The sequence below is a fragment of the Pelodiscus sinensis genome, chromosome 12 (assembly GCF_052426305.1).
Source record: "Pelodiscus sinensis isolate ZL-2025 chromosome 12, ASM5242630v1, whole genome shotgun sequence".
In the NCBI taxonomy this organism is placed as follows: domain Eukaryota; kingdom Metazoa; phylum Chordata; order Testudines; family Trionychidae; genus Pelodiscus; species Pelodiscus sinensis.
Window position 1 is genome coordinate 7,361,931 of NC_143063.1, and position 571,073 is coordinate 7,933,003.

Below are 571,073 nucleotides of genomic sequence, written 5' to 3' on the forward strand. Positions count from 1 at the left end.
CACAACTGGTTTGCAGCTAGCAAGGGATGTGACGGGTAAGAAAGGTTCCTCCAGGCATGTTAGCATTAAGAGGGTTATCAGAGAGGGTGTGGGGCCCTTACTGAATGAGGGAGGTAAACTAGTGACAGATGATGTGGAGAAAGCTGAAGTACTCAATGCTTATTTTGCCTCTGTCTTCACAAACAAATTCAGCTCCCAGACTACTGCACTAGGCAATGCAGTATGGGAAGGAGGTGGGCATTTGATACGGTATCGCATGACCTGCTTATCAATAAACTAGGGAAATACAACCTAGATGGGGCAACTACCAATAAGATGAAATACAACGTAAGTGGGTGCAAAACTGGCTGGATAACTGTTCTCAGAAAGTAATTACTAATGGTTCACTTGTCATACTGGAAGGGCATAATAAGTGGGGTTCTTCAGGGGTCTGTTTTGGGACCAATTCTGCTCAATATCTTCATCATCAATTTAGATAATGGCATAGAGAGTACGCGTATTATGTTTGCACATTATACCAAGCTGGGAGGGGTTGCAAGTGCTTTGGATGACAGAATCAGAATTCAGAATGATCTGGATAAACTAGAGAACTGGTCTGAGGTAAACAGGATGAAGTTTGATAAGGGCAAATGCAAAGTGCTCCACTTTGAACGGAACACTCAGGTTCATACATACAGAATGGGAAGCGACTGTCTAGGAAGGAGCACTGCAGAAAGGGATCTAGGGGGTCATACTGGATCAGAAGCTAAACAGTGTGATGCTGTTGGGGAAGAAAAGCAAACATGCTTCTGGAATGCATTAACAGGAGTGTTGTGAGCAGGAGACCAGAAGTCATTCTTCTACTCTGCACGGCACTGATCAGGCCTCAATTGGAGTATTGTGTCTAATTCTGGGCACCACATTTCAAGAAATATGCAGAGAAATGGAAGAAGGTCCATAGAAGAGCAACAAAAATGACTAAGGCTGTGTCTAAACTACATCCTTTTTCTCAAAAAAGGGATGTAAATTAGACACTTTGAAATTGCAAATGAAGGCGGGATTTAAATTTCCCGGGGTTCATGTGGGAAGTGTGACGGCACGTTGGGGGTCCCCCGTCTCCTGCACCCCGAAATGGCACAAACAGACTGCACCAGCCTGTGGAATAGAGGAAGTTTATTGCCTCTCCAGGTTACAGCACAGCACAGATGTAATCTGGTCACAGAGCTGGGCTAGGCTGCCTCAGGCCCCCTTGAGATAGGGGAGACTGGGCCCCTAAACTCGAGCCCCTTTCCCTAGGCTGTCTCCTCCATGCTTCCAGCCCGCAACTAACTAACTCTCCTCCAGCCCTGCCCCCCAGCCAGGGCAGGGTTCCACCTCCCTTTTTTTCCTCTCCATGGAGGGTGTCTGGCCATTCTGGTTTGCATAGTGAGTCATCCTGTTTTGCTGCGCCCTGGTACCCACGGCAGCCAGTGGGGGTTACCCCAGAGCCAGCAGCATAGAAACCAGCCAAGTACCCCCACTACGTAACAGAAGACTGAAAGAATTGGTCTTGTTTACTTTAGAAAAGTATAGACTGAGAGGGGACATGATAGCGGTTTTCAAGTATCTAAAAGGCTGTTACCAGGAGGAGCAGGTAGAAAGACTGTTCTCCTGGGCCTCTGAGGATAGGACAAGAAGCAATGGACTTAAATTCTAGCAGGGGAGGTTTAGATTGGACATAAGGAAAAACTTCCTACCTGTCTGGGGGTATGTCTACACTACCCCGCTAGTTCGAACTAGCGGGGTAATGTATGCATACCGCACTTGCTAATGAAGCCCGGGATTTGAATTTCCCGGGCTTCATTAGCATAAGCGGGGAGCCGCCATTTTTAAATCCCCGCTGCTTCGAACCCCGTGTAGCGCGGCTACACGGGGCTCGAACTAGGTAGTTCGGACTAGGGTCCTATTCCGAACTACCGTTACTCCTCGTGAAACGAGGAGTACCGGTAGTTCGGAATAGGCACCCTAGTCCGAACTACCTAGTTCGAGCCCCGTGTAGCCGCGCTACACGGGGTTCGAAGCAGCGGGGATTTAAAAATGGCGGCTCCCCGCTTATGCTAATGAAGCCCGGGAAATTCAAATCCCGGGCTTCATTAGCAAGTGCGGTATGCATACATTACCCTCCTAGTTCGAACTAGGAGGGTAGTGTAGACATACCCTGGGTGGTTAAACACTAGAATAAATTGCTGAGGGAGGTTGTGGAGTCTCCATCACTGGAGATACTGAAGAGCAGGTTGGACAGACGCCTGCCAGGGATGATCTAGACAGTGCTGGGTCCTGCCGTGAGTGCAGGGCAGGGACTTGATCTCCTGAGTCACTTCCAGTCCTAGTGTTCAATGACTCTAATCATTGCCTGCAACAGAGTTAGTTATCACAGCAGCACTCTCGGGCAGACTCTTTTTAATACAAGCTGTATATATCTCATGGACTACAGGATTTTTAATTAAGAGCAGAATACGTGATATTACATGACTCCCCAGCCCTTCTGCACCTTTTAACAGTCATGTGTTAATGAAGGCAAAGAGCATCAACCAACACAGGAGCAAACCCTAAGAAGAAATGCTGCCCCACGGTCAAAGGAGAATGGCTGAATGAAAGAGTTGAAGCAGAATCTCAACAATCTCAAGGCCAGATCTGTGTACAGAGGGGGGACATATTCCAGTACAGTGCTGATGTGGGCTTGACCTGCTAAATTTGGACTCAGACTAGAATATGCAGCCACTTCTCCGCAGGCCACAAGTGGGACGGGGGAAGCCCTTGGACAACATGAAGAGGATTCATCAAGCAAAAGTCGTGAATCTGCTGCACATATTCTTAGGAGCAGGAATTCTCCTCCCCTGGGATGTGAGTTGTGAAGGATGCTCTTAGAAACACAAAAAAGAAACAGAAGAGGCTGGAACTGAAGGACAGAAAACATTTAAAGCCAGAAAAAATAAAAATTCTCACAGATAACTTTCTGCTTCCCGTACAAATGAACAGCTCCCGAACAGAAATGCGCAAAATATAAATGACCACATGGGAAAGCACCAGTATGTACAAGCTGGCATAGAAAAACTCTGCTTTTGTGGTTTTGGAGTCAATCATCAGTGTTGTCTGTGCAGAAATCAAGTCAGCTATTCGCCTGTCATCCTACAATACACTTATTACTGATGAGAGCACAGGTATTTCTGTCACCAACTTGCTTTTCATTGACTTCAAGTTGAGAGCTGCAGCATGTGCAGGGCAGAAGACTGTGTTTGGTGGAACGATTCAGTTATCTGCTTGGAATGCACAAGCTGTTACAGCTGCTCTCAAAGCCTTTGACACCATGAATAAGCGGGATCTGATGAAAACAGCGATGTTCACTTCAGATTGTGCTTCAGTCGTGCTGGGGGAAAAACAATGGTGTTGCCAGACAACTCAAGCAGAGCATCCCACATTTAATAGTACAACACTGCCTGGCCCATGGAGAAGACCTGGGTTTAGCTGATGTGTGGAACCAAGTGCCAGTGCTGAAGACAGTAGAGACCCTTTTGAAGACCGTTTATAGAATCTTTTGCAGTTCCTCAGTCCGAAAAGGACAATTTGAGGAAATAGCAAATGTCACAGAAAATGAGACTGTATCATTGAAACCTCTCACTGAAGTGAGGTGGCCACCTAGACATTTTGCTGGAAGTGCTTTGCTGTGTGATTCGGAGCCCCTTCTTAACTATTTGGAACAGGAAATCTCAAAAAATAATGATCCAATAGCAAAGTGCTGCCTGACTAAGTTCCATGACACTAATTGCCACGTCACTGCAGCTGTATTAAATGAGGTCTCACGTGAATTAGCAGAACTGACTAAATGCTCCCAGAAAGGTTCTTTGACAACGCGTGAGGCTGTGCAGTTAGCAAGGGCCCAGAGCCGTAGGATGAGAGGGCAGGAACTTGGAGAAACAGCGTGAAAAATCAAATCAAATCAACCACAACCGATGACCAGTTCAGCAGTGAACCTATTCTACATTTCATCTCCCTGCTGTGTGAGCCTCTGAGTAAGAGGTTTCCAGAGAATGAACTAAATGAATGGGCAGATTTTTTCTTTGCCTCACTTCCCCCACATGAAATCAGGGATGATTTTGGCACTGAAAACATTAGCAAGCTACTTGACAAATACAGAAACATTTCAGTACGCAGTCAAGTGAAGTCCTGTTCCGCTTGCGACCAGGAACAGCTAACAGGGAGTTTGGAGAGGGAGTTCTCCAGGTAAAAGAGGAGTAAAAGCGGGACCCTTGTGGTAAGTGGCTGTCTGGAGTGTGTGTTTGTGTGGGGGGGAGTTATTTGCTGTGTGCTGAGCTTCTGTTTGTTTGTTTGTTCGTTTGAAGGAGCTTCTAAAAGGTTTGAAACCTAGAAGCTTCTGTTAATTGGCTGAGCCTCAGTCAGGGGGAGGGGCTACCAGAGCTATATAAGCCTGTGACTCAGCGCCCAGGGAGCTTGTGAACAGGAACAGCTAACAGGGAGTTTAGAGGGGAGGTTAGAGGGCACTAGTGACTTCTGACCTTCTTTAAAACATAACTTGTATTATAATCTATATTCCAGAGGTTTAAAAAGAATCCCAGTTTATACTTAAACTTATTCATTAGAAAAATGGAGACAGAAGCCCAGCAGCAGAGTGGGGGCTATCCTGTTTATTGCATCGAGTGTAACATGTATAATTACCTGCCCTGTGGGCGGGTGGCGTATGTGTGCACCCGTTGCAAGGAGCTCCTGACCCTCAGAGACCGAGTTCGTGCTTTGGAGGCCAGGGTGCCTGAACTGGAGGAGCTAAGGGAGGCAGAGAGCTATGCTGATGAGACTTTCCGGGACACAGTAGTACTGTCCCACCTCCAGTCTGAGAGCCCCAGTGCTCTTAAGGAGGATGAAAGTCTCAAGGGAACAGAGCATTCAATGGGAGCAGAGGGAAACCATCCCGTAGCTGGGACCCTCCTCCCAGAGGGAGGCAAATGAAGCATACCCAAGTTGCTAATGAAGCGCGAGATTTAACTGTTACTCCTCGTGCAATGAGGAGTAACAGTTAAATCGAGGGAAGGGTTTTAAATCGGACTACTGTGTCTACACACGGTGGGTTAAATCGGGCGACTGGCATTTTAAAATGGCGACCGGCTGCAAATATGCTAATCAAGCACGGGATATTTAAATCCCACACTTCATTAGCAACTTCGGTATGCTTCATTTGCCTCCCTACTCCGAACTAGGGGGCAAATGTAGACATCCCCTGAGAGAAGTAGAAACAGCAGCAGCAGAAGAAAGAAAACAGCAGCAGCCACAGAAGAAGCAGAAGCACAAACAGAAGAAGGAGAAGCAGAAAAACAAATAGGAGCAGCCACATGTAAGGGGACTGTTACCCCTTACTAAACCTCTGTGGGAGTTTTTGGTTTGCCAGCTCGCAGTATCTGAAGGGGAAGAGTTCATGAGACTGACAGACCCCAGAGAGAATGGAAAGCAGCCAACACTCCAGCTCAGCCTGATTGACAGGTTGGACAGGCCAGTGAGGAAGGGGAGAGGCCAGGCCCCGTCCTCCCTGTGAGCTGGGATTGTTCTGGCTCTCCCTCTGTCTGAAAAAACAAGCTGTGTGCAGAAGAGGTCCTGCAAAGACAGAGAGCTGAGACACTGCTAAGAGGAGTGCAAGCTGTGCTGAGGGGCAGTTTTTGCAGCAGCAGAGCCAGGCATACAGAGCACAAGGAATGCAGACCCTGTGTTGAGCAGCAGACTGGCAGGGCTCAGAGAGCAAAAAGGAACAGAGAAGCAACACAAGGAGCTGGAACTGGCCAAGCAGCACAGCCTGCAGCTGGATGTGGTGAGCACCTGGGACCAGCAAAGTGTGGGGAGAGGCTCTGGACTGGGAGAGGGGTCTGGCCACTTCGAGCTTGAGACTGTGTGGTCACTACCAGAGCTAGCGTGTCCAGCCTGTAGCCCCCCCTGCAGCATATCCAGGGCCTCTAAGAAAGAGACTGTGGACTGTCCTTATACTCTGCAGGCTGCTGTTTTGATGTCCCTGTGCTACAGAGCAGGGCTGTGTGTTCTCAGTTAACCATTCTCATTTTTTTCTTATTCTTTTCTCTTTAATCCATTGTTGTTTAATAAATTGTATTTGCTTTGAACCTTATGAAGTGATCACTGGGCCAAGAAGGCCTGCAGTGTAAAGAGAGCACCTCGGAGTGGGGACACCCTAACTCCTGCCCCTAGTGACTACAAGGTCAGGGATTAAGCCCCAGGAAACCTGGGCCCAGCCTTGTTGGGGTTTCAAGGGCTCTGCTACTCAGGAGAGTGGAGGGGGAGCCCTCAGGATCAGGGAGCCGTGGGGTAAAGGAGGTGGGAGCGGGGACTCAGATCCTTTCGCTGGTTCATTTCACCGGGGTGTATAGAAGCCAGGAAAGTTCTCCACAATAGCGGGACCATTCCCCCGCTTACTCACAGAAGGAACCATAGAAGCAGATGAAGCAGCAGAAACAGCAGCACTGCAGAAGAAGCAACAGCAGCAGCAGAAGGAGCAGCAGAAGAAGGAACAGAAAAAGAAGTAGCAGCAGCAGAAAGAGTAGCAACAGGAAAGAAACACCAGATGGAGAAGAAGAAGTAGCACAATAGCAGCAACAGCAGAAGTATCCACAGAAAAAGAAGGAGCAGCAGCAGCCAGAAAAGCAGCAGCAGCTGCAGAAGCAGTAGAAGAAACAGAGAAGAAAAGAGGCAGCAGCAGCAGAAGAAGAAAAGAGCAGCAGGAACAGCAGAAGCAGAGGCAGGAATAGGAGAAGCTGAAGAAGCAGCAGCCGAAGAAAGAGGAAATAGCAGCAGCAGCAGGGCTGTGTCCTGATTTTAAGAGGAATAAGGGACCTTTCGGAAAAGGCTTTATTTTCCAAAAGATCCCTGTCTAGACTGGCGCTTTTTTCCGTCAAAGCCCCGAGCCGAAAAAAAGCAGCAGCCATGTTCATGAAAATGGAGCGGGGAAAATTCAGGTACCTAGCAAAGGTGTCAGCCAGCGGGCCAGGAGAACCAATCAAGACAGAGGGTTGAAATGTGAATTGGATTTAGGTTCCCTGCCTGCTCTCTTTGGCTACGTCCATACCGCAACCTTTTTAAGCAAAAGCTTGTGCAAATGAAGCGCAGAGTAGACTATCGCCACGCTTCATTTGCATAATTCATTAGCAACAGTTTTTGCACGAGAGGCTTTTACACAAAAAGGAGCTGTGTAGATGTGAAACCCCCCTCCCCTCTTGCGCAAGAGCCATTCTTCCCAAAAAAATGAGCATTGTGCCAGAGAGTTTTTTCAGTTTTAATTCGGTTTCCTCAGTTGCTCTGTAACATCAAGGAAACAAGTACTCTTTATCACGTTTCTCTCCTGTTTTGTACCAAAAATCACTTCTTGTAAGGTGAGGATTTGATTCCTGTGTCCTGGAAGGTCTGTCTGTGCATCTGTGAGAGGCAGCCGTGGTGGGCGGGGCTGTGAGACGCAGATGTAGTAAGCTGAGGGTCAGTAATATGGAGTCAGCAGGCCTAAGGCCTGCAACACGGAAACAGCAACAGGCCTGCAATCTAGTGAGCAAGACTTTGGTTCAGTAACACAGGAGCCAAGAAAGAAGCCCTATTGATAACTGTGGGATTGTGTAAGTTAGGTCGAGCATGGAAGGACACAGGGAGGCACTGGGTACAGACTGAGAGCCAAAGGGGAGTAATGGAACATCTGAATAAGAAATGTCTTGGTACGAAAACTCCCTAAAAACTAATGCACAGACCGACCTAGGTTCAGGACCGGGTCAAAATTGACAGCATGAAGGATAGTAAGTGAGCCCCCCTTCCATACAGTGAGGGGTGGTAACTAGGCAACAGAGGGTGGTAACCTGGTACGTAAAGAAATGATGTAAGTTGTTTGTACCTGTCTATAAAAGGACACCGCAGAGGGTGCTCTCCGGCCGACCTTGGGGGGGGGGGTGCACTAGGCGCCTGAACGGCAGGTGTCATTGCCTAAACTTACAGAGTGCACAGTAACTTAACTTTGACTAAGTGCTGTTAATATCTGTTATATGGCAATAGGCCTGCCCGGTGTTGGTACCGTGTCAACGCGGGCCATAGTGCCCAGTGGTGTCACATTGTACTGATCTCTGTTACCAACTGGTAGAGCTTCACATCTGACAATAAACCCGCTCAACTGATTTCAAACCTTGCCTGCATCTGTCGTTTCCGGGGCCTCTCAGAGATCTCTTGTGTTGACCCAAGCGCACGGGGTCTAACACTCTAGATAAAGGGAGTACCGATTGTTACGCACGCAGCCGAGAGTTTATCATCACCGACGGAGTAGAGGTCCTGTCAGGAGCGCGCCAGGACGACCCTGACCAGACGACGCTGACACTGACAGTCCAGACCACCGAAGGTATCGAGGTACAAAACACCGAGGTGGGACAGCAGACATGGCAGGCTGGGAGGGCTTGGGCCGGGGAAGCCCCAGGCCGTAAGGCCTGAAGGCAGGGTTGCAGAGGTAGCAGGTCTGCACCCTTTGCCAGGGAGGAGTGGCCAGGAGGGACTGCAGTCTGCCCAGAAACGGGCTAGAGAGAGGGACTGGCAGCGGCCAGCTGAGGTCTGGAGAGTGCAAGGGAACTGGGTGTTCCTGGGGGGAGCTGGGTGCTCTCCAGTCCCCACGGCCCAGGGCAGGAGGCTTCAGGAACGTCTGTGAAGTGCTGGGGGATCATGAGCTGGGAGATGTCACCCCCCCACACACACATGGTCAGCTGTCTGGCCCAGGACGCCTGGGTTCTGTGTGGCTCAGGCCGGGAGGGAGCTGGCCAGGGGCTGCAGGAGGGAGCTGCCTGTCCTATGGCCAGAGGCTGCGATGCCCACGCTCACGGCTGCTCACGGCTTGTGGCAGGATACAGCTGCTGAGAGGTTCCTGAGGAGACAGGCCGGGCGGGTCCCCAGGCAGAGAGCTGCCCCCCCCCTCCCTGGGGCAGAAGCGTCCCCACGTCGCGCAGGAGCTGCTGTGCCTGGCATTGCTGGGCCTCTGCCCTGCTGAGACAATAGCTTCTGCAGATACAGTCAGCAATGCCTATTAATCCATTTCTGCCTAACGCGGGATTTGTGTTTTAACACAACACAGCACAAGGCAGCAATAAGACAAACCCCACAAGACAAACAAACATCAAACACAATCTTTGTCGCGACAGAGGAATTCACAGCAACGCAGGGTCTACAGCAGAGATACATTTATTAGTCCAGGAGTTCAGATAATTCCCCCGCGCCGCATATCCTCCATCCCCGGCCGCGCCCCCGAGGCTGCCCCCAGCCAGAACAAGTACCACTGCCCCTGCCCTGTGCCCCCTGCCGCACCTAACAAAGGTCATTCCACACCTGAGAGGGAACGTGGCCCCGTAGCGCCGCCCCGAGAGTGGGTTTGACCGATGGGCCGGATCCTAACTGGCTCCCACCCTAACCCCTTTGCGGTGTCGTGCGTGGGAGTCAGCCCTGTCTAAGCGGAGCGCGCCGTGACTGCGGGTCTGTCCCCAGCGACTGGTGTCACGCAGCCAGGCTGGGAGTTGTCCCTCCGAAGGGGGGCAGAGTATCCCATTGGGAAGTGGGTCACAGGACCCATCTGAGGACTCCTCTCCCGCCCTCCACCAGTCACTGTGGACCCTGCCCGTAGGACCAGCGAGGGAGGGGACTGCACCACATGGGGGAAGTGCCGTGGTCTGGGGCCCTGCCTGCAAGAGGGTCCTGTGACCCCTCCAAAGAGTCTCTCCACCGTCCCCTCCCTACCAGTGAGGGTCACCCCCTCCCCCACGCCAGCTCGGAAGGGAAACGTGCACCAGTCAGAGGTGCAGCCGAAGGGCCAGACTCTGAGTTCTGGAAAGACGTTCTGGAAAGACGTCCAGGGAGCGAGACGGGCTCTTCCTCGCACTGTTGCGCTGGGGCGTCCTGGGCAATGGTGCCGGCCGGCTGCTCAGCTCCAGAGATGGAGGCTTCTGGCCTAGGCTGTCGGGCACTGGCTGCTCTGACTGGTGCACGTTTCCCTTCTAAGCTGGCCTGAGGTGGCGGGGAGGGGGTGACTCTCACTGGTAGGGAGGGGACGGTGGAGAGACTCCTTGGAGGGGTCACAGGACCCTCTTGCGGGCAGGGCCCCAGACCGCGGCACTTCCCCCATGTGGTGCAGTCCCCTCCCTCGCTGGTCCTACGGGCAGGGGCCACAGTGACTGGTGGAGGGCGGGAGAGGAGTCCTCAGAGGGGTCCCCTGACCCACTTCCAGATGGGTCCCTGCCCCGCACCCATCACCAATCGGTGAAATCCATTCCCGAGGCAGATCCACGGGGATAAAACCACAAGAGGGTCCAAGACCCCTCCAAGAATTCCCCACGTGGCCTTCTGAGATGGGGGAGGGGTGAAACCCGCCCCAGTTGGCAGAGGGCTCTGTGGGGTTTCTTGGAGGGTCAGAGGAGTCTCTTGTGGCCGGGGCACCTGACCACAGCACTTCTGTGCCTGGGCACGTCCCCTCTCTCCAGGGCCTCTACCCGACTGGCAGAGAGCAGTGGGAGGCATGGGCAGCGGGCGAACGGCTGACGAGGGAAGCCAAACCTCAGCCCCGCCTCTTCTTCCTCAGGCTCCGCCCCCCCAACCCCCCAGGCTACTGCCCCTCCCCTGCCCTGCCCTGCCCTCTCCTCCCCACACTGGTGGCTGCCCAGCCCCAGATTTCTACCCTCCCACACCAGCCCCCAGGCTGCTCCGTGACCTGGCATCCGCACAAGCCCCAGAGCAGCCGGGCAGCCTCAGCTTCCCACCCCAGTCCCAGAATGCTGGGCAGCCCCAGCCCCTCCCCCACCGCGGACCCCAGAACGCGCAACCCCAACCCCTCCCCCACGGCGGACCCCACAACGCGCAACCCCAACCCCTCGCCCACCGCGGACCCCAGAACGTGCAACCCCAACCCCTCCCCACCGCGGACCCCAGAACGCGCAACCCCAACCCCTCCCCCACCGCGGACCCCAGAACGCGCGCAGTCCCAGTGCCCCCCAGGAGAGTGGTCCCACGCTGGTCTTTGTGGGAAGGCAGACGGACGACGAGAGAGACCCACCCAGATGGGCAGAGGCCGGTGGGAAGGGCCCGGAGATGGGTGGGTCTGATGGTGACTCACAAGCCATGTCCTGGGGTGTCGGGCAGGACAAATGTTGGGGAACAAGCAAAAGTCCACGACAGCTGCAAGTCTCTGGGCCAGGAGCGGATCCTCGGTTCTTGTGGACGCGCCGCAGGGCCGGGGAGGGGCTTGGCGTCCTCTGGCCTGTGGGTTGAACGGCTCCTGGTCCCGGTCGCGGCTGGTTCCCCGTCACGTGCAGCTCTGCCCCTTCCGGATCCTTGTGGTGTCCCAGCTGCTTGGTCTTCCGGCCAGGCCGGGGAGCGGTGGGCTCAGCCAGTGTCTGTCAGAGGAGACAGGGCAGGAGCACAGATGAGAAGGACACAATTGTCAAGGGGGAGAACCAGGGCAGGTTACCCTTCCTCCCCCTTTGCCATTTACCTGAGAGCCGGCATCCCTGAGAGAGCCCAGCCCCTCCCCCGGCCGCTGCTCCCCTGGGGCTGGCGATGGCCGAAGGGAGTCCTGGAGAATCCCCCTCTCTCCGCGCGCTGCTGACGGAGGGGATCCCATGGAGAAGCTGTGGCTGGGGGGCTGGGCCATCGCGCATGGAACCCAAAGGCGGGGGGGGGTCGTTTGGGGCAGGGCCGTGGTAGGAACAATTTCCCACAGCTCCAGCCCCCACGCGAGTGGCCCCCGGTGACTCCAGGACGCTGCGTCGCTCCTGTCGCCCCTCACGGCCCCTCTCGCCCCACGGAACCTGCCTCCCTGCTCCAAAGAGCTGCTCCCGTCTGTGGTACCTACCGTGGCAGGAGGAAGAGTCCTTCTGTGTCGGTGCCGCTCCCAAGTCGTAAGAAGCGCCCAACACGCGGCTCGCAAGCTTCTGCAGCCATTGCCGATGTTCGTTCAGGATGAGCCACGTGTCCCTGTCCGATTTTAAAGGCTGTTGCTGAAAAGCTGAAACATAGAGGAAACAGGTTGGAAACCCCACAGAGCTGCTGTAACTGATGCCTGGGAAACCTCTGCTTCCCAACGGCCTTTGCCCCGGGAACACGACAACAACCGTGACTCTGACATTCAGGCGCCGATCCGCAGAAAGGGTTTAGGCTCCTCACTTCTACTGAACCCTTTGTGCATTTGTGCCGCCTTCAGTGCTCCAGAGGTGGCAGGGAAAGGAGTTCCCAGGGGGCCTGGCAGGATACCGTAGGAGCTAAGAATCAATCTCTGGGTGAAGGTCCTTGGGGAGGAGACAATGCAAACTTTTCTGACACAGGGTAAGAATCCCTCTCCTCCTACTAATGCCTCGTCATAGCGAGGGTCCTTTTCCGTTCTGGCCAGCTGTCCTGGAGAGCCTTTCTGTTCTTACCCCCATTTCACGGATGGGGAAGGTGAGGCACAGAGTTGCTCCTGGTGGCTCAAAGCTCCCGACTCCCATTCTTATGTCCTACCAGCAAGACCACTCTTCTCCCTTCAGCACTGTCCTCAGACCTAGAGGGACACTGTGACATCTGTGTTCAGGCCTCATACTGCCCACAGATGCCCAAACGCCCAGAGGTATTTCCTTACCTTCACACAGGCGGGTGACACCAGCTGCAGTCACTCTTTTCGACAACAGGTCACAGTAATGGTGGATGGTTTCTCCTATACAGACAAGGAATAGAATGGAGCTCACACTGTTTCAGTGTCATTCCTGCAAATTACTAAAGAGTCAGCCATTCCCGTAAGACAGCCCTTGGGAAATTCAAGACAGTCCTTCAGTAAGATGCAAAACACAATGGAGAAAGCATCCGACCCCAGGAATCACTGAAAGGCCGATTGGCGAAGGAGATTGAACTCAAAGGGGAGGTGCACACGGTTAAGCCTGTCATTAATCACCATTGAATTTTTTAATGGTTCCCATATTTCTTCAAACAAGAGTGCAAATCTGAGCAGTAAAACAGAGAACTTTGGAATTCAAAGGGACCTTGAGACGCCAGCAGGTCCGGCCCCCTGCCCGCGCAGCAGGACCAAGCACCATCCCTGACAGATTTGCCCCAGATTCCTAAACGGTCCCCTCAAAGACTGACTCATAACCCTGGGTTCAGTAAGACAATGCTCGAAGCACTGAGCTCTCCCTCCCCCGTAATGGTCATTGAGAGCTCGGAGCAGCATTTCACGCCGTCTCAGAGGGCACACCGGGTGCAATTCTTTTAGACAACTTGACTTCTAGTCATTTAGGAAAGAGCACGTGATACTCCTTACCTGGGCAAGCTGCAGACCGAGCAGCAGTACGCCAGGGACGGGAAGAACGAAATCACACACCCAAACACAATAGCACTGATATTTTATTCAGCTAACTCGTCTATGTTCCATCCATGTTTCACAGCTGCAGTTGCAGCAGGCGCCTGAGGTGCTGGCTGATGCTTGTCCTGAAACCCCTTTTTGTTCATGTGCAGATTTTATTAACTCTAACAGTCCTAGAACAGCTCCCGGGGGCTGCTTTGCTTACCGATGAAGAGGGCTGCAGAATGTCTGATGGACGCCTGGGAGCTTTCCAGATACTCTAAGGCCTGGAACAGGAACCTGGGGAAGTTCCTCTTGTAATTCTTCATCTAGGAGCAGAGCAGGAGACATGCTCAGACCAGACAAAGTGATCGACCTACAGCTGACAGGCCAGGGTCGCTGAAGCACAGAGGGAAGCCAGGGCAAGAGCCAGTAGGAGCCCAGATGTCCGGAGTCGGGCCCTTGGGGAAGAGCATTTCCAAGCTGGGCACAGGCAGAGGGGCAGGAGTCCACGGGCAGGAGGCAGGGGCAGCGCTAAGTTCGGGAGATGGGGGCAGTGGAAAGGGTGGGATTGGATAACAACTGAGGAAATGCTGAGCCCCTCTGGGGGGGCTGCCTCTGTTCCCTGGGCACTCGGGGTGGGAGTAGAAAGGTCTCTCTGAGCTCCCCGGTCACCGCTCCCCGGGCCCACAGAATTCACCTACCAGGCACTTCCCGACGCCGGGCAAGAGCCGCGAGGAGCCATCCCAGGCCAGGCTGCAGAAGAGACTCTTGAGATGGGCCCAGCCGAGGAACACGGCGCAGCGGAAGAGCGTCGCTTTGCAGCTCTGCAGCACGAGGGGAGAGCGAGAGGGGCCTCGCTGAGAGAGGGAGTGTCTGGGGCGCGTCCCCTCCTCCCTGCCCCTTGGGCTCCTGCTCTCCCTGCCTGGGGAGCCTCCTGCCCCTTGTTCTGCAGGGGACGCTGCTTGGGGGGGAGCTGAGCATTGGCTGGCGAGAGCCAGATGGGATCTCCACAGCTCGGCCCTTCTGCGCAGAGATGGCAGCGCCGGGGCTCCGGGATCCCAGAGAGTCAGAGCCAAGGGGCCCCCTCAGGCCTCCCTGCACGTCCCCAATGGCCCTGGCTGGGCAGGGGCTCTGGAGAGGGGTGGGGCCCTGGGGACTCTGGCGCTTTGCTCTCAAGGACATACCGAGGGGGCACTTACCAGGATCACTCTCTGCTCCTCGTCTGCCAGGTGGAGCAGCAGCAGGAGCAGGCAGCGGGTGAGTTCCTGCCGCACGCGGGGTCTGTCCGGGCCCTTCACCCCGCCCAGCATGGTGCCCAGCAGTGAGATGGCGGCTGAGCGGACATTGCCCCTCTCCTGGTAAGGACACGTGGGGCGGGGAAGCCCGTGAGAGCCAGGCCGTGTCCCAGGGTCTGGGGCCTGACGGCCGCAAATCGCACACGACTCCAGCACCCCGACCGGGACCCGCCCTGGCCCACGGAAGCTGCAACCACCATGCAGCCCCACAGACACTGTGCGCTGGCCAGGGCTGAGACCCAGAGGTCCATGGTGCAATGTGTGTGGAGAGCTTCCTGCACCCAGCCCCCCAGCCGCCTGGAGTCCAGAGAGGGGCCAATCTCTCCATGTTCTTCTCCCCCATCCGCCCGGCCTGGAGAGACCCAGCCCACCCCTGTGCAGTGCCAGGCAGGGGAGCCACTGAGCATGGGGGGGGGGTGAAGGGTGGAAAGGGGCAAGTTACGAGGAATCTCCATCCTCACCTCATTGCTGCTGCACTTCCCGGGTCCCTCCTCCCGTCCCTCTTCCCCATCCCTCCCCTCCCCTCCCATTGCCCCTTCCCTGCTTCCTTCCCCAGCAAGGCCTGAGGGGGCTGAGGGAAGGCCCAGGTCCCTGGCCACAGAGGCTGCTCTGGCCTCCCCTCCCGGGGCACTGGGACCTGAGGCTCCCGCCTGCCTCCTTGGGGCTCGGGGAGGGGCTGGGCACAGGAGGGGGGGAGGGGAGGCTGCAGCAGGGCTGGGAGCTTGGCGCCCCCATTTCCCAGAAGGGCTCTGCCAGGGAGGGGGCTGAGTAGGAGACTCCCCACCCTTGGCAGGGCCCCCCTTGGGTGCTGTGTGGCTGGCCTGGGGGGCGGGGAGGGGCTGGGCAGGGTCATACCAGGACATCAGGGGAGGGGGAATGTGCTTCTCCGGGGTCCCGGCCTTACGTGGTCAATGAGCGGGCGCAGCCTGACTGCCATGTCCTGGGAGATGGAGCCAAGCCCCTCCCCGGCGAGCAGGTAGCTGGCATCTGCCGCGTCCTTCAGGGCCTCCAGGACAGTCCATGCGTTCCTGGCGCAGAACATGGCGATGGTCCCTGGCAGCTGGGCCCGTAACAACTGCCCCTGCAGGAAGGCAGAAGGCAGCTCACGCCTGGCCTGGGACAGAGCCTGGGCAGGGGCTGGACCATCCCCCCCATCGGCCAGCCCCCAGCGGGGGAGAAAGTCGTTCTCCTGCCGCTCTGGCAGGTGCTTTGCACCCCTGGCCCTTGAGCAGAGTCGCCCTGTCGCCTGCCTGGAGCCGCTCCAGGCCCCGCCCCCCGAGCTCTGACCCCGCCCCCCGACTCGTCTGTCCTTGCCGAGGTTGGTCTCGTTGTCAGCCGACACTCTCCCCCCATTGCCCTGAGCGACGCCCTGAGTCTCCTTCCCCTCCCCCACTGCCTCCACTGACCATGATCTGCCCGCACCAGGGACCAGGGACACCTCACACCTGACTTGCTCAGTAACGGCATAGAACAGGGGTTGCAACAGTGATGTGTCTGTTATCTCCCAGGGCAGCAACGTCTCACCTGGGCAAGCCCTGCCCCTCACCTTCTCTGGCTGGAAGATGATACTGCCCAGGCCCTGCAGACAGAGCCTCCGTATCTCCGGATTGGGATCTTTGGTCCATTCCATCAGCTGTTCCTGGAGCTCCGATCTGGTGACTGTGGTGAGGATGGAAGGACTCCGGAGAAACTGGAAAGAGAAAATCAACATCAGCTGCAGGAGCAGAAATCTGCCTCTCGGTCTGTTCGTGCGCCAGCATCTTTGCCAGCTGGTCACTTCCTGCCACACAAAATCTCTGGGGGTAAGGAGCCAGCGGCTGGTGCTTGAGATGGTCCATTCCCAGAGGGGCGACTAATGCACAAGCCCCTAATGCAGCCCAGGGAAAGGGGAATCTTTGGGCATCGCAGCGTGTCCTGGAGCGAGCCGTGGCAGAAGAAAATGAAACCCCAGGCAAAGGCGAGGAGAGAGGCCCGGCCTCAGGGCGCTGGAGAAACATCTTCTCTTGTCACATGGTCCCACGGAGGCACATCCAGCCAGGAGCAATCTCACCCTGCCCCCCACCACTCTGCCCGGCCCCACTAGGATCCACGTGGGCAGAGGAGCCGGCTGGCTGTGGCGTTGCCGAGCTGCTGGCGATGGGCCCCGGTGCCTGCCTGCCTGCCTGGGACGGGACTGAGCTGCTCTGCACAAGCCCACATGTGCCTGGCGGCTGCGGAATCTCACCTCGGTGCAGAAAGTCAGGGCGATATTTCTCTGGGGCTGCTCCTCCTGACTCTGCATGATGGCGATGGCCTCTCTGAGCACCGCAGGGAGCTGTGGGTTCTGGTGCTCCACCATGGCCCTGGAACAGGACAGAGAAAATGCCCGGAGTTACCAAGGGGAGAGAGCGTCGCTCTCCCATGGCGGGGCTGAGAGGGCCGGCGGGGGCAGGGGAGGGTCTCCCACTGAGCTCCCATTGCCCAGACTCTACCTTGCGATCAAGCCCACCCCTTGGGAGAAGCGCTGGCGGGAGGCCATCATGTCCCAGCCCTGCTGCAACTGGATACTGGCAAATTCCTTCCAGTATCTGGGCATGGAGAAAAGGGTCTTCACGGCCTCCAGGGAGGTGCTAGAGGCAATAAAAAGTCCGGGTGTCAGAACTCGACCCCAGCCCCACGCAGCGCAAACCGCACAAGGCCTTGGACACCCGGCGTGGTCAGCAGCAGCCGGCCTCCCCCGGGATGGACCCAGCACCGTGTGAGGGCACGGCCCTGCCCAACGGGCCCTGGCCATGCCACAGACTCATCGAGTTTCTAGCCAGGTGGTTCCCTGGTTGTCCCCGTGGAATCAGCGTCACGGGCCCCTCCTCGTCCTGCCTGCCTGTGACACGGCCCCCCCGCTGGTCTTGTGCATTCTGTGTGTGCTCTGGCCACGCTGTCCTGGGGTGGGGTCTTGTGGGACAGAGGCCCAGCGGGCTCAACAGGCACGGAGAAAAGCCCTGAGCCCTCGGCCGGGAGCACATGGGGACGTGCCGACGTGGCCCCTGGCCTGTGGTCGGAGTCAGAGGAGCAAGTGTGGCTCACACGCACACGGGCGCCCAGCACCGCTCCCTCCACACAGACCTGCCCAGAACTGCCCCTGGGCTGTAGGGACGCGCACAGCAGAGGGCCAGGCAGGTCCCACAGGGGCTGAGCAGAACAAATCTGTTCTTCCCCTTCCTTTCCGCCGTTACCTCAAGGGGCTGAGGCGGCTGGATCCCTCCGGGCTGGATGTCTTCTGGGCCCTCCAAGTCCCTGGCAGGCACAGGTCCAGCACGTACTGCACCTGCCTGACGCAGACGAGGAGGAGCCGGGGAAACATTTCCAGGATGGCTTCTCGGTATCCCCAGAGGAAAAGGATCTCGTACAGCGTGTCCATTGCCTGGAGACAGGAGACAGAAATGTCACTGAGCTGTCCCCACCTGCCCATCCGCTCCCATGGCTTTGGCTGTCATCCTGCTTCCATTTTCCATTTCCTTGCGGCTTATGAGGAAGGAGGGTGAGATCCTCTGGGGGGAAGGGAGATGTGATGGCCCCTGAACCATTTCCTGTTCCTAGAATGGACGCAGATGGGAACCTCCTGGAAAGGGCGGAAGAGTCCGGGTGACGTTATTTCCCGTTCTCTGTCGTCATGGCTTAGCCCCGCCCGTCAGCTTGCCAGACGTGACCGGGGGGGCATCACTGCCCCTCTGCCGCCTGCGTAACTCCAGCGCCACAAGCAGCAGGGAGCCGGGGCGATGCCGGGAGGTCGAAGCGGTGTCGGTGCAGACCCCACGTTGCTGCCGGCGACTGGCTTTCCATCACATCCCGGGTTTCAGGTCCTCGTTTTCGCTCCCCCGTCGTACTGGGCTGCTTGTGCGTTCTGGGCTAATGCTCATGAGGAAGGTCCTTGCTGATCTCAAACCGGGATCCCTGGGTCCGGCTCGGGGGTTGACCATCTGTCTGGCTCGTGCCTGTCACTTGCTCCCAGGCCTTCTGAAGGTTGGATCGCTCCTTTGCTCTTCCACGAAATCCCCCCAAGATCCCAAACTACTTGACCTGGGTCAATGGGAACTTCTGTCGGGTCAGTTCCGATCCTCGTGACCCAGTTGTAGGGACCCCGGCCGTGCTGCTTGTGTCACTCTCTCGGATGCTCCGGCTTCGGGTCTGGCTTCCCTGGCTCCTCTGCCACCATGTAGTCCTCAGTAGGGAGACAGTTTGGCTACGTCTAGACTACATCCCTTTCTCGTAAAAGGGATGTAAATTAGACGTTTCGCAATTGCTAATGAAGTGGGGATTTAACTCTCCCCCGTTTCATTAGCATAAAAATGGCTGCCGCTTTGTTTGCCGCAAGGAGCTTTGTCGGAAAAAAGCGCCAGTCTAGACGCTGATCTTGTGGAAAATAAAGCCTTTTCCGAAAGATCCCTTATCCCTCTATGACAGAGGACTCCTTGGGTGCTTCCCAGAGTGCTGGTGTCACATTACCAAATTGGAGGGAAGCAGCCAGATCGCTGGTGCACCCCTAGGTGGGGGTGTTGGCCCCAGAAATTGGTGTGGGGGGAGCCATGTGGGGTGTTGAGTGGGAGATTATTGTTTGTTGATCTTACGTACGCTATTTATGTGAGTGTTTAATGTCTATGTGTGTAGGTAGGAATCTGTAATCTGTGTGGAAGCTGAATATTTCTGTGAATGTGGTTAAGCATGGCTATGGACAGGCTGAGTAGCAAAGCCCTGTAGAACAATGACTCTCAATAGGCTATGGACACACCCAAAGAATGGGATTTGTCACCTGAGGGCAGCCAGCAGGAGAAATAGAGATTGGCCTCTGACCAGGTGACATGCTGCATACAAGAAGAGGCCAGGAAGGGGGTATAAAGAGGCCATGTCGTCGATGCCATTTTGTTCTCAGCTCAGCACTTCATCCCAGAGGCAGCACTGCAGGGATTGAAGAGCCCGGAAGACCTGTGAACCCATCCTGATCGTAGGATGTGCAATAAGGACTTTTAACCAGCAGCTGCAACATCTCTGCTAGAGCCTGCATCGAGGACTGGGAGATTCGGTGCATGTAACGTACTGTACTTTAATAACCTTACTCTCATGCTTTTCTTTCTTGTGTTAATAAACCTTTAGATATAGATTCTAAAGGATTGGCCCAGCGTGATTTGTGGGTAAGATCCAGAGGGTAAATTGACCAGGGATCTGTGGCTGGTTTCTTGGAACCGGACAGAACTTGTTCGGGGTAGGTGGGATTGGGTGCTAGGACCCCCCCACCTGTGTATAGGCCCGGGGCCATCTGGGGCACGGATATTGCTGGGGTGTCGGAGGGGTTTTGCTCGGGAGGCTTCAGGCAGGCAGCTGAAGCGCTCTGTGAGACTGGTTTGTGGCCTCTTTGGAGAGGTCGCCAGTCAGGGGGACTGTAAAGAGCCCCGGATTTGAGCAATCCGCCCTGAGCGGACGCCCTAAGCTGTGCCCAGACACGGCCCGGTCCGTCACAGCTGGCAAAGCCACTGACACTTTCCTCTTGGCTCTATGGGGTTTCTCACCACCCCGTCCTCTGGGCCAGATCTCCTGGTCTCGCCCAGCCAGGGCACAGGAGCCCTCCCTCCCATCCACCCAAGAGCAATACTGACACTGAATCCCTGCGGGTCTGAGGAGAGTGCAGTTTCAGGCACAGCTTCTGGGAATCCAACCCCCAAATAAATTGTTCCCGGGAGCCCCCTTTAACAGTGAAAGGAGGATGGACACACTGATTGCTCCCCAGGTCACAATTGTTCACACAACGCTTGCTAGTAAATAAAAGTGAGTTTATTAAGTACACGCCGTGGGATTTAAGTGGTTGCAGGTGAGAAAGGGCAGAGCAAAGTGAATTGCAAATAACGAGAAGCACATCGGTCGTTCTCACACACTCGAGCTTCTTACAAACTCACCCTCCAACTGTTCTTATTTCAGAAAAACTTGGGTATTTTTCTTTATTTTTCGTTTCGGTTTGAATTGCTCTGTTTGAATCTCTGCTTCCCCTCTGAAAACTGTTCCTAGAGATTTTCTCTGTGTTTTCATTTGTTTTCCTTACTTGCTCTGTCACAGCGCAACCAAGTCTGTGTTATCCAGTGTAGCTTTTCTTTGGTAAAAAAAATCACTTTTTTTAGGTCAATATTTGCTTCTTGTGTCCTGGAAGGTCAGCAGCTCTGTCTGTGTCTCTGTCACTTAGTAAATCTTTGACCCTGGGGAGTTCTGGAAGCAGAGCCTGTAGAGACAACTTTTTCTTTCCGGCCTCCAAATTCTGCACTCAGAGTGGGGATCAGCCCCTGACACGGAGTGTCCCATCTCTGCACTAGAGCTGCAGAGGTGCAGCCTGGCTACCTGGCTGAGACAGTCCTACCCCACAGGCCTGCTGGGCAGGCGCCAGCTGGAGGTGGCTAGAAAGGCCGGTGGCGAGCTCAGTCAGGGCTGACGGACGGGGACGGAGGTGCTGCTGGGGCTCCTGACGAGCAGCGCAGGGGCACCCAGACGCCATCGCCAGTCAGCAGGGAACCGCAGCAGATGCCCCAGTTTGGAGGAAAGAGACGGCGCAGACAACAAGAGAGGAGCTGGCAGGAAGCAGCTCAGGCGGGGAGTTGAACCCCAGGTGCTCGACGAGTTTCTACTTGATACCCCCAGAGCTAGTGGTGCCCCCTCCAATGCTGACAGGGCGCTGGACTGGGACCCGGTGGAGAGGGCGCCCTGGGTCCCCTACCCCTCCGCACCAATCCCACTAGGAGTTATTGCCTCCGGCTGCTAGGCCGCACTGCCCTGTGTGAAGGGAGCTGCAGTGCTGACTTGGAGCATCGTGGAGCATGCGGGGTTGACCACGAAGTGAGGGGCCTCAGAGGCCGGATACCCCCTCCGGAGGGGAGCAGGGGGGCTCTCCCCGTGACACGGCTGTGTGCCCAGTGTGCAGTGGGGCCGTGGCCTGACACTAAGAGGGGTTGAAGCCCCCTTCCCCTCCACAGATGCAGCATCCTCCCTGTAGTGGTGAGTTCCCTGCGGGACAGCTCCAGTGTCACTTACAGCCAGAGACACGCTGCGGCTCCTCTCCTCCCGGTGGCTCTTCCGGAGCGCGTCCAGCAGCTGCTGCAGCACCTGCCGGGGGAGCTGTGGTTCTTCCCCCACGGCCTTCCACAGCTCCCTGGCACCTCTGCAAGGTCAGAAACCAAAATCAGAGCCTCCCTGCTTGGCCCCCTCCTGCCTCCCCAGGGAGAGGCTGGGAAGGGGGAGGGAAAGGGGCTCTCAAAAGAGACCCTGGGGGGCAGGGAAGCTGAGGCAGGAGAGTTCCTTCCACAAGCTCTGCATTTATTTCCTTCCCTTAGCAGCCGTCCCCTCGGGAGCTGGGCCTGGGCATCTTCTCTTAGGAGGCCGGGGCAGCCCTGTGCCCAGCAGGGAGCTGGATCCATCCCTGTCTCCGGCCAGGCCCTTCCTGCGCTCTGCCCTGGCAGAAGGGGGGAAGGGAAATCAGGGACTGAGGTGGTAACAGCCTCTCCCTACCTGTCCCATGGCAGCGCGTGGGCCACGCAGGCGGGAACCACGTCCCGGGGGTGGGCGCGAGCCAGCAGGGCGATGGTTTCCAGCGCGGCTCCTCTGGCTCTGGGATCCCCGACGTCGCGCAGCCAGCTGAAAATCTTTCCCACGACGTATCCAATCTGGAGGGAACCACACAGCTGAGGGGGGATTGATCGAGAGCGGCCTCCTGCCAGGCCGCCCCCCTGGTAGACGGCGCTGGGGGAAGGGCGGGAGCGTCACCGGCGTGGGGCCGAGGGAGAAAAGGCCCCGTTGAGAGGCCTGTCGGGAACGTGACCCCTGAGTCTTTTCCCCAAAAGACCTGCCTGGCGAAGGGCCCAGGGCTCTGCCTGGCTGAGAATTCCCAGCACAGCCAACTGCAGCAACGCGGCCGCACGCCCCACGAGGCAGGTTGGTTCTAGGGGCCCTGGACAAGGCCTTCTCCTGGGGTCATTTGCTGACCCTGCCGCTGCCCCCAGCGCAGCCTTGGGAAGTCAACAAGCCGCTCTGGGCTCCAGTTCCTGGGTGTCTCGCTGGTCGAATTCCTGCCTCCCCGGCGGGCGATGGGGCTTAATTGAGCAGGGGAGCGACTGATGCTCAGAGCCTCCTAGAAAGGGGCTGAGCCGACCTGCCCCGCACCCTGACCCTGTGCCCCAGGACCGGTTTCCTCAGAGCCAGTTCTCCCAGCCCCTGTCTCCACACGCCTTGCCCCTCGCCGGGTGTCTCTTACTCGCTCCATGCGGGCGCTCTGCTGGGACACGGTGGCTCTCGGCGCCTCCTCTGCCGCCTGAAAGCTCTCCAGGGTGGGGGCCGTCAGAGCCTTCAAGGCTTCCAGCAGCAGGGCTATGGGCTGGGCTGAGGCAGGCGGCTCCCCGAGGGTCTGCAATGAACAGGGACAGAGCCTGTTGGGACTGAGCATTTCCACTGGGCAGCTGCCCTGGGACACGCGCTCCCTGGGGGCTGGCAGGGCTTAGTGAGCACGGAGGAGCCACCTGAGACCTTTTGTGGAGCAGCCTCACCCGGTGCCGAGGGTTCTCCCATCTCTCAGCCCTTCCCTGGTCCCCTCTGCCTGAGGAGAGATGGGAGCCTCTCAGCGGGGCAGGGACCCCAAGGGCCACCCCACTTCCTCCATTCCCTGCATCCCCCTCCATAGAGCCCCTTGTCCTAGGCAGGTTTCTCCCCTAAGTGACCGGGGATTTGTGGCTGGTTCTTTGGGACCGGAAAGACCCGTTTGGGGTAGGTGGGATTGGGTTCTAGATCCCCTCACCTGTGTGTTAGGCCCAGGGCTGATTGGGGCACAGAGGGAACTGTGGTGTCTGAGGGGTTTTGCGCGGTCTGACTGGTTTGTGACCTGTTTGGGAAGGTCTCTGGTCTGGGGCTGTAAAGCGTCCTTGTGTTGAGCAATTCACCCTGAGCCAACACCCTTAGCAGTGCACAGACCTGGCTTGGTCCGTCACAGTGGTATAGTCGGCAGGATCCTCAGATCTTGGTCAATTAAGCTTTGGATCAGACCCTCAAGTGGTTCTAAATTTTTATTTATTTTTATTTTTGGGTGTAGAGAGTTTGATTGGTTAAAGAGCAGCTGCAATGAGTCAGCAACTACATGAGAGTCTTGACCGAAAGGCTCTAGATGATTTGTGATTGGAGACAATCACTGAATTCAGAGAAAAAGCTTTTAAGCCAGAACTGAGGTCTTTGCTAATACGAAATGACCAGCAGGGAAGGGAGCAGTGCCCACCCGGTGCCAGGGATGCTGTTGCAGATGAAATTAGAAAGCAGCAGGCACTGAAGGAATCGAGCTGGAACATGGGAAGGCCCTTGCCGACGTGCGTCGAAAGGCGAGGGAGGCAGATGCTGTGCCCAGACACGGCCCGGTCCATCACAGGCAGTACTGAGTCAGACCAAAGGTCCATCTAGCCCAGTGTCCTGTCTGCCAACAGTGGCCAGCACCAGGTGCCCCAGAGAGGGTGGACCAAAGATAATGATCAAGCGATTTGTCTCCTGCCATCCATCTCCAGCCTCTGACAAATAGAGGCCAGGGACACCAATTCTATCCCCTGGCTAATAGCCTTTTATGGACCTAACCTCCATGAAATTATCTAGCTTCTCTTTAAACTCTGTTATAGTCCTAGCCTTCACAGCCTCCTCTGGCAAGGAGTTCCACAGGTTGACTACGTGCTGTGTGAAGAACTTTCTTTTATTAGTTTTAAACCTGCTACCCATTAATTTCATTTGCTGTCCTCTAGTTCTTCTATTATGGGAACTAATAAATAACTTTTCTTTATCGGCCCTCTCCACAGCACTCATGATTTTATAGACCTCTATCATATCCTCCCTCAGGGTATGTCTACACTACCCCCCTAGTTCGAACTAGGGGGGTAATGTATGCATACCGAACTTGCTAATGAAGCTCGGCACGGGGTTCGAACAAGCCGGCTTTTAAAAATGGCGGAGCCGGCTTTATGCTAATGAAGCCCGGGAAATTCAAATCCTGGGCTTCATTAGCAAGTTTGGTATGCATACATTACCCCCTAGTTCGAACTAGGGGGGTAGTGTAGACATACCCTCAGTCTCTTCTTTTCCAAACTGAAAAGTCCCAGTCGCTTTAACCTCTCCTCATATGGGACCTGTTCCAAACCCCTAATCATTTTAGTTGCCATTTTTTGAACCCTTTCCAAGGCCAAAATATCTTTTTTGAGGTGAGGAGACCACATCTGTACACAGTATTCAAGATGTGGGCGTGCCATAGTTTTAAACAGGGCCAGTAAGATATTCTGTGTCTTATTTTCTATCCCTTTCTTAATAATTCCTAGCATCCTATTTGCCTTTTTGACCGCCGCTGCACACTGTGTGGAAGTTTTCAGAGAACTGTCCACGATAACTCCAAGATCTCTTTCCTGATTTGTCATAGCCAAACTAGCCCCCATCATACTGTACCTATAGTTGGGCGTATTTTTGTAACATCCACAAACTTTACCACCTCACTGCTTACCCCTTTCTCCAGATCATTTATGAATAAGTTGAAAGGGATTGGTCCCAGGATTGACCCTTGGGGGACACCACTAGTTACCCTTCTCCATTCTGAAAATTTACCATTTATTCCTACCCTTTGTTTCCTGTCTTTTAACCAGTTCTCAATCCAAGAAAGGAGCTTCCCTCTTATCCCATGGCCTTGTAATTTACACGAGCCTTTGGTGAGGGACCTTGTCAAAGACTTTCTGAAAATCTAAGTAAACTATATCTACTGGATCCCCCGTGTCTGCATGTTTGTTAACCCCTTCAAAGAACTCTAATAGATTAGTAAGACAGGATTTCCCTTTACAGAAAGCCACGTTGACTTTTGTCCAACAAATTATGTTCTTCTACATGCCTCACAATTTTATTCTTAACTATTGTTTCAACTAATTTGCTCTTGTTCTGAGCAATTCGCCCTCAGCCGACGCTCTCAGTGGTGACCAGACCCACCCCCCCCCCCCTTCAGCAGCAGCTCTTAGGCCAGAGGGTTTCCGTGAGCTGCTGCCCACTGGGGTCGCCCCCGCACCTCCCATTGGCCCCAGGGGTGCTCAGGTGGTGGCAGCCTGAGGAGACACCCCTCCCACCCAGGCGCCTCAGGGACGTGCTGCCGCCGCACACAGAGTGAGGGTGGGTGGGAAGGTCCTTTAGCCCCCTTGCCCCTGGTGACAGGAGGGGAACCTGGGCTCTTTTAGGAGTTACTATAGAGAACTTTCTGGGTGTCTGGCTGGTGAGTCTTGCCCACATGCTCAGGGTTTAGCTGGTCGCCATATTTGGGGTCGGGAAGGAATTTTCCTCCAGGATAGATTGGCAGAGGCCCTGGAGGTTTTTCGCCTTCCTCTGTAGCATGGGGCACAGATCACAGCTGGAGGATTCTCTGCATCTTGGGGCCTTCAAAATATTTGAAGGCTTCAATATCTGAGATATAGGTGAGAGGATTATTCTGGGAGGGGTGGGTGAGATTCTGTGGCCTGCACTGTGCAGGGGGTCAGACTAGATGATCATAATGGTCCCTTCTGACCTTAAAGTCTATGAGTCTATGAGTAAAACACCCGGAGGCAGTGGGGAAGGGACAGGAGAGAGCCCCAGCCTCAAACTTTAGTGGAGCCGGGTCCACGAGCCAGGAATGTTGTTGGATCCTAGGTATCACAGACCCCTAGAGCTCACGGCCGCTGCACCCAGGGGAGCTTTGGCTGAGAAACCCGCAGAGCCCTGCAGAGCCCATTCCAGCGCTTGTGGAGTGAGCAGAGGGGCCACTGGAGAACATGCCCCATGTTCCATCCCCCACCCGGGCCTGAGCAGATGGGTCCAGCGGCTCTAGCACCCACGATGTCTGCGCGGAAAGGACTGAGAGCAGGACCCACCCGGAAACCCCCTCTGCCTTCCCCACCCGGCAGCGTGTGGCGCCACCTCCCCACCAGGTACAAGGTAATTGGTTGTGTCTAGTAGGTTCGTCTGGAGGTGTCAACCTAATACCTTTAAGGGTGGCAGCCTGGTACATAAAGAAGTGACGTGAGGGCTACTAACTGTGAGGGCGTCGCATTTGACAATAAACCTGCTGGTCTGATTGCAAACCTTGCCTGCATCTGTCGTTTCTGGGGGCTCGTGGAGATCTCCTGTGTTGACCCAAGTGCACGGGGTCTACCGCTCTAGATTAGTGGTTTCCAAAGTTTTCAGCATCACGCCCTCTTTTTGATTTTTGAGAAACCCTCATGCGTCCCCCCAATAGCAGAAAAACTTATGGGGGCAGAGGTTGATGGGGGGCTGGGTCGCCTTGTACCCCCCCTGGAATTTCTTCACCCCCCCCTAGGAGGGCATGCCCCCGCAGTTTGGGAACTCACGTCTAGATGACGGGAGCACAGGCACCCACACACGCAGCCGAAAGTTTGTCATCACCAACAGAGAAGGAGACCTGTCAGGAGCGCCCCGGGACAACCCTGACCAGACGACACTGAACGCTGGCAGTACGAGCCCTGGCAGATACGACGCTGTAGAAGGGGCGGTGCGGGTGGTGGCCCAGAGGGCAGGAGTGTCTAAGGGGGTTGCTTGCAGGGCTTCTTGCTAGCCAGGGTGGGGAACAGAAGTGCCGTTTGGGGCTGGTTTGGATCCTTGCAGTGGAGAACCCCCCGTTCTGGGCTCTCAGTAGCCCTGTCTCTGAGCAAAGTGCCCTGACTGGCCCCTCGGTGCGGTGCCCCCAGAAATCCCCCGTGTTACAAGGCTTTATTCAGGGGAGCTGGTCTCAAGGGTGAGTGTTTCCTTTCGGTCCCTGGGCCGGAGGGGGGCAGGTCATTCTCCTCTGAGAGACACCGGCTCCGGGAGATAGTCACACGCCCCGCAGGGGACGCTTTCCACTGGCTCAGCCACGAGCCTCATTTGTAAGTGTTTCCTGTTACAGACTGGCTCGGCTATCCCTTTGAGACTTATCTACCCAATGTCCTCTTCCCCGTACCCCTCAATTTTATTCCTCCACTCCGTCCCTTATTTGTTCTTGGTTCTGAACTTCCCACACGCTGGTCATCTGAACAAGTGGGCTGTGCCCCGAAAGCCCATGATCCCATCTACGTGGTTTGTGAGTCTATAACGTGCTACTGGACTCTGTTGTTTTTTAAGTTTTTACCATAGTCGTGTGGGAGCTGCTCCTTTCTAATGGGATGGGCTGGGGGGCTGGTTCCTCCTCTTCGCTCTGGTCTGCCTGGTTCCTCGTCGTCTCGGAGAGCTCCGTCTGCATCCCTGGAGCAGAAGGAAACACTGGTTTGAATGTGGTATCCCTGGGCGACAGGGAAGGGAACTGGGCCCAGAGCCCTGACGTGACTTGCCCAGGGTCACACACAAGGTGCTTGCAGGGCCGAGCAGAGAGCGCCGCTCTCATGACTCTGAGCTGGGTGCTCTCCCCACTGGGCTTCCTCTAACCTAGGGGCAGCGTCTCTCCCATGGCGTGTTCTGCTCTCCCCGGTCTCGCCCCCTTCCTGGCAGTGACGGGAACAGGCCTCATTTCGCCTGTGAGCCCCCAGGAAGTGATGGCCCAGCCCAGCCCAGTTCCCAGCTGTGAGCTGCTGAGACTGTGGGATGGGGTGACCCTCTGGCTCCTTTGTAATGGTTTTGTTCATTATCTAAGCTCAGTTGCTGGTGTCCACACTCAATACCCAGCACCCCCAGGCTGAAGCCTCGATCCCCAGCACGGGCTGAAGTCCCAAGGCCTGGGAACCCCTCGGGGCTCAAAGCAGAGGTTGAGGGGCTGAAGCCAAACGGGAGCTGGGATTGGCAGGGCTGGATCCCGAATCCCCAGTGCTCACCGTGCAGCAGAAGCCGCCTGAGCCCCTGGGCAGACCTGGGGATGGTGCCCCCGAACGTCAGTGGAAGTGCAGGGCAGTCGCAGGGACAGACTCACCCTCCTCTCTCCCTGCCCCTGGCAGTTTGGAGCCGGGAAGCCAGAGCCGGGCAGGGCAGGGCGGCTTCTCCTCTGTCTGGTGCCCTGGTGCAGGCAGCCTGGCTGTTCCCTCCTCTCCAGCAGCTGCTGCTGGTGCAGGGGTTGGAGCTGCCCCTCAGCTCCCATGCAAGGTTCCCTGGAAGTCGCGTCCCTGCGCGGGCGCGAATCCCTTTTCTGCTCTCTGAGCCCCTCACGATCCAACCTGCAGCCCCTGACAAGTGCCGCATGGGGTGGCAAGAGAAGCACATGTCCCCCAAGCACCCTGGGCAGGGAGGCCAAGGGCCCGAGCTGGGGATGCCGCTGCCAGTGAGTGTGGGGGGCCATGGCCCTGCTGCCAGCCCCGGACCCTGCCCCACTAGTTCCCCAGGCCCCATCGGATGGAGAAAGCGGTGGGGCAAGGGCAGGGCAAGGTCACGGAGGAGGTGGGGCCTGGGGCAGAGGGCGGTTCTGTCCCTTTTACAGGCTGGGGGAAAGGTCACGTGGCTGGTGGCCCCTGTGTCACCCTCACTGGTCACCCTGATTACGCCTGTACCTGAGGGGACCCCCTTAGCCAGGCCCCCATGACCCCCTTTCTCCCGCTGGGCCTGGCAGTTTTTACAGCACACGGGGTGGGGGGAGGGGGAAGAACCCGCATCATTTTTATTAATTTCCTTCAACTCGCTTGAATTTGAGCGATTTTACCAGGTGTCCCGCACTCCCCACAGGGCAATTGGTTCTCAAAGGTTTTGACCCTGGACCCATCCCTCTCAACGCGCAACTTTCCCTGGATCACCAGCCACCCCCCCAGGGGAACAAAATGCCTTCGCTTCGCTCTAAAAACCTTAAATACTCAATTATTCATATTAAACGACTGGAGCTATAATATGGGGGGGAGGGTTGGAGGGTGTATAACCGGTAAGAAAGGAGACTTTATTAATGAAAATCAAAATAAGTAACCAAATCAGGAGCTTTAACTTTATCATGTTAGTTCACCAAACATCAATTTATATAACTAAAATATTAATTTATGTCCAAAACAAGTGGCTTCAATATTCTCTTTATTTATGGCAGGGGTGGGGAAACTTTTCTGGGTTGGGGGCCATTGATCCCCAGAAAAATCAGTCGGGGACCAGAAAAAAGTGAGAGGGAAAAACCCTCCAAACAACAAAAGCTATAAAACATCCCCCACTGCTGTGGCCACCACTGCATCACTTCACTCCTCTGCCGCTCCAGCCCCAAGGGGAGCAGGGGAGAGAAGAGAGGAGCAAGAGTCAAGGCTTCCCATGGGGCAGATTAACTCTTTTGACCGGGGATAGTAGATTTTGTGCTCCCTAGGCTTTGGGTGAGGCCAAAATGAGGGGTTCAGTGAGTGGGAGGTGGCTGCCAGGGCATGGGATGAGGACAGTGGTGCAGGCGGGCGTGGGAGGTAGAGTGCTGGAGCGGGCTGGGAGTTTGGGTGAGGTCTGACCAGGCGAGAGGGTGCAGGAGACAGCTGGGAGGGAGGGTGTGCAAGGGGGCCAGCCCCTCTCTGCCAGAGCATCAGGCACTCGCTGGATTCCAGCGTCTGAGGAGCCCATGGCTGCCCCATGAGAAGCCCTAACGCTCCAGGCTTGTAGAGTGACTGGTGGGAGTGTCCCTCATATGCTCCCCAGTCACCGGGCGGGTTGTAGACTCACCTGTGAGATCTTCCTGGCTGTTGTCTGGGCTCTCCTGCAGCTTGTCCTCCTCTCGCTCTTCCTGGTCCTCCACTGAGTTCTTCGTCTTCCTGGTCTTCTTCAGGGAGAAGTGTGTCCATCTTGTGGGCGAGGAAGCTGTTGTCTCCTCCTCAGCCTCTGCCAGGGAGCTGCCACACTGGCCACAGACACAGAGTTTTTTCAGGCCAGATAGGAGCTTCCAGGAGCCTCTGGTTTTCTTGGGCTCCTCTGGCAAGGCCTGCTCCTCCTGGCTGAGGCCGGAGCATGCCTCGGCTGCTGCAGGTTGGACCACCACCCTGAGCACCTGGCTGTGTCTGTGCTCCCTCGAGGTGAGTCTTCGCAAGAGGCAACGCAGCCTGGAAGAAAAAGAAGGAGCCAGTGGGGTTTTTCTGTCCTTCCGGAAAGGCAGGGAAATAGTCTGCCCAGGAGTCACACATAAGAGCCGTCTCCTGAACCCATCCACTCGTGTAAGAGCCAGAACTCGTCCATAGAACCCAGCCAAAGGTGAAGACACATGGGGCCGGCAGTGACACAGGGATTCTTGTGGGGAATTTCTAGGGCCTGTGTTGTGCAGGAGGTGAAACTCGGGAAGCAGGGCTGTGCCTTCCGGCCTTACAGCCTGGGACTCTAGGAGCTGATGACCCTAAAGTTGTCTTGAAGTGCTGGTGAGAAGGTTGCTGTTCATACGATAGGAGGGGCTTTGAGGCCCAGAGACACAGAAGCTGTATGTGGCTGATCCTAAAAGGAGAGAGGGACAGACACACAGTGGGTTGACCACCAAGCGGAGCCTCCCAGAACGCCCTGCGCTCGGATCGCCTGGCCAGTGGACCTGCTTGGGAGCCAACTTGGGAAGATCAAACAACATGAACTGCCTTCTGCTCGCCTTATCATCCTGCCGGGGACTGCCAGTGAGGTTGAGTGTGTGAGTGAGATTCCCCTCCCGCCCCAGTTTTAACTGAATAAACAAACCCTTTACACTGCTGTGCGGTGATCCCCTCTCCTTAGTGTTTCAAGCAGTTGCAATCCACAGCCTCTTGCAACACTACCCCATGCTACTCCTCCATGTGGGCACTAATGATCCTGCAAGGTGTGACCCTGAGTGACCAAGAGTGACTACAGGGCTCTGGGAGCCCGGGTGGAGGAGTTTGGAGAGCCGGTGGTGTTCTCTTCATTCCTTCCTGTCAAAGGTCAGGGCCCAGGCAGAGGCAGGTGCATCTGGAGGGGTGAAGATGGTGTTGCCAGGAGGACTTTGGCTTCCTTGACCACAGGATGCTGTTCCAAGAAGAAGGACTGCTAAGCAGGGACGGGTTCACCTTTGGAGGAAGGGGAAGAGAGTATTTGGGCACAGACTAGCTAGCCTAGTGAGAAGGGCTTTAAACTAGGTTTGATGGGGGCAGGTGACCAAAGCCCATAGGTAAGTGAAAAACATGGAGACCTGGGAGATGGGTCGGAAATGGGAGGGAGCATGGGCTGCAATAGCAGAGATAAAGGAGGCACAAGGGCAGAACGGGGGACAAAATCAAATCTGTATCTTAGATGCCTGTGTACAAATGCAAGGAACAGGGGAATAGGCAGGAAGAACTTGAAGTGCTAGTAAATAAACACAACTATGACACAGTCGGTATCGCAGAGTCTTGGTGGGATAACACACATGATTGGAATAGTGATAGAGATGTAGCCGTGTTAGTCTGGTGTAGCTGAAACAAAATACAGGACTATGCAGCACTTTAAAGACTAACAAGATGGTTTATTAGGTGACGAGCTTTCATGGGCCAGACCCACTTCCTCAGATCAAATAGTGGAAGAAAATAGTCACAACCATATATACCAAAGAATACAATTAAAAAATGAACACATATGAAAAGGACAAATCACATTTCAGAACAGAAGAGGGATGCGGGGGGGGGGGGGGGAAGGTAAATGTCTGTGAGCTAATGGTATTAGAGGTGATAATTGGGGAAGCTATCTTTGTAATGGGTAAGGTAGATGGAGTCTTTGTTCAGCCCCCCAAATCTGCACTTGAAAGGGAATCCTCCGTACTGTCATTCAAGCTAAAATTCGACACTGTCCGCGGGGGTGACCATTTTGCTAAGGTCTGCCACAGTAGCCAGTCCAATCAACAGGTGCATGTAGTTACAATACCAGATGTTACTGTGCTGAGTGTGGACAAAGTCACTATTGCACATATTCCAGAACAGATAAGGTGCACTGTAAATGTTTCCGTTGCACCTTCAGGCAAATCACATCCTATTCAGCTATGTTGGACACTGGTTCAGCAGTATTTATGCTACCTGATTCCATCTATTTGCATTACTTTAAAGATGTGCCTCTTACTGAACCCAAACTTCACTTGGTGTGCGATTTGAAAAATCAAATTCCAGTGCATGGCTGCCGGTCACAACAGTGACTTTTGGTGATTGCTGTGTAAATGCAGAGCTCTACATTGTCCACAAAGGCACTCCTATCCTTGGCAGAGATTTATTGGCTGCTTTAAACCTCAGGGTAGTTAATGGATCTTTCTCAGCAAAGCACTCTTGCAGTACACACACCAGTTTCAGCTGGGCCCCAAGACCAGGTTGGGGAGAAACTTGGCTGTGCTTATGGGTTTGTGCATAAAGTTAAAATGCGACAGAGTGTGATGCCTGTACGACAGAAGGTACGGTGCTTACCATTTTCAGTCAGGGAAGCCGTTTCAGAGGAACTTGAAAAGCTTGTTCAAAAAGACATTATTGAAGAGATTGACTCCTCGGAATGGATTTCACCGATAGTAGTGACACAGAAGAAGGATGGAGGCATTCGCCTTTGTGTGGACTTCAGGGAGCCAAAGAAAGCTATTGTGATTGACATTGAATACCTCACCTTGAAGAAGTATTTGCAGAACTCCATGGAGCAAAGATGTTTTCTACTTTTGATTTGCAGAGCGCGTACCACCAGGTTATGTTGCATGAAGATAGCAGAGACCTCAGAGCATTTATTAAACATGAGGGACTATTTCGTTTTAAACAGGTTCCATACGGTCTTGCATCTGCCCCAAGGGCCTTCCAAAAATGATGTAATTGATTCTGAAGAATCAACATGGAGTTCAGTGCTATCTGGATGATAGTATCGTGTTTGGCAATACTTCTGAGGAGCACGACAATAATCTGCAATCTCTACTAAACTGCATCAGCACAGCAGGCCTCAAGCTCAATATGTCTAAATGCAAATTTAGACAAACAGAACTCTCCTTTCTGGGGCATACAATTTCACCAGCTGGACTAAAACCTGATCCAGATCATATCCTAGCAATTTCAAATGCTCCTCCTCCAACTGATTTGCAAACCTTACGTTCCTTCTTGGGTGCAACCTCCTGGTATGTAAACTTCATTCCCAATTATGCTTCTGTCATTGAACCCTTACAAGAATTACTACGGAGAAGTTCAACCTTGGTGTGGACAGCTTGATTGTACATAGTCCAGTACTTGCACTATTCAGTCCTGCATTGCCCACAATTGTGACTACTGATGCTTCTGATTATGGACTTGGGGCTGTCCTCACACAACTTCATGAGGACAACACAGAGGACTGTTGCATTTGCTTCAAGGACACTGAGTGATGCTGAGAGAAAATATTCTACAGTTGAAAAAGAAGCACTTGCCTGTGTCTGGGCTAGTGAAAAATGGAGAACTTAGTTGTGGGGCCGCACGTTCAAGTTGTGCACAGACCACAGCCCTTTGACAACATTGCTAACCACAAAAGGACTGGGAAGAGCAGGGTCGGCAAGATTACTCTCTTTCAATGATGAACTGGAATATAAGCCTGGAAACCAAAATGTGGGAGCTTATTGCCTTTCTTGCCTGCCTTTGTCTTTACAGATGGTCCACCGGAGGATGAGGATGAAGCAGTTGCGCTTATTACAAGCACTCTTACTGCAGTTACAAGAGAGCAATTCCAAGCTGCTTGTTCAGCATGTCCAATTCAACAAAAGCTACAGGAATTTCTGACAAAGAAATGGCCCAGTAACCCTAAAAGCCTTGACCCAGTTTTGCTGCCTTATTTTAGAATTCGGGATGAACTTTCTTTGCTTGATGGCTGTGTGCTACGAGGTACACACTGGCTACTTGTGCCAGAAGAATTACAGCCAAAACTCATGCACCTGGCACACGATACTCATCAAGGTATTGTCAGAACGAAACACCGACTACGAGATCTGTATTGGTGGCCAGGGATGGACTCCCAAACTGAAGCAATCATAAAATCCTCTGTCACTTGCCAAATGCATGATAAGACAGCAGTGACATGTACCCCACAATTACAGCCTGTTCCTCTTCCTGATTCTGCATGGGGAAAAGTTGCGATTGACATTGTATGACCCTTTGAAACTTCTCTCATTGACTGTCATTATGCCATCACTTTAATAGACTATTTCAGCAAATGGCCTGAGGTAGCGTTTACATCGCAAGTTTCTTCTGCTACAGTAATTAAGTTCCTCTCTACAGTTTTTAGCAGGGAAGGTAACCCCAAAGAACTGGTTTCAGATAACGGTAGTCAATTCATTTCCATGGAATTTGAAACTTTTCTAGCAGAGAGAAACATTTTACATAGAAGATCGTCCCTATATTACCCTCAAGCCAATGAGGAAATCAAAAGGTTTAACAGAAGTTTGAAAGAGAGTTTGCAAACAGCTAAACTGGAAGGGCGCTCATGGGTAACCTTCACTACTGATTTCTTGCAAGCTTACAGGGCCACACGACGTGCCACAACGCAAAGATCACCTGCAGAGTTACTGCATGGAAAACAGATGAATACTAAATTGAACATTGCTGAATTATTAAAGGCAAGGCCTGATGCACCAAATGAGGATGCTATGAGAAAAACAGTTGAACAGAAGCAAGCAAAGTATAAGGCTTTCACAGACAAACGACGGGGTGCTAAGGAACCGAAGTTTGAGCGGAACCAGATAGAAAGATCACCTGGGTATGCTAACGAGGATCAATTTTCTCTCTGCCAGTGAGGATATGTCTACACTACAAAGTTAATTCGAACTAATGGCCGTTAGTTCGAATTAACTTTCATAGCATCTATACATACAAACTGCTTAATTCGAACTTGGTAAACCTCATTCTATGGGGAATAATGCCTAATTCGAAATAGCTCAGGGTATGTCTACACTACAAAGTTAGTTCAAACTAACTTTAATAGGTGCTACACTAGCGCTCCGCTAGTTCGAATTTGAATCGAACTAACGGAGCGCTTAGTTCGAACTAGGTAAACCTCATTTTACGAGGACTAACGCCTAGTTCGAACTAGCTAGTTCGAACTAAGGGCTGTGTAGCCCTTTAGTTCGAACTAGTGGGAGGCTAGCCCTCCCCAGGTTTCCCTGGTGGCCACTCTGGCCAACACCAGGGAAACTCTATGCCCCCCTCCCGGCCCCGGACCCCTTAAAGGGGCACGGGCTGGCTATGGTGCCCGTGCCAGGTGCAAGCCTGCCAGCACCCAGCTAGCAGACCCTGCACCTGGCACGGCACAGAGCCACCCACCTGATGTCCCCCAGCCCACCCCCTCTTCCTGGGACCAGGCTGGCGGCTCCTGGGAGCTTGCCCTGGACCGCAAGAGGCGGGCACCTTCCTGGGCTAGTGCGGACATCGTGGACCTCGTCCACGATCTCCGCACTAGGCACAGGAAAGTGGCCATCTAGGGCAGGAGAGCTGCCAGTCTGGCCATCCAGGAGCAGGTGTGCATGAAAATTAAGGGGGTCCACTGAGACCCCCGACACTGAGCCCTGAGCTTACAATGGCCGTCCTGGGCCAGACCAAAGGTCCATCTAGCCCAGTAGCCTGTCTGCCGACAGCGGCCAACCCTAGGGACCCTGGAGGGGATGGACCGAAGACAGTGAGCAAGCCATTTGTCTCGTGCCATCCCTCTCCAGCCTTCCACAAACTTTGGGCAGGGACACCACTCCTACCCCCTGGCTAATGCCACTCCATGGACCCACCTCCATGACTTGATCTCACGTCCCTTTCAACTCTGTTCTAGTTCTAGCCTTCACAGCCTCCTGCAGCAAGGAGTTCTGCAGGTTAACTATTTGCTTTGTGAAGAACAACTTTCTCTTACTAGTTTCAAGCCTGCTACCCATTCCTTTCCTTTGGTGTCCTCTAGTCCTTCTTTATGGGAACTCAGGAAGAACTTTTCTGTATGCACCCTCTCCACTCAACCCCTGCTTTTAGAGACCTCTATCCTGTCCCCCCTCCGTCTCCTCTTTTCTAAGCTGAACAGTCCCAGTCTCTGTAGCCTTTCTTCATCTGGGACCTGTTCCCAACCCCTGATCGTGTTAGTTGCCCTCCCTTCTCCCAGCCTTTCTCTTCCCCTCTCCCACCTCCTTTTCCCAGTCTCCCCCAGTTTTGTTCAATAAAGACAGAGTCAATGTTGGAAGAAACGTTATCTTTATTTTGTACATCAATAAGAAGGGGGCCTAGGGAAGGGTAAGTGGAAAGAGGTGAGGGAGGAATGGGGTACGAGCCCCCGATGGGGAGGACTGGGCTGGCTCTGCAGGCTTCTGGGGGTGGAAGCTCTCCTGCAGCCCCCCGATTACCCCCTCTCCCCAGATGGCAGCCTGCGGCAAGTGCAGCCGGTCTGATAGCCGAGTGGTGTGATGTGCCCAGTGTGGGTACTCCGGGCACTCCAAGCCAGAACTTCTTTGCAAGCAGGGTACCCTGAGAACTGTCTGTCCGGGGTGGGGGTCGGGACCCTTTAAGCGCAGCCCTCGGCTAGCCTGAGACAGCATCTCCATGCTCTAAGTCCTCCTCTCATGCCCTGCCGGCACTGCTTCCGGCCATCCTTAAGCCCTGTTCAGAGTCCACTCAATGTGGACTTGCTAGTTCGAATTAGCAAAACGCTAATTCGAACTAGTTTTTAGTTCTAGACGCGTTAGTTCGAATTAGCTTAGTTCGAATTAACTAATTCGAACTAAGTTAGTTCGAACTAGCGCTGTAGTGTAGACGTACCCTAACTCAAAATAAGTGCTGTGTAGACACTTATTTTGAATTACAGGGCCTCCAGCCCTTCCCAGTTCCCCCTGGTGGCCACTCTGGGCCAAACCAGGAAACTCCTCTCCTCTCCCCCGGCCCCGGGGCCCTTAAAGAGGTAGACTCTTGCCAGATGGCACTTACCAGAGCCAGGCCTGCCAGCAGTCTCCGCCCCTGACCCAGTGGCCCCAGGATGAGCCAGGCAGCCAGTGCCAGCCAGCTCTCCCAGGCCCAGTCCCCCAGCACCCAGGGGCCAGCCAGGGGCCGTAGACGGTGAGCGCCCTCCTGGACTAGTGCAGAGGTCATGGACCTCATTGTGGCTTGGGGCAGGCCCCCAACGTCCATGATCTCTGCACTAGGCAGAGGAACGCGGCCATCTATGGCCACATAGCGGCCACCCTGGCCCGAAAGGGACACAGGCGCACCCAGGAGCAGGTGCACCGGAAAGTCAAAGAGATGCAGCAGGCGTACGCGAGGGCCACCAGGGGCGGCGCCGCAGCAGGGGCTGCCACCTGCCCCTGTTTCCCCACCCTCGACCAACTCGTGGGGGGCGGGGCAGTCCATGCCAGCCCAGGAGGCAGCGAGCCGGGGCTGGAGGGCCCTGACCCGGGCACACCGGAGGGGCCACCACCAGCTGTTCTGGCACCGCAGTCGGCAGGGTCGTCCAGGGAGGCCATACCACGTAAGTGCTAGCACTGTCCCCTGCCCGGGGGGGGACGGCAGGCGGGAGGGAGACCAGGGACGGCGCATGTGGGCCATGCCTCCCACGGATCACACAGCCACCTGTGCACGTGCAAGCACGCGCCATGCCACCCTTGGGCAGGTGGCTCCAGCTGCATGACACCCAGGGGCCATGGCCCAATAGGCACATGCGTGTGTGAAGAGACCTGACACGCTCCCAACCCCGGGGTGGGACCCAGCAGGACGCTCTCCCTTCACACGCCCCCTCTGCACAGAAGCAGGGGACATCTCCCCCCCAGCCCGGCCACACTATACACGGCACAGGGGCCTGGGTGCCGTCTTGGGGCAGCTCCCAGTCCCGGGGAGAGCCAGACATCCTGACCATGGCCTCTGTGCAAGCACAGCGGCTCTGACGGTGCAGGGCACGGTCACATCATCCACTGTGTCCCCAGGGAGAACTGACCACTTCTTTTCTTTCTCTACAGCTGCACCAGCTGCTCATACCACTCCGCCCGGGACATGCTCCCGCATCTGCAGCCTGCTCTGGGACACCACCACACGGCAGGAGTACTGGGACCAGCACCTGGGGGCCCTGCGAGCCCTGCACCGCACCGTCCAGGCCTGGATGCTGAAGGACCTGAAGCTCCACCGGGAGCAGCTTGCAGAGGACCAAGCCAGAAATGCTAACCTGCAGGTCCTGCTGCAGAGCATGGTGCCCCGTGCCGGTCCTGCACCTGCTGCCCCCCAACTACTGTCCCTCCTCCCACTCCTGCCCCCTCCCACCTCTTCCTCCTCAACCTCTACACCCTCCTCCTCAATATCCACACCCCCCACCTCAACATCTGCACCCTCCTTCCCATCACCCCGGGGATGCCGAGGCCCCCTCCCTTGCCATGCTGGGAGGCGGTTGGCCCAGTGAGACCCCCACCCCTGATCCCTGAGCTTCCCCTCCCCCTTAATCCCCTTGCTTCCCCCTTCCAGTTCCCTCCTCCCAGTTTTCTCCCTCCCCTCTCCTACCCTCTCTCCTGTCCTCTCCCGCCTCCTTTCCCCCGTCTCCCCACAGTTTCATTGCCCCTCCCCAGTTGTGTTCAATAAAGAGAGTTGTTATTTTTGAAAATACGTGTCTTTTATTTGACATCAGGAAGGGCGGGATAGGGAAGGGTAAGTGGAAGGACGAGGGGGGGAATGTGCACAAGCCCCCGGTGGGGCAGAACAGGGAGACTGTTAGCGCTCCTCAGGGTGGAAGCTCCCCCGCAGAGCCCCCTGGATCCTGACAGCCCCTCGATGGTCCTCCCGGATGGCAGCCTGCAGACAGTGCAGCCAGGCTGCTGTCAACGTGTCCGCGAGACGCAGCAGAGTCCCCGGGGGCAGGTCTGGTTCCATGTTGCAGAGTGCCGTGGTGTCCCGAGTGAGGGCAGACAGAGCACGCGGAGACACAAATGCTTTGCTGTCCCTCAGTGAGGTAGACCAGCAAGCAGAGAAACCTGAGAACTGTCTGTCGAAGATGGGGGGGTCGGGTCCCTTTAAGCACAGCCCTCGGCTAACCTGAGGCAGCAGCCCCACACACTAAGTCCGACCCTGACGCCCTGCTGGCACAGGTTCCAGCCAGCCTTACCTTCGATTCAGGGTCCACTCAATGTGGACGTGCTATTTCGAATTAGAAAAATGCTAATTCAAGTTAGTTTTTTTGTCTAGATGCATTATTTAGAATTACCTTAATTCGCATTAACTAATTGAATTAAGTTAATTCGAAATAACGCTGTAGTGTAGACATATCCTGAGGGAGATGGAAACCCTGACGCTGTGTAGGAACACTGGAGGAAATGGAACGGCAGAAAAGAAAAGGTTCGTCATGATGACTAGCAGCAACTAACTTCCCATCATCAGCTAGAAGCTGTGATTAGTGGTCTTCTAAATAGAGCAAAGAAAAGAAGGAATTTTCTGTGTCAAAACCAAAAGTTTAATCCAGTAAAAGAAATAAAAGATTGTTAAGTAGCAGGTTTGAAGCACCAGAAGGACGGATTATCAGATGAAAATCCATGGAATTCCTGTCAAGCATTTCAAAATCTGGACCTCATTAGCATGGGGAAAAGAACCAGTGACCATTCAATGAGAAGTTTGACACGCTATCATTGAATCAGAAGTTGGTTACCAAAAAATTGTGACCTAGGGCAGGGGACTGGAGTGCAGGGCTTTGGGATGTGACCTGGGTAGGAGGGGATTGTGATCTGGGGCAGGAGATTGGGAGGGGGGATGGATGCAAAGGGGGACAGGGAGTTTGGGTATGTTGAGAGGAAGGGGCAGAGAGTTGGAGCAGGAAAGGTCTGTGGTGCCAGAAGCAGGCTGTGGCCAAGAGACTAACCTGCCTACCTGGCCACGTGTTCCATGAATAACTGAGCCAGGAGAGGGGGCTGGTTATTATTAGCTGCATGATATTCCAACAAGCAGTTTGCATTGGCTAGTTTCTGCCAGAAACTGGCAAATGGGAATGTGCTGAGGGCGGGGAGGCTCCTAAAACATCCTCCCTCCCCTCCGTGTTTCTGCCTGGTTCGCGTGGCTAACTGGGGAGCCTGGCTGGGGCTCACTGCTGCCTCCGTGGGCCAGATCCAGTGCACAGGCCGTATTTTGCCCAGGACTGTCTTAGCAGAAACACTGGTCACCATCTATTTTCTATGCTTCTTAGCGGGGCCTGCTCTTAAACCCCACAGCTTTGTGCTCAGAACGTTGGGACTCTGGCTACAGACAGGGGCCCAGTTGAGAATGAGTAACCCTCTGCTCCCATCAAAGCCAGGAAGAGAAATAAAAGCTTGTTAAGTAGCAGCTTTGAAGCACCGGAAGGACGGATTATCAGCTGAAAAGACATTTCATTCCTATCAAGTATTTCAAAATCTGGAACCTATTAGCATGGAGGAAAGAACCAGAGAACATTCAATGAAGAGCTTTACACACTACTTAGAACATCAAATCAGAACGTAGGTCACCAAAAAAATGATAAAGAAATCACAGCCAAGACTCATGACAAAATGAGGTAGCAGTTTATTTAAATCCGTTTCCTAGAATGGAACCTCACTGGTTATTTACAGAGATATTTTATAGTCTGGAGGGGGTAGAGAGGAATTTGTATGGAGTTTTGCATTTCTGAGAGAACTACCCACATGAGAGCCTGGCCCTGGCAGTAGAGCGGTATCATTTTCACTAGAATTCAAATGGCACTTTGTTCTTTCAAGTCTGCACATTCTGAGCTGGATGTTGTCCGAACACACGGATATTGGACAATCATTACTTGAGACCAAACATTTCTCTGCCCACCCTGAAGGCCGGGGATGCATTAGGGGCACCTCCAAGAGGAATAAGCGTCATGGAGACATAAACCCAAATTCTACTCAAGTTTTGTGATGTTCCCTTTAGGTAAGAAACATGGAAATTCGCCCCCACGAGTCAGCAGTGAGAGAAAATCATCCCCATCTGCCCAGGAGCGCGGGAAAGGCTGAAGCAGGAGGAGAGGGGAAGATGCCCTGAGTCAAATCAAAACGGAGTGTTGGGAAGCGCCTGTTGCAGCCCCAGCCCCCACCCGTCCCTAGGCCGAGGAGGCACCAATCTCTGCGGTGGGCTGGGAAAGGCTCCGGGAATTACCTTCTGTACAGACTCATCCTCTCTCCAGCGCCCGCGGGGACAGCGGCTGCCTGAGGCTCTTGACAGAGGCTCAGTTCTCGTCTCTCGGATCCTTGGGCGCCGGCCGTTGCTAGCCAGTTGGACTGGAGGCAGGACAAGAACGCTGCAGCCACAGTCTTTGTTGCTGTCACACATGACATCACAATACACTCAGGCCTCCATCCAGAGACCAGCCCCCCCGCCCAGGTAACTCTTCTCCCATCCCACAGCCAGGCCCGGGGCAGCGCGGACACCCACAGCTGGCTTGTACTGGAAAGCTACTGGGAAGGAAGGCAGGAGGCAGAACCTTCCCTTGGCCTAGCCCTGCCCCCTCCCCTCCATGCACGGTGGGTCCCACTGAGGGACAACAGAAATTCCCAGGGGTGGGGGCTGTGACTGTTGAGGAGCTGGCTGCGGTGGGCTCAGGGCGCTCTGCTTTTCGGGGAGCAGCCTCACGCAGACAAAAGCTGCCTTTCTTCTCTCGCTCTGCCTGAGCAGGGGAGGAAAAAGACACTCTCCTTCGAGCAGGAGTTGAACCAGACACCCAGGGGTAACTTGCTGAGCCGCTCCTACAGTCCACCACTCTGCAGCTGAGCTACTGTTATTGTGTTTACTGCTTTGCCCTTAATAATGGTGGAGAGAGTTAGGCCGAGGCAGCAAAATCTCATAGCCCTGGGGTGGGACCCAGAATGGTGGGTTCTGGGTCTTGCAGTATTGTGAGATATGTGCCCCTCCCCTCGAAAGGGGGCACCCAGTGTGTGGCATGGCTGAGTCATAAAGAAGACCCTGCAGCACTTGTAGAGTGGGGGCGGGGATCTCCTGACAGACAAGGCACCCTCAGAAGAGGGCATGTGAGCTCTGCAAACTAATTCCTGGGGCAACCAGCAGGTGGCGCTGCCCTGGGGAGTGAACCCCATTGCAGGGCCTAAGCCCTTTCTGACCAACCTCCACTAAGCAAGACCCAGCTGCTCTGTCAGTTCGTGGGGGGATCTGGTACTTGCTGGAGACGTGTGTCAGCGGCAATGCAGTACAAAGGTGACTGGGGCACTTTGCAGCTCCCACCACACCCTGGAATGAGGAGCAGCAATCAGGCAGTGCCAAGCACCCGGGGCTCAACTGGAGACAGGGGGCCAGATCCCAGCTGGGTGGCCATGGGGTGGGGCCAAACCCCACAAGCAGGAAGGCTGCTGGATCCGCCGCCCATGGGGTGGAGAGGGTTGGCTGGGAGGATGCTGATCCTGCGCAGTTTGCAGCCTGCGTGAATGTGGGGGGGCATTTAGCAGAGACCGACGCGCCCCGTCCAGCCCAACACATGGTGCTCGGCTGGGTGCCAGTGGCTCACCCACCCGCTGGCTCACCCCCAGCGCCAGCCAGCGCCGGGTTCCAAGCGCACCGCCCAGCGCACGCCCCCCCAGAGAGCGGCTGTCGCTCTCGGGCGCCGCCCGGCCCCCAGGCTCTGTCTGGCCAGAAGGTTCCATTCAGGCTCCGGGGCGGAGCCAGCGAAGCCCAACCTGAAACTTTCCCCTGCTGGGAGGGACGGAGCCGCCCGAGTCACCTCTGGAGCTTGGTTTGCACCTGTCAGGCCCTAGCCCAGGCAAAGCCCAGCTGCAGCTCCGCCAGCTAAAGCAGGAACAGGATGTTACTCTGGAAGGCAGCTGCCAACAGGCCACATGGAGCCGGGCCTGGCCAGCACAAGGATGCTGAGCCTGATCTAAGCTCCAGCACAGCGCTGGTCGGCACCCCACAGCTCAACAAGATGTGAGGCCAGCGTGGGGCCCCCAGTGCCAGGGCTGTGGCTGAGGTTACGTTCCTGTCTGCAGCACAGCTACCAACTGGATCAGAGGGCAAACTGCATGACAAGTGTGTCCTCATTTCCTTCTTCCTGCTGGCTCCCAAATGCTGCCCACCCCTCGGACGTGTCTTTGGCCCCCAGAGTGTGTGATGCCTGGCACAGGGCAGTGGGTGTCCAGCGGGCACTGAAGCTACTTCTAGACTGCAGGAATTTGTTGGAGAGGCAATGCAAGTGAAGCGCTCATTAGCATTTCTCCCGCTGTCATTTGCAGAGTCTCTTCTGATCCTTTTTGTGGAAGAAGTCTTTGCTGAAAAAAAGGCTGTGTAGACAGGGCCATTCAGCGCAAAACCCCTTTTATGCAAGATCTCCAATACTGTACCTCCTTTTTTGAGGCATATGGGATCTTGTGCAAAAGGGATTTTTTTGTTCAAAATGGCCCTGTCTACACTACGAATGACAGCACGAGTAAGGAGCACTTCATTTGCCTTGTCTCTCCAACAAATTCCTGCAGTCTAGGCATAGCCTGAGGGAGCCCAGGACAGCCACACCCTGCAACACAGCCACAGTTCAGCAACTCCAGCAACTCAGGGGACATTCCCTGTCAGATCTTGGGCACAACTGACAATCCCACTACAGCTCAGCTAACAGGCAAACATAGAAGCCGGTGTCCTCACAGAGCTGGGAGTCATGGGGTACGTCTTCACTTCATTCCTCTTTTGAGAAAGGAATGCAAATGTAGACACCCAAAATTGCAATGTAGTGGGGATTTAAATATCCCGCGCAACATTTGCATAATCGTGTCCGGCTGCTATTTTGAAATACAGGCAGTCCCCGGGTTACGTACAAGATAGGGACTGTAGGTTTGTTCTTAAGTTGAATCTGTATGTAAGTCGGAACTGGCATCCAGATTCAGCCGCTGAATCAGCCGCTGGACACCAGTTCTGACTTACATACAGATTCAACTTAAGAACCCCAGGCGTCCCCAAGTCAGCTGCTGCTGAAACTGATTCCAGGAAGCCTGGGGCAGTCAGCCACTGGTCAGTTTCAAGCAGAGTTAGCAGCGGCTAACTTGGGGACGCCTGGGGCAGAGCAGCTCGGGTGCTGCTGGGTTGGTCCAGTAGCGCGGCCGCTCCTCGGCGCTACTGGACCAACCCAGCAGCACCCCAGCTGCTCTTCCCTAGGCGTCCTGATTCAGCCACTGCTGAAACTGATCAGCAGCGGCTGAATCAGGATTCCTGGGGCAGAGTAGCTGGGGTGCTGCCGGGTTGGTCCAGTAGTGCCAAGGAGCGGTGCTGTGGGACCAACCGGCAGCGCCCCACCTGCTCTACCACAGGCCCCAGGCTTTGCTCCACATCTCCCTGGTCTGCTGAGGGGGGGCACTAGCTGCGTCCCCCCCAGCAGACCAGAGAGACGCTGAGCAAAGCAGCACAGGACCCAGGGCCGGACCCGCGGCGCTTCCAGCTGATCTGGAAGCGGCCGTGGGTCCGGCCCCAGGTCCTGCGCCGCTTTGGTCCCCGTCTCCCTGGTCTGCTGGATCCCGCAGCAGACCAGGGAGATGGGGATCAGCTTTTCTCGCCCTGGAGGAGGTGGGCGGCGGGACCAGGCGTCCCGCCGCTCCAGTCCTCCGGGGCGAGAAAATCCCCGTTCGTATCCGCGTAACTCGGGGACTGCCTGTACCTTATTTAGAAATTAAAAAAATGCTGTTTAGACGCATTGTGATGGGGCCAGGGATGAGGAGAGAGAGGAGCTTGGTAGCAGGGACCAGCTGGGTAGAGGAGAATCTGGGGGAGTCAGTGGGCTGAGGAGAGCTGGGGGGGGTGCTAACAGTGGGGGTGTCTGGTAGGGTTGGCAACTGTCTAATCACACAAACCCAAAAAGCCTGGCCCCACGCGGGCAAAGGGAGTGGTGTACAGGAGGGGTCTGACGTGCAGGAGGGATTTGGGGCGTGGGCAGACACACGGGAGCAAGCTTGGGTGTGGGGAGGCTCAAGGCTGGGTTTGGGGCACATGAAGGAGTGGGGGGGCAGCAAGGAGTGTGGAAGGGAGTTTGCCTGTGTGGGGAAGCTGAGTGCCAGGGACTGGAGTGCAGGAGGGGTTTGAGGGGTGGGAGGGAGTGTGGGTAAAAATATGGAAGACAGGAGAGATTCCAGAAGACTTTGAAAAGGCAAATCCAGGGCCCATCCATAAAAAGGGAAATAAGAACAATTCAGGAAACTACAGAGCAGTCAATTTAACTTCTATGCCAGGGAAGATAATGGAGAAAGTAATTGGGGGATTCATCTGCAAACATCTACCTTTTTGGATAGCATAACAATTCTTGTGGATAAGGGAGAGTGGTGGACATGGTATATCTAGCATTTTGTAAGGCATTTGATGTGGTCTTGCATGATCTTCTTATCAGTAAACTAGGCAAATATTACTTAGATGGGGCTTCTATAAGGTGGGTGCCTAACTGGCTGGATAACGTTCTCAGAGAATAGTTATTAATGGTTCACAATCACGCCCGAAGGACAGAACAAGTGGGATTCCACAGGGTCTGTTCTTGGGACTGGCTCTGTTCAATAGCTTCATCAACAATTTAGATGTCGGCATAGAACGTACCCTTATTAAGTTTGCAGATGATACTAAGCTGAGAGGGGTGTCAACTGCTTTGGAGGATAGGGTCATAATTCAAAATGGTCTGAGGTAAATAGGATGAAGTGTAATAAGAACAATTGTGAAATGCTACACTTAAGAAGGAACAATCCATTTCACACATAGGCTATGTCTACACTGAGCATTGTTGCGCAATAAGATATGCAAATGAGGCACAGGGATGAATATCACCGCGCCTCATTTGCATACCCAATGAGCCGCCATTTTGCAGAAAGGTCTTTTCCACAAGAAAGTGCTGTCTACACGGCTCCTTCTTGTGCAAAAAAAACCCCTCTTGCACAGAGATGTTTTTTCTGAAAATAAGCAGTGTAATGGCTCTGAGCAAGAGGGTTTTTTTGCACAGGAAGGAGCAGTGTAGACAGCTCCTTCTTGCACAAAAGCCTCTTGCGCAATAATTGGCCGCTCATTAGGCATGCAAATGAAGCTCAGCAATATTCCACGCTTAGCCTCATTTGCATATTTCTTGTGCAAAACCAGTGCAGTGTAGACATAGCCATACAGAACGGGAAGTGACTGTCTAGGAAGGAGTACTGCTGAAAGGGATCTAGGGGTCATAGTGAACCACAAGTTAAACATGAGTCAACTATGTGACACTGCTGCAAAAAAAGCAAACATGATTCTGGGATGCATTAATATGGGGTGGATAATAATTTTTTGCTGTGGGCCTGTGACAGGGCATTTGCCGTGCACTTGCCCTTTAAGGGCAAAACCCCAGCCTTGAGCAAGGGCTGCGAGCATTGCCCCAGCTGAGGCAGTTCTAGCTAACCAGGGCCCAGCTGGTGGCCATATAAAGGAGGACTCCAGGAGGCAGAGGGAGAACTGAGTGGTGGTGTGGAGAGAGAGTAGTAGGGGCCTGACTGCCAGGGTAGCAGGTGGTTTCCTGGAGGTAGGGCAGATCTGGGGAAGCGGTGGCCAAGCAAGGCCCCAGGCTGCAGAGCCTGAAGCAAGGCCTTAGGCTACTTGTGAGGTAGTGAGGCAGCCATGCTAGGCAGGGGCAGCAGGTCCACACTGCTTTGCCAGTGCTGAGTGGCCATTCCAGACTGTAGTTTGCCCCTCAGGGCTAGATGCAGACTGGCAGTGGGTCACTGAGGCAAGGTGGGTGCAGGGGACCTGGGTGAAGGCATTGGGGTGCCCCGGGAAGGGAGGACCCTGAAGTGCAAGCAGGATAAACACCAACCTCTGGAAGGGGGCTCAGACACTGGAGTGGGCCCTGCTGGAGGGCAGTGTCCTGGGGAGGATGCCAGGAACAAAGAGAAACATGGGGAGCCCCCAGCTAGAGGGAAGTGTCCGGAGAGCCAAGCAAGCTAATTCCCAAGACTGGAGGCATCATGGTGACGAGTCTGCCCTGAGTCAGGCCACTTCAGAACTGTTTGAAGCTCTCTTTCTATATCTTCTGGAGTAGCTTTTCCCAAAATAAGCTTGCAGTGCGGCTGTACCCTAAGAAAGAAGAGGATTTCTATCATGCAGAGCCGGCTGGCCCTTTAACACTAGACCGCAGTGTTAGTGAGTGGGGAGAGGCAGGGTTTACTTTCATTTAGGAACAAGCTTTCAGACGTTGGTGACTCTTATATGGCATCTTGTAGAGATGAGGCTGTTCACAATAGGGTGGTGGTCTATTGGGGGGACCAGTAATTTTTGCAGGGGGGCACTTTACAAATTTTGGGATGGGGTCATGGCTGGCTCCACCTCATGAAGGGCTGGGGCTTTGGGCAGAATGGGGAGGGCTGGAGACTTGTCTCTCCCCAGAGTTGTCTGGGGCCAGAGGCTTTGAATGAAAACACAGCAAAGGGCTCATGGCCTTACTGCTACTGCAGTGCCTGGCAGCTGCCCACGATTTCTGCAGCTATTTAAAGGCATCTCAGCTCCGACTCCTGCTGGTTTAGCACTATAGCCGTGAGCCACAAGCCTTTTAAAAAGGATCCTGCTGCCTGAGCCACTGCCTGGAAACTCGGGGGCAGAGGCAGCAGGATATAAACAGAAAGCAGCCAGATGCAGTCCACAGGCCGGATTGAAGTGTTAGGTGGGCTACATCTGGCCCCTGGACGTACCCTTCATGTTTGTAGGAACCAACGTTTCTGCCCTGCCCCAACACACTTCTTACCAAATTAATAATAATCCTAATAACTTACCCTTTCTAAACGTCTTCCAATCAGAGTATTTCTGAGCACGTTATGAACATTCTTGAATTAGGCAGCATAATCTGCTGAGAGGTGGGTCAGATTCTCGATCCCCTCTTTTACACGACAAACTGAAGCATACGGAGGTTAAGAGAAATTACCCAACTAATACAGCAGTTCAGTGGCAGAGCTGGAAATGGAACCCAGAAATCTTCTTCCCAGCACGTCTGTTCCACTATCCCACATGCTCATCTCAGAACTAGGAACAGAACCCACCTGTCCTAGTCTTTAGCCACCAAGACCATCTATTTCCTGATGGATATGGGGGAGAGAATGAGGTACTGCTCTCTGCTCTGTGCCAGCAGCACCTTCTTTCAGCTTCTTTTAGAATCCTGGTTCTTTTCAGTAGGTTTCTTTCTGCACTGGAACCCTGAGCTGCTACAAGTTACTGTTTAGATGGAAAGTTCCATCAGTCACGCTGAAGAGCTTTGTCGCCAGGAACAGGGGAATGAGGGAAAGGAGATGATGGTATGAGCCAAATGGAGCAGAGCTGAGGAGACAGACTGTAGGTGAAGGGTGGAGTCAGGACAGAGGAAGGGGAGAGGGAGCATTACAAGTGCACCATTAATGGCGTGGGATTTGCTAACTTCTGATCACGGTGCACTGTCCCAATTATAACTGGGCCAGAAATGCAGCTAATCTTCTATCCGGAATGAGCCTGTCCCAGCTCTTCTAATAAAGTGCATTTTGTTGGGCTATTGTGTTCGCTACCCTGAGATACTAGTTGTCTGGGTGAGGGTATTGATAGTTGAATGAGTTGAGCTGCCCTGTTCTTGGAGTGAATTAGATGGTTATTGGCTGTCACCACTGCTCTGGTGAAATGCGACTGGGTTTAGCACTCCAGAAACCTCAAATTCTCTCGCATCACAAAATAGATTTTTATTCTGATGTTATGAATGGTGTTAATAGATGAAAGTACATGTGTGTGTGAAGTTGGGTTTTTCAAATCTGTTTTGAAATCCAGTGACTTCATCCGATCATACTAGCACCTGCTTAGCACATTAAGAATAGCAATTAAAACCAAATCCCTGATCCTGTACGGAAGGGCAGTTTTTGAGACTTTGGCTGCAGAACTGTAGTGGCTGCATATTTCATTCCCTATTTATTCAAGTGCAATCTCCACACCCAAGAATGCCCACGTGAAGCACTGTGGGCCCCTCTTCTATAAGTTAAAAGGGGCAAAGAGTAGATGAAAATGGTTCATTTTTGCCCATCCAGTGACTTCATCCGATCATATCGGTATCTCATTTAGGAGTATATCTGTGTGTTTATTTCATAGCAAATGTTTCCTGTATCCTCTCCAAAGCATGTGCTTTGACTTCTTCCTCAGGATCTTCCAAATCCTCAGCCTGTTGGTACTAATCTAATCTGTGCCTTTGTATTCAAGCTTTGACAAACTTCACATAGTTGAAGTTCTCATGTTCAAACAGCTTCTTCTGCACAGTGAACTGAAGAAAAAGTCCGGCTGGCACATTCAATAGACTGTCCACTGCTGAGTCATTCCCTATTTCTAGCCCGAGTTTTTTGCTAACATAAGCCATTAAGGCAAGCTGGAGACACTGATCACTGAAGTCCTTGGCTCTGTGTTGTTGGGCAACTTTTTTCAAATAATGGCTCTTAAATATAGAGAAATATTGAAGCATCAGTTGTTCCAGTTGTTCCAGCCATTGCTGAGGATCATTTTCTTTGTCATGTTGATAACTCTCTTCCACCTTGGCCTGTTCAGGGGCTTTCATACTTTGTGTCCATCACCAGGATGCAATCACAGCCCTGTTCCTTTTCTAAGATTGCTCTAGCTTGAAGGAGCAACATGAAGGCTCCCTGCGTACCTCAGCCGCTACTCACTGCAAACTGCCGCTGGAATGTGGCGTTCAGGAAGGTGGATTTCCCAGTGCTCTGCACTCCCAGCATCATCACAACCAGCATTTTGGTCCTTCCCCTCAGCTTGGCCCAGAGTTCAGAATGTCGGTCACCCATTGCAGTGGGAGGTTGCAGACATGTCCGTTCATCAGGTGAACGGGAAGCTCTTTTAGCATGAGGTCAATTGCGATGCCTGAGAGGTGGATGAGTTGCCTTCCACTTTTTAGGGTATTGCAGCCTTTAACCATGGGGTGCACAGCCTCCTGGGACTTCCCCAACTTTCACATGGAATGCTCAACCTGTAAAGAAGTGGCAGAACTAATCTGAGAGACTTGCATTTCTCTTTGTATTCAGCCTGTAGGTTCAGAACAATTCCTTCTATCAGTGTGATCCAGCTGAAATTTGATCCATTTCAGAAAATAGTGTTTCTCTACTGCAAGTAGATGTTGTACAACCTTTGAGTCTAGTCAAATCATTAATAAGATCACATTTATTCTGTCTGTGTAATTGCAAAATCTTATCTTTCAGCTGAGATTTATATTTCTCAGCAGGGATATCTTCCCTGACCTCTCATTCGACACAGTTCTTTTCCCACATTAGCCAGGATTTTCCATAAATCCCTGAAGAGCTTTAGCATTTCTTTCTCTGAGGCAATTTTTTTAATGCAGTTGCTTGCAATCTGACATTCCATGCTGTCATCATCTATTTGGATGCCTTGTTCACTCACTGGAAATAAAACTTCCTGCATCAGAATCAACAGTGTTTCCTCTTGGGGTCCTCCTCTGTTTTATCCAAGAAATCATATTCCTCCTCTATGAAACTGGATTGGGAGACTGATTCATCCAAGAGAATTTCTAGGTCTTTTGGAAGAATTTCTATTAATTTCTTTTGCAGATGATAATCTCTGAGGGTTTTTCACCAGCTGATTTTTTTTTTCTAATTCATGAGTCCTAGGACAGAAAAGATGTGACTAAGGTAAGCAACAAGAAAAAGGGTATATGAAGCAGCCACACTTAATGCTAATGTTTTTAGTTGTGTAGCATAATTAGAAATTTAGTAATTTGCACAATAATCTGCAAATTAAACAATCTGAGATGGAGAATAAGTATATTTTATTTATTCTCATCTGAATCAAAACTGCTATTTTCATTGACGTTTTCCTCCTCTTGAAGTTTGAAAACAAATGTTAATTTTTGAAATGTGTTACTTTGAAATCATGGGGAAGTACAATTTACTTCTTTACTTTTCTCCCTCTTTTGTTGAGTGCTAATGTAGAAATAGTAAAATAGAATAAAGCAAAACTAACAGATTCATGGAAAATCTTAAAATGCTAAAAATCTTTTGCTGTTCTCCTTCCACCACAGTGCAACATGTTCATTTCAACCTGCTATTTTGAACAGAATATTTCTGTGCTAGCTGCTCTACCTAGTGTTTGGGGCTTGCATTACAGCATCAAAACTGTTTTAAATTTAAAAGCCAATGATCCACAGGATATCTATTTTGTAGAGAATCCCCAAGTTAAAGAGCTTTCAGTTTATTTTTGGATATTATACAGCACTGAGCATATACTCTGTTGGAAACAAGTAACTTTATTTTATATCATGAAATGATTCTGTATGCATTAGACTAACATTCTGTAATAAACTACAGAGGTTACAAAAAGAAACAGAAGATAGCGAGAGAGGCTCTTGCAGAACTGTGTTGCGATTATGGTTACTGCTAGAGGTACAAAGGGATGCAGAGGAAGTCAGAGGTTTGAAACACACAGGTGATGACTCTGAAATAGCTCTCCTGGTGTGACGGCGTGTTGGGGGTTCCCCGTCTCCTGCACCCCGAGATGGCACAAACAGACTGCACCAGCCAGTGGAATAGAGGAAGTTTATTGCCTCTCCAGGATACAGCATAGCACAGATGTAGTCTGGTCACAGAACTGGGCTAGGATGCCTCAGGCCCCCTTGAGTTGGGGGGAGACTGGGCCCCTAAACTCCAGCTCCTCTCCCTAGGCTGTCTCCTCCATGCTCTCCCACAGTAACAACTAAATTCCCTTGCAGCCCTGCCCCCCAGTCCAGGGCAGCATTCACCTTCCTTTGTTCCTCTCCATGGGGGGTGTCTGGCCACTGGTTCGACAAGTTTGGCCTTATCTCTGCCTAGCGAGATTTTCCCTGCTGGGTCTTGCTCCAGACAGCAGGGGTCACCACAGCCCAGCAAGTACCCCCACTACGTCACACCTGGCACCTGGCCTTTTCAGGTTCTGTCTGGGGATGGGTATACATTGGATGTAGATCTGTGTACAATTGAGAAGTCAGCTGGAGCCTTGAGCGTACTATATGCTGGAGTCTGGAAAGGGGAGATTAGTGGAGAGCCCTGTAATTGTCCATCTTCTTCAGCCTCTACATCTAGATGGGAATCTCAATGATGGGGTCTCAAGGAAGCCATAGAGGGGGCATCAGTATCCTGAGGGACAGGAGATTGTGGCCAGCATGGGACTCAGACCAGCCGTTGTTGAGGAAGCTGCAAAAGTGTAGACAAGAGGCAGACGGCAATAGAGGCTTGTTCCTATGCCTGGCTGAACCCGGGATGTTTCATACAACTTGTAAGCAAGTGAAAAACAGGGTTTGCATGGAGAGGTTTGCCCAGCTGTAATATTGATTCTGATGAGAGCCTAGTAAACATTTGACATAGGGTTACTGGAGCCAAACAAAGTGCGACTAACTTGTACAGGAAGCGAAATGGAATCAAAGTCATTTTTGAATCACTATGGGTCAATTCTTTTCCCTTAGGCACAAGTCTAGCAAATGCACTGTGGTAGCATGGTAAAACAAAAGGAAACATATATAGTACTTTAAAGACTAACAAGATAGTTGTTAGGTGGTGAGCTTTCGTGGGCCAGACCCACTTCTCCAAATCCTATTCTGAAAGAGAATTGGCGTGACCATATAGAACAACGGAATACAATGAAGAGGGTGAGCACATTATAAACTAACAAATCAGATTGTAGAACAAAAGGTGGGGCGGGGGAGAGGGAAGGAGGAAATAGCTTATTTTAAGTCAGTGTGGCTAATCAGCAGTTACTAGGACTATCAATAGGTGGGGAAGCTGTCTTTGTAATGTGTAGGTAACTAGCATCTTTCTTAAGGCCCATTTGTCAAATTTAAGCATGAATGAAAGTTCTGAAGTTTCTCTCTGTAATTTAGTGTTAAAGTCTTTCTGAAGTAAGATGCATGTTGTCAGGTCTCTAAGGGAATGCCCAGGTAGACTGAAATGTAGACTAATAGGATTTTCTCTTGGAAGATGTCAGATTTGTGGGCATTGATTCTTTGGCAAAGTGACTGAGCAGTCTGTCAATTTACATTGCAGAGGGACACTGCTGACACATGATGGCATAAGTCACATTGCTGGATGAACAGGAATATGAGTCCTTGATCGTATAACTGACATAGTTAGGTCCAGTGATGGTGTCCCCAGAGTAGATATGTGGACAAAGTTGGCAATGGGGTTTGTCACAAGGGAAAGTTCCAGAGTTAGTATTGATGTGCTGTGCCTTGTGGTTGTTAGTAAGTATCTTCCTGAGGTTAGGTGGTTGTCTATTAGAGAGTATAGGTCTGTCACCCAGGGCCTCTCGGAGTGTAGTATCCTGTTCCAGTGTAGGTTGTAGGTGGTTGATGTGTTGGAGTTTAACTAGCTTTTCTTGGGCCTATCTTGAAGTAGATGGTTTCTGCAAGTTTGTCTGGCCCTTTCAATTTGTTTCTATTCCACCGGTGGGTAATTGAGTTTTACGAATGCTTGGTGGAGATCTTAAAGTTTTTGGTCTGTCAGTGGGGTTGGAGCAGATGTGATTGTATCTAAGGGCTTGACTATAGACAATGGATGGAATGGTGTGTGCTGGATGGAAGGTGGAGGCGTGTAGGTAAGTGTAGCAGTCAGTGGGTTTTCTGGAGAGTGGTATTGATTTTGCTATCAGTTATTTGTACCCAGAGACCCCAGAGTAGCTGCATCCCCCTGTCCAATGTGGCAGGTCTCTGGTGCTCAGCATCCACCACCTCTATCCTTGCCCATGGAGCACCAATACATAGCAAGTGGGGACAAACGCCGCCGTTGGAATGGTTTTACCACATCTTCTCCCCATCCAGCACAATGGCACTACACCTGCTCAGAGTGGCGGACCTTCTCTGGCGCTCTCAGATCAGAGGACTTGGCTATATAAGAATTTATGCATGGATGGGGCTATATAATTGGTGCTGACGGAGCATGTGGATTTTTAGGTTCAAAGCCTGCTCATTGACACCCTTGTGAATCCAGGGTCATGTCTCCTGTATAACCAGGGATTTACTGTGGTGTGACTGATCAGAATCTGATCTTAAAAACACTGACGTGAGGAGTATCCGTGTGGCGGGGGAGGCGGATTTACACAGGGGTGACTGAAACCAGAATTCCAGCCTACTACTGAGATCTTGTCAGTTTCTAATCTCAGCTCCTTATAACTTTTCATAGACATTACGCTTTGATATTCTTGGTGGAGTGGATCCCTCCGCTTCCTTCTCATTTGCCCTTGCTGCCAATAGGTCACTGGCTGGTGCTGACTGCAGCATGTTTCTCAGGCTCCCCGGTCTGATTTTTTCAATTTGGGCTTGTGGGAATAATCGCTCTGGTTCTGGAAAGCAAAGGGTTACATTCCAGACTGACAGTTTATGAATCTTAAAGATCCTTAATATATCCTCAAACACCTACCCAATGCCTATAGTCCATGACCTCTTTAAGCTCCCGCGCTGGAAACTATCTTGTCCAATGGCCTGGAAGGAGGGAACACTAGCAGGATGAGAACAGGGCATGAGACGTGTGAGTCACAGTAGGTTTATTGAGACCAGAAAAGAAGAGATTCCCAAGCATGTCCCAGTCAGACACTCCACTGTTCAGCGTAGGTGTTTGCTAGCCCACAGTGTGCGTAGATGTGTTCTGTTGGGCTTCTGGGCTCTCCACTCCATTTCCTTTCTCTCTGCATGCAGCAGTGTCTGGGCTCTTGGCTCTGTTCCCTTTCCCTGAAGATGTGTTGTGCTCTGGCGTATCTAATACTGCAGCTTCTTTCCCTTTCTAATTTGTAAGCTCCTAGCTAGTAAAACTAGCTTGTAGGTGAGGAAGCTGTTGTCTCCTCATCAGCCTCTGCCATGGAGCTGCCACACTGGCTACAGACAGAGTCTTCTTCTGCCCGATAGGAGCTTTCAAGAGCCTCTGGTTTTCTTGGGCTCCTCTGGCAAGGCCTGCTCCTGCTGGCTGAGGCCGGAGCATGCTTCGGCTGCTGCAGGTTGGACCACCACCCTGAGCACCTGGCTGTGTCTGTGCTCCCTTGAGGTGAGTCTTCGCAAGAAGAAATGCAGCCTAGAATAAAAAGAAGGAGCCAGTGGGTTTTTCTGTCCTTCCGGAAAGGCCGGGGAATAGTCTGCCCAGGATTTACACACAAGAGCGGTCTCTTGAAACCATCCGCTCTTGTAAGAGCCAGAGCTTGTCCATAGAACCCAGGCAAAGGTGAAGACACATGGGGCCGGGAGTGACACAGGAACTGTTGTGAGGAATATCTCAGGCCTGTGTTGCGCAGGAGGTGAAACTCGGGGAGCAGGGCCGTCCCTTCTGGCCTTACAGCCTGGGAATGTGGGAGCCGATGACCCTAAAGTTGGCTTAAAGTGCTAATGAGAAGGTTGCTGTTCTTATGATAGGAGAGGCTTTGTCTGAGGTCTGTTTGTTTATAAAAAGGGGATTTTCTACAGAAATGCTGTTATAGAAGTGGCTGAAGTTCATCCTACATTTTCTCTTAAAGCTAAGTGTAGACTACAGGCTTCTTCCACAAGAAGCTTTTCATCTGCAAAAATTTCTTAAACAAGAGAGCATCCACACTGCAAAAGTGCATCAAAAAACGGATGCACTTTTGCGAAAGAGAGCGTCCAGACTGCCTGGATGCTTTCTTGAAGTGAGCAGTGATTACTATGGCTAGAATGGCCACCAGGGCACCTGTGCTTTTTCCTCTTCTCTTTTCTTGTGCAAAAAACCCCTTTTGCCTGTCCACATACACCTTTTTGTGAAAAAGTGTTTTTCAAAAAGGAATTATTCCTCGTAGACTGAGGAATACCTTCACCGGGAAAACCCCTCTGTTCTTTGGTTTTACTTGCGCAAAAAAGCACTTGAGATGTGGACGGCCGTTTTTGAGCAAAAACTCTGTAGTGTAGACCTAGCCTGCACTCGCCATCCTACCGGTGGCAAGGAAGCTGCTGGTGGTGCTGGGTTTGGTGGGGGAGTGGGTGCTGATCTGGGCAGCTCTCTGCTGTCCCCAGGGCTGGTGTTGGGGCCAGGATCACATGGTGGCTGCCAAGCTGCTCCTGAGTCAGGGCCACATGGGTTAACTGGGTTAACATTACTACTCTGTAAACTGTGTATGACAAAGAGCCAGAAGAAACTTGCCTATCTAACTGGAATTAGTTTGGATTCTAGCTGTGATGGACTGGGCTACAGTGGATGAAATCCAGGTAGTTCACCATCTTTTAGAAGCTACGGCAGCAGACAGCAATTATTCAGTGAAACCAGATGTATTGTAGCTTTTTCTTGAGGAGTTCTGACTCTCACTGGGCCTCAGAGACTGATCATTTTGGAATCAGTTTTGCTTTGTGAAATCTTCCTCAGTGGTTGGAGACTCCTTTCTGAGGGGGATGGAGGCACCCATCTGTCACCCTGACAAGTCATCTCGGGAGGTGCGGCCTGCCAGGGGCCCGTATCTGAGATATTACAGAGGCATTGTCAAGGAATATCCACCCCTCTGACTACTACCCCATGCTACTCATCCATGTGGGCACTAATGATACTGCAAGGTGTGACCTTGAGCAGACCAAGAGTGACTACAGGGCTCGGAGTATGGGTGAAGGAGTTTGGAGAGCCGGTGGTGTTCTGTTCAGTCCTTCCTGTTAAAGGTCGGGGCCCAGGCAGAGAGAGGTGCATCATGGAGGGGAATGCCTGGCTGCGAAGATGGTGTTGCCAGGAGGGCTTTGGCTTCCTTGACCACAGGATGCTGTTCCAAGAAGAAGGACTGCTAAGCAGGGATGGGGTTCACCTTTGGAGGAAGGGGAAGAGAGTATTTGGGCACAGACTGGTTAAACTAGTGAAAAGGGCCTTAAACTAGGTTTGACGGGGGCAGGTGACCAAAGCTCATAGGCAAGTGAAGAACATGGAGACCTGGAAGATGGGTCGGAAATGGGAGGGACCACGGGCTGCAATAGCAGAGGTAAAGGAGGGACAAAGCAGAACTGGGGACAAAATCAAATCTGTATCTTAGATGCCTGTGTACAAATGCAAGGAGGGCAGGGATTGGGCAGGAAGAACTTGAAGTGCTAATAAATAAACACAACTATGACACAGTCGGTATCACAGAGACTTGGTGGGATAATACACGTGATTGGAATATTGATAGAGAAGGGTACAGCTTGCTCTGGAATGATAGGATCAAGAATGCAGGGGAGCAGTCAGGAATTCAAAAGCACAACTGGTTTGCAGCTAGCAAGGGATGTGACTGGTAAGAAAGGTTCCTCCAGGCATGTTAGCATTAAGAGGGTTATCAGAGAGGGTGTGGGGCCCTTACTGAATGAGGGAGGTGAACTAGTGACAGATGATGTGGAGAAAGCTGAAGTACTCAATGCTTATTTTGCCTCTGTGTTCACAAACAAATTCAGCTCCCAGACTACTGCACTAGGCAATGCAGTATGGGAAGGAGGTGGGCATTTGATACGGTATCGCATGACCTGCTTATCAATAAACTAGGGAAATACAACCTAGATGGGGCAACTACCAAAAAGATGAAATACAACGTAAGTGGGTGCAAAACTGGCTGTATAACTGTTCTCAGAAAGTAATTACTAATGGTTCACTTGTCATACTGGAAGGGCATAACAAGTGGGGTTCTTCAGGGGTCTGTTTTGGGACCAATTCTGTTCAATGTCTTCATCATCAATTTAGAAAAGGGCATAGAGAGTACGCGTATTATGTTTGCACATTATACCAAGCTGGGAGGGGTTGCAAGTGCTTTGGATGACAGAATCAGAATTCAGAATGATCTGGATAAACTAGAGAACTGGTCTGAGGTAAACAGGATGAAGTTTGATAAGGACAAATGCAAAGTGCTCCACTTTGAAAGGAACACTCAGTTTCATACATACAGAATGGGAAGTGACTGTCTAGGAAGGAGCACTGCAGAAAGGGATCTAGGGGGTCATACTGGATCAGAAGCTAAACAGTGTGATGCTGTTGGGGAAGAAAAGCAAACATGCTTCTGGAATGCATTAACAGGAGTGTTGTGAGCAGGATACCAGACGTCATTCTTCTACTCTGCACGGCACTGATCAGGCCTCAATTGGAGTATTGTGTCTAATTCTGAGCACCACATTTCAAGAAAAATGCAGAGAAATTGAAGAAGGTCCATAGAAGAGCAACAAAAATGACTTAAGGCAGTGTCTAAACCATATCCTTTTTCTCAAAAAAGGTATGTAAATTAGACACTTTGAAATTGCAAATGAAGGCGGAATTTAAATTTCCCGTGGTTCATTTACATTCCTTTTTCGAGAAAAGGGATGTATTCTAGACACAGACCAAATGTCTAGAAAACATGATTCATGTGGGAAGACTGAAAGAATTGGTCTTGTTTACTTTCGAAAAGAGTAGACTGAGAGGGGACATGATAGCGGTTTTCAAGTATCTAAAAGGGTGTTACAAGGAGGAGAAAGTAGAAAGACTGTTCTCCTGGGCCTCTGAGGATAGGACAAGAAGCAATGGACTTGAATTCCAGCAGGGGAGGTTTAGATTGGACATAAGGAAAAACTTCCTACCTGTCAGGGTGGTTAAACACTGGAATAAATTGCTGAGGGAGGTTGTGGAGTCTCCATCACTGGAGATACTGAAGAGCAGGTTGGAAAGACGCCTGCCAGGGATGATCTAGACAGTGCTTGGTCCTGCCATGAGTGCAGGGGAGGGACTTGATCTCCAGAGTCACTTCCAGTCCTAGTGTTCAATGACTCTAATCATTGCCTGCAACAGAGTTAGTTATCACAGCAGCACTCTCGGGCAGACTCTTTTTAATACAAGCTATACATATCTCATGGACTACAGGATTTTTAATTAAGAGCAGAATATGTGATATTACACGACCCCCAGCCCTTCTGCACCTTTTAACAGTCATGTGTTAATGAAGGCTAAGAGCATCAACCAACACAGGAGCAAACCCTAAGAAGAAATGCTGCCCCACGGTCAAAGGAGAATGGCTGAATGAAAGAGTTGAAGCAGAATCTCAACAATCTCAAGGCCAGATCTGTGTACAGAGCGGGGACATATTCCAGTACAGTGCTGATGTGGGCTTGACGTGCTAAATTTGGACTCAGACTAGAATATGCAGCCACTTCTCCGCAGGCCACAAGTGGGAAGGGGGAAGCCCTTGGACAACATGAAGAGGATTCATCAAGCAAAAGTCGTGAATCTGCTGCACATATTCTTAGGAGCAGGAATTCTCCTCCCCTGGGATGTGAGTTGTGAAGGATGCTCTTAGAAACACAAAAAAGAAACAGAAGAGGCTGGAACTGAAGGACAGAAAACATTTAAAGCCAGAAAAAATAAAAATTCTCACAGATAACTTTCTGCTTCCCGTACAAATGAACAGCTCCAGAATAGAAATGCGCAAAATATAAATGAGCACATGGGAAAGCACCAGTATGTACAAGCTGGCATAGAAAAACTCTGCTTTTGCGGTTTTGGAGTCAATCATCAGTGTTGTCTGTGCAGAAATCAAGTCAGCTATTCGCCTGTCTTCCTACCATACACTTATTACTGATGAGAGCACAGGTATTTCTGTCACCAACTTGCTTTTCATTGACTTCAAGTTGAGAGCTGCAGCATGTGCAGGGCAGAAGACTGTGTTTGGTGGAACGCTTCAGTTATCTGCTTGGAATGCACAAGCTGTTACAGCTGCTCTCAAAGCCTTTGACACCCTGAATAAGCGGGATCTGATGAAAACAGTGATGTTCACTTCAGATGGTGCTTCAGTCGTGCTGGGGGAAAAACAATGGTGTTGCCAGACAACTCAAGCAGAGCATCCCACATTTAACAGCACAACACTGCCTGGCCCATGGAGAAGACCTGGGTTTAGCTGATGTGTGGAACCAAGTGCCAGTGCTGAAGACAGGAGAGACCCTTTTGAAGACCGTTTATAGAATCTTTTGCAGATCCTCAGTCCGAAAAGGACAATTGGAAGAAATAGCAAATGTCACAGAAAATGAGACTGTATCATTGAAACCTCCAACTGAAGTGAGGTGGCCACCTAGACATTTTGCTGGAAGTGCTTTGCTGTGTAATTAGGAGCCCCTTCTTAACTATTTGGAACAGGAAATCTCAAAAAATAATGACCCAATAGCAAAGTGCTGCCTGACTAAGTTCCATGACACTAATTGCCACGTCACTGCAGCTGTATTAAATGAGGTCTCACATGAATTAGCAGAATAGTGATAGAAATGTAGCCGTGTTAGTCTGGTGTAGCTGAAACAAAACACAGGACTATGTAGCACTTTAAAGACTAACAAGATGGTTTATTAGGTGATGAGCTTTCGTGGGCCAGACCCACTTCCTCAGATCAAATAGTGGAAGAAAATAGTCACAGCCATATATACCAAAGGATACAATTAAAAAAAATGAACACATATGAAAAGGACAAATCACATTTCAGAACAGAAAGGAGATGCGGGGAGGGTGGGGGGGAAGGAAGGTGAATGCCTGTGAGTTAATGATATTAGAGGTGGGGAAAGGTAGATGTCTGTGACTATAATCTATGCTATCATGTGCCGTAAGTGTCCATCTGCTATGTACATTGGACAAACGTCTCAGACACTTCGCCAAAGAATCAATGCCCACAAAACAGACATTAGACAGGATCTCAAAGAAAAAACAGTTGCTTGCCATTTCAACCAGAAAGGACACTGTAGGAATGACCTACTCACCTGCATCCTACTTCAGAAGACATTCAAATCTGCTCTTGAAAGACAGTCCTCTGAACTGGCATTCATGCTAAAATTCGACACTTTCCGCAGGGGGGGCTGAACAAAGACTCCAGCTATCTTACCCATTACAAAGATAGCTTCCCCAATTATCACCTCTAATACTATTAACTCACAGACATCTACCCTTCCCCACCTCTAATATCATTAACTCACAGGCATTCACCTTCCTTTCCCCCCTCCCCCTGCATCCCCCTTCTGTTGTGAAATGTGATTTGTCCTTTTCATATGTGTTCATTTTTTTAAATTGTATCCTTTGGTATATATGGCTGTGACTATTTTCTTCCACTATTTGATCTGAGGAAGTGGGTCTGGCCCATGAAAGCTCATCATCTAATAAACCATCTTGTTAGTCTTTAAAGTGCTACATAGGCCTGTATTTTATGAAGTAGCAGAACTGACTAAATGCTCCCAGAAAGGTTCTTTGACAACGCGTGAGGCTGTGCAGTTAGCAAGGGCCCAGAGCTGCAGGCTGAGAGGGCAGGATCTTGGAGAAACAGTGTGAAAAATCAAATCAAATCAACCACAACCGATGAGCAGTTCAGCAGTGAACCTATTCTACGTTTCATCTCCCTGCTGTGTGAGCCTCTGAGTAAGAGGTTTCCAGAGAATGAACTAAATGAATGGGCAGCTTTTTTCTTTGCCTCACTTCCCCCACATCAAATCAGGGATGATTTTGGCACTGAAAACATTAGCAAGCTAGTTGACAAACACAGAAACATTTCAGTACGCAGTCAAGTGAAGTCCTGTTCCGCTTGCGACCAGGAACAGCTAACAGGGAGTTTGGAGAGGGAGTTCTCCAGGTAAAAGAGGAGTAAAAGCGGGACCCTTGTGGTAAGTGGCTGTCTGGAGTGTGTGTTTGTGTGGGGGGGGAGTTATTTGCTGTGTGCTGAGCTTGTGTTTGTCTGTTTGTTTGTTTGTTTGTTTGAAGGAGCTTCTAAAAGGTTTGAAACCTAGAAGCTTCTGTTAATTGGCTGAGCCTCAGTCAGGGGGAGGGGCTACCGGAGCTATATAAGCCTGTGACTCAGCAACCAGGGAGCTTGTGAACAGGAACAGCTAACAGGGAGTTTAGAGGGGGAGGTTAGAGGGCACTAGTGACTTCTGACCTTCCTTAAAACGTAACTTGTATTATAATCTATATTCCAGAGGTTTAAAAAGAATCCCAGTTTATACTTAAACTTATTCATTAGAAAAATGGAGACAGAAGCTCAGCAGCAGAGTGGGGGCTATCCTGTTTATTGCGTCGAGTGTAACATGTATAATTACCTGCCCTGTGAGCGGGTGGCGTATGTGTGCACCCGTTGCAAGGAGCGCCTGACCCTCAGAGAGGCCAGGGTGCCTGAACTGGAGGAGCTAAGGGAGGCAGAGAGCTATGCTGATGAGACTTTCCGGGACACAGTAGTACTGTCCCACCTCCAGTCTGAGAGCCCCAGTGCTCTTAAGGAGGATGAAAGTCTCAAGGGAACAGAGCATTCAATGGGAGCAGAGGGAAACCATCCCGTAGTTGGGACCCTCCTCTCAGGGGATGTTGCGGTTTCCTCTCGCACTGAAACAGGCAGAGGAGGCAGAGGGAAGGCAAATGTGCCTGTCGATAGCAGGGCAGGTGCTGAGGAGGCTGCGTGGGCCGGAAGTGTCCCACACTTTGCTGTGGATGCCAATGGAGTGTTAAATGGGAGGGAGGGAGATGCTCTGTTACCACCTCAGCCCCCGAGTTCCCTTCCCCTCCTCCTGACAGGGCAGAGCGGGGTAAGGGCCCAGCCGGCTACAGTGATGGAGCCAGCTCCCTGCCGGGCACAAGGCTTCCCCGGCTTCCTGAGAGAAGATGCCCAGGCCCAGCCCCTGAGGAGCCAGCCCCTCCCCCTTCCCTTCCCAGGTGCAGAGGTGACAGCTCTCTGGAGACTTCCAGCAGGCTCCTAATTTCTGTGGGTCACCCCTCCCCCCACTTCCCGCCAGCTCCACTAGAGGGGCAGAATAAGGCTTTGGGGATCATCCCTGCGTCATGATCTCTGGCTGCTCCTTATTGAGTGGGGGTGTGTCTACACTTGTCCCCTAGTTCGGACGAGGGAGGCAAATGAAGCATACCCAAGTTGCTAATGAAGCGCGAGATTAAATCGGGCGACTGGCATTTTAAAATGGCGACCGGCTGCAAATATGCTAATCAAGCACGGGATATTTAAATCCCACACTTCATTTGCAACTTCGGTATGCTTCATTTGCCTCCCTATTCCGAACTAGGGGGCAAATGTAGACATACCCTGAGAGAAGTAGAAACAGCAGCAGCAGAAGAAAGAAAGAAAACAGCAGCAGCCACAGAAGAAGCAGAAGCACAAACAGAAGAAGGAGAAGCAGAAAAACAAATAGGAGCAGCCACAGAAGGAACCATAGAAGCAGATGAAGCAGCAGAAACAGCAGCACTGCAGAAGAAGCAACAGCAGCAGCAGAAGAAGGAACAGAAAAAGAAGTAGCAGCAGCAGAAAGAGTAGCAACAGGAAACAAACACCAGATGGAGAAGAAGAAGTAGCACAATAGCAGCAACAGCAGAAGTATCCACAGAAAAAGAAGGAGCAGCAGCAGCCAGAGAAGCAGCAGCAGCTGCAGAAGCAGTAGAAGAAACAAAGAAGAAAAGAGGCAGCAGCAGCAGAAGAAGAAAAGAGCAGCAGGAACAGCAGAAGCAGAGGCAGGAATAGGAGAAGCTGAAGAAGCAGCAGCCGAAGTGTCCTGATTTTAAAAGGAATAAGGGACCTTTCGGAAAAGGCTTTTTTCCCAAAAGATCCCTGTCTAGACTGGCGCTTTTTTCCGGCAAAGCCCCGAGCCGGAAAAAAGCGGCAGCCATGTTCATGCAAATGGAGCGGGAAAAATTTAAATCCCCGCTGCATTTGCAATTCCGACTTGTCTCATCTGCATTCCTTTCCGGAAAAGGGGTGCAGTGTAGACACAGCCCAGAAGAAGAAGAAAAGCAGCAGCAGAAGAGGCAAGAGCAGAGTAAGTAGCAGCCACAGAGGAAGAAGGAGCAAAAGCAGAAGAAGAATCAGCAAAAGAAACAACAGAAGAAAAAGTAGCCAAAGAAGCAGCAGCACAAACAGAAGAAGAAACATGAAAACAAGCAGGGGCAGGAGAAGGAGCAGCAACAGAAGAAGCGGCAGCAGCAGAAATAGTCGAGCAGTGCTCACCGAGCAGTGGATCGGGGTCTAATGACAGATCTCAGAGCCTCTGGCCGATGATCCTGGCTGGTTTGTCCAGGAAGCTCTCAAGGGCTAACGCTTCAGTTGCTCCTCTCTCCATTTTCATGCTGCTCCTGCCTTCTGCATTGAAGCTGCCCCCTTGGTATCCTCCTGCTTGCTGTGCAGGGTGTGGGAAGGAGAAGGGGGGGGCTCTGATGTCAGGGTGTTCCTCCCTCCCTCTACTCTTATGCCCTATCTCCACACAGAGAGCAGGGCATGGAGGGAGCTCGGCAATGCACAAATCTCTGTCACTCTCAGTGTGTGTGTGTCTGTCATTCTCACAAACATACACTGTCCAGTCTGACCTGGCTTTACCTCAGCAGTTCACACACAGGGTCTCCCTAGCAGGGGCAGACTCTGAGGGGTTTCCCTCGCAGGGATTTCCCGCCTGAGACGGGATAAAAGGCCGATAGCTGGACAGTTTGGGGATGTCTGTCCTGTGAGGAAAACCCCGCGCACCCTGCCTCTGGGACATCAGACTCCGGATCAAGACAACTGCAGCCTTACGGGAGACTCCACTGAAGACCATCGCCAGCCACCCTGAGAACTACTTACCATCGGCAGGGAAGAGGACTCGGAGGGCTCTTCTCAGGCCTCCTCTCAAAGCTCTCGGTGAGCTGCGAGATTTGAGCTCCTGAGCGACAGTCTGGGAACTTTCAAGAAGGCTGCTATAAACTTTGGTTATTACACGGACCATGCCAATTGGACTCAGCCGAAATTTTCCTTTTCCTTGTGATTTTTGGGAATTGATTACTGTACTGTTTGCATCTGACAAAGTGGGTCTTTGCCCACGAAAGCTTATGCTCCTACACTTCAGTTAGTCTATAAGGTGCCGCAGGACTCCTCGTCGCTTGTACTGTTTATTGATTGTCGTTAACCATTTTTTAATATCCGCTGAATCCCCTATTTTGTAAATTACCCTTCATAAATTGGTCATATGTTCGATTCACCTTAATTGGCCCTTTGATGAATAAAAATGCGCCACCAGATGATAGTATCATAGAATACAAGGACTGGGAGGGACCTCGAGAGGTCATTGAGTCCAGTCCCCTGCCCTCATGGCAGGACCAAATACTGTCTAAACCATCCCTGATAGACATTTATCTAACCTACTCTTAAATATTCCCAGAGATGGGGATTCCACAACCTCCCTGGGCAATTTATTCCAGTGTTTAACCACTCTGATAGCTAGGAACTTTTTCCTAATGTCCAACTAAAAGCTGCCTTGCTGCAGTTTAAGCCCATTGCTTCTTGTTCTATCCTCAGAGGCAAAGATGAACAAGTTTTCTCTCTCCTCCTTATGACACCCTTTTAGATACCTGAAAATGGCTATCCTGTCCCCCCCAATCTTCTCTTTTCTAAACTAGACAAACCCAATTCTTTCAGCCTTCCCTCATAGGTCATGTTCTCTAGACCTTTAATTATTCTTGTTGCTCTTCTCAAGACCCTCTCCAGTTTCTCCACATCTTTCTTGAAATGTGATGCCCAGAACAGGACACAATACTCCAACCCTTAGATAGCTATTTGGGCGGCTCTGACAGTGTAACCGACCACTCTCCCCTCACCTGGCTGCACCAGAGGAAAGGGGCCAATGCCAAACTGCTGAGCTCTACGACATGGAGGCGGGCCCATGGGAAGGTGTCATGAACAGGAGGAGTGCTGACCAGCACCCGCTGATTAAAGGGTTAATTCAGGTACCTAGCAAAGGTGTCAGCCAGGGGGCCAGGAGAACCAATTGAGACAGAGGGTTGAAATGTGAATTGGATTTAGGTTCCCTGCCTGCTCTCTTTGGCTACGTCCATACCGCAACCTTTTTCCGCAAAAGCTTGTGCAAATGAAGTGCAGAATAGACTATCGCCACGCTTCATTTGCATAATTAATAAGCAACAGTTTTTGCATGAGAGGCTATTACACAAAAAGGAGCTGTGTAGATGTGAAACCCCCCCCTTGCGCAAGAGCCATTCTTCCCGAAAAAATGAGCATTGTGCCAGAGGGTTTTTTCTGTTTTAATTCGGTTTCCTCAGTTGCTCTGTAACATCAAGGAAACAAGTACTCTTTATCACGTTTCTCTCCTGTTTTGTACCAAAAATCACTTCTTGTAAGGTGAGGATTTGATTCCTGTGTCCTGGAAGGTCTGTCTGTGGATCTGCGAGAGGCAGCCGTGGTGGGCGGGGCCGTGAGAGGCAGATGTAGTAAGCTGAGGGTCAGTGATATGGAGTCAGCAGGCCTAAGGCCTGCAACACGGAAACAGCAACAGGCCTGCAATCTAGTGAGCAAGACTTTGGTTTAGTAACACAGGAGCCAAGACAGAAGCCCTATTGATAACTGTGGGATTGTGTAAGTTAGGTCGAGCATGGAAGGACACAGGGAGGCACTGGGTACAGACTGAGAGCCAAAGGGGAGTAATGGAACATCTTAATAAGAAATGTCTTGGTACAAAAACTCCCTAAAAACTAATGCACAGACCGACGTAGGTTCAGGACCGGGTCAAAATTGACAGCATGAAGGATAGTAAGTGAGCCCCCCTTCCATACAGTGAGGGGTGGTAACTAGGCAACAGAGGGTGGTAACCTGGTACGTAAAGAAATGATGTAAGTTGTTTGTACCTGTCTATAAAAGGACACCGCAGAGGGTGCTCTCCGGCCGACCTTGGGGGGGGGGGGGGCGCACTAGGCGCCTGAACGGCAGGTGTCATTGCCTAAACTTACAGAATGCGCAGTAACTTAACTTTGACTAAGTGCTGTTAATATCTGTTATATGGCAATAGGCCTGCCCGGTGTTGGTACCGTGTCAACGCGGGCCATAGTGCCCAGTGGTGTCACATTGTACTGATCTGTGTTACCAACTGGTAGAGCTTCAACCTGCTCGATTGATTTCAAACCTTGCCTGCATCTGTCGTTTCCGGGGCCTCTCAGAGATCTCCGGTGTTGACCCAAGTGCACGGGGTCTAACACGCTAGATAAAGGGAGTACCGACTGTTACGCACGCAGCCGAGAGTTTATTATCACCGACGGAGTAGAGGTCCTGTCAGGAGCGCGCCAGGACGACCCTGACCAGACGACGCTGACACTGACAGTCCAGACCACCGAAGGTACCGAGGTACAAAGCACCGAGGTAGGACAGCAGACATGGCAGGCTGGGAGGGCTTGGGCCGGGGAAGCCCCAGGCCGTAAGGCCTGAAGGCAGGGTTGCAGAGGTAGCAGGTCCGCACCCTTTGCCAGGGAGGAGTGGCCAGGAGGGACTGCAGTCTGCCCAGAAACGGGCTAGAGAGAGGGACTGGCAGCGGCCAGCTGAGGTCTGGAGAGTGCAAGGGAACTGGGTGTTCCTTGGGGGAGCTGGGTGCTCTCCAGTTCCCACGGCCCAGGGCAGGAGGCTTCAGGAACGTCTGTGAAGTGCTGGGGGATCATGAGCTGGGAGATGTCACCCCCCCCACACACACATGGTCAGCTGTCTGGCCCAGGACACCTGGGTTCTTGTGTGGCTCAGGCCGGGAGGGAGTTGGCCAGGGGCTGCAGGAGGGAGCTGCCTGTCCTATGGCCAGAGGCTGCGTTGCCCACGCTCACGGCTGCTCACGGCTTGTTGCAGGATACAGCTGCTGAGAGGTTCCTGGGGAGACAGGCCGGGCGGGTCCCCAGGCAGAGAGCTGCCTCCCCCCCCTCCCTGGGGCAGAAGCGTCCCCACGTCGCACAGGAGCTGCTGTGCCTGGCATTGCTGGGCCTCTGCCCTGCTGAGACAATAGCTTCTGCAGATACAGTCAGCAATGCCTATTAATCCGTTTCTGCCTAACGCGGGATTTGTGTTTAACACAACACAGCACAAGGCAGCAATAAGACAAACCCCACAAGACAAACAAACATCAAACACAATCTTTGTCGCGACAGAGGAATTCACAGCAACGCAGGGTCTACAGCAGAGATACATTTATTAGTCCAGGAGTTCAGATAATTCCCCCGCGCCGCATATCCTCCATCCCCGGCCGCGCCCCGAGGCTCCCCCCAGCCAGAACAAGTACCGCTGCCCCTGCCCTGTGCCCCCTGCCGCACCTAACAAAGGTCATTCTGCACCTGAGAGGGAACGTGGCCCCGTAGCGCCGCCCCGAGAGTGGGTTTGACCGATGGGCCGGATCCTAACTGGCTCCCACCCTAACCCCTTTGCGGCGTCGTGCGTGGGAGTCAGCCCTGTCTAAGCGGAGCGCGCCGTGACTGCGGGTCTGTCCCCAGTGACTGGTGTAATGCAGCCAGGCTGGGAGTTGTCCCTCCGACGGGGGGCAGAGTGTCCCATTGGGAAGTGGGTCACGGGACCCCTCTGAGGACTCCTCTCCCGCCCTCCACCAGTCACTGTGGCCCCTGCCGGTAGGACCAGCGAGGGAGGGGACTGCACCACATAGGGGAAGTGCCACGGTCTCGGACCCTCCCCGCAAGAGGGTCCTGTGACTCCTCCAAGGAGTCTCTCCACCGTCCCCTCCCTACCAGTGAGGGTCACCCCCTCCCCCACGCCAGCTCGGAAGGGAAACGTGCACCAGTCAGAGGGGCAGCCCGAAGGGCCAGGCGCTGAGTTCTGGAAAGACGTCCAGGGAGCGAGACGGGGTCTTCCTCGCACTGTTGCGCTGGGGCGTCCAGGGCGATGGTGCCGGCCGGCTGCTCAGCTCCAGAGATGGAGGCTTCTGGCCTAGGCTGTCGGGCACTGGCTGCTCTGACTGGTGCACGTTTCCCTTCTGAGCTGGCCTGAGGTGGGGGGGAGGGTGTGACCCTCACTGGTAGGGAGCGGACGGTGGAGAGACTCCTTGGAGGGGTCACAGGACCCTCTTGCGGGCAGGGCCCCAGACCGCGGCACTTCCCCCATGTGGTGCAGTCCCCTCCCATGCTGGTCCTACCGGCAGGGGCCACAGTGACTGGTGGAGGGCGGGAGAGGAGTCCTCAGAGGGGTCCCCTGACCCACTTCCAGATGGGTCCCTGCCCCGCACCCGTCACCAATTGGTGAAATCCATTCCCGAGGCAGATCCACGGGGATAAAACCACAAGAGGGTCCAAGACCCCTCCAAGAATTCCCCACGTGGCCTTCTGAGATGGGGGAGGGGTGAAACCCGCCCCAGTTGGCAGAGGGCTCTGTGGGGTTTCTTGGAGGGTCAGAGGAGTCTCTTGTGGCCGGGGCACATGACCACAGCACTTCTGTGCCTGGGCATGTCCCCTCTCTCCAGGGCCTCTACCCGACTGGCAGAGAGCAGTGGGAGGCATGGGCAGCGGGCGAACGGCTGACGAGGGAAGGCAAACCTCAGCCCTGACCCTTCTTCCCAAGGCTCCGCCCCCCCAAACCTCCAGGCTACTGCCCCTCCCCTGCCCTGCCCTGGCCTGCCCTCTCCTCCCCACACTGGTGGCTGCCCAGCCCCAGATTTCTACCCTCCCACACCAGCCCTCAGGGTGCCCGGTGCCCTGGCATCCCCACAAGCCCCAGAGCAGCCGGCCAGCCTCAGCTTCCCACCCCAGTCCCAGAATACTGGGCAGCCCCAACCCCTCCCCCACCGTGCACCCCAGAACGCGCAACCCCAACCCCTCCCCACCGCGCACCCCAGAACGCGCAACCCCAACCCCTCCCCACCGCGCACCCTAGAACGCGCAACCCCAACCCCTCCCCACCGCGGACCCCAGAACGCGCAACCCCAACCCCTCCCCCACCGCGGACCCCAGAACGCGCGCAGTCCCAGTGCCCCCCAGGAGAGTGGTCCCACGCTGGTCTTTGTGGGAAGGCAGACGGACGACGAGAGAGACCCACCCAGATGGGCAGAGGCCGGTGGGAAGGGCCCGGAGATGGGTGGGTCTGATGGTGACTCACAAGCCATGTCCTGGGGTGTCGGGCAGGACAAATGTTGGGGAACAAGCAAAAGTCCACGACAGCTGCAAGTCTCTGGGCCAGGAGCGGATCCTCGGTTCTTGTGGACGCGCCGCAGGGCCGGGGAGGGGCTTGGCGTCCTCTGGCCTGTGGGTTGAACGGCTCCTGGTCCCGGTCGCGGCTGGTTCCCCGTCATGTGCAGCTCTGCCCCTTCCGGATCCTTGTGGTGTCCCAGCTGCTTGGTCTCCCGGCCAGGCCGGGGAGCGGTGGGCTCAGCCGGTGTCTGTCAGAGGAGACAGGGCAGGAGCACAGATGAGAAGGACACAATTGTCAAGGGGGAGAATCTGGACCAGGGCAGGTTCCCCTTCCTCCCCCTTTGCCATTTCCCTGAGAGCCGGCATCCCTGAGAGAGCCCAGCCCCTCCCCCGGCCGGTGCTCCCCTGGGGCTGGCGATGGCCGAAGGGAGTCCTGGAGAATCCCCCTCTCTCCGTGCGCTGCTGACGGAGGGGATCCCATGGAGAAGCTGTGGCTGGGGGGCTGGGCCATCGCGCATGGAACCCAAAATTGCGGGGGGGGTCGTCTGGGGCAGGGCCGTGGTAGGAACAATTTCCCTCAGCTCCAGCCCCCAGGCGAGTGGCCCCCGGTGACTCCAGGACGCCGCGTCGCTCCTGTCGCCCCTCACGGCCCCTCTCGCTCCACGGAACCTGCCTCCCTGCTCCAAAGAGCTGCTCCCGTCTGTGGTACCTACCGTGGCAGGAGGAAGAGTCCTTCTGTGTCGGTGCCGCTCCCAAGTCGTAAGAAGCACCCAACACGCGGCTCGCAAGCTTCTGCAGCCATTGCCGATGTTCGTTCAGGATGAGCCACGTGTGCCTGTCCGATTTTAAAGGCTGTTGCTGAAAAGCTGAAACAAAGAGGAAACAGGTTGGAAACCCCACAGAGCTGCTGTAACTGATGCCTGGGAAACCTCTGCTTCCCAATGGCCTTTGCCCCGGGAACACGACAACAACCGTGACTCTGACATTCAGGCGCCGATCCGCAGAAAGGGTTTAGGCTCCTCACTTCTACTGAACCCTTTGTGCATTTGTGCCGCCTTCAGTGCTCCAGAGGTGGCAGGGAAAGGAGTTCCCAGGGGGCCTGGCAGGATACCGTAGGAGCTAAGAATCAATCTCTGGGTGAAGGTCCTTGGGGAGGAGACAATGCAAACTTTCCTGACACAAGGTAAGAATCGTTCTCCTCCTACTAATGCCTCGTCATAGCGAGGGTCCTTTTCCGTTCTGGCCAGCTGTCCTTGAGAGCCTTTCTGTTCTTACCCCCATTTCACGGATGGGGAAGGTGAGGCACAGAGTTGCTCCTGGTGGCTCAAAGCTCCCGACTCCCATTCTTATGTCCTACCAGCAAGACCACTCTTCTCCCTTCAGCACTGTCCTCAGACCCAGAGGGACACTGTGACATCTGTGTTCAGGCCTCATACTGCCCACAGATGCCCAAACGCCCAGAGGTATTTCCTTACCTTCACACAGGCGGGTGACACCAGCTGCAGTCACTCTTTTTGACAACAGGTCACAGTAATGGTGGATGGTTTCTCCTACACAGACAAGGAATAGAATGGAGCTCACCCTGTTTCAGTGTCATCCCTGCAAATTACTAAAGAGTCAGCCATTCCCATAAGACAGCCCTTGGGAAATTCAAGACAGTCCTTCAGTGTGATGCAAAACACAATGGAGAAAGCATCCGACCCCAGGAATCACTGAAAGGCCGATTGGGGAAGGAGATTGAACTCCATGGGGAGGTGCACACGGTTAAGCCTGCGATTAATCGCCATTGAATTTTTTAATCGTTCCCATAATTCTTCAAACAAGAGTGCAAATCTGAGCAGTAAAACAGAGAACTTTGGAATTCAAAGGGACCTTGAGACGCCATCAGGTCCGGCCCCCTGCCCTGCAGTAGGACCAAGCACCATCTCTGACAGATTTGCCCCAGATTCCTAAACGGTCCCCTCAAAGACTGACTCATAACCCTGGGTTCAGTAAGACAATGCTCGAAGCACTGAGCTCTCCCTCCCCCGTAATGTTCACTGAGAGCTCGGAGCAGCATTTCACGCCGTCTCAGAGGGCACACCGGGTGCAATTCTTTTAGACAACTTGACTTCTAGTCATTTAGGAAAGAGCACGTGATACTCCTTACCTGGGTCAAGCTGCAGACCTAGCAGCAGCACGCCAGGGACGGGAAGAACAAAATCACACACCCAAACACGACAGCACTGATATTTTATTCAACTAACTCGTCTATGTTCCATCCATGTTTCACAGCTGCAGTTGCAGCAGGCGCCTGAGGTGCTGGCTGATGCTTGTCCTGAAACCCCTTTTTGTTCGTGTGCAGATTTTATTAACTCTAACAGCCCTGGAACAGCTCCCGGGGGCTGCTTTGCTTACCGATGAAGAGGGCTGCAGAATGTCTGATGGACGCCTGGGAGCTTTCCAGATACTCTAAGGCCTGGAACAGGAACCTGGGGAAGTTTCTCTTGTAATTCTTCATCTAGGAGCAGAGCAGGAGACATGCTCAGACCAGACAAAGTGATCGACCTACAGCTGACAGGCCAGGGTCGCTGAAGCACAGAGGGAAGCCAGGGCAAGAGCCAGTAGGAGCCCAGATGTCCGGAGTCGGGCCCTTGGGGAAGAGCATTTCCAAGCTGGCACAGGCAGAGGGGCAGGAGCCCACGGGCAGGAGGCAGGGGCAGTGCTAAGTTCGGGAGATGGGGGCAGTGGAAAGGGTGGGATTGGAAAACAACTGAGGAAATGCCGAGCCCCTCTGGGGGGGCTGCCTCTGCTCCCTGCGTGACGAGCGGGGGAGAATCCCCCGGGGCACTCGGGGTGGGGGTAGAAAGGTCTCCCTGAGCTCCCCGGTCACCGCTCCCCGGGCCCACAGAATTCACCTACCAGGCACTTCCCGACGCCGGGCAAGAGCCGCGAGGAGCCATCCCAGGCCAGGCTGCAGAAGAGATTCTTGAGATGGGCCCAGCCGAGGAACACGGCGCAGCGGAAGAGCGTCGCTTTGCAGCTCTGCAGCACGAGGGGAGAGCGAGAGGGGCCTCGCTGAGAGAGGGAGCATCTGGGGCGCATCCCCTCCTCCCTGCCCCTTAGGCTCCTACTCTCCCTGCCTGGGGAGCCTCCTGCCCCTTGTTCTGCAGGGGACGCTGCTCGGGCGGGAGCTGAGCATTGGCTGGCGAGAGCCAGACGGGATCTCCACAGCTCGGCCCTTCTGCGCAGACATGGGAGCGCCGGGGCTCCGGGATGCCAGAGAGTCAGAGCCAAGGGGCCCCCCTCAGGCCTCCCTGCACGTCCCCAAAGGCCCTGGCTGGACAGGGGCTCTGGAGAGGGGTGGGGCCCGGGGGACTCTGGCGCTTTGCTCTCTGGGACATACCGAGGGGGCACTTACCAGGATCACTCTCTGCTCCTCGTCTGCCAGGTGGAGCAGCAGCGGGAGCAGGCAGCGGGTGAGTTCCTGCCGCACGCGGGGTCTGTCCGGGCCCTTCACCCCGCCCAGCATGGTGCCCAGCAGTGAGATGGCGGCTGAGCGGACATTGCCCCTCTCCTGGTAAGGACACGCGGGGCGGGGAAGCCCGTGAGAGCCAGGCCGTGTCCCAGGGTCAGGGGCCTGACGGCCGCAAATCGCACACGGCTCCAGCACCCCGACCGGGACCCGCCCTGGCCCGCGGAAGCTGCAACCACCAGGCAGCCCCACAGACACTGTGCGCTGGCCAGGGCTGAGACCCAGAGGTCCATGGTGCAATGTGTGTGGAGAGCTTCCTGCACCCAGCCCCCCAGCCGCCTGGAGTCCAGAGAGGGGCCAATCTCTCCATGTTCTTCTCCCCCGTCCGCCCGGCCTGGAGAGACCCAGCCCACCCCTGTGCAGTGCCAGGCAGGGGAGCCACTGAGCATGGGGGGGGTGAAGGGTGGAAAGGGGCAAGTTACGAGGAATCTCCATCCTCACCTCATTCCTGCTGCACTTCCCGGGTCCCTCCGTCCCCGTCCCTCTTCCCCATCCCTCCCCTCCCCTCCCATCGCCCCTTCCCTGCTTCCTTCCCCAGCAAGGCCTGAGGGGGCTGAGGGAAGGCCCAGGTCCCTGGCGACAGAGGCTGCTCTGGCCTCCCCTCCCGGGGCACTGGGACCTGAGGCTCCCGCCTGCCTCCTTGGGGCTCGGGGAGGGGCTGGGCACAGGAGGGTGGGAGGGGAGGCTGCAGCAGGGCTGGGAGCTTGGCACCCCCATTTCCCAGAGGGGCTCTGCCAGGGAGGGGGCTGAGTAGGAGACTCCCCACCCTTGGCAGGGGCCCCCTTGGGTGATGTGTGGCTGGCCTGGGGGGCGGGGAGGGGCTGGGCAGGATCATACCAGGACATCAGGGGAGGGGGAATGTGCTTCTCCGGAGTCTCATAGACTCATAGACTCCAAGGTCAGAAGGGACTATTATGATCATCTAGTCTGACCCCCTGCACAGTGCAGGCCACAAAATCTCACCCACCCCTCCTAGAATAATCCTCTCACCTATATCTCAGATATTGAAGCCTTCAAATACTTTGAAGACCCCAAGATGCATAGATCCTCTAGCTGTGATCTGTACCCTATGCTACAGAGGAAGGCAAAAAACCTCCAGGGCCTCTGCCAATCTACCCTGGAGGAAAATTCCTTCCCGACCCCAAATATGGCGATCAGCTAAACCCTGAGCATGTGGGAAAGACTCATCAGTCAGACACCCAGAAAGTTCTCTATAGTAACTCCTATCATCCCTCCATTGACCTATTTCCCACTGATAATGAATGGTCAACTAGATACCAAGATCCTGTTATCTCATGAAACCATCCCCTTCATAAACCCATCTAGTTTAATCTTGAAGCCAGATAGATCTTTTGCCCCCACTACTTCCCTTGGAAGGCCATTCCAGAACTTCACTCCTCTAATGGTTAGAAACCTTCGTCTAATCTCAAGTCTAAACTTCCTACTAGCCAGTTTATATCCATTTGTTCTTGTGTCCACATTGGTATTAAACTTAAATAATTCCTCTCCCTCCCTGGTATTTATCCCTCTAATATATTTAAAGAGTGCAATCGTGTCCCCCCTCAGCCTTCTTTTGGTTAAAGTAAACAAGCCAAGCTCCTTGAGTCTCCTTTCATAAGACAGGTTTTCCATTCCTCGGATCATCCTAGTGGCCCTTCTTTGTACCTGTTCCAGTTTGAATTCGTCCTTCTTAAACATGGTGTGACGTAGTGAGGGTACCTGGCTGGTTTCTATGCTGCTGGCTCTGGGGGAACCCCCACTGGCTGCCGTGGGTACCACGACCCAGCAAAACAGGATGAGTCACTATGCAAACCAGTGGCCAGACACCCCCCATGGAGAGGAACAAAGGAAGGTGGAATGCTGCCTTGGCTGGGGGGCAGGGCTGGAAGTTAGGGAGTTGGTTGCTGGCTGTCGGAGGGCATGGAGGAGAGCCTAGGAGAAGGGGCTGGAGTTTAGGGGCCCAGTCTCCCCCATCTCAAGGGGGCCTGAGGCATCCTAGCCCAGTTCCTGTGACCAGATTACATCTGTGCTGCGCTGTGCTGGAGGAGCAATAAACCACCCTCAATTCCACTGGCTGGTGCAGTCTGTTTGTGCCATTTCGGGGTGCAGGAGACGGGGAACCCCCAACGCGCCGTCACACTGGTGTCAGGAGCGGGATGCACTGCACCCCGTGGATGGAGCTTCCAGCGGCAAGCGACAAGGCGCAGTAGAAGCAAGAGCCCTGGAGCCAGGCGTGCTGGAGACAGAGCGAAGCGGTTCCTGGGAATCGTGGGGCGCTGCAGCACTAGACTGGTGAGTCTGCACCGAGGGGCCCAGCGGGCAGATGGCCTACGCCCGACTCTTGAAGGCAGAGCTGGTGGGGCTGTGCAGAGAGAGGGGCTTGCCTGTGCAGAAAGCAACCAAGGCCCAGCTGATTGCCCAGCTGGAAGATAATGACCAGCCACAGGGCCAGGATCTTGTCCCCAGGGGAAGCAGCCAGACCCCCCCTGAGAGTGTGTCAGGCTCAGAGAGGGGGAGGAGCGCTGGAACCCAACGGAGAGATGAGACAGCGTCTCCCGGGAGGCCTGCAAGCCGTAGCCCATCTAGGGCAGGGGCCAGCCCAGCGGAGCTGCGGCGCCTGGAGATCCAGCTGCGGATCAGGGAATTGGAAGTAGAGGACCGAGAGAAGGACCGCCAGGACCGAGAGAGGGAGCGCCAAGATCGAGAGAGGCAGCGGCAGCATGAGCTGGCCATGGCAGAGCGGAGAACCGGCGGGGCACCGGCTGCTCCAAGTGCGGATGGGCCCCAGGGTCCCAGGACTGCCAGACGCTTGGAGAGGCTCGTGGTGGCCCAATTGAAGGACATGGGTGACATAGACGGGTTCCTCAGTGCCTTTGAGAGGGCCTGTGGACTGCAACGGGTCCCCCCAGCTGACTGGCTGCAGGAGCTCATCCCCGCACTGAACCAGGAGGCGGCCGGAGTGCTCAGTCAGCTGGAGGACCTACAGCCAGGGGATTACAACCGAGTCAAGGAGGCCCTGCTGCACAAGTTCGGGCTGACCCCCGAGATGTACAGGAAGAAGTTCCGGGGGGTACAGAAAGGGCCACGGGAGACCTATGTGGACCTGGCCTCCCGCCTGGCGCAATACTGCCGCAAGTGGGTGTCTGGAGCCGGAGCCCAGACCGCAGAGGAGCTGCTCAAGCTGGTCATGATGGAGCAGTTCTATGAAGCGTGCCCACCCAAACTGAGGCTGTGGCTCAAGGACCGGAGCCCAGAGAACCAGCCAGGGCCTGGACAGAGACAGCCCAAAGCCTAACTTGCCATCGCTGCGGGCAAAAAGGCCACAAGAGGGCTCAGTGCACCAGGTCCCAGGACCGGGGACTTTCCAGGGTTAACTGGCTGGGGCGGGAGGAAGGGCAGGCTGCCCCAGAGGCAGGGGCTGGCAGGCAAACCTCAGCTCAGAGAGAGGGGAAGGATGCTCAGTGCACCTCCCCTGGGAGGTCTGATTCTCAGGAGGCGGATTTCTCCGTGTACCGGGTGGGGGCAGGACGGCCCCTGCGGAGCGAGTGCCTCATACCCCTGGAGGTGGATGGTAGGAAGGTGACGGGCTTCTGGGACACGGGGGCGGAGGTGACTCTGGCCCGATCCGACATAGTGGCCCAGGAGCGGATACTACCCCACGCGCAGCTGACCCTGAAGGGCATAGACGGGTCCCCGTTTAAGGTGCCTGTAGCCAGGGTGCATCTGAAATGGGGGGCGAAGGAAGGCCTCAAGGAAGTGGGGGTGCACCCGCACTTGCCCACCGAGGTGCTGATGGGGAATGACCTAGAGGAGTGGCCCCATGAATCCCAGCGGGCTCTAGTCACTACCTGGAGCCAGAGCCAGCGGGGGGCTGACAACGTGGGTCCAGGGAAGGACTCCTGGCAGCATCCTCAGGGTCCCATCCCAGTGGACACGGGGTCCAGCCAGGCTGGGACTCCGGACCTAGGCAGAGGTGGGGGACAGGTCCCGATCCCTGCCTCAGCAGCTGAATTCCAGGCTGAGGTGCAGGCAGACCCCTCCTTGCAGAGGCTGAGGGACCAGGCTGGCCTCCATGCAGCTCAGCCCCGGGGGAGAGGTGGCCAGGAGAGATTCCTGCGGGAGCATGGGCTCCTGTTCCGTGAGTGGCTCCCCCCCAGGAAGGCGAGGGCATGGAGGGTAGAGCGGCAGCTGGTCGTCCCCCGAAAGTATCGCCTCAAGCTGCTGTATTTGGCCCACGATTCCCCCGTTGGGGGCCACCGGGGGATCCGGAGCACCCGGCTGAAGCTGCTCCAGTACTTCTATTGGCCGGGAATCTTTACAGCCGTGCAGCGGTACTGCCGGTCCTGTGACTCCTGCCAGAGGGGCGGGAAGGCCCAAGACAGGAGGAAAGCGGCTTGGGGGTCTCTACCCCAGATAGACCCTCTGGGCTTGCTGAGAGAGTTATGGGAGGGGAAGTCCTCCCTGGATGGAGCATCGGGGGTGGAAGCCGCCCTGGCTGTCCAGAGAAGGCTCACTGGGCTCATGGCCCCGGCCCGAGAGACCCTGGCCAGAGATCAAGGCCAGCGGAAGGGTGGGTGTGACCCCCGAGGACAGGCCTGTGCCAGTCGCCCTGGAGCGGGGCGGCGAGTGGACAGAGGGAAGCCAATTCATGTGGGGCCTCGCCACGGCCGGCCCGAGTCAAGGGGAGCACCCATGTCCCCAGGGCGGGTTCCCACGCAGAGGACCCGAACTTCCCTAGGTCACGAGCGGAGTGACCCTGCTCAGTTCGCTCTCGGAGGCGGGAGAACTGTGACGTAGTGAGGGTACCTGGCTGGTTTCTATGCTGCTGGCTCTGGGGGAACCCCCACTGGCTGCCGTGGGTACCACGACCCAGCAAAACAGGATGAGTCACTATGCAAACCAGTGGCCAGACACCCCCCATGGAGAGGAACAAAGGAAGGTGGAATGCTGCCTTGGCTGGGGGGCAGGGCTGGAAGTTAGGGAGTTGGTTGCTGGCTGTCGGAGGGCATGGAGGAGAGCCTAGGAGAAGGGGCTGGAGTTTAGGGGCCCAGTCTCCCCCATCTCAAGGGGGCCTGAGGCATCCTAGCCCAGTTCCTGTGACCAGATTACATCTGTGCTGCGCTGTGCTGGAGGAGCAATAAACCACCCTCAATTCCACTGGCTGGTGCAGTCTGTTTGTGCCATTTCGGGGTGCAGGAGACGGGGAACCCCCAACGTGCCGTCACACATGGGAGACCAGAACTGCACACAGTATTCCAAATGGGGTCTCACCAATGCCTTGTATAATGGCACTAACACCTCCTTGTCCCTACTGGAAATACCTCGCCTAATACACCCCAAGATCGTATTAGCCTTTTTCACGGCCATGTCACAATGGCGGCTCATAGTCATTCTATAATCAACCAGGACTCCGAGGTCCTTCTCCTCCTCCATTACTTCCAACTGATGTGTCCCCAGCTTATAACTAAAATGCTTGTTATTAATCCCTAAATGCATAACCTTACACTTCTCGCTATTAAATTTCATCCTATTGCTATCACTCCAATTTACAAGATCATCCAGATCTTCCTGTATGATATCCCGATCATTTTCTGAATTGGCAATAGCTCCCAACTTTGTGTCATCTGCAAATTTTATTAGGACACTTCCACTTTTGGTGCCAAGATCAGCAACAAAAAGATTAAATAAAATTGGCCCCAAAACTGGTCCCGGCCTTACGTCGTCAATGAGCGGGCGCAGGCTGACTGCCATGTCCTGGGAGATGGAGCCAAGCCCCTCCCCGGCGAGCAGGTAGATGGCGTCTGCCGCGTCCTTCAGGGCCTCCAGGACAGTCCATGCGTTCCTGGCGCAGAACATGGCGATGGTCCCTGGCAGCTGGGCCCGTAACAACTGCCCCTGCAGGAAGGCAGAAGGCAGCTCACGCCTGGCCTGGGACAGAGCCTGGGCAGGGGCTGGACCATCCCCCCATCGGCCAGCCCCCAGCGGGGGAGAAAGTCGTTCTCCTGCCGCTCTGGCAGGTGCTTTGCACCCTGGCCCTTGGGAAGAGTCACCCTGTCGCCTGCCTGGAGCCGCTCCAGGCCCCGCCCCCCGAGCTCTGACCCTGCCCCCCCGACTCGTCCGTCCTTGCCGAGCTTGGGCTTGTTGTCAGCCGACACTCTCCCCCCATTGCCCTGAGCGACGCCCTGAGTCTCCTTCCCGTCCCACACTGCCTGCCACCGACCATGCTCTGCCTGCACCAGAGAGCAGGGACACCTCACGCCTGGCTTGCTCAGTAACGGCATAGAACAGGGGTTGCAACAGTGATGTGTCTGTTATCTCCCAGTGCAGCAACGTCTCACCTGGGCAAGCCCTGCCCCTCACCTTCTCTGGCTGGAAGATGATACTGCCCAGGCCCTGCAGACAGAGCCTCCGTATCTCCGGATTGGGATCTTTGGTCCATTCCATCAGCTGTTCCTGGAGCTCCGATCTGGTGACTGTGGTGAGGATGGAAGGACTCCGGAGAAACTGGAAAGAGAAAATCAACATCAGCTGCAGGAGCAGAAATCTGCCTCTCGGTCTGTTTGTGCGCCAGCATCTTTGCCAGCTGGTCACTTCCTGCCACACAAAATCTCTGGGGGTAAGGAGCCAGCGGCTGGTGTTTGCGATGGTCCATTCCCAAAGGGGCGACTAATGCACAAGCCCCTAATGAAGCCCAGGGAAAGGGGAATCTCTGGGCATCGCAGCGTGTCCTGGAGCGAGCCGTGGCAGAAGAAAATGAGACCCCAGGCAAAGGCGAGGAGAGAGGCCCGGCCTCAGGGCGCTGGAGAAACATCTTCTCTTGTCACATGGTCCCACGGAGGCACATCCAGCCAGGAGCAATCTCACCCTGCCCCCCACCACTCTGCCCAGCCCCACTAGGATCCACGTGGGCAGAGGAGCCGGCTGGCTGTCGCGTTGCCGAGCTGCTAGCAATGGGCCCCGGTGCCTGCCTGCCTGCCTGGGACGGGACTGAGCTGCTCTGCACAAGCCCACATGTGCCTGGCGGCTCCGGAATCTCACCTCGGTGCAGAAAGTCAGGGCAATATTTCTCTGGGGCTGCTCCTCCTGACTCTGCATGACGGCGATGGCCTCTCTGAGCACCGCAGGGAGCTGTGGGGTCTGGTGCTCCACCATGGCCCTGGAACAGGACAGAGAAAATGCCCGGAGTTACCAAGGGGAGAGAGCGTCGCTCTCCCATGGCGGGGCTGAGAGGGCCGGCGGGGGCAGAGGAGGGTCTCCCACTGAGCTGCCATTGCCCAGACTCTACCTTGCGATCAAGCCCACCCCTTGGGAGAAGCGCTGGCGGGAGGCCATCATGTCCCAGCCCTGCTGCAACTGGATACTGGCAAATTCCTTCCAGTATCTGGGCATGGAGAAAAGGGTCTTCACGGCCTCCAGGGAGGTGCTAGAGGCAATAAAAAGTCCGGGTGTCAGAACTCGACCCCAGCCCCACGCAGCGCAAACCAAACAAGGCCTGGGACACCCGGCATGGTCAGCAGCAGCCGGCCTCCCCCGGGATGGACCCAGCACCGTGTGAGGGCACGGCCCTGCCCAACGGGCCCTGGCCATGCCACAGACTCATCGAGTTTCTAGCCAGGTGGTTCCCTGGTTGTTCCTGTGGAATCAGCGTCACGGGCCCCTCCTCGTCCTGCCTGACTGTGACACGGCCCCCCCGCCGGTCTTGTGCACTCTGTGTGTGCTCTGGCCACGCTGTCCTGGGGTGGGGTCTTGTGGGACAGAGGCCCAGCGGGCTCCACAGGCACGGAGAAAAGCCCTGACCCCTCGGCCGGGAGCACATGGGGACGTGCCGACGTGGCCCCTGGCCTGTGGTCGGAGTCAGTGGAGCAAGTGTGGCTCCTAGGCACACGGGCGCCCAGCACCGCTCCCTCCACACAGACCTGCCCAGAACTGCCCCTGGGCTGTAGGGACACGCACAGCAGAGGGCCAGGCAGGTCCCACAGGGGCTGAGCAGAACAAATCTGTCCTTCCCCTTCCTTTCCGCCGTTACCTCAAGGGGCTGAGGCGGCTGGATCCCTCCGGGCTGAATGTCTTCTGGGCCCTCCAAGTCCCTGGCAAGCACAGGTCCAGCACGTACTGCACCTGCCTGACGCAGACGAGGAGGAGCTGGGGAAACATTTCCAGGATGGCTTCTCGGTATCCCCAGAGGAAAAGGATCTCGTACAGCGTGTCCATTGCCTGGAGACAGGAGACAGAAATGTCACTGAGCTGTCCCCACCTGCCCATCCGCTCCCATGGCTTTGGCTGTCATCCTGGTTCCATTTTCCATTTCCTTGCGGCTTATGAGGAAGGAGGGTGAGATCCTCTGGGGGGAAGGGAGATGTGATGGCCCCTGAACCGTCTCCTGTTCTAGAATGGACGCAGATGGGAACCTCCTGGAAAGGTGGGAAGAGTCCGGGTGACGTTATTTCCCGTTCTCTGTCTTCATGGCCTAGCCCCGCCCTTCAGCTTGCCAGACGTGACCGGGGGGGCATCACTGCCCCTCTGCCGCCTGAGTAACTCCAGCGCCACAAGGAGCAGGGAGCCGGGGCGATGCCGGGAGGTCGAAGCGGTGTCGGTGCAGACCCCACGTTGCTCCCGCCGACTGGCTTTCCATCACATCCCGGGTTTCAGGACCTCGTTTTCGCTCCCCCGTCGTACTGGGCTGCTTGTGCGTTCTGGGCTAATGCTCATGGGGAAGGTCCTTGCTGATCTGAAACCGGGATCCCTGGGTCCGGCTCTGGGGTTGACCATCTGTCTGGCTCGTGCCTGTCACTTGCTTCCAGGCTTTCCGAAGGTTGGATCGCTCCTTTGCTCTTCCACGAAATCCCCCCAAGATCCCAAAGTACTTGACCTGGGTCAATGGGAACTTCTGTCGGGTCAGTTCCGATCCTCGTGACCCAGTTGTAGGGACCCCGGCCGTGCTGCTTGTGTCACTCTCTCGGATGCTCCGGCTTCGGGTCTGGCTTCCCTGGCTCCTCTGCCACCATGTAGTCCTCAGTAGGGAGACAGTTTGGCTACGTCTAGACTACATCCCTTTTTCGTAAAAGGGATGTAAATTAGACCTATCGCAATTGCTAATGAAGTGGGGATTTAACTCTCCCCCGTTTCATTAGCATAAAAATGGCTGCCGCTTTTTTTCCGCACGGAGCTTTGTCGGAAAAAAGCACCAGTCTATACGCTGATCTTGTGGAAAATAAAGCCTTTTCCGAAAGATCCCTTATCCCTCTATGACAGAGGACTCCTTGGGGTGCTTCCCAGAGTGCTGGCAAAGCCACTGACACTTTCCTCTTGGCTCTATGGGGTTTCTCACACCCCGTCCTCTGGGCCAGATCTCCTGGTCTCGCCCAGCCAAGGCACAGGAGCCCTCCCTCCCATCCACCCAAGAGCAATACAGACACTGAATCCCTGCGGGTCTGAGGAGAGTGCAGTTTCAGGCACAGCTTCTGGGAATCCAACCCCCAAATAAATTGTTCCCGCGAGCCCCCTTTAACAGTGAAAGGAGGATGGACACACTGATTGCTCCCCAGGTCACAATTGTTCACACAACGCTTGCTAGTAAATACAAGTGATTTTATTAAGTACACGCCGTGGGATTTAAGTGGTTGCAGGTGAGAAAGGGCAGAGCAAAGTGAATTGCAAATAAGGAGAAGCACATCGGTCGTTCTCACACACTCGAGCTTCTTACAAACTCACCCTCCAACTGTTCTTATTTCAGAAAAACTTGGGTATTTTTCTTTATTTTTCGTTTCGGTTTGAATTGCTCTGTGTGAATCTCTGCTTCCCCTCTGAAAACTGTTCCTAGAGATTTTCTCTGTGTTTTCATTTGTTTTCCTTACTTGCTCTGTCACAGCGCAACCAAGTCTGTGTTATCCAGTGTAGCTTTTCTTTGGTAAAAAAAATCACTTTTTTGAGGTCAATATTTGCTTCTTGTGTCCTGGAAGGTCAGCAGCTCTGTCTGTGTCTCTGTCAGTTAGTAAATCTTTGACCCTGGGGAGTTCTGGAAGCAGAGCCTGTAGAGACAACTTTTTCTTTCCGGCCTCCAAATTCTGCACTCAGAGTGGGGATCAGCCCCTGACACGGAGTGTCCCATCTCTGCACTAGAGCTGCAGAGGTGCAGCCTGGCTACCTGGCTGAGACAGTCCTACCCCACAGGCCTGCTGGGCAGGCGCCAGCTGGAGGTGGCTAGAAAGGCCGGTGGCGAGCTCAGTCAGGGCTGACGGACGGGGACGGAGGTGCTGCTGGGGCTCCTGAGGAGCAGCGCAGGGGCACCCAGACGCCATCGCCAGTCAGCAGGGAACCGCAGCAGATGCCCCAGTTTGGAGGAAAGAGACGGCGCAGACAACAAGAGAGGAGCTGGCAGAAAGCAGCTCAGGCGGGGAGTTGAACCCCAGGTGCTCGGCGAGTTTCTACTTGATTCCCCCAGAGCTAGTGGTGCCCCCTCCAATGCTGACAGGGCGCTGGCCTGGGACCCGGTGGAGAGGGCGCCCTGGGTCCCCTACCCCTCCGCACCAATCCCACTAGGAGTTATTGCCTCCGGCTGCTAGGCCGCACTGCCCTGTGTGAAGGGAGCTGCAGTGCTGACTTGGAGCATCGTGGTGCATGCGGGGTTGACCACAAAGTGAGGGGCCTCAGAGGCCGGACACCCCCTCCGGAGGGGAGCAGGGGGGCTCTCCCCGTGACACGGCTGTGTGCCCAGTGTGCAGTGGGGCCGTGGCCTGACACTAAGAGGGGTTGAAGCCCCCTTCTCCCCCACAGATGCAGCATCCTCCCTGTAGTGGTGAGTTCCCTGCGGGACAGCTCCAGTGTCACTTACAGCCAGAGACACGCTGCGGCTCCTCTCCTCCCGGTGGCTCTTCCGGAGCGCGTCCAGCAGCTGCTGCAGCACCTGCCGGGGGAGCTGTGGTTCTTCCCCCACGGCCTTCCACAGCTCCCTGGCACCTCTGCAAGGTCAGAAACCAAAATCAGAGCCTCCCTGATTGGCCCCCTCCTGCCTCCCCAGGGAGAGGCTGGGAAGGGGACGGGAAAGGGGCTCTCAAAAGAGACACTGGGGGGCAGGGAAGCTGAGGCAGGAGAGTTCCTTCCACAAGCTCTGCATTTATTCCCTTCCCGTAGCAGCCGTCCCCTCAGGAGCTGGGCCTGGGCATCTTCTCTTAGGAGGCCGGGGCAGCTCTGTGCCCAGCAGGGAGCTGGATCCATCCCTGTCTCCGGCCAGGCCCTTCCTGCGCTCTGCCCTGGCAGGAGGGGGGAAGGGAAATCAGGGACTGAGGTGGTAACAGCCTCTCCCTACCTGTCCCATGGCAGCGCGTGGGCCACACAGGCGGGAACCACGTCCCGGGGGTGGGCGCGAGCCAACAGGGCGATGGTCCCCAGCGCGGCTCCTCTGGCTCTGGGATCCCCGACGTCGCGCAGCCAGCTGAAAATCTTTCCCACGATGTATCCAATCTGGAGGGAGCCACACAGCTGAGGGGGGATTGATCGAGAGCGGCCTCCTGCCAGGCCGCCCCCCCCGGCAGACGGCGTTTGGGGAAGGGCAGGAGCGTCTCCGGCGTGGGGCCGAGGGAGAAAAGGCCCCGTTGAGAGGCCTGTCGGGAACGTGACCCCCGAGTCTTTTCCCCAAGAGACCTGCCTGGCGAAGGGCCCAGGGCTCTGCCTGGCTGAGAATTCCCAGCAGAGCCAAGTGCAGCAACGCGGCCGCACGCCCCACGAGGCAGGTTGGTTCTAGGGGTCCTGGACAAGGCCTTCCCCTGGGGTCATTTGCTGACCCTGCCGCTGTCCCCAGCGCAGCCTTGGGAAGTCAACAGGCCGCTCTGGGCTCCAGTTCCCGGGTGTCTCGCGTGTCAAATTCCTGCCTCCCCGTCGGGCGATGGGGCTTAATTGAGCAGGGGAGCGACTGATGCTCAGAGCCTCCTAGAAAGGGGCTGAGCCGACCTGCCCCTCACCCTGACCCTGTGCCCCAGGGCCGGTTTCCTCAGAGCCAGTTCTCCCAGCCCCTCTCTCCACACGCCCTGCCCCTCGCCGGGCGTCTCTTACTCGCTCCATGCGGGCGCTGTGCTGGGACACGGTGGCTCTCGGCGCCTCCTCTGCCGCCTGAAAGCTCTCCAGGGCGGGGGCCGTCAGAGCCTTCAAGGCTTCCAGCAGCAGGGCTATGGGCTGGGCTGAGGCAGGCGGCTCCCCGAGGGTCTGCAATGAACAGGGACAGAGCCTGTTGGGACTGAGCATTTCCACTGGGCAGCTGCCCTGGGACACTTGCTCCCTGGGGGCTGGCAGGGCCTAGTGAGCACAGAGGAGCCACCTGAGACCTTTTGTGGAGCAGCCTCACCCGGTGCCGAGGGTTCTCCCATCTCTCAGCCCTTCCCTGGTCCCCTCTGCCTGAGGAGAGATGGGAGCCTCTCAGCGGGGCAGGGACCCCAAGGGCCACCCCACTTCCTCCATTCCCTGCATCCCCCTCCATAGAGCCCCTTGTCCTAGGCAGGTTTCTCCCCTAAGTGACCGGGGATTTGTGGCTGGTTCTTTGGGACTGGAAAGACCCGTTCGGGGTAGGTGGGATTGGGTTCTAGATCCCCTCACCTGTGTGTTAGGCCCAGGGCTGATTGGGGCACAGAGGGAACTGTGGTGTCTCAGGGGTTTTGCGCGGTCTGACTGGTTTGTGACCTGTTTGGGAAGGTCTCTGGTCTGGGGCTGTAAAGCATCCTTGTGTTGAGCAATTCACCCTGAGCCAACACCCTTAGCAGTGCCCAGACCTGGCCTGGTCCGTCACAGTGGGATAGTCGGCAGGATCCTCAGATCTTGGTCAATTAAGCTTTGGATCTGACCCTCAAGCGGTTCTAAATTTGTATTTATTTTTATTTTTGGGTGTAGAGAGTTTGATTGGTTAAAGAGCAGCTGCAATGAGTCAGCAACTACATGAGAGTCTTGACCGAGAGGCTCTAGAAGATTTGTGATTGGAGAGAAGCTGGAACTGAGGTCTTTGCTAATACGAAATGACCAGCAGGGAAGGGAGCAGTGCCCACCCGGTGCCAGGGATGCTGTTGCAGATGAAATTAGAAAGCAGCAGGCATTGAAGGAATCGAGCTGGAACATGGGAAGGCCCTTGCCGACGTGCGTCGAAGGGCGAGGGAGGCGGATGCCGAAGTGGAGCGAAAGGTGAAGGAGGCAGATGCTGAGAGGGAGCGAAAGGTGAAGGAGGCCAGGGCTCGCTGACAGGACATCGCATTCCATCCTCACTAGGCCCTGCCTCGCCCAGCGCCTAGCAGAGCCTATGGGGCCAAGGGGGAGATGCAGAGGCAGATTCAGGAGGCTGTGGAGAGCATGCTGGCCATGGGCATCCCCTATTGTGTTGGTGCCTAAAAAGGACAGGACCACGAGGCTCTGCATGGACTAGAGGAAGCTGAATGCTGTCACGCAGCCTGACCCCTTCCCCACATTCAGAATAGAGGATCTGTTGGACATGCTGGGGGGAGGGGACTGTGTTTATAAGTACTCTAGTCCTGACTAGGGGATACTGGCAGAGTCCCCTAGATGCTGATGCATGGGACAAATCTGCGTTCATAGTGGAGTCGGGCCTGTGTGAGTTCAAGGTGCTGCACTTTGGCATGCGGAATTCCAGGGCCACCTTCCTGGGGCTGATCACGGAGGTCCTGCGGAGCCCATTCCAGCATTTATTTTGATGACCTGGCCATCTTTAGTAACTCCTGGCAGGATCACCTCAGTCACACAGGGGCGGTGCTGCAGCGGCTCGGGGAAGCCAACCTGATTGTCAAGGTGTCCAAATGCAGGATGGGGGCTGCCGAAGTAACTGTCTAGGGCACAGGGTGGGCAGTGAGTTGGTGCGCCCTGAACCCCTGAGGGTGGAGGCCATTAAGAACTGGCCTATCCCCCAAATGAAAACGCAGCTCCAGTCATTTGTGAGCCTGGCCAGCTACTACAGGAGGTTTGTGAGAGGGGTCAGAGACGTCATAGCTCCGATCACAGACCTCACAAAGCAGGAGAGGCCGGACCGGGTGGTGTGGTCGGAGGCCCGTAAACAGGTGTTCCAAAGCATAAAGAATGTCTTGGCCAAGGAACCTGTGCTGGCCAGCCCGGATTTCAACATCCGACATCGGGCTGGGGGCGGTGCTGATGCAGGATGGGGTAGGTGTCAAAAGGCACCTCGTGACCTTCCTCAGCAAAAAGCTGTGCCCCCCAGAGAAGCATTTTGCTACAATTGAGAAGGAATGTTATGCCATCGTGTGGGCTGTCAAGCAGCTCAAACCCTATCTGGACAACAGGAGGTTCACTGTGCTGAGCAGCCATGCCTCGCTGGCTTGCCTGCAGAAGGCCAACGGCACCAACTCCAGGTTGCTCCACTGGAGTCTGATCCTTCAGGAGTACGACACGGACATAGTCCACATAAACGGGAAGGAGAATACTGTGGCAGATGCCTTGTCTAAGGCGGGGGGACCCATGTGATACCCTCACTGATGTTACTGGCATCACTTCCTGCATCAGTTTTGTGTTGGGGGTGTCACGTTACTGGATTTTAAGGGGATCAGACAGGTCACTGTTGCACCCAAGGGCGGAGGGGAGGGGTTGTCCCATAGTCTGTACCAAGGAGGCCATGTGAGATGTCAAATGAAAGCTTGTGCTCTACTGATTGTGTATGTGTTATTCATCCTCTTGTGTGATATTTGTAAGTGGATTTATAAATATGTAACCTGTGTTGATGCCGGAAGATTCTCTGTCTGAGAAAGAACAGTGGGCCAGAAATGGTCAGTCAGTGACTATGCTAATTAGCAAGTCTCCAGGGATAAGGCTCTCAGAGAGGCAAATACACACCTGAGGAATGTGTCTGCAAACCAGCCAATATCATGACTGCTGACATGGGACACAGGGACAGGTCACTGGGCCATCTGACCTGCTCCAGCTTGGAAGAGACCAGGAATGGATATAAAGTGCTATGAGGCAGACTCCATCTTGCCTTCAATTGTGCTACTAATTCCAGATGCAGCCTTGCGAGGAACAGCGCGCCGGGAAAATCGTTGGCCCATCCTGACATAGGATGTACTCCAGAGACTTTTAAGATAGCAGTTTGTAACATCTCTGCTAAGAGCCTGCGTCGAGAACTTGGTGATTCAGTGCATGTCATGTATTCTCCTTCACAGCCTTACGCTCGTGCTTTAGATTCTAAAGGATTGGCCCAGTGCGATCTTGTGGGTAGATCCAAAGTGTAAATTGACTGGGGATTTGTGGCTGGTTCCCTGAGAGAGGAAGACCCATTCAGGGTAGGTGGGATTGGACATTTGTCCCACAAATTATGTTCTTCTACATGCCTCACAATTTTATTCTTAACTATTGTTTCGACTAATTTGCTCTTGTTCTGAGCAATTCGCCCTCAGCCGACGCGCTCAGTGGTGACCTGACCCGGCCCGGTCCTCCAGGCCGAGGGCTCCGGGCCAGTCCCCAGTGCCAGGCCCATTCTGCTTCTGCTGCTCACAGGCAGGTGTGATGTTGGTGCTGGAAGTTACCACCCGGGTGCTGTGCTTGTATTTCAAACGTGGGCTACTGGGAGAGCTCAGCTGGAGGCTTGGCCAACCCCCGTGACAGGGGGTTGACAATAAACCTGCTGGTCTGATTGCAAACCTTGCCTGCATCTGTCGTATCTGGGGGCTCTTGGAGATCTCCTGTGTTGACCCAAGTGCACGGGGTCTACCGCTCTAGATTAGTGGTTCCCAAACTTTTCAGCATCACGCCCTCTCTTTGATGTTTGAGAAACCCTCATGCGTCCCCCCAATACCAGAAAAACTTATGGGGGCAGAGGTTGATGGGGGGCTGGGTCGCCTTGTACCGCCCCTGGAATTTCTTCACCCCCCCTAGGAGGGCATGCCCCCGCAGTTTGGGAACTCACGTCTAGATGACGGGAGCACAGGCATCCACACACGCAGCTGAAAGTTTGTCATCACCGATGGAGAAGGGGACCTGTCAGGAGCGCCCCGGGACAACCCTGACCAGACGACACTGAACGCTGGCAGTACGAGCCCTGGCAGATACGACGCTGTAGAAGGGGCAGTGCGGGTGGTGGCCCAGAGGGCAGGAGTGTCTAAGGGGGTTGCTTGCAGGGCTTCTTGCTAGCCAGGGTGAGGAACAGAAGTGCCGTTTGGGGCTGGTTTGGATCCTTGCAGTGGAGAACCCCCCGTTCTGGGCTCTCAGTAGCCCTGTCTCTGAGCAAAGTGCCCTGACTGGCCCCTCGGTGCGGTGCCCCCAGAAATCCCCCGTGTTACAAGGCTTTATTCAGGGGAGCTGGTCACAAGGGTGAGTGTTTCCTTTCGGTCCCTGGGCCGGAGGGGGGCAGGTCATTCTCCTCTGAGACACCGGCTCCGGGAGATAGTCACACGCCCCGCAGGGGACGCTTTCCACTGGCTCAGCCACAAGCCTCATTTGTAAGTGTTTCCTGTTACAGACTGGCTCGGCTATCCCTTTGAGACTTATCTACCCAATGTCCTCTTCCCCCCAACCCCTCAATTTTTTTCCTCCGCTCCGTCCCTTATTTGTTCTTGGCTCTGGACTTCCCACACGCTGGTCATCTGAACAAGTGGGCTGTGCCCCTAAAGCCCATGATCCCATCTACATGGTTTGTGAGTCTATAACGTGCTACCGGACTCTGTTGTTTTTTAAGTTTTTACCATAGTCGTGTGGGAGCTGCTCCTTTCTAATGGGATGGGCTGGGGGGCTGGTTCCTCCTCTTCGCTCTGGTCTGCCTGGCTCCTCGTCGTCTCGGAGAGCTCCGTCTGCATCCCTGGAGCAGAAGGAAACACTGGTTTGAATGTGGTACCCCTGGGCGACAGGGAAGGGAACTGGGCCCAGAGCCCTGACGTGACTTGCCCAGGGTCACACACAAGGTGCTTGCAGGGCCGAGCAGAGAGCGCCGCTCTCATGACTCTGAGCTGGGTGCTCTCCCCACTGGGCTTCCTCTAACCTAGGGGCAGCATCTCTCCCATGGCGTGTTCTGCTCTCCCCGTTCTCGCTCCCTTCCTGGCAGGGACGGGAACAGGCCTCATTTCGCCTGTGAGCCCCCAGGAAGTGATGGCCCAGCCCAGCCCAGTTCCCAGCTGTGAGCTGCTGAGACTGTGGGATGGGGTGACCCTCTGGCTCCTTTGTAATGGTTTTGTTCATTATCTAAGCTCAGTTGCTGGTGTCCACACTCAATACCCATCACCCCCAGGCTGAAGCCTCGATCCCCAGCACGGGCTGAAGTCCCAAGGCCTGGGAACCCCTCGGGGCTCAAAGCAGAGGTTGAGGGGCTGAAGCCAAACGGGAGCTGGTATTGGCAGGGCTGGATCCCGAACCCCCAGTGCTCACCGTGCAGCAGAAGCCGCCTGAGCCCCTGGGCAGACCTGGGGATGGTGCCCCCGAACGTCAGTGGAAGTGCAGGGCAGTCGCAGGGACAGACCCACCCTTCTCTCTCCCTGCCCCTGGCAGTTTGGAGCCGGGAAGCCAGAGCCGGGCAGGGCAGGGCGGCTTCTCCTCTGTCTGGTGCCATGGTGCTGTTCCCTCCTCTCCAGCAGCTGCTGCTGGTGCAGGGGTTGGAGCTGCCCCTCAGCTCCCATGCAAGGTTCCCTGGAAGTCGCATCCCTGCGCGGGCGCGAATCCCTTTTCTGCTCTCTGAGCCCCTCACGATCCAACCTGCAGCCCCTGACAAGTGCCGCATGGGGTGGCAAGAGAAGCACATGTCCCCCAAGCATGGGCAGGGAGGCCAAGGGCCCGAGCTGGGGATGCCGCTGCCAGTGAGTGTGGGGGGCCATGTGTGACGTAGTGGGGGTACTTGCTGGGCTGTGGTGACCCCTGCTGTCTGGAGCAACACCCAGCAGGGAAAACCTCGCTAGGCAGAGGTAATGCCAAACTTGTTGAACCAGTGGCCAGACACCCCCCATGGAGAGGAACAAAGGAAGGTGGATGCTGCCCTGACTGGGGGCAGGGCTGGAAGTTGGTTAGTTGGTTGGTGGCTGTCTGTGAGGATGGATGAGACAGCCTAAGGAGAGGAGCTGGAGTTTAGGGGCCCAGTCTCCCCCCAACTCAAGGGGGCCTGAGGCATCCTAACCCAGCTCTGTGACCAGATTCCATCTGTGCTGTACTGTATCCTGGAGAGGTGTGACGGCGCGTTGGGGGTTCCCCGTCTCCTGCACCCCGAAATGGCACAAACAGACTGCACCAGCCAGTGGAATTGAGGGTGGTTTATTGCTCCTCCAGCACAGCGCAGCACAGATGTAATCTGGTTACAGGAACTGGGCTAGGATGCCTCAGGCCCCCTTGAGATGGGGGAGACTGGGCCCCTAAACTCCAGCTCCTCTCCCTAGGCTGTCTCCTCCATGCCCTCCGACAGCCAGCAACCAACTCACTAACTTCCAGCCCTGCCCCCCAGCCAAGGCGGCATTCCACCTTCCTTTGTTCCTCTCCATGGGGGGTGTCTGGCCACTGGTTTGCATAGTGACTCATCCTGTTTTGCTGGGTCGTGGTACCCACGGCAGCCAGTGGGGGTTCCCCCAGAGCCAGCAGCATAGAAACCAGCCAGGTACCCCCACTACGTCACAGTTCTCCCCCCTCCGAGAGCGAACTGAGCAGGGTCACTCCGCTCGTGACCTAGGGAAGTTCGGGTCCTCTGCGTGGGAACCCGCCCTGGGGACATGGGTGCTCCCCTTGACTCGGGCCGGCCGTGGCGAGGCCCCACATGAGCTGGCTTCCCTCTGTCCACTCGCCGCCCCGCTCCAGGGCGACTGGCACAGGCCTGTCCTCGGGGGTCACACCCACCCTTCCACTGGCCTTGATCTCTGGCCAGGGTCTCTCGGGCTGGGGCCATGAGCCCAGCGAGCCTTCTCTGGACAGCCAGGGCGGCTTCCACCCCCGATGCTCCATCCAGGGAGGACTTCCCCTCCCATAACTCTCTCAGCCAGCCCAGAGGGTCTATCTGGGGTAGAGACCCCCAAGTCGCTTTCCTCCTGTCTTGGGCCTTCCCGCCCCTCTGGCAGGAGTCACAGGACCGGCAGTACCGCTGCACGGCTGTAAAGATTCCCGGCCAATAGAAGTGCTGGAGCAGCTTCAGCCGGGTGCTCCGGATCCCCCGGTGGCCCCCAACGGGGACATCGTGGGCCAAATACAGCAGCTTGAGGCGATACTTTCGGGGGACGACCAGCTGCCGCTGGACCCCCCATGCCCTCGCCTTCCTGGGGGGGAGCCACTCACGGAACAGGAGCCCCCGCTCCCGCAGGAATCTCTCCTGGCCACCTCTCCCCCGGGGCTGAGCTGCACGGAGGCCAGCCTGGTCCCTCAGCCTCTGCAAGGAGGGGTCTGCCTGCACCTCAGCCTGGAATTCAGCTGCTGAGGCAGGGATCGGGACCTGTCCCCCACCTCTGCCTAGGTCCGGAGTCCCAGCCTGGCTGGACCCCGTGTCCACTGGGATGGGACCCTGAGGATGCTGCCAGGAGTCCTTCCCTGGACCCACGTTGTCAGCCCCCTGCTGGCTCTGGCTCCGGGTAGTGACTAGAGCCCGCTGGGATTCATGGGGCCACTCCTCTAGGTCGTTCCCCATCAGCACCTCGGTGGGCAAGTGCGGGTGCACCCCCACTTCCTTGAGGCCCTCCTTGGCCCCCCATTTCAGATGCACCCTGGCTACAGGCACCTTAAACGGGGACCCGTCTATGCCCTTCAGGGTCAGCTGGGTGTGGGGTAGTATCCGCTCCGGGGCCACTATGTCGGATCGGGCCAGAGTCACCTCCGCCCCCGTGTCCCAGAAGCCCGTCACCTTCCTACCATCCACCTCCAGGGGTATGAGGCACTCGCTCCGCAGGGGCCGTCCTGCCCCCACCCGGTACACGGAGAAATCCGCCTCCTGAGAATCAGACCTCCCAGGGGAGGTGCACTGAGCATCCTTCCCCTCTCTCTGAGCTGAGGTTTGCCTGCCAGCCCCTGCCTCTGGGGCAGCCTGCCCTTCCTCCCGCCCCAGCCAGTTAACCCTGGAAAGTCCCCGGTCCTGGGACCTGGTGCACTGAGCCCTCTTGTGGCCTTTTTGCCCACAGCGATGGCAAGTTAGGCTTTGGGCTGTCTCTGTCCAGGCCCTGGCTGGTTCTCTGGGGCGCAGACGACCTGTTCCTTGGTCTCGCCCCGTAGTTGACTCCCTCCGTCGCTCAGCCGAGATCCGGTCTCTGCGCGGTTCCCTCTCTCTCCGGGACTCCCGTTCACACCCGGACCGGCTCTCCGTGAACTCATCCGCCAGTCTCCCGGCCTCCTGGGGGTTCTCTGGTCTCCGGTCCTTGAGCCACAGCCTCAGTTTGGGTGGGCACACTTCATAGAACTGCTCCATCATGACCAGCTTGAGCAGCTCCTCTGCGGTCTGGGCTCCGACTCCAGACACCCACTTGCGGCAGTATTGCGCCAGGCGGGAGGCCAGATCCACATAGGTCTCCCGTGGCCCTTTCTGTACCCCCCGGAACTTCTTCCTGTACATCTCGGGGGTCAGCCCGAACTTGTGCAGCAGGGCCTCCTTGACTCGGTTGTAATCCCCTGGCTGTAGGTTCTCCAGCTGACTGAGCACTCCGGCCGCCTCCTGGTTCAGTGCGGGGATGAGCTCCTGCAGCCAGTCAGCTGGGGGAACCCGTTGCAGTCCACAGGCCCTCTCAAAGGCACTGAGGAACCCGTCTATGTCACCCATGTCCTTCAGTTGGGCCACCACGAGCCTCTCCAAGCGTCTGGCAGTCCTGGGACCCTGGGGCCCATCCGCACTTGGCGCAGCCGGTGCCCCGCCGGTTCTCCGCTCTGCCATGGCCAGCTCATGCTGCCGCTGCCTCTCTCGGTCCTGGCGCTCCCTCTCTCGGTCCTGGCGGTCCCTCTCTCGGTCCTGGCGGTCCCTCTCTCGGTCCTGGCGGTCCTTCTCTCGATCTTGGCGGTCCTTCTCTCGGTCCTGGCGGTCCTTCTCTCGATCTTGGCGCTCCTTCTCTCGGTCCTCTACTTCCAATTCCCTGATCCGCAGCTGGATCTCCAGCCGCCGCAGCTCCGCTGGGCTGGCCCCTGCCCTAGATGGGCTACGGCTTGCAGGCCTCCCGGGAGACGCTGTCTCATCTCTCCGTTGGGTTCCAGCGCTCCTCCCCCTCTCTGAGCCTGACACACTCTCAGGGGGGGTCTGGCTGCTTCCTCTGGGGACAAGATCCTGGCCCTGTGGCTGGTCATTATCTTCCAGCTGGGCAATCAGCTGGGCCTTGGTTGCTTTCTGCACAGGCAAGCCCCTCTCTCTGCACAGCCCCACCAGCTCTGCCTTCAAGAGTCGGGCGTAGGCCATCTGCCCGCTGGGCCCCTCGGTGCAGACTCACCAGTCTAGTGCTGCAGCGCCCCACGATTCCCAGGAACCGCTTCGCTCTGTCTCCAGCACGCCTGGCTCCAGGGCTCTTGCTTCTACTGCGCCTTGTCGCTCGCCGCTGGAAGCTCCATCCACGGGGTGCAGTGCATCCCACTTCTGACACCAGTGTGACGGCGCGTTGGGGGTTCCCCGTCTCCTGCACCCCGAAATGGCACAAACAGACTGCACCAGCCAGTGGAATTGAGGGTGGTTTATTGCTCCTCCAGCACAGCGCAGCACAGATGTAATCTGGTTACAGGAACTGGGCTAGGATGCCTCAGGCCCCCTTGAGATGGGGGAGACTGGGCCCCTAAACTCCAGCTCCTCTCCCTAGGCTGTCTCCTCCATGCCCTCCGACAGCCAGCAACCAACTCACTAACTTCCAGCCCTGCCCCCCAGCCAAGGCAGCATTCCACCTTCCTTTGTTCCTCTCCATGGGGGGTGTCTGGCCACTGGTTTGCATAGTGACTCATCCTGTTTTGCTGGGTCGTGGTACCCACGGCAGCCAGTGGGGGTTCCCCCAGAGCCAGCAGCATAGAAACCAGCCAGGTACCCCCACTACGTCACAAGAGGCAATAAACTTCCTCAATTCTACTGGCTGGTGCAGTCTGTTTGTGCCATTTCGGGGTGCAGGAGACGGGGGACCCCAACGCGCCGTCACAGATGGGAGCAGAGGGTTACTCATTCTCAACTGGGCCCCTGTCTGTAGCCAGAGTCCCAACGTTCTGAGCACAAAGCTGTGGGGTTTAAGAGCAGGCCCCGCTAAGAAGCATAGAAAATAGATGGTGACCAGTGTTTCTGCTAAGACAGTCCTGGGCAAAATACGGCCTGTGCACTGGATCTGGCCCACGGAGGCAGCAGGGAGCCCCAGCCAGGCTCCCCAGTTAGCCACGCGAACCAGGCAGAAACACGGAGGGGAGGGGGGATGTTTTAGGAGCCTCCCCGCCCTCAGCATATTCCCATTTGCCAGTTTCTGGCAGAAACTAGCCAATGCAAACTGCTTGTTGGAATATCATGCAGCTAATAATAACCCCCCGCCCCCTCTCCCTGCTGCCAGCCCCGGACCCTGCCCCACTAGTTCCCCAGGCCCCATCGGATGGAGAAAGCGGTGGGGCAAGGGCAGGGCAAGGTCACAGAGGAGGTGGGGCAAGGGCAGGGCAAGGTCACGGAGGAGGTGGGGTCTGGGGCAGAGGGCGTTTCTGTCCCTTTTACAGGCTGGGGGAAAGGTCACGTGGCTGGTGGCCCCCGTGTCACCCTCACTGGTCACCCTGATTACGCCTGTACCTGAGGGGACCCCCTTAGCCAGGCCCCCATGACCCCCTTTCTCCCGCTGGGCCTGGCAGTTTTTACAGCACACGGGGTGGGGGGAGGGGGAAGAACCCGCATCATTTTTATTAATTTCCTTGAACTCGCTTGAATTTGAGCGATTTTACCAGGTGTCCCGCACTCCCCACAGGGCAATTGGTTCTCAAAGGTTTTGACCCTGGACCCATCCCCCTCAACGCACAACTTTCCCTGGATCACCAGCCACCCCCCCAGGGGAACAAAATGCCTTCGCTTCGCTCTAAAAACCTTAAATACTCAATTATTCATATTAAATGACTGGAGCTATAATATGGGGGGGAGGGTTGGGGGGTGTATAACCGGTAAGAAAGGAGACTTTATTAATGAAAATCAAAATAAGTAACCAAATCAGGAGCTTTAACTTTATCATGTTAGTTCACCAAACATCAATTTATATAACTACAATATTTATTTATGTCCAAAACAAGTGGCTTCAATATTCTCTTTATTTATGGCAGGGGTGGGAAACTTCTCTGGGTTGGGGGCCATTGATCCCCAGAAAAATCAGTCGGGGACCAGAAAAAAGTGAGAGGGAAAAACCTCCAAACAACAAAAGCAATAAAACATCCCCCACTGCTGTGGCCACCACTGCAACACTTCACTCCTCTGCCGCTCCAGCCCCAAGGGGAGCAGGGGAGAGAAGAGAGGAGCAAGAATCAAGGCTTCCCATGGGGCAGATTAACTCTTTTGACCGGGGATAGTAGATTTTGTGCTCCCTAGGCTTTGGGGGAGGCCAAAATGAGGGGTTCAGTGAGTGGGAGGTGGCTGCCAGGGCATGGGATGAGGACAGTGGTGCAGGCGGGCGTGCGTGGGAGGTAGAGTGCTGGAGCGGGCTGCGAGTTTGGGTGAGGTCTGACCAGGCGAGAGGGTGCAGGAGACAGCTGGGAGGGAGGGTGTGCAAGGGGGCCAGCCCCTCTCTGCCAGAGCATCAGGCACTCGCTGGATTCCAGCGTCTGAGGAGCCCATGGCTGCCCCAGGAGAAGCCCTAACGCTCCAGGCTTGTAGAGTGACTTGTGGGAGTGTCTCTCACATGCTCCCCAGTCACCGGGCGGGTTGTAGACTCACCTGTGAGATCTTCCTGGCTGTTGTCTGGGCTCTCCTGCAGCTTCTCCTCCTCTCGCTCTTCCTGGTCCTCCACCGAGTTCTTCGTCTTCCTGGTCTTCTTCAGGGAGAAGTGTGTCCATCTTGTGGGCGAGGAAGCTGCTGTCTCCTCCTCGGCCTCTGCCAGGGAGCTGCCACACTGGCCACAGACACAGAGTTTTTTCAGGCCAGATAGGAGCTTCCAGGAGCCTCTGGTTTTCTTGGGCTCCTCTGGCAAGGCCTGCTCCTCCTGGCTGAGACCAGAGCATGCCTCGGCTGCTGCAGGTTGGACCACCACCCTGAGCACCTGGCTGTGTCTGTGCTCCCTTGAGGTGAGTCTTCGCAAGAGGCAACGCAGCCTGGAAGAAAAAGAAGGAGTCAGTGGGGTTTTTCTGTCCTTCCGGAAAGGCAGGGAAATATTCTGCCCAGGAGTCACACATAAGAGCGGTCTCCTGAACCCATCCGCTCCTGTAAGAGCCACAACTCGTCCATAGAACCCAGCCAAAGGTGAAGACACATGGGGCCGGGAGTGACACAGGGATTCTTGTGGGGAATTTCTAGGGCCTGTGTTGTGCAGGAGGTGAAACTCGGGGAGCAGGGCTGTGCCTTCCGGCCTTACAGCCTGGGACTCTAGGAGCTGATGACCCTAAAGTTGTCTTGAAGTGCTGGTGAGAAGGTTGCTGTTCATACAGTAGGAGGGGCTTTGAGGCCCAGAGACACAGAAGCTGCATGTGGCTGATCCTAAAAGGAGAGAGGGACAGACACACAGTGGGTTGACCATCAAGCGGAGCCTCCCAGAACGCCCTGCGCTCGGATCGCCTGGTCAGTGGATCTGCTTGGGAGCCAACTTGGGAAGATCAAACAACATGAACTGCCTTCTGCTCGCCTTATCATCCTGCCGGGGACTGCCAGTGTGGTTGAGTGTGTGAGTGAGATTCCCCTCCCTCCCCAGTTTTAACTGAATAAACAAACCCTTTACACTGCTGTGTGGTGATCCCCTCTCCTTAGTGTTTCAAGCAGTTGCAATCCACAACCTCTTGCAACACTACCCCATGCTACTCCTCCATGTGGGCACTAATGATCCTGCAAGGTGTGACCCTGAGTGACCAAGAGTGACTACAGGGCTCTGGGAGCCCGGGTGGAGGAGTTTGGAGAGCCGGTGGTGTTCTCTTCATTCCTTCCTGTCAAAGGTCGGGGCCCAGGCAGAGGCAGGTGCATCTGGAGGGGTGAAGATGGTGTTGCCAGGAGGACTTTGGCTTCCTTGACCACAGGATGCTGTTCCAAGAAGAAGGACTGCTAAGCAGGGACGGGTTCACCTTTGGAGGCAGGGGAAGAGAGTATTTGGGCACAGACTAGCTAGCCTAGTGAGAAGGGCTTTAAACTAGGTTTGACGAGGGCAGGTGACCAAAGCCCATAGGTAAGTGAAAAACATGGAGACCTGGGAGATGGGTCGGAAATGGGAGGGAGCATGGGCTGCAATAGCAGAGATAAAGGAGGCACAAGGGCAGAACGGGGGATGCGGGGGAGGGGGGGGGAAGGTAAATGTCTGTGAGCTAATGGTATTAGAGGTGATAATTGGGGAAGCTATCTTTGTAATGGGTAAGGTAGATGGAGTCTTTCTTCAGCCCCCCAAATCTGCACTTGAAAGGGAATCCTCCGAACTGTCATTCAAGCTAAAATTCGACACTCTCCGCGGGGGTGACCATTTTGCTAAGGTCTGCCACAGTAGCCAGTCCAATCAACAGGTGCATGTAGTTACAATACCAGATGTTACTGTGCTGAGTGTGGACAAAGTCACTATTGCACATATTCCAGAACAGATAAGGTGCACTGTAAATGTTTCCGTTGCACCTTCAGGCAAATCACATCCTATTCAGCTATGCTGGACACTGGTTCAGCAGTATTTATGCTACCTGATTCCATCTATTTGCATTACTTTAAAGATGTGCCTCTTACTGAATCCAAACTTCACTTGGTGTGCGATTTGAAAAATCAAATTCCAGTGCATGGCTGCCGGTCACAACAGTGACTTTTGGTGATTGCTGTGTAAATGCAGAGCTCTACATTGTCCACAAAGGCACTCCTATCCTTGGCAGAGATTTATTGGCTGCTTTAAACTTCAGGGTAGTTAATGGATCTTTCTAAGCAAAGCACTCTTGCAGTACACACACCAGTTTCAGCTGGGCCCCTAGACCAGGTTGGGGAGAAATTTGGCTGTGCTTATGGGTTTGTGCATAAAGTTAAAATGCGACAGAGTGTGATGCCTGTACGACAGAAGGTATGGTGCTTACCATTTCCAGTCAGGGAAGCCGTTTCAGAGGAACTTAAAAAGCTTGTTCAAAAAGACATTATTGAAGAGATTGACTCCTCGGAATGGATTTCACCTATAGTAGTGACACAGACATTCGCCTTTGTGTGGAGTTCAGGGAGCCAAATAAAGCTATTGTGATTGACATTGAATACCTCACCTTGAAGAAGTATTTGCAGAACTCCCTGGAGCAAAGATGTTTTCTACTTTTGATTTGCAGAGCGCGTACCACCAGGTTATCTTGCATGAAGATAGCAGAGACCTCAGAGCATTTATTAAACATGAGGGACTATTTCGTTTTAAACAGGTTCCATACGGTCTTGCATTTGCCCCAAGGGCCTTCCAAAAATGATGTAATTGATTCTGAAGAATCAACATGGAGTTCGGTGCTATCTGGATGATATTATCGTGTTTGGCAATACTTCTGAGGAGCATGACAATAATCTGCAATCTGAACTAAACTGCATCAGCACAGCAGGCCTCAAGCTCAATATGTCTAAATTTAAATTTAGACAAACAGAACTCTCCTTTCTGGGGCATACAATTTCACCGGCTGGACTAAAACCTGATCCAGATCATATCCTAGCAATTTCAAATGCTCCTCCTCCAAGTGATTTGCAAAGCTTACGTTCCTTCTTGGGTGCAACCTCCTGGTATGCAAAATTCATTCCCAATTATGCTTCTGTCATTGAACCCTTACAGGAATTACTACGGAGAAGTTCAACCTTGGTGTGGACAACTTGATTGTACATAGTCCAGTACTTGCACTATTCAGTCCTGCGTTGCCCACAATTGTGACTACTGATGCTTCTGATTATGGACTTGGGGCTGTCCTCACACAACTTCATGAGGACAACACAGAGGACTGTTGCATTTGCTTCAAGGACACTGAGTGATGCTGAGAGAAAATATTCTACAGTTGAAAAAGAAGCACTTGCCTGTGTCTGGGCTAGTGAAAAATGGAGAACTTACTTGTGGGGCCGCACGTTCAAGTTGTGCACAGACCACAGCCCTTTGACAACATTGCTAACCACAAAAGGACTGGGAAGAGCAGGGTCGGCAAGACTACTCTCTTTCAATGATGAACTGGAATATAAGCCTGGAAACCAAAATGTGGGAGCTTATTGCCTTTCTTGCCTGCCTTTGTCTTTACAGATGGTCCACCGGAGGATGAGGATGAAGCAGTTGCGCTTATTACAAGCACTCTTACTGCAGTTACAAGAGAGCAATTCCAAGCTGCTTGTTCAGCATGTCCAATTCAACAAAAGCTACAGGAATTTCTGACAAAGAAATGGCCCAGTAACCCTAAAAGCCTTGACCCAGTTTTGCTGCCTTATTTTAGAATTCCGGATGAACTTTCTTTGCTTGATGGCTGTGTGCTACGAGGTACACACTGGCTACTTGTGCCAGAAGAATTACAGCCAAAACTCATACACCTGGCACACGATACTCATCAAGGTATTGTCAGAACGAAACACCGACTACGAGATCTGTATTGGTGGCCAGGGATGGACTCCCAAACTGAAGCAATCCTAAAATCCTCTGTCACTTGCCAAATGCATGATAAGACAGCAGTGACGTGTACCCCACCATTACAGCCTGTTCCTCTTCCTGATTGTGCATGGGGAAAAGTTGCGATTGACATCGTATGACCCTTTGAAACTGCTCTAATTGACTGTCATTATGCCATCACTTTAATAGACTATTTCAGTAAATGGCCTGAGGTAGCGTTTACATCGCAAGTTTCTTCTGCTACAGTAATTAAGTTCCTCTCTACAGTTTTTAGCAGGGAAGGTAACCCCAAAGAACTGATTTCAGATAACGGTAGTCGATGGAATTTGAAACTTTTCTAGCAGAGAGAAACATTTTATATAGAAGATTGTCCCTGTATTGCCCTCAAGCCAATGAGGAAATCAAAAGGTTTAACAGAAGTTTGAAAGAGAGTTTGCAAACAGCTAAACTGGAAGGGCGCTCGTGGGTAACCTTCACTACTGATTTCTTGCAAGTTTACAGGGCCACACGACGTGCCACAACGCAAAGATCACCTGCAGAGTTACTGCATGGAAAACAGATGAATACTAAATTGAACATTGCTGAATTATTAAAGGCAAGGCCTGATGCACCAAATGAGGATGCTATGAGAAAAACAGTTGAAGAGAAGCAAGCAAAGTATAAGGCTTTCACAGACAAACGACGGGGTGCTAAGGAACCGAAGTTTGAGCGTGGTTCCTTTGTTAGAGTAAGAAAACCTGGAATTTTACGCAAAGGGGACCATAAATTCACATCTCCTCTTAAAATCATAGGCTATGTCTAGACTGCAGGCTTCTTTCGAAAGAGAAATGCTCTCTTTCGAAGACGGCCTATTCACATTGAAGAACGCCTTCTTTCGAAAGAGGAACTTTCGAAAGAAGGCGTTCTTCCTCGTAAATTGAGGTTTACCGCCATCGAAAGAAAAGCCGCGTTCTTTCGAAATAATTTCGAAAGAACGCGGCTTGAGTCTGGACGCAGGGGAAGTTTTTTCGGGAAAAGGCTACTTTTCCCGAAAAAACCCCTGAGTCTGGACACGGCCATAGAGAAGAAAGGACCTTACGCCTATCGACTTTCTGATGGGCGGGTATGGAATGCTTCTTCTCTTGCACCTAGAGGAGACGATGCCAAGACACAGCCCGCATTGTCTGACTTCACCATAGCACCAACACAAGAAGACACTGCACTGGACCCGGGGTTTGAGAGATGGTCTGTCAGACATAGACAGCCACCTGTCTGGACTAGAGACTGTTATGTCGTATTTACAGTGTTTTCAATGTAAACAGTATAGTGGCTTGTTCCATATTTGTTGCTGTTGTTAGAACAACAATGTTTCTTTTATAATTGGGAGAGCTTCTTAAGAGAGGAGGGAATGTGGTGTTTTAGATGCTGCTTGTAATTCTTAGAACTGGGAGCACTGGCTGTTGGGAATCTGGAAGCCCAGGAAACAGGAAGGAGGGGGGAGGAGATGGGCCAAGCCTGAGTGAGAGCTACAGAGGGGAGCAGCAGCAGCTTTGGAAAGAGGTTTCACCTTTGTTAAATAAAGGCCTGTGGAAGTGTGTTACTACCTTGCTTGCATGATACAACCAGCCTGCTCAGGAATAATAGGCTCGAGAATGCAGGGAGCAATCAGGAATTCAAAATCACAACTGGATTTGTGGCTAGCAAGGGATGTGAAGGGTAACAAGAAAGGTTTCTCCAGGCATGTTAGGAGGAAGAGAGTGATCCCTCTAAAAAGGGATGTAAATTAAACCCTTTGGAATTGCAAATGAAGGCGGGATTTAAATTTACACCCCTTTCAGAAAAGGGATGTAGTCTAGACACAGCCCAAATGTCTAGAAAATGTGATTCACGTGGGAAGTCTGAAAGAATTGGTCTTGTTTTGTTTAGAAAAGAGTAGACTGAGAGGGGACATGAGAGCAGTTTTCCAGTGCTGACTGTGAATGTGGCTTTAGTCTTGTGGAGAATATTGAAACTAAATTATGAACCAGATAGAAAGATCACCTGGGTATGCTAACAAGGATCAATTTTCTCTCTGCAGTGAGGATATGTCTACACTACAAAGTTAATTCGAACTAATGGCCATGAGTTCGAATTAACTTTCATAGCATCTATACATACAAACTGCTTAATTCGAACTTGGTAAACCTCGTTCTATGGGGAATAATGCCTAATTCGAAATAGCTAACTCAAAATAAGTGCTGTGTAGACACTTATTTTGAATTACAGGGCCTCCAGCCCTTCCCAGTTCCCCCTGGTGGTCACTCTGGGCCAAACCAGGAAAACTCCTCTCCTCTCCCCCGGCCCCGGGGCCCTTAAAGAGGTAGACTCTTGCCAGATGGCACTTACCAGAGCCAGGCCTGCCAGCAGTCTCTGCCCCTGACCCAGTGGCCCCAGGATGAGCCAGGCAGCCAGTGCCAGCCAGCTCTCCCAGGCCCAGTCCCCCAGCACCCAGGGGCCAGCCAGGGGCCGTAGACGGTGTGCGCCCTCCTGGACTAGTGCGGAGGTCATGGACCTCATTGAGGTTTGGGGCAGGCCCCCAACGTCCATGATCTCTGCACTAGACAGAGGAACGCGGCCATCTATGGCCACATAGCGGCCACCCTGGCCCGAAAGGGACACAGGCGCACCCAGGAGCAGGTGCGCCTGAAAGTCAAAGAGCTGCAGCAGGCGTACGCGAGGGCCACCGGGGGCAGCGCCGCAGCAGGGGCTGCCACCTGCCCCTATTTCCCCACCCTCGACCAACTCGTGGGGGGCGGGGCAGTCCACGCCAGCCCAGGAGGCAGCGAGCCGGGGCTGGAGGGCCCTGACCCGGGCACACCGGAGGGGCCACCACCAGCTGTTCCGGCACCGCAGTCGGCAGGGTCGTCCAGGGAGGCCATACCACGTAAGTGCTAGCACTGTCCCCTGCCCGGGGGGGACGGCAGGCGGGGGGAGACCAGGGACGGCGCATGTGGGCCATGCCTCCCACGGATCACACAGCCACCTGTGCACGTGCAAGCACGTGCCATGCCACCCTTGGGCAGGTGGCTCCAGCTGCATGACACCCAGGGGCCATGGCCCAATAGGCACATGCGTGTGTGAAGAGACCTGACGCACTCCCAACCCCGGGGTGGGACCCAGCAGGACGCTCTCCCTTCACACGCCCCCTCTGCACAGAAGCAGGGGACATCTCCCCCCACCCCGGCCACACTACACACGGCACAGGGGCCTGGGTGCCGTCTTGGGGCAGCTCCCAGTCCCGGGGAGAGCCAGACATCCTGACCATGGCCTCTGTGCAAGCACAGCGGCTCTGACGGTGCAGGGCACGGTCACATCATCCACTGTGTCCCCAGGGAGAACTGACCACTTCTTTTCTTTCTCTACAGCTGCACCAGCTGCTCATACCACTCCGCCCGGGACATGCTCCCGCACCTGCAGCCTGCTCTGGGTCACCACCACACGGCAGGAGTACTGGGACCAGCACCTGGGGCCCTGCGAGCCCTGCACCGCACCGTCCAGGCCTGGATGCTGAAGGACCTGAAGCTCCACCGGGAGCAGCTTGCAGAGGACCGAGCGAGGAACAGTCACCTGCAGGTCCTGCTGCAGAGCATGGTGCCCCGTGCCGGTCCTGCTCCTGCTGCCCCCCAACTACTGTCCCTTCTCCCACTCCTGCCCCCCTCCCACCTCTTCCTCCTCAACCTCTACACCCTCCTCCTCAATATCCACACCCCGCACCTCAACCTCTGCACCCTCCTCCCCATCACCCCGGGGATGCCGAGGCCCCCTCCCTCGCCATGCTGGGAGGCGGTTGGCCCAGTGAGACCCCCACCCCTGATCCCTGAGCTTCCCCTCCCCCTTCTTCCCCTTGCTTCCCCCTTCCAGCTCTCTCCTCCCAGTTTTCTCCCTCCCCTCTCCTACCCTCTCTCCTGCCCTCTCCCGCCTCCTTTCCCCCGTCTCCCCACAGTTTCATTCCCCCTCCCCAGTTGTGTTCAATAAAGAGAGTTGTTATTTTTGAAAATACGTGTCTTTTATTTGACATCAGGAAGGGCGGGATAGGGAAGGGTAAGTGGAAGGACGAGAGGGGGGAATGGGGCACAAGCCCCCGGTGGGGCAGACCGGGGAGACTGTTAGCGCTCCTCAGGGTGGAAGCTCTCCCGCAGGGCGCCCTGGATCCTGCCAGCCCCTCGATGGTCTTCCCGGATGGCAGCCTGCAGACAGTGCAGCCAGGCTGCTGTCAACGTGTCCGCGAGACGCAGCAGAGTCCCCGGGGGCAGGTCTGGTTCCATGTTGCAGAGTGCCGTGGTGTCCCGAGTGAGGGCAGGCAGAGCACTCGGAGACACAAATGCTTTGCTGTCCCTCAGCGAGGTAGACCAGCAAGCAGAGAAACCTGAGAACTGTCTGTCCAGGATGGGGGGTCGGGTCCCTTTAAGCACAGCCCTCGGCTAGCCTGAGGCAGCAGCCCCACACACTAAGTCTGACCCTGATGCCCTGCTGGCACTGGTTCCAGCCAGCCTTACCTTCGATTCAGGGTCCACTCAATGTGGACATGCTATTTCGAATTAGAAAAATGCTATTTCCAATTAGTTTTTGTGTCTAGATGCGTTATTTCAAATTACCTTAATTCGCATTAACTAATTGAATTAAGTTAATTCGAAATAACGCTGTAGTGTAGACATACCCTGAGGGAGATGGAAACACTGACGCTGTGTAGCAACACTGTAAGAATTGGAACGGCAGAAAAGAAAAGGTTCGTCATGATGACTAGCAGCAACTAACTTCCCATCATCAGCTAGAAGCTGTGACTAGTGGTCTTCTAAATAGAGCAAAGAAAAGAAGGAATTTTGTGTGTCAAAACCAAAAGTTTAATTTCTATTTCTTGTCACGTGTTATTACGAATGATAACAGAATTTGTTTGGTATGTCACGAAAAAGGTTAATTTTGAGTTATGTCTCAAAGGAAGAGAAACTTCTAAGATACCAAATGGCTACTGAAAATTTTGCAATATTTATTTTCTTTGGTTTTGATTTCATAGTCAACAAACATTTAAATTCAGGCACATTGTCAATTTTCCCATCCTGTAGTATTCTTTCTTCCATAATATTTTAAATATATCTAAGATATTTGTTAGTAACCTGTGGGTGCCACGCATCCGAACAAGTGCCCATGACCTCAATATTGACCTCAAACCCCACAGCCAGCGAGGGGCCAAGGTCAAAGTGAGTAATTCTTTGTTCCCATCAAACCCAGTAAAAGAAATAAACGATTGTTAAGTAGCAGGTTTGAAGCACCGGAAGGACGGATTATCAGATGAAAATCCATGTAATTCCTGTCAAGTTTGACATACTATCATTGAATCAGAAGTTAGGTTACCAAAAAATTGTGACCTAGGGCAGGGGACTGGAGTGCAGGGCTTTGGGATGTGACCTGGGTAGGAGGGGATTGTGATCTGGGGCAGGAGATTGGGAGGGGGGATGGATGCAAAGGGGGACAGGGAGTTTGGGTATGTTGAGAGGAAGGGGCAGAGAGTTGGGGCAGGAAAGGGCTGTGGTGCCAGAAGCAGGCTGTGGCCAAGAGACTAGCCTGCCTACCTGGCCATGTGCTTCATGAATAACTGAGCCAGGAAGGGGGGGGGTTATTATTAACTGCATGATATTCCAACTAGCAGTTTGCATTGGCTAGTTTCTGCCAGAAACTGGCAAATGGGAATATGCTGAGGGCGGGGAGGCTCCTAAAACATCCCCCCTCCCCTCTGTGTTTCTGCCTGGTTCGCGTGGCTAACTGGGGAGCCTGGCTGGGGCTCCCTGCTGCCTCCGTGGGCCAGATCCAGTGCACAGGCCGTATTTTGCCCAGGACTGTCTTAGCAGAAACACTGGTCACCATCTATTTTCTATGCTTCTTAGCGGGGCCTGCTCTTTAACCCCACAGCTCTTTGTGCTCAGAACGTTGGGACTCTGGCTACAGACAGGGGCCCAGTTGAGAATGAGTAACCCTCTGCTCCCATCAAAGCCAGTAAGAGAAATAAAAGCTTGTTAAGTAGCAGCTTTGAAGCACCGGAAGGACGGATTATCAGCTGAACAGACATTTCATTCCTGTCAAGTATTTCAAAATCTGGAACCTATTAGCATGGGGGAAAGAACCAGTGAACATTCAATGAAGAGCTTTACACACTACTTAGAACATCAAATCAGAACGTAGGTCACCAAAAAAATGATAAAGAAATCACAGCCAAGACTCATGACAAAATGAGGTAGCAGTTTATTTAAATCCGTTTCCTAGAATGGAACCTCACTGGTTATTTACAGAGATATTTTATAGTCTGGAGGGGGTAGAGAGGAATTTGTATGGAGTTTTGCATTTCTGAGAGAACTACCCACATGAGAGCCTGGCCCTGGCAGTAGAGCGGTATCATTTTCACTATAATTCAAATGGCACTTTGTTATTTCAAGTCTGCACATTCTGAGCTGGATGTTGTCCGAACACACGGATACTGGACAATCATTACTTGAGACCAAACATTTCTCTGCCCACCCTGAAGGCCAGGGATGCATTAGGGGCACCTCCAAGAGGAATAAGCGTCATGGAGACATAAACCCAAATTCTACTCAAGTTTTGTGATGTTCCCTTTAGGTAAGAAACATGGAAATTCGCCCCCACGAGTCAGCAGTGAGAGAAAATCATCCCCATCTGCCTCAGGAGCGCGGGAAAGGCTGAGGCAGGAGGAGAGGGGAAGATGCTCTGAGTCAAATCAAAACGGAGTGTTGGGAAGCGCCTGTTGCAGCCCCAGCCCCCACCCGTCCCTAGGCCGAGGAGGCACCAATCTCTGCGGTGGGCTGGGAAAGGCTCCGGGAATTACCTTCTGTACAGACTCATCCTCTCTCCAGCGCCCGCGGGGACAGCGGCTGCCTGAGGCTCTTGACAGAGGCTCAGTTCTCGTCTCTCGGATCCTTGGGCGCCGGCCATTGCCAGCCAGTTGGACTGGAGGCAGGACAAGAACGCTGCAGCCACAGTCTTTGTTGCTGTCACACATGACATCACAATACACTCAGGCCTCCCTCCAGAGACCAGCCCCCCCGCCCAGGTAACTCTTCTCCCATCCCACAGCCAGGCCCGGGGCAGCGCGGACACCCACAGCTGGCTTGGACTGGAAAGCTACTGGGAAGGAAGGCAGGAGGCAGAACCTTCCCTTGGCCTAGCCCTGCCCCCTCCCCTTCATGCACGGTGGGTCCCACTGAGGGACAACAGAAATTCCCAGGGGTGGGGGCTGTGACTGTTGAGGAGCTGGCTGCGGTGGGCTCAGGGCGCTCTGCTTTTCGGGGAGCAGCCTCACGCAGACAAAAGCTGCCTTTCTTCTCTCGCTCTGCCTGAGCAGGGGAGGAAAAAGACACTCTCCTTCGAGCAGGAGTTGAACCAGACACCCAGGGTAACTTGCTGAGCCGCACCTACAGTCCACCACTCTGCAGCTGAGCTACTGTTATTGTGTTTACTGCTTTGCCCTTAATAATGGTGGAGGGAGTTAGGACGAGGCAGCAAAATCTGATAGCCCTGGGGTGGGACCCAGAATGGTGGGTTCTGGGTCTTGCAGTATTGTGAGATACGTGCCCCTCCCCTCGAAAGGGGGCACCCAGTTTGTGGCATGGCTGAGTCATAAAGAAGACCCTGCAGCACTTGTAGAGTGGGGGCGGGGATCTCCTGACAGACAAGGCACCCTCAGAAGAGGGCATCTGAGCTCTGCAAACTAATTCCTGGGGCAACCAGCAGGTGGCTCTGCCCTGGGGAGTGAACCCCATTGCAGGGCCTAAGCCCTTTCTGACCAACCTCCACTAAGCAAGACCCAGCTGCTCTGTCAGTTCGTGGGGGGATCTGGTACTTGCTGGAGACGTGTGTCAGCGGCAATGCAGTACAAAGGTGACTGGGGCACTTTGCAGCTCCCACCACACCCTGGAATGAGGAGCAGCAATCAGGCAATGCCAAGCACCCGAGGCTCAACTGGAGACAGGGGGCCAGATCCCAGCTGGGTGGCCATGGGGTGGGGCCAAATCCCCACAAGCAGAAAGGCTGCTGGACCCACCGGCCATGGGGCGGAGAGGGGAGGTTGGGAGGATGCTGATCCTGCGCAGTTTACAGCCTGCGTGAATCTGGGGGGGCATTTAGCAGAGACCGACGCGCCCCGTCCAGCCCAACACACGGTGCTCGGCTGGGTGCCAGTGGCTCACCCACCCGCTGGCTCACCCCTAGCGCCAGCCAGCGCCGGGTTCCAAGCGCACCGCCCAGCGCACGCCCCCCCAGAGAGCGGCTGTCGCTCTCGGGCGCCGCCCGGCCCCCAGGCTCTGTCTGGCCAGAAGGTTCCATTCAGGCTCCGGGGCGGAGCCAGCGAAGCCCAACCTGAAACTTTCCCCTGCTGGGAGGGACGGAGCCGCCCGAGTCGCCTCTGGAGCTTGGTTTGCACCTGTCAGGCCCTAGCCCAGGCAAAGCCCTGCTGCAGCTCCGCCAGCTAAAGCAGGAACAGGATGTTACTCTGTAAGGCAGCTGCCAACCGGCCACATGGAGCCGGGCCTGGCCACCACAAGGATGCTGAGCCTGATCTAAGCTCCACCGCTCCACAGCCGGACAGAGCCACCGGGACCAGGACGGGTGCTGGGTGCAGTGTGATGCGAAGGGGCTCTCCAGCACAGCGCTGGTCGGCACCCCACAGCTCAACAAGACGTGAGGCCAGCGTGGGGCCCCCAGTGCCAGGGCTGTGGCTGAGGTTACGTTCCTGTCTGCAGCACAGCTACCAACTGGATCAGAGGGCAAACTGCATGACAAGTGTGTCCTCATTTCCCTCTTCCTGCTGGCTCCCAAATGCTGCCCACCCCTCGGACGTGTCTTTGGCCCCCAGAGTGTGTGATGCCTGGCACAGGGCGGTGGGTGTCCAGCGGGCACTGAAGCTACTTCTAGACTGCAGGAATTTGTTGGATAAGGGAGAAGTGCTGGACATGGTATATCTCGAATTTTGTAAAGCATTTTATGTGCTCTTGCATGATCTTCTTATCAATAAACTAGGCAAATATAACTTAGATGGGGCTTCTATAAGGTGGGTGCCTAACTAGCTGGATAACGTTCCCAGAGAATAGTTATTAATGGTTCACAATCACTCCCAAAGGGCAGAACAAGTGGGATTCCGCAGGGTCTGTTCTTGGGACTGGCTCTGTTCAATAGCTTCATCAACAATTTAGATATCGGCATAGAACGTACGCTTATTAAGTTTGCAGATGATACTAAGCTGGGAGGTGTCTCAACTGCTTTGGAGGATTGGGTCATAATTCAAAATGGTCTGAGGTAAATAGGAGGAAGTGTAATAAGGACAATTGTGAAGTGCTACACTTAAGAAGGAACAATCCATTTCACACATAGGCTATGTCTACACTGAGCATTGTGGCGCAATAAGATATGCAAATGAGGCGCAGGGATGAATATCACCGTGCCTCATTTGCATACCCAATGAGCCGCCATTTTTGCAGAAAGGGCTTTTGCACAAGAAAGTGCTGTGTACACGGCTCCTTCTTGTGCAAAAAAACCCCTCTTGCACCGAGACGTTCTTCCTGAAAATAAGCAGTGTAACGGCTCTGCTCAAGAGGGTTTTTTTGCACAAGAAGGAGCAGTGTAGACAGCTCCTTATTGCACAAAAGCCTCTTGCACAAAAAGTGGCCGCTCATTAGGCATGCAAATGAAGCTCAGCAATATTCCACGCTTAGCCTCATTTGCATATTTTTTGCGCAAAACCAGTGCAGTGTAGACATAGCCATACAGAACGGGAAGTGACTGTCTAGGAAGGAGTACTGCTGAAAGGGATCTAGGAAGGAGCACTGCTGAGAGGGATCTAGGGGTCATAGTGAACCACAAGTTAAACATGAGTCAACTATGTGACACTGCTGCAAAAAAAGCAAACATGATTCTGGGATGCATTAATACGGGGTGGATAATAATTCTTTGCTGTGGGCCTGTGACTGGGCATTTGCCCTGCACTTGCCCTTTAAGGGCAAAACCCCAGCCTTGAGCAAGGGCTGCGAGCAAAGCCCCAGCTGAGGCAGTTCTAGCTAACCAGGGCCCAGCTGGTGGCTATATAAAGGAGGACTCCAGGTGGCAGAGGGAGAATTGAGTGGGGGTGTGGAGAGAGAGTAGTAGGGGCCTGACTGCCAGGGAAGCAGGTGGCTTCCTGGAGGTAGGGCAGATCTGGGGAAGTGGTGGCCAAGCAAGGTCCCAGGCTGCAGAACCTGAAGCAAGGCCTTAGGCTACTTGTGAGGTAGTGAGGCAGCCATGCTAGGCAGGGGCAACAGGTCCACACTGCTTTGCCAGCGCTGAGTGGCCATTCCAGACTGTAGTTTGCCCCTCAGGGCTAGATGCAGACTGGCAGTGGGTCACTGAGGCAAGGGGGGTGCAGGGGACCTGGGTGAAGGGATTGGGGTGCCCTGGGAAGGGAGAACCCTGAAGTGCAAGCAGGATAAACACCAACCTCTGGAAGGGGGCTCAGACACTGGAGTGGGCCCTGCTGGAGGGCAGTGTCCTGGGGAGGATGCCAGGAACAAAGAGAAACATGGGGAGCCCCCAGCTAGAGGGAAGTGTCCGGAGAGCCAAGCAAGCTAATTCCCAAGACTGGAGGCATCATGGTGACGAGTCTGCCCTGTGTCAGGCCACTTCAGAACTGTTTGAAGCTCTCTTTCTAGATCTCCTGGAATAGCTTTTCCCAAAATAAGCTTGCAGTGCGGCTGTACCCTAAGAAAGAAGAGGATTTCTATCATGCAGAGCCGGCTGGCCCTTTAGCACTAGACCGCAGTGTTAGTGAGTGGGGAGAGGCAGGGTTTACTTTCATTTAGGAACAAGCTTTCAGACGTTGGTGACTCTTATATGGCATCTTGTAGAGATGAGGCTGTTCACCATAGGGTGGTGGTCTATTGGGGGGACCAGTAACTTTTGCAGGGGGGCACTTTACAAATTTTGGGATGGGGTCGTGGCTGGCTCCACCTCATGAAGGGCTGGGGCTTTGGGCAGAATGGGCAGGGCTGGAGACTTGTCTCTCCCCAGAGTTGTCTGGGGCCAGAGGCTTTGAATGAAAACACAGCAAAGGGCTCATGGCCTTACTGCTACTGCAGTGCCTGGCAGCTGCCCACGTTTTCTGCGGCTATTTAAAGGCATCGCAGCTCTGACTCCTGCTGGTTTAGCCCTATAGCCGTGAGCCACAAGCCTTTTAAAAAGGATCCTGCTGCCTGAGCCACTGCCTGGAAACTCGGGGGCAGAGGCAGCAGGATATAAACAGAAAGCAGCCAGATGCAGTCCAGAGGCCAGATTGAAGTGTTAGGTGGGCTACATCTGGCCCCTGGACGTAAACTTCGTGTTTGTAGGAACCAACGTTTCTGCCCTGCCCCAACACACTTCTTACCAAATTAATAATAATCCTAACAACTTACCCTTTCTAAACGTCTTCCAATCAGAGTATTTCTGAGCACGTTATGAACATTCTTGAATTAGGCAGCATAATCTGCTGAGAGGTGGGTCAGATTCTCGATCCCCTCTTTTACACGACAAACTGAAGCATACGGAGGTTAAGAGAAATTACCCAACTAACACAGCAATTCAGTGGCAGAGCTGGAATTGGAACCCAGAAATCTTCTTCCCAGCACGTCTGTTCCACTATCCCACATGCTCATCTCAGAACCAGGAACAGAACCCACCTGTCCTAGTCTTTAGCCACCAAGACCATCTATTTCCTGATGGATATGGGGGAGAGAATGAGGTTCTGCTCTCTGCTCTGTGCCAGCAGCACCTTCTTTCAGCTTCTTTTAGAATCCTGGTTCTTTTCAGTAGGTTTCTTTCTGCACTGGAACCCTGAGCTGCTACAAGTTACTGTCTAGATGGCAAGTTCCACCAGTCACTCTGAAGAGCTTTGTCGTCAGGAACAGGGGAATGAGGGAAAGGAGATGATGGCATGAGCCAAATGGAGCAGAGGTGAGGAGACAGACTGTAGGTGAAGGGTGGAGTCAGGACAGAGGAAGGGGAGAGGGAGCTTTACAAGTGCAGCATTAATGGCATGGGATTTGCTAACTTCTGATCATGGTGCACTGTCCCAATTATAACTGGGCCAGAAATGCAGCTAATCTTCTATCCGGAATGAGACTGTCCCAGCTCTTCTAATAAAGTGCATTTTGTTGGGCTATTGTGTTCGCTACCCTGAGATACTAGTTGTCTGGGTGAGGGTATTGATACTTGAATGAGTTGAGCTGCCCTGTTCTTGGAGTGACTTAGATGGTTATTGGCTGTCACCACTGCTCTGGTGAAATGCGACTGGGTTTAGCACTCCAGAAACCTCAAATTCTCTCGTATCACAAAATAGATTTTTATTCTGATGTTCTGAATGGTGTTAATAGATGAAATTACATGTGTGTGTGAAGTTGGGTTTTTCAAATCTGTTTTGAAATCCAGTGACTTCATCCGATCATACTAGCACCTGCTTAGCACATGAAAACTAGCAATTAAAACCAAATCCCTGATCCTGTACGGAAGGGCAGTTTTTGAGACTTTGGCTGCAGAACTGTAGTGGCTGCATATTTCATTCCCTATTTATTCAAGTGCAATCTCCACACCCAAGAATGCCCACGTGAAGCACTGTGGGCCCCTCTTCTATAGGTTAAAAGGGGCAAAGAGTAGATGAAAATGGTTCATTTTTGCCCATCCAGTGACTTCATCCGATCTTATCGGTATCTCATTTAGGAGTATATCTGTGTGTTTATTTCATAGCAAATGTTTCCTGTATCCTCTCCAAAGCATGTGCTTTGACTTCTTCCTCAGGATCTTCCAAATCCTCAGCCTGTTGGTACCAATCTAATCTGTGCCTTTGTATTCAAGCTTTGACAAACTTCACATAGTTGAAGTTCTCATGTTCAAACAGCTTCTTCTGCACAGTGAACTGAAGAAAAAGTCCAGCTGGCACATTCAATAGACTGTCCACTGCTGAGTCATTCGCTATTTCTAGCCCGAGTTTTTTGCTAACATAAGCCATTAAGGCAAGCTGGAGACACTGATCGCTGAAGTCCTTGGCTCTATGTTGTTGGGCATCTTTTTTCAAATAATGGCTCTTAAATATAGAGAAAGTTTCTCATTGAACATATGTAACAATTTCCTGCAAAATGTTCATCAGTCTACCTTGAAATAGACCGTCTTCAATGTAACTATTACATTTGGCCATCAGCGTTTCAGCAGTTTTTTCTGTTTTCTGTAACCGTTTTTGTTTTTTTTGTAAACCAATGTTTCACTGGTTGGTCAATCAAAAGTCTAAATGTTTGGTTCTCATGTTGACAGAGTTAATTCTAGAATTCCTCAGGCTTTCTGCTGCTCGTATCTTCTGACTGAACTCCCTTTGTTATCCAAGTCTTTTTGCAGATAGAACTCAATTTTTTCATGAATTCCATGGTTCTATAAAAAAGGGGCACCAATTCTGAAATTTTCTTTCCACATTTTTTCAAATTGCATATCCAATTCATGGTTTTCCAGTTTACTTTCTTTTCTCCAGCCTTCTTCGAAAAACATGTCCACTATCCTTCCAATTACTTCCATGTTGTCATCTTGAATATTGGCTATATTGCGGTGGCGACCCTCTTTAATGTGTGTGGCTTCCTTACATTTCTTAAATGAGTGAGCAACTTTCCAGTTTTTTCTTCAGGCTCTTTGCACTTCTGATACAACAATATTTGGAAAGTGGGGCAGCAAATCTGAATCTGGTAGAATAGTACAGGGAAAATTGTAAGAGCTCCAGAATTTTCTGTTCTCCACACAGTAGTCTCTGTTGCATTTCACATTGTTAGCTTCTATTCATCAGGAGAGAGAGATTCTTAATTGCAGTCCGGCAACACTTGTACCAACTGTGTTTTTTTCCAGATCATCCTCCATGATATCAGAAAAGTTTATTTTCTCATTTAGATTTTTCATCTTTGCTGCAGTTTTGATCACTTAATCCAGTAGCTCCTGGAGGCGTTTCCTGTGTCTCGTGTTTTGTTCACATGCAGAAACATCACTGACGTTCTGATGCGCAAATTAGCAGTGGGATTTATGCCCCGCTCTTTGCTTTCTGAGAAATCCATGGAGCACAGCTTTCAAAATCTTTCATTTCAGTGGCATTCTCCATGACCATGTTAACAATGGTTCTGTTGGTCAGTCCAGTCAGCAGGATAGCCAACTCGTTGTCATGTTGATAACTCTCTTCCACCTTGGCCTGTTCAGGGGCTTTCATATTTTGTGTCCATCACCAGGATGAAATCACAGCCCTGTTCCTTTTCTAAGATTGCTCTAGCTTGAAGGAGCAACATGAAGGCTCCCTGCGTACCTCAGCCGCTACTCACTGCAAACTGCCGCTGGAATGTGGCGTTCAGGAAGGTGGATTTCCCAGTGCTCTGCACTCCCAGCATCATCACAACCAGCATTTTGGTCCTTCCCCTCAGCTTGGCCCTGAGTTCAGAATGTCGGTCACCCATTGCAGTGGGAGGTTGCAAACATGTCCGTTCATGAGGTGAAAGGGAAGCTCTTTTAGCATGAGGTCAATTGCGATGCCTGAGAGGTGGGTGAGTTGCCTTCCACTTTTTTAGGGTATTGCAGCCTTTAACCATGGGGTGCACAGCCTCCTGGGACTTCCCCAACTTTCACATGGAATGCTCAACCTGTAAAGAAGTGGCAGAACTAATCTGAGACTTGCATTTCTCTTTGTATTCAGCCTGTAGGTTCAGAACAATTCCTTCTATCAGTGTGATCCAGCTGAAATTTGATCCATTTCAGGAAATAGTGTTTCTCTAATGGAAGTAGTTGTTGTACAACCTTTGAGTCTAGTCAAACCATTAATAAGATCACATTTATTCTGTCTGTGTAATTGCAAAATCTTATCTTTCAGCTGAGATTTATATTTCTCAGCAGGGATATCTTCCCTGACCTCTCATTCGACACAGTTCTTTTTCCACATTAGCCAGGATTTTCCATAAATCCCTGAAGAGCTTTAGCATTTCTTTCTCTGAGGCAATTTCTTTAATGCAGTTGCTTGCAATCTGACATTCCATGCTGTCATCATCTATTTGGATGCCTTGTTCACTCACTGGAATTAAAACATCCTGTATCAGAATCAACAGTGTTTCCTCTTGGGGTCCTCCTCTGTTTTATCCAAGAGATCATATTCCTCCTCTATGAAACTGGATTGGGAGACTGATTCATCCAAGATAATTTCTAGGTCTTTTGGAACAATTTCTATTTATTTCTTTTGCAGATGATAATCTCTGAGGGTTTTTCACCAGCTGATTTTTTTTTTCTAATTCATGAGTCCTAGGACAAAAAAGATTACACTAATGTAAGGAACAAGAAACAGGGTATATGAAGCAGCCACACTTAGCGCTAATGTTTTTAGTTGTGTAGCATAATTAGAAATTTAGTAATTTGCACAATAATCTGCAAATTAAACAATCTGAGATGGAGAATAAATATATTGTATTTATTCTCAGCTGATTGAAAAATGCCATTTTCATTGAAGTTTTCCTCCTCTTGAAGTTTGAAAACAAATGTTAATTTTTGAAATTTGTTACTTTGAAATCATGGGGAAGTACAATTTACTTCTTTACTTTTCTCCCTCTTTTGTTGAGTGCTAATTTAACAATAGTAAAGTAGAATAAAGCAAAACTAACAGATTCGTGGAAAAACTTAAAATGCTAAAAATCTTTTGCTGTTCTCTTTCCACCACAGTGCAACATGTTCATTTCAACTTGCTATTTTGAATAAAATATTTCTGTGCTAGCTGCTCTACCTAGTGTTTGGGGCTTGCATTACAGCATCAAAACTGTTTTAAATTTAAAAGCCAATGATCCACAGGATATCTATTTTGTAAAGAATCCCCAAGTTAAAGAGCTTTCAGTTTATTTTTGGATATTATACAGCACTGAGCATATACTCTGTTGGAAACAAGTAACTTTGTTTTATATCATGAAATGATTCTGTATGCATTAGACTAATATTCTGTAATAAACTACAGAGGTTACAAAAAGAAACAGAAGATAGCGAGAGAGGCTCTTGCAGAACTGTGTTGCGATTATGGTTACTGCTAGAGGTACAAAGGGATGCAGAGGAAGTCAGAGGTTTGAAACACACAGGTGATGACTCTGAAATAGCTCTCCTGGCACCTGGCCTTTTCAGGTTCTGTCTGGGGATGGGTATACATTGGATGTAGATCTGTGTACAATTGAGAAGTCAGCTGGAGCCTTGAGCGTACTATATGCTGGAGTCTGGAAAGGGGAGATTAGTGGAGAGCCCTGTAATTGTCCATCTCCTTCAGCCTCTACATCTAGATGGGAATCTCAATGATGGGGTCTCAAGGAGGCCATAGAGGGGGCATCAGTATCCTGAGGGACAGGAGATTGTGGCCAGCATGGGACTCAGACCAGCCGTTGTTGAGGAAGCTGCAAAAGTGTAGACAAGAGGCAGACGGCAATAGAGGCTTGTTCCTATGCCTGGCTGAACCCGGGATGTTTCATACAACTTGTAAGCAAGTGAAAAACAGGGTTTGCATGGAGAGGTTTGCCCAGCTGTAATGTTGATTCTGATGAGAGCCTAGTAAATATTTGACATAGGGTTACTGGAGCCAAACAAAGTGTGACTGACTTGTACAGGAAGCGAAATGGAATCAAAGTCACTTTTGAATCACTATGGGTCAATTCTTTTCCCTAAGGCACAGGTCTAGCAAATGCACTGTGGTAGCATGGTAAAACAAAAGGAAACATATATAGTACTTTAAAGACTAACAAGATAGTTGTTAGGTGGTGAGCTTTCGTGGGCCAGACCCACTTCTCCAAATCCTATTCTGAAAGAGAATTGGCGTGACCATATATAACAAAGGAATACAATGAAGAGGGTGAGCACATTATAAACTAACAAATCAGATTGTAGAACAAAAGGTGGGGCGGGGGAGAGAGAAGGAGGAAATAGCTTATTTTAAGTCAGTGAGTGGCTAATCAGCAGTTACTAGGACTATCAATAGTTGGGGAAGCTGTCTTTGTAATGTGTAGGTAACTAGCATCTTTCTTAAGGCCCATTTGTAACCTGTCAAATTTAAGCATGAATGAAAGTTCTGAAGTTTCTCTCTGTAATCTAGTGTTAAAGTCTTTCTGAAGTAAGATGCATGTTGTCAGGTCTCTAAGGGAATGCCCAGGTAGACTGAAATGTAGACTAATAGGATTTTCTCTTGGAAGATGTCAGATTTGTGGGCATTGATTCTTTGGCAAAGTGACTGAGCACTTTGTCAATATACATTGCAGAGGGACACTGCTGACACATGATGGCATAAGTCACATTGCTGGATGAACAGGAATATGAGTCCTTAATCGTATAACTGACATAGTTAGGTCCAGTGATGGTGTCACCAGAGTAGATATGTGGACAAAGCTGGCAATGGGGTTTGTCACAAGGGAAAGTTCCAGAGTTAGTATTGATGTGCTGTGCCTTGTGGTTGTTAGTAAGTATCTTCCTGAGGTTAGGTGGTTGTCTATTAGAGAGTATAGGTCTGTCACCCAGGGCCTCTCGGAGTGTAGTATCCTGTTCCAGTGTAGGTTGTAGGTGCTTGATGTGTTGGAGTTTAACTAGCTTTTCTTGGGCCTATCTTGAAGTAGATGGTTTCTGCAAGTGTGTCTGGCCCTTTAAATTTTTCTATTCCACCGTTGGGTAATTGAGTTTTACGAGTGCTTGGTAGAGATCTTAACGTTTTTGGTCTGTCAGTGGGGTTGGAGCAGATGTGATTGTATCTAAGGGCTTGACTATAGACAATGGATGGAAATGGTGTGTGCTGGATGGAAGGTGGAGGCGTGTAGGTAAGTGTAGCAGTCAGTGGGTTTTCTGGAGAGTGGTATTGATTTTGCTATCAGTTATTTGTACCTAGAGACCCCAGAGTAGCTGCATCCCCCTGTCCAATGTGGCAGGTCTCTGGTGCTCAGCATCCACCACCTCTATCCTTGCCCATGGAGCACCAATACATAGCAAGTGGGGACAAACGCCGCCGTTGGAATGATTTTACCACATCTTCTCCCCATCCAGCACAATGGCACTACACCTGCTCAGAGTGGCGGACCCTCTCTGGCGCTCTCAGATCAGAGGACTTGGCTATATAAGAACTTATGCATGGATGGGGCTATATAATTGGTGCTGACAGAGCATGTGGATTTTTAGGTTCAAAGCCTGCTCATTGACACCCTTGTGAATCCAGGGTCACGTCTCCTGTATAACCAAGGATTTACTGTGGTGTGACTGATCAGAATCTGATCTTAAAAACACTGACGTGAGGAGTATCCGTGTGGCGGGGGAGGCGGATTTACACAGGGGTGACTGAAACCAGAATTCCAGCCTACTACTGAGATCTCGTCAGTTTCTAATCTCAGCTCCTTATAACTTTTCATAGACATTACGCTTTGATATTCTTGGTGGAGTGGATCCCTCCGCTTCCTTCTCATTTGCCCTTGCTGCCAATAGGTCACTGGCTGGTGCTGACTGCAGCATGTTTCTCAAGCTCCCCAGATCTTGATAGATTAGATCCCCTAATATCATTAACTCACAGGCATTCACCTTCCTTCCCCCCCCCCCCCCCCCCCGCATCCCTCTTCTGTTCTGAAATGTGATTTGTCCTTTTGATATGTGTTCATTTTTTAAAATTGTATCCTTTGGTATATATGCTGTGACTATTTTCTTCCACTATTTGATCTGAGGAAGTGGGTCTGGCCCACGAAAGCTCATCATCTAATAAACCATCTTGTTAGTCTTTAAAGTGCTACATAGTCCTGTATTTTATGAATTAGCAGAACTGACTAAATGCTCCCAGAAAGGTTCTTTGACAACACGTGAGGCTGTGCAGTTAGCATGGGCCCAGAGCCGCAGGATGAGAGGGCAGGATCTTGGAGAAACAGTGTGAAAAATCAAATCAAATCAACCACAACCGATGACCAGTTCAGCTGTGAACCTATTCTACATTTCATCTCCCTGCTGTGTGAGCCTCTGAGTAAGAGGTTTCCAGAGAATGAACTAATGAACTGGCAACTTTTTTCTTTGCCTCACTTCCCCCACATGAAATCAGGGATGATTTTGGCACTGAAAACATTAGCAAGCTACTTGAAAAAACACAGAAACATTTCAGTACGCAGTCAAGTGAAGTCCTGTTCAGCTTGCGAATAGGAACAGCTAACAGGGAGTTTGGAGTGGGAGTTCTCCAGGAACAAGAGGTGTAAAAGGGGGACCCTTGTGGTAAGTGGCTGTCTGGAGTGTGTGTTTGTGTGGGGGGGGGGGGGGGGAGTTATTTGCTGTGTGCTGAGCTTGTGTTTGTCTGTTTGGTTTGTTTGTTTGTTTGTTTGAAGGAGCTTCTAAAAGGTTTGAAACCTAGAAGCCTCTGTTAATTGGCTGAGCCTCAGTCAGGGGGAGGGGCTACCGGAGCTATATAAGCCTGTGACTCAGCAACCAGGGAGCTTGTGAACAGGAACAGCTAACAGGGAGTTTAGAGGGCGAGGTTAGAGGGCACTAGTGACTTCTGACCTTCTTTAAAACATAACTTGTATTATAATCTATATTCCAGAGGTTTAAAAAGAATCCCAGTTTATACTTAAATTTATTCATTAGAAAAATGGAGACAGAAGCCCAGCAGCAGAGTGGGGGCGATCCTGTTTATTGCCTCGAGTGTAACACGTATAATTACCTGCCCTGTGGGCGGGTGGCGTATGTGTGCACCCGTTGCAAGGAGCTTCTGACCCTCAGAGACCGAGTTCGTGCTTTGGAGGCCAGGGTGCCTGAACTGGAGGAGCTAAGGGAGGCAGAGAGCTATGTTGATGAGACTTTCCGGGACACAGTAGTACTGTCCCACCTCCAGTCTGAGAGCCCCAGTGCTCTTAAGGAGGATGAAAGTCTCAAGGGAACAGAGCATTCAATGGGAGCAGAGGGAAACCATCCCGTAGTTGGGACCCTCCTCCCAGGGGATGTTGCGGTTTCCTCTCGCACTGAAACAGGCAGAGGAGGCAGAGGGAAGGCAAATGTGCCTGTCGATGGCAGGGCAGGTGCTGAGGAGGCTGCGTGGGCCAGAAGTGTCCCACACTTTGCTGTGGATGCCAATGGAGTGTTAAATGGGAGGGAGGGAGATGCTGTGTTACCACCTCAGCCCCCGAGTTCCCTTCCCCTCCTCCTGACAGGGCAGAGCGGGGTAAGGGCCCAGCCGGCTACAGTGATGGAGCCAGCTCCCTGCCGGGCACAAGGCTTCCCCTGCTTCCTGAGAGAAGACGCCCAGGCCCAGGCCCTGAGGAGCCATCCCCTCCCCCTTCCCTTCCCAGGTGCAGAGGTGACAGCTCTCTGGAGACTTCCAGCAGGCTCCTAATTTCTGTGGGTCACCCCTCCCCCCCCACTTCCCGCCTGCTCCACTAGAGGGGCAGAATAAGGCTTTGGGGATCATCCCTGCGTCATGATCTCTGGCTGCTCCTTATTGAATGGGGGTGTGTCTACACTTGTCCCCTAGTTCGGACAGGGGAGGCAAATGAAGCATACCCAAGTTGCTAATGAAGCGCGAGATTAAATCGGGCGACTGGCATTTTAAAATGGCGACCGGCTGCAAATATGCTAATCAAGCACGGGATATTTAAATCCCACACTTCATTTGCAACTTCGGTATGCTTCATTTGCCTCCCTACTCCGAACTAGGGGGCAAATGTAGACATACCCTGAGAGAAGTAGAAACAGCAGCAGCAGAAGAAAGAAAGAAAACAGCAGCAGCCACAGAAGAAGCAGAAGCACAAACAGAAGAAGGAGAAGCAGAAAAACAAATAGGAGCAGCCACAGAAGGAACCATAGAAGCAGATGAAGCAGCAGAAACAGCAGCACTGCAGAAGAAGCAACAGCAGCAGCAGAAGAAGGAACAGAAAAAGAAGTAGCAGCAGCAGAAAGAGTAGCAACAGGAAACAAACACCAGATGGAGAAGAAGAAGTAGCACAATAGCAGCAACAGCAGAAGTATCCACAGAAAAAGAAGGAGCAGCAGCAGCCAGAGAAGCAGCAGCAGCTGCAGAAGCAGTAGAAGAAACAGAGAAGAAAAGAGGCAGCAGCAGCAGCAGAAGATAAGAGCAGCAGGAACAGCAGAAGCAGAGGCAGGAATAGGAGAAGCTGAAGAAGCAGCAGCCGAAGAAAGAGGAAATAGCAGCAGCAGCAGGGCTGTGTCCTGATTTTAAGAGGAATAAGGGACCTTTCGGAAAAGGGTTTATTTTCCAAAAGATCCCTGTCTAGACTGGCGCTTTTTTCCGGCAAAGCCCCGAGCCGGAAAAAAGCAGCAGCCATGTTCATGCAAATGGAGCGGGGAAAATTTAAATCCCCGCTGCATTTGCAATTCCGACTTGTCTCATCTGCATCCCTTTCCGGAAAAGGGGCGCAGTGTAGAAATAGCCCAGAAGAAGAAGAAAAGCAGCAGCAGAAGAGGCAACAGCAGAGTAAGTAGCAGCCACAGAGGAAGAAGGAGCAAAAGCAGAAGAAGAATCAGCAAAAGAAACAACAGAAGAAAAAGTAGCCAAAGAAGCAGCAGCACAAACAGAAGAAGAAACATGAAAACAAGCAGGGGCAGGAGAAGGAGCAGCAACAGAAGAAGCGGCAGCAGCAGAAATAGTCGAGCAGTGCTCACCGAGCAGTGGATCGGGGTCTAATGACAGATCTCAGAGCCTCTGGCCGATGATCCTGGCTGGTTTGTCCAGGAAGCTCTCAAGGGCTAACGCTTCAGTTGCTCCTCTCCCCATTTTCATGCTGCTCCTGCCTTCTGCATTGAAGCTGCCCCCTTGGTATCCTCCTGCTTGCTGTGCAGGGTGTGGGAAGGAGAAGGGGGGGCTCTGATGTCAGGGTGTTCCTCCCTCCCTCTACTCTTATGCCCTATCTCCACACAGAGAGCAGGGGATGGAGGGAGCTCGGCAATGCACAAATCTCTGTCACTCTCAGTGTGTGTGTGTCTGTCATTCTCACAAACACACACTGTCCAGTCTGACCTGGCTTTACCTCAGCAGTTCACACACAGGGTCTCCCTAGCAGGGGCAGACTCTGAGGGGTTTCCCTCGCAGGGATTTCCCGCCTGAGACGGGATAAAAGGCCGATAGCTGGACAGTTTGGGGATGTCCGTCCCAGAGGCAGGGTGCGCGGGGTTCTCCTCACAGGACATCAGACACTGGATCAAGACAGCTGCAGCCTTACGGGAGACTCCACTGAAGACCATCGCCAGCCACCCTGAGAACTACTTACCATCGGCAGGGAAGAGGACTCGGAGGGCTCTTCTCAGGGCTCCTCTCAAAGCTCTCGGTGAGCTGCGAGATTTGAGCTCCTGAGCGACAGTCTGGGAACTTTCAAGAAGGCTGCTATAACATTTGGTTATTACATGGACCATGCCAATTGGACTCAGCCGAAATGTTCCTTTTCCTTGTGATTTTTGGGAATTGATTACTGTACTGTTTGCATCTGACGAAGTGGGTCTTTGCCCACAAAAGCTTATGCTCCTACACTTCAGTTAGTCTATAAGGTGCCACAGGACTCCTCGTCGCTTGTACTGTTTATTGATTGTCGTCAACCATTTTTTAATATCCGCTGAATCCCCTATTTTGTAAATTTACCCTTCATAAATTGGTCATATGTTCAATTCACCTTAATTGGCCCTTTGATGAATAAAAACACGCCACCAGATGATAGTATCATAGAATACAAGGACTGGGAGGGACCTCGAGAGGTCATTGAGTCCAGTCCCCTGCCCTCATGGCAGGACCAAATACTGTCTAAACCATCCCTGATAGACATTTATCTAACCTACTCTTAAATATTCCCAGAGATAGGGATTCCACAACCTCCCTGGGCAATTTATTCCAGTGTTTAACCACTCTGATAGCTAGGAACTTTTTCCTAATGTCCAACTAAAAGCTGCCTTGCTGCAGTTTAAGCCCATTGCTTCTTGTTCTATCCTCAGAGGCAAAGATGAACAAGTTTTCTCTCTCCTCCTTATGACACCCTTTTAGATACCTGAAAATGGCTATCCTGTCCCCCCCAATCTTCTCTTTTATAAACTAAAGAAACCCAATTCTTTCAGCCTTCCCTCATAGCTCATGTTCTCTAGACCTTTAATTATTCTTGTTGCTCTTCTGAAGACCCTCTCCAATTTCTCCACATCTTTCTTGAAATGTGATGCCCAGAACTGGACACAATACTCCAACCCTTAGATAGCTATTTGGGCGGCTCTGACAGTGTAACCGACCACTCTCCCCTCACCTGGCTGCACCAGAGGAAAGGGGCCAATGCCAAACTGCTGAGCTCTACGACATGGAGGCGGGCCCATGGGAAGGTGTCATGAACAGGAGGAGTGCTGACCAGCACCCGCTGATTAAAGGGTTAATTCAGGTACCTACCAAAGGTGTCAGCCAGCGGGCCAGGAGAACCAATTGAGACAGAGGGTTGAAATGTGAATTGGATTTAGGTTCCCTGCCTGCTCTCTTTGGCTACGTCCATACCGCAACCTTTCTCCGCAAAAGCTTGTGCAAATGAAGTGCAGAATAGACTATCGCCACGCTTCATTTGCATAATTAATTAGCAACAGTTGTTGCACGAGAGGCTTTTACACAAAAAGGAGCTGTGTAGATGTGAAAACCCCCCCTCTTGCGCAAGAGCCATTCTTCCCGAAAAAATGAGCATTGTGCCAGAGGGTTTTTTCTGTTTTAATTCGGTTTCCTCAGTTGCTCTGTAACATCAAGGAAACAAGTACTCTTTATCACGTTTCTCTCCTGTTTTGTACCAAAAATCACTTCTTGTAAGGTGAGGATTTGATTCCTGTGTCCTGGAAGGTCTGTCTGTGGATCTGCGAGAGGCAGCCGTGGTGGGCGGGGCTGAGAGAGGCAGATGTAGTAAGCTGAGGGTCAGTGATATGGAGTCAGCAGGCCTGCAACACGGAAACAGCAACAGGCCTGCAATGTAGTGAGCAAGACTTTGGTTTAGTAACACAGGAGCCAAGAAAGAAGCCCTATTGATACCTGTGGGATTGTGTAAGTTAGGTCGAGCATGGAAGGACACAGGGAGGCACTGGGTACAGACTGAGAGCCAAAGGGGAGTAATGAAACATCTGAATAAGAAATGTCTTGGTACGAAAACTCCCTAAAAACTAATGCACAGACCGACCTAGGTTCAGGACCGGGTCAAAATTGACAGCATGAAGGATAGTAAGTGAGCCCCCCTTCCATACAGTGAGGGGTGGTAACTAGGCAACAGAGGGTGGTAACCTGGTACGTAAGAAATGATGTAAGTTGTTTGTACCTGTCTATAAAAGGACACCGCAGAGGGTGCTCTCCGGCTGACCTTGGGGGGGGGAACACTAGGCGCCTGAACGGCAGGTGTCATTGCCTAAACTTACAGAGTGCACAGTAACTTAACTTTGACTAAGTGCTGTTAATATCTGATATATGGCAATAGGCCTGCCCGGTGTTGGTACCGTGTCAACGCGGGCCATAGTGCCCAGTGGTGTCACATTGTACTGATCTGTGTTACCAACTGGTAGAGCTTCAACCTGCTCGATTGATTTCAAACCTTGCCTGCATCTGTCGTTTCCGGGGCCTCTCAGAGATCTCTTGTGTTGACCCAAGTGCACGGGGTCTAACACGCTAGATAAAGGGAGTATCGACTGTTACGCACGCAGCCGAGAGTTTATTATCACCGACGGAGTAGAGGTCCTGTCAGGAGCGCGCCAGGACGACGCTGACACTGACAGTCCAGACCACCGAAGGTACCGAGGTACAAAACACCGAGGTACGACAGCAGACATGGCAGGCTGGGAGGGCTTGGGCCGGGGAAGCCCCAGGCCGTAAGGCCTGAAGGCAGGGTTGCAGAGGTAGCAGGTCCGCACCCTTTGCCAGGGAGGAGTGGCCAGGAGGGACTGCAGTCTGCCCAGAAACGGGCTAGAGAGAGGGACTGGCAGCGGCCAGCTGAGGTCTGGAGAGTGCAAGGGAACTGGGTGTTCCTGGGGGGAGCTGGGTGCTCTCCAGTCCCCACGGCCCAGGGTGGGAGGCTTCAGGAACGTCTGTGAAGTGCTGGGGGATCATGAGCTGGGAGATGTCACCCCCCCACACACACATGGTCAGCTGTCTGGCCCAGGACGCCTGGGTTCTGTGTGGCTCAGGCCGGGAGGGAGCTGTCCAGGGGCTGCAGGAGGGAGCTGCCTGTCCTATGGCCAGAGGCTGCGTTGTCCACGCTCTCGGCTGCTCACGGCTTGTTGCAGGATACAGCTGCTGAGAGGTTCCTGAGGAGACAGGCCGGGCGGGACCCCAGGCAGAGAGCTGCCCCCCCCCCCACTGGGGCAGAAGCGTCCCCACGTCGCGCAGGAGCTGCTGTGCCTGGCATTGCTGGGCCTCTGCCCTGCTGAGACAATAGCTTCTGCAGATACAGTCAGCAATGCCTATTAATCCGTTTCTGCCTAACGTGGGATTTGTGTTTAACACAATACAGCACAAGGCAGCAATAAGACAAACCCCACAAGAGAAACAAACATCACACACAATCTTTGTCGCGACAGAGGAATTCACAGCAACGCAGGGTCTACAGCAGAGATACATTTATTAGTCCAGGAGTTCAGATAATTCCCCCGCGCCGCATATCCTCCATCCCCGGCCGCGCCCCGAGGCTGCCCCCAGCCAGAACAAGTACCACTGCCCCTGCCCTGTGCCCCCTGCCGCACCTAACAAAGGTCATTCTGCACCTGAGAGGGAACGTGGCCCCGTAGCGCCGCCCCGAGAGTGGGTTTGACCGATGGGCCGGATCCTACCTGGCTCCCACCCTAACCCCTTTGCGGCGTCGTGCGTGGGAGTCAGCCCTGTCTCAGCGGAGTGCGCCGTGACTGCGGGTCTGTCCCCAGCGACTGGTGTAACGCAGCCAGGCTGGGAGTTGTCCCTCCGACGGGGGGCAGAGTGTCCCATTGGGAAGTGGGTCACAGGACCCCTCTGAGGACTCCTCTCCGGCCCGCCACCAGTCACTGTGGCCCCTGCCCGTAGGACCAGCGAGGGAGGGGACTGCACCACATGGGGGAAGTGCCACGGTCTGGGGCCCTGCCTGCAAGAGGGTCCTGTGACCCCTCCAAGGAGTCTCTCCATCGTCTCCTCCCTACCAGTGAGTGTCACCCCCTCCCCCACGCCAGCTCGGAAGGGAAACGTGCACCAGTCAGAGGGGCAGCCCGAAGGGCCAGGCGCTGAGTTCTGGAAAGACGTCCAGGGAGCGAGACGGGCTCTTCCTCGCACTGTTGCGCTGGGGCGTCCAGGGCGATGGTGCCGACCGGCTGCTCAGCTCCAGAGATGGAGGCTTCTGGCCTAGGCTGTCGGGCACTGGCTGCTCTGACTGGTGCACGTTTCCCTTCTGAGCTGGCCTGAGGCGGGGAGGAGGGGGTGACCCTCACTGGTAGGGAGGGGACGGTGGAGAGACTCCTTGGAGGGGTCACAGGACCCTCTTGCGGGCAGGGCCCCAGACCGCGGCACTTCCCCCATGTGGTGCAGTCCCCTCCCTCGCTGGTCCTACGGGCAGGGGCCACAGTGACTGGTGGAGGGCGGGAGAGGAGTCCTCAGAGGGGTCCCCTGACCCACTTCCAGATGGGTCCCTGTCCTGCACCCGTCACCAGTCGGTGAAATCCATTCCCGAGGCAGATCCACGGGGATAAAACCACAAGAGGGTCCAAGACCCCTCCAAGAATTCCCCACGTGGCCTTCTGAGATGGGGGAGGGGTGAAACCCGCCCCAGTTGGCAGAGGGCTCTGTGGGGTTTCTTGGAGGGTCAGAGGAGACTCTTGTGGCCGGGGCACCTGACCAGAGCACTTCTGTGCCTGGGCACGTCCCCTCTCTCCAGGGCCTCTACCCGACTGGCAGAGAGCAGTGGGAGGCATGGGCAGCGGGCGAACGGCTGACGAGGGAAGGCAAACCTCAGCCCCGCCCCTTCTTCCTAAGGCTCCGCCCCCCCAAGCCCACCAGGCTACTGCCCCTGCCCTGCCCTCTCCTCCCCACACTGGTGGCTGCCCAGCCCCAGATTTCTACCCTCCCACACCAGCCCCCAGGCTGCTCGGTGCCCTGGCATCCCCGCAAGCCCCAGAGCAGCCAGGCAGCCTCAGCTTCCCACCCCAGTCCCAGAATGCTGGGCAGCCCCAGCCCCTCCCCCACCGCGGACCCCAGAACGTGCAACCCCAACCCCTCCCCCACCACGGACCCCAGAACGCGAAACCCCAACCCCTCCCCCACCGCGGACCCCAGAACGCGCAACCCCAACCCCTCCCCCACCGCGGACCCCAGAACGCGCAACCCCAACCCCTCCCCCACCGCGGACCCCAGAACGCGCAACCCCAACCCCTCCCCCACCGCGGACCCCAGAACGCGCGCAGTCCCAGTGCCCCCCAGGAGAGTGGTCCCACGCTGGTCTTTGTGGGAAGGCAGACGGACGACGAGAGAGACCCACCCAGATGGGCAGAGGTCGGTGGGAAGGGCCCGGAGATGGGTGGGTCTGATGGTGACTCACAAGCCATGTTCTGGGGTGTCGGGCAGGACAAATGTTGGGGAACAAGCAAAAGTCCACGACAGCTGCAAGTCTCTGGGCCAGGAGCGGATCCTCGGTTCTTGTGGACGCGCCGCAGGGCCGGGGAGGGGCTTGGCGTCCTCTGGCCTGTGGGTTGAACGGCTCCTGGTCCCGGTCGTGGCTGGTTCCCCATTACGTGCAGTTCTGCTTCTTCCGGATCCTTGTGGTGTCCCAGCTGCTTGGTCTCCCGGCCAGGCCGTGGAGCGGTGGGCTCAGCCGCTGTCTGTCAGAGGAGACAGGGCAGGAGCACAGATGAGAAGGACACAATTGTCAAGGGGGAGAATCTGGACCAGGGCAGGTTCCCCTTCCTCCCCCTTTGCCATTTCCCTGAGAGCCGGCATCCCTGAGAGAGCCCAGCCCCTCCCCCGGCCGCTGCTCCCCTGGGGCTGGCGATGGCCGAAGGGAGTGCTGGAGAATCCCCCTCTCTCTGCGCGCTGCTGACCGAGGGGATCCCATGGAGAAGCTGTGGCTGGGGGGCTGGGCCATCGCGCATGGAGCCCAAAGGCGGGGGGGGTCGTTTGGGGCAGGGCCGTGGTAGGAACAATTTCCCTCAGCTCCAGCCCCCACGCGAGAGGCCCCCAGTGACTCCAGGACGCCGCGTCGCTCCTGCCACCCCTCACGGCCCCTCTCGCCCCACGGAACCTGCCTCCCTGTTCCAAAGAGCTGCTCCCGTCTGTGGTACCTACCGTGGCAGGAGGAAGAGTCCTTCTGTGTCGGTGCCGCTCCCAAGTCGTAAGAAGCACCCAACACGCGGCTCGCAAGCTTCTGCAGCCATTGCCGATGTTCCTTCAGGATGAGCCACGTGTCCCTGTCCGATTTTAAAGGCTGTTGCTGAAAAGCTGAAACAAAGAGGAAACAGGTTGGAAACCCCACAGAGCTGCTGTAACTGAGGCCTGGAAAACCTCTGCTTCCCAATGGCCTTTGCCCCGGGAACACGACAACAACCGTGACTCTGACATTCAGGCGCCGATCCGCAGAAAGGGTTTAGGCTCCTCACTTCTACTGAACCCTTTGTGCATTTGTGCCGCCTTCAGTGCTCCAGAGGTGGCAGGGAAAGGAGTTCCCAGGGGGCCTGGCAGGATACCGTAGGAGCTAAGAATCAATCTCTGGGTGAAGGTCCTTGGGGAGGAGACAATGCAAACTTTTCTGACACAGGGTAAGAATCCTTCTCCTCCTACTAATGCCTCGTCATAGTGAGGGTCCTTTTCCGTTCTGGCCAGCTGTCCTTGAGGGCCTTTCTGTTCTTACCCCCATTTCACGGATGGGGAAGGTGAGGCACAGAGTTGCTCATGGTGGCTCAAAGCTCCCGACTCCCATTCTTATGTCCTACCAGCAAGACCACTCTTCTCCCTTCAGCACTGTCCTCAGACCCAGAGGGACACTGTGACATCTGTGTTCAGGCCTCATACTGCCCACAGATGCCCAAACGCTCAGAGGTATTTCCTTACCTTCACACAGGCGGGTGACACCAGCTGCAGTCACTCTTTTTGACAACAGGTCACAGTAATGGTGGATGGTTTCTCCTACACAGACAAGGAATAGAATGGAGCTCACACTGTTTCAGTGTCATCCCTGCAAATTACTAAAGAGTCAGCCATTCCCATAAGACAGCCCTTGGGAAATTCAAGACAGTCCTTCAGTGTGATGCAAAACACAATGGAGAAAGCATCCGACCCCAGGAATCACTGAAAGGCCAATCGGGGAAGGAGATTGAACTCAAAGGGGAGGTGCACATGGTTAAGCCTGCGATTAATCGCCATTGAATTTTTTAATGGTTCCCATATTTCTTCAAACAAGAGTGCAAATCTGAGCAGTAAAACAGAGAACTTTGGAATTCAAAGGGACCTTGAGACGCCATCAGGTCCGGCCCCCTGCCCTGCAGCAGGACCAAGCACCATCCCTGACAGATTTGCCCCAGATTCCTAAACGGTCCCCTCAAAGACTGACTCATAACCCTGGGTTCAGTAAGACAATGCTCGAAGCACTGAGCTCTCCCTCCCCCGTAATGTTCATTGAGAGCTCGGAGCAGCATTTCACGCCGTCTCAGAGGGCACACCGGGTGCAATTCTTTTAGACAACTTGACTTCTAGTCATTTAGGAAAGAGCACGTGATACTCCTTACCTGGGCAAGCTGCAGACCGAGCAGCAGTACGCCAGGGACGGGAGGAACGAAATCACACACCCAAACACAATAGCACTGATATTTTATTCAACTAACTCCTCTATGTTCCATCCATGTTTCACAGCTGCAGTTGCAGCAGGCGCCTGAGGTGCTGGCTGATGCTTGTCCTGAAACCCCTTTTTGTTCATGTGCAGATTTTATTAACTCTAACAGCCCTGGAACAGCTCCCGGGGGCTGCTTTGCTTACCGATGAAGAGGGCTGCAGAATGTCTGATGGACGCCTGGGAGCTTTCCAGATACTCTAAGGCCTGGAACAGGAACCTGGGGAAGTTCCTCTTGTAATTCTTCATCTAGGAGCAGAGCAGGAGACATGCTCAGACCAGACCAAGTGATCAACCTACAGCTGACAGGCCAGGGTCGCTAAAGCGCAGAGGGAAGCCAGGGCAAGAGCCAGTAGGAGCCCAGATGTCCGGAGTCGGGCCCTTGGGGAAGAGCATTTCCAAGCTGGGCACAGGCAGAGGGGCAGGAGCCCACGGGCAGGTGGCAGGGGCAGCGCTAAGTTTGGGAGATGGGGGCAGTGGAAAGGGTGGGATTGGAAAACAACTGAGGAAATGCCGAGCCCCTCTGGGGGGGGCTGCCTCTGCTCCCTGCGTGACGAGCGGGGAGAATCCCCCTGGGCACTCGGGGTGGGGGTAGAAAGGTCTCTCTGAGCTCCCCGGTCACCGCTCCCCGGGCCCACAGAATTCACCTACCAGGCACTTCCCGACGCCGGGCAAGAGCCGCGAGGAGCCATCCCAGGCCAGGCTGCAGAAGAGACTCTTGAGATGGGCCCAGCCGAGGAACACAGCGCAGCGGAAGAGCGTCGCTTTGCAGCTCTGCAGCATGAGGGGAGAGCGAGAGGGGCCTCGCTGAGAGAGAGAGCGTCTGGGGCGCGTCCCCTCCTCCCTGCCCCTTGGGCTCCTGCTCTCCCTGCCTGGGGAGCCTCCTGCCCCTTGTTCTGCAGGGGACGCTGCTCGGGGGGGGGCTGAGCATTGGCTGGCGAGAGCCAGACGGGATCTCCACAGCTCGGCCCTTCTGCGCAGACATGGCAGCGCCGGGGCTCCGGGATCCCAGAGAGTCAGAGCCAAGGGGCCCCCTCAGGCCTCCCTGCACGTCCCCAATGGCCCTGGCTGGGCAGGGGCTCTGGAGAGGGGTGGGGCCCGGGGGACTCTGTTGCTTTGCTCTCCGGGACATACCGAGGGGGCACTTACCAGGATCACTCTCTGCTCCTCGTCTGCCAGGTGGAGCAGCAGCGGGAGCAGGCAGCGGGTGAGTTCCTGCCGCACGCGGGGTCTGTCCGGGCCCTTCACCCCGCCCAGCATGGTGCCCAGCAGTGAGATGGCGGCTGAGCGGACATTGCCCCTCTCCTGGTAAGGACACGCGGGGCGGGGAAGCCCGTGAGAGCCAGGCCGTGTCCCAGGGTCAGGGGCCTGACAGCCGCAAATCGCACACGGCTCCAGCACCCCGACCGGGACCCGCCCTGGCCCGCGGAAGCCGCAACCACCAGGCAGCCCCACAGACACTGTGCGCTGGCCAGGGCTGAGACCCAGAGGTCCATGGTGCAATGTGTGTGGAGAGCTTCCTGCACCCAGCCCCCCAGCCGCCTGGAGTCCAGAGAGGGGCCAATCTCTCCATGTTCTTCTCCCCCGTCCGCCCAGCCTGGAGAGACCCAGCCCACCCCTGTGCAGTGCCAGGCAGGGGAGCCACTGAGCATGGGGGGGGTGAAGGGTGGAAAGGGGCAAGTTACGAGGAATCTCCATCCTCACCTCATTCCTGCTGCACTTCCCGGGTCCCTCCGTCCCCGTCCCTCTTCCCCATCCCTCCCCTCCCCTCCCTTCCCCTCCCCTCCCATTGCCCCTTCCCTGCTTCCTGCCCCAGCAAGGCCTGAGGGGGCTGAGGGAAGGCCCAGGTCCCCGGCCACAGAGGCTGCTCTGGCCTCCCCTCCCGGGGCGCTGGGACCTGAGGCTCCCGCCTGCCTCCTTGGGGCTCGGGGAGGGGCTGGGCACAGGAGGGTGGGAGGGGAGGCTGCAGCAGGGCTGGGAGCTTGGCGCCCCCATTTCCCAGAAGGGCTCTGCCAGGGAGGGGGCTGAATAGGAGACTCCCCACCCTTGGCAGGGGCCCCCTTGGGTGCTGTGTGGCTGGCCTGGGGGGCAGGGAGGGGCTGGGCAGGGTCATAGCAGGACATCAGGGGAGGGGGAATGTGCTTCTCCGGGGTCCCGGCCTTACGTGGTCAATGAGCGGGCGCAGGCTGACTGCCATGTCCTGGGAGATGGAGCCAAGCCCCTCCCCGGCCAGCAGGTAGCTGGCGTCTGCCGCGTCCTTCAGGGCCTCCAGGACAGTCCATGCGTTCCTGGCGCAGAACATGGCGATGGTCCCTGGCAGCTGGGCCCGTAACAACTGCCCCTGCAGGAAGGCAGAAGGCAGCTCACGCCTGGCCTGGGACAGAGCCTGGGCAGGGGCTGGACCATCCCCCCATCGGCCAGCCCCCAGCGGGGGAGAAAGTCGTTCTCCTGCCGCTCTGGCAGGTGCTTTGCACCCCTGGCCCCGCCCCCCGAGCTCTGACCTCGCCCCCGACTCGTCTGTCCTTGCCGAGCTTGGGCTTGTTGTCAGCCGACACTCTACCCCCATTCCCCTGAGCGACACCCTGAGTCTCCTTCCCCTCCCCCACTGCCTCCACCGACCATGCTCTGCCCGCACCAGGGAGCAGGGACACCTCACGCCTGGCTTGCTCAGTAACGGCATAGAACAGGGGTTGCAACAGTGATGTGTCTGTTATCTCCCAGGGCAGCAACGTCTCACCTGGGCAAGCCTGCCCCTCACCTTCTCTGGCTGGAAGATGATACTTCCCAGGCCCTGCAGACAGAGCCTCCGTATCTCCGGATTGGGATCTTTGGTCCATTCCATCAGCTGTTCCTGGAGCTCCGATCTGGTGACTGTGGTGAGGATGGAAGGACTCCGGAGAAACTGGAAAGAGAAAATCAACATCAGCTGCAGGAGCAGAAATCTGCCTCTCGGTCTGTTCGTGCGCCAGCATCTTTGCCAGCTGGTCACTTCCTGCCACACAAAATCCCTGGGGGTAAGGAGCCAGCGGCTGGTGTTTGAGATGGTCCATTCCCAGAGGGGCGACTAATGCACAAGCCCCTAAGGAAGCCCAGGGAAAGGGGAATCTCTGGGCATCGCAGCGTGTCCTGGAGCGAGCCATGGCAGAAGAAAATGAAACCCCAGGCAAAGGCGAGGAGAGAGGCCCGGCCTCAGGGCACTGGAGAAACATCTTCTCTTGTCACATGGTCCCACGGAGGCACATCCAGCCAGGAGCAATCTCACCCTGCCCTCCACCACTCTGCCCGGCCCCAGTAGGATCCACGTGGGCAGAGGAGCCGGCTGGCTTTGGCGTTGCCGAGCTGCTGGCGATGGGCCCCGGTGCCTGCCTGCCTGCCTGGGACGGGACTGAGCTGCTCTGCACAAGCCCACATGTGCCTGGCGGCTCCGGAATCTCACCTCGGTGCAGAAAGTCAGGGCGATATTTCTCTGGGGCTGCTCCTCCTGACTCTGCATGACGGCGATGGCCTCTCTGAGCACTGCAGGGAGCTGTGGGGTCTGGTGCTCCACCATGGCCCTGGAACAGGACAGAGAAAATGCCCTGAGTTACCAAGGGGAGAGAGCGTCGCTCTCCCATGGCGGGGCTGAGAGGGCTGGCGGGGGCAGAGGAGGGTCTCCCACTGAGCTCCCATTGCCCAGACTCTACCTTGCGATCAAGCCCACCCCTTGGGAGAAGCGCTGGCGGGAGGCCATCATGTCCCAGCCCTGCTGCAACTGGATACTGGCAAATTCCTTCCAGTATCTGGGCATGGAGAAAAGGGTCTTCACGGCCTCCAGGGAGGTGCTAGAGGCAATAAAAAGTCTGGGTGTCAGAACTCGACCCCAGCCCCACGCAGCACAAACCGCAGAAGGCCTGGGACACCCGGCGTGGTCAGCAGCAGCCGGCCTCCCCCGGGATGGACCCAACACTGTGTGAGGGCACGGCCCTGCCCAACGGGCCCTGGCCATGCCACAGACTCATCGAGTTTCTAGCCAGGTGGTTCCCTGGTTGTCCCCGTGGAATCAGCGTCACGGGCCCCTCCTCGTCCTGCCTGCCTGTGACACGGCCCCCCCGCTGGTCTTGTGCACTTTGTGTGTGCTCTGGCCACGCTGTCCTGGGGTGGGGTCTTGTGGGACAGAGGCCCAGCGGGCTCAACAGGCACGGAGAAAAGCCCTGACCCCTCGGCCGGGAGCACATGGGGACGTGCCGACGTGGCCCCTGGCCTGTGGTCGGAGTCAGAGGAGCAAGTGTGGCTCACACGCACACGGGCGCCCAGCACCGCTCCCTCCACACAGACCTGCCCAGAACTGCCCCTGGGCTGTAGGGACGCGCACAGCAGAGGGCCAGGCAGGTCCCACAGGGGCTGAGCAGAACAAATCTGTCCTTCCCCTTCCTTTCCGCCGTTACCTCAAGGGGCTGAGGCGGCTGGATCCCTCCGGGCTGGATGTCTTCTGGGCCCTCCAAGTCCCTGGCAGGCACAGGTCCAGCACGTACTGCACCTGCCTGACGCAGACGAGGAGGAGCTGGGGAAACATTTCCAGGATGGCTTCTCGGTATCCCCAGACGAAAAGGATCTCATACAGCGTGTCCATCACCTGGAGACAGGAGACAGAAATGTCACTGAGCTGTCCCCACCTGCCCATCCGCTCCCAGGGCTTTGGCTGTCATCCTGCTTCCATTTTCCATGTCCTTGCGGCTTATGAGGAAAGAGGGTGAGATCCTCTGGGGGGAAGAGAGATGTGATGGCCCCTGAACCGTCTCCTGGTCCTAGAATGGACGCAGATGGGAACCTCCTGGAAAGGGCGGAAGAGTCCGGTGACGTTATTTCCCGTTCTCTGTCGTCATGGCCTAGCCCCGCCCGTCAGCTTGCCAGACGTGACCGGGGGGGCATCACTGCCCCTCTGCCGCCTGAGTAACTCCAGCGCCACAAGCAGCAGGGAGCCGGGGCGATGCCGGGAGGTCGAAGCGGTGTCGGTGCAGACCCCACGTTGCTCCCAGCGACTGGCTTTCCATCACATCCCGGGTTTCAGGTCCTCGTTTTCGCTCCCCCGTCGTACTGGGCTGCTTGTGCGTTCTGGGCTAATGCTCACGAAGAAGGTCCTTGCTGATCTGAAACCGGGATCCCTGGGTCCGGCTCTGGGGTTGACCATCTGTCTGGCTCGTGCCTGTCACTTGCTCCCAGGCCTTCCGAAGGTTGGATCGCTCCTTTGCTCTTCCACGAAATCCCCCCAAGATCCCAAACTACTTGACCTGGGTCAATGGGAACTTCTGTCGGGTCAGTTCCGATCCTCGTGACCCAGTTGTAGGAACCCCGGCCGTGCTGCTTGTGTCACTCTCTCGGATGCTCCGGCTTCGGGTCTGGCTTCCCTGGCTCCTTTGCCACCATGTAGTCCTCAGTAGGGAGACAGTTTGGCTACGTCTAGACTACATCCCTTTCTCGTAAAAGGGATGCAAATTAGACGTATCGCAATTGCTAATGAAGTGGGGATTTAACTCTCCCCCGTTTCATTAGCATAAAAATGGCTGCCGCTTTTTTTCCGCACGGAGCTTTGTCGGAAAAAAGCACCAGTCTAGATGCTGATCTTGTGGAAAATAAAGGCTTTTCCGAAAGATCCCTTATCCCTCTATGACAGAGGACTCCTTGGGGTGCTTCCCAGAGTGCTGGCAAAGCCACTGACACTTTTCTCCTGGCTCTATGGGGTTTCTCACCACCCCGTCCTCTGGGCCAGATCTCCTGGTCTCGCCCAGCCAGGGCACAGGAGCCCTCCCTCCCACCCACCCAAGAGCAATACAGACACTGAATCCCTGCGGGTCTGAGGAGAGTGCAGTTTCAGGCACAGCTTCTGGGAACCCAACCCCCAAATAAATTGTTCCCGTGAGCCCCCTTTAACAGTGAAAGGAGGATGGACACACTGATTGCTCCCCAGGTCACAATTGTTCACACAACGCTTGCTAGTAAATACAAGTGAGTTTATTAAGTACACGCCATGGGATCTAAGTGGTTGCAGGTGAGAAAGGGCAGAGCAAAGTGAATTGCAAATAACGAGAAGCACATCGGTCGTTCTCACACACTCGAGCTTCTTACAAACTCACCCTCCAACTGTTCTTATTTCAGAAAAACTTGGGTATTTTTCTTTATTTTTCGTTTCGGTTTGAATGGCTCTGTGTGAATCTCTGCTTCCCCTCTGAAAACTGTTCCTAGAGATTTTCTCTGTGTTTTCATTTGTTTTCCTTACTTGCTCTGTCACAGCGCGCAACCACGTCTGTGTTATCCAGTGTAGCTTTTCTTTGGTAAAAAAAATCACTTTTTTTAGGTCAATATTTGCTTCTTGTGTCCTGAAAGGTCAGCAGCTCTGTCTGTGTCTCTGTCAGTTAGTAAATCTTTGACCCTGGGGAGTTCTGGAAGCAGAGCCTGTAGAGACAACTTTTTCCTTCCGGCCTCCAAATTCTGCACTCAGATTGGGGATCAGCCCCTGACACGGAGTGTCCCATCTCTGCACTAGAGCTGCAGAGGTGCAGCCTGGCTACCTGGCTGAGACAGTCCTACCCCACAGGCCTGCTGGGCAGGCGCCAGCTGGAGGTGGCTAGAAAGGCCGGTGGCGAGCTCAGTCAGGGCTGACGGACGGGGACGGAGGTGCTGGTGGGGCTCCTGAGGAGCAGCGCAGGGGCACCCAGACGCCATCGCCAGTCAGCAGGGAACCGCAGCAGATGCCCCAGTTTGGAGGAAAGAGACGGCGCAGACAACAAGAGAGGAGCTGGCAGAAAGCAGCTCAGGCGGGGAGTTGAACCCCAGGTTCTCGGCGAGTTTCTACTTGATTCCCCCAGAACTAGTGGTGCCCCCTCCAATGCTGACAGGGCGCTGGACTGGGACCCGGTGGAGCGGGCGCCCTGGGTCCCCTACCCCTCCGCACCAATCCCACTAGGAGTTATTGCCTCCGGCTGCTAGGCCGCACTGCCCTGTGTGAAGGGAGCTGCAGTGCTGACTTGGAGCATCGTGGTGCATGCGGGGTTGACCACGAAGTGAGGGGCCTCAGAGGCCGGACACCCCCTCCGGAGGGGAGCAGGGGGGCTCTCCCCGTGACACGGCTGTGTGCCCAGTGTGCAGTGGGGCCGTGGCCTGACACTAAGAGGGGTTGAAGCCCCCTTCCCCCCCACAGATGCAGCATCCTCCCTGTAGTGGTGAGTTCCCTACGGGACAGCTCCAGTGTCACTTACAGCCAGAGACACGCTGCGGCTCCTCTCCTCCCGGTGGCTCTTCCGGAGCGCGTCCAGCAGCTGCTGCAGCACCTGCCGGGGGAGCTGTGGTTCTTCCCCCACGGCCTTCCACAGCTCCCTGGCACCTCTGCAAGGTCAGAAACCAAAATCAGAGCCTCCCTGCTTGGCCCCCTCCTGCCTCCCCAGGGAGAGGCTGGGAAGGGGGTGGGAAAGGGGCTCTCAAAAGAGACCCTGGGGGTCAGGGAAGCTGAGGCAGGAGAGTTCCTTCCACAAGCTCTGCATTTATTCCCTTCCCTTAGCAGCCGTCCCCTCGGGAGCTGGGCCTGGGCATCTTCTCTTAGGAGGCCGGGGCAGCCCTGTGCCCAGCAGGGAGCTGGATCCATCCCTGTCTCCGGCCAGGCCCTTCCTGCGCTCTGCCCTGGCAGGAGGGGGAGAAGGGAAATCAGGGACTGAGGTGGTAACAGACTCTCCCTACCTGTCCCATGGCAGCGCGTGGGCCACGCAGGCGGGAACCACGTCCCGGGGGTGGGCGCGAGCCAGCAGGGCGATGGTCCCCAGCGCGGCTCCTCTGGCTCTGGGATCCCCGACGTCGCGCAGCCAGCTGAAAATCTTTCCCACGACGTATCCAATCTGGAGGGAGCCACACAGCTGAAGGGGGATTGATCGAGAGCGGCCTCCTGCCAGGCCGCCCCCCCGGCAGACGGCGCTGGGGGAAGGGCGGGATCGTCACTGGCGTGGGGCCGAGGGAGAAAAGGCCCCGTTGAGAGGCCTGTCGGGAACGTGACCCCTGAGTCTTTTCCCCAAGAGACCTGCCTGGCGAAGGGCCCAGGGCTCTGCCTGGCTGAGAATTCCCAGCAGAGCGAACTGCAGCAACGCGGCCGCACGCCCCACGAGGCAGGTTGGTTCTAGGGGCCCTGGACAAGGCCTTCTCCCGGGGTCATTTGCTGGCCCTGCCGCTGCCCCCAGCGCAGCCTTGGGAAGTCAACAAGCCGCTCTGGGCTCCAGTTCCCGGGTGTCTCGCGGGTCGAATTCCTGCCTCCCTGGCGGGCGATGGGGCTTATTCGAGCAGGCGAGCGACTGATGCTCAGAGCCTCCTAGAAAGGGGCTGAGCCAACCTGCCCCGCACCCTGACCCTGTGCCCCAGGGCCGGTTTCCTCAGAGCCAGTTCTCCCAGCCCCTCTCTCCACACGCCCTGCCCCTCGCCGGGCGTCTCTTACTCGCTCCATGCGCGCGCTGTGCTGGGACATGGTAGCTCTCGGCGCCTCCTCTGCCGCCTGAAAACTCTCCAGGGCGGGGGACGTCAGAGCCTTCAAGGCTTCCAGCAGCAGGGCTGTGGGCTGGGCTGAGGCAGGCGGCTCCCCGAGGGTCTGCAATGAACAGGGACAGAGCCTGTTGGGACTGAGCATTTCCACTGGGCAGCTGCCCTGGGACACTCGCTCCCTGGGGGCTGGCAGGGCCTAGTGAGCACAGAGGAGCCACCTGAGACCTTTTGTGGAGCAGCCTCACCCAGTGCCGAGGGTTCTCCCATCTCTCAGCCCTTCCCTGGTCCCCTCTGCCTGAGGAGAGATGGGAGCCTCTCAGCCGGGGAAGTGACCCCAAGGGCCACCCCACTTCCTCCATTCCCTGCATCCCCCTCCATAGAGCCCCTTGTCCTAGGCAGGTTTCTCCCCTAAGTGACCAGGGATTTGTGGCTGGTTCTTTGGGACCGGAAAGACCCATTCGGGGTAGGTGGGATTGGGTTCTAGATCCCCTCACCTGTGTGTTAGGCCCAGGGCTGATTGGGGCACAGAGGGAACTGTGGTGTCTGAGGGGTTTTGCGCGGTCTGACTGGTTTGTGACCTGTTTGGGAAGGTGTCCGGTCTGGGGCTGTAAAGGACATAAGAACATATAAGAACATAAGAACGGCCGTACTGGGTCAGACCAAAGGTCCATCTAGCCCGGTATCCTGTCTGCCAACAGTGGCCAGCACCAGGTGCCCCAGAGAGAGGGTGGACTGAAGATAATGATCAAGCGATTTGTCTCATGCCATCCTTCTCCAGCCTCTGACAAATAGAGGCCAGGGACACTAATTCTATCCCCTGGCTAATAGCCTTTTATGGACCTAACCTCCATGAAATTATCTAGCTTCTCTTTAAACTCTGTTATAGTCCTAGCGTTCACAGCCTCCTCTGGCAAGGAGTTCCACAGGTTGACTACGTGCTGTGTGAAGAACTTTCTTTTATTAATTTTAAACCTGCTACCCATTAATTTCATTTGGTGTTCTCTAGTTCTTCTATTATGGGAACTAATAAATAACTTTCCTTTATCGGCCCTCTCCACACCACTCATCATTTTATATACCTCTATCATTTCCTCCCTCAGTCTCCTCTTTTCCAAACTGAAAAGTCCCAGTCGCTTTAACCTCTCCTCATATGGGACCTGTTCCAAACCCCTAATCATTTTAGTTGCCTTTTTCTGAACCCTTTCCAAGGTTAAAATATCTTTTTTTGAGATAAGGAGACCACATCTATACACAGTACTCAAGATGTGGGTGTACCGTAGTTTTATACAGGGACAGTAAGATATTCTGTGTCTTATTTTCTATCCCTTTCTTAATAATTCCTAGCATCCTATTTGCCTTTTTGACCGCCGCTGCACACTGTGTGGAAGTTTTCAGAGAACTGTCCACGATAACTCCAAGATCTCTTTCCTGATTTGTCATAGCCAAATTAGCCCCCATTATACTGTACCTATAGTTGGGGTTATTTTTGTATCATCCATCAACCTTACTACCTTGGAGAGGGTCCAGCGGAGGGCAACCAAAATGATTAGGGGTCTGGAGCATATGACCTACGAGGAGAGGCTGAGGGACTTGGGTCTGTTTAGTCTGCAGAAGCGAAGAGTGAGGGGGGACTTGATAGCAGCCTTCAACTTCCTGAAGGGGGGTTCCAAAGAGGATGGAGAGAGGCTGTTCTCAGTAGTGACAGCTGGCAGAACAAGGAGCAATGGTCTCAAGTTGTGGTGGGAGAGGTCCAGATTGGATATTAGGAAAAACTATTTTACTAGGAGGGTAGTGAAGCATTGGAATGGGTTACCTAGGGAAGTAGTGGAGTCTCCATCCCTAGAGGTGTTTAAGTCTCGGCTTGACAAAGCCCTGGCCGGGTTGATTTAGATGGGATTGGTCCTGCCTAGAGCGGGGGGCTGGACTTGACGACCTTCTGAGGTCTCTTCCAGTTCTATGATTCTATGATAAGGGGATGGTTGGATGAAATAACATGATCTTGGTAACTAATTGACCATTCATTATCAGTTGGAAATAGGTCAATGGAGGGATGATAGGAATTGCTATAGGGAACTTTCTGGGTGTCTGGCTGGTGAGTCTTGCCCACATGCTCAGGGTTTAGCTGATCGCCATATTTGGGGTCAGGAAGGAATTTTCCTCCAGGGTAGATTGGCAGAGGCCCTGGAGGTTTTTCGCCTTCCTCTGTAGCATGGGGTACAGATCACAGCTGAAGGACTCTCTGCATGTTGGGGCCTTCAAAGTATTTGAAGGCTTCAATATCTGAGACATAGGTGAGAGGATTATTCTGGGAGGGGTGGGCGAGATTCTGTGGCCTGCACTGTGCAGGGGGTCAGACTAGATGATCATAATGGTCCCTTCTGACCTTAAAGTCTATGAGTCTACCTCACTGCTTACCCCTTTCTCCAGATCATTTATGAATAAATTGAAAGGGATTGGTCCCAGGATTGACCCTTGGGGGACACCACTAGTTACCCTTCTCCATTCTGAAAAAATACCATTTATTCCTACCCTTTGTTTCCTGACTTTTAACCAGTTCTCAATCCAAGAAAGGACCTTCCCTCTTATCCCATGGCCTTGTAATTTATACAAGAGCCTTTGGTGAGGGACCTTGTCAAAGGCTTTCTGAAAATCTAAGTATACTATATCTACTGGATCCCCCTTGTCTGCATGTTTGTTAACCCCTTCAAAGAACTCTAATAGATTAGTAAGACAGGATTTCCCTTTACAGAAAGCCACGTTGACTTTTGTCCAACAAATTATGTTCTTCTACATGCCTCACAATTTTATTCTTAACTATTGTTTCGACTAATTTGCACTTGTTCTGAGCAATTTGCCCTCAGCCGACGCTCTCAGTGGTGACCAGACCCGGCCCGGTCCACCATTTTTGTCTTCATTCCTGTCTTCACTATGGCAAATCCACTATGAAGGATCTCGGCCACAAACTGAAGCCTAAAGTGGCCCAAGAGTCGTCGGCAGGGAGACTCGCTCCTTCAGTCTCAACTACTTCCTGTCCTGCCCGTGATTCCTGCCAGTTCGGTGGTAGCGCCACACGCTGCCGGGTGGGGAAGGCAGAGGGCGCTTCAGAAATACATCCAGCCTAGGAGAGGACGTATTCCTGAAACTTGCCCTAAAACAGCCGTTCATTTCATCTCCTACACGCCGGCACAAAGAGCTTTGCAGTCGGTGAATGTAATTTGAGTCCTTTAACAATATTAGGCTCAAACTTTTTTTTCTTTCTTTAATTAATAAACCTTCATATTTTCAATTCTATGGGATGGGCACTGTGAGGGTATGTCTAATCTACAATGTTAGTTCGAACTAACGGACGTTAGTTCGAACTAACATTCATAGCCGCTACACTAGCGCTCCGCTAGTTCCAATTTGAATCGAACTAGCGGAGCGCTTAGTTCGAACTAGGAAAACCTCATTTTACGAGGATTAAGCCTAGTTCGAACTTACTAGTTCGAATTAAGGGGTGTGTAGCCCCTTAATTCGAACTAGTGGGAGGCTAGCTCTCCCCAGGTTTCCCTGGTGGCCACTCTGGCCAACACCAGGGAAACTCTGTGCCCCCCTCCCGGCCCCGGACCCCTTGAAGGGGCACAGGCTGGCTACGGTGCCCGTGCCAGGTGCAAGCCTGCCAGCACCCAGCCAGCAGACCCTGCACCTGGCACGGCACAGAGCCACCCACCCGATGTCCCCCAGCCCACCCCCTCTTCCCGGGACCAGGCTGGCGGCTCCCGGGAGCTTGCCCTGGACCGCAAGAGGCGGGTACCTTCCTGGGCTAGTGCGGACATCGTGGACCTCGTCCACGATCTCCGCACTAGGCACAGGAAAGTGGCCGTCTAGGGCAGGAGAGCTGCCAGCCTGGCCACCCAGAAGCAGGTGTGCATGAAAATCAAGGGGGTCCACTGAGACCCCCGACCCTGAGCCCTGAGCTTACAATGGCCGTCCTGGGTCAGACCAAAGGTCCATCTAGCCCAGTAGCCTGTCTGCCGACAGCGGCCAACCCTAGGGATCCTGGAGGGGATGGACAGAAGACAGTGACCAAGCCATTTGTCTCGTGCCATCCCTCTCCAGCCTTCCACAAACTTTGGGCAGGGACACCACTCCTACCCCCTGCCAAAGACTACTCCATGGACCCAACCTCCATGACTTGATCTCACTTCCCTTTAAACTCTGTCCCAGTTCTAGCCTTCAGAACCTCCTGCAGCAAGGAGTTCCACAGGTTAACTATTTGCTTTGTCAACAACAACAACTCTCTCTTACTAGTTTCAAGCCTGCTACCCATTCCTTTCCTTTGGTGTCCTCTAGTCCTTCTATTATGGGAACTCAGGAAGAACTTTTCTGAATGCACCCTCTCCACCCAACCCCTGCTTTTAGAGACCTCTAGCCTGTCCCCGCTCCGTCTCCTCTTTTCTAAGCTGAACAGTCCCAGTCTCTGTAGCCTCTCTTCATCTGGGACCTGTTCCCAACCCCTGATCATGTTAGTTGCCCTCCCCTCTCCCAGCCTTTCTCTTCCCCTCTCCCACCTCCTTTTCCCAGTCTCCCCCAGTTTTGTTCAATAAAGACAGAGTCAATGTTGGAAGAAACGGTATCTTTATTTTGTACATCAATAAGAGGGGGGGCTAGGGCAGGGTAAGTGGAAGGAGGTGAGGAAGGAATGGGGTACGCGCCCCTGATAGGGAGGACTGGGCTGGCTCTGCGGGCTTCTGGGGGTGGAAGCTCTCCTGCAGCCCCCCAATTGCCCCCTCTCCCCAGATGGCAGCCTGCGGCAAGTGCAGCCGGGCTGATGGCCGAGTGGTGTGATGTGCCCAGTGTGGGTACTCCGGGCAATCCAAGCCAGGACTGCTTTGCAAGCGGGGCACCCATTAGAACAGTCTGTCCGGGGTGGGGGTCGGGACCCTTTAAGCGCAGCCCTCGGCTAGCCTGAGACAGCATCTCCATGCTCTAAGTCCTCCTCTGATGCCCTGCCGGCACTGCTTCCGGCCATCCTTAAGCCCTGTTCAGGGTCCACTCAATGTGGACTTGCTAGTTCGAATTAGCAAAACGCTAATTCGAACTAGTTTTTAGTTCTAGACGCGTTAGTTCGAATTAACGTTGTAGTGTAGACGTACCCCAAGCTCTTTTCGGTAAGCTCTGAGGTTTCAGTTGACCTGGGCGGGTGACTGGCTCTTAAGGATCAGAGGAACCTGTTTGGATTTGATGGGATTTGTTTTCATAACCTCTCACCTGTATGTAGTAACAAAAGGGCCTGACCGTGGAGGCCTAGTGTGAGGCCTAAGACCTGAGCAACCGTCAATGCTTTGCTAACATAAAGCAAAGCTAAGCAGTGAGCAAAAGGCAGGTCCTGCAGACAGAAGCTTGGGAAGGACAGGGCTGCCGACATTGCAGAGGTCCGAGGCACAGGCCATGCACGCAAACATTCCGGGAGGATGGTAACAGAACATTTCCCTGCAGAAACAGCTCGGTCCCAGCACACTCCCCATAGACAACGGACTTACCGACCCAGGTTCAGCACAGGGTCGGGATGACAGCACTATGGATAGGGATGTTTGGATCAAACCACCAGGTACAAGGTAATTGGTTGTGTCTAGTAGGTTCATCTGGAGGTGTCAACCTAATACCTTTAAGGGTGGCAGCCTGGTACATAAAGAAGTGACGTGAGGGCTACTAACTGTGAGGGCGTCGCATTTGACAATAAACCTGCTGGGCTGATTGCAAACCTTGCCTGCATCTGTCGTTTCTGGGGGCTCGTGGAGATCTCCTGTGTTGACCCAAGTGCACGGGGTCTACCGCTCTAGATTAGTGGTTCCCAAACTTTTCAGCATCACGCCCTCTTTTTGATTTTTGAGAAACCCTCATGCGTCCCCCCAATAGCAGAAAAACTTATGGGGGCAGAGGTTGATGGGGGGCTGGGTCGCCTCGTGCCCCCCCTGGAATTTCTTCACCCCCCCCAGGAGGGCAGGCCCCCGCAGTTTGGGAACTCATGTCTACGTGGCACCCACACACGCAGCCGAAAGTTTGTCATCACCAACGGAGAAGGGGACCTGTCAGGAGCGCCCCGGGACAACCCTGACCAGACGACACTGAACGCTGGCAGTACGAGCCCTGGCAGATACGACGCTGCAGAAGGGGCGCTGCGGATGGTGGCCCAGAGGGCAGGAGTGTCTAACGGGGTTGCTTGCAGGGCTTCTTGCTAGCCAGGGTGGGGAACAGAAGTGCCGTTTGGGGCTGGTTTGGATCCTTGCAGTGGAGAACCCCCCGTTCTGGGCTCTCAGTAGCCCTGTCTCTGAGCAAAGTGCCCTGACTGGCCCCTCGGTGCGGTGCCCCCAGAAATCCCCCGTGTTACAAGGCTTTATTCAGGGGAGCTGGTCACAAGGGTGAGTGTTTCCTTTCGGTCCCTGGGCCGGAGGGGGGCAGGTCATTCTCCTCTGAGACACCGGCTCCGGGAGATAGTCACACGCCCTGCAGGGGACGCTTTCCACTGGCTCAGCCACAAGCCTCATTTGTAAGTGTTTCCTGTTACAGACTGGCTCGGCTGTCCCTTTGAGACTTATCTACCCAGTGTCCTCTTCCCCCTACCCCTCAATTTTTTTCCTCCGCTCCGTCCCTTATTTGTTCTTGGCTCTGTGTGACGGCGCGTTGGGGGTTCCCCGTCTCCTGCACCCCGAAATGGCACAAACAGACTGCACCAGCCAGTGGAATTGAGGGTGGTTTATTGCTCCTCCAGCACAGCGCAGCACAGATGTAATCTGGTTACAGGAACTGGGGCTAAGAGGCCTCAGTGCCCCCCCTTTGAGATAGGGGAGTCCCAGCCCCCTCCCCAGCTCCTTATACCCTGCCTTCCAGCGAGGAACTCACTAACCCTCTTCCAGCCCTGCCCCCCAGCCAGGGCAGCATTCCACCTTCCTTTGTTCCTCTCCATGGGGGGTGTCTGGCCACTGGCTCAACAAGTTTGGCATTACCTCTGCCTAGTGAGGTTTTCCCTGCTGGGTCTTGCTCCAGACAGCAGGGGTCACCACAGCCCAGCAAGTACCCCCACTACGTCACACTCTGGACTTCCCACACGCTGGTCATCTGAACAAGTGGGCTGTGCCCCGAAAGCCCATGATCCCATCTACATGGTTTGTGAGTCTATAACGTGCTACCGGACTCTGTTGTTTTTTAAGTTTTTACCATAGTCGTGTGGGAGCTGCTCCTTTCTAATGGGATGGGCTGGGGGGCTGGTTCCTCCTCTTCGCTCTGCTCTGCCTGGCTCCTCGTCGTCTCGGAGAGCTCCGTCTGCATCCCTGGAGCAGAAGGAAACACTGGTTTGAATGTGGTACCCCTGGGCGACAGGGAAGGGAACTGGGCCCAGAGCCCTGACGTGACTTGCCCAGGGTCACACACAAGGTGCTTGCAGGGCCGAGCAGAGAGCGCCGCTCTCATGACTCTGAGCTGGGTGCTCTCCCCACTGGGCTTCCTCTGACCTAGGGGCAGCGTCTCTCCCATGGCGTGTTCTGCTCTCCCCGCTCTCGCCCCCTTCCTGGCAGTGACGGGAACAGGCCTCATTTCGCCTGTAATCCCCCAGGAAGTGATGGCCCAGCCCAGCCCAGTTCCCAGCTGTGAGCTGCTGAGCTGTGGGATGGGGTGACCCTCTGGCTCCTTTGTAATGGTTTTGTTCATTATCTAAGCTCAGTTGCTGGTGTCCACACTCAATACCCAGCACCCCCAGGCTGAAGCCTCGATCCCCAGCACGGGCTGAAGTCCCAAGGCCTGGGAACCCCTCGGGGCTCAAAGCAGAGGTTGAGGGGCTGAAGCCAAATGGGAGCTGGGATTGGCAGGGCTGGATCCCGAATCCCCAGTGCTCACCGTGCAGCAGAAGCCGCCTGAGCCCCTGGGCAGACCTGGGGATGGTGCCCCCGAACGTCAGTGGAAGTGCAGGGCAGTCGCAGGGACAGACCCGCCCTCCTCTCTCCCTGCCCCTGGCAGTTTGGAGCCGGGAAGCCAGAGCTGGGCAGGGCAGGGCGGCTTCTCCTCTGTCTGGTGCCCTGGTGCAGGCAGCCTGGCTGTTCCCTCCTCTCCAGCAGCTGCTGCTGGTGCAGGGGTTGGAGCTGCCCCTCAGCTCCCATGCAAGGTTCCCTGGAAGTCGCGTCCCTGCGCGGGCGCGAATCCCTTTTCTGCTCTCTGAGCCCCTCACGATCCAACCTGCAGCCCCTGACAAGTGCCGCATGGGGTGGCCAGAGAAGCACATGTCCCCCAAGCACCCTGGGCAGGGAGGCCAAGGGCCCGAGCTGGGGATGCCGCTGCCAGTGAGTGTGGGGGGCCATGGCCCTGCTGCCAGCCCCGGACCCTGCCCCACTAGTTCCCAGGCCCCATCGGATGGAGAAAGCGGTGGGGCAAGGGCAGGGCAAGGTCACGGAGGAGGTGGGGCCTGGGGCAGAGGGCGGTTCTGTCCCTTTTACAGGCTGGGGGAAAGGTCACGTGGCTGGTGGCCCCCGTGTCACCCTCACTGGTCACCCTGATTACGCCTGTACCTGAGGGGACCCCCTTAGCCAGGCCCCCACGACCCCCTTTCTCCCGCTGGGCCTGGCAGTTTTTACAGCACACGGGGTGGGGGGAGGGGGAAGGACCCGCATCATTTTTATTAATTTCCTTCAACTCGTTTGAATTTGAGCGATTTTACCAGGTGTCCCGCACTCCCCACAGGGCAATTGGTTCTCAAAGGTTTTGACCCTGGACCCATCCCCCTCAACGCACAACTTTCCCTGGATCACCAGCCACCCTCCCAGGGGAACAAAATGCCTTCGCTTCGCTCTAAAAACCTTAAATACTCAATTATTCATATTAAACGACTGGAGCTATAATATGGGGGGGGAGGGTTGGAGGGTGTATAACCGGTAAGAAAGGAGACTTTATTAATGAAAATCAAAATAAGTAACCCAATCAGGAGCTTTAACTTTATCATGTTAGTTCACCAAACATCAATTTATATAACTAAAATATTAATTTATGTCCAAAACAAGTGGCTTCAATATTCTCTTTATTTATGGCAGGGGTGGGGAAACTTCTCTGGGTTGGGGGCCATTGATCCCCAGAAAAATCAGTCGGGGACCAGAAAAAAGTGAGAGGGAAAAACCCTCCAAACAACAAAAGCAATAAAACATCCCCCACTGCTGTGGCCACCACTGCAACACTTCACTCCTCTGCCGCTCCAGCCCCAAGGGGAGCAGGGGAGAGAAGAGAGGAGCAAGAGTCAAGGCTTCCCATGGGGCAGATTAACTCTTTTGACCGGGGATAGTAGATTTTGTGCTCCCTAGGCTTTGGGTGAGGCCAAAATGAGGGGTTCAGTGAGTGGGAGGTGGCTGCCAGGGCATGGGATAAGGACAGTGGTGCAGGCGGGCGGGCGTGGGAGGTAGAGTGCTGGAGCGGGCTGGGAGATTGGGTGAGGTCTGACCAGGCGAGAGGGTGCAGGAGACAGCTGGGAGGGAGGGTGTGCAAGGGGGCCAGCCCCTCTCTGCCAGAGCATCAGGCACTCGCTGGATTCCAGCGTCTGAGGAGCCCATGGCTGCCCCATGAGAAGCCCTAACGCTCCAGGCTTGTAGAGTGACGGGTGGGAGTGTCCCTCACATGCTCCCCAGTCACCGGGCGGGTTGTAGACTCACCTGTGAGATCTTCCTGGCTGTTGTCTGGGCTCTCCTGCAGCTTCTCCTCCTCTCGCTCTTCCTGGTCCTCCACTGAGTTCTTCATCTTCCTGGTCTTCTTCAGGGAGAAGTGTGTCCATCTTGTGGGCGAGGAAGCTGTTGTCTCCTCCTCAGCCTCTGCCAGGGAGTTGCCACACTGGCCACAGACACAGAGTTTTTTCAGGCCAGATAAGAGCTTCCAGGAGCCACTGGTTTTCTTGGGCTCCTCTGGCAAGGCCTGCTCCTCCTGGCTGAGGCCGGAGCATGTCTCGGCTGCTGCAGGTTGGACCACCACCCTGAGCACCTGGCTGTGTCTGTGCTCCCTTGAGGTGAGTCTTCGCAAGAGGCAACGGAGCCTGGAAGAAAAAGAAGGAGCCAGTGGGGTTTTTCTGTCCTTCCGGAAAGGCAGGGAAATAGTCTGCCCAGGAGTCACACATAAGAACCATCTCCTGAACCCATCCGCTCCTGTAAGAGCCAGATCTCGTCCATAGGACCCAGCCAAAGGTGAAGACACATGGGGCCGGCAGTGACACAGGGATTCTTGTGGGGAATTTCTAGGGCCTGTGTTGTGCAGGAGGTGAAACTCGGGGAGCAGGGCTGTGCCTTCCGGCCTTACAGCCTGGGACTGTGGGAGCTGATGACCCTAAAGTTGTCTTGAAGTGCTGGTGAGAAGGTTGCTGTTCATACGATAGGAGGGGCTTTGAGGCCCAGAGACACAGAAGCTGCATGTAGCTGATCCTAAAAGGAGAGAGGGACAGACACACAGTGGGTTGACCACCAAGCGGAGCCTCCCAGAACGCCCTACGCTCGGATCGCCTGGCCAGTGGACCTGCTTGGGAGCCAACTTGGGAAGATCAAACAACATGAACTGCCTTCTGCTCGCCTTATCATCCTGCCGGGGACTGCCAGTGTGGTTGAGTGTGTGAGTGAGGTTCCCCTCCCGCCCCAGTTTTAACTGAATAAACAAACCCTTTACACTGCTGTGTGGTGATCCCCTTGTCACATTACCGAATTGGAGGGAAGCAGGGGTGTTGGCCCCAGAAATTGGTATAAAAGGGACAGGTTCACCTTTGGAGGAAGGGGAAGAGTATTTGGGCACAGACTAGCTAGCCTAGTGAGAAGAGCTTTAAACTAGGTTTGATGGTGATTGCTGTGTAAATGCAGAGCTCTACATTGTCCAAAAAGGCACTCCTATCCTTGGCAGAGATTTATTGGCTGCTTTAAACCTCAGGGTAGTTAATGGATCTTTCTCAGCAAAGCACTCTTGCAGTACACACACCAGTTTCAGCTGGGCCCCAAGACCAGGTTGGGGAGAAACTTGGCTGTGCTTATGGGTTTGTGCATAAAGTTAAAATGCGACAGTGTGTGATGCCTGTACGACAGAAGGTACGGTGCTTACCATTTTCAGTCAGGGAAGCCATTTCAGAGGAACTTAAAAAACTTGTTCAGAAAGACATTATTGAAGAGATTGACTCCTCGGAATGGATTTCACCTATAGTAGTGACACAGATATTCGCCTTTGTGTGGACTTCAGGGAGGGTATGTCTACACTACCCCCCTAGTTCGAACTAGGGGGGTAATGTATGCATACCGAACTTGCTAATGAAGCCCGCCATTTTTAAAAGCCGGCTAGTGCGAACCCCGTGTAGCCGCGCGGCACGGGCTAGATAGTTCGGACTAGCAAGCCATTCCGAACTATCTAGCCCATACCGCGTGTAGCCGCGCGGCACGGGGTTCGCACTAGCCAGCTTTTAAAAATGGCGGCGCCGGCTTTATGCTAATGAAGCCCGGGAAATTCAAATCCCAGGCTTCATTGGCAAATTCGGTATGCATACATTACCCCCCTAATTCGAACAAAGGGGGTAGTGTAGACATACCCCGAGCCAAATAAAGCTATTGTGATTGACATTGAATACCTCACATTGAAGAAGTATTTGCAGAACTCCCTGGAGCAAAGATGTTTTCTACTTTTGATTTGCAGAGCGCGTACCACCAGGTTATGTTGCATGAAGATAGCAGAGACCTCACAGCATTTATTAAACATGAGGGACTATTTCGTTTTAAACAGGTTCCATACGGTCTTGCATCTGCCCCAAGGGCCTTCCAAAAATGATGTAATTGATTCTGAAGAATCAACATGGAGTTCAGTGCTATCTGGATGATAGTATCGTGTTTGGCAATACTTCTGAGGATCATGACAATAATCTGCAATCTGTACTAAACTGCATCAGCACGGCAGGCCTCAAGCTCAATATGTCTAAATGCAAATTTAGACAAACAGAACTCTCCTTTCTGGGGCATACAATTTCACCGGCTGGACTAAAACCTGATCCAGATCATATCCTAGCAATTTCAAATGCTCCTCCACCAACTGATTTGCAAACCTTACGTTCCTTCTTGGGTGCAACCTCCTGGTATGCAAAATTCATTCCCAATTATGCTTCTGTCATTGAACCCTTACAAGAATTACTACGGAGAAGTTCAACCTTGGTGTGGACAACTTGATTGTACATAGTCCAGTACTTGCACTATTCAGTCCTGCATTGCCCACAATTGTGACTACTGATGCTTGTGATTATGGACTTGGGGCTGTCCTCACACAACTTCATGAGGACAACACAGAGGACTGTTGCATTTGCTTCAAGGACACTGAGTGATGCTGAGAGAAAATATTCTACAGTTGAAAAAGAAGCACTTGCCTGTGTCTGGGCTAGTGAAAAATGGAGAACTTACTTGTGGGGCCGCACGTTCAAGTTGTGCACAGACCACAGCCCTTTGACAACATTGCTAACCACAAAAGGACTGGGAAGAGCAGGGTCGGCAAGACTACTCTCTTTCAATTATGAACTGGAATATAAGCCTGGAAACCAAAATGTGGGAGTTTATTGCCTTTCTTGCCTGCCTTTGTCTTTAGCAGATGGTCCACCGGAGGATGAGGATGAAGCAGTTGCGCTTATTACAAGCACTCTTACTGCAGTTACAAGAGAGCAATTCCAAGCTGCTTGTTCAGCATGTCCAATTCAACAAAAGCTACAGGAATTTCTGACAAAGAAATGGCCCAGTAACCCTAAAAGCCTTGACCCAGTTTTGCTGCCTTATCTTAGAATTCGGGATGAACTTTCTTTGCTTGATGGCTGTGTGCTACGAGGTACACACTGGCTACTTGTGCCAGAAGAATTACAGCCAAAACTCATACACCTGGCACACGATACTCATCAAGGTATTGTCAGAACGAAACACCGACTACGAGATCTGTATTGGTGGCCAGGGATGGACTCCCAAACTGAAGCAATCCTAAAATCCTCTGTCACTTGCCAAATGCATGATAAGACAGCAGTGACACGTACCCCACCATTACAGCCTGTTCCTCTTCCTGATTCTGCATGGGAAAAAGTTGTGATTGACATCGTATGACCCTTTGAAACTTCTCTCATTGACTGTCATTATGCCATCACTTTAATAGACTATTTCAGTAAATGGCCTGAGGTAGCGTTTACATCGCAAGTTTCTTCTGCTACAGTAATTAAGTTCCTCTCTACAGTTTTTAGCAGGGAAGGTAACCCCAAAGAACTGGTTTCAGATAACGGTAGTCAATTTATTTCCATGGAATTTGAAACTTTTCTAGCAGAGAGAAACATTTTACATAGAAGATCGTCCCTGTATTACCCTCAAGCCAATGAGGAAATCAAAAGGTTTAACAGAAGTTTGAAAGAGAGTTTGCAAACAGCTAAACTGGAAGGGCGCTCATGGGTAACCTTCACTACTGATTTCTTGCAAGCTTACAGGGCCACACGACGTGCCACAACGCAAAGATCACCTGCAGAGTTACTGCATGGAAAACAGATGAATACTAAATTGAACATTGCTGAATTATTAAAGGCAAGGCCTGATGCACCAAATGAGGATGCTATGAGAAAAACAGTTGAACAGAAGCAAGCAAAGTATAAGGCTTTCACAGACAAACGATGGGGTGCTAAGGAACCGAAGTTTGAGCGGAACCAGATAGAAAGATCACCTGGGTATACTAACGAGGATCAATTTTCTCTCTGCCAGTGAGGATATGTCTACACTACAAAGTTAATTCGAACTAATGGCCGTTAGTTCGAATTAATTTTCATAGCATCTATACATACAAACTGCTTAATTTGAACTTGGTAAACCTCATTCTATGGGGAATAATGCCTAATTCGAAATAGCTCAGGGTATGTCTACACTACAAAGTTAGTTCGAACTAACGGACGTTAGTTCGAACTAACTTTAATAGGTGCTACACTAGCGCTCCGCTAGTTCGAATTTGAATCGAACTAGCGGAGCGCTTAGTTCGAACTAGGTAAACCTCATTTTACGAGGACTAACGCCTAGTTCGAACTAGCTAGTGTAGCCCTTTAGTTCGAACTAGTGGGAGGCTAGCCCTCCCCAGGTTTCCCTGGTGGCCACTCTGGCCAACACCAGGGAAACTCTATGCCCCCCTCCCGGCCTCGGACCCCTTAAAGGGGCACGGGCTGGCTACGGTGCCCGTGCCAGGTGCAAGCCTGCCAGCACCCAGCTAGCAGACCCTGCACCTGGCACGGCACAGAGCCACCCACCCGATGTCCCCCAGCCCACCCCCTCTTGCCGGGACCAGGCTGGCGGCTCCCGGGAGCTTGCCCTGGACCGCAAGAGGCGGGCACCTTCCTGGGCTAGTGCGGACATCGTGGACCTCGTCCACGATCTCCGCACTAGGCACAGGAAAGTGGCCGTCTAGGGCAGGAGAGCTGCCAGTCTGGCCACCCAGGAGCAGGTGTGCATGAAAATCAAGGGGGTCCACTGAGACCCCCGACACTGAGCCCTGAGCTTACAATGGCTGTCCTGGGTCAGACCAAAGGTCCATCTAGCCCAGTAGCCTGTTTGCCGACAGCGGCCAACCCTAGGAACCCTGGAGGGGATGGACCGAAGACAGTGACCAAGCCATTTGTCTCGTGCCATCCCTCTCCAGCCTTCCACAAACTTTGGGCAGGGACACCACTCCTACCCCCTGGCTAATACCACTCCATGGACCCACCTCCATGACTTGATCTCACTTCCCTTTCAACTCTGTTCTAGTTCTAGCCTTCACAGCCTCCTGCAGCAAGGAGTTCTGCAGGTTAACTATTTGCTTTGTGAAGAACAACTTTCTCTTACTAGTTTCAAGCCTGCTACCCATTCCTTTCCTTTGGTGTCCTCTAGTCCTTCTTTATGGGAACTCAGGAAGAACTTTTCTGAATGCACCCTCTCCACCCAACCCCTGCTTTTAGAGACCTCTATTCTGTCCCCGCTCCGTCTCCTCTTTTCTAAGCTGAACAGTCCCAGTCTCTGTAGCCTTTCTTCATTTGGGACCTGTTCCCAACCCCTGATCGTGTTAGTTGCCCTCCCTTCTCCCAGCCTTTCTCTTCCTCTCTCCCACCTCCTTTTCCCAGTCTCCCCCAGTTTTGTTCAATAAAGACAGAGTCAATGTTGGAAGAAACGTTATCTTTATTTTGTACATCAATAAGAAGGGGGGCTAGGGAAGGGTAAGTGGGAGGAGGTGAGGGAGGAATGGGGTACGAGCCCCCGATGGGGAGGACTGGGCTGGCTCTGCGGGCTTCTGGGGGTGGAAGCTCTCCTGCAGCCCCCCAATTACCCCCTCTCCCCAGATGGCAGCCTGCGGCAAGTACAGCCGGGCTGATGGCCGAGTGGTGTGATGTGCCCAGTGTGGGTACTCCGGGCAATCCAAGCCAGAACTTCTTTGCAAGCGGGGCACCCCTTAGAACTGTGAGTCTGGGGTGGGGGTCGGGACCCTTTAAGCGCAGCCCGCGGCTAGCCTGAGACAGCATCTCCATGCTCTAAGTCCTCCTCAGATGCCCTGCCGGCACTGCTTCCGGCCATCCTTAAGCCCTGTTCAGAGTCCACTCAATGTGGACTTGCTAGTTCGAATTAGCAAAACGCTAATTTGAACTAGTTTTTAGTTCTAGACGCGTTAGTTCGAATTAGCTTAGTTCGAATTAACTAATTCAAACTAAGTTAGTTCGAACTAGCGCTGTAGTGTAGACGTACCCTAACTCAAAATAAGTGCTGTGTAGACACTTATTTTGAATTACAGGGCCTCCAGCCCTTCCCTGTTCCCCCTGGTGGCCACTCTGGGCCAAACCAGGAAAACTCCTCTCCTCTCCCCTGGCCCCGGGGCCCTTAAAGATGTAGACTCTTGCCAGATGGCACTTACCGGAGCCAGGCCTGCCAGCAGTCTCTGCCCCTGACCCAGTGGCCCCAGGATGAGCCAGGCAGCCAGTGCCAGCCAGCTCTCCCAGGCCCAGTCCCCCAGCACCCACGGGCCAGCCAGGGGCCGTAGACGGTGAGCGCCCTCCTAGACTAGTGCAGAGGTCATGGACCTCATTGAGGTTTGGGGCAGGCCCCCAACGTCCATGATCTCTGCACTAGGCAGAGGAACGCGGCCATCTATGGCCACATAGCGGCCACCCTGGCCCGAAAGGGAAACAGGCGCACCCAGGAGCAGGTGCGCCTGAAAGTCAAAGAGCTGCAGCAGGGTACGCGAGGGCCACCAGGGGCGGCGCCGCAGCAGGGGCTGCCACCTGCCCCTATTTCCCCACCCTCAACCGACTCGTGGGGGGCGGGGCAGTCCACGCCAGCCCAGGAGGCAGCGAGCCGGGGCTGGAGGGCCCTGACCCGGGCACACCGGAGGGGCCACCACCAGCTGTTCCGGCACCGCAGTCGGCAGGGTCGTCCAGGGAGGCCATACCACGTAAGTGCTAGCACTGTCCCCTGCCCGGGGGGGACGGCAGGCGGGGGGGAGATCAGGGACGGCGCATGTGGGCCATGCCCCCCACGGATCACACAGCCACCTGTGCACGTGCAAGCACGCGCCATGCCACCCTTGGGCAGGTGGCTCCAGCTGCATGACACCCAGGGGCCATGGCCCAATAGGCACATGCGTGTGTGAAGAGACCTGACACGCTCCCAGCCCCGGGGTGGGACCCAGCAGGACGCTCTCCCTTCACACGCCCCCTCTGCACAGAAGCAGGGGACATCTCCCCCCACCCCGGCCACACTATACACGGCACAGGGGCCTGGGTGCCGTCTTGGGGCAGCTCCCAGTCCCGGGGAGAGCCAGACATCCTGACCATGGCCTCTGTGCAAGCACAGCGGCTCTGACGGTGCAGGGCACGGTCACATCATCCACTGTGTCCCCAGGGAGAACTGACCACTTCTTTTCTTTCTCTACAGCTGCACCAGCTGCTCATACCACTCCGCCCGGGACATGCTCCCGCACCTGCAGCCTGCTCTGGACCACCACCACACGGCAGGAGTACTGGGACCAGCACCTGGGGGCCCTGTGAGCCCTGCACCGCACCGTCCAGGCCTGGATGCTGAACGACCTGAAGCTCCACCAGGAGCAGCTTGCAGAGGACCCAGCCAGAAATGCTAACCTGCAGGTCCTGCTGCAGAGCATGGTGCCCCGTGCCGGTCCTGCACCTGCTGCCCCCCCAACTACTGCCCCCCTCCCACCTCTTCCTCCTCAACCTCTACACCCTCCTCCTCAATATCCACACCCCCCCACCTCAACCTCTGCACCCTCCTCCCCATCACCCCGGGGATGCCGAGGCCCCCTCCCTCGCCATGCTGGGAGGCGGTTGGCCCAGTGAGACCCCCACCCCTGATCCCTGAGCTTCCCCTCCCCCTTCTTCCCCTTGCTTCCCCCTTCCAGTTCCCTCCTTCCAGTTTTCTCCCTCCCCTCTCTCCTGTCCTCTCCTGCCTCCTTTTCCCCTGTCTCCCCACAGTTTCTTTCCCCCTCCTCAGTTTTGTTCAATAAAGAGAGTTGTTATTTTTGAAAATACGTGTCTTTTATTTGACATCAGGAAGGGGGGCTAGGGAAGGGTAAGTGGAAGGACGAGAGGGGGGAATGGGGCACAAGCCCCCGGTGGGGCAGACCGGGGAGACTGTTAGCACTCCTCAGCGTGGAAGCTCTCCCGCAGGGCCCCCTGGATCCTGACAGCCCCTCGATGGTCCTCCCGGATGGCAGCCTGCAGACAGTGCAGCCAGGCTGCTGTCAACGTGTCCGCGAGACGCAGCAGAGTCCCCGGGGGCAGGTCTGGTTCCATGTTGCAGAGTGCCGTGGTGTCCCGGGTGAGGGCAGGCAGAGCACTCGGAGACACAAATGCTTTGCTGTCCCTCAGCGAGGTAGACCAGCAAGCAGAGAAACCTGAGAACTGTCTGTCCAGGATGGGGGGTCGGGTCCCTTTAAGCACAGCCCTCGGCTAACCTGAGGCAGTAGCCCCACACACTAAGTCCGACCCTGATGCCCTGCTGGCACTGGTTCCAGCCAGCCTTACCTTCGATTCAGGGTCCACTCAATGTGGACGTGCTATTTCAAATTAGAAAAATTCCAATTCGAATTAGTTTTTGTGTCTAGATGCGTTATTTCGAATTACCTTAATTCTCATGAACCTATTGAATTAAGTTAATTCGAAATAACGCTGTAGTGTAGTCATACCCTGAGGGAAATGGAAACCCTGACGCTGTGTAGGAACACTGGAAGAATTGGAACGGCAGAAAAGAAAAGGTTCATCATGATGACTAGCAGCAACTAACTTCCCATCATCAGCTAGAAGCTGTCATTAGTGGTCTTCTAAATAGAGCAAAGAAAAGAAGGAATTTTCTGTGTCAAAACCAAAAGTTTAATTTTATGTTTCACAAGTCACAACAACAACAGACTCTCGATGCACTTTTTGCCCATAGAAAGATGCTCATGTTTTTTTTCACATGTGTAAAGCCAAGAGACATAATCTTTAATTTCAAGCATAAACTGTAACAACTATTTCTTTTCACGTGTTAATAGGAATGATAACAGAATTTGTTTGGTATGTCACGAAAAAGGTTAATTTTGAGGTATGTCTCAAAGGAAGAGAAACTTCTAAGATACCAAATGGTTACTGAACATTTTGCAATATTTATTTTCTTTGGTTTTAATTTCATATTCAACAAACATTTAAATTCAGGCACCTTGTCAATTTTCCCTTCCTGTAGTATTCTTTCTTCCGTAATATTTTAAATATCTCTAAGATATTTGTTAGTAACCTGTGGGTGCCACACATCTGAACTAGTGCCCATGACCTCAATATTGTCCTCAAACCCCACAGCCAGCGAGGGGCCAAGGTCAAAGTGAGTAATTCTTTGTTCCCATCAAACCAAGTAAAAGAAATAAAAGCTTGTTAAGTAGCAGGTTTGAAGCACCGGAAGGACGGATTATCAGATGAAAATCCATGTAATTCCTGTCAAGCATTTCAAAATCTGGACCTCATTAGCATGTGGAAAAGAACCAGTGACCATTCAATGAGAAGTTTTACACGCTATCATTGAATCAGAAGTTGGTTACCAAAAAATTGTGACCTAGGGCAGGAGACTGGAGTGCAGGGCTTTGGGATGTGACCTGGGTAGGAGGGGATTGTGATCTGGGGCAGGAGATTGGGAGGGGGGATGGATGCAAAGGGGGACAGGGAGTTTGGGTATGTTGAGAGGAAGGGGCAGAGAGTTGGGGCAGGAAAGGGCTGTGGTGCCAGAAGCAGGCTGTGGCCAAGAGACTAGCCTGACTACCTGGCCACTGTTCCATGAATAACTGAGCCAGGAGGGGGGGGGGGGTGGTTATTATTAGCTGCATGATATTCCAACAAGCAGTTTGCATTGGCTAGTTTCTGCCAGAAACTGGCAAATGGGAATATGCTGAGGGCGGGGAGGCTCCTAAAACATCCCCCCTCCCCTCCGTGTTTCTGCCTGGTTCGCGTGGCTAACTGGGGAGCCTGGCTGGGGCTCCCTGCTGCCTCCGTGGGCCAGATCCAGTGCACAGGCCGTATTTTGCCCAGGACTGTCTTAGCAGAAACACTGGTCACCATCTATTTTCTATGCCTCTTAGCGGGGCCTGCTCTTAAACCCCACAGCTTTGTGCTCAGAACGTTGGTACTCTGGCTACAGACAGGGGTCCAGTTGAGAATGAGTAACCCTCTGCTCCCATCAAAGCCAGCAAGAGAAATAAAAGCTTGTTAAGTAGCAGTTTTGAAGCACCGGAAGGACGGATTATCAGCTGAACAGACATTTCATTCCTGTCAAGTATTTCAAAATCTGGGACCTATTAGCATGGGGGAAAGAACCAGAGAACATTCAATGAAGAGCTTTACACGCTACTTAGAACATCAAATCAGAACGTAGGTCACCAAAAAAATGATAAAGAAATCACACCCAAGACTAATGACAAAATGAGGTAGCAGTTTATTTCAATCCGTTGCCTAGAATGGAACCTCACTGGTTATTTACAGAGATACTTTATAGTCTGGAGGGGGTAGAGAGGAATTTGTATGGAGTTTTGCATTTCTGAGAGAACTACCCACATGAGAGCCTGGCCCTGGCAGTAGAGCGGTATCATTTTCACTGTCATTCAAATGGCACTTTGTTATTTCAAGTCTGCACATTCTGAGCTGGATGTTGTCCGAACACACGGATATTGGACAATCATTACTTGAGACCAAACATTTCTCTGCCCACCCTGAAGGCCGGGGATGCATTAGGGGCACCTCCAAGAGGAATAAGCGTCATGGAGACATAAACCCAAATTCTACTCAAGTTTTGTGATGTTCCCGTTAGGTAAGAAACATGGAAATTCGCCCCCACGAGTCAGCAGTGAGAGAAAATCATCCCCATCTGCCTCAGGAGCGCGGGAAAGGCTGAAGCAGGAGGAGAGGGGAAGATGCTCTGAGTCAAATCAAAACGGAGTGTTGGGAAGCGCCTGTTGCAGCCCCAGCCCCCACCCGTCCCTAGGCCGAGGAGGCACCAATCTCTGCGGTGGGCTGGGAAAGGCTCCGGGAATTACCTTCTGTACAGACTCATCCTCTCTCCAGCGCCCGCGGGGACAGCGGCTGCCTGAGGCTCTTGACAGAGGCTCAGTTCTCGTCTCTCGGATCCTTGGGCGCCGGCCGTTGCCAGCCAGTTGGACTGGAGGCAGGACAAGAACGCTGCAGCCACAATCTTTGTTGCTGTCACACATGACATCACAATACACTCAGGCCTCCATCCAGAGACCAGCCCCCCCGCCCAGGTAACTCTTCTCCCATCCCACAGCCAGGCCCGGGGCAGCGCGGACACCCACAGCTGGCTTGTACTGGAAAGCTCCTGGGAAGGAAGGCAGGAGGCAGAACCTTCCCTTGGCCTAGCCCTGCCCCCTCCCCTCCATGCACGGTGGGTCCCACTGAGGGACAACAGAAATTCCCAGGGGTGGGGGCTGTGACTGTTGGGGAGCTGGCTGCGGTGGGCTCAGGGCGCTCTGCTTTTCGGGGAGCAGCCTCACGCAGACAAAAGCTGCCTTTCTTCTCTCGCTCTGCCTGAGCAGGGGAGGAAAAAGACACTCTCCTTCGAGCAGGAGTTGAACCAGACACCCAGGGGTAACTTGCTGAGCCGCTCCTACAGTCCACCACTCTGCAGCTGAGCTACTGTTATTGTGTTTACTGCTTTGCCCTTAATAATGGTGGAGGGAGTTAGGACGAGGCAGCAAAATCTGATAGCCCTGGGGTGGGACCCAGAATGGTGGGTTCTGGGTCTTGCAGTATTGTGAGATATGTGCCCCTCCCCTCGAAAGGGGGCACCCAGTGTGTGGCATGGCTGAGTCATAAAGAAGACCCTGCAGCACCTGTAGAGTGGGGGCGGGGATCTCCTGACAGACAAGGCACCCTCAGAAGAGGGCATCTGAGCTCTGCAAACTAATTCCTGGGGCAACCAGCAGGTGGCGCTGCCCTGGGGAGTGAACCCCATTGCAGGGCCTAAGCCCTTTCTGACCAACCTCCACTAAGCAAGACCCAGCTGCTCTGTCAGTTCGTGGGGGGATCTGGGACTTGCTGGAGACGTGTGTCAGCGGCAATGCAGTACAAAGGTGACTGGGGCACTTTGCAGCTCCCACCGCTCCCTGACCGTCCTTTCCCTTGCGGCAGACAGGGAAGGCTCCGAACAAGACGAGGCCGAGGAGCAGTAATTCTCCCTGCCGTGTGAAACCTGCTCTCCTGCCTCTTGGTGCTGGGCCCCAGGTCAGGGTACAGGGAGTCACCGTCCATCATCCTGTGCCAGGGAGGTTGAGAGGGCTCCGTGCCCATTTGCACAAGGCCACAGGCAGCGGCACAGACCAGTGCCCCATGGAAATGGGGCTGGAGTGGCTGCCTGCTCAGGCGGGACTGTGGAAGCCCCAGTCTCTTACCCCGGGGCAAATGGACCCAGCAGTGTTTAACCTCCCACACAGACCCCCAGCCAGGCACAGGGTGGGGGGGCTCCACTCACGGGCTGGAATAAGGAGCAGCAATCAGGCAGTGCCAAGCACCCGGGGCTCAACTGGAGACAGGGGGCCAGATCCCAGCTGGGTGGCCATGGGGTGGGCCAAATCCCCACAAGCAGGAAGGCTGCTGGACCCGCCGGCCATGGGGCGGAGAGGGGAGGTTGGGAGGATGCTGATCCTGCGCAGTTTGCAGCCTGCGTGAATGTGGGGGGGCATTTAGCAGAGACCGACGCGCTCCGTCCAGCCCAACACACGGTGCTCGGCTGGGTGCCAGTGGCTCACCCACCCGCTGGCTCACCCCCAGCACCAGCCAGCGCCGGGTTCCAAGCGCACCGCCCAGCGCACGCCCCCCCCCAGAGAGCGGCTGTCGCTCTCGGGCGCCGCCCGGCCCCCAGGCTCTGTCTGGCCAGAAGGTTCCATTCAGGCTCCGGGGAGGAGCCAGCGAAGCCCAACCTGAAACTTTCCCCTGCTGGGAGGGACGGAGCCGCCCGAGTCGCCTCTGGAGCTTGGTTTGCACCTGTCAGGCCCTAGCCCAGGCAAAGCCCAGCTGCAGCTCCGCCAGCTAAAGCAGGAACAGGATGTTACTTTGTAAGGCAGCTGCCAACAGGCCACATGGAGCCGGGCCTGGCCAGCACAAGGATGCTGAGCCTGATCTAAGCTCCACCGCTCCACAGCCGGACAGAGCCACCGGGACCAGGACGGGTGCTGGGTGCAGTGTGATGCGAAGGGGCTCTCCAGCATAGCGCTGGTCGGCACCCCACAGCTCAACAAGACGTGAGGTCAGCGTGGGGCCCCCAGTGCCAGGGCTGTGGCTGAGGTTACGTTCCTGTCTGCAGCACAGCTACCAACTGGATGAGAGGGCAAACTGCATGACAAGTGTGTCCTCATTTCCCTCTTCCTGCTGGCTCCCAAATGCTGCCCACCCCTCGGACGTGTCTTTGGCCCCCAGAGTGTGTGATGCCTGGCACAGGGCGGTGGGTGTCCAGCGGGCACTGAAGCTACTTCTAGACTGCAGGAATTTGTTGGAGAGGCAATGCAAACGAAGCATTCATTAGCATTTCTCCCGCTGTCATTTGCAGAGTCTCTTCTGATTCTTTTTGTGGAAGAAGTCTTTGCTGAAAAAAAGGCTGTGTAGACAGGGCCATTCAGCGCAAAACCCCTTTTATGCAAGATCCCCTATACTGTACCTCCTTTATTGAGGCATATGGGATCTTGTGCAAAAGGGATTTTTTTGTGCAAAATGGCCCTGTCTACACTGGGAATGACAGCAGGAGTAAGGAGCACTTCATTTGCATTGTCTCTCCAACAAATTCCTGCAGTCTAGGCATAGCCTGAGGGAGCCCAGGACAGCCAAACCCTGCAACACAGTCACAGTTCAGCAACTCCAGCAACTCAGGGCACATTCCCTGTCAGAGCTTGGGCACAACTGACAATCCCACTACAGCTCAGCTAACAGGCAAACATAGAAGCCGGTGTCCTCACAGAGCTGGGAGTCATGGGGTACGTCTTCACTTCATTCCTCTTTTGAGAAAGGAATGCAAATTCCATTTCACACATAGGCTATGTCTACACTGAGCATTGTTGCGCAATAAGATATGCAAATGAGGTGCAGGGATTGCATACCCAATGAGTCGCCATATTTGCAGAAAGTGCTTTTGCACAAGAAAGTGCTGTCTACTTGGCTCTTTCTTGTGCAAAAAAACCCCTCTTGCACAGAGACATTCTTCCTGAAAATACGCAGTGTAATGGCTCTGCGCAAGAGGGTTTTTTTGCACAGGAAGGAGCAGTGTAGACAGCTCCTTCTTGCACAAAAGCCTCTTGTGCAAAAAGTGGCCGCTCATTAGGCATGCAAATGAAGCTCAGCAATATTCCACGCTTAGCCTCATTTGCATATGTCTTGCGCAAAACCAGTGCAGTGTAGACATAGCCATACAGAACGGGAAGTGACTGTCTAGGAAGGAGTACTGCTGAAAGGGATCTAGGAAGGAGCACTGCTGAAAGGGATCTAGGGGTCATAGTGAACCACAAGTTAAACATGAGTCAACTATGTGACACTGCTGCCAAAAAAGCAAACATGATTCTGGGATGCATTAATACGGGGTGGATAATAAATTTTTGCTATGGGCCTGTGACGGGGCATTTGCCCTGCACTTGCCCTTTAAGGGCAAAACCCCAGCCTTGAGCAAGGGCTGCGAGCAAAGCCCCAGCTGAGGCAGTTCTAGCTAACCAGGGCCCAGCTGGTGGCCATATAAAGGAGGACTCCAGGAGGCAGAGGGAGAACTGAGTGGTGGTGTGGAGAGACAGGAGTAGGGGCCTGACTGCCAGGGAAGCAGGTGGCTTCCTGGAGGTAGGGCAGATCTGGGGAAGCGGTGGCCAAGCAAGGCCCCAGGCTGCAGAGCCTGAAGCAAGGCCTTAGGCTACTTGTGAGGTAGTGAGGCAGCCATGGTAGGCAGGGGCAGCAGGTCCACACTGCTTTGCCAGCGCTGAGTGGCCATTCCAGTCTGTAGTTTGCCCCTCAGGGCTAGATGCAGACTGGCAGTGGGTCACTGAGGCAAGGGGGGTGCAGGAGACCTGGGTGAAGGGATTGGGGTGTCCTGGGAAGGGAGGACCCTGAAGTGCAAGCAGGATAAACACCAACCTCTGGAAGGGGGCTCAGACACTGGAGTGGGCCCTGCTGGAGGGCAGTGTCCTGGGGAGGATGCCAGGAACAAAGAGAAACATGGGGAGACCCCAGCTAGAGGGAAGTGTCTGGAGAGCCAAGCAAGCTAATTCCCAAGACTGGAGGCATCATGGTGATGAGTCAGCCCTGTGTCAGGCCTCTTCAGAACTGTTTGAAGCTCTCTTTCTAGATCTTCTGGAATAGCTTCATGTTTGTAGGAACCAAAGTTTCTGCCCTGCCCCAACACACTTCTTAACAAATTAATAATAATCCTAACAATTTACCCTTTCTAAACGTCTTCCAATCAGAGTATTTCTGAGCACGTTATGAACATTCTTGAATTAGGCAGCATAATCTGCTGAGAGGTGGGTCAGATTCTCGATCCCCTCTTTTACACGACAAACTGAAGCATATGGAGGTTAAGAGAAATTACCCAACTAACACAGCAGTTCAGTGGCAGAGCTGGAAATGGAACCCAGAAATCTTAGTCCCAGCACGTCTGTTCCACTATTCCACATGCTCATCTCAGAACCCGGAGCAGAACCCACCTGTCCTAGTCTTTAGCCACCAAGACCATCTATTTCCTGATGGATATGGGGGAGAGAATGAGGTTCTGCTCTCTGCTCTGTGCCAGCAGCACCTTTTTTCAGCTTCTTTTAGAATCCTGGTTCTTTTCAGTAGGTTTCTTTCTGCACTGGAACCCTGAGCTGCTCTACAAGTTACTGTCTAGATGGCAAGTTCCACCAGTCACTCTGAAAAGCTTTGTCGTCAGGAACAGGGGAATGAGGGAAAGGAGATGATGGCATGAGCCAAGTGGAGCAGAGGTGAGGAGACAGACTGTAGGTGAAGGGTGGAGTCAGGACAGAGGAAGGGGAGAGGGAGCATTACAAGTGCACCATTAATGGCATGGGATTTGCTAACTTCTGATCATGGTGCACTGTCCCAATTATAACTGGGCCAGAAATGCAGCTAATCTTCTATCCGGAATGAGACTGTCCCAGCTCTTCTAATAAAGTGCATTTTGTTGGGCTATTGTGTTCGCTACCCTGAGATACTAGTTGTCTGGGTGAGGGTATTGATACTTGAATGAGTTGAGCTGCCCTGTTCTTGGAGTGAATTAGATGGGTATTGGCTGTCACCACTGCTCTGGTGAAATGCGACTGGGTTTAGCACTCCAGAAACCTCAAATTCTCTCGTATCACAAAATAGATTTTTATTCTGATGTTATGAATGGTGTTAATAGATGAAATTACATGTGTGTTTGAAGTTGGGTTTTTCAAATCTGTTTTGAAATCCAGTGACTTCATCCGATCATACTAGCACCTGCTTAGCACATTAAAAATAGCAATTAAAACCAAATCCCTGATCCTGTACGGAAGGGCAGTTTTTTAGACTTTAGCTGCAGAACTGTAGTGGCTGCATATTTCATTCCCTATTTATTCAAGTGCAATCTCCACACCCAAGAATGCCCACGTGAAGCACTGTGGGCCCCTCTTCTATAGGCTAAAAGGGGCAAAGAGTAGATGAAAATGGTTCATTTTTGCCCATCCAGTGACTTCATCCGATCATATCGGTATCTCATTTAGGAGTATATCTGTGTGTTTATTTCATAGCAAATGTTTCCTGTATCCTCTCCAAAGCATGTGCTTTGACTTCTTCCTCAGGATCTTCCAAATCCTCAGCCTGTTGGTACTAATCTAATCTGTGCCTTTGTATTCAAGCTTTGACAAACTTCACATAGTTGAAGTTCTCATGTTCAAACAGCTTCTTCTGCACAGTGAACTGAAGAAAAAGTCCAGCTGGCACATTCAATAGACTGTCCACTGCTGAGTCATTCGCTATTTCTAGCCCGAGTTTTTTGCTAACATAAGCCATTAAGGCAAGCTGGAGACACTGATCACTGAAGTCCTTGGCTCTATGTTGTTGGGCATCTTTTTTCAAATAATGGCTCTTACTTCAATATTTCTCTATATTTATCAGTTGTTCCAGCCATTGCTGAGGACCATTTTCTTTGGGGAAAATCATCATGCATCTTCGGAAATGTGTGAGCGGCTTCCCCCAAAATGTGAAGCTTCAGATCAACTTCAGAGCAAACTGGAGTCTGAAGTGTTTTCAATTCCTCCTATTGAAGTTTCTCATTGAACATATGTAACAATTTCCTGCAAAATGTTCATCAGTCTACCTTGAAATAGACCCTCTTCAATGTAACTATTACATGTGGCTATCAGCGTTTCCGCAGTTTTTTCTGTTTTCTGTAACCGTTTTTGGTTTTTTTGTAAACCAATGTTTCACTGGTTGGTCAATCAAAAGTCTAAATGTTTGGTTCTCATGTTGACAGAGTTAATTCTAGAATTCCTCAGGCTTTTTGCTGCTCGTCTCTTCTGACTGAACTCCCTTTGTTATCCAAGTCTTTTTGCAGATAGAACTCAATTTTTTCATGAATTTCATGGTTCTATAAAAAAGGGGCACCAATTCTCAAATTTTCTTTCCAAATTTTTTCAAATTGCATATCCAATTCATGGTTTTCCAGTTTACTTTCTTTTCTCCAGCCTTCTTTGAAAAATATGTCCACTGTCCTTCCAATTACTTTCATGTTGTCATCTTGAATATTGGCTATTTTGCGGTGGCGACCCTCTTTAATGTGAGCGGCTTCCTTACATTTCTTAAATGAGTGAGCAACTTTCCAGTTTTTTCTTCAGGCTCTTTGCACTTCTGATACAACAATATTTGGAAAGTGGGGCAGCAAATCTGAATCTGGTAGAATAGTACAGGGAAAATTGTAAGGCCTCCAGAATTTTCTGTTCTCCAAACAGTAGTCTCTGTTGCATTTCACATTGTTAGCTTCTATTCATCAGGAGAGAAAGATTCTTAATTGCAGTCTGGCAGCACTTGTACCAACTGTGTTTTTTCCTGATCATCCTCCATGATATCAGAAAAGTTTATTTTCTCATTTAGATTTTTCATCTCTGCTGCAGTTTTGATCACTTAATCCAGTAGCTCCTGTAGGCGTTTCCTGTGTTTCGTGTTTTGTTCACATGCAGAAACATCACTGACGTTCTGATGCGCAAATTAGCAGTGGGATTTATGCCCCGCTCTTTGCTTTCTGAGAAATCCATGGAGCACAGCTTTCAAAATCTTTCATTTCAGTGGCATTCTCCATGACCATGTTAACAATGGTTCTGTTGTTCAGTCCAGTCACCAGGATAGCCAACTCGTTGTCATGTTGATAACTCTCTTCCACCTTGGCCTGTTCAGGGGCTTTCATACTTTGTGTCCATCACCAGGATGAAATCACAGCCCTGTTCCTTTTCTAAGATTGCTCTAGCTTGAAGGAGCAACATGAAGGCTCCCTGCGTACCTCAGCCGCTACTCACTGCAAACTGCCGCTGGAATGTGGCGTTCAGGAAGGTGGATTTCCCAGTGCTCTGCACTTCCAGCATCATCACAACCAGCATTTTGGTCCTTCGCCTCAGCTTGGCCCAGAGTTCAGAATGTCGGTCACCCATTGCAGTGGGAGGTTGCAGACATGTCCATTCATCGGGTGAACGGGAAGCTCTTTTAGCATGAGGTCAATTGCGATGCCTGAGAGGTGGGTGAGTTGCCTTCCACTTTTTAGGGTATTGCAGCCTTTAACCATGGGGAGCACAGCCTCCTGGGACTTCCCCAACTTTCACATGGAATACTCAACCTGTAAAGAAGTGGCAGAACTAATCTGAGAGACTTGCATTTCTCTTTGTATTCAGCCTGTAGGTTCAGAACAATTCCTTCTATCAGTGTGATCCAGCTGAAATTTGATCCGTTTCAGGAAATAGTGTTTCTCTAATGCAAGTAGATGTTGTACAGCATTTGAGTCTAGTCAAACCATTACTAAGATCACATTTATTCTGTCTGTGTAATTGCAAAATCTTATCTTTCAGCTGAGATTTATATTTCTCAGCAGGGATATCTTCCCTGACCTCTCATTCGACACAGTTCTTTTTCCACATTAGCCAGGATTTTCCATAAATCCCTGAAGAGCTTTAGCATTTCTTTCTCTGAGGCAATTTCTTTAATGCAGTTGCTTGCAATCTGACATTCCATGCTGTCATCATCTATTTGGATGCCTTGTTCATGCACTGGAAGTAAAACTTCCTGTATCAGAATCAACAGTGTTTCCTCTTGGGGGAGGTCCTCTGTTTTATCCAAGAAATCGTATTCCTCTTCTGTGAAAATGGATTGGGAGACTGATTCATCCAAGATAATTTCTAGGTCTTTTGGAAGAATTTCTATTAATTTCTTTTGCAGATGATAATCTCTGAGGGTTTTTCACCAGCTGATTTTTTTTTTTCTAATTCATGAGTCCTAGGACAAAAAAAGATTACACTAATGTAAGGAACAAGAAACAGGGTATAAGAAGCAGCCACACTTAGCGCTAATGTTTTTAGTTGTGTAGCATAATTAGAAATTTAGTAATTTGCACTGTAATCTGCAAATTAAACAATCTGAGATAAAATATATTTATTCTCTATTTATTCTCAGCTGATTGAAAAATGCCATTTTCATTGTAGTTTTCCTCTTCTTGAAGTTTGAAAACAAAAGTTAATTTTTGAAATGTGTTACTTTGAAATCATGGGGAAGTACAATTTACTTCTTTACTTTTCTCCCTCTTTTGTTGAGTGCTAATGTAGAAATAGTAAAGTAGAATGAAGCAAAACTAACAGATTCATGGAAAATCTTAAAATGCTAAAAATCTTTTGCTGTTCTCCTTCCACCACAGTGCAACATGTTCATTTCAACCTGCTATTTTGAACAGAATATTTCTGTGCTAGCTGCTCTACCTAGTGTTTGGGGCTTGCATTACAGCATCAAAACTGTTTTAAATTTATAAGCCAATGATCCACAGGGATATCTATTTTGTAGAGAATCCCCTAGTTAAAGAGCTTTCAGTTTATTTTTTGGATATTATACAGCACTGAGCATATACTCTGTTGGAAACATGTAACTATGTTTTATATCATGAAGTGATCCTGTATGCATTAGACTAAAATTCTGTAATAAGCTACAGAGGTCACAAAAAGAAACAGAAGATAGCGAGAGAGGCTCTTGCAGAACTGTGTTGCGATTATGGTTACTGCTAGAGGTACAAAGGGATGCAGAGGAAGTCAGAGGTTTGAAACACATAGATGATGACTCTGAAATCGCTCTCCTGGCACCTGGCCTTTTCAGGTTCTGTCTGGGGATGGGTATAAATTGGATGTAGATCTGTGTACAATTGAGAAGTCAGCTGGAGCCTTGAGCGTACTATATGCTGGAGTCTGGAAAGGGGAGATTAGTGGAGAGCCCTGTAATTGTCCATCTCCTTCAGCCTCTACATCTAGATGGGAATCTCAATGATGGGGTCTCAAGGAGGCCATAGAGGTGGCATCAGTATCCTGAGGGACAGGAGATTGTGGCCAGCATGGGACTCAGACCAGCCGTTGTTGAGGAAGCTGCAAAAGTGTAGACAAGAGGCAGACAGCAATAGAGGCTTGTTCCTATGCCTGGCTGAACCCGGGATGTTTCATACAACTTGTAAGCAAGTGAAAAACAGGGTTTGCATGGAGAGGTTTGCCCAGCTGTAATGTTGATTCTAATGAGAGCCTAGTAAATATTTGACATAGGGTTACTGGAGCCAAACAAAGTGTGACTGACTTGTACAGGAAGCGAAATGGAATGAAAGTCACTTTTGAATCACTATGGGTCAATTCTTTTCCCTAAGGCACAGGTTTAGCAAATGCACTGTGGTTCTTAATATATCCTCAAACACCTACCCAATGCCTATAGTCCATGACCTCTTTAAGCTCCTGCGCTGGAAACTATCTTGTCCAATGGCCTGGAAGGAGGGAACACTAGCAGGATGAGAACAGGGCATGAGATGTGTTAGTCACAGTAGGTTTATTGAGACCAGAAAAGAAGAGATTCCCAAGCATGTCCCAGTCAGACACTCCACTGTTCAGCGTAGGTGTTTGCTAGCCCACAGTGTGCGTAGATGTGTTCTGTTGGGCTTCTGGGCTCTCCACTCCATTTCCTTTCTCTCTGCATGCAGCAGTGTCTGGGCTCTTGGCTCTGTTCCCTTTCCCTGAAGATGTGTTGTGCTCTGGCGTATCTAATACTGAGGCTTCCTTCCCTTTCTAATTTGTAAGCTCCTATCTAGTAAAACTAGCTTGTGGGCGAGGAAGCTGTTGTCTCCTCATCAGCCTCTGCCATGGAGCTGCCACACTGGCTACAGACAGAGTCTTCTTATGCCTGATAGGAGCTTTCAAGAGCCTCTGGTTTTCTTGGGCTCCTCTGGCAAGGCCTGCTCCTCCTGGCTGAGGCCGGAGCATGCCTCGGCTGCTGCAGGTTGGACCACCACCCTGAGCACCTGGCTGTGTCTGTGCTCCCTTGAGGTGAGTTTTCGCAAGAAGAAATGCAGCCTAGAATAAAAAGAAGGAGCCAGTGGGTTTTTCTGTCCTTCCGGAAAGGCCGGGGAATAGTCTGCCCAGGATTCACACACAAGAGCGGTCTCTTGAAACCATCCACTCCTGTAAGAGCCAGAGCTTGTTCATAGAACCCAGGCAAAGGTGAAGACACATGGGGCTGGGAGTGACACAGGAACTGTTGTGAGGAATATCTCAGGCCTGTGTTGCGCAGGAGGTGAAACTCGGGGAGCAGGGCCGTCCCTTCTGGCCTTACAGCCTGGGACTGTGGGAGCCGATGACCCTAAAGTTGGCTTAAAGTGCTAATGAGAAGGTTGCTGTTCTTATGACAGGAGAGGCTTTGTCTGAGGTCTGTTTGTTTGTTTATAAAAAGGGGATTTTCTACAGAAATGCTCTTATAGAAGTGGCTGAAGTTCATCCTACATTTTCTCTTAAAGCTAAGTGTAGACTACAGGATTCTTGCACAAGAAGCTTTTCATCTGCAAAAACTTCTTAAACAAGAGAGCATCCACACTGCAAAAGCGCATCAAAAAAGGGATGCACTTTTGTGAAAGAGAGCGTCCAGACTGCCTGGATGCTTTCTTGAAGTGAGCAGTGATTACTATGGCTAGAATGGCCACCAAGGCACCTGTGCTTTTTCCTCTTCCCTTTTCTTGTGCAAAAAAACCCCTTTTGCCTGTCCACATACACCTTTTTGTGAAAAACTGTTTTGCAAAAAGGAATTATTTCTCGTAGACTGAGGAATACCTTCCCCGGGAAAACCCCTCTGTTCTTTGGTTTTACTTGCGCAAAAAAGCTCTTGAGATGTGGATGGCCGTTTTTGAGCAAAAACTCTGTAGTGTCCATGACTCCTCATCAGCCTACCGGTGGCAAGGAAGCTGCTGGTGGTGCTGGGTTTGGTGGGGGAGTGGGTGCTGATCTGGGCAGCTCTCTGCTGTCCCCAATGCTGGTGTTGGGGCCAGGATCACATGGTGGCTGCCAAGCTGCTCCTGGGTCAGGGCCACATGGGTTAACTGGGTTAACATTACTACTCTGTAAACTGTGTATGAACTGTATTCCTTATTTTGAAAAGTCGACAAAGAGGCAGAAGAAACTTGCCTATCTAACTGGAATTAGTTTGGATTCTAGCTGTGATGGACTGGGCTACAGCGGATGAAATCCAGGTAGTTCACCATCTTTTAGAAGCTACGACAGCAAACAACAATTATTCAGTGAAACCAGATGTATTGTAGCTTTTTCTTGAGCAGTTCTGACTCTCACTGGGCCTCAGAGACTGATCATTTTGGAATCAGTTTTGCTTTGTGAAATCTTCCTCAGTGGTTGGAGACTCCTTTCTGAGGGGGACGAAGGCACCCATCTGTCACCCTGACAAGTCATCTCGGGAGGTGCTGCCTGCCAGGGGCCCGTATCTGAGACATTACAGAGGCATTGTCAAGGAATATCCACCCCTCTGACTACTACCCCATGCTACTCATCTATGTGGGCACTAATGATACTGTAAGGTGTGACCTTGAGCAGACCAAGAGTGACTACCGGGCTCTGGGAATATGGGTGAAGGAGTTTGGAGAGCTGGTGGTGTTCTGTTCAGTCCTTCCTGTCAAAGGTCGGGGCCCAGGCAGAGAGAGGTGCATCATGGAGGGGAATGCCTGGCTGCGAAGACGGTGTTGCCAGGAGGGCTTTGGCTTCCTTGACCACAGGATGCTGTTCCAAGAAGAAGGACTGCTAAGCAGGGACGGGTTCACCTTTGGAGGAAGGGGAAGAGAGTATTTGGGCACAGACTGGCTAAACTAGTGAGAAGGGCTTTAAACTAGGTTTGATGGTGGCAGGTGACCAAAGCTCATAGGCAAGTGAACAACATGGAGACCTGGAAGATGGGTCAGAAATGGGAGGGACCATGGGCTGCAATAGCAGAGGTAAAGGAGGGACAAAGCAGAACTGGGGACAAAATCAAATCCCACATTTAACAGCACAACACTGCCTGGCCCATGGAGAAGACCTGGGTTTAGCTGATGTGTGGAACCAAGTGCCAGTGCTGAAGACAGGAGAGACCCTTTTGAAGACCGTTTATAGAATCTTTTGCAGATCCTCAGTCCGAAGAGGACAATTTGAGGAAATAGCAAATGTCACAGAAAATGAGACTGTATCATTGAAACCTCCAACTGAAGTGACGTGGCCACCTAGACATTTTGCTGGAAGTGCTTTGCTGTGTAATTAGGAGCCCCTTCTTAACTATTTGGAACAGGAAATCTCAAAAAATAATGACCCAATAGCAAAGTGCTGCCTGACTAAGTTCCATGACACTAATTGCCACGTCACTGCAGCTGTATTAAATGAGGTCTCACATAAATTAGCAGAACTGACCAAATGCTCCCAGAAAGGGTCTTTGACAACGCGTGAGGCTGTGCAGTTAGCAAGGGCCCAGAGCTGCAGGCTGAGAGGACAGGATCTTGGAGAAACAGTGTGAAAAATCAAATCAAATCAACCACAACCGATGACCAGTTCAGCTGTGAACCTATTCTACGTTTCATCTCCCTGCTGTGTGAGCCTCTGAGTAAGAGGTTTCCAGAGAATGAACTAAATGAATGGGCAGCTTTTTTCTTTGCCTCACTTCCCCCACTTGAAATCAGGGATGATTTTGGCACTGAAAACATTAGCAAGCTACTTGACAAACACAGAAACATTTCAGTACGCAGTCAAGTGAAGTCCTGTTCCGCTTGAGACCAGGAACAGCTAACAGGGAGTTTGGAGAGGGAGTTCTCCAGGTAAAAGAGGAGTAAAAGTGGGACCCTTGTGGTAAGTGGCTGTCTGGAGTGTGTGTTTGTGTGTTGGGGGGGGGGGGGGAGTTATTTGCTGTGTGCTGAGCTTGTGTTTGTCTGTTTGGTTTGTTTGCTTGTTTGAAGGAACTTCTAAAAGGTTTGAAATACAGAAGCCTCTGTTAATTGGCTGAGCCTCAGTCAGGGGGAGGGGCTACCGGAGCTATATAAGCCTGTGACTCAGCGCTCAGGGAGCTTGTGAACAGGAACAGCTAACAGGGAGTTTAGAGGGGAGGTTAGAGGGCACTAGTGACTTCTGACCTTCTTTAAAACGTAACTTGTATAATAATCTATATTCCAGAGGTTTAAAAAGAATCCCAGTTTATACTTAAACTTATTCATTAGAAAAATGGAGACAGAAGCCCAGCAGCAGAGTGGGGGCTATCCTGTTTATTGCGTCGAGTGTAACATGTATAATTACCTGCCCTGTGGGCGGGTGGCGTATGTGTGCACCCGTTGCAAGGAGCTCCTGACCCTCAGAGACCGAGTTCGTGCTTTGGAGGCCAGGGTGTCTGAACTGGAGGAGCTAAGGGAGGCAGAGAGCTATGTTGATGAGACTTTCCGGGACACAGTAGTACTGTCCCACCTCCAGTCTGAGAGCCCCAGTGCTCTTAAGGAGGATGAAAGTCTCAAGGGAACAGAGCATTCAATGGGAGCAGAGGGAAACCATCCCGTAGTTGGTACCCTCCTCCCAGAGGATGTTGCGGTTTCCTCTCGCACTGGAACAGGCAGAGGAGGCAGAGGGAAGGCAAATGTGCCTGTCGATAGCAGGGCAGGTGCTGAGGAGGCTGCGTGGGCCGGAAGTGTCCCACACTTTGCTGTGGATGCCAATGGAGTGTTAAATGGGAGGGAGGGAGATGCTCTGTTACCACCTCAGCCCCCGAGTTCCCTTCCCCTCCTCCTGACAGGGCAGAGCGGGGTAAGGGCCCAGCCGGCTACAGTGATGGAGCCAGCTCCCTGCCGGGCACAAGGCTTCCCCTGCTTCCTGAGAGAAGATGCCCAGGCCCAGCCCCTGAGGAGCCAGCCCCTCCCCCTTCCCTTCCCAGGTGCAGAGGTGACAGCTCTCTGGAGACTTCCAGCAGGCTCCTAATTTCTGTGGGTCACCCCTCCCCCCCCACTTCCCGCCAGCTCCACTAGAGGGGCAGAATAAGGCTTTGGGGATCATCCCTGCGTCATGATCTCTGGCTGCTCCTTATTGAGTGGGGGTGTGTCTACATTTGTCCCCTAGTTCCGACGAGGGAGGCAAATGAAGCATACCCAAGTTGCTAATGAAGCGCGAGATTTAACTGTTACTCCTCATGCAATGAGGAGTAACAGTTAAATCGAGGGAAGGGTTTTAAATCGGACTACAGTGTCTACACACGGTGAGTTAAATCGGGCGACTGGCATTTTAAAATGGCGACCGGCTGCAAATATGCTAATCAAGCACGGGATATTTAAATCCCACACTTCATTAGCAACTTCGGTATGCTTCATTTGCCTCCCTACTCCGAACTAGGGGGCAAATGTAGACTTACCCTGGGTATGTCTACACTACAAAGTTAGTTCGAACTAACGGACGTTAGTTCGAACTAACTTTAATAGGTGCTACACTAGTGCTCCGCTAGTTCGAATTTGAATCGAACTAGCGGAGCGCTTAGTTCGAACTAGGTAAACCTCATTTTACGAGGACTAACGCCTAGTTCGAACTAGCTAGTTCGAACTAAGGGCTGTGTAGCCCTTTAGTTCGAACTAGTGGGAGGCTAGCCTTCCCCAGGTTTCCCTGGTGGCCACTCTGGCCAACACCAGGGAAACTCTATGCACCCCTCCCGGCCCCGGAACCCTTAAAGGGGCACGGGCTGGCTACAGTGCCCGTGCCAGGTGCAAGCCTGCCAGCACCCAGCTAGCAGGCCCTGCACCTGGCACGGCACAGAGCCACCCACCCGATGCCCCCCAGCCCACCCCCTCTTCCCGGGACCAGGCTGGCAGCTCCCGGGAGCTTGCCCTGGACCGCAAGAGGCGGGCACCTTCCTGGGCTAGTGCGGACATCGTGGACCTCGTCCACGATCTCCGCACTAGGCACAGGAAAGTGGCTGTCTAGGGCAGGAGAGCTGCCAGCCTGGCCACCCAGGAGCAGGTGTGCATGAAAATCAAGGGGGTCCACTGAGACCCCCGACACTGAGCCCTGAGCTTACAATGGCCGTACTGGGTCAGACCAAAGGTCCATCTAGCCCAGTAGCCTGTCTGCCAACAGCGGCCAACCCTAGGGACCCTGGAGGGGATGGACCGAAGACAATGACCAAGCCATTTGTCTCGTGCCATCCCTCTCCAGCCTTCCACAAACTTTGGGCAGGGACACCACTCCTATCCTCTGGCTAATAGGACTCCATGGACCCAACCTCCATGACTTGATCTCACTTCCCTTTCAACTCTGTTCTAGTTGTAGCCTTCACAGCCTCCTGCAGCAAGGAGTTCCACAGGTTAACTATTTGCTTTCTCAAGAACAACTGTCTCTTACTAGTTTGAAGCCTGCTACCCATTCCTTTCCTTTGGTGTCCTCTAGTCCTTCTTTATGGGAACTCAGGAAGAACTTTTATGAATGCACCCTCTCCACCCAACCCCTGCTTTTAGAGACCTCTATCCTGTCCCCCCTCCGTCTCCTCTTTTCTAAGCTGAACAGTCCCAGTCTCTGTAGCCTTTCTTCATCTGGGACCTGTTCCCAACCCCTGATCATGTTAGTTGCCCTCCCCTCTCCCAGCCTTTCTCTTCCCCTCTCCCACCTCCTTTTCCCAGTCTCCCCCAGTTTTTTTTTCAATTAAGGCAGAGTCAATGTTGGAAGAAATGTTATCTTTATTTTGTACATCAATAAGAAGGGGGGCTAAGGAAGGGTAAGTGGAAGGAGGTGAGGGAGGAATGGGGTACGAGCCCCCGATGGGGAGGACTGGGCTGGCTCTGCGGGCTTCTGGGGGTGGAAGCTCTCCTGCAGCCCCCCAATTACTCCCTCTCCCCAGATGGCAGCCTGTGGCAAGTGCAGCCGGGCTGATGGCCGAGTGGTGTGATGTGCCCAGTGTGGGCACTCAGGGCACTCCAAGCCAGAACTTCTTTGCAAGCGGGGCACCCCTTAGAACTGTGTGTCCGGGGTGGGGGTCGGGACCCTTTAAGCGCAGCCCTCGGCTAGCCTGAGACAGCATCTCCATGCTCTAAGTCCTCCTTTTATGCCCTGCCGGCACTGCTTCCGGCCATCCTTAAGCCCTGTTCAGAGTCCACTCAATGTGGACTTGCTAGTTCGAACTAGCAAAACGCTAGTTCGAACTAGTTTTTAGTTCTAGATGCGTTAGTTCGAACTAGCTTAGTTCGAACTAACTAATTCGAACTAAGTTAGTTCGAACTAGCGCTGTAGTGTAGACGTACCCCCTGAGAGTAGTAGAAACAGCAGCAGAAGAAAGAAAACAGCAGCAGCCACAGAAGAAGCAGAAGCACAAACAGAAGAAGGAGAAGCAGAAAAACAAATAGGAGCAGCCACAGAAGGAACCATAGAAGCCGATGAAGCAGCAGAAACAGCACCACTGCAGAAGAAGCAACAGCAGCAGCAGCAGGAGCAGCAGAAGAAGGAACAGAAAAAGAAGTAGCAGCAGCAGAAAGAGTAGCAACAGGAAAGAAACACCAGATGGAGAAGAAGAAGTAGCACAATAGCAGCAACAGCAGAAGTATCCACAGAAAAAGAAGGAGCAGCAGCAGCCAGAGAAGCAGCAGCAGCTGCAGAAGCAGTAGAAGAAACAGAGAAGAAAAGAGGCAGCAGCAGCAGAAGAAGAAAAGAGCAGCAGGAACAGCAGAAGCAGAGGCAGGAATAGGAGAAGCTGAAGAAGCAGCAGCAGAAGAAAGAGGAATTAGCAGCAGCAGCAGTGCTGTGTCCTGATTTTAAGAGGAATAAGGGACCTTTCGGAAAAGGCTTTTTTTCCCAAAAGATCCCTGTCTAGACTGGCCCTTTTTTCCGGCAGAGCCCCGAGCTGGAAAAAAGCGGCAGCCATGTTCATGCAAATGGAGCGGGGAAAATTTAAATCCCTGCTGCATTTGCAATTCCGACTTGTCTCATCTGCATCCCTTTCCGGAAAAGGGGTGCAGTGTAGACACAGCCCAGAAGAAGAAGAAAAGCAGCAGCAGAAGAGGCAACAGCAGAGTAAGTAGCAGCCACAGAGGAAGAAGGAGCAAAAGCAGAAGAAGAATCAGCAAAAGAAACAACAGAAGAAAAAGTAGCCAAAGAAGCAGCAGCACAAACAGAAGAAGAAACATGAAAACAAGCAGGGGCAGGAGAAGGAGCAGCAACAGAAGAAGCGGCAGCAGCAGAAATAGTCGAGCAGTGCTCACCGAGCAGTGGATCGGGGTCTAATGACAGATCTCAGAGCCTCTGGCCGATGATCCTGGCTGGTTTGTCCAGGAAGCTCTCAAGGGCTAACGCTTCAGTTGCTCCTCTCCCCATTTTCATGCTGCTCCTGCCTTCTGCATTGAAGCTGCCCCCTTGGTATCCTCCTGCTTGCTGTGCAGGGTGTGGGAAGGAGAAGGGGGGGGCTGTGATGTCAGGGTGTTCCTCCCTCCCTCTACTCTTATGCCCTATCTCCACACAGAGAGCAGGGGATGGAGGGAGCTCGGCAATGCACAAATCTCTGTCACTCTCAGTGTGTGTGTCTCTGTCATTCTCACAAACACACACTGTCCGGTCTGACCTGGCTTTACCTCAGAAGTTCACACACAGGGTCTCCCTAGCAGGGGCAGACTCTGAGGGGTTTCCCTCGCAGGGATTTCCCGCCTGAGACGGGATAAAAGGCTGATAGCTGGACAGTTTGGGGATGTCCGTCCCAGAGGCAGGGTGCGCGGGGTTTTCCTCACAGGACATCAGACTCCGGATCAAGACAACTGCAGCCTTACGGGAGACTCCACTGAAGACCATCGCCAGCCACCCTGAGAACTACTTACCATCGGCAGGGAAGAGGACTCGGAGGGCTCTTCTCAGGGCTCCTCTCAAAGCTCTCGGTGAGCTGCGAGATTTGAGCTCCTGAGCGACAGTCTGGGAACTTTCAAGAAGGCTGCTATAACATTTGGTTATTACATGGACCATGCCAATTGGACTCAGCCGAAATTTTCCTTTTCCTTGTGATTTTTGGGAATTGATTACTGTACTGTTTGCATCTGACGAAGTGGGTCTTTGCACACAAAAGCTTATGCTCCTACACTTCAGTTAGTCTATAAGGTGCCACAGGACTCCTCGTCGCTTGTACTGTTTATTGATTGTCGTTAACCATTTTTTAATATCCGCTGAATCCCCTATTTTGTAAATTACCCTTCATAAATTGGTCATATGTTCGATTCACCTTAATTGGCCCTTTGATGAATAAAAACACGCCACCAGATGATAGTATCATAGAATACAAGGACTGGGAGGGACCTCGAGAGGTCATTGAGTCCAGTCCCCTGCCCTCATGGCAGGACCAAATACTGTCTAAACCATCCCTGATAGACATTTATCTAACCTACTCTTAAATATTCCCAGAGATGGGGATTCCACAATCTCCCTGGGCAATTTATTCCAGTTTTTAACCACTCTGATAGCTAGGAACTTTTTCCTAATGTCCAACTAAAAGCTGCCTTGCTGCAGTTTAAGCCCATTGCTTCTTGTTCTAGCCTCAGAGGCAAAGATGAACAAGTTTTCTCTCTCCTCCTTATGACACCCTTTTAGATACCTGAAAACGGCTATCCTGTCCCCCCCACAATCTTCTCTTTTCTAAACTAAACAAACCCAATTCTTTCAGCCTTCCCTCATAGGTCATGTTCTCTAGACCTTTAACTATTCTTGTTGCTCTTCTCAAGACCCTCTCCAATTTCTCCACATCTTTCTTGAAATGTGATGCCCAGAACTGGACACAATACTCCAACCCTTAGATAGCTATTTGGGCGGCTCTGACAGTGTAACCGACCACTCTCCCCTCACCTGGCTGCACCAGAGGAAAGGGGCCAATGCCAAACTGCTGAGCTCTACGACATGGAGGCGGGCCCATGGGAAGGTGTCATGAACAGGAGGAGTGCTGACCAGCACCCGCTGATTAAAGGGTTAATTCAGGGACCTAGCAAATGTGTCAGCCAGGGGGCCAGGAGAACCAATCGAGACAGAGGGTTGAAATGTGAATTGGATTTAGGTTCCCTGCCTGCTCTCTTTGGCTACGTCCATACCGCAACCTTTTTCCGCAAAAGCTTGTGCAAATGAAGCACAGGGTACACTATCGCCACGCTTCAGTTGCATAATTAATTAGCAACAGTTTTTGCACAAGAGGCTTTTACACAAAAAGGAGCTGTGTAGATGTGAAAACCCCCCTCTTGCGCAGGAGCCATTCTTCGCAAAAAAATGAGCATTGTGCTAGAGGGTTTTTTCTGTTTTAATTCGGTTTCCTCAGTTGCTCTGTAACATCAAGGAAACAAGTACTCTTTATCACGTTTCTCTCCTGTTTTGTAACAAAAATCACTTCTTGTAAGGTGAGGATTTGATTCCTGTGTCCTGGAAGGTCTGTCTGTGGATCTGCGAGAGGCAGCCGTGGTGGGCGGGGCTGTGAGAGGCAGATGTAGTAAGCTGAGGGTCAGTAATATGGAGTCAGCAGGCCTAAGGCCTGCAACACGGAAACAGCAACAGGCCTGCAATCTAGTGAGCAAGACTTTGGTTCAGTAACACAGGAGCCAAGAAAGAAGCCCTATTGATACCTGTGGGATTGTGTAAGTTAGGTCGAGCATGGAAGGACACAGGCAGGCACTGGGTACAGACTGTGAGCCAAAGGGGAGTAATGGAACATCTGAATAAGAAATGTCTTGGTACAAAAACTCCCTAAAAACTAATGCACAGACCGACCTAGGTTCAGGACCGGGTCAAAATTGACAGCATGAAGGATAGTAAGTGAGCCCCCCTTCCATACAGTGAGGGGTGGTAACTAGGCAACAGAGGGTGGTAACCTGGTACGTAAAGAAATGATGTAAGTTGTTTGTACCTGTCTATAAAAGGACACCGCAGAGGGTGCTCTCCGGCCGACCTTGGGGGGGGGGGAAGCCCCAGGCCGTAAGGCCTGAAGGAAGGGTTGCAGAGGTAGCAGGTCCGCACCCTTTGCCAGGGAGGAGTGGCCAGGAGGGACTGCAGTCTGCCCAGAAACGGGCTAGAGAGAGGGACTGGCAGCGGCCAGCTGAGGTCTGGAGAGTGCAAGGGAACTGGGTGTTCCTGGGGGGAGCTGGGTGCTCTCCAGTCCCCACGGCCCAGGGCGGGAGGCTTCAGGAACATCTGTGAAGTGCTGGGGGATCATGAGCTGGGAGATGTCACCCCCCCACACACACATGGTCAGCTGTCTGGCCCAGGACACCTGGGTTCTTGTGTGGCTCAGGCCGGGAGGGAGTTGGCCAGGGGCTGCAGGAGGGAGCTGCCTGTCCTATGGCCAGAGGCTGAGTTGCCCACGCTCACGGCTGCTCACGGCTTGTGGCAGGATACAGCTGCTGAGAGGTTCCTGGGGAGACAGGCCGGGCGGGTCCCCAGGCAGAGAGCTGCCCCCCCCTCCCTGGGGCAGAAGCGTCCCCACGTCGCGCAGGAGCTGCTGTGCCTGGCATTGCTGGGCCTCTGCCCTGCTAAGACAATAGCTTCTGCAGATACAGTCAGCAATGCCTATTAATCCGTTTCTGCCTAACGCGGGATTTGTGTTTTAACACAACACAGCACAAGGCAGCAATAAGACAAACCCCACAAGACAAACAAACATCAAACACAATCTTTGTCGCGACAGAGGAATTCACAGCAACGCAGGGTCTACAGCAGAGATACATTTATTAGTCCAGGAGTTCAGATAATTCCCCCGCGCCGCATATCCTCCATCCCCGGCCGCGGCCCCGAGGCTGCCCCCAGCCAGAACAAGTACCGCTGCCCCGTGCCCCCTGCCGCACCTAACAAAGGTCATTCCGCACCTGAGAGGGAACGTGGCCCCGTAGCGCCGCCCCGAGAGTGGGTTTGACCGATGGGCCGGATCCTAACTGGCTCCCACCCTAACCCCTTTGCGGCGTCGTGCGTGGGAGTCAGCCCTGTCTAAGCGGAGCGCGCCGTGACTGCGGGTCTGTCCCCAGTGACTGGTGCAACGCAGCCAGGCTGGGAGTTGTCCCTCTGACGGGGGGCAGAGTGTCCCATTGGGAAGTGGGTCAGGGGACCCCTCTGAGGACTCCTCTCCCCCCCTCCACCAGTCACTGTGGCCCCTGCCCGTAGGACCAGCGAGGGAGGGGACTGCACCACATGGGGGAAGTGCCACGGTCTGGGGCCCTCCCCGCAAGAGGGTCCTGTGACCCCTCCAAGGAGTCTCTCCACCGTCCCCTCCCTACCAGTGAGGGTCACCCCCTCCCCCACACCAGCTCGGAAGGGAAACGTGCACCAGTCAGAGGGGCAGCCCGAAGGGCCAGGCGCTGAGTTCTGGAAAGACGTCCAGGGAGCGAGACGGGCTCTTCCTCGCACTGTTGCGCTGGGGCGTCCAGGGCGATGGTGCCGGCCGGCTGCTCAGCTCCAGAGATGGAGGCTTCTGGCCTAGGCTGTCGGGCACTGGCTGCTCTGACTGGTGCACGTTTCCCTTCCGAGCTGGCCTGAGGCGGGGAGGAGGGGGTGACCCTCACTGGTAGGGAGGGGACGGTGGAGAGACTCCTTGGAGGGGTCACAGGACCCTCTTGCGGGCAGGGCCCCAGACCGCGGCACTTCCCCCATGTGGTGCAGTCCCCTCCCTCGCTGGTCCTACGGGCAGGGGCCACAGTGACTGGTGGAGGGGGGGAGAGGAGTCCTCAGAGGGGTCCCCTGACCCACTTCCAGATGGGTCCCTGCCCCGCACCCGTCACCAATCGGTGAAATCCATTCCCGAGGCAGATCCACGGGGATAAAACCACAAGAGGGTCCAAGACCCCTCCAAGAATTCCCCACGTGGCCGCCTGAGATGGGGGAGGGGTGAAACCCGCCCCAGTTGGCAGAGGGCTCTGTGGGGTTTCTTGGAGGATCAGAGGAGTCTCTTGTGGCCGGGGCACCTGACCAGAGCACTTCTGTGCCTGGGCACGTCCCCTCTCTCCAGGGCCTCTACCCGACTGGCAGAGAGCAGTGGGAGGCATGGGCAGCGGGCGAACGGCTGACGAGGGAAGGCAAACCTCAGCCCCGCCCCTTCTTCCCAAGGCTCCACCCCCTCAACCCCCCAGGCTGCTGCCCCTGCCCTGCCCTGCCCTCTCCTCCCCACACTGGTGGCTGCCCAGCCCCAGATTTCTACCCTCCCACACCAGCCCTCAGGCTGCCCGGTGCCCTGGCATCCCCGCAAGCCCCAGAGCAGCCGGGCAGCCTCAGCTTCCCACCCCAGTCCCAGAATGCTGGGCAGCCCCAGCCCCTCCCCCACCGCGGACCCCAGAACGTGCAACCCCAACCCCTCCCCCACCACGGACCCCAGAACGCGCAACCCCAACCCCTCCCCCATCGCGGACCCCAGAAAGCGCAACCCCAACCCCTCCCCACCACGGACCCCAGAACGCGCAACCCCAACCCCTCCCCCATCGCGGACCCCAGAACACGCAACCCCAACCCCTCCCCACCGCGGACCCCAGAACGCGCAACCCCAACCCCTCCCCCACCGCGGACCCCAGAACGCGCGCAGTCCCAGTGCCCCCCAGGAGAGTGGTCCCACGCTGGTGTTTGTGGGAAGGCAGACGGACGACGAGAGAGACCCACCCAGATGGCGAGAGGGCGGTGGGAAGGGCCCGGAGATGGGTGGGTCTGATGGTGACTCACAAGCCATGTCCTGGGGTGTCGGGCAGGACAAATGTTGTGGAACAAGCAAAAGTCCACGACAGCTGCAAGTCTCTAGGCCAGGAGCGGATCCTCGGTTCTTGTGGACGCGCCGCAGGGCCGGGGAGGGGCTTGGCGTCCTCTGGCCTGTGGGTTGAACGGCTCCTGGTCCCGGTCGTGGCTGGTTCCCCGTCACGTGCAGCTCTGCCCCTTCCGGATCCTTGTGGTGTCCCAGCTGCTTGGTCTCCCGGCCAGGCCGGGGAGCGGTGGGCTCAGCCGGTGTCTGTCAGAGGAGACAGGGCAGGAGCACAGATGAGAAGGACACAATTGTCAAGGGGGAGAATCTGGACCAGGGCAGGTTCCCCTTCCTCCCCCTTTGCCATTTCCCTGAGAGCCGGCATCCCTGAGAGAGCCCTGCCCCTCCCCCGGCCGCTGCTCCCCTGGGGCTGGCGATGGCCAAAGGGAGTCCTGGAGAATCCCCCTCTCTCCGCGCGCTGCTGACGGAGGGGATCCTATGGAGGAGCTGTGGCTGGGGGGCTGGGCCATCGCGCATGGAGACCAAAGGTGGGGGGGGGGTTCGTTTGGGGCAGGGCCATGGTAGGAACAATTTCCCTCAGCTCCAGCCCCCAGGCGAGTGGCCCCCGGTGACTCCAGGACACCGCGTCGCTCCTGCCACCCCTCACGGCCCCTCTCGCCACACGGAACCTGCCTCCGTGCTCCAAAGAGCTGCTCCCGTCTGTGGTACCTACCGTGGCACGAGGAAGAGTCCTTCTGTGTCGGTGCCGCTCCCAAGTCGTAAGAAGCGCCCAACACGCGGTTCGCAAGCTTCTGCAGCCATTGCCGATGTTCGTTCAGGATGAGCCACGTGTCCCTGTCCGATTTTAAAGGCTGTTGCTGAAAAGCTGAAACAAACAGGAAACAGGTTGGAAACCCCACAGAGCTGCTGTAACTGATGCCTGGGAAACCTCTGCTTCCCAATGGCCTTTGCCCCGGGAACACGACAACAACCGTGACTCTGACATTCAGGCGCCGATCCGCAGAAAGGGTTTAGGCTCCTCACTTCTACTGAACCCTTTGTGCATTTGTGCCGCCTTCAGTGCTCCAGAGGTGGCAGGGAAAGGAGAATCCTTCTCCTCCTACTAATGCCTCGTCATAGTGAGGGTCCTTTTCCGTTCTGGCCAGCTGTCCTTGAGAGCCTTTCTGTTCTTACCCCCATTTCACGGATGGGGAAGGTGAGGCACAGAGTTGCTCCTGGTGGCTCAAAGCTCCCGACTCCCATTCTTATGTCCTACCAGCAAGACCACTCTTCTCCCTTCAGCACTGTCCTCAGACCCAGAGGGACACTGTGACATCTGTGTTCAGGCCTCATACTGCCCACAGATGCCCAAACGCCCAGAGGTATTTCCTTACCTTCACACAGGCGGGTGACACCAGCTGCAGTCACTCTTTTTGACAACACGTCACAGTAATGGTGGATGGTTTCTCCTACACAGACAAGGAATAGAATGGAGCTCACACTGTTTCAGTGTCATCCCTGCAAATTACTAAAGAGTCAGCCATTCCCGTAAGACAGCCCTTGGGAAATTCAAGACAGTCCTTCAGTGTGATGCAAAACACAATGGAGAAAGCATCCGACCCCAGGAATCACTGAAAGGCCGATTGGGAAAGGAGATTGAACCCAAAGGGGAGGTGCACACGGTTAAGCCTGCGATTAATCGCCATTGAATTTTTTAATCGTTCCCATATTTCTTCAAACAAGAGTGCAAATCTGAGCAGTAAAACAGAGAACTTTGGAATTCAAAGGGACCTTGAGACGCCATCAGGTCCGGCCCCCTGCCCTCGCAGCAGGACCAAGCACCATCCCTGACAGATTTGCCCCAGATTCCTAAACAGTCCCCTCAAAGACTGACTCATAACCCTGGGTTCAGTAAGACAATGCTCGAAGCACTGAGCTCTCCCTCCCCCGTAATGTTCATTGAGAGCTCGGAGCAGCATTTCACGCCGTCCCAGAGGGCACACCGGGTGCAATTCTTTTAGACAACTTGACTTCTAGTCATTTAGGAAAGAGCACGTGATACTCCTTACCTGGGCAAGCTGCAGACCGAGCAGCAGCACGCCAGGGACGGGAGGAAGGAAATCACACACCCAAACACAATAGCACTGATATTTTATTCAACTAACTCGTCTATGTTCCATCCCTGTTTCACAGCTGCAGTTGCAGCAGGCGCCTGAGGTGCTGGCTGATGATTGTCCTGAAACCCCTTTTTGTTCATGTGCAGATTTTATTAACTCTAACAGCCCTAGAACAGCTCCCGGGGGCTGCTTTGCTTACCGATGAAGAGGGCTGCAGAATGTCTGATGGACGCCTGGGAGCTTTCCAGATACTCTAAGGCCTGGAACAGGAACCTGGGGAAGTTCCTCTTGTAATTCTTCATCTAGGAGCAGAGCAGGAGACATGCTCAGAGCAGACAAACTGATCGACCTACAGTTGACAGGCCAGGGTCGCTGAAGCACAGAGGGAAGCCAGGGCAAGAGCCAGTAGGAGCCCAGATGTCCGGAGTCGGGCTCTTGGGGAAGAGCATTTCCAAGCTGGGCACAGGCAGAGGGGCAGGAGCCCACGGGCAGGAGGCAGGGGCAGCGCTAAGTTCGGGAGATGGGGGCAGTGGAAAGGGTGGGATTGGATAACAACTGAGGAAATGCTGAGCCCCTCTGGGGGGGCTGCCTCTGCTCCCTGCGTGACGAGCGGGGGAGAATCCCCCTGGGCACTCGGGGTGGGGGTAGAAAGGTCTCCCTGAGCTCCCCGGTCACCGCTCCCCGGGCCCACAGAATTCACCTACCAGGCACTTCCCGACGCCGGGCAAGAGCCGCGAGGAGCCATCCCAGGCCAGGCTGCAGAAGAGACTCTTGAGATGGGCCCAGCCGAGGAACACGGCGCAGCGGAAGAGCGTCGCTTTGCAGCTCTGCAGCACGAGGGGAGAGCGAGAGGACCTCGCTGAGAGAGGGAGCGTCTGGGGCGCGTCCCCTCCTCCCTGCCCCTTGGGCTCCTGCTCTCCCTGCCTGGGGAGCCTCCTGCCCCTTGTTCTGCAGGGGACGCTGCTGGGGGGGGGCTGAGCATTGGCTGGCAAGAGCCAGACGGGATCTCCACAGCTTGACCCTTCTGCGCAGAGACGGCAGCGCCGGGGCTCCGGGATCCCAGAGAGTCAGAGCCAAGGGGCCCCCTCAGGCCTCCCTGCACGTCCCCAATGGCCCTGGCTGGGCAGGGGCTCTGGAGAGGGGTGGGGCCCTGGGGACTCTGGCGCTTTGCTCTCCGGGACATACCGAGGGGGCACTTACCAGGATCACTCTCTGCTCCTCGTCTGCCAGGTGGAGCAGCAGCGGGAGCAGGCAGCGGGTGAGTTCCTGCCGCACGCGGGGTCTGTCCGGGCCCTTCACCCCGCCCAGCATGGTGCCCAGCAGTGAGATGGCGGCTGAGCGGACATTGCCCCTCTCCTGGTAAGGACACGTGGGGCGGGGAAGCCCGTGAGAGCCAGGCCGTGTCCCAGGCTCAGGGGCCTGACGGCCGCAAATCGCACACGGCTCCAGCACCCCGACCGGGACCCGCCCTGGCCCGCGGAAGCCGCAACCACCAGGCAGCCCCACAGACACTGTGCGCTGGCCAGGGCTGAGACCCAGAGGTCCATGGTGCAATGTGTGTGGAGAGCTTCCTGCACCCAGCCCCCCAGCCGCCTGGAGTCCAGAGAGGGGCCAATCTCTCCATGTTCTTCTCCCCCGTCCGCCCGGCCTGGAGAGACCCAGCCCACCCCTGTGCAGTGCCAGGCAGGGGAGCCACTGAGCATGGGGGGGGTGACGGGTGGAAAGGGGCAAGTTACGAGGAATCTCCATCCTCACCTCTTTCCTGCTGCACTTCCCGGGTCCCTCCGTCCCCGTCCCTCTTCCCCATCCCTCTCCTCCCCTCCCATCGCCCCTTCCCTGCTTCCTTCCCCAGCAAGGCCTGAGGGGGCTGAGGGAAGGCCCAGGTCCCTGGCGACAGAGGCTGCTCTGGCCTCCCCTCCCGGGGCGCTGGGACCTGAGGCTCCCGCCTGCCTCCTTGGGGCTCGGGGAGGGGCTGGGCACAGGAGGGTGGGAGGGGAGGCTGCAGCAGGGCTGGGAGCTTGGCGCCCCCATTTCCCAGAAGGGCTCTGCCAGGGAGGGGGCTGAGTAGGAGACTCCCCACCCTTGGCAGGGGCCCCCTTGGGTGCTGTGTTGCTGGCCTGGGGGGCGGGGAGGGGCTGGGCAGGGTCATACCAGGACATCAGGGGAGGGGGAATGTGCTTCTCCGGGGTCCCGGCCTTACGTGGTCAATGAGCGGGCACAGGCCGACTGCCATGTCCTGGGAGATGGAGCCAAGCCCCTCCCCGGCGAGCAGGTAGATGGCGTCTGCCGCGTCCTTCAGGGCCTCCAGGACAGTCCATGCGTTCCTGGCGCAGAACATGGCGATGGTCCCTGGCAGCTGGGCCCGTAACAGCTGCCCCTGCAGGAAGGCAGAAGGCAGCTCACGCCTGGCCTGGGACAGAGCCTGGGCAGGGGCTGGACCATCCCCCCATCGGCCAGCCCCCAGCGGGGGAGAAAGTCGTTCTCCTGCCGCTCTGGCAGGTGCTTTGCACCCCTGGCCCTTGGGCAGAGTCGCCCTGTCGCCTGCCTGGAGCCGCTCCAGGCCCCGCCCCCCGAGCTCTGACCCCGCCCCCCGACTCGTCTGCCCTTGCCGAGCTTGGGCTTGTTGTCAGCCGACACTCTCCCCCCATTGCCCTGGGCGACGCCCTGAGTCTCCTTCCCCTCCCCCACTGCCTCCCACCGACCATGCTCTGCTCGCACCAGGGAGCAGGGACACCTCACGCCTGGCTTGCTCAGTAACGGCATAGAACAGGGGTTGCAACAGTGATGTGTCTGTTATCTCCCAGTGCAGCAACGTCTCACCTGGGCAAGCCCTGCCCCTCACCTTCTCTGGCTGGAAGATGATACTGCCCAGGCCCTGCAGACAGAGCCTCCGTATCTCCGGATTGGGATCTTTGGTCCATTCCATCAGCTGTTCCTGGAGCTCCGATCTGGTGACTGTGGTGAGGATGGAAGGACTCCGGAGAAACTGGAAAGAGAAAATCAACATCAGCTGCAGGAGCAGAAATCTGCCTCTCGGTCTGTTCGTGCGCCAGCATCTTTGCCAGCTGGTCACTTCCTGCCACACAAAATCCCTGGGGGTAAGGAGCCAGCGGCTGGTGTTTGAGATGGTCCATTCCCAGAGGGGCGACTAATGCACAAGCCCCTAATGCAGCCCAGGGAAAGGGGAATCTCTGGGCATCGCAGCGTGTCCTGGAGCGAGCCGTGGCAGAAGAAAATGAAACCCCAGGCAAAGGAGAGGAGAGAGGCCCGGCCTCAGGGCGCTGGAGAAACATCTTCTCTTGTCACATGGTCCCACGGAGGCACATCCAGCCAGGAGCAATCTCACCCTGCCCCCCACCACTCTGCCCGGCCCCACTAGGATCCACGTGGGCAGAGGAGCCGGCTGGCTGTGGCGTTGCCGAGCTGCTGGCGATGGGCCCCGGTGCCTGCCTGCCTGCCTGCCTGGGACGGGACTGAGCTGCTCTGCACAAGCCCACATGTGCCTGGCGGCTCCGGAATCTCACCTCGGTGCAGAAAGTCAGGGCGATATTTTTCTGGGGCTGCTCCTCCTGACTCTGCATGACGGCGATGGCCTCTCTGAGCACCGCAGGGAGCTGTGGGGTCTGGTGCTCCACCATGGCCCTGGAACAGGACAGAGAAAATGCCCGGAGTTACCAAGGGGAGAGAGCGTCGCTCTCCCATGGCGGGGCTGAGAGGGCCGGCGGGGGCAGAGGAGGGTCTCCCACTGAGCTCCCATTGCCCAGACTCTACCTTGCGATCAAGCCCACCCCTTGGGAGAAGCGCTGGCGGGAGGCCATCATGTCCCAGCCCTGCTGCAACTGGATACTGGCAAATTCCTTCCAGTATCTGGGCATGGAGAAAAGGGTCTTCACGGCCTCCAGGGAGGTGCTAGAGGCAATAAAAAGTCCGGGTGTCAGAACTCGACCCCGGCCCCACGCAGCGCAAACCACACAAGGCCTGGGACACCCGGCGTGGTCAGCAGCAGCCGGCCTCCCCCGGGATGGACCCAGCACCGTGTGAGGGCACGGCCCTGCCCAACGGGCCCTGGCCATGCCACAGTCTCATCGAGTTTCTAGCCAGGTGGTTCCATGGTTGTCCCCGTGGAATCAGCGTCACGGGCCCCTCCTCGTCCTGCCTGCCTGTGACACGGCCCCCCCCCCCTCCCGCCGGTCTTGTGCACTCTGTGTGTGCTCTGGCCACGCTGTCCTGGGGTGGGGTCTTGTGGGACAGAGGCCCAGCGGGCTCAACAGGCACGGAGAAAAGCCCTGACCCCTCGGCCGGGAGCACATGGGGACGTGCCGACGTGGCCCCTGGCCTGTGGTCGGAGTCAGAGGAGCAAGTGTGGCTCACACGCACACGGGCGCCCAGCACCGCTCTCTCCACACAGACCTGCCCAGAACTGCCCCTGGGCTGTAGAGACACGCACAGCAGAGGGCCAGGCAGGTCCCACAGGGGCTGAGCAGAACAAATCTGTTCTTCCCCTTCCTTTCCGCCGTTACCTCAAGGGGCTGAGGCGGCTGGATCCCTCCGGGCTGGATGTCTTCTGGGCCCTCCAAGTCCCTGGCAGGCACAGGTCCAGCACGTACTGCACCTGCCTGACGCAGACGAGGAGGAGCTGGGGAAACATTTCGAGGATGGCTTCTCGGTATCCCCAGAGGAAAAGGATCTCGTACAGCGTGTCCATTGCCTGGAGACAGGAGACAGAAATGTCACTGAGCTGTCCCCACCTGCCCATCCGCTCCCATGGCTTTGGCTGTCATCCTGCTTCCATTTTCCATTTCCTTGCGGCTTATGAGGAAGGAGGGTGAGATCCTCTGGGGGGAAGGGAGATGTGATGGCCCCTGAACCGTCTCCTGTTCCTAGAATGGACGCAGATGGGAACCTCCTGGAAAGGGCGGAAGAGTCCGGGTGACGTTATTTCCCGTTCTCTGTCTTCATGGCCTAGCCCCGCCCTTCAGCTTGCCAGACGTGACCGGGGGGGCATCACTGCCCCTCTGCCGCCTGAGTAACTCCAGCGCCACAAGCAGCAGGGAGCCGGGGCGATGCCGGGAGGTCGAAGCGGTGTCGGTGCAGACCCCACGTTGCTCCCGGCGACTGGCTTTCCATCACATCCCGGGTTTCAGGTCCTCGTTTTTGCTCCCCCGTCGTACTGGTCTGCTTGTGCCTTCTGGGCTAATGCTCATGAGGAAGGTCCTTGCTGATCTCAAACCGGGATGCCTGGGTCCGGATCTGGGGTTGACCATCTGTCTGGCTCGTGCCTGTCACTTGCTCCCAGGCCTTCCGAAGGTTGGATCGCTCCTTTGCTCTTCCACGAAATCCCCCCAAGATCCCAAACTACTTGACCTGGGTCAATGGGAACTTCTGTCGGGTCAGTTCCGATCCTCGTGACCCGGTTGTAGGGACCCCGGACGTGCTGCTTGTGTCACTCTCTCGAATGCTCCGGCTTCGGGTCTGGCTTCCCTGGCTCCTCTGCCACCATGTAGTCCTCAGTTAGGGAGACAGTTTGGCTACGTCTAGACTACATCCCTTTTTCGTAAAAGGGATGCAAATTAGACGTATCGCAATTGCTAATGAAGTTGGGATTTAACTCTCCCCCGTTTCATTAGCATAAAAATGGCTGCCGCTTTTTTTCCGCACGGAGCTTTGTCGGAAAAAAGCGCCAGTCTAGACGCTGATCTTGTGGAAAATAAAGCCTTTTCCGAAAGATCCCTTATCCCTCTATGACAGAGGACTCCTTGGGGTGCTTCCCAGAGTGCTGGCAAAGCCACTGACACTTTCCTCTTGGCTCTATGGGGTTTCTTACCACCCCGTCCTCTGGGCCAGATCTCCTGGTCTCGCCCAGCCAGGGCACAGGAGCCCTCCCTCCCATCCACCCAAGAGCAATACAGACACTGAATCCCTGCGGGTCTGAGGAGAGTGCAGTTTCAGGCACAGCTTCTGGGAACCCAACCCCCAAATAAATTGTTCCCGTGAGCCCCCTTTAACAGTGAAAGGAGGATGGACACACTGATTGCTTCCCAGGTCACAATTGTTCACACAACGCTTGCTAGTAAATAAAAGTGAGTTTATTAAGTACACGCCGTGGGATTTAAGTGGTTGCAGGTGAGAAAGGGCAGAGCAAAGGGAATTGCAAATAACGAGAAGCACATCGGTCGTTCTCACACACTCGAGCTTCTTACAAACTCACCCTCCAACTGTTCTTATTTCAGAAAAACTAGGGTATTTTTCTTTATTTTTCCTTTCGGTTTGAATTGCTCTGTGGGAATCTCTGCTTCCCCTCTGAAAACTGTTCCTAGAGATTTTCTCTGTGTTTTCATTTGTTTTCCTTACTTGCTCTGTCACAGCGCGCAACCAAGTCTGTGTTATCCAGTGTAGCTTTTCTTTGGTAAAAAAAATCACTTTTTTCAGGTCAATATTTGCTTCTTGTGTCCTGGAAGGTCAGCAGCTCTGTCTGTGTCTCTGTCAGTTAGTAAATCTTTGACCCTGGGGAGTTCTGGAAGCAGAGCCTGTAGAGACAACTTTTTCTTTCCGGCCTCCAAATTCTGCACTCAGAGTGGGGATCAGCCCCTGACACGGAGTGTCCCATCTCTGCACTAGAGCTGCAGAGGTGCAGCCTGGCTACCTGGCTGAGACAGTCCTACCCCACAGGCCTGCTGGACAGGCGCCAGCTGGAGGTGGCTAGAAAGGCCGGTGGCGAGCTCAGTCAGGGCTGACGGACGGGGACGGAGGTGCTGGTGGGGCTCCTGAGGAGCAGCGCAGGGGCACCCAGACGCCATCGACAGTCAGCAGGGAACCGCAGCAGATGCCCCAGTTTGGAGGAAAGAGACGGCGCAGACAACAAGAGAGGAGCTGGCAGAAAGCAGCTCAGGCGGGGAGTTGAACCCCAGGTGCTCGGCGAGTTTCTACTTGATTCCCCCAGAGCTAGTGGTGCCTCCTCCAATGCTGACAGGGCGCTGGACTGGGACCCGGTGGAGAGGGCGCCCTGGGTCCCCTACCCCTCCGCACCAATCCCACTAGGAGTTATTGCCTCCGGCTGCTAGGCCGCACTGCCCTGTGTGAAGGGAGCTGCAGTGCTGATTGGAGCATCGTGGTGCATGCGGGGTTGACCACGAAGTGAGGGGCCTCAGAGGCCGGACACCCCCTCCGGAGGGGAGCAGGGGGGCTCTCCCCGTGACACGGCTGTGTGCCCCGTGTGCAGTGGGGCCGTGGCCTGACACTAAGAGGGGTTGAAGCCCCCTTCCCCCCCACAGATGCAGCATCCTCCCTGTAGTGGTGAGTTCCCTACGGGACAGCTCCAGTGTCACTTACAGCCAGAGACACGCTGCGGCTCCTCTCCTCCCGGTGGCTCTTCCGGAGCACGTCCAGCAGCTGCTGCAGCACCTGCCGGGGGAGCTGTGGTTCTTCCCCCACGGCCTTCCACAGCTCCCTGGCACCTCTGCAAGGTCAGAAACCAAAATCAGAGCCTCCCTGCTTGGCCCCCTCCTGCCTCCCCAGGGAGAGGCTGGGAAGGGGGCGGGAAAGGGGCTCTCAAAAGAGACCCTGGGGGGCAGGGAAGCTGAGGCAGGAGAGTTCCTTCCACAAGCTCTGCATTTATTCCCTTCCCGTAGCAGCCGTCCCCTCGGGAGCTGGGCCTGGGCATCTTCTCTTAGGAGACCGGGGCAGCCCTGTGCCCAGCAGGGAGCTGGATCCATCCCTGTCTCCGGCCAGGCCCTTCCTGTGCTCTGCCCTGGCAGGAGGGGGGAAGGGAGATCAGGGACTGAGGTGGTAACAGCGTCTCCCTACCTGTCCCATGGCAGCGCGTGGGCCACACAGGCGGGAACCACGTCCCGGGGGTGGGCGCGAGCCAGCAGGGCGATGGTCCCTAGCGCGGCTCCTCTGGCTCTGGGATCCCCGACGTCGCGCAGCCAGCTGAAAATCTTTCCCACGATGTATCCAATCTGGAGGGAGCCACACAGCTGAGGGGGGATTGATCGAGAGCGGCCTCCTGCCAGGCCGCCCCCCCGGCAGACAGCGCTGGGGGAAGGGCAGGAGCGTCACCGGCGTGGGGCCGAGGGAGAAAAGGCCCCGTTGAGAGGCCTGTCGGGAACGTGACCCCCGAGTCTTTTCCCCAAGAGACCTGCCTGGCGAAGGGCCCAGGGCTCTGCCTGGCTGAGAATTCCCAGCAGAGCCAACTGCAGCAACGCGGCCGCACGCCCCACGAGGCAGGTTGGTTCTAGGGGCCCTGGACAAGGCCTTCTCCTGGGGTCATTTGCTGACCCTGCCGCTGCCCCCAGCGCAGTCTTGGGAAGTCAACAAGCCGCTCTGGGCTCCAGTTCCCGGGTGTCTCGCGGGTCGAATTCCTGCCTCCCCGGCGGGCGATGGGGCTTAATTGAGCAGGGGAGCGACTGATGCTCAGAGCCTCCTAGAAAGGGGCTGAGCCGACCTGCCCCTCACCCTGACCCTGTGCCCCAGGGCCGGTTTCCTCAGAGCCAGTTCTCCCAGCCCCTGTCTCCACACGCCCTGCCCCTCGCCGGGCGTCTCTTACTCGCTCCATGCGGGCGCTGTGCTGGGACACGGTGGCTCTCGGCGCCTCCTCTGCCGCCTGAAAGCTCTCCAGGGCGGGGGCCGTCAGAGCCTTCAAGGCTTCCAGCAGCAGGGCTGTGGGCTGGGCTGAGGCAGGCGGCTCCCCGAGGGTCTGCAATGAACAGGGACAGAGCCTGTTGGGACTGAGCATTTCCACTGGGCAGCTGCCCTGGGACACTCGCTCCCTGGGGGCTGGCAGGGCCTAGTGAGCACGGAGGAGCCACCTGAGACCTTTTGTGGAGCAGCCTCACCCGGTGCCGAGGGTTCTCCCATCTCTCAGCCCTTCCCTGGTCCCCTCTGCCTGAGGAGAGATGGGAGCCTCTCAGCCGGGGCAGGGACCCCAAGGGCCACCCCACTTCCTCCATTCCCTGCATCCCCCTCCATAGAGCCCCTTGTCCTAGGCAGGTTTCTCCCCTAAGTGACCGGGGATTTGTGGCTGGTTCTTTGGGACCGGAAAGACCCGTTCAGGGTAGGTGGGATTGGGTTCTAGATCCCCTCACCTGTGTGTTAGGCCCAGGGCTGATCGGGGCACAGAGGGAACTGTGGTGTCTGAGGGGTTTTGCGCGGTCTGACTGGTTTGTGACCTGTTTGGGAAGGTCTCTGGTCTGGGGCTGTAAAGCGTCCTTGTGTTGAGCAATTCACCCTGAGCCAACACCCTTAGCAGTGCACAGACCTGGCCTGGTCCGTCACAGTGGTATAGTCGGCAGGATCCTCAGATCTTGGTCAATTAAGCTTTGGATCAGACCCTCAAGCGGTTCTAAATTTTTATTTATTTTTATTTTTGGGTGTAGAGAGTTTGATTGGTTAAAGAGCAGCTGCAATGAGTCAGCAACTACATGAGAGTCTTGACCGAAAGGCTCTAGATGATTTGTGATTGGAGACAATCACTGAATTCAGAGAAAAAGCTTTTAAGCCGGAACTGAGGTCTTTGCTAATACGAAATGACCAGCAGGGAAGGGAGCAGTGCCCACCCGGTGCCAGGGATGCTGTTGCAGATGAAATTAGAAAGCAGCAGGCACTGAAGGAATCGAGCTGGAACATGGGAAGGCCCTTGCCGACGTGCGTCGAAAGGCGAGGGAGGCGGAGGCTGTGCCCAGACACGGCCCGGTCCATCACAGGCCGTACTGGGTCAGACCAAAGGTCCATCTAGCCCAGTGTCCTGTCTGCCAACAGTGGCCAGCACCAGGTGCCCCAGAGAGGGTGGACCAAAGATAATGATCAAGCGATTTGTCTCCTGACATCCCTCTCCAGCCTCTGACAAATAGAGGCCAGGGACACCAATTCTATCCCCTGGCTAATAGCCTTTTATGGACCTAACCTCCATGAAATTATCTAGCTTCTCTTTAAACTCTGTTATAGTCCTAGCCTTCACAGCCTCCTCTGGCAAGGAGTTCCACAGGTTGACTACGTGCTGTGTGAAGAACTTTCTTTTATTAGTTTTAAACCTGCTACCCATTAATTTCATTTGCTGTCCTCTAGTTCTTCTATTATGGGAACTAATAAATAACTTTTCTTTATCGGCCCTCTCCACACCACTCATGATTTTATAGACCTCTATCATATCCTCCCTCAGGGTATGTCTACACTACCCCCCTAGTTCGAACTAGGGGAGTAATGTATGCATACCGAACTTGCTAATGAAGCCCGGGATTTGAATTTCCCGGGCTTCATTAGCATAAAGCCGGCTCCGCCATTTTTAAAAGCCGGCTTGTTCGAACCCCGTGCCGCGCGGCTACACGTGGCATGGGCTAGATAGTTCGAACTATGTAGCCATTCCGATCTATCTGTACGCCTCGTGGAATGAGGTGTACAGATAGATCGGAATGGCTACATAGTTCGAACTATCTAGCCCATGCCACGTGTAGCCGAGCGGCACGGGGTACGAACAAACCGGCTTTTAAAAATGGCGGAGCCGGCTTTATGCTAATGAAGCCCGGGAAATTCAAATCCCGGGCTTCATTAGCAAGTTCGGTATGCATACATTACCCCCCTAGTTCGAACTAGGGGGGTAGTGTAGACATACCCTCAGTCTCTTCTTTTCCAAACTGAAAAGTCCCAGTCACTTTAACCTCTCCTCATATGGGACCTGTTCCAAACCCCTAATCATTTTAGTTGCCATTTTTTGAACCCTTTCCAAGGCCAAAATATCTTTTTTGAGGTGAGGAGACCACATCTGTACACAGTATTCAAGATGTGGGCGTGCCATAGTTTTAAACAGGGCCAGTAAGATATACTGTGTCTTATTTTCTATCCCTTTCTTAATAATTCCTAGCATCCTATTTGCCTTTTTGACCGCCGCTGCACACTGTGTGGAAGTTTTCAGAGAACTGTCCACGATAACTCCAAGATCTCTTTCCTGATTTGTCATAGCCAAACTAGCCCCCATCATACTGTACCTATAGTTGGGCGTATTTTTGTAACATCCACAAACTTTACCAACTCACTGCTTACCCCTTTCTCCAGATCATTTATGAATAATTTGAAAGGGATTGGTCCCAGGATTGACCCTTGGGGGACACCATTAGTTACCCTTCTCCATTCTGAAAATTTACCATTTATTCCTACCCTTTGTTTCCTGTCTTTTAACCAGTTCTCAATCCAAGAAAGGAGCTTCCCTCTTATCCCATGGCCTTGTAATTTATACAAGAGCCTTTGGTGAGGGACCTTGTCAAAGGCTTTCTGAAAATCTAAGTAAACTATATCTACTGGATCCCCCTTGTCTGCATGTTTGTTAACCCCTTCAAAGAACTCTAATAGATTAGTAAGACAGGATTTCCCTTTACAGAAAGCCACGTTGACATTTGTCCAACAAATTATGTTCTTCTACATGCCTCACAATTTTATTCTTAACTATTGTTTCGACTAATTTGCTCTTGTTCTGAGCAATTCGCCCTCAGCCGACGCTCTCAGTGGTGACCAGACCCGGCCCGGTCCGTCACAGTGACCCGCCCCCCCCCCCTCCAGCAGCAGCTCTTAGGCCAGAGGGTTTCCGTGAGCTGCTGCCCACTGGGGTCGCCCCCGCACCTCCCATTGGCCCCAGGGGTGCTCAGGTGGTGGCAGCCTGAGGAGACACCCCTCCCACCCAGGCGCCTCAGGGACGTGCTGCCGCCGCACACAAAGTGAGGGTGGGTGGGAAGGTCCTTTAGCCCCCTTGCCCCTGGTGACAGGAGGGGAACCTGGGCTCTTTTAGGAGTTACTATAGAGAACTTTCTGGGTGTCTGGCTGGTGAGTCTTGCCTACATGCTCAGGGTTTAGCTGGTCGCCATATTTGGGGTCGGGAAGGAATTTTCCTCCAGGATAGATTGGCAGAGGCCCTGGAGGTTTTTTGCCTTCCTCTTTAGCATGGGGCACAGATCACAGCTGGAGGATTCTCTGCATCTTGGGGTCTTCACAGTATTTGAAGGCTTCAATATCTGAGATATAGGTGAGAGGATTATTCTGGGAGGGGTGGGTGAGATTCTGTGGCCTGTATGGTGCAGGGGGTCAGACTAGATGATCATAATGGTCCCTTCTGACCTTAAAGTTTATGAGTTTATGAGTAAAACACCCAGAGGCAGTGGGGAAGGGGCAGGAGAGAGCCCCAGCCTCAAACTTTAGTGGAGCCGGGTCCACGAGCCAGGAATGTTGTTGGATCCTAGGTATCACAGGCCCCTAGAGCTCACGGCCGCTGCACCCAGGGGAGCTTTGGCTGAGAAACCCGCAGAGCCCTGCAGAGCCCTTTCCAGCGCTTGTGAAGTGAGCAGAGGGGCCACTGGAGAACATGCCCCATGTTCCATCCCCCACCCGGGCCTGAGCAGATGGGTCCAGCGGCTCTAGCACCCACGATGTCTGCGCGGAAAGGACTGAGAGCAGGGCCCATCCGGAAACCCCCTCTGCCTTCCCCACCCGGCAGCGTGTGGCGCCACCTCCCCACTGGCAGGAACCATGCGCAGGGCAGGAAGTAGCTGAGACTGAAGGAGTGAGTCTCCCTGCCGACGAGAACCCCAGACCGAGGGCTCCGGGCCAGTCCCCAGTGCCAGGCCCATTCTGCTTCTGCTGCTAACAGGCAGGTGTGATGTTGGTGCTGGAAGTTACCACCCGGGTGCTGCGCTTGTATTTCAAATGTGGGCTACTGGGAGAGCTCAGCTGGAGGCTTGGCCAAGCCCTTTGAAAGGGTCTGTCATAATCAGGACAGGAACATCCGGTGACTAAGACATGAACTAATGTCTCCTGTTCCTAGCCCAGTATGGGATGGTCAGCCAATAACAACGCAGGTAGGAATTTTCTTTCAAGTTTCTTCCAAGTACCGACCAGTTTCTTCCAAGTATCAAGGGAGACAGGAAACGCTCAGCTGTCCAAAAAGCGACTTCTTACAATGTGTAAGCAGGGAAGAGTTTAGCTAGTCTGTCAGGATTTCTTGTTTTCCTTGTTTGGGGATATGGAAATAATGTCTGAGCTTCTTAGTGCTTTTTCCTCCCACTTTTCTAACTAAGTCTTCAGACCAGGGACTTTCCCTGAGTACCTGTGTCAAATGGTGGCTCTTTCCAGCTAGCCAAATTACTATGCTTGCAACTGTAGCTTTGTTTTCATAGTAAGAATTTGTTCTGTTTTCTAATTAACCGGTATTGGTTGATTTTTGTGTCCTGGATGGTCTGTCTCTGTGGACCTGCAGGCCTCTGACTGAGGGGTCAGCCACCAGAGACTGCAGCTTGATTTTCTCTTTTCTTTTTTCAAGGTTCTTTGAAGGAAAAGAGCTTGGGGTACCCCTGGTTGGTTTCAAGTGTCCGCCCCTGTTTGTGGGTTCATAGCACTCGATGTGAGCAGTGGATTCCCCAAAATCTGGGTATTAGGATTGGGGCGGGAAGTTTTTGTACCAGCGCTTGTAGAGGCAAGGTTTTGGAGTGCTATTGCAGGCCCCCAACTTCTGCATTCATCCTGCCGGAGTGGGGAACAGCCTTGACAGGGTTGCTAGTCAAGTGAGTAGCAGCACTTCACTGACCTCAGGTAGTGCCAATCACAGCTGATGAGCTTTGCTGTGAATGTTCAGCATGCAAGCCGTGGCTGCTGCCTAAAAAGAACTGAGTCAGGCCTGGAGCGGTGACTTGCTCATGGGACAGACTCCATCTTGGGACAGACTTTCACAGGAGAACAATGGGATTCCCACCCCATGGGCAGGGGGATAAAGGGGCTCTGAGGGTTCCTCCATTTTCATCTTCATTGCTGTCTTCACTCTGGCAAATCCACTATGAAGGATCTCGGCCACAAACTGAAGCCTGAAGTGGCCCCAGAGTGGTCGGCAGGGAGACTCGCTCCTTCAGTCTCAACTACTTCCTGTCCTGCCCGTTCGTGCCAGTTCGGTGGTAGCGCCACACGCTGCCGGGTGGGGAAGGCAGAGGGTGCTTCAGAAATACATCCAGCCTAGGAGAGGACGTATTCCTGAAACTTCCCCTAAGACAGCCGTTCATTTCATCTCCTACACGCTGGCACAAAGAGCTTTGCAGTCGGGGAATGTAATTTGAGTCCTTTAACAATATTAGGCTCAACCTTTTTTTTCTTTCTTTTATTAATAAACCTTCATATTTTCAATTCTGTGGGATGGGCACTGCAAGCTCTTTCCGGTAAGCTCTGAGGTTTCAATTGACCTGGGCGGGTGACTGGCTCTTAAGGATCAGAGGAACCTGTTTGGATTTGATGGGATTTGTTTTCATAACCTCTCACCTGTATGTAGTAACAAAAGGGCCTGACCGTGGAGGCCTAGTGTGAGGCCTAAGACCTGAGCAACCGTCAATGCTTTGCTAACATAAAGCAAAGCTAAGCAGTGAGCAAAAGGCAGGTCCTGCAGACAGAAGCTTGGGAAGGACAGGGCTGCCGATATTGCAGAGGTCCGAGGCACAGGCCATGCCCGCAAACATTCCGGGAGGATGGTAACAGAACATTTCCCTGCAGAAACAGCTCGGTCCCAGCACACTCCCCATAGACAAGGGACTTACCGACCCAGGTTCAGCACAGGGTCGGGATGACAGCACTATGGATAGGGATGTTTGGATCAAACCACCAGGTACAAGGTAATTGGTTGTGTCTAGTAGGTTCGTCTGGAGGTGTCAACCTAATACCTTTAAGGGTGGCAGCCTGGTACATAAAGAAGTGACGTGAGGGCTACTAACTGTGAGGGCGTCGCATTTGACAATAAACCTGCTGGGCTGATGGCAAACCTTGCCTGCATCTGTCCTTTCTGGGGGCTCGTGGAGATCTTCTGTGTTGACCCAAGTGCACGGGGTCTACCGCTCTAGATTAGTGGTTCCCAAACTTTTCAGCATCACGCCCTCTTTTTTATTTTTGAGAAACCCTCATGTGTCCCCCCAATAGCAGAAAAACTTATGGGGGCAGAAGTTGAGGGGGGCTGGGTCCCCTCGTGCCCCCACTGGAATTTCTTCACCCCCCCCAGGAGGGCATGCCCCCGCAGTTTGGGAACTCACGTGTAGATGACGGGAGCACAGGCACCCACACACGCAGCCGAAAGTTTGACATCACCAAGGGAGAAGGGGACCTGTCAGGAGCGCCCCAGGACAACCCTGACCAGACGACACTGAACGCTGGCAGTACGAGCCATGGCACATACGACGCTGCAGAAGGGGCGGTGCGGGTGGTGGCCCAGAGGGCAGGAGTGTCTAAGGGGGTTGCTTGCAGGGCTTCTTACTAGCCAGGGTGGGGAACAGAAGTGCCGTTTGGGGCTGGTTTGGATCCTTGCAGTGGAGAACCCCCCGTTCTGGGCTCTCAGTAGCCCTGTCTCTGAGCAAAGTGCCCTGACTGGCCCCTCGGTGCGGTGCCCCCATAATCCCCCGTGTTACAAGGCTTTATTCAGGGGAGCTGGTCTCAAGGGTGAGTGTTTCCTTTCGATCCCTGGGCCGGAGGGGGGCAGGTCATTCTCCTCTGAGACACCGGCTGGGGAGATAGTCACACGCCCCGCAGGGGACGCTTTCCACTGGCTCAGCCACAAGCCTCATTTGTAAGTGTTTCCTGTTACAGACTGGCTCGGCTATCCCTTTGAGACTTATCTACCCAGTGTCCTCTTCCCCCCTACCCCTCAATTTTTTTCCTCCGCTCCGTCCCTTATTTGTTCTTGGTTCTGGACTTCCCACTGGCTGGTCATCTGAACAAGTGGGCTGTGCCCCGAAAGCCCATGATCCCATCTACATGGTTTGTGAGTCTATAACGTGCTACCGGACTCTTTGTTGTTTTTTAAGTTTTTACCATAGTCATGTGGGAGCTGCTCCTTTCTAATGGGATGGGCTGGGGGGCTGGTTCCTCCTCTTCGCTCTGGTCTGCCTGGTTCCTTGTCGTCTCGGAGAGCTCCGTCTGCATCCCTGGAGCAGAAGGAAACACTGGTTTGAATGTGGTACCCCTGGGCGACAGGGAAGGGAACTGGGCCCAGAGCCCTGACGTGACTTGCCCAGGGTCACACACAAGGTGCTTGCAGGGCCGAGCAGAGAGCGCCGCTCTCATGACTCTGAGCTGGGTGCTCTCCCCACTGGGCTTCCTCTGACCTAGGGGCAGCGTCTCTCCCATGGCGTGTTCTGCTCTCCCCGGTCTCGCCCCCTTCCTGGCAGGGACGGGAACAGGCCTCATTTTGCCTGTGAGCCCCCAGGAAGTGATGGCCCAGCCCAGCCCAGTTCCCAGCTGTGAGCTGCTGAGACTGTGGGATGGAGTGACCCTCTGGCTCCTTTGTAATGGTTTTGTTCATTATCTAAGCTCAGTTGCTGGTGTCCACACTCAATACCCAGCACCCCCAGGCTGAAGCCTCGATCCCCAGCACGGGCTGAAGTCCCAAGGCCTGGGAACCCCTCGGGGCTCAAAGCAGAGGTTGAGGGGCTGAAGCCAAACGGGAGCTGGGATTGGCAGGGCTGGATCCCGAATCCCCAGTGCTCACCGTGCAGCAGAAGCCGCCTGAGCCCCTGGGCAGACCTGGGGATGGTGCCCCGAACGTCAGTGGAAGTGCAGGGCAGTCGCAGGGACAGACCCACCCTCCTCTCTCCCTGCCCCTGGCAGTTTGGAGCTGGGAAGCCAGAGCCAGGCAGGGCAGGGCGACTTCTCCTCTGTCTGGTGCCATGGTGCAGGCAGCCTGGCTGTTCCCTCCTCTCCAGCAGCTGCTGCTGGTGCAGGGGTTGGAGCTGCCCCTCAGCTCCCATGCAAGGTTCCCTGGAAGTCGCATCCCTGCGCGGGCGCGAATCCCTTTTCTGCTCTCTGAGCCCCTCACGATCCAACCTGCAGCCCCTGACAAGTGCCGCATGGGGTGGCAAGAGAAGCACATGTCCCCCAAGCACCCTGGGCAGGGAGGCCAAGGGCCCGAGCTGGGGATGCCGCTGCCAGTGAGTGTGGGGGGCCATGGCCCTGCTGCCAGCCCCGGACCCTGCCCCTCTAATTCCCAGGCCCCATCGGATGGAGAAAGCGGTGGGGCAAGGGCAGGGCAAGGGCACAGAGGAGGTGGGGCCTGGGGCAGAGGGCGGTTCTGTCCCTTTTACAGGCTGGGGGAAGGTCACGTGGCTGGTGGCCCCCGTGTCACCCTCACTGGTCAACCCTGATTACGCCTGTACCTGAGGGGACCCCCTTAGCCAGGCCCCCATAACCCCCTTTCTCCCGCTGGGCCTGGCAGTTTTTACAGCACATGGGGTGGAGGGAGGGGGGAGAACCCGCATCATTGTTATTAATTTCCTTCAACTCGTTTGAATTTGAGCGATTTTACCAGGTGTCCCGCACTCCCCACAGGGCAATTGGTTCTCAAAGGTTTTGACCCTGGACCCATCCCCCTCAACGCACAACTTTCCCTGGATCACCAGCCACCCCCCCAGGGGAACAAAATGCCTTCGCTTCGCTCTAAAAACCTTAAATACTCAATTATTCATATTAAACGACTGGAGCTATAATATGGGGGGGAGGGTTGGGAGGTGTATAACCGGTAAGAAAGGAGACTTTATTAATGAAAATCAAAATAATTAACCAAATCAGGAGCTTTAACTTTATCATGTTAGTTCACCAAACATCAATTTATATAACTAAAATATTAATTTATGTCCAAAACAAGTGGCTTCAATATTCTCTTTATTTATGACAGGGGTGGGGAAACTTTTCTGGGTTGGCGGCCATTGATCCCCAGAAAAATCAGTCGGGGACCAGAAAAAAGTGAGAGGGAAAAACCTCCAAACAACAAAAGCAATAAAACATCCCCCACTGCTGTGGCCACCACTGCATCACTTCACTCCTCTGCCGCTCCAGCCCCAAGGGGAGCAGGGGAGAGAAGAGAGGAGCAAGCGTCAAGGCTTCCCATGGGGCAGATTAACTCTTTTGACCGGGGATAGTAGATTTTGTGCTCCCTAGGCTTTGGGTGAGGCCAAAATGAGGGGTTCAGTGAGTGGCTGCCAGAGCATGGGATAAGGACAGTGGTGCAGGCGGGTGTGCGTGGGAGGTAGAGTGCTGGAGCGGGCTGGGAGTTTGGGTGAGGTCTGACCAGGCGAGAGGGTGCAGGAGACAGCTGGGAGGGAGGGTATGCAAGGGAGCCAGCCCCTCTCTGCCAGAGCATCAGGCACTCGCTGGATTCCAGCGTCTGAGGAGCCCATGGCTGCCCCATGAGAAGCCCTAACGCTCCAGGCTTGTAGAGTGACTGGTGGGAGTGTCCCTCACATGCTCCCCAGTCACCGGGCGGGTTGTAGACTCACCTGTGAGATCTTCCTGGCTGTTGTCTGGGCTCTTCTGCAGCTTCTCCTCCTCTCGCTCTTCCTGGTCCTCCACTGAGTTCTTCGTCTTCCTGGTCTTCTTCAGGGAGAAGTGTGTCCATCTTGTGGGCGAGGAAGCTGTTGTCTCCTCCTCAGCCTCTGCCAGGGAGCTGCCACACTGGCCACAGACACAGAGTTTTTTCAGGCCAGATAGGAGCTTCCAGGAGCCTCTGGTTTTCTTGGGCTCCTCTGGTAAGGCCTGCTCCTGCTGGCTGAGGCCGGAGCATGCCTCGGCTGCTGCAGGTTGGACCACCACCCTGAGCACCTGGCTGTGTCTGTGCTCCCTTGAGGTGAGTCTTCGCAAGAGGCAACGCAGCCTGGAAGAAAAAGAAGGAGCCAGTGGGGTTTTTTTTGTCCTTCCGGAAAGGCAGGGAAATAGTCTGCCCAGGAGTCACACATAAGAGCGGTCTCCTGAACCCATCCGCTCCTGTAAGAGCCAGAGCTCGTCCATAGAACCCAGCCAAAGGTGAAGACACATGGGGCCGGCAGTGACACAGGAATTCTTGTGGGGAATTTCTAGGGCCTGTGTTGTGCAGGAGGTGAAACTCGGGGAGCAGGGCTGTGCCTTCCGGCCTTACAGCCTGGGACTCTAGGAGCTGATGACCCTAAAGTTGTCTTGAAGTGCTGGTGAGAAGGTTGCTGTTCATACGATAGGAGGGGCTTTGTCTGAGGTCTGTCTATCTGTTTGCTTGTTCGTTTGTTTGTTTGTTTATAAAAAGGGGATTTTCTACAGAAATGCTGTTATAGAAGTGGCTGAAGTTCATCCTACATTTACTCTTAAGCTTTGTCTAGATGACAGGCTTCTTGAGTAAGAAGCTTTTTGTGGAAGAGATTGTCTGCAAAAACTTCTTGCACAAGAGAGCATTGCTTTTTCACTACTCTTTTGGAGTAGGTCTACACTAGCCACCCTAGTTCGAACCAGGTGGCTAATGTAGTCATTCGAACTTGCAAATGAAGCCCGGGATTTAAATATCCCAGGCTTGATTTACATGTTCCCAGGCGCCGCCATTTTTAAATGCTCAGTAGTTCAAACTACCTGCCCGCGGCTACACGCGGCACGGGCTAGGTAGTTTGAATTAAAGCTCCTAATTCGAACTACCATTACTCCACATTACTACTCGTAGTGTGGACACACCGAAAAAGAGTATTGAAAAAGCAATGCGCTTTTGGGAACGAGAGCGTCCAAACTGCCTGGATGTTCTCTTGTAAGTAAGCAGTGATTACTATGGATAGAATGGCTACCAGGGCACCCGTGCTTTTTCCTCTTCCCTTTTCTTGCACAAAATACCCCTCTAGCCTGTCCTCACACACCTTTTTGCAAAAAACTTTTTTGTGAAAAGGAATTATTCCTCGTAGACTGAGGAATACCTTCACCGGGAAAACCCCTCTGTTCTTTGGTTTTACTTGCGCAAAAAAGTGCTTGAGATGAGGACGGACGTTTTTGACCAAAAACTCTGCAGTGTAGATCTAGGCAGCACTCACCATCCTACCAGTGGCAGGGAAGCTGCTGCTGGTGGCGGGTTTGGTAGGGGGATACGGGCTGATCCAGGCAGCTCTCTGCTGTCCCCAGGGCTGGTAGTGGGGCCAGAATCGCATGGTGGCTGTCCAGCTGCTCCTGGGTCAGGGCCACATGGGTTAACTGGGTTAACATTACTACTCTGTAAACTGTGTATGAACTGTATTCCTCAGTGGTTGGAGATTCCTTTCTGAGGGGGACGGAGGCACCCATCTGTCACCCTGACAAGTCATCTCGGGAGGTGTGGCCTGCCAGGGGCCCCTATCTGAGACATTACAGAGGCATTGTCTAGGACAATCCGGCCCTCTGACTACTACTGTTGGAGGCAAAGGAGGAGCAAGGGGAGAGTTAAAATGGACGTTGTTCTCTTTCTCACCCGTTAATGATGTCATTCGGTTCCCTAAACTGTTAAAGTGTTATCTGTTAACCCCCTCTCCCTTCCCTGAGTGAGTGCACAAGAATGTCTAAGGTGGACACAGAGGCGGGAAAACTCTGAGGTAAACAGCAGGAGTAAACAACAGTGCACAGGGCCCGAGAGGCGCAGAGACACAGAAGCTGCATGTGGCTGATCCTAAAAGGAGAGAGGGACAGACACACAGTGGGTTGACCACCAAGCGGAGCCTCCCAGAACGCCCTGCACTCGGATCGCCTGGCCAGTGGACCTGCTTGGGAGCCAACTTGGGAAGATCAAACAACATGAACTGCCTTCTGCTCGCCTTATCATCCTTCCGGGGACTGCCAGTGAGGTTGAGTGTGTGAGTGAGATTCCCCTCCCTCCCCAGTTTTAACTGAATAAACAAACCCTTTACACTGCTGTGTGGTGAGCCCCTCTCCTTAGTGTTTCAAGCAGTTGCAATCCACAACCTCTTGCAACACTACCCCATGCTACTCCTCCATGTGGGCACTAATGATCCTGCAAGGTGTGACCCTGAGTGGACCAAGAGTGACTACAGGGCTCTGGGAGCCCGGGTGGAGGAGTTTGGAGAGCCGGTGGTGTTCTCTTCATTCCTTCCTGTCAAACGTCGGGGCCCAGGCAGAGGCAGGTGCATCTGGAGGGGTGAAGATGGTGTTGCCAGGAGGACTTTGGCTTCCTTGACCACAGGATGCTGTTCCAAGAAGAAGGACTGCTAAGCAGGGACGGGTTCACCTTTGGAGGAAGGGGAAGAGAGTATTTGGGCACAGACTAGCTAGCCTAGTGAGAAGGGCTTTAAACTAGGTTTGACGGGGGCAGGTGACCAAAGCCCATAGGTAAGTGAAAAACATGGAGACCTGGGAGATGGGTCGGAAATGGGAGGGAGCATGGGCTGCAATAGCAGAGAGAAAGGAGGCACAAGGGCAGAACTGGGGACAAAATCAAATCTGTATCTTAGATGCCTGTGTACAAATGCAAGGAACAGGGGAATAGGCAGGAAGAACTTGAAGTGCTAGTAAATAAACACAACTATGGCACAGTCGGTATCACAGAGACTTGGTGGGATAACACACATGATTGGAATAGTGATAGAGATGTAGCCGTGTTAGTCTGGTGTAGCTGAAACAAAATACAGGACTATGCAGCACTTTAAAGACTAACAAGATGGTTTATTAGGTGATGAGCTTTCGTGGGCCAGACCCACTTCCGCAGCTCAAGTAGTGGAAGAAAATAGTCACAACCATATATACCAAAGGATACAATTAAAACAATGAACACATATCAAAAGGACAAATCACATTTCAGAACAGAAGGGGAATGTAGCGGGAGGGGGAGGGGGAAGAAAGGTAAATGTCTGTGAGCTAATGATATTAGAGGTGATAATTGGGGAAGCTATCTTTGTAATGGGTAAGGTAGTTGGAGTCTTTGTTCAGCCCCCCAAATCTGCACTTGAAAGGGAATCCTCCGAACTGTCATTCATGCTAAAATTCGACACTCTCCGCGGGGGTGACCATTTTGCTAAGGTCTGCCACAGTAGCCAGTCCAATCAACAGGTGCATGTAGTAACAATACCAGATGTTACCGTGCTGAGTGTGGACAAAGTCACTATTGCACATATTCCAGAACAGATAAGGTACACTGTAAATGTTTGTGTCGCACCTTCAGGCAAATCACATCCTATTCAGCTATGTTGGACACTGGTTCAGCAGTATTTATGCTACCTGATTCCATCTATTTGCATTACTTTAAAGATGTGCCTCTTACTGAACCCAAACTTCACTTGGTGTGCTATTTGAAAAATCAAATTCCAGTGCATGGCTGCCAGTCAAAACAGTGACTTTTGGTGATTACTGTGTAAATGCAGAGCTCTACATTGTCCACAAAGGCACTCCTATCCTTGGCAGAGATTTATTGGCTGTTTTAAACCTCAGGGTAGTTAATGGATCTTTCTCAGCAAAGCACTCTTGCAGTACACACACCAGTTTCAGCTGGGCCCCAAGACCAGGTTGGGGAGAAACTTGGCTGTGCTTATGGGTTTGTGCATAAAGTTAAAATGCGACAGAGTGTGATGCCTGTACGACAGAAGGTACGGTGCTTACCATTTTCAGTCAGGGAAGCCGTTTCAGAGGAACTTAAAAAGCTTGTTCAAAAAGACGTTATTGAAGGGATTGACTCCTCGGAATGGATTTCACCTATAGTAGTGACACAGAAGAAGGATGGAGGCATTCGCCTTTGTGTGGACTTCAGGGAGCCAAATAAAGCTATTGTGATTGACATTGAATACCTCACCTTGAAGAAGTATTTGCAGAACTCCCTGGAGCAAAGATGTTTTCTACTTTTGATTTGCAGAGCGCGTACCACCAGGTTATGTTGCATGAAGATAGCAGAGACCACAGAGCATTTATTAAACATGAGGGACTATTTCGTTTTAAACAGGTTCCATACGGTCTTGCATCTGCCCCAAGGGCCTTCCAAAAAATGATGTAATTGATTCTGAAGAATCAACATGGAGTTCAGTGCTATCTGGATGATAGTATCGTGTTTGGCAATACTTCTGAGGAGCATGACAATAATCTGCAATCTATACTAAACTGCATCAGCACAGCAGGCCTCAAGCTCAATATGTCTAAATGCAAATTTAGACAAACAGAACTCTCCTTTCTGGAGCATACAATTTCACCGGCTGGACTAAAACCTGATCCAGATCATATCCTAGCAATTTCAAATGCTCCTCCTCCAACTGATTTGCAAACCTTACGTTCCTTCTTGGGTGCAACCTCCTGGTATGTAAAATTCATTCCCAATTATGCTTCTGTCATTGAACCGCTACAAGAATTACTACGGAGAAGTTCAACCTTGGTGTGGACAACTTGATTGTACATAGTCCAGTACTTGCACTATTCAGTCCTGCGTTGCCCACAATTGTGACTACTGATGCTTCTGATTATGGACTTGGGGCTGTCCTCACACAACTTCATGAGGACAACACAGAGGACTGTTGCATTTGCTTCAAGGACACTGAGTGATGCTGAGAGAAAATATTCTCAGTTGAAAAGGAAGCACTTGCCTGTGTCTGGGCTACTGAAAAATGGAGAACTTACTTGTGGGGCCACACGTTCAAGTTGTGCACAGACCACAGCCCTTTGACAACATTGCTAACCACAAAAGGACTGGGAAGAGCAGGGTCGGCAAGACTACTCTCTTTCAATTATGAACTGGAATATAAGCCTGGAAACCAAAATGTGGGAGCTTATTGCCTTTCTTGCCTGCCTTTGTCTTTACCACATGGTCCACCGGAGGATGAGGATGAAGCAGTTGCGCTTATTACAAGCACTCTTACTGCAGTTACAAGAGAGCAATTCCAAGCTGCTTGTTCAGCATGTCCAATTCAACAAAAGCTACAGGAATTTCTGACAAAGAAATGGCCCAGTAACCCTAAAAGCCTTGACCCAGTTTTGCTGCCTTATTTTAGAATTCGGGATGAAATTTCTTTGCTTGACGGCTGTGTGCTACGAGGTACACATTGGCTACTTGTGCCAGAAGAATTACAGCCAAAACTCATACACCTGGCACACGATCCTCATCAAGGTATTGTCAGAACAAAACACCGACTAGGAGATCTGTATTGGTGCCCAGGGATGGACTCCCAAACTGAAGCAATCATAAAATCCTCTGTCACTTGCCAAATGCATGATAAGACAGCAGTGACATGTACCCCACCATTACAGCCTGTTCCTCTTCCTGATTCTGCATGGGGAAAAGTTGCGATTGACATCGTATGACCCTTTGAAACTTCTCTCATTGACTGTCATATGCCATCACTTTAATAGACTATTTCAGTAAATGGCCTGAGGTAGCGTTTACTTTGCAAGTTTCTTCTGCTACAGTAATTAAGTTCCTCTCTACAGTTTTTAGCAGGGAAGGTAACCCCAAAGAACTGGTTTCAGATAACGGTAGTCAATTTATTTCCATGGAATTTGAAACTTTTCTAGCAGAGAGAAACATTTTACATAGAAGAACGTCCCTGTATTGCCCTCAAGCCAATGAGGAAAGTAAAAGGTTTAACAGAAGTTTGAAAGAGAGTTTGCAAACAGCTAAACTGGAAGGGCGCTCATGGGTAACCTTCACTACTGATTTCTTGCAAGCTTACAGGGCCACACGACGTGCCACAACGCAAAGATCACCTGCAGAGTTACTGCATGGAAAACAGATGAATACTAAATTGAACATTGCTGAATTATTAAAGGCAAGGCCTGATGCACCAAATGAGGATGCTATGAGAAAAACAGTTGAACAGAAGCAAGCAAAGTACAGGCAGTCCCCGGGTTACGTACAAGATAGGGACTGTAGGTTTGTTCTTAAGTTGAATCTGTATGTAAGTCGGAACTGGCGTCCAGATTCAGACACTGCTGAAACTGACCGCCAGTTCTGACTTACATACAGAATCAACTTAAGAACCCCAGGCGTCCCCAAGTCAGCTGCTGCTGAAACTGATCAGCAGCTGATTCCAGGAATCCCGGGGCAGAGCAACTCTGCCTGGGGCTTCCTGTAGTCAGCGCTGGTCAGTTTCAGCAGAAGCTGACTTGGGGACGCCTGGGGCAGAGCAGCTGGGGTGCTACTGGACCAACCCAGCAGCACCCCATCTGCTCTGTCCCAGACGTCCTGATTCAGCCGCTGCTGAAACTGACCGGCAGCGGCTGAATCAGGACCTGGGGCAGAGCAGCTGGGGTGCTGCCGGGTTGGTCCAGTAGTGCCCACGGGCGCTACAGGACCAATCGGCAGCGCCCCAGCTGCTCTGCCCCAGAGTCCAAAACAAAAGCCTGGTCTGCTGGCGGGGGGGAGCACACTAGCTGCGCCCCCCCCCCCAGCAGACCAGGGACACGGGGAGCAGAGCCGCAGCGGCAGCGGGGTGCCGCACCTCTGAGGCTTTGCTCTGGCAAAGCCTCAGAGGCGAGGGACCCCGCCACTGCTGCCGCTCCAGTCTGGGTGCCTGTGGTCTGCTGGGGACCGTCCCCAGCAGACCACAGGCACCCGGACTGAAGCCGCAGCCGCGGGGGGTCCCGCGCCTCTGAGGCTTTGCCGGAGCAAAGCCTCAGAGGCGCGGGGAACCGCCGCTGCTGCCGCTTCAGTCAAAGCGGCAGCAGCGGCGGTTCCCCGCGCCTCTGAGGCTTTGCTCTGGCAAAGCCTCAGAGGCGCGGGACCCCCCCGCGGCTGCGGCTTCAGTCTGGGTGCCTGTGGTCTGCTGGGGACCGTCCCCAGCAGACCACAGGCACCGGGTCTCAAGGGGCAGCAGCAGCGGTTCCCGCGCTTCTGAGGCTTTGCTCTGGCAAAGCCTCAGAAGCACGGGAACCCGCCCGGTGCCCCTGGTCTGCTGGAGACGGTCTCAGGCTGGAGGGCCCTGACCCGGGCACACCGGAGGGGCCACCACCAGCTGTTCCGGCACCGCAGTCGGCAGGGTCGTCCAGGGAGGCCATACCACGTAAGTGCTAGCACTGTCCCCTGCCCGGGGGGGGACGGCAGGCGGGGGGGAGACCAGGGACGGCGCATGTGGGCCATGCCTCCCACGGATCACACAGACACCTGTGCAGGTGCAAGCACGCGCCATGCCACCCTTGGGCAGGTGGCTCCAGCTGCATGACACCCAGGGGCCATGGCCCAATAGGCACATGCGTGTGTGAAGAGACCTGACACGCTCCCAACCCCGGGGTGGGACCCAGCAGGACGCTCTCCCTTCACACGCCCCCTCTGCACAGAAGCAGGGGACATCTCCCCCCCACCCCGGCCACACTATACACGGCACAGGGGCCTGGGTGTCGTCTTGGGGCAGCTCCCAGTCCCGGGGAGAGCCAGACATCCTGACCATGGCCTCTGTGCAAGCACAGCGGCTCTGACGGTGCAGGGCACGGTCACATCATCCACTGTGTCCCCAGGGAGAACTGACCACTTCTTTTCTTTCTCTACAGCTGCACCAGCTGCTCATACCACTCCGCCCGGGACATGCTCCCACACCTGCAGCCTGCTCTGAACCACCACCACACGGCAGGAGTACTGGGACCAGCACCTGGGGGCCCTGAGAGCCCTGCACCGCCCCGTCCAGGCCTGGATGCTGAAGGACCTGAAGCTCCACCGGGAGCAGCTTGCAGAGGACTGAGCCAGAAATGCTAACCTGCAGGTCCTGCTGCAGAGCATGGTGCCCCGTGCCGGTCCTGCTCCTGCTGCCCCCCAACTACTGTCCCTCCTCCCACTCCTGCCCCCCTCCCACCTCTTCCTCCTCAACCTCTACACCCTCCTCCTCAATATCCACACCCCCCACCTCAACCTCTGCACCCTCCTTCCCATCGCCCCAGGGATGCCGAGGCCCCCTCCCTCGCCATGCTGGGAGGCGGTTGGCCCAGTGAGACCCCCACCCCTGATCCCTGAGCTTCCCCTCCCCCTTCTTCCCCTTGCTTCCCCCTTCCAGTTCCCTCCTCCCAGTTTTCTCCCTCCCCTCTCCTACCCTCTCTCCTGTCCTCTTTGCTGTCCCTCAGCGAGGTAGACCAGCAAGCAGAGAAACCTGAGAACTGTCTGTCCAAGATGGGGGGTCGGGTCCCTTTAAGCACAGCCCTCAGCTAACCTGAGGCAGTTGTCCCATGACCTCAAGTGCCCATGACCTCAATATTAACCTTAAACCCCACAGCCAGCGAGGGGCCAAGGTCAAAGTGAGTAACTCTTTGTTCCCATCAAACCCAGTAAGAGAAATAAAAGCTTGTTAAGTAGCAGGTTTGAAGCACCGGAAGGACGGATTATCAGATGAAAATCCATGTAATTCCTGTCAAGCATTTCAAAATCTGGACCTCATTAGCATGGGGAAAAGAACCAGTGACCATTCAATGAGAAGTTTGACACGCTATCATTGAATCAGAAGTTAGGTTCCCAAAAAATTGTGACCTAGGGCAGGGGACTGGAGTGCAGGGCTTTGGGATCTGACCTGGGTAGGAGGGGATTGTGATCTGGGGCAGGAGATTGGGAGGGGGGATGGATGCAAAGGGGGACAGGGAGTTTGGGTATGTTGAGAGGAAGGGGCAGAGAGTTGGGGCAGGAAAGGGCTGTGGTGCCAGAAGCAGGCTGTGGCCAAGAGACTAGCCTGCCTACCTGGCCACTGTTCCATGAATAACTGAGCCAGGAGGGGGGGGGGGTTATTATTAGCTGCATGATATTCCAACAAGCAGTTTGCATTGGCTAGTTTCTGCCAGAAACTGGCAAATGGGAATATGCTGAGGGCGGGGAGGCTCCTAAAACATCCCCCCTCCCCTCCGTGTTTCTGCCTGGTTCACGTGGCTAACTGGGGAGCCTGGCTGGGGCTCCCTGCTGCCTCCGTGGGCCAGATCCAGTGCACAGGCCGTATTTTGCCCAGGACTGTCTTAGCAGAAACACTGGTCACCATCTATTTTCTATGCTTCTTAGCGGGGCCTGCTCTTAAACCCCACAGCTTTGTGCTCAGAACGTTGGGACTCTGGCTACAAACAGGGGCCCAGTTGAGAATGAGTAACCCTCTGCTCCCATCAAAGCCAGGAAGAGAAATAAAAGCTTGTTAAGTAGCAGCTTTGAAGCACTGGAAGGACGGATTATCAGCTGAAAAGACATTTCATTCCTGTCAAGTATTTCAAAATCTGGAACCTATTAGCATGGGGGAAGGAACCAGAGAACATTCAATGAAGAGCTTTACACGCTACTTAGAACATCAAACCAGAACGTAGGTCACCAAAAAAATGATAAAGAAATCACACCCAAGACTCATGACAAAATGAGGTAGCAGTTTATTTAAATCCGTTTCCTAAAATGGAACCTCACTGGATATTTACAGAGATATTTTATAGTCTGGAGGGGGTAGAGAGGAATTTGTATGGAGTTTTGCATTTCTGAGAGAACTACCCACATGAGAGCCTGGCCCTGGCAGTAGAGCGGTATCATTTTCACTAGAATTCAAATGGCACTTTGTTATTTCAAGTCTGCACATTCTGAGCTGGATGTTGTCCGAACACACGGATATTGGACAATCATTACTTGAGACCAAACATTTCTCTGCCCACCCTGAAGGCCGGGGATGCGTTAGGGGCACCTCCAAGAGGAATAAGCATCATGGAGACATAAACCCAAATTCTACTCAAGTTTTGTGATGTTCCCTTTAGGTAAGAAACATGGAAATTCGCCCCCACGAGTCAGCAGTGAGAGAAAATCATCCCCATCTGCCTCAGGAGCGCGGGAAAGGCTGAAGCAGGAGGAGAGGGGAAGATGCTCTGAGTCAAATCAAAACGGAGTGTTGGGAAGCGCCTGTTGCAGCCCCAGCCCCCACCCGTCCCTAGGCCGAGGAGGCACCAATCTCTGCGGTGGGCTGGGAAAGGCTCCGGGAATTACCTTCTGTACAGACTCATCCTCTCTCTAGCGCCCGCGGGGACAGCGGCTGCCTGAGGCTCTTGACAGAGGCTCAGTTCTCGTCTCTCGGATCCTTGGGCGCCGGCCGTTGCCAGCCAGTTGGACTGGAGGCAGGATAAGAACGCTGCAGCCACAGTCTTTGTTGCTGTCACACATGACATCACAATACACTCAGGCCTCCCTCCAGAGACCAGCCCCCCCGCCCAGGTAACTCTTCTCCCATCCCACAGCCAGGCCCGGGGCAGCGCGGACACCCACAGCTGGCTTGTACTGGAAAGCTACTGGGAAGGAAGGCAGGAGGCAGAACCTTCCCTTGGCCTAGCCCTGCCCCCTCCCCTCCATGCACGGTGGGTCCCACTGAGGGACAACAGAAATTCCCAGGGGTGGGGGCTGTGACTGTTTGGAGCTGGCTGCGGTGGGCTCAGGGCGCTCTGCTTTTCGGGGAGCAGCCTCACGCAGACAAAAGCTGCCTTTCTTCTCTCGCTCTGCCTGAGCAGGGGAGGAAAAAGACACTCTCCTTCGAGCAGGAGTTGAACCAGACACCCAGGGGTAACTTGCTGAGTCCACCACTCTGCAGCTGAGCTACTGTTATTGTGTTTACTGCTTTGCCCTTAATAATGGTGGAGGGAGTTAGGACGAGGCAGCAAAATCTGATAGCCCTGGGGTGGGACCCAGAATGGTGGGTTCTGGGTCTTGCAGTATTGTGAGATATGTGCCCCTCCCCTCGAAAGGGGGCACCCAGTTTGTGGCATGGCTGAGTCATAAAGAAGACCCTGCAGCACCTGTAGAGTGGGGGCGGGGATCTCCTGACAGACAAGGCACCCTCAGAAGAGGGAATCTGAGCTCTGCAAACTAATTCCTGGGGCAACCAGCAGGTGGCGCTGCCCTGGGGCGTGAACCCCATTGCAGGGCCTAAGCCCTTTCTGACCAACCTCCACTAAGCAAGACCCAGCTGCTCTGTCAGTTCGTGGGGGGATCTGGTACTTGCTGGAGACGTGTGTCAGCGGCAATGCAGTACAAAGGTGACTGGGGCACTTTGCAGCTCCCACCACACCCTGGAATGAGGAGCAGCAATCAGGCAGTGCCAAGCACCCGGGGCTCAACAGGAGACAGGGGAACAGATCCCAGCTGGGTCAATGTGCCCCGGGTCCATGGGTGGCCATGGGGTGGGGCCAAATCCCCACAAGCAGGAAGGCTGCTGGACCCGCCGGCCATGGGGCGGAGAGGGGAGGTTGGGAGGATGCTGATCCTGCGCAGTTTACAGCCTGCGTGAATGTGGGGGGGCATTTAGCAGAGACCGACGCGCCCCGTCCAGCCCAACACACGGTGCTCGGCTGGGTGCCAGTGGCTCACCCACCCGCTGTCTCCCCACAGTGCCAGCCAGCGCCGGGTTCCAAGCGCACCGCCCAGCGCACGCCCCCCCAGAGAGCGGCTGTCGCTCTCGGGCGCCGCCCGGCCGCCAGGCTCTGTCTGGCCAGAAGGTTCCATTCAGGCTCCGGGGCGGAGCCAGCGAAGCCCAACCTGAAACTTTCCCCTGCTGGGAGGGACTGAGCCGCCCGAGTCGCTTCTGGAGCTTGGTTTGCACCTGTCAGGCCCTAGCCCAGGCAAAGCCCAGCTGCAGCTCCGCCAGCTAAAGCAGGAACAGGATGTTACTCTGGAAGGCAGCTGCCAACAGGCCACATGGAGCCGGGCCTGGCCAGCACAAGGATGCTGAGCCTGATCTAAGCTCCACCGCTCCACAGCCGGACAGAGCCACCGGGACCAGGACGGGTGCTGGGTGCAGTGTGATGCGAAGGGGCTCTCCAGCATAGCGCTGGTCGGCACCCCATAGCTCAACAACACGTGAGGTCAGCGTGGGGCCCCCAGTGCCAGGGCTGTGGCTGAGGTTACGTTCCTGTCTGCAGCACAGCTACCAACTGGATCAGAGGGCAAACTGCATGACAAGTGTGTCCTCATTTCCCTCTTCCTGCTGGCTCCCAAATGCTGCCCACCCCTCGGACGTGTCTTTGGCCCCCAGAGTGTGTGATGCCTGGCACAGGGCGGTGGGTGTCCAGCGGGCACTGAAGCTACTTCTAGACTGCAGGAATTTGTTGGATAAGGGAGAAGTGGTGGACATGGTATATCTAGAATTTTGTAAGGCATTTGATGTGGTCTTGCATGATCTTCTTATCAGTAAACTAGGCAAATATTACTTAGATGGGGCTTCTATAAGGTGGGTGCCTAACTAGCTGGATAACGTTCCCAGAGAATAGTTATTAATGGTTCACAATCACGCCCGAAGGGCAGAACAAGTGGGATTCCGCAGGGTCTGTTCTTGGGACTGGCTCTGTTCAATAGCTTCATCAACAATTTAGATATCGGCATAGAACGTACGCTTATTAAGTTTGCAGATGATACTAAGCTGGGAGGCGTCTCAACTGCTTTGGAGGATAGGGTCATAATTCAAAATGGTCTGAGGTAAATAGGATGAAGTGTAATAAGGACAATTGTGAAGTGCTACACTTAAGAAGGATCAATCCATTTCACACACTGAGCATTGTGGCGCAATAAGATATGCAAATGAGGCGCAGGGATGAATATCACCGCGCCTCATTTGCATACCCAATGAGCCGCCATTTTGCAGAAAGGTCTTTTCCACAAGAAAGTGCTGTCTACACGGCTCCTTCTTGTGCAAAAAAACCCCTCTTGCACCGAGACGTTCTTCTTGAAAATAAGCAGTGTAACGGCTCTGCGCAAGAGGGTTTTTTTGCACAGGAAGGAGCAGTGTAGACAGCTCCTTCTTGCACAAAAGCCTCTTGCGCAAAAAGTGGCCGCTCATTAGGCATGCAAATGAAGCTCAGAAATATTCCACGCTTAGCCTCATTTGCATATTTCTTGCGCAAAACCAGTGCAGTGTAGACATAGCCATACAGAACGGGAAGTGACTGTCTAGGAAGGAGTACTGCTGAAAGGGATCTAGGAAGGAGTACTGCTGAAAGGGATCTAGCCTTGAGCAAGGGCTGCGAGCAAAGCCCCAGCTGAGGCAGTTCTAGCTAACCAGGGCCCAGCTGGTGGCTATATAAAGGAGGACTCCAGGAGGCAGAGGGAGAACTGAGTGGTGGTGTGGAGAGAGAGTAGTAGGGGCCTGACTGCCAGGGAAGCAGGTGGCTTCCTGGAGGTAGGGCAGATCTGGGGAAGCGGTGGCCAAGCAAGTTCCCAGGCTGCAGAGCCTGAAGCAAGGCCTTAGGCTACTTGTGAGGTAGTGAGGCAGCCATGCTAGGCAGGAGCAGCAGGTCCACACTGCTTTGCCAGCGCTGAGTGGCCATTCCAGACTGTAGTTTGCCCCTCAGGGCTAGATGCAGACTGGCAGTGGGTCACTGAGGCAAGGGGGGTGCAGGGGACCTGGGTGAAGGGATTGGGGTGCCCTGGGAAGGGAGAACCCTGAAGTGCAAGCAGGATAAACACCAACCTCTGAAAGGGGGCTCAGACACTGGAGTGGGCCCTGCTGGAGGGCAGTGTCCTGGGGAGGATGCCAGGAACAAAGAGAAACATGGGGAGACCCCAGCTAGAGGGAAGTGTCCGCAGAGCCAAGCAAGCTAATTCCCAAGACTGGAGGCGACATGGTGACGAGTCTGCCCTGTGTCAGGCCACTTCAGAACTGTTTGAAGCTCTCTTTCTAGATCTTCTGGAATAGCTTTTCCCAAAATAAGCTTGCAGTGCGGCTGTACCCTAAGAAAGAAGAGGATTTCTATCATGCAGATGCGGCTGGCCCTTTAACACTAGACCGCAGTGTTAGTGAGTGGGGAGAGGCAGGGTTTACTTTCATTTAGGAACAAGCTTTCAGACGTTGGTGACTCTTATATGGCATCTTGTAGAGATGAGGCTGTTCACAATAGGGTGGTGGTCTATTGGGGGGACCAGTAATTTTTGCAGGGGGGCACTTTACAAATTTTGGGATGGGGTCGTGGCTGGCTCCACCTCATAAAGGGCTGGGGCTTTGGGCAGAATGGGCAGGGCTGGAGACTTGTCTCTCCCCAGAGTTGTCTGGGGCCAGAGGCTTTGAATGAAAACACAGCAAAGGGCTCATGGCCTTACGGCTACTGCAGTGCCTGGCAGCTGCCCACGTTTTCTGCGGCTATTTAAAGGCATCGCAGCTCTGACTCCTGCTGGTTTAGCCCTATAGCCGTGAGCCACAAGCCTTTTAAAAAGGGTCCTGCTGCCTGAGCCACTGCCTGGAAACTCGGGGGCAGAGGCAGCAGGATATAAATAGAAAGCAGCCAGATGCAGTCCACAGGCCGGATTGAAGTGTTAGGTGGGCTACATCTGGCCCCTGGACGTACCCTTCATGTTTGTAGGAACCGACGTTTCTGCCCTGCCCCAACACACTTCTTACCAAATTAATAATAATCATAACAACTTACTCTGATTGGAAGACGTTTAGAAAGGGTATTTCTGAGCACGTTATGAACGTTCTTGAATTAGGCAGCATAATCTGCTGAGAGGTGGGTCAGATTCTCGATCCCCTCTTTTACACAACAAACTGAAGCATACGGAGGTTAAGAGAAATTACCCAACTAATACAGCAGTTCAGTGGCAGAGCTGGAAATGGAACCCAGAAATCTTCTTCCCAGCACGTCTGTTTCACTATCCCACATGCTCATCTCAGAACCAGGAACAGAACCCACCTGTCCTAGTCTTTAGCCACCAAGACCATCTATTTCCTGATGGATATGGGGGAGAGAATGAGGTACTGCTCTCTGCTCTGTGCCAGCAGCACCTTCTTTCAGCTTCTTTTAGAATCCTGGTTCTTTTCAGTAGGTTTCTTTCTGCACTGGAACCCTGAGCTGCTAAAAGTTACTGTCTAGATGGCAAGTTCCACCAGTCACTCTGAAGAGCTTTGTCGTCAGGAACAGGGGAATGAGGGAAAGGAGATGATGGCATGAGCCAAATGGAGCAGAGGTGAGGAGACAGACTGTAGGTGAAGGGTGGAGTCAGGACAGAGGAAGGGGAGAGGGAGCATTACAAGTGCACCATTAATGGCGTGGGATTTGCTAACTTCTGATCACGGTGCACTGTCCCAATTATAACTGGGCCAGAAATGCAGCTAATCTTCTATCCGGAATGAGACTGTCCCAGCTCTTGTAATAAAGTGAATTTTGTTGGGCTATTGTGTACGCTACCCTGAGATACTAGTTGTCTGGGTGAGGGTATTGATAGTTGAATGAGTTGAGCTGCCCTGTTCTTGGAGTGAATTAGATGGGTATTGGCTGTCACCACTGCTCTGGTGAAATGCGACTGGGTTTAGCACTCCAGAAACCTCAAATTCTCTCGTATCACAAAATAGATTTTTATTCTGATTTTATGAATGGTGTTAATAGATGAAAGTACATGTGTTTGTGAAAAGTACATGTCTGTTTTGAAATCCAGTGACTTCATCCGATCATACTAGCACCTGCTTAGCACATTAAAACTATCAATTAAAACCAAATCCCTGATCCTGTACGGAAGGGCAGTTTTTGAGACTTTGGCTGTAGAACTGTAGTGGCTGCATATTTCATTCCCTATTTATTCAAGTGCAATCTCCACACCCAAGAATGCCCACGAGAAGCACTGTGGGCCCCTCTTCTATAAGTTAAAAGGGGCAAAGAGTAGATGAAAATGGTTCATTTTTGCCCATCCAGTGACTTCATCCGATCATATCGGTATCTCATTTAGGAGTATATCTGTGTGTTTATTTCATAGCAAATGTTTCCTGTATCCTCTCCAAAGCATGTGCTTTGACTTCTTCCTCAGGATCTTCCAAATCCTCAGCCTGTTGGTACTAATCTAATCTGTGCCTTTGTATTCAAGCTTTGACAAACTTCACATAGTTGAAGTTCTCATGTTCAAACAGCTTCTTCTGCACAGTGAACTGAAGAAAAAGTCCAGCTGGCACATTCAATAGACTGTCCACTGCTGAGTCATTCCCTATTTCTAGCCCGAGTTTTTTGCTAACATAAGCCATTAAGGCAAGCTGGAGACACTGATCACTGAAGTCCTTGGCTCTGTGTTGTTGGGCAACTTTTTTCAAATAATGGCTCTTAAATATAGAGAAATATTGAAGCATCAGTTGTTCCAGTTGTTCCAGCCATTGCTGAGGATCATTTTCTTTGTCATGTTGATAACTCTCTTCCACCTTGGCCTGTTCAGGGCCTTTCATACTTTGTGTCCATCACCAGGATGAAATCACAGCCCTGTTCCTTTTCTAAGATTGCTCTAGCTTGAAGGAGCAACATGAAGGCTCCCTGCGTACCTCAGCCGCTACTCACTGCAAACTGCCGCTGGAATGTGGCGTTCAGGAAGGTGGATTTCCCAGTGCTCTGCACTCCCAGCATCATCACAACCAGCATTTTGGTCCTTCCCCTCAGCTTGGCCCAGAGTTCAGAATGTCGGTCACCCATTGCAGTGGGAGGTTGCAGACATGTCCGTTCATCAGGTGAACGGGAAGCTCTTTTAGCATGAGGTCAATTGCGATGCCTGAGAGGTGGGTGAGTTGCCTTCCACTTTTTAGGGTATTGCAGCCTTTAACCATGGGGTGCACAGCCTCCTGGGACTTCCCCAACTTTCACATGGAATGCTCAACCTGTAAAGAAGTGGCAGAACTAATCTGAGAGACTTGCATTTCTCTTTGTATTCAGCCTGTAGGTTCAGAACAATTCCTTCTATCAGTGTGATCCAGCTGAAATTTGATCCATTTCAGAAAATAGTGTTTCTCTAATGCAAGTAGATGTTGTACAGCATTTGAGTCTAGTCAAACCATTAATAAGATCACATTTATTCTGTCTGTGTAATTGCAAAATCTTATCTTTCAGCTGAGATTTATATTTCTCAGCAGGGATATCTTCCCTGACCTCTCATTCGACACAGTTCTTTTTCCACATTAGCCAGGATTTTCCATAAATCCCTGAAGAGCTTTAGCATTTCTTTCTCTGAGGCAATTTTTTTAATGCAGTTGCTTGCAATCTGACATTCCATGCTGTCATCATCTATTTGGATGCCTTGTTCACTCACTGGAAATAAAACTTCCTGCATCAGAATCAACAGTGTTTCCTCTTGGGGTCCTCCTCTGTTTTATCCAAGAGATCATATTCCTCCTCTATGAAACTGGATTGGGAGACTGATTCATCCAAGATAATTTCTAGGTCTTTTGGAAGAATTTCTATTAATTTCTTTTGCAGATGATAATCTCTGAGGGTTTTTCACCAGCTGATTTTTTTTTTTTCTAATTCATGAGTCCTAGGACAGAAAAGATGTGACTAAGGTAAGCAACAAGAAACAGGGTATATGAAGCAGCCACACTTAATGCTAATGTTTTTAGTTGTGTAGCATAATTAGAAATTTAGTAATTAGCACAATAATCTGCAAATTAAACAATCTGAGATGGAGAATAAGTATATTTTATTTATTCTCATCTGAATCAAAACTGCTATTTTCATTGCCGTTTTCCTCCTCTTGAAGTTTGAAAACAAATGTTAATTTTTGAAATGTGTTACTTTGAAATCATGGGGAAGTACAATTTACTTCTTTACTTTTCTCCCTCTTTTGTTGAGTGCTAATGTAGAAATAGTAAAGTAGAATAAAGCAAAACTAACAGATTCATGGAAAATCTTAAAATGCTAAAAATCTTTTGCTGTTCTCCTTCCACCACAGTGCAACATGTTCATTTCAACCTGCTATTTTGAACAGAATATTTCTGTGCTAGCTGCTCTACCTAGTGTTTGGGGCTTGCATTACAGCATCAAAACTGTTTTAAATTTAAAAGCCAATGATCCACAGGATATCTATTTTGTAGAGAATCACCTAGTTAAAGAGCTTTCAGTTTATTTTTTGGATATTATACAGCACTGAGCATATACTCTGTTGGAAACATGTAACTATGTTTTATATCATGAAGTGATCCTGTATGCATTAGACTAACATTCTGTAATAAACTACAGAGGTCACAAAAAGAAAGAGAAGATAGCGAGAGAGGCTCTTGCAGAACTGTGTTGCGATTATGGTTACTGCTAGAGGTACAAAGGGATGCAGAGGAAGTCAGAGGTTTGAAACACATAGGTGATGACTCTGAAATAGCTCTCCTGGCACCTGGCCTTTTCAGGTTCTGTCTGGGGATGGGTATACATTGGATGTAGATCTGTGTACAATTGAGAAGTCAGCTGGAGCCTTGAGCGTACTATATGCTGGAGTCTGGAAAGGGGAGATTAGTGGAGAGCCCTGTAATTGTCCATCTCCTTCAGCCTCTACATCTAGATGGGAATCTCACTGATGGGGTCTCAAGGAGGCCATAGAGGGGGCATCAGTATCCTGAGGGACAGGAGATTGTGGCCAGCATGGGACTCAGACCAGCCGTTGTTGAGGAAGCTGCAAAAGTGTAGACAAGAGGCAGACGGCAATAGAGGCTTGTTCCTATGCCTGGCTGAACCCGGGATGTTTCATACAACTTGTAAGCAAGTGAAAAACAGGGTTTGCATGGAGAGGTTTACCCAGCTGTAATGTTGATTCTGATGAGAGCCTAGTAAACATTTGACATAGGGTTACTGGAGCCAAACAAAGTGTGACTAACTTGTACAGGAAGCGAAATGGAATCAATGTCACTTTTGAATCACTATGGGTCAATTCTTTTCCCTAAGGCACAGGTCTAGCAAATGCACTGTGGTAGCATGGTAAAACAAAAGGAAAAATATATAGTACTTTAAAGACTAACAAGATAGCTGTTAGGTGGTGAGCTTTCGTGGGCCAGACCCACTTCTCCAAATCCTATTCTGAAAGAGAATTGGCGTGACCATATATAACAACGGAATACAATGAAGAGGGTGAGCACATTATAAACTAACACATCAGATTGTAGAACAAAAGGTGGGGCGGGGGAGAGGGAAGGAGGAAATAGCTTATTTTAAGTCAGTGAGTGGCTAATCAGCAGTTACTAGGACTATCAATAGTTGGGGAAGCTGTCTTTGTAATGTGTAGGTAACTAGCATCTTTCTTAAGGCCCACTTGTAACCTGTCAAATTTAAGCATGAATGAAAGTTCTGAAGTTTCTCTCTGTAATCTAATGTTAAAGTCTTTCTGAAGTAAGATGCATGTTGTCAGGTCTCTAAGGGAATGCCCAGGTAGACTGAAATGTAGACTAATAGGATTTTCCCTTGGAAGATGTCAGATTTGTGGGCATTGATTCTTTGGCAAAGTGACTGAGCAGTCTGTCAATATACATTGCAGAGGGACACTGCTGACACATGATGGCATAAGTCACATTGCTGGATGAACAGGAATATGAGTCCTTGATCGTATAACTGACATAGTTAGGTCCAGTGATGGTGTCACCAGAGTAGACATGTGGACAAAGTTGGCAATGGGGTTTGTCACAAGGGAAAGTTCCAGAGTTAGTATTGATGTGGTGTGCCTTGTGGTTGTTAGTAAGTATCTTCCTGAGGTTAGGTGATTGTCTATTAGAGAGTATAGGTCTGTCACCCAGGGCCTCTCGGAGTGTAGTATCCTGTTCCAGTGTAGGTTGTAGGTGGTTGATGTGTTGGAGTTTAACCAGCTTTTCTTGGGCCTATCTTGAAGTAGATGGTTTCTGCAAGTTTGTCTGGCCCTTTCAATTTGTTTCTATTCCACCGGTGGGTAATTGAGTTTTACGAATGCTTGGTAGAGATCTTAAAGTTTTTGGTCTGTCAGTGGGATTGGAGCAGATGTGATTGTATCTAAGGGCTTGACTATAGACAATGGATGGAATAGTGTGTGCTGGATGGAAGGTGGAGGCATGGAGGTAAGTGTAGCAGTCAGTGGGTTTTCTGGAGAGTGGTATTGACTGCAGCATGTTTCTCAGGCTCCCCGGTCTGATTTTTTCATTTTGGGCTTGTGGGAATAATCGCTCTGGTTCTGGAAAGCAAACGGTTACATTCCAGACTGACAGTTTATGAATCTTAAAGATCCTTAATATATCCTCAAACACCTACCCAATGCCTATAGTCCATGACCTCTTTAAGCTCCCGCGCTGGAAACTATCTTGTCCAATGGCCTGGAAGGAGGGAACACTAGCAGGATGAGAACAGGGCATGAGACGTGTTAGTCACAGTAGGTTTATTGAGACCAGAAAAGAAGAGATTCCCAAGCGTGTCCCAGTCAGACACTCCACTGTTCAGCGTAGGTGTTTGCTAGCCCACAGTGTGCGTAGATGTGTTCTGTTGGGCTTCTGGGCTCTCAACTCCATTTCCTTTCTCTCTGCAGAGGCACTATCAAGGAATATCCACCCCTCTGACTACTACCCCATGCTACTCATCCATGTGGGAACTAATGATACTGCAAGGTGTGACCTTGAGCAGACCAAGAGTGACTACACGGCTCTGGGAGTATGGGTGAAGGAGTTTGGAGAGCTGGTGGTGTTCTGTTCAGTCCTTTCTGTTAAAGGTCGGGGCCCAGGCAGAGAGAGGCGCATCATGGAGGGGAATGCCTGGCTGCGAAGATGGTGTTGCCAGGAGGGCTTTGGCTTCCTTGACCACAGGATGCTGTTCCAAGAAGAAGGACTGCTAAGCAGGGACGGGGTTCACCTTTGGAGGAAGGGGAAGAGAGTATTTGGGCACAGACTGGCTAAACTAGTGAAAAAGGGCCTTAAACTAGGTTTGATGGTGGCAGGTGACCAAAGCTCATAGGCAAGTGAAGAACATGGAGTCCTGGAAGATGGGTCAGAAATGGGAGGGAGCATGGGCTGCAATAGCAGAGGTAAAGGAGGGACAAAGCAGAACTGGGGACAAAATCAAATCTGTATCTTAGATGCCTGTGTACAAATGCAAGGAGGGCGGGGAATAGGCAGGAAGAACTTGAAGTGCTAGTAAATAAACACAACTATGACACAGTCGGTATCACAGAGACTTGGTGGGATAATACACATGATTGGAATATTGATAGAGAAGGGTACAGCTTGCTCTGGAATGATAGGATCAAGAATGCAGGGGAGCAGTCAGGAATTCAAAAGCACAACTGGTTTGCAGCTAGCAAAGGATGTGATGGGTAAGAAAGGTTCCTCCAGGCATGTTAGCATTAAGAGGGTTATCAGAGAGGGTGTGGGGCCCTTACTGAATGAGGGAGGTAAACTAGTGACAGATGATGTGGAGAAAGCTGAAGTACTCAATGCTTATTTTGCCTCTGTGTTCACAAACAAATTCAGCTCCCAGACTACTGCACTAGGCAATGCAGTATGGGAAGGAGGTGGGCATTTGATACGGTATCGCATGACCTGCTTATCAATAAACTAGGGAAATACAACCTAGATGGGGCAACTACCAAAAAGATGAAATACAACGTAAGTGGGTGCAAAACTGGCTGGATAACTGTTCTCAGAAAGTAATTACTAATGGTTCACTTGTCATACTGGAAGGGCATAACAAGTGAGGTTCTTCAGGGGTCTGTTTTGGGACCAATTCTGTTCAATATCTTCATCATCAATGTAGATAATGGCATAGAGAGTACGCGTATTTTGTTTGCACATTATACCAAGCTGGGAGGGGTTGCAAGTGCTTTGGATGACAGAATCAGAATTCAGAATGATCTGGATAAACTAGAGAACTGGTCTGAGGTAAACAGGATGAAGTTTGATAAGGACAAATGCAAAGTGCTCCACTTTGAAAGGAACACTCAGTTTCATACATACAGAATGGGAAGCGACTGTCTAGGAAGGAGCACTACAGAAAGGGATCTAGGGGGTCATACTGGATCAGAAGCTAAACAGTGTGATGCTGTTGGGGAAGAAAAGCAAACATGCTTCTGGAATGCATTAACAGGAGTGTTGTGAGCAGGAGACCAGAAGTCATTCTTCTACTCTGCACGGCACTGATCAGGCCTCAATTGGAGTATTGTGTCTAATTCTGGGCACCACATTTCAAGAAACATGCAGAGAAATTGAAGAAGGTCCATAGAAGAGCAACAAATTGACTAAGGCTGTGTCTAAACTACATCCTTTTTCTCAAAAAAGGGATGTAAATTAGACACTTTGAAATTGCAGATGAAGGCGGGATTTAAATTTCCCGTGGTTCATTTACATTCCTTTTTCGAGAAAAGGGATGTATTCTAGACAGACCAAATGTCTAGAAAACATGATTCATATGGGAAGACTGAAAGAATTGGCCTTGTTTACTTTAGAAAAGAATAGACTGAGAGGGGACATGATAGCGGTTTTCAAGTATCTAAAAGGGTGTTACCAGGAGGAGCAAGTAGAAAGACTGTTCTCCTGGGCCTCTGAGGATAGGACAAGAAGCAATGGACTTAAATTCCAGCAGGGGAGCTGAAGACTGGACATAAGGAAAAATTTCCTACCTGTCTGGGTGGTTAAACACTGGAATAAATTGGGGTATGTCTACACTACCACCCTAGTTTGAACTAGCGGGGTAATGTAGGCATACCGCACTTGCAAATGAAGCCCAGGATTTGAATTTCCCGGGCTTCATTTGCATAAGCCGGCCGTCGCCATTTTTAAATGCTGGCTTGTTCGAACCCCGTGCCGTGGGGCTACGCGCGGCACGGCGCGGCACGGGCTAGATAGTTCGAACTAGCAAGCCATTCCGCACTATCTAGCCTGTGCCGCGTGTAGCCGCGTGACACGGGGTTCGAACAAGCCGGCATTTAAAAATGGCGCCGGCCGGCTTATGAAAATGAAGCCCGGGAAATTCAAATCCCCGGCTTCATTTGCAAGTGCGCTATGCCTACATTACCCCGCTAGTTCGAACTAGCGGGGTAGTGTAGACATACCCTTGCTGAGGGAGGTTGTGGAGTCTCCATCACTGGAGATACTGAAGAGCAGGTTGGACAGACGCCTGCCAGGGATGATCTAGACAGTGCTTGGTCCTGCCGTGAGTGCAGGGGAGGGACTTGATCTCCTGAGTCACTTCCAGTCCTAGTGTTCAATGACTCTAATCATTGCCTGCAACAGAGTTAGTTATCACAGCAGCACTCTCGGGCAGACTTTTTTTAATACAAGCTGTACATATCCCATGGACTACAGGATTTTTAATTAAGAGCAGAATACGTGATATTACATGACCCCCAGCCCTTCTGCACCTTTTAACAGTCATGTGTTAATGAAGGCAAAGAGCATCAACCAACACAGGAGCAAACCCTAAGAAGAAATGCTGCCCCACGGTCAAAGGAGAATGGCTGAATGAAAGAGTTGAAGCAGAATCTCAACAATCTCAAGGCCAGATCTGTGTACAGAGCGGGGACATATTCCAGTACAGTGCTGATGTGGGCTTGACCTGCTAAATTTGGACTCAGACTAGAATATGCAGCCACTTCTCCGCAGGCCACAAGTGGGACGGGGGAAGCCCTTGGACAACATGAAGAGGATTCATCAAGCAAAAGTCGTGAATCTGCTGCACATATTTTTAGGAGCAGGAATTCTCCTCCCTTGGGATGTGAGTTGTGAAGGATGCTCTTAGAAACACAAAAAAGAAACAGAAGAGGCTGGAACTGAAGGACAGAAAACATTTAAAGCCAGAAAAAATAAAAATTCTCACAGATGACTTTCTGCTTCCCGTACAAATGAACAGCTCCAGAATAGAAATGCGCAAAATATAAATGAGCACATGGGAAAGCACCAGTATGTACAAGCTGGCATAGAAAAACTCTGCTTTTGCGGTTTTGGAGTCAATCATCAGTGTTGTCTGTGCAGAAATCAAGTCAGCTATTAGCCTGTCTTCCTACCATACACTTATTACTGATGAGAGCACAGGTATTTCTGTCACCAACTTGCTTGTCATTGACTTCAAGTTGAGAGCTGCAGCATGTGCAGGGCAGAAGACTGTGTTTGGTGGAACCATTCAGTTATCTGCTTGGAATGCACAAGCTGTTACAGCTGCTCTCAAAGCCTTTGACACCCTGAATAAGCGGGATCTGATGAAAACAGTGATGTTCACTTCAGATGGTGCTTCAGTCGTGCTGGGGAAAAACAATGGTGTTGCCAGACAACTCAAGCAGAGCATCCCACATTTAAAAACACAACACTGCCTGGCCCATGGAGAAGACCTGGGTTTAGCTGATGTGTGGAACCAAGTGCCAGTGCTGAAGACCATGTGCTCAGTCTGAAGAGGACAATTAGAGGAAATAGCAAATGTCACAGAAAATGAGACTGTATCATTGAAACCTCCAACTGAAGTGAGGTGGCCACCTAGACATTTTGCTGGAAGTGCTTTGCTGTGTAATTAGGAGCCCCTTCTTAACTATTTGGAACAGGAAATCTCAAAAAATAATGACCCAATAGCAAAGTGCTGCCTAAGTTCCATGACACTAATTGCCACGTCACTGCAGCTGTATTAAATGAGGTCTCACGTGAATTAACAGAACTGACTAAATGCTCCCAGAAAGGTTCTTTGACAACGCGTGAGGCTGTGCAGTTAGCAAGGGCCCAGAGCCGCAGGATGAGAGGGCAGGATCTTGGAGAAACAGCGTGAAAAATCAAATCAAATCAACCACAACCGATGACCAGTTCAGCAGTGAACCTATTCTACGTTTCACCTCCCTGCTGTGTGAGCCTCTGAGTAAGAGGTTTCCAGAGAATGAACTAAATGAATGGGCAGCTTTTTTCTTTGCCTCACTTCCCCCACATGAAATCAGGGATGATTTTGGCACTGAAAACATTAGCAAGCTACTTGACAAACACAGAAACATTTCAGTACGCAGTCAAGTGAAGTCCTGTTCAGCTTGCGAACAGGAACAGCTAACAGGGAGTTTGGAGAGGGAGTTCTCCAGGTAAAAGAGGAGTAAAAGCGGGATCCTTGTGGTAAGTGGCTGTCTGGAGTGTGTGTTTGTGTGTGGGGGGGAGTTATTTGCTGTGTGCTGAGCTTGTGTTTGTCTGTCTGTTTGTTTGAAGGAACTTCTAAAAGGTTTGAAATCTAGAAGCCTCTGTTAATTGGCTGAGCCTCAGTCAGGGGGAGGGGCTACCGGAGCTATATAACCCTGTGACTCAGCGCCCAGGGAGCTTGCGAACAGGAACAGCTAACAGGGAGTTTAGAGGGGAGGTTAGAGGGCACTAGTGACTTCTGACCTTCTTTAAAACAACTTGTATAATAATCTATATTCCAGAGGTTTAAAAAGAATCCCAGTTTATACTTAAACTTATTCATTAGAAAAATGGAGACAGAAGCCCAGCAGCAGAGTGGGGGCTATCCTGTTTATTGCGTCGAGTGTAACATGTATAATTATCTGCCCTGTGGGCGGGTGGCGTATGTGTGCACCCGTTGCAAGGAGCTCCTGACCCTCAGAGACCGAGTTCGTGCTTTGGAGGCCAGGGTGCCTGAACTGGAGGAGCTAAGGGAGGCAGAGAGCTATGCTGATGAGACTTTCCGGGACACAGTAGTACTGTCCCACCTCCAGTCTGAGAGCCCCAGTGCTCTTAAGGAGGATGAAAGTCTCAAGGGAACAGAGCATTCAATGGGAGCAGAGGGAAACCATCCCGTAGTTGGGACCCTCCTCCCAGAGGATGTTGCGATTCCTCTCGCACTGGAACAGGCAGAGGAGGCAGAGGGAAGGCAAATGTGCCTGTCGATAGCAGTGCAGGTGCTGAGGAGGCTGCGTGGGCCGGAAGTGTCCCACACTTTGCTGTGGTTGCCAATGGAGTGTTAAATGGGAGGGAGGGAGATGCTCTGTTACCACCTCAGCCCCCGAGTTCCCTTCCCCTCCTCCTGACAGGGCAGAGCGGGGTAAGGGCCCAGCCGGCTACAGTGATGGAGCCAGCTCCCTGCCGGGCACAAGGCTTCCCCTGCTTCCTGAGAGAAGATGCCCAGTCCCAGCCCCTTCCCTTCCCAGGTGCAGAGGTGACAGCTCTCTGGAGACTTCCAGCAGGCTCCTAATTTCTGTGGGTCACCCCTCCCCCCCCACTTCCCGCCTGCTCCACTAGAGGGGCAGAATAAGGCTTTGGGGATCATCCCTGCGTCATGATCTCTGGCTGCTCCTTATTGAGTGGGGGTGTGTCTACACTTGTCCCCTAGTTCCGACGAGGGAGGCAAATGAAGCATACCCAAGTTGCTAATGAAGCGCGAGATTTAACTGTTACTCCTCGTGCAATGAGGAGTAACAGTTAAATTGAGGGAAGGGTTTTAAATCGGACTACTGTGTCTACACACAGTGAGTTAAATCGGGCGACTGGCATTTTAAAACGGCGACCGGCCGCAAATATGCTAATCAAGCATGGGATATTTAAATCCCACACTTCATTAGCAACTTCGGTATGCTTCATTTGCCTCCCTACTCCGAACTGGGGGGCAAATGTAGACATACCTGAGAGAAGTAGAAACAGCAGCAGCAGAAGAAAGAAAACAGCAGCAGCCACAGCAGAAGCAGAAGCACAAACAGAAGAAGGAGAAGCAGAAGACCAAATAGGAGCAGATGAAGCAGCAGAAACAGCAGCACTGCAGAAGAAGCAACAGGAGCAGCAGAAGAAGGAACAGAAAAAGAAGTAGCAGCAGCAGAAAGAGTAGCAACAGGAAACAAACACCAGATGGAGAATAGTAGCACAATAGCAGCAACAGCAGAAGTATCCACAGAAAAAGAAGGAGCAGCAGCAGCCAGAGAAGCAGCAGCAGCAGCTGCAGAAGCAGTAGAGGAAACAGAGAAGAAAAGAGGCAGCAGCAGCAGAAGAAGAAAAGAGCAGCAGGAACAGCAGAAGCAGAGGCAGGAATACGAGAAGCTGAAGAAGCAGCAGCCGAAGAAAGAGGAATTAGCAGCAGCAGCAGGGCTGTGTCCTGATTTTAAGAGGAATAAGGGACCTTTCGGAAAAGGGTTTATTTTCCAAAAGATCCCTGTTTAGACTGGAGCTTTTTTCCGGCAGAGCCCCGAGCTGGAAAAAAGCGGCAGCCATGTTCATGCAAATGGAGCGGGGAAAATTTAAATCCCCGCGGCATTTGCAATTCCGACTTGTCTCATCTGCATCCCTTTCCAGAAAAGGGGTGCAGTGTAGACACAGCCCAGAAGAAGAAGAAAAGCAGCAGCAGAAGAGGCAAGAGCAGAGTAAGTAGCAGCCACAGAGGAAGAAGGAGCAAAAGCAGAAGAAGAATCAGCAAAAGAAACAACAGAAGAAAAAGTAGCCAAAGAAGCAGCAGCACAAACAGAAGAAGAAACATGAAAACAAGCAGGGGCAGGAGAAGGAGCAGCAACAGAAGAAGCGGCAGCAGCAGAAATAGTAGAGCAGTGGTCACCGAGCAGTGGATCGGGTTCTAATGACAGATCTCAGAGCCTCTGGCCGATGATCCTGGCTGGTTTGTCCAGGAAGCTCTCAAGGGCTAACGCTTCAGTTGCTCCTCTCCCCATTTTCATGCTGCTCCTGCCTTCTGCATTGAAGCTGCCCCCTTGGTATCCTCCTGCTTGCTGTGCAGGGTGTGGGAAGGAGAAGGGGGGGGGGCTCTGATGTCAGGGTGTTCCTCCCTCCCTCTACTCTTATGCCCTATCTCCACACAGAGAGCAGGGGATGGAGGGAGCTCGGCAATGCACAAATCTCTGTCACTCTCAGTGTGTGTGTCTCTGTCATTCTCACAAACACACACTGTCCAGTCTGACCTGGCTTTACCTCAGAAGTTCACACACAGGGTCTCCCTAGCAGGGGCAGACTCTGAGGGGTTTCCCTCGCAGGGATTTCCCGCCTGAGACGGGATAAAAGGCCGATAGCTGGACAGTTTGGGGATGTCCGTCCCAGAGGCAGGGTGCGCGGGGTTTTCCTCACAGGACATCAGACTCCGGATCAAGACAACTGCAGCCTTACGGGAGACTCCACTGAAGACCATCGCCATCCACCCTGAGAACTACTTACCATCGGCAGGGAAGAGGACTCGGAGGGCTCTTCTCAGGGCTCCTCTCAAAGCTCTCGGTGAGCTGCGAGATTTGAGCTCCAGAGCGACAGTCTGGGAACTTTCAAGAAGGCTGCTATAAACTTTGGTTATTACACGGACCATGCCAATTGGACTCAGCCGAAATTTTCCTTTTCCTTGTGTTTTTTGGGAATTGATAATGTACTGTTTGCATCTGACAAATCCCCTATTTTGTAAATTTACCCTTCATGAATTGGTCATATGTTCAATTCACCTTAATTGGCCCTTTGATGAATAAAAACACGCCACCAGATGATAGTATCATAGAATTCAAGGACTGGGAGGGATTTCGAGAGGTCATTGAGTCCAGTCCCCTGCCCTCATGGCAGGACCAAATACGGTCTAAACCATCCCTGATAGACATTTATCTAACCTACTCTTAAATATTCCCAGAGATAGGGATTCCACAACCTCCCTGGGCAATTTATTCCAGTGTTAGGTCGAGCATGGAAGGACACAGGGAGGCACTGGGTACAGACTGTGAGCCAAAGGGGAGTAATGGAACATCTGAATAAGAAATGTCTTGGTACGACAACTCCCTAAAAACTAATGCACAGACCGACCTAGGTTCAGGACCGGGTCAAAATTGACAGCATGAAGGATAGTAAGTGAGCCCCCCTTCCATACAGTGAGGGGTGGTAACTAGGCAACAGAGGGTGGTAACCTGGTACGTAAAGAAATGATGTAAGTTGTTTGTACCTGTCTATAAAAGGACACCGCAGAGGGTGCTCTCTGGCCGACCTTGGGGGGGCGCACTAGGCGCCTGAACGGCAGGTGTCATTGCCTAAACTTACAGAGTGCACAGTAACTTAACTTTGACTAAGTGCTGTTAATATCTGATATATGGCAATAGGCCTGCCCGGTGTTGGTACCGTGTCAACGCGGGCCATAGTGCCCAGTGGTGTCACATTGTACTGATCTGTGTTACCAACTGGTAGAGCTTCACATCTGACAATAAACCTGCTCGACTGATTTCAAACCTTGCCTGCATCTGTCGTTTCCGGGGCCTCTCAGAGATCTCCTGTGTTTACCCGAGTGCACGGGGTCTAACACGCTAGATAAAGGGAGTACCGACTGTTACGCACGCAGCCGAGAGTTTATCACCACCAATGGAGTAGAGGTCCTGTCAGGAGCGCGCCAGGACGACCCTGACCAGACGACGCTGACACTGACAGTCCAGTCCACCGAAGGTACCGAGGTACAAAACACCGACAGCAGACATGGCAGGCTGGGAGGGCTTGGGCCGGGGAAGCCCCAGGCCGTAAGGCCTGAAGGCAGGGTTGCAGAAGTAGCAGGTCCGCACCCTTTGCCAGGGAGGAGTGGCCAGGAGGGACTGCAGTCTGCCCAGAAACGGGCTAGAGAGAGGGACTGGCAGCGGCCAGCTGAGGTCTGGAGAGTGCAAGGGAACTGGGTGTTCCTGGGGGGAGCTGGGTGCTCTCCAGTCCCCACGGCCCAGGGTGGGAGGCTTCAGGAACGTCTGTGAAGTGCTGGGGGATCATGAGCTGGGAGATGTCACCCCCCCCACACACGCATGGTCAGCTGTCTGGCCCAGGACGCCTGGGTTCTGTGTGGCTCAGGCCGGGAGGGAGCTGGCCAGGGGCTGCAGGAGGGAGCTGCCTGTCCTATGGCCAGAGGCTGCGTTGCCCACGCTCACGGCTGCTCACGGCTTGTGGCAGGATACAGCTGCTGAGAGGTTCCTGGGGAGACAGGCCGGGCGGGTCCCCAGGCAGAGAGCTGCCCCCCCCCCACTGGGGCAGAAGCGTCCCCACGTCGCGCAGGAGCTGCTGTGCCTGGCATTGCTGGGCCTCTGCCCTGCTAAGACAATAGCTTCTGCAGATACAGTCAGCAATGCCTATTAATCCGTTTCTGCCTAACGCGGGATTTGTGTTTTAACACAACACAGCACAAGGCAGCAATAAGACAAACCCCACAAGACAAACAAACATCAAACACAATCTTTGTCGCGACAGAGGAATTCACAGCAACGCAGGGTCTACAGCAGAGATACATTTATTAGTCCAGGAGTTCAGATAATTCCCCCGCGCCGCATATCCTCCATCCCCGGCCGCGCCCCCGAGGCTGCCCCCAGCCAGAACAAGTACCGCTGCCCCTGCCCTGTGCCCCCTGCCGCACCTAACAAAGGTCATTCCGCACCTGAGAGGGAACGTGGCCCCGTAGCGCCGCCCCGAGATTGGGTTTGACCGATGGGCCGGATCCTAACTGGCTCCCACCCTAACCCCTTTGCGGCGTCGTGCGTGGGAGTCAGCCCTGTCTAAGCGGAGCGCACCGTGACTGCGGGTCTGTCCCCAGTGACTGGTGCAACGCAGCCAGGCTGGGAGTTGTCCCTCTGACGGGGGGCAGAGTGTCCCATTGGGAAGTGGGTCACAGGACCCCTCTGAGGACTCCTCTCCTGCCCTCCACCAGTCACTGTGGCCCCTGCCCGTAGGACCAGCGAGGGAGGGGACTGCACCACATGGGGGAAGTGCCGCGGTCTGGGGCCCTGCCCGCAAGAGGGTCCTGTGACCCCTCCAAGGAGTCTCTCCACCGTCCCCTCCCTACCAGTGAGGGTCACCCCCTCCCCCAGGCCAGCTCGGAAGGGAAACGTGCACCAGTCAGAGGGGCAGCCCGAAGGGCCAGGCGCTGAGTTCTGGAAAGACGTCCAGGGAGCGAGACGGGCTCTTCCTCGCACTGTTGCGCTGGGGCGTCCAGGGCGATGGTGCCGGCCGGCTGCTCAGCTCCAGAGATGGAGGCTTCTGGCCTAGGCTGTCGGGCACTGGCTGCTCTGACTGGTGCACGTTTCCCTTCCGAGCTGGCCTGAGGCGGGGAGGAGGGGTGACCCTCACTGGTAGGGAGGGGACGGTGGAGAGACTCCTTGGAGGGGTCACAGGACCCTCTTGCGGGCAGGGCCCCAGACCGCGGCACTTCCCCCATGTGGTGCAGTCCCCTCCCTCGCTGGTCCTACGGGCAGGGGCCACAGTGACTGGTGGAGGGGGGGAGAGGAGTCCTCAGAGGGGTCCCCTGACCCACTTCCAGATGGGTCCCTGCCCGGCACCCGTCACCAATCGGTGAAATCCATTCCCGAGGCAGATCCACGGGGATAAAACCACAAGAGGGTCCAAGACCCCTCCAAGAATTCCCCACGTGGCCGCCTGAGATGGGGGAGGGGTGAAACCCGCCCCAGTTGGCAGAGGGCTCTGTGGGGTTTCTTGGAGGATCAGAGGAGTCTCTTGTGGCCGGGGCACCTGACCACAGCACTTCTGTGCCTGGGCACGTCCCCTCTCTCCAGGGCCTCTACCCGACTGGCAGAGAGCAGTGGGAGGCATGGGCAGCGGGCGAACGGCTGACGAGGGAAGGCAAACCTCAGCCCCGCCCCTTCTTCCCAAGGCTCCACCCCCTCAACCCCCCAGGCTGCTGCCCCTGCCCTGCCCTGCCCTCTCCTCCCCACACTGGTGGCTGCCCAGCCCCAGATTTCTACCCTCCCACACCAGCCCTCAGGCTGCCCGGTGCCCTGGCATCCCCGCAAGCCCCAGAGCAGCCGGGCAGCCTCAGCTTCCCACCCCAGTCCCAGAATGCTGGGCAGCCCCAGCCCCTCCCCCACCGCGGACCCCAGAACGTGCAACCCCAACCCCTCCCCCACCACGGACCCCAGAACGCGCAACCCCAACCCCTCCCCCATCGCGGACCCCAGAAAGCGCAACCCCAACCCCTCCCCACCACGGACCCCAGAACGCGCAACCCCAACCCCTCCCCCATCGCGGACCCCAGAACACGCAACCCCAACCCCTCCCCACCGCGGACCCCAGAACGCGCAACCCCAACCCCTCCCCCACCGCGGACCCCAGAACGCGCGCAGTCCCAGTGCCCCCCAGGAGAGTGGTCCCACGCTGGTGTTTGTGGGAAGGCAGACGGACGACGAGAGAGACCCACCCAGATGGCGAGAGGGCGGTGGGAAGGGCCCGGAGATGGGTGGGTCTGATGGTGACTCACAAGCCATGTCCTGGGGTGTCGGGCAGGACAAATGTTGTGGAACAAGCAAAAGTCCACGACAGCTGCAAGTCTCTAGGCCAGGAGCGGATCCTCGGTTCTTGTGGACGCGCCGCAGGGCCGGGGAGGGGCTTGGCGTCCTCTGGCCTGTGGGTTGAACGGCTCCTGGTCCTGGTCGTGGCTGGTTCCCCGTCACGTGCAGCTCTGCCCCTTCCGGATCCTTGTGGTGTCCCAGCTGCTTGGTCTCCCGGCCAGGCCGGGGAGCGGTGGGCTCAGCCGGTGTCTGTCAGAGGAGACAGGGCAGGAGCACAGATGAGAAGGACACAATTGTCAAGGGGGAGAATCTGGACCAGGGCAGGTTCCCCTTCCTCCCCCTTTGCCATTTCCCTGAGAGCCGGCATCCCTGAGAGAGCCCAGCCCCTCCCCCGGCCGCTGCTCCCCTGGGGCTGGCGATGGCCGAAGGGAGTCCTGGAGAATCCCCCTCTCTCCGCGCGCTGCTGACGGAGGGGATCCTATGGAGGAGCTGTGGCTGGGGGGCTGGGCCATCGCGCATGGAGACCAAAGGTGGGGGGGGGTTCGTTTGGGGCAGGGCCATGGTAGGAACAATTTCCCTCAGCTCCAGCCCCCAGGCGAGCGGCCCCCGGTGACTCCAGGACACCGCGTCGCTCCTGCCACCCCTCACGGCCCCTCTCGCCCCACGGAACCTGCCTCCCTGCTCCAAAGAGCTGCTCCCGTCTGTGGTACCTACCGTGGCACGAGGAAGAGTCCTTCTGTGTCGGTGCCGCTCCCAAGTCGTAAGAAGCACCCAACACGCGGTTCGCAAGCTTCTGCAGCCATTGCCGATGTTCGTTCAGGATGAGCCACGTGTCCCTGTCCGATTTTAAAGGCTGTTGCTGAAAAGCTGAAACAAAGAGGAAACAGGTTGGAAACCCCACAGAGCTGCTGTAACTGATGCCTGGGAAACCTCTGCTTCCCAATGGCCTTTGCCCCGGGAACACGACAACAACCGTGACTCTGACATTCAGGCGCCCATCCGCAGAAAGGGTTTAGGCTCCTCACTTCTACTGAACCCTTTGTGCATTTGTGCCGCCTTCAGTGCTCCAGAGGTGGCAGGGAAAGGAGAATCCTTCTCCTCCTACTAATGCCTCGTCATAGTGAGGGTCCTTTTCCGTTCTGGCCAGCTGTCCTTGAGAGCCTTTCTGTTCTTACCCCCATTTCACGGATGGGGAAGGTGAGGCACAGAGTTGCTCCTGGTGGCTCAAAGCTCCCGACTCCCATTCTTATGTCCTACCAGCAAGACCACTCTTCTCCCTTCAGCACTGTCCTCAGACCCAGAGGGACACTCTGACATCTGTGTTCAGGCCTCATACTGCCCACAGATGCCCAAACGCCCAGAGGTATTTCCTTACCTTCACACAGGCGGGTGACACCAGCTGCAGTCACTCTTTTTGACAACAGGTCACAGTAATGGTGGATGGTTTCTCCTACACAGACAAGGAATAGAATGGAGCTCACACTGTTTCAGTGTCATCCCTGCAAATTACTAAAGAGTCAGCCATTCCCGTAAGACAGCCCTTGGGAAATTCAAGACAGTCCTTCAGTGTGATGCAAAACACAATGGAGAAAGCATCCGACCCCAGGAATCACTGAAAGGCCGATTGGGGAAGGAGATTGAACTCAAAGGGGAGGTGCACACGGTTAAGCCTGCGATTAATCGCCATTGAATTTTTTAATCGTTCCCATATTTCTTCAAACAAGAGTGCAAATCTGAGCAGTAAAACAGAGAACTTTGGAATTCAAAGGGACCTTGAGACGCCATCAGGTCCGGCCCCCTGCCCTCGCAGCAGGACCAAGCACCATCCCTGACAGATTTGCCCCAGATTCCTAAACAGTCCCCTCAAAGACTGACTCATAACCCTGGGTTCAGTAAGACAATGCTCGAAGCACTGAGCTCTCCCTCCCCCGTAATGTTCATTGAGAGCTCGGAGCAGCATTTCACGCCGTCTCAGAGGGCACACCGGGTGCAATTCTTTTAGACAACTTGACTTCTAGTCATTTAGGAAAGAGCACGTGATACTCCTTACCTGGGCAAGCTGCAGACCTAGCAGCAGTACGCCAGGGACGGGAGGAACGAAATCACACACCCAAACACAATAGCACTGATATTTTATTCAACTAACTCCTCTATGTTCCATCCCTGTTTCACAGCTGCAGTTGCAGCAGGCGCCTGAGGTGCTGGCTGATGATTGTCCTGAAACCCCTTTTTGTTCATGTGCAGATTTTATTAACTCTAACAGCCCTGGAACAGCTCCCCGGGGCTGCTTTGCTTACCGATGAAGAGGGCTGCAGAATGTCTGATGGACGCCTGGGAGCTTTCCAGATACTCTAAGGCCTGGAACAGGAACCTGGGGAAGTTCCTCTTGTAATTCTTCATCTAGGAGCAGAGCAGGAGACATGCTCAGAGCAGACAAACTGATCGACCTACAGTTGACAGGCCAGGGTCGCTGAAGCGCAGAGGGAAGCCAGGGCAAGAGCCAGTAGGAGCCCAGATGTCCGGAGTCGGGCTCTTGGGGAAGAGCATTTCCAAGCTGGGCACAGGCAGAGGGGCAGGAGCCCACGGGCAGGAGGCAGGGGCAGCGCTAAGTTCGGGAGATGGGGGCAGTGGAAAGGGTGGGATTGGATAACAACTGAGGAAATGCTGAGCCCCTCTGGGGGGGCTGCCTCTGCTCCCTGCGTGACGAGCGGGGGAGAATCCCCCTGGGCACTCGGTGTGGGGGTAGAAAGGTCTCCCTGAGCTCCCCGGTCACCGCTCCCCGGGCCCACAGAATTCACCTACCAGGCACTTCCCGACGCCGGGCAAGAGCCGCGAGGAGCCATCCCAGGCCAGGCTGCAGAAGAGACTCTTGAGATGGGCCCAGCCGAGGAACACGGCGCAGCGGAAGAGCGTCGCTTTGCAGCTCTGCAGCACGAGGGGAGAGCGAGAGGACCTCGCTGAGAGAGGGAGCGTCTGGGGCGCGTCCCCTCCTCCCTGCCCCTTGGGCTCCTGCTCTCCCTGCCTGGGGAGCCTCCTGCCCCTTGTTCTGCAGGGGACGCTGCTGGGGGGGGGCTGAGCATTGGCTGGCAAGAGCCAGACGGGATCTCCACAGCTTGGCCCTTCTGCGCAGAGACGGCAGCGCCGGGGCTCCGGGATCCCAGAGAGTCAGAGCCAAGGGGCCCCCTCAGGCCTCCCTGCACGTCCCCAATGGCCCTGGCTGGGCAGGGGCTCTGGAGAGGGGTGGGGCCCTGGGGACTCTGGCGCTTTGCTCTCCGGGACATACCGAGGGGGCACTTACCAGGATCACTCTCTGCTCCTCGTCTGCCAGGTGGAGCAGCAGCGGGAGCAGGCAGCGGGTGAGTTCCTGCCGCACGCGGGGTCTGTCCGGGCCCTTCACCCCGCCCAGCATGGTGCCCAGCAGTGAGATGGCGGCTGAGCGGACATTGCCCCTCTCCTGGTAAGGACACGCGGGGCGGGGAAGCCCGTGAGAGCCAGGCCGTGTCCCAGGGTCAGGGGCCTGACGGCCGCAAATCGCACACGGCTCCAGCACCCCGACCGGGACCCGCCCTGGCCCGCGGAAGCCGCAACCACCAGGCAGCCCCACAGACACTGTGCGCTGGCCAGGGCTGAGACCCAGAGGTCCATGGTGCAATGTGTGTGGAGAGCTTCCTGCACCCAGCCCCACAGCCGCCTGGAGTCCAGAGAGGGGCCAATCTCTCCATGTTCTTCTCCCCCGTCCGCCCGGCCTGGAGAGACCCAGCCCACCCCTGTGCAGTGCCAGGCAGGGGAGCCACTGAGCATGGGGGGGGTGACGGGTGGAAAGGGGCAAGTTACGAGGAATCTCCATCCTCACCTCATTCCTGCTGCACTTCCCGGGTCCCTCCGTCCCCGTCCCTCTTCCCCATCCCTCTCCTCCCCTCCCATCGCCCCTTCCCTGCTTCCTTCCCCAGCAAGGCCTGAGGGGGCTGAGGGAAGGCCCAGGTCCCTGGCGACAGAGGCTGCTCTGGCCTCCCCTCCCGGGGCGCTGGGACCTGAGGCTCCCGCCTGCCTCCTTGGGGCTCGGGTAGGGGCTGGGCACAGGAGGGTGGGAGGGGAGGCTGCAGCAGGGCTGGGAGCTTGGCGCCCCCATTTCCCAGAAGGGCTCTGCCAGGGAGGGGGCTGAGTAGGAGACTCCCCACCCTTGGCAGGGGCCCCCTTGGGTGCTGTGTTGCTGGCCTGGGGGGCGGGGAGGGGCTGGGCAGGGTCATACCAGGACATCAGGGGAGGGGGAATGTGCTTCTCCGGGGTCCCGGCCTTACGTGGTCAATGAGCGGGCGCAGGCTGACTGCCATGTCCTGGGAGATGGAGCCAAGCCCCTCCCCGGCGAGCAGGTAGATGGCGTCTGCCGCGTCCTTCAGGGCCTCCAGGACAGTCCATGCGTTCCTGGCGCAGAACATGGCGATGGTCCCTGGCAGCTGGGCCCGTAACAGCTGCCCCTGCAGGAAGGCAGAAGGCAGCTCACGCCTGGCCTGGGACAGAGCCTGGGCAGGGGCTGGACCATCCCCCCATCGGCCAGCCCCCAGCGGGGGAGAAAGTCGTTCTCCTGCCGCTCTGGCAGGTGCTTTGCACCCCTGGCCCTTGGGCAGAGTCGCCCTGTCGCCTGCCTGGAGCCGCTCCAGGCCCCGCCCCCCGAGCTCTGACCCCGCCCCCCGACTCGTCTGCCCTTGCCGAGCTTGGGCTTGTTGTCAGCCGACACTCTCCCCCCATTGCCCTGAGCGACGCCCTGAGTCTCCTTCCCCTGCCCCACTGCCTCCACCGACCATGCTCTGCCCGCACCAGGGAGCAGGGACACCTCACGCCTGGCTTGCTCAGTAACGGCATAGAACAGGGGTTGCAACAGTGATGTGTCTGTTATCTCCCAGTGCAGCAACGTCTCACCTGGGCAAGCCCTGCCCCTCACCTTCTCTGGCTGGAAGATGATACTGCCCAGGCCCTGCAGACAGAGCCTCCGTATCTCCGGATTGGGATCTTTGGTCCATTCCATCAGCTGTTCCTGGAGCTCCGATCTGGTGACTGTGGTGAGGATGGAAGGACTCCGGAGAAACTGGAAAGAGAAAATCAACATCAGCTGCAGGAGCAGAAATCTGCCTCTCGGTCTGTTCGTGCGCCAGCATCTTTGCCAGCTGGTCACTTCCTGCCACACAAAATCCCTGGGGGTAAGGAGCCAGCGGCTGGTGTTTGAGATGGTCCATTCCCAGAGGGGCGACTAATGCACAAGCCCCTAATGCAGCCCAGGGAAAGGGGAATCTCTGGGCATCGCAGCGTGTCCTGGAGCGAGCCGTGGCAGAAGAAAATGAAACCCCAGGCAAAGGAGAGGAGAGAGGCCCGGCCTCAGGGCGCTGGAGAAACATCTTCTCTTGTCACATGGTCCCACGGAGGCACATCCAGCCAGGAGCAATCTCACCCTGCCCCCCACCACTCTGCCCGGCCCCACTAGGATCCACGTGGGCAGAGGAGCCGGCTGGCTGTGGCGTTGCCGAGCTGCTGGCGATGGGCCCCGGTGCCTGCCTGCCTGCCTGCCTGGGACGGGACTGAGCTGCTCTGCACAAGCCCACATGTGCCTGGCGGCTCCGGAATCTCACCTCGGTGCAGAAAGTCAGGGCGATATTTTTCTGGGGCTGCTCCTCCTGACTCTGCATGACGGCGATGGCCTCTCTGAGCACCGCAGGGAGCTGTGGGGTCTGGTGCTCCACCATGGCCCTGGAACAGGACAGAGAAAATGCCCGGAGTTACCAAGGGGAGAGAGCGTCGCTCTCCCATGGCGGGGCTGAGAGGGCCGGCGGGGGCAGAGGAGGGTCTCCCACTGAGCTCCCACTGCCCAGACTCTACCTTGCGATCAAGCCCACCCCTTGGGAGAAGCGCTGGCGGGAGGCCATCATGTCCCAGCCCTGCTGCAACTGGATACTGGCAAATTCCTTCCAGTATCTGGGCATGGAGAAAAGGGTCTTCACGGCCTCCAGGGAGGTGCTAGAGGCAATAAAAAGTCCGGGTGTCAGAACTCGACCCCAGCCCCACGTAGCGCAAACCGCACAAGGCCTGGGAAACCCGGCGTGGTCAGCAGCAGCCGGCCTCCCCCGGGATGGACCCAGCACCGTGTGAGGGCACGGCCCTGCCCAACGGGCCCTGGCCATGCCACAGACTCATCGAGTTTCTAGCCAGGTGGTTCCCTGGTTGTTCCCATGGAATCAGCATCACGGGCCCCTCCTCGTCCTGCCTGCCTGTGACATGGCCCCCCCGCCGGTCTTGTGCACTCTGTGTGTGCTTTAGCCACGCTGTCCTGGGGTGGGGTCTTGTGGGACAGAGGCCCAGCGGGCTCAACAGGCACGGAGAAAAGCCCTGACCCCTCGGCCGGGAGCACATGGGGACGTGCCGACGTGGCCCCTGGCCTGTGGTCGGAGTCAGAGGAGCAAGTGTGGCTCACACGCACACGGGCGCCCAGCACCGCTCCCTCCACACAGACCTGCCCAGAACTGCCCCTGGGCTGTAGGGACGCGCACAGCAGAGGGCCAGGCAGGTCCCACAGGGGCTGAGCAGAACAAATCTGTTCTTCCCCTTCCTTTCCGCCGTTACCTCAAGGGGCTGAGGCGGCTGGATCCCTCCGGGCTGGATGTCTTCTGGGCCCTCCAAGTCCCTGGCAGGCACAGGTCCAGCACGTACTGCACCTGCCTGACACAGACGAGGAGGAGCTGGGGAAACATTTCCAGGATGGCTTCTCGGTATCCCCAGAGGAAAAAGATCTCGTACAGCGTGTCCATTGCCTGGAGACAGGAGACAGAAATGTCACTGAGCTGTCCCCACCTGCCCATCCGCTCCCATGGCTTTGGCTGTCATCCTGCTTCCATTTTCCATTTCCTTGCGGCTTATGAGGAAGGAGGGTGAGATCCTCTGGGGGGAAGGGAGATGTGATGGCCCCTGAACCGTCTCCTGCTCCTAGCATGGACGCAGATGGGAACCTCCTGGAAAGGGCGGAAGAGTCCGGGTGACGTTATTTCCCGTTCTCTGTCTTCATGGCCTAGCCCCGCCCTTCAGCTTGCCAGACGTGACCGGGGGGGCATCACTGCCCCTCTGCCGCCTGAGTAACTCCAGCGCCACAAGCAGCAGGGAGCCGGGGCGATGCCGGGAGGTCGAAGCGGTGTCGGTGCAGACCCCACGTTGCTCCCGGCGACTGGCTTTCCATCACATCCCGGGTTTCAGGTCCTCGTTTTCGCTCCCCCGTCGTACTGGGCTGCTTGTGCGTTCTGGGCTAATGCTCATGAGGAAGGTCCTTGCTGATCTGAAACCGGGATCCCTGGGTCTGGCTCTGGGGTTGACCATCTGTCTGGCTCGTGCCTGTCACTTGCTCCCAGGCCTTCCGAAGGTTGGATCGCTCCTTTGCTCTTCCACGAAATCCCCCCAAGATCCCAAACTACTTGACCTGGGTCAATGGGAACTTCTGTCGGGTCAGTTCCGATCCTCGTGACCCAGTTGTAGGGACCCCGGCCGTGCTGCTTGTGTCACTCTCTCGGATGCTCCGGCTTCGGCTCTGGCTTCCCTGGCTCCTCTGCCACCATGTAGTCCTCAGTAGGGAGACAGTTTGGCTACGTCTAGACTACATCCCTTTTTCGTAAAAGGGATGTAAATTAGACGTATCGCAATTGCTAATGAAGTGGGGATTTAACTCTCCCCCCTTTCATTAGCATAAAAATGGCTGCCGCTTTTTTTCCGCACGGAGCTTTGTCGGAAAAAAGCGCCAGTCTAGACGCTGATCTTGTGGAAAATAAAGCCTTTTCCGAAAGATCCCTTATCCCTCTATGACAGAGGACTCCTTGGGTGCTTCCCAGAGTGCTGGCAAAGCCACTGACACCTTCCTCTTGGCCCTATGGTGTTTCTCACCACCCCGTCCTCTGGGCCAGATCTCCTGGTCTCGCCCAGCCAGGGCACAGGAGCCCTCCCTCCCATCCACCCAAGAGCAATACAGACACTGAATCCCTGTGGGTCTGAGGAGAGTGCAGTTTCAGGCACAGCTTCTGGGAACCCAACCCCCAAATAAATTGTTCCCGTGAGCCCCCTTTAACAGTGAAAGGAGGATGGACACACTGATTGCTCCCCAGGTCACAATTGTTGACACAACGCTTGCTAGTAAATAAAAGTGAGTTTATTAAGTACACGCCATGGGATCTAAGTGGTTGCAGGTGAGAAAGGGCAGAGCAAAGGGAATTGCAAATAACGAGAAGCACATCGGTCGTTCTCACACACTCGAGCTTCTTACAAACTCACCCTCCAACTGTTCTTATTTCAGAAAAACTTGGGTATTTTTCTTTATTTTTTGTTTCGGTTTGAATTGCTCTGCTTCCCCTCTGAAAACTGTTCCTAGAGATTTTCTCTGTGTTTTCATTTGTTTTCCTTACTTGCTCTGTCACAGCGCAACCAAGTCTGTGTTATCCAGTGTAGCTTTTCTTTGGTAAAAAAAATCACTTTTTTCAGGTCAATATTTGCTTCTTGTGTCCTGGAAGGTCAGCAGCTCTGTCTGTGTCTCTGTCAGTTAGTAAATCTTTGACCCTGGGGAGTTCTGGAAGCAGAGCCTGTAGAGACAACTTTTTCTTTCCGGCCTCCAAATTCTGCACTCAGAGCGGGGATCAGCCCCTGACACGGAGTGTCCCATCTCTGCACTAGAGCTGCAGAGGTGCAGCCTGGCTACCTGGCTGAGACAGTCCTACCCCACAGGCCTGCTGGGCAGGCGCCAGCTGGAGGTGGCTAGAAAGGCCGGTGGCGAGCTCAGTCAGGGCTGACGGACGGGGACGGAGGTGCTGCTGGGGCTCCTGAGGAGCAGCGCAGGGGCACCCAGACGCCATCGCCAGTCAGCAGGGAACCGCAGCAGATGCCCCAGTTTGGAGGAAAGAGACGGCGCAGACAACAAGAGAGGAGCTGGCAGAAAGCAGCTCAGGCGGGGAGTTGAACCCCAGGTGCTCGGCGAGTTTCTACTTGATTCCCCCAGAGCTAGTGGTGCCCCCTCCAATGCTGACAGGGCGCTGGACTGGGACCCGGTGGAGAGGGCGCCCTGGGTCCCCTACCCCTCCGCACCAATCCCACTAGGAGTTATTGCCTCCGGCTGCTAGGCCACACTGCCCTGTGTGAAGGGAGCTGCAGTGCTGACTTGGAGCATCGTGGTGCATGCGGGGTTGACCACGAAGTGAGGGGCCTCAGAGGCCGGACACCCCCTCCGGAGGGGAGCAGGGGGGCTCTCCCCGTGACACAGCTGTGTGCCCAGTGTGCAGTGGGGCCGTGGCCTGACACTAAGAGGGGTTGAAGCCCCCTTCCCCCCACAGATGCAGCATCCTCCCTGTAGTGGTGAGTTCCCTGCGGGACAGCTCCAGTGTCACTTACAGCCAGAGACACGCTGCGGCTCCTCTCCTCCCGGTGGCTCTTCCGGAGCGCGTCCAGCAGCTGCTGCAGCACCTGCCGGGGGAGCTGTGGTTCTTCCCCCACGGCCTTCCACAGCTCCCTGGCACCTCTGCAAGGTGAGAAACCAAAATCAGAGCCTCCCTGCTTGGCCCCCTCCTGCCTCCCCAGAGAGAGGCTGGGAAGGGGGCGGGAAAGGGGCTCTCAAAAGAGACCCTGGGGGGCAGGGAAGCTGAGGCAGGAGAGTTCCTTCCACAAGCTCTGCATTTATTCCCTTCCCTTAGCAGCCGTCCCCTCGGGAGCTGGGCCTGGGCATCTTCTCTTAGGAGGCCGGGGCAGCCCTGTGCCCAGCAGGGATCTGGATCCATCCCTGTCTCTGGCCAGGCCCTTCCTGCGCTCTGCCCTGGCAGGAGGGGGGGAGGGAAATCAGGGACTGAGGTGGTGGTAGCCTCTCCCTACCTGTCCCATGGCAGCGCGTGGGCCACGCAGGCGGGAACCACGTCCCGGGGGTGGGCGCGAGCCAGCAGGGCGATGGTCTCCAGCGCGGCTCCTCTGGCTCTGGGATCCCCGACGTCGCGCAGCCAGCTGAAAATCTTTCCCACGACGTATCCAATCTGGAGGGAGCCACACAGCTGAGGGGGGATTGATCGAGAGCGGCCTCCTGCCAGGCCACCCCCCCCGGCAGACGGCGCTGGGGGAAGGGCGGGAGCGTCACCGGCGTGGGGCCGAGGGAGAAAAGGCCCCGTTGAGAGGCCTGTCGGGAACGTGACCCCTGAGTCTTTTCCCCAAGAGACTTGCCTGGCGAAGGGCCCAGGGCTCTGCCTGGCTGAGGATTCCCAGCAGAGCCAAGTGCAGCAACGCGGCCGCACGCCCCACGAGGCAGGTTGGTTCTAGGGGCCCTGGACAAGGCCTTCTCCTGGGGTCATTTGCTGACCCTGCCGCTGCCCCCAGCGCAGCCTTGGGAAGTCAACAAGCCGCTCTGGGCTCCAGTTCCCGGGTGTCTCGCGGGTCGAATTCCTGCCTCCCCGGCGGGCGATGGGGCTTAATTGAGCAGGGGAGCGACTGATGCTCAGAGCCTCCTAGAAAGGGGCTGAGCCGACCTGCCCCGCACCCTGACCCTGTGCCCCAGGGCCGGTTTTCTCAGAGCCAGTTCTCCCAGCCCCTGTCTCCACACGCCCTGCCCCTCGCTGGGCGTCTCTTACTCGCTCCATGCGGGTGCTGTGCTGGGACACGGTGGCTCTCGGCGCCTCCTCTGCTGCCTGAAAACTCTTTAGGGCGGGGGACGTCAGAGCCTTCAAGGCTTCCAGCAGCAGGGCTGTGGGCTGGGCTGAGGCAGGCAAGTCACCAAGGGTCTGCAATGAACAGGGACAGAGCCTGTTGGGACTGAGCATTTCCACTGGGCAGCTGCCCTGGGACACTCGCTCCCTGGGGGCTGGCAGGGCCTAGTGAGCACGGAGGAGCCACCTGAGACCTTTTGTGGAGCAGCCTCACCCGGTGCCGAGGGTTCTCCCATCTCTCAGCCCTTCCCTGGTCCCCTCTGCCTGAGGAGAGATGGGAGCCTCTCAGCCGGGGCAGGGACCCCAAGGGCCACCCCACTTCCTCCATTCCCTGCATCCCCCTCCATAGAGTCCCTTGTCCTAGGCAGGTTTCTCCCCTAAGTGACCGGGGATTTGTGGCTGGTTCTTTGGGACGGGAAAGACCCGTTCGGGGTAGGTGGGATTGGGTTCTAGATCCCCTCACCTGTGTGTTAGGCCCAGGGCTGATTGGGGCACAGAGGGAACTGTGGTGTCTGAGGGGTTTTGCGCGGTCTGACTGGTTTGTGACCTGTTTGGGAAGGTCTCTGATCTGGGGCTGTAAAGTGTCCTTGTGTTGAGCAATTCACCCTGAGCCAACACCCTTAGCAGTGCACAGACCTGGCCTGGTCCGTCACAGTGGGATAGTCGGCAGGATCCTCAGATCTTGGTCAATTAAGCTTTGGATCAGAACCTCAAGCGGTTCTAAATTTTATTTTTGGGTGTAGAGAGTTTGATTGGTTAAAGAGCAGCTGCAATGAGTCAGCAACTACATGCGAGTCTTGACCAAAAGGCTCTAGAAGATTTGTGATTGGAGACAATCACTGAATTCAGAGAGAAAGCTTTTAAGCCGGAACTGAGGTCTTTGCTAATACGAAATGACCAGCAGGGAAGGGAGCAGTGCCCACCCGGTGCCAGGGATGCTGTTGCAGATGAAATTAGAAAGCAGCAGGCATTGAAGGAATCGAGCTGGAACATGGGAAGGCCCTTGCCGACGTGCGTCGAAAGGCGAGGGAGGCGGATGCCGAAGTGGAGCGAAAGGTGAAGGAGGCAGATGCTGAGAGGGAGCGAAAGGTGAAGGAGGCCAGGGCTCGCTGACAGGACATCGCATTCCATCCTCACTAGGCCCTGCCTCGCCCAGCGCCTAGCAGAGCCTATGGGGCCAAGGGGGAGATGCAGAGGCAGATTCAGGAGGCTGTGGAGAGCATGCTGGCCATGGGCATCCCCTATTGTGATGGTTCCTAAAAAGGACAGGACCACGAGGATCTGCATGGACGAGAGGAAGCTGAATGCTGTCACGCAGCCTGACCCCTTCCCCACACTCAGAATAGAGGATCTGTTGGACACGCTGGGGGGAGGGGACTGTGTTTATAAGTACTCTGGTCCTGACTAGGGGTACTGGCAGAGTCCCCTAGATGCTGATGCATGGGACAAATCTGCGCTCATAGTGGAGTCGGGCCTGTGTGAGTTCAAGGTGCTGCCCTTTGGCATGCGGAATTCCAGGGCCACCTTCCTGGGGCTGATCACGGAGGTCCTGCAGAGCCCATTCCAGCACTTATTTTGATGACCTGGCCATCTTTAGTAACTCCTGGCGGGATCACCTCAGTCACATAGGGGTGGTGCTGCGGCGGCTCGGGGAAGCCAACCTGATTGTCAAGGTGTCCAAATGCAGGATGGGGGCTGCCGAAGTGACTGTCTAGGGCACAGGGTGGGCAGTGAGTTGGTGCGTCCTGAACCCCTGAGGGTGGAGGCCATTAAGAACTGGCCTATCCCCCAAATGAAAATGCAGCTCCAGTCATTTGTGAGCCTGGCTAGCTACTACCGGAGGTTTGTGAGAGGGGTCAGAGACGTCATAGCTCCGATCACAGACCTCACAAAGCAGGAGAGGCCGGACCGGGTGGTGTGGTCGGAGGCCCGTGAACAGGGGTTCCAAAGCATAAAGAATGTCTTGGCCAAGGAACCTGTGCTGGCCAGCCCGGATTTCAACATCCGACATCGGGCTGGGGGCGGTGCTGATGCAGGATGGGGTAGGTGACAAAAGGCACCTCGTGACCTTCCTCAGCAAAAAGCTGTGCCCCCCGGAGAAGCATTATGCTACAATTGAGAAGGAGTGTTATGCCATCGTGTGGGCTGTCAAGCAGCTCAAACCCTATCTGGACAACAGGAGGTTCACTGTGCTGAGCAGCCATGCCTCGCTGGCTTGCCTGCAGAAGGCCAACGGCACCAACTCCAGGTTACTCCACTGGAGTCTGGTCCTTCAGGAGTACGACACGGACATAGTCCACGTAAACGGGAAGGAGAATACTGTGGCAGATGCCTTGTCTAAGGCGGGAGGACCCATGTGATGCCCTCACTGATGTTACTGGCATCACTTCCTGCATCAGTTTTGTGTTGGGGGTGTCACGTTACTGGATTTTAAGGGGATCAGACAGGTCACTGTTGCACCCAAGTGTAGGGGGGAGGGGTTGTCCCAAAGTCTGTACCAAGGAGGCCATGTGAGATGTCAAATGAAAGCTTGTGCTCTACTGATTGTGTTTGTGTTATTCATCTACTTGTGTGATATCTGTAAGTGGATTTATAAATATGTAACCTGTGTTGATGCTGGAAGATTCTCTGAGAAAGAACAGTGGGCCAGAAATGGTCAGTCAGTGACTATGCTAATTAGCAAGTCTCCAGGGGTAAGGCTCTCTGGGTACGTCTACACTACTACGTTAATTCGAACTAACGAATCCAGACTAAATAACTAGTTCGAATTAGCGTTGTAGTGTAGACAGTGCTGGCAGGACATGAGAGGAGGACTTAGAGCATGGAGATGCTGTCTCAGGCTAGCCGAGGGCTGTGCTTAAAGGGTCCCGACCCCCACCCCGGACCGACAGTTCTCAGGGGTGCCCCCCTTGCAAAGCAGTCCTGGCTTGGATTGCCCGGAGTACCCACACTGGGCACATCACACCACTCGGCTATCAGACCGGCTGCACTTGCCGCAGGCTGCGATCTGGAGAGAGGGGGCAATTGGGGGACTGCAGGAGAGCTTCCACCCCCAGAAGCCCGCAGAGCCAGCCCAGTCGTCCCCATCGGGGGCTCGTACCCCATTCCTCCCTCACCTCCTTCCACTTACCCTTTCCTAGCCCCTTTTCTTGATGTACAAAATAAAGGACAATTGTGTTCAAAAATGGAATCTGTCTTTATTGAACAAAACTGGGGGAGACTGGGAAAAGGAGGTGGGAGAGGGGAGGGCAACTACAATGATCAGGGGTTGGGAACAGGTCCCATATGAAGAGAGGCTAAAGAGACTGGGACTTTTCAGCTTAGAAAAGAGGAGACGGAGGGGGGACAGGACAGAGGTCTCTAAAAGCAGGAGTGGGGTGGAGAGGGTGCATACAGAAAAGTTCTTCATTAGTTCCCATAAAGAAGGACTAGAGGACACCAAAGGAAAGGAATGAGTAGCAGGCTTCAGACTAGTAAAAGAAAGTTGTTCTTCACAAAGCAAAGAGTCAACCTGTGGAACTCCTGGCTGCAGGAGGCTCTGAAGGCTAGAACTGGAACAGAGTTTAAAGGGACGTGAAATCAAGTCATGGAGGTTGGGTCCATGGAGTGCTATAAGCCAGTGGGTAGGAGTGGTGTCCCTGCCCAAGTTTTGTGGAAGGCTGGAGAGGGATGGCACGAGACAAATGGCTTGGTCACTGTCTTCGATCCATCCCCTCCAGAGTCCCTGGGGTTGGCCGCTGTCGGCAGACAGGCTACTGGGCTAGATGGACCTTTGGTCTGACCCAGGACGGCCATTGTAAGCTCAGGGCTCAGGGTCGGGGGTCTCAGTGGACCCCCTTGATTTTCATGCACACCTGCTCCTGGGTGGCCAAGCTGGCAGCTCTCCTGCCCTAGACGGCCACTTTCCTGTGCCTACTGCAGAGATCGTGGACAAAGTCCACGATGTCCGCACTAGCACAGGCGCGTGCTCGCCTCTTGCGGTCCCGGGCAAGCTCCCGGGAGCCGCCAGCCTGGTCCCGGGAAGAGGGGGAGGGCTGGGGGGGCAGCGGGTGGCTGGCTCGAGCCGTGCCAGGTGCAGGGTCTGCTGGCTGGGTGCTGGCAGGCTTGCACCTGGCACGGGCAGGGGTCCAGGGCCGGGAGGGGGACATAGAGTTTCTCTGGTGTTGGCCAGAGTGGCCACCAGGGAAACCTGGGGAGGGCTAGCCTCCCACTAGTTCGAATTAAGGGGCTACACACCCCTTAATTCAAACTAGCTAGTTCGAACTAGGATTAATCCTCGTAAAATGAGGTTTTCCTAGTTCGAACTAAGCGCTCCGCTAGTTCGAATTAAGTTCGAACTAGCAGAGCGCTAGTGTAGCGCCTATGAAAGTTAGTTCGAACTAATGTCCATTAGTTCGAACTAACTCTGTAGTGTAGACATACCCTAATAGATTAGTAAGACAGGATTTCCCTTTACAGAAAGCCACGTTGACATTTGTCCAACAAATTATGTTCTTCTACATGCCTCACAATTTTATTCTTAACTATTGTTTCGACTAATTTGCTCTTGTTCTGAGCAATTCGCCCTCAGCCGACGCTCTCAGTGGTGACCAGACCCGGCCCGGTCCGTCACAGTGACCCGCCCCCCCCCCCCTCCAGCAGCAGCTCTTAGGCCAGAGGGTTTCCGTGAGCTGCTGCCCACTGGGGTCGCCCCCGCACCTCCCATTGGCCCCAGGGGTGCTCAGGTGGTGGCAGCCTGAGGAGACACCCCTCCCACCCAGGCGCCTCAGGGACGTGCTGCCGCCGCACACAGAGTGAGGGTGGGTGGGAAGGTCCTTTATCCCCCTTGCCCCTGGTGACAGGAGGGGAACCTGGGCTCTTTTAGGAGTTACTATAGAGAACTTTCTGGGTGTCTGGCTGGTGAGTCTTGCCCACATGCTCAGGGTTTAGCTGGTCGCCATATTTGGGGTCGGGAAGGAATTTTCCTCCAGGATAGATTGGCAGAGGCCCTGGAGGTTTTTCGCCTTCCTCTGTAGCATGGGGCACAGATCACAGCTGGAGGATTCTCTGCATCTTGGGGTCTTCACAGTATTTGAAGGCTTCAATATCTGAGATATAGGTGAGAGGATTATTCTGGGAGGGGTGGGTGAGATTCTGTGGCCTGCACTGTGCAGAGGGTCAGACTAGATGATCATAATGGTCCCTTCTGACCTTAAAGTTTATGAGTCTAGGAGTAAAACAACCGGAGGCAGTGGGGAAGGGGCAGGAGAGAGCTCCAGCCTCAAACTTTAGTGGAGCCGGGTCCACGAGCCAGGAATGTTGTTGGATCCTAGGTATCACAGGCCCCTAGAGCTCACGGCCGCTGCACCCAGGGGAGCTTTGACTGAGAAACCCGCAGAGCCCTGCAGAGCCCATTCCAGCGCTTGTGGAGTGAGCAGAGGGGCCACTGGAGAACATGCCCCATGTTCCATCCCCCACCCGGGCCTGAGCAGATGGGTCCAGCGGCTCTAGCACCCACGATGTCTGCGCGGAAAGGACTGAGAGCGGGGCCCACCCGGAAACCCCCTCTGCCTTCCCCACCCGGCAGCGTGTGACGCCGCCTCCCCACTGGCAGGAACCACGCGCAGGGCAGGAAGTAGCTGAGACTGAAGGAGTGAGTCTCCCTGCCGACGAGAACCCCAGACCGAGGGCTCCGGGCCAGTCCCCAGTGCCAGGCCCATTCTGCTTCTGCTGATCACAGGCAGGTGTGATGTTGGTGCTGGAAGTTACCACCCGGGTGCTGCGCTTGTATTTCAAACGTGGGCTACTGGGAGAGCTCAGCTGGAGGCTTGGCCAACCCCCGTGACAGGGTCTGTCATAATCAGAACAGGAACATCCGGTGACTAAGACGTGAACTAATGTCTCCTGTTCCTAGCCCGGTATAGGGTGGTCAGCCAATAACAACGCAGGTAGGAATTTTCTTCCAAGTTTCTTCCAAGTACCGACCAGTTTCTTCCAAGTATCAAGGGAGACAGGAAACGCTCCGCTGTCCAAAAAGCGACTTCTTACAATGTGTAAGCAGGGAAGAGTTTAGCTAGTCTGTCAGGATTTCTTGTTTTCCTTGTTTGGGGATATGGAAATAATGTCTGAGCTTCTTAGTGCTTTTTCCTCCCACTTTTCTAACTAAGTCTTCAGACCAGGGACTTTCCCTGAGTACCTGTGTCAAATGGTGGCTCTTTCCAGCTAGCCAAATTACTATGCTTGCAACTGTAGCTTTGTTTTCACAGTAAGAGTTTGTTCTGTTTTCTAATTAACCGGTATTGATTGATTTTTGTGACCTGGAAGGTCTGTCTCTGTGGACCTGCAGGCCTCTGACTGAGGGGTCAGCCACCAGAGACTGCAGCTTGATTTTCTCTTTTCTTTTTTCAAGCTTCTTTGAGGGAAAAGAGCTTGGGGTACCCCTGGCTGGTTTCAAGTGTCCGCCCCTGTTTGTGGGTTCAAAGCACTTGATGTGAGCAGTGGATTCCCCAAAATCTGGGTATTAGGGAAGTTTTTGTACCAGAGCTTGTAGAGGCAAGGTTTTGGAGTGCTATTGCAGGCCCCCAACTTCTGCATTCATCCTGCCGGAGTGGGGAACAGCCTTGACAGGGTTGCTAGTCAAGTGAGTAGCAGCACTTCACCGACCTCAGGTAGTGCCAATCACAGCTGATGAGCTTTGCTGTGAATGTTCAGCATGCAAGCCGTGGCTGCTGCCTAAAAAGAACTGAGTCAGGCCTGGAGCGGTGACTTGCTCATGGGACAGACTCCATCTTGGGACAGACTTTCACAGGAGATCAGTGGGATTCCCACCCCATGGGCAGGGGGACAAAGGGGCTCTGAGGGTTCCTCCATTTTCGTCTTCATTCCTGTCTTCACTCTGGCAAATCCACTATGAAGGATCTTGGCCACAAACTGAAGCCTGAAGTGGCCCCAGAGTCGTCGGCAGGGAGACTCGCTCCTTCGGTCTCAACTACTTCCTGTCCTGCCCGTGATTCCTGCCAGTTCGGTGGTAGCGCCACACGCTGCCGGGTGGGGAAGGCAGAGGGCGCTTCAGAAATACATCCAGCCTAGGAGAGGACGTATTCCTGAAACTTGCCCTAAGACAGCCGTTCATTTCATCTCCTACACGCCGGCACAAAGAGCTTTGCAGTCGGGGAATGTAATTTGAGTCCTTTAACAATATTAGGCTCAACCTTTTTTTCTTTCTTTTATTAATAAACCTTCCTATTTTCAATTCTATGGGATGGGCACTGCAAGCTCTTTTCGGTAAGCTCTGAGGTTTCAATTGACCTGGGCGGGTGACTGGCTCTTAAGGATCAGAGGAACCTGTTTGGATTTGATGGGATTTGTTTTCATAACCTCTCACCTGTAACACGTAACAAAAGGGCCTGACCGTGGAGGCCTAGTGTGAGGCCTAAGACCTGAGCAACCGTCAGTGCTTTGCTAACATAAAGCAAAGCTAAGCAGTGAGCAAAAGGCAGGTCCTGCAGACAGAAGCTTGGGAAGGACAGGGCTGCCGACATTGCAGAGGTCCGAGGCACAGGCCATGCCCGCAAACATTCCGGGAGGATGGTAACAGAACATTTCCCTGCAGAAACAGCTCGGTCCCAGCACACTCCCCGTAGACAAGGGACTTACCGACCCAGGTTCAGCACAGGGTCGGGATGACAGCACTATGGATAGGGATGTTTGGATCAAACCACCAGGTACAAGGTAATTGGTTGTGTCTAGTAGGTTCGTCTGGAGGTGTCAACCTAATACCTTTAAGGGTGGCAGCCTGGTACATAAAGAAGTGACGTGAGGGCTACTAACTGTGAGGGCGTCGCATTTGACAATAAACCTGCTGGGCTCATTGCAAACCTTGCCTGCATCTGTCGTTTCTGGAGGCTCGTGGAGATCTCCTGTGTTGACCCAAGTGCACGGGGTCTACTGCTTTAGATTAGTGGTTCCCAAAGTTTTCAGCATCACGCCCTCTTTTTGATTTTTGAGAAACCCTCATGCGTCCCCCCAATAGCAGAAAAACTTATGGGGGCAGAGGTTGATGGGGGGCTGGGTCGCCTTGTGCCCCCCTTGGAATTTCTTCACCCCCCCTAGGAGGGCATGCCCCCGCAGTTTGGGAACTCACGTCTAGATGACGGGAGCACATGATGTGTAAAAGGGAAATCAAATCCCCCGGAGCTATTGATTCCCCTATGAGGGGCACGTACAATATACATACATTGCTAATGCTTAGATATATTTGCTATTTGTATAGGAGTAAGACATGACAAAGGTCAAGGCCTGTCACAGGTAATAACTTATAATAAGGAGACGAGGGGAAGTGAAACCAGTCTTCTGTTAAGTAGAGATATGGATAGATTCCACATCCTTTAAACTTGTGACCGGCTCAAGCAGGAAAGGAAAAAGGGAAGTATGGCTCGCCCATTGTTCAGCAAAAGTGAATGAATGTAACACAGCTGTAACCGCAAAGTCAGCAAGTAGGCACTGTATTTAACCTCATTTGGAAAATTAACCTGACCTATAGGAATGCTAAATGTCAAAAATGAAGTAACCTATCATGTTAAGGCACCTAAACCAGGAAGGATGTTAACCCTATAAAAACCCCTGCATATGAGATGTTGGGGGTCGGCTCTGCTTTGAACATTGAGTTCCTTAGCCGTACCTTGGTTGCAACCAATAAACTTGAGTTGGACCCAGCCTGAAAGTGTGACTCTCTTCTTGGGGTAAATCAGACTAGCCTCCAAGGGGACGAAACTAGCAATTTATGCAACAAATTGGCACCCCAGATGGGACATCCCTTGGACTACTCCGGAGTCGGACGACAAGATTCGCCGTAGGTGACCGTGAAGTGCGCACCGGACTGTTTGAGTCCGTCACGGCACCGAAAGTGTGAGTCGGGACATCCGGAAAGTTAAAGGAGTCTCTATTGAATGAGTCACACGAGGCTGTCAGGTCCGAAGAAAAGAGGAAGGCGCCGGGGTATAGACGGAGTGAGTATACCTATTCCTGTGTTCTAGCAGATATTGATCTGTAAGTTTGCACTCAGCATATAGGTCTGAGTATTTGTTTGTCCCCCGGGGGCGTTGCGTTCAGCACATAGGTCTGAACATTGGAAAGAACACAATATTGTGGAATTGGGTCACTCCCAAATGGTAGAAACCTCTGTAAGCCCCAGAAGGAACACCATGAACCCGTGGGTTGCGTGGGGAAGTTATGAGGAGTTAGGAAAACTCCAGTGGATTGCTTTTGTTTTTAGTAGGAGTACTCTTGTTCTTTGTTTTAAATGATTTGTTGGAAACCTAAGTTGTGAAACCACAGGTTTGTGTGTAAGCATGACTGTCGCTGACCAGGTCTGAGACTTAAGCTGACTCCAGCCGCCCCAAGAATCCTGCAAGGGGAAACCCGATGACCAGGATTTCTTGATTGCAAGGGGGGTCAGCCGAACCTCGTGACCCAGCGAGTCTCTAAGCCCCCTGTTTGTCTATATTTGTTACTGTTTGATAGGCCCGTCTTAAGTGTCACGGCTCCATAAGGGCACACCGGTGTCTCTAGTGAGGCAGCCAAGCGCTGGACCCCTCTCTGAGTTCGGACGCTAAAAGCTGGTGTGGTGTCATTCCATCGACACACGGAGCCACGATAAAAGCTTGTTGACTGTGTGTGTGTGTGTGCGCGCAATATATATAAATAGATAGATATGGGTTCGGGAAGTTCCCGGATAGAAAACTCCGCAACCCCATTGGGATGCATGTTACAGAATTTTAGTAATTTTAAAAGTGACTATAGAGTAAAAATGGCAAAAGATGAGTTAATTAAATTTTGTCAACTTGAGTGGCCTACTTTTGGTGTCGGATGGCCAGATACGGGCTCCTTTGATGTAAACCTGGTATCCCTAACACATAGAGTTGTGACGCGGGATGGACAGTGGGATCACTTCCCATATATTGATTGTTGGTTATTCCATGTCCAGGATCGACCAAAATGGATATTAAAATGTAGTATGGGTGTGTGTAAGGTCATGGCTGCAAAGGCAAAGACCTTGGGAGTAAAAGCCCTGGAATACTGGCTCCCTCTAGTGATGAGGAATTTGAGTCCTATGGAAAGAAGAGGAAACCCCCTTCTTCTTCAGGAGGGTCTAGCCCTATTAGAGAGAATGAGAATTGTTCCTCTCCTGCCACTTCAGGAGGAAACAGTAACTCTGAAATCATAAGTGAACTTACATCTGAAAAGTTACCCCCCCTTATCAGACTCCTGCTGGTCCTGGATTCACTTCAGCCCCCCCTGCAGAGGCTGAAGTGAGGGGGGCTGAGCCAACAGGGTAGACTACTCCATTCGGGCAAAAAAAAAAAAAAAGTACTTCTTGCGAAAAGGCCCATCAGATCTGGGATCATCATACCATCAGTACCCCCTTAGAGAAGTAATAGAGGAGGGAAGATAAGAGAGCGCAGAAGCAGATGGCAGTGCTGGCTGCAGCACTCTCCAGCAATCAGAGGCCGGACCATAAGGGGCCCTGTGACGGACCCGGCGGGGTCCGCACTAGAGGAGGGAGCGGGACTCCCCCCCCCCTCGGGAGAAACCGCGCGCCGCAAGCGGCGCGCCGACCGGCATCGCAGCCCCGGAGTTGGGGCAGCGGCAAGCCCAACCCAGGGCACCCCGCTGGGAGCGGGGGAGGGGGCGGGCCGCGCGGAAGCAGCCAGCCCGCCCGCCCCGGCTGGCGGCGTTAAACGGGGCACGGACCCATGCTGGGGAAAGGGCGGGGGCGGCGGCGGCGCACGGACAGGGCGGACCGCCCGGACGTCACTCCCCGGCGCCCATAAAGATGGCAGCCGGGCAGACGGACAAGGGGGCAGGAGCGAGGAGGCAGCGACCCTGGCTTCCAGGGGCGCCAAGGGCTCGGCCCCCGGGGCGACCAAGAAGGACGGAGTCAGCAGCTGGCGACTCGCGCTGGGACGCACCCGGAGACTTCGGCGCGGTGAGTGCACCCCAATCAGCCCCATCGCTGGGGCGGACAAGCCGGGAGTGGAAGGAGCCCGAGGCAGGGCCCTTTTGGCGCCCGTGGGCGGAGGAGTTGGGGGCTGCCGCCCCATCCGCCGTGGAGGGCAACGCGTAGACGCCAACTCCACTTAGGGCCTCGGGCTGGGACCCGGTGGTGAGGGCGGGCCCGGGTCCCCCACTCCCCCACCCTTCCTACAACCCTCAAGAGCCGGAAGCAACGCGGACGGTGCCCGCCGCAGGATCTGGCACGGGTCAGGACCCCAAACCCCACCCCCAGGGACACCACAAACACCCCCCCCCTCCGGCTGGAGGAGGGGGCCCGAACTCGGGGTTCGCCGAACCCTCTCGGCCATCCCTGGTCGAGAGGTGATCGCACCCCCTTCCTGGGCGGCCCTGCCAACAAGCCCAGGGGCTGGGGACAAGAAGAATAAAGAAGGCGGTGGGTCCGCGGAGCCCCGCCCCCGGCTCTACGCTGAGCCAAAAAGAGGGGGCGCGAGGTGCTCGCACCCGTAAATCCGTCACAGGCCCCCTCAGAAAGGATCCCATGGTAAAAATAAGGGTGGGTGGCAGGGACTATGAGGCTCTGGTGGATACTGGAGCCACGTTCTCTATGTTCCCCATAAAACCCCCTTCAGCTAAAGAAAGTGGAAAGCATGTGACGATAGAAGGAACTGAGAGAAGAAGAAGCAGGCTACCCGTATGTAGACCCCTCCTCACGAAGATTAGAAAAAAATTATGCTAGAGCATGCCTTTGTTGTTTCATCTGCATGCCCAGTTGCCCTGCTAGGGTGAGATATGCTAATTAAGCTGCAAGCTAAAATTTTCTTCCGGAGTGATCAGAATGTAGTGCAGCTGCCTGTGAAACAGGGCTCAAATTACCAGATGGCCCTCTGTGCAGCTGAGATGCTGTTAGAGACAAAAGGGACTGAGGTCTTAGAAGGAGTCAATCCATGTGTATGGGCAGATGAGACCCCTGCCCGAGCAAAGTTTGTGACTCCAGTAAGAATTCCTCTCATTGAAGGAGAAGGCTCTGTGGGTGTAAAGCAATGTCCCCTGAGAGAAAAAAAAAAAGAGCCACCTGGATAGGCTTAAAGCCATTAATCGAACAATTCAAAAGATATGGCTAGGTAGTAGAAAGTTCCTCTCCCTTCAACACCCCTATTTTAGGGATGCCAAAACCGGATAGCGTCTCTTATAGACTCGTGCAAGACTTACGGGCAATAAATAAGAAAGTTCTTGTAGACCATCCTATGGTCCCCAACCCACACACTATCTTAACACAAATTCCAGCAGACACAACAGTGTTTACGGTATTAGACTTGAAAGATGCTTTCTTTTCTATACCTTTACACAAAGATAGTTGGAAATTATTTGCTTTTGAATGGGAAGACCCGGACACCCATCACAAAACCCAGCTGTTGTGGACTGTGTTGCCCTAGGGTTTTGTGTCATCCCCCCATATTTTTGGGACGACATTGCAAAAAGACTTAGAAGACTGGAGGGGGCAGCACCCTGAGGTAGCTCTCCTCCAGTATATTGATGATTTGTTGATTACCAGTCCTGATATGCAAAAGGGAAAAAGGGCAACGGAGCCCCTGTTGAATGCCCTAGGGAAGAAGGGATATAAAGTTTCACAAGAGAAGGCCCAAATATGCACCTTCCTAAACTATGAGATTGAAAAGGGAATGCGGGCTTTGAGCAAGGATCGAATCCAAGCAACTTCAGGAAATTCTCAAGCCCTTCTTAGCAAATAGATAACGACAGCCTCTACGGCTAGAAACGCAGGCAACCCAAAGATGTTTCACAACATATGAGTGGGGGCCATCCAGAGGAAAAAACATAACAAACAGTTAAAACCTTTTCCTCACACCCGTTATAATTGGCTTGAGGGCGTGGGGGAAGGTAACTTAAAAGCCACCCAAATGTCAACCAGTAGAAATTGAATGTGAAGATGTAATCACTAAAAACTAAATCTGCCCTAACAAGGAGACACATTCTGCAACATAAATCTCCTTACAGAACATGAGCAAGTGATTCACCCCAGAGCCAGCAGCATAACTCAACTGCTGCAGCCTGGATGTTATGAAAATCATATACTGAAAAGAATTAGGAAGTGTGGGGGCTAACTAGAAAGCCCACTCTCCTTACCAAATTAATGCTAGACAAATCTGTGTAATTAAGAAAAGTCATTTAGCAGGATCAAGACAGATCATAAGAGGAAAAAAGGGCCCGGTCTGCAATACGAGAGGGAAACAGAACCATGCCACTGTTGGGGAGGGCTAGCAACTCTAAGGTAATTCAAGGGAGTGGAAGGTCACGAGTACCGCTCTTGTTCTCAGAAAGTTGCAGCTCACTCACATATGAAAATGGTAAGGAACTAGCTGTAACCCGTTCCCCTAACAGATCTTAGGCAGTATTTTTAGTTATAATAGGCCACCCCGACGGGGGGGAGGGGGGGGGAGAAATGTTTTCTTGTCTTTCAGATCATCAGAAAGCGCTGGTGCCAGTTGAAGAAAAACAACAACAACAAAAAAACCATGGTTCTGTGTCATGACATAATGAGTTTGTGTTCTGTCCAAGTTTGTCTTGTGTGTCTTAATTGTAATACGTATTGCAAATGTTGTGAAGAGGAAATTGTTTAGGCTAGGAGAATGTTAACAATGTCTCCACAGGTGAACAAAAAGAACTGGAAGGAAGCAAGGAGTACATCACGTGAACAGAAGGATGGGAGACAGGACTAGCTCCTTCCCACCAGACTAGTTTTGCTTTAATGGCCATTGCTAACTTGCCCTCATTTGGATATCATCAACCAGGACTTTAAGGACAAAATAGAGCCTCCCAATTGTGCATCATGCTCTGAACAGGCCTCTGTTCCAGAACCAGGACAACTGTCACTGATCCTTACCTTGATGATGTTCCACACTGGTACAGACCAGCTGTGTGCTAGACTGGCTAATCAAATTGGCAAATGCCTGATTAGGCAATGACAAGGCTTAGCAGATACCATCGCAGATTGGTTTGAGCCTGGTAACCCTATCAGCAACACTTATGTCATAGCCCAGAAATTGTATGAGAATCCAGACTTGTAAATGCAGTAATATCCAGTGCCCGTAAAGGCCTACACACCAGCCAAGCTAATCAATTGATCCTAAATAGTTTGAAGGATCTGTCCAGCTCTGTAGACCTAACCTGATGTTTGAACCAGAAGCTAATTGGATTGGAAGTAAAATAAAGAAATTAGAAGGCCAGTATTGAAGAATAAGGTAAACTTTAGCCACTACCACTCAGTTCTTAAGGTGGTGAGTCCCCAATCTCCCCTGTGCCTACCCATGGGAGTAGGGAAAGAGAGAATCCATGAGGACCCAAAGGCCCACCTGGACAGGGCATAGTACAACCATTTGTTTTTGGTCCCTCTGAGGATTCCTCACTCAGATCAGATCAGAATGGTAACCTCCCTGCCTGTACCAAAGCAAGGGCATATAGATAGAATAGAAGGCATTGCTTATTCTGAAGGTGTGGGAGCCTCCCTATACCCAGGGATTGTTGCACCCACTTTGATAAGGAAATTTTATGTACCTGCCCATTTAACATCGTGACGAATCTGCCTAGGCTTGATGTGGTTGTCATAGAAAAACAAATGAACATCGAGCTGGTCCAAATGAACGGTACCTACTGGTGTTTGACTACCCAGACAGATCACTCCATCCTGCCCCTCTGTATATCCGTCTGTGTGCATAACGGTCCCTCATCAAGCGGCCTAACCGTCAATAGAATGTGGACATATTGCACTTTGGTAGTGGAGATAACTACACATGAGATGCTGAGTGGCACAGCGGAAGTAAGTACCAAGGGGAGGGTTTACTGGCCCTGCAGGCAAAGATCAAGAAGTTGGTGGCCAATGCCCAAAGATATATCGGGGCTGGCCGTCTGAGGTACACACAGATAGGGAAACACCGTGGACCATGCCAAACACCTATCTCTGCAGCGCTCAACCAGGCAGTAGAGGTCAAACCTATAATCATGGGCAGTGCCAGTAAGGCGACGAAATATCTTGGGGATGGATTTGAATAGTGTTTGCCAAATTACATGGAGAGTTTAGATTTTAACATTTATAATAATGATAGTGCTGTACCAGCACTTCCAGAGTAAATTAAAATCCCTTAAATTGTTGTATTTAACCTAGTAGATTAAGAAGAACCCCAAAGTCAAGAGAAAAGAACTATAGGAGTAAACTGAGGCAGTCCATGGTATCTTGCTAAGGACTGACAAACTCAAATCATTAAGTCAGCCTGAGAAGCGTATGCTACAGCAGTAACTGCGACCCTGGTTCCCCTGGCAACCACATGCCAAAAAGGCCTCACTTTGATAAGGCCGGTATCAAGCAACCGCGTGGGATTGTTTTTATGGTTTGCTTTATTCCTAGGAAATAACCTTGGTTCCAAAAGAGCTAGCTGGCTTTTGGCTCAGAGAATAAAGACTCTTATGTCCATCAGCGCTGTGAAGTGCCAAGAACTGACTGTTGGCCAATGCTTCCCATTGCAAAATGATCCTACCCCGACTGCTGATAAGCCTCTCTCTTCTGGTCCTGCTTTCCCACCTGTTGGTCACCAGAAGAATCGAAATATTACAGGGTGATGTGCTAGTAACCTCTCCCCTGCATGATGCTGAACCACGACTGTTTCAAAGAAAAAGAGGAAAACTCTTGTTGTGCTATGTTGGTACACATTCCTGTTTAGTTTTGTTTTGTTGTGATTATATTATGCTTAAAGCCCTGTTTTATACCTTGTATAATTGCCTCTATACGTCGCACTGTATTGACTACTGTCAACCATGAAATGCTTGTACATTACCAAAGATTAGCTAAAGAAGAAACTGATGAGGTATAAGAAAGAGAAAGCCTCTTGAGGGGGGAATTGATGTGTAAAAGGGAAATCAAATCCCCCGGAGCTATTGATTCCCCTATGAGGGGCACGTACAATATACATACATTGCTAATGCTTAGATATATTTGCTATTTGTATAGGAGTAAGACATGACAAAGGTCAAGGCCTGTCACAGGTAATAACTTATAATAAGGAGACGAGGGGAAGTGAAACCAGTCTTCTGTTAAGTAGAGATATGGATAGATTCCACATCCTTTAAACTTGTGACCGGCTCAAGCAGGAAAGGAAAAAGGGAAGTATGGCTCGCCCATTGTTCAGCAAAAGTGAATGAATGCAACACAGCTGTACCGCAAAGTCAGCAAGTAGGCACTGTATTTAACCTCATTTGGAAAATTAACCTGACCTATAGGAATGCTAAATGTAAAAAATGAAGTATCCTATCATGTTAAGGCCCCTAAACCAGGAAGGATGTTAACCCTATAAAAACCCCTGCATATGAGATGTTGGGGGTCGGCTCTGCTTTGAACATTGAGTTCCTTAGCCGTACCTTGGTTGCAACCAATAAACTTGAGTTGGACCCAGCCTGAAAGTGTGACTCTCTTCTTGGGGTAAATCAGACTAGCCTCCAAGGGGACGAAACTAGCAATTTATGCAACACACAGGCACCCACACACGCAGCCGAATGTTTGACATCACCAATGGAGAAGGGGACCTGTCAGGAGCACCCCGGGACAACCCTGACCAGACGACACTGAACGCTGGCAGTACGAGCCCTGGCAGCTACGATGCTGCAGAAGGAGCGGTGCGGGTGGTGGCCCAGAGGGCAGGAGTGTCTAAGGGGGTTGCTTGCAGGGCTTCTTGCTAGCCAGGGTGGGGAACAGAAGTGCTGTTTGGGGCTGGTTTGGATCCTTGCAGTGGAGAACCCCGCGTTCTGGGCTCTCAGTAGCCCTGTCTCTGAGCAAAGTGCCCTGACTGGCCACTCGGTGCGGTGCCCCCAGAAATCCCCCGTGTTACAAGGCTTTATTCAGGGGAGCTGGTCTCAAGGGTGAGTGTTTCCTTTCGATCCCTGGGCCGGAGGGGGGCAGGTCATTCTCCTCTGAGAGACACCGGCTCCGGGAGATAGTCACACGCCCCGCAGGGGACGCTTTCCACTGGCTCAGCCACGAGCCTCATTTGTAAGTGTTTCCTGTTACAGACTGGCTCGGCTATCCCTTTGAGACTTATCTACCCAATGTCCTCTTCCCCCTACCCCTCAATTTTTTTCCTCCGCTCCGTCCCTTATTTGTTCTTGGCTCTGGACTTCCCACACGCTGGTCATCTGAACAAGTGGGCTGTGCCCCGAAAGCCCATGATCCCATCTACATGGTCTGTGAGTCTATAACGCGCTACCGGACTCTGTTGTTTTTTAAGTTTTTACCATAGTCGTGTGGGAGCTGCTCCTTTCTAATGGGATGGGCTGGGGGGCTGGTTCCTCCTCTTCGCTCTGGTCTGCCTGCCTCCTCGTCGTCTCGGAGAGCTCCGTCTGCATCCCTGGAGCAGAAGGAAACACTGGTTTGAATGTGGTACCCCTGGGCGACAGGGAAGGGAACTGGGCCCAGAGCCCTGACGTGACTTGCCCAGGGTCACACAGAAGGTGCTTGCAGGGCTGAGCAGAGAGCGCCGCTCTCATGACTCTGAGCTGGGTGCTCTCCCCACTGGGCTTCCTCTAACCTAGGGCAGCGTCTCTCCCATGGCGTGTTCTGCTCTCCCCGGTCTGTCCCCCTTCCTGGCAGTGACGGGAACAGGCCTCATTTCGCCTGAGAGCCCCAGGAAGTGATGGCCCAGCCCAGCCCAGTTCCCAGCTGTGAGCTGCTGAGACTGTGGGATGGGGTGACCCTCTGGCTCCTTTGTAATGGTTTTGTTCATTATCTAAGCTCAGTTGCTGGTGTCCACACTCAATACCCAGCACCCCCAGGCTGAAGCCTCGATCCCCAGCACGGGCTGAAGTCCCAAGGCCTGGGAACCCCTCGGGGCTCAAAGCAGAGGTTGAGGGGCTGAAGCCAAACGGGAGCTGGGATTGGCAGGGCTGGATCCCGAATCCCCAGTGCTCACCGTGCAGCAGAAGCCGCCTGAGCCCCTGGGCAGACCTGGGGATGGTGCCCCCGAACGTCAGTGGAAGTGCAGGGCAGTCGCAGGGACAGACCCACCCTCCTCTCTCCCTGCCCCTGGCAGTTTGGAGCCGGGAAGCCAGAGCCGGGCAGGGCAGGGCGGCTTCTCCTCTGTCTGGTGCCATGGTGCAGGCAGCCTGGCTGTTCCCTCCTCTCCAGCAGCTGCTGCTGGTGCAGGGGTTGGAGCTGCCCCTCAGCTCCCATGCAAGGTTCCCTGGAAGTTGCGTCCCTGCGCGGGCGCGAATCCCTTTTCTGCTCTCTGAGCCCCTCACGATCCAACCTGCAGCCCCTGACAAGTGCCGCATGGGGTGGCAAGAGAAGCACATGTCCCCCAAGCACCCTGGGCAGGGAGGCCAAGGGCCCGAGCTGGGGATGCCGCTGCCAGTGAGTGTGGGGAGCCATGGCCCTGCTGCCAGCCCCGGACCCTGCCCCACTAGTTCCCCAGGCCCCATCGGATGGAGAAAGCGGTGGGGCAAGGGCAGGGCAAGGTCACGGAGGAGGTGGGGCCTGGGGCAGAGGGCGGTTCTGTCCCTTTTACAGGCTGGGGGAAAGGTCACGTGGCTGGTGGCCCCTGTCTCACCCTCACTGGTCACCCTGATTACGCCTGTACCTGAGGGGACCCCCTTAGCCAGGCCCCCACGACCCCCTTTCTCCCGCTGTGCCTGGCAGTTTTTACAGCACACGGGGTGGGGGGAGGGGGAAGAACCCGCATCATTGTTATTAATTTCCTTCAACTCGCTTGAATTTGAGCGATTTTACCAGGTGTCCCGCACTCCCCACAGGGCAATTGGTTCTCAAAGGTTTTGACCCTGGACCCATCCCCCTCAACGCACAACTTTCCCTGGATCACCAGCCACCCCCCCAGGGGAACAAAATGCCTTCGCTTCGCTCTAAAAACCTTAAATACTCAATTATTCATATTAAACGACTGGAGCTATAATATGGGGGGGAGGGTTGGGGGGTGTATAACTGGTAAGAAAGGAGACTTTATTAATGAAAATCAAAATAATTAACCAAATCAGGAGCTTTAACTTTATCATGTTAGTTCACCAAACATCAATTTATATAACTACAATATTAATTTATATCCAAAACAAGTGGCTTCAATATTCTCTTTATTTATGACAGGGGTGGGGAAACTTTTCTGGGTTGGGGGCCATTGATCCCCAGAAAAATCAGTTGGGGACCAGAAAAAAGTGAGAGGGAAAAAACCTCCAAACAACAAAAGCAATAAAACATCCCCCACTGCTGTGGCCACCACTGCAACACTTCACTGCTCTGCCGCTCCAGCCCCAAGGGGAGCAGGGGAGAGAAGAGAGGAGCAAGAGTCAAGGCTTCCCATGGGGCAGATTAACTCTTTTGACCGGGGATATTAGATTTTGTGCTCCCTAGGCTTTGGGTGAGGCCAAAATGAGGGGTTCAGTGAGTGGCTGCCAGGGCATGGGATGAGGACAGTGGTGCAGGCGGGTGTGCGTGGGAGGTAGAGTGCTGGAGCGGGCTGGGAGTTTGGGTGAGGTCTGACCAGGCGAGAGGGTGCAGGAGACAGCTGGGAGGGAGGGTGTGCAAGGGGGCCAGCCCCTCTCTGCCAGAGCATCAGGCACTCGCTGGATTCCAGCGTCTGAGGAGCCCATGGCTGCCCCATGAGAAGCCCTAACGCTCCAGGCTTGTAGAGTGACTGGTGGGAGTGTCCCTCACATGCTCCCCAGTCACCGGGCAGATTGTAGACTCACCTGTGAGATCTTCCTGGCTGTTGTCTGGGCTCTCCTGCAGCTTCTCCTCCTCTCGCTCTTCCTGGTCCTCCACTGAGTTCTTCGTCTTCCTGGTCTTCTTCAGGGAGAAGTGTGTCCATCTTGTGGGCGAGGAAGCTGTTGTCTCCTCCTCAGCCTCTGCCAGGGAGCTGCCACACTGGCCACAGACACAGAGTTTTTTCAGGCCAGATAGGAGCTTCCAGGAGCCTCTGGTTTTCTTGGGCTCCTCTGGTAAGGCCTGCTCCTCCTGGCTGAGGCCGGAGCATGCCTCGGCTGCTGCAGGTTGGACCACCACCCTGAGCACCTGGCTGTGTCTGTGCTCCCTTGAGGTGAGTCTTCGCAAGAGGCAACGCAGCCTGGAAGAAAAAGAAGGAGCCAGTGGGGTTTTTCTGTCCTTCCGGAAAGGCAGGGAAATAGTCTGCCCAGGAGTCACACATAAGAGCCGTCTCCTGAACCCATCCGCTCCTGTAAGAGCCACAACTCGTCCATAGAACCCAGCCAAAGGTGAAGACACATGGGGCCGGCAGTGACACAGGGATTCTTGTGGGGAATTTCTAGGGCCTGTGTTGTGCAGGAGGTGAAACTCGGGGAGCAGGGCTGTGGCTTCCGGCCTTACAGCCTGGGACTCTAGGAGCTGATGACCCTAAAGTTGTCTTGAAGTGCTGGTGAGAAGGTTGCTGTTCATACGATAGGAGGGGCTTTGTCTGAGGTCTGTCTATCTGTTTGCTTGTTTGTTTATTTGTGTATAAAAAGGGGATTTTCTACAGAAATGCTGTTATACAAGTGGCTGAAGTTCATCCTACATTTACTCTTAAGCTTTGTCTAGACTACAGGCTTCTTGCGTAAGAAGCTTTTTGTGGAAGAGATTGTCTGCAAAAACTTCTTGCACAAGAGAGCATTGCTTTTTCACTACTCTTTTGGAGTATGTCTACACTAGCCACCCTAGTTCAAACCAGGTGGCTAATGTAGTCATTCGAACTTGCAAATGAAGCCCGGGATTTAAATATCCCGGGCTTGATTTACATGTTCCCGGGCGCCGCCATTTTTAAATGCCCGGTAGTTCAAACTACCTGTCCGCGGCTACACGCGGCACGGGCTAGGTAGTTTGAATTAAAGCTCCTAATTCGAACTACCATTACTCCGCATTACTACTCGTAGTGTGGACACACCGAAAAAGGGTATTGAAAAAGCAATGTGCTTTTGGGAACGAGAGAGTCCAACATGCCTGGATGTTCTCTTGTAAGTAAGCAGTGATTACTATGGATAGAATGGGTACCAGGGCACCTGTGCTTTTTCCTCTTCCCTTTTCTTGCACAAAATACCCCTCTAGCCTGTCCTCACACACCTTTTTGCAAAAAACTTTTTTGTGAAAAGGAATTATTCCTTGTAGACTGAGGAATACCTTCACCGGGAAAACCCCTCTGTTCTTTGGTTTTACTTGCGCAAAAAAGTGCTTGAGATGTGGACGGACGTTTTTGACCAAAAACTCTGCAGTGTAGATCTAGGCAGCACTCACCATCCTACCGGTGGCAGGGAAGCTGCTGCTGGTGGCGGGTTTGGTAGGGGGATACGGGCTGATCTAGGCAGCTCTCTCCTGTCCCCAGGGCTGGTAGTGGGGCCAGAATCGTATGGTGGCTGTCCAGCTGCTCCTGGGACAGGGCCACGTGGGTTGACTGGTTTAACATTACTACTCTGTAAACTGTCCATGAATTGTATTCCTTGTTTTGGGAAGTCAGCAAAGAACCAGAAGAAACTTGCCTATCTAACTGGAATGAGTTTGGATTCTAGCTGTGATGAGAGCTACAGAGGGGAGCAGCAGCAGCAGCTTTGTAAAGAGGTTTTACCTTTGGTAAAAAAAGGCCTGTGGAAGTTTCTTTGTACCTTGCTTGCATGATACAACATTTTGGTGATGAGGATGGATCTTCTGCCTCTGAACCCAGTTGCACCCTTTCTGCAAAGGCCAGGTGAGCCTCCAATTGCTTTTACTGCCTGGATCCATATGTTTGAAACCTATCTGCTTGCAATCAGGGCTACAGAGATTTCTGAAGTAAGAAAGCGTGCTCTGCTAATCCACTGCCTTGGAGCAGAAGGGCGGCGTATATTTTACACTTTCCCCCTTGCAGATGATAAATATGAGACTGCACTCATTGCATTAAAGAACTTTTTTGTGCCAAAAGTGAATGTAGTAGCTAATCGCTATAGATATCGCCAGCATGAGCAGAAACCAGGGGAGACTATACTGTACTATGTTGCTACTCTGAGGAGTCTGAGGAGGCATACCTGGGTTGTCGACAGCTCCCTTTGATGTCGGCAGGGGAGCGTCCAGACTATCGCGCTGAGCCGACAAACAGCTGATCAGCTGTTTGTCGGCTCAAAGCGGCAGCCATGTAAATTTAAATGAAGCGGCGATTATTTAAATCGCCGCTTCATTTTACTCTGTCGGGTAGCCTAATCTACATGCCTCTGGCGACAGAGGCATGTAGTCTAGACGTACCCTGATTGTAACTTGTGACCTTGGGAATATGGCAGATGAGATGATTAGAGACCAGTTCATTGAGAAAACAACCATGCTTCGTGTAAGAGAACGCTTGCTGCTAGAACCACAACTTACACTGGAAAAAGCAATAACCATTGCTACCCAAACTGAGTCAGCCATTGCAGAAGCCAAAATAATGAGCATGGATACAGGAGGCCCAGTCCAGGCTGTGACTCCTTTGTAGAATAGTCCACTATTGCTGCAGACAAACAATCACAAGGGGAAAACTAATGAAAAACCAAAGAATCAGCAAATTCAAAGCACAGCAAAAGCATGCTTTCGCTGTGGTGTCACACGACACCTTGCAAGCTGCACAAGATATCCTGCAAAAGAAGCTCAATGCAATCACTGCAAAAAGATTGGGCATTTTGCTAAGGTCTGCCACAGTAGCCAGTCCAATCAACAGGTGCATGTAGTTACAATACCAGATGTTACTGTGCTGAGTGTGGACAAAGTCACTATTGCACATATTCCAGAGCAGATAAGGTGCACTGTAAATGTTTGTGTCGCACCTTCAGGCAAATCACATCCTATTCAGCTATGTTGGACACTGGTTCAGCAGTATTTATGCTACCTGATTCCATCTATTTGCATTACTTTAAAGATGTGCCTCTTACTGAACCCAAACTTCACTTGGTGTGCTATTTGAAAAATCAAATTCCAGTGCATGGCTGCCGGTCTCAACAGTGACTTTTGGTGATTGCTGTGTAAATGCAGAGCTCTACATTGTCCACAAAGGCACTCCTATCCTTGGCAGAGATTTATTGGCTGCTTTAAACCTCAGGGTAGTTAATGGATCTTTCTCAGCAAAGCACTCTTGCAGTACACACACCAGTTTCAGCTGGGCCCCAAGACCAGGTTGAGGAGAAACTTGGCTGTGCTTATGGGTTTGTGCATAAAGTTAAAATGCGACAGAGTATGATGCCTGTACGACAGAAGGTACGGTGCTTACCATTTTCAGTCAGGGAAGCCGTTTCAGAGGAACTTAAAAAGCTTGTTCAAAAAGACATTATTGAAGAGATTGACTCCTCGGAATGGATTTCACCGATAGTAGTGACACAGAAGAAGGATGGAGGCATTCGCCTTTGTGTGGACCTCAGGGAGCCAAAGAAAGCTATTGTGATTGACATTGAATACCTCACCTTGAAGAAGTATTTGCAGAACTCCCTGGAGCAAAGATGTTTTCTACTTTTGATTTGCAGAGCGCGTACCACCAGGTTATGTTGCATGAAGATAGCAGAGACCTCACAGCATTTATTAAACATGAGGGACTATTTTGTTTTAAACAGGTTCCATACGGTCTTGCATCTGCCCCAAGGGCCTTCCAAAAAATGATGTAATTGATTCTGAAGAATCAACATGGAGTTCAGTGCTATCTGGATGATAGTATCGTGTTTGGCAATACTTCTGAGGAGCACGACAATAATCTGCAATCTGTACTAAACTGCATCAGCACAGCAGGCCTCAAGCTCAATATGTCTAAATGCAAATTTAGACAAACAGGACTCTCCTTTCTGGGACATACAATTTCACCGGCTGGACTAAAACCTGATCCAGATCATATCCTAGCAATTTCAAATGCTCCTCCTCCAACTGATTTGCAAACCTTACGTTCCTTCTTGGGTGCAACCTCCTGGTATGCAAAATTCATTCCCAGTTATGCTTCTGTCATTGAACCCTTACAAGAATTACTACGGAGAAGTTCAACCTTGGTGTGGACAACTTGATTGTACATAGTCCAGTACTTGCACTATTCAGTCCTGCGTTGCCCACAATTGTGACTACTGATGCTTCTGATTATGGACTTGGGGCTGTCCTCACACAACTTCATGAGGACAACACAGAGGACTGTTGCATTTGCTTCAAGGACACTGAGTGATGCTGAGAGAAAATATTCTACAGTTGAAAAAGAAGCACTTGCCTGTGTCTGGGCTAGTGAAAAATGGAGAACTTACTTGTGGGGCCGCACGTTCAAGTTGTGCACAGACCACAGCCCTTTGACAACATTGCTAACCACAAAAGGACTGGGAAGAGCAGGGTCGGCAAGACTACTCTCTTTCAATGATGAACTGGAATATAAGCCTGGAAACCAAAATGTGGGAGCTTATTGCCTTTCTTGCCTGCCTTTGTCTTTACAGATGGTCCACCGGAGGATGAGGATGAAGCAGTTGCGCTTATTACAAGCACTCTTACTGCAGTTACAAGAGAGCAATTCCAAGCTGCTTGTTCAGCATGTCCAATTCAACAAAAGCTACAGGAATTTCTGACAAAGAAATGGCCCAGTAACCCTAAAAGCCTTGACCCAGTTTTGCTGCCTTATCTTAGAATTCGGGATGAACTTTCTTTGCTTGATGGCTGTGTGCTACGAGGTACACACTGGCTACTTGTGCCAGAAGAATTACAGCCAAAACTCATACACCTGGCACACGATACTCATCAAGGTATTGCAGAACGAAACACCGACTACGAGATCTGTATTGGTGGCCAGGGATGGACTCCCAAACTGAAGCAATCCTAAAATCCTCTGTCACTTGCCAAATGCATGATAAGACAGCAGTGACATGTACCCCACCATTGCAGCCTGTTCCTCTTCCTGATTCTGCATGGGAAAAAGTTGCAATAGACATCGTATGACCCTTTGAAACTGCTCTCATTGACTGTCATTATGCCATCACTTTAATAGACTATTTCAGTAAATGGCCTGAGGTAGCTTTTACATCGCAAGTTTCTTCTGCTACAGTAATTAAGTTCCTCTCTACAGTTTTTAGCAGGGAAGGTAACCCCAAAGAACTGGTTTCAGATAACGGTAGTCAATTTACTTCCATGGAATTTGAAACTTTCCTAGCAGAGAGAAACATTTTACATAGAAGATCGTCCCTGTATTACCCTCAAGCCAATGAGGAAATCAAAAGGTTTAAGAGAAGTTTGAAAGAGAGTTTGCAAACAGCTAAACTGGAAGGGCGCTCGTGGGTAACCTTCACTACTGATTTCTTGCAAGCTTACAGGGCCACACGACGTGTCACAACGCAAAGATCACCTGCAGAGTTACTGCATGGAAAACAGATGAATACTAAATTGAACATTGCTGAATTATTAAAGGCAAGGCCTGATGCACCAAATGAGGATGCTATGAGAAAAACAGTTGAACAGAAGCAAGCAAAGTATAAGGCTTTCACAGACAAACGACGGGGTGCTAAGGAACCGAAGTTTGAGCGTGGTTCCATTTTTAGAGTAAGAAAACCTGGAATTTTACGCAAAGGGGACCATAAATTCACATCTCCTCTTAAAATCATAGAGAAGAAAGGACCTTACACCTATCGACTTTCTGATGGGCGGGTATGGAATGCTTCTTCTCTTGCACCTAGAGGAGACGATGCCAACACACAGCCCACATTGTCTGACTTCACCATAGCACCAACACAAGAAGACATTGCACTGGACCTGGGGTTTGAGAGATGGTCTGTCAGACATAGACAACCACCTGTCTGGACTAGAGACTGTTATGTCGTATTTACAGTGTTTTCAATGTAAACAGTATAGTGGCTTGTTCCATATTTGTTGCTGTGGTTAGAACAACAATGTTTCTTTTATAATTGGGAGAACTTCTTAAGAGAGGAGGGAATGTGGTGTTTCAGATGCTGCTTGTAATTATTAGAACTGGGAGCACTGGCTGTTGGGAATCTGGAAGCCCAGGAAACAGGAAGGAGGGGGGAGGAAGTGGAAGTGTGTTACTACCTTGCTTGAATGATACAACAAGCTTGCTCAGGAATAATAGGCTCGAGAATGCAGGGAGCAATCAGGAATTCAAAATCACAACTGGATTTGTGGCTAGCAAGGGATGTGAAGGGTAACAAGAAAGGTTTCTCCAGGCATGTTAGGAGTAAGAGAGTGATCCCTCTAAAAAGGGATGAAAATTAGACACTTCCGAACTGCAAATGAAGGCGGGATTTAAATTTACACCCCTTTGAGAAAAGGGATGTAGTCTAGACACAGCCCAAATGTCTAGAAAATGTGATTCACGTGGGAAGACTGAAAGAATTGGTCTTGTTTTGTTTAGAAAAGAGTAGACTGAGAGGGGACAGGAGAGCAGTTTTCCAGTGCTGACTGTGAATGTGGCTTTAGTCTTGTGGAGAATATTGAAACTAAATTATGAACCAGATAGAAAGATCACCTGGGTATGCTAACAAGGATCAATTTTCTCTCTGCCAGTGAGGATATGTCTACACTACAAAGTTAATTCGAACTAATGGCCGTTAGTTCGAATTAACTTTCATAGCATCTATACATACAAACTGCTTAATTCGAACGTGGTAAACCTCGTTCTATGGGGAATAATGCCTAATTCGAAATAGCTAACTCAAAATAAGTGCTGTGTAGACACTTATTTTGAATTACAGGGCCTCCAGCCCTTCCCAGTTCCCCCTGGTGGCCACTCTGGGCCAAGCCAGGAAACTCCTCTCCTCTCCCCCGGCCCCGGGGCCCTTAAAGAGGTAGACTCTTGCCAGATGGCACTTACCAGAGCCAGGCCTGCCAGCAGTCTCTGCCCCTGACCCAGTGGCCCCAGGATGAGCCAGGCAGCCAGTGCCAGCCAGCTCTCCCCCGCCCACTCCGCCAGCACCCAGGGGCCAGCCAGAGGCCGTAGACGGTGTGCACCCTCCTGGACTAGTGCAGAGGTCATGGACCTCATTGAGGTTTGGGGCAGGCCCCCAACGTCCATGATCTCTGCACTAGGCAGAGGAACGCGGCCATCTATGGCCACATAGCGGCCACCCTGGCCCGAAAGGGACACAGGCGCACCCAGGAGCAGGTGCGCCTGAAAGTCAAAGAGCTGCAGCAGGGTATGCGAGGGCCACCAGGGGCGGCGCCGCAGCAGGGGCTGCCACCTGCCCCTATTTCCCCAGCCTCGACCAACTCGTGGGGGGCGGGGCAGTCCCCGCCAGCCCAGGAGGCAGCGAGCCGGGACTGGAGGGCCCTGACCCGGGCACACCGGAGGGGCCACCACCAGCTGTTCCGGCACCGCAGTCGGCAGGGTCGTCCAGGGAGGCCATACCACGTAAGTGCTAGCACTGTCCCCTGCCCGGGGGGGACGGCAGGCGGGGGGGAGACCAGGGACGCGCATGTGGGCCATGCCTCCCACGGATCACACAGCCACCTGTGCACGTGCAAGCACCCGCCATGCCACCCTTGGGCAGGTGGCTCCAGCTGCATGACACCCAGGGGCCATGGCCCAATAGGCACATGCGTGTGTGAAGAGACCTGACACGCTCCCAACCCCGGGGTGGGACCCAGCAGGACGCTCTCCCTTCACACGCCCCCTCTGCACAGAAGCAGGGGACGTCTCCCCCCCACCCCGGCCACACTATACACGGCACAGGGGCCTGGGTGCCGTCTTGGGGCAGCTCCCAGTCCCGGGGAGAGCCAGACATCCTGACCATGGCCTCTGTGCAAGCACAGCGGCTCTGACGGTGCAGGGCACGGTCACATCATCCACTGTGTCCCCAGGGAGAACTGACCACTTCTTTTCTTTCTCTACAGCTGCACCAGCTGCTCGTACCACTCCGCCCGGGACATGCTCCCGCACCTGCAGCCTGCTCTCGGCCACCACCACATGGCAGGAGTACAGGGACCAGCCCCTGGGGGCCCTGCGAGCCCTGCACCGCCCCGTCCAGGCCTGGATGCTGAAGGACCTGAAGCTCCACCGGGAGCAGCTTGCAGAGGACCGAGCGAGGAACTGTCACCTGCAGGTCCTGCTGCAGAGCATGGTGCCCCGTGCCGGTCCTGCGCCTGCTGCACCCCCAACTACTGCCCCTTCTCCCACTCCTGCCCCCCTCCCACCTCTACCTCCTCAACCTCTACATCCTCCTCCTCAATATCCACACCCCCCACCTCAACCTCTGCACCCTCCTCCCCATCACCCCGGGGATGCCGAGGCCCCCTCCCTTGCCATGCTGGGAGGCGGTTGGCCCAGTGAGACCCCCACCCCTGATCCCTGAGCTTCCCCTCCCCCTTCTTCCCCTTGCTTCCCCCTTCCAGTTCCCTCCTCCCAGTTTTCTCCCTCCCCTCTCCTACCCTCTCTCCTGTCCTCTCCCGCCTCCTTTCCCCCGTCTCCCCACAGTTTCATTCCCCCTCCTCAGTTTTGTTCAATAAAGAGAGTTGTTATTTTTGAAAATACGTGTCTTTTATTTGACATCAGGAAGGGCGGGCTAGGGAAGGGTAAGTGGAAGGACGAGAGGGGGGAATGTGCACAAGCCCCCGGTGGGGCAGACCGGGGAGACTGTTAGCGCTCCTCAGGGTGGAAGCTCTCCCGCAGGGCCCCCTGGATCCTGACAGCCCCTCGATGGTCCTCCCGGATGGCAGCCTGCAGACAGTGCAGCCAGTCTGCTGTCAACGTGTCCGCGAGACGCAGCAGAGTCCCCGGGGGCAGGTCTGGTTCCATGTTGCAGAGTGCCGTGGTGTCCCGAGTGAGGGCAGGCAGAGCACTCGGAGACACAAATGCTTTGCTGTCCCTCAGCGAGGTAGACCAGCAAGCAGAGAAACCTGAGAACTGTCTGTCCAGGATGGGGGGTCGAGTCCCTTTAAGCACAGCCCTGGGCTAACCTGAGGCAGCAGCCCCACACACTAAGTCCGACCCTGATGCCCTGCTGGCACTGGTTCCAGCCAGCCTTACCTTCGATTCAGGGTCCACTCAATGTGGACGTGCTATTTCAAATTAGAAAAATTCCAATTCGAATTAGTTTTTGTGTCTAGATGCGTTATTTCGAATTACCTTAATTCTCATGAACTAATTGAATTAAGTTAATTCGAAATAACGCTGTAGTGTAGACATACCCTGAGGGAGATGGAAACCCTGACGCTGTGTAGCAACACTGGAAGAATTGGAACGGCAGAAAAGAAAAGGTTCATCATGATGACTAGCAGCAACTAACTTCCCATCATCAGCTAGAAGCTGTGATTAGTGGTCTTCTAAATAGAGCAAAGAAAAGAAGGAATTTTCTGTGTCAAAACCAAAAGTTTAATTTTATGTTTCACAAGTCACAACAACAACAGACTCTCGATGCACTTTTTGCCCATAGAAAGATGCTCATGTTTTTTTTCACATGTGTAAAGCCAAGAGACATAATCTTTAATTTCAAGCATAAACTGTAACAACTATTTCTTTTCACGTGTTAATAGGAATGATAACAGAATTTGTTTGGTATGTCACGAAAAAGGTTAATTTTGAGTTATGTCTCAAAGGAAGAGAAACTACTAAGATACCAAATGGTTACTGAACATTTTGCAATATTTATTTTCTTTGGTTTTAATTTCATATTCAACAAACATTTAAATTCAGGCACCTTGTCAATTTTCCCTTCCTGTAGTATTCTTTCTTCCGTAATATTTTAAATATATCTAAGATATTTGTTAGTAACCTGTGGGTGCCACACATCCGAACAAGTGCCGATGACCTCAATATTGACCTCAAACCCCACAGCCAGCGAGGGGCCAAGGTCAAAGTGAGTAATTCTTTGTTCCCATCAAACCAAGTAAAAGAAATAAAAGATTGTTAAGTAGCAGGTTTGAAGCACCGGAAGGACGGATTATCAGATGAAAATCCATGTAATTCCTGTCAAGCATTTCAAAATCTGGACCTCATTAGCATGGGGAAAAGAACCAGTGACCATTCAATGAGAAGTTTGACACGCTATCATTGAATCAGAAGTTAGGTTACCAAAAAATTGTGACCTAGGGCAGGGGACTGGAGTGCAGGGCTTTGGGATGTGACCTGGGTAGGAGGGGATTGTGATCTGGGGCAGGAGATTGGGAGGGGGGATGGATGCAAAGGGGGACAGGGAGTTTGGGTATGTTGAGAGGAATGGGCAAAGAGTTGGGGCAGGAAAGGGCTGTGGTGCCAGAAGCAGGCTGTGGCCAAGAGACTAGCCTGACTACCTGGCCATGTGCTTCATGGATAACTGAGCCGGGGGGTGGGGGGTTGGGGTATTATTAGCTGCATGATATTCCAACAAGCAGTTTGCATTGGCTAGTTTCTGCCAGAAACTGGCAAATGGGAATATGCTGAGGGCGGGGAGGCTCCTAAAACATCCCCCCTCCTCTCTGTGTTTCTGCCTGGTTCGCGTGGCTAACTGGGGAGCCTGGCTGGGGCTCCCTGCTGCCTCCGTGGGCCAGACCCAGTGCACAGGCCGTATTTTGCCCAGGACTGTCTTAGCAGAAACACTGGTCACCATCTATTTTCTATGCTTCTTAGTGGGGCCTGCTCTTAAACCCCACAGCTTTGTGCTCAGAACGTTGGGACTCTGGCTACAGACAGGGGCCCAGTTGAGAATGAGTAACCCTCTGCTCCCATCAAAGCCAGTGTCACGTTGCTGAATTGGAGGGAAGCAGCCAGATCGCTGCTGCACCCCTAGGTGGGGGTGTTGGCCCCAGAGATTGGTGTGGGGGGAGCCATGTGGGGTGTTGAGTGGGAGATTGTTGTTTGTTGATCTTACGTACGCTATTTATGTGAGTGTATAATGTCTGTGTGTGTAGGTAGGAATCTGTAATCTGTGTGGAAGCTGAATATTTCTGTGAATGTGGTTAAGCATGGCTATGGACAGGCTGAGTAGCAAAGCCCTGTGGAACAATGACTCTCAATAGGCTATGGACACACCCAAAGAATGGGATTTGTCACCTGAGGGCAGCCATCAGGAAACATAGAGATTGGCCTCTGACCAGGTGACTTGCTGCATACAAGAAGAGGCCAGGAAGGAGTATAAAGAGGCCATGTGGTCGATGCCATTTTGGTTCTCAGCTCAGCACTTCATCCCAGAGGCAGCACTGCAGGGATTGAAGAGCCCGGAAGACCTGTGAACCCATCCTGATCTCAGGATGTGCAATAAGAACTTTTAAACCAGCAGCTGCAACACCTCTGCTAGAGCCTGCATCGAGAACTGGGAGATTCGGTGCATGTAACGTACTGTACTTTAATAACCTTACTCTCATGCTTTTCTTTCTTGTGTTAATAAACCTTTAGTTTTAGATTCTAAAGGATTGGCCCAGCGTGATTTGTGGGTAAGATCCAGAGGGTAAATTGACCAGGGATCTGTGGCTGGTTTTTTGGAACCGGACAGAACTTGTTCGGGGTAGGTGGGATTGGGTGCTAGGACCCCCCACCTGTGTATAGGCCCGGGGCCATCTGGGGCACGGATATTGCTGGGGTGTCGGAGGGGTTTTGCTCGGGAGGCTTCAGGCAGGCAGCTGAAGCGCTCGGTGAGACTGGTTCGTGGCCTGTTTGGAGAGGTCACCAGTCGGGGGCTGTAAGGAGCCCCGGATTTGAGCAATTCGCCCTAAGCGGACGCCCTTAGCTGTGCCCAGACATGGCCCGGTCCGTCACAGTGGCGTAGTCGGCAGGATCCACAGATCTTGGTCAATTGAGCTTTGGGATCAGGACCCCACGCTGTCTAAATTTGATTTTTGGTGTTGAGAGTTTGGGTGATTAAAGAGCCGCTGCGATGATCCCGGAACTATATGAGAGTCTGAGCAAAAGTGCTCTGAAGGATTTGTGCTTGGGGAGAGGCATTGCCTTTAGGAAAAGGGCGTCTAAACTAGATCTGGTAGTGCTGTTATTAACCAGAGATGTGGATGAAAAGGAGCAGAAGCAAGGCAAGGAGGCTGCTGAAAGAAGGCGGAAGGCAGATGAAGAAATTGCTAAGAGACAGAAGGAGATGGATTGGGAACTTGAGGAGAAAAAGGCAGAATATGCTGAGAGACAGAGGAGGGAAGAGGCAGAGCATGCAAAGAAGATGGCCCTAGCCAAGGAGGAAAATGCTAGACTTGACCTCCAGCTTAAGAGACTAAAAGAACAAGAGACTGTATCCTCCTGAAGGTTCAATGTATAACTCTGTGGGTATGGGGTATGCTTATGATATGGCAGACGTATTTTACCCAGCTGATGTGATGACCCAACCCCAAAGCATGTATGAATGCAAACCTTTTGTGTTACCTGTAGCTAACAGGGAGGTTTGGGAAGGGGGTGCATGTGGGTGTGGAAAGTTTCCTGAAGCTGGTCAGTCTCCCTGTAACCAAGGGGAAAGTGTCTCTATATGTGAGCCTGTGGGTGAGGGCCCGTCTGATACCTCAGAGGTGAGGCTAGAATCAGAACCAGGGCAAGAAGAGCCCAGAAATCAGGGAAATGTTTCTCTGGGGCAGCCTGGAGTGGCTGGCCAGAGTGAAGTTTTAGTTGAGGAGTTGGTGGCTGGTGAGGTTTGTGGAATTGAACCTGCACAAGCTGAAATTGACTTGTGTGAAGCACAGTGTGTGCAAGCTGGCAATTTGGCTGGTGGAAGTAGCAGTGGGGCAGTAAAGGAAGCTGTCTCAGTGGCTAGCTATATGCCTGAGATTAGCCAGGGGTGTTGGGACAAGGGAGAAGCTGTCTCTGGTTGTCTGGCTGTGTGTGGGGAAGAGTTTCTTCCTGTGTCTGAGGAAGGTGCCCCACAGCCTGTGAAGGCTGAGAGCAGTGTTGTTGTCCCAGAGTCGGGTCTGGATATGGCTAAGGCCCAGGAAGGGGGTGGCCCAAGGTTTGTGTCTGCTGGGGAGAGGGATGAGGTGACTCAGGTAGAGTCAGTCAGTGTTTTACCAGAACCCCAGAGACCAGACAGTGGTGACCCTGATATTGTGCCTGATGCTGCTGTGTTGCTGGCAGAGGGGGGAGCGACTCTGTGGGAGCAGAGAGACCCCTTAGCCCGGGCACAAGAAGAGAATGAGGGTGTGTTAACTCTGGTGCCTAATGATGGTGTGGCCGTTTACAGCCATCTAGAGAGTTGCACAGGGAGTGAAGGTGCTTCCGACCCTGTCTCTTGTGGGTCTGTCTGTGTGCCTGAGAGGGGATTGTCTGTGAATCCACCAGAGGGGCCAGAGATGACCCAGGGAGTAAGGGAATTGCAGGAGGAATTGGTTGTGGCTCAGCAGGGCAAGGCTGCTGCAGAGCCAGGGAAGGGTGAACTGCTGCTTAAGGAAGCTCATAGGGAGGAGAGTCCTGGCAGTGCTTGTAGCAAGCAGTTTGCTGTGACTGAGGGAGGTGACAGGGCCTTGCTGGGAGAAGGCATTCAGGAGAAAGCTCTGCCTGTAAACGGCAGCAGCTTCTTGTGTGAGGCACTTGTTTTGGTGCCTGACAGACAGAATTTGTCTGTTAGCAGTGACTCCAATGACTTGGGTTTAGGGAAACCCAGTGTGGATGGTGTTGGAGAGGTCTCAGAGGGACTGAGGGTTGTTCCAGATGAGGCAGGAACAGCCAGAGAACTGGAGCAGGCTGCTAACCCAGTGACTGTGGGTGACCAGCTTGCTGGGAAGTCAGTGTGTGTGGGACAGGATTGTTCCCAGGTGAATGAGGAGAGAGGGAACTTAGTGTCTCAGATTCAGGAGAAGGACTGTGTAGCCAAGTATGCAGAGCAGAACAGCTGTGTGGTCACTCTCCCTAGGATGCAGGAGATGGCAGTTATGCTCCTATCTCTGGACACTGTGGACACTCATAATCAATCAGGGAGGTTGATATCTGGTTCCATGTGGAAACAGAGGTTAGAGAGGGACAGAGGAGAGACTTGGGAGTCTACAGCTTACTGCTGTTACCCCACTGAGTGGGGGAAGGGGGAGAATTCCAGGGCCATTGTGAGCCAGGGAGTCACGCCCAGCCAGCCCATTGTCTTGGTCTGGCCAGAGGTTTCAGGCCTGGAGCCCAGAGGACAAGAGGGAGGGGCAGGACTTGCTTTGGCCAAGAAGATTTGCAGGTTGAACCTGAAGGGAAAAAACTGCAATGGTGTGGAGCCAAAGAAGGGGCATGATGGGGAATGTCAATATACACCTGATATATGATTGTTTTTGTTACTGATGTTAATTCTTGTAACCAATGTATTATTGTTGCAGAGAATTGTAACGGTATACAGTGTGCATGAGCTTATGAAAATACCATGTAATCTGTCTGGAGATGTACCAAACGACAGACGGTATGTAAGGGGACATTGTGATGTTGCTCTTTCATGGTTAACAATTGTAACTGGTTTTGGAACTTCTTACAGGACAAAAAGGGTTCCAGCCAGAAGGTCCTGTGTAAGAAGGAAACTGAGGCACACCACCATTTTGACGGGGGAGGCCTGTGATGCCCTCAGTGATGTTACTGGCATCACTTCCTGCATCAATTTTGCGTTGGGGGTGTCACGTTGCTGAATTGGAGGGAAGCAGCCAGATCGCTGGTGCACCCCTAGGTGGGGGTGTTGGCCCCAGAAATTGGTGTGGGGGGAGCCATGTGGGGTGTTGAGTGGGAGATTGTTGTTTGTTGATCTTATGTACGCTATTTATGTGAGTGTTTAATGTCTATGTGTGTAGGTAGGAATCTGTAATCTGTGTGGAAGCTGAATATTTCTGTGAATGTGGTTAAGCATGGCTATGGACAGGCTGAGTAGCAAAGCCCTGTGGAACAATGACTCTCAATAGGCTATGGACACACCCAAAGAATGGGATTTGTCACCTGAGGGCAGCCAGCAGGAAACATAGAGATTGGCCTCTGACCAGGTGACTTGCTACATACAAGAAGAGGCCAGGAAGGAGGTATAAAGAGGCCATGTGGTCGATGCCATTTTGGTTCTCAGCTCAGCACTTCATCCCAGAGGCAGCACTGCAGGGATTGAAGAGCCCGGAAGACCTGTGAACCCATCCTGATCTCAGGATGTGCAATAAGAACTTTTAAACCAGCAGCTGCAACACCTCTGCTAGAGCCTGCATCGAGAACTGGGAGATTCGGTGCATGTAACGTACTGTACTTTAATAACCTTACTCTCAGGCTTTTCTTTCTTGTGTTAATAAACCTTTAGTTTTAGATTCTAAAGGATTGGCCCAGCGTGATTTGTGGGTAAGATCCAGAGGGTAAATTGACCAGGGATCTGTGGCTGGTTTCTTGGAACCGGACAGGACTTGTTCGGGGTAGGTGGGATTGGGTGCTAGGACCCCCCACCTGTGTATAGGCCCGGGGCCATCTGGGGCACGGATATTGCTGGGGTGTCGGAGGGGTTTTGCTCGGGAGGCTTCAGGCAGGCAGCTGAAGCGCTCAGTGAGACTGGTTCGTGGCCTGTGTGGAGAGGTCGCCAGTCGGGGGCTGTAAGGAACCCCGGATTTGAGCAATTCGCCCTAAGCGGACGCCCTTAGCTGTGCCCAGACATGACCCGGTCCGTCACAGCCAGTAAGAGAAATAAAAGCTTGTTAAGTAGCAGCTTTGAAGCACCGGAAGGACGGATTATCAGCTGAACAGACATTTCATTCCTGTCAAGTATTTCAAAATCTGGAACCTATTAGCATGGGGGAAAGAACCAGAGAACATTCAATGAAGAGCTTTACACACTACTTAGAACATCAAATCAGAAAGTAGGTCACCAAAAAAATGATAAAGAAATCACACCCAAGACGCATGACAAAATGAGGTAGCAGTTTATTTAAATCCGTTGCCTAGAATGGAACCTCACTGGTTATTTACAGAGATATTTTATAGTCTGGAGGGGGTAGAGAGGAATTTGTATGGAGTTTTGCATTTCTGAGCGAACTACCCACATGAGAGCCTGGCCCTGGCAGTAGAGCGGTATCATTTTCACTAGAATTCAAATGGCACTTTGTTCTTTCAAGTCTGCACATTCTGAGCTGGATGTTGTCCGAACACACGGATATTGGACAATCATTACTTGAGACCAAACATTTCTCTGCCCACCCTGAAGGCCGGGGATGCATTAGGGGCACCTCCAAGAGGAATAAGCGTCATGGAGACATAAACCCAAATTCTACTCAAGTTTTGTGATGTTCCCTTTAGGTAAGAAACATGGAAATTCGCCCCCACGAGTCAGCAGTGAGAGAAAATCATCCCCCTCTGCCTCAGGAGCGCGGGAAAGGCTGAAGCAGGAGGAGAGGGGAAGATGCTCTGAGTCAAATCAAAACGGAGTGTTGGGAAGCGCCTGTTGCAGCCCCAGCCCCCACCCGTCCCTAGGCCGAGGAGGCACCAATCTCTGAGGTGGGCTGGGAAAGGCTCCGGGAATTACCTTCTGTACAGACTCATCCTCTCTCCAGCGCCCGCGGGGACAGCGGCTGCCCGAGGTTCTTGACAGAGGCTCAGTTCTCGTCTCTCGGATCCTTGGGCGCCGGCCGTTGCCAGCCAGTTGGACTGGAGGCAGGACAAGAACGCTGCAGCCATGTTCTTTGTTGCTGTCACACATGACATCACAATACACTCAGGCCTCCATCCAGAGACCAGCCCCCCCGCCCAGGTAACTCTTCTCCCATCCCACAGCCAGGCCCGGGGCAGCGCGGACACCCACAGCTGGCTTGTACTGGAAAGCTACTGGGAAGGAAGGCAGGAGGCAGAACCTTCCCTTGGCCTAGCCCTGCCCCCTCCCCTCCATGCACGGTGGGTCCCACTGAGGGACAACAGAAATTCCCAGGGGTGGGGGCTGTGACTGTTGAGGAGCTGGCTGCGGTGGGCTCAGGGCGCTCTGCTTTTCGGGGAGCAGCCTCACGCAGACAAAAGCTGCCTTTCTTCTCTCGCTCTGCCTGAGCAGGGGAGGAAAAAGACACTCTCCTTCGAGCAGGAGTTGAACCAGACACCCAGGGGTAACTTGCTGAGCCGCTCCTACAGTCCACCACTCTGCAGCTGAGCTACTGTTATTGTGTTTACTGCTTTGCCCTTAATAATGGTGGAGGGAGTTAGGACGAGGCAGCAAAATCTGATAGCCCTGGGGTGGGACCCAGAATGGTGGGTTCTGGGTCTTGCAGTATTGTGAGATATGTGCCCCTCCCCTCGAAAGGGGGCACCCAGTGTGTGGCATGGCTGAGTCATAAAGAAGACCCTGCAGCACCTGTAGAGTGGGGGCGGGGATCTCCTGACAGACAAGGCACCCTCAGAAGAGGGCATGTGAGCTCTGCAAACTAATTCCTGGGGCAACCAGCAGGTGGCGCTGCCCTGGGGAGTGAACCCCATTGCAGGGCCTAAGCCCTTTCTGACCAACCTCCACTAAGCAAGACCCAGCTGCTCTGTCAGTTCGTGGGGGGATCTGGTACTTGCTGGAGACGTGTGTCAGCGGCAATGCAGTACAAAGGTGACTGGGGCACTTTGCAGCTCCCACCGCTCCCTGACCGTCCTTTCCCTTGCGGCAGACAGGGAAGGCTCCGAACAAGACGAGGCCGAGGAGCAGTAATTCTCCCTGCCGTGTGAAACCTGCTCTCCTGCCTCTTGGTGCTGGGCCCCAGGGCAGGGTACAGGGAGTCACCGTCCATCATCCTGTGCCAGGGAGGTTGAGAGGGCTCCGTGCCCATTTGCACAAGGCCGCAGGCAGTCGCACAGACCAGTGCCCCATGGAAATGGGGCTGGAGTGGCTGCCTGCTCAGGCGGGACTGTGGAAGCCCCAGTCTCTTACCCCGGGGCAAATGGACCCAGCAGGGTTTCACCTCCCGCACAGACCCCCAGCCAGGCACAGGGTGGGGGGGCTCCACTCACGGGCTGGAATGAGGAGCAGCAATCAGGCAGTGCCAAAAGAAGATTAAGGGGGGACATGATAGCGGTTTTCAAATATCTAAAAGGGTGTCACAAGGAGGAAGGAGAAAATTTGTTCCTCTTGGTTTCTGACGACAGGACAAGGAGTAATGGGCTTAAAGTGCAGCAGGGGAGGTTTAGATTGGACATTAGGAAAAAATTCCTAACTGTTAGGGTGGTCAAATATTGGAATAAATTGCCAAGGGAGGTGGTGGAATCTCCCTCTCTGGAGATATTTAAGAACAGGTTAGATAGACATCTGTCAGGGATGGTGTAGACGGAGCTTGATCCTGCCTTGAGGGCGGGGGGCTGGACTCGATGACCTCTTGAGGTCCCTTCCAGTCCTATTATTCTATGATAAGCACCCGGAGCTCAACTGGAGACAGGGGGCCAGATCCCAGCTGGGTCAATGGGCCCCGGGTCCATGGGTGGCCATGGGGTGGGCCAAATCCCCACAAGCAGGAAGGCTGCTGGACCCGCCGGCCATGGGGCGGAGAGGGGAGGTTGGGAGGATGCTGATCCTGCGCAGTTTACAGCCTGCGTGAATGTGGGGGGGCATTTAGCAGAGACCGACGCGCCCCGTCCAGCCCAACACACGGTGCTCGGCTGGGTGCCAGTGGCTCACCACCCCGCTGGCTCACCCCCCAGCACCAGCCAGCGCCGGGTTCCAAGCGCACCGCCCAGCGCACGCCCCCCCAGAGAGCGGCTGTCGCTCTTGGGCGCCGCCCGGCCCCCAGGCTCTGTCTGGCCAGAAGGTTCCATTCAGGCTCCGGGGCGGAGCCAGCGAAGCCCAACCTGAAACTTTCCCCTGCTGGGAGGGACCGAGTCGCCTCTGGAGCTTGGTTTGCACCTGTCAGGCCCTAGCCCAGGCAAAGCCCAGCTGCAGCTCCGCCAGCTAAAGCAGGAACAGGATGTTACTCTGGAAGGCAGCTGCCAACCGGCCACATGGAGCCGGGCCTGGCCAGCACAAGGATGCTGAGCCTGATCTAAGCTCCACCGCTCCACAGCCGGACAGAGCCACCGGGACCAGGACGGGTGCTGGGTGCAGTGTGATGCGAAGGGGCTCTCCAGCATAGCGCTGGTCGGCACCCCACAGCTCAACAAGACGTGAGGTCAGCGTGGGGCCCCCAGTGCCAGGGCTGTGGCTGAGGTTACGTTCCTGTCTGCAGCACAGCTACCAACTGGATGAGAGGGCAAACTGCATGACAAGTGTGTCCTCATTTCCCTCTTCCTGCTGGCTCCCAAATGCTGCCCACCCCTCGGACGTGTCTTTGGCCCCCAGAGTGTGTGATGCCTGGCACAGGGCGGTGGGTGTCCAGCGGGCACTGAAGCTACTTCTAGACTGCAGGAATTTGTTGGAGAGGCAATGCTGCTGAAAGGGATCTAGGAAGGAGAACTGCTGAAAGGGATCTAGGAAGGAGTACTGCTGAAAGGGATCTAGGAAGGAGTACTGCTGAAAGGGATCTAGGGGTCATAGTGAACCACAAGTTAAACATGAGTCAACTATGTGACACTGCTGCAAAAAAAGCAAACATGATTCTGGGATGCATTAATACGGGGTGGATAATATTTTTTTGCTGTGAGCCTGTGACGGGGCATTTGCCCTGCACCTGCCCTTTAAGGGCAAAACCCCAGCCTTGAGCAAGGGCTGTGAGCAAAGCCCCAGCTGAGGCAGTTCTAGCTAACCAGGGCCCAGCTGGTGGCCATATAAAGGAGGACTCCAGGTGGCAGAGGGAGAACTGAGTGGTGGTGTGGAGAGAGAGTAGTAGGGGCCTGACTGCCAGGGAAGCAGGTGGCTTCCTGGAGGTAGGGCAGATCTGGGGAAGCGGTTGCCAAGCAAGGCCCCAGGCTGCAGAGCCTGAAGCAAGGCCTTAGGCTACTTGTGAGGTAGTGAGGCAGCCATGCTAGGCAGGGGCAGCAGGTCCACACTGCTTTGCCAGCGCTGAGTGGCCATTCCAGACTGTAGTTTGCCCCTCAGGGCTAGATGCAGACTGGCAGTGGGTCACTGAGGCAAGGTGGGTGCAGGGGACCTGGGTGAAGGGATTGGGGTGCCCTGGGAAGGGAGAACCCTGAAGTGCAAGCAGGATAAACACCAACCTCTGGAAGGGGGCTCAGACACTGGAGTGGGCCCTGCTGGAGGGCAGTGTCCTGGGGAGGACGCCAGGAACAAAGAGAAACAGGGGGAGACCCCAGCTAGAGGGAAGTGTCCGGAGAGCCAAGCAAGCTAATTCCCAAGACTGGAGGCATCATGGTGATGAGTCTGCCCTGTGTCAGGCCACTTCAGAACTGTCTGAAGCTCTCTTTCTAGAACTTCTGGAATAGCTTTTCCCAAAATAAGCTTGCAGTGCGGCTGTACCCTAAGAAAGAAGAGGATTTCTATCATGCAGATCCGGCTGGCCCTTTAGCACTAGACCGCAGTGTTAGTGAGTGGGGAGAGGCAGGGTTTACTTTCATTTAGGAACAAGCTTTCAGACGTTGGTGACTCTTATATGGCATCTTGTAGAGATGAGGCTGTTCACAATAGGGTGGTGGTCTATTGGGGGGACCAGTAACTTTTGCAGGGGGGCACTTTACAAATTTTGGGATGGGGTCGTGGCTGGCTCCACCTCATGAAGGGCTGGGGCTTTGGGCAGAATGGGCAGGGCTGGAGACTTGTCTCTCCCCAGAGTTGTCTGGGGCCAGAGGCTTTGAATGAAAACACAGCAAAGGGCTCATGGCCTTACTGCTACTGCAGTGCCTGGCAGCTGCCCACGATTTCTGCAGCTATTTAAAGGCATCTCAGCTCCGACTCCTGCTGGTTTAGCACTATAGCTGTGAGCCACAAGCCTTTTAAAAAGGATCCTGCTGCCTGAGCCACTGCCTGGAAACTCGGGGGCAGAGGCAGCAGGATATAAACAGAAAGCAGCCAGATGCAGTCCACAGGCCGGATTGAAGTGTTAGGTGGGCTACATCTGGCCCCTGGACGTACCCTTCATGTTTGTAGGAACCAACGTTTCTGCCCTGCCCCAACACACTTCTTACCAAATTAATAATAATCCTAATAACTTACCCTTTCTAAACGTCTTCCAATCAGAGTATTTCTGAGCACGTTATGAACATTCTTGAATTAGGCAGCATAATCTGCTGAGAGGTGGGTCAGATTCTCGATCCCCTCTTTTACACGACAAACTGAAGCATACGGAGGTTAAGAGAAATTACCCAACTAATACAGCAGTTCAGTGGCAGAGCTGGAAATGGAACCCAGAAATCTTCTTCCCAGCACGTCTGTTCCACTATCCCACATGCTCATCTCAGAACTAGGAACAGAACCCACCTGTCCTAGTCTTTAGCCACCAAGACCATCTATTTCCTGATGGATATGGGGGAGAGAATGAGGTACTGCTCTCTGCTCTGTGCCAGCAGCACCTTCTTTCAGCTTCTTTTAGAATCCTGGTTCTTTTCAGTAGGTTTCTTTCTGCACTGGAACCCTGAGCTGCTACAAGTTACTGTTTAGATGGAAAGTCCCACCAGTCACGCTGAAGAGCTTTGTCGTCAGGAACAGGGGAATGAGGGAAAGGAGATGATGGCATGAGCCAAATGGAGCAGAGCTGAGGAGACAGACTGTAGGTGAAGGGTGGAGTCAGGACAGAGGAAGGGGAGAGGGAGCATTACAAGTGCACCATTAATGGCGTGGGATTTGCTAACTTCTGATCATGGTGCACTGTCCCAATTATAACTGGGCCAGAAATGCAGCTAATCTTCTATCCGGAATGAGCCTGTCCCAGCTCTTCTAATAAAGTGCATTTTGTTGGGCTATTGTGTTCGCTACCCTGAGATACTAGTTGTCTGGGTGAGGGTATTGATAGTTGAATGAGTTGAGCTGCCCTGTTCTTGGAGTGAATTAGATGGTTATTGGCTGTCACCACTGCTCTGGTGAAATGCGACTGGGTTTAGCACTCCAGAAACCTCAAATTCTCTCGTATCACAAAATAGATTTTTATTCTGATGTTATGAATGGTGTTAATAGATGAAAGTACATGTGTGTGTGAAGTTGGGTTTTTCAAATCTGTTTTGAAATCCAGTGACTTCATCCGATCATACTAGCACCTGCTTAGCACATTAAAACTATCAATTAAAACCAAATCCCTGATCCTGTACGGAAGGGCAGTTTTTGAGACTTTGGCTGCAGAACTGTAGTGGCTGCATATTTCATTCCCTATTTATTCAAGTGCAATCTCCACACCCAAGAATGCCCACGTGAAGCACTGTGGGCCCCTCTTCTATAAGTTAAAAGGGGCAAAGAGTAGATGAAAATGGTTCATTTTTGCCCATCCAGTGACTTCATCCGATCATATCGGTATCTCATTTAGGAGTATATCTGTGTGTTTATTTCATAGCAAATGTTTCCTGTATCCTCTCCAAAGCATGTGCTTTGACTTCTTCCTCAGGATCTTCCAAATCCTCAGCCTGTTGGTACTAATCTAATCTGTGCCTTTGTATTCAAGCTTTGACAAACTTCACATAGTTGAAGTTCTCATGTTCAAACAGCTTCTTCTGCACAGTGAACTGAAGAAAAAGTCCGGCTGGCACATTCAATAGACTGTCCACTGCTGAGTCATTCCCTATTTCTAGCCCGAGTTTTTTGCTAACATAAGCCATTAAGGCAAGCTGGAGACACTGATCACTGAAGTCCTTGGCTCTGTGTTGTTGGGCAACTTTTTTCAAATAATGGCTCTTAAATATAGAGAAATATTGAAGCATCAGTTGTTCCAGCCATTGCTGAGGATCATTTTCTTTGTCATGTTGATAACTCTCTTCCACCTTGGCCTGTTCAGGGGCTTTCATACTTTGTGTCCATCACCAGGATGCAATCACAGCCCTGTTCCTTTTCTAAGATTGCTCTAGCTTGAAGGAGCAACATGAAGGCTCCCTGCGTACCTCAGCCGCTACTCACTGCAAACTGCCGCTGGAATGTGGCGTTCAGGAAGGTGGATTTCCCAGTGCTCTGCACTCCCAGCATCATCACAACCAGCATTTTGGTCCTTCCCCTCAGCTTGGCCCAGAGTTCAGAATGTCGGTCACCCATTGCAGTGGGAGGTTGCAGACATGTCCGTTCATCAGGTGAACGGGAAGCTCTTTTAGCATGAGGTCAATTGCGATGCCTGAGAGGTGGATGAGTTGCCTTCCACTTTTTAGGGTATTGCAGCCTTTAACCATGGTGTGCACAGCCTCCTGGGACTTCCCCAACTTTCACATGGAATGCTCAACCTGTAAAGAAGTGGCAGAACTAATCTGAGAGACTTGCATTTCTCTTTGTATTCAGCCTGTAGGTTCAGAACAATTCCTTCTATCAGTGTGATCCAGCTGAAATTTGATCCATTTCAGAAAATAGTGTTTCTCTACTGCAAGTAGATGTTGTACAACCTTTGAGTCTAGTCAAATCATTAATAAGATCACATTTATTCTGTCTGTGTAATTGCAAAATCTTATCTTTCAGCTGAGATTTATATTTCTCAGCAGGGATATCTTCCCTGACCTCTCATTCGACACAGTTCTTTTTCCACATTAGCCAGGATTTTCCATAAATCCCTGAAGAGCTTTAGCATTTCTTTCTCTGAGGCAATTTTTTTAATGCAGTTGCTTGCAATCTGACATTCCATGCTGTCATCATCTATTTGGATGCCTTGTTCACTCACTGGAAATAAAACTTCCTGCATCAGAATCAACAGTGTTTCCTCTTGGGGTCCTCCTCTGTTTTATCCAAGAGATCATATTCCTCCTCTATGAAACTGGATTGGGAGACTGATTCATCCAAGAGAATTTCTAGGTCTTTTGGAAGAATTTCTATTAATTTCTTTTGCAGATGATAATCTCTGAGGGTTTTTCACCAGCTGATTTTTTTTTTCTAATTCATGAGTCCTAGGACAGAAAAGATGTGACTAAGGTAAGCAACAAGAAAAAGGGTATATGAAGCAGCCACACTTAATGCTAATGCTTTTAGTTGTGTAGCATAATTAGAAATTTAGTAATTTGCACAATAATCTGCAAATTAAACAATCTGAGATGGAGAATAAGTATATTTTATTTATTCTCATCTGAATCCAAACTGCTATTTTCATTGACGTTTTCCTCCTCTTGAAGTTTGAAAACAAATGTTAATTTTTGAAATGTGTTACTTTGAAATCATGGGGAAGTACAATTTACTTCTTTACTTTTCTCCCTCTTTTGTTGAGTGCTAATGTAGAAATAGTAAAATAGAATAAAGCAAAACTAACAGATTCATGGAAAATCTTAAAATGCTAAAACTCTTTTGCTGTTCTCCTTCCACCACAGTGCAACATGTTCATTTCAACCTGCTATTTTGAACAGAATATTTCTGTGCTAGCTGCTCTACCTAGTGTTTGGGGCTTGCATTACAGCATCAAAACTGTTTTAAATTTAAAAGCCAATGATCCACAGGATATCTATTTTGTGGAGAATCCCCAAGTTAAAGAGCTTTCAGTTTATTTTTGGATATTATACAGCACTGAGCATATACTCTGTTGGAAACAAGTAACTTTATTTTATATCATGAAATGATTCTGTATGCATTAGACTAACATTCTGTAATAAACTACAGAGGTTACAAAAAGAAACAGAAGATAGCGAGAGAGGCTCTTGCAGAACTGTGTTGCGATTATGGTTACTGCTAGAGGTACAAAGGGATGCAGAGGAAGTCAGAGGTTTGAAACACACAGGTGATGACTCTGAAATAGCTCTCCTGGCACCTGGCCTTTTCAGGTTCTGTCTGGGGATGGGTATACATTGGATGTAGATCTGTGTACAATTGAGAAGTCAGCTGGAGCCTTGAGCGTACTATATACTGGAGTCTGGAAAGGGGAGATTAGTGGAGAGCCCTGTAATTGTCCATCTCCTTCAGCCTCTACATCTAGATTGGAATCTCAATGATGGGGTCTCAAGGAGGCCATAGAGGGGGCATCAGTATCCTGAGGGACAGGAGATTGTGGCCAGCATGGGACTCAGACCAGCCGTTGTTGAGGAAGCTGCAAAAGTGTAGACAAGAGGCAGACGGCAATAGAGGCTTGTTCCTATGCCTGGCTGAACCCGGGATGTTTCATACAACTTGTAAGCAAGTGAAAAACAGGGTTTGCATGGAGAGGTTTGCCCAGCTGTAATATTGATTCTGATGAGAGCCTAGTAAACATTTGACATAGGGTTACTGGAGCCAAACAAAGTGCGACTAACTTGTACAGGAAGCGAAATGGAATCAAAGTCATTTTTGAATCACTATGGGTCAATTCTTTTCCCTTAGGCACAAGTCTAGCAAATGCACTGTGGTAGCATGGTAAAACAAAAGGAAACATATATAGTACTTTAAAGACTAACAAGATAGTTGTTAGGTGGTGAGCTTTCGTGGGCCAGACCCACTTCTCCAAATCCTATTCTGAAAGAGAATTGGCGTGACCATATAGAACAACGGAATACAATGAAGAGGGTGAGCACATTATAAACTAACAAATCAGATTGTAGAACAAAAGGTGGGGCGGGGGAGAGGGAAGGAGGAAATAGCTTATTTTAAGTCAGTGTGGCTAATCAGCAGTTACTAGGACTATCAATAGGTGGGGAAGCTGTCTTTGTAATGTGTAGGTAACTAGCATCTTTCTTAAGGCCCATTTGTCAAATTTAAGCATGAATGAAAGTTCTGAAGTTTCTCTCTGTAATTTAGTGTTAAAGTCTTTCTGAAGTAAGATGCATGTTGTCAGGTCTCTAAGGGAATGCCCAGGTAGACTGAAATGTAGACTAATAGGATTTTCTCTTGGAAGATGTCAGATTTGTGGGCATTGATTCTTTGGCAAAGTGACTGAGCAGTCTGTCAATTTACATTGCAGAGGGACACTGCTGACACATGATGGCATAAGTCACATTGCTGGATGAACAGGAATATGAGTCCTTGATCGTATAACTGACATAGTTAGGTCCAGTGATGGTGTCCCCAGAGTAGATATGTGGACAAAGTTGGCAATGGGGTTTGTCACAAGGGAAAGTTCCAGAGTTAGTATTGATGTGCTGTGCCTTGTGGTTGTTAGTAAGTATCTTCCTGAGGTTAGGTGGTTGTCTATTAGAGAGTATAGGTCTGTCACCCAGGGCCTCTCGGAGTGTAGTATCCTGTTCCAGTGTAGGTTGTAGGTGGTTGATGTGTTGGAGTTTAACTAGCTTTTCTTGGGCCTATCTTGAAGTAGATGGTTTCTGCAAGTTTGTCTGGCCCTTTCAATTTGTTTCTATTCCACCGGTGGGTAATTGAGTTTTACGAATGCTTGGTGGAGATCTTAAAGTTTTTGGTCTGTCAGTGGGGTTGGAGCAGATGTGATTGTATCTAAGGGCTTGACTATAGACAATGGATGGAATGGTGTGTGCTGGATGGAAGGTGGAGGCGTGTAGGTAAGTGTAGCAGTCAGTGGGTTTTCTGGAGAGTGGTATTGATTTTGCTATCAGTTATTTGTACCCAGAGACCCCAGAGTAGCTGCATCCCCCTGTCCAATGTGGCAGATCTCTGGTGCTCAGCATCCACCACCTCTATCCTTGCCCATGGAGCACCAATACATAGCAAGTGGGGACAAACGCCGCCGTTGGAATGGTTTTACCACATCTTCTCCCCATCCAGCACAATGGCACTACACCTGCTCAGATTGGCGGACCTTCTCTGGCGCTCTCAGATCAGAGGACTTGGCTATATAAGAATTTATGCATGGATGGGGCTATATAATTGGTGCTGACAGAGCATGTGGATTTTTAGGTTCAAAGCCTGCTCATTGACACCCTTGTGAATCCAGGGTCATGTCTCCTGTATAACCAGGGATTTACTGTGGTGTGACTGATCAGAATCTGATCTTAAAAACACTGACGTGAGGAGTATCCGTGTGGCGGGGGAGGCGGATTTACACAGGGGTGACTGAAACCAGAATTCCAGCCTACTACTGAGATCTTGTCAGTTTCTAATCTCAGCTCCTTATAACTTTTCATAGACATTACGCTTTGATATTCTTGGTGGAGTGGATCCCTCCGCTTCCTTCTCATTTGCCCTTGCTGCCAATAGGTCACTGGCTGGTGCTGACTGCAGCATGTTTCTCAGGCTCCCCGGTCTGATTTTTTCAATTTGGGCTTGTGGGAATAATCGCTCTGGTTCTGGAAAGCAAAGGGTTACATTCCAGACTGACAGTTTATGAATCTTAAAGATCCTTAATATATCCTCAAACACCTACCCAATGCCTATAGTCCATGACCTCTTTAAGCTCCCGCGCTGGAAACTATCTTGTCCAATGGCCTGGAAGGAGGGAACACTAGCAGGATGAGAACAGGGCATGAGACGTGTGAGTCACAGTAGGTTTATTGAGACCAGAAAAGAAGAGATTCCCAAGCATGTCCCAGTCAGACACTCCACTGTTCAGCGTAGGTGTTTGCTAGCCCACAGTGTGTGTAGATGTGTTCTGTTGGGCTTCTGGGCTCTCCACTCCATTTCCTTTCTCTCTGCATACAGCAGTGTCTGGGCTCTTGGCTCTGTTCCCTTTCCCTGAAGATGTGTTGTGCTCTGGCGTATCTAATACTGCAGCTTCTTTCCCTTTCTAATTTGTAAGCTCCTAGCTAGTAAAACTAGCTTGTAGGTGAGGAAGCTGTTGTCTCCTCATCAGCCTCTGCCATGGAGCTGCCACACTGGCTACAGACAGAGTCTTCTTCTGCCCGATAGGAGCTTTCAAGAGCCTCTGGTTTTCTTGGGCTCCTCTGGCAAGGCCTGCTCCTGCTGGCTGAGGCCGGAGCATGCTTCGGCTGCTGCAGGTTGGACCACCACCCTGAGCACCTGGCTGTGTCTGTGCTCCCTTGAGGTGAGTCTTCGCAAGAAGAAATGCAGCCTAGAATAAAAAGAAGGAGCCAGTGGGTTTTTCTGTCCTTCCGGAAAGGCCGGGGAATAGTCTGCCCAGGATTCACACACAAGAGCGGTCTCTTGAAACCATCCGCTCTTGTAAGAGCCAGAGCTTGTCCATAGAACCCAGGCAAAGGTGAAGACACATGGGGCCGGGAGTGACACAGGAACTGTTGTGAGGAATATCTCAGGCCTGTGTTGCGCAGGAGGTGAAACTCGGGGAGCAGGGCCGTCCCTTCTGGCCTTACAGCCTGGGAATGTGGGAGCCGATGACCCTAAAGTTGGCTTAAAGTGCTAATGAGAAGGTTGCTGTTCTTATGATAGGAGAGGCTTTGTCTGAGGTCTGTTTGTTTATAAAAAGGGGATTTTCTACAGAAATGCTGTTATAGAAGTGGCTGAAGTTCATCCTACATTTTCTCTTAAAGCTAAGTGTAGACTACAGGCTTCTTCCACAAGAAGCTTTTCATCTGCAAAAACTTCTTAAACAAGAGAGCATCCACACTGCAAAAGTGCATCAAAAAACGGATGCACTTTTGCGAAAGAGAGCGTCCAGACTGCCTGGATGCTTTCTTGAAGTGAGCAGTGATTACTATGGCTAGAATGGCCACCAGGGCACCTGTGCTTTTTCCTCTTCTCTTTTCTTGTGCAAAAAACCCCTTTTGCCTGTCCACATACACCTTTTTGTGAAAAAGTGTTTTTCAAAAAGGAATTATTCCTCGTAGACTGAGGAATACCTTCACCGGGAAAACCCCTCTGTTCTTTGGTTTTACTTGCGCAAAAAAGCACTTGAGATGTGGACGGCCGTTTTTGAGCAAAAACTCTGTAGTGTAGACCTAGCCTGCACTCGCCATCCTACCGGTGGCAAGGAAGCTGCTGGTGGTGCTGGGTTTGGTGGGGGAGTGGGTGCTGATCTGGGCAGCTCTCTGCTGTCCCCAGGGCTGGTGTTGGGGCCAGGATCACATGGTGGCTGCCAAGCTGCTCCTGAGTCAGGGCCACATGGGTTAACTGGGTTAACATTACTACTCTGTAAACTGTGTATGACAAAGAGCCAGAAGAAACTTGCCGATCTAACTGGAATTAGTTTGGATTCTAGCTGTGATGGACTGGGCTACAGTGGATGAAATCCAGGTAGTTCACCATCTTTTAGAAGCTACGGCAGCAGACAGCAATTATTCAGTGAAACCAGATGTATTGTAGCTTTTTCTTGAGGAGTTCTGACTCTCACTGGGCCTCAGAGACTGATCATTTTGGAATCAGTTTTGCTTTGTGAAATCTTCCTCAGTGGTTGGAGACTCCTTTCTGAGGGGGATGGAGGCACCCATCTGTCACCCTGACAAGTCATCTCGGGAGGTGCGGCCTGCCAGGGGCCCGTATCTGAGATATTACAGAGGCATTGTCAAGGAATATCCACCCCTCTGACTACTACCCCATGCTACTCATCCATGTGGGCACTAATGATACTGCAAGGTGTGACCTTGAGCAGACCAAGAGTGACTACAGGGCTCGGAGTATGGGTGAAGGAGTTTGGAGAGCCGGTGGTGTTCTGTTCAGTCCTTCCTGTTAAAGGTCGGGGCCCAGGCAGAGAGAGGTGCATCATGGAGGGGAATGCCTGGCTGCGAAGATGGTGTTGCCAGGAGGGCTTTGGCTTCCTTGACCACAGGATGCTGTTCCAAGAAGAAGGACTGCTAAGCAGGGATGGGGTTCACCTTTGGAGGAAGGGGAAGAGAGTATTTGGGCACAGACTGGTTAAACTAGTGAAAAGGGCCTTAAACTAGGTTTGACGGGGGCAGGTGACCAAAGCTAATAGGCAAGTGAAGAACATGGAGACCTGGAAGATGGGTCGGAAATGGGAGGGACCATGGGCTGCAATAGCAGAGGTAAAGGAGGGACAAAGCAGAACTGGGGACAAAATCAAATCTGTATCTTAGATGCCTGTGTACAAATGCAAGGAGGGCAGGGATTGGGCAGGAAGAACTTGAAGTGCTAATAAATAAACACAACTATGACACAGTCGGTATCACAGAGACTTGGTGGGATAATACACGTGATTGGAATATTGATAGAGAAGGGTACAGCTTGCTCTGGAATGATAGGATCAAGAATGCAGGGGAGCAGTCAGGAATTCAAAAGCACAACTGGTTTGCAGCTAGCAAGGGATGTGACTGGTAAGAAAGGTTCCTCCAGGCATGTTAGCATTAAGAGGGTTATCAGAGAGGGTGTGGGGCCCTTACTGAATGAGGGAGGTGAACTAGTGACAGATGATGTGGAGAAAGCTGAAGTACTCAATGCTTATTTTGCCTCTGTGTTCACAAACAAATTCAGCTCCCAGACTACTGCACTAGGCAATGCAGTATGGGAAGGAGGTGGGCATTTGATACGGTATCGCATGACCTGCTTATCAATAAACTAGGGAAATACAACCTAGATGGGGCAACTACCAAAAAGATGAAATACAACGTAAGTGGGTGCAAAACTGGCTGTATAACTGTTCTCAGAAAGTAATTACTAATGGTTCACTTGTCATACTGGAAGGGCATAACAAGTGGGGTTCTTCAGGGGTCTGTTTTGGGACCAATTCTGTTCAATGTCTTCATCATCAATTTAGAAAAGGGCATAGAGAGTACGCGTATTATGTTTGCACATTATACCAAGCTGGGAGGGGTTGCAAGTGCTTTGGATGACAGAATCAGAATTCAGAATGATCTGGATAAACTAGAGAACTGGTCTGAGGTAAACAGGATGAAGTTTGATAAGGACAAATGCAAAGTGCTCCACTTTGAAAGGAACACTCAGTTTGATACATACAGAATGGGAAGTGACTGTCTAGGAAGGAGCACTGCAGAAAGGGATCTAGGGGGTCATACTGTATCAGAAGCTAAACAGTGTGATGCTGTTGGGGAAGAAAAGCAAACATGCTTCTGGAATGCATTAACAGGAGTGTTGTGAGCAGGATACCAGACGTCATTCTTCTACTCTGCACGGCACTGATCAGGCCTCAATTGGAGTATTGTGTCTAATTCTGAGCACCACATTTCAAGAAAAATGCAGAGAAATTGAAGAAGGTCCATAGAAGAGCAACAAAAATGACTTAAGGCAGTGTCTAAACCATATCCTTTTTCTCAAAAAAGGTATGTAAATTAGACACTTTGAAATTGCAAATGAAGGCGGAATTTAAATTTCCCGTGGTTCATTTACATTCCTTTTTCGAGAAAAGGGATGTATTCTAGACACAGACCAAATGTCTAGAAAACATGATTCATGTGGGAAGACTGAAAGAATTGGTCTTGTTTACTTTCGAAAAGAGTAGACTGAGAGGGGACATGATAGCGGTTTTCAAGTATCTAAAAGGGTGTTACAAGGAGGAGCAGGTAGAAAGACTGTTCTCCTGGGCCTCTGAGGATAGGACAAGAAGCAATGGACCTGAATTCCAGCAGGGGAGGTTTAGATTGGACATAAGGAAAAACTTCCTACCTGTCAGGGTGGTTAAACACTGGAATAAATTGCTGAGGGAGGTTGTGGAGTCTCCATCACTGGAGATACTGAAGAGCAGGTTGGAAAGACGCCTGCCAGGGATGATCTAGACAGTGCTTGGTCCTGCCATGAGTGCAGGGGAGGGACTTGATCTCCAGAGTCACTTCCAGTCCTAGTGTTCAATGACTCTAATCATTGCCTGCAACAGAGTTAGTTATCACAGCAGCACTCTCGGGCAGACTCTTTTTAATACAAGCTATACATATCTCATGGACTACAGGATTTTTAATTAAGAGCAGAATATGTGATATTACACGACCCCCAGCCCTTCTGCACCTTTTAACAGTCATGTGTTAATGAAGGCTAAGAGCATCAACCAACACAGGAGCAAACCCTAAGAAGAAATGCTGCCCCACGGTCAAAGGAGAATGGCTGAATGAAAGAGTTGAAGCAGAATCTCAACAATCTCAAGGCCAGATCTGTGTACAGAGCGGGGACATATTCCAGTACAGTGCTGATGTGGGCTTGACGTGCTAAATTTGGACTCAGACTAGAATATGCAGCCACTTCTCCGCAGGCCACAAGTGGGAAGGGGGAAGCCCTTGGACAACATGAAGAGGATTCATCAAGCAAAAGTCGTGAATCTGCTGCACATATTCTTAGGAGCAGGAATTCTCCTCCCCTGGGATGTGAGTTGTGAAGGATGCTCTTAGAAACACAAAAAAGAAACAGAAGAGGCTGGAACTGAAGGACAGAAAACATTTAAAGCCAGAAAAAATAAAAATTCTCACAGATAACTTTCTGCTTCCCGTACAAATGAACAGCTCCAGAATAGAAATGCGCAAAATATAAATGAGCACATGGGAAAGCACCAATATGTACAAGCTGGCATAGAAAAACTCTGCTTTTGCGGTTTTGGAGTCAATCATCAGTGTTGTCTGTGCAGAAATCAAGTCAGCTATTCGCCTGTCTTCCTACCATACACTTATTACTGATGAGAGCACAGGTATTTCTGTCACCAACTTGCTTTTCATTGACTTCAAGTTGAGAGCTGCAGCATGTGCAGGGCAGAAGACTGTGTTTGGTGGAACGCTTCAGTTATCTGCTTGGAATGCACAAGCTGTTACAGCTGCTCTCAAAGCCTTTGACACCCTGAATAAGCGGGATCTGATGAAAATAGTGATGTTCACTTCAGATGGTGCTTCAGTCGTGCTGGGGGAAAAACAATGGTGTTGCCAGACAACTCAAGCAGAGCATCCCACATTTAACAGCACAACACTGCCTGGCCCATGGAGAAGACCTGGGTTTAGCTGATGTGTGGAACCAAGTGCCAGTGCTGAAGACAGGAGAGACCCTTTTGAAGACTGTTTATAGAATCTTTTGCAGATCCTCAGTCCGAAAAGGACAATTGGAAGAAATAGCAAATGTCACAGAAAATGAGACTGTATCATTGAAACCTCTAACTGAAGTGAGGTGGCCACCTAGACATTTTGCTGGAAGTGCTTTGCTGTGTAATTAGGAGCCCCTTCTTAACTATTTGGAACAGGAAATCTCAAAAAATAATGACCCAATAGCAAAGTGCTGCCTGACTAAGTTCCATGACACTAATTGCCACGTCACTGCAGCTGTATTAAATGAGGTCTCACATGAATTAGCAGAATAGTGATAGAAATGTAGCCGTGTTAGTCTGGTGTAGCTGAAACAAAACACAGGACTATGTAGCACTTTAAAGACTAACAAGATGGTTTATTAGGTGATGAGCTTTCGTGGGCCAGACCCACTTCCTCAGATCAAATAGTGGAAGAAAATAGTCACAGCCATATATACCAAAGGATACAATTAAAAAAAATGAACACATATGAAAAGGACAAATCACATTTCAGAACAGAAAGGAGATGCGGGGAGGGTGGGGGGGAAGGAAGGTGAATGCCTGTGAGTTAATGATATTAGAGGTGGGGAAAGGTAGATGTCTGTGACTATAATCTATGCTATCATGTGCCGTAAGTGTCCATCTGCTATGTACATTGGACAAACGTCTCAGACACTTCGCCAAAGAATCAATGCCCACAAAACAGACATTAGACAGGATCTCAAAGAAAAAACAGTTGCTTGCCATTTCAACCAGAAAGGACACTGTAGGAATGACCTACTCACCTGCATCCTACTTCAGAAGACATTCAAATCCGCTCTTGAAAGACAGTCCTCTGAACTGGCATTCATGCTAAAATTCGACACTTTCCGCAGGGGGGGCTGAACAAAGACTCCAGCTATCTTACCCATTACAAAGATAGCTTCCCCAATTATCACCTCTAATACTATTAACTCACAGACATCTACCCTTCCCCACCTCTAATATCATTAACTCACAGGCATTCACCTTCCTTTCCCCTCTCCCCCTGCATCCCCCTTCTGTTGTGAAATGTGATTTGTCCTTTTCATATGTGTTCATTTTTTTAAATTGTATCCTTTGGTATATATGGCTGTGACTATTTTCTTCCACTATTTGATCTGAGGAAGTGGGTCTGGCCCATGAAAGCTCATCATCTAATAAACCATCTTGTTAGTCTTTAAAGTGCTACATAGGCCTGTATTTTATGAAGTAGCAGAACTGACTAAATGCTCCCAGAAAGGTTCTTTGACAACGCGTGAGGCTGTGCAGTTAGCAAGGGCCCAGAGCTGCAGGCTGAGAGGGCAGGATCTTGGAGAAACAGTGTGAAAAATCAAATCAAATCAACCACAACCGATGACCAGTTCAGCAGTGAACCTATTCTACGTTTCATCTCCCTGCTGTGTGAGCCTCTGAGTAAGAGGTTTCCAGAGAATGAACTAAATGAATGGGCAGCTTTTTTCTTTGCCTCACTTCCCCCACATCAAATCAGGGATGATTTTGGCACTGAAAACATTAGCAAGCTAGTTGACAAACACAGAAACATTTCAGTACGCAGTCAAGTGAAGTCCTGTTCCGCTTGCGACCAGGAACAGCTAACAGGGAGTTTGGAGAGGGAGTTCTCCAGGTAAAAGAGGAGTAAAAGTGGGACCCTTGTGGTAAGTGGCTGTCTGGAGTGTGTGTTTGTGTGGGGGGGGAGTTATTTGCTGTGTGCTGAGCTTGTGTTTGTCTGTTTGTTTGTTTGTTTGTTTGAAGGAGCTTCTAAAAGGTTTGAAACCTAGAAGCTTCTGTTAATTGGCTGAGCCTCAGTCAGGGGGAGGGGCTACCGGAGCTATATAAGCCTGTGACTCAGCAACCAGGGAGCTTGTGAACAGGAACAGCTAACAGGGAGTTTAGAGGGGAGGTTAGAGGGCACTGGTGACTTCTGACCTTCTTTAAAACATAACTTGTATTATAATCTATATTCCAGAGGTTTAAAAAGAATCCCAGTTTATACTTAAACTTATTCATTAGAAAAATGGAGACAGAAGCCCAGCAGCAGAGTGGGGGCTATCCTGTTTATTGCGTCGAGTGTAACATGTATAATTACCTGCCCTGTGAGCGGGTGGCGTATGTGTGCACCCGTTGCAAGGAGCGCCTGACCCTCAGAGAGGCCAGGGTGCCTGAACTGGAGGAGCTAAGGGAGGCAGAGAGCTATGCTGATGAGACTTTCCGGGACACAGTAGTACTGTCCCACCTCCAGTCTGAGAGCCCCAGTGCTCTTAAGGAGGATGAAAGTCTCAAGGGAACAGAGCATTCAATGGGAGCAGAGGGAAACCATCCCGTAGTTGGGACCCTCCTCTCAGGGGATGTTGCGGTTTCCTCTCGCACTGAAACAGGCAGAGGAGGCAGAGGGAAGGCAAATGTGCCTGTCGATAGCAGGGCAGGTGCTGAGGAGGCTGCGTGGGCCGGAAGTGACCCACACTTTGCTGTGGATGCCAATGGAGTGTTAAATGGGAGGGAGGGAGATGCTCTGTTACCACCTCAGCCCCCGAGTTCCCTTCCCCTCCTCCTGACAGGGCAGAGCGGGGTAAGGGCCCAGCCGGCTACAGTGATGGAGCCAGCTCCCTGCCGGGCACAAGGCTTCCCCTGCTTCCTGAGAGAAGATGCCCAGGCCCAGCCCCTGAGGAGCCAGCCCCTCCCCCTTCCCTTCCCAGGTGCAGAGGTGACAGCTCTCTGGAGACTTCCAGCAGGCTCCTAATTTCTGTGGGTTACCCCCCCCACACACACACTTCCCGCCAGCTCTATTAGAGGGGCAGAATAAGGCTTTGGGGATCATCCCTGCGTCATGATCTCTGGCTGCTCCTTATTGAGTGGGGTGTGTCTACACTTGTCCCCTAGTTCGGACAGGGGAGGCAAATGAAGCATACCCAAGTTGCTAATGAAGCGCGAGATTAAATCGGGCGACTGGCATTTTAAAATGGCGACCGGCTGCAAATATGCTAATCAAGCATGGGATATTTAAATCCCACACTTCATTTGCAACTTCGGTATGCTTCATTTGCCTCCCTATTCCGAACTAGGGGGCAAATGTAGACATACCCTGAGAGAAGTAGAAACAGCAGCAGCAGAAGAAAGAAAGAAAACAGCAGCAGCCACAGAAGAAGCAGAAGCACAAACAGAAGAAGGAGAAGCAGAAAAACAAATAGGAGCAGCCACAGAAGGAACCATAGAAGCAGATGAAGCAGCAGAAACAGCAGCACTGCAGAAGAAGAACAGCAGCAGCAGAAGAAGGAACAGAAAAAGAAGTAGCAGCAGCAGAAAGAGTAGCAACAGGAAACAAACACCAGATGGAGAAGAAGAAGTAGCACAATAGCAGCAACAGCAGAAGTATCCACAGAAAAAGAAGGAGCAGCAGCAGCCAGAGAAGCAGCAGCAGCTGCAGAAGCAGTAGAAGAAACAAAGAAGAAAAGAGGCAGCAGCAGCAGAAGAAGAAAAGAGCAGCAGGAACAGCAGAAGCAGAGGCAGGAATAGGAGAAGCTGAAGAAGCAGCAGCCGAAGAAAGAGGAAATAGCAGCAGCAGCAGGGCTGTGTCCTGATTTTAAAAGGAATAAGGGACCTTTCGGAAAAGGCTTTTTCCCCAAAAGATCCCTGTCTAGACTGGCGCTTTTTTCCGGCAAAGCCCCGAGCCGGAAAAAAGCGGCAGCCATGTTCATGCAAATGGAGCGGGAAAAATTTAAATCCCCGCTGCATTTGCAATTCCGACTTGTCTCATCTGCATCCCTTTCCGGAAAAGGGGTGCAGTGTAGACACAGCCCAGAAGAAGAAGAAAAGCAGCAGCAGAAGAGGCAAGAGCAGAGTAAGTAGCAGCCACAGAGGAAGAAGGAGCAAAAGCAGAAGAAGAATCAGCAAAAGAAACAACAGAAGAAAAAGTAGCCAAAGAAGCAGCAGCACAAACAGAAGAAGAAACATGAAAACAAGCAGGGGCAGGAGAAGGAGCAGCAACAGAAGAAGCGGCAGCAGCAGAAATAGTCGAGCAGTGCTCACCGAGCAGTGGATCGGGGTCTAATGACAGATCTCAGAGCCTCTGGCCGATGATCCTGGCTGGTTTGTCCAGGAAGCTCTCAAGGGCTAACGCTTCAGTTGCTCCTCTCTCCATTTTCATGCTGCTCCTGCCTTCTGCATTGAAGCTGCCCCCTTGGTATCCTCCTGCTTGCTGTGCAGGGTGTGGGAAGGAGAAGGGGGGGGCTCTGATGTCAGGGTGTTCCTCCCTCCCTCTACTCTTATGCCCTATCTCCACACAGAGAGCAGGGCATGGAGGGAGCTCGGCAATGCACAAATCTCTGTCACTCTCAGTGTGTGTGTCTCTGTCATTCTCACAAACACACACTGTCCAGTCTGACCTGGCTTTACCTCAGCAGTTCACACACAGGGTCTCCCTAGCAGGGGCAGACTCTGAGGGGTTTCCCTCGCAGGGATTTCCCGCCTGAGACGGGATAAAAGGCCGATAGCTGGACAGTTTGGGGATGTCTGTCCTGTGAGGAAAACCCCGCGCACCCTGCCTCTGGGACATCAGACTCCGGATCAAGACAACTGCAGCCTTACGGGAGACTCCACTGAAGACCATCGCCAGCCACCCTGAGAACTACTTACCATCGGCAGGGAAGAGGACTCGGAGGGCTCTTCTCAGGCCTCCTCTCAAAGCTCTCGGTGAGCTGCGAGATTTGAGCTCCTGAGCGACAGTCTGGGAACTTTCAAGAAGGCTGCTATAAACTTTGGTTATTACACGGACCATGCCAATTGGACTCAGCCGAAATTTTCCTTTTCCTTGTGATTTTTGGGAATTGATTACTGTACTGTTTGCATCTGACAAAGTGGGTCTTTGCCCACGAAAGCTTATGCTCCTACACTTCAGTTAGTCTATAAGGTGCCGCAGGACTCCTCGTCGCTTGTACTGTTTATTGGTTGTCGTTAACCATTTTTTAATATCCGCTGAATCCCCTATTTTGTAAATTACCCTTCATAAATTGGTCATATGTTCGATTCACCTTAATTGGCCCTTTGATGAATAAAAATGCGCCACCAGATGATAGTATCATAGAATACAAGGACTGGGAGGGACCTCGAGAGGTCATTGAGTCCAGTCCCCTGCCCTCATGGCAGGACCAAATACTGTCTAAACCATCCCTGATAGACATTTATCTAACCTACTCTTAAATATTCCCAGAGATGGGGATTCCACAACCTCCCTGGGCAATTTATTCCAGTGTTTAACCACTCTGATAGCTAGGAACTTTTTCCTAATGTCCAACTAAAAGCTGCCTTGCTGCAGTTTAAGCCCATTGCTTCTTGTTCTATCCTCAGAGGCAAAGATGAACAAGTTTTCTCTCTCCTCCTTATGACACCCTTTTAGATACCTGAAAATGGCTATCCTGTCCCCCCCAATCTTCTCTTTTCTAAACTAGACAAACCCAATTCTTTCAGCCTTCCCTCATAGGTCATGTTCTCTAGACCTTTAATTATTCTTGTTGCTCTTCTCAAGACCCTCTCCAGTTTCTCCACATCTTTCTTGAAATGTGATGCCCAGAACAGGACACAATACTCCAACCCTTAGATAGCTATTTGGGCGGCTCTGACAGTGTAACCGACCACTCTCCCCTCACCTGGCTGCACCAGAGGAAAGGGGCCAATGCCAAACTGCTGAGCTCTACGACATGGAGGCGGGCCCATGGGAAGGTGTCATGAACAGGAGGAGTGCTGACCAGCACCCGCTGATTAAAGGGTTAATTCAGGTACCTAGCAAAGGTGTCAGCCAGGGGGCCAGGAGAACCAATCGAGACAGAGGGTTGAAATGTGAATTGGATTTAGGTTCCCTGCCTGCTCTCTTTGGCTACGTCCATACCGCAACCTTTTTCCGCAAAAGCTTGTGCAAATGAAGCGCAGAGTAGACTATCGCCACGCTTCATTTGCATAATTAATTAGCAACAGTTTTTGCACGAGAGGCTTTTACACAAAAAGGAGCTGTGTAGATGTGAAACCCCCCCCCTTGCGCAAGAGCCATTCTTCCCGAAAAAATGAGCATTGTGCCAGAGGGTTTTTTCTGTTTTAATTCGGTTTCCTCAGTTGCTCTGTAACATCAAGGAAACAAGTACTCTTTATCACATTTCTCTCCTGTTTTGTAACAAAAATCACTTCCTGTAAGGTGAGGATTTGATTCCTGTGTCCTGGAAGGTCTGTCTGTGGATCTGCGAGAGGCAGCCGTGGTGGGCGGGGCCGTGAGAGGCAGATGTAGTAAGCTGAGGGTCAGTGATATGGAGTCAGCAGGCCTAAGGCCTGCAACACGGAAACAGCAACAGGCCTGCAATCTAGTGAGCAAGACTTTGGTTTAGTAACACAGGAGCCAAGAAAGAAGCCCTATTGATAACTGTGGGATTGTGTAAGTTAGGTCGAGCATGGAAGGACACAGGGAGGCACTGGGTACAGACTGAGAGCCAAAGGGGAGTAATGGAACATCTTAATAAGAAATGTCTTGGTACAAAAACTCCCTAAAAACTAATGCACAGACCGACGTAGGTTCAGGACCGGGTCAAAATTGACAGCATGAAGGATAGTAAGTGAGCCCCCCTTCCATACAGTGAGGGGTGGTAACTAGGCAACAGAGGGTGGTAACCTGGTACGTAAAGAAATGATGTAAGTTGTTTGTACCTGTCTATAAAAGGACACCGCAGAGGGTGCTCTCCGGCCGACCTTGAGGGGGGGGGGGCGCACTAGGCGCCTGAACGGCAGGTGTCATTGCCTAAACTTACAGAGTGCGCAGTAACTTAACTTTGACTAAGTGCTGTTAATATCTGTTATATGGCAATAGGCCTGCCCGGTGTTGGTACCGTGTCAACGCGGGCCATAGTGCCCAGTGGTGTCACATTGTACTGATCTGTGTTACCAACTGGTAGAGCTTCAACCTGCTCGACTGATTTCAAACCTTGCCTGCATCTGTCGTTTCCGGGGCCTCTCAGAGATCTCCGGTGTTGACCCAAGTGCACGGGGTCTAACACTCTAGATAAAGGGAGTACCGATTGTTACGCACGCAGCCGAGAGTTTATTATCACCGACGGGGTAGAGGTCCTGTCAGGAGCGCGCCAGGACGACCCTGACCAGACGACGCTGACACTGACAGTCCAGACCACCGAAGGTACCGAGGTACAAAACACCGAGGTACGACAGCAGACATGGCAGGCTGGGAGGGCTTGGGCGGGGGAAGCCCCAGGCCGTAAGGCCTGAAGGCAGGGTTGCAGAGGTAGCAGGTCCGCACCCTTTGCCAGGGAGGAGTGGCCAGGAGGGACTGCAGTGAGCCCAGAAACGGGCTAGAGAGAGGGACTGGCAGCGGCCAGCTGAGGTCTGGAGAGTGCAAGGGAACTGGGTGTTCCTGGGGGGAGCTGGGTGCTCTCCAGTTCCCACGGCCCAGGGCAGGAGGCTTCAGGAACGTCTGTGAAGTGCTGGGGGATCATGAGCTGGGAGATGTCACCCCCCCCACACACTCATGGTCAGCTGTCTGGCCCAGGACGCCTGGGTTCTTGTGTGGCTCAGGCCGGGAGGGAGCTGGCCAGGGGCTCCAGGAGGGAGCTGCCTGTCCTATGACCAGAGGCTGCGTTGCCCACGCTCACGGCTGCTCACGGCTTGTGGCAGGATACAGCTGCTGAGAGGTTCCTGGGGAGACAGGCCGGGCGGGTCCCCAGGCAGAGAGCTGCCTCCCCCCCCCCACTGGGGCAGAAGCGTCCCCACGTCGCGCAGGAGCTGCTGTGCCTGGCATTGCTGGGCCTCTGCCCTGCTGAGACAATAGCTTCTGCAGATACAGTCAGCAATGCCTATTAATCCGTTTCTGCCTAACGCGGGATTTGTGTTTAACACAACACAGCACAAGGCAGCAATAAGACAAACCCCACAAGACAAACAAACATCAAACACAATCTTTGTCGCGACAGAGGAATTCACAGCAACGCAGGGTCTACAGCAGAGATACATTTATTAGTCCAGGAGTTCAGATAATTCCCCCGCGCCGCATATCCTCCATCCCCGGCCGTGCCCCGAGGCTGCCCCCAGCCAGAACAAGTACCGCTGCCCCTGCCCTGTGCCCCCTGCCGCACCTAACAAAGGTCATTCTGCACCTGAGAGGGAACGTGGCCCCGTAGCGCCGCCCCGAGAGTGGGTTTGACCGATGGGCCGGATCCTAACTGGCTCCCACCCTAACCCCTTTGCGGCGTCGTGCGTGGGAGTCAGCCCTGTCTAAGCGGAGCGCGCCGTGACTGCGGGTCTGTCCCCAGTGACTGGTGTAATGCAGCCAGGCTGGGAGTTGTCCCTCCGACGGGGGGCAGAGTGTCCCATTGGGAAGTGGGTCACGGGACCCCTCTGAGGACTCCTCTCCCGCCCTCCACCAGTCACTGTGGCCCCTGCCGGTAGGACCAGCGAGGGAGGGGACTGCACCACATGGGGGAAGTGCCACGGTCTCGGACCCTCCCCGCAAGAGGGTCCTGTGACTCCTCCAAGGAGTCTCTCCACCGTCCCCTCCCTACCAGTGAGGGTCACCCCCTCTCCCACGCCAGCTCGGAAGGGAAACGTGCACCAGTCAGAGGGGCAGCCCGAAGGGCCAGGCGCTGAGTTCTGGAAAGACGTCCAGGGAGCGAGACGGGCTCTTCCTCGCACTGTTGCGCTGGGGCGTCCAGGGCGATGGTGCCGGCCGGCTGCTCAGCTCCAGAGATGGAGGCTTCTGGCCTAGGCTGTCGGGCACTGGCTGCTCTGACTGGTGCACGTTTCCCTTCTGAGCTGGCCTGAGGTGGGGGGGAGGGTGTGACCCTCACTGGTAGGGAGCGGACGGTGGAGAGACTCCTTGGAGGGGTCACAGGACCCTCTTGCGGGCAGGGCCCCAGACCGCGGCACTTCCCCCATGTGGTGCAGTCCCCTCCCTCGCTGGTCCTACGGGCAGGGGCCACAGTGACTGGTGGAGGGCGGGAGAGGAGTCCTCAGAGGGGTCCCCTGACCCACTTCCAGATGGGTCCCTGCCCCGCACCCGTCACCAATTGGTGAAATCCATTCCCGAGGCAGATCCACGGGGATAAAACCACAAGAGGGTCCAAGACCCCTCCAAGAATTCCCCACGTGGCCTTCTGAGATGGGGAAGGGGTGAAACCCGCCCCAGTTGGCAGAGGGCTCTGTGAGGTTTCTTGGAGGGTCAGAGGAGTCTCTTGTGGCCGGGGCACATGACCACAGCACTTCTGTGCCTGGGCATGTCCCCTCTCTCCAGGGCCTCTACCCGACTGGCAGAGAGCAGTGGGAGGCATGGGCAGCGGGCGAACGGCTGACGAGGGAAGGCAAACCTCAGCCCCGCCCCTTCTTCCCAAGGCTCCGCACCCCCAAACCTCCAGGCTACTGCCCCTCCCCTGCCCTGCCCTGGCCTGCCCTCTCCTCCCCACACTGGTGGCTGCCCAGCCCCAGATTTCTACCCTCCCACACCAGCCCTCAGGGTGCCCGGTGCCCTGGCATCCCCACAAGCCCCAGAGCAGCCGGCCAGCCTCAGCTTCCCACCCCAGTCCCAGAATGCTGGGCAGCCCCAACCCCTCCCCCACCGTGCACCCCAGAACGCGCAACCCCAACCCCTCCCCACCGCGCACCCCAGAACGCGCAACCCCAACCCCTCCCCACCGCGCACCCTAGAACGTGCAACCCCAACCCCTCCCCACCGCGGACCCCAGAACGCGCAACCCCAACCCCTCCCCCACCGCGGACCCCAGAACGCGCGCAGTCCCAGTGCCCCCCAGGAGAGTGGTCCCATGCTGGTCTTTGTGGGAAGGCAGACGGACGACGAGAGAGACCCACCCAGATGGGCAGAGGCCGGTGGGAAGGGCCCGGAGATGGGTGGGTCTGATGGTGACTCACAAGCCATGTCCTGGGGTGTCGGGCAGGACAAATGTTGGGGAACAAGCAAAAGTCCACGACAGCTGCAAGTCTCTGGGCCAGGAGCGGATCCTCGGTTCTTGTGGACGCGCCGCAGGGCCGGGGAGGGGCTTGGCGTCCTCTGGCCTGTGGGTTGAACGGCTCCTGGTCCCGGTCGCGGCTGGTTCCCCGTCATGTGCAGCTCTGCCCCTTCCGGATCCTTGTGGTGTCCCAGCTGCTTGGTCTCCCGGCCAGGCCGGGGAGCGGTGGGCTCAGCCGGTGTCTGTCAGAGGAGACAGGGCAGGAGCACAGATGAGAAGGACACAATTGTCAAGGGGGAGAATCTGGACCAGGGCAGGTTCCCCTTCCTCCCCCTTTGCCATTTCCCTGAGAGCCGGCATCCCTGAGAGAGCCCAGCCCCTCCCCCGGCCGGTGCTCCCCTGGGGCTGGCGATGGCCGAAGGGAGTCCTGGAGAATCCCCCTCTCTCCGTGCGCTGCTGACGGAGGGGATCCCATGGAGAAGCTGTGGCTGGGGGGCTGGGCCATCGCGCATGGAACCCAAAATTGCGGGGGGGGGTCGTCTGGGGCAGGGCCGTGGTAGGAACAATTTCCCTCAGCTCCAGCCCCCACGCGAGCGGCCCCCGGTGACTCCAGGACACCGCGTCGCTCCTGCCACCCCTCACGGCCCCTCTCGCCCCACGGAACCTGCCTCCCCGCTCCAAAGAGCTGCTCCCGTCTGTGGTACCTACCGTGGCAGGAGGAAGAGTCCTTCTGTGTCGGTGCCGCTCCCATGTCGTAAGAAGCACCCAACACGCGGCTCGCAAGCTTCTGCAGCCATTGCCGATGTTCGTTCAGGATGAGCCACGTGTCCCTGTCCGATTTTAAAGGCTGTTGCTGAAAAGCTGAAACAAAGAGGAAACAGGTTGGAAACCCCACAGAGCTGCTGTAACTGATGCCTGGGAAACCTCTGCTTCCCAATGGCCTTTGCCCCGGGAACACGACAACAACCGTGACTCTGACATTCAGGCGCCCATCCGCAGAAAGGGTTTAGGCTCCTCACTTCTACTGAACCCTTTGTGCATTTGTGCCGCCTTCAGTGCTCCAGAGGTGGCAGGGAAAGGAGTTCCCAGGGGGCCTGGCAGGATACCGTAGGAGCTAAGAATCAATCTCTGGGTGAAGGTCCTTGGGGAGGAGACAATGCAAACTTTTCTGACAGGGTAAGAATCCTTCTCCTCCTACTAATTCCTCGTCATAGTGAGGGTCCTTTTCCATTCTGGCCAGCTGTCCTTGAGAGCCTTTCTGTTCTTACCCCCATTTCACGGATGGGGAAGGTGAGGCACAGAGTTGCTCCTGGTGGCTCAAAGCTCCCGACTCCCATTCTTATGTCCTACCAGCAAGACCACTCTTCTCCCTTCAGCACTGTCCTCAGACCCAGAGGGACACTGTGACATCTGTGTTCAGGCCTCATACTGCCCACAGATGCCCAAACGCCCAGAGGTATTTCCTTACCTTCACACAGGCGGGTGACACCAGCTGCAGTCACTCTTTTTGACAACAGGTCACAGTAATGGTGGATGGTTTCTCCTACACAGACAAGGAATTGAATGGCGCTCACACTGTTTCAGTGTCATCCCTGCAAATTACTAAAGAGTCAGCCATTCCCATAAGACAGCCCTTGGGAAATTCAAGACAGTCCTTCAGTGTGATGCAAAACACAATGGAGAAAGCATCCGACCCCAGGAATCACTGAAAGGCCGAGTGGCGACGAAGATTGAACTCAAAGGGGAGGTGCACACGGTTAAGCCTGCGATTAATCGCCATTGAATTTTTTAATGGTTCCCATATTTCTTCAAACAAGAGTGCAAATCTGAGCAGTAAAACAGAGAACTTTGGAATTCAAAGGGACCTTGAGACGCCATCAGGTCCGGCCCCCTGCCCGCGCAGCTGGACCAAGTACCATCCCTGACAGATTTGCCCCAGATTCCTAAACCGTCCCCTCAAAGACTGACTCATAACCCTGGGTTCAGTAAGACAATGCTCGAAGCACTGAGCTCTCCCTCCCCCGTAATGTTCATTGAGAGCTCGGAGCAGCATTTCACGCCGTCTCAGAGGGCACACCGGGTGCAATTCTTTTAGACAACTTGACTTCTAGTCATTTAGGAAAGAGCACGTGATACTCCTTACCTGGGCAAGCTGCAGACCGAGCAGCAGTACGCCAGGGACGGGAGGAACGAAATCACACACCCAAACACAATAGCACTGATATTTTATTCAATTAACTCGTCTATGTTCCATCCCTGTTTCACAGCTGCAGTTGCAGCAGGCGCCTGAGGTGCTGGCTGATGCTTGTCCTGAAACCCCTTTTTGTCCATGTGCAGATTTTATTAACTCTAACAGCCCTGGAACAGCTCCCGGGGGCTGCTTTGCTTACCGATGAAGAGGGCTGCAGAATGTCTGATGGACGCCTGGGAGCTTTCCAGATACTCTAAGGCCTGGAACAGGAACCTGGGGAAGTTCCTCTTGTAATTCTTCATCTAGGAGCAGAGCAGGAGACATGCTCAGACCAGACAAAGTGATCAACCTACAGCTGACAGGCCAGGGTCGCTGAAGCACAGAGGGAAGCCAGGGCAAGAGCCAGTAGGAGCCCAGATGTCCGGAGTCGGGCCCTTGGGGAAGAGCATTTCCAAGCTGGGCACAGGAGAGGGGCAGGAGCCCACGGTCAGGTGGCAGGGGCAGCGCTAAGTTTGGGAGATGGGGGCAGTGGAAAGGGTGGGATTGGAAAACAACTGAGGAAATGCTGAGCCCCTCTGGGGGGGCTGCCTCTGCTCCCTGTGTGACGAGCGGGGGAGAATCCCCCTGGGCACTCGGTGTGGGGGAAGAAAGGTCTCCCTGAGCTCCCCGGTCACCGCTCCCCGGGCCCACAGAATTCACCTACCAGGCACTTCCCGACGCCGGGCAAGAGCCGCGAGGAGCCATCCCAGGCCAGGCTGCAGAAGAGACTCTTGAGATGGGCCCAGCCGAGGAACACGGCGCAGCGGAAGAGCGTCGCTTTGCAGCTCTGCAGCACGAGGGGAGAGCGAGAGGGGCCTCGCTGAGAGAGGGAGCGTCTGGGGCGCGTCCCCTCCTCCCTGCCCCTTGGGTTCCTACTCTGCCTGGGGAGCCTCCTGCCCCTTGTTCTGCAGGGGACGCTGCTCGGGCGGGAGCTGAGCATTGGCTGGCGAGAGCCAGACGGGATCTCCACAGCTCGGCCCTTCTGCGTAGAGACAGCAGCGCCGGGGCTCTGGGATCCCAGAGAGTCAGAGCCAAGGGGCCCCCCTCAGGCCTCCCTGCATGTCCCCAATGGTCCTGGCTGGGCAGGGGCTCTGGAGAGGGGTGGGGCCCGGGGGACTCTGGCGCTTTGCTCTCCGGGACATACCGAGGGGGCACTTACCAGGATCACTCTCTGCTCCTCGTCTGCCAGGTGGAGCAGCAGCGGGAGCAGGCAGCGGGTGAGTTCCTGCCGCACGCGGGGTCTGTCCGGGCCCTTCACCCCGCCCAGCATGGTGCCCAGCAGTGAGATGGCGGCTGAGCGGACATTGCCCCTCTCCTGGTAAGGACACGCGGGGCGGGGAAGCCCGTGAGAGCCAGGCCGTGTCCCAGGGTCAGGGGCCTGACGGCCGCAAATCGCACACGGCTCCAGCACCCCGACTGGGACCCGCCCTGGCCTGAGGAAGCCGCAACCACCAGGCAGCCCCACAGACACTGTGCGCTGGCCAGGGCTGAGACCCAGAGGTCCATGGTGCAATGTGTGTGGAGAGCTTCCTGCACCCAGCCCCCCAGCCGCCTGGAGTCCAGAGAGGGGCCAATCTCTCCATGTTCTTCTCCCCCGTCCGCCCGGCCTGGAGAGACCCAGCCCACCCCTGTGCAGTGCCAGGCAGGGGAGCCACTGAGCATGGGGGGGGTGAAGGGTGGAAAGGGGCAAGTTACGAGGAATCTCCATCCTCACCTCATTCCTGCTGCACTTCCCGGGTCCCTCCGTCCCCGTCCCTCTTCCCCATCCCTCCCCTCCCCTCCCATTGCCCCTTCCCTGCTTCCTTCCCCAGCAAGGCCTGAGGGGGCTGAGGGAAGGCCCAGGTCCCCGGCCACAGAGGATGCTCTGGCCTCCCCTCCCGGGGCACTGGGACCTGAGGCTCCCGCCTGCCTCCTTGGGGCTCGGGGAGGGGCTGGGCACAGGAGGGTGGGAGGGGAGGCTGCAGCAGGGCTGGGAGCTTGGCGCCCCCATTTCCCAGAAGGGCTCTGCCAGGGAGGGGGCTGAGTAGGAGACTCCCCACCCTTGGCAGGGGCCCCCTTGGGTGCTGTGTGGCTGGCCTGGGGGGCAGGGAGGGGCTGGGCAGGGTCATACCAGGACATCAGGGGAGGGGGAATGTGCTTCTCCGGGGTCCCGGCCTTACGTGGTCAATGAGCGGGCGCAGGCTGACTGCCATGTCCTGGGAGATGGAGCCAAGCCCCTCCCCGGCGAGCAGGTAGCTGGCGTCTGCCGCGTCCTTCAGGGCCTCCAGGACAGTCCATGCGTTCCTGGCGCAGAACATGGCGATGGTCCCTGGCAGCTGGGCCCGTAACAACTGCCCCTGCAGGAAGGCAGAAGGCAGCTCACGCCTGGCCTGGGACAGAGCCTGGGCAGCGGCTGGACCATCCCCCCATCGGCCAGCCCCCAGCGGGGGAGAAAGTCGTTCTCCTGCCGCTCTGGCAGGTGCTTTGCACCCCTGGCCCTTGAGCAGAGTCACCCTGTCGCCTGCCTGGAGCCGCTCCAGGCCCTGCCCCCCGAGCTCTGACCCCGCCCCCCGACTCGTCTGTCCTTGCCGAGCTTGGGCTTGTTGTCAGCCGACATTCTCCCCCCATTGCCCTGAGCGACGCCCTGAGTCTCCTTCCCCTCCCCCACTGCCTCCACCGACCATGCTCTGCCCGCACCAGGGAGCAGGGACACCTCACGCCTGGCTTGCTCAGTAACGGCATAGAACAGGGGTTGCAACAGTGATGTGTCTGTTATCTCCCAGTGCAGCAACGTCTCACCTGGGCAAGCCCTGCCCCTCACCTTCTCTGGCTGGAAGATGATACTGCCCAGGCCCTGCAGACAGAGCCTCCGTATCTCCGGATTGGGATCTTTGGTCCATTCCATCAGCTGTTCCTGGAGCTCCGATCTGGTGACTGTGGTGAGGATGGAAGGACTCCGGAGAAACTGGAAAGAGAAAATCAACATCAGCTGCAGCAGCAGAAATCTGCCTCTCGGTCTGTTCGTGCGCCAGCATCTTTGCCAGCTGGTCACTTCCTGCCACTCAAAATCTCTGGGGGTAAGGAGCCAGCGGCTGGTGTTTGACATGGTCCATTCCCAGAAGGGCGACTAATGCACAAGCCCCTAATGAAGCCCAGGGAAAGGGGAATCTCTGGACATCGCAGCGTTTCCTGGAGCGAGCCGTGGCAGAAGAAAATGAAACCCCAGGCAAAGGCGAGGAGAGAGGCCCGGTCTCAGGGCGCTGGAGAAACATCTTCTCTTGTCACATGGTCCCACGGAGGCACATCCAGCCAGGAGCAATCTCACCCTGCCCCCCACCACTCTGCCCGGCCCCACTAGGATCCACGTGGGCAGAGGAGCCGGCTGGCTGTGGCGTTGCCGAGCTGCTGGCGATGGGCCCCGGTGCCTGCCTGCCTGCCTGGGACGGGACTGAGCTGCTCTGCACAAGCCCACACGTGCCTGGCGGCTCCGGAATCTCACCTCGGTGCAGAAAGTCAGGGCGATATTTCTCTGGGGCTGCTCCTCCTGACTCTGCATGACGGCGATGGCCTCTCTGAGCACCGCAGGGAGCTGTGGGGTCTGGTGCTCCACCATGGCCCTGGAACAGGACAGAGAAAATACCCGGAGTTACCAAAGGGAGAGAGCGTCGCTCTCCCATGGCGGGGCTGAGAGGGCCGGCGGGGGCAGAGGAGGGTCTCCCACTGAGCTCCCATTGCCCAGACTCTACCTTGCGATCAAGCCCACCCCTTGGGAGAAGCGCTGGCGGGAGGCCATCATGTCCCAGCCCTGCTGCAACTGGATACTGGCAAATTCCTTCCAGTATCTGGGCATGGAGAAAAGGGTCTTCACGGCCTCCAGGGAGGTGCTAGAGGCAATAAAAAGTCCGGGTGTCAGAACTCGACCCCAGCCCCACGCAGCGCAAACCGCACAAGGCCTGGGACACCCGGCGTGGTCAGCAGCAGCCGGCCTCCCCCGGGATGGACCCAGCACCGTGTGAGGGCACGGCCCTGCCCAACGGGCCCTGGCCATGCCACAGACTCATCGAGTTTCTAGCCAGGTGGTTCCCTGGTTGTCCCCGTGGAATCAGCGTCACGGGCCCCTCCTCGTCCTGCCTGCCTGTGACATGGCCCCCCCCGCCGGTCTTGTGCACTCTGTGTGTGCTCTGGCCACGCTGTCCTGGGGTGGGGTCTTGTGGGACAGAGGTCCAGCGGGCTCAACAGGCACGGAGAAAAGCCCTGACCCCTCGGCCGGGAGCACATGGGGACGTGCCGACGGGGCCCCTGGACTGTGGTCGGAGTCAGAGGAGCAAGTGTGGCTCACATGCACACGGGCGCCCAACACCACTCCCTCCACACGGACCTGCCCAGAGTTGCCCCTGGGCTGTAGGGACACGCACAGCAGAGGGCCAGGCAGGTCCCACAGGGGCTGAGCAGAACAAATCTGTTCTTCCCCTTCCTTTCCGCCGTTACCTCAAGGGGCTGAGGTGGCTGGATCCCTCCGGGCTGGATGTCTTCTGGGCCCTCCAAGTCCCTGGCAGGCACAGGTCCAGCACGTACTGCACCTGCCTGACGCAGACGAGGAGGAGCTGGGGAAACATTTCCAGGATGGCTTCTCGGTATCCCCAGAGGAAAAGGATCTCGTACAGCGTGTCCATTGCCTGGAGACAGGAGACAGAAATGTCACTGAGCTGTCCCCACCTGCCCATCCGCTCCCATGGCTTTGGCTGTCATCCTGCTTCCATTTTCCATTTCCTTGCGGCTTATGAGGAAGGAGGATGAGATCCTCTGGGGGGAAGGGAGATGTGATGGCCCCTGAACCGTCTCCTGTTCCTAGAATGGACGCAGAAGGGAACCTCCTGGAAAGGTCGGAAGAGTCCGGGTGACGTTATTTCCCGTTCTCTGTCTTCATGGCCTAGCCCCGCCCTTCAGCTTGCCAGACGTGACCGGGGGAGCATCACTGCCCCTCTGCCGCCTGAGTAACTCCAGCGCCACAAGCAGCAGGGAGCCGGGGCGATGCCGGGAGGTCGAAGCGGTGTCGGTGCAGACCCCACGTTGCTCCCGGCGACTGGCTTTCCATCACATCCCGGGTTTCAGGTCCTCGTTTTCGCTCCCCCGTCGTACTGGGCTGCTTGTGCCTTCTGGGCTAATGCTCATGAGGAAGGTCCTTGCTGATCTCAAACCGGGATCCCTGGGTCCGGCTCTGGGGTTGACCATCTGTCTGGATCGTGCCTGTCACTTGCTCCCAGGCCTTCCGAAGGTTGGATCGCTCCTTTGCTCTTCCACGAAATCCCCCCAAGATCCCAAACTACTTGACCTGGGTCTATGGGAACTTCTGTCGGGTCAGTTCCGATCCTCGTGACCCAGTTGTAGGGACCCCGGCCGTGCTGCTTGTGTCACTCTCTCGGATGCTCCGGCTTCGGGTCTGGCTTCAGTGGCTCCTCTGCCACCATGTAGTCCTCAGTTAGGGAGACAGTTTGGCTACGTCTAGACTACATCCCTTTTCCGTAAAAGGGATGTAAATTAGACGTATCGCAATTGCTAATGAGGTGGGGATTTAACTCTCCCCCGTTTCATTAGCATAAAAATGGCTGCCGCTTTTTTTCCGCACGGAGCTTTTGTCGGAAAAAAGCGCCAGTCTAGACGCTGATCTTGTGGAAAATAAAGCCTTTTCCGAAAGATCCCTTATCCCTCTATGACAGAGGACTCCTTGGGGTGCTTCCCAGAGTGCTGGCAAAGCCACTGACACTTTCCTCCTGGCTCTATGGGGTTTCTCACCACCCCGTCCTCTGGGCCAGATCTCCTGGTCTCGCCCAGCCAAGGCACAGGAGCCCTCCCTCCCATCCACCCAAGAGCAATACAGACACTGAATCCCTGCGGGTCTGAGGAGAGTGCAGTTTCAGGCACAGCTTCTGGGAACCCAACCCCCAAATAAATTGTTCCCGTAAGCCCCCTTTAACAGTGAAAGGAGGATGGACACACTGATTGCTCCCCAGGTCACAATTGTTCACACAACGCTTGCTAGTAAATACAAGTGAGTTTATTAAGTACACGCCGTGGGATTTAAGTGGTTGCAGGTGAGAAAGGGCAGAGCAAAGTGAATTGCAAATAACGAGAAGCACATCGGTCGTTCTCACACACTCGAGCTTCTTACAAACTCACCCTCCAACTGTTCTTATTTCAGAAAAACTTGGGTATTTTTCTTTATTTTTCGTTTCGGTTTGAATTGCTCTGTGTGAATCTCTGCTTCCCCTCTGAAAACTGTTCCTAGAGATTTTCTCTGTGTTTTCATTTGTTTTCCTTACTTGCTCTGTCACAGCGCGCAACCAAGTCTGTGTTATCCAGTGTAGCTTTTCTTTGGTAAAAAAAAATCACTTTTTTCAGGTCAATATTTGCTTCTTGTGTCCTGGAAGGTCAGCAGCTCTGTCTGTGTCTCTGTCAGTTAGTAAATCTTTGACCCTGGGGAGTTCTGGAAGCAGAGCCTGTAGAGACAACTTTTTCTTTCCGGCCTCCAAATTCTGCACTCAGAGCGGGGATCAGCCCCTGACACGGAGTGTCCCATCTCTGCACTAGAGCTGCAGAGGTGCAGCCTGGCTACCTGGCTGAGACAGTCCTACCCCACAGGCCTGCTGGGCAGGCGCCAGCTGGAGGTGGCTAGAAAGGCCGGTGGCGAGCTCAGTCAGGGCTGACGGACGGGGACGGAGGTGCTGCTGGGGCTCCTGAGGAGCAGCGCAGGGGCACCCAGACGCCATCGCCAGTCAGCAGGGAACCGCAGCAGATGCCCCAGTTTGGAGGAAAGAGACGGCGCAGACAACAAGAGAGGAGCTGGCAGAAAGCAGCTCAGGCGGGGAGTTAAACCCCAGGTGCTCGGCGAGTTTCTACTTGATTCCCCCAGAGCTAGTGGTGCCCCCTCCAATGCTGACAGGGCGCTGGACTGGGACCCGGTGGAGAGGGCGCCCTGGGTCCCCTACCCCTCCGCACCAATCCCACTAGGAGTTATTGCCTCCGGCTGCTAGGCCGCACTGCCCTGTGTGAAGGGAGCTGCAGTGCTGACTTGGAGCATCGTGGTGCATGCGGGGTTGACCACGAAGTGAGGGGCCTCAGAGGCCGGACACCCCCTCTGGAGGGGAGCAGGGGGGCTCTCCCCGTGACACGGCTGTGTGCCCAGTGTGCAGTGGGGCCGTGGCCTGACACTAAGAGGGGTTGAAGCCCCCTTCCCCCCCACAGATGCAGCATCCTCCCTGTAGTGGTGAGTTCCCTACGGGACAGCTCCAGTGTCACTTACAGCCAGAGACACGCTGCGGCTCCTCTCCTCCCGGTGGCTCTTCCGGAGCGCGTCCAGCAGCTGCTGCAGCACCTGCCGGGGGAGCTGTGGTTCTTCCCCCACGGCCTTCCACAGCTCCCTGGCACCTCTGCAAGGTCAGAAACCAAAATCAGAGCCTCCCTGCTTGGCCCCCTCCTGCCTCCCCAGGGAGAGGCTGGGAAGGGGGCGGGAAAGGGGCTCTCAAAAGAGACCCTGGGGGGCAGGGAAGCTGAGGCAGGAGAGTTCCTTCCACAAGCTCTGCATTTATTCCCTTCCCTTAGCAGCCGTCCCCTCAGGAGCTGGGCCTGGGCATCTTCTCTTAGGAGGCCGGGGCAGCCCTGTGCCCAGCAGGGAGCTGGATCCATCCCTGTCTCCGGCCAGGCCCTTCCTGCGCTCTGCCCTGGCAGGAGGTGGGGAAGGGAAATCAGGGACTGAGGTGGTAACAGCCTCTCCCTACCTGTCCCATGGCAGCGCGTGGGCCACGCAGGCGGGAACCACGTTCCGGGGGTGGGCGCGAGCCAGCAGGGCGATGGTCCCCAGCGCGGCTCCTCTGGCTCTGGGATCCCCGACGTCGCGCAGCCAGCTGAAAATCTTTCCCACGACGTATCCAATCTGGAGGGAGCCACACAGCTGAGGGGGGATTGATCGAGAGCGGCCTCCTGCCAGGCCGCCCCACCTGCAGACGGCGCTGGGGGAAGGGCAGGAGCGTCGCCGGCGTGGGGCCGAGGGAGAAAAGGCCCCGTTGAGAGGCCTGTCGGGAACGTGACCCCTGAGTCTTTTTCCCAAGAGACCTGCCTGGCGAAGGGCCCAGGGCTCTGCCTGGCTGAGAATTCCCAGCAGAGCCAACTGCAGGAACGCGGCCGCACGCCCCACGAGGCAGGTTGGTTCTAGGGGCCCTGGACAAGGCCTTCTCCTGGGGTCATTTGCTGACCCTGCCGCTGCCCCCAGCGCAGCCTTGGGAAGTCAACAAGCCGCTCTGGGCTCCAGTTCCCGGGTGTCTCGCGGGTCCAATTCCTGCCTCCCCGGCGGGCGATGGGGCTTAATTGAGCAGGGGAGCGACTGATGCTCAGAGCCTCCTAGAAAGGGGCTGAGCCGACCTGCCCCGCACCCTGACCCTGTGCCCCAGGGCCGGTTTCCTCAGAGCCAGTTCTCCCAGCCCCTCTCTCCACACGCCCTGCCCCTCGCCGGGCGTCTCTTACTCGCTCCATGCGGGCGCTGTGCTGGGACACGGTGGCTCTCGGCGCCTCCTCTGCCGCCTGAAAGCTCTCCAGGGCGGGGGCCGTCAGAGCCTTCAAGGCTTCCAGCAGCAGGGCTGTGGGCTGGGCTGAGGCAGGCGGCTCCCCGAGGGTCTGCAATGAACAGGGACAGAGCCTGTTGGGACTGAGCATTTCCACTGGGCAGCTGCCCTGGGACACTCGCTCCCTGGGGGCTGGCAGGGCCTAGTGAGCACGGAGGAGCCACCTGAGACCTTTTGTGGAGCAGCCTCACCCGGTGCCGAGGGTTCTCCCATCTCTCAGCCCTTCCCTGGTCCCCTCTGCCTGAGGAGAGATGGGAGCCTCTCAGCGGGGCAGGGACCCCAAGGGCCACCCCACTTCCTCCATTCCCTGCATCCCCCTCCATAGAGCCCCTTGTCCTAGGCAGGTTTCTCCCCTAAGTGACCGGGGATTTGTGGCTGGTTCTTTGGGACCGGAAAGACCCGTTCGGGGTAGGTGGGATTGGGTTCTAGATCCCCTCACCTGTGTGTTAGGCCCAGGGCTGATTGGGGCACAGAGGGAACTGTGGTGTCTGAGGGGTTTTGCGCGGTCTGACTGGTTTGTGACCTGTTTGGGAAGGTCTCTGGTCTGGGGCTGTAAAGTGTCCTTGTGTTGAGCAATTCACCCTGAGCCAACACCCTTAGCAGTGCACAGACCTGGCCTGGTCCGTCACAGTGGTATAGTCGGCAGGATCCTCAGATCTTGGTCAATTAAGCTTTGGATCAGAACCTCAAGCGGTTCTAAATTTTATTTTTGGGTGTAGAGAGTTTGATTGGTTAAAGAGCAGCTGCAATGAGTCAGCAACTACATGCGAGTCTTGACCGAAAGGCTCTAGAAGATTTGTGATTGGAGACAATCACTGAATTCAGAGAGAAAGCTTTTAAGCCGGAACTGAGGTCTTTGCTAATACGAAATGACCAGTAGGGAAGGGAGCAGTGCCCACCCGGTGCCAGGGATGCTGTTGCAGATGAAATTAGAAAGCAGCAGGCATTGAAGGAATCGAGCTGGAACATGGGAAGGCCCTTGCCGACGTGCGTCGAAAGGCGAGGGAGGCGGATGCTGAGAGGGAGCGAAAGGTGAAGGAGGCCAGGGCTCGCTGACAGGACATCGCATTCCATCCTCACTAGGCCCTGCCTCGCCCAGCGCCTAGCAGAGCCTATGGGGCCAAGGGGGAGATGCAGAGGCAGATTCAGGAGGCTGTGGAGAGCATGCTGGCCATGGGCATCCCCTATTGTGATGGTTCCTAAAAAGGACAGGACCACGAGGCTCTGCATGGACGAGAGGAAGCTGAATGCTGTCACGCAGCCTGACCCCTTCCCCACACTCAGAATAGAGGATCTGTTGGACACGCTGGGGGGAGGGGACTGTGTTTATAAGTACTCTGGTCCTGACTAGGGGTACTGGCAGAGTCCCCTAGATGCTGATGCATGGGACAAATCTGCGTGCATAGTGGAGTCGGGCCTGTGTGAGTTCAAGGTGCTGCCCTTTGGCATGCGGAATTCCAGGGCCACCTTCCTGGGGCTGATCACGGAGGTCCTGCAGAGCCCATTCCAGCACTTATTTTGATGACCTGGCCATCTTTAGTAACTCCTGGCGGGATCACCTCAGTCACACAGGGGTGGTGCTGCGGCGGCTCGGGGAAGCCAACCTGATTGTCAAGGTGTCCAAATGCAGGATGGGGGCTGCCGAAGTGATTGTCTAGGGCACAGGGTGGGCAGTGAGTTGGTGCGTCCTGAACCCCTGAGGGTGGAGGCCATTAAGAACTGGCCTATCCCCCAAATGAAAATGCAGCTCCAGTCATTTGTGAGCCTGGCTAGCTACTACCGGAGGTTTGTGAGAGGGGTCAGAGACGTCATAGCTCCGATCACAGACCTCACAAAGCAGGAGAGGCCGGACCGGGTGGTGTGGTCGGAGGCCCGTGAACAGGGGTTCCAAAGCATAAAGAATGTCTTGGCCAAGGAACCTGTGCTGGCCAGCCCGGATTTCAACATCCGACATCGGGCTGGGGGCGGTGCTGATGCAGGATGGGGTAGGTGACAAAAGGCACCTCGTGACCTTCCTCAGCAAAAAGCTGTGCCCCCCGGAGAAGCATTATGCTACAATTGAGAAGGAGTGTTATGCCATCGTGTGGGCTGTCAAGCAGCTCAAACCCTATCTGGACAACAGGAGGTTCACTGTGCTGAGCAGCCATGCCTCGCTGGCTTGCCTGCAGAAGGCCAACGGCACCAACTCCAGGTTACTCCACTGGAGTCTGGTCCTTCAGGAGTACGACACGGACATAGTCCACGTAAACGGGAAGGAGAATACTGTGGCAGATGCCTTGTCTAAGGCGGGAGGACCCATGTGATGCCCTCACTGATGTTACTGGCATCACTTCCTGCATCAGTTTTGTGTTGGGGGTGTCACGTTACTGGATTTTAAGGGGATCAGACAGGTCACTGTTGCACCCAAGTGTAGGGGGGAGGGGTTGTCCCAAAGTCTGTACCAAGGAGGCCATGTGAGATGTCAAATGAAAGCTTGTGCTCTACTGATTGTGTTTGTGTTATTCATCTACTTGTGTGATATCTGTAAGTGGATTTATAAATATGTAACCTGTGTTGATGCTGGAAGATTCTCTGAGAAAGAACAGTGGGCCAGAAATGGTCAGTCAGTGACTATGCTAATTAGCAAGTCTCCAGGGGTAAGGCTCTCTGGGTACGTCTACACTACTACGTTAATTCGAACTAACGAATCCAGACTAAATAACTAGTTCGAATTAGCGTTGTAGTGTAGACAGTGCTGGCAGGACATGAGAGGAGGACTTAGAGCATGGAGATGCTGTCTCAGGCTAGCCGAGGGCTGTGCTTAAAGGGTCCCGACCCCCACCCCGGACCGACAGTTCTCAGGGGTGCCCCCCTTGCAAAGCAGTCCTGGCTTGGATTGCCCGGAGTACCCACACTGGGCACATCACACCACTCGGCTATCAGACCGGCTGCACTTGCCGCAGGCTGCGATCTGGAGAGAGGGGGCAATTGGGGGACTGCAGGAGAGCTTCCACCCCCAGAAGCCCGCAGAGCCAGCCCAGTCGTCCCCATCGGGGGCTCGTACCCCATTCCTCCCTCACCTCCTTCCACTTACCCTTTCCTAGCCCCTTTTCTTGATGTACAAAATAAAGGACAATTGTGTTCAAAAATGGAATCTGTCTTTATTGAAGAAAACTGGGGGAGACTGGGAAAAGGAGGTGGGAGAGGGGAGGGCAACTACAATGATCAGGGGTTGGGAACAGGTCCCATATGAAGAGAGGCTAAAGAGACTGGGACTTTTCAGCTTAGAAAAGAGGAGACGGAGGGGGGACAGGATAGAGGTCTCTAAAAGCAGGAGTGGGGTGGAGAGGGTGCATACAGAAAAGTTCTTCATTAGTTCCCATAAAGAAGGACTAGAGGACACCAAAGGAAAGGAATGAGTAGCAGGCTTCAGACTAGTAAAAGAAAGTTGTTCTTCACAAAGCAAAGAGTCAACCTGTGGAACTCCTGGCTGCAGGAGGCTCTGAAGGCTAGAACTGGAACAGAGTTTAAAGGGACGTGAAATCAAGTCATGGAGGTTGGGTCCATGGAGTGCTATTAACCAGGGGGTAGGAGTGGTGTCCCTGCCCAAGTTTTGTGGAAGGCTGGAGAGGGATGGCACGAGACAAATGGCTTGGTCACTGTCTTCGATCCATCCCCTCCAGAGTCCCTGGGGTTGGCCGCTGTCGGCAGACAGGCTACTGGGCTAGATGGACCTTTGGTCTGACCCAGGACGGCCATTGTAAGCTCAGGGCTCAGGGTCGGGGGTCTCAGTGGACCCCCTTGATTTTCATGCACACCTGCTCCTGGGTGGCCAAGCTGGCAGCTCTCCTGCCCTAGACGGCCACTTTCCTGTGCCTACTGCAGAGATCGTGGACAAAGTCCACGATGTCCGCACTAGCACAGGCGCGTGCTCGCCTCTTGCGGTCCCGGGCAAGCTCCCGGGAGCCGCCAGCCTGGTCCCGGGAAGAGGGGGAGGGCTGGGGGGGCAGCGGGTGGCTGGCTCGAGCCGTGCCAGGTGCAGGGTCTGCTGGCTGGGTGCTGGCAGGCTTGCACCTGGCACGGGCAGGGGTCCAGGGCCGGGAGGGGGACATAGAGTTTCTCTGGTGTTGGCCAGAGTGGCCACCAGGGAAACCTGGGGAGGGCTAGCCTCCCACTAGTTCGAATTAAGGGGCTACACACCCCTTAATTCAAACTAGCTAGTTCGAACTAGGATTAATCCTCGTAAAATGAGGTTTTCCTAGTTCGAACTAAGCGCTCCGCTAGTTCGAATTAAGTTCGAACTAGCAGAGCGCTAGTGTAGCGCCTAGGAAAGTTAGTTCGAACTAATGTCCATTAGCTCGAACTAACTCTGTAGTGTAGACATACCCTAATAGATTAGTAAGACAGGATTTCCCTTTACAGAAAGCCACGTTGACATTTGTCCAACAAATTATGTTCTTCTACATGCCTCACAATTTTATTCTTAACTATTGTTTCGACTAATTTGCTCTTGTTCTGAGCAATTCGCCCTCAGCCGACGCTCTCAGTGGTGACCAGACCCGGCCCGGTCCGTCACAGTGACCCACCCCCCCTCCAGCAGCAGCTCTTAGGCCAGAGGGTTTCCGTGAGCTGCTGCCCACTGGGCTCGCCCCCGCACCTCCCATTGGCCCCAGGGGTGCTCAGGTGGTGGCAGCCTGAGGAGACACCCCTCCCACCCAGGCGCCTCAGGGACGTGCTGCCGCCGCACACAGAGTGAGGGTGGGTGGGAGGGTCCTTTAGCCCCCTTGTCCCTGGTGACAGGAGGTGAACCTGGGCTCTTTTAGGAGTTACTATAGAGAACTTTCTGGGTGTCTGGCTGGTGAGTCTTGCCCACATGCTCAGGGTTTAGCTGGTCGCCATATTTGGGGTCGGGAAGGAATTTTCCTCCAGGATAGATTGGCAGAGGCCCTGGAGGTTTTTCGCCTTCCTCTGTAGCATGGGGTACAGATCACAGCTGGAGGATTCTCTGCATCTTGGGGTCTTCAAAGTATTTGAAGGCTTCAATATCTGAGATATAGGTGAGAGGATTATTCTGGGAGGGGTGGGTGAGATTCTGTGGCCTGCACTGTGCAGAGGGTCAGACTAGATGATCATAATGGTCCCTTCTGACCTTAAAGTTTATGAGTCTAGGAGTAAAACAACCGGAGGCAGTGGGGAAGGGGCAGGAGAGAGCCCCAGCCTCAAACTTTAGTGGAGCCGGGTCCACGAGCCAGGAATGTTGTTGGATCCTAGGTATCACAGGCCCCTAGAGCTCACGGCCGCTGCACCCAGGGGAGCTTTGACTGAGAAACCCGCAGAGCCCTGCAGAGCCCATTCCAGCGCTTGTGGAGTGAGCAGAGGGGCCACTGGAGAACATGCCCCATGTTCCATCCCCCACCCGGGCCTGAGCAGATGGGTCCAGCGGCTCTAGCACCCACGATGTCTGCGCGGAAAGGACTGAGAGCGGGACCCACCCGGAAACCCCCTCTGCCTTCCCCACCCGGCAGCGTGTGACGCCGCCTCCCCACTGGCAGGAACCACGCGCAGGGCAGGAAGTAGCTGAGACTGAAGGAGTGAGTCTCCCTGCCGACGAGAACCCCAGACCGAGGGCTCCGGGCCAGTCCCCAGTGCCAGGCCCATTCTGCTTCTGCTGCTCACAGGCAGGTGTGATGTTGGTGCTGGAAGTTACCACCCGGGTGCTGCGCTTGTATTTCAAACGTGGGCTACTGGGAGAGCTCAGCTGGAGGCTTGGCCAACCCCCGTGACAGGGTCTGTCATAATCAGAACAGGAACATCCGGTGACTAAGACGTGAACTAATGTCTCCTGTTCCTAGCCCGGTATAGGGTGGTCAGCCAATAACAACGCAGGTAGGAATTTTCTTCCAAGTTTCTTCCAAGTACCGACCAGTTTCTTCCAAGTATCAAGGGAGACAGGAAACGCTCCGCTGTCCAAAAAGCGACTTCTTACAATGTGTAAGCAGGGAAGAGTTTAGCTAGTCTGTCAGGATTTCTTGTTTTCCTTGTTTGGGGATATGGAAATAATGTCTGAGCTTCTTAGTGCTTTTTCCTCCCACTTTTCTAACTAAGTCTTCAGACCAGGGACTTTCCCTGAGTACCTGTGTCAAATGGTGGCTCTTTCCAGCTAGCCAAATTACTATGCTTGCAACTGTAGCTTTGTTTTCACAGTAAGAGTTTGTTCTGTTTTCTAATTAACCGGTATTGATTGATTTTTGTGACCTGGAAGGTCTGTCTCTGTGGACCTGCAGGCCTCTGACTGAGGGGTCAGCCACCAGAGACTGCAGCTTGATTTTCTCTTTTCTTTTTTCAAGCTTCTTTGAGGGAAAAGAGCTTGGGGTACCCCTGGCTGGTTTCAAGTGTCCGCCCCTGTTTGTGGGTTCAAAGCACTTGATGTGAGCAGTGGATTCCCCAAAATCTGGGTATTAGGGAAGTTTTTGTACCAGAGCTTGTAGAGGCAAGGTTTTGGAGTGCTATTGCAGGCCCCCAACTTCTGCATTCATCCTGCCGGAGTGGGGAACAGCCTTGACAGGGTTGCTAGTCAAGTGAGTAGCAGCACTTCACTGACCTCAGGTAGTGCCAATCACAGCTGATGAGCTTTGCTGTGAATGTTCAGCATGCAAGCCGTGGCTGCTGCCTAAAAAGAACTGAGTCAGGCCTGGAGCGGTGACTTGCTCATGGGACAGACTCCATCTTGGGACAGACTTTCACAGGAGATCAGTGGGATTCCCACCCCATGGGCAGGGGGACAAAGGGGCTCTGAGGGTTCCTCCATTTTCGTCTTCATTCCTGTCTTCACTCTGGCAAATCCACTATGAAGGATCTTGGCCACAAACTGAAGCCTGAAGTGGCCCCAGAGTGGTCGGCAGGGAGACTCGCTCCTTCAGTCTCAACTACTTCCTGTCCTGCCCGTGGTTCCTGCCAGTTCGGTGGTAGCGCCACACGCTGCCGGGTGGGGAAGGCAGAGGGCGCTTCAGAAATACATCCAGCCTAGGAGAGGACGTATTCCTGAAACTTGCCCTAAGACAGCCGTTCATTTCATCTCCTACACGCCGGCACAAAGAGCTTTGCAGTCGGTGAATGTAATTTGAGTCCTTTAACAATATTAGGCTCAACCTTTTTTTCTTTCTTTTATTAATAAACCTTCATATTTTCAATTCTATGGGATGGGCACTGCAAGCTCTTTCCGGTAAGCTCTGAGGTTTCAATTGACCTGGGCGGGTGACTGGCTCTTAAGGATCAGAGGAACCTGTTTGGATTTGATGGGATTTGTTTTCATAACCTCTCACCTGTATGTAGTAACAAAAGGGCCTGACCGTGGAGACCTAGTGTGAGGCCTAAGACCTGAGCAACCGTCAATGCTTTGCTAACATAAAGCAAAGCTAAGCAGTGAGCAAAAGGCAGGTCCTGCAGACAGAAGCTTGGGAAGGACAGGGCTGCTGACATTGCAGAGGTCCGAGGCACAGGCCATGCCCGCAAACATTCCGGGAGGATGGTAACAGAACATTTCCCTGCAGAAACAGCTCGGTCCCAGCACACTCCCCGTAGACAAGGGACTTACCGACCCAGGTTCAGCACAGGGTCGGGATGACAGCACTATGGATAGGGATGTTTGGATCAAACCACCAGGTACAAGGTAATTGGTTGTGTCTAGTAGGTTCGTCTGGAGGTGTCAACCTAATACCTTTAAGGGTGGCAGCCTGGTACATAAAGAAGTGACGTGAGGGCTACTAACTGTGAGGGCGTCGCATTTGACAATAAACCTGCTGGGCTCATTGCAAACCTTGCCTGCATCTGTCGTTTCTGGAGGCTCGTGGAGATCTCCTGTGTTGACCCAAGTGCACGGGGTCTACTGCTTTAGATTAGTGGTTCCCAAAGTTTTCAGCATCACGCCCTCTTTTTGATTTTTGAGAAACCCTCATGCGTCCCCCCAATAGCAGAAAAACTTATGGGGGCAGAGGTTGATGGGGGCTGGGTCGCCTTGTGCCCCCCTTGGAATTTCTTCACCCCCCCTAGGAGGGCATGCCCCCGCAGTTTGGGAACTCACGTCTAGATGACGGGAGCACATGATGTGTAAAAGGGAAATCAAATCCCCCGGAGCTATTGATTCCCCTATGAGGGGCACGTACAATATACATACATTGCTAATGCTTAGATATATTTGCTATTTGTATAGGAGTAAGACATGACAAAGGTCAAGGCCTGTCACAGGTAATAACTTATAATAAGGAGACGAGGGGAAGTGAAACCAGTCTTCTGTTAAGTAGAGATATGGATAGATTCCACATCCTTTAAACTTGTGACCTGCTCAAGCAGGAAAGGAAAAAGGGAAGTATGGCTCGCCCATTGTTCAGCAAAAGTGAATGAATGTAACACAGCTGTAACCGCAAAGTCAGCAAGTAGGCACTGTATTTAACCTCATTTGGAAAATTAACCTGACCTATAGGAATGCTAAATGTAAAAAATGAAGTAACCTATCATGTTAAGGCACCTAAACCAGGAAGGATGTTAACCCTATAAAAACCCCTGCATATGAGATGTTGGGGGTCGGCTCTGCTTTGAACATTGAGTTCCTTAGCCGTACCTTGGTTGCAACCAATAAACTTGAGTTGGACCCAGCCTGAAAGTGTGACTCTCTTCTTGGGGTAAATCAGACTAGCCTCCAAGGGGACGAAACTAGCAATTTATGCAACTAATTGGCACCCCAGATGGGACATCCCTTGGACTACTCCGGAGTCGGACGACAAGATTCGCCGTAGGTGACCGTGAAGTGCGCACCGGACTGTTTGAGTCCGTCACGGCACCGAAAGCGTGAGTCGGGACATCCGGAAAGTTAAAGGAGTCTCTATTGAATGAGTCACACGAGGCTGTCAGGTCCGAAGAAAAGAGGAAGGCGCCGGGGTATAGACGGAGTGAGTATACCTATTCCTGTGTTCTAGCAGATATTGATCTGTAAGTTTGCACTCAGCATATAGGTCTGAGTATTTGTTTGTCCCCCGGGGGCGTTGCGTTCAGCACATAGGTCTGAACATTGGAAAGAACACAATATTGTGGAATTGGGTCACTCCCAAATGGTAGAAACCTCTGTAAGCCCCAGAAGGAACACCATGAACCCGTGGGTTGCGTGGGGAAGTTATGAGGAGTTAGGAAAACTCCAGTGGATTGCTTTTGTTTTTAGTAGGAGTACTCTTGTTCTTTGTTTTAAATGATTTGTTGGAAACCTAAGTTGTGAAACCACAGGTTTGTGTGTAAGCATGACTGTCGCTGACCAGGTCTGAGACTTAAGCTGACTCCAGCCGCCCCAAGAATCCTGCAAGGGGAAACCCGATGACCAGGATTTCTTGATTGCAAGGGGGGTCAGCCGAACCTCGTGACCCAGCGAGTCTCTAAGCCCCCTGTTTGTCTATATTTGTTACTGTTTGATAGGCCCGTCTTAAGTGTCACGGCTCCATAAGGGCACACCGGTGTCTCTAGTGAGGCAGCCAAGCGCTGGACCCCTCTCTGAGTTCGGACGCTAAAAGCTGGTGTGGTGTCATTCCATCGACACACGGAGCCACGATAAAAGCTTGTTGACTGTGTGTGTGTGTGTGCGCGCAATATATATAAATAGATAGATATGGGTTCGGGAAGTTCCCGGATAGAAAACTCCGCAACCCCATTGGGATGCATGTTACAGAATTTTAGTAATTTTAAAAGTGACTATAGAGTAAAAATGGCAAAAGATGAGTTAATTAAATTTTGTCAACTTGAGTGGCCTACTTTTGGTGTCGGATGGCCAGATACGGGCTCCTTTGATGTAAACCTGGTATCCCTAACACATAGAGTTGTGACGCGGGATGGACAGTGGGATCACTTCCCATATATTGATTGTTGGTTATTCCATGTCCAGGATCGACCAAAATGGATATTAAAATGTAGTATGGGTGTGTGTAAGGTCATGGCTGCAAAGGCAAAGACCTTGGGAGTAAAAGCCCTGGAATACTGGCTCCCTCTAGTGATGAGGAATTTGAGTCCTATGGAAAGAAGAGGAAACCCCCTTCTTCTTCAGGAGGGTCTAGCCCTATTAGAGAGAATGAGAATTGTTCCTCTCCTGCCACTTCAGGAGGAAACAGTAACTCTGAAATCATAAGTGAACTTACATCTGAAAAGTTACCCCCCCTTATCAGACTCCTGCTGGTCCTGGATTCACTTCAGCCCCCCCCTGCAGAGGCTGAAGTGAGGGGGGCTGAGCCAACAGGGTAGACTACTCCATTCGGGCAAAAAAAAAAAAAAAAGTACTTCTTGCGAAAAGGCCTATCAGATCTGGGATCATCATACCATCAGTACCCCCTTAGAGAAGTAATAGAGGAGGGAAGATAAGAGAGCGCAGAAGCAGATGGCAGTGCTGGCTGCAGCACTCTCCAGCAATCAGAGGCCGGACCATAAGGGGCCCTGTGACGGACCCGGCGGGGTCCGCACTAGAGGAGGGAGCGGGACTCCCCCCCCCCCCCCCTCGGGAGAAGCCGCGCGCCGCAAGCGGCGCGCCGACCGGCATCGCAGCCCCGGAGTTGGGGCAGCGGCAAGCCCAACCCAGGGCACCCCGCTGGGAGCGGGGGAGGGGGCGGGCCGCGCGGAAGCAGCCAGCCCGCCCGCCCCGGCTGGCGGCGTTAAACGGGGCACGGACCCATGCTGGGGAAAGGGCGGGGGCGGCGGCGGCGCACGGACAGGGCGGACCGCCCGGACGTCACTCCCCGGCGCCCATAAAGATGGCAGCCGGGCAGACGGACAAGGGGGCAGGAGCGAGGAGGCAGCGACCCTGGCTTCCAGGGGCGCCAAGGGCTCGGCCCCCGGGGCGACCAAGAAGGACGGAGTCAGCAGCTGGCGACTCGCGCTGGGACGCACCCGGAGACTTCGGCGCGGTGAGTGCACCCCAATCAGCCCCATCGCTGGGGCGGACAAGCCGGGAGTGGAAGGAGCCCGAGGCAGGGCCCTTTTGGCGCCCGTGGGCGGAGGAGTTGGGGGCTGCCGCCCCATCCGCCGTGGAGGGCGACGCGTAGACGCCAACTCCACTTAGGGCCTCGGGCTGGGACCCGGTGGTGAGGGCGGGCCCGGGTCCCCCACTCCCCCACCCTTCCTACAACCCTCAAGAGCCGGAAGCAACGCGGACGGTGCCCGCCGCAGGATCTGGCACGGGTCAGGACCCCAAACCCCACCCCCAGGGACACCACGAACACCCCCCCCCTCCGGCTGGAGGAGGGGGCCCGAACTCGGGGTTCGCCGAACCCTCTCGGCCATCCCTGGTCGAGAGGTGATCGCACCCCCTTCCTGGGCGGCCCTGCCAACAAGCCCAGGGGCTGGGGACAAGAAGAATAAAGAAGGCGGTGGGTCCGCGGAGCCCCGCCCCCGGCTCTACGCTGAGCCAAAAAGAGGGGGCGCGAGGTGCTCGCACCCGTAAATCCGTCACAGGCCCCCTCAGAAAGGATCCCATGGTAAAAATAAGGGTGGGTGGCAGGGACTATGAGGCTCTGGTGGATACTGGAGCCACGTTCTCTATGATCCCCATAAAACCCCCTTCAGCTAAAGAAAGTGGAAAGCATGTGACGATAGAAGGAATTGAGAGAAGAAGAAGCAGGCTACCCGTATGTAGACCCCTCCTCACGAAGATTAGAAAAAAATTATGCTAGAGCATGCCTTTGTTGTTTCATCTGCATGCCCAGTTGCCCTGCTAGGGTGAGATATGCTAATTAAGCTGCAAGCTAAAATTTTCTTCCGGAGTGATCAGAATGTAGTGCAGCTGCCTGTGAAACAGGGCTCAAATTACCAGATGGCCCTCTGTGCAGCTGAGATGCTGTTAGAGACAAAAGGGACTGAGGTCTTAGAAGGAGTCAATCCATGTGTATGGGCAGATGAGACCCCTGCCCGAGCAAAGTTTGTGACTCCAGTAAGAATTCCTCTCATTGAAGGAGAAGGCTCTGTGGGTGTAAAGCAATGTCCCCTGAGAGAAAAAAAAAAAGAGCCACCTGGATAGGCTTAAAGCCATTAATCGAACAATTCAAAAGATATGGCTAGGTAGTAGAAAGTTCCTCTCCCTTCAACACCCCTATTTTAGGGATGCCAAAACCGGATAGCGTCTCTTATAGACTCGTGCAAGACTTACGGGCAATAAATAAGAAAGTTCTTGTAGACCATCCTATGGTCCCCAACCCACACACTATCTTAACACAAATTCCAGCAGACACAACAGTGTTTACGGTATTAGACTTGAAAGATGCTTTCTTTTCTATACCTTTACACAAAGATAGTTGGAAATTATTTGCTTTTGAATGGGAAGACCCGGACACCCATCACAAAACCCAGCTGTTGTGGACTGTGTTGCCCTAGGGTTTTGTGTCATCCCCCCATATTTTTGGGACGACATTGCAAAAAGACTTAGAAGACTGGAGGGGGCAGCACCCTGAGGTAGCTCTCCTCCAGTATATTGATGATTTGTTGATTACCAGTCCTGATATGCAAAAGGGAAAAAGGGCAACGGAGCCCCTGTTGAATGCCCTAGGGAAGAAGGGATATAAAGTTTCACAAGAGAAGGCCCAAATATGCACCTTCCTAAGCTATGAGATTGAAAAGGGAATGCGGGCTTTGAGCAAGGATCGAATCCAAGCAACTTCAGGAAATTCTCAAGCCCTTCTTAGCAAATAGATAACGACAGCCTCTACGGCTAGAAACGCAGGCAACCCAAAGATGTTTCACAACATATGAGTGGGGGCCATCCAGAGGAAAAAACATAACAAACAGTTAAAACCTTTCCCTCACACCCATTATAATTGGCTTGAGGGCGTGGGGGAAGGTAACTTAAAAGCCACCCAAATGTCAACCAGTAGAAATTGAATGTGAAGATGTAATCACTAAAAACTAAATCTGCCCTAACAAGGAGACACATTCTGCAACATAAATCTCCTTACAGAACATGAGCAAGTGATTCACCCCAGAGCCAGCAGCATAACTCAACTGCTGCAGCCTGGATGTTATGAAAATCATATACTGAAAAGAATTAGGAAGTGTGGGGGCTAACTAGAAAGCCCACTCTCCTTACCAAATTAATGCTAGACAAATCTGTGTAATTAAGAAAAGTCATTTAGCAGGATCAAGACAGATCATAAGAGGAAAAAAGGGCCCGGTCTGCAATACGAGAGGGAAACAGAACCATGCCACTGTTGGGGAGGGCTAGCAACTCTAAGGTAATTCAAGGGAGTGGAAGGTCACGAGTACCGCTCTTGTTCTCAGAAAGTTGCAGCTCACTCACATATGAAAATGGTAAGGAACTAGCTGTAACCCGTTCCCCTAACAGATCTTAGGCAGTATTTTTAGTTATAATAGGCCACCCCGACGGGGGGGAGGGGGGGGGAGAAATGTTTTCTTGTCTTTCAGATCATCAGAAAGCGCTGGTGCCAGTTGAAGAAAAACAACAACAACAAAAAAACCATGGTTCTGTGTCATGACATAATGAGTTTGTGTTCTGTCCAAGTTTGTCTTGTGTGTCTTAATTGTAATACGTATTGCAAATGTTGTGAAGAGGAAATTGTTTAGGCTAGGAGAATGTTAACAATGTCTCCACAGGTGAACAAAAAGAACTGGAAGGAAGCAAGGAGTACATCACGTGAACAGAAGGATGGGAGACAGGACTAGCTCCTTCCCACCAGACTAGTTTTGCTTTAATGGCCATTGCTAACTTGCCCTCATTTGGATATCATCAACCAGGACTTTAAGGACAAAATAGAGCCTCCCAATTGTGCATCATGCTCTGAACAGGCCTCTGTTCCAGAACCAGGACAACTGTCACTGATCCTTACCTTGATGATGTTCCACACTGGTACAGACCAGCTGTGTGCTAGACTGGCTAATCAAATTGGCAAATGCCTGATTAGGCAATGACAAGGCTTAGCAGATACCATCGCAGATTGGTTTGAGCCTGGTAACCCTATCAGCAACACTTATGTCATAGCCCAGAAATTGTATGAGAATCCAGACTTGTAAATGCAGTAATATCCAGTGCCCGTAAAGGCCTACACACCAGCCAAGCTAATCAATTGATCCTAAATAGTTTGAAGGATCTGTCCAGCTCTGTAGACCTAACCTGATGTTTGAACCAGAAGCTAATTGGATTGGAAGTAAAATAAAGAAATTAGAAGGCCAGTATTGAAGAATAAGGTAAACTTTAGCCACTACCACTCAGTTCTTAAGGTGGTGAGTCCCCAATCTCCCCTGTGCCTACCCATGGGAGTAGGGAAAGAGAGAATCCATGAGGACCCAAAGGCCCACCTGGACAGGGCATAGTACAACCATTTGTTTTTGGTCCCTCTGAGGATTCCTCACTCAGATCAGATCAGAATGGTAACCTCCCTGCTTGTACCAAAGCAAGGGCATATAGATAGAATAGAAGGCATTGCTTATTCTGAAGGTGTGGGAGCCTCCCTATACCCAGGGATTGTTGCACCCACTTTGATAAGGAAATTTTATGTACCTGCCCATTTAACATCGTGACGAATCTGCCTAGGCTTGATGTGGTTGTCATAGAAAAACAAATGAACATCGAGCTGGTCCAAATGAACGGTACCTACTGGTGTTTGACTACCCAGACAGATCACTCCATCCTGCCCCTCTGTATATCCGTCTGTGTGCATAACGGTCCCTCATCAAGCGGCCTAACCGTCAATAGAATGTGGACATATTGCACTTTGGTAGTGGAGATAACTACACATGAGATGCTGAGTGGCACAGCGGAAGTAAGTACCAAGGGGAGGGTTTACTGGCCCTGCAGGCAAAGATCAAGAAGTTGGTGGCCAATGCCCAAAGATATATCGGGGCTGGCCGTCTGAGGTACACACAGATAGGGAAACACCGTGGACCATGCCAAACACCTATCTCTGCAGCGCTCAACCAGGCAGTAGAGGTCAAACCTATAATCATGGGCAGTGCCAGTAAGGCGACGAAATATCTTGGGGATGGATTTGAATAGTGTTTGCCAAATTACGTAGAGAGTTTAGATTTTAACATTTATAATAATGATAGTGCTGTACCAGCACTTCCAGAGTAAATTAAAATCCCTTAAATTGTTGTATTTAACCTAGTAGATTAAGAAGAACCCCAAAGTCAAGAGAAAAGAACTATAGGAGTAAACTGAGGCAGTCCATGGTATCTTGCTAAGGACTGACAAACTCAAATCATTAAGTCAGCCTGAGAAGCGTATGCTACAGCAGTAACTGCGACCCTGGTTCCCCTGGCAACCACATGCCAAAAAGGCCTCACTTTGATAAGGCCGGTATCAAGCAACCGCGTGGGATTGTTTTTATGGTTTGCTTTATTCCTAGGAAATAACCTTGGTTCCAAAAGAGCTAGCTGGCTTTTGGCTCAGAGAATAAAGACTCTTATGTCCATCAGCGCTGTGAAGTGCCAAGAACTGACTGTTGGCCAATGCTTCCCATTGCAAAATGATCCTACCCCGACTGCTGATAAGCCTCTCTCTTCTGGTCCTGCTTTCCCACCTGTTGGTCACCAGAAGAATCGAAATATTACAGGGTGATGTGCTAGTAACCTCTCCCCTGCATGATGCTGAACCACGACTGTTTCAAAGAAAAAGAGGAAAACTCTTGTTGTGCTATGTTGGTACACATTCCTGTTTAGTTTTGTTTTGTTGTGATTATATTATGCTTAAAGCCCTGTTTTATACCTTGTATAATTGCCTCTATACGTCGCACTGTATTGACTACTGTCAACCATGAAATGCTTGTACATTACCAAAGATTAGCTAAAGAAGAAACTGATGAGGTATAAGAAAGAGAAAGCCTCTTGAGGGGGGAATTGATGTGTAAAAGGGAAATCAAATCCCCCGGAGCTATTGATTCCCCTATGAGGGGCACGTACAATATACATACATTGCTAATGCTTAGATATATTTGCTATTTGTATAGGAGTAAGACATGACAAAGGTCAAGGCCTGTCACAGGTAATAACTTATAATAAGGAGACGAGGGGAAGTGAAACCAGTCTTCTGTTAAGTAGAGATATGGATAGATTCCACATCCTTTAAACTTGTGACCGGCTCAAGCAGGAAAGGAAAAAGGGAAGTATGGCTCGCCCATTGTTCAGCAAAAGTGAATGAATGCAACACAGCTGTACCGCAAAGTCAGCAAGTAGGCACTGTATTTAACCTCATTTGGAAAATTAACCTGACCTATAGGAATGCTAAATGTCAAAAATGAAGTAACCTATCATGTTAAGGCACCTAAACCAGGAAGGATGTTAACCCTATAAAAACCCCTGCATATGAGATGTTGGGGGTCGGCTCTGCTTTGAACATTGAGTTCCTTAGCCGTACCTTGGTTGCAACCAATAAACTTGAGTTGGACCCAGCCTGAAAGTGTGACTCTCTTCTTGGGGTAAATCAGACTAGCCTCCAAGGGGACGAAACTAGCAATTTATGCAACACACAGGCACCCACACACGCAGCCGAATGTTTGACATCACCAATGGAGAAGGGGACCTGTCAGGAGCACCCCGGGACAACCCTGACCAGACGACACTGAACGCTGGCAGTACGAGCCCTGGCAGCTACGATGCTGCAGAAGGAGCGGTGCGGGTGGTGGCCCAGAGGGCAGGAGTGTCTAAGGGGGTTGCTTGCAGGGCTTCTTGCTAGCCAGGGTGGGGAACAGAAGTGCTGTTTGGGGCTGGTTTGGATCCTTGCAGTGGAGAACCCCGCGTTCTGGGCTCTCAGTAGCCCTGTCTCTGAGCAAAGTGCCCTGACAGGCCACTCGGTGCGGTGCCCCCAGAAATCCCCCGTGTTACAAGGCTTTATTCAGGGGAGCTGGTCTCAAGGGTGAGTGTTTCCTTTCGATCCCTGGGCCGGAGGGGGGCAGGTCATTCTCCTCTGAGAGACACCGGCTCCGGGAGATAGTCACACGCCCCGCAGGGGACGCTTTCCACTGGCTCAGCCACGAGCCTCATTTGTAAGTGTTTCCTGTTACAGACTGGCTCGGCTATCCCTTTGAGACTTATCTACCCAGTGTCCTCTTCCCCCTACCCCTCAATTTTTTTCCTCCGCTCCGTCCCTTATTTGTTCTTGGCTCTGGACTTCCCACACGCTGGTCATCTGAACAAGTGGGCTGTGCCCCGAAAGCCCATGATCCCATCTACATGGTCTGTGAGTCTATAACGCGCTACCGGACTCTGTTGTTTTTTAAGTTTTTACCATAGTCGTGTGGGAGCTGCTCCTTTCTAATGGGATGGGCTGGGGGGCTGGTTCCTCCTCTTCGCTCTGGTCTGCCTGCCTCCTCGTCGTCTCGGAGAGCTCCGTCTGCATCTCTGGAGCAGAAGGAAACACTGGTTTGAATGTGGTACCCCTGGGCGACAGGGAAGGGAACTGGGCCCAGAGCCCTGACGTGACTTGCCCAGGGTCACACAGAAGGTGCTTGCAGGGCTGAGCAGAGAGCGCCGCTCTCATGACTCTGAGCTGGGTGCTCTCCCCACTGGGCTTCCTCTAACCTAGGGCAGCGTCTCTCCCATGGCGTGTTCTGCTCTCCCCGGTCTGTCCCCCTTCCTGGCAGTGACGGGAACAGGCCTCATTTCGCCTGTGAGCCCCCAGGAAGTGATGGCCCAGCCCAGCCCAGTTCCCAGCTGTGAGCTGCTGAAACTGTGGGATGGGGTGACCCTCTGGCTCCTTTGTAATGGTTTTGTTCATTATCTAAGCTCAGTTGCTGGTGTCCACACTCAATACCCAGCACCCCCAGGCTGAAGCCTCGATCCCCAGCACGGGCTGAAGTCCCAAGGCCTGGGAACCCCTCGGGGCTCAAAGCAGAGGTTGAGGGGCTGAAGCCAAACGGGAGCTGGGATTGGCAGGGCTGGATCCCGAATCCCCAGTGCTCACCGTGCAGCAGAAGCCGCCTGAGCCCCTGGGCAGACCTGGGGATGGTGCCCCCGAACGTCAGTGCAAGTGCAGGGCAGTCGCAGGGACAGACCCACCCTCCTCTCTCCCTGCCCCTGGCAGTTTGGAGCCGGGAAGCCAGAGCCGGGCAGGGCAGGGCGGCTTCTCCTCTGTCTGGTGCCCTGGTGCAGGCAGCCTGGCTGTTCCCTCCTCTCCAGCAGCTGCTGCTGGTGCAGGGGTTGGAGCTGCCCCTCAGCTCCCATGCAAGGTTCCCTGGAAGTTGCGTCCCTGCGCGGGCGCGAATCCCTTTTCTGCTCTCTGAGCCCCTCACAATCCAACCTGCAGCCCCTGACAAGTGCCGCATGGGGCGCAAGAGAAGCACATGTCCCCCAAGCACCCTGGGCAGGGAGGCCAAGGGCCCGAGCTGGGGATGCCGCTGCCAGTGAGTATGGGGGGCCATGGCCCTGCTGCCAGCCCCGGACCCTGCCCCACTAGTTCCCCAGGCCCCATCGGATGGAGAAAGCGGTGGGGCAAGGGCAGGGCAAGGTCACGGAGGAGGTGGGGCCTGGGGCAGAGGGCGGTTCTGTCCCTTTTACAGGCTGGGGGAAAGGTCACGTGGCTGGTGGCCCCCGTCTCACCCTCACTGGTCACCCTGATTACGCCTGTACCTGAGGGGACCCCCTTAGCCAGGCCCCCACGACCCCCTTTCTCCCGCTGGGCCTGGCAGTTTTTACAGCACACGGGGTGGGGGGAGGAGGAAGAACCCGCATCATTTTTATTAATTTCCTTCAACTCGCTTGAATTTGAGCGATTTTACCAGGTGTCCCGCACTCCCCACAGGGCAATTGGTTCTCAAAGGTTTTGACCCTGGACCCATCCCCCTCAACGCACAACTTTCCCTGGATCACCAGCCACCCCCCCAGGGGAACAAAATGCCTTCGCTTCGCTCTAAAAACCTTAAATACTCAATTATTCATATTAAACGACTGGAGCTATAATATGGGGGGGAGGGTTGGGGGGTGTATAACTGGTAAGAAAGGAGACTTTATTAATGAAAATCAAAATAATTAACCAAATCAGGAGCTTTAACTTTATCATGTTAGTTCACCAAACATCAATTTATATAACTACAATATTAATTTATGTCCAAAACAAGTGGCTTCAATATTCTCTTTATTTATGACAGGGGTGGGGAAACTTTTCTGGGTTGGGGGCCATTGATCCCCAGAAAAATCAGTCGGGGACCAGAAAAAAGTGAGAGGGAAAAAACCTCCAAACAACAAAAGCAATAAAACATCCCCCACTGCTGTGGCCACCACTGCAACACTTCACTGCTCTGCCGCTCCAGCCCCAAGGGGAGCAGGGGAGAGAAGAGAGGAGCAAGAGTCAAGGCTTCCCATGGGGCAGATTAACTCTTTTGACCGGGGATATTAGATTTTGTGCTCCCTAGGCTTTGGGTGAGGCCAAAATGAGGGGTTCAGTGAGTGGCTGCCAGGGCATGGGATGAGGACAGTGGTGCAGGCGGGTGTGCGTGGGAGGTAGAGTGCTGGAGCGGGCTGGGAGTTTGGGTGAGGTCTGAGCAGGCGAGAGGGTGCAGGAGACAGCTGGGAGGGAGGGTGTGCAAGGGGGCCAGCCCCTCTCTGCCAGAGCATCAGGCACTCGCTGGATTCCAGCGTCTGAGGAGCCCATGGCTGCCCCATGAGAAGCCGTAACGCTCCAGGCTTGTAGAGTGACTGGTGGGAGTGTCCCTCACATGCTCCCCAGTCACCGGGCGGATTGTAGACTCACCTGTGAGATCTTCCTGGCTGTTGTCTGGGCTCTCCTGCAGCTTCTCCTCCTCTCGCTCTTCCTGGTCCTCCACTGAGTTCTTTGTGTTCCTGGTCTTCTTCAGGGAGAAGTGTGTCCATCTTGTGGGCGAGGAAGCTGTTGTCTCCTCCTCAGCCTCTGCCAGGGAGCTGCCACACTGGCCACAGACACAGAGTTTTTTCAGGCCAGATAGGAGCTTCCAGGAGCCTCTGGTTTTCTTGGGCTCCTCTGGTAAGGCCTGCTCCTGCTGGCTGAGGCCGGAGCATGCCTCGGCTGCTGCAGGTTGGACCACCACCCTGAGCACCTGGCTGTGTCTGTGCTCCCTTGAGGTGAGTCTTCGCAAGAGGCAACGCAGCCTGGAAGAAAAAGAAGGAGCCAGTGGGTTTTTTTTGTCCTTCCGGAAAGGCAGGGAAATAGTCTGCCCAGGAGTCACACATAAGAGCGGTCTCCTGAACCCATCCGCTCCTGTAAGAGCCACAACTCGTCCATAGAACCCAGCCAAAGGTGAAGACACATGGGGCCGGCAGTGACACAGGGATTCTTGTGGGGAATTTCTAGGGCCTGTGTTGTGCAGGAGGTGAAACTCGGGGAGCAGGGCTGTGCCTTCCGGCCTTACAGCCTGGGACTCTAGGAGCTGATGACCCTAAAGTTGTCTTGAAGTGCTGGTGAGAAGGTTGCTGTTCATATGATAGGAGGGGCTTTGTCTGAGGTCTGTCTGTCTGTTTGCTTGTTTGTTTATTTGTGTATAAAAAGGGGATTTTCTACAGAAATGCTGTTATACAAGTGGCTGAAGTTCATCCTACATTTACTCTTAAGCTTTGTCTAGACTACAGGCTTCTTGCGTAAGAAGCTTTTTGTGGAAGAGATTGTCTGCAAAAACTTCTTGCACAAGAGAGCATTGCTTTTTCACTACTCTTTTGGAGTATGTCTACACTAGCCACCCTAGTTCAAACCAGGTGGCTAATGTAGTCATTCGAACTTGCAAATGAAGCCCGGGATTTAAATATCCCGGGCTTGATTTACATGTTCCCGGGCGCCGCCATTTTTAAATGCCCGGTAGTTCGAACTACCTGTCCGCGGCTACACGCGGCACGGGCTAGGTAGTTTGAATTAAAGCTCCTAATTCGAACTACCATTACTCCGCATTACTACTCGTAGTGTGGACACACCGAAAAAGGGTATTGAAAAAGCAATGTGCTTTTGGGAACGAGAGAGTCCAACATGCCTGGATGTTCTCTTGTAAGTAAGCAGTGATTACTATGGATAGAATGGCTACCAGGGCACCTGTGCTTTTTCCTCTTCCCTTTTCTTGCACAAAATACCCCTCTAGCCTGTCCTCACACACCTTTTTGCAAAAAACTTTTTTGTGAAAAGGAATTATTCCTTGTAGACTGAGGAATACCTTCACCGGGAAAACCCCTCTGTTCTTTGGTTTTACTTGCGCAAAAAAGTGCTTGAGATGTGGACGGACGTTTTTGACCAAAAACTCTGCAGTGTAGATCTAGGCAGCACTCACCATCCTACCGGTGGCAGGGAAGCTGCTGCTGGTGGCGGGTTTGGTAGGGGGATACGGGCTGATCTAGGCAGCTCTCTCCTGTCCCCAGGGCTGGTAGTGGGGCCAGAATCGTATGGTGGCTGTCCAGCTGCTCCTGGGACAGGGCCACGTGGGTTGACTGGTTTAACATTACTACTCTGTAAACTGTCCATGAATTGTATTCCTTGTTTTGGGAAGTCAGCAAAGAACCAGAAGAAACTTGCCTATCTAACTGGAATGAGTTTGGATTCTAGCTGTGATGAGAGTGTGACGGCGCGTTGGGGGTTCCCCGTCTCCTGCACCCCGAAATGGCACAAACAGACTGCACCAGCCAGTGGAATTGAGGGTGGTTTATTGCTCCTCCAGCACAGCGCAGCACAGATGTAATCTGGTTACAGGAACTGGGCTAGGATGCCTCAGGCCCCCTTGAGATGGGGGAGACTGGGCCCCTAAACTCCAGCCCCTTCCCCTAGGCTCTCCTCCATGCCCTCCGACAGCCAGCAACCAACTCCCCAACTTCCAGCCCTGCCCCCCAGCCAAGGCAGCATTCCACCTTCCTTTGTTCCTCTCCATGGGGGGTGTCTGGCCACTGGTTTGCATAGTGACTCATCCTGTTTTGCTGGGTCGTGGTACCCACGGCAGCCAGTGGGGGTTCCCCCAGAGCCAGCAGCATAGAAACCAGCCAGGTACCCCCACTACGTCACAGTTCTCCCCCCTCCGAGAGCGAACTGAGCAGGGTCACTCCGCTCGTGACCTAGGGAAGTTCGGGTCCTCTGCGTGGGAACCCGCCCCGGGGACATGGGTGCTCCCCTTGACTCGGGCCGGCCGTGGCAAGGCCCCACATGAATTGGCTTCCCTCTGTCCACTCACCGCCCCGCTCCAGGGCGACTGGCACAGGCCTGTCCTCGGGGGTCACACCCACCCTTCCACTGGCCTTGATCTCTGGCCAGGGTCTCTCGGGCCGGGGCCATGAGCCCAGTGAGCCTTCTCTGGACAGCCAGGGCGGCTTCCACCCCCGATGCTCCATCCAGGGAGGACTTCCCCTCCCATAACTCTCTCAGCAAGCCCAGAGGGTCCTCTATCTGGGGTAGAGACCCCCAAGCTGCTTTCCTACTGTCTTGGGCCTTCCCGCCCCTCTGGCAGGAGTCACAGGACCGGCAGTACCGCTGCACGGCTGTAAAGATTCCCGGCCAATAGAAGTGCTGGAGCAGCTTCAGCCGGGTGCTCCGGATCCCCCGGTGGCCCCCAACGGGGACATCGTGGGCCAAATACAGCAGCTTGAGGCGATACTTTCGGGGGACGACCAGCTGCCGCTCTACCCTCCATGCCCTCGCCTTCCTGGGGGGGAGCCACTCACGGAACAGGAGCCCACGCTCCCGCAGGAATCTCTCCTGGCCACCTCTCCCCCGGGGCTGAGCTGCATGGAGGCCAGCCTGGTCCCTCAGCCTCTGCAAGGAGGGGTCTGCCTGCACCTCAGCCTGGAATTCAGCTGCTGAGGCAGGGATCGGGACCTGTCCCCCACCTCTGCCTAGGTCCGGAGTCCCAGCCTGGCTGGACCCCGTGTCCACTGGGATGGGACCCTGAGGATGCTGCCAGGAGTCCTTCCCTGGACCCACGTTGTCAGCCCCCCGCTGGCTCTGGCTCCAGGTAGTGACTAGAGCCCGCTGGGATTCATGGGGCCACTCCTCTAGGTCATTCCCCATCAGCACCTCGGTGGGCAAGTGCGGGTGCACCCCCACTTCCTTGAGGCCTTCCTTCGCCCCCCATTTCAGATGCACCCGGGCTACAGGCACCTTAAACGGGGACCCATCTATGCCCTTCAGGGTCAGCTGCGCGTGGGGTAGTATCCGCTCCGGGGCCACTATGTCGGATCGGGCCAGAGTCACCTCCGCCCCCGTGTCCCAGAAGCCCGTCACCTTCCTACCATCCACCTCCAGGGGTATGAGGCACTCGCTCCGCAGGGGCCGTCCTGCCCCCACCCGGTACACGGAGAAATCCGCCTCCTGAGAATCAGACCTCCCAGGGGAGGTGCACTGAGCATCCTTCCCCTCTCTCTGAGCTGAGGTTTGCCTGCCAGCCCCTGCCTCTGGGGCAGCCTGCCCTTCCTCCCGCCCCAGCCAGTTAACCCTGGAAAGTCCCTGGTCCTGGGACCTGGTGCACTGAGCCCTCTTGTGGCCTTTTTGCCCACAGCGATGGCAAGTTAGGCTTTGGGCTGTCTCTGTCCAGGCCCTGGCTGGTTCTCTGGGGCGCAGACGACCTGTTCCTTGGTCTCGCCCCGTAGTTGACTCCCTCCGTCGCTCAGCCGAGATCCGGTCTCTGCGCGATTCCCTTTCTCTCCGGGACTCCCGTTCACACCCGGACCGGCTCTCCGTGAACTCATCCGCCAGTCTCCCGGCCTCCTGGGGGTTCTCTGGTCTCCGGTCCTTGAGCCACAGCCTCAGTTTGGGTGGGCACACTTCATAGAACTGCTCCATCATGACCAGCTTGAGCAGCTCCTCTGCAGTCTGGGCTCCGACTCCAGACACCCACTTGCGGCAGTATTGCGCCAGGCGGGAGACCAGATCCACATAGGTCTCCCGTGGCCCTTTCTGTACCCCCCGGAACTTCTTCCTGTACATCTCGGGGGTCAGCCCGAACTTGTGCAGCAGGGCCTCCTTGACTCGGTTGTAATCCCCTGGCTGTAGGTCCTCCAGCTGACTGAGCACTCCGGCCGCCTCCTGGCTCAGTGCGGGGATGAGCTCCTGCAGCCAGTCAGCTGGGGGAACCCGTTGCAGTCCACAGGCCCTCTCAAAGGCACTGAGGAACCCGTCTATGTCACCCATGTCCTTCAATAGGGCCACCACGGGCCTCTCCAAGCATCTGGCAGTCCTGGGACCCTGGGGCCCATCCGCACTTGGCGCAGCCGGTGCCCCGCCGGTTCTCCGCTCTGCCATGGCCAGCTCATGCTGCCGCTGCCTCTCTCGATCTTGGCGATCCCTTTCTCGGTCCTGGCGGTCCCTCTCTCGGTCCTCTACTTCCAATTCCTTGATCCGCAGCTGGATCTCCAGCCGCCGCAGCTCTGCTTGGCTGGCCCCTGCCCTAGATGGGCTGCAGCTTGCAGGCCTCCTGGGGGAAGCTGTCTCATCTCTCCTGTGGGTTCCAGCGCTCCTCCCCCTCTCTGAGCCTGACACACTCTCAGGGGGGGTCTGGCTGCTTCCCCTGGGGACAAGATCCTGGCCCTGTGGCTGGTCGTTCTCTTCTAGCTGAGCAATCAGCTGGGCCTTGGTTGCTTTCTGCACAGGCAAGCCCCTCTCTCTGCACAGCCCCACCAGCTCTGCCTTCAAGAGTCGGGCGTAGGCCATCTGCCCGCTGGGCCCCTCGGTGCAGACTCACCAGTCTAGTGCTGCAGCGCCCCACGATTCCCAGGAACCGCTTCGCTCTGTCTCCAGCACGCCTGGCTCCAGGGCTCTTGCTTCTACTGTGCCTTGTCGCTCGCCGCTGGAAGCTCCATCCACGGGGTGCAGTGCATCCCACTTCTGACACCAGTGTGACGGCGCGTTGGGGGTTCCCCGTCTCCTGCACCCCGAAATGGCACAAACAGACTGCACCAGCCAGTGGAATTGAGGGTGGTTTATTGCTCCTCCAGCACAGCGCAGCACAGATGTAATCTGGTTACAGGAACTGGGCTAGGATGCCTCAGGCCCCCTTGAGATGGGGGAGACTGGGCCCCTAAACTCCAGCCCCTTCCCCTAGGCTCTCCTCCATGCCCTCCGACAGCCAGCAACCAACTCCCCAACTTCCAGCCCTGCCCCCCAGCCAAGGCAGCATTCCACCTTCCTTTGTTCCTCTCCATGGGGGGTGTCTGGCCACTGGTTTGCATAGTGACTCATCCTGTTTTGCTGGGTCGTGGTACCCACGGCAGCCAGTGGGGGTTCCCCCAGAGCCAGCAGCATAGAAACCAGCCAGGTACCCCCACTACGTCACAGAGAGCTACAGAGGGGAGCAGCAGCAGCAGCTTTGTAAAGAGGTTTTACCTTTGGTAAAAAAAGGCCTGTGGAAGTTTCTTTGTACCTTGCTTGCATGATACAACATTTTGGTGATGAGGATGGATCTTCTGCCTCTGAACCCAGTTGCACCCTTTCTGCAAAGGCCAGGTGAGCCTCCAATTGCTTTTACTGCCTGGATCCATATGTTTGAAACCTATCTGCTTGCAATCAGGGCTACAGAGATTTCTGAAGTAAGAAAGCGTGCTCTGCTAATCCACTGCCTTGGAGCAGAAGGGCGGCGTATATTTTACACTTTCCCCCTTGCAGATGATAAATATGAGACTGCACTCATTGCATTAAAGAACTTTTTTGTGCCAAAAGTGAATGTAGTAGCTAATCGCTATAGATATCGCCAGCATGAGCAGAAACCAGGGGAAACTATACTGTAGTATGTTGCTTCTCTGAGGAGTCTGATTGTAACTTGTGACTTTGGGAATATGGCAGATGAGATGATTAGAGAGCAGTTCATTGAGAAAACAACCATGCTTCGTGTAAGAGAACGCTTGCTGCTAGAACCACAACTTACACTGGAAAAAGCAATAACCATTGCTACCCACACTGAGTCAGCCATTGCAGAAGCCAAAATAATGAGCATGGATACAGGAGGCCCAGTCCAGGCTGTGACTCCTTTGTAGAATAGTCCACTATTGCTGCAGACAAACAATCACAAGGGGAAAACTAATGAAAAACCAAAGAATCAGCAAATTCAAAGCACAGCAAAAGCATGCTTTCGCTGTGGTGTCACACGACACCTTGCAAGCTGCACAAGATATCCTGCAAAAGAAGCTCAATGCAATCACTGCAAAAAGATTGGGCATTTTGCTAAGGTCTGCCACAGTAGCCAGTCCAATCAACAGGTGCATGTAGTTACAATACCAGATGTTACTGTGCTGAGTGTGGACAAAGTCACTATTGCACATATTCCAGAGCAGATAAGGTGCACTGTAAATGTTTGTGTCACACCTTCAGGCAAATCACATCCTATTCAGCTATGTTGGACACTGGTTCAGCAGTATTTATGTTACCTGATTCCATCTATTTGCATTACTTTAAAGATGTGCCTCTTACTGAACCCAAACTTCACTTGGTGTGCTATTTGAAAAATCAAATTCCAGTGCATGGCTGCCGGTCTCAACAGTGACTTTTGGTGATTGCTGTGTAAATGCAGAGCTCTACATTGTCCACAAAGGCACTCCTATCCTTGGCAGAGATTTATTGGCTGCTTTAAACATCAGGGTAGTTAATGGATCTTTCTCAGCAAAGCACTCTTGCAGTACACACACCAGTTTCAGCTGGGCCCCAAGACCAGGTTGAGGAGAAACTTGGCTGTGCTTATGGGTTTGTGCATAAAGTTAAAATGCGACAGAGTATGATGCCTGTACGACAGAAGGTACGGTGCTTACCATTTTCAGTCAGGGAAGCCGTTTCAGAGGAACTTAAAAAGCTTGTTCAAAAAGACATTATTGAAGAGATTGACTCCTCGGAATGGATTTCACCGATAGTACTGACACAGAAGAAGGATGGAGGCATTCGCCTTTGTGTGGACTTCAGGGAGCCAAATAAAGCTATTGTGATTGACATTGAATACCTCACCTTGAAGAAGTATTTGCAGAACTCCCTGGAGCAAAGATGTTTTCTACTTTTGATTTGCAGAGCGCGTACCACCAGGTTATGTTGCATGAAGATAGCAGAGACCTCACAGCATTTATTAAACATGAGGGACTATTTCGTTTTAAACAGGTTCCATACGGTCTTGCATCTGCCCCAAGGGCCTTCCAAAAAATGATGTAATTGATTCTGAAGAATCAACATGGAGTTCAGTGCTATGTGGATGATAGTATCGTGTTTGGCAATACTTCTGAGGAGCATGACAATAATCTGCAATCTGTACTAAACTGCATCAGCACAGCAGGCCTCAAGCTCAATATGTCTAAATGCAAATTTAGACAAACAGGACTCTCCTTTCTGGGACATACAATTTCACCGGCTGGACTAAAACCTGATCCAGATCATATCCTAGCAATTTCAAATGCTCCTCCTCCAACTGATTTGCAAACCTTACGTTCCTTCTTGGGTGCAACCTCCTGGTATGCAAAATTCATTCCCAGTTATGCTTCTGTCATTGAACCCTTACAAGAATTACTACGGAGAAGTTCAACCTTGGTGTGGACAACTTGATTGTACATAGTCCAGTACTTGCACTATTCAGTCCTGCGTTGCCCACAATTGTGACTACTGATGCTTCTGATTATGGACTTGGGGCTGTCCTCACACAACTTCATGAGGACAACACAGAGGACTGTTGCATTTGCTTCAAGGACACTGAGTGATGCTGAGAGAAAATATTCTACAGTTGAAAAAGAAGCACTTGCCTGTGTCTGGGCTAGTGAAAAATGGAGAACTTACTTGTGGGGCCGCACGTTCAAGTTGTGCACAGACCACAGCCCTTTGACAACATTGCTAACCACAAAAGGACTGGGAAGAGCAGGGTCGGCAAGACTACTCTCTTTCAATGATGAACTGGAATATAAGCCTGGAAACCAAAATGTGGGAGCTTATTGCCTTTCTTGCCTGCCTTTGTCTTTACAGATGGTCCACCGGAGGATGAGGATGAAGCAGTTGCGCTTATTACAAGCACTCTTACTGCAGTTACAAGAGAGCAATTCCAAGCTGCTTGTTCAGCATGTCCAATTCAACAAAAGCTACAGGATTTTCTGACAAAGAAATGGCCCAGTAACCCTAAAAGCCTTGACCCAGTTTTGCTGCCTTATCTTAGAATTCGGGATGAACTTTCTTTGCTTGATGGCTGTGTGCTACGAGGTACACACTGGCTACTTGTGCCAGAAGAATTACAGCCAAAACTCATACACCTGGCACACGATACTCATCAAGGTATTGCAGAACGAAACACCGACTACGAGATCTGTATTGGTGGCCAGGGATGGACTCCCAAACTGAAGCAATCCTAAAATCCTCTGTCACTTGCCAAATGCATGATAAGACAGCAGTGACATGTACCCCACCATTGCAGCCTGTTCCTCTTCCTGATTCTGCATGGGAAAAAGTTGCAATAGACATCGTATGACCCTTTGAAACTGCTCTCATTGACTGTCATTATGCCATCACTTTAATAGACTATTTCAGTAAATGGCCTGAGGTAGCTTTTACATCGCAAGTTTCTTCTGCTACAGTAATTAAGTTCCTCTCTACAGTTTTTAGCAGGGAAGGTAACCCCAAAGAACTGGTTTCAGATAACGGTAGTCAATTTACTTCCATGGAATTTGAAACTTTCCTAGCAGAGAGAAACATTTTACATAGAAGATAGTCCCTGTATTACCCTCAAGCCAATGAGGAAATCAAAAGGTTTAAGAGAAGTTTGAAAGAGAGTTTGCAAACAGCTAAACTGGAAGGGCGCTCGTGGGTAACCTTCACTACTGATTTCTTGCAAGCTTACAGGGCCACACGACGTGTCACAACGCAAAGATCACCTGCAGAGTTACTGCATGGAAAACAGATGAATACTAAATTGAACATTGCTGAATTATTAAAGGCAAGGCCTGATGCACCAAATGAGGATGCTATGAGAAAAACAGTTGAACAGAAGCAAGCAAAGTATAAGGCTTTCACAGACAAACGACGGGGTGCTAAGGAACCGAAGTTTGAGCGTGGTTCCATTTTTAGAGTAAGAAAACCTGGAATTTTACGCAAAGGGGACCATAAATTCACATCTCCTCTTAAAATCATAGAGAAGAAAGGACCTTACACCTATCGACTTTCTGATGGGCGGGTATGGAATGCTTCTTCTCTTGCACCTAGAGGAGACGATGCCAACACACAGCCCACATTGTCTGACTTCACCATAGCACCAACACAACAAGACATTGCACTGGACCTGGGGTTTGAGAGATGGTCTGTCAGACATAGACAACCACCTGTCTGGACTAGAGACTGTTATGTCGTATTTACAGTGTTTTCAATGTAAACAGTATAGTGGCTTGTTCCATATTTGTTGCTGTGGTTAGAACAACAATGTTTCTTTTATAATTGGGAGAACTTCTTAAGAGAGGAGGGAATGTGGTGTTTCAGATGCTGCTTGTAATTATTAGAACTGGGAGCACTGGCTGTTGGGAATCTGGAAGCCCAGGAAACAGGAAGGAGGGGGGAGGAAGTGGAAGTGTGTTACTACCTTGCTTGAATGATACAACAAGCTTGCTCAGGAATAATAGGCTCGAGAATGCAGGGAGCAATCAGGAATTCAAAATCACAACTGGATTTGTGGCTAGCAAGGGATGTGAAGGGTAACAAGAAAGGTTTCTCCAGGCATGTTAGGAGTAAGAGAGTGATCCCTCTAAAAAGGGATGTAAATTAGACACTTCGGAACTGCAAATGAAGGCGGGATTTAAATTTACACCCCTTTGAGAAAAGGGATGTAGTCTAGACACAGCCCAAATGTCTAGAAAATGTGATTCACGTGGGAAGACTGAAAGAATTGGTCTTGTTTTGTTTAGAAAAGAGTAGTCTGAGAGGGGACAGGAGAGCAGTTTTCCAGTGCTGACTGTGAATGTGGCTTTAGTCTTGTGGAGAATATTGAAACTAAATTATGAACCAGATAGAAAGATCACCTGGGTATGCTAACAAGGATCAGTTTTCTCTCTGCCAGTGAGGATATGTCTACACTACAAAGTTAATTCGAACTAATGGCCGTTAGTTCGAATTAACTTTCATAGCATCTATACATACAAACTGCTTAATTCGAACGTGGTAAACCTCGTTCTATGGGGAATAATGCCTAATTCGAAATAGCTAACTCAAAATAAGTGACGAGGAGTCCTGTGGCACCTTATAGACTAACTGAAGTGTAGGAGCATAAGCTTTCGTGGGCAAAGACCCACTTCGTCAGATGACATGCATCTGACGAAGTGGGTCTTTGCCCACGAAAGCTTATGCTCCTACACTTCAGTTAGTCTATAAGGTGCCACAGGACTCCTCGTCGCTTTTGCAGATTCAGACTAACACGGCTACCCCTCTGATACTCAAAATAAGTGCTGTGTAGACACTTATTTTGAATTACAGGGCCTCCAGCCCTTCCCAGTTCCCCCTGGTGGCCACTCTGGGCCAAGCCAGGAAACTCCTCTCCTCTCCCCCGGGCCCCGGGGCCCTTAAAGAGGTAGACTCTTGCCAGATGGCACTTACCAGAGCCAGGCCTGCCAGCAGTCTCTGCCCCTGACCCAGTGGCCCCAGGATGAGCCAGGCAGCCAGTGCCAGCCAGCTCTCCCCCGCCCACTCCGCCAGCACCCAGGGGCCAGCCAGAGGCCGTAGACGGTGTGCACCCTCCTGGACTAGTGCAGAGGTCATGGACCTCATTGAGGTTTGGGGCAGGCCCCCAACGTCCATGATCTCTGCACTAGGCAGAGGAACGCGGCCATCTATGGCCACATAGCGGCCACCCTGGCCCGAAAGGGACACAGGCGCACCCAGGAGCAGGTGCGCCTGAAAGTCAAAGAGCTGCAGCAGGGTACGCGAGGGCCACCAGGGGCGGCGCCGCAGCAGGGACTGCCACCTGCCCCTATTTCCCCACCCTCGACCAACTCGTGGGGGGCGGGGCAGTCCACACCAGCCCAGGAGGCAGCGAGCCGGGGCTCGAGGGCCCTGACCCGGGCACACCGGAGGGGCCACCACCAGCTGTTCCGGCACCGCAGTCGGCAGGGTCGTCCAGGGAGGCCATACCACGTAAGTGCTAGCACTGTCCCCTGCCCGGGGGGGACGACAGGCGGGGGGAGACCAGGGACGGCGCATGTGGGCCATGCCTCCCACGGATCACTCAGCCACCTGTGCAGGTGCAAGCACGCGCCATGCCACCCTTGGGCAGGTGGCTCCAGCTGCATGACACCCAGGGGCCATGGCCCAATAGGCACATGCGTGTGTGAAGAGACCTGACACGCTCCCAACCCCGGGGTGGGACCCAGCAGGACACTCTCCCTTCACACGCCCCCTCTGCACAGAAGCAGGGGACATCTCCCCCCACCCCGGCCACACTATACACGGCACAGGGGCCTGGGTGCCGTCTTGGGGCAGCTCCCAGTCCCGGGGAGAGCCAGACATCCTGACCATGGCCTCTGTGCAAGCACAGCGGCTCTGACGGTGCAGGGCACGGTCACATCATCCACTGTGTCCCCAGGGAGAACTGACCACTTCTTTTCTTTCTCTACAGCTGCACCAGCTGCTCGTACCACTCCGCCCGGGACATGCTCCCGCACCTGCAGCCTGCTCTGGGCCACCACCACACGGCAGGAGTACTGGAACCAGCCCCTGGGGGCCCTGCAAGCCCTGCACCGCACTGTCCAGGCCTGGATGCTGAAGGACCTGAAGCTCCACCGGGAGCAGCTTGCAGAGGACCGAGTGAGGAACTGTGACCTGCAGGTCCTGCTGCAGAGCATGGTGCCCCGTGCCGGTCCTGCGCCTGCTGCACCCCAACTACTGTCCCTTCTCCCACTCCTGCCCCCCTCCCACCTGTTCCTCCTCAACCTCTACACCCTCCTCCTCAATATCCACACCCCCCACCTCAACCTCTGCACCCTCCTCCCCATCACCCCGGGGATGCCGAGTCCCCCTCCCTCGCCATGCTGGGAGGCGGTTGGCCCAGTGAGACCCCCACCCCTGATCCCTGAGCTTCCCCTCCCCCTTCTTCCCCTTGCTTCCCCCTTCCAGTTCCCTCCTCCCAGTTTTCTCCCTCCCCTCTCCCACCCTCTCTCCTGTCCTCTCCCGCCTCCTTTCCCCAGTCTCCCCACAGTTTCATTCCCCCTCCCCAGTTGTGTTCAATAAAGAGAGTTGTTATTTTTGAAAATACGTGTCTTTTATTTGACATCAGGAAGGGCGGGCTAGGGAAGGGTAAGTGGAAGGACGAGAGGGGGGAATGTGCACAAGCCCCCGGTGGGGCAGACCGGGGAGACTGTTAGCGCTCCTCAGGGTGGAAGCTCTCCCGCAGGGCCCCCTGGATCCTGACAGCCCCTCGATGGTCTTCCCGGATGGCAGCCTGCAGACAGTGCAGCCAGGCTGCTGTCAACGTGTCCGCGAGACGCAGCAGAGTCCCCGGGGGCAGGTCTGGTTCCATGTTGCTGAGTGCCGTGGTGTCCCGAGTGAGGGCAGGCAGAGCACTCGGAGACACAAATGATTTGCTGTCCCTCAGCGAGGTAGACCAGCAAGCAGAGAAACCTGAGAACTGTCTGTCGAAGATGGGGGGTCGGGTCCCTTTAAGCACAGCCCTCGGCTAACCTGAGGCAGCAGCCCCACACACTAAGTCCGACCCTGATGCCCTGCTGGCACTGGTTCCAGCCAGCCTTACCTTCGATTCAGGGTCCACTCAATGTGGACGTGCTATTTCAAATTAGAAAAATTCCAATTCGAGTTAGTTTTTCTGTCTAGATGCGTTATTTCGAATTACCTTAATTCTCATGAGCTAATTGAATTAAGTTAATTTGAAATAACGCTGTAGTGTAGACATACCTTGAGGGAGATGGAAACCCTGACGCTGTGTAGCAACACTGGAAGAATTGGAACGGCAGAAAAGAAAAGGTTCATCATGATGACTAGCAGCAACTAACTTCCCATCATCAGCTAGAAGCTGTGATTAGTGGTCTTCTAAATAGAGCAAAGAAAAGAAGGAATTTTCTGTGTCAAAACCAAAAGTTTAATTTTATGTTTCACAAGTCACAACAACAACAGACTCTCGATGCACTTTTTGCCCATAGAAAGATGCTCATGTTTTTTTTCACATGTGTAAAGCCAAGAGACATAATCTTTAATTTCAAGCATAAACTGTAACAACTATTTCTTTTCACGAGTTAATAGGAATGATAACAGAATTTGTTTGGTATGTCACGAAAAAGGTTAATTTTGAGTTATGTCTCAAAGGAAGAGAAACTTCTAAGATACCAAATGGCTACTGAACATTTTGCAATAGTTATTTTCTTTGGTTTTAATTTCATATTCAACAAACATTTAAATTCAGGCACCTTGTCAATTTTCCCTTCCTGTAGTATTCTTTCTTCCATAATATTTTAAATATATCTAAGATATTTGTTAGTAACCTGTGGGTGCCACACATCTGAACAAGTGCCCATGACCTCAATATTGACCTCAAACCCCACAGCCAGCGAGGGACCAAGGTCAAAGTGAGTAACTCTTTGTTCCCATCAAACCAAGTAAAAGAAATAAAAGATTGTTAAGTAGCAGGTTTGAAGCACCGGAAGGACGGATTATCAGATGAAAATCCATGTAATTCCAGTCAAGCATTTCAAAATCTGGACCTCATTAGCATGCGGAAAAGAACCAGTGACCATTCAATGAGAAGTTTGACACGCTATCATTGAATCAGAAGTTAGGTTACCAAAAAATTGTGACCTAGGGCAGGGGACTGGAGTGCAGGGCTTTGGGATGTGACCTGGGTAGGAGGGGATTGTGATCTGGGGCAGGAGATTGGGAGGGGGGATGGATGCAAAGGGGGACAGGGAGTTTGGGTATGTTGAGAGGAAGGGGCAGAGAGTTGGGGCAGGAAAGGGCTGTGGTGCCAGAAGCAGGCTGTGGTCAAGAGACTAGCCTGCCTACCTGGCCATGTGCTTCATAGATAACTGAGCCGGGGGGGGGGGGGGGGGGGGGCGGTATTATTAGCTGCATGATATTCCAACAAGCAGTTTGCATTGGCTAGTTTCTGCCAGAAACTGGCAAATGGGAATATGCTGAGGGCGGGGAGGCTCCTAAAACATCCCCCCTCCCCTCCGTGTTTCTGCCTGGTTCGCGTGGCTAACTGGGGAGCCTGGCTGGGGCTCCCTGCTGCCTCCGTGGGCCAGATCCAGTGCACAGGCCGTATTTTGCCCAGGACTGTCTTAGCAGAAACACTGGTCACCATCTATTTTCTATGCTTCTTAGCGGGGCCTGCTCTTAAACCCCACAGCTTTGTGCTCAGAACGTTGGGACTCTGGCTACAGACAGGGGCCCAGTTGAGAATGAGTAACCCTCTGCTCCCATCAAAGCCAGTAAGAGAAATAAAAGCTTGTTAAGTAGGAGCTTTGAAGCACCGGAAGGACGGATTATCAGCTGAAAAGACATTTCATTCCTGTCAAGTATTGCAAAATCTGGAACCTATTAGCATTCGAGAAAGAACCAGAGAACATTCAATGAAGAGCTTTACACACTACTTAGAACATCAAATCAGAACGTAGGTCACCAAAAAAATGATAAAGAAATCACAGCCAAGACTCATGACAAAATGAGGTAGCAGTTTATTTCAATCCGTTGCCTAGAATGGAACCTCACTGGTTATTTACAGAGATATTTGATAGTCTGGAGGGGGTAGAGAGGAATTTGTATGGAGTTTTGCATTTCGGAGAGAACTACCCACATGAGAGCCTGGCCCTGGCAGTAGAGCGGTATCATTTTCACTAGAATTCAAATGGCACTTTGTTATTTTAAGTCTGCACATTCTGAGCTGGATGTTGTCCGAACACACGGCTATTGGACAATCATTACTTGAGACCAAACATTTCTCTGCCCACCCTGAAGGCCGGGGATGCGTTAGGGGCACCTCCAAGAGGAATAAGCGTCATGGAGACATAAACCCAAATTCTACTCAAGTTTTGTGATGTTCCCGTTAGGTAAGAAACATGGAAATTCGCCCCCACGAGTCAGCAGTGAGAGAAAATCATCCCCATCTGCCTCAGGAGCGCGGGAAAGGCTGAGGCAGGAGGAGAGGGGAAGATGCTCTGAGTCAAATCAAAACGGAGTGTTGGGAAGCGCCTGTTGCAGCCCCAGCCCCCACCTGTCCCTAGGCCGAGGAGGCACCAATCTCTGAGGTGGGCTGGGAAAGGCTCCGGGAATTACCTTCTGTGCAGACTCATCCTCTCTCCAGCGCCCGCGGGGACAGCGGCTGCCTGAGGTTCTTGACAGAGGCTCAATTCTCGTCTCTCGGATCCTTGGGCGCCGGCCGTTGCCAGCCAGTTGGACTGGAGGCAGGACAAGAACGCTGCAGCCACGTTCTTTGTTGCTGTCACACATGACATCACAATACACTCAGGCCTCCATCCAGAGACCAGCCCCCCCGCCCAGGTAACTCTTCTCCCATCCCACAGCCAGGCCCGGGGCAGCGCGGACACCCACAGCTGGCTTGTACTGGAAAGCTACTGGGAAGGAAGGCAGGAGGCAGAACCTTCCCTTGGCCTAGCCCTGCCCCCTCCCCTCCATGCACGGTGGGTCCCACTGAGGGACAACAGAAATTCCCAGGGGTGGGGGCTGTGACTGTTGAGGAGCTGGCTGCGGTGGGCTCAGGGCGCTCTGCTTTTCGGGGAGCAGCCTCACGCAGACAAAAGCTGCCTTTCTTCTCTCGCTCTGCCTGAGCAGGGGAGGAAAAAGACACTCTCCTTGGAGCAGGAGTTGAACCAGACACCCAGGGGTAACTTGCTGAGTCCACCACTCGGCAGCTGAGCTACTGTTATTGTGTTTACTGCTTTGCCCTTAATAATGGTGGAGGGAGTTAGGACGAGGCAGCAAAATCTGATAGCCCTGGGGTGGGACCCAGAATGGTGGGTTCTGGGTCTTGCAGTATTGTGAGATATGTGCCCCTCCCCTCGAAAGGGGGCACCCAGTGTGTGGCATGGCTGAGTCATAAAGAAGACCCTGCAGCACCTGTAGAGTGGGGGCGGGGATCTCCTGACAGACAAGGCACCCTCAGAAGAGGGCATCTGAGCTCTGCAAACTAATTCCTGGGGCAACCAGCAGGTGGCGCTGCCCTGGGGAGTGAACCCCATTGCAGGGCCTAAGCCCTTTCTGACCAACCTCCACTAAGCAAGACCCAGCTGCTCTGTCAGTTCGTGGGGGGATCTGGTACTTGCTGGAGACGTGTGTCAGCGGCAATGCAGTACAAAGGTGACTGGGGCACTTTGCAGCTCCCACCACACCCTGGAATGAGGAGCAGCAATCAGGCAGTGCCAAGCACCCGGGGCTCAACTGGAGACAGGGGGCCAGATCCCAGCTGGGTGGCCATGGGGTGGGGCCAAATCCCCACAAGCAGGAAGGCTGCTGGACCCGCCAGCCATGGGGTGGAGAGGGGAGGTTGGGAGGATGCTGATCCTGCGCAGTTTACAGCCTGCGTGAATGTGGGGGGGCATTTAGCAGAGACCGACGCGCCCCGTCCAGCCCAACACACGGTGCTCGGCTGGGTGCCAGTGGCTCACCCACCCACTGGCTCACCCCCAGCACCAGCCAGCGCCGGGTTCCAAGCGCACCGCCCAGCGCACGCCCCCCCAGAGAGCGGCTGTCGCTCTCGGGCGCCGCCCGGCCCCCAGGCTCTGTCTGGCCAGAAGGTTCCATTCAGGCTCCGGGGCGGAGCCAGCGAAGCCCAACCTGAAACTTTCCCCTGCTGGGAGGGACGGAGCCGCCCGAGTCGCCTCTGGAGCTTGGTTTGCACCTGTCAGGCCCTAGCCCAGGCATAGCCCAGCTGCAGCTCCGCCAGCTAAAGCAGGAACAGGATGTTTCTCTGTAAGGCAGCTGCCAACCGGCCACATGGAGCCGGGCCTGGCCACCACAAGGATGCTGAGCCTGATCTAAGCTCTACCGCTCCACAGCCGGACAGAGCCACCGGGACCAGGACGGGTGCTGGGTGCAGTGTGATGCGAAGGGGCTCTCCAGCATAGCGCTGGTCGGCACCCCACAGCTCAACAAGACGTGAGGCCAGCGTGAGGCCCCCAGTGCCAGAGCTGTGGCTGAGGTTACGTTCCTGTCTGCAGCACAGCTACCAACTGGATCAGAAGGCAAACTGCATGACAAGTGTGTCCTCATTTCCCTCTTCCTGCTGGCTCCCAAATGCTGCCCACCCCTCGGACGTGTCTTTGGCCCCCAGAGTGTGTGATGCCTGGCACAGGGCGGTGGGTGTCCAGCGGGCACTGAAGCTACTTCTAGACTGCAGGAATTTGTTGGATAAGGGAGAAGTGCTGGACATGGTATAGCTAGAATTTTGTAAAGCATTTTATGTGCTCTTGCATGATCTTCTTATCAATAAACTAGGCAAATATTACTTAGATGGGGCTTCTATAAGGTGGGTGCCTAACTAGCTGGATAACGTTCCCAGAGAATAGTTATTAATGGTGCACAATCACTCCCAAAGGGCAGAACAAGTGGGATTCCGCAGGGTCTGTTCTTGGGACTGGCTCTGTTCAATAGCTTCATCAACAATTTAGATATCGGCATAGAACGTACGCTTATTAAGTTTGCAGATGATACTAAGCTGGGAGGTGTCTCAACTGCTTTGGAGGATAGGGTCATAATTCAAAATGGTCTGAGGTAAATAGGAGGAAGTGTAATAAGGACAATTGTGAAGTGCTACACTTAAGAAGGAACAATCCATTTCACACATAGGCTATGTCTACACTGAGCATTGTGGCGCAATAAGATATGCAAATGAGGCGCAGGGATGAATATCACCGTGCCTCATTTGCATACCCAATGAGCCGCCATTTTTGCAGAAAGGGCTTTTGCACAAGAAAGTGCTGTGTACACGGCTCCTTCTTGTGCAAAAAAACCCCTCTTGCACCGAGACGTTCTTCCTGAAAATAAGCAGTGTAACGGCTCTGCTCAACAGGGTTTTTTTGCACAAGAAGGAGCAGTGTAGACAGCTCCTTCTTGCACAAAAGCCTCTTGCGCAAAAAGTGGCCGCTCATTAGGCATGCAAATGAAGCTCAGCAATATTCCACGCTTAGCCTCATTTGCATATTTTTTGCGCAAAACCAGTGCAGTGTAGACATAGCCATACAGAACGGGAAGTGACTCTAGGAAGGAGTACTGCTGAAAGGGATCTAGGAAGGAGTACTGCTGAAAGGGATATAGGGGTCATAGTGAACCACAAGTTAAACATGAGTCAACTATGTGACACTGCTGCAAAAAAAGCAAACATGATTCTGGGATGCATTAATACGGGGTGGATAATAATTTTTTGCTGTGGGCCTGTGACGGGGCATTTGCCCTGCACTTGCCCTTTAAGGGCAAAACCCCAGCCTTGAGCAAGGGCTGCGAGCAAAGCCCCAGCTGAGGCAGTTCTAGCTAACCAGGGCCCAGCTGGTGGCCATATAAAGGAGGACTCCAGGAGGCAGAGGGAGAACTGAGTGGGGGTGTGGAGAGAGAGAAGTAGGGGCCTGACTGCCAGGGAAGCAGGTGGCTTCCTGGAGGTAGGGCAGATCTGGGGAAGCGGTGGCCAAGCAAGGCCCCAGGCTGCAGAGCCTGAAGCAAGGCCTTAGGCTAGTTGTGAGGTAGTGAGGCAGCCATGGTAGGCAGGGGCAGCAGGTCCACACTGCTTTGCCAGCGCTGAGTGGCCGTTCCAGACTGTAGTTTGCCCCTCAGGGCTAGATGCAGACTGGCAGTGGGTCACTGAGGCAAGGGGGGTGCAGGGGACCTGGGTGAAGGGATTGGGGTGCCCTGGGAAGGGAGAACCCTGAAGTGCAAGCAGGATAAACACCAACCTCTGGAAGGGGGCTCAGACACTGGAGTGGGCCCTGCTGGAGGGCAGTGTCCTGGGGAGGATGCCAGGAACAAAGAGAAACATGGGGCGCCCCCAGCTAGAGGGAAGTGTCCGGAGAGCCAAGCAAGCTAATTCCCAAGACTGGAGGCGACATGGTGACGAGTCTGCCCTGTGTCAGGCCACTTCAGAACTGTTTGAAGCTCTCTTTCTAGATCTTCTGGAATAGCTTTTCCCAAAATAAGCTTGCAGTGCGGCTGTACCCTAAGAAAGAAGAGGATTTCTATCATGCAGAGCCGGCTGGCCCTTTAACACTAGACCGCAGTGTTAGTGAGTGGGGACAGGCAGGGTTTACTTTCATTTAGGAACAAGCTTTCAGACGTTGGTGACTCTTATATGGCATCTTGTAGAGATGAGGCTGTTCACAATAGGGTGGTGGTCTATTGGGGGGACCAGTAACTTTTGCAGGGGGGCACTTTACAAATTTTGGGATGGGGTCATGGCTGGCTCCACCTCATGAAGGGCTGGGGCTTTGGGCAGAATGGGCAGGGCTGGAGACTTGTCTCTCCCCAGAGTTGTCTGGGGCCAGAGGCTTTGAATGAAAACACAGCAAAGGGCTCATGGCCTTACTGCCACTGCAGTGCCTGGCAGCTGCCCACGATTTCTGCGGCTATTTAAAGGCATCGCAGCTCTGACTCCTGCTGGTTTAGCCCTATAGCCGTGAGCCACAAGCCTTTTAAAAAGGATCCTGCTGCCTGAGCCACTGCCTGGAAACTCGGGGGCAGAGGCAGCAGGATATAAATAGAAAGCAGCCAGATGCAGTCCACAGGCCGGATTGAAGTGTTAGGTGGGCTACATCTGGCCCCTGGACGTACCCTTCATGTTTGTAGGAACCAACGTTTCTGCCCTGCCCCAACACACTTCTTACCAAATTAATAATAATCATAACAACTTACCCTTTCTAAACTTCTTCCAATCAGAGTATTTCTGAGCAAGTTATGAACATTCTTGAATTAAGCAGCATAATCTGCTGAGAGGTGGGTCAGATTCTCGATCCCCTCTTTTACACGCCAAACTGAAGCATACGGAGGTTAAGAGAAATTACCCAAATAACACAGCAGTTCAGTGGCAGAGCTGGAAATGGAACCCAGAAATCTTCTTCCCAGAACGTCTGATCCACTATCCCACATGCTCATGTCAGAACCAGGAACAGAACCCACCTGTCCTAGTCTTTAGCCACCAAGACCATCTATTTCCTGATGGATATGGGGGAGAGAATGAGGTTCTGCTCTCTGCTCTGTGCCAGAAGCACCTTCTTTCAGCTTCTTTTAGAATCCTGGTTCTTTTCAGTAGGTTTCTTTCTGCACTGGAACCCTGAGCTGCTCTACAAGTTACTGTCTAGATGGCAAGTTCCACCAGTCACTCTGAAGAGCTTTGTCGTCAGGAACAGGGGAATGAGGGAAAGGAGATGATGGCATGAGCCAAATGGAGCAGAGGTGAGGAGACAGACTGTAGGTGAAGGGTGGAGTCAGGACAGAGGAAGGGGAGAGGGAGCATTACAAGTGCACCATTAATGGCGTGGGATTTGCTAACTTCTGATCACGGTGCACTGTCCCAATTATAACTGGGCCAGAAATGCAGCTAATCTTCTATCGGGAATGAGACTGTCCCAGCTCTTCTAATAAAGTGCATTTTGTTGGGCTATTGTGTACGCTACCCTGAGATACTAGTTGTCTGGGTGAGGGTATTGGTACTTGAATGAGTTGAGCTGCCCTGTTCTTGGAGTGAATTAGATGGGTATTGGCTGTCACCACTGCTCTGGTGAAATGCGACTGGGTTTAGCACTCCAGAAACCTCAAATTCTCTCGTATCACAAAATAGATTTTTATTCTGATGTTCTGAATGGTGTTAATAGATGAAATTACATGTGTGTGTGAAGTTGGGTTTTTCAAATCTGTTTTGAAATCCAGTGACTTCATCCGATCATACTAGCACCTGCTTAGCACATTAAAAATAGCAATTAAAACCAAATCCCTGATCCTGTACGGAAGGGCAGTTTTTGAGACTTTGGCTGCAGAACTGTAGTGGCTGCATATTTCATTCCCTATTTATTCAAGTGCAATCTCCACACCCAAGAATGCCCACGTGAAGCACTGTGGGCCCCTCTTCTATAGGTTAAAAGGGGCAAAGAGTAGATGAAAATGGTTCATTTTTGCCCATCCAGTGACTTCATCCGATCATATCGGTATCTCATTTAGGAGTATATCTGTGTGTTTATTTCATAGCAAATGTTTCCTGTATCCTCTCCAAAGCATGTGCTTTGACTTCTTCCTCAGGATCTTCCAAATCCTCAGCCTGTTGGTACTAATCTAATCTGTGCCTTTGTATTCAAGCTTTGACAAACTTCACATAGTTGAAGTTCTCATGTTCAAACAGCTTCTTCTGCACAGTGAACTGAAGAAAAAGTCCAGCTGGCACATTCAATAGACTGTCCACCGCTGAGTCATTCGCTATTTCTAGCCCGAGTTTTTTGCTAACATAATCCATTAAGGCAAGCTGGAGACACTGATCGCTGAAGTCCTTGGCTCTATGTTGTTGGGCATCTTTTTTCAAATAATGGCTCTTAAATATAGAGAAATATTGAAGCATCAGTTGTTCCAGCCATTGCTGAGGATCATTTTCTTTGGGGAAAATCATCATGCATCTTCGGAAATGTGTGAGCGGCTTCCCCCAAAATGTGAAGCTTCAGATCAACTTCAGAGCAAACTGGAGTCTGAAGTGTTTTCAATTCCTCCTATTGAAGTTTCTCATTGAACATATGTAACAATTTCCTGCAAAATGTTCATCAGTCTACCTTGAAATAGACCCTCTTCAATGTAACTATTACATTTGGCCATCAGCGTTTCCGCAGTTTTTTCTGTTTTCTGTAACCGTTTTTGGTTTTTTTGTAAACCAATGTTTCACTGGTTGGTCAATCAAAAGTCTAAATGTTTGGTTCTCATGTTGACAGAGTTAATTCTAGAATTCCTCAGGCTTTTTGCTGCTCGTATCTTCTGACTGAACTCCCTTTGTTATCCAAGTCTTTTTGCAGATAGAACTCAATTTTTTCATGAATTTCATGGTTCTCTAAAAAAGGGGCACCAATTCTGAAATTTTCTTTCCAAATTTTTTCAAATTGCATATCCAATTCATGGTTTTCCATTTTACTTTCTTTTCTCCAGCCTTCTTCGAAAAACATGTCCACTGTCCTTCCAATTCCTTTCATGTTGTCATCTTGAATATTGGCTATATTGCGGTGGCGACCCTCTTTAATGTGAGTGGCTTCCTTACATTTCTTAAATGAGTGAGCAACTTTCCAGTTTTTTCTTCAGGCTCTTTGCACTTCTGATACAACAATATTTGGAAAGTAGGGCAGCAAATCTGAATCTGGTAGAATAGTACAGGGAAAATTGTAAGAGCTCCAGAATTTTCTGTTGTCCACACAGTAGTCTCTGTTGCATTTCAGATTGTTAGCTTCTATTCATCAGGAGAGAGAGATTCTTAATTGCAGTCCGGCAACACTTGTACCAACTGTGTTTTTTCCAGATCATATTCCATGATATCAGAAAAGTTTATTTTTTCATTTAGATTTTTCATCTTTGCTGCAGTTTTGATGACTTAATCCAGTAGCTCCTGGAGGCGTTTCCTGTGTCTCGTGTTTTGTTCACATGCAGAAAGATCACTGACGTTCTGATGCGCAAATTAGCAGTGGGATTTATGCCCCGCTCTTTGCTTTCTGAGAAATCCATGGAGCACAGCTTTCAAAATCTTTCATTTCAGTGGCATTCTCCATGACCATGTTAACAATGGTTCTGTTGTTCAGTCCAGTCACCAGGATAGCCAACTCGTTGTCATGTTGATAACTCTCTTCCACCTTGGCCTGTTCAGGGGCTTTCATACTTTGTGTCCATCACCAGGATGAAATCACAGCTCTGTTCCTTTTCTAAGATTGCTCTAGCTTGAAGGAGCAACATGAAGGCTCCCTGCGTACCTCAGCCGCTACTCACTGCAAACTGCCGCTGGAATGTGGCGTTCAGGAAGGTGGATTTCCCAGTGCTCTGCACTCCCAGCATCACCACAACCAGCATTTTGGTCCTTCGCCTCAGCTTGGCCCAGAGTTCAGAATGTTGGTCACCCATTGCAGTGGGAGGTTGCAGACATGTCCGTTCATCAGGTGAACGGGAAGCTCTTTTAGCATGAGGTCAATTGCGATGCCTGAGAGGTGGGTGAGTTGCCTTCCACTTTTTAGGGTATTGCAGCCTTTAACCATGGGGTGCACAGCCTCCTGGGACTTCCCCAACTTTCACATGGAATGCTCAACCTGTAATGAAGTGGCAGAACTAATCTGAGAGACTTGCATTTCTCTTTGTATTCAGCCTGTAGGTTCAGAACAATTCCTTCTATCAGTGTGATCCAGCTGAAATTTGATCCATTTCAGAAAATAGTGTTTCTCTAATGCAAGTAGATGTTGTACAGCATTTGAGTCTAGTCAAACCATTAATAAGATCACATTTATTCTGTCTGTGTAATTGCAAAATCTTATCTTTCAGCTGAGATTTATATTTCTCAGCAGGGATATCTTCCCTGACCTCTCATTCGACACAGTTCTTTTCCACATTAGCCAGGATTTTCCATAAATCCCTGAAGAGCTTTAGCATTTCTTTCTCTGAGGCAATTTTTTTAATGCAGTTGCTTGCAATCTGACATTCCATGCTGTCATCATCTATTTGGATGCCTTGTTCACTCACTGGAAATAAAACTTCCTGCATCAGAATCAACAGTGTTTCCTCTTGGGGTCCTCCTCTGTTTTATCCAAGAGATCATATTCCTCCTCTATGAAACTGGATTGGGAGACTGATTCATCCAAGATAATTTCTAGGTCTTTTGGAAGAATTTCTATTAACTTCTTTTGCAGATGATAATCTCTGAGGGTTTTTCACCAGCTGATTTTTTTTTTCTAATTCATGAGTCCTAGGACAGAAAAGATGAGACTAAGGTAAGCAACAAGAAACAGGGTATATGAAGCAGCCACACTTAATGCTAATGTTTTTAGTTGTGTAGCATAATTAGAAATTTAGTAATTTGCACAATAATCTGCAAATTAAACAATCTGAGATGGAGAATAAGTATATTTTATTTATTCTCATCTGAATCAAAAGTGCTATTTTCATTGCCGTTTTCCTCCTCTTGAAGTTTGAAAACAAATGTTAATTTTTGAAATTTGTTACTTTGAAATCATGGGGAAGTACAATTTACTTTACTTTTCTCCCACTTTTGTTGAGTGCTAATTTAACAATAGTAAAGTAGAATAAAGCAAAACTAACAGATTCGTGGAAAAACTTAAAATGCTAAAAATCTTTTGCTGTTCTCTTTCCACCACAGTGCAACATGTTCATTTCAACCTGCTATTTTGAACAGAATATTTCTGTGCTAGCTGCTCTACCTTGTGTTTGGGGCTTGCATTACAGCATCAAAACTGTTTTAAATTTGAAAGCCAATGATCCACAGGATATCTATTTTGTAGAGAATCCCCAAGTTAAAGAGCTTTCAGTTTATTTTTGGATATTATACAGCACTGAGCATATACTCTGCTGGAAACAAGTAACTTTATTTTATATCAGAAATGATTCTGTATGCATTAGACTAACATTCTGTAATAAACTACAGAGGTTACAAAAAGAAACAGAAGATAGCGAGAGAGGCTCTTGCAGAACTGTGTTGCGATTATGGTTACTGCTAGAGGTACAAAGGGATGCAGAGGAAGTCAGAGGTTTGAAACACACAGGTGATGACTCTGAAATAGCTCTCCTGGCACCTGGCCTTTTCAGGTTCTGTCTGGGGATGGGTATACATTGGATGTAGATCTGTGTACAATTGAGAAGTCAGCTGGAGCCTTGAGCGTACTATATACTGGAGTCTGGAAAGGGGAGATTAGTAGAGAGCCCTGTAATTGTCCATCTCCTTCAGCCTCTACATCTAGATCGGAATCTCAATGATGGGGTCTCAAGGAGGCCATAGAGGGGGCATCAGTATCCTGAGGGACAGGAGATTGTGGCCAGCATGGGACTCAGACCAGCCGTTGTTGAGGAAGCTACAAAAGTGTAGACAAGAGGCAGACGGCAATAGAGGCTTGTTCCTATGCCTGGCTGAACCCGGGATGTTTCATACAACTTGTAAGCAAGTGAAAAACAGGGTTTGCATGGAGAGGTTTGCCCAGCTGTAATATTGATTCTGATGACAGCCTAGTAAATATTTGACATAGGGTTACTGGAGCCAAACAAAGTGTGACTGACTTGTACAGGAAGCGAAATGGAATCAAAGTCACTTTTGAATCACTATGGGTCAATTCTTTTCCCTTAGGCACAAGTCTAGCAAATGCACTGTGGTAGCATGGTAAAACAAAAGGAAAAATATATAGTACTTTAAAGACTAACAAGATAGTTGTTAGGTGGTGAGCTTTCGTGGGCCAGACCCACTTCTCCAAATCCTATTCTGAAAGAGAATTGGCGTGACCATATATAACAACGGAATACAATGAAGAGGGTGAGCACATTATAAACTAACAAATCAGATTGTAGAACAAAAGGTGGGGCGGGGGAGAGGGAAGGAGGAAATAGCTTATTTTAAGTCAGTGTGGCTAATCAGCAGTTACTAGGACTATCAATAGGTGGGGAAGCTGTCTTTGTAATGTGTAGGTAACTAGCATCTTTCTTAAGGCCCATTTGTCAAATTTAAGCATGAATGAAAGTTCTGAAGTTTCTCTCTGTAATTTAGTGTTAAAGTCTTTCTGAAGTAAGATGCATGTTGTCAGGTCTCTAAGGGAATGCCCAGGTAGACTGAATAAGCGGGATCTGATGAAAACAGTGATGTTCACTTCAGATGGTGCTTCAGTCGTGCTGGGGGAAAAACAATGGTGTTGCCAGACAACTCAAGCAGAGCATCCCACATTTAACAGCACAACACTGCCTGGCCCATGGAGAAGACCTGGGTTTAGCTGATGTGTGGAACCAAGTGCCAGTGTTGAAGACAGGAGAGACCCTTTTGAAGACCGTTTATAGAATCTTTTGCAGATCCTCAGTCCGAAAAGGACAATTGGAGGAAATAGCAAATGTCACAGAAAATGAGACTGTATCATTGAAACCTCTAACTGAAGTGAGGTGGCCACCTAGACATTTTGCTGGAAGTGCTTTGCTGTGTAATTAGGAGCCCCTTCTTAACTATTTGGAACAGGAAATCTCAAAAAATAATGACCCAATAGCAAAGTGCTGCCTGACTAAGTTCCATGACACTAATTGCCACGTCACTGCAGCTGTATTAAATGAGGTCTCACATGAATTAGCAGAATAGTGATAGAAATGTAGCCGTGTTAGTCTGGTGTAGCTGAAACAAAACACAGGACTATGTAGCACTTTAAAGACTAACAAGATGGTTTATTAGGTGATGAGCTTTCGTGGGCCAGACCCACTTCCTCAGATCAAATAGTGGAAGAAAATAGTCACAGCCATATATACCAAAGGATACAACTAAAAAAAAAGGAACACATATGAAAAGGACAAATCACATTTCAGAACAGAAAGGAGATGCGGAGAGGGTGGGGGGGAAGGAAGGTGAATGCCTGTGAGTTAATGATATTAGAGGTGGGGGGGGGGCGCACTAGGCGTCTGAACGGCAGGTGTCATTGCCTAAACATACAGAGTGCGCAGTAACTTAACTTTGACTAAGTGCTGTTAATATCTGTTATATGACAATAGGCCTGCCCGGTGTTGGTACCGTGTCAACGCGGGCCATAGTGCCCAGTGGTGTCACATTGTACTGATCTGTGTTACCAACTGGTAGAGCTTCGCATTTGACAATAAACCTGCTCGATTGATTTCAAACCTTGCCTGCGTCTGTCGTTTCCGGGGCCTCTCAGAGATCTCTTGTGTTGACCCAAGTGCACGGGGTCTAACACTCTAGATAAAGGGAGTACCGACTGTTACGCACGCAGCCAAGAGTTTATCATCACCGATGGAGTAGAGGTCCTGTCAGGAGCGCGCCAGGACGACCCTGACCAGACGACGCTGACACTGACAGTCCAGACCACCGAAGGTACCGAGGTACAAAACACCGAGATACGACAGCAGACATGGCAGGCTGGGAGGGCTTGGGCCGGGGAAGCCCCAGGCCGTAAGGCCTGAAGGCAGGGTTGCAGAGGTAGCAGGTCCGCACCCTTTGCCAGGGAGGAGTGGCCAGGAGGGACTGCAGTCTGCCCAGAAACGGGCTAGAGAGAGGGACTGGCAGCGGCCAGCTGAGGTCTGGAGAGTGCAAGGGAACTGGGTGTTCCTGGGGGGAGCTGGGTGCTCTCCAGTCCCCACGGCCCGGGGGGGGGGAGGCTTCAGGAACGTCTGTGAAGTGCTGGGGGATCATGAGCTGGGAGATGTCACCCCCCCCACACACATGGTCAGCTGTCTGGCCCAGGACGCCTGGGTTCTTGTGTGGCTCAGGCTGGGAGGGAGTTGGCCAGGGGCTGCAGGAGGGAGCTGCCTGTCCTATGGCCAGAGGCTGCGTTGCCCACGCTCACGGCTGCTCACGGCTTGTGGCAGGATACAGCTGCTGAGAGGTTCCTGAGGAGACAGGCCGGGCGGGTCCCCAGGCAGAGTGCTGCCCCCCCCCCACCTCCCTGGGGCAGAAGCGTCCCCACGTCGCGCAGGAGCTGCTGTGCCTGGCATTGCTGGGCCTCTGCCCTGCTGAGACAATAGCTTCTGCAGATACAGTCAGCAATGCCTATTAATCCGTTTCTGCCTAACGCGGGATTTGTGTTTAACACAATACAGCACAAGGCAGCAATAAGACAAACCCCACAAGACAAACAAACATCAAACACAATCTTTGTCGCGACAGAGGAATTCACAGCAACGCAGGGTCTACAGCAGAGATACATTTATTAGTCCAGGAGTTCAGATAATTCCCCCGCGCCGCATATCCTCCATCCCCGGCCGCGCCCCCGAGGCTGCCCCCAGCCAGAACAAGTACCGCTGCCCCTGCCCTGTGCCCCCTGCTGCACCTAACAAAGGTCATTCTGCACCTGAGAGGGAACGTGGCCCCGTAGCGCCGCCCCGAGAGTGGGTTTGACCGATGGGCCGGATCCTAACTGGCTCCCACCCTAACCCCTTTGCGGCGTCGTGCGTGGGAGTCAGCCCTGTCTAAGCGGAGCGCGCCGTGACTGCGGGTCTGTCCCCAGTGACTGGTGTAACGCAGCCAGGCTGGGAGTTGTCCCTCCGACGGGGGGCAGAGTGTCCCATTGGGAAGTGGGTCACAGGACCTCTCTGAGGACTCCTCCCCACCCTCCACCAGTCACTGTGGCCCCTGCCCGTAGGACCAGCAAGGGAGGGGACTGCACCACATGGGGGAAGTGCCACGGTCTGGGGCCCTGCCTGCAAGAGGGTCCTGTGACTCCTCCAAGGAGTCTCTCCACCGTCCCCTCCCTACCAGTGAGGGTAACCCCCTCCCCCAGGCCAGCTCGGAAGGGAAACGTGCACCAGTCAGAGGGGCAGCCCGAAGGGCCAGGTGCTGAGTTCTGGAAAGACGTCCAGGGAGCGAGACGGGCTCTTCCTCGCACTGTTGCGCTGGGGCGTCCAGGGCGATGGTGCCGGCCGGCTGCTCAGCTCCAGAGATGGAGGCTTCTGGCCTAGGCTGTCGGGCACTGGCTGCTCTGACTGGTGCACGTTTCCCTTCTGAGCTGGCCTGAGGCGGGGAGGAGGGGGTGACCCTCACTGGTAGGGAGGGGACGGTGGAGAGACTCCTTGGAGGGGTCACAGGACCCTCTTGCGGGCAGGGCCCCAGACCGCGGCACTTCCCCCATGTGGTGCAATCCCCTCCCTCGCTGGTCCTATGGGCAGGGGCCACAGTGACTGTTGGAGGGCGGGAGAGGAGTCCTCAGAGGGGTCCCCTGACCCACTTCCAGATGGGTCCCTGCCCGGCACCCGTCACCAATCGGTGAAATCCATTCCCGAGGCAGATCCACGGGGATAAAACCACAAGAGGGTCCAAGACCCCTCCAAGAATTCCCCACGTGGCCTTCTGAGATGGGGGAGGGGTGAAACCCGCCCCAGTTGGCAGAGGGCTCTGTGGGGTTTCTTGGAGGATCAGAGGAGTCTCTTGTGGCCGGGGCACCTGACCACAGCACTTCTGTGCTTGGGCACGTCCCCTCTCTCCAGGGCCTCTACCCGACTGGCAGAGAGCAGTGGGAGGCATGGGCAGCGGGCGAACGGCTGACGAGGGAAGGCAAACCTCAGCCACGCTCCTTCTTCCTAAGGCTCCACCCCCTCAACCCCCCAGGCTGCTGCCCCTACCCTGCCCTGCCCTGCCCTCTCCTCCCCACACTGGTGGCTGCCCAGCCCCAGATTTCTACCCTCCCACACCAGCCCCCAGGCTGCCCAGTGCCCTGGCATCCCCACAAGCCCCAGAGCAGCCGGGCAGCCTCAGCTTCCCACCCCAGTCTCAGAATGCTGGGCAGCCCCAGCCCCTCCCCCACCACGGACCCCAGAACGCGCAACCCCAACCCCTCCCCCACGGCGGACCCCACAACGCGCAACCCCAAACCCTCCCCACCGCGGACCCCAGAACGCGCAACCCCAACCCCTCCCCCACGGCGGACCCCACAACGCGCAACCCCAACCCCTCCCCCACCGCGGACCCCAGAACGCGCAACCCCAACCCCTCCCCACCGCGGACCCCAGAACGCGAAACCCCAACCCCTCCCCCACCGCGGACCCCAGAACGCGCGCAGTCCCAGTGCCCCCAAGGAGAGTGGTCCCACGCTGGTCTTTGTGGGAAGGCAGACGGACGACGAGAGAGACCCACCCAGATGGGCAGAGGCCGGTGGGAAGGGCCCGGAGATGGGTGGGTCTGATGGTGACTCACAAGCCATGTCCTGGGGTGTCGGGCAGGACAAATGTTGGGGAACAATCAAAAGTCCACGACAGCTGCAAGTCTCTGGGCCAGGAGCGGATCCTCGGTTCTTGTGGACGCGCCGCTGGGCCGGGGAGGGGCTTGGCGTCCTCTGGCCTGTGGGTTGAACGGCTCCTGGTCCCGGTCGTGGCTGGTTCCCCGTCACGTGCAGCTCTGCCCCTTCCGGATCCTTGTGGTGTCCCAGCTGCTTGGTCTCCCGGCCAGGCCGGGGAGCGGTGGGCTCAGCCGGTGTCTGTCAGAGGAGACAGGGCAGGAGCACAGATGAGAAGGACACAATTGTCAAGGGGGAGAACCAGGGCAGGTTCCCCTTCCTCCCCCTTTGCCATTTCCCTGAGAGCTGGCATCCCTGAGAGAGCCCAGCCCCTCCCCCGGCCGCTGCTCCCCTGGGGCTGGCGATGGCCGAAGTGAGTCCTGGAGAATCCCCCTCTCTCTGTGCGCTGCTGACGGAGGGGATCCCATGGAGAAGCTGTGGCTGGGGGGCTGGGCCATCGCGCATGGAACCCAAAGGCGGGGGGGGGGTCGTTTGGGGCAGGGCCGTGGTAGGAACAATTTCCCTCAGCTCCAGCCCCCACGCGAGTGGCCCCCGGTGACTCCAGGATGCCGCGTCGCTCCTGTCGCTCCTCACGGCCCCTCTCGCCCCACGGAACCTGCATCCCTGCTCCAAAGAGCTGCTCCCATCTGTGGTACCTACCGTGGCAGGAGGAAGAGTCCTTCTGTGTCGGTGCCGCTCCCGTGTCGTAAGAAACGCCCAACACGCGGCTCGCAAGCTTCTGCAGCCATTGCCGATGTTCGTTCAGGATGAGCCACGTGTCCCTGTCCGATTTTAAAGGCTGTTGCTGAAAAGCTGAAACAAAGAGGAAACAGGTTGGAAACCCCACAGAGCTGCTGTAACTGATGCCTGGGAAACCTCTGCTTCCCAATGGCCTTTGCCCCGGGAACACGACAACAACCGTGACTCTGCCATTCAGGCGCCGATCCGCAGAAAGGGTTTAGGCTCCTCACTTCTACTGAACCCTTTGTGCATTTGTGCCGCCTTCAGTGCTCCAGAGGTGGCAGGGAAAGGAGTTCCCAGGGGGCCTGGCAGGATACCGTAGGAGCTAAGAATCAATCTCTGGGTGAAGGTCCTTGGGGAGGAGACAATGCAAACTTTTCTGACACAGGGTAAGAATCCCTCTCCTCCTACTAATGCCTCGTCATAGCGAGGGTCCTTTTCCGTTCTGGCCAGCTGTCCTGGAGAGCCTTTCTGTTCTTACCCCCATTTCACGGATGGGGAAGGTGAGGCACAGAGTTGCTCCTGGTGGCTCAAAGCTCCCGACTCCCATTCTTATGTCCTACCAGCAAGACCACTCTTCTCCCTTCAGCACTGTCCTCAGACCCAGAGGGACACTGTGACATCTGTGTTCAGGCCTCATACTGCCCACAGATGCCCAAACACCCAGAGGTATTTCCTTACCTTCACACAGGCGGGTGACACCAGCTGCAGTCACTCTTTTCGACAACAGGTCACAGTAATGGTGGATGGTTTCTCCTATACAGACAAGGAATAGAATGGAGCTCACACTGTTTCAGTGTCATCCCTGCAAATTACTAAAGAGTCAGCCATTCCCGTAAGACAGCCCTTGGGAAATTCAAGACAGTCCTTCAGTGTGATGCAAAACACAATGGAGAAAGCATCCGACCCCAGGAATCACTGAAAGGCCGATTGGCGAAGGAGATTGAACTCAAAGGGGAGGTGCACACGGTTAAGCCTGCAATTAATCGCCATTGAATTTTTTAATCGTTCCCATATTTCTTCAAACAAGAGTGCAAATCTGAGCAGTAAAACAGAGAACTTTGGAATTCAAAGGGACCTTGAGACGCCATCAGGTCCGGCCCCCTGCCCGCGCAGCAGGACCAAGCACCATCCCTGACAGATTTGCCCCAGATTCCTAAACGGTCCCCTCAAAGACTGACTCATAACCCTGGGTTCAGTAAGACAATGCTCGAAGCACTGAGCTCTCCCTCCCCCGTAATGTTCATTGAGAGCTCGGAGCAGCATTTCACGCCGTCTCAGAGGGCACACCGGGTGCAATTCTTTTAGACAACTTGACTTCTAGTCATTTAGGAAAGAGCACGTGATACTTCTTACCTGGGCAAGCTGCAGACCGAGCAGCAGTACGCCAGGGACGGGAGGAACGAAATCACACACCCAAACACAATAGCACTGATATTTTATTCAACTAACTCCTCTATGTTCCATCCCTGTTTCACAGCTACAGTTGCAGCAGGCGCCTGAGGTGCTGGCTGATGCTTGTCCTGAAACCCCTTTTTGTTCATGTGCAGATTTTATTAACTCTAACAGCCCTGGAACAGCTCCCGGGGGCTGCTTTGCTTACCGATGAAGAGGGCTGCAGAATGTCTGATGGACGCCTGGGAGCTTTCCAGATACTCTAAGGCCTGGAACAGGAATCTGGGGAAGTTCCTCTTGTAATTCTTCATCTAGGAGCAGAGCAGGAGACATGCTCAGACCAGACAAAGTGATCAACCTACAGCTGACAGGCCAGGGTCGCTGAAGCACAGAGGGAAGCCAGGGCAAGAGCCAGTAGGAGCCCAGATGTCCAGAGTCGGGCCCTTGGGGAAGAGCATTTCTAAGCTGGGCACAGGCAGAGGGGCAGGAGTCCACGGGCAGGAGGCAGGGGCAGCGCTAAGTTCGGGAGATGGGGGCAGTGGAAAGGGTGGGATTGGATAACAACTGAGGAAAGGCCGAGCCCCTCTGGGGGGGCTGCCTCTGCTCCCTGCTTGACGAGCGGGGGAGAATCCCCCTGGGCACTCGGTGTGGGGGTAGAAAGGTCTCCCTGAGCTCCCCGGTCACCGCTCCCCGGGCCCACAGAATTCACCTACCAGGCACTTCCCGACGCCGGGCAAGAGCCGGGAGGAGCCATCCCAGGCCAGGCTGCAGAAGAGACTCTTGAGATGGGCCCAGCCGAGGAACACGGCGCAGCGGAAGAGCGTCGCTTTGCAGCTCTGCAGCACGAGGGGAGAGCGAGAGGGGCCTCGCTGAGAGAGGGAGCGTCTGGGGCGCGTCCCCTCCTCCCTGCCCCTTGGGCTCCTACTCTGCCTGGGGAGCCTCCTGCCCCTTGTTCTGCAGGGGACGCTGCTCGGGCGGGAGCTGAGCATTGGCTGGCGAGAGCCAGACGGGATGTCCACAGCTCGGCCCTTCTGCGTAGAGACGGCAGCGCCGGGGCTCCGGGATGCCAGAGAGTCAGAGCCAAGGGGCCCCCCTCAGGCCTCCCTGCACGTCCCCAATGGCCCTGGCTGGGCAGGGGCTCTGGAGAGGGGTGGAGCCCGGGGGACTCTGGCGCTTTGCTCTCCGGGACATACCGAGGGGGCACTTACCAGGATCACTCTCTGCTCCTCGTCTGCCAGGTGGAGCAGCAGCGGGAGCAGGCAGCGGGTGAGTTCCTGCCGCACGCGGGGTCTGTCCGGGCCCTTCACCCCGCCCAGCATGGTGCCCAGCAGTGAGATGGCGGCTGAGCGGACATTGCCCCTCTCCTGGTAAGGACACGCGGGGCGGGGAAGCCCGTGAGAGCCAGGCCGTGTCCCAGGGTCAGGGGCCTGACGGCCGCAAATCGCACACGGCTCCAGCACCCCGACCGGGACCCGCCCTGGCCCGCGGAAGCCGCAACCACCAGGCAGCCCCACAGACACTGTGCGCTGGCCAGGGCTGAGACCCAGAGGTCCATGGTGCAATGTGTGTGGAGAGCTTCCTGCACCCAGCCCCCCAGCCGCCTGGAGTCCAGAGAGGGGACAATCTTTCCATGTTCTTCTCCCCCGTCCGCCCGGCCTGGAGAGACCCAGCCCACCCCTGTGCAGTGCCAGGCAGGGGAGGCACTGAGCATGGGGGGGGTGAAGGGTGGAAAGGGGCAAGTTACGAGGAATCTCCATCCTCACCTCATTCCTGCTGCACTTCCTGGGTCCCTCCGTCTCCGTCCCTCTTCCCCATCCCTCTCCTCCCCTCCCATTGCCCCTTCCCTGCTTCCTTCCCCAGCAAGGCCTGAGGGGGCTGAGGGAAGGCCCAGGTCACCAGCCACAGAGGCTGCTCTGGCCTCCCCTCCCGGGGCACTGGGACCTGAGGCTCCCGCCTGCCTCCTTGGGGCTCGGGGAGGGGCTGGGCACAGGAGGGTGGGAGGGGAGGCTGCAGCAGGGCTGGGAGCTTGGCGCCCCCATTTCCCAGAAGGGCTCTGCCAGGGAGGGGGCTGAGTAGGAGACTCCCCACCCTTGGCAGGGGCCCCCTTGGGTGTTGTGTGGCTGGCCTGGGGGGCGGGGAGGGGCTGGGCAGGGTCATACCAGGACATCAGGGGAGGGGGAATGTGCTTCTCCGGGGTCCCGGCCTTACGTGGTCAATGAGCGGGCGCAGGCTGACTGCCATGTCCTGGGAGATGGAGCCAAGCCCCTCCCCGGCGAGCAGGTAGATGGCGTCTGCCGCGTCCTTCAGGGCCTCCAGGACAGTCCATGCGTTCCTGGCGCAGAACATGGCGATGGTCCCTGGCAGCTGGGCCCGTAACAACTGCCCCTGCAGGAAGGCAGAAGGCAGCTCACGCCTGGCCTGGGACAGAGCCTGGGCAGGGGCTGGACCATCCCCCCATCGGCCAGCCCCCAGCGGGGGAGAAAGTCGTTCTCCTGCCGCTCTGGCAGGTGCTTTGCACCCCTGGCCCTTGGGCAGAGTCGCCCTGTCGCCTGCCTGGAGCCGCTCCAGGCCCCGCCCCCCGAGCTCTGACCCCGCCCCCCGACTCGTCTGCCCTTGCCGAGGTTGGTCTTGTTGTCAGCCGACACTCTCCCCCATTGCCCTGAGCGACGCCCTGAGTCTCCTTCCCCTCCCCCACTGCCTCCACCGACCATGCTCTGCCCGCACCAGGGAGCAGGGACACCTCACGCCTGGCTTGCTCAGTAACGGCATAGAACAGGGGTTGCAACAGTGATGTGTCTGTTATCTCCCAGTGCAGCAACGTCTCACCTGGGCAAGCCCTGCCCCTCACCTTCTCTGGCTGGAAGATGATACTGCCCAGGCCCTGCAGACAGAGCCTCCGTATCTCCGGATTGGGATCTTTGGTCCATTCCATCAGCTGTTCCTGGAGCTCCGATCTGGTGACTGTGGTGAGGATGGAAGGACTCCGGAGAAACTGGAAAGAGAAAATCAACATCAGCTGCAGGAGCAGAAATCTGCCTCTCGGTCTGTTCGTGTGCCAGCATCTTTGCCAGCTGGTCACTTCCTGCCACACAAAATCTCTGGGGGTAAGGAGCCAGCGGCTGGTGTTTGAGATGGTCCATTCCCAGAGGGGCGACTAATGCACAAGCCCCTAATGAAGCCCAGGGAAAGGGGAATCTCTGGGCATCACAACGTGTCCTGGAGCGAGCCGTGGCAGGAGAAAATGAAACCCCAGGCAAAGGCGAGGAGAGAGGCCCGGCCTCAGGGCGCTGGAGAAACATCTTCTCTTGTCACATGGTCCCACGGAGGCACATCCAGCCAGGAGCAATCTCACCCTGCCCCCCACCACTCTGCCCGGCCCCACTAGGATCCACGTGGGCAGAGGAGCCGGCTGGCTTTGGCATTGCCGAGCTGCTGGCGATGGGCCCCGGTGCCTGCCTGCCTGCCTGGGACGGGACTGAGCTGCTCTGCACAAGCCCACATGTGCCTGGCGGCTCCGGAATCTCACCTCGGTGCAGAAAGTCAGGGCGATATTTCTCTGGGGCTGCTCCTCCTGACTCTGCATGACGGCGATGGCCTCTCTGAGCACCGCAGGGAGCTGTGGGGTCTGGTGCTCCACCATGGCCCTGGAACAGGACAGAGAAAATGCCCAGAGTTACCAAGGGGAGAGAGCGTCGCTCTCCCATGGCAGGGCTGAGAGGGCCGGCGGGGGCAGAGGAGGGTCTCCCACTGAGCTCCCATTGCCCAGACTCTACCTTGCGATCAAGCCCACCCCTTGGGAGAAGCGCTGGCGGGAGGCCATCATGTCCCAGCCCTGCTGCAGCTGGATACTGGCAAATTCCTTCCAGTATCTGGGCATGGAGAAAAGGGTCTTCACGGCCTCCAGGGAGGTGCTAGAGGCAATAAAAAGTCCGGGTGTCAGAACTCGACCCCAGCCCCACGCAGCGCAAACCGCACAAGGCCTGGGAAACCCGGCGTGGTCAGCAGCAGCCGGCCTCCCCCGGGATGGACCCAGCACCGTGTGAGGGCACGGCCCTGCCCAACGGGCCCTGGCCATGCCACAGTCTCATCGAGTTTCTAGCCAGGTGGTTCCCTGGTTGTCCCCGTGGAATCAGCGTCACGGGCCCCTCCTCGTCCTGCCTGCCTGTGACACGGCCCCCCCCCCCTCCCGCCGGTCTTGTGCACTCTGTGTGTGCTCTGGCCACGCTGTCCTGGGGTGGAGTCTTGTGGGACAGAGGCCCAGCGGGCTCAACAGGCACGGAGAAAAGCCCTGACCCCTCGGCCGGGAGCACATGGGGACGTGCCGACGTGGCCCCTGGCCTGTGGTCGGAGTCAGAGGAGCAAGTGTGGCTCACACGCACACGGGCGCCCAGCACCGCTCTCTCCACACAGACCTGCCCAGAACTGCCCCTGGGCTGTAGAGACACGCACAGCAGAGGGCCAGGCAGGTCCCACAGGGGCTGAGCAGAACAAATCTGTTCTTCCCCTTCCTTTCCGCCGTTACCTCAAGGGGCTGAGGCGGCTGGATCCCTCCGGGCTGGATGTCTTCTGGGCCCTCCAAGTCCCTGGCAGGCACAGGTCCAGCACGTACTGCACCTGCCTGACGCAGACGAGGAGGAGCTGGGGAAACATTTCCAGGATGGCTTCTCGGTATCCCCAGAGGAAAAGGATCTCGTACAGCGTGTCCATTGCCTGGAGACAGGAGACAGAAATGTCACTGAGCTGTCCCCACCTGCCCATCCGCTCCCATGGCTTTGGCTGTCATCCTGCTTCCATTTTCCATTTCCTTGCGGCTTATGAGGAAGGAGGGTGAGATCCTCTGGGGGGAAGGGAGATGTGATGGCCCCTGAACCGTCTCCTGTTCCTAGAATGGACGCAGATGGGAACCTCCTGGAAAGGGCGGAAGAGTCCGGGTGACGTTATTTCCCGTTCTCTGTCTTCATGGCCTAGCCCCGCCCTTCAGCTTGCCAGACGTGACCGGGGGGGCATCACTGCCCCTCTGCCGCCTGAGTAACTCCAGCGCCACAAGCAGCAGGGAGCCGGGGCGATGCCGGGAGGTCGAAGCGGTGTCGGTGCAGACCCCACGTTGCTCCCGGCGACTGGCTTTCCATCACATCCCGGGTTTCAGGTCCTCGTTTTCGCTCCCCCGTCGTACTGGTCTGCTTGTGCCTTCTGGGCTAATGCTCATGAGGAAGGTCCTTGCTGATCTCAAACCGGGATCCCTGGGTCCGGCTCTGGGGTTGACCATCTGTCTGGCTCGTGCCTGTCACTTGCTCCCAGGCCTTCCGAAGGTTGGATCGCTCCTTTGCTCTTCCACGAAATCCCCCCAAGATCCCAAACTACTTGACCTGGGTCAATGGGAACTTCTGTCGGGTCAGTTCCGATCCTCGTGACCCGGTTGTAGGGACCCCGGACGTGCTGCTTGTGTCACTCTCTCGAATGCTCCGGCTTCGGGTCTGGCTTCCCTGGCTCCTCTGCCACCATGTAGTCCTCAGTTAGGGAGACAGTTTGGCTACGTCTAGACTACATCCCTTTTTCGTAAAAGGGATGCAAATTAGACGTATCGCAATTGCTAATGAAGTTGGGATTTAACTCTCCCCCGTTTCATTAGCATAAAAATGGCTGCCGCTTTTTTTCCGCACGGAGCTTTGTCGGAAAAAAGCGCCAGTCTAGACGCTGATCTTGTGGAAAATAAAGCCTTTTCCGAAAGATCCCTTATCCCTCTATGACAGAGGACTCCTTGGGGTGCTTCCCAGAGTGCTGGCAAAGCCACTGACACTTTCCTCCTGGCTCTATGGGGTTTCTCACCACCCCGTCCTCTGGGCCAGATCTCCTGGTCTCGCCCAGCCAGGGCACAGGAGCCCTCCCTCCCATCCACCCAAGAGCAATACAGACACTGAATCCCTGCGGGTCTGAGGAGAGTGCAGTTTCAGGCACAGCTTCTGGGAACCCAACCCCCAAATAAATTGTTCCCGTGAGCCCCCTTTAACAGTGAAAGGAGGATGGACACACTGATTGCTCCCCAGGTCACAATTGTTCACACAACGCTTGCTAGTAAATACAAGTGAGTTTATTAAGTACACGCCGTGGGATTTAAGTGGTTGCAGGTGAGAAAGGGCAGAGCAAAGGGAATTGCAAATAACGAGAAGCACATCGGTCGTTCTCACACACTCGAGCTTCTTACAAACTCACCCTCCAACTGTTCTTATTTCAGAAAAACTAGGGTATTTTTCTTTATTTTCCGTTTCGGTTTGAATTGCTCTGTGGGAATCTCTGCTTCCCCTCTGAAAACTGTTCCTAGAGATTTTCTCTGTGTTTTCATTTGTTTTCCTTACTTGCTCTGTCACAGCGCGCAACCAAGTCTGTGTTATCCAGTGTAGCTTTTCTTTGGTAAAAAAAATCACTTTTTTCAGGTCAATATTTGCTTCTTGTGTCCTGGAAGGTCAGCAGCTCTGTCTGTGTCTCTGTCAGTTAGTAAATCTTTGACCCTGGGGAGTTCTGGAAGCAGAGCCTGTAGAGACAACTTTTTCTTTCCGGCCTCCAAATTCTGCACTCAGAGTGGGGATCAGCCCCTGACACGGAGTGTCCCATCTCTGCACTAGAGCTGCAGAGGTGCAGCCTGGCTACCTGGCTGAGACAGTCCTACCCCACAGGCCTGCTGGACAGGCGCCAGCTGGAGGTGGCTAGAAAGGCCGGTGGCGAGCTCAGTCAGGGCTGACGGACGGGGACGGAGGTGCTGGTGGGGCTCCTGAGGAGCAGCGCAGGGGCACCCAGACGCCATCGCCAGTCAGCAGGGAACCGCAGCAGATGCCCCAGTTTGGAGGAAAGAGACGGCGCAGACAACAAGAGAGGAGCTGGCAGAAAGCAGCTCAGGCGGGGAGTTGAACCCCAGGTGCTCGGCGAGTTTCTACTTGATTCCCCCAGAGCTAGTGGTGCCTCCTCCAATGCTGACAGGGCGCTGGACTGGGACCCGGTGGAGAGGGCGCCCTGGGTCCCCTACCCCTCCGCACCAATCCCACTAGGAGTTATTGCCTCCGGCTGCTAGGCCGCACTGCCCTGTGTGAAGGGAGCTGCAGTGCTGATTGGAGCATCGTGGTGCATGCGGGGTTGACCACGAAGTGAGGGGCCTCAGAGGCCGGACACCCCCTCCGGAGGGGAGCAGGGGGGCTCTCCCCGTGACACGGCTGTGTGCCCAGTGTGCAGTGGGGCCGTGGCCTGACACTAAGAGGGGTTGAAGCCCCCTTCCCCCCCACAGATGCAGCATCCTCCCTGTAGTGGTGAGTTCCCTACGGGACAGCTCCAGTGTCACTTACAGCCAGAGACACGCTGCGGCTCCTCTCCTCCCGGTGGCTCTTCCGGAGCGCGTCCAGCAGCTGCTGCAGCACCTGCCGGGGGAGCTGTGGTTCTTCCCCCACGGCCTTCCACAGCTCCCTGGCACCTCTGCAAGGTGAGAAACCAAAATCAGAGCCTCCCTGCTTGGCCCCCTCCTGCCTCCCCAGGGAGAGGCTGGGAAGGGGGCGGGAAAGGGGCTCTCAAAAGAGACCCTGGGGGGCAGGGAAGCTGAGGCAGGAGAGTTCCTTCCACAAGCTCTGCATTTATTCCCTTCCCGTAGCAGCCGTCCCCTCGGGAGCTGGGCCTGGGCATCTTCTCTTAGGAGGCCAGGGCAGCCCTGTGCCCAGCAGGGAGCTGGATCCATCCCTGTCTCCGGCCAGGCCCTTCCTGCGCTCTGCCCTGGCAGGAGGGGGGAAGGGAGATCAGGGACTGAGGTGGTAACAGCCTCTCCCTACCTGTCCCATGGCAGCGCGTGGGCCACACAGGCGGGAACCACGTCCCGGGGGTGGGCGCGAGCCAGCAGGGCGATGGTCCCTAGCGCGGCTCCTCTGGCTCTGGGATCCCCGACGTCGCGCAGCCAGCTGAAAATCTTTCCCACGATGTATCCAATCTGGAGGGAGCCACACAGCTGAGGGGGGATTGATCGAGAGCGGCCTCCTGCCAGGCCGCCCCCCCGGCAGACAGCGCTGGGGGAAGGGCGGGAGCGTCACCGGCGTGGGGCCGAGGGAGAAAAGGCCCCGTTGAGAGGCCTGTCGGGAACGTGACCCCCGAGTCTTTTCCCCAAGAGACCTGCCTGGCGAAGGGTCGAATTCCTGCCTCCCCGGCGGGCGATGGGGCTTAATTGAGCAGGGGAGCGACTGATGCTCAGAGCCTCCTAGAAAGGGGCTGAGCCGACCTGCCCCTCACCCTGAACCTGTGCCCCAGGGCCGGTTTCCTCAGAGCCAGTTCTCCCAGCCCCTGTCTCCACACGCCCTGCCCCTCGCCGGGCGTCTCTTACTCGCTCCATGCGGGCGCTGTGCTGGGACACGGTGGCTCTCGGCGCCTCCTCTGCCGCCTGAAAGCTCTCCAGGGCGGGGGCCGTCAGAGCCTTCAAGGCTTCCAGCAGCAGGGCTGTGGGCTGGGCTGAGGCAGGCGGCTCCCCGAGGGTCTGCAATGAACAGGGACAGAGCCTGTTGGGACTGAGCATTTCCACTGGGCAGCTGCCCTGGGACACTCGCTGGCAGGGCCTAGTGAGCACGGAGGAGCCACCTGAGACCTTTTGTGGAGCAGCCTCACCCGGTGCCGAGGGTTCTCCCATCTCTCAGCCCTTCCCTGGTCCCCTCTGCCTGAGGAGAGATGGGAGCCTCTCAGCGGGGCAGGGACCCCAAGGGCCACCCCACTTCCTCCATTCCCTGCATCCCCCTCCATAGAGCCCCTTGTCCTAGGCAGGTTTCTCCCCTAAGTGACCGGGGATTTGTGGCTGGTTCTTTGGGACCGGAAAGACCCGTTCAGGGTAGGTGGGATTGGGTTCTAGATCCCCTCACCTGTGTGTTAGGCCCAGGGCTGATTGGGGCACAGAGGGAACTGTGGTGTCTGAGGGGTTTTGCGCGGTCTGACTGGTTTGTGACCTGTTTGGGAAGGTCTCTGGTCTGGGGCTGTAAAGCGTCCTTGTGTTGAGCAATTCACCCTGAGCCAACACCCTTAGCAGTGCACAGACCTGGCCTGGTCCGTCACAGTGGTATAGACGGCAGGATCCTCAGATCTTGGTCAATTAAGCTTTGGATCAGACCCTCAAGCGGTTCTAAATTTTTATTTATTTTTATTTTTGGGTGTAGAGAGTTTGATTGGTTAAAGAGCAGCTGCAATGAGTCAGCAACTACATGAGAGTCTTGACCGAAAGGCTCTAGAAGATTTGTGATTGGAGACAATCACTGAATTCAGAGAAAAAGCTTTTAAGCCGGAACTGAGGTCTTTGCTAATACGAAATGACCAGCAGGGAAGGGAGCAGTGCCCACCCGGTGCCAGGGATGCTGTTGCAGATGAAATTAGAAAGCAGCAGGCACTGAAGGAATCGAGCTGGAACATGGGAAGGCCCTTGCCGACGTGCGTCGAAAGGCGAGGGAGGCGGAGGCTGTGCCCAGACACGGCCCAGTCCATCACAGGCCGTACTGGGTCAGACCAAAGGTCCATCTAGCCCAGTGTCCTGTCTGCCAAAAGTGGCCAGCACCAGGTGCCCCAGAGAGGGTGGACCAAAGATAATGATCAAGCGATTTGTCTCCTGACATCCCTCTCCAGCCTCTGACAAATAGAGGCCAGGGACACCAATTCTATCCCCTGGCTAATAGCCTTTTATGGACCTAACCTCCATGAAATTATCTAGCTTCTCTTTAAACTCTGTTATAGTCCTAGCCTTCACAGCCTCCTCTGGCAAGGAGTTCCACAGGTTGACTACGTGCTGTGTGAAGAACTTTCTTTTATTAGTTTTAAACCTGCTACCCATTAATTTCATTTGCTGTCCTCTAGTTCTTCTATTATGGGAACTAATAAATAACTTTTCTTTATCAGCCCTCTCCACACCACTCATGATTTTATAGACCTCTATCATATCCTCCCTCAGGGTATGTCTACACTACCCCTCTAGTTCGAACTAGGGGAGTAATGTATGCATACCGAACTTGCTAATGAAGCCCGGGATTTGAATTTCCCGGGCTTCATTAGCATAAAGCCGGCTCCGCCATTTTTAAAAGCCGGCTTGTTCGAACCCCGTGCCGTGCGGCTACACGTGGCATGGGCTAGATAGTTCGAACTATGTAGCCATTCCGATCTATCTGTACGCCTCGTGGAATGAGGTGTACAGATAGATCGGAATGGCTACATAGTTCGAACTATCTAGCCCATGCCACGTGTAGCCGAGCGGCACGGGGTACGAACAAACCGGCTTTTAAAAATGGCGGAGCCGGCTTTATGCTAATGAAGCCCGGGAAATTCAAATCCCGGGCTTCATTAGCAAGTTCGGTATGCATACATTACCCCCCTAGTTCGAACTAGGGGGGTAGTGTAGACATACCCTCAGTCTCTTCTTTTCCAAACTGAAAAGTCCCAGTCACTTTAACCTCTCCTCATATGGGACCTGTTCCAAACCCCTAATCATTTTAGTTGCCATTTTTTGAACCCTTTCCAAGGCCAAAATATCTTTTTTGAGGTGAGGAGACCACATCTGTACACAGTATTCAAGATGTGGGCGTGCCATAGTTTTAAACAGGGCCAGTAAGATATACTGTGTCTTATTTTCTATCCCTTTCTTAATAATTCCTAGCATCCTATTTGCCTTTTTGACCGCCGCTGCACACTGTGTGGAAGTTTTCAGAGAACTGTCCACGATAACTCCAAGATCTCTTTCCTGATTTGTCATAGCCAAACTAGCCCCCATCATACTGTACCTATAGTTGGGCGTATTTTTGTAACATCCACAAACTTTACCACCTCACTGCTTACCCCTTTCTCCAGATCATTTATGAATAAGTTGAAAGGGATTGGTCCCAGGATTGACCCTTGGGGGACACCACTAGTTACCCTTCTCCATTCTGAAAATGTACCATTTATTCCTACCCTTTGTTTCCTGTCTTTTAACCAGTTCTCAATCCAAGAAAGGAGCTTCCCTCTTATCCCATGGCCTTGTAATTTATACAAGAGCCTTTGGTGAGGGACCTTGTCAAAGGCTTTCTGAAAATCTAAGTAAACTATATCTACTGGATCCCCCTTGTCTGCATGTTTGTTAACCCCTTCAAAGAACTCTAATAGATTAGTAAGACAGGATTTCCCTTTACAGAAAGCCACGTTGACATTTGTCCAACAAATTATGTTCTTCTACATGCCTCACAATTTTATTCTTAACTATTGTTTCGACTAATTTGCTCTTGTTCTGAGCAATTCGCCCTCAGCCGACGCTCTCAGTGGTGACCAGACCCGGCCCGGTCCGTCACAGTGACCCGCCCTCCCCCCCCTCCAGCAGCAGCTCTTAGGCCAGAGGGTTTCCGTGAGCTGCTGCCCACTGGGGTCGCCCCCGCACCTCCCATTGGCCCCAGGGGTGCTCAGGTGGTGGCAGCCTGAGGAGACACCCCTCCCACCCAGGTGCCTCAGGGACGTGCTGCCGCCGCACACAAAGTGAGGGTGGGTGGGAAGGTCCTTTAGCCCCCTTGCTCCTGGTGACAGGAGGGGAACCTGGGCTCTTTTAGGAGTTACTATAGAGAACTTTCTGGGTGTCTGGCTGGTGAGTCTTGCCTACATGCTCAGGGTTTAGCTGGTCGCCATATTTGGGGTCGGGAAGGAATTTTCCTCCAGGATAGATTGGCAGAGGCCCTGGAGGTTTTTCGCCTTCCTCTTTAGCATGGGGCACAGATCACAGCTGGAGGATTCTCTGCATCTTGGGGTCTTCACAGTATTTGAAGGCTTCAATATCTGAGATATAGGTGAGAGGATTATTCTGGGAGGGGTGGGTGAGATTCTGTGGCCTGTACAGTGCAGGGGGTCAGACTAGATGATCATAATGGTCCCTTCTGACCTTAAAGTTTATGAGTCTATGAGTAAAACACCCAGAGGCAGTGGGGAAGGGGCAGGAGAGAGCCCCAGCCTCAAACTTTAGTGGAGCCGGGTCCACGAGCCAGGAATGTTGTTGGATCCTAGGTATCACAGGCCCCTAGAGCTCACGGCCGCTGCACCCGCTGCACGGGTTTGGCTGAGAAACCCGCAGAGCCCTGCAGAGCCCTTTCCAGCGCTTGTGAAGTGAGCAGAGGGGCCACTGGAGAACATGCCCCATGTTCCATCCCCCACCCGGGCCTGAGCAGATGGGTCCAGCGGCTCTAGCACCCACGATGTCTGCGCGGAAAGGACTGAGAGCAGGGCCCATCCGGAAACCCCCTCTGCCTTCCCCACCCGGCAGCGTGTGGCGCCACCTCCCCACTGGCAGGAACCATGCGCAGGGCAGGAAGTAGCTGAGACTGAAGGAGTGAGTCTCCCTGCCGACGAGAACCCCAGACCGAGGGCTCCGGGCCAGTCCCCAGTGCCAGGCCCATTCTGCTTCTGCTGCTAACAGGCAGGTGTGATGTTGGTGCTGGAAGTTACCACCCGGGTGCTGCGCTTGTATTTCAAATGTGGGCTACTGGGAGAGCTCAGCTGGAGGCTTGGCCAAGCCCTTTGAAAGGGTCTGTCATAATCAGGACAGGAACATCCGGTGACTAAGACATGAACTAATGTCTCCTGTTCCTAGCCCAGTATGGGATGGTCAGCCAATAACAACGCAGGTAGGAATTTTCTTTCAAGTTTCTTCCAAGTACCGACCAGTTTCTTCCAAGTATCAAGGGAGACAGGAAACGCTCAGCTGTCCAAAAAGCGACTTCTTACAATGTGTAAGCAGGGAAGAGTTTAGCTAGTCTGTCAGGATTTCTTGTTTTCCTTGTTTGGGGATATGGAAATAATGTCTGAGCTTCTTAGTGCTTTTTCCTCCCACTTTTCTAACTAAGTCTTCAGACCAGGGACTTTCCCTGAGTACCTGTGTCAAATGGTGGCTCTTTCCAGCTAGCCAAATTACTATGCTTGCAACTGTAGCTTTGTTTTCATAGTAAGAATTTGTTCTGTTTTCTAATTAACCGGTATTGGTTGATTTTTGTGTCCTGGATGGTCTGTCTCTGTGGACCTGCAGGCCTCTGACTGAGGGGTCAGCCACCAGAGACTGCAGCTTGATTTTCTCTTTTCTTTTTTCAAGCTTCTTTGAAGGAAAAGAGCTTGGGGTACCCCTGGTTGGTTTCAAGTGTCCGCCCCTGTTTGTGGGTTCATAGCACTCGATGTGAGCAGTGGATTCCCCAAAATCTGGGTATTAGGATTGGGGCGGGAAGTTTTTGTACCAGCGCTTGTAGAGGCAAGGTTTTGGAGTGCTATTGCAGGCCCCCAACTTCTGCATTCATCCTGCCGGAGTGGGGAACAGCCTTGACAGGGTTGCTAGTCAAGTGAGTAGCAGCACTTCACTGACCTCAGGTAGTGCCAATCACAGCTGATGAGCTTTGCTGTGAATGTTCATCATGCAAGCCGTGGCTGCTGCCTAAAAAGAACTGAGTCAGGCCTGGAGCGGTGACTTGCTCATGGGACAGACTCCATCTTGGGACAGACTTTCACAGGAGAACAATGGGATTCCCACCCCATGGGCAGGGGGATAAAGGGGCTCTGAGGGTTCCTCCATTTTCATCTTCATTGCTGTCTTCACTCTGGCAAATCCACTATAAAGGATCTCGGCCACAAACTGAAGCCTGAAGTGGCCCCAGAGTGGTCGGCAGGGAGACTCGCTCCTTCGGTCTCAACTACTTCCTGTCCTGCCCGTGATTCCTGCCAGTTCGGTGGTAGCGCCACACGCTGCCGGGTGGGGAAGGCAGAGGGTGCTTCAGAAATACATCCAGCCTAGGAGAGGACGTATTCCTGAAACTTGCCCTAAGACAGCCGTTCATTTCATCTCCTACACGCCGGCACAAAGAGCTTTGCAGTCGGGGAATGTAATTTGAGTCCTTTAACAATATTAGGCTCAACCTTTTTTTTCTTTCTTTTATTAATAAACCTTCATATTTTCAATTCTGTGGGATGGGCACTGCAAGCTCTTTTCGGTAAGCTCTGAGGTTTCAATTGACCTGGGCGGGTGACTGGCTCTTAAGGATCAGAGGAACCTGTTTGGATTTGATGGGATTTGTTTTCATAACCTCTCACCTGTATGTAGTAACAAAAGGGCCTGACCGTGGAGGCCTAGTGTGAGGCCTAAGACCTGAGCAACCGTCAATGCTTTGCTAACATAAAGCAAAGCTAAGCAGTGAGCAAAAGGCAGGTCCTGCAGACAGAAGCTTGGGAAGGACAGGGCTGCCGATATTGCAGAGGTCCGAGGCACAGGCCATGCCCGCAAACATTCCGGGAGGATGGTAACAGAACATTTCCCTGCAGAAACAGCTCGGTCCCAGCACACTCCCCGTAGACAAGGGACTTACCGACCCAGGTTCAGCACAGGGTCGGGATGACAGCACTATGGATAGGGATGTTTGGATCAAACCACCAGCTACAAGGTAATTGGTTGTGTCTAGTAGGTTCGTCTGGAGGTGTCAACCTAATACCTTTAAGGGTGGCAGCCTGGTACATAAAGAAGTGACGTGAGGGCTACTAACTGTGAGGGCGTCGCATTTGACAATAAACCTGCTGGGCTGATTGCAAACCTTGCCTGCATCTGTCGTTTCTGGGGGCTCGTGGAGATCTCCTGTGTTGACCCAAGTGCACGGGGTCTACCGCTCTAGATTAGTGGTTCCCAAACTTTTCAGCATCACGCCCTCTTACTGATTTTTGAGAAACCCTCATGCGTCCCCCCAATAGCAGAAAAACTTATGGGGGCAGAGGTTGATGGGGGCTGGGTCCCCTCGTGCCCTCCCTGGAATTTCTTCACCCCCCCCCCCCGGAGGGCATGCCCCCGCAGTTTGGGAACTCACGTCTAGATGACGGGAGCACAGGCACCCACACACGCAGCCGAAAGTTTGTCATCACCAACGGAGAAGGGGACCTGTCAGGAGCACCCCAGGACAACCCTGACCAGACGACACTGAACGCTGGCAGTACGAGCCCTGGCACATACGACGCTGCAGAAGGGGCGGTGCGGGTGGTGGCCCAGAGGGCAGGAGTGTCTAAGGGGGTTGCTTGCAGGGCTTCTTACTAGCCAGGGTGAGGAACAGAAGTGCCGTTTGGGGCTGGTTTGGATCCTTGCAGTGGAGAATCCCCCGTTCTGGGCTCTCAGTAGCCCTGTCTCTGAGCAAAGTGTCCTGACTGGCCCCTCGGTGTGGTGCCCCCAGAAATCCCCCGTGTTACAAGGGTTTATTCAGGGGAGCTGGTCACAAGGGTGAGTGTTTCCTTTCGGTCCCTGGGCCGGAGGGGGGCAGGTCATTCTCCTCTGAGACACCGGCTGGGGAGATAGTCACACGCCCCGCAGGGGACGCTTTCCACTGGCTCAGCCACAAGCCTCATTTGTAAGTGTTTCCTGTTACAGACTGGCTCGGCTATCCCTTTGAGACTTATCTACCCAGTGTCCTCTTCCCCCCAACACCTCAATTTTTTTCCTCCGCTCCGTCCCTTATTTGTTCTTGGTTCTGAACTTCCCACACGCTGGTCATCTGAACAAGTGGGCTGTGCCCCGAAAGCCCATGATCCCATCTACGTGGTTTGTGAGTCTATAACGTGCTACCGGACTCTGTTGTTTTTTAAGTTTTTACCATAGTCGTGTGGGAGCTGCTCCTTTCTAATGGGATGGGCTGGGGGGCTGGTTCCTCCTCTTCGCTCTGGTCTGCCTGGTTCCTCGTCGTCTCGGAGAGCTCCGTCTGCATCCCTGGAGCAGAAGGAAACACTGGTTTGAATGTGGTATCCCTGGGCGACAGGGAAGGGAATTGGGCCCAGAGCCCTGACGTGACTTGCCCAGGGTCAGACACAAGGTGCTTGCAGGGCCGAGCAGAGAGCGCCGCTCTCATGACTCTGAGCTGGGTGCTCTCCCCACTGGTATTCCTCTAACCTAGGGCAGCGTCTCTCCCATGGCGTGTTCTGCTCTCCCCGGTCTCGCCCCCTTCCTGGCAGTGACGGGAACAGGCCTCATTTCGCCTGAGAGCCCCAGGAAGTGATGGCCCAGCCCAGCCCAGTTCCCAGCTGTGAGCTGCTGAGCTGTGGGATGGGGTGACCCTCTGGCTCCTTTGTAATGGTTTTGTTCATTATCTAAGCTCAGTTGCTGGTGTCCACACTCAATACCCAGCACCCCCAGGCTGAAGCCTCGATCCCCAGCACGGGCTGAAGTCCCAAGGCCTGGGAACCCCTCGGGGCACAAAGCAGAGGTTGAGGGGCTGAAGCCAAACAGGAGCTGGGATTGGCAGGGCTGAATCCTGAATCCCCAGTGCTCACCGTGCAGCAGAAGCCGCCTCAGCCCCTGGGCAGACCTGGGGATAGTGCCCCCGAACGTCAGTGGAAGTGCAGGGCAGTCGCAGGGACAGACCCACCCTCCTCTCTCCCTGCCCCTGGCAGTTTGGAGCCGGGAAGCCAGAGCCGGGCAGGGCAGGGCGGCTTCTCCTCTGTCTGGTGCCATGGTGCAGGCAGCCTGGCTGTTCCCTCCTCTCCAGCAGCTGCTGCTGGTGCAGGGGTTGGAGCTGCCCCTCAGCTCCCATGCAAGGTTCCCTGGAAGTCGCGTCCCTGCGCGGGTGCGAATCCCTTTTCTGCTCTCCGAGCCCCTCACGATCCAACCTGCAGCCCCTGACAAGTGCCGCATGGGGTGGCAAGAGAAGCACATGTCCCCCAAGCACCCTGGGCAGGGAGGCCAAGGGCCCGAGCTGGGGATGCCGCTGCCAGTGAGTGTGGGGGGCCATGGCCCTGCTGCCAGCCCCGGACCCTGCCCCACTAGTTCCCCAGGCCCCATCGGATGGAGAAAGCGGTGGGGCAAGGGCAGGGCAAGGTCACGGAGGAGGTGGGGCCTGGGGCAGAGGGCGGTTCTGTCCCTTTTACAGGCTGGGGGAAAGGTCACATGGCTGGTGGCCCCCGTGTCACCCTCACTGGTCACCCTGATTACGCCTGTACCTGAGGGGACCCCCTTAGCCAGGCCCCCACGACCCCCTTTCTCCCGCTGGGCCTGGCAGTTTTTACAGCACACGGGGTGGGGGGAGGGGGAAGGACCCGCATCATTTTTATTAATTTCCTTCAACTCGCTTGAATTTGAGCGATTTTACCAGGTGTCCCGCATTCCCCACAGGGCAGTTGGTTCTCAAAGGTTTTGACCCTGGACCCATCCCCCTCAACGCACAACTTTCCCTGGATCACCAGCCCCCCCTTTAGGGGAACAAAATGCCTTCGCTTCGCTCTAAAAACCTTAAATACTCAATTATGAAAATCAAAAGAAGTAACCAAATCAGGAGCTTTAACTTTATCATGTTAGTTCACCAAACATCAATTTATATAACTAAAATATTAATTTATGTCCAAAACAAGTGGCTTCAATATTCTCTTTATTTATGGCAGGGGTGGGGAAACTTCTCTGGGTTGGGGGCCATTGATCCCCAGAAAAATCAGTCGGGGACCAGAAAAAAGCGAGAGGGAAAAACCCTCCAAACAACAAAAGCAATAAAACATCCCCCACTGCTGTGGCCACCACTGCAACACTTCACTCCTCTGCCGCTCCAGCCCCAAGGGGAGCAGGGGAGAGAAGAGAGGAGCAAGCGTCAAGGCTTCCCATGGAGCAGATTAACTCTTTTGACCGGGGATAGTAGATTTTGTGCTCCCTAGGCTTTGGGTGAGGCCAAAATGAGGGGTTCAGGGAGTGGGAGGTGGCTGCCAGGGCATGGGATAAGGACAGTGGTGCAGGCGGGCAGGCGTGGGAGGTAGAGTGCTGGAGCGGGCTGGGAGATTGGGTGAGGTCTGAGCAGGCGAGAGGGTGCAGGAGACAGCTGGGAGGGAGGGTGTGCAAGGGGGCCAGCCCCTCTCTGCCAGAGCATCAGGCACTCGCTGGATTCCAGCGTCTGAGGAGCCCATAGCTGCCCCATGAGAAGCCCTAACGCTCCAGGCTTGTAGAGTGACTGGTGGGAGTGTCCCTCACATGCTCCCCAGTCACCGGGCGGGTTGTAGACTCACCTGTGAGATCTTCCTGGCTGTTGTCTGGGCTCTCCTGCAGCTTCTCCTCCTCTCGCTCTTCCTGGTCCTCCACTGAGTTCTTCGTCTTCCTGGTCTTCTTCAGGGAGAAGTGTGTCCATCTTGTGGGCGAGGAAGCTGTTGTCTCCTCCTCAGCCTCTGCCAGGGAGCTGCCACACTGGCCACAGACACAGAGTTTTTTCAGGCCAGATAGGAGCTTCCAGGAGCCTCTGGTTTTCTTGGGCTCCTCTGGCAAGGCCTGCTCCTCCTGGCTGAGGCCGGAGCATGCCTCGGCTGCTGCAGGTTGGACCACCACCCTGAGCACCTGGCTGTGTCTGTGCTCCCTTGAGGTGAGTCTTCGCAAGAGGCAACGCAGCCTGGAAGAAAAAGAAGGAGCCAGTGGGGTTTTTCTGTCCTTCCGGAAAGGCAGGGAAATAGTCTGCCCAGGAGTCACACATAAGAGCGGTCTCCTGAACCCATCCGCTCCTGTAAGAGCCACAACTCGTCCATAGAACCCAGCCAAAGGTGAAGACACATGGGGCCGGGAGTGACACAGGGATTCTTGTGGGGAATTTCTAGGGCCTGTGTTGTGCAGGAGGTGAAACTCGGGGAGCAGGGCTGTGCCTTCCGGCCTTACAGCCTGGGACTCTAGGAGCTGATGACCCTAAAGTTGTCTTGAAGTGCTGGTGAGAAGGTTGCTGTTCATACGATAGGAGGGGCTTTGTCTGAGGTCTGTCTATCTGTTTGCTTGTTTGTGTATAAAAAGGGGATTTTCTACAGAAATGCTGTTATAGAAGTGGCTGAAGTTCATCCTACATTTACTCTTAAGCTTTGTCTAGACTACAGGCTTCTTGCGTAAGAAGCTTTTTGTGGAAGAGATTGTCTGCAAAAACTTCTTGCACAAGAGAGCATTGCTTTTTCACTACTCTTTTGGAGTATGTCTACACTAGCCACCCTAGTTCGAACCAGGTGGCTAATGTCGTCATTCGAACTTGCAAATGAAGCCCGGGATTTAAATATCCCAGGCTTGATTTACATGTTCCCGGGTGCCGCCATATTTAAATGCCCAGTAGTTCGAACTAGCTGCCCGCGGCTACACGCGGCACGGGTTAGGTAGTTTGAATTAAAGCTCCTAATTCGAACTACCATTACTCCACATTACTACTCGTAGTGTGGACACACCGAAAAAGAGTATTGAAAAAGCAACGCGCTTTTGGGAAAGAGAGTGTCCAACCTGCCTGGATGTTCTCTTGCAAGTAAGCAGTGATTACTATGGATAGAATGGCTACCAGGGCACCCGTGCTTTTTCCTCTTCCCTTTTCTTGCACAAAATACCCCTCTAGCCTGTCCTCACACACATTTTTGCAAAAAACTTTTTTGTGAAAAGGAATTATTCCTCGTAGACTGAGGAATACCTTCACCGGGAAAACCCCTCTGTTCTTTGGTTTTACTTGCGCAAAAAAGTGCTTGAGATGTGGACGGACGTTTTTGACCAAAAACTCTGCAGTGTAGATCTAGGCAGCACTCACCATCCTACCGGTAGCAGGGAAGCTGCTGCTGGTGGCGGGTTTGGTAGGGGGACACGGGCTGATCCAGGCAGGTGTTTGCTTTCCCCAGGGCTGGTAGTGGGGCCAGAATCGCATGGTGGCTGTCCAGCTGCTCCTGGGACAGGGCCACGTGGGTTGACTGGTTTAACATTAAACTGTCCATGAATTGTATTCCTTGTTTTGGGAAGTCGGCAAAGAGCCAGAAGAAACTTGCCTATCTAACTGGAATGAGTTTGGATTCTAGCTGTGATGGACTGGGCTACAGTGGATGAAATCCAGGTAGTTCACTATCTTTTAGAAGCTACCACAGCCAATAGTAATTATTCAGTGAAACCAGATGTATTGCAGCTTTTTCTTAAGCAGTTCTGACTCTCACTCGGCCTCAGAGACTGATCATTTTGGAATCAGTTTTGCTTTGTGAAATCTTCCTCAGTGGTTGGAGACTCCTTTCTGAGGGGGACGGAGGCACCCATCTGTCACCCTGCCAAGTCATCTCGGGAGGTGCGGCCTGCCAGGGGCCCGTATCTGAGACATTACAGAGGCATTGTCGAGGACAATCCGGCCCTCTGACCACTACTGTTGGAGGCAAAGGAGGAGCAAGGGGAGAGTTAAAATGGACGTTGTTCTCTTTCTCACCCGTTAATGATGTCATTCGGTCCCTAAACTGTTAAAGTGTTATCTGTTAACCCCCTCTCCCTTCCCTGAGTGAGTGCACAAGAATGTCTAAGGTGGACACAGAGGCGGGAAAACTCTGAGGTAAACAGCAGGAGTAAACAACAGTGCACAGGGCCCGAGAGGCGCAGAGACACAGAAGCTGCATGTGGCTGATCCTAAAAGGAGAGAGGGACAGACACACAGTGGGTTGACCACCAAGTGGAGCCTCCCAGAACGCCCTGCGCTCGGATCGCCTGGCCAGTGGACCTGCTTGGGAGCCAACTTGGGAAGATCAAACAACATGAACTGCCTTCTGCTCACCTTATCATCCTGCTGGGGACTGCCAGTGAGGTTGAGTGTGTGAGTGAGATTCCCCTCCCTCCCCAGTTTTAACTGAATAAACAAACCCTTTACACTGCTATGTGGTGATCCCCTCTCCTTAGTGTTTCAAGCAGTTGCAATCCACAACCTCTTGCAACACTACCCCATGCTACTCCTCCATGTGGGCACTAATGATCCTGCAAGGTGTGACCCTGAGTGGACCAAGAGTGACTACAGGGCTCTGGGAGCCCGGGTGGAGGAGTTTGGAGAGCCGCTGGTGTTCTCTTCATTCCTTCCTGTCAGAGGTCGGGGCCCAGGCAGAGGCAGGTGCATCTGGAGGGGTGAAGATGGTGTTGCCAGGAGGACTTTGGTTTCCTTGACCACAGGATGCTGTTCCAAGAAGAAGGACTGCTAAGCAGGGACGGGTTCACCTTTGGAGGCAGGGGAAGAGAGTATTTGGGCACAGACTAGCTAGCCTAGTGAGAAGGGCTTTAAACTAGGTTTGACGGGGGCAGGTGACCAAAGCCCATAGGTAAGTGAAAAACATGGAGACCTGGGAGATGGGTCGGAAATGGGAGGGAGCATGGGCTGCAATAGCAGAGAGAAAGGAGGCACAAGGGCAGAACTGGGGACAAAATCAAATCTGTATCTTAGATGCCTGTGTACAAATGCAAGGAACAGGGGAATAGGCAGGAAGAACTTGAAGTGCTAGTAAATAAACACAACTATGACACAGTCGGTATCGCAGAGACTTGGTGGGATAACACACATGATTGGAATAGTGATAGAGATGTAGCCGTGTAGTCTGGTGTAGCTGAAACAAAATACAGGACTATGCAGCACTTTAAAGACTAACAAGATGGTTTATTAGGTGATGAGCTTTTGTGGGCCAGACCCACTTCCTCAGATCAAATAGTGGAAGAAAATAGTCACAGCCATATATACCAAAGGATACAATTAAAAAAAATGAACACATATCAAAAGGACAAATCACATTTCAGAACAGAAGCGGGATGGGGGGGGGGGGGGGAAGGAAGGTAAATGTCTGTGAGCTAATGGTATTAGAGGTGATAATTGGGGAAGCTATCTTTGTAATGGGTAAGGTAGTTGGAGTCTTTGTTCAGCCCCCCAAATCTGCACTTGAAAGGGAATCCTCTGAACTGTCATTCATGCTAAAATTCGACACTCTCCGCGGGGGTGACCATTTTGCTAAGGTCTGCCACAGTAGCCAGTCCAATCAACAGGTGCATGTAGTTACAATACCAGATGTTACCGTGCTGAGTGTGGACAAAGTCACTATTGCACATATTCCAGAACAGATAAGGTGCACTGTAAATGTTTGTGTCGCACCTTCAGGCAAATCACATCCTATTCAGCTATGTTGGACACTGGTTCAGCAGTATTTATGCTACCTGATTCCATCTATTTGCATTACTTTAAAGATGTGCCTCTTACTGAACCCAAACTTCACTTGGTGTGCTATTGGAAAAATCAAATTCCAGTGCATGGCTGCCAGTCAAAACAGTGACTTTTGGTGATTACTGTGTAAATGCAGAGCTCTACATTGTCCACAAAGGCACTCCTATCCTTGGCAGAGATTTATTGGCTGCTTTAAACCTCAGGGTAGTTAATGGATCTTTCTCAGCAAAGCACTCTTGCAGTACACACACCAGTTTCAGCTGGGCCCCAAGACCAGGTTGGGGAGAAACTTGGCTGTGCTTATGGGTTTGTGCATAAAGTTAAAATGCGACAGAGTGTGATGCCTGTACGACAGAAGGTACGGTGCTTACCATTTTCAGTCAGGGAAGCCGTTTCAGAGGAACTTAAAAAGCTTGTTCAAAAAGACGTTATTGAAGGGATTGACTCCTCGGAATGGATTTCACCTATAGTAGTGACACAGAAGAAGGATGGAGGCATTCGCCTTTGTGTGGACTTCAGGGAGCCAAATAAAGCTATTGTGATTGACATTGAATACCTCACATTGAAGAAGTATTTGCAGAACTCCCTGGAGCAAAGATGTTTTCTACTTTTGATTTGCAGAGCGCGTACCACCAGGTTATGTTGCATGAAGATAGCAGAGACCACAGAGCATTTATTAAACATGAGGGACTATTTCGTTTCCATACGGGTTCCATACGGTCTTGCATCTGCCCCAAGGGCCTTTCAAAAAATGATGTAATTGATTCTGAAGAATCAACATGGAGTTCAGTGCTATCTGGATGATAGTATCGTGTTTGGCAATACTTCTGAGGAGCATGACAATAATCTGCAATCTGTACTAAACTGCATCAGCACAGCAGGCCTCAAGCTCAATATGTCTAAATGCAAATTTAGACAAACAGAACTCTCCTTTCTGGAGCATACAATTTCACCGGCTGGACTAAAACCTGATCCAGATCATATCCTAGCAATTTCAAATGCTCCTCCTCCAACTGATTTGCAAACCTTACGTTCCTTCTTGGGTGCAACCTCCTGGTATGTAAAATTCATTCCCAATTATGCTTCTGTCATTGAACCGCTACAAGAATTACTACGGAGAAGTTCAACTTCGGTGTGGACAACTTGATTGTACATAGTCCAGTACTTGCACTATTCAGTCCTGCGTTGCCCACAATTGTGACTACTGATGCTTCTGATTATGGACTTGGGGCTGTCCTCACACAACTTCATGAGGACAACACAGAGGACTGTTGCATTTGCTTCAAGGACACTGAGTGATACTGAGAGAAAATATTCTCAGTTGAAAAGGAAGCACTTGCCTGTGTCTGGGCTACTGAAAAATGGAGAACTTACTTGTGGGGCCACACGTTCAAGTTGTGCACAGACCACAGCCCTTTGACAACATTGCTAACCACAAAAGGACTGGGAAGAGCAGGGTCGGCAAGACTACTCTCTTTCAATTATGAACTGGAATATAAGCCTGGAAACCAAAATGTGGGAGCTTATTGCCTTTCTTGCCTGCCTTTGTCTTTACCACATGGTCCACCGGAGGATGAGGATGAAGCAGTTGCGCTTATTACAAGCACTCTTACTGCAGTTACAAGAGAGCAATTCCAAGCTGCTTGTTCAGCATGTCCAATTCAACAAAAGCTACAGGAATTTCTGACAAAGAAATGGCCCAGTAACCCTAAAAGCCTTGACCCAGTTTTGCTGCCTTATTTTAGAATTCGGGATGAAATTTCTTTGCTTGACGGCTGTGTGCTACGAGGTACACACTGGCTACTTGTGCCAGAAGAATTACAGCCAAAACTCATACACCTGGCACACGATACTCATCAAGGTATTGTCAGAACAAAACACCGACTAGGAGATCTGTATTGGTGCCCAGGGATGGACTCCCAAACTGAAGCAATCATAAAATCCTCTGTCACTTGCCAAATGCATGATAAGACAGCAGTGACATGTACCCCACCATTACAGCCTGTTCCTCTTCCTGATTCTGCATGGGGAAAAGTTGCGATTGACATCGTATGACCCTTTGAAACTTCTCTCATTGACTGTCATATGCCATCACTTTAATAGACTATTTCAGTAAATGGCCTGAGGTAGCGTTTACTTTGCAAGTTTCTTCTGCTACAGTAATTAAGTTCCTCTCTACAGTTTTTAGCAGGGAAGGTAACCCCAAAGAACTGGTTTCAGATAACGGTAGTCAATTTATTTCCATGGAATTTGAAACTTTTCTAGCAGAGAGAAACATTTTACATAGAAGAACGTCCCTGTATTGCCCTCAAGCCAATGAGGAAAGCAAAAGGTTTAACAGAAGTTTGAAAGAGAGTTTGCAAACAGCTAAACTGGAAGGGCGCTCATGGGTAACCTTCACTACTGATTTCTTGCAAGCTTACAGGGCCACACGACGTGCCACAACGCAAAGATCACCTGCAGAGTTACTGCATGGAAAACAGATGAATACTAAATTGAACATTGCTGAATTATTAAAGGCAAGGCCTGATGCACCAAATGAGGATGCTATGAGAAAAACAGTTGAACAGAAGCAAGCAAAGTACAGGCAGTCCCCGGTTTACGTACAAGATAGGGACTGTAGGTTTGTTCTTAAGTTGAATCTGTATGTAAGTCGGAACTGGCGTCCAGATTCAGACACTGCTGAAACTGACCGCCAGTTCTGACTTACATACAGAATCAACTTAAGAACCCCAGGCGTCCCCAAGTCAGCTGCTGCTGAAACTGATCAGCAGCTGATTCCAGGAAGCCCGGGGCAGAGCAACTCTGCCTGGGGCTTCCTGTAGTCAGCGCTGGTCAGTTTCAGCAGAAGCTGATTTGGGGACGCCTGGGGCAGAGCAGCTGGGGTGCTACTGGACCAACCCAGCAGCACCCCATCTGCTCTGTCCCAGACGTCCTGATTCAGCCGCTGCTGAAACTGACCGGCAGCGGCTGAATCAGGACCTGGGGCAGAGCAGCTGGGGTGCTGCCGGGTTGGTCCAGTAGTGCCCACGGGCGCTACAGGACCAATCGGCAGCGCCCCAGCTGCTCTGCCCCAGAGTCCAAAACAAAAGCCTGGTCTGCTGGCGGGGGGGAGCACACTAGTTGCGCCCCCCCCCCAGCAGACCAGGGACACGGGGAGCAGAGCCGCAGCGGCAGCGGGGTGCCGCACCTCTGAGGCTTTGCTCTGGCAAAGCCTCAGAGGCGAGGGACCCCGCCACGGCTGCGGCTTCAGTCTGGGTGCCTGTGGTCTGCTGGGGACGGTCCCCAGCAGACCACAGGCACCCGGACTGAAGCCGCAGCCGCGGGGGGTCCCGCGCCTCTGAGGCTTTGCCGGAGCAAAGCCTCAGAGGCGCGGGGAACCGCCGCTGCTGCCGCTTCAGTCAAAGCGGCAGCAGCGGCGGTTCCCCGCGCCTCTGAGGCTTTGCTCCGGCAAAGCCTCAGAGGCGCGGGACCCCCCCGCGGCTGCGGCTTCAGTCTGGGTGCCTGTGGTCTGCTGGGGACCGTCCCCAGCAGACCACAGGCACCGGGTCTCAAGGGGCAGCAGCAGCGGTTCCCGCGCTTCTGAGGCTTTGCTCTGGCAAAGCCTCAGAAGCACGGGAACCCGCCCGGTGCCCCTGGTCTGCTGGAGACGGTCTCCAGCAGACCAGGGGCACCGGAGCAGCTTACGAACGGGGCTTTCTCGCCCCGACTTCCGGGGTGAGAAAGCTCCGTTCGTAAGTGCGGATCCGACGTAAGTCGGATCCGCGTAAGTCGGGGACTGCCTGTATAAGGCTTTCACAGACAAACGACGGGGTGCTAAGTAACCGAAGTTTGAGCGGAACCAGATAGAAAGATCACCTGGGTATGCTAACGAGGATCAATTTTCTCTCTGCCAGTGAGGATATGTCTACACTACAAAGTTAATTCGAACTAATGGCCGTTAGTTCGAATTAACTTTCATAGCATCTATACATACAAACTGCTTAATTCGAACTTGGTAAACCTCATTCTATGGGGAATAATGCCTAATTCGAAATAGCTCAGGGTATGTCTACACTACAAAGTTAGTTCGAACTAACTTTAATAGGTGCTACACTTGCGCTCCGCTAGTTCGAATTTGAATCGAACTAGCGGAGCGCTTAGTTCGAACTAGGTAAACCTCATTTTACGAGGACTAACGCCTAGTTCGAACTAGCTAGTTCGAACTAAGGGCTGTGTAGCCCTTTAGTTCGAACTAGTGGGAGGCTAGCCCTCCCCAGGTTTCCCTGGTGGCCACTCTGGCCAACACCAGGGAAACTCTATGCCCCCCTCCCGGCCCCGGACCCCTTAAAGGGGCACAGGCTGGCTACGGTGCCCGTGCCAGGTGCAAGCCTGCCAGCACCCAGCTAGCAGACCCTGCACCTGGCACGGCACAGAGCCACCCACCCGATGTCCCCCAGCCCACCCCCTCTTGCCGGGACCAGGCTGGCGGCTCCCGGGAGCTTGCCCTGGACCGCAAGAGGCGGGCACCTTCCTGGGCTAGTGCGGACATCGTGAACCTCGTCCACGATCTCCGCACTAGGCACAGGAAAGTGGCCGGCTAGGGCAGGAGAGCTGCCAGCCTGGCCACCCAGGAGCAGGTGTGCATGAAAATCAAGGGGGTCCACTGAGACCCCCGACACTGAGCCCCGAGCTTACAATGGCTGTCCTGGGTCAGACCAAAGGTCCATCTAGCCCAGTAGCCTGTCTGCCGACAGCGGCCAACCCTAGGGACCCTGGAGGGGATGGACCGAAGACAGTGACCAAGCCATTTGTCTCGTGCCATCCCTCTCCAGCCTTCCACAAACTTTGGGCAGGGACACCACTCCTACCCCCTGGCTAATACCACTCCATGGACCCACCTCCATGACTTGATCTCACTTCCCTTTCAACTCTGTTCTAGTTCTAGCCTTCACAGCCTCCTGCAGGAAGGAGTTCTGCAGGTTAACTATTTGCTTTGTGAAGAACAACTTTCTCTTACTAGTTTCAAGCCTGCTACCCATTCCTTTCCTTTGGTGTCCTCTAGTCCTTCTTTATGGGAACTCAGGAAGAACTTTTCGGAATGCACCCTCTCCACCCAACCCCTGCTTTTAGAGACCTCTATCCTGTCCCCCCTCCGCTTCCTCTTTTCTAAGCTGAACAGTCCCAGTCTCTGTAGCCTTTCTTCATCTGGGACCTGTTCCCAACCCCTGATCGTGTTAGTTGCCCTCCCTTCTCCCAGCCTTTCTCTTCCCCTCTCCCACCTCCTTTTCCCAGTCTCCCCCAGTTTTGTTCAATAAAGACAGAGTCAATGTTGGAAGAAACGTTATCTTTATTTTGTACATCAATAAGAAGGGGGGCTAAGGAAGGGCAAGTGGAAGGAGGTGAGGGAGGAATGGGGTACGAGCCCCCGATGGGGAGGACTGGGCTGGCTCTGTGGGCTTCTGGGGGTGGAAGCTCTCCTGCAGCCCCCCGATTACCCCCTCTCCCCAGATGGCAGCCTGCGGCAAGTGCAGCCGGTCAGATAGCCGAGTGGTGTGATGTGCCCAGTGTGGGTACTCCAGGCACTCCAAGCCAGAACTTCTTTGCAAGCGGGGCACCCCTTAGAACTGTCTGTCCGGGGTGGGGGTCGGGACCCTTTAAGCGCAGCCCTCGGCTAGCCTGAGACAGCATCTCCATGCTCTAAGTCCTCCTCTGATGCCCTGCCGGCACTGCTTCCGGCCATCCTTAAGCCCTGTTCAGAGTCCACTCAATGTGGACTTGCTAGTTCGAATTAGCAAAACGCTAATTCGAACTAGTTTTTAGTTCTAGACACGTCAGTTCGAATTAGCTTAGTTCGAATTAACTAATTCGAACTAAGTTAGTTCGAACTAGCGCTGTAGTGTAGACGTACCCTAACTCAAAATAAGTGCTGTGTAGACACTTATTTTGAATTAAAGGGCCTCCAGCCCTTCCCTCTTCCCCCTGGTGGCCACTCTGGGCCAAACCAGGAAAACTCCTCTCCTCTCCCCCGGCCCCGGGGCCCTTAAAGAGGTAGACTCTTGCCAGATGGCACTTACCAGAGCCAGGCCTGCCAGCAGTCTCTGCCCCTGACCCAGTGGCCCCAGGATGAGCCAGGCAGCCAGTGCCAGCCAGCTCTCCCAGGCCCAGTCCCCCAGCACCCAGGGGCCAGCCAGGGGCCGTAGACGGTGAGCGCCCTCCTGGCCTAGTGCAGAGGTCATGGACCTCATTGAGGTTTGGGGCAGGCCCCCAACGTCCATGATCTCTGCACTAGGCAGAGGAACGCGGCCATCTATGGCCACATAGCGGCCACCCTGGCCCGAAAGGGACACAGGCGCACCCAGGGGCAGGTGCGCCTGAAAGTCAAAGAGCTGCAGCAGGGTACGCCAGGGCCACCAGGGGCGGCGCCGCAGCAGGGGCTGCCACCTGCCCCTATTTCCCCACCCTCGACCAACTCGTGGGGGGCGGGGCAGTCCACGCCAGCCCAGGAGGCAGCGAGCCGGGGCTGGAGGGCCCTGACCCGGGCACACCGGAGGGGCCACCACCAGCTGTTCCGGCACCGCAGTCGGCAGGGTCGTCCAGGGAGGCCATACCACGTAAGTGCTAGCACTGTCCCCTGCCCGGGGGGGACGGCAGGCGGGGGGGAGACCAGGGACAGCGCATGTGGGCCATGCCTCCCACGGATCACACAGCCACCTGTGCACGTGCAAGCACGCGCCATGCCACCCTTGGGCAGGTGGCTCCAGCTGCATGACACCCAGGGGCCATGGCCCAATAGGCACATGCGTGTGTGAAGAGACCTGACACGCTCCCAACCCCGGGGTGGGACCCAGCAGGACGCTCTCCCTTCACACGCCCCCTCTGCACAGAAGCAGGGGACATCTCCCCCCCACCCCGGCCACACTATACACGGCACAGGGGCCTGGGTGCAGTCTTGGGGCAGCTCCCAGTCCCGGGGAGAGCCAGACATCCTGACCGTGGCCTCTGTGCAAGCACAGCGGCTCTGACGGTGCAGGGCACGGTCACATCATCCACTGTGTCCCCAGGGAGAACTGACCACTTCTTTTCTTTCTCTACAGCTGCACCAGCTGCTCATACCACTCCGCCCGGGACATGCTCCCACACCTGCAGCCTGCTCTGAACCACCACCACACGGCAGGAGTACTGGGACCAGCACCTGGGGGCCCTGAGAGCCCTGCACCGCCCCGTCCAGGCCTGGATGCTGAAGGACCTGAAGCTCCACCGGGAGCAGCTTGCAGAGGACTGAGCCAGAAATGCTAACCTGCAGGTCCTGCTGCAGAGCATGGTGCCCCGTGCCGGTCCTGCTCCTGCTGCCCCCCAACTACTGTCCCTCCTCCCACTCCTGCCCCCCTCCCACCTCTTCCTCCTCAACCTCTACACCCTCCTCCTCAATATCCACACCCCCCACCTCAACCTCTGCACCCTCCTTCCCATCGCCCCAGGGATGCCGAGGCCCCCTCCCTCGCCATGCTGGGAGGCGGTTGGCCCAGTGAGACCCCCACCCCTGATCCCTGAGCTTCCCCTCCCCCTTCTTCCCCTTGCTTCCCCCTTCCAGTTCCCTCCCCCCAGTTTTCTCCCTCCCCTCTCCTACCCTCTCTCCTGTCCTCTTTGCTGTCCCTCAGCGAGGTAGACCAGCAAGCAGAGAAACCTGAGAACTGTCTGTCCAAGATGGGGGGTCGGGTCCCTTTAAGCACAGCCCTCGGCTAACCTGAGGCAGTTGTCCCATGACCTCAAGTGCCCATGACCTCAATATTAACCTTAAACCCCACAGCCAGCGAGGGGCCAAGGTCAAAGTGAGTAACTCTTTGTTCCCATCAAACCCAGTAAGAGAAATAAAAGCTTGTTAAGTAGCAGGTTTGAAGCACCGGAAGGACGGATTATCAGATGAAAATCCATGTAATTCCTGTCAAGCATTTCAAAATCTGGACCTCATTAGCATGGGGAAAAGAACCAGTGACCATTCAATGAGAAGTTTGACACGCTATCATTGAATCAGAAGTTAGGTTCCCAAAAAATTGTGACCTAGGGCAGGGGACTGGAGTGCAGGGCTTTGGGATCTGACCTGGGTAGGAGGGGATTGTGATCTGGGGCAGGAGATTGGGAGGGGGGATGGATGCAAAGGGGGACAGGGAGTTTGGGTATGTTGAGAGGAAGGGGCAGAGAGTTGGGGCAGGAAAGGGCTGTGGTGCCAGAAGCAGGCTGTGGCCAAGAGACTAGCCTGCCTACCTGGCCACTGTTCCATGAATAACTGAGCCAGGAGGGGGGGGGGTTATTATTAGCTGCATGATATTCCAACAAGCAGTTTGCATTGGCTAGTTTCTGCCAGAAACTGGCAAATGGGAATATGCTGAGGGCGGGGAGGCTCCTAAAACATCCCCCCTCCCCTCCGTGTTTCTGCCTGGTTCGCGTGGCTAACTGGGGAGCCTGGCTGGGGCTCCCTGCTGCCTCCGTGGGCCAGATCCAGTGCACAGGCCGTATTTTGCCCAGGACTGTCTTAGCAGAAACACTGGTCACCATCTATTTTCTATGCTTCTTAGCGGGGCCTGCTCTTAAACCCCACAGCTTTGTGCTCAGAACGTTGGGACTCTGGCTACAGACAGGGGCCCAGTTGAGAATGAGTAACCCTCTGCTCCCATCAAAGCCAGGAAGAGAAATAAAAGCTTGTTAAGTAGCAGCTTTGAAGCACCGGAAGGACGGATTATCAGCTGAAAAGACATTTCATTCCTATCAAGTATTTCAAAATCTGGAACCTATTAGCATGGGGGAAGGAACCAGAGAACATTCAATGAAGAGCTTTACACGCTACTTAGAACATCAAACCAGAACGTAGGTCACCAAAAAAATGATAAAGAAATCACAGCCAAGACTCATGACAAAATGAGGTAGCAGTTTATTTCAATCCGTTTCCTAGAATGGAACCTCACTGGTTATTTACAGAGATATTTTATAGTCTGGAGGGGGTAGAGAGGAATTTGTATGGAGTTTTGCATTTCTGAGAGAACTACCCACATGAGAGCCTGGCCCTGGCAGTAGAGCGGTATCATTTTCACTAGAATTCAAATGGCACTTTGTTATTTCAAGTCTGCACATTCTGAGCTGGATGTTGTCCGAACACACGGATATTGGACAATCATTACTTGAGACCAAACATTTCTCTGCCCACCCTGAAGGCCGGGGATGCGTTAGGGGCACCTCCAAGATGAATAAGCGTCATGGAGACATAAACCCAAATTCTACTCAAGTTTTGTGATGTTCCCTTTAGGTAAGAAACATGGAAATTCGCCCCCACGAGTCAGCAGTGAGAGAAAATCATCCCCATCTGCCTCAGGAGCGCGGGAAAGGCTGAAGCAGGAGGAGAGGGGAAGATGCTCTGAGTCAAATCAAAACGGAGTGTTGGGAAGCGCCTGTTGCAGCCCCAGCCCCCACCCGTCCCTAGGCCGAGGAGGCACCAATCTCTGAGGTGGGCTGGGAAAGGCTCCGGGAATTACCTTCTGTGCAGACTCATCCTCTCTCCAGCGCCCGCGGGGACAGCGGCTGCCTGAGGCTCTTGACAGAGGCTCAGTTCTCGTCTCTCGGATCCTTGGGCGCCGGCCGTTGCCAGCCAGTTGGACTGGAGGCAGGACAAGAACGCTGCAGCCACGTTCTTTGTTGCTGTCACACATGACATCACAATACACTCAGGCCTCCATCCAGAGACCAGCCCCCCCGCCCAGGTAACTCTTCTCCCATCCCACAGCCAGGCCCGGGGCAGCGCGGACACCCACAGCTGGCTTGTACTGGAAAGCTACTGGGAAGGAAGGCAGGAGGCAGAACCTTCCCTTGGCCTAGCCCTGCCCCCTCCCCTCCATGCACGGTGGGTCCCACTGAGGGACAACAGAAATTCCCAGGGGTGGGGGCTGTGACTGTTGAGGAGCTGGCTGCGGTGGGCTCAGGGCGCTCTGCTTTTCGGGGAGCAGCCTCACGCAGACAAAAGCTGCCTTTCTTCTCTCGCTCTGCCTGAGCAGGGGAGGAAAAAGACACTCTCCTTCGAGCAGGAGTTGAACCAGACACCCAGGAGTAACTTGCTGAGTCCACCACTCTGCAGCTGAGCTACTGTTATTGTGTTTACTGCTTTGCCCTTAATAATGGTGGAGGGAGTTAGGACGAGGCAGCAAAATCTGATAGCCCTGGGGTGGGACCCAGAATGGTGGGTTCTGGGTCTTGCAGTATTGTGAGATATGTGCCCCTCCCCTCGAAAGGGGGCACCCAGTTTGTGGCATGGCTGAGTCATAAAGAAGACCCTGCAGCACCTGTAGAGTGGGGGCGGGGATCTCCTGACAGACAAAGCACCCTCAGAAGAGGGCATGTGAGCTCTGCAAACTAATTCCTGGGGCAACCAGCAGGTGGCGCTGCCCTGGGGAGTGAATCCCATTGCAGGGCCTAAGCCCTTTCTGACCAACCTCCACTAAGCAAGACCCAGCTGCTCTGTCAGTTCGTGGGGGGATCTGGTACTTGCTGGAGACGTGTGTCAGCGGCAATGCAGTACAAAGGTGACTGGGGCACTTTGCAGCTCCCACCACACCCTGGAATGAGGAGCAGCAATCAGGCAGTGCCAAGCACCCGGGGCTCAACTGGAAACAGGGGAACAGATCCCAGCTGGGTCAATGGGCCCCGGGTCCATGGTTGGCCATGGGGTGGGGCCAAATCCCCACAAGCAGGAAGGCTGCTGGACCCGCCGGCCATGGGGCGGAGAGGGGAGGTTGGGAGGATGCTGATCCTGCCCAGTTTACAGCCTGCGTGAATGTGGGGGGGCATTTAGCAGAGACCGACGCGCCCCGTCCAGCCCAACACACGGTGCTCGGCTGGGTGCCAGTGGCTCACCCACCCGCTGGCTCACCCCCAGCGCCAGCCAGCGCCGGGTTCCAAGCGCACCGCCCAGCGCACGCCCCCCCAGAGAGCGGCTGTCGCTCTCGGGCGCCGCCCGGCCCCCAGGCTCTGTCTGGCCAGAAGGTTCCATTCAGGCTCCGGGGCGGAGCCAGCGAAGCCCAACCTGAAACTTTCCCCTGCTGGGAGGGACGGAGCCGCCCGAGTCGCCTCTGGAGCTTGGTTTGCACCTGTCAGGCCCTAGCCCAGGCAAAGCCCAGCTGCAGCTCCGCCAGCTAAAGCAGGAACAGGATGTTACTCTGGAAGGCAGCTGCCAACAGGCCACATGGAGCCGGGCCTGGCCACCACAAGGATGCTGAGCCTGATCTAAGCTCCACCGCTCCACAGCCGGACAGAGCCACCGGGACCAGGACGGGTGCTGGGTGCAGTGTGATGCGAAGGGGCTCTCCAGCATAGCGCTGGTCGGCACCCCACAGCTCAACAAGACGTGAGGCCAGCGTTGGGCCCCCAGTGCCAGGGCTGTGGCTGAGGTTACGTTCCTGTCTGCAGCACAGCTACCAACTGGATGAGAGGGCAAACTGCATGACAAGTGTGTCCTCATTTTCCTCTTCCTGCTGGCTCCCAAATGCTGCCCACCCCTCGGATGTGTTTTTGGCCCCCAGAGTGTGTGATGCCTGGCACAGGGCGGTGGGTGTCCAGCAGGCACTGAAGCTACTTCTAGACTGCAGGAATTTGTTGGATAAGGGAGAGTGGTGGACATGGTATATCTAGAATTTTGTAAGGCATTTGATGTGGTCTTGCATGATCTTCTTATCAGTAAACTAGGCAAATATAACTTAGATGGGGCTTCTATAAGGTGGGTGCCTAACTGGCTGGATAACGTTCCCAGAGAATAGTTATTAATGGTTCACAATCATGCCCGAAGGGCAGAACAAGTGGGACTTTGGCTGCGGAACTGTAGTGGCTGCATATTTCATTCCCTATTTATTCAAGTGCAATCTCCACACCCAAGAATGCCCACGTGAAGCACTGTGGGCCCCTCTTCTATAGGTTAAAAGGGGCAAAGAGTAGATGAAAATGGTTCATTTTTGCCCATCCAGTGACTTCATCCCATCATATCGGTATCTCATTTAGGAGTATATCTGTGTGTTTATTTCATAGCAAATGTTTCCTGTATCCTCTCCAAAGCATGTGCTTTGACTTCTTCCTCAGGATCTTCCAAATCCTCAGCCTGTTGGTACCAATCTAATCTGTGCCTTTGTATTCAAGCTTTGACAAACTTCACATAGTTGAAGTTCTCATGTTCAAACAGCTTCTTCTGCACAGTGAACTGAAGAAAAAGTCCAGCTGGCACATTCAATAGACTGTCCACTGCTGAGTCATTCGCTATTTCTAGCCCGAGGTTTTTGCTAACATAATCCATTAAGGCAAGCTGGAGACACTGATTGCTGAAGTCCTTGGCTCTATGTTGTTGGGCATCTTTTTTCAAATAATGGCTCTTAAATATAGAGAAATATTGAAGCATCAGTTGTTCCAGCCATTGCTGAGGATCATTTTCTTTGGGGAAAATCATCATGCATCTTCGGAAATGTGTGAGCGGCTTCCCCCAAAATGTGAAGCTTCAGATCAACTTCAGAGCAAACTGGAGTCTGAAGTGTTTTCAATTCCTCCTATTGAAGTTTCTCATTGAACATATGTAAAAATTTCCTGCAAAATGTTCATCAGTCTACCTTGAAATAGACCCTCTTCAATGTAACTATTACATTTGGCCATCAGCGTTTCAGCAGTTTTTTCTGTTTTCTGTAACCGTTTTTGGTTTTTTGTAAACCAATGTTTCACTGGTTGGTCAATCAAAAGTCTAAATGTTTGGTTCTCATGTTGACAGAGTTAATTCTAGAATTCCTCAGGCTTTTCCCTGCTCGTATCTTCTGACTGACCTCCCTTTGTTATCCAAGTCTTTTTGCAGATAGAACTCAATTTTTTCATGAATTTCATGGTTCTATAAAAAAAGGGGCACCAATTCAGAAATTTTCTTTCCAAATTTTTTCAAATTGCATATCCAATTCATGGTTTTCCAGTTTACTTTCTTTTCTCCAGCCTTCTTCGAAAAACATGTCCACTGTCCTTCCAATTACTTTCATGTTGTCATCTTGAATATTGGCTATATTGCGGTGGCAGCCCTCTTTAATGTGAATGGCTTCCTTACATTTCTTAAATGAGTGAGCAACTTTCCAGTTTTTTCTTCAGGCTCTTTGCACTTCTGATACAACAATATTTGGAAAGTGGGGCAGCAAATCTGAATCTGGTAGAATAGTACAGGGAAAATTGTAAGAGCTCCAGAATTTTCTGTTCTCCCCACAGTAGTCTCTGTTGCATTTCAGATTGTTAGCTTCTATTCATCAGGAGAGAGAGATTCTTAATTGCAGTCTGGCAACACTTGTACCAACTGTGTTTTTTCCAGATCATCCTCCATGATATCAGAAAAGTTTATTTTCTCATTTAGATTTTTCATCTTTGCTGCAGTTTTGATCACTTAATCCAGTAGCTCCTGGAGGCGTTTCCTGTGTCTCGTGTTTTGTTCACATGCGGAAACATCACTGACGTTCTGATGCACAAATTAGCAGTGGGATTTATGCCCCGCTCTTTGCTTTCTGAGAAATCCATGGAGCACAGCTTTCAAAATCTTTCATTTCAGTGGCATTCTCCATGACCATGTTAACAATGGTTCTGTTGTTCAGTCCAGTCACCAGGATAGCCAACTCGTTGTCATGTTGATAACTGTCTTCCACCTTGGCCTGTTCAGGGGCTTTCATACTTTGTGTCCATCACCAGGATGAAATCACAGCCCTGTTCCTTTTCTAAGATTGCTCTAGCTTGAAGGAGCAACATGAAGGCTCCCTGCGTACCTCAGCCGCTACTCACTGCAAACTGCCGCTGGAATGTGGCATTCAGGAAGGTGGATTTCCCAGTGCTCTGCACTCCCAGCATCATCACAACCAGCATTTTGGTCCTTCCCCTCAGCTTGGCCCAGAGTTCAGAATGTCGGTCACCCATTGCAGTGGGAGGTTGCAGACATGTCCGTTCATCAGGTGAACAGGAAGCTCTTTTAGCATGAGGTCAATTGCGATGCCTGAGAGGTGGGTGAGTTGCCTTCCACTTTTTAGGGTATTGCAGCCTTTAACCATGGGGTGCACAGCCTCCTGGGACTTCCCCAACTTTCACATGGAATGCTCAACCTGTAAAGAAGTGGCAGAACTAATCTGAGAGACTTGCATTTCTCTTTGTATTCAGCCTGTAGGTTCAGAACAATTCCTTCTATCAGTGTGATCCAGCTGAAATTTGATCCATTTCAGAAAATAGTGTTTCTCTAATGTAAGTAGATGTTATTCAGCATTTGAGTCTAGTCAAACCATTAATAAGATCACATTTATTCTGTCTGTGTAATTGCAAAATCTTATCTTTCAGCTGAGATTATATTTCTCAGCAGGGATATCTTCCCTGACCTCTCATTCGACACAGTTCTTTTTCCACATTAGCCAGGATTTTCCATAAATCCCTGAAGAGCTTTAGCATTTCTTTCTCTGAGGCAATTTTTTTAATGCAGTTATTGCAATCTGGCATTCCATGCTGTCATCATCTATTTGGATGCCTTGTTCACTCACTGGAAATAAAACTTCCTGCATCAGAATCAACAGTGTTTCCTCTTGGGGTCCTCCTCTGTTTTATCCAAGAGATCATATTCCTCCTCTATGAAACTGGATTGGGAGACTGATTCATCCAAGATAATTTCTAAGTCTTTTGGAAGAATTTCTATTAATTTCTTTTGCAGATGATAATCTCTGAGGGTTTTTCACCAGCTGATTTTTTTTTTTCTAATTCATGAGTCCTAGGACAGAAAAGATGAGACTAAGGTAAGGAACAAGAAACAGGGTATATGAAGCAGCCACACTTAGCGCTAATGTTTTTAGTTGTGTAGCATAATTACAAGTTTAGTAGTTTGCACAGTAATCTGCAAATTAAACAATCTGAGATGGAGAATAAATATATTGTATTTATTCTCAGCTGATTGAAAAATGCCATTTTCATTGACGTTTTCCTCCTCTTGAAGTTTGAAAACAAATGTTAATTTTTGAAATTTGTTACTTTGAAATCATAGGGAAGTACAATTTACTTCTTTACTTTTCTCCCTCTTTTGTTGAGTGCTAATTTAACAATAGTAAAGTAGAATAAAGCAAAACTAACAGATTCGTGGAAAAACTTAAAATGCTAAAAATCTTTTGCTGTTCTCTTTCCACCACAGTGCAACATGTTCATTTCAACCTGCTATTTTGAACAGAATATTTCTGTGCTAGCTGCTCTACCTAGTGTTTGGGGCTTGCATTACATCATCAAAACTGTTTTAAATTTAAAAGCCAATGATCCACAGGGATATCTATTTTGTAAAGAATCCCCAAGTTAAAGAGCTTTCAGTTTATTTTTGGATATTATACAGCACTGAGCATATACTTTGTTGGAAACAAGTAACTTTGTTTTATATCATGAAATGATTCTGTATGCATTAGACTAATATTCTGTAATAAACTACAGAGGTTACAAAAAGAAACAGAAGATAGTGAGAGAGGCTCTTGCAGAACTGTGTTGCGATTATGGTTACTGCTAGAGGTACAAAGGGATGCAGAGGAAGTCAGAGGTTTGAAACACACAGGTGATGACTCTGAAATAGCTCTCCTGGCACCTGGCCTTTTCAGGTTCTGTCTGGGGATGGGTATACATTGGATGTACATCTGTGTACAATTGAGAAGTCAGCTGGAGCCTTGAGCGTACTATATGCTGGAGTCTGCAAAGGGGAGATTAGTGGAGAGCCCTGTAATTGTCCATATCCTTCAGCCTCTACATCTAGATTGGAATCTCAATGATGGGGTCTCAAGGAGGCCATAGAGGGGGCATCAGTATCCTGAGGGACAGGAGATTGTGGCCAGCATGGGACTCAGACCAGCCGTTGTTGAGGAAGCTGCAAAAGTGTAGACAAGAGGCAGACGGCAATAGAGGCTTGTTCCTATGCCTGGCTGAACCCGGGATGTTTCATACAACTTGTAAGCAAGTGAAAAACAGGGTTTGCATGGAGAGGTTTGCCCAGCTGTAATGTTGATTCTGATGAGAGCCTAGTAAATATTTAACATAGGGTTACTGGAGCCAAACAAAGTGTGACTGACTTGTACAGGAAGCGAAATGGAATCAAAGTCACTTTTGAATCACTATGGGTCAATTCTTTTCCCTAAGGCACAGGTCTAGCAAATGCACTGTGGTAGCATGGTAAAACAAAAGGAAACATATATAGTACTTTAAAGACTAACAAGTTGTTAGGTGGTGAGCTTTCGTGGGCCAGACCCACTTCTCCAAATCCTATTCTGAAAGAGAATTGGCGTGACCATATATAACAAAGGAATACAATGAAGAGGGTGAGCACATTGTTGGCCTCCGTCGGTCAGTTGACCATGGATGACGTATCCTAGTTCTCGTCTTGGTTCGTGTCGAATTGTCTGGGACAGCGTTGGGGACAGTTTCGTTGGTGGCTGAAAAGGCCAATCCGGGACAGGCATTCTTTGCCGCAGAAGTCGCAGCTATAGGTGGTTCCCTGGCTGTTGTTGTTGCGTAACTTCCTGCGGGCTCGCTTTTCTTCTGATGAAATAAAAATAAAATAGCAGACTGTGGCGGGGCAGTACCTGACTGTCTGGGGGCTGCCCAGCTTGAGGCGGGCGGTAACTGCCCAGTGAGACCCGAAGATCCCTCCCACCGTCGGGAACTACCCCTGGCGCCATGCTCTACGCCAATTGAGCTGTGGCTTATAACCGGTAAACTGTTGCTCCCCGTGTTGTTTCCGCGCTAGTAGCGCTAGCGAGGCTGGAGTGTCCTCTCCAGGGTTGCGAGATATGTTGGTAGTCGGATACTAGCCAGGGCGATGTAATATGGAGGAACAGGCTATTGCCCACGTAGCGGGTCCCCCCTCTCCACGTCGTCGATGGATCCAAAGGAACAGCAGGGCTGCTACAGTTTGGCATCGGCGCCGTCGCAGGAGTTGCCAGAGCGAGGCTGCAAGCAGCGTCGAACTGTCTTAGGGACTCCGACTCCGGATTTTTCCTCGAGGTTTACTCCTGAAGCCTTTTCCATGGAAGAATATAGCCGCAAGGCAGCGGAGGTTTAAAATCAGGGTTTTCCTTCCCCTAGATGAACTGCCTTCTAGGCTGACGAGTATCATCTCCCCGAAGCAACTGGTTATAAGGCGCCAGTGACCCGCCTGCGCCCCTTCTCCTGTCAGTTAAAACAGTTCCGCCGGGTTTACAAGCTAAACCGCACGTGAAGGCCAGGAGCTGGACTTGGTTGTCAGAGGCTATTGGAGACGCACGCCGTATAGGGGTACTTTATAGACAGTGGGAGCTTATCCCCACTACCACCCCTGGCTATGACAACCTTGGAACCGTGAGGACATTATAAACTAACAAATCAGATTGTAGAACAAAAGGTGGGGCGGGGGAGAGGGAAGGAGGAAATAGCTTATTTTAAGTCAGTGAGTGGCTAATCAGCAGTTACTAGGACTATCAATAGTTGGGGAAGCTGTCTTTGTAATGTGTAGGTAACTAGCATCTTTATTAAGGCCCATTTGTAACCTGTCAAATTTAAGCATGAATGAAAGTTCTGAAGTTTCTCTCTGTAATCTAGTGTTAAAGTCTTTCTGAAGTAAGATGCATGTTGTCAGGTCTCTAAGGGAATGCCCAGGTAGACTGAAATGTAGACGAATACGATTTTCTCTTGGAAGATGTCAGATTTGTGGGCATTGATTCTTTGGCAAAGTGACTGAGCACTTTGTCAATATACATTGCAGAGGGACACTGCTGACACATGATGGCATAAGTCACATTGCTGGATGAACAGGAATATGAGTCCTTAATCGTATAACTGACATAGTTAGGTCCAGTGATGGTGTCACCAGAGTAGATATGTGGACAAAGCTGGCAATGGGGTTTGTCACAAGGGAAAGTTCCAGAGTTAGTATTGATGTGCTGTGCCTTGTGGTTGTTAGTAAGTATCTTCCTGAGGTTAGGTAGTTGTCTATTAGAGAGTATAGGTCTGTCACCCAGGGCCTCTCGGAGTGTAGTATCCTGTTCCAGTGTAGGTTGTAGGTGCTTGATGTGTTGGAGTTTAACTAGCTTTTCTTGGGCCTATCTTGAAGTAGATGGTTTCTGCAAGTGTGTCTGGCCCTTTAAATTTTTCTATTCCACCGTTGGGTAATTGAGTTTTACGAGTGCTTGGTAGAGATCTTAACGTTTTTGGTCTGTCAGTGGGGTTGGAGCAGATGTGATTGTATCTAAGGGCTTGACTATAGACAATGGATGGAATGGTGTGTGCTGGATGGAAGGTGGAGGCGTGGAGGTAAGTGTAGCAGTCAGTGGGTTTTCTGGAGAGTGGTATTGATTTTGCTATCAGTTATTTGTACCCAGAGACCCCAGAGTAGCTGCATCCCCCTGTCCAATGTGGCAGATCTCTGGTGCTCAGCATCCACCACCTCTATCCTTGCCCATGGAGCACCAATACATAGCAAGTGGGGACAAACGCCGCCGTTGGAATGATTTTACCACATCTTCTCCCCATCCAGCACAATGGCACTACACCTGCTCAGAGTGGCGGACCCTCTCTGGCGCTCTCAGATCAGAGGACTTGGCTATATAAGAACTTATGCATGGATGGGGCTATATAATTGGTGCTGACAGAGCATGTGGATTTTTAGGTTCAAAGCCTGCTCATTGACACCCTTGTGAATCCAGGGTCACGTCTCCTGTATAACCAAGGATTTACTGTGGTGTGACTGATCAGAATCTGATCTTAAAAACACTGATGTGAGGAGTATCCGTGTGGTGGGGGAGGCGGATTTACACAGGGGTGACTGAAACCAGAATTCCAGCCTACTACTGAGATCTCGTCAGTTTCTAATCTCAGCTCCTTATAACTTTTCATAGACATTACGCTTTGATATTCTTGGTGGAGTGGATCCCTCTGCTTCCTTCTCATTTGCCCTTGCTGCCAATAGGTCACTGGCTGGTGCTGACTGCAGCATGTTTCTCAAGCTCCCCAGATCTTGATAGATTAGATCCCCTAATATCATTAACTCACAGGCATTCACCTTCCTTCCCCCCCCCCCCCGCCTCCCTCTTCTGTTCTGAAATGTGATTTGTCCTTTTGATATGTGTTTATTTTTTTTCATTGTATCCTTTGGTATATATGGCTGTGACTATTTTCTTCCACTATTTGATCTGAGGAAGTGGGTCTTGCCCACGAAAGCTCATCATCTAATAAACCATCTTGTTAGTCTTTAAAGTGCTACATAGTCCTGTATTTTATGAATTAGCAGAACTGACTAAATGCTCCCAGAAAGGTTCTTTGACAACGCGTGAGGCTGTGCAGTTAGCATGGGCCCAGAGCCGCAGGATGAGAGGGCAGGATCTTGGAGAAACAGTGTGAAAAATCAAATCAAATCAACCACAACCGATGACCAGTTCAGCTGTGAACCTATTCTACATTTCATCTCCCTGCTGTGTGAGCCTCTGAGTAAGAGGTTTCCAGAGAATGAACTAATGAACGGGCAACTTTTTTCTTTGCCTCACTTCCCCCACATGAAATCAGGGATGATTTTGGCACTGAAAACATTAGCAAGCTACTTGACAAACACAGAAACATTTCAGTACGCAGTCAAGTGAAGTCCTGTTCAGCTTGCGAATAGGAACAGCTAACAGGGAGTTTGGAGAGGGATTTCTCCAGGTAAAAGAGGAGTAAAAGTGGGACCCTTGTGGTAAGTGGCTGTCTGGAGTGTGTGTTTGTGTGTGGGGGGGGGGGGGAGTTATTTGCTGTGTGCTGAGCTTGTGTTTGTCTGTTTGGTTTGTTTGCTTGTTTGAAATATAGAAGCCTCTGTTAATTGGCTGAGCCTCAGTCAGGGGGAGGGGCTACCGGAGCTATATAAGCCTGTGACTCAGCGCCCAGGGAGCTTGCGAACAGGAACAGCTAACAGGGAGTTTAGAGGGGAGGTTAGAGGGCACTAGTGACTTCTGACCTTCCTTAAAACGTAACTTGTATTATAATCTATATTCCAGAGGTTTAAAAAGAATCCCAGTTTATACTTAAACTTATTCATTAGAAAAATGGAGACAGAAGCCCAGCAGCAGAGTGGGGGCTATCCTGTTTATTGCCTCGAGTGTAACATGTATAATTACCTGCCCTGTGGGCGGGTGGCGTATGTGTGCACCCGTTGGAAGGAGCTCCTGACTCTCAGAGACCGAATTCGTGCTTTGGAGGCCAGGGTGGCTGAACTGGAGGAGCTAAGGGAGGCAGAGAGCTGTGTTGATGAGACTTTCCGGGACACAGTAGTACTGTCCCACCTCCAGTCTGAGAGCCCCAGTGCTCTTCAGGAGGATGAAAGTCTCAAGGGAACAGAGCATTCAATGGGAGCAGAGGGAAACCATCCCGTCGCTGGGACCCTCCTCCCAGAGGATGTTGGGGTTTCCTCTCGCACTGGAACAGGCAGAGGAGGCAGAGGGAAGGCAAATGTGCCTGTCGATGGCAGGGCAGGTGCTGAGGAGGCTGCGTGGGCCGGAAGTGTCCCACACTTTGCTGTGGATGCCAATGGAGTGTTAAATGGGAGGGAGGGAGATGCTCTGTTACCACCTCAGCCCCCGAGTTCCCTTCCCCTCCTCCTGACAGGGCAGAGCGGGGTAAGGGCCCAGCCGGCTACAGTGATGGAGCCAGCTCCCTGCCGGGCACAAGGCTTCCCCTGCTTCCTGAGAGAAGATGCCCAGGCCCAGGCCCTGAGGAGCCAGCCCCTCCCCCTTCCCTTCCCAGGTGCAGAGGTGACAGCTCTCTGGAGACTTCCAGCAGGCTCCTAATTTCTGTGGGTCACCCCTCCTCCCCCCCCCCACTTCCCGCCTGCTCCACTAGAGGGGCAGAATAAGGCTTTGGGGATCATCCCTGCGTCATGATCTCTGGCTGCTCCTTATTGAGTGGGGTGTGTCTACACTTGTCCCCTAGTTCGGACAGGGGAGGCAAATGAAGCATACCCAAGTTACTAATGAAGCGCGAGATTAAATCGGGGGACTGGCATTTTAAAATGGCGACCGGCTGCAAATATGCTAATCAAGCATGGGATATTTAAATCCCACACTTCATTTGCAACTTCGGTATGCTTCATTTGCCTCCCTATTCCGAACTAGGGGGCAAATGTAGACATACCCTGAGAGAAGTAGAAACAGCAGCAGCAGAAGAAAGAAAGAAAACAGCAGCAGCCACAGAAGAAGCAGAAGCACAAACAGAAGAAGGAGAAGCAGAAAAACAAATAGGAGCAGCCACAGAAGGAACCATAGAAGCAGATGAAGCAGCAGAAACAGCAGCACTGCAGAAGAAGCAACAGCAGCAGCAGAAGAAGGAACAGAAAAAGAAGTAGCAGCAGCAGAAAGAGTAGCAACAGGAAACAAACACCAGATGGAGAAGAAGTAGCACAATAGCAGCAACAGCAGAAGTATCCACAGAAAAAGAAGGAGCAGTAGCAGCCAGAGAAGCAGCAGCAGCTGCAGAAGCAGTAGAAGAAACAGAGAAGAAAAGAGGCAGCAGCAGCAGAAGAAGAAAAGAGCAGCAGGAACAGCAGAAGCAGAGGCAGGAATAGGAGAAGCTGAAGAAGCAGCAGCCGAAGAAAGAGGAAATAGCAGCAGCAGCAGGGCTGTGTCCTGATTTTAAGAGGAATAAGGGACCTTTCGGAAAAGGCTTTTTTTCCCAAAAGATCCCTGTCTAGACTGGCGCTTTTTTCCGGCAAAGCCCCGAGCCGGAAAAAAGCGGCAGCCATGTTCATGCAAATGGAGCGGGGAAAATTTAAATCCCCGCTGCATTTGCAATTCCGACTTGTCTCATCTGCATCCCTTTCCGGAAAAGGGGTGCAGTGTAGACACAGCCCAGAAGAAGAAGAAAGGCAGCAGCAGAAGAGGCAACAGCAGAGTAAGTAGCAGCCACAGAGGAAGAAGGAGCAAAAGCAGAAGAAGAATCAGCAAAAGAAACAACAGAAGAAAAAGTAGCCAAAGCAGCAGCAGCACAAACAGAAGAAGAAACATGAAAACAAGCAGGGGCAGGAGAAGGAGCAGCAACAGAAGAAGCGGCAGCAGCAGAAATAGTCGAGCAGTGGTCACCGAGCAGTGGATCGGGGTCTAATGACAGATCTCAGAGCCTCTGGCCGATGATCCTGGCTGGTTTGTCCAGGAAGCTCTCAAGGGCTAACGCTTCAGTTGCTCCTCTCCCCATTTTCATGCTGCTCCTGCCTTCTGCATTGAAGCTGCCCCCTTGGTATCCTCCTGCTTGCTGTGCAGGGTGTGGGAAGGAGAAGGGGGGGGCTCTGATGTCAGGGTGTTCCTCCCTCCCTCTACTCTTATGCCCTATCTCCACACAGAGAGCAGGGGATGGAGGGAGCTCGGCAATGCACAAATCTCTGTCACTCTCAGTGTGTGTCTCTGTCATTCTCACAAACACACACTGTCCAGTCTGACCTGGCTTTACCTCAGAAGTTCACACACAGGGTCTCCCTAGCAGGGGCAGACTCTGAGGGGTTTCCCTCGCAGGGATTTCCCGCCTGAGACGGGATAAAAGGCCGATAGCTGGACAGTTTGGGGATGTCCGTCCCAGAGGCAGGGTGCGCGGGGTTTTCCTCCCAGGACATCAGACTCCGGATCAAGACAACTGCAGCCTTACGGGAGACTCCACTGAAGACCATCGCCAGCCACCCTGAGAACTACTTACCATCGGCAGGGAAGAGGACTCGGAGGGCTCTTCTCAGGCCTCCTCTCAAAGCTCTCGGTGAGCTGCGAGATTTGAGCTCCTGAGCGACAGTCTGGGAACTTTCAAGAAGGCTGCTATAAACTTTGGTTATTACACTGACCATGCCAATTGGACTCAGCTGAAATTTTCCTTTTCCTTGTGATTTTTGGGAATTGATTACTGTACTGTTTGCATCTGACAAAGTGGGTCTTTGCCCATGAAAGCTTATGCTCCTACACTTCAGTTAGTCTATAAGGTGCCACAGGACTCCTCGTCGCTTGTACTGTTTATTGGTTGTCGTTAACCATTTTTTAATATCTGCTGAATCCCCTATTTTGTAAATTTACCCTTCATAAATTGGTCATATGTTCGATTCACCTTAATTGGCCTTTTGATGAATAAATACACGCCACCCGATGATAGAATCATAGAATACTAGGACTGGGAGGGACCTCGAGAGGTCATTGAGTCCAGTCCCCTGCCCTCGTGGCAGGACCAAATACTGTCTAAACCATCCCTGATAGACATTTATCTAACCTACTCTTAAATATTCCAAGAGATGGGGATTCCACAATCTCCCTGGGCAATTTATTCCAGTGTTTAACCACTCTGATAGCTAGGAACTTTTTCCTAATGTCCAACTAAAAGCTGCCTTGCTGCAGTTTAAGCCCATTGCTTCTTGTCCTATCCTCAGAGGCAAAGATGAACAAGTTTTCTCTCTCCTCCTTATAACACCCTTTTAGATACCTGAAAACGGCTATCCTGTCCCCCCATTCCCAGTCTTCTCTTTTCTAAACTAAACAAACCCAATTCTTTCAGCCTTCCCTCATAGCTCATGTTCTCTAGACCTTTAATTATTCTTGTTGCTCTTCTCAAGACCCTCTCCAATTTCTCCACATCTTTCTTGAAATGTGATGCCCAGAACGGGACTCAATACTCCAACCGGGGGCTAACCAGCGCAGAGTAGAGCGGAAGAATGACTTCTCGTGTCTTCCTCACAACACATCCCAGAATCATGTTTGCTTTTCTTGCAACAGCATCCCACTGCTGATTCATATTCAGCATATTGTCCACTATAACCCCTAGATCCCTTTCTGCCGTACTCCTTCCTAGACAGTCACTGGCTGTCACAGGAGTCGAACAAAGGGGTTAGTATTGTTAGGGGACCCCACAGCAGCTTCATCGCTTCGCCCACCTAACGCTGATGAAAGAGAGGATGGGCAAGGAAAGGGCATGGAGTGAGCAGGGGGAGGCCTGGAAGAAGGGGGTAGAACAGGGCCAGGGCCTCAAAGAAGGAGCAGGAAGGAAGCGGGGCAAGAGCATTTGGGTTTGAGGTAGATCTTACCTTGCACTTAAACTGAAAAAGTGATCTTGTGATTCAAAAGATTGGAGACCACGGCAGTAGAAGAAGCAGCAGAAGAAAGGAGGCAGGAGCAGCAAAAGAATCAGCAGTTTGAAGCAGAAGGAGAAACAGAAAAACAAAGAGGAGCAGCAGTAGCAGAAGCAGCAGAAACAGCAGAAGAAAAAGCAGCAGCAGTTTAAAGCAGCAGACGAAGAAACAGTAGAAGAAGCAGAAAAAAATCGAGACAGGAGAAGAAGCTGCAACAGAAGAGGTAGCGGCAGCAGCAGAAGGAGCAGGAAAGGAAGCAGCAGCAGCAGAACAAACACCTTAGGAGGTGGGCGGGCAGAGAGCCTGGCTGAGTTCTGGCTTATGTGGGGTCCAGGAGCTCAGACCGCTCTCCCGGACAGGAGCTGCTGCCACCCTGCACGGCTGCCTCTAGATCAGGGCCAGCAGCGCGGGCCAACAGCGTGGTCCCGGATGATGCTGGTGTAAACTGGCTCTCCTTGAAGACCAGTTCCCACCTGGTACCCCGTGATTCAGAGGCATCAGCGCAGAGTGGCAGGGGGCTCCTCGGGAGGGGGGCCAGAGCGCACTGGCTGCTGCTCCCCACCCCCGGGACTGTAGAATAGTCGAGTAACTGGTAAGAATTCACGAGGTTAATCGACTATTCAAATATCGGATATTTAACCTCCCCACCCTGAACGGGGCCTTCTCCCCGGCCGCGTGACAGTAGCGCTGTAGAGCCTGGCAGCTCCCCGGACAGAGCCATGTAGGAAGGGCCCAAGCACGTGGTCTGGACCGAGCAGTGCGGAAGGGCTCTCTGTGCTGACCGGGGCTACTCATCCCTGGCCCGGTGCAGGTGGATGCGGACGTCAGGGAACCCTTCCTGCTGTTCACTGACGCCTCAGTCACAGGGCGGGGTGGTGCTGTTGCAAACTGACTGTACGGGGAGAGGCGCCCCGCTGCGAACTTCGTCAGGACGATGCTGCCCCGGGAGCTGCACTGTGCGGCCGTAGAGAAGCACTGCCTGGCCCGGGTGTGGGCCCTTAGATAGCTATTTGGGCGGCTCTGACAGTGTAACCGACCACTCTCCCCTCACCTGGCTGCACCAGAGGAAAGGGGCCAATGCCAAACTGCTGAGCTCTACGACATGGAGGCGGGCCCATGGGAAGGTGTCATGAACAGGAGGAGTGCTGACCAGCACCCGCTGATTAAAGGGTTAATTCAGGTACCTAGCAAAGGTGTCAGCCAGGGGGCCAGGAGAACCAATCGAGACAGAGGGTTGAAATGTGAATTGGATTTAGGTTCCCTGCCTGCTCTCTTTGGCTACGTCCATACCGCAACCTTTCTCCGCAAAAGCTTGTGCAAATGAAGCGCAGAGTAGACTATCACCACGCTTCATTTGCATAATTCATTAGCAACAGTTTTTTCACGAGAGCCTTTTACACAAAAAGGAGCTGTGTAGATGTGAAAACCCCCCCTCTTGCGCAGGAGCCATTCTTCCCGAAAAAATGAGCATTGTGCTAGAGGGTTTTTTCTGTTTTAATTCGGTTTCCTCAGTTGCTCTGTAACATCAAGGAAACAAGTACTCTTTATCACGTTTCTCTCCTGTTTTGTAACAAAAATCACTTCTTGTAAGGTGAGGATTTGATTCCTGTGTCCTGGAAGGTCTGTCTGTGCATCTGTGAGAGGCAGCCGTGGTGGGCGGGGCTGTGAGAGGCAGATGTAGTAAGCTGAGGGTCAGTGATATGGAGTCAGCAGGCCTAAGGCCTGCAACACGGAAACAGCAACAGGCCTGCAATCTAGTGAGCAAGACTTTGGTTCAGTAACACAGGAGCCAAGAAAGAAGCCCTATTGATAACTGTGGGATTGTGTAAGTTAGGTCGAGCATGGAAGGACACAGGGAGGCACTGGGTACAGACTGAGAGCCAAAGGGGAGTAATGGAACATCTGAATAAGAAATGTCTTGGTACAAAAACTCCCTAAAAACTAATGCACAGACCGACCTAGGTTCAGGACCGGGTCAAAACTGACAGCATGAAGGATAGTAAGTGAGCCCCCCTTCCATACAGTGAGGGGTGGTAACTAGGCAACAGAGGGTGGTAACCTGGTACGTAAGAAATGATGTAAGTTGTTTGTACCTGTCTATAAAAGGACACCGCAGAGGGTGCTCTCCGGCCGACCTTGGGGGGGGCGCACTAGGTGCCTGAACGGCAGGTGTCATTGCCTAAACTTACAGAGTGCACAGTAACTTAACTTTGACTAAGTGCTGTTAATATCTGATATATGGTAATAGGCCTGCCTGGTGTTGGTACCGTGTCAACGCGGGCCATAGTGCCCAGTGGTGTCACATTGTACTGATCTGTGTTACCAACTGGTAGAGCTTCGCATTTGACAATAAACCTGCTCGACTGATTTCAAACCTTGCCTGCGTCTGTCGTTTCCGGGGCCTCTCAGAGATCTCTTGTGTTGACCCAAGTGCACGGGGTCTAACACTCTAGATAAAGGGAGTACCGACTGTTACGCACGCAGCCGAGAGTTTATTATCACCGACGGAGTAGAGGTCCTGTCAGGAGCGCGCCAGGACGACCCTGACCAGACGACGCTGACACTGACAGTCCAGACCACCGAAGGTACCGAGGTACAAAACACCGAGATACGACAGCAGACATGGCAGGCTGGGAGGGCTTGGGCCGGGGAAGCCCCAGGCCGTAAGGCCTGAAGGCAGGGTTCCAGATGTAGCAGGTCCGCACCCTTTGCCAGGGAGGAGTGGCCAGGAGGGACTGCAGTCTGCCCAGAAACGGGCTAGAGAGAGGGACTGGCAGCGGCCAGCTGAGGTCTGGAGAGTGCAAGGGAACTGGGTGTTCCTGGGGGGAGCTGGGTGCTCTCCAGTCCCCACGGCCCAGGGTGGGAGGCTTTGGGAACGTCTGTGAAGTGCTGGGGGATCATGAGCTGGGAGATGTCACCCCCCCCACACACGCATGGTCAGCTGTCTGGCCCAGGACGCCTGGGTTCTGTGTGGCTCAGGCCGGGAGGGAGTTTGCCAGGGGCTGCAGGAGGGAGCTGCCTGTCCTATGGCCAGAGGCTGCGTTGCCCACGCTCACGGCTGCTCACGGCTTGTGGCAGGATACAGCTGCTGAGAGGTTCCTGAGGAGACAGGCCGGGCGGGTCCCCAGGCAGAGAGCTGCCCCCCCCCCTCCCTGGGGCAGAAGCGTCCCCACGTCGCGCAGGAGCTGCTGTGCCTGGCATTGCTGGGCCTCTGCCCTGCTGAGACAATAGCTTCTGCAGATACAGTCAGCAATGCCTATTAATCCGTTTCTGCCTAACGCGGGATTTGTGTTTAACACAACACAGCACAAGGCAGCAATAAGACAAACCCCACAAGACAAACAAACATCAAACACAATCTTTGTCGCGACAGAGGAATTCACAGCAACGCAGGGTCTACAGCAGAGATACATTTATTAGTCCAGGAGTTCAGATAATTCCCCCGCGCCGCATATCCTCCATCCCCGGCCGCGCCCCGAGGCTGCCCCCAGCCAGAACAAGTACCGCTGCCCCTGCCCTGTGCCCCCTGCCGCACCTAAAAAAGGTCATTCCGCACCTGAGAGGGAACGTGGCCCCGTAGCGCCGCCCCGAGAGTGGGTTTGACCGATGGGCCGGATCCTAACTGGCTCCCACCCTAACCCCTTTGCGGCGTCGTGCGTGGGAGTCAGCCCTGTCTAAGCGGAGCGCGCCGTGACTGCGGGTCTGTCCCCAGTGACTGGTGTAACGCAGCCAGGCTGGGAGTTGTCCCTCCGACGGGGGGCAGAGTGTCCCATTGGGAAGTGGGTCACGGGACCCCTCTGAGGACTCCTCTCCCGCCCTCCACCAGTCACTGTGGCCCCTGCCCGTAGGACCAGCGAGGGAGGGGACTGCACCACATGGGGGAAGTGCCACAGTCTGGGGCCCTGCCCGCAAGAGGGTCCGGTGACCCCTCCAAGGAGTCTCTCCACCGTCCCCTCCCTACCAGTGAGGGTCACCCCCTCCCCCAGGCCAGCTCGAAAGGGAAACGTGCACCAGTCAGAGGGGCAGCCCGAAGGGCCAGGCACTGAGTTCTGGAAAGACGTCCAGGGAGCGAGACGGGCTCTTCCTCGCACTGTTGCGCTGGGGCGTCCAGGGCGATGGTGCCGGCCGGCTGCTCAGCTCCAGAGATGGAGGCTTCTGGCCTAGGCTGTCGGGCACTGGCTGCTCTGACTGGTGCACGTTTCCCTTCTCAGCTGGCCTGAGGCGGGGGGGAGGGGGTGACCCTCACTGGTAGGGAGGGGACGGTGGAGAGACTCCTTGGAGGGGTCACAGGACCCTCTTGCGGGCAGGGCCCCAGACCGCGGCACTTCCCCCATGTGGTGCAGTCCCCTCCCTCGCTGGTCCTACGGGCAGGGGCCACAGTGACTGGTGGAGGGCGGGAGAGGAGTCCTCAGAGGGGTCCCCTGCCCCACTTCCAGATGGGTCCCTGTCCCGCACCCGTCACCAATCGGTGAAATCCATTCCCGAGGCAGATCCACGGGGATAAAACCACAAGAGGGTCCAAGACCCCTCCAAGAATTCCCCACGTGGCCTTCTGAGATGGGGGAGGGGTGAAACCCGCCCCAGTTGGCAGAGGGCTCTGTGGGGTTTCTTGGAGGGTCAGAGGAGTCTCTTGTGGCCGGGGCACCTGACCACAGCACTTCTGTGCCTGGGCACGTCCCCTCTTTCCAGGGCCTCTACCCGCCTGGCAGAGAGCAGTGGGAGGCATGGGCAGCGGGCGAACGGCTGACGAGGGAAGGCAAACCTCAGCCCCGCCCCTTTTTCCCAAGGCTCCGCCCCCCAAGCCCACCAGGCTACTGCCCCTCCTCTGCCCTCTCCTCCCCACACTGGTGGCTGCCCAGCCCCAGATTTCTACCCTCCCACACCAGCCCTCAGGCTGCCCGGTGCCCTGGCATCCCCACAAGCCCCAGAGCAGCCGGGCAGCCTCAGCTTCCCACCCCAGTCCCAGAATGCTGGGCAGCCCCAGCCCCTCCCCCACCGCACACCCCGGAACGCGCAACCCCAACCCCTCCCCACCGCGGACCCCAGATCGTGCAACCCCAACCCCTCCCCCACCGCGGACCCCAGAATGCTGGGCAGCCCCAACCCCTCCCCACCGCGGACCCCAGAACGCGCGCAGTCCCAGTGCCCCCCAGGAGAGTGGTCCCACGCTGGTGTTTGTGGGAAGGCAGACGGATGACGAGAGAGACCCACCCAGATGGGCAGAGGCCGGTGGGAAGGGCCCGGAGATGGGTGGCTCTGATGGTGACTCACAAGCCATGTCCTGGGGTGTCGGGCAGGACAAATGTTGGGGAACAAGCAAAAGTCCACGACAGCTGCAAGTCTCTGGGCCAGGAGCGGATCCTCGGTTCTTGTGGACGCGCCGCAGGGCCGGGGAGGGGCTTGGCGTCCTCTGGCCTGTGGGTTGAACGGCTCCTGGTCCCGGTCGCGGCTGGTTCCCCGTCGCGTGCAGCTCTGCCTCTTCCGGATCCTTGTGGTGTTCCAGCTGCTTGGTCTCCCGGCCAGGCCGGGGAGCGGTGGGCTCAGCCGGTGTCTGTCAGAGGAGACAGGGCAGGAGCACAGATGAGAAGGACACAATTGTCAAGGGGGAGAATCTGGACCAGGGCAGGTTCCCCTTCCCTCCCCCTTTGCCATTTCCCTGAGAGCCGGCATCCCTGAGAGAGACCAGCCCCTCCCCTGGCAGCTGCTCCCCTGGGGCTGGCGATGGCCAAAGGGAGTCCTGGAGAATCCCCCTCTCTCCGCGCGCTGCTGACGGAGGGGATCCCATGGAGAAGCTGTGGCTGGGGGGCTGGGCCATCGCGCATGGAACCCAAAGGCGGGGGGGGTCGTCTGGGGCAGGGCCGTGGTAGGAACAATTTCCCTCTGCTCCAGCCCCCAGGCGAGTGGCCCCCGGTGACTCCAGGACGCCGCGTCGCTCCTTCCACCCCTCACGGCCCCTCTCGCCCCACGGAACCTGCCTCCCTGCTCCAAAGAGCTGCTCCCGTCTGTGGTACCTACCGTGGCAGGAGGAAGGGTCCTTCTGTGTCGGTGCCGCTCCCAAGTCGTAAGAAGCACCCAACACGCGGTTCGCAAGCTTCTGCAGCCATTGCCGATGTTCATTCAGGATGAGCCACGTGTCCCTGTCCGATTTTAAAGGCTGTTGCTGAAAAGCTGAAACAAAGAGGAAACAGGTTGGAAACCCCACAGAGCTGCTGTAACTGAGGCCTGGGAAACCTCTGCTCCCCAATGGCCTTTGCCCCGGGAACACGACAACAACCGTGACTCTGACATTCAGGCGCCGATCCGCAGAAAGGGTTTAGGCTCCTCACTTCTACTGAACCCTTTGTGCATTTGTGCCGCCTTCAGTGCTCCAGAGGTGGCAGGGAAAGGAGTTCCCAGGGGGCCTGGCAGGATACCGTAGGAGCTAAGAATCAATCTCTGGGTGAAGGTCCTTGGGGAGGAGACAATGCAAACTTTTCTGACACAGGGTAAGAATCCTTCTCCTCCTACTAATGCCTCGTCATAGTGAGGGTCCTTTTCCGTTCTGGCCAGCTGTCCTTGAGTGCCTTTCTGTTCTTACCCCCATTTCACGGATGGGGAAGTTGAGGCACAGAGTTGCTCCTGGTGGCTCAAAGCTCCCGACTCCCATTCTTATGTCCTACCAGCAAGACCACTCTTCTCCCTTCAGCACTGTCCTCAGACCCAGAGGGACACTGTGACATCTGTGTTCAGGCCTCATACTGCCCACAGATGCCCAAACGCCCAGAGGTATTTCCTTACCTTCACACAGGCGGGTGACACCAGCTGCAGTCACTCTTCTTGACAACAGGTCACAGTAATGGTGGATGGTTTCTCCTACACAGACAAGGAATAGAATGGAGCTCACACTGTTTCAGTGTCATCCCTGCAAATTACTAAAGAGTCAGCCATTCCCATAAGACAGCCCTTGGGAAATTCAAGACAGTCCTTCAGTGTGATGCAAAACACAATGGAGAAAGCATCCGACCCCAGGAATCACTGAAAGGCCAATTGGGGAAGGAGATTGAACTCAAAGGGGAGGTGCACACGGTTAAGCCTGCCATTAATCGCCATTGAATTTTTTAATCGTTCCCATATTTCTTCAAACAAGAGTGCAAATCTGAGCAGTAAAACAGAGAACTTTGGAATTCAAAGGGACCTTGAGACGCCATCAGGTCCGGCCCCCTGCCCTCGCAGCAGGACCAAGCACCATCCCTGACAGATTTGCCCCAGATTCCTAAACGGTCCCCTCAAAGACTGACTCATAACCCTGGGTTCACTAAGACAATGCTCAAAGCACTGAGCTCTCCCACCCCCATAATGTTCATTGAGAGCTCGGAGCAGCATTTCACGCCGTCTCAGAGGGCACACCGGGTGCAATTCTTTTAGACAACTTGACTTCTAGTCATTTAGGAAAGAGCACGTGATACTCCTTACCTGGACAAACTGCAGACCGAGCAGCAGCACGCCAGGGACGGGAGGAACGAAATCACACACCCAAACACAATAGCACTGATATTTTATTCAACTAGCTCGTCTATGTTCCCTCCATGTTTCACAGCTGCAGTTGCAGCAGGCGCCTGAGGTGCTGGCTGATGTTTGTCCTGAAACCCCTTTTTGTTCGTGTGCAGATTTTATTAACTCTAACAGCCCTGGAACAGCTCCCGGGGGCTGCTTTGCTTACCGATGAAGAGGGCTGCAGAATGTCTGATGGGCGCCTGGGAGCTTTCCAGATACTCTAAAGCCTGGAACAGGAACCTGGGGAAGTTCCTCTTGTAATTCTTCATCTAGGAGCAGAGCAGGAGACATGCTCAGACCAGACAAAGTGATCAACCTACAGCTGACAGGCCAGGGTCGCTGAAGCACAGAGGGAAGCCAGGGCAAGAGCCAGTAGGAGCCCAGATGTCCGGAGTCGGGCCCTTGGGGAAGAGCATTTCCAAGCTGGGCACAGGCAGAGGGGCAGGAGCCCACGGGCAGGAGGCAGGGGCAGCGCTAAGTTCGGGAGATGGGGGCAGTGGAAAGGGTGGGATTGGAAAACAACTGAGGAAATGCCGAGCCCCTCCGGGGGGGCTGCCTCTGCTCCCTGCGTGACGAGCGGGGGAGAATCCCCCTGGGCACTCGGGGTGGGGTAGAAAGGTCTCCCTGAGCTCCCCGGTCACCGCTCCCCAGGCCCACAGAATTCACCTACCAGGCACTTCCCGACGCCGGGCAAGAGGCGCAAGGAGCCATCCCAGGCCAGGCTGCAGAAGAGACTCTTGAGATGGGCCCAGCCGAGGAACACGGCGCAGCGGAAGAGCGTCGCTTTGCAGCTCTGCAGCACGAGGGGAGAGCGAGAGGGGCCTCGCTGAGAGAGGGAGCGTCTGGGGCGCGTCCCCTCCTCCCTGCCCCTTGGGCTCCTGCTCTCCCTGCCTGGGGAGCCTCCTGCCCCTTGTTCTGCAGGGGACGCTGCTTGGGGGGGAGCTGAGCATTGGCTGGCGAGAGCCAGACAGGATCTCCACAGCTCGGCCCTTTTGCGCGTTGAGACGGTAGCGCCGGGGCTCCGGGATCCCAGAGAGTCAGAGCCAAGGGGCCCCCTCAGGCCTCCCTGCACGTCCCCAATGGCCCTGGCTGGGCAGGGGCTCTGGAGAGGGGTGGGGCCCGGGGGACTCTGTTGCTTTGCTCTCCAGGACATAGCGAGGGGGCACTTACCAGGATCACTCTCTGCTCCTCGTCTGCCAGGTGGAGCAGCAGCGGGAGCAGGCAGCGGGTGAGTTCCTGCCGCACGCGGGGTCTGTCCGGGCCCTTCACCCCGCCCAGCATGGTGCCCAGCAGTGAGATTGCGGCTGAGCGGACATTGCCCCTCTCCTGGTAAGGACACGCGGGGCGGGGAAGCCCATGAGAGCCAGGCCATGTCCCAGGCTCAGGGGCCTGACGGCCGCAAATCGCACACGGCTCCAGCACCCCGACAGGGACCCGCCCTGGCCCGCGGAAGCCGCAACCACCAGGCAGCCCCACAGACTCTGTGCGCTGGCCAGGGCTCAGACCCAGAGGTCCATGGTGCAATGTGTGTGGAGAGCTTCCTGCACCCAGTCCCCCAGCCGCCTGGAGTCCAGAGAGGGGCCAATCTCTCCATGTTCTTCTCCCCCGTCCGCCCGGCCTGGAGAGACCCAGCCCACCCCTGTGCAGTGCCAGGCAGGGGAGCCACTGAGCATGGGGGGGGTGAAGGGTGGAAAGGGGCAAATTACGAGGAATCTCCATCCTCACCTCATTCCTGCTGCACTTCCCGGGTCCCTCCCCCCCCGTCCCTCTTCCCCATCCCTCACCTCCCCTCCCCTCCCATCACCCCTTCCCTGCTTCCTTCCCCAGCAAGGCCTGAGGGGGCTGAGGGAAGGCCCAGGTCACCAGCCACAGAGGCTGCTCTGGCCTCCCCTCCCGGGGCACTGGGACCTGAGGCTCCCGCCTGCCTCCTTGGGGCTCGGGGAGGGGCTGGGCACAGGAGGGGGGGAGGGGAGGCTGCAGCAGGGCTGGGAGCTTGGCGCCCCCATTTCCCAGAAGGGCTCTGACAGGGAGGGGGCTGAGTAGGAGACTCCCCACCCTTGGCAGAGGCCCCCTTGGGTGCTGCGTGGCTGGCCTGGGGGGCGGGGAGGGGCTGGGCAGGGTCATACCAGGACATCAGGGGAGGGGGAATGTGCATCTCCGGGGTCCCGGCCTTACGTGGTCAATGAGCGGGCGCAGGCTGACTGCCATGTCCTGGGAGATGGAGCCAAGCCCCTCCCCGGCGAGCAGGTAGATGGCGTCTGCCGCGTCCTTCAGGGCCTCCAGGACAGTCCATGCGTTCCTGGCGCAGAACATGGCGATGGTCCCTGGCAGCTGGGCCCGTAACAACTGCCCCTGCAGGAAGGCAGAAGGCAGCTCACGCCTGGCCTGGGACAGAGCCTGGGCAGGGGCTGGACCATCCCCCCATCGGCCAGCCCCCAGCGGGGGAGAAAGTCGTTCTCCTGCCGCTCTGGCAGGTGCTTGCACCCCTGGCCCTTGGGCAGAGTCACCCTGTCGCCTGCCTGGAGCCGCTCCAGGCCCCGCCCCCCGAGCTCTGACCCCGCCCCCCGACTCGTCTGTCCTTGCCGGGGTTGGTCTTGTTGTCAGCCGACACTCTCCCCCCATTGCCCTGAGCGACGCCCTGAGTCTCCTTCCCCTCCCCCACTACCTCCACTGACCATGATCTGCCCGCACCAGGGTCCAGGGACACCTCACACCTGACTTGCTCAGTAACGGCATAGAACAGGGGTTGCAACAGTGATGTGTCTGTTATCTCCCAGGGCAGCAACGTCTCACCTGGGCAAGCCCTGCCCCTCACCTTCTCTGGCTGGAAGATGATACTGCCCAGGCCCTGCAGACAGAGCCTCCGTATCTCCGGATTGGGATCTTTGGTCCATTCCATCAGCTGTTCCTGGAGCTCCGATCTGGTGACTGTGGTGAGGATGGAAGGACTCCGGAGAAACTGGAAAGAGAAAATCAACATCAGCTGCAGGAGCAGAAATCTGCCTCTCGGTCTGTTCGTGCGCCAGCATCTTTGCCAGCTGGTCACTTCCTGCCACACAAAATCTCTGGGGGTAAGGAGCCAGCGGCTGGTGTTTGAGATGGTCCATTCCCAGAGGGGCGACTAATGCACAAGCCCCTAATGAAGCCCAGGGAAAGGGGAATCTCTGGGCATCGCAGCGTGTCCTGGAGCGAGCCATGGCAGAAGAAAATGAAACCCCAGGCAAAGGCGAGGAGAGAGGCCCGGCCTCAGGGCGCTGGAGAAACATCTTCTCTTGTCACATGGTCCCACGGAGGCACATCCAGCCAGGAGCAATCTCACCCTGCCCCCCACCACTCTGCCCGGCCCCACTAGGATCCACGTGGGCAGAGGAGCCGGCTGCCTGTGGCGTTGCCGAGCTGCTGGCGATGGGCCCCGGTGCCTGCCTGCCTGGGACGGGACTGAGCTGCTCTGCACAAGCCCACATGTGCCTGGCAGTTCCGGAATCTCACCTCGGTGCAGAAAGTCAGGGCGATATTTCTCTGGGGCTGCTCCTCCTGACTCTGCATGATGGCGATGGCCTCTCTGAGCACCGCAGGGAGCTGTGGGGTCTGGTGCTCCACCATGGCCCTGGAACAGGACAGAGAAAATGCCCAGAGTTACCAAGAGGAGAGAGCGTCGCTCTCCCATGGCGGGGCTGAGAGGGCCGGCGGGGGCAGGGGAGGGTCTCCCACTGAGCTCCCATTGCCCAGACTCTACCTTGCGATCAAGCCCACCCCTTGGGAGAAGCGCTGGCGGGAGGCCATCATGTCCCAGCCCTGCTGCAACTGGATACTGGCAAATTCCTTCCAGTATCTGGGCATGGAGAAAAGGGTCTTCACGGCCTCCAGGGAGGTGCTAGAGGCAATAAAAAGTCCAGGTGTCAGAACTCGACCCCAGCCCCACGCAGCGCAAACCGCACAAGGCCTGGGACACCCGGCGTGGTCAGCAGCTGCCGGCCTCCCCCGGGATGGACCCAGCACCGTGTGAGGGCACGGCCCTGCCCAACGGGCCCTGGCCATGCCACAGACTCATCGAGTTTCTAGCCAGGTGGTTCCCTGGTTGTCCCCGTGGAATCAGCGTCACGGGCCCCTCCTCGTCCTGCCTGCCTGTGACATGGCCCCCCTGCCGGTCTTGTGCACTCTGTGTGTGCTCTGGCCACGCTGTCCTGGGGTGGGGTCTTGTGGGACAGAGGCCCAGCGGGCTCAACAGGCACGGAGAAAAGCCCTGACCCCTTGGCCGGGAGTACATGGGGACGTGCCGATGTGGCCCCTGGCCTGTGGTCGGAGTCAGAGGAGCAAGTGTGGCTCACACGCACACGGGCGCCCAGCACCGCTCCCTCCACACAGACCTGCCCACAACTGCCCCTGGGCTGTAGGGACACGCACAGCAGAGGGCCAGGCAGGTCCCACAGGGGCTGAGCAGAACAAATCTGTTCTTCCCCTTCCTTTCCGCCGTTACCTCAAGGGGCTGAGGCGGCTGGATCCCTCCGGGCTGGATGTCTTCTGGGCCCTCCAAGTCCCTGGCAGGCACAGGTCCAGCACGTACTGCACCTGCCTGACGCAGACGAGGAGGAGCTGGGGAAACATTTCCAGGATGGCTTCTCGGTATCCCCAGAGGAAAAGGATCTCGTACAGCGTGTCCATTGCCTGGAGACAGGAGACAGAAATGTCACTGAGCTGTCCCCACCTGCCCATCCGCTCCCATGGCTTTGGCTGTCATCCTGCTTCCATTTTCCATTTCCTTGCGGCTTATGAGGAAGGAGGGTGAGATCCTCTGGGGGGAAGGGAGATGTGATGGCCCCTGAACCGTATCCTGTTCCTAGAATGGACGCTGATGGGAACCTCCTGGAAAGGGCGGAAGAGTCCGGGTGACGTTATTTCCCGTTCTCTGTCTTCATGGCCTAGCCCCGCCCTTCAGCTTGCCAGACGTGACCGGGGGGGCATCACTGCCCCTCTGCCGCCTGAGTAACTCCAGCGCCACAAGCAGCAGGGAGCCGGGGCGATGCCGGGAGGTCGAAGCGGTGTCGGTGCAGACCCCACGTTGCTGCCGGCGACTGGCTTTCCATCACATCCCGGGTTTCAGGTCCTCGTTTTCGCTCCCCCGTCGTACTGGGCTGCTTGTGCGTTCTGGGCTAATGCTCATGAGGAAGGTCCTTGCTGATCTGAAACCGGGATCCCTGGGTCCGGCTCTGGGGTTGACCATCTGTCTGGCTCGTGCCTGTCACTTGCTTCCAGGCTTTCCGAAGGTTGGATCACTCCTTTGCTCTTCCACGAAATCCCCCCAAGATCCCAAAGTACTTGACATGGGTCAATGGGAACTTCTGTCGGGTCAGTTCCGATCCTCGTGACCCAGTTGTAGGGACCCCGGCCGTGCTGCTTGTGTCACTCTCTCGGATGCTCCGGCTTCGGGTCTGGCTTCCCTGGCTCCTCTGCCACCATGTAGTCCTCAGTAGGGAGACAGTTTGGCTACGTCTAGACTACATCCCTTTTTCGTAAAAGGGATGTAAATTAGACGTATCGCAATTGCTAATGAGGTGGGGATTTAACTCTCCCCCGTTTCATTAGCATAAAAATGGCTGCCGCTTTTTTTCCACACAGAGCTTTGTCGGAAAAAAGCACCAGTCTAGACCCTGATCTTGTGGAAAATAAAGCCTTTTCCGAAAGATCCCTTATCCCTCTATGACAGAGGACTCCTTGGGGTGCTTCCCAGAGTGCTGGCAAAGCCACTGACACTTTCCTCTTGGCTCTATGGGGTTTCTCACCACCCCGTCCTCTGGGCCAGATCTCCTGGTCTCGCACAGCCAGGGCACAGGAGCCCTCCCTCCCATCCACCCAAGAGCAATACAGACACTGAATCCCTGCGGGTCTGAGGAGAGTGCAGTTTCAGGCACAGCTTCTGGGAACCCAACCCCCAAATAAATTGTTCCCGTGAGCCCCCTTTAACAGTGAAAGGAGGATGGACACACTGATTGCTCCCCAGGTCACAATTGTTCACACAACGCTTGCTAGTAAATACAAGTGAGTTTATTAAGTACACGCCGTGGGATTTAAGTGGTTGCAGGTGAGAAAGGGCAGAGCAAAGAGAATTGCAAATAACGAGAAGCACGTCGGTCGTTCTCACACACTCGAGCTTCTTACAATCTCACCCTCCAACTGTTCTTATTTCAGAAAAACTTGGGTATTTTTCTTTATTTTTTATTTCGGTTTGAATTGCTCTGTGTGAATCTCTGCTTCCCCTCTGAAAACTGTTCCTAGAGATTTTCTCTGTGTTTTCATTTGTTTTCCTTACTTGCTCTGTCACAGCGCAACCAAGTCTGTGTTATCCAGTGTAGCTTTTCTTTGGTAAAAAAAATCACTTTTTTGAGGTCAATATTTGCTTCTTGTGTCCTGGAAGGTCAGCAGCTCTGTCTGTGTCTCTGTCAGTTAGTAAATCTTTGACCCTGGGGAGTTGTGGAAGAAGAGCCTATAGAGACAACTTTTTCTTTCCGGCCTCCAAATTCTGCACTCAGAGTGGGGATCAGCCCCTGACACGGAGTGTCCCATCTCTGCACTAGAGCTGCAGAGGTGCAGCCTGGCTACCTGGCTGAGACAGTCCTACCCCACAGGCCTGCTGGGCAGGCGCCAGCTGGAGGTGGCTAGAAAGGCCGGTGGCGAGCTCAGTCAGGGCTGACGGGCGGGGACGGAGGTGCTGCTGGGGCTCCTGAGGAGCAGCGCAGGGGCACCCAGACGCCATCGCCAGTCAGCAGGGAACCGCAGCAGATGCCCCAGTTTGGAGGAAAGAGACGGCGCAGACAACAAGAGAGGAGCTGGCAGAAAGCAGCTCAGGCGGGGAGTTGAACCCCAGGTTCTCGGCGAGTTTCTACTTGATTCCCCCAGAACTAGTGGTGCCCCCTCCAATGCTGACAGGGCGCTGGACTGGGACCCGGTGGAGAGGGCGCCCTGGGTCCCCTACCTCTCTGCACCAATGCCACTAGGAGTTATTGCCTCCGGCTGCTAGGCTGCACTGCCCTGTGTGAAGGGAGCTGCAGTGCTGACTTGGAGCATCGTGGTGCATGCGGGGTTGACCACGAAGTGAGGGGCCTCAGAGGCCGGACACCCCCTCCGGAGGGGAGCAGGGGGGCTCTCCCCGTGACACGGCTGTGTGCCCAGTGTGCAGTGGGGCCATTGCCTGACACTAAGAGGGGTTGAAGCCCCCTTCCCCCCCACAGATGCAGCATCCTCCCTGTAGTGGTGAGTTCCCTACGGGACAGCTCCAGTGTCACTTACAGCCAGAGACACGCTGCGGCTCCTCTCCTCCCGGTGGCTCTTCCGGAGCGCGTCCAGCAGCTGCTGCAGCACCTGCCGGGGGAGCTGTGGTTCTTCCCCCACGGCCTTCCACAGCTCCCTGGCACCTCTGCAAGGTGAGAAACCAAAATCAGAGCCTCCCTGCTTGGCCCCCTCCTGCCTCCCCAGGGAGAGGCTGGGAAGGGGGCAGGAAAGGGGCTCTCAAAAGAGACCCTGGGGGGCAGGGAAGCTGAGGCAGGAGAGTTCCTTCCACAAGCTCTGCATTTATTCCCTTCCCTTAGCAGCCGTCCCCTCGGGAGCTGGGCCTGGGCATCTTCTCTTAGGAGGCCGGGGCAGCCCTGTGCCCAGCAGGGAGCTGGATCCATCCCTGTCTCCGGCCAGGCCCTTCCTGCGCTCTGCCCTGGCAGGAGGGGGGAAGGGAAATCAGGGACTGAGGTGGTAACAGCCTCTCCCTACCTGTCCCATGGCAGCGCGTGGGCCACACAGGCGGGAACCACGTCCCGGGGGTGGGCGCGAGCCAGCAGGGCGATGGTCCCCAGCGCGGCTCCTCTGGCTCTGGGATCCCCGACGTCGCGCAGCCAGCTGAAAATCTTTCCCACGACGTATCCAATCTGGAGGGAGCCACACAGCTGAGGGGGGATTGATCGAGAGCGGCCTCCTGCCAGGCCGCCCCCCCGGCAGACAGCGCTGGGGGAAGGGCAGGAGTGTCACCGGCGTGGGGTGGAGGGAGAAAAGGCCCCGTTGAGAGGCCTGTCGGGAACGTGACCCCTGAGTCCTTTCCCCAAGGGCCCAGGGCTCTGCCTGGCTGAGAATTCCCAGCAGAGCCAACTTCAGCAACGCGGCCGCACGCCCCACGAGGCAGGTTGGTTCTAGGGGCCCTGGACAAGGCCTTCTCCTGGGGTCATTTGCTGACCCTGCCGCTGCCTCCAGCGCAGCCTTGGGAAGTCAAGAAGCCGCTCTGGGCTCCAGTTCCCGGGTGTCTCGCTGGTCAAATTCCTGCCTCCCCGGCGGGCGATGGGGCTTAATTGAGCAGGGGAGCGACTGATGCTCAGAGCCTCCTAGAAAGGGGCTGAGCCGACCTGCCCTGCACCCTGACCCTGTGCCCCAGGGCCGGTTTCCTCAGAGCCAGTTCTCCCAGCCCCTCTCTCCACATGCCCTGCCCCTCGCCGGGCGTCTCTTACTCGCTCCATGCGGGTGCTGTGCTGGGACACGGTGGCTATCGGTGCCTCCTCTGCCGCCTGAAAACTCTCCAGGCCGGGGACCGTCAGAGCCTTCAAGGCTTCCAGCAGCAGGGCTGTGGGCTGGGCTGAGGCAGGCGGCTCCCCGAGGGTCTGCAATGAACAGGGACAGAGCCTGTTGGGACTGAGCATTTCCACTGGGCAGCTGCCCTGGGACACTCGCTCCCTGGGGGCTGGCAGGGCCTAGTGAGCACGGAGGAGCCACCTGAGACCTTTTGTGGAGCAGCCTCACCCGGTGCCGAGGGTTCTCCCATCTCTCAGCCCTTCCCTGGTCCCCTCTGCCTGAGGAGAGATGGGAGCCTCTCAGCCGGGGCAGGGACCCCAAGGGCCACCCCACTTCCTCCATTCCCTGCATCCCCCTCCATAGAGCCCCTTGTCCTAGGCAGGTTTCTCCCCTAAATAACCGGGGATTTGTGGCTGGTTCTTTGGGACTGGAAAGACCCGTTCGGGGTAGGTGGGATTGGGTTCTAGATCCCCTCACCTGTGTATTAGGCCCAGGGCTGATTGGGGCACAGAGGGAACTGTGGTGTCTGAGGGGTTTTGCGTGGTCTGACTGGTTTGTGACCTGTTTGGGAAGGTCTCTGGTCTGGGGCTGTAAAGCGTCCTTGTGTTGAGCAATTCACCCTGAGCCAACACCCTTAGCAGTGCACAGACCTGGCCCGGTCCGTCACAGTGGGATAGTCGGCAGGATCCTCAGATCTTGGTCAATTAAGCTTTGGATCAGAACCTCAAGCGGTTCTAAATTTTATTTTTGGGTGTAAAGAGTTTGATTGGTTAAAGAGCAGCTGCAATGAGTCAGCAACTACATGAGAGTCTTGACCGAAAGGCTCTAGAAGATTTGTGATTGGAGACAATCACTGAATTCAGAGAGAAAGCTTTTAAGCCGGAACTGAGGTCTTTGCTAATACGAAATGACCAGCAGGGAAGGGAGCAGTGCCCACCCGGTGCCAGGGATGCTGTTGCAGATGAAATTAGAAAGCAGCAGGCATTGAAGGAATCGAGCTGGAACATGGGAAGGCCCTTGCCGACGTGCGTCGAAAGGCGAGGGAGGCGGATGCCGAAGTGGAGCGAAAGGTGAAGGAGGCAGATGCTGAGAGGGAGCGAAAGGTGAAGGAGGCCAGGGCTCGCTGACAGGACATCGCATTCCATCCTCACTAGGCCCTGCCTTGCCCAGCGCCTAGCAGAGCCTATGGGGCCAAGGGGGAGATGCAGAGGCAGATTCAGGAGGCTGTGGAGAGCATGCTGGCCATGGGCATCCCCTATTGTGATGGTGCCTAAAAAGGACAGGACCAGGAGGCTCTGCATGGACTAGAGGGAGCTGAATGCTGTCACGCAGCCTGACCCCTTCCCCACACTCAGAATAGAGGATCTGTTGGACACGCTGGGGGGAGGGGACTGTGTTTATAAGTACTCTGGCCCTGACTTGGGGGTACTGGCAGAGTCCCCTAGATGCTGATGCATGGGACAAATCTGCGCTCATAGTGGAGTCGGGCCTGTGTGAGTTCAAGGTGCTGCCCTTTGGCATGCGGAATTCCAGGGCCACCTTCCTGGGGCTGATCACGGAGGTCCTGCAGAGCCCATTCCAGCACTTATTTTGATGACCTGGCCATCTTTAGTAACTCCTGGTGGGATCAAATCAGTCACACAGGGGCGGTGCTGCGGCGGCTCGGGGAAGCCAACCTGATTGTCAAGGTGTCCAAATGCAGGATGGGGGCTGCCGAAGTGACTGTCTAGGGCACAGGGTGGGCAGTGAGTTGGTGCGCCCTGAACCCCTGAGGGTGGAGGCCATTAAGAACTGGCCTATCCCCCAAATGAAAACGCAGCTCCAGTCATTTGTGAGCCTGGCCAACTACTACAGGAGGTTTGTGAGAGGGGTCAGAGACGTCATAGCTCCGATCACAGACCTCACAAAGCAGGAGAGGCCGGACCGGGTGGTGTGGTCGGAGGCCGGTGAACAGGGGTTCCAAAGCATAAAGAATGTCTTGGCCAAGGAACCTGTGCTGGCCAGTCCGGATTTCAACATCCAACATCGGGCTGGGGGCGGTGCTGATGCAGGATGGGGTAGGTGACAAAAGGCACCTCGTGACCTTCCTCAGCAAAAAGCTGTGCCCCCGGGAGAAGCATTATGCTACAATTGAGAAGGAGTGTTATGCCATCGTGTGGGCTGTCAAGCAGCTCAAACCCTATCTGGACAACAGGAGGTTCACTGTGCTGAGCAGCCATGCCTCGCTGGCTTGCCTGCAGAAGGCCAACGGCACCAACTCCAGGTTGCTCCACTGGAGTCTGGTCCTTCAGGAGTACGACACGGACATAGTCCACATAAACGGGAAGGAGAATACTGTGGCAGATGCCTTGTCTAAGGCGGGGGGACCCATGTGATGCCCTCACTGATGTTACTGGCATCACTTCCTGCATCAGTTTTGTGTTGGGAGTGTCACGTTACTGGATTTTAACAGGATCAGACAGGTCACTGTTGCACCCAAGTGTAGGGGGGAGGGGTTGTCCCAAAGTCTGTACCAAGGAGGCCATGTGAGATGTCAAATGAAAGCTTGTGCTCTACTGATTGTGTTTATGTTATTCATCTACTTGTGTGATATCTGTAAGTGGATTTATAAATATGTAACCTGTGTTGATGCTGGAAGATTCTCTGAGAAAGAACAGTGGGCCAGAAATGGTCAGCCAGTGACTATGCTAATTAGCAAGTCTCCAGGGATAAGGCTCTCTGGGTACATCTACACTACTACGTTAATTCTAACTAACGAATCCAGACTAAATAACTAATTCAAAATAGCGTTGTAGTGTAGACAGTGCCGGCAGGGCATGAGAGGAGGACTTAGAGCATGGAGATGCTGTCTCAGGCTAGCCGAGGGCTGTGCTTTAAGGGTCCCGACCCCCACCCCGGACTGACAGTTCTCATCGGTGACCCCCTTGTAAAGCAGTCCTGGCTTGGATTGCCCGGAGTACCCAAACTGGGCACATCACAGCACTCGGCCATCAGACCGGCTGCACTTGCCACAGGCTGCCATCTGGAGAGTGGGGGCAATTGGGGGACTGCAGGAGAGCTTCCACCCCCAGAAGGCCGCAGAGCCAGCCCAGTCCTCTCCATCAGGGGCGCGTACCCCATTCCTCCCTCCCCTCCTTCCACTTACCCTTCCCTAGCCCTTCTTCATGATGTACAAAATAAAGGACAATTATGTTCAAAAATGGAATCTGTCTTTATTGAACAAAACTGGGAGAGACTGGGAAAAGGGGGTGGGAGAGGGGAGGGCAACTAAAATGATCAGGGGTTGGGAACAGGTCCCATATGAAGAGAGGCTAAAGAGACTGGGACTTTTCAGCTTAGAAAAGAGGAGACGGAGCAGAGACAGGATAGAGGTCTCTAAAAGCAGGACTTGGGTGGAGAGGGTGCATACAGAAAAGTTCTTCATTAGTTCCCATAAAGAAGGACTAAAGGACACCAAAGGAAAGGAATGGGTAGCAGGCTTCAAACTAGTAACAGAAAGTTGTTCTTCACAAAGCAAAGAGTCAACCTGTGGAACTCCTTGCTGCAGGAGGCTGTGAAGGCTAGAACTGGGACAGAGTTTAAAGGGAAGTGAGATCAAGTCATGAAGGTTGGGTCCATGGTGTGCTATTAACCAGGGGGTAGGTTGTGGTAGGAGTCCACGATGTCCGCACTAGCCCAGGCGGGTGCCCGCCTCTTGCGGTCCCGGGCAAGCTCCCGGGAGCCGCCAGTCTGGTCCCGGGAAGATGGGGAGGGCTGGGGGGCATTGACCAGGGATCTGTGGCTGGTTTCTTGGAACCAGACAGAACTTGTTCGGGGTAGGTGGGATTGGGTGCTAGGACCCCTCACCTTTGTATGAGGCCTGGGGCCCTCTGGGGCACGGATAATGCTGGGGTGTCAGAGGGGTTTTGCTCATGAGGCTTCAGGCAGGCTGCTGAAGCGCTCTGTGGGACTGGTTTGTGGCCTGTTTGGAGAGGTCACCAGTCTGGGGGCTGTAAGGAGCCCCGGATTTGAGCAATTCGCCCTGAGCAGACGCCCTCAGCTGTGCCCAGACACGGCCCGGTCCGTCACAGGCCGTACTGGGTCAGACCAAAGGTCCATCTAGCCCAGTGTCCTGTCTGCCAACAGTGGCCAACACCAGGTGCCCCAGAGAGGGTGGACCGAAGATAATGATCAAGCGATTTGTCTCATGCCATCTTTCTCCAGCCTCTGACAAATAGAGGCCAGGGACACCAATTCTATCCCCTGGCTAATAGCCTTTTATGGACCTAACCTCCATGAAATTATCTAGCTTCTCTTTAAACTCTGTTATATTCCTAGCCTTCACAGCCTCCTCTGGCAAGGAGTTCAACAGGTTGACTACGTGCTGTGTGTAGAACTTCCTTTTATTAGTTTTAAACCTGCTACCCATTAATTTCATTTGCTGTCCTCTAGTTCTTCTATTATGGGAACTAATAAATAACTTTTCTTTATCGGCCCTCTCCACACCACTCAGGATTTTATAGACCTCTCTCATATCCTCCCTCAGTCTCCTCTTTTCCAAACTGAAAAGTCCCAGTCACTTTAACCTCTCCTCATATGGGACCTGTTCCAAACCCCTAATCATTTTAGTTGCCATTTTCTGAACCCTTTCCAAGGCCAAAATATCTTTTTTGAGGTGAGGAGACCACATCTGTACACAGTATTCAAGATGTGGGCGTGCCACAGTTTTATACAGGGGCAGTAAGATATTCTGTGTCTTATTTTCTATCCCTTTCTTAATAATTCCTAGCATCCTATTTGCCTTTTTGACCACCGCTGCACACTCTGTGGAAGTTTTCAGAGAACTGTCCACGATAACTCCAAGATCTCTTTCCTGATTTGTCATAGCCAAATTAGCCCCCATCATACTGTACCTATAGTTGGGCGTATTTTTGTATCATCCACAAACTTTACCACCTCACTGCTTACCCCTTTCTCCAGATCATTTATGAATAAATTGAAAGGGATTGGTCCCAGGATTGACCCTTGGGGGACACCACTAGTTACCCTTCTCCATTCTGAAAATTTACCATTTATTCCTACCCTTTGTTTCCTGTCTTTTAACCAGTTCTCAATCCAAGAAAGGACCTTCCCTCTTATCCCATGGCCTTGTAATTTATAAAAGAGCCTTTGGTGAGGGACCTTGTCAAAGGCTTTCTGAAAATCTAAGTAAACTATATCTACTGGATCCCCCTTGTCTGCATGTTTGTTAACCCCTTCAAAGAACTCTAATAGATTAGTAAGACAGGATTTCCCTTTACAGAAAGCCACGTTGACTTTTCTCCAACAAATTATGTTCTTCTACATGCCTCATAATTTTATTCTTAACTATTGTTTCGACTAATTTGCTCTTGTTCTGAGCAATTCGCCCTCAGCCGACGCTCTCAGTGGTGGCCAGACCCGGCCCAGTCCGTCATAGTGACCCACCCCCCCCTCCAGCAGCAGCTCTTAGGCCAGAGGGTTTCCGTGAGCTGCTGCCCACTGGGCTCGCCCCCGCACCTCCCATTGGCCCCAGGGGTGCTCAGGTGGTGGCAGCCTGAGGAGACACCCCTCCCACCCAGGCGCCTCAGGGACGTGCTGCCGCCGCACACAGAGTGAGGGTGGGTGGGAGGGTCCTTTAGCCCCCTTGTCCCTGGTGACAGGAGGTGAACCTGGGCTCTTTTAGGAGTTACTATAGAGAACTTTCTGGGTGTCTGGCTGGTGAGTCTTGCCCACATGCTCAGGGTTTAGCTGGTCGCCATATTTGGGGTCGGGAAGGAATTTTCCTCCAGGATAGATTGGCAGAGGCCCTGGAGGTTTTTCGCCTTCCTCTGTAGCATGGGGTACAGATCACAGCTGGAGGATTCTCTGCATCTTGGGGTCTTCAAAGTATTTGAAGGCTTCAATATCTGAGATATAGGTGAGAGGATTATTCTGGGAGGGGTGGGTGAGATTCTGTGGCCTGCACTGTGCAGGGGGTCAGACTAGATGATCATAATGGTCCCTTCTGACCTTAAAGTTTATGAGTCTAGGAGTAAAACTCCCGGAGGCAGTGGGGAAGGGGCAGGAGAGAGCCCCAGCCTCAAACTTTAGTGGAGCCGGGTCCACGAGCCAGGAATGTTGTTGGATCCTAGGTATCACAGGCCCCTAGAGCTCACGGCCGCTGCACCCAGGGGAGCTTTGGCTGAGAAACCCGCAGAGCCCTGCAGAGCCCATTCCAGCGCTTGTGGAGTGAGCAGAGGGGCCACTGGAGAACATGCCCCATGTTCCATCCCCCACCCGGGCCTGAGCAAATGGGTCCAGCGGCTCTAGCACCCACGATGTCTGCGCGGAAAGGACTGAGAGCGGGGCCCACCCGGAAACCCCCTCTGCCTTCCCCACCCGGCAGCGTGTGGCGCCGCCTCCCCACTGGCAGGAACCACGCGCAGGGCAGGAAGTAGCTGAGAATGAAGGAGTGAGTCTCCCTGCCGACGAGAACCCCAGACCGAGGGCTCCGGGCCAGTCCCCAGTGCCAGGCCCATTCTGCTTCTGCTGCTAACAGGCAGGTGTGATGTTGGTGCTGGAAGTTACCACCCGGGCGCTGCGCTTGTATTTCAAACGTGGGCTACTGGGAGAGCTCAGCTGGAGGCTTGACCAACCCCCGTGACAGGGTCTGTCATAATCAGGACAGGAACATCCGGTGACTAAGACGTGAACTAATGTCTCCTGTTCCTAGCCCGGTATGGGGTGGTCAGCCAATAACAACGCAGGTAGGAATTTTCTTCCAAGTTTCTTCCAGGTACTGACCAGTTTCTTCCAAGTATCAAAGGAGACAGGAAACGCTCTGCTGTCCAAAAAGCGACTTCTTACAATGTGTAAGCAGGGAAGAGTTTAGCTAGTCTGTCAGGATTTCTTGTTTTCCTTGTTTGGGGATATGGAAATAATGTCTGAGCTTCTTAGTGCTTTTTCCTCCCACTTTTCTAACTAAGTCTTCAGACCAGGGACTTTCCCTGAGTACCTGTGTCAAATGGTGGCTCTTTCCAGCTAGCCAAATTACTATGCTTGCAACTGTAGCTTTGTTTTCACAGTAAGAGTTTGTTCTGTTTTCTAATTAACCAGTATTGGTTGATTTTTGTGACCTGGAAGGTCTGTCTCTGTGGACCTGCAGGCCTCTGACTGAGGGGTCAGCCACCAGAGACTGCAGCTTGATTTGCTCTTTTCTTTTTTCAAGCTTCTTTTTCCGCCCCTGTTTGTGGGTTCAAAACACTCGATGTGAGCAGTGGATTCCCCAAAATCTGGGTATTAGAATTGGGGCGGGAAGTTCTTGTACCAGAGCTTGTAGAGGCAAGGTTTTGGAGTGCTATTGCAGGCCCCCAACTTCTGCATTCATCCTGCCGGAGTGGGGAACAGCCTTGACAGGGTTGCTAGTCAAGTGAGTAGCAGCACTTCACTGACCTCAGGTAGTGCCAATCACAGCTGATGAGCTTTGCTGTGAATGTTCAGCATGCAAGCCGTGGCTGCTGCCTAAAAAGAACTGAGTCAGGCCTGGAGCGGTGACTTGCTCATGGGACAGACTCCATCTTGGGACAGACTTTCACAGGAGAACAATGGGATTCCCGCCTTATGCGTAAGGGGACAAAGGGGCTCTGAGGGTTCCTCCATTTTCATCTTCATTCCTGTCTTCACTCTGGCAAATCCACTATGAAGGATTTCGGCCACAAACTGAAGCCTGAAGTGGCCCCAGAGTCGTCGGCAGGGAGACTCGCTCCTTCAGTCGCTCCCTACTTCCTGTCCTGCCTGTGATTCCTGCTAGTTCGGTGGTAGCGCCACACGCTGCCGGGTGGGGAAGGCAGAGGGCGCTTCAGAAATACATCCAGCCTAGGAGAGGACGTATTCCTGAAACTTGCCCTAAGACAGCCGTTCATTTCATCTCCTACACGCTGGCACAAAGAGCTTTGCAGTCGGTGAATATTATTTGAGTCCTTTAACAATATTAGGCTCAACCTTTTTTTTCTTTCTTTTATTAATAAACCTTCCTATTTTCAATTCTATGGGATGGGCACTGCAAGCTCTTTTCGGTAAGCTCTGAGGTTTCAATTGACCTGGGCGGGTGACTGGCTCTTAAGGATCAGAGGAACCTGTTTGGATTTGATGGGATTTGTTTTCATAACCTCTCACCTGTAAGACGTAACAAAAGGGCCTGACCGTGGAGGCCTAGTGTGAGGCCTAAGACCTGAGCAACCGTCAGTGCTTTGCTAACATAAAGCAAAGCTAAGCAGTGAGCAAAAAGCAGGTCCTGCAGACAGAAGCTTGGGAAGGACAGGGCTGCCGACATTGCAGAGGTCCAAGGAACAGGCCATGCACGCAAACATTCCGGGAGGATGGTAACAGAACATTTCCCTGCAGAAACAGCTCGGTCCCAGCACACTCCCCGTAGACAAGGGACTTACCGACCCAGGTTCAGCACAGGGTCGGGATGACAGCACTATGGATAGGGATGTTTGGATCAAACCACCAGGTACAAGGTAATTGGTTGTGTCTAGTAGGTTCGTCTGGAGGTGTCAACCTAATACCTTTAAGGGTGGCAGCCTGGTACATAAAGAAGTGACGTGAGGGCTACTAACTGTGAGGGCGTCGCATTTGACAATAAACCTGCTGGGCTGATTTCAAACCTTGCCTGCATCTGTCGTTTCTGGGGGCTCGTGGAGATCTCCTGTGTTGACCCAAGTGCACGGGGTCTAACGCTCTAGATTAGTGGTTCCCAAACCTTTTAGCATCACGCCCTCTTTTTGATTTTTGAGAAACCCTCATGCGTCCCCCCAATAGCAGAAAAACTTATGGGGGCAGAGGTTGATGGGGGGCTGGGTCGTTTTGTGTCCCCCCTGGAATTTCTTCACCCCCCCCCCCCCCAGGCGGGCATGCCCCCGCAGTTTGGGAACTCACGTCTACATGACGGGAGCACAGGCACCCACACACACAGCCGAAAGTTTGTCATCACCAACGGAGAAGGGGACCTGTCAGGAGCGCCCCGGGACAACCCTGACCAGAGGACACTGAACGCTGGCAGTACGAGCCCTGGCAGATACGACGCTGTAGAAGGGGCGGTGCGGGTGGTGGCCCAGAGGGCAGGAGTGTCTAAGGGGGTTGCTTGCAGGGCTTCTTGCTAGCCAGGGTGGGGAACAGAAGTGCCGTTTGGGGCTGGTTTGGATCCTTGCAATGGAGAACCCCCCGTTCTGGGCTCTCAGTAGCCCTGTCTCTGAGCAAAGTGCCCTGACTGGCCCCTCGGTGCGGTGCCCCCAGAAATCCCCCGTGTTACAAGGCTTTATTCAGGGGAGCTGGTCACAAGGGTGAGTGTTTCTTTTCGGTCCCTGGGCCGGAGGGGGGCAGGTCATTCTCCTCTGAGAGACACCGGCTGGGGAGATAGTCACACGCCCCGCAGGAGACGCTTTCCACTGGCTCAGCCACAAGCCTCATTTGTAAGTGTTTCCTGTTACAGACTGGCTCGGCTATCCCTTTGAGACTTATCTACCCAGTGTCCTCTTCCCCCAACCCCTCAATTTTTTTCCTCCGCTCCGTCCCTTATTTGTTCTTGGTTCTGAACTTCCCACACGCTGGTCATCTGAACAAGTGGGCTGTGCCCCGAAAGCCCATGATCCCATCTACGTGGTTTGTGAGTCTATAACGTGCTACCGGACTCTTTGTTGTTTTTTAAGTTTTTACCATAGTCGTGTGGGAGCTGCTCCTTTCTAATGGGATGGGCTGGGGGGCTGGTTCCTCCTCTTCGCTCTGGTCTGCCTGGCTCCTCGTCGTCTCGGAGAGCTCCGTCTGCATCCCTGGAGCAGAAGGAAACACTGGTTTGAATGTGGTACCCCTGGGCGACAGGGAAGGGAACTGGGCCCAGAGCCCTGACGTGACTTGCCCAGGGTCACACACAAGGTGCTTGCAGGGCCGAGCAGAGAGCGCCGCTCTCATGACTCTGAGGTGGGTGCTCTCCCCACTGGGCTTCCTCTGACCTAGGGGCAGCGTCTCTCCCATGGCGTGTTCTGCTCTCCCCGGTCTCGCCCCCTTCCTGGCAGGGACGGGAACAGGCCTCATTTTGCCTGTGAGCCCCCAGGAAGTGATGGCCCAGCCCAGCCCAGTTCCCAGCTGTGAGCTGCTGAGACTGTGGGATGGGGTGACCCTCTGGCTCCTTTGTAATGGTTTTGTTCATTATCTAAGCTCAGTTGCTGGTGTCCACACTCAATACCCAGCACCCCCAGGCTGAAGCCTCGATCCCCAGCACGGGCTGAAGTCCCAAGGCCTGGGAACCCCTCGGGGCTCAAAGCAGAGGTTGAGGGGCTGAAGCCAAACGGGAGCTGGGATTGGCAGGGCTGGATCCCGAATCCCCAGTGCTCACCGTGCAGCAGAAGCCGCCTGAGCCCCTGGGCAGACCTGGGGATGGTGCCCCCGAACGTCAGTGGAAGTGCAGGGCAGTGGCAGGGACAGACCCACCCTCCTCTCTCCCTGCCCCTGGCAGTTTGGAGCCGGGAAGCCAGAGCCGGGCAGGGCAGGGCGGCTTCTCCTCTGTCTGGTGCCATGGTGCAGGCAGCCTGGCTGTTCCCTCCTCTCCAGCAGCTGCTGCTGGTGCAGGGGTTGGAGCTGCCCCTCAGCTCCCATGCAAGGTTCCCTGGAAGTCGCGTCCCTGCGCGGGCGCGAATCCCTTTTCTGCTCTCTGAGCCCCTCACGATCCAACCTGCAGCCCCTGACAAGTGCCGCATGGGGTGGCAAGAGAAGCACATGTCCCCCAAGCACCCTGGGCAGGGAGGCCAAGGGCCCGAGCTGGGGATGCCGCTGCCAGTGAGTGTGGGGGGCCATGGCCCTGCTGCCAGCCCCGGACCCTGCCCCTCTAATTCCCAGGCCCCATCGGATGGAGAAAGCGGTGGGGCAAGGGCAGGGCAAGGGCACGGAGGAGGTGGGGCCTGGGGCAGAGGGCAGTTCTGTCCCTTTTACAGGCTGGGGGAAGGTCACGTGGCTGGTGGCCCCCGTGTCACCCTCACTGGTCAACCCTGATTACGCCTGTACCTGAGGGGACCCCCTTAGCCAGGCCCCCATGACCCCCTTTCTCCCGCTGGGCCTGGCAGTTTTTACAGCACATGGGGTGGGGGGAGGGGGGAGAACCCGCATCATTGTTATTAATTTCCTTCAACTCGTTTGAATTTGAGCGATTTTACCAGGTGTCCCGCACTCCCCACAGGGCAATTGGTTCTCAAAGGTTTTGACCCTGGACCCATCCCCCTCAACGCACAACTTTCCCTGGATCACCAGCCACCCCCCCAGGGGAACAAAATGCCTTCGCTTCGCTCTAAAAACCTTAAATACTCAATTATTCATATTAAACGACTGGAGCTATAATATGGGGGGGAGGGTTGGGAGGTGTATAACCGGTAAGAAAGGAGACTTTATTAATGAAAATCAAAATAATTAACCAAATCAGGAGCTTTAACTTTATCATGTTAGTTCACCAAACATCAATTTATATAACTAAAATATTAATTTATGTCCAAAACAAGTGGCTTCAATATTCTCTTTATTTATGGCAGGGGTGGGGAAACTTTTCTGGGTTGGGGGCCATTGATCCCCAGAAAAATCAGTCGGGGACCAGAAAAAAGTGAGAGGGAAAAACCTCCAAACAACAAAAGCAATAAAACATCCCCCACTGCTGTGGCCACCACTGCATCACTTCACTCCTCTGCTGCTCCAGCCCCAAGGGGAGCAGGGGAGAGAAGAGAGGAGCAAGAGTCAAGGCTTCCCATGGGGCAGATTAACTCTTTTGACCGGGGATAGTAGATTTTGTGCTCCCTAGGCTTTGGGTGAGGCCAAAATGAGGGGTTCAGTGAGTGGCTGCCAGAGCATGGGATAAGGACAGTGGTGCAGGCAGGTGTGCGTGGGAGGTAGAGTGCTGGAGCGGGCTGGGAGTTTGGGTGAGGTCTGACCAGGCGAGAGGGTGCAGGAGACAGCTGGGAGGGAGGGTATGCAAGGGAGCCAGCCCCTCTCTGCCAGAGCATCAGGCACTTGCTGGATTCCAGCGTCTGAGAAGCCCATGGCTGCCCCATGAGAAGCCGTAACGCTCCAGGCTTCTAGAGTGACTGGTGGGAGTGTCCCTCACATGGTCCCCAGTCACCGGGCGGGTTGTAGACTCACCTGTGAGATCTTCCTGGCTGTTGTCTGGGCTCTCCTGCAGCTTCTCCTCCTCTCGCTCTTCCTGGTCCTCCACTGAGTTCTTCGTCTTCCTGGTCTTCTTCAGGGAGAAGTGTGTCCATCTTGTGGGCGAGGAAGCTGTTGTCTCCTCCTCAGCCTCTGCCAGGGAGCTGCCACACTGGCCACAGACACAGAGTTTTTTCAGGCCAGATAGGAGCTTCCAGGAGCCTCTGGTTTTCTTGGGCTCCTCTGGTAAGGCCTGCTCCTGCTGGCTGAGGCCGGAGCATGCCTCGGCTGCTGCAGGTTGGACCACCACCCTGAGCACCTGGCTGTGTCTGTGCTCCCTTGAGGTGAGTCTTCGCAAGAGGCAACGCAGCCTGGAAGAAAAAGAAGGAGCCAGTGGGGTTTTTCTGTCCTTCCGGAAAGGCAGGGAAATAGTCTGCCCAGGAGTCACACATAAGAGCGGTCTCCTGAACCCATCCGCTCCTGTAAGAGCCAGAACTCGTCCATAGAACCCAGCCAAAGGTGAAGACACATGGGGCCGGGAGTGACACAGGGATTCTTGTGGGGAATTTCTAGGGCCTGTGTTGTGCAGGAGGTGAAACTCGGGGAGCAGGGCTGTGGCTTCCGGCCTTACAGCCTGGGACTCTAGGAGCTGATGACCCTAAAGTTGTCTTGAAGTGCTGGTGAGAAGGTTGCTGTTCATACGATAGGAGGGGCTTTGTCTGAGGTCTGTCTATCTGTTTGCTTGTTCGTTTGTTTGTTTGTTTATAAAAAGGGGATTTTCTACAGAAATGCTGTTATAGAAGTGGCTGAAGTTCATCCTACATTTACTCTTAAGCTTTGTCTAGACGACAGGCTTCTTGAGTAAGAAGCTTTTTGTGGAAGAGATTGTCTGCAAAAACTTCTTGCACAAGAGAGCATTGCTTTTTCACTACTCTTTTGGAGTATGTCTACACTAGCCACCCTAGTTCGAACCAGGTGGCTAATGTAGTCATTCGAACTTGCAAATGAAGCCCGGGATTTAAATATCCCAGGCTTGATTTACATGTTCCCAGGCGCCGCCATTTTTAAATGCCCAGTAGTTCAAACTACCTGCCCGCGGCTACACGCGGCACGGGCTAGGTAGTTTGAATTAAAGCTCCTAATTCGAACTACCATTACTCCACATTACTACTCGTAGTGTGGACACACCGAAAAAGAGTATTGAAAAAGCAATGCGCTTTTGGGAACGAGAGCGTCCAAACTGCCTGGATGTTCTCTTGTAAGTAAGCAGTGATTACTATGGATAGAATGGCTACCAGGGCACCCGTGCTTTTTCCTCTTCCCTTTTCTTGCACAAAATACCCCTCTAGCCTGTCCTCACACACCTTTTTGCAAAAAACTTTTTTGTGAAAAGGAATTATTCCTCGTAGACTGAGGAATACCTTCACCGGGAAAACCCCTCTGTTCTTTGGTTTTACTTGCGCAAAAAAGTGCTTGAGATGAGGACGGACGTTTTTGACCAAAAACTCTGCAGTGTAGATCTAGGCAGCACTCACCATCCTACCAGTGGCAGGGAAGCTGCTGCTGGTGGCGGGTTTGGTAGGGGGATACGGGCTGATCCAGGCAGCTCTCTGCTGTCCCCAGGGCTGGTAGTGGGGCCAGAATCGCATGGTGGCTGTCCAGCTGCTCCTGGGTCAGGGCCACATGGGTTAACTGGGTTAACATTACTACTCTGTAAACTGTGTATGAACTGTATTCCTCAGTGGTTGGAGATTCCTTTCTGAGGGGGACGGAGGCACCCATCTGTCACCCTGACAAGTCATCTCGGGAGGTGCGGCCTGCCAGGGGCCCCTATCTGAGACATTACAGAGGCATTGTCTAGGACAATCCGGCCCTCTGACTACTACTGTTGGAGGCAAAGGAGGAGCAAGGGGAGAGTTAAAATGGACGTTGTTCTCTTTCTCACCCGTTAATGATGTCATTCGGTTCCCTAAACTGTTAAAGTGTTATCTGTTAACCCCCTCTCCCTTCCCTGAGTGAGTGCAGAAGAATGTCTAAGGTGGACACAGAGGCGGGAAAACTCTGAGGTAAACAGCAGGAGTAAACAACAGTGCACAGGGCCCGAGAGGCGCAGAGACACAGAAGCTGCATGTGGCTGATCCTAAAAGGAGAGAGGGACAGACACACAGTGGGTTGACCACCAAGCGGAGCCTCCCAGAACGCCCTGCACTCGGATCGCCTGGCCAGTGGACCTGCTTGGGAGCCAACTTGGGAAGATCAAACAACATGAACTGCCTTCTGCTCGCCTTATCATCCTTCCGGGGACTGCCAGTGAGGTTGAGTGTGTGAGTGAGATTCCCCTCCCTCCCCAGTTTTAACTGAATAAACAAACCCTTTACACTGCTGTGTGGTGAGCCCCTCTCCTTAGTGTTTCAAGCAGTTGCAATCCACAACCTCTTGCAACACTACCCCATGCTACTCCTCCATGTGGGCACTAATGATCCTGCAAGGTGTGACCCTGAGTGGACCAAGAGTGACTACAGGGCTCTGGGAGCCCGGGTGGAGGAGTTTGGAGAGCCGGTGGTGTTCTCTTCATTCCTTCCTGTCAAACGTCGGGGCCCAGGCAGAGGCAGGTGCATCTGGAGGGGTGAAGATGGTGTTGCCAGGAGGACTTTGGCTTCCTTGACCACAGGATGCTGTTCCAAGAAGAAGGACTGCTAAGCAGGGACGGGTTCACCTTTGGAGGAAGGGGAAGAGAGTATTTGGGCACAGACTAGCTAGCCAAGTGAGAAGGGCTTTAAACTAGGTTTGACGGGGGCAGGTGACCAAAGCCCATAGGTAAGTGAAGAACATGGAGACCTGGGAGATGGGTCGGAAATGGGAGGGAGCATGGGCTGCAGTAGCAGAGGTAAAGGAGGCACAAGGGCAGAACTGGGGACAAAATCAAATCTGTATCTTAGATGCCTGTGTACAAATGCAAGGAACAGGGGAATAGGCAGGAAGAACTTGAAGTGCTAGTAAATAAACACAACTATGGCACAGTCGGTATCACAGAGACTTGGTGGGATAACACACATGATTGGAATAGTGATAGAGATGTAGCCGTGTTAGTCTGGTGTAGCTGAAACAAAATACAGGACTATGCAGCACTTTAAAGACTAACAAGATGGTTTATTAGGTGATGAGCTTTCGTGGGCCAGACCCACTTCCGCAGCTCAAGTAGTGGAAGAAAATAGTCACAACCATATATACCAAAGGATACAATTAAAACAATGAACACATATCAAAAGGACAAATCACATTTCAGAACAGAAGGAGGATGTGGGGGGGGGGGGGGGAAGAAAGGTAAATGTCTGTGAGCTAATGATATTAGAGGTGATAATTGGGGAAGCTATCTTTGTAATGGGTAAGGTAGTTGGAGTCTTTGTTCAGCCCCCCAAATCTGCACTTGAAAGGGAATCCTCCGAACTGTCATTCATGCTAAAATTCGACACTCTCCGCGGGGGTGACCATTTTGCTAAGGTCTGCCACAGTAGCCAGTCCAATCAACAGGTGCATGTAGTTACAATACCAGATGTTACCGTGCTGAGTGTGGACAAAGTCACTATTGCACATATTCCAGAACAGATAAGGTGCACTGTAAATGTTTGTGTCGCACCTTCAGGCAAATCACATCCTATTCAGCTATGTTGGACACTGGTTCAGCAGTATTTATGCTACCTGATTCCATCTATTTGCATTACTTTAAAGATGTGCCTCTTACTGAACCCAAACTTCACTTGGTGTGCTATTTGAAAAATCAAATTCCAGTGCATGGCTGCCAGTCAAAACAGTGACTTTTGGTGATTACTGTGTAAATGCAGAGCTCTACATTGTCCACAAAGGCACTCCTATCCTTGGCAGAGATTTATTGGCTGCTTTAAACCTCAGGGTAGTTAATGGATCTTTCTCAGCAAAGCACTCTTGCAGTACACACACCAGTTTCAGCTGGGCCCCAAGACCAGGTTGGGGAGAAACTTGGCTGTGCTTATGGGTTTGTGCATAAAGTTAAAATGCGACAGAGTGTGATGCCTGTACGACAGAAGGTACGGTGCTTACCATTTTCAGTCAGGGAAGCCGTTTCAGAGGAACTTAAAAAGCTTGTTCAAAAAGACGTTATTGAAGGGATTGACTCATCGGAATGGATTTCACCTATAGTAGTGGCACAGAAGAAGGATGGAGGCATTCGCCTTTGTGTGGACTTCAGGGAGCCAAATAAAGCTATTGTGATTGACATTGAATACCTCACATTGAAGAAGTATTTGCAGAACTCCCTGGAGCAAAGATGTTTTCTACTTTTGATTTGCAGAGCGCGTATCACCAGGTTATGTTGCATGAAGATAGCAGAGACCACAGAGCATTTATTAAACATGAGGGACTATTTCGTTTTAAACAGGTTCCATACGGTCTTGCATCTGCCCCAAGGGCCTTCCAAAAAATGATGTAATTGATTCTGAAGAATCAACATGGAGTTCAGTGCTATCTGGATGATAGTATCGTGTTTGGCAATACTTCTGAGGAGCATGACAATAATCTGCACTCTGTATTAACTGCATCAGCACAGCAGGCCTCAAGCTCAATATGTCTAAATGCAAATTTAGACAAACAGAACTCTCCTTTCTGGGGCATACAATTTCACCGGCTGGACTAAAACCTGATCCAGATCATATCCTAGCAATTTCAAATGCTCCTCCTCCAACTGATTTGCAAACCTTACGTTCCTCCTTGGGTGCAACCTCCTGGTATGTAAAATTCATTCCCAATTATGCTTCTGTCATTGAATCCTTACAAGAATTACTACGGAGAAGTTCAACCTTGGTGTGGACAACTTGATTGTACATAGTCCAGTACTTGCACTATTCAGTCCTGCATTGCCCACAATTGTGACTACTGATGCTTCTGATTATGGACTTGGGGCTGTCCTCACACAACTTCATGAGGACAACACAGAGGACTGTTGCATTTGCTTCAAGGACACTGAGTGATGCTGAGAGAAAATATTCTACAGTTGAAAAAGAAGCACTTGCCTGTGTCTGGGCTAGTGAAAAATGGAGAACTTACTTGTGGGGCCGCACGTTCAAGTTGTGCACAGACCACAGCCCTTTGACAACATTGCTAACCACAAAAGGACTGGGAAGAGCAGGGTCGGCAAGACTACTCTCTTTCAATTATGAACTGGAATATAAGCCTGGAAACCAAAATGTGGGAGCTTATTGCCTTTCTTGCCTGCCTTTGTCTTTACAGATGGTCCACCGGAGGATGAGGATGAAGCAGTTGCGCTTATTACAAGCACTCTTACTGCAGTTACAAGAGAGCAATTCCAAGCTGCTTGTTCAGCATGTCCAATTCAACAAAAGCTACAGGAATTTCTGACAAAGAAATGGCCCAATAACCCTAAATGCCTTGATCCAGTTTTGCTGCCTTATTTTAGAATTCGGGATGAACTTTCTTTGCTTGATGGCTGTGTGCTACGAGGTACACACTGGCTACTTGTGCCAGAAGAATTACAGCCAAAACTCATACACCTGGCACACGATACTCATCAAGGTATTGTCAGAATGAAACACCGACTACGAAATCTGTATTGGTGGCCAGGGATGGACTCCCAAATTGAAGCAATCCTAAAATCCTCTGTCACTTGCCAAATGCATGATAAGACAGCAGTGACATGTACCCCACCATTGCAGCCTGTTCCTCTTCCTGATTCTGCATGGGAAAAAGTTGCGATTGACATCGTATGACCCTTTGAAACTGCTCTCATTGACTGTCATTATGCCATCACTTTAATAGACTATTTCAGTAAATGGCCTGAGGTAGCGTTTACATCGCAAGTTTCTTCTGCTACAGTAATTAAGTTCCTCTCTACAGTTTTTAGCAGGGAAGGTAACCCCAAAGAACTGGTTTCAGATAACGGTAGTCAATTTACTTCCATGGAATTTGAAACTTTTCTAGCAGAGAGAAACATTTTACATAGAAGATCGTCCCTGTATTACCCTCAAGCCAATGAGGAAATCAAAAGGTTTAACAGAAGTTTGAAAGAGTTTGCAAACAGCTAAACTGGAAGGGCGCTCGTGGATAACCTTCACTACTGATTTCTTGCAAGCTTACAGGGCCACACAACGTGCCACAACGCAAAGATCACCTGCAGAGTTACTGCATGGAAAACAGATGAATACTAAATTGAACATTGCTGAATTATTAAAGGCAAGGCCTGATGCACCAAATGAGGATGCTATGAGAAAAACAGTTGAACAGAAGCAAGCAAAGTATAAGGCTTTCACAGACAAACGACGGGGTGCTAAGGAACCGAAGTTTGAGCGTGGTTCCATTGTTAGAGTAAGAAAACCTGGAATTTTACGCAAAGGGGACCATAAATTCACATCTCCTCTTAAAATCATAGAGAAGAAAGGACCTTACGCCTATCGACTTTCTGATGGGCGGGTATGGAATGCTTCTTCTCTTGCACCTAGAGGAGACGATGCCAACACACAGCCCGCATTGTATGACTTCACCATAGCACCAACACAAGAAGACATTGCACTGGACCCGGGGTTTGAGAGATGGTCTGTCAGACATAGACAACCACCTGTCTGGACTAGAGACTGTTATGTCGTATTTACAGTGTTTTCAATGTAAACAGTATAGTGGCTTGTTCCATATTTGTTGCTGTGGTTAGAACAACAATGTTTCTTTTATAATTGGGAGAGCTTCTTAAGAGAGGAGGGAATGTGGTGTTTTAGATGCTGCTTGTAATTATTAGAACTGGGAGCACTGGCTGTTGGGAATCTGGAAGCCCAGGAAACAGGAAGGAGGGGGGAGGAGATGGGCCAAGCCTGAGTGAGAGCTACAGAGGGGAGCAGCAGCAGCTTTGGAAAGAGGTTTCACCTTTGTTAAATAAAGGCCTGTGGAAGTGTGTTACTACCTTGCTTGCATGATACAACAAGCTTGCTCAGGAATAATAGGCTCGAGAATGCAGGGAGCAATCAGGAATTCAAAATCACAACTGGATTTGTAGCTAGCAAGGGATGTGAAGGGTAACAAGAAAGGTTTCTCCAGGCATGTTCGGAGTAAGAGAGTGATCCCTCTAAAAAGGGATGTAAATTAGACACTTCGGAACTGCAAATGAAGGCGGGATTTAAATTTACACCCCTTTGAGAAAAGGGATGTAGTCTAGACATAGCCCAAATGTCTAGAAAATGTGATTCATGTGGGGAGACTGAAAGAACTGGTCTTGTTTTGTTTAGAAAAGAGTAGACTGAGAGGGGACATGAGAGCAGTTTTCCAGTACTGACTGTGAATGTGGCTTTAGTCTTGTGGAGAATATTGAAACTAAATTATGAACCAGATAGAAAGATCACCTGGGTATGCTAACGAGGATCAATTTTCACTCTGCCAGTGAGGATATGTCTACACTACAAAGTTAATTCGAACTAATGGCCGTTAGTTCGAATTAACTTTCATAGCATCTATACATACAAACTGCTTAATTCGAACTTGGTAAACCTCGTTCTATGGGGAATAATGCCTAATTTGAAATAGCTAACTCAAAATAAGTGCTGTGTAGATATTTATTTTGAATTACAGGGCCTCCAGCCCTTCCCAGTTCCCCCTGGTGGCCACTCTGGGCCAAACCAGGAAAACTCCTCTCCTCTCCCCCGGCCCCGGGGCCCTTAAAGAGGTAGACTCTTGCCAGATGGCACTTACCGGAGCCAGGCCTGCCAGCAGTCTCTGCCCCTGACCCAGTGGCCCCAGGATGAGCCAGGCAGCCAGTGCCAGCCAGCTCTCCCAGGCCCAGTCCCCCAGCACCCACGGGCCAGCCAGGGGCCGTAGACGGTGAGCGCCGTCCTGGACTAGTGCAGAGGTCATGGACCTCATTGAGGTTTGGGGCAGGCCCCCAACGTCCATGATCTCTGCACTAGGCAGAGGAACGCGGCCATCTATGGCCACATAGCGGCCACCCTGGCCCGAAAGGGACACAGGCGCACCCAGGAGCAGGTGCGCCTGAAAGTCAAAGAGCTGCAGCAGGGTACGCTAGGGCCACCAGGGGCGGTGCCGCAGCAGGGGCTGCCACCTGCCCCTATTTCCCCACCCTCGACCAGCTCGTGGGGAGCGGGGCAGTCCACGCCAGCCCAGGAGGCAGCGAGCCGGGACTGGAGGGCCCTGACCCGGGCACACCGGAGGGGCCACCACCAGCTGTTCTGGCACCGCAGTCGGCAGGGTCGTCCAGGGAGGCCATACCACGTAAGTGCTAGCACTGTCCCCTGCCCGGGGGGGACAGCAGGCGGGGGGGAGACCAGGGACGGCGCATGTGGGCCATGCCTCCCAGGGATCACACAGCCACCTGTGCATGTGCAAGCACGCGCCATGCCACCCTTGGGCAGGTGGCTCCAGCTGCATGACACCCAGGGGCCATGGCCCAATAGGCACATGCGTGTGTGAAGAGACCTGACACGCTCCCAACCCCGGGGTGGGACCCAGCAGGACGCTCTCCCTTCACACGCCCCCTCTGCACAGAAGCAGGGGACATCTCCCCCCCACCCCGGCCACACTATACACGGCACAGGGGCCTGGGTGCCGTCTTGGGGCAGCTCCCAGTCCCGGGGAGAGCCAGACATCCTGACCATGGCCTCTGTGCAAGCACAGCGGCTCTGACGGTGCAGGGCACGGTCACATCATCCACTGTGTCCCCAGGGAGAACTGACCACTTCTTTTCTTTCTCTACAGCTGCACCAGCTGCTCATACCACTCCGCCCGGGACATGCTCCCACACCTGCAGCCTGCTCTGGGCCACCACCACACGGCAGGAGTACTGGGACCAGCACCTGGGGGTCCTGCGAGCCCTGCACCGCACCGTCCAGGCCTGGATGCTGAAGGACCTGAAGCTCCACCGGGAGCAGCTTGCAGAGGACCGAGCGAGGAACTGTCACCTGCAGGTCCTGCTGCAGAGCATGGTGCCCCGTGCCGGTCCTGAGCCTGCTGCCCCCCAACTACTGTCCCTTCTCCCACTCCTGCCCCCCTCCCACCAATTCCTCCTCAACCTCTACACCCTCCTCCTCAATATCCACACCCCCCACCTCAACCTCTGCACCCTCCTCCCCATCAACCTGGGGATGCCAAGGCCCCCTCCCTTGCCATGCTGGGAGGCGGTTGGCCCAGTGAGACCCCCACCCCTGATCCCTGAGCTTCCCCTCCCCCTTCTTCCCCTTGCTTCCCCCTTCCAGTTCCCTCCTCCCAGTTTTCACCCTCCCCTCTCCTACCCTCTCTCCTGCCCTCTCCCGCCTCCTTTCCCCCGTCTCCCCACAGTTTCATTTCCCCTCCCCAGTTGTGTTCAATAAAGAGAGTTGTTATTTTTGAAAATACGTGTCTTTTATTTGACATCAGGAAGGGCGGGATAGGGAAGGGTAAGTGGAAGGACGAGAGGGGGGAATGGGGCACAAGCCCGCAGTGGGGCAGACCGGGGAGACTGTCAGCGCTCCTCAGGGTGGACGCTCTCCCGCAGGGCCCCCTGGATCCTGACAGCCCCTCGATGGTCTTCCCGGATGGCAGCCTGCAGACAGTGCAGCCAGGCTGCTGTCAACGTGTCCGCGAGACGCAGCAGAGTCCCCGGGGGCAGGTCTGGTTCCATGTTGCAGAGTGCCGTGGTGTCCCGAGTGAGGGCAGGCAGAGCACTCGGAGACACAAATGCTTTGCTGTCCCTCAGCGAGGTAGACCAGCAAGCAGAGAAACCTGAGAACTGTCTGTCCAAGATGGGGTGTCGGGTCCTTTTAAGCACAGCCCTGGGCTAACCTGAGGCAGCAGCCCCACACACTAAGTCCGACCCTGATGCCCTGCTGACACTGCTTCCAGCCAGCCTTACCTTCGATTCAGGGTCCACTCAATGTGGACGTGCTATTTCGAATTAGAAAAATGCTAATTCAAATTAGTTTTTGTGTCTAGATGCGTTCTTTCGAATTACCTTAATTCTCATTAACTAATTGAATTAAGTAAATTTGAAATAACGCTGTAGTGTAGACATACCCTGAGGGAGATGGAAACCCTGACGCTGTGTAGGAACACTGGAAGAATTGGAACGGCAGAAAAGAAAAGGTTCGTCATGATGACTAGCAGCAACTAACTTCCCATCATCAGCTAGAAGCTGTGATTAGTGGTCTTCTAAATAGAGCAAAGAAAAGAAGGAATTTTGTGTGTCAAAACCAAAAGTTTAATTTTATGTTTCACAAGTCACAACAACAACAGACTCTCGAAGCACTTTTTGCCCATAGAAAGATGCTCACGTTTTTTTTCACATGTGTAAAGCCGAGAGACATAATCTTTAATTTCAAGCATAAACTGTAACAGCTATTTCTTTTCACGTGTTAATACGAATGATAACAGAATTTGTTTGGTATGTCACGAAAAAGGTTAATTTTGAGTTATGTCTCAAAGGAAGAGAAACTTCTAAGATACCAAATGGCTACTGAAAATTTTGCAATATTTATTTTCTTTGGTTTTGATTTCATATTCAACAAACATTTAAATTCAGGCACCTTGTCAATTTTCCCTTGCTGTTGTATTCTTTCTTCCATAATATTTTAAATATATCTAAGGGTATGTCTACACTACCCCGCTAGTTCGAACTAGCGGGGTAATGTATGCATACCGCACTTGCTAATGAAGCCCGGGATTTGAATTTCCCGGGCTTCATTAGCATAAGCGGGGAGCCGCCATTTTTAAATCCCCGCTGCTTCGAACCCCGTGTAGCGCGGCTACACGGGGCTCGAACTAGGTAGTTCGGACTAGGGTGCCTATTCCGAACTACCGGTACACCTCGTTTCACGAGGAGTAACGGTAGTTCGGAATAGGACCCTAGTCCAAACTACCTAGTTCGAGCCCCGTGTAGCCGCGCTACACGGGGTTCGAAGCAGCGGGGATTTAAAAATGGCGGCTCCCCGCTTATGCTAATGAAGCCCGGGAAATTCAAATCCCGGGCTTCATTAGCAAGTGCGGTATGCATACATTACCCCGCTAGTTCGAACTAGCGGGGTAGTGTAGACATACCCTAAGATATTTGTTAGTAACCTGTGGGTGCCACTCATCCGAACAAGTGCCCATGACCTCAATATTGACCTGAAACCCCACAGCCAGCGAGGGGCCAAGGTCAAAGTGAGTAACTCTTTGTTCCCATCAAACCCAGTAAAAGAAATAAAAGCTTGTTAAGTAGCAGGTTTGAAGCACCGGAAGGACGGATTATCAGATGAAAATCCATGTAATTCCTGTCAAGCATTTCAAAATCTGGACCTCATTAGCATGGGGAAAAGAACCAGTGACCATTCAATGAGAAGTTTGACACGCTATCATTGAATCAGAAGTTAGGTTACCAAAAAATTGTGACCTAGGGCAGGGGACTGGAGTGCAGGGCTTTGGGATGTGACCTGGGTAGGAGGGGATTGTGATCTGGGGCAGGAGATTGGGGTGCCTGATCTGGGAGGGGGGATGGATGCAAAGGGGGACAGGGAGTTTGGGTATGTTGAGAGGAAGGGGCAGAGAGTTGGGGCAGGAAAGGGCTGTGGTGCCAGAAGCAGGCTGTGGCCAAGAGACTAGCCTGCCTACCTGGCCATGTGCTTCATGAATAACTGAGCCAGGAGGAAGGGAGGGGGGGTGGTTATTATTAGCTGCATGATATTCCAACAAGCAGTTTGCATTGGCTAGTTTCTGCCAGAAACTGGCAAATGGGAATATGCTGAGGGCGGGGAGGCTCCTAAAACATCCCCCCTCCCCTCCGTGTTTCTGCCTGGTTCGCGTGGCTAACTGGGGAGCCTGGCTGGGGCTCCCTGCTGCCTCCGTGGGCCAGATCCAGTGCACAGGCCGTATTTTGCCCAGGACTGTCTTAGCAGAAACACTCGTCACCATCTATTTTCTATGCCTCTTAGCGGGGCCTGCTCTTAAACCCCACAGCTTTGTGCTCAGAACGTTGGGACTCTGGCTACAGACAGGGGCCCAGTTGAGAATGAGTAACCCTCTGCTCCCATCAAAGCCAGTAAGAGAAATAAAAGCTTGTTAAGTAGCAGCTTTGAAGCACCGGAAGGACGGATTATCAGCTGAACAGACATTTCATTCCTGTCAAGTATTTCAAAATCTGGAACCTATTAGCATGGGGGAAAGAACCAGAGAACATTCAATGAAGAGCTTTACACACTACTTAGAACATCAAATCAGAACGTAGGTCACCAAAAAAATGATAAAGAAATCACACCCAAGACTCATGACAAAATGAGGTAGCAGTTTATTTCAATTCGTTGCCTAGAATGGAACCTCACTGGTTATTTACAGAGATACTTTATAGTCTGGAGGGGGTAGAGAGGAATTTGTATGGAGTTTTGCATTTCTGAGAGAACTACCCACATGAGAGCCTGGCCCTGGCAGTAGAGCGGTATCATTTTCACTAGAATTCAAATGGCACTTTGTTCTTTCAAGTCTGCACATTCTGAGCTGGATGTTGTCCGAACACACGGATATTGGACAATCATTACTTGAGACCAAACATTTCTCTGCCCACCCTGAAGGCCGGGGATGCATTAGGGGCACCTCCAAGAGGAATAAGCGTCATGGAGACATAAACCCAAATTCTACTCAAGTTTTGTGATGTTCCCTTTAGGTAAGAAACATGGAAATTCGCCCCCACGAGTCAGCAGTGAGAGAAAATCATCCCCATCTGCCTCAGGAGCGCGGGAAAGGCTGAAGCAGGAGGAGAGGGGAAGATGCCCAGAGTCAAATCAAAACGGAGTGTTGGGAAGCGCCTGTTGCAGCCCCAGCCCCCACCCGTCCCTAGGCCGAGGAGGCACCAATCTCTGAGGTGGGCTGGGAAAGGCTCCGGGAATTACCTTCTGTGCATTCTCATCCTCTCTCTAGCGCCCGCGGGGACAGCGGCTGCCTGAGGTTCTTGACAGAGGCTCAGTTCTCGTCTCTCGGATCCTTGGGCGCCGGCCGTTGCCAGCCAGTTGGACTGGAGGCAGGACAAGAACGCTGCAGCCACAGTCTTTGTTGCTGTCACACATGACATCACAATACACTCAGGCCTCCATCCAGAGACCAGCCCCCCCGCCCAGGTAACTCTTCTCCCATCCCACAGCCAGGCCCGGGGCAGCGCGGACACCCACAGCTGGCTTGTACTGGAAAGCTACTGGGAAGGAAGGCAGGAGGCAGAACCTTCCCTTGGCCTAGCCCTGCCCCCCCCCTCCATGCACGGTGGGTCCCACTGAGGGACAACAGAAATTCCCAGGGGTGGGGGCTGTGACTGTTGAGGAGCTGGCTGCGGTGGGCTCAGGGCGCTCTGCTTTTCGGGGAGCAGCCTCACGCAGACAAAAGCTGCCTTTCTTCTCTCGCTCTGCCTGAGCAGGGGAGGAAAAAGACACTCTCCTTCGAGCAGGAGTTGAACCAGACACCCAGGGGTAACTTGCTGAGCCGCTCCTACAGTCCACCACTCTGCAGCTGAGCTACTGTTATTGTGTTTACTGCTTTGTCCTTAATAATGGTGGAGGGAGTTAGGACGAGGCAGCAAAATCTGATAGCCCTGGGGTGGGACCCAGAATGGTGGGTTCTGGGTCTTGCAGTATTGTGAGATATGTGCCCCTCCCCTCGAAAGGGGGCACCCAGTTTGTGGCATGGCTGAGTCATAAAGAAGACCCTGCAGCACCTGTAGAGTGGGGGCGGGGATCTCCTGACAGACAAGGCACCCTCAGAAGAGGGCATCTGAGCTCTGCAAACTAATTCCTGGGGCAACCAGCAGGTGGTGCTGCCCTGGGTAGTGAACCCCATTGCAGGGCCTAAGCCCTTTCTGACCAACCTCCACTAAGCAAGACCCAGCTGCTCTGTCAGTTCGTGGGGGGATCTGGTACTTGCTGGAGACGTGTGTCGGCGGCAATGCAGTACAAAGGTGACTGGGCACTTTGCAGCTCCCACCACACCCTGGAATGAGGAGCAGCAATCAGGCAGTGCCAAGCACCCGGGGCTCAACAGGAGACAGGGGGCCAGATCCCAGCTGGGTGGCCATGGGGTGGGGCCAAATCCCCACAAGCAGGAAGGCTGCTGGACCCGCCGGCCATGGGGCGGAGAGGGGAGGTTGGGAGGATGCTGATCCTGCCCAGTTTACAGCCTGCGTGAATGTGGGGGGGCATTTAGCAGAGACCGACGCGCCCCGTCCAGCCCAACACACGGTGCTCGGCTGGGTGCCAGTGGCTCACCCACCCGCTGGCTCACCCCCAGCGCCAGCCAGCGCCGGGTTCCAAGCGCACCGCCCAGCGCACGCCCCCCCAGAGAGCGGCTGTCGCTCTCGGGCGCCGCCCGGCCCCCAGGCTCTGTCTGGCCAGAAGGTTCCATTCAGGCTTCGGGGCGGAGCCAGCGAAGCCCAACCTGAAACTTTCCCCTGCTGGGAGGGACGGAGCCGCCCGAGTCGCCTCTGGAGCTTGGTTTGCACCTGTCAGGCCCTAGCCCAGGCAAAGCCCAGCTGCAGCTCCGCCAGCTAAAGCAGGAACAGGATGTTACTCTGTAAGGCAGCTGCCAACAGGCCACATGGAGCCGGGCCTGGCCAGCACAAGGATGCTGAGCCTGATCTAAGCTCCACTGCTCCACAGCCGGACAGAGCCACCGGGACCAGGACGGTGCTGGGTGCAGTGTGATGCGAAGGGGCTCTCCAGCATAGAGCTGGTCGGCACCCCACAGCTCAACAAGACGTGAGGCCAGCGTTGGGCCCCCAGTGCCAGAGCTGTGGCTGAGGTTACGTTCCTGTCTGCAGCACAGCTACCAACTGGATCAGAGGGCAAACTGCATGACAAGTGTGTCCTCATTTCCCTCTTCCTGCTGGCTCCCAAATGCTGCCCACCCCTCGGACGTGTCTTTGGCCCCCAGAGTGTGTGATGCCTGGCACAGGGCGGTGGGTGTCCAGCGGGCACTGAAGCTACTTCTAGACTGCAGGAATTTGTTGGAGAGGCAATGCAAATGAAGCGCTCATTAGCATTTCTCCCGCTGTCATTTGCAGAGTCTCTTCTGATCCTTTTTGTGGAAGAAGTCTTTGCTGAAAAAAAGGCTGTGTAGACAGGGCCATTCAGTGCAAAACCCCTTTTATGCAAGATCTCCAATACTGTACCTCCTTTTTTGAGGCATATGGGATCTTGTGCAAAAGGGATTTTTTTGTTCAAAATGGCCCTGTCTACACTACGAATGACAGCATGAGTAAGGAGCACTTCATTTTCATTGTCTCTCCAACAAATTCCTGCAGTCTAGGCATAGCCTGAGGGAGCCCAGGACAGCCACACCCTGCAACACAGCCACAGTTCAGCAACTCCAGCAACTCAGGGGAAATTCCCTATCAGATCTTGGGCACAACTGACAATCCCACTACAGCTCAGCTAACAGGCAAACATAGAAGCCGGTGTCCTCACAGAGCTGGGAGTCATGGGGTATGTCTTCACTTCATTCCTCTTTTGAGAAAGGAATGCAAATGTAGACACCCAAAATTGCAATGTAGTGGGGATTTAAATATCCCACGCAACATTTGCATAATCGCGTCCGGCTGCTATTTTGAAATACAGGCAGTCCCCGGGTTACGTACAAGATAGGGACTGTAGGTTTGTTCTTAAGTTGAATCTGTATGTAAGTCGGAACTGGCATCCAGATTCAGCCGCTGAATCAGCCGCTGGACACCAGTTCTGACTTACATACAGATTCAACTTAAGAACCCCAGGCGTCCCCAAGTCAGCTGCTGCTGAAACTGATCAGCAGCTGATTCCAGGAAGCCCGGGGCAGAGCAACTCTGCCTCGGGCTTCCTGTAGTCAGCCGCTGGTCAATTTCAGCAGCGACTAACTTGGGGACGCCTGGGGCAGAGCAGCTCGGGTGCTGCTGGGTTGGTCCAGTAGCGCAGCCGCTCCTCGGCGCTACTGGACCAACCCAGCAGCACCCCAGCTGCTCTGCCCCAGGCGTCCTGATTCAGCCACTGCTGAAACTGATCAGCAGCGGCTGAATCAGGACTCCTGGGGCAGAGTAGCTGGGGTGCTGCCGGGTTGGTCCAGTAGTGCCAAGGAGCGGTGCTGTGGGACCAACCAGCAGCGCCCCACCTGCTCTACCACAGGCCCCAGGCTTTGCTCCACATCTCCCTGGTCTGCTGAGGGGGGGCACTAGCTGCGTCCCCCGCAGCAGACCAGAGAGACGCTGAGCAAAGCAGCACAGGACCCAGGGCCGGACCCGCGGCGCTTCCAGCTGATCTGGAAGCGGCCGTGGGTCCGGCCCCGGGTCCTGCGCCGCTTTGGTCCCCGTCTCCCTGGTCTGCTGGATCCCGCAGCAGACCAGGGAGATGGGGATCAGCTTTTCTCGCCCTGGAGGAGGTGGGCGGTGGGACCAGGCGTCCCGCCACTCCAGTCCTCCGGGGCGAGAAAATCCCCGTTCGTATCCGCGTAACTCGGGGACTGCCTGTACCTTATTTAGAAATTAAAAAAATGCTGTTTAGACGCATTGTGATGGGGCCAGGGATGAGGGGAGAGAGGAGCTTGGTAGCAGGGACCAGCTGGGTAGAGGAGAATCTGGGGGAGTCAGTGGGCTGAGGAGAGCTGAGGGGGCGCTAACAGTGGGGGTGTCTGGTAGGGTTGGCAACTGTCTAATCACACAAACCCAAACAGCCTGGCCCCACGTGGGCAAAGGGGGTGGTGTACAGGAGGGGTCTGAGGTGCAGGAGGGATTTGGGGCGTGGGCAGACACACGGCAGCAAGCTTGGGTGTGGGGAGGCTCAAGGCTGGGTTTGGGGCACATGAAGGAGTGGGGGGCAGCAAGGAGTGTGGAAGGGAGTTTGCCTGTGTGGGGAAGCTGAGTGCCAGGGACTGGAGTGCAGGAGGGGTTTGAGGGGTGGGAGGGAGTGTGGGTAAAAATATGGAAGACAGGAGAGATTCCAGAAGACTTTGAAAACGCAAATCCAGGGCCCATCCATAAAAAGGGAAATAAGAACAATTCAGGAAACTACAGAGCAGTCAATTTAACTTCTATGCCAGGGAAGATAATGGAGAAAGTAATTGGGGGATTCATCTGCAAACATCTGGCAGAATAGGTATCAGCTAGCATGGATTTGTAAAGAACAAATCATGTCAAACCATTTTGATACCTTTTTGGATAGCATAACAATTCTTGTGGATAAGGGAGAGTGGTGGACATGGTATATCTAGAATTTTGTAAGGCATTTGATGTGGTCTTGCATGATCTTCTTATCAGTAAACTAGGCAAATATAACTTAGATGGGGCTTCTATAAGGTGGGTGCCTAACTGGCTGGATAACGTTCCCAGAGAATAGTTATTAATGGTTCACAATCACGCCCGAAGGACAGAACAAGTGGGATTCCACAGGGTCTGTTCTTGGGACTGGCTCTGTTCAATAGCTTCATCAACAATTTAGATATCGGCATAGAACGTACCCTTATTAAGTTTGCAGATGATACTAAGCTGAGAGGGGTCTCAACTGCTTTGGAGGATAGGGTCATAATTCAAAATGGTCTGAGGTAAATAGGATGACGTGTAATAAGGACAATTGTGAAGTGCTACACTTAAGAAGGAACAATCCATTTCACACATAGGCTATGTCTACACTGAGCATTGTTGCGCAATAAGATATGCAAATGAGGCACAGGGATGTATATCACCGCGCCTCATTTGCATACCCAATGAGCCGCCATTTTGCAGAAAGGTCTTTTCCACAAGAAAGTGCTGTCTACACGGCTCCTTCTTGGGCAAAAAAAACCCTCTTGCACAGAGATGTTTTTTCTGAAAATAAGCAGTATAATGGCTCTGCACAAGAGGGTTTTTTTGCACAGGAATCAGAGGGGTAGCCGTGTTAGACAGCTCCTTCTTGCACAAAAGCCTCTTGCGCAAAATTGGCCGCTCATTAGGCATGCAAATGAAGCTCAGCAATATTCCACGCTTAGCCTCATTTCCATATTTCTTGAGCAAAACCAGTGCAGTGTAGACATAGCCATACAGAACGGGAAGTGACTGTCTGGGAAGGAGTACTGCTGAAAGGGATCTAGGAAGGAGTACTGCTGAAAGGGATCTAGGGGTCATAGTGAACCACAAGTTAAACATGAGTCAACTATGTGACACTGCTACCAAAAAAGCAAACATGATTCTGGGATGCATTAATACGGGCTGGATAATAATTTTTTGCTGTGGGCCTGTGAAGGGGCATTTGCCCTGCACTTGCCCTTTAAGGGCAAAACCCCAGCCTTGAGCAAGGGCTGCGAGCAAAGCCCCAGCTGAGGCAGTTCTAGCTAACCAGGGCCCAGCTGGTGGCCATATAAAGGAGGACTCCAGGTGGCAGAGGGAGAACTGAGTGGGGGTGTGGAGAGAGAGTAGTAGGGGCCTGACTGCCAGGGAAGCAGGTGGTTTCCTGGAGGTAGGGCAGATCTGGGGAAGCGGTGGCCAAGCAAGGCCCCAGGCTGCAGAGCCTGAAGCAAGGCCTTAAGCTACTTGTGAGGCAGTGAGGCAGCCATGCTAGGCAGGGGCAGCAGGTCCACACTGCTTTGCCAGCGCTGAGTGGCCATTCCAGACTGTAGTTTGCCCCTCAGGGCTAGATGCAGACTGGCAGTGGGTCACTGAGGCAAGGTGGGTGCAGGGGACCTGGGTGAAGGGATTGGGGTGCCCTGGGAAGGGAGAACCCTGAAGTGCAAGCAGGATAAACACCAACCTCTGGAAGGGGGCTCAGACACTGGAGTGGGCCCTGCTGGAGGGCAGTGTCCTGGGGAGGATGCCAGGAACAAAGAGAAACATGGGGAGCCCCCAGCTAGAGGGAAGTGTCCGCAGAGCCAAGCAAGCTAATTCCCAAGACTGGAGGCATCATGGTGATGAGTCTGCCCTGTGTCAGGCCACTTCAGAACTGTTTGAAGCTCTCTTTCTAGATCTTCTGGAATAGCTTTTCCCAAAATAAGCTTGCAGTGCGGCTGTACCCTAAGAAAGAAGAGGATTTCTATCATGCAGAGCCGGCTGGCCCTTTAACACTAGACCGCAGTGTTAGTGAGTGGGGAGAGGCAGGGTTTACTTTCATTTAGGAACAAGCTTTCAGACGTTGGTGACTCTTATATGGCATCTTGTAGAGATGAGGCTGTTCACAATAGGGTGGTGGTCTATTGGGGGGACCAGTAACTTTTGCAGGGGGGCACTTTACAAATTTTGGGATGGGGTCATGGCTGGCTCCACCTCATGAAGGGCTGGGGCTTTGGGCAGAATGGGCAGGGCTGGAGACTTGTCTCTCCCCAGAGTTGTCTGGGGCCAGAGGCTTTGAATGAAAACACAGCAAAGGGCTCATGGCCTTACTGCTACTGCAGTGCCTGGCAGCTGCCCACGTTTTCTGCGGCTATTTAAAGGCATCGCAGCTCTGACTCCTGCTGGTTTAGCACTATAGCCGTGAGCCACAAGCCTTTTAAAAAGGATCCTGCTGCCTGAGCCACTGCCTGGAAACTCGGGGGCAGAGGCAGCAGGATATAAATAGAAAGCAGCCAGATGCAGTCCACAGGCCAGATTGAAGTGTTAGGTGGGCTACATCTGGCCCCTGGACGTACCCTTCATGTTTGTAGGAACCAACGTTTCTGCCCTGCCCCAACACACTTCTTACCAAATTAATAATAATCCTAACAACTTACCCTTTCTAAACGTCTTCCAATCAGAGTATTTCTGAGCACGTTATGAACATTCTTGAATTAGGCAGCATAATCTGCTGAGAGGTGGGTCAGATTCTCGATCCCCTCTTTTACACGACAAACTGAAGCATACGGAGGTTAAGAGAAATTACCCAACTAACACAGCAGTTCAGTGGCAGAGCTGGAAATGGAACCCAGAAATCTTCTTCCCAGCACGTCTGTTCCAGTATCCCACATGCTCATCTCAGAACCAGGAACAGAACCCACCTGTCCTAGTCTTTAGCCACCAAGACCATCCATTTCCTGATGGATATGGGGGAGAGAATGAGGTACTGCTCTCTGCTCTGTGCCAGCAGCACCTTCTTTCAGCTTCTTTTAGAATCCTGGTTCTTTTCAGTAGGTTTCTTTCTGCACTGGAACCCTGAGCTGCTACAAGTTACTGTCTAGATGGCAAGTTCCACCAGTCACGCTGAAGAGCTTTGTCGTCAGGAACAGGGGAATGAGGGAAAGGAGATGATGGCATGAGCCAAATGGAGCAGAGGTGAGGAGACAGACTGTAGGTGAAGGGTGGAGTCAGGGCAGAGGAAGGGGAGAGGGAGCATTACAAGTGCACCATTAATGGCGTGGGATTTGCTAACTTCTGATCATGGTGCACTGTCCCAATTATAACTGGGCCAGAAATGCAGCTAATCTTCTATCCGGAATGAGACTGTCCCAGCTCTTCTAATAAAGTGCATTTTGTTGGGCTATTGTGTTCGCTACCCTGAGATACTAGTTGTCTGGGTGAGGGTATTGATACTTGAATGAGTTGAGCTGCCCTGTTCTTGGAGTGAATTAGATGGGTATTGGCTGTCACCACTGCTCTGGTGAAATGCGACTGGGTTTAGCACTCCAGAAACCTCAAATTCTCTCGTATCACAAAATAGATTGTTATTCTGATGTTATGAATGGTGTTAATAGATGAAATTACATGTGTGTGTGAAGTTGGGTTTTTCAAATCTGTTTTGAAATCCAGTGACTTCATCCGATCATACTAGCACCTGCTTAGCACATTAAAAATAGCAATTAAAACCAAATCCCTGATCCTGTACGGAAGGGCAGTTTTTGAGACTTTGGCTGCAGAACTGTAGTGGCTGCATATTTCATTCCCTATTTATTCAAGTGCAATCTCCACACCCAAGAATGCCCACGTGAAGCACTGTGGGCCCCTCTTCTATAGGTTAAAAGGGGCAAAGAGTAGATGAAAATGGTTCATTTTTGCCCATCCAGTGACTTCATCCCATCATATCGGTATCTCATTTAGGAGTATATCTGTGTGTTTATTTCATAGCAAATGTTTCCTGTATCCTCTCCAAAGCATGTGCTTTGACTTCTTCCTCAGGATCTTCCAAATCCTCAGCCTGTTGGTACTAATCTAATCTGTGCCTTTGTATTCAAGCTTTGACAAACTTCACATAGTTGAAGTTCTCATGTTCAAACAGCTTCTTCTGCACAGTGAACTGAAGAAAAAGTCCAGCTGGCACATTCAATAGACTGTCCACTGCTGAGTCATTCGCTATTTCTAGCCCGAGTTTTTTGCTAACATAATCCATTAAGGCAAGCTGGAGACACTGATCACTGAAGTCCTTGGCTCTGTGTTGTTGGGCATCTTTTTTCAAATAATGGCTCTTAAATATAGAGAAATATTGAAGTATCAGTTGTTCCAGCCATTGCTGAGGATCATTTTCTTTGGGGAAAATCATCATGCATCTTCAGAAATGTGTGAGCGGCTTCCCGCAAAATGTGAAGCTTCAGATCAACTTCAGAGCAAACTGGAGTCTGAAGTGTTTTCAATTCCTCCTATTGAAGTTTCTCATTGAACATATGTAACAATTTCCTGCAAAATGTTCATCAGTCTACCTTGAAATAGACCCTCTTCAATGTAACTATTACATTTGGCCATCAGCGTTTCCGCAGTTTTTTCTGTTTTCTGTAACCGTTTTTGGTTTTTTTTGTAAACCAATGTTTCACTGGTTGGTCAATCAAAAGTCTAAATGTTTGGTTCTCATGTTGACAGAGTTAATTCTAGAATTCCTCAAGCTTTTTGCTGCTCGTATCTTCTGACTGAACTCCCTTTGTTATCCAAGTCTTTTTGCAGATAGAACTCAATTTTTTCATGAATTCCATGGTTCTATAAAAAAGGGGCACCAATTCTGAAATTTTCTTTCCAAATTTTTTCAAATTGCATATCCAATTCATGGTTTTCCAGTTTACTTTCTTTTCTCCAGCCTTCTTCGAAAAACATGTCCACTGTCCTTCCAATTACTTCCATGTTGTCATTTTGAATATTGGCTATATTGCGGTGGCGACCCTCTTTAATGTGAGTGGCTTCCTTACATTTCTTAAATGAGTGAGCAACTTTCCAGTTTTTTCTTCAGGCTCTTTGCACTTCTGATACAACAATATTTGGAAAGTGGGGCAGCAAATCTGAATCTGGTAGAATAGTACAGGGAAAATTGTAAGAGCTCCAGAATTTTCTGTTCTCCACACAGTAGTCTCTGTTGCATTTCAGATTGTTAGCTGTTATTCATCAGGAGAGAGAGATTCTTAATTGCAGTCCGGCAACACTTGTACCAACTGTGTTTTTTCCAGATCATCCTCCATGATATCAGAAAAGTTTATTTTCTCATTTAGATTTTTCATCTCTGCTGCAGTTTTGATCACTTAATCCAGTAGCTCCTGGAGGCGTTTCCTGTGTCTCGTGTTTTGTTCACATGCAGAAACATCACTGACGTTCTGATGCGCAAATTAGCAGTGGGATTTATGCCCCGCTCTTTGCTTTCTGAGAAATCCATGGAGCACAGCTTTCAAAATCTTTCATTTCAGTGGCATTCTCCATGACCATGTTAACAATGGTTCTGTTGTTCAGTCCAGTCACCAGGATAGCCAACTCGTTGTCATGTTGATAACTCTCTTCCACCTTGGCCTGTTCAGGGGCTTTCATACTTTGTGTCCATCACCAGGATGAAATCACAGCCCTGTTCCTTTTCTAAGATTGCTCTAGCTTGAAGGAGCAACATGAAGGCTCCCTGCGTACCTCAGCCGCTACTCACTGCAAACTGCCGCTGGAATGTGGCATTCAGGAAGGTGGATTTCCCAGTGCTCTGCACTCCCAGCATCATCACAACCAGCATTTTGGTCCTTCCCCTCAGCTTGGCCCAGAGTTCAGAATGTCGGTCACCCATTGCAGTGGGAGGTTGCAGACATGTCTGTTCATCAAGTGAACAGGAAGCTCTTTTAGCATGAGGTCAATTGCGATGCCTGAGAGGTGGGTGAGTTGCCTTCCACTTTTTAGGGTATTGCAGCCTTTAACCATGGGGTGCACAGCCTCCTGGGACTTCCCCAACTTTCACATGGAATGCTCAACCTGTAAAGAAGTGGCAGAACTAATCTGAGAGACTTGCATTTCTCTTTGTATTCAGCCTGTAGGTTCAGAACAATTCCTTCTATCAGTGTGATCCAGCTGAAATTTGATCCATTTCAGGAAATAGTGTTTCTCTAATGCAAGTAGATGTTGTACAACCTTTGAGTCTAGTCAAATCATTAATAAGATCACATTTATTCTGTCTGTGTAATTGCAAAATCTTATCTTTCAGCTGAGATTTATATTTCTCAGCAGGGATATCTTCCCTGACCTCTCATTCAACACAGTTCTTTTCCCACATTAGCCAGGATTTTCCATAAATCCCTGAAAAGCTTTAGCATTTCTTTCTCTGAGGCAATTTCTTTAATGCAGTTGCTTGCAATCTGACATTCCATGCTGTCGTCATCTATTTGGATGCCTTGTTCACTCACTGGAAATAAAACTTCCTGCATCAGAATCAACAGTGTTTCCTCTTGGGGGAGGTCCTCTGTTTTATCCAAGAAATCGTATTCCTCTTCTGTGAAAACGGATTGGGAGACTGATTCATCCAAGATAATTTCTAGGTCTTTTGGAAGAATTTCTAATAATTTCTTTTGCAGATGATAATCTGAGGGTTTTTCACCAGCTGATTTTTTTTTTCTAATTCATGAGTCCTAGGACACAAAAAGATTACACTAATGTAAGGAACAAGAAACAGGGTATAAGAAGCAGCCACACTTAGCGCTAATGTTTTTAGTTGTGTAGCATAATTAGAAATTTAGTAATTTGCACAGTAATCTGCAAATTAAACAATCTGAGATAGAGAATAAATATATTTTATTTATTCTCAGCTGATTGAAAAATGCCATTTTCACTGAAGTTTTCCTCCTCTTGAAGTGTGAAAAGAAATGTTAATTTTTGAAATTTGTTACTTTGAAATCATGGGGAAGTACAATTTACTTTACTTTTCTCCCACTTTTGTTGAGTGCTAATTTAACAATAGTAAAGTAGAATAAAGCAAAACTAACAGATTCGTGGAAAAACTTAAAATGCTAAAAATCTTTTGCTGTTCTCCTTCCACCACAGTGCAACATGTTCATTTCAACCTGCTATTTTGAACAGAATATTTCTGTGCTAGCTGCTCTACCTCGTGTTTGGGGCTTGCATTACAGCATCAAAACTGTTTTAAATTTGAAAGCCAATGATCCACAGGATATCTATTTTGTAGAGAATCCCCAAGTTAAAGAGCTTTCAGTTTATTTTTGGATATTATACAGCACTGAGCCTATACTCTGTTGGAAACAAGTAACTTTATTTTATATCATGAAATGATTCTGTATGCATTAGACTAACATTCTGTAATAAACTACAGAGGTTACAAAAAGAAACAGAAGATAGCGAGAGAGGCTCTTGCAGAACTGTGTTGCGATTATGGTTACTGCTAGAGGTACAAAGGGATGCAGAGGAAGTCAGAGGTTTGAAACACACAGGTGATGACTCTGAAATAGCTCTCCTGGCACCTGGCCTTTTCAGGTTCTGTCTGGGGATGGGTATAAATTGGATGTAGATCTGTGTACAATTGAGAAGTCAGCTGGAGCCTTGAGCGTACTATATGCTGGAGTCTGGAAAGGGGAGATTAGTGGAGAGCCCTGTAATTGTCCATCTCCTTCAGCCTCTGAATCTCAATGATGGGGTCTCAAGGAGGCCATAGAGGGGGCATCAGTATCCTGAGGGACAGGAGATTGTGGCCAGCATGGGACTCAGACCAGCCGTTGTTGAGGAAGCTGCAAAAGTGTAGACAAGAGGCAGACGGCAATAGAGGCTTGTTCCTATGCCTGGCTGAACCCGGGGTGTTTCATACAACTTGTAAGCAAGTGAAAAACAGGGTTTGCATGGAGAGGTTTGCCCAGCTGTAATGTTGATTCTGATGAGAGCCTAGTAAATATTTGACATAGGGTTACTGGGGCCAAACAAAGTGTGACTAACTTGTACAGGAAGCGAAATGGAATCAAAGTCACTTTTGAATCACTATGGGTCAATTCTTTTCCCTAAGGCACAGGTCTAGCAAATGCACTGTGGTAGCATGGTAAAACAAAAGGAAAAATATATAGCACTTTAAAGACTAACAAGATAGTTGTTAGGTGGTGAGCTTTCTTGGGCCAGACCCACTTCTCCAAATCCTATTCTGAAAGAGAATTGGCGTGACCATATATAACAAAGGAATACAATAAAGAGGGTGAGCACATTATAAACTAACAAATCAGATTGTAGAACAAAAGGTGGGGAGGGGGAGAGGGAAGGAGGAAATAGCTTATTTTAAGTCAGTGAGTGGCTAATCAGCAGTTACTAGGACTATCAATAGTTGGGGAAGCTGTCTTTGTAATGTGTAGGTAACTAACATCTTTATTAAGGCCCATTTGTAACCTGTCAAATTTAAGCATGAATGAAAGTTCTGAAGTTTCTCTCTGTAATCTAGTGTTAAAGTCTTTCTGAAGTAAGATGCATGTTGTCAGGTCTCTAAGGGAATGCCCAGGTAGACTGAAATGTAGACTAATAGGATTTTCTCTTGGAAGATGTCAGATTTGTGGGTATTTTTCTTTGGCAAAGTGACTGAGCAGTCTGTCAATATACATTGCAGAGGGACACTGCTGACACATGATGGCATAAGTCACATTGCTGGATGAACAGGAATATGAGTCCTCGATCGTATAACTGACATAGTTAGGTCCAGTGATGGTGTCACCAGAGTAGATATGTGGACAAAGTTGGCAATGGGGTTTGTCACAAGGGAAAGTTCCAGAGTTAGTATTGATGTGCTGTGCCTTGTGGTTGTTAGTAAGTATCTTCCTGAGGTTAGGTGGTTGTCTATTAGAGAGTATAGGTCTGTCACCCAGGGCCTCTCGGAGTGTAGTATCCTGTTCCAGTGTAGGTTGTAGGTGCTTGATGTGTTGGAGTTTAACTAGCTTTTCTTGGGCCTATCTTGAAGTAGATGGTTTCTGCAAGTTTGTCTGGCCCTTTCAATTTGTTTCTATTCCACCGGTGGGTAATTGAGTTTTACGAATGCTTGGTAGAGATCTTAAAGTTTTTGGTCTGTCAGTGGGGTTGGAGCAGATGTGATTGTATCTAAGGGCTTGACTATAGACAATGGATGGAATGGTGTGTGCTGGATGGAAGGTGGAGGCGTGTAGGTAAGTGTAGCAGTCAGTGGGTTTTCTGGAGAGTGGTATTGATTTTGCTATCAGTTATTTGTACCCAGAGACCCCAGAGTAGCTGCATCCCCCTGTCCAATGTGGCAGATCTCTGGTGCTCAGCATCCACCACCTCTATCCTTGCCCATGGAGCACCAATACATAGCAAGTGGGGACAAACGCCGCCGTTGGAATGATTTTACCACATCTTCTCCCCATCCAGCACAATGGCACTACACCTGCTCAGAGTGGCGGACCTTCTCTGGCGCTCTCAGATCAGAGGACTTGGCTATATAAGAATTTATGCATGGATGGGGCTATGTAATTGGTGCTGACAGAGCATGTGGATTTTTAGATTCAAAGCCTGCTCATTGACACCCTTGTGAATCCAGGGTCACGTCTCCTGTATAACCAGGGATTTACTGTGGTGTGACTGATCAGAATCTGATCTTAAAAACACTGACGTGAGGAGTATCCGTGTGGCGGGGGAGGCGGATTTACACAGGGGTGACTGAAACCAGAATTCCAGCCTACTACTGAGATCTTGTCAGTTTCTAATCTCAGCTCCTTATAACTTTTCATAGACATTACGCTTTGATGTTCTTGGTGGAGCGGATCCCTCCGCTTCCTTCTCATTTGCCCTTGCTGCCAATAGGTCACTGGCTGGTGCTGACTGCAGCATGTTTCTCAGGCTCCCTGGTCTGATTTTTTCATTTTGGGCTTGTGGGAATAATCGCTCTGGTTCTGGAAAGCAAAGGGTTACATTCCAGACTGACAGTTTATGAATCTTAAAGATCCTTAATATATCCTCAAACACCTACCCAATGCCTATAGTCCATGACCTCTTTAAGCTCCCGCGCTGGAAACTATCTTGTCCAATGGCCTGGAAGGAGGGAACACTAGCAGGATGAGAACAGGGCATGAGACGTGTGAGTCACAGTAGGTTTATTGAGACCAGAAAAGAAGAGATTCCCAAGCATGTCCCAGTCAGACACTCCACTGTTCAGCGTAGGTATTTGCTAGCCCACAGTGTGCGTAGATGTGTTCTGTTGGGCTTCTGGGCTCTCCACTCCATTTCCTTTCTCTCTGCATGCAGCAGTGTCTGGGCTCTTGGCTCTGTTCCCTTTCCCTGAAGATGTGTTGTGCTCTGGCGTATCTAATACTGCAGCTTCTTTCCCTTTCTAATTTGTAAGCTCCTAGCTAGTAAAACTAGCTTGTGGGTGAGGAAGCTGTTGTCTCCTCATCAGCCTCTGCTATGAAGCTGCCACACTGGCTACAGACAGAGTCTTCTTATGCCCGATAGGAGCTTTCAAGAGCCTCTGGTTTTCTTGGGCTCCTCTGGCAAGGCCTGCTCCTGCTGGCTGAGGCCGGAGCATGCCTCGGCTGCTCTAGGTTGGACCACCACCCTGAGCACCTGGCTGTGTCTGTGCTCCCTTGAGGTGAGTCTTCGCAAGAAGAAATGCAGCCTAGAATAAAAAGAAGGAGCCAGTGGGTTTTTCTGTCCTTCCGGAAAGGCCGGGGAATAGTCTGCCCAGGATTCACACACAAGAGCGGTCTCTTGAAATCATCCGCTCCTGTAAGAGCCAGAGCTGGTCCATAGAACCCAGGCAAAGGTGAAGACACATGGGGCCGGGAGTGACACAGGAACTGTTGTGAGGAATATCTCAGGCCTGTGTTGCGCAGGAGGTGAAACTCGAGGAGCAGGGCCGTCCCTTCTGGCCTTACAGCCTGGGACTGTGGGAGCCGATGACCCTAAAGTTGGCTTAAAGTGCTAATGAGAAGGTTGCTGTTCATATGATAGGAAAGGCTTTGTCTGAGGTCTGTTTGTTTGTTTATAAAAAGGGGATTTTCTACAGAAATGCTGTTATAGAAGTGGCTGAAGTTCATCCTACATTTTCTCTTAAAGCTAAGTGTAGACTACAGCCTTCTTCCACAAGAAGCTTTTCATCTGCAAAAACTTCTTAAACAAGAGAGCATCCACACTGCAAAAGTGCATCAAAAAACGGATGCACTTTTGCGAAAGAGAGCGTCCAGACTGCCTGGATGCTTTCTTGAAGTGAGCAGTGATTACTATGGCTAGAATGGCCACCAGGGCACCTGTGCTTTTTCCTCTTCTCTTTTCTTGTGCAAAAAACCCCCTTTTGCCTGTCCACATACACCTTTTTGCGAAAAAGTGTTTTTCAAAAAGGAATTATTCCTCGTAGACTGAGGAATACCTTCACCGGGAAAACCCCTCTGTTCTTTGGTTTTACTTGCCCAAAAAAGCACTTGAGATGTGGATGGCCGTTTTTGAGCAAAAACTCTGTAGTGTAGACCTAACCTGCACTCGCCATCCTACCGGTGGCAAGGAAGCTGCTGGTGGTGCTGGGTTTGGTGGGGTAGTGGGTGCTAATCTGGGCAGCTCTCTGCTGTCCCCAGGGCTGGTGTTGTGGCCAGGATCACATGGTTGCTGCCAAGCTGCTCCTGGGTCAGGGCCACATGGGTTAACTGGGTTAACATTACTACTCTGTAAACTGTGTATGACAAAGAGCCAGAAGAAACTTGCCTATCAAAGTGGAATTAGTTTGGATTCTAGCTGTGATGGACTGGGCTACAGCGGATGAAATCCAGGTAGTTCACCATCTTTTAGAAGCTACGGCAGCAGACAGCAATTATTCAGTAAAACCAGATGTATTGTAGCTTTTTCTTGAGCAGTTCTGACTCTCACTGGGCCTCAGAGACTGATCATTTTGGAATCAGTTTTGCTTTGTGAAATCTTCCTCAGTGGTTGGAGACTCCTTTCTGAGGGGGACGAAGGCACCCATCTGTCACCCTGACAAGTCATCTCGGGAGGTGCGGCCTGCCAGGGGCGCGTATCTGAGACATTACAGAGGCATTGTCAAGGAATATCCACCCCTCTGACTACTACCCCATGCTACTCATCCATGTGGGCACTAATGATACTGCAAGGTGTGACCCATGGAGTACAGGATTTTTAATTAAGAGCAGAATACGTGATATTACATGACCCCCAGCCCTTCTGCACCTTTTAACAGTCATGTGTTAATGAAGACAAAGAGCATCAACCAACACAGGAGCAAACCCTAAGAAGAAATGCTGCCCCACGGTCAAAGGAGAATGGCTGAATGAAAGAGTTGAAGCAGAATTTCAACAATCTCAAGGCCAGATCAGTGTACAGAGGGGGGACATATTCCAGTACAGTGCTGATGTGGACTCAGACTAGAATATGCAGCCTGCTAAATTTGGACTCAGACTAGACTATGCAGCCACTTCTCCGCAGGATACAAGTGGGAAGGGGGAAGCCCTTGGACAACATGAAGAGGATTCATCAAGCAAAAGTCTTGAATCTGCTGCACATATTCTTAGGAGCAGGAATTCTCCTCCCCTGGGATGTGAGTTGTGAAGGATGCTCTTAGAAACACAAAAAAGAAACAGAAGAGGCTGGAACTGAAGGACAGAAAACATTTAAAGCCAGAAAAAATAAAAATTCTCACAGATAACTTTCTGCTTCCCGTACAAATGAACAGCTCCAGAATAGAAATGCGCAAAATATAAATGAGCACATGGGAAAGCACCAGTATGTACAAGCTGGCATAGAAAAACTCTGCTTTTGCGGTTTTGGAGTCAATCATCAGTGTGGTCTGTGCAGAAATCAAGTCAGCTATTAGCCTGTCTTCCTACCATACACTTATTACTGATGAGAGCACAGGTATTTCTGTCACCAACTTGCTTGTCATTGACTTCAAGTTGAGAGCTGCAGCATGTGCAGGGCAGAAGACTGTGTTTGGTGGAACGATTCAGTTATCTGCTTGGAATGCACAAGCTGTTACAGCTGCTCTCAAAGCCTTTGACACCCTGAATAAGCGGGATCTGATGAAAACAGCGATGTTCACTTCAGATGGTGCTTCAGTCGTGCTGGGGAAAAACAATGGTGTTGCCAGACAACTCAAGCAGAGCATCCCACATTTAACAGCACAACACTGCCTGACCCATGGAGAAGACCTGGGTTTAGCTGATGTGTGGAACCAAGTGCCAGTGCTGAAGACAGGAGAGACCCTTTTGAAGACGGTTTATAGAATCTTTTGCAGATCCTCAGTCCGAAGAGGACAATTTGAGGAAATAGCAAATGTCACAGAAAATGAGACTGTATCATTGAAACCTCCAACTGAAGTGATGTGGCCACCTAGACATTTTGCTGGAAGTGCTTTGCTGTGTAATTAGGAGCCCCTTCTTAACTATTTGGAACAGGAAATCTCAAAAAATAATGACCCAATAGCAAAGTGCTGCCTGACTAAGTTCCATGACACTAATTGCCACGTCACTGCAGCTGTATTAAATGAGGTCTCATATGAATTAGCAGAACTGACTAAATGCTCCCAGAAAGGTTCTTTGACAACGCGTGAGGCTGTGCAGTTAGCAAGGGCCCAGAGCCGCAGGATGAGAGGGCAGGATCTTGGAGAAACAGTGTGAACAATCAAATCAAATCAACCACAACCGATGACCAGTTCAGCAGTGAACCTATTCTACGTTTCACCTCCCTGCTGTGTGAGCCTCTGAGTAAGAGGTTTCCAGAGAATGAACTAAATGAACGGGCAGCTTTTTTCTTTGCCTCACTTCTCCCACATGAAATCAGGGATGATTTTGGCACTGAAAACATTAGCAAGCTACTTGACAAACACAGAAACATTTCAGTACGCAGTCAAGTGAAGTCCTGTTCCGCTTGCGACCAGGAACAGCTAACAGGGAGTTTGGAGAGGGAGTTCTCCAGGTAAAAGAAGAGTAAAAGTGGGACCCTTGTGGTAAGTGGCTGTCTGGAGTGTGTGTTTGTGTGTGTGTGGGGGGGGGGGAGTTATTTGCTGTGTGCTGAGCTTGTGTTGTGTTTGTCTGTTTGGTTTGTTTGTTTGTTTGTTTGAAGGAACTTCTAAAAGGTTTGATACCTAGAAGCCTCTGTTAATTGGCTGAGCCTCAGTCAGGGGGAGGGGCTACCAGAGCTATATAAGCCTGTGACTCAGCAACCAGGGAGCTTGTGAACAGGAACAGCTAACAGGGAGTTTAGAGGGGGAGGTTAGAGGGCACTAGTGACTTCTGACCTTCCTTAAAACGTAACCTGTATTATAATCTATATTCCAGAGGTTTAAAAAGAATCCCAGTTTATACTTAAACTTATTCATTAAAAAAATGGAGACACAAGCCCAGCAGCAGAGTGGGGGCGATCCTGTTTATTGCGTCGAGTGTAACATGTATAATTACCTGCCCTGTGGGCGGGTGGCGTATGTGTGCACCCGTTGCAAGGAGCTCCTGACCCTCAGAGACCGAGTTCGTGCTTTGGAGGCCAGGGTGCCTGAACTGGAGGAGCTAAGGGAGGCAGAGAGCTATGCTGATGAGACTTTCCGGGACTCAGTAGTACTGTCCCACCTCCAGTCTGAGAGCCCCAGTGCTCTTAAGGAGGATGAAAGTCTCAAGGGAACAGAGCATTCAATGGGAGCAGAGGGAAACCATCCCGTAGTTGGGACCCTCCTCCCAGAGGATGTTGCGGTTTCCTCTCGCACTGGAACAGGCAGAGGAAGCAGAGGGAAGGCAAATGTGCCTGTCGATAGCAGGGCAGGTGCTGAGGAGGCTGCGTGGGCCGGAAGTGTCCCACACTTTGCTGTGGATGCCAATGGAGTGTTAAATGGGAGGGAGGGAGATGCTCTGTTACCACCTCAGCCCCCAAGTTCCCTTCCCCTCCTCCTGACAGGGCAGAGCGGGGTGAGGGCCCAGCCAGCTACAGTGATGGAGCCAGCTCCCTACCGGGCACAAGGCTTCCCCGGCTTCCTGAGAGAAGATGCCCAGGCCCAGCCCCTGAGGAGCCAGCCCCTCCCCCTTCCCTTCCCAGGTGCAGAGGTGACAGCTCTCTGGAGACTTCCAGCAGGCTCCTAATTACTGTGGGTCACCCCTCCCCCCCCCACTTCCCGCCAGCTCCACTAGAGGGGCAGAATAAGGCTTTGGGAATCATCCCTGCGTCATGATCTCTGGCTGCTCCTTATTGAGTGGGGGTGTGTCTACACTTGTCCCCTAGTTCGGACGAGGGAGGCAAATGAAGCATACCCAAGTTGCTAATGAAGCGCGAGATTTAACTGTTACTCCTCGTGCAATGAGGAGTAATGGTTAAATCGAGGGAAGGGTTTTAAATCGGACTACAGTGTCTACACACGGTGAGTTAAATCGGGCGACTGGCATTTTAAAATGGCCACCGGCTGCAAATATGCTAATCAAGCACGGGATATTTAAATCCCACACTTCATTAGCAACTTCGGTATGCTTCATTTGCCTCCCTACTCCGAACTAGGGGGCAAATGTAGACTTACCCTGAGAGTAGTAGAAACAGCAGCAGCAGAAGAAAGAAAACAGCAGCAGCCACAGAAGAAGCAGAAGCACAAACAGAAGAAGGAGAAGCAGAAAAACAAATAGGAGCAGCCACAGAAGGAACCATAGAAGCCGATGAAGCAGCAGAAACAGCAGCACTGCAGAAGAAGCAACAGCAGCAGCAGAAGGAGCAGCAGAAGAAGGAACAGAAAAAGAAGTAGCAGCAGCAGAAAGAGTAGCAACAGGAAACAAACACCAGATGGAGAAGAAGAAGTAGCACAATAGCAGCAACAGCAGAAGTATCCACAGAAAAAGAAGGAGCAGCAGCAGCCAGAGAAGCAGCAGCAGCTGCAGAAGCAGTAGAAGAAACAGAGAAGAAAAGAGGCAGCAGCAGCAGAAGAAGAAAAGAGCAGCAGGAACAGCAGAAGCAGAGGCAGGAATAGGAGAAGCTGAAGAAGCAGCAGCAGAAGAAAGAGGAATTAGCAGCAGCAGCAGGGCTGTGTCCTGATTTTAAGAGGAATAAGGGACCTTTCGGAAAAGGCTTTTTTTCCCAAAAGATCCCTGTCTAGACTGGCGCTTTTTTCCGGCAAAGCCCCGAGCCGGAAAAAAGCGGCAGCCATGTTCATGCAAATGGAGCAGGGAAAATTTAAATCCCCGCTGCATTTGCAATTCCGACTTATCTCATCTGCATCCCTTTCCGGAAAAGGGGTGCAGTGTAGACACAGCCCAGAAGAAGAAGAAAAGCAGCAGCAGAAGCGGCAGCAGCAGAAATAGTAGAGCAGTGGTCACCGAGCAGTGGATCGGGGTCTAATGACAGATCTCAGAGCCTCTGGCCGATGATCCTGGCTGGTTTGTCCAGGAAGCTCTCAAGGGCTAACGCTTCAGTTGCTCCTCTCCCCATTTTCATGCTGCTCCTGCCTTCTGCATTGAAGCTGCCCCCTTGGTATCCTCCTGCTTGCTGTGCAGGGTGTGGGAAGGAGAAGGGGGGGGCTCTGATGTCAGGGTGTTCCTCCCTCCCTCTACTCTTATGCCCTATCTCCACACAGAGAGCAGGGGATGGAGGGAGCTCGGCAATGCACAAATCTCTGTCACTCTGTGTGTGTGTCTGTCATTCTCACAAACACACACTGTCCGGTCTGAACTGGCTTTACCTCAGAAGTTCACACACAGGGTCTCCCTAGCAGGGGCAGACTCTGAGGGGTTTCCCTCGCAGGGATTTCCCGCCTGAGACGGGATAAAAGGCCGATAGCTGGACAGTTTGGGGATGTCCGTCCCAGAGGCAGGGTGCGCGGGGTTTTCCTCACAGGACATCAGACTCTGGATCAAGACAACTGCAGCCTTACAGGAGACTCCACTGAAGCCCATCGCCATCCACCCTGAGAACTACTTACCATCGGCAGGGAAGAGGACTCGGAGGGCTCTTCTCAGGGCTCCTCTCAAAGCTCTCGGTGAGCTGCGAGATTTGAGCTCCAGAGCGACAGTCTGGGAACTTTCAAGAAGGCTGCTATAAACTTTGGTTATTACACTGACCATGCCATTTGGACTCAGCCGAAATTTTCCTTTTCCTTGTGATTTTTGGGAATTGATTACTGTACTGTTTGCATCTGACGAAGTGGGTCTTTGCCCACAAAAGCTTATGCTCCTACACTTCAGTTAGTCTATAAGGTGTCACAGGACTCCTCGTCGCTTGTACTGTTTATTGATTGTCGTTAACCATTTTTTAATATCCACTGAATCCCCTATTTTGTAAATTTACCCTTCATAAACTGGTCATATGTTCAATTCACCTTAATTGGCCCTTTGATGAATAAAAACACGCCACCAGATGATAGTATCATAGAATACAAGGACTGGGAGGGATTTCGAGAGGTCATTGAGTCCAGTCCCCTGCCCTCATGGCAGGTCCAAATACTGTCTAAACCATCCCTGATAGACATTTATCTAACCTACTCTTAAATATTCCCAGAGATGGGGATTCCACAACCTCCCTGGGCAATTTATTCCAGTGTTTAACCACTCTGATAGCTAGGAACTTTTTCCTAATGTCCAGCTAAAAGCTGCCTTGCTGCAGTTTAAGCCCATTGCTTCTTGTTCTATCCTCAGAGGCAAAGATGAACAAGTTTTCTCTCTCCTCCTTATGACACCCTTTTAGATACCTGAAAACGGCTATCCTGTCCCCCCCAATCTTCTCTTTTCTAAACTAAACAAACCCAATTCTTTCAGCCTTCCCTCATAGGTCATGTTCTCTAGACCTTTAACTATTCTTGTTGCTCTTCTCAAGACCCTCTCCAATATCTCCACATCTTTCTTGAAATGTGATGCCCAGAACTGGACACAATACTCCAACCCTTAGATAGCTATTTGGGCGGCTCTGACAGTGTAACCGACCACTCTCCCCTCACCTGGCTGCACCAGAGGAAAGGGGCCAATGCCAAACTGCTGAGCTCTACGACATGGAGGCGGGCCCATGGGAAGGTGTCATGAACAGGAGGAGTGCTGACCAGCACCCGCTGATTAAAGGGTTAATTCAGGTACCTAGCAAAGGTGTCAGCCAGGGGGCCAGGAGAACCAATCGAGACAGAGGGTTGAAATGTGAATTGGATTTAGGTTCCCTGCCTGCTCTCTTTGGCTACGTCCATACCGCAACCTTTCTCCGCAAAAGCTTGTGCAAATGAAGCACAGAGTAGACTATCGCCACGCTTCAGTTGCATAATTAATTAGCAACAGTTTTTGCACGAGAGGCTTTTACACAAAAAGGAGCTGTGTAGATGTGAAAACCCCCCTCTTGCGCAGGAGCCATTTGTCCCGAAAAAATGAGCATTGTGCTAGAGGGTTTTTTCTGTTTTAATTCGGTTTCCTCAGTTGCTCTGTAACATCAAGGAAACAAGTACTCTTTATCACGTTTCTCTCCTGTTTTGTAACAAAAATCACTTCTTGTAAGGTGAGGATTTGATTCCTGTGTCCTGGAAGGTCTGTCTGTGCATCTGCGAGAGGCAGCCGTGGTGGGCGGGGCTGTGAGAGGCAGATGTAGTAAGCTGAGGGTCAGTAATATGGAGTCAGCAGGCCTAAGGCCTGCAACACGGAAACAGCAACAGGCCTGCAATCTAGTGAGCAAGACTTTGGTTCAGTAACACAGGAGCCAAGAAAGAAGCCCTATTGATACCTGTGGGATTGTGTAAGTTAGGTCGAGCATGGAAGGACACAGGGAGGCATTGGGTACAGACTGTGAGCCAAAGGGGAGTAATGGAACATCTTAATAAGAAATGTCTTGGTACAAAAACTCCCTAAAAACTAATGCACAGACCGACCTAGGTTCAGGACCGGGTCAAAATTGACAGCATGAAGGATAGTAACGGAGCCCCCCTTCCATCCAGTGAGGGGTGGTAACTAGGCAACAGAGGGTGGTAACCTGGTACGTAAAGAAATGATGTAAGTTGTTTGTACCTGTCTATAAAAGGACACCGCAGAGGGTGCTCTCCGGCCGACCTTGGAGGGGGCGCACTAGGCGCCTGAACGGCAGGTGTCATTGCCTAAACTTACAGAGTGCGCAGTAACTTAACTTTGACTAAGTGCTGTTAATACCTGTTATATGGCAATAGGCCTGCCTGGTGTTGGTACCGTGTCAACGCGGGCCATAGTGCCCAGTGGTGTCACATTCTACTGATCTGTGTTACCAACTGGTAGAGCTTCGCATTTGACAATAAACCCGCTCGACTGATTTCAAACCTTGCCTGCATCTGTCGTTTCCGGGGCCTCTCAGAGATCTCTTGTGTTGACCCAAGTGCACGGGGTCTAACACGCTAGATAAAGGGAGTACCGACTGTTACGCACGCAGCCGAGAGTTTATTATCACCGACGGAGTAGAGGTCCTGTCAGGAGCGCTCCAGGACGACCCTGACCAGACGACGCTGACACTGACAGTCCAGACCACCGAAGGTACCGAGGTACAAAGCACCGAGGTAGGACAGCAGACATGGCAGGCTGGGAGGGCTTGGGCCGGGGAAGCCCCAGGCCGTAAGGCCTGAAGACAGGGTTGCAGATGTAGCAGGTCTGCACCCTTTGCCAGGGAGGAGTGGCCAGGAGGGACTGCAGTCTGCCCAGAAACGGGCTAGAGAGAGGGACTGGCAGCGGCCAGCTGAGGTCTGGAGAGTGCAAGGGATCTGGGTGTTCCTGGGGGGAGCTGGGTGCTCTCCAGTCCCCACGGCCCAGGGTGGGAGGCTTCAGGAACGTCTGTGAAGTGCTGGGGGATCATGAGCTGGGAGATGTCACCCCCCCACACACACATGGTCAGCTGTCTGGCCCAGGACGCCTGGGTTCTGTGTGGCTCAGGCCAGGAGGGAGCTGTCCAGGGGCTGCAGGAGGGAGCTGCCTGTCCTATGGCCAGAGGCTGCGTTGCCCACGCTCACGGCTGCTCACGGCTTGTTGCAGGATATAGCTGCTGAGAGGTTCCTGAGCAGACAGGCCGGGCGGGTCCCCAGGCAGAGAGCTGCCCCCCCCCACCTCCCTGGGGCAGAAGCGTCCCCACGTCGCGCAGGAGCTGCTGTGCCTGGCATTGCTGGGCCTCTGCCCTGCTGAGACAATAGCTTCTGCAGATACAGTCAGCAATGCCTATTAATCCGTTTCTGCCTAACGCGGGATTTGTGTTTAACACAACACAGCACAAGGCCAGCAATAAGACAAACCCCACAAGACAAACAAACATCAAACACAATCTTTGTCGCGACAGAGGGATTCACAGCAACGCAGGGTCTACAGCAGAGATACATTTATTAGTCCAGGAGTTCAGATAATTCCCCCGCGCCGCATATCCTCCATCCCCGGCCGCGCCCCCGAGGCTGCCCCCAGCCAGAACAAGTACCGCTGCCCCTGCCCTGTGCCCCCTGCCGCACCTAACAAAGGTCATTCTGCACCTGAGAGGGAACGTGGCCCCGTAGCGCCGCCCCGAGAGTGGGTTTGACGGATGGGCCGGATCCTAACTGGCTCCCACCCTAACCCCTTTGCGGCGTCGTGCGTGGGAGTCAGCCCTGTCTAAGCGGAGCACGCCGTGACTGCGGGTCTGTCCCCAGCGACTGGTGTAACGCAGCCAGGCTGGGAGTTGTCCCTCCGGGGGGCAGGTGTCCCCCGCAGAGTGTCCCATTGGGAAGTAGGTCACAGGACACCTCTGAGGACTCCTCTCCCGCCCTCCACCAGTCACTGTGGCCCCTGCCCGTAGGACCAGCGAGGGAGGGGACCACACCACATGGGGGAAGTGCCACGGTCTGGGGCCCTCCCCGCAAGAGGGTCCTGTGACCCCTCCAAGGAGTCTCTCCACCGTCCCCTCCTACCAGTGAGGGTCACCCCCTCCCCCACACCAGCTCGGAAGGGAAACGTGCACCAGTCAGAGGGGCAGCCCGAAGGGCCAGGTGCTGAGTTCTGGAAAGACGTCCAAGGAGCGAGACGGGCTCTTCCTCGCACTGTTGCGCTGGGGCGTCCAGGGCGATGGTGCCGGCCGGCAGCTCAGCTCCAGAGATGGAGGCTTCTGGCCTAGGCTGTCGGGCACTGGCTGCTCTGACTGGTGCACGTTTCCCTTCTGAGCTGGCCTGAGGCGGAGGGGAGGGGGTGACCCTCACTGGTAGGGAGGGGACGGTGGAGAGACTCCTTGGAGGGGTCACAGGACCCTCTTGCAGGCAGGGCCCCAGACCGCGGCACTTCCCCCATGTGGTGCAGTCCCCTCCCTGGCGGGTCCTACGGGCAGGGGCCACAGTGACTGGTGGAGGGCGGGAGAGGAGTCCTCAGAGGGGTCCCCTGCCCCACTTCCAGATGGGTCCCTGCCCCGCACCCATCACCAATCGGTGAAATCCATTCCCGAGGCAGATCCACGGGGATAAAACCATAAGAGGGTCCAAGACCCCTCCAAGAATTCCCCACGTGGCCTTCTGAGATGGGGGAGGGGTGAAACCCGCCCCAGTTGGCAGAGGGCTCTGTGGGGTTTCTTGGGGGTCAGAGGAGTCTCTTGTGGCCGGGGCACCTGACCACAGCACTTCTGTGCCTGGGCACGTCCCCTCTCTCCAGGGCCTCTACCCGACTGGCAGAGAGCAGTGGGAGGCATGGGCAGCGGGCGAACGGCTGATGAGGGAAGGCAAACCTCAGCCCCGCCCCTTCTTCCTAAGGCTCCGCCCCCCCAAGCCCACCAGGCTACTGCCCCTCCCCTGCCCTGCCCTCTCCTCCCCACACTGGTGGCTGCCCAGCCCCAGATTTCTACCCTCCCACACCAGCCCTCAGGCCGCCCGGTGCCCTGGTACCCCCGCAAGCCCCAGAGCAGCCGGGCAGCCTAAGCTTCCCACCCCAGTCCCAGAATGCTGGGCAGCCCCAGCCCCTCCCCCACCGCGCACCCCAGAACGCGCGCAACCCCATCCCCTCCCCCACCGCGGACCCCAGAACGCGCAACCCCAACCCCTCCCCCACCGCGGACCCCAGTTCCCTGCCCCCCAGGAGAGTGGTCCCACGCTGGTCTTTGTGGGAAGGCAGACGGACGACGAGAGAGACCCACCCAGATGGGCAGAGGCCAGTGGGAAGGGCCCGGAGATGGGTGGCTCTGATGGTGACTCACAAGCCATGTCCTGGGGTGTCGGGCAGGACAAATGTTGGGGAACAAGCAAAAGTCCACGACAGCTGCAAGTCTCTGGGCCAGGAGCGGATCCTCGGTTCTTGTGGACGCGCCGCAGGGCCGGGGAGGGGCTTGGCGTCCTCTGGCCTGTGGGTTGAACGGCTCCTGGTCCCGGTCGCGGCTGGTTCCCCGTCACGTGCAGCTCTGCCTCTTCCGGATCCTTGTGGTGTCCCAGCTGCTTGGTCTCCCGGCCAGGCCGGGGAGCGGTGGGCTCAGCCGGTGTCTGTCAGAGGAGACAGGGCAGGAGCACAGATGAGAAGGACACAATTGTCAAGGGGGAGAATCTGGACCAGGGCAGGTTCCCCTTCCTCCCCCTTTGCCATTTCCCTGAGAGCCGGCATCCCTGAGAGAGCTCAGCCCCTCCCCCGGCCGCTGCTCCCCTGGGGCTGGCGATGGCCGAAGGGAGTCCTGGAGAATCCCCCTCTCTCCGTGCGCTGCTGACGGAGGGGATCCCATGGAGAAGCTGTGGCTGGGGGGCTGGGCCATCACGCATGGAGCCCAAAGGCGGGGGGGGTCGTTTGGGGCAGGGCCGTGGTAGGAACAATTTCCCTCAGCTCCAGCCCCCAGGCGAGTGGCCCCCGGTGACTCCGGGACGCCGCGCCGCTCCTGCCACCCCTCACGGCCCCTCTCGCCCCACGGAACCTGCCTCCCTGCTCCAAAGAGCTGCTCCCGTCTGTGGTACCTACCGTGGCAGGAGGAAGAGTCCTTCTGTGTCGGTGCCGCTCCCAAGTCGTAAGAAGCACCCAACACGCGGTTCGCAATCTTCTGCAGCCATTGCCGATGTTCATTCAGGATGAGCCACGTGTCCCTGTCCGATTTTAAAGGCTGTTGCTGAAAAGCTGAAACAAAGAGGAAACAGGTTGGAAACCCCACAGAGCTGCTGTAACTGAGGCCTGGAAAACCTCTGCTTCCCAATGGCCTTTGCCCCGGGAACACGACAACAACCGTGACTCTGCCATTCAGGCGCCGATCCACAGAAAGGGTTTAGGCTCCTCACTTCTACTGAACCCTTTGTGCATTTGTGCCGCCTTCAGTGCTCCAGAGGTGGCAGGGAAAGGAGTTCCCAGGGGGCCTGGCAGAATACCGTAGGAGCTAAGAATCAATCTCTGGGTGAAGGTCCTTGGGGAGGAGACAATGCAAACTTTTCTGACACAGGGTAAGAATCCCTCTCCTCCTACTAATGCCTCGTCATAGTGAGGGTCCTTTTCCGTTCTGGCCAGCTGTCCTTGAGAGCCTTTCTGTTCTTACCCCCATTTCACGGATGGGGAAGGTGAGGCACAGAGTTGCTCCTGGTGGCTCAAAGCTCCCGACTCCCATTCTTATGTCCTACCAGCAAGACCACTCTTCTCCCTTCAGCACTGTCCTCAGACCCAGAGGGACACTGTGACATCTGTGTTCAGGCCTCATACTGCCCACAGATGCCCAAACGCCCAGAGGTATTTCCTTACCTTCACACAGGCGGGTGACACCAGCTGCAGTCACTCTTTTTGACAACAGGTCACAGTAATGGTGGATGGTTTCTCCTACACAGACAAGGAATAGAATGGAGCTCACACTGTTTCAGTGTCATCCCTGCAAATTACTAAAGAGTCAGCCATTCCCATAAGACAGCCCTTGGGAAATTCAAGACAGTCCTTCAGTGTGATGCAAAACACAATGGAGAAAGCATCCGACCCCAGGAATCACTGAAAGGCCGATTGGCGAAGGAGATTGAACTCAAAGGGGAGGTGCACATGGTTAAGCCTGCGATTAATCGTCACTGAATTTTTTAATCGTTCCCATATTTCTTCAAACAAGAGTGCAAATCTGAGCAGTAAAACAGAGAACTTTGGAATTCAAAGGGACCTTGAGACGCCATCAGGTCCGGCCCCCTGCCCTCACAGCAGGACCAAGCACCATCCCTGACAGATTTGCCCCAGATTCCTAAACAGTCCCCTCAAAGACTGACTCATAACCCTGGGTTCAGTAAGACAATGCTCGAAGCACTGAGCTCTCCCTCCCCCGTAATGTTCATTGAGAGCTCGGAGCAGCATTTCACGCCGTCTCAGAGGGCACACCGGGTGCAATTCTTTTAGACAACTTGACTTCTAGTCATTTAGGAAAGAGCACGTGATACTCCTTACCTGGGCAAGCTGCAGACCTAGCAGCAGTACGCCAGGGACGGGAGGAACGAAATCACACACCCAAACACAATAGCACTGATATTTTATTCAACTAACTCCTCTATGTTCCATCCCTGTTTCACAGCTGCAGTTGCAGCAGGCGCCTGAGGTGCTGGCTGATGCTTGTCCTGAAACCCCTTTTTGTTCGTGTGCAGATTTTATTAACTCTAACAGCCCTGGAACAGCTCCCGGGGGCTGCTTTGCTTACCGATGAAGAGGGCTGCAGAATGTCTGATGGACGCCTGGGAGCTTTCCAGATACTCTAAGGCCTGGAACAGGAACCTGGGGAAGTTCCTCTTGTAATTCTTCATCTAGGAGCAGAGCAGGAGACATGCTCAGAGCAGACAAACTGATCGACCTACAGTTGACAGGCCAGGGTCGCTGAAGCACAGAGGGAAGCCAGGGCAAGAGCCAGTAGGAGCCCAGATGTCCGGAGTCGGGCTCTTGGGGAAGAGCATTTCCAAGCTGGGCACAGGCAGAGGGGCAGGAGCCCACGGGCAGGAGGCAGGGGCAGCGCTAAGTTCGGGAGATGGGGGCAGTGGAAAGGGTGGGATTGGATAACAACTGAGGAAATGCTGAGCCCCTCTGGGGGGGCTGCCTCTGCTCCCTGCGTGACGAGCGGGGGAGAATCCCCCTGGGCACTCGGGGTGGGGGTAGAAAGGTCTCCCTGAGCTCCCCGGTCACCGCTCCCCGGGCCCACAGAATTCACCTACCAGGCACTTCCCGACGCCGGGCAAGAGCCGCGAGGAGCCATCCCAGGCCAGGCTGCAGAAGAGACTCTTGAGATGGGCCCAGCCGAGGAACACGGCGCAGCGGAAGAGCGTCGCTTTGCAGCTCTGCAGCACGAGGGGAGAGCGAGAGGACCTCGCTGAGAGAGGGAGCGTCTGGGGCGCGTCCCCTCCTCCCTGCCCCTTGGGCTCCTGCTCTCCCTGCCTGGGGAGCCTCCTGCCCCTTGTTCTGCAGGGGACGCTGCTTGGGGGGGAGCTGAGCATTGGCTGGCAAGAGCCAGACGGGATCTCCACAGCTTGGCCCTTCTGCGCAGAGACGGCAGCGCCGGGGCTCCGGGATCCCAGAGAGTCAGAGCCAAGGGGCCCCCCTCAGGCCTCCCTGCACGTGCCCAATGGTCCTGGCTGGGCAGGGGCTCTGGAGAGGGGTGGAGCCCGGGGGACTCTGGCGCTTTGCTCTCTGGGACATACCGAGGGGGCACTTACCAGGATCACTCTCTGCTCCTCGTCTGCCAGGTGGAGCAGCAGCGGGAGCAGGCAGCGGGTGAGTTCCTGCCGCACGCGGGGTCTGTCCGGGCCCTTCACCCCGCCCAGCATGGTGCCCAGCAGTGAGATGGCGGCTGAGCGGACATTGCCCCTCTCCTGGTAAGGACACGCGGGGCGGGGAAGCCCGTGAGAGCCAGGCCGTGTCCCAGGCTCAGGGGCCTGACGGCCGCAAATCGCACACGGCTCCAGCACCCCGACCGGGACCCGCCCTGGCCCGCGGAAGCCGCAACCACCAGGCAGCCCCACAGACACTGTGCGCTGGCCAGGGCTGAGACCCAGAGGTCCATGGTGCAATGTGTGTGGAGAGCTTCCTGCACCCAGCCCCACAGCCGCCTGGAGTCCAGAGAGGGGCCAATCTCTCCATGTTCTTCTCCCCCGTCCGCCCGGCCTGGAGAGACCCAGCCCACCCCTGTGCAGTGCCAGGAAGGGGAGCCACTGAGCATGGGGGGGGTGACGGGTGGAAAGGGGCAAGTTACGAGGAATCTCCATCCTCACCTCATTCCTGCTGCACTTCCCGGGTCCCTCCGTCCCCGTCCCTCTTCCCCATCCCTCCCCTCCCCTCCCATCGCCCCTTCCCTGCTTCCTTCCCCAGCAAGGCCTGAGGGGGCTGAGGGAAGGCCCAGGTCCCTGGCGACAGAGGCTGCTCTGGCCTCCCCTCCCGGGGCGCTGGGACCTGAGGCTCCCGCCTGCCTCCTTGGGGCTCGGGGAGGGGCTGGGCACAGGAGGGTGGGAGGGGAGGCTGCAGCAGGGCTGGGAGCTTGGCGCCCCCATTTCCCAGAAGGGCTCTGCCAGGGAGGGGGCTGAGTAGGAGACTCCCCACCCTTGGCAGGGGCCCCCTTGGGTGCTGTGTGGCTGGCCTGGGGGGCGGGGAGGGGCTGGGCAGGGTCATACCAGGACATCAGGGGAGGGGGAATGTGCTTCTCCGGGGTCCCGGCCTTACGTGGTCAATGAGCGGGCGCAGGCTGACTGCCATGTCCTGGGAGATGGAGCCAAGCCCCTCCCCGGCGAGCAGGTAGCTGGCGTCTGCCGCGTCCTTCAGGGCCTCCAGGACAGTCCATGCGTTCCTGGCGCAGAACATGGCGATGGTCCCTGGCAGCTGGGCCCGTAACAACTGCCCCTGCAGGAAGGCAGAAGGCAGCTCACGCCTGGCCTGGGACAGAGCCTGGGCAGGGGCTGGACCATCCCCCCATCGGCCAGCCCCCAGCGGGGGAGAAAGTCGTTCTCCTGCCGCTCTGGCAGGTGCTTTGCACCCCTGGCCCTTGGGCAGAGTCGCCCTGTCGCCTGCCTGGAGCCGCTCCAGGCCCCGGCCCCCGAGCTCTGACCCCGCCCCCCGACTCGTCTGCCCTTGCCGAGCTTGGGCTTGTTGTCAGCCGACACTCTCCCCCATTGCCCTGAGCGACGCCCTGAGTCTCCTTCCCCTCCCCCACTGCCTCCACCGACCATGCTCTGCCCGCACCAGGGAGCAGGGACACCTCACGCCTGGCTTGCTCAGTAACGGCATAGAACAGGGGTTGCAACAGTGATGTGTCTGTTATCTCCCAGTGCAGCAACGACTCACCTGGGCAAGCCCTGCCCCTCACCTTCTCTGGCTGGAAGATGATACTGCCCAGGCCCTGCAGACAGAGCCTCCGTATCTCCGGATTGGGATCTTTGGTCCATTCCATCAGCTGTTCCTGGAGCTCCGATCTGGTGACTGTGGTGAGGATGGAAGGACTCCGGAGAAACTGGAAAGAGAAAATCAACATCAGCTGCAGGAGCAGAAATCTGCCTCTCGGTCTGTTCGTGCGCCAGCATCTTTGCCAGCTGGTCACTTCCTGCCACAAAAAATCTCTGGGGGTAAGGAGCCAGCAGCTGGTGTTTGAGATGGTCCATTCCCAGAGGGGCGACTAATGCACAAGCCCCTAATGAAGCCCAGGGAAAGGGGAATCTCTGGGCATCGCAACGTGTCCTGGAGCGAGCCGTGGCAGAAGAAAATGAAACCCCAGGCAAAGGCGAGGAGAGAGGCCCGGCCTCAGGGCGCTGGAGAAACATCTTCTCTTGTCACATGGTCCCACGGAGGCACATCCAGCAAGGAGCAATCTCACCCTGCCCCCCACCACTCTGCCCGGCCCCACTAGGATCCACGTGGGCAGAGGAGCCGGCTGGCTGTGGCGTTGCCGAGCTGCTGGCGATGGGCCCCGGTGCCTGCCTGCCTGCCTGGGACGGGACCGAGCTGCTCTGCACAAGCCCACATGTGCCTGGCGGCTCCGGAATCTCACCTCGGTGCAGAAAGTCAGGGCGATATTTCTCTGGGGCTGCTCCTCCTGACTCTGCATGACGGCGATGGCCTCTCTGAGCACCGCAGGGAGCTGTGGGGTCTGGTGCTCCACCATGGCTCTGGAACAGGACAGAGAAAATGCCCGGAGTTACCAAGGGGAGAGAGCGTCGCTCTCCCATGGCGGGGCTGAGAGCGCCGGCGGGGGCAGAGGAGGGTCTCACACTGAGCTCCCATTGCCCAGACTCTACCTTGCGATCAAGCCCACCCCTTGGGAGAAGCGCTGGCGGGAGGCCATCATGTCCCAGCCCTGCTGCAACTGGATACTGGCAAATTCCTTCCAGTATCTGGGCATGGAGAAAAGGGTCTTCACGGCCTCCAGGGAGGTGCTAGAGGCAATAAAAAGTCCGGGTGTCAGAACTCGACCCCAGCCCCACGCAGCGCAAACCGCACAAGGCCTGGGATACCCGGCGTGGTCAGCAGTAGCCGGCCTCCCCCGGGATGGACCCAGCACCGTGTGAGGGCACGGCCCTGCCCAACGGGCCCTGGCCATGCCACAGACTCATCGAGTTTCTAGCCAGGTGGTTCCCTGGTTGTTCCCATGGAAACAGCATCACGGGCCCCTCCTCGTCCTGCCTGCCTGTGACACGGCCCCCCCGCTGGTCTTGTGCACTCTGTGTGTGCTCTGGCCACGCTGTCCTGGGGTGGGGTCTTGTGGGACAGAGGCCCAGCGGGCTCAACAGGCACGGAGAAAAGCCCTGACCCCTCGGCCGGGAGCACATGGGGACGTGCCGACGTGGCCCCTGGGCTGTGGTCGGAGTCAGAGGAGCAAGTGTGGCTCACACGCACACGGGCGCCCAGCACCGCTCCCTCCACACAGACCTGCCCAGAACTGCCCCTGGGCTGTAGGGACACGCACAGCAGAGGGCCAGGCAGGTCCCACAGGGGCTGAGCAGAACAAATCTGTCCTGCCCCTTCCTTTCCGCCGTTACCTCAAGGGGCTGAGGCGGCCGGATCCCTCCGGGCTGGATGTCTTCTGGGCCCTCCAAGTCCCTGGCAGGCACAGGTCCAGCACGTACTGCACCTGCCTGACGCAGACGAGGAGGAGCTGGGGAAACATTTCCAGGATGGCTTCTCGGTATCCCCAGAGGAAAAGGATCTCGTACAGCGTGTCCATTGCCTGGAGACAGGAGACAGAAATGTCACTGAGCTGTCCCCACCTGCCCATCCGCTCCCATGGCTTTGGCTGTCATCCTGCTTCCATTTTCCATTTCCTTGCGGCTTATGAGGAAGGAGGGTGAGATCCTCTGGGGGGAAGGGAGATGTGATGGCCCCTGAACCGTCTCCTGGTCCTAGAATGGACGCAGATGGGAACCTCCTGGAAAGGGCGGAAGAGTCCGGTGACGTTATTTCCCGTTCTCTGTCGTCATGGCCTAGCCCCGCCCGTCAGCTTGCCAGACGTGACCGGGGGGGCATCACTGCCCCTCTGCCGCCTGAGTAACTCCAGCGCCACAAGCAGCAGGGAGCCGGGGCGATGCCGGGAGGTCGAAGCGGTGTCGGTGCAGACCCCACGTTGCTCCCGGCGACTGGCTTTCCATCACATCCCGGGTTTCAGGTCCTCGTTTTCGCTCCCCCGTCGTACTGGGCTGCTTGTGTGTTCTGGGCTAATGCTCATGAGGAAGGTCCTTGCTGATCTGAAACCGGGATCCCTGGGTCCGGCTCTAGGGTTGACCATCTGTCTGGCTCGTGCCTGTCACTTGCTCCCAGGCCTTCTGAAGGTTGGATCGCTCCTTTGCTCTTCCACGAAATCCCCCCAAGATCCCAAACTACTTGACCTGGGTCAATGGGAACTTCTGTCGGGTCAGTTCCGATCCTCGTGACCCAGTTGTAGGGACCCCGGCCGTGCTGCTTGTGTCACTCTGTCGGATGCTCCGGCTTCGGGTCTGGCTTCCCTGGCTCCTCTGCCACCATGTAGTCCTCAGTTAGGGAGACAGTTTGGCTACGTCTAGACTACATCCCTTTTTCGTAAAAGGGATGTAAATTAGACGTATCGCAATTGCTAATGAAGTGGGGATTTAACTCTCCCCCGTTTCATTAGCATAAAAATGGCTGCCGCTTTTTTTCCGCACGGAGCTTTGTCGGAAAAAAGCGCCAGTCTAGACGCTGATCTTGTGGAAAATAAAGCCTTTTCCGAAAGATCCCTTATCCCTCTATGACAGAGGACTCCTTGGGGTGCTTCCCAGAGTGCTGGCAAAGCCACTGACACCTTCCTCTTGACTCTATGGGGTTTCTCACCACCCCGTCCTCTGGGCCAGATCTCCTGGTCTCGCCCAGCCAGGGCACAGGAGCCCTCCCTCCCATCCACCCAAGAGCAATACAGACACTGAATCCCTGCGGGTCTGAGGAGAGTGCAGTTTCAGGCACAGCTTCTGGGAAGCCAACCCCCAAATAAATTGTTCCCGTGAGCCCCCTTTAACAGTGAAAGGAGGATGGACACACTGATTGCTCCCCAGGTCACAATTGTTCACACAACGCTTGCTAGTAAATAAAAGTAAGTTTATTAAGTACACGCCGTGGGATTTAACTGGTTGCAGGTGAGAAAGGGCAGAGCAAAGTGAATTGCAAATAATGAGAAGCACATCGGTCGTTTTCACAGACTCGAGCTTCTTACAAACTCACCCTCCAACTGTTCTTATTTCAGAAAAACTTGGGTATTTTTCTTTATTTTTCGTTTCGGTTTGAATTGCTCTGTGTGAATCTCTGCTTCCCCTCTGAAAACTGTTCCTAGAGATTTTCTCTGTGTTTTCATTTGTTTTCCTTACTTGCTCTGTCACAGCGCGCAACCAAGTCTGTGTTATCCAGTGTAGCTTTTCTTTGGTAAAAAAAATCACTTTTTTTAGGTCAATATTTGCTTCTTGTGTCCTGGAAGGTCAGCAGCTCTGTCTGTGTGTCTGTCAGTTAGTAAATCTTTGACCCTGGGGAGTTCTGGAAGCAGAGCCTGTAGAGACAACTTTTTCTTTCCGGCCTCCAAATTCTGCACTCAGAGCGGAGATCAGCCCCTGACACGGAGTGTCCCATCTCTGCACTAGAGCTGCAGAGGTGCAGCCTGGCTACCTGGCTGAGACAGTCCTACCCCACAGGCCTGCTGGGCAGGTGCCAGCTGGAGGTGGCTAGAAAGGCCGGTGGCGAGCTCAGTCAGGGCTGACGGACGGGGACGGAGGTGCTGCTGGGGCTCCTGAGGAGCAGCGCAGGGGCACCCAGACGCCATCGCCAGTCAGCAGGGAACCGCAGCAGATGCCCCAGTTTGGAGGAAAGAGACGGCGCAGACAACAAGAGAGGAGCTGGCAGAAAGCAGCTCAGGCGGGGAGTTGAACCCCAGGTGCTCGGCGAGTTTCTACTTGATTCCCCCAGAGCTAGTGGTGCCCCCTCCAATGCTGACAGGGTGCTGGACTGGGACCCGGTGGAGAGGGCACCCTGGGTCCCCTACCCCTCCGCACCAATCCCACTAGGAGTTATTGCCTCCGGCTGCTAGGCCGCACTGCCCTGTGTGAAGGGAGCTGCAGTGCTGACTTGGAGCATCGTGGTGCATGCGGGGTTGACCACGAAGTGAGGGGCCTCAGAGGCCGGACACCCCCTCCGGAGGGGAGCAGGGGGGCTCTCCCCGTGACACGGCTGTGTGCCCAGTGTGCAGTGGGGCCGTGGCCTGACACTAAGAGGGGTTGAAGCCCCCTTCCCCCCCACAGATGCAGCATCCTCCCTGTAGTGGTGAGTTCCCTGCGGGACAGCTCCAGTGTCACTTACAGCCAGAGACACGCTGCGGCTCCTCTCCTCCCGGTGGCTCTTCCGGAGCGCGTCCAGCAGCTGCTGCAGCACCTGCCGGGGGAGCTGTGGTTCTTCCCCCACGGCCTTCCACAGCTCCCTGGCACCTCTGCAAGGTCAGAAACCAAAATCAGAGCCTCCCTGCTTGGCCCCCTCCTGCCTCCCCAGGGAGAGGCTGGGAAGGGGGCGGGAAAGGGGCTCTCAAAAGAGACCCTGGGGGGCAGGGAAGCTGAGGCAGGAGAGTTCCTTCCACAAGCTCTGCATTTATTCCCTTCCCGTAGCAGCCGTCCCCTCGGGAGCTGGGCCTGGGCATCTTCTCTTAGGAGACCGGGGCAGCCCTGTGCCCAGCAGGGAGCTGGATCCATCCCTGTCTCCGGCCAGGCCCTTCCTGCGCTCTGCCCTGGCAGGAGGGGGGAAGGGAAATCAGGGACTGAGTTGGTAACAGCCTCTCCCTACCTGTCCCATGGCAGCACGTGGGCCACACAGGCGGGAACCATGTCCCGGGGGTGGGCGCGAGCCAGCAGGGCGATGGTCCCCAGCGCGGCTCCTCTGGCTCTGGGATCCCCGACGTCGCGCAGCCAGCTGAAAATCTTTCCCACGACGTATCCAATCTGGAGGGAGCCACACAGCTGAGGGGGGATTGATCGAGAGCGGTCTCCTGCCAGGCCGCCCCCCCGGCAGACGGCGCTGGGGGAAGGGCGGGAGCGTCACCGGCGTGGGGCCGAGGGAGAAAAGGCCCCGTTGAGAGGCCTGTGGGGAACGTGACCCCTGAGTCTTTTCCCCAAGAGACCTGCCTGGCGAAGGGCCCAGGGCTCTGCCTGGCTGAGAATTCCCAGCAGAGCCAACTGCAGCAACACGGCCGCACGCCCCACGAGGCAGGTTGGTTCTAGGGGCCCTGGACAAGGCCTTCTCCTGGGGTCATTTGCTGACCCTGCCGCTGCCCCCAGCGCAGCCTTGGGAAGTCAACAAGCCGCTCTGGCTCCAGTTCCCGGGTGTCTCGCGGGTCGAATTCCTGCCTCCCCGGCGGGCGATGGGGCTTAATTGAGCAGGGGAGCGACTGATGCTCAGAGCCTTCTAGAAACGGGCTGTGCCGACCTGCCCCTCACCCTGACCCTGTGCCCCAGGGCCGGTTTCCTCAGAGCCAGTTCTCCCAGCCCCTGTCTCCACACGCCCTGCCCCTCGCCGGGTGTCTCTTACTCGCTCCATGCGGGCGCTGTGCTGGGACACGGTGGCTCTCGGCGCCTCCTCTGCCGCCTGAAAGCTCTCCAGGGCGGGGGCCGTCAGAGCCTTCAAGGCTTCCAGCAGCAGGGCTGTGGGCTGGGCTGAGGCAGGCGGCTCCCCGAGGGACTGCAATGAACAGGGACAGAGCCTGTTGGGACTGAGCATTTCCACTGGGCAGCTGCCCTGGGACACTCGCTCCCTGGGGGCTGGCAGGGCCTAGTGAGCACAGAGGAGCCACCTGAGACCTTTTGTGGAGCAGCCTCACCCGGTGCTGAGGGTTCTCCCATCTCTCAGCCCTTCCCTGGTCCCCTCTGCCTGAGGAGAGATGGGAGCCTCTCAGCGGGGCAGGGACCCCAAGGGCCACCCCACTTCCTCCATTCCCTGCATCCCCCTCCATAGAGCCCCTTGTCCTAGGCAGGTTTCTCCCCTAAGTGACCGGGGATTTGTGGCTGGTTCTTTGGGACTGGAAAGACCCGTTCGGGGTAGGTGGGATTGGGTTCTAGATCCCCTCACCTGTGTGTTAGGCCCAGGGCTGATTGGGGCACAGAGGGAACTGTGGTGTCTCAGGGGTTTTGCGCGGTCTGACTGGTTTGTGACCTGTTTGGGAAGGTCTCTGGTCTGGAGCTGTAATTGTGTTGAGCAATTCACCCTGAGCCAACACCCTTAGCAGTGCACAGACCTGGCCTGGTCCGTCACAGTGGTATAGTCGGCAGGATCCTCAGAGCTTGGTCAATTAAGCTTTGGATCAGACCCTCAAGCGGTTCTAAATTTTTATTTATTTTTATTTTTGGGTGTAGAGAGTTTGATTGGTTAAAGAGCAGCTGCAATGAGTCAGCAACTACATGAGAGTCTTGACCGAGAGGCTCTAGAAGATTTGTGATTGGAGACAATCACTGAAGTCAGAGAAAAAGCTTTTAAGCCGGAACTGAGGTCTTTGCTAATACGAAATGACCAGCAGGGAAGGGAGCAGTGCCCACCCGGTGCCAGGGATGCTGTTGCAGATGAAATTAGAAAGCAGCAGGCATTGAAGGAATAGAGCTGGAACATGGGAAGGCCCTTGCCGACGTGCGTCGAAGGGCGAGGGAGGTGGATGCCGAAGTGGAGCGAAAGGTGAAGGAGGCAGATGCTGAGAGGGAGCGAAAGGTGAAGGAGGCCAGGGCTCGCTGACAGGTCATCGCATTCCATCCTCACTAGGCCCTGCCTTGCCCAGCGCCTAGCAGAGCCTATGGGGCCAAGGGGGAGATGCAGAGGCAGATTCAGGAGGCTGTGGAGAGCATGCTGGCCATGGGCATCCCCTATTGTGTTGGTGCCTAAAAAGGACAGGACCACGAGGCTCTGCATGGACTAGAGGAAGCTGAATGCTGTCACGCAGCCTGACCCCTTCCCCACATTCAGAATAGAGGATCTGTTGGACATGCTGGGGGGAGGGGACTGTGTTTATAAGTACTCTAGTCCTGACTAGGGGGTACTGGCAGAGTCCCCTAGATGCTGATGCATGGGACAAATCTGTGTTCATAGTGGAGTCGGGCCTGTGTGAGTTCAAGGTGCTGCCCTTTGGCATGCGGAATTCCAGGGACACCTTCCTGGGGCTGATCACGGAGGTCCTGCAGAGCCCATTCCAGCACTTATTTTGATGACCTGGCCATCTTTAGTAACTCCTGGCAGGATCACCTCAGTCACACAGGGGCGGTGCTGCGGCGGCTCGGGGAAGCCAACCTGATTGTCAAGGTGTCCAAATGCAGGATGGGGGCTGCCGAAGTGACTGTCTAGGCACAGGGTGGGCAGTGAGTTGGTGCGCCCTGAACCCCTGAGGGTGGAGGCCATTAAGAACTGGCCTATCCCCCAAATGAAAACGCAGCTCCAGTCATTTGTGAGCCTGGCCAGCTACTACAGGAGGTTTGTGAGAGGGGTCAGAGACGTCATAGCTCCGATCACAGACCTCACAAAGCAGGAGAGGCCGGACCGGGTGGTGTGGTCGGAGGCCCGTGAACAGGGGTTCCAAAGCATAAAGAATGTCTTGGCCAAGGAACCTGTGCTGGCCAGCCCGGATTTCAACATCCGACATCGGGCTGGGGGCGGTGCTGATACAGGATGGGGTAGGTGACAAAAGGCACCTCGTGACCTTCCTCAGCAAAAAGCTGTGCCCCCGGGAGAAGCATTATGCTACAATTGAGAAGGAATGTTATGCCATCGTGTGGGCTGTCAAGCAGCTCAAACCCTATCTGGACAACAGGAGGTTCACTGTGCTGAGCAGCCATGCCTCGCTGGCTTGCCTGCAGAAGGCCAACGGCACCAACTCCAGGTTGCTCCACTGGAGTCTGATCCTTCAGGAGTACGATACGGACATAGTCCACATAAACGGGAAGGAGAATACTGTGGCAGATGCCTTGTCTAAGGCGGGGGGACCCATGTGATGCCCTCACTGATGTTACTGGCATCACTTCCTGCATCAGTTTTGTGTTGGGGGTGTCACGTTACTGGATTTTAAGGGGATCAGACAGGTCACTGTTGCACCCAAGGGCGGAGGGGAGGGGTTGTCCCAAAGTCTGTACCAAGGAGGCCATGTGAGATGTCAAATGAAAGCTTGTGCTCTACTGATTGTGTATGTGTTATTCATCCTCTTGTGTGATATTTGTAAGTGGATTTATAAATATGTAACCTGTGTTGATGCCGGAAGATACTCTGTCTGAGAAAGAACAGTGGGCCAGAAATGGTCAGTCAGTGACTATGCTAATTAGCAAGTCTCCAGGGATAAGGCTCTCAGAGAGGCTAATACACACCTGAGGAATGTGTCTGCAAACCAGCCAATATCATGACTGCTGACATGGGACACAGGGACAGGTCACTGGGCCATCTGACCTGCTCCAGCTTGGAAGAGACCAGGAATGGATATAAAGTGCTGTGAGGCAGACTCCATCTTGCCTTCAATTGTGCTACTAATTCCAGATGCAGCCTTGCGAGGAACAGCGCGCCGGGAAAATCGTTGGCCCATCCTGACATAGGATGTACTCCAGAGACTTTTAAGATAGCAGTTTGTAACATCTCTGCTAAGAGCCTGCGTCGAGAACTTGGTGATTCAGTGCATGTCATGTATTCTCCTTCACAGCCTTACGCTCGTGCTTTAGATTCTAAAGGATTGGCCCAGTGCGATCCTGTGGGTAGATCCAAAGTGTAAATTGACTGGGGATTTGTGGCTGGTTCCCTGAGAGAGGAAGACCCATTCAGGGTAGGTGGGATTGGACATTTGTCCCACAAATTATGTTCTTCTACATGCCTCACAATTTTATTCTTAACTATTGTTTCGATTAATTTGCTCTTGTTCTGAGCAATTCGCCCTCAGCCGACGCGCTCAGTGGTGACCTGACCCGGCCCGGTCCTCCAGGCCGAGGGCTCCGGGCCAGTCCCCAGTGCCAGGCCCATTCTGCTTCTGCTGCTCACAGGGAGGTGTGATGTTGGTGCTGGAAGTTACCACCCGGGTGCTGTGCTTGTATTTCAAACGTGGGCTACTGGGAGAGCTCAGCTGGAGGCTTGGCCAACCCCCGTGACAGGGTCTTTCATAATCAGGACAGGAACATCCGGTGACTAAGACGTGAGCTAATGTCTCCTGTTCCTAGCCCAGTATGGGGTGGTCAGCCAATAACAACGCAGGTAGGAATTTTCTTCCAAGTTTCTTCCAAGTACCGACCAGTTTCTTCCAAGTATCAAAGGAGACAGGAAACGCTCCGCTGTCCAAAAAGCGACTTCTTACAATGTGTAAGCAGGGAAGAGTTTAGCTAGTCTGTCAGGATTTCTTGTTTTCCTTGTTTGGGGATATGGAAATAATGTCTGAGCTTCTTAGTGCTTTTTCCTCCCACTTTTCTAACTAAGTCTTCAGACCAGGGACTTTCCCTGAGTACCTGTGTCAAATGGTGGCTCTTTCCAGCTAGCCAAATTACTATGCTTGCAACTGTAGCTTTGTTTTCACAGTAAGAGTTTGTTCTGTTTTCTAATTAACCGGTATTGGTTGATTTTTGTGTCCTGGAAGGTCTGTCTCTGTGGACCTGCAGGCCTCTGACTGAGGGGTCAGCCACCAGAGACTGCAGCTTGATTTTCTCTTTTCTTTTTTCAAGCTTCTTTGAGGGAAAAGAGCTTGGGGTACCCCTGGTTGGTTTGAAGTGTCCGCCCCTGTTTGTGGGTTCAAAGCACTCGATGTGAGCAGTGGATCCCCCAAAATCTGGGTATTAGGATTGGGGCGGGAAGTTTTTGTACCAGCGCTTGTAGAGGCAAGGTTTTGGAGTGCTATTGCAGGCCCCCAACTTCTGCATTCATCCTGCCGGAGTGGGGAACAGCCTTGACAGGGTTGCTAGTCAAGTGAGTAGCAGCACTTCACTGACCTCAGGTAGTGCCAATCACAGCTGATGAGCTTTGCTGTGAATGTTCAGCATGCAAGCCGTGGCTGCTGCCTAAAAAGAACTGAGTCAGGCCTGGAGCGGTGACTTGCTCATGGGACAGACTCCATCTTGGGACAGACTTTCACAGGAGAACAATGGGATTCCCACCCCATGGGCAGGGGGATAAAGGGGCTCTGAGGGTTCCTCCATTTTCATCTTCATTCCTGTCTTCACTCTGGCAAATCCACTATGAAGGATCTCGGCCACAAACTGAAGCCTGAAGTGGCCCCAGAGTGGTCGGCAGGGAGACTCGCTCCTTCAGTCTCAACTACTTCCTGTCCTGCCCGTTCGTGCCAGTTCGGTGGTAGCGCCACACGCTGCCGGGTGGGGAAGGCAGAGGGCGCTTCAGAAATACATCCAGCCTAGGAGAGGACGTATTCCTGAAACTTGCCCTAAGACAGCCGTTCATTTCATCTCCTACACGTCGGCACAAAGAGCTTTGCAGTCGGTGAATGTAATTTGAGTCCTTTAACAATATTAGGCTCAACCTTTTTTTTTCTTTCTTTTATTAATAAACCTTCCTATTTTCAATTCCATGGGATGGGCACTGCAAGCTCTTTTCGGTAAGCTCTGAGGTTTCAATTGACCTGGGCGGGTGACTGGCTCTTAAGGATCAGAGGAACCTGTTTGGATTTGATGGGATTTGTTTTCATAACCTCTCACCTGTATGTAGTAACAAAAGGGCCTGACCGTGGAGGCCCAGTGTGAGGCCTAAGGCCTGAGCAACCGTCAATGCTTTGCTAACATAAAGCAAAGCTAAGCAGTGAGCAAAAGGCAGGTCCTGCAGACAGAAGCTTGGGAAGGACAGGGCTGCCGATATTGCAGAGGTCCGAGGCACAGGCCATGCCCGCAAACATTCCGGGAGGATGGTAACAGAACATTTCCCTGCAGAAACAGCTCGGTCCCAGCACACTCCCTGTAGACAATGGACTTACCGACCCAGGTTCAGCACAGGGTCGGGATGACAGCACTATGGATAGGGATGTTTGGATCAAACCACCAGCTACAAGGTAATTGGTTGTGTCTAGTAGGTTCGTCTGGAGGTGTCAACCTAATACCTTTAAGGGTGGCAGCCTGGTACATAAAGAAGTGACGTGAGGGCTACTAACTGTGAGGGCGTCGCATTTGACAATAAACCTGCTGGGCTGATTGCAAACCTTGCCTGCATCTGTCGTTTCTGGGGGCTCGTGGAGATCTCCTGTGTTGACCCAAGTGCACGGGGTCTACTGCTCTAGATTAGTGGTTCCCAAACTTTTCAGCATCACGCCCTCTTATTGATTTTTGAGAAACCCTCATGCGTCCCCCCAATAGCAGAAAAACTTATGGGGTCAGAGGTTGATGGGGGGCTGGGTCCCCTCGTGCCCTCCCTGGAATTTCTTCACCCCCCCCCCGGAGGGCATGCCCCCGCAGTTTGGGAACTCACGTCTAGATGACGGGAGCACAGGCACCCACACACGCAGCCGAAAGTTTGTCATCACCAACGGAGAAGGGGACCTGTCAGGAGCACCCCAGGACCACCCTGACCAGACGACACTGAACGCTGGCAGTACGAGCCCTGGCAGATACGACGTTGCAGAAGGGGCGGTGCGGGTGGTGGCCCAGAGGGCAGGAGTGTCTAAGGGGGTTGCTTGCAGGGCTTCTTACTAGCCAGGGTGAGGAACAGAAGTGCCGTTTGGGGCTGGTTTGGATCCTTGCAGTGGAGAACCCCCCGTTCTGGGCTCTCAGTAGCCCTGTCTCTGAGCAAAGTGCCCTGACTGGCCCCTCGGTGCGGTGCCCCCAGAAATCCCCCGTGTTACAAGGGTTTATTCAGGGGAGCTGGTCACAAGGGTGAGTGTTTCCTTTCGGTCCCTGGGCCGGAGGGGGGCAGGTCATTCTCCTCTGAGACACCGGCTGGGGAGATAGTCAAACGCCCCGCAGGGGACGCTTTCCACTGGCTCAGCCACAAGCCTCATTTGTAAGTGTTTCCTGTTACAGACTGGCTCGGCTATCCCTTTGAGACTTATCTACCCAGTGTCCTCTTCTCCCCTACCCCTCAATTTTTTTCCTCTGCTCCGTCCCTTCTTTGTTCTTGGTTCTGTTTTTACCATAGTCGTGTGGGAGCTGCTCCTTTCTAATGGGATGGGCTGGGGGGCTGGTTCCTCCTCTTCGCTCTGGTCTGCCTGGTTCCTCGTCGTCTCGGAGAGCTCCGTCTGCATCCCTGGAGCAGAAGGAAACACTGGTTTGAATGTGGTATCCCTGGGGGACAGGGAAGGGACCTGGGCCCAGAGCCCTGACGTGACTTGCCCAGGGTCACACACAAGGTGCTTGCAGGGCCGAGCAGAGAGCGCCGCTCTCATGACTCTGAGCTGGGTGCTCTCCCCACTGGGCTTCCTCTAACTTAGGGGCAGCGTCTCTCCCATGGCGTGTTCTGCTCTCCCCGGTCTCGCCCCCTTCCTGGCAGTGATGGGAACAGGCCTCATTTCGCCTGAGAGCCCCAGGAAGTGATGGCCCAGCCCAGCCCTGTTCCCAGCTGTGAGCTGCTGAGCTGTGGGATGGGGTGACCCTCTGGCTCCTTTGTAATGGTTTTGTTCATTATCTAAGCTCAGTTGCTGGTGTCCACACTCAATACCCAGCACCCCCAGGCTGAAGCCTCGATCCCCAGCACGGGCTGAAGTCCCAAGGCCTGGGAACCCCTCGGGGCTCAAAGCAGAGGTTGAGGGGCTGAAGCCAAACGGGAGCTGGGATTGGCAGGGCTGGATCCCGAATCCCCAGTGCTCACCGTGCAGCAGAAGCCGCCTGAGCCCCTGGGCAGACCTGGGGATGGTGCCCCCGAACGTCAGTGGAAGTGCAGGGCAGTGGCAGGGACAGACCCACCCTCCTCTCTCCCTGCCCCTGGCAGTTTGGAGCCGGGAAGCCAGAGCCGGGCAGGGCAGGGCGGCTTCTCCTCTGTCTGGTGCCATGGTGCAGGCAGCCTGGCTGTTCCCTCCTCTCCAGCAGCTGCTGCTGGTGCAGGGGTTGGAGCTGCCCCTCAGCTCCCATGCAAGGTTCCCTGGAAGTCGCGTCCCTGCGCGGGCGCAAATCCCTTTTCTGCTCTCTGAGCCCCTCACGATCCAACCTGCAGCCCCTGACAAGTGCCGCATGGGGTGGCAAGAGAAGCACATGTCCCCCAAGCACCCTGGGCAGGGAGGCCAAGGGCCCGAGCTGGGGATGCCGCTGCCAGTGAGTGTGGGGGGCCATGGCCCTGCTGCCAGCCCCGGACCCTGCCCCACTAGTTCCCAGGCCCCATCGGATGGAGAAAGCGGTGAGGCAAGGGCAGGGCAAGGTCACGGAGGAGGTGGGGCCTGGGGCAGAGGGCGGTTCTGTCCCTTTAACAGGCTGGGGGAAAGGTCACGTGGCTGGTGGCCCCCGTGTCACCCTCACTGGTCAACCCTGATTACGCCTGTACCTGAGGGGACCCCCTTAGCCAGGCCCCCATGACCCCCTTTCTCCCGCTGGGCCTGGCAGTTTTTACAGCACACGGGGTGGGGGGAGGGGGAAGAACCCGCATCATTTTTATTAATTTCCTTCAACTCGCTTGAATTTGAGGGATTTTACCAGGTGTCCCGCACTCCCCACAGGGCAATTGGTTCTCAAAGGTTTTGACCCTGGACCCATCCCCCTCAACGCACAACTTTCCCTGGATCACCAGGCACCCCCCCAGGGGAACAAAATGCCTTCGCTTCGCTCTAAAAACCTTAAATACTCAATTATTCATATTAAACGACTGGAGCTATAATATGGGGGGGAGGGTTGGGAGGTGTATAACCGGTAAGAAAGGAGAGTGGGAGGTGGCTGCCAGGGCATGGGATAAGGACAGTGGTGCAGGCAGGCGGGCGTGGGAGGTAAAGTGCTGGAGCGGGCTAGGAGTTTGGGTGAGGTCTGACCAGGCGAGAGGGTGCAGGAGACAGCTGGGAGGGAGGGTGTGCAAGGGGGCCAGCCCCTCTCTGCCAGAGCATCAGACACTCGCTGGATTCCAGCGTCTGAGGAGCCCATGGCTGCCCCAGGAGAAGCCCTAACGCTCTAGGCTTCTAGAGTGACTGGTGGGAGTGTCCCTCACATGCTCCCCAGTCACCGGGCGGGTTGTAGACTCACCTGTGAGATCTTCCTGGCTGTTGTCTGGGCTCTCCTGCAGCTTCTCCTCCTCTCGCTCTTCCTGGTCCTCCACTGAGTTCTTCGTCTTCCTGGTCTTCTTCAGGGAGAAGTGTGTCCATCTTGTGGGCGAGGAAGCTGTTGTCTCCTCCTTAGCCTCTGCCAGGGAGCTGCCACACTGGCCACAGACACAGAGTTTTTTCAGGCCAGATAGGAGCTTCCAGGAGCCTCTGGTTTTCTTGGGCTCCTCTGGCAAGGCCTGCTCCTCCTGGCTGAGGCCGGAGCATGCCTCGGCTGCTGCAGGTTGGACCACCACCCTGAGCACCTGGCTGTGTCTGTGCTCCCTCGAGGTGAGTCTTCACAAGAGGCAACGCAGCCTGGAAGAAAAAGAAGGAGCCAGTGGGGTTTTTCTGTCCTTCCGGAAAGGCAGGGAAATAGTCTGCCCAGGAGTCACACATAAGAGCCGTCTCCTGAACCCATCCGCTCCTGTAAGAGCCAGAGCTCGTCCATAGAACCCAGCCAAAGGTGAAGACACATGGGGCCGGCAGTGACACAGGGATTCTTGTGGGGAATTTCTAGGGCCTGTGTTGTGCAGGAGGTGAAACTCGGGGAGCAGGGCTGTGCCTTCCAGCCTTAAAGCCTGGGACTCTAGGAGCTGATGACCCTAAAGTTGTCTTGAAGTGCTGGTGAGAAGGTTGCTGTTCATACGATAGGAGGGGCTTTGTCTGAGGTCTGTCTATCTGTTTGCTTGTTTGCTTGTTTGTTTGTTTGTTTATAAAAAGGGGATTTTCTACAGAAATGCTGTTATAGAAGTGGCTGAAGTTCATCCTACATTTATTCTTAAGCTTTGTCTAGACTACAGGCTTCTTGCGTAAGAAGCTTTTTGTGGAAGAGATTGTCTGCAAAAACTTCTTGCACAAGAGAGCATTGCTTTTTCACTACTCTTTTGGAGTATGTCTACACTAGCCACCCTAGTTCGAACCAGGGTGGCTAATGTAGTCATTCGAACTTGCAAATGAAGCCCGGGATTTAAATATCCCAGGCTTGATTTACATGTTCCCGGGCGCCGCCATATTTAAATGCCCGGTAGTTCGAACTACCTGCCCAGGACCGCAAGAGGCGGGCACCCACCTGGGCTAGTGCGGACATCGTGGACCTCGCCCACGATCTCCGCACTAGGCACAGGAAAGTGGCTGTCTAGGGCAGGAGAGCTGCCAGCCTGGCCACCCAGGAGCAGGTGTGCATGAAAATCAAGGGGGTCCACTGAGACCCCCGACCCTGAGCCCTGAGCTTACAATGGCCGTCCTGGGTCAGCCCAAAGGTCCATTTAGCCCAGTAGCCTGTCTGCTGACAGCGGCCAACCCTAGGGACCCTGGAGGGGATGGACCGAAGACAGTGACCAAGCCATTTGTCTCGTGCCATCCCTCTCCAGCCTTCCACAAACCTTGGGCAGGGATACCACTCCTACCCCCTGGCTAATAGCACTCCATGGACCCAACCTCCATGACTTGATCTCACGTCCCTTTAAACTCTGTTCTAGTTGTAGCCTTCACAGCCTCCTGCAGCAAGGAGTTCCACAGGTTGACTCTTTGCTTTGTGAAGAAAAACTTTCTCTTACTAGTTTGAAGCCTGCTACCCATTCCTTTCCTTCGGTGTCCTCTAGTCCTTCTTTATGGGAACTAATGAAGAACTTTTCTGTATGCACCCTCTCCACCCAACTCCTACTTTTAGAGACCTCTATCCTGTCCCGCCTCCGTCTCCTCTTTTCTAAGCTGAAAAGTCCCAGTCTCTTTAGCTTCTCTTCATATGGGACCTGTTCCCAACCCCTGATCATTTTAGTTGCCCTCCCCTCTCCCAGCCTCTCTCTTCCCCTCTCCCACCTCCTTTTCCCAGTCTCCCCCAGTTTTGTTCAATAAAGACAGATTCCATTTTTGAACACAATTGTCCTTTATTTTGTACATCAAGAAGAGGGGCTAGGGAAAGGTAAGTGGAAGGAGGTGAGGGAGGAATGGGGCACGAGCCCCCGATGGGGAGGACTGGGCTGGCTCTGCAGGCTTCTGGGGTGGAAGCTCTCCTGCAGCCCCCCAATTGCCCCCTCTCCCCAGATGGCAGCCTGCAGCAAGTGCAGCCGGTCTGATAGCCGAGTGGTGTGATGTGCCCAGTGTGGGCACTCCGGGCACTCCAAGCCAGGACTGGTTTGCAAGCAGGGTACCCTGAGAACTGTCTGTCTGGGGTGGGGGTCGGGTCCCTTTAAGCGCAGCCCTCGGCTAGCCTGAGACAGCATCTCCACGCTCTAAGTCCTCCTCTGGTGCCCTGCCGGCACTGCTTCCGGCCATCCTTAAGCCCGGTTCAGGGTCCACTTAATGTGGACATGCTAGTTCGAATTAGCAAAATGCTAATTCGAACTAGTTTTTAGTTCTAGACACGTTAGTTCGAATTAGCGCTGTAGTGTAGACGTACCCACAGTGGGTTGACCACGAAGTGCAGCCTCCCAGAACGCCCTGCGCTCGGATCGCCTGGCCAGTGGACTTGTTTGGGAGCCAACTTGGGAATATCAAACAACATGAACTGCCTTCTGCTCGCCTTATCATCCTGCTTTATCATTCCCCTCCCTCCCCACTTTTAACTGAACAAACAAACCCTTTACACTGCTGTGTGGTGATCCCCTCTCCTTAGTGTTTCAAGCAGTTGCAATCCACAACCTCTTGCAAAACTACCCCATGCTACTCCTCCATGTGGGCACTAATGATCCTGCAAGGTGTGACCCTGAGTGGACCAAGAGTGACTACAGGGCTCTGGGAGCCCGGGTGGAGGAGTTTGGAGAGCCGGTGGTGTTCTCTTCATTCCTTCCTGTCAAAGGTCGGGGCCCAGGCAGAGGCAGGTACATCTGGAGGGGTGAAGATGGTGTTGCCAGGAGGACTTTGGCTTCCTTGACCACAGGATGCTGTTCCAAGAAGAAGGACTGCTAAGCAGGGACGGGTTCACCTTTGGAGGAAGGGGAAGAGAGTATTTGGGCACAGACTAGCTAGCCTAGTGAGAAGGGCTTTAAACTAGGTTTGACGGGGGCAGGTGACCAAAGCCCATAGGTAAGTGAAAAACATGGAGACCTGGGAGATGGGTCGGAAATGGGAGGGAGCATGGGCTGCAGTAGCAGAGGTAAAGGAGGCACAAGGGCAGAACTGGGGACAAAATCAAATCTGTATCTTAGATGCCTGTGTACAAATGCAAGGAACAGGGGAATAGGCAGGAAGAACTTGAAGTGCTAGTAAATAAACACAACTATGACACAGTCGGTATCTCAGAGTCTTGGTGGGATAACACACATGATTGGAATAGTGATAGAGATGTAGCCGTGTTAGTCTGGTGTAGCTGAAACAAAATACAGGACTATGCAGCGCTTTAAAGACTAACAAGATGGTTTATTAGGTGATGAGCTTTCGTGGGCCAGACCCACTTCCTCAGATCAAATAGTGGAAGAAAATAGTCACAGCCATATATACCAAAGGATACAATTTTAAAAAATGAACACATATGAAAAGGACAAATCACATTTCAGAACAGAAGCGGGATGTGGAGGGGGGGGGGAAGGAAGGTAAATGTCTGTGAGCTAATGATATTAGAGGTGATAATTGGGGGAAGCTATCTTTGTAATGGGTAAGGTAGTTGGAGTCTTTGTTCAGCTCCCCAAATCTGCACTTGAAAGGGAATCCTCTGAACTGTCATTCATGCTAAAATTCGACACTCTCCGCGGGGGTGACCATTTTGCTAAGGTCTGCCACAGTAGCCAGTACAATCAACAGGTGCATGTAGTTACAATACCAGATGTTACTGTGCTGAGTGTGGACAAAGTCACTATTGCACATATTCCAGAGCAGATAAGGTGCACTGTAAATGTTTCTGTTGCACCTTCAGGCAAATCACATCCTATTCAGCTATGCTGGACACTGGTTCAGCAGTATTTATGTTACCTGATTCCATCTATTTGCATTACTTTAAAGATGTGCCTCTTACTGAACCCAAACTTCACTTGGTGTGCTATTTGAAAAATCAAATTCCAGTGCATGGCTGCCTGTCACAACAGTGACTTTTGGTGATTGCTGTGTAAATGCAGAGCTCTACATTGTCCACCAAGGCACTCCTATCCTTGGCAGAGATTTATTGGCTGCTTTAAACCTCAGGGTAGTTAATGGATCTTTCTCAGCAAAGCACTCTGGCAGTACACACACCAGTTTCAGCTGGGCCCCAAGACCAGGTTGGGGAGAAACTTGGCTGTGCTTATGGGTTTGTGCATAAAGTTAAAATGCGACAGAGTGTGATGCCTGTACGACAGAAGGTACGGTGCTTACCATTTTCAGTCAGGGAAGCCGTTTCAGAGAAACTTAAAAAGCTTGTTCAGAAAGACGTTATTGAAGAGATTGACTCCTCGGAATGGATTTCACCTATAGTAGTGACACAGAAGAAGGATGGAGGCATTCGCCTTTGTGTGGACTTCAAGGAGCCAAATAAAGCTATTGTGATTGACATTGAATACCTCACATTGAAGAAGTATTTGCAGAACTCCCTGGAGCAAAGATGTTTTCTACTTTTGATTTGCAGAGCGCGTATCACCAGGTTATGTTGCATGAAGATAGCAGAGACCTCACAGCATTTATTAAACATGAGGGACTATTTCGTTTTAAACAGGTTCCATACGGTCTTGCATCTGCCCCAAGGGCCTTCCAAAAAATGATGTAATTGATTCTGAAGAATCAACATGGAGTTCAGTGCTATCTGGATGATAGTATCGTGTTTGGCAATACTTCTGAGGAGCATGACAATAATCTGCAATCTGTACTAAACTGCATCAGCACAGCAGGCCTCAAGCTCAATATGTCTAAATGCAAATTTAGACAAACAGAACTCTCCTTTCTGGAGCATACAATTTCACCGGCTGGACTAAAACCTGATCCAGATCATATCCTAGCAATTTCAAATGCTCCTCCTCCAACTGATTTGCAAACCTTACGTTCCTTCTTGGGTGCAACCTCCTGGTATGTAAAATTCATTCCCAATTATGCTTCTGTCATTGAAACCTTACAAGAATTACTACGGAGAAGTTCAACCTCGGTGTGGACAACTTGATTGTACATAGTCCAGTACTTGCACTATTCAGTCCTGCGTTGCCCACAATTGTGACTACTGATGCTTCTGATTATGGACTTGGGGCTGTCCTCACACAACTTCATGAGGACAACACAGAGGACTGTTGCATTTGCTTCAAGGACACTGAGTGATGCTGAGAGAAAATATTCTACAGTTGAAAAAGAAGCACTTGCCTGTGTCTGGGCTAGTGAAAAATGGAGAACTTACTTGTGGGGCCGCACGTTCAAGTTGTGCACAGACCACAGCCCTTTGACAACATTGCTAACCACAAAAGGACTGGGAAGAGCAGGGTCGGCAAGACTACTCTCTTTCAATGATGAACTGGAATATAAGCCTGGAAACCAAAATGTGGGAGCTTATTGCCTTTCTAGCCTGCCTTTGTCTTTACAGATGGTCCACCGGAGGATGAGGATGAAGCAGTTGCGCTTATTACAAGCACTCTTACTGCAGTTACAAGAGAGCAATTCCAAGCTGCTTGTTCAGCATGTCCAATTCAACAAAAGCTACAGGAATTTCTGACAAAGAAATGGCCCAGTAACCCTAAAAGCCTTGACCCAGTTTTGCTGCCTTATCTTAGAATTCGGGATGAACTTTCTTTGCTTGATGGCTGTGTGCTACGAGGTACACACTGGCTACTTGTGCCAGAAGAATTACAGCCAAAACTCATACACCTCTCACATGATACTCATCAAGGTATTGTCAGAACGAAACACCGACTACGAGATCTGTATTGGTGGCCAGGGATGGACTCCCAAACTGAAGCAATCAGAAAATCCTCTGTCACTTGCCAAATGCATGATAAGACAGCAGTGACATGTACCCCACCATTACAGCCTGTTCCTCTTCCTGATTCTGCATGGGGAAAAGTTGCGATTGACATCGTATGACCCTTTGAAACTTCTCTCATTGACTGTCATATGCCATCACTTTAATAGACTATTTCAGTAAATGGCCTGAGGTAGCGTTTACTTTGCAAGTTTCTTCTGCTACAGTAATTAAGTTCCTCTCTACAGTTTTTAGCAGGGAAGGTAACCCCAAAGAACTGGTTTCAGATAACGGTAGTCAATTTATTTCCATGGAATTTGAAACTTTTCTAGCAGAGAGAAACATTTTACATAGAAGAACGTCCCTGTATTGCCCTCAAGCCAATGAGGAAAGCAAAAGGTTTAACAGAAGTTTGAAAGAGAGTTTGCAAACAGCTAAACTGGAAGGGCGCTCATGGGTAACCTTCACTACTGATTTCTTGCAAGCTTACAGGGCCACACGACGTGCCACAACGCAAAGATCACCTGCAGAGTTACTGCATGGAAAACAGATGAATACTAAATTGAACATTGCTGAATTATTAAAGGCAAGGCCTGATGCACCAAATGAGGATGCTATGAGAAAAACAGTTGAACAGAAGCAAGCAAAGTACAGGCAGTCCCCGGGTTACGTACAAGATAGGGACTGTAGGTTTGTTCTTAAGTTGAATCTGTATGTAAGTCGGAACTGGCGTCCAGATTCAGACACTGCTGAAACTGACCGCCAGTTCTGACTTACATACAGAATCAACTTAAGAACCCCAGGCGTCCCCAAGTCAGCTGCTGCTGAAACTGATCAGCAGCTGATTCAAGGAAGCCCGGGGCAGAGCAACTCTGCCTGGGGCTTCCTGTAGTCAGCGCTGGTCAGTTTCAGCAGAAGCTGACTTGGGGACGCCTGGGGCAGAGCAGCTGGGGTGCTACTGGACCAACCCAGCAGCACCCCATCTGCTCTGTCCCAGACGTCCTGATTCAGCCGCTGCTGAAACTGACCAGCAGCGGCTGAATCAGGACCTGGGGCAGAGCAGCTGGGGTGCTGCCGGGTTGGTCCAGTAGTGCCCACGGGTGCTACAGGACCAATCGGCAGCGCCCCAGCTGCTCTGCCCCAGAGTCCAAAACAAAAGCCTGGTCTGCTGGCGGGGGGGAGCACACTAGCTGCGCCCCCCCCCCCAGCAGACCAGGGACACGGGGAGCAGAGCCACAGCGGCAGCGGGGTGCCGCACCTCTGAGGCTTTGCTCTGGCAAAGCCTCAGAGGTGAGGGACCCCGCCACGGCTGCGGCTTCAGTCTGGGTGCCTGTGGTCTGCTGGGGACGGTCCCCAGCAGACCACAGGCACCCGGACTGAAGCCGCAGCCGCGGGGGGTCCCCGCGCCTCTGAGGCTTTGCCAGAGCAAAGCCTCAGAGGCGCGGGGAACCGCCGCTGCTGCCGCTTCAGTCAAAGCGGCAGCAGCGGCGGTTCCCCGCGCCTCTGAGGCTTTGCTCTGGCAAAGCCTCAGAGGCGCGGGACCCCCCCGCGGCTGCGGCTTCAGTCTGGGTGCCTGTGGTCTGCTGGGGACGGTCCCCAGCAGACCACAGGCACCCGGACTGAAGCCGCAGCCACGGGGGGTCCCGCGCCTCTGAGGCTTTGCCAGAGCAAAGCCTCAGAGGCGCGGGGAACCGCCGCTGCTGCCGCTCCAGTCTGGGTGCCTGTGGTCTGCTGGGGACGGTCCCCAGCAGACCACAGGCACCCGGACTGAAGCCGCAGCCGCGGGGGGTCCCGCGCCTCTGAGGCTTTGCCAGAGCAAAGCCTCAGAGGCGCGGGGAACTGCCGCTGCTGCCGCTTCAGTCAAAGCGGCAGCAGCGGCGGTTCCCCGCGCCTCTGAGGCTTTGCTCTGGCAAAGCCTCAGAGGCGCGGGACCCCCCCGCGGCTGCGGCTTCAGTCTGGGTGCCTGTGGTCTGCTGGGGACCGTCCCCAGCAGACCACAGGCACCGGGTCTCAAGGGGCAGCAGCAGCGGTTCCCGCGCTTCTGAGGCTTTGCTCTGGCAAAGCCTCAGAAGCACGGGAACCCGCCCGGTGCCCCTGGTCTGCTGGAGACGGTCTCCAGCAGACCAGGGGCACCAGAGCAGCTTACGAACGGGGCTTTCTCGCCCCGACTTCCGGGGTGAGAAAGCTCCGTTCGTAAGTGCGAATCCGACGTAAGTCGGATCCGCGTAAGTCGGGGACTGCCTGTATAAGGCTTTCACAGACAAACGATGGGGTGCTAAGTAACCGAAGTTTGAGCGGAACCAGATAGAAAGATCACCTGGGTATGCTAACGAGGATCAATTTTCTCTCTGCCAGTGAGGATATGTCTACACTACAAAGTTAATTCGAACTAATGGCCGTTAGTTCGAATTAACTTTCATAGCATCTATACATACAAACTGCTTAATTCGAACTTGGTAAACCTCATTCTATGGGGAATAATGCCTAATTCGAAATAGCTCAGGGTATGTCTACACTACAAAGTTAGTTCGAACTAACTTTAATAGGTGCTACACTAGCGCTCCGCTAGTTCGAATTTGAATCGAACTAGCGGAGCGCTTAGTTCGAACTAGGTAAACCTCATTTTACGAGGACTAACGCCTAGTTCGAACTAGCTAGTTCGAACTAAGGACTGTGTAGCCCTTTAGTTCGAACTAGTGGGAGGCTAGCCCTCCCCAGGTTTCCCTGGTGGCCACTCTGGCCAACACCAGGGAAACTCTATGCCCCCCTCCCGGCCCCGGACCCTTAAAGGGGCACAGGCTGGCTACGGTGCCCATGCCAGGTGCAAGCCTGCCAGCACCCAGCTAGCAGACCCTGCACCTGGCACGGCACAGAACCACCCACCCGATGTCCCCCAGCCCACCCCCTCTTGCCGGGACCAGGCTGGCGGCTCCCGGGAGCTTGCCCTGGACCGCAAGAGGCGGGCACCTTCCTGGGCTAGTGCGGACATCGTGAACCTCGTCCACGATCTCCGCACTAGGCACAGGAAAGTGGCTGTCTAGGGCAGGAGAGCTGCCAGCCTGGCCACCCAGGAGCAGGTGTGCATGAAAATCAAGGGGGTCCACTGAGACCCCCGACACTGAGCCCCGAGCTTACAATGGCTGTCCTGGGTCAGACCAAAGGTCCATCTAGCCCAGTAGCCTGTCTGCCGACAGCGGCCAACCCTAGGGACCTTGGAGGGGATGGACCGAAGACAGTGACCAAGCCATTTGTCTCGTGCCATCCCTCTCCAGCCTTCCACAAACTTTGGGCAGGGACACCACTCCTACCCCCTGGCTAATACCACTCCATGGACCCACCTCCATGACTTGATCTCACTTCCCTTTCAACTCTGTTCTAGTTGTAGCCTTCACAGCCTCCTGCAGGAAGGAGTTCCACAGGTTAACTATTTGCTTTGTGAAGAACAACTTTCTCTTACTAGTTTCAAGCCTGCTACCCATTCCTTTCCTTTGGTGTCCTCTAGTCCTTCTTTATGGGAACTCAGGAAGAACTTTTCGGAATGCACCCTCTCCACCCAACCCCTGCTTTTAGAGACCTCTATCCTGTCCCCCCTCCGCTTCCTCTTTTCTAAGCTGAACAGTCCCAGTCTCTGTAGCCTCTCTTCATATGGGACCTGTTCCCAACCCCTGATCGTGTTAGTTGCCCTCCCTTCTCCCAGCCTTTCTCTTCCCCTCTCCCACCTCCTTTTCCCAGTCTCCCCCAGTTTTGTTCAATAAAGACAGAGTCAATGTTGGAAGAAACGTTATCTTTATTTTGTACATCAATAAGAAGGGGGGCTAGGGAAGGGTAAGTGGAAGGAGGTGAGGGAGGAATGGGGTACGAGCCCCCGATGGGGAGGACTGGGCTGGCTCTGTGGGCTTCTGGGGGTGGAAGCTCTCCTGCAGCCCCCCGATTACCCCCTCTCCCCAGATGGCAGCCTGCGGCAAGTGCAGCCGGTCAGATAGCCGAGTGGTGTGATGTGCCCAGTGTGGGTACTCTGGGCACTCCAAGCCAGAACTTCTTTGCAAGCGGGGCACCCCTTAGAACTGTCTGTCCGGGGTGGGGGTCGGGACCCTTTAAGCGCAGCCCTCGGCTAGCCTGAGACAGCATCTCCATGCTCTAAGTCCTCCTCTGATGCCCTGCCGGCACTGCTTCCGGCCATCCTTAAGCCCTGTTCAGAGTCCACTCAATGTGGACTTGCTAGTTCGAATTAGCAAAACGCTAATTCGAACTAGTTTTTAGTTCTAGACACGTCAGTTCGAATTAGCTTAGTTCGAATTAACTAATTCGAACTAAGTTAGTTCGAACTAGCGCTGTAGTGTAGACGTACCCTAACTCAAAATAAGTGCTGTGTAGACACTTATTTTGAATTACAGGGCCTCCAGCCCTTCCCTCTTCCCCCTGGTGGCCACTCTGGGCCAAACCAGGAAAACTCCTCTCCTCTCCCCCGGCCCCGGGGCCCTTAAAGAGGTAGACTCTTGCCAGATGGCACTTACCAGAGCCAGGCCTGCCAGCAGTCTCTGCCCCTGACCCAGTGGCCCCAGGATGAGCCAGGCAGCCAGTGCCAGCCAGCTCTCCCAGGCCCAGTCCCCCAGCACCCAGGGGCCAGCCAGGGGCCGTAGACGGTGAGCGCCCTCCTGGCCTAGTGCAGAGGTCATGGACCTCATTGAGGTTTGGGGCAGGCCCCCAACGTCCATGATCTCTGCACTAGGCAGAGGAACGCGGCCATCTATGGCCACATAGCGGCCACCCTGGCCCGAAAGGGACACAGGCGCACCCAGGGGCAGGTGCGCCTGAAAGTCAAAGAGCTGCAGCAGGGTACGCTAGGGCCACCAGGGGCGGCGCCGCAGCAGGGGCTGCCACCTGCCCCTATTTCCCCACCCTCGACCAACTCGTGGGGGGCGGGGCAGTCCACGCCAGCCCAGGAGGCAGCGAGCCGGGGCTGGAGGGCCCTGACCCGGGCACACCGGAGGGGCCACCACCAGCTGTTCCGGCACCGCAGTCGGCAGGGTCGTCCAGGGAGGCCGTACCACGTAAGTGCTAGCACTGTCCCCTGCCCGGGGGGGGACGGCAGGCGGGGGGGAGACCAGGGACGGCGCATGTGGGCCATGCCTCCCACGGATCACACAGCCACCTGTGCACGTGCAAGCACGCGCCATGCCACCCTTGGGCAGGTGGCTCCAGCTGCATGACACCCAGGGGCCATGGCCCAATAGGCACATGCGTGTGTGAAGAGACCTGACACGCTCCCAACCCCGGGGTGGGACCCAGCAGGACGCTCTCCCTTCACACGCCCCCTCTGCACAGAAGCAGGGGACATCTCCCCCCCACCCCGGCCACACTATACACGGCACAGGGGCCTGGGTGCCGTCTTGGGGCAGCTCCCAGTCCCGGGGAGAGCCAGACATCCTGACCATGGCCTCTGTGCAAGCACAGCGGCTCTGACGGTGCAGGGCACGGTCACATCATCCACTGTGTCCCCAGGGAGAACTGACCACTTCTTTTCTTTCTCTACAGCTGCACCAGCTGCTCATACCACTCCGCCCGGGACATGCTCCCACACCTGCAGCCTGCTCTGGGCCACCACCACACGGCAGGAGTACTGGGACCAGCACCTGGGGGTCCTGCGAGCCCTGCACCGCACCGTCCAGGCCTGGATGCTGAAGGACCTGAAGCTCCACCGGGAGCAGCTTGCAGAGGACTGAGCCAGAAATGCTAACCTGCAGGTCCTGCTGCAGAGCATGGTGCCCCGTGCCGGTCCTGCTCCTGCTGCCCCCCAACTACTGTCCCTCCTCCCACTCCTGCCCCCCTCCCACCTCTTCCTCCTCAACCTCTACACCCTCCTCCTCAATATCCACACCCCCCACCTCAACCTCTGCACCCTCCTTCCCATCGCCCCAGGGATGCCGAGGCCCCCTCCCTCGCCATGCTGGGAGGCGGTTGGCCCAGTGAGACCCCCACCCCTGATCCCTGAGCTTCCCCTCCCCCTTCTTCCCCTTGCTTCCCCCTTCCAGTTCCCTCCTCCCAGTTTTCTCCCTCCCCTCTCCTACCCTCTCTCCTGTCCTCTTTGCTGTCCCTCAGCAAGGTAGACCAGCAAGCAGAGAAACCTGAGAACTGTCTGTCCAAGATGGGGGGTCGGGTCCCTTTAAGCACAGCCCTCAGCTAACCTGAGGCAGTTGTCCCATGACCTCAAGTGCCCATGACCTCAATATTAACCTTAAACCCCACAGCCAGCGAGGGGCCAAGGTCAAAGTGAGTAACTCTTTGTTCCCATCAAACCCAGTAAGAGAAATAAAAGCTTGTTAAGTAGCAGGTTTGAAGCACCGGAAGGACGGATTATCAGATGAAAATCCATGTAATTCCTGTCAAGCATTTCAAAATCTGGACCTCATTAGCATGGGGAAAAGAACCAGTGACCATTCAATGAGAAGTTTGACACGCTATCATTGAATCAGAAGTTAGGTTACCAAAAAATTGTGACCTAGGGCAGGGGACTGGAGTGCAGGGCTTTGGGATGTGACCTGGGTAGGAGGGGATTGTGATCTGGGGCAGGAGATTGGGAGGGGGGATGGATGCAAAGGGGGATAGGGAGTTTGGGTATGTTGAGAGGAAGGGGCAGAGAGTTGGGGCAGGAAAGGGCTGTGGTGCCAGAAGCAGGCTGTGGCCAAGAGACTAGCCTGCCTACCAGGCCACTGTTCCATGAATAACTGAGCCAGGAGGGGGGGGGTTATTATTAGCTGCATGATATTCCAACAAGCAGTTTGCATTGGCTAGTTTCTGCCAGAAACTGGCAAATGGGAATATGCTGAGGGCGGGGAGGCTCCTAAAACATCCCCCCTCCCCTCCGTGTTTCTGCCTGGTTCACGTGGCTAACTGGAGAGCCTGGCTGGGGCTCCCTGCTGCCTCCGTGGGCCAGATCCAGTGCACAGGCCGTATTTTGCCCAGGACTGTCTTAGCAGAAACACTGGTCACCATCTATTTTCTATGCTTCTTAGCGGGGCCTGCTCTTAAACCCCACAGCTTTGTGCTCAGAACGTTGGGACTCTGGCTACAGACAGGGGCCCAGTTGAGAATGAGTAACCCTCTGCTCCCATCAAAGCCAGGAAGAGAAATAAAAGCTTGTTAAGTAGCAGCTTTGAATCACCGGAAGGACGGATTATCAGCTGAAAAGACATTTCATTCCTGTCAAGTATTTCAAAATCTGGAACCTATTAGCATGGGGGAAGGAACCAGAGAACATTCAATGAAGAGCTTTACACGCTACTTAGAACATCAAACCAGAACGTAGGTCACCAAAAAAATGATAAAGAAATCACACCCAAGACTCATGACAAAATGAGGTAGCAGTTTATTTCAATCCGTTTCCTAAAATGGAACCTCAATGGATATTTACAGAGATATTTTATAGTCTGGAGGGGGTAGAGAGGAATTTGTATGGAGTTTTGCATTTCTGAGAGAACTACCCACATGAGAGCCTGGCCCTGGCAGTAGAGCGGTATCATTTTCACTAGAATTCAAATGGCACTTTGTTTTTTCAAGTCTGCACATTCTGAGCTGGATGTTGTCCGAACACACGGATATTGGACAATCATTACTTGAGACCAAACATTTCTCTGCCCACCCTGAAGGCCGGGGATGCGTTAGGGGCACCTCCAAGAGGAATAAGCGTCATGGAGACATAAACCCAAATTCTACTCAAGTTTTGTGATGTTCCCTTTAGGTAAGAAACATGGAAATTCGCCCCCACGAGTCAGCAGTGAGAGAAAATCATCCCCATCTGCCTCAGGAGCGCGGGAAAGGCTGAAGCAGGAGGAGAGGGGAAGATGCTCTGAATCAAATCAAAACGGAGTGTTGGGAAGCGCCTGTTGCAGCCCCAGCCCCCACCCGTCCCTAGGCCGAGGAGGCACCAATCTCTGAGGTGGGCTGGGAAAGGCTCCGGGAATTACCTTCTGTGCAGACTCATCCTCTCTCCAGCGCCCGCGGGGACAGCGGCTGCCTGAGGTTCTTGACAGAGGCTCAGTTCTCGTCTCTCGGATCCTTGGGCGCCGGCCGTTGCCAGCCAGTTGGACTGGAGGCAGGATAAGAACGCTGCAGCCACGTTCTTTGTTGCTGTCACACATGACATCACAATACACTCAGGCCTCCATCCAGAGACCAGCCCCCCCGCCCAGGTAACTCTTCTCCCATCCCACAGCCAGGCCCGGGGCAGCGCGGACACCCACAGCTGGCTTGTACTGGAAAGCTACTGGGAAGGAAGGCAGGAGGCAGAACCTTCCCTTGGCCTAGCCCTGCCCCCTCCCCTCCATGCACGGTGGGTCCCACTGAGGGACAACAGAAATTCCCAGGGGTGGGGGCTGTGACTGTTTGGAGCTGGCTGCGGTGGGCTCAGGGCGCTCTGCTTTTCGGGGAGCAGCCTCACGCAGACAAAAGCTGCCTTTCTTCTCTCGCTCTGCCTGAGCAGGGGAGGAAAAAGACACTCTCCTTCGAGCAGGAGTTGAACCAGACACCCAGGAGTAACTTGCTGAGTCCACCACTCTGCAGCTGAGCTACTGTTATTGTGTTTACTGCTTTGCCCTTAATAATGGTGGAGGGAGTTAGGACGAGGCAGCAAAATCTGATAGCCCTGGGGTGGGACCCAGAATGGTGGGTTCTGGGTCTTGCAGTATTGTGAGATATGTGCCCCTCCCCTCGAAAGGGGGCACCCAGTTTGTGGCATGGCTGAGTCATAAAGAAGACCCTGCAGCACCTGTATAGTGGGGGCGGGGATCTCCTGACAGACAAAGCACCCTCAGAAGAGGGCATCTGAGCTCTGCAAACTAATTCCTGGGGCAACCAGCAGGTGGCGCTGCCCTGGGGAGTGAACCCCATTGCAGGGCCTAAGCCCTTTCTGACCAACCTCCACTAAGCAAGACCCAGCTGCTCTGTCAGTTCGTGGGGGGATCTGGTACTTGCTGGAGACGTGTGTCAGCGGCAATGCAGTACAAAGGTGACTGGGGCACTTTGCAGCTCCCACCACACCCTGGAATGAGGAGCAGCAATCAGGCAGTGCCAAGCACCCGGGGCTCAACAGGAGACAGGGGAACAGATCCCAGCTGGGTCAATGTGCCCCGGGTCCATGGGTGGCCATGGGGTGGGGCCAAATCCCCACAAGCAGGAAGGCTGCTGGACCCGCCGGCCATGGGGCGGAGAGGGGAAGTTGGGAGGATGCTGATCCTGCGCAGTTTACAGCCTGCGTGAATGTGGGGGGGCATTTAGCAGAGACCGACGCGCCCCGTCCAGCCCAACACACGGTGCTCGGCTGGGTCCCAGTGGCTCACCCACCCGCTGGCTCACCCCCAGCGCCAGCCAGCGCCGGGTTCCAAGCGCACCGCCCAGCACACGCCCCCCCAGAGAGCGGCTGTCGCTCTCGGGCGCTGCCCGGCCCCCAGGCAGGCCACATGGAGCCGGGCCTGGCCAGCACAAGGATGCTGAGCCTGATCTAAGCTCCACCGCTCCACAGCCGGACAGAGCCACCGGGACCAGGATGGGTGCTGGGTTCAGTGTGATGCGAAGGGGCTCTCCAGCATAGCGCTGGTCGGCACCCCACAGCTCAACAAGACGTGAGGCCAGCGTGGGGCCCCCAGTGCCAGGGCTGTGGCTGAGGTTACGTTCCTGTCTGCAGCACAGCTACCAACTGGATGAGAGGGCAAACTGCATGACAAGTGTGTCCTCATTTCCCTCTTCCTGCTGGCTCCCAAATGCTGCCCACCCCTCGGACGTGTCTTTGGCCCCCAGAGTGTGTGATGCCTGGCACAGGGCGGTGGGTGTCCAGCGGGCACTGAAGCTACTTCTAGACTGCAGGAATTTGTTGGAGAGGCAATGCAAGTGAAGCGTTCATTAGCATTTCTCCCGCTGTCATTTGCAGAGTCTCTTCTGATCCTTTTTGTGGAAGAAGTCTTTGCTGAAAAAAAAGCTGTGTAGACAGGGCCATTCAGCGCAAAACCCCTTTTATGCAAGATCCCCTATACTGTACCTCCTTTTTTGAGGCATATGGGATCTTGTGCAAAAGGGATTTTTTTGTGCAAAATGGCCCTGTGTACACTGGGAATGACAGCAGGAGTAAGGAGCACTTCATTTGCATTGTCTCTCCAACAAATTCCTGCAGTCTAGGCATAGCCTGAGGGAGCCCAGGACAGCCAAACCCTGCAACACAGCCACAGTTCAGCAGCTCCAGCAACTCGGGACATTCCCTGTCAGACCTCGGGCACAACTGACAATCCAACTCCAGCTGTGCTAACAGGCAAACATAGAAGCCGGTGTCCTCACAGAGCTGGGAGTCATGGGGTATGTCTTCACTTCATTCCTCTTTTAAGAAAGGAATGCAAATTCCATTTCACACATAGGCTATGTCTACACTGAGCATTGTTGCGCAATAAGATATGCAAATGAGGTGCAGGGATTGCATACCCAATGAGCCGCCATTTTTGCAGAAAGTGCTTTTGCACAATAAAGTGCTCTCTACACGGCTCCTTCTTGTGCAAAAAACCCCTCTTGCACAGAGACATTCTTCCTGAAAATAAGCAGTGTAATGGCTCTGCACAAGAGGGTTATTTTGCACAGGAAGGAGCAGTGTAGACAGCTCCTTCTTGCACAAAAGCCTCTTGTGCAAAAAGTGGCCGCTCATTAGGCATGCAAATGAAGCTCAGCAATATTCCACGCTTAGCCTCATTTGCATATTTCTTGTGCAAAACCAGTGCAGTGTAGACATAGCCATACAGAACGGGAAGTGACTGTCTAGGAAGGAGTACTGCTGAAAGGGATCTAGGGGTCATAGTGAACCACAAGTTAAACATGAGTCAACTATGTGACACTGCTGCCAAAAAAGCAAACATGATTCTGGGATGCATTAATACAGGGTGGATAATAATTTTTTGCTGTGGGCCTGTGACAGGGCATTTGCCCTGCACTTGCCCTTTAAGGGCAAAACCCCAGCCTTCAGCAAGGGCTGCGAGCAAAGCCCCAGCTGAGGCAGTTCTAGCTAACCAGGGCCCAGCTGGTGGCCATATAAAGGAGGACTCCAGGTGGCAGAGGGAGAACTGAGTGGGGGTGTGGAGAGAGAGAAGTAGGGGCCTGACTGCCAGGGTAGCAGGTGGCTTCCTGGAGGTAGGGCAGATCTGGGGAAGAGGTGGCCAAGCAAGGTCCCAGGCTGCAGAGCCTGAAGCAAGGCCTTAGTCAACTTGTGAGGTAGTGAGGCAGCCATGGTAGGCAGGGGCAGCAGGTCCACACTGCTTTGCCAGCGCTGAGTGGCCGTTCCAGACTGTAGTTTGCCCCTCAGGGCTAGATGCAGACTGGCAGTGGGTCACTGAGGCAAGGGGGGTGCAGGGGACCTGGGTGAAGGGATTGGGGTGCCCTGGGAAGGGAGAACCCTGAAGTGCAAGCAGGATAAACACCAACCTCTGGAAGGGGGCTCAGACACTGGAGTGGGCCCTGCTGGAGGGCAGTGTCCTGGGGAGGATGCCAGGAACAAAGAGAAACATGGGGAGACCCCAGCTAGAGGGAAGTGTCCGGAGAGCCAAGCAAGCTAATTCCCAAGACTGGAGGCATCATGGTGATGAGTCTGCCCTGTGTCAGGCCACTTCAGAACTGTTTGAAGCTCTCTTTCTAGATCTTCTGGAATAGCTTTTCCCAAAATAAGCTTGCAGTGCGGCTGTACCCTAAGAAAGAAGAGGATTTCTATCATGCAGAGCCGGCTGGCCCTTTAACACTAGACCGCAGTGTTAGTGAGTGGGGAGAGGCAAGGTTTACTTTCATTTAGGAACAAGCTTTCAGAAGTTGGTGACTCTTATATGGCATCTTGTAGAGATGAGGTTGTTCACAATAGGGTGGTGGTCTATTGGGGGGACCAGTAATTTTTGCAGGGGGTTACTTTACAAATTTTGGGATGGGGTCATGGGTGGCTCCACCTCATGAAGGGCTGGGGCTTTGGGCAGAATGGGCAGGGCTGGAGACTTGTCTCTCCCCAGAGGCTTTGAATGAAAACACAGCAAAGGGCTTATGGCCTTACGGCTACTGCAGTGCCTGGCAGCTGCCCACGATTTCTGCAGCTATTTAAAGGCATCGCAGCTCTGACTCCTGCTCGTTTAGCACTATAGCCGTGAGCCACAAGCCTTTTAAAAAGGATCCTGCTGCCTGAGCCACTGCCTGGAAACTCGGGGGCAGAGGCAGCAGGATATAAACAGAAAGCAGCCAGATGCAGTCCACAGGCCGGATTGAAGTGTTAGGTGGGCTACATCTGGCCCCTGGACGTACCCTTCATGTTTGTAGGAACCAACGTTTCTGCCCTGCCCCAACACACTTCTTACCAAATTAATCGTAATAACTTACCCTTTCTAAACGTCTTTCAATCAGAGTATTTCTGAGCACGTTATGAACATTCTTGAATTAGGCAGCATAATGTGCTGAGAGGTGGGTCAGATTCTCGATCCCCTCTTTTACACGACAAACTGAAGCATACGGAGGTTAAGAGAAATTACCCAACTAACACAGCAGTTCAGTGGCAGAGCTGGAAATGGAACCCAGAAATCTTCTTCCCAGCACGTCTGATCCACTATCCCACATGCTCATGTCAGAACCAGGAACAGAACCTACCTGTCCTAGTCTTTAGACACCAAGACCATCTATTTCCTGATGGATATGGGGGAGAGAATGAGGTACTGCTCTCTGCTCTGTGCCAGCAGCACCTTCTTTCAGCTTCTTTTAGAATCCTGGTTCTTTTCAGTAGGTTTCTTTCTGCACTGGAACCCTGAGCTGCTACAAGTTACTGTCTAGATGGCAAGTTCCACCAGTCACTCTGAAGAGCTTTGTCCTCAGGAACAGGGGAATGAGGGAAAGGAGATGATGGCATGAGCCAAATGGAGCAGAGGTGAGGAGACAGACTGTAGGTGAAGGGTGGAGTCAGGACAGAGGAAGGGGAGAGGGAGCATTACAAGTGCAGCATTAATGGCATGGGATTTGCTAACTTCTGATCATGGTGCACTGTCCCAATTATAACTGGGCCAGAAATGCAGCTAATCTTCTATCCGGAATGAGATTGTCCCAGCTCTTCTAATAAAGTGCATTTTGTTGGGCTATTGTGTACACTACCCTGAGATACTAGTTGTCTGGGTGAGGGTATTGATACTTGAATGAGTTGAGCTGCCCTGTTCTTGAAGTGAATTAGATGGTTATTGGCTGTCACCACTGCTCTGGTGAAATGCGACTGGGTTTAGCACTCCAGAAACCTCAAATTCTCTCGCATCACAAAATAGATTTTTATTCTGATTTTATGAATGGTGTTAATAGATGAAAGTACATGTGTGTTTGAAGTTGGGTTTTTCAAATCTGTTTTGAAATCCAGTGACTTCATCCGATCATACTAGCACCTGCTTAGCACATTAAAAATAGCAATTAAAACCAAATCCCTGATCCTGTACGGAAGGGCAGTTTTTGAGACTTTGGCTGCAGAACTGTAGTGGCTGCATATTTCATTCCCTATTTATTCAAGTGCAATCTCCACACCCAAGAATGCCCACGTGAAGCACTGTGGGCCCCTCTTCTATAGGCTAAAAGGGGCAAAGAGTAGATGAAAATGGTTCATTTTTGCCCATCCAGTGACTTCATCCGATCATATCGGTATCTCATTTAGGAGTATATCTGTGTGTTTATTTCATAGCAAATGTTTCCTGTATCCTCTCCAAAGCATGTGCTTTGACTTCTTCCTCGGAATGTTCCAAATCCTCAGCCTGTTGGTACCAATCTAATCTGTGCCTTTGTATTCAAGCTTTGACAAACTTCACATAGTTGAAGTTCTCATGTTCAAACAGCTTCTTCTGCACAGTGAACTGAAGAAAAAGTCCAGCTGGCACATTCAATAGACTGTCCACTGCTGAGTCATTCACTATTTCTAGCCCGAGTTTTTTGCTAACATAAGCCATTAAGGCAAGCTGGAGACACTGATCACTGAAGTCCTTGGCTCTATGTTGTTGGCCATCTTTTTTCAAATAATGGCTCTTAAATATAGAGAAATATTGAAGCATCAGTTGTTCCAGCCATTGCTGAGGATCATTTTCTTTGGGGAAAATCATCATGCATCTTCGGAAATGTGTGAGCGGCTTCCCCCAAAATGTGAAGCTTCAGATCAACTTCAGAGCAAACTGGAGTCTGAAGTGTTTTCAATTCCTCCTATTAAAGTTTCTCATTGAACATATGTAACAACTTCCTGCAAAATGTTCATCAGTCTACCTTGAAATAGACCCTCTTCAATGTAACTATTACATTTGGCCATCAGCGTTTCCACAGTTTTTTCTGTTTTCTGTAACCGTTTTTTTTTTTTTTTTGTAAACCAATGTTTCACTGGTTGGTCAATCAAAAGTCTAAATGTTTGGTTCTCATGTTGACAGAGTTAATTCTAGAATTCCTCAGGCTTTTTGCTGCTCGTATCTTCTGACTGAACTCCCTTTGTTATCCAAGTCTTTTTGCAGATAGAACTCAATTTTTTCATGAATTCCATGGTTCTATAAAAAAGGGGCACCAATTCTGAAATTTTCTTTCCAAATTTTTTCAAATTGCATATCCAATTCATGGTTTTCCAGTTTACTTTCTTTTCTCCAGCCTTCTTCGAAAAACATGTCCACTGTCCTTCCAATTACTTTCATGTTGTCATCTTGAATATTGGCTATATTGCGGTGGCGACCCTCTTTAATGTGAGTGGCTTCCTAACATTTCTTAAATGAGTGAGCAACTTTCCAGTTTTTTCTTCAGGCTCTTTGCACTTCTGATACAACAATATTTGGAAAGTGGGGCAGCAAATCTGAATCTGGTAGAATAGTACAGGGAAAACTGTAAGAGGGACACTGCTGACACATGATGACATAAGTCACATTGCTGGATGAACAGGAATATGAGTCCTTGATCGTATAACTGACATAGTTAGGTCCAGTGATGGTGTCACCAGAGTAGATATGTGGACAAAGTTGGCAATGGGGTTTGTCACAAGGGAAAGTTCCAGAGTTAGTATTGATGTGCTGTGCCTTGTGGTTGTTAGTATCTTCCTGAGGTTAGGTGGTTGTCTATTAGAGAGTATAGGTCTGTCACCCAGGGCCTCTCGGAGTGTAGTATCCTGTTCCAGTGTAGATTGTAGGTGGCTGATGTGCTGGAGTTTAACTAGCTTTTCTTGGGCCTATCTTGAAGTAGATGGTTTCTGCAAGTTTGTCTGGCCCTTTCAATTTGTTTCTATTCCACCGGTGGGTAATTGAGTTTTACGAATGCTTGGTAGAGATCTTAAAGTTTTTGGTCTGTCAGTGGGGTTGGAGCAGATGTGATTGTATCTAAGGGCTTGACTATAGACAATGGATGGAATGGTGTGTGCTGGATAGAAGGTGGAGGCGTGTAGGTAAGTGTAGCAGTCAGTGGGTTTTCTGGAGAGTGGTATTGATTTTGCTATCAGTTATTTGTACCCAGAGACCCCAGAGTAGCTGCATCCCCCTGTCCAATGTGGCAGATCTCTGTTGCTCAGCATCCACCACCTCTATCCTTGCTCATGGAGCACCAATACATAGCAAGTGGGGACAAACGCCGCCGTTGGAATGGTTTTACCACATCTTCTCCCCATCCAGCACAATGGCACTACACCTGCTCAGAGTGGTGGACCTTCTCTGGCGCTCTCAGATCAGAGGACTTGGCTATATAAGAACTTATGCATGGATGGGGCTATATAATTGGTGCTGACAGAGCATGTGGATTTTTAGGTTCAAAGCCTGCTCATTGACACCCTTGTGAATCCAGGGTCACGTCTCCTGTATAACAAAGGATTTACTGTGGTGTGACTGATCAGAATCTGAACTTAAAAACACTGACGTGAGGAGTATCCGTGTGGCGGGGGAGGCGGATTTACACAGGAATGACTGAAACCAGAATTCCAGCCTACTACTGAGATCTTGTCAGTTTCTAATCTCAGCTCCTTATGACTTTTCATAGACATTACGCTTTGATATTCTTGGTGGAGTGGATCCCTCCGCTTCCTTCTCATTTGCCCTTGCTGCCAATAGGTCACTGGCTGGTGCTGACTGCAGCATGTTTCTCAGGCTCCCTGGTCTGATTTTTTCATTTTGGGCTTGTGGGAATAATCGCTCTGGTTCTGGAAAGCAAAGGGTTACATTCCAGACTGACAGTTTATGAATCTTAAAGATTCTTAATATATCCTCAAACACCTACCCAATGCCTATAGTCCATGACCTCTTTAAGCTCCCGCGCTGGAAACTATCTTGTCCAATGGCCTGGAAGGAGGGAACACTAGCAGGATGAGAACAGGGCATGAGACGTGTGAGTCACAGTAGGTTTATTGAGAACAGAAAAGAAGAGATTCCCAAGCATGTCCCAGTCAGACACTCCACTGTTCAGCGTAGGTGTTTGCTAGCCCACAGTGTGCGTAGATGTGTTCTGTTGGGCTTCTGGGCTCTCCACTCCATTTCCTTTCTCTCTGCATGCAGCAGTGTCTGGGCTCTTGGCTCTGTTCCCTTTCCCTGAAGATGTGTTGTGCTCTGGTGTATCTAATACTGCAGCTTCTTTCCCTTTCTAATTTGTAAGCTCCTAGCTAGTAAAACTAGCTTGTGGGCGAGGAAGCTGTTGTCTCCTCATCAGCCTCTGCCATGGAGCTGCCACACTTGCTACAGACAGAGTCTTCTTATGCCTGATAGGAGCTTTCAAGAGCCTCTGGTTTTCTTGGGCTCCTCTGGCAAGGCCTGCTCCTGCTGGCTGAGGCCCACCACCCTGAGCACCTGGCTGTGTCTGTGCTCCCTTGAGGTGAGTCTTCGCAAGAAGAAATGCAGCCTAGAATAAAAAGAAGGAGCCAATGGGTTTTTCTGTCCTTCCGGAAAGGCCGGGGAATAGTCTGCCCAGGATTCACACACAAGAGCGGTCTCTTGAAACCATCCGCTCCTGTAAGAGCCAGAGCTTGTCCATAGAACCCAGGCAAAGGTGAAGACACATGGGGCTGGGAGTGACACAGGAACTGTTGTGAGGAATATCTCAGGCCTGTGTTGCGCAGGAGGTGAAACTCGGGGAGCAGGGCTGTCCCTTCTCGCCTTACAGCCTGGAACTGTGGGAGCCGATGACCCTAAAGTTGGCTTAAAGTGCTAATGAGAAGGTTGCTGTTCATATGACAGGAGAGGCTTTGTCTGAGGTCTGTTTGTTTGTTTATAAAAAGGGGATTTTCTACAGAAATGCTGTTATAGAAGTGGCTGAAGTTCATCCTACATTTTCTCTTAAAGCTAAGTGAAGACTACAGGCTTCTTGCACGAGAAGCTTTTCATCTGCAAGAACTTCTTAAGCAAGAGAGCATCCACACTGCAAAACACCTCAAAAAAGGGATGCACTTTTGCGAAAGAGAGCGTCCAGACTGCCTGGATGCTTTCTTGAAGTGAGCAGTGATTACTATGGCTAGAATGGCCACCAGGGCACCTGTGCTTTTTCCTCTTCCCTTTTCTTGTGCAAAAAAACCCCTTTTGCCCATCCACATACACCTTTTTCCGAAAAACTGTTTTGAAAAAAGGAATTATTCCTCGTAGACTGAGGAATACCTACACCGGGAAAACCCCTCTGTTCTTTGGTTTTACTTGCGCAAAAAAGCACTTGAGATGTGGACGGCCGTTTTTGAGCAAAAACTCTGTAGTGTAGACCTAGCCTGCACTCGCCATCCTGCCGGTGGCAAGGAAGCTGCTGGTGGTGCTGGGTTTGGTGGGGGAGTGGGTGCTGATCTGGGCAGCTCTCTGCTGTCCCCAGGGCTGGTGTTGGGGCCAGGATCACATGGTGGCTGCCATGCTGCTCCTGGGTCAGGGCCACATGGGTTAACTGGGTTAACATTACTACTCTGTAAACTGTGTATGACAAAGAGCCAGAAGAAACTTGCCTATCTAACTGGAATTAGTTTGGATTCTAGCTGTGATGGACTAGGCTACAGTGGATGAAATCCAGGTAGTTCACCATCTTTTAGAAGCTACGACAGCAGACAGCAATTATTCAGTGAAACCAGATGTATTGTAGCTTTTTCTTGAGGAGTTCTGACTCTCACTGGGCCTCAGAGACTGATCATTTTGGAATCAGTTTTGTTTTGTGAAATCTTCCTCAGTGTTTGGAGACTCCTTTCTGAGGGGGACGAAGGCACCCATCTGTCACCCTGACAAGTCATCTCGGGAGGTGCGGCCTGCCAGGGGCCCGTATCTGAGACATTACAGAGGCATTGTCAAGGAATATCCACTCCTCTGACTACTACCCCATGCTACTCATCCATGTGGGCACTAATGATACTGAAAGGTGTGACCTTGAGCGGACCAAGAGTGACTACAGGGCTCTGGGAGTATGGGTGAAGGAGTTTGGAGAGCTGGTGGTGTTCTGTTCAGTCCTTCCTGTTAAAGGTCGGGGCCCAGGCAGAGAGAGATGCATCATGGGGGGGAATGCCTGGCTGCGAAGATGGTGTTGCCAGGAGGGCTTTGGCTTCCTTGACCACAGGATGCTGTTCCAAGAAGAAGGACTGCTAAGCAGGGACGGGGTTCACCTTTGGAGGAAGGGGAAGAGAGTATTTGGGCACAGACTGGCTAAACTAGTGAAAAGGGCCTTAAACTAGGTTTGACGGTGGCAGGTGACCAAAGCTCATAGGCAAGTGAAGAACATGGAGACCTGGAAGATGGGTCGGAAATGGGACCATGGGCTGCAATAGCAGAGGTAAAAGAGGAACAAAGCAGAACTGGGGACAAAATCAAATCTGTATCTTAGATGCCTGTGTACAAATGCAAGGAGGGCAGGGAATAGGCAGGAAGAACTTCAAGTGCTAGTAAATAAACACAACTATGACACAGTCGGTATCACAGAGACTTGGTGGGATAATACACGTGATTGGAATATTGATAGAGAAGGGTAGAGCTTGCTCTGGAATGATAGGATCAGGAATGCAGGGGAGCAGTCAGGAATTCAAAAGCACAACTGGTTTGCAGCTAGCAAGGGATGTGACGGGTAAGAAAGGTTCCTCCAGGCATGTTAGCATTAAGAGGGTTATCAGAGAGGGTGTGGGGCCCTTACTGAATGAGGGAGGTAAACTAGTGACAGATGATGTGGAGAAAGCTGAAGTACTCAATGCTTATTTTGCCTCTGTGTTCACAAACAAATTCAGCTCGCAGACTACTGCACTGGGCAATGCAGTATGGGAAGGAGGTGGGCATTTGATATGGTATCGCATGACCTGCTTATCAATAAACCAGGGAAATACAACCTAGATGGGACAACTACCAAAAAGATGAAATACAACGTAAGTGGGTGCAAAACTGGCAGGATAACTGTTCTCAGAAAGTAATTACTAATGGTTCACTTGTCATACTGGAAGGGCATAACAAGTGGGGTTCTTCAGGGGTCTGTTTTGGGACCAATTCTGTTCAATATCTTCATCATCAATTTCGATAATGGCATAGAGAGTACGCGTATTATGTTTGCACATTATACCAAGCTGGGAGGGGTTGCAAGTGCTTTGGATGACAGAATCAGAATTCAGAATGATCTGGATAACCTAGAGAACTGGTCTGAGGTAAACAGGATCAAGTTTGATAAGGGCAAATGCAAAGTGCTCCACTTTGAAAGGAACACTCAGTTTCATACATACAGAATGGGAAGCGACTGTGTAGGAAGGAGCACTGCAGAAAGGGATCTAGGGGGTCATACTGGATCAGAAGCTAAACAGTGTGATGCTGTTGGGGAAGAAAAGCAAACATGCTTCTGGAATGCATTAACAGGAGTGTTGTGAGCAGGAGACCAGAAGTCATTCTTCTACTCTGCACGGCACTGATCAGGCCTCAACTGGAGTATTTTGTCTAATTCTGGGCACCACATTTCAAGAAAAATGCAGAGAAATGGAAGAAGGTCCATAGAAGAGCAACAAAAATGACTAAGGCTGTGTCTAACCTACATCCTTTTTCTCAAAAAAGGGATGTAAATTAGACACTTTGAAATTGCAAATGAAGGCGGGATTTAAATTTCCCGTGGTTCATTTACATTCCTTTTTCGAGAAAAGGGATGTAGTCTAGACACAGACCAAATTTCTAGAAAACATGATTCATGTGGGAAGACTGAAAGAATTGGTCTTGTTTACTTTAGAAAAGAAAAGACTGAGAGGGGACATGAGAGCGGTTTTCAAGTATCTAAAAGGGTATTACCAGGAGGAGTAAGTTGAAAGACTGTTCTCCTGGGTCTCTGAGGATAGGACAAGAAGCAATGGACTTGAATTCCAGCAGGGGAGGTTTAGATTGGACATAAGGAAAAACTTCCTACTTGTCAGGGTGGTTAAACACTAGAATAAATTGCTGAGGGAGGTTGTGGAGTCTCCATCACTGGAGATACCGAAGAGCAGGTTGGACATACAGCTGTCAGGGATGATCTAGACAGTGCTTGGTCCTGCCGTGAGTGGAGGGGAGGGACTTGATCTCCTGAGTCACTTCCAGTCCTAGTGTTCAATGACTCTAATCATTGTCTGCAACAGAGTTAGTTATCACAGCAGCACTCTCGGGCAGACTCTTTTTAATACAAGCTGTACATATCTCATGGACTACAGGATTTTTAATTAAGAGCAGAATACGTGATATTACATGACCCCCAGCCCTTCTGCACCTTTTAACAGTCATGTGTTCATGAAGACAAAGAGCATCAACCAACACAGGAGCAAACCCTAAGAAGAAATGCTGCCCCACGGTCAAAGGAGAATGGCTGAATGAAAGAGTTGAAGCAGAATCTCAACAATCTCAAGGCCAGATCTGTGTACAGAAGGGGGACATATTCCAATACAGTGCTGATGTGGGCTTGACCTGATAAATTTGGACTCAGACTAGAATATGCAGCCACTTCTCCGCAGGCCACAAGTGGGAAGGGGGAAGCCCTTGGACAACATGAAGAGGATTCATCAAGCAAAAGTCGTGGGATGTGAGTTGTGATGGATGCTCTTAGAAACACAAATAAGAAACAGAAGAGGCTGGAACTGAAGGACAGAAAACATTTAAAGCCAGAAAAAATAAAAATTCCCACAGATAACTTTCTGCTTCCCGTACAAATGAACAGCTCCAGAATAGAAATGCGCAAAATATAAATGTCCAGATGGGAAAGCACCAGTATGTACAAGCTGGCATAGAAAACTCTGCTTTTGCGTTTTTGGAGTCAATCATCAGTGTTGTCTGTGCAGAAATCAAGTCAGCTATTCGCCTGTCTTCCTACCATACACTTATTACTGATGAGAGCACAGGTATTTCTGTCACCAACTTGCTTGTCATTGACTTCAAGTTCAGAGCTGCAGCATGTGCAAGGCAGAAGACTGTGTTTGGTGGAACGATTCAGTTATCTGCTTGGAATGCACAAGCTGCTACAGCTGCTCTCAAAGCCTTTGACACCCTGAATAAGCGGGATCTGATGAAAACAGCGATGTTCACTTCAGATGGTGCTTCAGTTGTGCTGGGGAAAAACAATGGTGTTGTCAGACAACTCAAGCAGAGCATCCCACATTTAACAGCACAACACTGCCTGGCCCATGGAGAAGACCTGGGTTTAGCTGATGTGTGGAACCAAGTGCCAGTGCTAAAGACAGTTTATAGAATCTTTTGCAGATCCTCAGTCCGAAAAGGACAATTTGAGGAAATAGCAAATGTCACAGAAAATGAGACTGTATCATTGAAACCTCTCACTGAAGTGAGGTGACCACCTAGACATTTTGCTGGAAGTGCTTTGCTGTGTAATTAGGAGCCCCTTCTTAACTATTTGGAACAGGAAATCTCAAAAAATAATGACCCAATAGCAAAGTGCTGCCTGACTAAGTTCCATGTCACTGCAGCTGTATTAAATGAGGTCTCACGTGAATTAGCAGAACTGACTAAATGCTCCCAGAAAGGTTCTTTGACAACGCGTGAGACTGTGCAGTTAGCAAAGGCCCAGAGCCACAGGATGAGAGGGCAGGATCTTGGAGAAACAGTGTGAACAATCAAATCAAATCAACCACAACTGATGACCAGTTCAGCAGTGAACCTATTCTACGTTTCATCTCCCTGCTGTGTGAGCCTCTGAGGAAGAGGTTTCCAGAGAATGAACTAAATGAATGGGCACCTTTTTTCTTTGCCTCAGTTCCCCCACATGAAATCAGGGATGATTTTGGCACTGAAAACATTAGGAAGACAGAAGCCCAGCAGCAGAGTGGGGGCTATCCTGTTTATTGCGTCGAGTGTAAAATGTATAATTACCTGCCCTGTGGGCGGGTGGCATATGTGTGCACCCGTTACAAGGAGCTCCTGACCCTCAGAGACCGAGTTGGTGCTTTGGAGTCCAGGGTGGCTGAACTGGAGGAGCTAAGGGAGACAGAGAGCTATGTTGATGAGACTTTCCGGGACACAGTAGTACTGTCCCACCTCCAGTCTGAGAGCCCCAGTGCTCTTAAGGAGGATGAAAGTCTCAAGGGAACAGAGCATTCAATGGGAGCAGAGGGAAACCATCCCGTAGTTGGGACCCTCCTCCCAGAGGATGTTGCGGTTTCCTCTCGCACTGGAACAGGCAGAGGAGGCAGAGGGAAGGCAAATGTGCCTGTCAATAGCAGGGCAGGTGCTGAGGAGGCGGCGTGGGCCGGAAGTGTCCCACACTTTGCTGTGGATGCCAATGGAGTGTTAAATGGGAGGGAGGGAGATGCTCTGTTACCACCTCAGCCCCCGAGTTCCCTTCCCCTCCTCCTGACAGGGCAGAGCGGGGTAAGGGCCCAGCCGGCTACAGTGATGGAGCCAGCTCCCTACCGGGCACAAGGCTTCCCCTGCTTCCTGAGAGAAGATGCCCAGGCCCAGCCCCTGAGGAGCCAGCCCCTCCCCCTTCCCTTCCCAGGTGCAGAGGTGACAGCTCTCTGGAGACTTCCAGCAGGCTCCTAATTTCTGTGGGTCACTCCTCCCCCCCCACTTCCCGCCAGCTCCACTAGAGGGGCAGAATAAGGCTTTGGGGATCATCCCTGCGTCATGATGTCTGGCTGCTCCTTATTGAGTGGGGGTGTGTCTACACTTGTCCCCTAGTTCGGACGAGGGAGGCAAATGAAGCATACCCAAGTTGCTAATGAAGCGCGAGATTTAACTGTTACTCCTCGTGCAATGAGGAGTAACAGTTAAATTGAGGGAAGGGTTTTAAATCGGACTACTGTGTCTACACACGGTTGGTTAAATCGGGCGACTGGCATTTTAAAATGGCGACCGCTGCAAATATGCTAATCAAGCACGGGATATTTAAATCCCACACTTCATTAGCAACTTTGGTATGCTTCATTTGCCTCCCTACTCTGAACTAGGGGGCAAATGTAGACATCCCCTGAGAGAAGTAGAAACAGCAGCAGCAGAAGAAAGAAAACAGCAGCAGCCACAGAAGAAGCAGAAGCACAAACAGAAGAAGGAGAAGCAGAAAAACAAATAGGAGCAGCCACATGTAAGGGGACTGTTACCCCTTACTAAACCTCTGTGGGAGTTTTTGGTTTGCCAGCTCGCAGTATCTGAAGGGGAAGAGTTCATGAGACTGACAGACCCCAGAGACAATGGAAAGCAGCCAACACTCCAGCTCAGCCTGATTGACAGGTTGGACAGGCCAGTGAGGAAGGGGAGAGGCCAGGCCCCGTCCTCCCTGTGAGCTGGGATTGTTCTGGCTCTCCCTCTGTCTGAAAAAACAAGCTGTGTGCAGAAGAGGTCCTGCAAAGACAGAGAGCTGAGACACTGCTAAGAGGAGTGCAAGCTGTGCTGAGGGGCAGTTTTTGCAGCAGCAGAGCCAGGCATACAGAGCACAAGGAATGCAGACCCTGTGTTGAGCAGCAGACTGGCAGGGCTCAGAGAGCAAAAAGGAACAGAGAAGCAACACAAGGAGCTGGAACTGGCCAAGCAGCACAGCCTGCAGCTGGATGTGGTGAGCACCTGGGACCAGCAAAGTGTGGGGAGAGGCTCTGGACTGGGAGAGGGGTCTGGCCACTTCGAGCTTGAGACTGTGTGGTCACTACCAGAGCTAGCGTGTCCAGCCTGTAGCCCCCCCTGCAGCATATCCAGGGCCTCTAAGAAAGAGACTGTGGACTGTCCTTATACTCTGCAGGCTGCTGTTTTGATGTCCCTGTGCTACAGAGCAGGGCTGTGTGTTCTCATTTAACCATTCTCATTTTTTTCTTATTCTTTTCTCTTTAATCCATTGTTGTTTAATAAATTGTATTTGCTTTGAACCTTATCAAGTGATCACTGGGCCAAGAAGGCCTGCAGTGTAAAGAGAGCACCTCGGAGTGGGGACACCCTAACTCCTGCCCCTAGTGACTACAAGGTCAGGGATTAAGCCCCAGGAAACCTGGGCCCAGCCTTGTTGGGGTTTCAAGGGCTCTGCTACTCAGGAGAGTGGAGGGGGAGCCCTCAGGATCAGGGAGCCGTGGGGTAAAGGAGGTGGGAGCGGGGACTCAGATCCTTTCGCTGGTTCATTTCACCGGGGTGTATAGAAGCCAGGAAAGTTCTCCACAATAGCGGGACCATTCCCCCGCTTACTCACAGAAGGAACCATAGAAGCAGATGAAGCAGCAGAAACAGCAGCACTGCGGAAGAAGCAACAGCAGCAGCAGAAGGAGCAGCAGAAGAAGGAACAGAAAAAGAAGTAGCAGCAGCAGAAAGAGTAGCAACAGGAAAGAAACACCAGATGGAGAAGAAAAAGTAGCACAATAGCAGCAACAGCAGAAGTATCCACAGAAAAAGAAGGAGCAGCAGCAGCCAGAAAAGCAGCAGCAGCTGCAGAAGCAGTAGAAGAAACAGAGAAGAAAAGAGGCAGCAGCAGCAGAAGAAGAAAAGAGCAGCAGGAACAGCAGAAGCAGAGGCAGGAATAGGAGAAGCTGAAGAAGCAGCAGCCGAAGAAAGAGGAAATAGCAGCAGCAGCAGGGCTGTGTCCTGATTTTAAGAGGAATAAGGGACCTTTCGGAAAAGGCTTTTTTTTCCAAAAGATCCCTGTCTAGACTGGCGCTTTTTTCCGGCAAAGCCCCGAGCCGAAAAAAAGCAGCAGCCATGTTCATGAAAATGGAGCGGGGAAAATTCAGGTACCTAGCAAAGGTGTCAGCCAGCGGGCCAGGAGAACCAATCAAGACAGAGGGTTGAAATGTGAATTGGATTTAGGTTCCCTGCCTGCTCTCTTTGGCTACGTCCATACCGCAACCTTTTTCCGCAAAAGCTTGTGCAAATGAAGCGCAGAGTAGACTATCGCCACGCTTCATTTGCATAATTCATTAGCAACAGTTTTTGCACGAGAGGCTTTTACACAAAAAGGAGCTGTGTAGATGTGAAACCCCCCTCCCCTCTTGCGCAAGAGCCATTCTTCCCAAAAAAATGAGCATTGTGCCAGAGGGTTTTTTCAGTTTTAATTCGGTTTCCTCAGTTGCTCTGTAACATCAAGGAAACAAGTACTCTTTATCACGTTTCTCTCCTGTTTTGTACCAAAAATCACTTCTTGTAAGGTGAGGATTTGATTCCTGTGTCCTGGAAGGTCTGTCTGTGCATCTGTGAGAGGCAGCCGTGGTGGGCGGGGCTGTGAGAGGCAGATGTAGTAAGCTGAGGGTCAGTAATATGGAGTCAGCAGGCCTAAGGCCTGCAACACGGAAACAGCAACAGGCCTGCAATCTAGTGAGCAAGACTTTGGTTCAGTAACACAGGAGCCAAGAAAGAAGCCCTATTGATACCTGTGGGATTGTGTAAGTTAGGTCGAGCATGGAAGGACACAGGGAGGCACTGGGTACAGACTGAGAGCCAAAGGGGAGTAATGGAACATCTGAATAAGAAATGTCTTGGTACGACAACTCCCTAAAAACTAATGCACAGACCGACCTAGGTTCAGGACCGGGTCAAAATTGACAGCATGAAGGATAGTAAGTGAGCCCCCCTTCCATCCAGTGAGGGGTGGTAACTAGGCAACAGAGGGTGGTAACCTGGTACGTAAGAAATGATGTAAGTTGTTTGTACTTGTCTATAAAAGGACACCGCAGAGGGTGCTCTCCGGCCGACCTTGGGGGGGGCGCACTAGGCGCCTGAACGGCAGGTGTCATTGCCTAAACTTACAGAGTGCACAGTAACTTAACTTTGACTAAGTGCTGTTAATATCTGTTATATGGCAATAGGCCTGCCCGGTGTTGGTACCGTGTCAACGCGGGCCATAGTGCCCAGTGGTGTCACATTGTACTGATCTGTGTTACCAACTAGTAGAGCTTCAACCTGCTCGACTGATTTCAAACCTTGCCTGCATCTGTCGTTTCCGGGGCCTCTCAGAGATCTCCGGTGTTGACCCAAGTGCACGGGGTCTAAGACGCTAGATAAAGGGAGTACCGACTGTTACGCATGCAGCCGAGAGTTTATCACCACCAATGGAGTAGAGGTCCTGTCAGGAGCACGCCAGGACGACCCTGACCAGACGACGCTGACACTGACAGTCCAGACCACCGAAGGTACCGAGGTACAAAGCACCGAGATACGACAGCAGACATGGCAGGCTGGGAGGGCTTGGGCCGGGGAAGCCCCAGGCCGTAAGGCCTGAAGGCAGGGTTGCAGAGGTAGCAGGTCCGCACCCTTTGCCAGGGAGGAGTGGCCAGGAGGGACTGCAGTCTGCCCAGAAACGGGCTAGAGAGAGGGACTGGCAGCGGCCAGCTGAGGTCTGGAGAGTGCAAGGGAACTGGGTGTTCCTGGGGGGAGCTGGGTGCTCTCCAGTCCCCACGGCCCAGGGTGGGAGGCTTCAGGAACGTCTGTGAAGTGCTGGGGGATCATGAGCTGGGAGATGTCACCCCCCCACACACACATGGTCAGCTGTCTGGCCCAGGACGCCTGGGTTCTGTGTGGCTCAGGCCAGGAGGGAGTTGGCCAGGGGCTGCAGGAGGGGGGAGCTGCCTGTCCTATGGACAGAGGCTGCGTTGCCCACGCTCACGGCTGCTCACGGCTTGTTGCAGGATACAGCTGCTGAGAGGTTCCTGAGGAGACAGGCCGGGCGGGTCCCCAGGCAGAGAGCTGCCCCCCCCCCCCACTGGGGCAGAAGCGTCCCCACGTCGCGCAGGAGCTGCTGTGCCTGGCATTGCTGGGCCTCTGCCCTACTGAGACAATAGCTTCTGCAGATACAGTCAGCAATGCCTATTAATCCGTTTCTGCCTAACGCGGGATTTGTGTTTAACACAACACAGCACAAGGCAGCAATAAGACAAACCCCACAAGACAAACAAACATCAAACACAATCTTTGTCGCGACAGAGGAATTCACAGCAACGCAGGGTCTACAGCAGAGATACATTTATTAGTCCAGGAGTTCAGATAATTCCCCCGCGCCGCATATCCTCCATCCCCGGCCGCGCCCCCGAGGCTGCCCCCAGCCAGAACAAGTACCGCTGCCCCTGCCCTGTGCCCCCTGCCGCACCTAACAAAGGTCATTCCGCACCTGAGAGGGAACGTGGCCCCGTAGCGCCGCCCCGAGAGTGGGTTTGACCGATGGGCCGGATCCTAACTGGCTCCCACCCTAACCCCTTTGCGGCGTCGTGCGTGGGAGTCAGCCCTGTCTAAGCGGAGCGCGCCGTGACTGCGGGTCTGTCCCCAGTGACTGGTGTAACGCAGCCAGGCTGGGAGTTGTCCCTCCGACGGGGGGCAGAGTGTCCCATTGGGAAGTGGGTCACAGGACCCCTCTGAGGACTCCTCCCCACCCTCCACCAGTCACTGTGGACCCTGCCCGTAGGACCAGCGAGGGAGGGGACTGCACCACATGGGGGAAGTGCCACGATCTGGGGCCCTGCCCGCAAGAGGGTCCTGTGACCCCTCCAAGGAGTCTCTCCACCGTCCCCTCCCTACCAGTGAGGGTCACCCCCTCCCCCAGGCCAGCTCGGAAGGGAAACGTGCACCAGTCAGAGGGGCAGCCCGAAGGGCCAGGCGCTGAGTTCTGGAAAGACGTCCAGGGAGCGAGACGGGCTCTTCCTCGCACTGTTGCGCTGGGGCGTCCAGGGCGATGGTGCCGGCCGGCTGCTCAGCTCCAGAGATGGAGGCTTCTGGCCTAGGCTGTCGGGCACTGGCTGCTCTGACTGGTGCACGTTTCCCTTCTGAGCTGGCCTGAGGCGGGGGGGGGGGGGTAACCCTCACTGGTAGGGAGGGGACGGTGGAGAGACTCCTTGGAGGGGTCACAGGACCCTCTTGCGGGCAGGGCCCCAGACCACGGCACTTCCCCCATGTGGTGCAGTCCCCTCCCTCGCTGGTCCTACGGGCAGGGGCCACAGTGACTGGTGGAGGGCGGGAGAGGAGTCCTCAGAGGGGTCCCCTCACCCACTTCCAGATGGGTCCCTGCCCCGCACCCGTCACCAATCGGTGAAATCCATTCCCGAGGCAGATCCACGGGGATAAAACCACAAGAGGGTCCAAGACCCCTCCAAGAATTCCCCACGTGGCCTTCTGAGATGGGGGAGGGGTGAAACCCGCCCCAGTTGGCAGAGGGCTCTGTGGGGTTTCTTGGAGGGTCAGAGGAGTCTCTTGTGGCCGGGGCACCTGACCACAGCACTTCTGTGCCTGGGCACGTCCCCTCTCTCCAGGGCCTCTAACCGACTGGCAGAGAGCAGTGGGAGGCATGGGCAGCGGGCGAACGGCTGACGAGGGAAGGCAAACCTCAGCCCCGCCCCTTCTTCCTAAGGCTCCGCCCCCCAACCCCCCAGGCTACTGCCCCTGCCCTGCCCTGCCCTGCCCTGTCCTCTCCTCCCCACACTGGTGGCTGCCCAGCCCCATATTTCTACCCTCCCACACCAGCCCTCAGGCTGCCCGGTGCCCTGGCATCCCCGCAAGCCCCAGAGCAGCCGGGCAGCCTCAGCTTCCCACCCCAGTCCCAGAATGCTGGGCAGCCCCAGCCCCTCCCCCACCGCGGACCCCAGAACGCGCAACCCCAACCCCTCCCCCACCGCGGACCCCAGAACGCGCAACCCCAACCCCTCCCCCACCGCGGACCCCAGAACGCACAACCCCTACCCCTCCCCCACCGCGGACCCCAGATCACGCGCAGTCCCAGTGTCCCCCAGGAGAGTGGTCCCACGCTGGTCTTTGTGGGAAGGCAGACGGACGACGAGAGAGACCCACCCAGATGGGCAGAGGCCGGTGGGAAGGGCCCGGAGATGGGTGGGTCTGATGGTGACTCACAAGCCATGTCCTGGGGTGTCGGGCAGGACAAATGTTGGGGAACAAGCAAAAGTCCACGACAGCTGCAAGTCTCTGGGCCAGGAGCGGATCCTCGGTTCTTGTGGACACGCTGCTGGGCCGGGGAGGGGCTTGGCGTCCTCTGGCCTGTGGGTTGAACGGCTCCTGGTCCCGGTCGCGGCTGGTTCCCCGTTACGTGCAGCTCTGCCCCTTCCGGATCCTTGTGGTGTCCCAGCTGCTTGGTCTCCCGGCCAGGCCGGGGAGCGGTGGGCTCAGCCGGTGTCTGTCAGAGGAGACAGGGCAGGAGCACAGATGAGAAGGACACAATTGTCAAGGGGGAGAATCTGGACCAGGGCAGGTTCCCCTTCCTCCCCCTTTGCCATTTCCCTGAGAGCCGGCATCCCTGAGAGAGCCCAGCCCCTCCCCCGGCCGCTGCTCCCCTGGGGCTGGCGATGGCCGAAGGGAGTCCTGGAGAATCCCCCTCTCTCCGTGCGCTGCTGACGGAGGGGATCCCATGGAGAAGCTGTGGCTGGGGGGCTGGGCCATCGCGCATGGAGCCCAAAGGCGGGGGGGGTCGTTTGGGGCAGGGCCGTGGTAGGAACAATTTCCCTCTGCTCCAGCCCCCAGGCGAGAGGCCCCCAGTGACTCCAGGATGCCGCGTCGCTCCTGCCACCCCTCACGGCCCCTCTCGCCCCACGGAACCTGCCTCCCTGCTCCAAAGAGCTGCCCCCATCTGTGGTACCTACCGTGGCAGGAGGAAGAGTCCTTCTGTGTCGGTGCCGCTCCCAAGTCGTAAGAAGCACCCAACACGCGGCTCGCAAGCTTCTGCAGCCATTGCCGATGTTCATTCAGGATGAGCCACGTGTCCCTGTCCGATTTTAAAGGCTGTTGCTGAAAAGCTGAAACAAAGAGGAAACAGGTTGGAAACCCCACAGAGCTGCTGTAACTGATGCCTGGGAAACCTCTGCTTCCCAATGGCCTTTGCCCCGGGAACACGACAACAACCGTGACTCTGACATTCAGGCGCCGATCCGCAGAAAGGGTTTAGGCTCCTCACTTCTACTGAACCCTTTGTGCATTTGTGCCACCTTCAGTGCTCCAGAGGTGGCAGGAAAAGGAGTTCCCAGGGGGCCTAGCAGGATACCGTAGGAGCTAAGAATCAATGTCTGGGTGAAGGTCCTTGGGGAGGAGACAATGCAAACTTTTCTGACACAGGGTAAGAATCCTTCTCCTCCTACTAATGCCTCGTCATAGTGAGGGTCCTTTTCCATTCTGGCTAGCTGTCCTTGAGTGCCTTTCTGTTCTTACCCCCATTTCACGGATGGGGAAGGTGAGGCACAGAGTTGCTCCTGGTGGCTCAAAGCTCCCGACTCCCATTCTTATGTCCTACCAGCAAGACCACTCTTCTCCCTTCAGCACTGTCCTCAGACCCAGAGGGACACTGTGACATCTGTGTTCAGGCCTCATCCTGCCCACAGATGTCCAAACGCCCAGAGGTATTTCCTTACCTTCACACAGGCGGGTGACACCAGCTGCAGTCACTCTTTTTGACAACAGGTCACAGTAATGGTGGATGGTTTCTCCTACACAGACAAGGAATAGAATGGAGCTCACACTGTTTCAGTGTCATCCCTGCAAATTACTAAAGAGTCAGCCATTCCCGTAAGACAGCCCTTGGGAAATTCAAGACAGTCCTTCAGTGTGATGCAAAACACAATGAAGAAAGCATCCGACCCCAGGAATCACTGAAAGGCCGATTGGCGAAGGAGATTGAACTCAAAGGGGAGGTGCACACGGTTAAGCCTGCGATTAATCGCCATTGAATTTTTTAATCGTTCCCATATTTCTTCAAACAAGAGTGCAAATCTGAGCAGTAAAACAGAGAACTTTGGAATTCAAAGGGACCTTGAGATGCCATCAGGTCCGGCCCCCTGCCCTGCAGCAGGACCAAGCACCATCCCTGACAGATTTGCCCCAGATTCCTAAACGGTCCCCTCAAAGACTGACTCATAACCCTGGGTTCAGTAAGACAATGCTCGAAGCACTGAGCTCTCCCTCCCCCGTAATGTTCATTGAGAGCTCGGAGCAGCATTTCACGCCGTCTCAGAGGGCACACCGGGTGCAATTCTTTTAGACAACTTGACTTCTAGTCATTTAGGAAAGAACACGTGATACTCCTTACCTGGGCAAGCTGCAGACCGAGCAGCAGTACGCCAGGGACGGGAGGAACGAAATCACACACCCAAACACAATAGCACTGATATTTTATTCAACTAACTCGTCTATGTTCCCTCCATGTTTCACAGCTGCAGTTGCAGCAGGCGCCTGAAGTTCTGGCTGATGCTTGTCCTGAAACCCCTTTTTGTTCGTGTGCAGATTTTATTAACTCTAACAGCCCTGGAACAGCTCCCGGGGGCTGCTTTGCTTACCGATGAACAGGGCTGCAGAATGTCTGATGGACGCCTGGGAGCTTTCCAGATACTCTAAGGCCTGGAACAGGAACTTGGGGAAGTTCCTCTTGTAATTCTTCATCTAGGAGCAGAGCAGGAGACATGCTCAGACCAGACAAAGTGATCAACCTACAGCTGACAGGCCAGGGTCGCTGAAGCACAGAGGGAAGCCAGGGCAAGAGCCAGCAGGAGCCCAGATGTCTGGAGTCGGGCCCTTGGGGAAGAGCATTTCCAAGCTGGGCACAGGCAGACGGGCAGGAGCCCACGGGCAGAAGGCAGGGGCAGCGCTAAGTTCGGGAGATGGGGGCAGTGGAAAGGGTGGGATTGGAAAACAACTGAGGAAATGCCGAGCCCCTCTGGGGGGGCTGCCTCGGCTCCCTTCGTGACGAGAGGGGGAGAATCCCCCTGGGCACTCGGGGTGGGGGTAGAAAGGTCTCCCTGAGCTCCCCGGTCACCGCTCCCTGGGCCCACAGAATTCACCTACCAGGCACTTCCCGACGCCGGGCAAGAGCCGCGAGGAGCCATCCCAGGCCAGGCTGCAGAAGAGACTCTTGAGATGGGCCCAGCCGAGGAACACGGCGCAGCGGAAGAGCGTCGCTTTGCAGCTCTGCAGCACGAGGGAAGAGCGAGAGGGGCCTCGCTGAGAGAGGGAGCGTCTGGGGCGCGTCCCCTCCTCCCTGTCCCTCGGGCTCCTGCTCTCCCTGCCTTGGAAGCCTCCTGCCCCTTGTTCTGCAGGGGACGCTGCTCGGGGCGGGGCTGAGCATTGGTTGGCGAGAGCCAGACGGGATCTCCACAGCTCGGCCCTTCTGCGCAGAGACGGCAGCGCCGGGGCTCCGGGATGCCAGAGAGTCAGAGCCAAGGGGCCCCCTCAGGCCTCCCTGCACGTCCCCAATGGCCCTGGCTGGGCAGGGGCTCTGGAGAGGGGTGGGGCCCGGGGGACTCTGGCGCTTTGCTCTCCGGGACATACCGAGGGGGCACTTACCAGGATCACTCTCTGCTCCTCGTCTGCCAGGTGGAGCAGCAGCGGGAGCAGGCAGCGGGTGAGTTCCTGCCGCACGCGGGGTCTGTCCGGGCCCTTCACCCCGCCCAGCATGGTGCCCAGCAGTGAGATGGCGGCTGAGCGGACATTGCCCCTCTCCTGGTAAGGACACGCGGGGCGGGGAAGCCCGTGAGAGCCAGGCCGTGTCCCAGGCCAGGGGCCTGACGGCCGCAAATCGCACACGGCTCCAGCACCCCGACCGGGACCCGCCCTGGCCCGCGGAAGCCGCAACCACCAGGCAGCCCCACAGACACTGTGCGCTGGCCAGGGCTGAGACCCAGAGGTCCATGGTGCAATGTGTGTGGAGAGCTTCCTGCACCCAGCCCCCCAGCCGCCTGGAGTCCAGAGAGGGGCCAATCTCTCCATGTTCTTCTCCCCCGTCCGCCCGGCCTGGAGAGACCCAGCCCACCCCTGTGCAGTGCCAGGCAGGGGAGCCACTGAGCATGGGGGGGTGAAGGGTGGAAAGGGGCAAGTTACGAGGAATCTCCATCCTCACCTCATTCCTGCTGCACTTCCCGGGTCCCTCCCCCCCCGTCCCTCTTCCCCATTCCTCCCCTCCCCTTCCCTCCCATCGCCCCTTCCCTGCTTCCTTCCCCAGCAAGGCCTGAGGGGGCTGAGGGAAGGCCCAGGTCCCTGGCCACAGAGGCTGCTCTGGCCTCCCCTCCCGGGGCACTGGGACCTGAGGCTCCCGCCTGCCTCCTTGGGGCTCGGGGAGGGGCTGGGCACAGGAGGGTGGGAGGGGAGGCTGCAGCAGGGCTGGGAGCTTGGCGCCCCCATTTCCCAGAAGGGCTCTTCCAGGGAGGGGCTGAGTAGGAGACTCCCCACCCTTGGCAGGGGCCCCCTTGGGTGCTGTGTGGCTGGCCTGGGGGGCGGGGAGGGGCTGGGCAGGGTCATACCAGGACATCAGGGGAGGGGGAATGTGCTTCTCCGGGGTCCCGGCCTTACGTGGTCAATGAGCGGGCGCAGGCTGACTGCCATGTCCTGGGAGATGGAGCCAAGCCCCTCCCCGGCGAGCAGGTAGATGGCGTCTGCCGCGTCCTTCAGGGCCTCCAGGACAGTCCATGCGTTCCTGGCGCAGAACATGGCGATGGTCCCTGGCAGCTGGGCCCGTAACAACTGCCCCTGCAGGAAGGCAGAAGGCAGCTCACGCCTGGCCTGGGACAGAGCCTGGGCAGGGGCTGGACCATCCCCCCATCGGCCAGCCCCCAGCGGGGGAGAAAGTCGTTCTCCTGCCGCTCTGGCAGGTGCTTTGCACCCCTGGCTTTGGGCAGAGTCGCCCTGTCGCCTGCCTGGAGCCGCTCCAGGCCCCGCCCCCCGAGCTCTGACCCCGCCCCCCGACTCGTCTGTCCTTGCCGAGGTTGGGCTTGTTGTCAGCCGACACGCTCCCCCCATTGCCCTGAGCGACACCCTGAGTCTCCTTCCCCTCCCCCACTGCCTCCACCTACCATGCTCTGCCCGCACCAGGGAGCAGGGACACCTCACGCCTGGCTTGCTCAGTAACGGCATAGAACAGGGGTTGCAACAGTGATGTGTCTGTTATCTCCCAGTGCAGCAACGTCTCACCTGGGCAAGCCCTGCCCCTCACCTTCTCTGGCTGGAAGATGATACTGCCCAGGCCCTGCAGACAGAGCCTCCGTATCTCCGGATTGGGATCTTTGGTCCATTCCATCAGCTGTTCCTGGAGCTCCGATCTGGTGACTGTGGTGAGGATGGAAGGACTCCGGAGAAACTGGAAAGAGAAAATCAACATCAGCTGCAGGAGCAGAAATCTGCCTCTCGGTCTGTTCGTGCGCCAGCATCTTTGCCAGCTGGTCACTTCCTGCCACACAAAGTCTCTGGGGGTAAGGAGCCAGCGGCTGGTGCTTGAGATGGTCCATTCCCAGAAGGGCGACTAATGCACAAGCCCCTAATGAAGCCCAGGGAAAGGGGAATCTCTGGGCATCGCAACGTGTCCTGGAGCGAGCCGTGGCAGAAGAAAATGAAACCCCAGGCAAAGGCGAGGAGAGAGGCCCGGCCTCACGGCGCTGGAGAAACATCTTCTCTTGTCACATGGTCCCACGGAGGCACATCCAGCCAGGAGCAATCTCACCCTGCCCCCCACCACTCTGCCCGGCCCCACTAGGATCCACGTGGGCAGAGGAGCCGGCTGGCTGTGGCGTTGCCGAGCTGCTGGCGATGGGCCCCGGTGCCTGCCTGCCTGCCTGCCTGCCTGGGACGGGACTGAGCTGCTCTGCACAAGCCCACATGTGCCTGGCGGCTGCGGAATCTCACCTCGGTGCAGAAAGTCAGGGCGATATTTCTCTGGGGCTGCTCCTCCTGATTCTGCATGATGTCAATGGCCTCTCTGAGCACCGCAGGGATCTGTTGGGTCTGGTGCTCCACCATGGCCCTGAAACAGGACAAAGAAAATGCCCGGAGTTACCAAGGGGAGAGAGCGTCGCTCTCCCATGGCGGGGCTGAGAGGGCCGGCGGGGGCAGGGGAGGGTCTCCCACTGAGCTCCCATTGCCCAGACTCTACCTTGCGATCAAGCCCACCCCTTGGGAGAAGCGCTGGCGGGAGGCCATCATGTCCCAGCCCTGCTGCAACTGGATACTGGCAAATTCCTTCCAGTATCTGGGCATGGAGAAAAGGGTCTTCACGGCCTCCAGGGAGGTACTAGAGGCAATAAAAAGTCCGGGTGTCAGAACTCGACCCCAGCCCCACGCAGAGCAAACCGCACAATGCCTGGGACACCCTGCATGGTCAGCAGCAGCCGGCCTCCCCCGGGATGGACCCAGCACCGTGTGAGGGGATGGCCCTGCCCAACGGGCCCTGGCCATGCCACAGACTCATCGAGTTTCTAGCCAGGTGGTTCCCTGGTTGTTCCCGTGGAATCAGCGTCACGGGCCCCTCCTCGTCCTGCCTGCCTGTGACACGGCCCCCCCGCTGGTCTTGTGCACTCTGTGTGTGCTCTGGCCACGCTGTCCTGGGGTGGGGTCTTGTGGGACAGAGGCCCAGCGGGCTCAACAGGCACGGAGAAAAGCCCTGAGCCCTCGGCCGGGAGCACATGGGGACGTGCCGACGTGGCCCCTGGCCTGTGGTCGGAGTCAGAGGAGCAAGTGTGGCTCACACGCACACGGGCGCCCAGCACCGCTCCCTCCACACAGACCTGCCCAGAACTGCCCCTGGGCTGTAGGGACACGCACAGCAGAGGGCCAGGCAGGTCCCACAGGGGCTGAGCAGAACAAATCTGTTCTTCCCCTTCCTTTCCGCCGTTACCTCAAGGGGCTGAGGCGGCTGGATCCCTCCGGGCTGGATGTCTTCTGGGCCCTCCAAGTCCCTGGCAGGCACAGGTCCAGCACGTACTGCACCTGCCTGACGCAGACGAGGAGGAGCTGGGGAAACATTTCCAGGATGGCTTCTCGGTATCCCCAGAGGAAAAGGATCTCGTACAGTGTGTCCATTGCCTGGAGACAGGAGACAGAAATGTCACTGAGCTGTCCCCACCTGCCCATCCGCTCCCATGGCTTTGGCTGTCATCCTGCTTCCATTTTCCATTTCCTTGCGGCTTATGAGGAAGGAGGGTGAGATCCTCTGGGGGGAAGGGAGATGTGATGGCCCCTGAACCGTATCCTGTTCCTAGAATGGACGCTGATGGGAACCTCCTGGAAAGGGCGGAAGAGTCCGGGTGACGTTATTTCCCGTTCTCTGTCTTCATGGCCTAGCCCCGCCCTTCAGCTTGCCAGACGTGACCGGGGGGGCATCACTGCCCCTCTGCCGCCTGAGTAACTCCAGCGCCACAAGCAGCAGGGAGCCGGGGCGATGCCGGGAGGTCGAAGCGGTGTCGGTGCAGACCCCACGTTGCTCCCGGCGACTGGCTTTCCATCACATCCCGGGTTTCAGGTCCTCGTTTTCGCTCCCCCGTCGTACTGGGCTGCTTGTGCGTTCTGGGCTAATGCTCATGAGGAAGGTCCTTGCTGATCTGAAACCGGGATCCCTGGGTCCGGCTCTGGGGTTGACCATCTGTCTGGCTCGTGCCTGTCACTTGCTTCCAGGCTTTCCGAAGGTTGGATCACTCCTTTGCTCTTCCACGAAATCCCCCCAAGATCCCAAAGTACTTGACATGGGTCAATGGGAACTTCTGTCGGGTCAGTTCCGATCCTCGTGACCCAGTTGTAGGGACCCCGGCCGTGCTGCTTGTGTCACTCTCTCGGATGCTCCGGCTTCGGGTCTGGCTTCCCTGGCTCCTCTGCCACCATGTAGTCCTCAGTAGGGAGACAGTTTGGCTACGTCTAGACTACATCCCTTTTTCGTAAAAGGGATGTAAATTAGACGTATCGCAATTGCTAATGAGGTGGGGATTTAACTCTCCCCCGTTTCATTAGCATAAAAATGGCTGCCGCTTTTTTTCCACACAGAGCTTTGTCGGAAAAAAGCACCAGTCTAGACCCTGATCTTGTGGAAAATAAAGCCTTTTCCGAAAGATCCCTTATCCCTCTATGACAGAGGACTCCTTGGGGTGCTTCCCAGAGTGCTGGCAAAGCCACTGACACTTTCCTCTTGGCTCTATGGGGTTTCTCACCACCCCGTCCTCTGGGCCAGATCTCCTGGTCTCGCACAGCCAGGGCACAGGAGCCCTCCCTCCCATCCACCCAAGAGCAATACAGACACTGAATCCCTGCGGGTCTGAGGAGAGTGCAGTTTCAGGCACAGCTTCTGGGAACCCAACCCCCAAATAAATTGTTCCCGTGAGCCCCCTTTAACAGTGAAAGGAGGATGGACACACTGATTGCTCCCCAGGTCACAATTGTTCACACAACGCTTGCTAGTAAATACAAGTGAGTTTATTAAGTACACGCCGTGGGATTTAAGTGGTTGCAGGTGAGAAAGGGCAGAGCAAAGGGAATTGCAAATAACGAGAAGCACATCGGTCGTTCTCACACACACGAGCTTCTTACAAACTCACCCTCCAACTGTTCTTATTTCAGAAAAACTTGGGTATTTTTCTTTATTTTTTATTTCGGTTTGAATTGCTCTGTGTGAATCTCTGCTTCCCCTCTGAAAACTGTTCCTAGAGATTTTCTCTGTGTTTTCATTTGTTTTCCTTACTTGCTCTGTCACAGCGCAACCAAGTCTGTGTTATCCAGTGTAGCTTTTCTTTGGTAAAAAAAATCACTTTTTTGAGGTCAATATTTGCTTCTTGTGTCCTGGAAGGTCAGCAGCTCTGTCTGTGTCTCTGTCAGTTAGTAAATCTTTGACCCTGGGGAGTTCTGGAAGCAGAGCCTGTAGAGACAACTTTTTCTTTCCGGCCTCCAAATTCTGCACTCAGAGTGGGGATCAGCCCCTGACACGGAGTGTCCCATCTCTGCACTAGAGCTGCAGAGGTGCAGCCTGGCTACCTGGCTGAGACAGTCCTACCCCACAGGCCTGCTGGGCAGGTGCCAGCTGGAGGTGGCTAGAAAGGCCGGTGGCGAGCTCAGTCAGGGCTGACGGGCGGGGACGGAGGTGCTGCTGGGGCTCCTGAGGAGCAGCGCAGGGGCACCCAGACGCCATCGCCAGTCAGCAGGGAACCGCAGCAGATGCCCCAGTTTGGAGGAAAGAGACGGCGCAGACAACAAGAGAGGAGCTGGCAGAAAGCAGCTCAGACGGGGAGTTGAACCCCAGGTTCTCGGCGAGTTTCTACTTGATTCCCCCAGAACTAGTGGTGCCCCCTCCAATGCTGACAGGGCGCTGGACTGGGACCCGGTGGAGAGGGGGCCCTAGGTCCCCTACCTCTCTGCACCAATCCCACTAGGAGTTATTGCCTCCGGCTGCTAGGCTGCACTGCCCTGTGTGAAGGGAGCTGCAGTGCTGACTTGGATCATCGTGGTGCATGCGGGGTTGACCACGAAGTGAGGGGCCTCAGAGGCTGGACACCCCCTCCGGAGGGGAGCAGGGGGGCTCTCCCCGTGACACGGCTGTGTGCCCAGTGTGCAGTGGGGCCATTGCCTGACACTAAGAGGGGTTGAAACCCCCTTCCCCCCCACAGATGCAGCATCCTCCCTGTAGTGGTGAGTTCCCTACGGGACAGCTCCAGTGTCACTTACAGCCAGAGACATGCTGCGGCTCCTCTCCTCCCGGTGGCTCTTCCGGAGCGCGTCCAGCAGCTGCTGCAGCACCTGCCGGGGGAGCTGTGGTTCTTCCCCCACGGCCTTCCACAGCTCCCTGGCACCTCTGCAAGGTGAGAAACCAAAATCAGAGCCTCCCTGCTTGGCCCCCTCCTGCCTCCCCAGGGAGAGGCTGGGAAGGGGGCAGGAAAGGGGCTCTCAAAAGAGACCCTGGGGGGCAGGGAAGCTGAGGCAGGAGAGTTCCTTCCACAAGCTCTGCATTTATTCCCTTCCCTTAGCAGCCGTCCCCTCGGGAGCTGGGCCTGGGCATCTTCTCTTAGGAGGCCGGGGCAGCCCTGTGCCCAGCAGGGAGCTGGATCCATCCCTGTCTCCGGCCAGGCCCTTCCTGCGCTCTGCCCTGGCAGGAGGGGGGAAGGGAAATCAGGGACTGAGGTGGTAACAGCCTCTCCCTACCTGTCCCATGGCAGCGCGTGGGCCACACAGGCGGGAACCACGTCCCGGGGGTGGGCGCGAGCCAGCAGGGCGATGGTCCCCAGCGCGGCTCCTCTGGCTCTGGGATCCCCGACGTCGCGCAGCCAGCTGAAAATCTTTCCCACGACGTATCCAATCTGGAGGGAGCCACACAGCTGAGGGGGGATTGATCGAGAGCGGCCTCCTGCCAGGCCGCCCCCCCGGCAGACAGCGCTGGGGGAAGGGCAGGAGTGTCACCGGCGTGGGGTGGAGGGAGAAAAGGCCCCATTGAGAGGCCTGTCGGGAACGTGACCCCTGAGTCCTTTCCCCAAGGGCCCAGGGCTCTGCCTGGCTGAGAATTCCCAGCAGAGCCAACTTCAGCAACGCGGCCGCACGCCCCACGAGGCAGGTTGGTTCTAGGGGCCCTGGACAAGGCCTTCTCCTGGGGTCATTTGCTGACCCTGCCGCTGCCTCCAGCGCAGCCTTGGGAAGTCAAGAAGCCGCTCTGGGCTCCAGTTCCCGGGTGTCTCGCTGGTCAAATTCCTGCCTCCCCGGCGGGCGATGGGGCTTAATTGAGCAGGGGAGCGACTGATGCTCAGAGCCTCCTAGAAAGGGGCTGAGCCGACCTGCCCTGCACCCTGACCCTGTGCCCCAGGGCCGGTTTCCTCAGAGCCAGTTCTCCCAGCCCCTCTCTCCACACGCCCTGCCCCTCGCCGGGCATCTCTTACTCGCTCCATGCGGGTGCTGTGCTGGGACACGGTGGCTATCGGTGCCTCCTCTGCCGCCTGAAAACTCTCCAGGCCGGGGGCCGTCAGAACCTTCAAGGCTTCCAGCAGCAGGGCTGTGGGCTGGGCTGAGGCAGGCGGCTCCCCGAGGGTCTGCAATGAACAGGGACAGAGCCTGTTGGGACTGAGCATTTCCACTGGGCAGCTGCCCTGGGACACTCGCTCCCTGGGGGCTGGCAGGGCCTAGTGAGCACGGAGGAGCCACCTGAGACCTTTTGTGGAGCAGCCTCACCCGGTGCCGAGGGTTCTCCCATCTCTCAGCCCTTCCCTGGTCCCCTCTGCCTGAGGAGAGATGGGAGCCTCTCAGCCGGGGCAGGGACCCCAAGGGCCACCCCACTTCCTCCATTCCCTGCATCCCCCTCCATAGAGCCCCTTGTCCTAGGCAGGTTTCTCCCCTAAGTGACCGGGGATTTGTGGCTGGTTCTTTGGGACCGGAAAGACCCGTTCGGGGTAGGTGGGATTGGGTTCTAGATCCCCTCACCTGTGTATTAGGCCCAGGGCTGATTGGGGCACAGAGGGAACTGTGGTGTCTGAGGGGTTTTGCGTGGTCTGACTGGTTTGTGACCTGTTTGGGAAGGTCTCTGGTCTGGGGCTGTAAAGCGTCCTTGTGTTGAGCAATTCACCCTGAGCCAACACCCTTAGCAGTGCACAGACCTGGCCCGGTCCGTCACAGTGGTATAGTCGGCAGGATCCTCAGATCTTGGTCAATTAAGCTTTGGATCAGAACCTCAAGCGGTTCTAAATTTTATTTTTGGGTGTAGAGAGTTTGATTGGTTAAAGAGCAGCTGCAATGAGTCAGCAACTACATGAGAGTCTTGACCGAAAGGCTCTAGAAGATTTGTGATTGGAGACAATCACTGAATTCAGAGAGAAAGCTTTTAAGCCGGAATTGAGGTCTTTGCTAATACGAAATGACCAGCAGGGAAGGGAGCAGTGCCCACCCGGTGCCAGGGATGCTGTTGCAGATGAAATTAGAAAGCAGCAGGCATTGAAGGAATCGAGCTGGAACATGGGAAGGCCCTTGCCGACGTGCGTCGAAAGGCGAGGGAGGCGGATGCCGAAGTGGAGCGAAAGGTGAAGGAGGCAGATGCTGAGAGGGAGCGAAAGGTGAAGGAGGCCAGGGCTCGCGGACAGGACATGGCATTCCATCCTCACTAGGCCCTGCCTTGCCCAGCGCCTAGCAGAGCCTATGGGGCCAAGGGGGAGATGCAGAGGCAGATTCAGGAGGCTGTGGAGAGCATGCTGGCCATGGGCATCCCCTATTGTGATGGTGCCTAAAAAGGACAGGACCACGAGGCTCTGCATGGACTAGAGGGAGCTGAATGCTGTCACGCAGCCTGACCCCTTCCCCACACTCAGAATAGAGGATCTGTTGGACACGCTGCAGGGAGGGGACTGTGTTTATAAGTACTCTGGTCCTGACTAGGGGGTACTGGCAGAGTCCCCTAGATGCTGATGCATGGGACAAATCTGCGTTCATAGTGGAGTCGGGCCTGTGTGAGTTCAAGGTGCTGCCCTTTGGCATGCGGAATTCCAGGGCCACCTTCCTGGGGCTGATCACGGAGGTCCTGCAGAGCCCATTCGAGCACTTATTTTGATGACCTGGCCATCTTTAGTAACTCCTGGTGGGATCAAATCAGTCACACAGGGGCGGTGCTGCGGCGGCTCGGGGAAGCCAACCCGAATGTCAAGGTGTCCAAATGCAGGATGGGGGCTGCCGAAGTGACTGTCTAGGCACAGGGTGGGCAGTGAGTTGGTGCGCCCTGAACCCCTGAGGGTGGAGGCCATTAAGAACTGGCCTATCCCCCAAATGAAAACGCAGCTCCAGTCATTTGTGAGCCTGGCCAACTACTACAGGAGGTTTGTGAGAGGGGTCAGAGACTTCATAGCTCCGATCACAGACCTCACAAAGCAGGAGAGGCCGGACCGGGTGGTGTGGTCGGAGGCCCGTGAACAGGGGTTCCAAAGCATAAAGAATGTCTTGGCCAAGGAACCTGTGCTGGCCAGTCCGGATTTCAACATCCAACATCGGGCTGGGGGCAGTGCTGATGCAGGATGGGGTAGGTGACAAAAGGCACCTCGTGACCTTCCTCAGCAAAAAGCTGTGCCCCCGGGAGAAGCATTATGCTACAATTGAGAAGGAGTGTTATGCCATCGTGTGGGCTGTCAAGCAGCTCAAACCCTATCTGGACAACAGGAGGTTCACTGTGCTGAGCAGCCATGCCTCGCTGGCTTGCCTGCAGAAGGCCAACGGCACCAACTCCAGGTTGCTCCACTGGAGTCTGGTCCTTCAGGAGTACGACACGGACATAGTCCACATAAACGGGAAGGAGAATACTGTGGCAGATGCCTTGTCTAAGGCGGGGGGACCCATGTGATGCCCTCACTGATGTTACTGGCATCACTTCCTGCATCAGTTTTGTGTTGGGAGTGTCACGTTACTGGATTTTAACAGGATCAGACAGGTCACTGTTGCACCCAAGTGTAGGGGGGAGGGGTTGTCCCAAAGTCTGTACCAAGGAGGCCATGTGAGATGTCAAATGAAAGCTTGTGCTCTACTGATTGTGTTTATGTTATTCATCTACTTGTGTGATATCTGTAAGTGGATTTATAAATATGTAACCTGTGTTGATGCTGGAAGATTCTCTGAGAAAGAACAGTGGGCCAGAAATGGTCAGCCAGTGACTATGCTAATTAGCAAGTCTCCAGGGATAAGGCTCTCTGGGTACATCTACACTACTACGTTAATTCGAACTAACGAATCCAGACTAAATAACTAATTCAAATTAGCGTTGTAGTGTAGACAGTGCCGGCAGGGCATGAGAGGAGGACTTAGAGCATGGAGATGCTGTCTCAGGCTAGCCGAGGGCTGTGCTTTAAGGGTCCCGACCCCCACCCCGGACTGACAGTTCTCATCGGTGACCCCCTTGTAAAGCAGTCCTGGCTTGGATTGCCCGGAGTACCCAAACTGGGCACATCACAGCACTCGGCCATCAGACCGGCTGCACTTGCCACAGGCTGCCATCTGGAGAGTGGGGGCAATTGGGGGACTGCAGGAGAGCTTCCACCCCCAGAAGGCCGCAGAGCCAGCCCAGTCCTCTCCATCAGGGGCGCGTACCCCATTCCTCCCTCCCCTCCTTCCACTTACCCTTCCCTAGCCCTTCTTCATGATGTACAAAATAAAGGACAATTATGTTCAAAAATGGAATCTGTCTTTATTGAACAAAACTGGGAGAGACTGGGAAAAGGGGGTGGGAGAGGGGAGGGCAACTAAAATGATCAGGGGTTGGGAACAGGTCCCATATGAAGAGAGGCTAAAGAGACTGGGACTTTTCAGCTTAGAAAAAAGGAGACGGAGCAGAGACAGGATAGAGGTCTCTAAAAGCAGGACTTGGGTGGAGAGGGTGCATACAGAAAAGTTCTTCATTAGTTCCCATAAAGAAGGACTAAAGGACACCAAAGGAAAGGAATGGGTAGCAGGCTTCAAACTAGTAACAGAAAGTTGTTCTTCACAAAGCAAAGAGTCAACCTGTGGAACTCCTTGCTGCAGGAGGCTGTGAAGGCTAGAACTGGGACAGAGTTTAAAGGGAAGTGAGATCAAGTCATGAAGGTTGGGTCCATGGTGTGCTATTAACCAGGGGGTAGGTTGTGGTAGGAGTCCACGATGTCCGCACTAGCCCAGGCGGGTGCCCGCCTCTTGCGGTCCCGGGCAAGCTCCCGGGAGCCGCCAGTCTGGTCCCGGGAAGATGGGTAGGGCTGGGGGGCATTGACCAGGGATCTGTGGCTGGTTTCTTGGAACCAGACAGAACTTGTTCGGGGTAGGTGGGATTGGGTGCTAGGACCCCTCACCTTTGTATGAGGCCTGGGGCCCTCTGGGGCACGGATAATGCTGGGGTGTCAGAGGGGTTTTGCTCATGAGGCTTCAGGCAGGCTGCTGAAGCGCTCTGTGGGACTGGTTTGTGGCCTGTTTGGAGAGGTCACCAGTCTGGGGGCTGTAAGGAGCCCCGGATTTGAGCAATTCGCCCTGAGCAGACGCCCTCAGCTGTGCCCAGACACGGCCTGGTCCGTCACAGGCCGTACTGGGTCAGACCAAAGGTCCATCTAGCCCAGTGTCCTGTCTGCCAACAGTGGCCAACACCAGGTGCCCCAGAGAGGGTGGACCGAAGATAATGATCAAGCGATTTGTCTCATGCCATCTTTCTCCAGCCTCTGACAAATAGAGGCCAGGGACACCAATTCTATCCCCTGGCTAATAGCCTTTTATGGACCTAACCTCCATGAAATTATCTAGCTTCTCTTTAAACTCTGTTATATTCCTAGCCTTCACAGCCTCCTCTGGCAAGGAGTTCAACAGGTTGACTACGTGCTGTGTGTAGAACTTCCTTTTATTAGTTTTAAACCTGCTACCCATTAATTTCATTTGCTGTCCTCTAGTTCTTCTATTATGGGAACTAATAAATAACTTTTCTTTATCGGCCCTCTCCACACCACTCAGGATTTTATAGACCTCTCTCATATCCTCCCTCAGTCTCCTCTTTTCCAAACTGAAAAGTCCCAGTCACTTTAACCTCTCCTCATATGGGACCTGTTCCAAACCCCTAATCATTTTAGTTGCCATTTTCTGAACCCTTTCCAAGGCCAAAATATCTTTTTTGAGGTGAGGAGACCACATCTGTACACAGTATTCAAGATGTGGGCGTGCCACAGTTTTATACAGGGGCAGTAAGATATTCTGTGTCTTATTTTCTATCCCTTTCTTAATAATTCCTAGCATCCTATTTGCCTTTTTGACCACCGCTGCACACTCTGTGGAAGTTTTCACAGAACTGTCCACGATAACTCCAAGATCTCTTTCCTGATTTGTCATAGCCAAATTAGCCCCCATCATACTGTACCTATAGTTGGGCGTATTTTTGTATCATCCACAAACTTTACCACCTCACTGCTTACCCCTTTCTCCAGATCATTTATGAATAAATTGAAAGGGATTGGTCCCAGGATTGACCCTTGGGGGACACCACTAGTTACCCTTCTCCATTCTGAAAATTTACCATTTATTCCTACCCTTTGTTTCCTGTCTTTTAACCAGTTCTCAATCCAAGAAAGGACCTTCCCTCTTATCCCATGGCCTTGTAATTTATACAAGAGCCTTTGGTGAGGGACCTTGTCAAAGGCTTTCTGAAAATCTAAGTAAACTATATCTACTGGATCCCCCTTGTCTGCATGTTTGTTAACCCCTTCAAAGAACTCTAATAGATTAGTAAGACAGGATTTCCCTTTACAGAAAGCCACGTTGACTTTTCTCCAACAAATTATGTTCTTCTACATGCCTCATAATTTTATTCTTAACTATTGTTTCGACTAATTTGCTCTTGTTCTGAGCAATTCGCCCTCAGCCGACGCTCTCAGTGGTGGCCAGACCCGGCCCAGTCCGTCATAGTGACCCACCCCCCCCTCCAGCAGCAGCTCTTAGGCCAGAGGGTTTCCGTGAGCTGCTGCCCACTGGGCTCGCCCCCGCACCTCCCATTGGCCCCAGGGGTGCTCAGGTGGTGGCAGCCTGAGGAGACACCCCTCCCACCCAGGCGCCTCAGGGACGTGCTGCCGCCGCACACAGAGTGAGGGTGGGTGGGAGGGTCCTTTAGCCCCCTTGTCCCTCGTGACAGGAGGTGAACCTGGGCTCTTTTAGGAGTTACTATAGAGAACTTTCTGGGTGTCTGGCTGGTGAGTCTTGCCCACATGCTCAGGGTTTAGCTGGTCGCCATATTTGGGGTCGGGAAGGAATTTTCCTCCAGGATAGATTGGCAGAGGCCCTGGAGGTTTTTCGCCTTCCTCTGTAGCATGGGGCACAGATCACAGCTGGAGGATTCTCTGCATCTTGGGGTCTTCAAAGTATTTGAAGGCTTCAATATCTGAGATATAGGTGAGAGGATTATTCTGGGAGGGGTGGGTGAGATTCTGTGGCCTGCACTGTGCAGGGGGTCAGACTAGATGATCATAATGGTCCCTTCTGACCTTAAAGTCTATGAGTAAAACTCCCGGAGGCAGTGGGGAAGGGGCAGGAGAGAGCCCCAGCCTCAAACTTTAGTGGAGCCGGGTCCACAAGCCAGGAATGTTGTTGGATCCTAGGTATCACAGGCCCCTAGAGCTCACGGCCGCTGCACCCAGGGGAGCTTTGGCTGAGAAACCCGCAGAGCCCTGCAGAGCCCATTCCAGCGCTTGTGGAGTGAGCAGAGGGGCCACTGGAGAACATGCCCCATGTTCCATCCCCCACCCAGGCCTGAGCAAATGGGTCCAGCGGCTCTAGCACCCACGATGTCTGCGCGGAAAGGACTGAGAGCGGGGCCCACCCGGAAACCCCCTCTGCCTTCCCCACCCGGCAGCGTGTGGCGCCGCCTCCCCACTGGCAGGAACCACGCGCAGGGCAGGAAGTAGCTGAGACTGAAGGAGTGAGTCTCCCTGCCGACGAGAACCCCAGACCGAGGGCTCCGGGCCAGTCCCCAGTGCCAGGCCCATTCTGCTTCTGCTGATCACAGGCAGGTGTGATGTTGGTGCTGGAAGTTACCACCCGGGCGCTGCGCTTGTATTTCAAACGTGGGCTACTGGGAGAGCTCAGCTGGAGGCTTGACCAACCCCCGTGACAGGGTCTGTCATAATCAGGACAGGAACATCCGGTGACTAAGACGTGAACTAATGTCTCCTGTTCCTAGCCCGGTATGGGGTGGTCAGCCAATAACAACGCAGGTAGGAATTTTCTTCCAAGTTTCTTCCAGGTACTGACCAGTTTCTTCCAAGTATCAAAGGAGACAGGAAACGCTCTGCTGTCCAAAAAGCGACTTCTTACAATGTGTAAGCAGGGAAGAGTTTAGCTAGTCTGTCAGGATTTCTTGTTTTCCTTGTTTGGGGATATGGAAATAATGTCTGAGCTTCTTAGTGCTTTTTCCTCCCACTTTTCTAACTAAGTCTTCAGACCAGGGACTTTCCCTGAGTACCTGTGTCAAATGGTGGATCTTTCCAGCTAGCCAAATTACTATGCTTGCAACTGTAGCTTTGTTTTCACAGTAAGAGTTTGTTCTGTTTTCTAATTAACCAGTATTGGTTGATTTTTGTGACCTGGAAGGTCTGTCTCTGTGGACCTGCAGGCCTCTGACTGAGGGGTCAGCCACCAGAGACTGCAGCTTGATTTTCTCTTTTCTTTTTTCAAGCTTCTTTTTCCGCCCCTGTTTGTGGGTTCAAAGCACTCGATGTGAGCAGTGGATTCCCCAAATTCTGGGTATTAGGATTGAGGCGGGAAGTTTTTGTACCAGAGCTTGTAGAGGCAAGGTTTTGGAGTGCTATTGCAGGCCCCCAACTTCTGCATTCATCCTGCCGGAGTGGGGAACAGCCTTGACAGGGTTGCTAGTCAAGTGAGTAGCAGCACTTCACTGACCTCAGGTAGTGCCAATCACAGCTGATGAGCTTTGCTGTGAATGTTCAGCATGCAAGCCGTGGCTGCTGCCTAAAAAGAACTGAGTCAGGCCTGGAGCGGTGACTTGCTCATGGGACAGACTCCATCTTGGGACAGACTTTCACAGGAGAACAATGGGATTCCCGCCTTATGCGTAAGGGGACAAAGGGGCTCTGAGGGTTCCTCCATTTTCATCTTCATTCCTGTCTTCACTCTGGCAAATCCACTATGAAGGATTTCGGCCACAAACTGAAGCCTGAAGTGGCCCCAGAGTCGTCGGCAGGGAGACTCGCTCCTTCAGTCGCTCCCTACTTCCTGTCCTGCCTGTGATTCCTGCTAGTTCGGTGGTAGCGCCACACGCTGCCGGGTGGGGAAGGCAGAGGGCGCTTCAGAAATACATCCAGCCTAGGAGAGGACGTATTCCTGAAACTTGCCCTAAGACAGCCGTTCATTTCATCTCCTACACGCCGGCACAAAGAGCTTTGCAGTCGGTGAATGTAATTTGAGTCCTTTAACAATATTAGGCTCAACCTTTTTTTTCTTTCTTTTATTAATAAACCTTCCTATTTTCAATTCTATGGGATGGGCACTGCAAGCTCTTTTCGGTAAGCTCTGAGGTTTCAATTGACCTGGGCGGGTGACTGGCTCTTAAGGATCAGAGGAACCTGTTTGGATTTGATGGGATTTGTTTTCATAACCTCTCACCTGTAAGACGTACCAAAAGGGCCTGACCGTGGAGGCCTAGTGTGAGGCCTAAGGCCTGAGCAACCGTCAATGCTTTGCTAACATAAAGCAAAGCTAAGCAGTGAGCAAAAAGCAGGTCCTGCAGACAGAAGCTTGGGAAGGACAGGGCTGCCGACATTGCAGAGGTCCAAGGAACAGGCCATGCCCGCAAACATTCCGGGAGGATGGTAACAGAACATTTCCCTGCAGAAACAGCTCGGTCCCAGCACACTCCCCATAGACAAGGGACTTACCGACCCAGGTTCAGCACAGGGTCGGGATGACAGCGCTATGGATAGGGATGTTTGGATCAAACCACCAGGTACAAGGTAATTGGTTGTGTCTAGTAGGTTCGTCTGGAGGTGTCAACCTAATACCTTTAAGGGTGGCAGCCTGGTACATAAAGAAGTGACGTGAGGGCTACTAACTGTGAGGGCGTCGCATTTGACAATAAACCTGCTGGGCTGATTTCAAACCTTGCCTGCATCTGTCGTTTCTGGGGGCTCGTGGAGATCTCCTGTGTTGACCCAAGTGCACGGGGTCTAACGCTCTAGATTAGTGGTTCCCAAACCTTTTAGCATCACGCCCTCTTTTTGATTTTTGAGAAACCCTCATGCGTCCCCCCAATAGCAGAAAAACTTATGGGGGCAGAGGTTGATGGGGGGCTGGGTCGCTTTGTGTCCCCCCTGGAATTTCTTCACCCCCCCCCCCAGGAGGGCATGCCCCCGCAGTTTGGGAACTCACGTCTACATGACGGGAGCACAGGCACCCACACACGCAGCCGAAAGTTTGTCATCACCAACGGAGAAGGGGACCTGTCAGGAGCGCCCCGGGACAACCCTGACCAGAGGACACTGAACGCTGGCAGTACGAGCCCTGGCAGATACGACGCTGCAGAAGGGGCGGTGCGGGTGGTGGCCCAGAGGGCAGGAGTGTCTAAGGGGGTTGCTTGCAGGGCTTCTTGCTAGCCAGGGTGGGGAACAGAAGTGCCGTTTGGGGCTGGTTTGGATCCTTGCAATGGAGAACCCCCCGTTCTGGGCTCTCAGTAGCCCTGTCTCTGAGCAAAGTGCCCTGACTGGCCCCTCGGTGCGGTGCCCCCAGAAATCCCCCGTGTTACAAGGCTTTATTCAGGGGAGCTGGTCACAAGGGTGAGTGTTTCTTTTCGGTCCCTGGGCCGGAGGGGGGCAGGTCATTCTCCTCTGAGAGACACCGGCTCGGGAGATAGTCACACGCCCCGCAGGGGACGCTTTCCACTGGCTCAGCCACAAGCCTCATTTGTAAGTGTTTCCTGTTACAGACTGGCTCGGCTATCCCTTTGAGACTTATCTACCCAGTGTCCTCTTCCCCCTACCACTCAATTTTTTTCCTCCGCTCCGTCCCTTCTTTGTTCTTGGTTCTGGACTTCCCACACGCTGGTCATCTGAACAAGTGGGCTGTGCCCCGAAAGCCCATGATCCCATCTACATGGTTTGTGAGTCTATAACGTGCTACCGGACTCTGTTGTTTTTTAAGTTTTTACCATAGTCGTGTGGGAGCTGCTCCTTTCTAATGGGATGGGCTGGGGGGCTGGTTCCTCCTCTTCGCTCTGGTCTGCCTGGCTCCTCGTCGTCTCGGAGAGCTCCGTCTGCATCCCTGGAGCAGAAGGAAACACTGGTTTGAATGTGGTACCCCTGGGCGACAGGGAAGGGAACTGGGCCCAGAGCCCTGACGTGACTTGCCCAGGGTCACACACAAGGTGCTTGCAGGGCCGAGCAGAGAGCGCCGCTCTCATGACTCTGAGCTGGGTGCTCTCCCCACTGGGCTTCCTCTGACCTAGGGGCAGCGTCTCTCCCATGGCGTGTTCTGCTCTCCCCGGTCTCGCCCCCTTCCTGGCAGTGACGGGAACAGGCCTCATTTTGCCTGTGAGCCCCCAGGAAGTGATGGCCCAGCCCAGCCCAGTTCCCAGCTGTGAGCTGCTGAGACTGTGGGATGGGGTGACCCTCTGGCTCCTTTGTAATGGTTTTGTTCATTATCTAAGCTCAGTTGCTGGTGTCCACACTCAATACCCAGCACCCCCAGGCTGAAGCCTCGATCCCCAGCACGGGCTGAAGTCCCAAGGCCTGGGAACCCCTCGGGGCTCAAAGCAGAGGTTGAGGGGCTGAAGCCAAACGGGAGCTGGGATTGGCAGGGCTGGATCCCGAATCCCCAGTGCTCACCGTGCAGCAGAAGCCGCCTGAGCCCCTGGGCAGACCTGGGGATGGTGCCCCGAACGTCAGTGGAAGTGCAGGGCAGTGGCAGGGACAGACCCACCCTCCTCTCTCCCTGCCCCTGGCAGTTTGGAGCCGGGAAGCCAGAGCCGGGCAGGGCAGGGCGGCTTCTCCTCTGTCTGGTGCCATGGTGCAGGCAGCCTGGCTGTTCCCTCCTCTCCAGCAGCTGCTGCTGGTGCAGGGGTTGGAGCTGCCCTCAGCTCCCATGCAAGGTTCCCTGGAAGTCGCGTCCCTGCGCGGGCGCGAATCCCTTTTCTGCTCTCTGAGCCCCTCACGATCCAACCTGCAGCCCCTGACAAGTGCCGCATGGGCTGCCAAGAGAAGCACATGTCCCCCAAGCACCCTGGGCAGGGAGGCCAAGGGCCCGAGCTGGGGATGCCGCTGCCAGTGAGTGTGGGGGGCCATGGCCCTGCTGCCAGCCCCGGACCCTGCCCCTCTAATTCCCAGGCCCCATCGGATGGAGAAAGCGGTGGGGCAAGGGCAGGGCAAGGGCACGGAGGAGGTGGGGCCTGGGGCAGAGGGCGGTTCTGTCCCTTTTACAGGCTGGGGGAAGGTCACGTGGCTGGTGGCCCCCGTGTCACCCTCACTGGTCAACCCTGATTACGCCTGTACCTGAGGGGACCCCCTTAGCCAGGCCCCCATAACCCCCTTTCTCCCGCTGGGCCTGGCAGTTTTTACAGCACATGGGGTGGGGGGAGGGGGGAGAACCCGCATCATTGTTATTAATTTCCTTCAACTCGTTTGAATTTGAGCGATTTTACCAGGTGTCTCGCACTCCCCACAGGGCAATTGGTTCTCAAAGGTTTTGACCCTGGACCCATCCCCCTCAACGCACAACTTTCCCTGGATCACCAGCCACCCCCCCAGGGGAACAAAATGCCTTCGCTTCGCTCTAAAAACCTTAAATACTCAATTATTCATATTAAACGACTGGAGCTATAATATGGGGGGGAGGGTTGGGAGGTGTATAACCGGTAAGAAAGGAGACTTTATTAATGAAAATCAAAATAATTAACCAAATCAGGAGCTTTAACTTTATCATGTTAGTTCACCAAACATCAATTTATATAACTAAAATATTAATTTATGTCCAAAACAAGTGGCTTCAATATTCTCTTTATTTATGGCAGGGGTGGGGAAACTTTTCTGGGTTGGCGGCCATTGATCCCCAGAAAAATCAGTCGGGGACCAGAAAAAAGTGAGAGGGAAAAACCTCCAAACAACAAAAGCAATAAAACATCCCCCACTGCTGTGGCCACCACTGCATCACTTCACTCCTCTGCCGCTCCAGCCCCAAGGGGAGCAGGGGAGAGAAGAGAGGAGCAAGAGTCAAGGCTTCCCATGGGGCAGATTAACTCTTTTGACCGGGGATAGTAGATTTTGTGCTCCCTAGGCTTTGGGTGAGGCCAAAATGAGGGGTTCAGTGAGTGGGAGGTGGCTGCCAGGGCATGGGATAAGGACAGTGGTGCAGGCGGGTGTGCGTGGGAGGTAGAGTGCTGGAGCGGGCTGGGAGTTTGGGTGAGGTCTGACCAGGCGAGAGGGTGCAGGAGACAGCTGGGAGGGAGGGTATGCAAGGGAGCCAGCCCCTCTCTGCCAGAGCATCAGGCACTCGCTGGATTCCAGCGTCTGAGGAGCCCATGGCTGCCCCATGAGAAGCCCTAACGCTCCAGGCTTGTAGAGTGACTGGTGGGAGTGTCCCTCACATGCTCCCCAGTCACCGGGCGGGTTGTAGACTCACCTGTGAGATCTTCCTGGCTGTTGTCTGGGCTCTCCTGCAGCTTCTCCTCCTCTCGCTCTTCCTGGTCCTCCACTGAGTTCTTCGTCTTCCTGGTCTTCTTCAGGGAGAAGTGTGTCCATCTTGTGGGCGAGGAAGCTGTTGTCTCCTCCTCAGCCTCTGCCAGGGAGCTGCCACACTGGCCACAGACACAGAGTTTTTTCAGGCCAGATAGGAGCTTCCAGGAGCCTCTGGTTTTCTTGGGCTCCTCTGGTAAGGCCTGCTCCTGCTGGCAGAGGCCGGAGCATGCCTCGGCTGCTGCAGGTTGGACCACCACCCTGAGCACCTGGCTGTGTCTGTGCTCCCTTGAGGTGAGTCTTCGCAAGAGGCAACGCAGCCTGGAAGAAAAAGAAGGAGCCAGTGGGGTTTTTCTGTCCTTCCGGAAAGGCAGGGAAATATTCTGCCCAGGAGTCACACATAAGAGCGGTCTCCTGAACCCATCCGCTCCTGTAAGAGCCAGAGCTCGTCCATAGAACCCAGCCAAAGGTGAAGACACATGGGGCCGGGAGTGACACAGGGATTCTTGTGGGGTATTTCTAGGGCCTGTGTTGTGCAGGAGGTGAAACTCGGGGAGCAGGGCTGTGGCTTCCGGCCTTACAGCCTGGGACTCTAGGAGCTGATGACCCTAAAGTTGTCTTGAAGTGCTGGTGAGAAGGTTGCTGTTCATACGATAGGAGGGGCTTTGTCTGAGGTCTGTCTATCTGTTTGCTTGTTCGTTTGTTTGTTTGTTTATAAAAAGGGGATTTTCTACAGAAATGCTGTTATAGAAGTGGCTGAAGTTCATCCTACATTTACTCTTAAGCTTTGTCTAGACTACAGGCTTCTTGAGTAAGAAGCTTTTTGTGGAAGAGATTGTCTGCAAAAACTTCTTGCACAAGAGAGCATTGCTTTTTCACTACTCTTTTGGAGTATGTCTACACTAGCCACCCTAGTTCGAACCAGGTGGCTAATGTAGTCATTCGAACTTGCAAATGAAGCCCGGGATTTAAATATCCCAGGCTTGATTTACATGTTCCCAGGCGCCGCCATTTTTAAATGCCCAGTAGTTCAAACTACCTGCCCGCGGCTACATGCGGCACGGGCTAGGTAGTTTGAATTAAAGCTCCTAATTCGAACTACCATTACTCCACATTACTACTCGTAGTGTGGACACACCGAAAAAGAGTATTGAAAAAGCAATGCGCTTTTGGGAACGAGAGCGTCCAAACTGCCTGGATGTTCTCTTGTAAGTAAGCCGTGATTACTATGGATAGAATGGCTACCAGGGCACCCGTGCTTTTTCCTCTTCCCTTTTCTTGCACAAAATACCCCTCTAGCCTGTCCTCACACACCTTTTTGCAAAAAACTTTTTTGTGAAAAGGAATTATTCCTCGTAGACTGAGGAATACCTTCACCGGGAAAACCCCTCTGTTCTTTGGTTTTACTTGCGCAAAAAAGTGCTTGAGATGAGGACGGACGTTTTTGACCAAAAACTCTGCAGTGTAGATCTAGGCAGCACTCACCATCCTACCAGTGGCAGGGAAGCTGCTGCTGGTGGCGGGTTTGGTAGGGGGATACGGGCTGATCCAGGCAGCTCTCTGCTGTCCCCAGGGCTGGTAGTGGGGCCAGAATCGCATGGTGGCTGTCCAGCTGCTCCTGGGTCAGGGCCACATGGGTTAACTGGGTTAACATTACTACTCTGTAAACTGTGTATGAACTGTATTCCTCAGTGGTTGGAGATTCCTTTCTGAGGGGGACGGAGGCACCCATCTGTCACCCTGACAAGTCATCTCGGGAGGTGCGGCCTGCCAGGGGCCCCTATCTGAGACATTACAGAGGCATTGTCTAGGACAATCCGGCCCTCTGACAACTACTGTTGGAGGCAAAGGAGGAGCAAGGGGAGAGTTAAAATGGACGTTGTTCTCTTTCTCACCCGTTAATGATGTCATTCGGTTCCCTAAACTGTTAAAGTGTTATCTGTTAACCCCCTCTCCCTTCCCTGAGTGAGTGCAGAAGAATGTCTAAGGTGGACACAGAGGCGGGAAAACTCTGAGGTAAACAGCAGGAGTAAACAACAGTGCACAGGGCCCGAGAGGCGCAGACACACAGAAGCTGCATGTGGCTGATCCTAAAAGGAGAGAGGGACAGACACACAGTGGGTTGACCACCAAGCGGAGCCTCCCAGAACGCCCTGCACTCGGATCGCCTGGCCAGTGGACCTGCTTGGGAGCCAACTTGGGAAGATCAAACAACATGAACTGCCTTCTGCTCGCCTTATCATCCTTCCGGGGACTGCCAGTGAGGTTGAGTGTGTGAGTGAGATTCCCCTCCCTCCCCAGTTTTAACTGAATAAACAAACCCTTTACACTGCTGTGTGGTGAGCCCCTCTCCTTAGTGTTTCAAGCAGTTGCAATCCACAACCTCTTGCAACACTACCCCATGCTACTCCTCCATGTGGGCACTAATGATCCTGCAAGGTGTGACCCTGAGTGGACCAAGAGTGACTACAGGGCTCTGGGAGCCCGGGTGGAGGAGTTTGGAGAGCCAGTGGTGTTCTCTTCATTCCTTCCTGTCAAATGTCGGGGCCCAGGCAGAGGCAGGTGCATCTGGAGGGGTGAAGATGGTGTTGCCAGGAGGACTTTGGCTTCCTTGACCACAGGATGCTGTTCCAAGAAGAAGGACTGCTAAGCAGGGACGGGTTCACCTTTGGAGGAAGGGGAAGAGAGTATTTGGGCACAGACTAGCTAGCCTAGTGAGAAGGGCTTTAAACTAGGTTTGACGGGGGCAGGTGACCAAAGCCCATAGGTAAGTGAAAAACATGGAGACCTGGGAGATGGGTCGGAAATGGGAGGGAGCATGGGCTGCAATAGCAGAGAGAAAGGAGGCACAAGGGCAGAACTGGGGACAAAATCAAATCTGTATCTTAGATGCCTGTGTACAAATGCAAGGAACAGGGGAATAGGCAGGAAGAACTTGAAGTGCTAGTAAATAAACACAACTATGGCACAGTCGGTATCACAGAGACTTGGTGGGATAACACACATGATTGGAATAGTGATAGAGATGTAGCCGTGTTAGTCTGGTGTAGCTGAAACAAAATACAGGACTATGCAGCACTTTAAAGACTAACAAGATGGTTTATTAGGTGATGAGCTTTCGTGGGCCAGACCCACTTCCGCAGCTCAAGTAGTGGAAGAAAATAGTCACAACCATATATACCAAAGGATACAATTAAAACAATGAACACATATCAAAAGGACAAATCACATTTCAGAACAGAAGGAGGATGTGGGGGGAGGGGGAAGAAAGGTAAATGTCTGTGAGCTAATGATATTAGAGGTGATAATTGGGGAAGCTATCTTTGTAATGGGTAAGGTAGTTGGAGTCTTTGTTCAGCCCCCCAAATCTGCACTTGAAAGGGAATCCTCCGAACTGTCATTCATGCTAAAATTCGACACTCTCCGCGGGGGTGACCATTTTGCTAAGGTCTGCCACAGTAGCCAGTCCAATCAACAGGTGCATGTAGTTACAATACCATATGTTACCGTGCTGAGTGTGGACAAAGTCACTATTGCACATATTCCAGAACAGATAAGGTGCACTGTAAATGTTTGTGTCGCACCTTCAGGCAAATCACATCCTATTCAGCTATGTTGGACACTGGTTCAGCAGTATTTATGCTACCTGATTCCATCTATTTGCATTACTTTAAAGATGTGCCTCTTACTGAACCCAAACTTCACTTGGTGTGCTATTTGAAAAATCAAATTCCAGTGCATGGCTGCCAGTCAAAACAGTGACTTTTGGTGATTGCTGTGTAAATGCAGAGCTCTACATTGTCCACAAAGGCACTCCTATCCTTGGCAGAGATTTATTGGCTGCTTTAAACCTCAGGGTAGTTAATGGATCTTTCTCAGCAAAGCACTCTTGCAGTACACACACCAGTTTCAGCTGGGCCCCAAGACCAGGTTGGGGAGAAACTTGGCTGTGCTTATGGGTTTGTGCATAAAGTTAAAATGCGACAGAGTGTGATGCCTGTACGACAGAAGGTACGGTGCTTACCATTTTCAGTCAGGGAAGCCGTTTCAGAGGAACTTAAAAAGCTTGTTCAAAAAGACGTTATTGAAGGGATTGACTCCTCGGAATGGATTTCACCTATAGTAGTGACACAGAAGAAGGATGGAGGCATTCGCCTTTGTGTGGACTTCAGGGAGCCAAATAAAGCTATTGTGATTGACATTGAATACCTCACATTGAAGAAGTATTTGCAGAACTCCCTGGAGCAAAGATGTTTTCTACTTTTGATTTGCAGAGCGCGTACCACCAGGTTATGTTGCATGAAGATAGCAGAGACCACAGAGCATTTATTAAACATGAGGGACTATTTCGTTTTAAACAGGTTCCATACGGTCTTGCATCTGCCCCAAGGGCCTTCCAAAAAATGATGTAATTGATTCTGAAGAATCAACATGGAGTTCAGTGCTATCTGGATGATAGTATCGTGTTTGGCAATACTTCTGAGGAGCAGGACAATAATCTGCAATCTGTACTAAACTGCATCAGCACAGCAGGCCTCAAGCTCAATATGTCTAAATGCAAATTTAGACAAACAGAACTCTCCTTTCTGGGGCATACAATTTCACCGGCTGGACTAAAACCTGATCCAGATCATATCCTAGCAATTTCAAATGCTCCTCCTCCAACTGATTTGCAAACCTTACGTTCCTTCTTGGGTGCAACCTCCTGGTATGTAAAATTCATTCCCAATTATGCTTCTGTCATTGAATCCTTACAAGAATTACTACGGAGAAGTTCAACCTCGGTGTGGACAACTTGATTGTACATAGTCCAGTACTTGCACTATTCAGTCCTGCGTTGCCCACAATTGTGACTACAGATGCTTCTGATTATGGACTTGGGGCTGTCCTCACACAACTTCATGAGGACAACACAGAGGACTGTTGCATTTGCTTCAAGGACACTGAGTGATGCTGAGAGAAAATATTCTACAGTTGAAAAAGAAGCACTTGCCTGTGTCTGGGCTACTGAAAAATAGAGAACTTACTTGTGGGGCCGCACGTTCAAGTTGTGCACAGACCACAGCCCTTTGACAACATTGCTAACCACAAAAGGACTGGGAAGAGCAGGGTCGGCAAGACTACTCTCTTTCAATGATGAACTGGAATATAAGCCTGGAAACCAAAATGTGGGAGCTTATTGCCTTTCTTGCCTGCCTTTGTCTTTACAGATGGTCCACCGGAGGATGAGGATGAAGCAGTTGCGCTTATTACAAGCACTCTTACTGCAGTTACAAGAGAGCAATTCCAAGCTGCTTGTTCAGCATGTCCAATTCAACAAAAGCTACAGGAATTTCTGACAAAGAAATGGCCCAGTAACCCTAAAAGCCTTGACCCAGTTTTGCTGCCTTATCTTAGAATTCAGGATGAACTTTCTTTGCTTGATGGCTGTGTGCTACGAGGTACACACTGGCTACTTGTGCCAGAAGAATTACAGCCAAAACTCATACACCTGGCACACGATACTCATCAAGGTATTGTCAGAACGAAACACCGACTACGAAATCTGTATTGGTGGCCAGGGATGGACTCCCAAACTGAAGCAATCATAAAATCCTCTGTCACTTGCCAAATGCATGATAAGACAGCAGTGACATGTACCCCACCATTGCAGCCTGTTCCTCTTCCTGATTCTGCATGGGGAAAAGTTGCGATTGACATCGTATGACCCTTTGAAACTGCTCTCATTGACTGTCATTATGCCATCACTTTAATAGACTATTTCAGTAAATGGCCTGAGGTAGCGTTTACATCGCAAGTTTCTTCTGCTACAGTAATTAAGTTCCTCTCTACAGTTTTTAGTAGGGAAGGTAACCCCAAAGAACTGGTTTCAGATAACGGTAGTCAATTTACTTCCATGGAATTTGAAACTTTTCTAGCAGAGAGAAACATTTTACATAGAAGATTGTCCCTGTATTACTCTCAAGCCAATGAGGAAATCAAATGGTTTAACAGAAGTTTGAAAGAGAGTTTGCAAACAGCTAAACTGGAGGGGCGCTCGTGGATAACCTTCTCTACTGATTTCTTGCAAGCTTACAGGGCCACACGACGTGCCACAACGCAAAGATCACCTGCAGAGTTACTGCATGGAAAACAGATGAATACTAACATTGCTGAATTATTAAAGGCAAGGCCTGATGCACCAAATGAGGATGCTATGAGAAAAACAGTTGAACAGAAGCAAGCAAAGCATAAGGCTTTCACAGACAAACGACGGGGTGCTAAGGAACCGAAGTTTGAGCATGGTTCCATTGTTAGAGTAAGAAAACCTGGAATTTCACGCAAAGGGGACCATAAATTCACATCTCCTTTAAAATCATAGAGAAGAAAGGACCTTACGCCTATCGACTTTCTGATGGGCGGGTATGGAATGCTTCTTCCCTTGCACCTAGAGGAGACGATGCCAACACACAGCCCGCATTGTCTGACTTCACCATAGCACCAACACAAGAAGACATTGCACTGGACCCGGGGTTTGAGAGATGGTCTGTCAGGCATAGACAACCACCTGTCTGGACTAGAGACTGTTATGTCGTATTTACAGTGTTTTCAATGTAAACAGTATAGTGGCTTGTTCCATATTTGTTGCTGTGGTTAGAACAACAATGTTTCTTTTATAATTGGGAGAGCTTCTTAAGAGAGGAGGGAATGTGGTGTTTTAGATGCTGCTTGTAATTCTTAGAACTGGGAGCACTGGCTGTTGGGAATCTGGAAGCCCAGGAAACAGGAAGGAGGGGGGAGGAGATGGGCCAAGCCTGAGTGAGAGCTACAGAGGGGAGCAGCAGCAGCTTTGGAAAGAGGTTTCACCTTTGTTAAATAAAGGCCTGTGGAAGTGTGTTACTACCTTGCTTGCATGATACAACCAGCTTGCTCAGGAATAATAGGCTCAAGAATGCAGGGAGCAATCAGGAATTCAAAATCACAACTGGATTTGTAGCTAGCAAGGGATGTGAAGGGTAACAAGAAAGGTTTCTCCAGGCATGTTAGGAGTAAGAGAGTGATCCCTCTAAAAAGGGATGTAAATTAAACACTTCGGAACTGCAAATGAAGGCGGGATTAAAATTTACACCCCTTTGAGAAAAGGGATGTAGTCTAGACACAGCCCAAATGTCTAGAAAATGTGATTCACGTGGGAAGACTGAAAAAATTTGTCTTGTTTTGTTTAGAAAAGAGTAGACTGAGAGGGGACATGAGAGCAGTTTTCCAGTGCTGACTGTGAATGTGGCTTTAGTCTTGTGGAGAATATTGAAACTAAATTATGAACCAGATAGAAAGATCACCTGGGTATGCTAACGAGGATCAATTTTCTCTCTGCCAGTGAGGATATGTCTACACTACAAAGTTAATTCGAACTAATGGCCGTTAGTTCGAATTAACTTTCATAGCATCTAAACATACAAACTGCTTAATTTGAACTTGGTAAACCTCATTCTATGGGGAATAATGCCTAATTCGAAATAGCTAACTCAAAATAAGTGCTGTGTAGACACTTATTTTGAACTACAGGGACTGGAGGGCCCTGACCCGGGCACTCCGGAGGGGCCACCACCAGCTGGTCCGGCACCGCAGTCGGCAGGGTCGTCCAGGGAGGCCATACCACGTAAGTGCTAGCACTGTCCCCTGCCCGGGGGGGACGGCAGGCGGGGGGGAGACCAGGGACGGCGCATGTGGGCCATGCCTCCCACGGATCACACAGCCACCTGTGCATGTGCAAGCACGCGCCATGCCACCCTTGGGCAGGTGGCTCCAGCTGCATGACACCCAGGGGCCATGGCCCAATAGGCACATGCGTGTGTGAAGAGACCTGACACGCTCCCAACCCCGGGGTGGGACCCAGCAGGACGCTTTCCCTTCACACGCCCCCTGTGCACAGAAGCAGGGGACATCTCCCCCCCACCCTGGCCACACTATACACGGCACAGGGGCCTGGGTGCCGTCTTGGGGCAGCTCCCAGTCCCGGGGAGAGCCAGACATCCTGACCATGGCCTCTGTGCAAGCACAGCGGCTCTGACGGTGCAGGGCACGGTCACATCATCCACTGTGTCCCCAGGGAGAACTGACCA